Raw genomic sequence first — 576,716 nt, 5'->3', positions numbered from 1 at the left:
AAAGTGAAAGAAGTCAGACCAAAAAGGCTACATAGTGTTGATTCTATTTATGTGAAATTCTGATAAAGACAAAACTGCTAGGGACAGCAGTGTTTGCTAGTGGTTGGTGATGGGTAAAGAGGTAACTGCAAAGGGGTAGCATGAGGTAATTTGTAGGATAACTGAACTGTTCTATATCATGACTGTGGGGGTGGATACATGACTCCATGAATTTTTCAAAAGTCATGAAACATACACCACAAAAAGTGAATTGTACTGTATATAAATTTAGATCCATAGATAAATACCCATAATGTGACCACTTCTCAACCCTTTGACCACTAACTCCAAGAATAAGCCACAATCAAGCCTCACCTGGACTTTGCCCATAGTCTCCTAAGTGGTCTTTTGCCTCCTCTCTTGCCCACCTACAGTGCATTCTGCACACAGTAGCCAGAGTGATCCTTTCAAACTTTGGACATATCCTGTAATACCAATGCTCAACAGACTTGAGATCTAACATTCTTACCATGCTGCCTAAGGCACTACATGATCTGGCCCCTGCCTATATCTCTGACTTCATCACCTATTATTTGACCCCTCACTCACTGTTTTCCAGCCACACTGGCCTCCTTGTTTGTCCATGAACAGGCTGAGAACACTCCAACTTTAAGGTCTTTACCCTTGCTATTTCCTCTCACTGGAATATTCTCCCAAATATCTACATGGCTTATGCCCTTGCTTAATGTCTCTCTATTACCTATAGGATTACTTCAATTCCTCAACATGATATTTAAGACTTTCTAGGATGTAGCCTACCCAATCTCAACAGCCTTTATCTGTCTCATGTTGTACCCAAAACCCAGAAAACTCTGCAAGCCCCTTATTCTCAATCAAGTTGCAAGGGTTTGCTCATGCTGCTTAGTTTGCCAGAAATGCCCTTCCCCCTCATGTGGCTGATGAATATCTACATAATGTTTTTTTGTCTTTATTTTTTTTAAATATTACGTTCAAAAAATATGAGGTCCCCATATACCCCCCACCCCCTCACCCCACTCCTCCCCCCATAGCAACATTCTTGAAAATCAGCCATAGTGTCACTTGCAGGTAAAACAAACTACTATACTCCCTCTTCACATATCCACTATGCCCTGTGTGCTTCCATCTGGCTCTCTAGGTGATTCTCATGCATACTCAAGTTTGGGAAGCACTGTCCTTGCATTTATCACATTGTGTTGTATTTGATTATATGTCTGTCTTCCCTGGTTGGACTGAAATGGCCTCAAGGACTTTAATCTATCTGCATGGCCTAACACAATGTCTAACTCCCAATAAGGGTTAAATATATGCTAGCTGAAAGAACAATTGAATGCCCATATTTCCTTCTTTGCACTTCCTGGCGAAGCAGAGCTCTCTCCTTGTACTGACCGCATGCCCAAGCAGAGATCTGAATGACACAGAAGTACAGTAGGTCTGGCACGTACTTGCCCTGTGTTGTTGGAGCCAGACTGTGAGTAGCCTTTCTTTTGCCATCGAGGTCATTGCAGACTTATTCGGGTTGCTGTTATTTACCTAGGTACTTAGTCACAAGACTTTACCCCTGAAACTTATGTCTGAGGGCTAAATTCATTAAGTACATAGCCCTAATTAAGGTCTAGCGGTAGTTGTAAATTTTTTAACCTAAAGCAATTATTTCATGAACTACATCTCCACCTTTATTTGGAGGAAGCCATCCCTTAGGTATGAAAATTTTTTTATATATTTATGCTGTTTTTTTAAGTTGTGTCATTTCATGGCTACAGCTTGTGAATAGAGTTCACTATTCTAGAAAGCAATGCTTTGAGAAAAATTTACCAGTGTTAGCTTTCTATGGAGCTTAATTTGTGCAAAGAACTATAATTTGTAAAGTCCCTAGCCTTCTCAGGGATTTACTGAAAGACAACATATATCCTTTCCACTCACCTGCCTTTCAGTAGTATTACAGCTGTTACTTTTCTGGTAGGACTGATGTATTACTCAACAAGGTTCTTGGGGATAGGGATGGGACTCATGATATTTGTTCCCAGTGATACCATCAATCCAAAGCACTGTCTTGGGATTTTATTTCTGCCATATTAAAATTTATCTCAACTGTTTGAACCACTAATTCAAACTCTAATAATCTCCAGTAAAGCAAAGAGCTAAAAGAAAGGGAGGTAGATGGAGAGGAAAGGGGAAAAGGAAGGAAGTAGCTTACTTGTTTTAAGGAAAGCAAGCAATCAGGGAGGGAAGGAGTGAGCTGCCCAGGCATTTTGCTTGGAGTAATGTGCTCATGCCTACATCAGTCTGAATATTATGTAGGTGTGGCCCGAGGAGAAGAAAAGGTTCTTAACTGATCATGACTCACTCCCAATTAGTATACACTAATTAAGCTCCCACCCACTTACTTTCCAACAACAAAAAATTTATGACAAGATAGCCTTGGTCATCTGTACTGTGATTCATCAGTTTCTGTCTGTGAAACAAAAACTGCTGCAAAATTTTAAAGGAATTGGAATCCCGCATCTCTAAAGTTGGGATATTGTTATGCATTTATTGATCTTCTATCCCCAGATGTGTTCAATCTAATTCTTCCAAATATGATTCTTGTACTGGACATCAGAATTACACAGGGCCCCTATGGGTAAGAAATAGAACAGGTCAGGAACATACCAATATCATCTGACCCTTTCTTTCTTGAATTTCCTTTATATCAGCATCAACAGGAAAGTGTGTAACTCAGGTACAAACCGATACTGATTTTCATATGATTAAAATGATTGCTGTATAAATCCTTTGCTGATAATATGCTGTGGCTGAGACATTAGTTCTCCCCCTAAATCCATTCTCCCTCTCTTCCATATGATAACAATGACACATGACTACCTAGAATACATTATAGAGCTTCCTTTGCAACTAAGAGTGACAAATAATCCAGTTATGGCCAATAGAACGTGAATGAAAGTAGTCCAACATCCAGGGTAGAGGCTTGTCTTCACTTTGCACTTTGCCTCATTCCTGTTGACTAGAATGCTATCATGATGGTGAAAGCTGAAGCAAACTTCTTAGACACAAGGTGGAAGCAATGAATTAAAGCTGTAAGAAAAACAATATACTGGGATGGCAATGTCCACTCCATCTCCAAACAGTGTCTTTAGGATGGAGGAATAAAATATGTTTTAGAGTGGACTTACTGGTATTCTACTGTAGAAATATTGTGACTCTAGCAATGGAGGAAATAGTATCAATAATGTGCAGACAGTGGCCACGGTAGTTACTGAGGGCAGGGAGAGGGGAAAAGAGGTGTGATGTTTGGGGCATTTTCAGTACTTGGAGTTGTCCTCAATGGCATTGCAGGGACAGATGCAGGACACTATATATTCTGCCATAACCCACTGAATGGACTGGGAGAGAGTGTAGACTACAACATAAACTATAGTCTGTGCTGTGTGGCAATGCTCCAAAATGTGCTCAGCAAGTGCAATGAATGTACCACACTAATGAAAGAAGTTGTTGATGTGGAGGGAGTGGGGGGTGCGGGGAGTGGGGTATATGGGAACCTCTTATATTTTTTAATGTAACATTTTGTGTGATCCATGTATCTTTTTTTAAAAAGATAATAAAAAAATTTAAATTAAAAAAAAGGAAAAAGAAAAACAAGATAGAAGGCATCTGGATCCCTTAATGATTTTGGAGCCACCATACCAGCCTTGCACCATCCATTCAGACACTTATATTAAAAAGAAATAAAGTTATAGCTTATTTAAGCCACTATTAGTTTTGGTTTCTCTGTTACAACAGTTGTATCAAGGTCCTAAATAATATACATATATTTTTTGTGTGTTTTCTGAGCAAAATTGGCTTGGTAGCAGGCAGAAGTAATGGAATTTGAGATTAGACCAGAATATGGTCTGCAATGGCAGCAAATGAGGAAAAGCCAAGATATTATCTTAGATGGATGGGGCAAGACTAAGCCTATAGGCGGAAACAAATTACCTGGGAATGAAACTTGTCAACAGTCTCTGCTAACAAGAACATGGAAAAACCTTCCTCAATAGAGCTGAGAGGTATAGGTGCCACAGCCTTCATTGGTTTAAGGAGAAGAAAGAAAGGGTATAATTAAGCCCTGGGGCAGGATGGGATTGGGGTGCATCCTGAGGCCTCTAGCATTATTTTTATCTCTGATCGTTCCCTTATTTACAGTAGGAGTCATTGTATTTCCTTGTCCTCTAGTGTCACTCCCTCTCAAGTAAAAATGGCCAGGATGGCCAAATGAGTGAAGCCGAGCATCAAAATGGATAATAATGGTAACAGATCACAACATATTGAACTTTTATAAAATATCCATAAGTCCATAGTGATACTCTGAACAGGGAAAAGAGAAAGTGTCTTTAATTTTACAGAAAACGCCAGCTAATAACCCCAAAAGAAATGATAAAAGTGAGCATTATCCATTTACAACCATCATTTGCAACCACCACTGGTGGTAGAAAGTTGTTGGAATCCAGGACATTTACATATTCTCACTTTCTACACCATTGATCAATTTTTTTGTCTTTATTTTTTTAATGTTACATTCAAAAAATATGAGGTCTCCATATACCCCTCACCCTCCTCACCCCACTCCTCCCCCCATAACAACAACCCCCTCCATCATCATGAGACATTCATTGCATTTGGTGAATACATCTCTGAGCACCACTGCACCTCATGGTAAATGGTCCACATCATAGCCCACACTCTCCCACAGTCCACCCAGTGGGCCATACAGTGTTCGGTAACTGTCCCCACAGCATCACCCAGGACAACTCCAAGTCCCGAAAACACCCCCACATCACATCTGTTCCTCCCGCTCCCTACCCCCAGCAGCCACCATGGCCACTTTCTCCACACCAATGCCACATTTTCTTTGATTACTAATCACAATAGTTCACGAATACACTATCAGTAAGTCCACTCTAATCCATACTCTATTCCTCCATCCTGTGGACCTTAGAATGGTTGTGTCCATTCCACATCTATATCAAGAGGGGGCTTAGATTCCACAAGGATGCTGGATGCAATTCTCCTGCTTTCAGTTGTAGGCACTCTTGGCTCCCTGGTGTGGTGGTTGACCTTCTTCACCTCCATGTTAGCTGAGTGGGGTAAGTCCAATAAACCAGAGTGTAGGAGTTGCAAACCTGTTGAGGCTCAGGGCTTGGCTATCACATGGACAGTCCGAGATTCAGGTCCCCTGGGTATACATTAAACCCCAGCACCAACTACAGTTCCGGTAAAAAATAACAGGAGACTTGTGGACAAAGATCACATCTGAGTCCAGCTCCATCACACAGAAACACAAACTACAAAATAGGGCCAGTTGACATGACACTGAACTCCATCTGCCGTGACCATAGAACCTGTGGGTCTCTGCAGCCCTCAGAAGAACCAATACCTGAGGTTGTATCTACTTTATCTCAGACATATCTTGATATGCAGACATTTCACAAGACAACTTGTCATTGTCACTGGACAACAGCAGGTATCCACAATAGCATCAGTGACTAGCAGAAAAGATGTTCATCCTGTGGTCAGGGTGTCTCCACAAGAGAGAATTCACATAAGCCTATCAAAGTATGCTCAATTTCTTCTCCCAAACTCACCTATGAGGAAAGTTACTTTCCTCCTTTGAAATGGGTTGGGTTAGGGATGGGGAGGCAAGGAACTTTTCTCCAGCAGAAGCTCTTAAATATGTGACTTGAATGTTCATTAACTTACATTGTGATTTTTTAAAAAACATTTGAAGTTATGAATTTGTCTCTAAATATAGTTGTAGCTACAATCCTTATTATTTATGGTTCTGAATCCATGAATTATAATATCATGTATTTTTTTAAGAGAGCAATTGAATAAAAATAGTTTTAAATTCTAAATGTTTGGGGGGTGTTGCTTAAACTATTATAATTATTTTCTAGTTGTATTGCATTGTGCTCAAGTGCACAGCCTGTGTGATTTCTGCTTTTTGAAATATATCTAAGTTTTCTTTGAGGCTTCATAAAATCAATTTTTGTAATTATAACATGCCTAATGGGAAAGAAAATACATTCTCTGTGTGTTCAACATGTTATTAAGTCTAAATGTATTAATTATATTATTTTAAATTTACACATACTTTCATTGTTACATGTTTTAACTGATAGAGTTGTATTAATGTGTTCCAAAACTACTAGATTTATGTGTTTCTCATTAAGTTTATAACAGCTTCTGCTTTATAAATATTAATTATGAGTTATTTGGCACATAAAGTTCATTACTGTTTTACATTTGCTTTGTATAACGATTTTGCCTTGAATTCTACTTTCGATATTATTTCCGCCTTTGTTCCCCTTTGGTTTGCAACTTGTAAAGATAAATTTTTGTCCTTCTTAAGATCCAGTGTCCTTTTGTCTTTTATAAGCAGCATATAGATGTATTTCATGTTATAATCTAATCAGAACATATTCTTCTTTTAATTAGAAGCTTTAACCATTGTATACATTGCTATAACTTATGTTCAGTTGCATTTATGCCATTTTATCAAGCCCTTGTGGTTCCTTTAAAGTCACATATATTCTATGAATTGTGTGTGAATCACATCTAATCATTTAGAAAAAAGTAAACATTTTTGTTTACATTAAAGAGAATATTTGAGGGAGAGTGAGGTCATCAACACGGTGGGGGGGAAAAAAACCTCCCTAGTGATTATGTTCATGAAAAGACAAATCCCACTTGTTAGAACGCTGAAGGATGGTAGTGACAGAGAAGTTCTCCACAAACACTGAAATCAAATTAAAACACAAATATCAAGTAGGAAACTTCCATCCTGACCCGCTGATCTCGTTCCCTCCCCCTTACACAATCCTGAGCAGCTTGGGAGTTGCTCAGAGGCAGTGGCCTGAATCCCTCCTTCCCAATTCCAACACAGACTATAAAGGCACTTACAGCAGTAAATTAGAATGCCATGAATATTGAGGCACAGGGACCCAAGTCCACAGAGATTCTGGGTGGAAGACAAGCTGCTGAGGAGTCCTGCATACAAAAGGACCCCGCGGAAGGGGGAAGAGAGAGAGACCAAAGCAGCTGCCAAATGGTGCACTCACTCAATCTAATTACTGTCAGCTGGACAACCTAAATGAAAAACAGTATTTTCTGGAGCGACCCCCTTTCTGGATTGATCCTAACAGGTCCCCCAAGGAAGGATACCTTAAAAGGGAGGAAGCCAGAGGCAGAAAAGCCTCACAGAGAAAAAAAAGGAGGGAGGAGTGTTAAACTGAACTACTGTAAGAGAGGAAGGTCCCAGAACTGACATAGTAAGGTAAAGGGAGTACCTAAGTGAGGGAAAGAATTTTAAAGTCCATAGGTGTGATGGAGAATATTCTGCACACAAAAAACAAACAGAACAGATAAATATTCCCAGAGAAGGAACAAAGGAAAGTAAGCTTTCTCCTGGAGGTAAAATAATTACACAAAAATGCAATCTTAAAAATTGTACTGCATATTGGGCAAGAATCTGATGAAGACAGGCTGAGAAAATCTGTTCAGTTAAACTGAGGCTATTCTAAAGGTCAAGAATAAGTAGAATGAAGTATCAAATAAGAGCCTTAAGACAAGGCCAATCAAAAATAAAATCCTAGTCAAGAGGGAGAAACTGACTTTCAGAGTTAACTTATCAAGATAATCAGATGTCTGGATATCAGCAAAAATTTACACACTATATTAAGAAACAGGAAGATATGGCTCAGTCAAGAGAACATATTAAAACCTCAGAGGAGACAAAGAATTTGGAAGAAATAATCAAAGAAGTTCAAAAAATCTCCTAAATCAATTCAAGGAGATGAAGGAAAATATGCATAAAGAGATAAAAGATATTAAGAAGACAAGTATGAACATAAAGAATTTGAAAGTATAAAAAGAAACATAACAGAAACAAGGGGGATAAAAGGCACAATAGTAGAGATTAAAAAATACAGTAGAGGCATAAAACAGCAGATTTAAATAGGCAGAAGAAAGAATTAACAAACTAGAAGACAGGACAACGGAAATCACAGAGTCAGAACAGATAGAGAAAATAGAAAAATTTGAGCAGTGTCTCAGGGATTTAAGAGACACCATAAAATGTGCAAACATACATGTCATGGGTGTCCCAAAAGGAGAAGAGAAGGGAAAAGAGGCAGATAGAATATTTAAGGAAAAAATGGCCAAAAACTTCTTTGCTTTTATGAAACACACAGATGCACATGTTCAAGAAGTGCAATGCATTCCAAACAGAATAAACCCTAATAGATCTACTCTGAGAAGCATACTAATCAGAATGCCAAATGCCAAAGATAAAGAGAGGATTCTGAAAGCAGCAGGAATAAAGCAATGTGCCACATACAAAGGATCCTCAGTAAGACTAAGGGCCAATTTCTCATCAGAAACCATGGAGTCAAGAAAGCAGTGGTGTAATATATTTAAGGTACTGAAAAAGAAAACGGCCAGCCAAAAATTCTTTATCTGGAAAAACTGTCCTTCAAAAATGAGGAAGAGGGGGAGGGGGCAAGATGGCGGCTGAGTGAACATCCCTGTTAGAGTCTTCTGCAGGGAATCGGCTGGGCGGCGTTGGAGACTCTTTGGGACCGGATTGTTTCGGGATTTTTGCTGGTCCGGAGGTGTCTGGACATCGATTTGGAGGGAAGGTAACAGAGAGGATTCGTCTGTGAAATATACACGGAGATCCCAGCTACCTGCAGAGGATTCCCTTCTTGGGTAGGCGGAGACGAGGCATCTAGCCCCGCTCGGTGGGGCTGAGCCAGGCCGGGCCGGGCCGCGGTAGCGTTTGGAGCCGGGCGGGGCCGGTGCAGGCCCCGGCTGCGGGCCGCGGTAGCGCTTGGAGCCGGGCGGGGCCGGTGCAGGCCCCCGCTGCGGGCCGCGGTAGCGCTTGGAGCCGGGCGGGGCCGGTGCAGGCCCCGGCTGCGGGCCGAGGTAGCGCTTGGAGCCGGGCGGGGCCGGTGCAGGCCCCGGCTGCGGGCCGCGGTAGCGCTTGGAGCCGGGCGGGGCCGGTGCAGGCCCCGGCTGCGGGCCGCGGTAGCGCTTGGAGCCGGGCGGGGCCGGTGCAGGCCCCGGCTGCGGGCCGCGGTAGCGTTTGGAGCCGGGCGGGCCCGGGTCAGGCCGCGGCGGGTACGGAGCCGGGCAGGGCCGGTCCAGGCCGCGGTGGCGGGAGGTGGATGCCGGAGCCGGCTGGGCCGCTGTAGCGAGCGGAGCTGGGCGGAGCCAGGCCAGGCCAAGGCGGCGTGAGGAGCCGGGCAGAGCCGGTCCAAGCCTCCGCGGCGGGCGGAGCCGGGCCTGCGGAGGGGTTTCTGTTTTTTTTTGGTTTTTTTTTGTTTGTTTGTTTGTTTGTTTGTTTTTTTTAATTTTACTTAAATTTTTTTTTTTTTTTTTTTTTTTTTTTTGAGCATCTGCAGTACTGGGGAGTTCGTGGGCCCTGGGCGGCCTATTGGGGGTTTGTGGGAAGGGAGGTGCTTGCAGACCCATTTGGGCAGACAGACGGGGGGGTTTTAGGGCAAAGCGGGGGGAAGTTGTTGTTTTAGATAGTGTTGCAATTGTGACACGTGTGTACCTGTATCTCTCTTCTCCCTATCCGTTCCCCACCGTTTGCCCATCCTCTTTTTCTTTCTTCCTTTCTTCTTGCCTTTCTTTTTTCTCTATTATAATTAGTTTGTTTTTTTTTTGTTTGTTTGTTTTTTTTTCGGTTTTCTCTTTCCCTCTTGTCCCTCATCTTCCACTTATTTTTACTTTAATTCAAGTATACAATAGGTGCTACAGGGAACACCTCACATTTGCTGGGTTTTCCCATCCTCCACTGCCTCATTTCTGTGTGAACTGATTTAGGCTACCTACACTATCCCCCTTCCCCTGCATCTTGATATCCACTATCATCTACTGTCTCTCCTATATTCCACCCCCCACCTCCCGTTCTTTGATCCACAAAGTGTCTAACTCTTAATTTCTAATACCTTTGTTCTGTTTTCTGTCTATTATCCACTCTTGAAACTATTACCTTTCTTTTCTTTTTCCCTCTCTCATGAAAACAATAGCTGTGTAGTTCATACCATATTCCTCCCAAATTCAGTCATCAACTTCATAAAAGGTACTCTACCTACAGCTATAACTCTATACAATCTACATGAATCTAACCTCCATCCTTCCAGATCTCATATTCCTGCTTTATTAACATACATCACCAATACAACTTTACACTTTTCCCTTGCTTACACAATTGCCTTTCCCCAACACTAATACTTTCCTCTAAAGTGAACTTAACCAACAACAAGTAACTAGAATAAGAAGAAAAAAGTGACAAAGAGAAGATATAACACCTGTGCAAAAATAACAACTAATTAACCTCCAAGAGCAGACAAAGAAGCTAAGGAACTGATTAAATTCGTCAAAATAAAGAGATGACCAGAAAGCAACAAAAATCTACGAACCAAACCAATAATCAGGAAAACATGGCTGAATCCAATCAACAAACCAATAATCACGAAGGGGAGCAAAACTTGGCACAAGCAATGAAAGATCTCAGAACATTTATCACCGACAAATTTGATGCAGTAATGAAAGAGGTTAACAACATGAAGACATCACTTGGAGGGGAAATTGCAGACATACGCAAAAACATAACAGATATGATGGGAATGAACACCACAGTTCAAGAAATCAAAAATACACTTGCAGCAAATATCAGCAGACTAGAAGAGACAGAGCAGAGAATTAGTGATGTGGAAGACAGTACATCAGAAATCAAACAGATAGTAGAAGGGGTCAATAAGAAGATAGAAAAAATCCAATTAGGATTTAGGGACCTGAATGACAATGCAAAACGCTCAAACATACGTATTATAGGCATTCCAGAAGGTGAAGAGAAGGGAAAGGGGTCAGAAAGAGTGTTGCAGGAAATAATGACTGAAAACTTCCCAAATCTACTGAAAGAGACAGATGTACATATCCAAGAAGCACAGCGCACTCCACAAGTCATAAACCCCAACAGGCCCACCCCAAGACATATACTTGTCAAATTATCCAATGCTCAAGACAAAGAGAAGATCCTAAAAGCAGCAAGAGAAAAGAAAACCATCACATACAAGGGAAGCTCAATTAGATTAAGTGCTGATTTCTCTTCTGAAACCATGGAGGCAAGAAGACAGTGGTATGATATAGTCAAGGTACTAAAGGAAAAAAATTTCCAACCAAGAATACTCTATCCAGCTAAACTAGCATTCAAACATGATGGAGAGTTCAAAATATTCGCAGACAAACAGAAACTGAAAGAGTATACCAACAAGAAACCTCCCCTTCAAGAAATTCTAAAGGGAGTTCTGCAGGAAGAAAGGAAAAAACAGGAAAGGCAAAGTTGGAGGAGAGTATAAGACCAACAACAACAACAAAAAAGACAAAAAAAAAATATACAAACAAAATATGACAAACACAAATCCAATCAAAATATGGCTAACACAAATAATTCCTTGATAGTAATAACACTGAATGTCAATGGATTAAACTCACCTATCAAAAGATTCAGACTGGGACACTGGATAAGGAAATATGACCCATCCATATGCTGTCTACAAGAGACACATCTTAGACCCAGAGACGCATGGAGATTGAAAGTGAAAGGCTGGAAAACAATCATACAAGCTAACAATAACCAAAAAAAGGCAGGAGTAGCTATATTAATATCAGACAAAATAGACTTTAAATGTGAAACAATTGTGAGAGACAAAGAAGGATACTACATTTTAGTCAAAGGGAAAATCTGTCAAGAAGATCGAACAATCATAAATATCTATGCCCCTAACAAGGGTGCCTCTAAATACGTCAGGCAAACGCTGGAAAAACTAAGTGAAAGAATAGATACATCTACAATTATAGTGGGGGATTTTAATACACCACTTTCAATTCTGGACAGAACATCTCAAAAGAGAATCACCAAAGACACAAAACATCTGAATAGTATATTAGAGGAGCTCGATCTAATAGACATATATAGATCGCTACACCCAAACACAGCAGGATATACATTTTTCTCAAGCGCACATGGATCATTCTCCAAGATAGATCATATGCTAGGCCACAAAGAAAGGCTGAACGAATTCAGAAAGATTGAAATCATACAAAACATTATCTCTGACCACAGTGGAGTCAAGCTGGAGATTTGCAAGGGAAAGAAGCCCAGATTTCACACCACGATTTGGAAATTAAACAACACACTCTTAGAAAAACAGTGGGTCAAAGAGGAAATCTCAAAAGAAATCAATGACTACCTTGAAACAAATGATAATGATAACACAACATACCAAAATTTATGGGATGCAGCAAAAGCAGTACTGAGAGGGAAGTTTATAGCCATAAATTCATATATCAAAAAAGAAGAAAGAGCAAAAATTGAAGAACTAACTGCACATTTGAAGGAATTAGAAAAACAACAACAAAGTAACCCAACAGGAAGAAGAAGGAAGGAAATAACAAAGATAAGAGCAGAACTAAATGAAATAGAAAATAAGAAAGCACTTGAACAGATAAACAAGACCAAGAGCTGGTTTTTTGAGAAGATTAACAAAATTGACAAACCTTTAGCAACACTAACAAAGAAAAAAAGAGAGAAGATGCAAATACACAAAATAAGAAATGAGAAAGGCGATATCACCACTGACCCCACAGAAATAAAGACTATCATAAGAGGATATTTTGAAAAACTATATTCCAACAAAAATGACAATCTAGAGGAAATGGACAAATTCCTAGAAACACATAAACAGCCCATATTGACAAAAGAAGAAATTGATGATCTTAACAAACCAATCACAAGCAGAGAGATAGAATCAGTTATTAAAAATCTCCCAACTAAGAAGAGCCCAGGGCCAGATGGCTTCACAGGTGAATTCTATAAAACATTCCGGAAAGAACTGACACCAATCCTGCTGAAACTATTCCAAACCATCGAAACAGAAAGAACATTACCCAACTCCTTCTATGATGCCAACATTACCCTAGTACCAAAGCCAAACAAAGACATCACAAGAAAGGAAAATTACAGACCAATTTCTCTAATGAACCTAGACGCAAAAATACTTAACAAAATACTTGCTAATCGTATTCAACAACACATTAAACGAATTATACACCACGACCAAGTGGGATTCATCCCAGGTATGCAAGGATGGTTCAACATAAGAAAATCAATCAACGTAATACACCATATAAACAGATTGAAGGAAAAAAATCACATGATTATATCTATTGATGCAGAAAAAGCATTTGACAAAATACAGCACCCTTTCTTGATAAAAACACTCCAAATGATTGGAATACAAGGAAATTTTTTAAACATGATAAAGAGTATATATGAAAAACCTAAAGCCAATATTGTTTACAATGGAGAAATCCTAGACTCCTTCCCTCTAAACTCAGGAACAAGACAAGGATGCCCACTGTCGCCGCTCCTATTTAACATTGTCTTAGAAGTACTTGCTCGAGCACTGAGGCAAGAACCAGAAATAAAAGGCATTCAAATTGGAAAGGAAGAAGTCAAAATTTCATTATTTGCAGATGACATGATCCTATACATAGAAAACCCTGAGAGATCTACAACGAAGATTCTAGAACTCATAAATGAGTTTAGTAAAGTCGCAGGTTATAAGATCAATGCGCAAAAATCAGTAGCATTTCTGTACACCAATAATGAGCAAGATCAGGAGGAAATCAAGAAACAAATACCATTCACAATAGTAAATAAAAAAATCAAATACTTAGGAATAAATTTAACTAAAGAGGTAAAGAACTTATACACTGAGAACTATACAAGATTGTTCAAGGAAATCAAAGAAGACCTAAATAAATGGAAGACTATTCCTTGTTCATGGATAGGAAGACTGAACATTATTAAGATGTCTATCCTACCAAAATTGATCTACACATTCAATGCAATCCCAATAAAAATCAATGCAGCCTTCTTTAAGGAACTAGAAAAACTAACTATGAAATTTATTTGGAAAGGAAAGAGACCCCGAATAGCCAAAGACATACTGAAAAAGAAAAACGAAATTGGAGGAATCACACTACCTGACTTCAAAACATACTATAAAGCTACGGTGGTGAAAACAGCATGGTATTGGCATAAGGAGAGACATATAGACCAATGGAATCGAATTGAAAGCTCTGATATAGAACCTCACATATACAACCACATAATATTCGATAAAGCCACCAAACCCTCTCAACTGGGAGAGAGTGGCCTATTCAACAAATGGTGTCTGGAGAACTGGATAGCCATATGTAGAAGAATGAAAGAGGATTACCATCTCACACCTTATACAAAGATCAACTCAAGATGGATCAAAGACCTAAATATAAAAGCCAAGACCATAAAAACCTTAGAAAGCAGTGTAGGGAAACATCTACAGGACCTTGTAATAGGTAATGGATTTATGAATATCTCACCAAAAGCACGAGCAGCAAAAGAACTAATAGATAAATGGGACTTCCTCAAAATTAAAGCCTTCTGCACCTCAAAGGAGTTTGTCAAGAAAGTAAAAAGGGAGCCCACACAGTGGGAGAAAATATTTGGCAATCATATATCTGATAAGAAACTTATAACTTGCATATATAAAGAACTCCTACATCTTGAAAATAAAAAGATAAACAATCCATTTAAAAAATGGGAAAAAGACTTAAACAGACACTTCTCCGAAGAAGAAATACAAATGGCAAGAAAGCACATGAAAAAATGTTCCAAATCTCTAGCTATCAGGGAAATGCAAATCAAAACCACAATGAGATACCATCTTACACCCATAAGATTGGCAGCTATGAAAAAAACAGAAGAATACAAGTGCTGGAGAGGATGTGAAGGAAGGGGAACACTCGTCCACTGCTGGTGGGAATGCAGAAGGATCCAACCATTCTGGAGAACAGTATGGCGGTTTCTCAAAAAACTAGCCATAGATTTGCCATATGACCCAGCAATACCACTGCTGGGAATATACCCAGCAGAACTGAAAACAAGAACACAAACCAATATATGTACACCAATGTTCATAGCAGCATTGTTCACTATTGCCAAAAGTTGGAATCAACCCAAATGCCCATCAACAGACGAGTGGATCAATAAAATGTGGTATATACACACAATGGAATACTACTCGGCTGTAAGAACAAACACACTACAAACACATGTGATAACATGGATGAATCTTGAGAACCTTATGTTGAGTGAAGCAACCCAGACATTGAAGGACAAATACTACATGACCTCAATGATATGAAATAAACAAGCTGCCCTAGATAGCAAGAGACTGAACGATAGGCTTGCAGGAAATCGGAGGGTGGAGGAAAGATATGAGCCGATGTCTGCAGGGGTGGAATTTAAGACGAGATGGTGGTAAGTATGAACACAAAGAAGAGACAAAAGGGGGGCAAGGGGTTGCCTTTGCTTGGGGCTTTGCGGGTTTGAGGGTGGCTGGGGAGGGACGGGTGGGTAACGTTGCCCAAAAGTGGGGGGAGGGAGGGGTAGCATACGAACCAGGAGAGGGTCAGGTGTTGGTGGAGAGTTAAATGCCGAGAAAATCATATCAAAATATAATAAAGAGGGTTACCTGTTTAGAATGCTCGGAGGGGAGGGTCTGATGCAGGACGGGCTCCTGGGGAATGTCTAAATGCTCATTCTGCCAGAGTGGGTGACACCATGGGGTAGAAACCCAAGTAGTGAGAGTGGGGGTGGACCCACATCCTGGGGAGGACTAATGCCATCCAATAGAGGGAACTGTATCCCTCGAGAGAAAGGGTGGCTCCCAGGGCATTGGGGCAGTTGAGCAAGTTAGGCCCTGAACACTATTCCATCTATCTCTGGAAGTGGCTCCTCAGGAAACGGAGGTTGGCTATCACTGAGGGCACTAAGGTGGAAGGGAAAATGGACGTTAAATGTGTGGAACCAAAGTAAATGGGGGGTAAGAGAGGAGTTTCTTGAGAGTACACAAGGATGGATATAAAACATGTAATATTACACCATAACATATAGGAGATGACAGACTGATAATGTAAACCATAATGTAAAACATAGGATAACTAAAAATGTAAAGAACTGTGTATCCTAAAGTATGCACCATAATGTAAATACAGATGTCACCTTGTTAGAAAGCTAATGTCTCAGACTCTGTACATCACTTTAAGTAAATATGATATGAATAGGGCGTAAGAGTATCACTGTGGAAGGGAAAAGGTTTTCTGGTGGATGTGTGGGAGTGCTGTATATTATATATATACATTGCTGTGGTCTAGGACTCCTGTGAAGAAAAGCTGAATAATTAGGGGGGGGGGGGGGGAAAGAAAAAAATAGGATGTGGAATTTTTTCAAGTCAACATTCTTTATCTAAGTTCTTTATCTAACTTTATCCAAGTTCTTTATCTATCCTTTAAACTCATCGCTATATGCCATTCCCTAGTAAGGGACCATGACATTATATTGGGCTTCAAATTTCGGGGAGTTCTGGATCACAGAGTGTTTCAATAATGGCAATGGAGGGATACTGGTATGGGATACCAATGACAGATGATATATGACTGACAGGGAGCTGTACAGAACATATGTCCAGGGTGCATGGTAATGTTTGGATATACTCATAGTGGCAACAATTAAAAACCACAGTAGGGGGGGTACTGGGTTCCCGGCCAGTGGTGCTCTGTCGTGGTCCCTAGGGGAGCAGCGACAGTCTCCCAGGTACAGTGGTGGGGACCGGGAGGGAGTGAGGGTTCAACAGTGAGCCCCTGATACTAATGACTATGCTTGTGAGCTGATAAACCCAAAATAATAACAAGGCCTAGAGCAACTTTGTGCCTGGGAATTTCCTTCTGTCAGCCTTCATGTTACTCAAATGTGGCCAGTCTCGAAGCCAAACTCAGCATGTAAATGCAATGCCTTCCCCCCAGCGTGGGACATGACACCCGGGGATGAGCCTCCCTGGCAACGAGGGACCACTATCAACTACCAACTGATGATGCAACTGGAAAATGACCTTATACGGAAGGTTCAATGCGGATCAGCAGAATATCCATGTCTACATAAAATACCATGACTTTAAAATGCTGTTTGACCTAAAGTAAGGGGGAAATGGAAAGGAGAAATGAGTTTATATGGCTACGAGTTTCTAAAAAAGAGTCTGGAGGCTGGCAGAAGGTTTGCCCTCATGCACAACTGAGCAGAGTCAGAGAGACAGATAAAGCAGATACAACCCCCAGATATTGGTTCCTTTGAGGGCTAAAGAGACCCATGGGAGTTATGGTCATGGCCGATGGGGTTAACTACCAGGGCAGATGGCCCCTCTTTGGAAATGGTGTTTATGTGTGATGAATCCGGACTCAGATGGGATCTCCCTTCATAAGACTTTCATGCTAATGTGCTGGAGGTGCAGTTAATGTTGGGGTTTAAGATATATTTAGGGGATTTGAATCTCTGGACTGACAATGTGATAGCCAGATCCTGAGCCTCAACAGACTCCAGCACCTACAATCTGATTTATTGGACTTACCACACTCAGCTAAGATGGAGGTGAAGAAGGACAACCACCACACCATGGAGCCTAGAGTGATTACAACTGAAAATGGGAGGATTGCATCCAGCATCCAGGTGGAATCTGAGTCTCCTCTTGACATAAAGGTGCAATGGACACAACCAATCCAGTGTCCACATAGAAGAGGTGGCATTGGATTGGGAAAAGTGGACATAATGGACAAAGGGTATGGGGAAAGGCAGGAAGAGATGAGAGGTGGAGGCATCTTCGGGACATGGAGCTGCCCTGGATGGTGCTTCAGAGGTAATCACCGGACATTGTAAATTCTCACAGGGCCTACATGATGGAATAGAGGAGAGTATGGGCCATGATGTGAACCAATGTATATGAGGTGCAGAGGTGCCCAAAGATGTACTTACCAAATCCAATGGATGTGTCATGATGATGGGAACGAGTGTTGTTGGGGGGGGGGGAGAGGGGGGGTGGGGGGGTGGGGTTGAATGGGACCTCACATATATATTTTTAATGTAATATTATTACAAAGTCAATAAAAAATAAAAAATTAAAAATTAAAAAAAAAAAAAAAAAAAAAAATGAGGAAGAGTTAAATATTCACAGATAAACAGAAACTGTGAGAGTTTGTCAACAAGAGATATGCCATACAAGAATTACTAAAGGGTGTTCTGCAGGTTGAAAGGAAAAGACAAGAGATAGTGGCCTAGAGTAGTGTGAAGAAATGAAGATTATCACTAAGGGTAACTAAAAGGGTAAATGCAAAACCCAATAGTACTGTATCCTCCAATATACAACCCTACTCTTCAATTTCTATAAGAGGCGGAATACAATTGAACAAGAAAAGGTTTTCCTTGTGATAATAGACATGTAAAATATAAAATTGTAGAGTGTGACAAAAACAATATAAATAGGGGAAACAGGTAGGGGGACAATGTGTATCCTATTGAAACTACATTGCTATCTTTTTAACTTCGTAGGTTATAGATGTAGGTTTTACAATATAAAACATAGGATAACCACAAAGAAAGTATTTCAAATATATACAGAAGCAGAAATGAGAATGGGATCAGTCAGATACATCACAAAAGATCAACTATAGAGAAAAAATGTTGCAATAAAGGGAAAAATAGGTAAAAAAAAAAGATATGGCATATAAAAACCAAAGGACAAAAAATATAAAAATAAAAATAAAAATAAAAAAATAAAAAAATAAAAACCAAAGGACAAAATAGCTGAAATACAGCCTTTACAGTAAAACACTGAATGTTAATGGATTAAACTTCCCAATCAAAAGACACAGAGTGGTAGAATGGTTTGAAAAAGCATGATCAAACTACATATTGTTTAAAAGAGACTCAACTTAGAACCAAAGGCACAAATACGTTGAAAGCAAAAGGTTGGAAATAGCTATTCCATGAATACAGTAACCAAAAAAGAGCAGGGGGTAGTTATACTAATATTGGAAAAAACAAACTTTAAGTCTAAAGCTGTTATAATGGACAGAGTTGGACTTGATGTGACCTTTCTACACATGCCTCTTCTGTCACTTTTACTGAACCTGTGGTTAGCACTAAGGTTGGTGTATACTCGGGAGACTTGAATCTCTGGACTGTCCATGTGCCAGCTAGGCCCTGAGCCTCAGCAGAGTTGCAACTCCAACTCTCTGGTTAGCTAACAGGGAGGTGAAGATGGTCAACCACCACACCAGGGAAACAAGAGCACCTACAGCTGCAAGCAGGAGAATCGCAACCATCATTCATGTGGGATCTAAGCTGTCTCTTGATTTAGAGGTGGAGTGGACATCACCATCCCTGGGTCCACAGGAGGGAGGAATAAAATATGGATTAGAGTGGACTTACTGGTATTCTACTATAGAACTATTGTGACTAGTAATGGAAGAAATTGTAGCATTGATGTGGAGAAAGTGACCACAGTAGTTGCTGAGGGCAGGGAGAGGGAAGAGGAGATGTGATGTGGGGGGCATTTTCAGGACTTGGAGTTGTCGTAAATGATATTGCAGGGACAGATGCTAGTCATTATATATTCCTCCATAACCCACTGAATGCACTGGGGAAGAGTGTAAACTACAATGTAAATTATTATCCATGTGGTGCAGCAGTGCTCCAAAATGTATTCACCAAATGCAATGAATGTGCGACAATGATGAAAGAGGTTCCTGATGTGGGAGGAGTGGCGGGGGTGTGGGGTATATGGGAACCTCATATTTTTTAATGTAACATTTTTTGTGATCTATGTATCTTCAAAAAATACAATTAAAAAATGATGGGGGTGGGGGGCAAGGAGTGGGGTATATGGGAACTTCTTAAGTTATTTAATGTAATGTTTTGTGTGATCTATTAACTTTAAAAAATAATTACAAAATAAAATAAAAGTTTAAAAAAGAGATGAAAAAATGACACTATATATTTTTAAAAGGAGACAATCCACCAAGAAGAAATAACAATCATAAATATTTATGCACCTCCTTGCCAGTGACCCTACTTTGGAGTTTGTGCTCCTGAGTGTGACAGAGTTGGACTCAGGTGTGACTTCTATTCACATGCCTCTTCTGTCCCTTTTATCGAACCATTAGTTGGTGCTGGGGCTGGTAGGTGTACATCCAAGACACTTGAATCTCTGGGCTGTCCATGTGCCAGCTGGGTTCTGAGCCTCAGCAGAGTTGCAACACCTCCTATCCAGTTCATTGGACTCACCCAAGACAACTAACAATGAGGGGAGGATGAACAACCACCACATCAAGGAATGGAGAGAGTCTACAACTACAAGCAAGAGAGTCCCATCCATCAGCCATATGGGATCAAAACCCCCTCTCAATTAGAGGTGGAGTGGGCATCACCATCCCAGAGCCCTCAGGATTGAGGGATAAAATATGGACTAGAATACTTACTGGTATTCTATTATAGACTTATTGTAACTCTAGCAATGGAAGGAATTTTATCACTGATGTGTAGTCAGTAGCCACTGGAAGTGCTGAAGTCAGGGAGAGGAAAGAAGAGGTATAATATGGGGGCATTTTTATGGCATGGAATTAACAAGAATGACATTGCAATGACAGATACAGACCATTATATATCCTGCCATAACCTACAGAATTGAGTGGGAGAGAGTGTAAACTACAATGTAAACTATAATCCATGCTTAGTGGTAATGCTCCAAATTGTGTTCATCAATTGCAATGAATATACCACACTAATCACCAACTAATATACCAACTAATACAACTAATATACCAACTAAAGAGGTTGTTAAAGTGGGGAAAAGTGGGAGGTGTGGGAAATTGAGCATATGGGAATCCCTTATATTTTTTATGTAACATTTTATGTAATCTAAGTATCTTTGAAAAATAAATAAAAAAATATTTATGCACTTAACCAGTGCCCCAAAATACATGAAGAAAACACAGGCAAAACTGAAGGGAGAAATAGACTTGTCTACAAATTAGTTGGAGATTTCAGTACACCACACCCTTCAATACATAGAACTTCTAAACAGAAGATGAATAAGGAAAAAGAGAACTTTTAATAATATGATAAATGAACTAGACATAACAGACATATGCAGAACATTGCATCCCAAAACATGAGGCTACATATTCTACTGAGGAGCACATAAAACATTCTATAGGCTAGACCACATGTTGGGTCACAAAAATTAGTCTTAATAAATTGTAAAAGATTGAAATTATGCAAAGCATCATTTCTGGCCATAATGGAATGAAGCTGGAAATCATTAACAGTCAGAGAACCAGAAAATCCACAAATACATGGAATTTAAATAACACATTCTTAAACAATCAGTGGGGTCAAAGAAGAAATTGCAAGGGAAATATGTAAATATCTTGAGATGAATGAAAACAAGAACACAACATATAAAAATTATGGGATGCAGCAAAAGCAGAGCAGAGAGGGAAACTTAGAGCCCTAAAATGCATACATTAAAGAAGAAGAGATAAAATCAAAGACTTAACTGCAAACCAGGAGGAGATAGAAAAAAAAACAACAGCAAACTAATCCCAAATAAAGTAGAAGAAGAGAAATAACAAAGATTAGAGCAGAAATAAATGAAACTGAAAATTTTTTTTTAAAACTATAGAGAGAATTAGAAAAACAAAAGTTGGTCCGTGGAAAGAGCAATAGAATTGGCAAACCCTTACCTGGACTGACAAAGCACAGAAGAGAGAAGACACAAATACATAAACTCAAAAATGAGGGGGGACATTCCTACTGACACCACATAAAAAGGATCATAAGAAGACACATGAACAATTGTATGCCATCAAATTAGAAAATCTAGATGAAATGGACAAATTCCTAGAAACACATGAACAACCAACACCGACTCTAGAAGAAATAGAAGATTTCAACAGACCGATTATAAGGGATTGAATCAGTCATCAAAAACCTACCAACAAAGAAGAGTCCAGGACCAGATGGCTTCACAGGTGAAATCTACCAATCTTTCCAAGAAGAATCAATGCTATTCCTGCTCAAAATCTTCCAAAAAATTGAAAAGGAGGGGACACTACCTAATTCATTCTATGAGGCTAACATCACCCCAAAACCAAAGTCAGATAAAAATACTACAAGAAAAGAAAATTAATGACCAATTACTCTTATGAATCAGATGTAACTATCCTCAAAAAAATACTTGCAGTGAACACATGTGGCTCAAGCAGCTGAGTGCCTGCTTCCCACATGGGAGGTCCTGGGTTTGGTTCCCAGTACCTCCTAGAAACGAACAAACAAACAAAAAAGCAACAAGCAAACAAACAAAAGAACCATCTCAGGGGAGCTGGTGTGGCTCAGTGTTTGAGCATCAGCTTCCCACATACAAGATCCAGGGTCCAATTTCTGGCACTGGTACCTAGAAAAAAGAAATGCAAATCAAATCCACCATCACATTACAAGAAGTATACGGAGAAGCGGACTTGGCCCAGTGTTTAGGGTGTCCGTCTACCACATGGGAGGTCCGTGGTTCAAACCCCAGGCCTCCTTGACCCATGTGGAGCTGGCGCACACGCAGTGCTGATGCGTGCAAGGAGAGGAGAGCCCCACGCGCAAGGAGTGCGCTCCATAAGGAGAGCAGCCCAGTGCGAAAGAAAATCCAGCCTGCCCAGGAATGGCACCACACACACGGAGAGCTGACACAACAAAAAAGAGACACAGATTCCCGTCCCGCTGACAACAGAAGCGGACAAAGAAGAAGACGCAGCAAATAGACACAGAGAACAGACAACTGGGGGGGGGGGGGTAAGGAGGAGGAATAAATAAATCTTTAAAAAAAAGAAGTATTCAACATGATCAAGTGGGTTTTATTCCACATGTGCAAGGGCAGTTAAACATAAGAAAATCAATTAATATAATCCACAATATTAACAGAACAAAGAGAAAAAAATACACATGATCATCTTAATTGACACAGAAAAGTCATTTGACAAAATCCAGCATCCTTTCTTGATTAAAAACACTTAGAGGGAAGCAGCTGTGGCTCAATGGATTGGGCTCCCAGCTTCCCACTTACAAGGTCCCAGGTCAATCCCCTGCCCTGGTAACTAAAAAAAGAAAAGAAAAAGAAGTAGCATGGATAGCATATTTTCTGAGTATTTTATAACCGTAAATGTCTTTCTGTTGCCTTCATTCATAAATGAAAATTGACTACTTGAACCAATATTTTTCTCTCCAAACATTTTAGACTTTTCTCTGCAGTCTTTCAGTATTTACTTTAGTTGAAAACACTGCAATTAGCTTGACTGTTTATGTATTTATAGGATGTGTCTAGGATATGTTTAAACCCTTATGATTCAAAAATATGTTTACTTGAGAATTTCTTTTTATTTTTGTGCCTGGAAGAATCTGAAACCTTTTCAATATACTAGATACTTTTTCCCTTCATGAACATTTTCTTCAATTATGTCGGCTTATTGCTCATGTTCTAGTCATGCTTTTCTTTCTCTAACACATCTATTAATATAGCTTTTAGGTTTGAAAATTGCTCTCCATCTATACCTTTTAGGTTTAATAATTACTCTCCTTACTCATGCTTTTTTCACTTTTTTCTGTTTCTTCCATACATTCTGGGAAATTGGTTCATGTTTATTTTCCGCATTACCAACTCAATTTTTTAGTGTAGATTCTGTTCTTTGATGTCTCCAAGGAGGATTTTTTACTCTACCGTATTTTAGCTCCCTTATTTTTTAACTTTTTTTCTCAACAACTTTCCTGTTATTCTGGTACAGTTGTCTTTGTTTCTGCCACTACTTTCCCTAATGCTTCTGTGCCTGTTCCATAAACATCACATCTTCTTATAGCCTTATGGGTATAATTTTCTACTGATTTCAATAGTAAATCATTTCCACAGTTGCATTCTTCTGCTGAGTCTTCAGGGCCATGCTTCCCTTGTTTGGCAATATCTTCCACAGACCCCTTGTAGGTTTTTCCTTTTTGCTTATCTCCAGTCTAACCCAGTTTTTGCCAAAAGGACAGAGTATGTTGTCTTTGTTTTTCCTGGGTATTGCTCAGTTACCTTCTGAGTGTTCAATTACATTGATGTGCACTGCTGTCAATCCAATTTTCAGGGCCTGGCAGGTACTCATTTTGGGCAGCTCTGATGTACTAAGTTGGACTGTTCTCCTACCCATATAGCTTCATTCTGTGACACCCTGAATCAAGAAAGAACATGAGAAAGTATAATCACCAGCATGCACTGTGACACTGGTCTCTTCAATTGCAATGAAGTAGTATCAATCTCCACATCCCCCAATTCCTTGGAAATAGTTTTCTAAAAGACTTGTGATATTAACTAAATGTAGGAAGAGATATACTAACAGAAAAGAAGGAGCTAAGCAAGGAAAAGTGTTCTGACTGCCTCATAAAAACTCCCCAGTAGTAATTTGATGGCTGCCGTATTTTCTGGCAGACCCGGACTTGTTTCTGAGCCATGGAACAGACAGTAAAGATAGCAATGAAGTTAATGTAACATTTTTGTGATCTATGTATCTATTTAAAAAAATACAATTTAATTTTTTAAAAGTCCAAAAAGAAAAAAAAAGAAATGAGGAGTTAACTTTGAAATGGAAAAAAAGAAAGCATGAAGTGATCCATTTCTTATATTGACAAGTTTTTTCTGTAATTGATGGTAAAGCATCTGTAGAACACAAATTTCATTTTTCAAACAAACACATCACCCGTATAATTAGAGGAAATTCTAAACACAGTTGGCAAAAGAAAAACGTTAGTTGTGATTTTCTTTGATATTACAATAACAAAGCCTTTATCTTTTTCTGTGTCCATGATCATTTTACTGACAACTTCTGTATTAGGACATTAGATACCACTGGCCAGATACCATTTTAAGACAGAAATTACACCTTGATTTTGACACACCTCATTCCAACCCCTTCTCCTCACCCTGTTGACAAAAAGGTAGAGAAAAGTAACCTGATTCTGTTGCTCTACTCACCAGGTTTACCTTGGGATGACATTAAGTTGTTTCCAAAAATTAATTTGCCCTCAAAAGAAAAAGGATTGACAAAATGATTGAATCAAAAGTGTATCCCACAGGCTTCCAAGGAGTTCCAAAGATTCTTTGTGTTATGGCCATGCTGAAAGAATGAGTTGAAAAGATTCCCATGAAGCTGCTTAGCAGAGAACTGTTCTCATTTGTATGCTGAAGCTCTGGTATGTTGTTAAAAATCCAATCACTTTACTTTATAGCCTCACCTCTATATAATGTGTTTCTTTCTCACTCAGATACTGCCTCATTAATTGCCATTAATCAAGCACCCATGTTGATGCTGCTTAGGCCTAATCTTTGCTTTTATCCCAAGGATAAAAATCTTAATTTTCTGAGTTGCCTGATTGTCTCAGGTTAGTGTGTCAGTTAACAAGCTATTCTCTCTCAGCTCCAAACCCAGGCTTCTCTTCTACACTTTGCTTTACAATGCTAGGACTAGGGTTTTACAAACCACAGTTCTGCTTTGCCAGCTACTCCCTGCTGGTCTCAGTCTATAGGAAGCACTAGAGAAAAATGCAATCCTACTGAAAGAAGAGACATGCTCCTTCCTTTTTACTTCCCGATTGCTTCTTGGGGTTTCCTAGCTTTATCTTGCTCCTGTGAGTGTCACCTCAAACTCACTTCTTTTTTTTTTTCTTACCTTTTTGAGAAAAGAAAGTTTTATTGCAAGATCAACTGTCAAGGAGACAGGAAGCAAGGCTGGAATCTGTCTCCCCAATCTGAGAGGTAAGGGAGATTTTATGGGAATGGGAGGTGAGAGGTGGGGACAAAAGTGGGGGAGTTTGACTTGGCATAGTCCAATTGGTTAATTATAGAGTTATCCATTTGTGGTAGAGTGGATTTTAAGCCAATCCTTCCTTATTGAAGGATCTCTCACATTTGATCTGCTTCCCATGTCTCCCTTGTAATCTTGGTTTGGGGGGAAGTAACCTCAGTTCCTGGTGTCTCAAAGGTCAGCTAAATGACAAGAATCTGTGTATTCTGCTCATGCTCAGGTTATATGACCTATAATTTTAAAAGCTTACAAGAAAAGGTGACAGGAACAGAGGACAACCTTCCCACCCCCCATCCCTCCCAAAAAAAAACAGTTTCAGCCAGACCAAGATTTCATTAGCAAGCAGGAAACCACAAACCCCGTGTTGATGTCACCTACTGGGCTACCATGGAGGCTTAGGGAGACTCTCACAAGGTTGCTGGAAGAGCTGGATAGGAAGAACCCCACAGGGGAGCTGTTGGCCAACATTACTTCTTAATCCCAGCAGCACAAGTTCCTTCCAATAGCAGCAGACAAATGTAGTTTTCAGTTTTTTCAGGATTCACAGAACCATTCTCACCACCCCCTTGCACCAAAGACACCGGCAACGAGCCAGCACCCCTTCTTCAGGAGTCAGACCACAGGGCCCATGAGAATACCTTCTCTGAGCGCAAAGACAATAATAACAAGCCAACTGACATCCCTTCCTCAAGAATCTAAATTTCAGCATTATGTGGTCCCTCCTCCAAGTTTGTAAGTTTTAATATTTCCACCATTTTTCTTTTGTTCCCCCATGCCTAAGGGTGGTAGCTGTTTATTAGATTTGCTACCTCTGTGATACCTGAGAGTTCTTAAGGCCTAGTTATTAAAAGCCCAAAGAAGACTTGAGAAGCAAAGAATATTCTGAAATGTGGACACCTTTATTTTGCTAAAGAATTATAGTGAATTAGGAACAGTATTGCCCTTGCAAATCAAGAACGTCAGTAGAGCTGTATAATACAATACAATAAAGATGCCTTTGTACTTACTGTCTGAACTTTTCTAATTCATGGAAGGATATTATGAAGATATAGTTGAACTAATTTGTTTATAGTCCTGATTCTGTAGACTCTTTTTCAATGGCTTAACAGAAATATAGAATATAACAATTAGTAGGGCCTGAGAACTGTCGGTTGTGCAGTGGCGTCCCTGGGCCCGTGGTCCCTAGATGCATGATCCCCAGGTCAGTGTCCGCTGAGCCCCCATACCCATGTTCCACAGACCTACATGCCCTGGGTCTGCAAAGTCCCGGACTTCCCTTTCCCAAGTCCAGCACTCCCGGAGGTCCGGGATTGCCTTACCCAACAGTTTTGGACTGACTCCGTGGGTGGGAGGGATTCGGTAGGGGGTGCAGTAGGAGGGGCCTGGCTAGTGTGGGTTTGATTTTCTGGGGTTTCCCCCCTCCCTTTTTTCTTTTCTTTTTTTTCCTTTTTTTTGCGCTTGGAGGAGCATACCAGCTGGCTTGGGGAGAGTCTGGGAAAAGAGGAGTGGCGAATCTGAGAGCACTCAATTAACCTAAACACCCTGGGATAGGAAACTTGGCCTGGGAGAAGGTGGAGTCAGAAAATCAACTAGACCTCTCATAGCACACCTAAGGGACAGGGACTGTAGGAGGTGCTTTCCAAGCCTCCAATAGCATACCTGGGGTTCCTGGTGAGGTGTGGAGGCTTTCTCTCTGGAAATTAAGTCATTGTTTTCTGTGCGGTGCTAATTCAACAAGGACCCACTTGAATCTCCTACCAGACCTCTCAGGCAGCTTTCCTGCTGCCTGGGAGAGAGGGAAGTGAGGAAGGGAGAAAAGGGGGAACGTCAGATCCCTAAGCATTTTATTTAACTAAAAACAGGATTCCTTGCTTGAAACTTTCCCTAGTATTTGGTTGGTTTTTCCTTGTTTTTCCTTCCTCTTTATCCCCCCAAGGCCATTTTTTCTTTCTTTCTCTTTTTCTTGCTTACTTCCCCACTCCATTTTGTCCTTTTTTTTCTCTTTCTTTATTTCTCTGCTTTCTTATTCTTCTTATATTAGGTGCTGCAGGGAGAGCTTCACATTTGCTGTATTTCCTCATCCTTCATTTACTCTTTTCTGTGTGTATTGATTTTGGCCACCGACACTATTCCCTTTCCTCTACATCTTCCTGTCCTCCATCATTGATTGTTTCTCTTACAATACACCTCTCTTTGTTTGCCCCCCTATTTTTTTGACTTTTTATTACTAATGCCTTTGTTCTGTTTTCTGCCTTATATTCACTCTTTATATTATTGTCCTCTCTTTTCTCTTTCCCTCTCTCCTGAACCCACAGACCTTTTAATTCACACTGTATTCGTCCCCATATTCAGATTTTTACATACTCTACTTTTCTTAATGTTATAACTCTACATACCTTACATGAGTTTAATATCCATTCTCCTATATCTCACATGGTTCCTCTGTTAAAATTTACTATCAATACTACTATTAGTCATTTTCTTTTCTTACTCCTTTAGCTTTCTCTGGCGCTAATATTTTCCTTCAAGTGAACTTAGCCAACAACAAGGAAACAGAATAAGAAGAACAAAGTGACAAAGAGAAGACTTACCATGCACACAAAAACAACTAATTAACCTCCAAACTAGACAAAGAAGCTAGGCAACTGATTAAACCCTCCAAGATAAAATGATGACCAGACAGCAACAAAAAACTACAAACCAAACCAATAATCAGGAAAACATGCCCCAATCCAATGAACAAATTAAAAACCAGGAGAGGAGCAGAACATCGAACAAGTAATTAAAGATCTCAAAACATATATTAGGGACCAGTTAGATGAGGTGAAGGAAGAGATTAAGAATATGAAGAAAACAATTGGAGAAAATACAGAAGAAATTGCAATCATACACAAAAATATAATGGATATGATGGGGATGAACAGCACAATTCAAGAAATCAAAAATACACTCTCAGCAAATAACAGCAGACTCAAAGAGGCAGAGGAGAGATTAAGTGATGTGGAAGTGGAAGGCAGTACATCTGAAATCAAAAAGATAGTAGAACTGGTTGATAAAAAGATAGAAAAAATCCAGCAGGGAATTAGGGACGTGAATGACAATGCAAAACACACAAACATATGTATTATAGGCATCCCAGAAGGAGAAGAGAAAGGAAAGGGGACAGAAGGGGTGTTGGAGGAAATAATGGCTGAAAACTTCCCAAACCTATTGAGGGAGATGGATGTACATGTCCAGGAATCATAATGCATCCCAAACAGCATAAATCCTAACAGGTCTACCCCAAGACATATACTTGTCAAGTTATCCAACACTCAAGACAAAGAGAAAATACTAAAAACAGCAAGAGAAAAGAGAAGCATCACATACAAAGGAGGCTCCATAAGATTAAGTGCTGATTTCTCATCTAAAATCCTGGAGGCAAGTATGACATAGTCAAGGTACTAAAAGAAAAAAATTTCCAACCAAGAATACTTTATCCAGCAAAGGTAGCATTCAAAAATGATGGAGAGTTCAAAATATTCACAGATAAACAGAAACTAAGAGAGTATGCCAATAAGAATCCTGCCCTTCAAGAAATAATAAAGAGAGTTCTGCAGGAAGAAAGAAAAAAACAAGAGCGACAGAGTTGGAGGAGAGTGTAAGAGCAACTAAAAAGACAAAAACAGAAAAAGAAAATCAAACAAAATATGACAAACACAAATCCAAAGAAAATATGGCTAATATAAGTAATTCCTTGAAAGTAATAACACGAATGTCAATGGATTAAACTCACCTATCAAGAGACTCAGACTGGAAGATTGGATAAGGAAATATGACCCATCTATATGCTGTCTGTAAGAAACACATCTTAGACCCAGAGATTCAAGGAAAGTGAATGGCTGGAAAATAATCTTACAAGCAAACAATAACCAAAAAAGGGCAGGAGTAGCTATCTTAATATCAGACAAAATAGACTTTAAATGCAAAACAACTGTGAAAGACAGAGATGGACACTACATATTAGTGAAAGGAATAATCTTTCAAGAAGAAAGAACAATCATGAACATTTATGCTCCTAACAAGGGCGCCTCCAAATACGTGAGGCAAACACTGGAAAAACTAAGTGAAGGAATAGATGCCTCTAGAATTACAGTGGGGGAATTAATACACCACTGTCAACTTTGGACAGAACATCTTCAAAGAGAATCAGTAAAGAAACAAAGACTTTGAACACTGTATTAGAGGAGCTGTACCTAATTGACATATACAGAACATTACACCCAAATACAGCAGGATATACATTCTTCTCAAGTGCACAGGGATCATTCTCCAAGATAGACCACATGCTAGGCCACAGAAAAAGTCTCAATGAATTCAGAAAGATGGGAATCATACAAAATAAGTTGTCTGACCACAGTGGAATGAAGCTGGAAATCTACAAAGGCCAGAGACCCAGATTTGGCACCAAGAATTGGAAGTTAAACAACATACTCTTAAAAAACAGTGGGTCAAGGAGGAAATCTCAAAAGAAATTAATAACTACCTTGAAACTAATGAAAATGATAACATAACATATCCAAACTTATGGGATGCAGCAAAAGCAGTACTGAGAGGGAAACTTATAGCCATAAATTCACACATCAAAAAAGAAGAAAGAGCTAGAGTTGAAGACTTAAATGCACACTTGGAGGAATTAGTTAAAAAACAACAAACTAACCCCAAAGGAAGAAGAAAGAAAGAAAGAAAGAAAGAAAGAAAGAACAAAGATCAGAGCAGAACTAAATGAAATAGAAAATAAGAAAGCACTTGCAAAAATAAACAAAACCAAGAGCTAGTTCTTTGAGAAAATCAATAAAATTGACAAACCCTTAACTAGATTAACAAAGAAAAAAAGAGAGAAGATGCAAATACACAAAATAAGAAATGAGAAAGGCAATATCACCACTGACCCCACAGAAATAAAGACTATCATAAGAGGATACTTTGAAAAACTATATTCCAACAAAAATGACAATTTAGAGGAAATGGACAAATTCCTAGAAATACATAAGCAGCCCATACTGACGAAAGAAGAAATTGATGATCTTAACAAACCAATCACAAGCAAAGAGATAGAATCAGTCAATAAAAACCTCCCAACTGAAAAGAGCCCTGGGCCAGACGACTTCACGGGTGAATTCTACAAAACATTCCGGAAAGAACTAACATCAATCTTGCTTAAACTCTTCCAAAAACTGAAACAGAAGGAACATTGCCTAACTCATTCTATGATGGCAACATTACTCTAGTACCAAAGCCAAACAAAGACACCATGAGAAAGGAAAATTACAGAACAATCTCTCTAATGAAACTTGAGGCAAAAAATCCTCAACAAAATATTTTCTAATCGTATTCAACAACACATTAAACGAATTATACACCATGACCAAGTGGGGTTCATTCCTGGTATGCAAGGATGGTTCAACATAAGAAAATCAATTAATGTAATAACCATATAAACAGATTGAGAGAAAAAAAACACATGATCATATCTATAGATGCAGAAAAAGCATTTGACAAAATACAGCACCCTTCCTTGATAAAGACACTGCAAAAGATTGGAATAGAAGGAAACTTTTTGAACATGATAAAGAGTATATATCAAAAGCCCACAGCTAACATCATTTACAATGGCGAAATCCTAAAATCTTTCCCTCTAAGATCAGGAACAAGACAAGGATGCCCATTGTCTCCGCTCCTATTTAACATTGTCTTGGAAGTACTGGCTCGAGCACTGAGGCAAGAACCAGATATAAAAGGCATTCAAATTGGAAGGGAAGAAGTCAAAATTTCACTATTTGCAGATGATATGATTCTATACATAGAAAACGCTGAGAAGCCTACAACAAAGCTTCTAGAACTTATAAATGAGTTCAGTAAATTCACAGGTTACAAGATAAATGCACAAAAATCAGCAGCATTTCTGTACACTAATAATGAGCAATCTGAGGAGGAAATCAGGAATCAAATACCATTCACAATAGTAAATAAAAAAATCAAATACTTAGGAATAAATTTAACTAAAGAGGTAAAAAACTTATACATCGAGAACTATACAAGATTGTTCAAGGAAATCAAAGAAGACCTAAATAAATGGAAGAATATTCCCTGTTCATGGATAGGAAGACTGAATATTATTAAGATGTATATCCTACCAAAACTGATCTACATATTCAATGCAATCCCAATAAAAACAACACATCATTCTTTAATGAACTAGAGAAACTAACTATGAAATTTATTTGGAAAGGAAAGAGGCCCTGAATAGCCAAAGACATATTGAAAAAAAAATGAAATTGGAGGAATCACACTTCCTGACTTCAAAACATACTACAAAGCTACAGTAGTGAAAACAGCATGGTACTGGCACAAGGATAGACACACTGACCAATGGAATCGAATTGAGAGTTCTGATATAGAACCTCATGTATATAGCCATATAATATTCGATAAAGCCACCAAACCCTCTCAACTGGGAGAGAATGGCCTCTTCAACAAATGGTGCCTGGAGAACTGGATAGCTATATGTAGAAGAATGAAAGAGGATTACCATCTCACACCTTTTACAAAGATCAACTCAAGATGGATCAAAGACCTAAATATAAGAGCCAAGACCATAAAGACCTTAGAAAGCAAAGTTGGGATGCATCTACAGGACCTTGTAATAGGAAACGGCTTCATGAACATCACACCAAAAGCACAAGCAGCAAAAGAATAAATAGATAAATGGGACTTCCTCAAAATTAAAGCCTTCTGCACCTCAAAGGAGTTTGTCAGGAAAGTGAAAATAGAGCCTACACAGTGGGAGAAAATATTTGGTAACCATATATCTGATAGGAGGCTTATATCTTGCATATATAAAGAACTCTTATATCTCGAAAATAAAGACAAACAGCCCATTTAAAAAATGGGTAAAAGATTTTAACACACTCTCCAAAGATGATATACAAATGGCTAAAAAACACATGAAAAAAATGCTCAAAATCCCTAGATATTAGGGAAATCAAAACAACAATGAGATAGCATCTTACTCCCATAAGACTTGCAGCTATCAAAAAATCAGGAGACTACAATTGGTGGGAATACAGAAGGATCCAGCCATTCTGGAGGACAGTTTGGCAGTTTCTCAAAAAACTAGCTATAGATTTGCCATATGACCCAGCAATTCCACTGCTGGGTATATACCCAGAAGATTTGAAAACAAGGACACAAACTGATACATGCACACCAATGTTCATAGCAACACTATACAGTTGGATCACTCCAACTGCCAAAAGTTGGAATCAACCCAAATGCCCATCAACAGATGAATGGATAAATAAAATGTGGTATATACATACAATGAAATACTACTCAGCTATAAGAACAAATACAGTACAAACACATATGATAACATGGATGAATCTTGAGAACTTTATGTTGAGTGAAGCAACCCAGGCATTGAAGGACAAATACTACATGACCTCTCTGATATGAAATAAGTAAACCAAGTTGTCTCAGAGAGCTAGAGACTGGATGATAAACTTTCAGATAGTTGGGGGGGTAGAGGAAGGTTGTGAGTTGACAGCTACTTGGGTGAAATCTATGATAAGCTGGAGGTAATTATTTGTACTGGGAAAGGATAAAATGTGGGCATAGGGATAACTTTGGATGGGGCTGCATGGGCTTCAGGGGAACTAGAGATGGGAGGATGGGTCAGATTGCCCAAGAAATTGGGGAGAGGGTTAGGGGAACATTTGATCATGGGAGATTGTCAGGTATGTGGTTGAAATTGTGGTGCAGAGAAAACTCTTTAGAGAATGTAATATGGAAGGTTGCCTATTTGGGATGCTTGAGGGTGGGGCATTTGACACAGGGCAAGCTTCTGGAGAGTGTGAGTGCCCATTTTGTCATAGTGGATTATTGGGTGGAGACTCATACAGTGAGAGTGAAGGTATACCCACATCCTGGGGAGGAATGATGTTCTTAAACAGAGGGAATTGTATCTCTTGAGAGAATCGGTGGCTCCCAATGGGTCAAGTATGTCAAGCCCTCAACATTTTTGCAAGTATCTCTGAATATGGTCCCTCAAGTAATGAAGATAGATTGTCATGGTGGGCCCTGAGGGGAGGGGGAAAGAGGTGTTGAATACATGGAATCAGGGTAACTGTGGGGCAATGGAAGTGTTCCACAAGATCATGCCATGATGAATATAGGTCATGTTAAATTACACCAAAAATGTATAAAAGTCTATAGGCTAAAATGTAAACCATAATGTAAAACATAAGATAACTAAAAATTTAGAAAATTGTATAGTCTAAAATATAAACCATAATGGAAACCCAAATGGAACCATGTTTGAAAGCTATCATTTCAATATCTGTACATTAGCTGCGGCAAATATAATATGAACATTTAAAAAGATCACTGTTGGGGAAGGGACAAAGGGTTTGATGTTGGATATGTGGGAGTACCATATATTGTATATGTGAATTACTGTGACCTAAAACTTATGTCAAGAGAAACTTAATAATCAGGAAAAAAAGAAAAAAAGAAAGGCGATAGACACTGAGGAAAAAATGAAAGAAATTGCCTTGCCACTACTGCTACAGGGCAACACCTGCAGCAGTGATGAAAGGCAAAATGTCAAGAACAAAGCTTTTTCTTTTTTTTCATTTTTTTGATACCCCAATTTATTTTTCCTTTATTTAATTTTTCTAAATTTCTATGTATTCTATATCTAACCTTTAAACCCACCACTATATTCCATTTTTCTATTAAAGGAACCTGGCAATATATTAGGCTTCCTTTTTGAAGAAGTTTTGGACTACAGAGAGGTTCGACTATGGTGGGGGAGGAGCACTTGTGTGGGGTGTCATTGGTGGGGAGCATACAGTTGGGAGGGATTTCTCAAGGGCTTGTATACAGGGTATATAGAAAGGTTTGGATATTTTCATAGTGGTTTCAGTTGGAAATGACAGATGAGAGAGTGCTGAATTCCTGACCAGGGGAGCTCTCTCACATTCCCAAATGGAACAACAACAATCACCCAAGTGCAATGGCAAAGACCAATAAAGATGGATCGTCTAGCAATGAGCCCTTGATACTGATGGCTACGATTATGAGCCTGTGTGCCTGAAATATGAACTAGGCCTATAGCTGTGGGGTGCCTAAGAGTTACCTCTGAGAGCCTCCATGTTGCTCAAATGTGGCCACTCTCTAAGCCAAACTCAGCATGTCGATGCATTACCTTCCCCCCAGCATGGGACATGACTCCCAGGGATGAGCCTCCCTGGCACCCAGGGATTACTACCAAGCACCAGCTGATGATGTAACTACAAAAAGACCATGAACAAAGAGGTCAACTCAGACCAGCCGAATATCTCAGCCTACATGTAATATCAGGTGTTTAAAACTGCTTTTTGACTTTGGATAAAAAGGGGGAAATGGAAAGGACAAGTGAGTTTATATGGCTATGACTCTCCAAAAAAGAGTTGGGAGGTCATCAGAAGGTGATGCTTATGCACACCTCAGCAGGGTACCAGAGACAACCAAGGTAGATGGAAACCCAGGTGCTGGTTCTCCTGAGGGCTGCAGTGACCCACAGGTTCTATGGTCAACGCAGACGGCTCTGGAGTTCAGGGCCATGTCAGTTGGCCCTACTTTGGAGTTTGTGTTCCTGAGTGTGATGGAGTTGGACTCAGATATAACCTTTCTACACATGCCTCTTCTGTTACTTTTACTGGACCTGTGGTTGGCATTTGGGATGGTGTATACTCAGGAGACCTGAATCTCTGAACTGTCCATGTGACAGCCAGGTCCTGGGCCTCAGCAGACTTGCAATTCCTACCCTCTAGTTTCTTGGACTTACCCTGGCCAGCTGACAGGGAGGTGAAGAGGGTCAACTACCACACCAGGGAGCCAAGAGTGCCTACAGCTGACAGCAGGAGAATTGCATCCATCATCCACGTGGAATCTAAACCCCCTCTTGATGTAGAGGGGGACTGGACATAGCCATCCCAGGTCCACAAGATGGAGGAATAGAGTATGGATTAGAGTGGACTTACCGGTGTTCTGCTGGGGAACTGCTGTGATTAGTAATAGAAGAAATTGTAGTAGTGATGTGGAGATGGTGGCCACGGTGGCTGCTGATGGTCGGGAGAGGGAAAAAGAGATATGGTGTGGGAGCATTTTCAGAATTTGGAGTTGTCCTAGGTGGTCCTGCATGGACAGATGCTGGACATTGTGTGTCCTGTCGTGGCCCACTGGGTTGACTGGGGGAGAGTGTGGACTACAATGTGGACCACTGTCCATGTGCTACAGTGGTTCTCCAGAATGTATTCGCCAGGTGCAGTGGATGTACCACAATGATGGACGAGTTTGTTGATGTGGGAGGGGTGGTGTGCATGGGGTGGGGGTATGGGGACATAATATTTTTTAATGTAACATTTAAAAGAAAATGAAGAAAAAAACAAAACAGAAAAAAAAGAATTAGTAGGGGTCTTAGAGATCATACAGTCTACAAGTTTAAAAAAATATTAGACTCAGAAAACTCTGTATAAATCAAATCCTACAATATGTAAAACAGATATAAATGGAGTTACTCTGGTTGATGCTTGTGAGGGGCAAGGGTGGGGGGAGATTTACCTGCTGGGTATCTCCTCTCTCTAATCCCACTGGTACCCCTAATGGGTGGTTACAGAGCCCCTAGTGCTCATCGTCTAATTTGGAAAACAGTAATCTATGCCAACCTTCTCATGTTAATGATGAAAGAATTTAGATTTTTCTCCCCAAAATCTGCAAGATAATATCCACATTACCTAGCGTTGACTTTAGCTTTCTTTCTAAAAGCCTCACAATTTGGATCATATTAAATCGCAGTGGCTAAACAGTTGTTTACTTGAATGCTACTACCAAAAAGAGGATTTACAAAGCAAATTAATTACATTAAAATTAAAAGGTATGATGACCATTCACACTTAAAATCTTTCCAACCACTTTAGACAATGGTTTCTCATTTTCTTTTTTAATCCTGGGAAAATATCTAAGTGGAGGCATAGTGTCTTAGTTTGCTAAAGGGCTGCTGAAATAAACCCAGAAATGGGTTGGCTTTTATAAGGGGAAATTTATTAGAGGTAATAAGCTTATATTTCCAAGGCTGTGAAATGTCCAAATCAAGGCATCAACGGAAATGCTTCCTCACCGAAGTCAGCTACTGGTGATTCTGGAGTCCTGCCTTCCCCTCCAGAATCTACCATCTCCCGGAGCTAGCTGTGAGCAACCAGGCATAGGGCTTGTCTCTTACCAGGCCTCCTCTCTCTTCATATTGTCATGTAATCCTTCACTGTGCTGTACTTCTGTCTTATCCCCATACATTTCCCCTTATTGACAGGCAATATTCTAATGAGGCACAGGCTGGAAATTATCCTCTTACTCCTTTTTCAATGGCTTTTTAGAAGATCACGCCTGTCCCCAGCTTTCTTACAGATTGTCAGAACTAGAGCAATGCCCTACACAACCTCCTCACCCACTGTAGACAAAGTTTCAGGAACCCTACAAGAAAATCCTTGTTTCTCCATTCCTTCAAAAAACCTCTCCAGGCCTTCCTCTTATTCTTCTCCCAAAGTCATGGGTTCTATCCTGTGTTCACAAATGAAAGACTCATTGCACTACAGAGAGAAAATGGAGTAAATTTGGTCAAAAATTCATTGACCCTATAACATATTCTGGAAGGTAATTTTAATTTTTTTATTTCATACTTGATGTAAACCTATTTTATCTTTTTTACTTTCCCCAAAAATGGTAATGCCTAAAGAAATTTGTTCAACTGTAAGAGAATACACTTTGAGTAAGTAGACAAGATTCTAGTCTTGGCTCTGCTGAGTTAGATGACCTTGAGCAACTTTGGTCTTTTCTTGGGTCTCGATTCTGCCTCCTGTAACACGAAAGAGATTAGAGCAACAGCAATACTGTTTGTTTAGTGATTTACATTTTTCAGTGCATCTTTTCTACAATACCTCACTTGAGTATAACACAGAAAATTGATTATCCCAATTTCACAATGTTTCGAATTACGTTTAGGGACAAGACCAAGTGATAGAGGGTTAATCTTAAAACTTGCCCCTAATCTTTATTTTCAGATTCCAATCCCAGGTTCTTCCAGAGGCAAGAAGTTTTCCAATGTTTCCTGCAATTCTAAGAGTCTAAACTTCTTACAGCCATGCTAGTTGGGGTCTAGTTAATCAAAGTTCTATTTATTCCAGCTCTATCTTATCATCTTTCTGAATATGTGCTAATATGTGCATCAGTATGAACAATATAATTATGTCAATTTTTTTTGAAATTTGGACTCCTAGAAACCAAGAACTTTTTCCTTTTCTTGCTAAAAAACAGTTTAAGTATGCACAGCTGACATTTATGGACACTATGGGCCAAGCACTGTTCCAACTACTTTTACATATTAACTCACTCAAGTCTCCAAGCTACGCAGTGACGTAGACAACATTATAACCTCCATTTTGCAGAAGATAAAAATTGAGGCACTGTAAGATGCATCCCAATTTCAGTCATGTTAAAATGTGAATTTAAAAACAAAACTGGAGAAACAGATGTGGCTCAAGCAATTGGGCTCCCATTTACCATATGGGAGGCTCCAGGTTCAATTCCCAGGGTCTCCTGGTGAAGGCAAGCTGGTCCATGCTGCAGAGAGCTGACAGCCCATGCCGCAGAGAGCTGGTGTGGCAAGATGATGCAACAAAAGGAAATGAATGGACACAGAGAACAGACAGTGAGCACAAAATAACAGGGGCAGGGGGAAATAAATGTTAAAAAAATTGGGGACAAGTACATTATTTTTTAAAAACTGAGGCACAAAGAGATTCCACATCTTAATCAAGGCTACATGGCATAGCAGATTGTATTATTTACTTATAATTTGTTCTTCTTTCCTCATCCTTGTTATAGCCCCCTTCCATGGGAGTATACCTCTCTACTCCATTGACATAGGCTTTGCCCAGTGGAATGTTAGCTGGCAAGACACAAGTAGATTTTTAAATGTACCTGCGAAATTTGGCTTTCGTTCTTGTGCTTCTGCCATCCACCATGAGAAGAACATACCTTGGGTAGCTTCTCCAGAATAAGGCTATACATGGAGCATAACTAACTGAACCCAACCTTTGGGCTAAAGCCAAGTCCAGCTCATCCCAGCTGAACCTAACAAAGCCATAGTCATCCCACAGCCTTTTGAGTAAGAAACATAAGTGTTTGTTGTTATAAGTCACAGCGATTTGTAAATAGTTATTTGTTACCCAGCATTCTATCAGCAAAATAATGACTAATACACATAGTTGAGATAAGGCACAATCAGAATTCAAACACCATAGTCCATAACCTGTACCACTGCTCTGAAGGTACTCTCTTCACAACTACTTGGCCTGGAGCACACACCATGTGTGCTCAAAGTATAATACCTTGAAAGTATGTCTAGTATATAAAGGGGATGATACTCTTACACATAAATAGGAGACAGCCCCGTAATTATTTAGGCTTAGTCTAACTCTACTAAAAATAACTTATGGGTTTTGTTCTTGAGGGGCACACAGCCCCATTTAGCATGTTCTATAAACTGACTTGGACAAAGAGATGTGTAGCCAATATCTTTCCTTAGATTTACTAATGGTTTTGTTTTCTTTTGCAATGGAATCATAAACTTGTGGGAGGTATCCTGTTTCTATGGTGCTGAACATAGGACACATAAAGTCTTGTAACAGTTCTTTTAAGAATTTTTCTCTACTACCACTTGAAACAATGCTATTAATTGTGCCTGACTCCGTGTGGCAACCATAAAGTACAGTACTAGTCTCTGCCCACTATACTCTGACTTTGCTTGTTCATATGGGGTGGTTTGATTGTGCTTTCATTCCCAGATGGCATCCCTGCTTGCCACACCTAGATGCCTGGCTCAAGATTCCCTGAGTCTTGGGTAATCAGGAATGTAAATCTATTCATTCACTTGGTAAATATTTATTGAACATTCACAGGATGAGATATTGTGCTAGACAGGCATGAAACAGAGTTGGCTGTTTCTCCTGCACCATAAACAGGTGACAAAAGAGGATACAAAATTGAGATGTGGGCAGAATAAGCCTGTAAAGCTTTCCTGCCTCTTCCATTCAGTTCTCTTCTGGTAAGCCCTGAGGTTGTCCCTATCACCCACTCCCACGCCACCCCTGCCACAGAGGTGCTCTTTAAGTCTTTCTCATCCCTTTCTGACCTCTGGTCATCCCTTTTCCCTATCACTCAACACACTTAAGTCCCATCTACAGGCAAGAAACCTTTTATAAACCCGCTTAAACAATATCAGTGTTCCCTTTACATGTGAACAAAACTCACCTTGATTCCAGGTCAGAAATTTGGCACCCTGGGACAGATGTTATTTCTGGCATATGTAGATAAAGCAACACCATTGATGTGAATGAAGTTGCTGTTGGTAATGTTTCAGAGTATAGAGAAACAGAACATGGTATTACTTTTGGTATGATCAGGCTGCCTTAATCTCCTTGAGCTTCAGTTGTGTTTTAACCTCTGTGTCTCATCTGTGACATGAACACACACACACAAACAGTCTGAATATCTCCCTACAAAGATTGGTTTAAGTATGGAATATCCATACTTTGGGATTATATGCAGCCATTTCTAAACTGAGGTAGGTTTATATAATCTCACACAGGAAAATATCTGTAAATTAGTATTAAGAGAAAACAGCAAGTCTGTACATGCACGATCCCATTTATAATACAAAGCACATATTATTAGGATTTACTGTAGTCAGGGCCTGTGCTAAACACTCCACATGTTTTTATATTTAAGCTTCATAATAATTCTGCAAGTTAGGTACTATCATTTTCCTCTCACGTTATGGGTGAGGAAATGAGGTAAGTAATTTCTAAGACTAGTAAGTGGAAAAATGGAGTAAAAAAGATTAAAATACTGTCCCTAGCCTTCTCCTTGCTTACAGACCTTTAGTAGCATTTGAACAGTGGTTTCCCATTGTGCAGAACTTGTAATGCTGGTAGTAGGAGATTTCATTTCAGGGATCCTTTAGGCAGGACTCACATCTACCATTAAATAACATTAAGTTATATAGTGAGAACATTATTCACTGTTCAATTCTTTTTACTACTCTGATTACATCACTAACAAAGTTTGAAGTTCAGTGCTTGTCTTTAATACCCTGTAACACTTGCTGATCTTCTTTTGTTATAGAAAGCTAACCACAGGGTCTCAACAGGTAAGTATATCTAGTTAGAATTTAGCAACGCTGTGCTGTTTCCATTGATTTATATCTATTGTTATCTTCTATTTAAGGCCAGTAATACAGGATATTTATTTATTGTAATGATAAAAATTTTCTCTTTTAAGGCAATGTAGTTAAGAAGTTTTTTCATTTTAAGAAATTCATTTTTCATTTAACGAAAAATAGTAATTAGTAGGATAAGTGATATACAGCTATAACAAAAGTCATTATTTATATGATTATAAAGTGAAATACTACCTACAGAATTGTGTGGGAGAGAGTGTAAACTACAATGTAAACTATAATCCATGCTTAGTGGCATTGCTCCAAAATGTGCTCATCAATTGCAATGAATGTACCACACTAATGAAGGATGTTGTTAATGGGGGTGAATGTGGGTGGTGTGGGGAGCAGGGCATAACTTAAAAGTCTGACAACTCCAGAGTCCATGCTCTTTTTTTTAGTAAGGGCAGTAAAAAGAATTTATTGAGAACTGGGAGAAAATAACAGAGCTTATTGAGAACTGGGAGAAAAGAATGGGATTACACACCAAGATATTGATGTGGCCTCCTCTAGGCAGAGAGAACCTAGAGTCCATGCTCTTAATCACTACCCATACTACTTCTTGATAATAAAATTATTCTAAATAATTATTCCTGTGTCCAAACTGTTTGTTGGAATTTAAGAAACTAAGCCCCAACTTTCAGCTGACATACCAGTCATTATCCTACCACACATTTCTTCTTGGAAAACCTGCCTTGTATTCTACCATAGAAGTGGCAAGCTTAAATACCATGTTATGTCAATGCCCATCTTCAGCGACACTTGATTGAACTGTTTATACCTGACAGAACCTAGGCCAATCTGAAAATTCAGAATTAGAAAACTATGAAACTGAATTCGGAAATTGGGACACTGAGAGACAGGTCAGGAGACAGTTCCATGGCAAGCCAAAGCCACACATGAGCTGAAGTTCTAGATGTGTGAAAAAGCCAGAAGAGACAGAAACAAGCAACCAAGGGAAGAAATTGTGTCTTGGCTCCACAAAAGTTAGGAATACTTCATTTAATGCCTGACCTCCTAGTTCCCATTCCTGTGTGGCCTGGCTACAATTCAGTTCTTGTCCTAGAGTGCCCATAAATTGTAGTGTTGAATGCTGTAATAAATCCTGCTTCACTTTAAACTAGCTTGTATAGAATTCTATCCCCTGCTATCAAACATGCTTAAACAGCAGTGAAGTTGCTCACAATAGATTGTCAGAAAATATCTGAAACTGGTCATGGAGTGATGGTAGAATCAGTAGTAATAAGGTGCCCACAATCCCAGGCTAGGAAAATGATAGTTTAAGTATTGGTGGCAAAACAACTTGTTAAGTTATAGCCAACAACCTCATGGGTCTCAGAATGAGTATCTATGGAAGAAGAGGGGACTTGGTAGCCGAATACAAGGATATCTGAGTGAGCTGTTTACATCTGGTGACTTAGGTAAAGAATATAAAGTGAGAGGAAAAAATCCTTCCAGAGTGTCCAACTGCAGAAAGATAAGGAAAAGGATAGCACTTATTTTCATGAGTAGCTCCACCTGTCTGTAACCGTTTATCCTAAGACAATACTGGAAATTCTCTAAGATCTGAAATTTCCTCAACAGAAAACTTAGCAGTGTTTCACTGAGTGATGGTTTAGAAAATTGTTAGTAGGCCTGACAGTGCTAAATAAATCATCTTGTAGAGATTATTTAAATTATGTTAATATATCAGTAGTAATGATTATGCAGGTGCAATGAGTTTAAATGATTGAGAGGGGTTTGTTTTTGTTGCTGTGTTTTAAGATGATATAATAACTGCCAGTGTTAGTTTGTTGTTTGAGGTGCACACTGGTAGGAATGATTTAAAATTTTAAAGCATTTGATTTGCATTAGTTGTGAGAGATATTTTTAAATGTGTAAACAGGATTGACTCTCTCCATATCCCTGGATGCCAAGTCTGACACTAAGAGATAAGGCTTTAGTTAGTACTCAAAAGCTCCTATTCAAGAGGCCATTCTTCCCCAGCAAAAATGGAGCAGTTATCTCTAACAAATTCATAAAGGCCAGTAGGCTATTGGCTCTTATACCAACTCCAATCAAAGGAAAAAAAAGAAGATGAAAAAAAGAAAATAAATCCTGCCACCAGCCACTTATCAGCCAATTGGAGGGTAGGCCTACATCCCCAGGTGCAGGATCCTAGCACACAAGTGTGCCTTGTTCTTCCCTCCTCAACCCACAAAGGACCAACTTGGAGATCCAGGGGTAGTTAAAATAAAAATGTAAATGAGTATGTGTGACAGTCATGGGGGTACTCTGATCAGATGACCTTTCAAAAAGAACTTGCTATTCAACTTCAAGGAGGTCAGTTAGCTGACAGTCCCCAGCTGTAGCACCTTCAGGATCCACCTCAACTTTGGAGTTGAGGTTGAGCTCCTCTCAGGAAGCCCCAGCCAATGACTGAACATGGCAGAAGTACCAGGGACATGCCATTTCTGCCCAATGCAGGACTCCTTTAATGAGCAAACTTCACTCCAGTACAATTCATTGAGTTGGTCGAGAATTTGTCATATCTGCATTGTGGTCTGAAGGTTTTCCCTGCCCTATCCTGTTTCATCCTCTTTGTTTCTTTCATAAATTTTAACCCCCAATAAACTTATTGTACTCTTAACTCCATCTCAAGGTCTGCTTCAGAGAGGACCCAACTGACATAATGCGATTTCACTTTTGTTTGCTGCTTTCCCTGAACAAAGAACAACACCATTTTCATGAGGAGTTGTCCAGAGGGAAAAGAACTTGGTGTATAAGAAAGGCTCATAAAATCTTCCACTATTAATTTTCAGCTGTAACTGAATCAAGATGCCAGAGGTCTGAGTCCACTGGGACCTGAATGCAGTTGTAAACCTGGCTGAAATTCACTCTCTGACTTCTGTGTTGTGCTTGATTCCTTGAGTTAAAATTAGTAATCTAATTGGAAAATATTCAAATCTTGGCCAATAGAATGAGGATGTTATAGAGGAACAAAAGGAAGTAGAAACCTCTGAATCCGGGGGCTCCTCCATAGCCCTGAGTCCTTCCGGTTAGATATATGTGATGATATCTCCCAAAGAGCCAAAGATGAGATGTAGCTGGACTGGTTACAAGCAAGAACTGCTGAAACCCCTACCTTGTGTCAAGTAATAAGCTAGGCGATGGTGACATAGCAAGGGAGAGAGAGAGAAAAAAAATGTTTGCCATCAAAGAACTTTCATTCTAGCCAGGAAAGGGGGAGACAGATTATACAAAAGTAAAATATATTGTATGCTAAATGGTTATAAGTGCTATTGGGGGAAAGCTAAGCAGGGAAGGATAAAGATGAATGTGAGAAGGGGGCTGCAATTTTAAATAGGGTGCAAATGACATTAATAAGATGTCACTTGAGTAAGAGTTAAAAATAGTGAGCCATGTGTACATACGGAGGAAAAGCATTCCAAACAAAGAGAATAGAATTTTCAAAGATCTGGAGATGGGAACATGATTAGCAAATTTGAGAAAAATCTGCAGACCACTGTGACTGGAAAGGAGCATACAAGGGCAAGAGTGGTAGGAGATGACACCAAAAGATAGCTAAGAGTCAGGTCATGTAGGCTCTTGTAAGCCACTATTAAAAGTTTGATTTTTTTCTCTGAAAATAGTGAGGATCTGTGGAGGATTTTGATCAGAGGACTGACATAATCTGGCTCATTTGAACAGGATCACTCTCAATGCTATGTGGATGACTATAGTGGAGCTTAAGTAGAAGCAGGGATGTTAGTGAGGAGGCGAATACAACAATCTAGGGGAGAAACAATAAAATGAAAATGGCTTGGAAGTGGAGTAGCAGGAAAAGTGATAAGAAATGGAAGGATTCTGGATATATTTTGAAGGTAGAAACGAAAGGATTTGCTGATTGATTGTATGTGTGGGGTATAAAAGAGGAATTAAGGCTAACTCCAGGATTTGAGCCAGAGCAACTAGAAGGACAAAATCATCATTTTTTGAGATAGATGACATTTCAGGAGGAACAGGTGTAGAAGGAAAGATGGGAAACTCTGCATGGGACATGTAAAGTTTAAGATGACAATTATACATCCAAGTGTACGTGTGGAGGAGAGAGTTGAATCATCAGTCTATTCTCAGAATCTTTTCTCTTTTTGCCAATTTATTGATTTTTTAAAATTTTTATTCTGTTACCATACACAATCTAACACCTCTCCCCTTTTTTTCTTTAATAGAGAATTTGTGGGTTTACAGAACAGTCATGCACAAAATACAGGACTTCCATATACCGACCACCACCAACACCTTGCATTGCTGTGGAACATTTGTTATAATTAATGGATCTAGGCAGTCAATTGATAACCTTCTGGAAAGGATTCCACCATTCTAGATGTCATTAAAAACATTCATGTTTCATGGGTTGATGTCAAAATATCAACATTCACAGGAGTTTGGAAGAAGTTGATTCAACCCTCATGGATGACTTTTAAGGTTCAGACTTCAGTGGAGGAAGTAACTGCAGATGTGGTGGAAATAGCAAGGAAACTAAAATTAGAAGTGGAGCCTGAAGATGTGACTAAAATTGCTGAGATCTCATGATAAAACTTTAAAAGATGAGGCATAGCTTCTCATGGAAGAAAATGGTTTCTTGAGATAGAATCCACTCCGAGTGAAGATGCTGTGAACATTGTTGAAATGACAAAAAAGAGATTTAGACTATTACATCAACTTTATTGATAAAGCAGTGGCAGAATTTGAGAGAATTTACTCCAATTTTGGAAGATGTTCTACTGTGGGTAAACTGCTATCAAACAGCACCGCGTACTACAGAGAAATCTCTCACGAAATGAAGAGTCATTTGATGGGCAAACTTCATTACTGTTTTCTTTTAAGAAATTGCCATAGTCACCCCAACCTGCAGCAATCATCACCCTGATCAGTCAGCAGCTAGTAACACTCAGGCAAGCCTCCACCAGTAAAAATATTATGACTTGCTGAAAGGCTCTGATGACAGTTAATATTTTTAGCAATAAATAACTTTTAATTAAGGTATGCACATTGTGTTTAGACATAATGCTATTGCACACTTAACAGACTATAGTGTAAACATAACTTATATATGCACTGGGAAACCAAAATATTTGTGTGACTTGCTTTATTGCAATATTTGCTTTATTGAAGTGGTCTGGAACTGAACCCACAATATCTCTGAGGTATGCCTATATTCTCTCTTCTCTATACATCTTAAATCCATCTACTTCTTTCAACACCACTGCTATTCCTCTGGTCAAACTGTTGTCATCATTCACCTGGATAATTGAAACAGCCTCCTATCTGGACTATTCTTTCTTGTATCCTTTCCATTAATTCTTTATTCTATATAAAGGGGGAGAGTTAACATACAAGTTTGAACATGAATGCTGTGTTAGTCAGGGTTCTCTAGGGAAACAGAATCAACAAGAGATATCTGTCAATAGTAAGAGATTTTATCAGAGTCTCTCATGCCACCATGGGGATGCGCAAGTCCAGGTTCTGCTGGCAGGCTGTAACCAGGAGCTCCAATGAAAGTCCAATGAAAGTCCTTAAGAGTTCAAGGAGACGTTGGCTGTCCAAAGACAAGCCGGGAAATTCTCACTCAATGCTGGAATCACTTCCCCTTTTAAGGCATACAACTGATTGGATAAAGCATCACTCACTGTTGATGGCAAGTTCCCTGATGGATATAATTGTAATCAGCTATCTATAATTTACCACTGCAGTAAAGTCAATGGTGAATAAAGTCCATAAACGCCCTTATATTACAATTAACCCAGTGCTTGCTTGACCAAACAACTGGGCACAATTACCTGGCTGAGTTGACACATTAGCCTAACCATCACGAATGCCTTAGATCCTCCCCTTGGGGTAAAAATCTAAGAAGTGGGAGAGTTAGAAACTCCAAGAGTATTTTGTGAGAATCCAGGTGAAATGATAGAGTAAGGAACTCTGAAATTCCATCCCTCTATAAAAGGAAAGAAAAAATCAGAAAAAAAAAGTCAGAACCAACTTTTTCTAAGACTAGAAATTAACAAAAAGTTTGCAGTAACCAGGGGAAAACATATTCAAGGAAAAAAAGCTGAATCTCAGCAAGGGTTGGAGCACATTAAACATATCCTCGTCCCATCCCATCTTCCCAGCTCAGAATAGCCTTGAAAATAAGAATCCACATTCTTATTACTGGTAGGAACAGAATGGACTTCATTTGCAAAGAATTTTCATTATTTCACCTGTCTGTTGGTGCCCTGGAAAACTGGCTCAAAAGACTTTATTTCACTAGATGCAGAATTCACCTAGAATTAAAGTTGTTACCACTGGGGGATGGGATATTTGTTGAGAAGCATTTACAGGCAAATATTTCAGTGGCTGCAGCCTGGGTGTAATGGATAACATTTGGGGTGAGCAACAAACTAACTAAAATTCTCAGGATGGAAGGCTGGAAAATGAGATGTCCATAAGAGCTTTGAAAGCTCCAACATATTCCTGGGAATCTAGAAGGCTATCTGCATGCATAGGGCTGTATGTATATTCAAATAATAACTGAGATGGCCTTAAGTTTTCACCTCTGGCTGGCCTTGAGGCACTTTGTGACCAAGAAGTGAAGGCTAAGGCAAAGTTATACTGCCTGGCTGAGTGTTGAAGGCATGCCCCCAATACTCACACAGAGCTACTTGCAAAGACAGGGATTTTTTTTTTTATCCCAGGCATTTAAGGAAATCATTGTCCAATCAATTTGCTTATCACTAATCTAAGAGAACAGAGATTTCAGTGGCCACACATGGCAAAGAGTACAGACTTTGAAGATTTAATTCAGATAAGTCATTAAACAACAACAAAAAAAAAAAAGCAGGGAGAAACAACCCAACAAACCATGGAATGGAAGAGAATATGATTTTCAGAGTTGCCATATTGTCATATTCAAAATATCCACCTTGAAACAAAACATTATGAAGCAAGCAAAGAAACAAAGAAAATATGGCACATACACAGGGGGAAAGGCAATCACAAATTGTCCCACAGGCTATGATGTGGACCATTGACCATGAGGTGCAGTGGTGCTCAGAGATGTATTCACCAAATGCAATCAATGTCTCATGATGATGGAGGAGGTTATTGTTATGGGGGGAGGAGTGGGGTGAGGGGATGGGGAGTATATGGGGACCTCATATTTTTTAATGTAACATTAAAAAAATAAATAGACCAAAAAAACACACACAAAAAAATTTTCCCACAGGAAGATTGGGACAATTATAATTTGTAAGCTTATAATTCCATGGTTGCATTCCCCCTTATATTTGAACATTCCTCAGCCTTGAAGATTTTGGGATGGTGGTGCCTACTCTGCCTCAGACTGAGAGGAAGCTTAGATCTTTTAGGGCAGATGGAGGGAACTGTTTTACTTGCAGTTGCAGATACTCTGTTGTTTTTGGGGATGGGGGTTGTCCATCATCATCATTTTCTTAGTTGTCTTGGGTGAGTCTGATGATCTGGAGAGTAGGTGTTGGCCACAACTCTTCTGAGATTCTGACTCAACTTGCATATGAACAGACTGAAATTTAAGTCTCTGAGACATATATTTAATAGCTATAGTGCTAATTAGAAGTTCAAATAAGAGGAGTAAAAGAATCATGTGTAGGGAAATATAAATAAGTATCTGTTACATTGAGGAAATAGGTTGTCATATATCTCAAGGTAAGGCCCACTGACAGGGTGCTGATTTCAAGGGATTGTGTGATTTCCCTATAATCCAGTTGGCACTAGAGGCCTCAGGAGCACTGCTATTTGAGGCTTTGTTCACGGTGGCATTTAGTGAGATCTGCTTGAGACATGCATAAGTGTAACCTCTGGAATAACCTCCTGACCCATTTTGAAATCTCTTAGCCATAAAAACTCTTTTGTATTTTATTTGATATTTCGCCTCTTGGGTCAAGGTCTTTTTCCAGATGCATTGCTGATTGTTGATTGGTATTAATCCCTTGGTGCCAGGGAGGCTTTCCCAGGAGCCAGGGGGAAGGTAATGAGTTTATTTGCTGAATTTGGTTTAGAGATAGTCCACATTTGAGTAGCAAGGAGGTTTTCAGGAGGTAACTCTTACACAATAGCTATTAATAGGCTAAATTTCTATTTTACAAGAATAAGTATTATAGTTACATACATTAATACTGAGGGTTTGACATACTGGTCTTTTTTTATTTTATTAGGCACTGCCTATATACTCGAGAGATTCTTGTCCCCCTATCTGAGAACATAGCAGGACTCCCCAAGATGGGTGTTTAATATTCTGTTGTTTTCTGTGTAGGTCTACCTACACCCACTGAGATGACACCCTATGACAAGATGAACACATTCATGTTCCATTAAAGCATGACCCAGGTGAACCCTTTCCCACACATCCCCCCACCACTAATACACTGTGCCAGTGACCCTCCCCTGCCATATTTGCCAAAAGAACTTTCTCACACTTGTATTTTCAAACACAGACCTCCACCTCCCCAGAGTTCACCTGTTCCTTCCTCCAGCCTTTCCCCCCAGTCCCATGGATAGTTCAACCCACCCATCTCCAATCTTGCTCACTCTCACACTCCAGCACAATTGAGCCCACTCACATCAACCTCTTATACTACAAAACCACAAATTCCACCTTATCATAAGTTCTGCCCAAATTGAGTGTCGGCTCACCACTCTATGCTCCCTTTCTGTCTCCTGGTAACCTGTCTTCCAGACTGTATCTCTGTGAGTCTGCTCAATATGCTCAGGTCAAATTATTAAGATCATGCAATATTTGTCCTTTACTGACTGGTTTACTTCACTCAACGTAAGGTCCTCAAGATTCAGCCATGTTGTCATGTGTGCCAATACTTCATTCCTACTTGCAACAGAGTAAAATTCCAGTGTATGTATATATCACATTTTGTTTATCCATTTCATCTGTTGATAGATACTTGGGTTGCTTCCAACTTTTGTCAATAGTGAATAATACTGCTATGAACTTGGAGTGCATATATCTGTTTATGTCCCTGCTTTCAATTCTTATGGGTATATACCTAGTAGTGGGATTGCTGTATCCTATGACATTTCTACACAATGGCTGAACAACTCTACATTCCCACCAGCAGTAGATTAGTGTTCCCATTCTTCCACATCTGCTCCAACACTTGCAGTTTTCTGTTTTTTTAATAGCAATCAGACTAATAAGGGTAAGATATCTCATTGTAATTTCGATTTGGATTTCCCTAATAGCTAGTGATGATGAGTATCTTTTTTTTTTTCAATTTCTTAGTTTTCTTTTATTAATATACATGGACGAAAACTTCCATTATCAACAACATTCACACACATATTTCACTGCTGATAATTATGCTCACAGTAATGAGCCACCATTACCTCTTTCCATTGACAAATATTTACAATCAATATAATTAGAAATACTGCACAAATTGAAAGTCAGTTTCACATTTTTTATCCTCATTCTATCTTCTGGTAACCTATATTCTAGATTCTAACTCTATGAGTTTGCTTATTACACTTAGTCCACACCAGTAAATTCATACAATATTTTTCCTTTTGTATGTGGATTTTTCTTTTTTTTTTTTAATTATTTATTTATTTTTTTAAAGTTACATTCAAAAAATATGAGGTCCCATTCAATCCCCCGGCCCCACCCCCCACTCCCCCCACAGCAACACTCTCTCCCATCATTGTGACACATCCATTGCACCTGGTAAGTACATCTCTGAGCATCACTGCACCCCTAGTCAATGGTCCACCTCATAGCCCACACTCTCCCATGTTCCATCCAGTGGGCCCTGGGGGGGATCTACAATGTCCCATAATTGTCCGTGAAGCACCACCCAGGACATCTCCTCGTCCCAAAAACGCCTCCACATCTCATCTCTTCCTCCCATTCCCCAAACCCAGCTGCCACCATGGCTACCCTTCCCACACCCATTCCGCATTGTCTCTGTGGACATTGGATTGGTTGTGTCCATTGCACATCTATGTCAAGTGGGGGCTTAGATTCCACATGGATACTGGATGCACTCCTGCTTTCAGTTGTAGACACTCTAGGCTCCATGGTGTGGTGGTTGACCTTCTTCAACTCGATGTTAGCTGAGTGGGGTAAGTCCAATAAATCAAAGTGTAGGAGCTGAAGTCTGTTGAGGTTCTGGGCCTGGGTGTCATATTATCAGTTCAGAGATTCAGAACCCCTAAATATATCTAAAACCCCAGCACCAACTACAATTCCATTAAAGTAGCATGCAAATCTTGTGAAGAGAGATCCCCTCTGAGTCCAATTCCATCACTCAGAAACACCAGCTCCAAAGAAGGGCCATCTGCCATGGCAGTGAACCCCATCTGCCATGAGCATAGGACCCGTGGGTATGAATATCTTTTTATGTGCATTTTATCATTTCTATTTCCTCTTCGGAAAAGTGTCTATTCAAATCTCTTGCCCATTTTTTAAATGGGTTGTTTGTCTTTATTTTTGAGATGTAGTATGTCTTTATATTAATATATGCTGGATATTAGACACTTATCAGATAAGTGGTTCTCAAATATTTTCTCCCACTGAGTAGGTTGCCTTTTCACTTTCTTGACAAACTCCTTTGAAGCACAAACTTTTTTTTGTCTTTATTTTTTTTAATGTTACATTCAAAAAATATGAGGTCCCCATATACCCCTCACCCACCTCACCCAACTCCTTCCATAACAAAAACCTCCTCCATCATCATGGGACATTCATTGCACTTTGTGAATACATCCCTGAGCACTGCTACACCACATGGTCAATCGTCCACATTATAGTTTACACTCTCCCCCAGACCACCCAGTGGGCCATGGCAAGACATACAATGTCCAGTAACTGTCCCTATGGTGCCACCCAGGACAACTCCAAGTCCAGAAAATGCCCCCACATCACATCTCTTCTTCCCACTCCCTACCCTCAGCAGCTACCGTGGCCATTTTCTCCACATCAATGCTATATTTACTTCCATTACTAATCACAATAGTTCCATAGTAGAATATCAGTAAGTCCACTCTAATCCATACTCTATTCCTCCATCCTGTGGATCCTGGGATGGTGATGTCCACTCCACCTCTATATTGAGAGGGGGCTTACATTCCACTTGGATGATGAGTGCAATTCTCCTACTTGCAGTTGTAGGCACTCTTGGCTCCTGGTGTGGTGGTTGACCTTCTTCACCTCCCTGTTAGCTGGCTGGGGTAAGTCCAATAAACCAGAGTGTAGGAGTTGCAAGTCTGTTGAGGCTCAGGGCCTGCCTATCACATGGACAGTCCAGAGATTCAGGTCCCCTGAGTATATACTAAACCCCAACACCAACCCCAGGTTCAGTAAAAGTAACAGGAGAGGCTTGTGAACAAAGATCACATCTGAGTCCAAGTCCATCACACTCAGGAATGAGGAGGTCACATTTATCTATTTTTTCTGTTGTTGCTCATGCTTTGGGTTTAAAATTTATGGAACCATTTCCTACTACAATATCTCTTAGATGTGTCCCTACATTATCTTCTAGGATCCTTATGGTCTTGGCTCTTATATTTAGGTCTTTGATCCATCTTGAGTTAATTTTTGTATAGGCCATGAGATGGTGTTCCTCTTTCTTTCTTTTGGATATGGATATCCAGTTCTTCCAGCACCATTTTTGAAGAGGCTATGCTGTCCCAGTTGAGTGGGCTTGGTGGCCTTGTTGAATAAAAGTTGGCTGTATATGCATGGGCCTATATCAGAACTCTCAATTCAGTTCTATTAGTCAGTATGTCTAGCCTTGTGCCAATACCATGCAGTTTTGACTACTGTAGCTTTATGGTATATTTTAAAGTCAGATAACATGATTCCTCCACTTTTGTTTTTCTTTTTCAATATGATTTTAGCTACTCAGGACCCCTAGCCTATCCAAATAAATTTCAAAATTGGCTTTTCCAGTTCAATAAAATATACAGTCGTAATTTTTATGGAGATTTCATTAAATCTGTACATCGATTTGGGTAGGATAGATATCTTTATGATATTTAGTCTTCCATTCCACGAACATGGAATATCCTTCCATTTATTTAGGTCTTCTTTGATTTCCTTTAATGGTGTTGTGTATTTTTCTGTGTACAAGTCCTTTACATCCTTAGTTAAGTTTATTCCTAGATATTTGATTTCTTTAGTTGCTATTGTAAAAGGAATTTTTTTCTTGATTTCCTCCTCAGATTGTTATTAGTGTACAGAAATGCTACTGATTTTTGTGTGTTGACCCTATATCCTGCCATTTTATTGAACTCATTTATCAGCTCTAGAAGCCTTGTTGCAGATTTTCAAGAATTTCTACATATAAGATCATGTCATCTGAAAATAGTGAGTCTTCCTTTCCAATTTAGATACTTTTATTTCTTTTTCTTGCCTAAATGCTTGAGCAAGTACTTCTGACACAATGTTAAATAAAAGTGGTAACAGTGTGCATTTTTGTCTTGTTCCAGACCTTAGAGGGAAAACCTTTAACATTTCACCACTGAGTATAATGTTAGCTAAGGGTTTTTCATATATACCATTTATCATATTGAGTAAATTTACTTCTATTTCTATCTTTCCAAGTGTTTTTAACAAGAAAGGATGTTATATCTTTTTTTTTTTTTTTAATTTTTTTATTTTTTATTGACTTTGTAATAATATTACATTAAAAATATATATGTGAGGTCCCATTCAACCCCACCCCCCCCACCCCCCCCTCTCCCCCCCCCAACAACACTCGTTCCCATCATCATGACACATCCATTGGATTTGGTAAGTACATCTTTGGGCACCTCTGCACCTCATATACATTGGTTCACATCATGGCCCATACTCTCCTCTATTCCATCATGTAGGCCCTGTGAGGATTTACAATGTCCGGTGATTACCTCTGAAGCACCATCCAGGGCAGCTCCATGTCCCAAAGACGCCTCCACCTCTCATCTCTTCCTGCCTTTCCCCATACCCTTTGTCCATTATGTCCACTTTTCCCAATCCAATGCCACCTCTTCTATGTGGACACTGGATTGGTTGTGTCCATTGCACCTTTATGTCAAGAGGAGGCTCAGATTCCACCTGGATGCTGGATGCAATCCTCCCATTTTCAGTTGTAATCACTCTAGGCTCCATGGTGTGGTGGTGGATGTTATATCTTGTCATGTGCTTTTTCTGCATCAATACAGAGATCATGAGATTTTTTTCTTTCAATCTGTTAATGTGGTGTATTACATTGATCAATTTTCATATGTTGAACAATCCTTGCATACTTAGGATAAAACCCACTTGATCATGGTGTATAATTCATTTGAAGCATTGTTGAATATGATTAGCAAGTATTTTGTTGAGGACTTTAGCATCTAAGTTCATTAGAGAGATTGGTCTGTAGTTTTTTTTTCTTGTGGCATCTTTATGTGGCTTTGGTATTAGGGTGATGCTGGCATCATAGAATGAGTTAGATAATATTCCTTCTCCTTTTATTTTTTGAAAGAGTTTAAGCAGGACTTTGTGTTAGTTTTTTCCAGAATGGTTGATAGAATTCACCTCTGAAGTCCTCTGGTCCTGGGCTTTCCTTGGTTGGGAAGTTTTTGATGACTAATTCAGTCTCACTGCTTGTGCTTGGAATGTTGAGTTCTTCTATTTCTTCTTTCACTAATGTAGGTTCCTTGTGGGTTTCTAGAAATTTATTCATTTCATCTAAGTTATCCATCTAGTTGGCAGACAATTTTTCAAAGTATTTCTTATGATACTCTCTTTCTGCGGGATCAGTGGTGATATCCCCTCTCTTGTTTTTCATTTTATTTGCATTTTCTCTCTTTTTTCTTTGTTAGTCTAGCTAAGAATTTGTCAATTTTATTAATTTTCTCAAAGAATCAGCTTTTGGTTTTGTTAATTTTTTCTAGAGTTTTTTATTCTCAGTTTTGTTTAGTTCTGCCCTAATCTTTGTTATTTCACTCTTTCTGCTTCCTTAGGGATTAGCATGTTTTGTTCTGTTTTTTTTTCTAGTTCCTCCACGTATGCAGTTAGGTCTTTGATTTTAGTACTTTCTCCTTTTTTAATATATGCATTTCTGACTATAAATTTCTCTCTCAGCACTGCTTCTACTGCATCCTAAGTTTTTGATATGTTGTGTTCTCATTTTCATTCATTTCAAGATAGTTAGATTTCCTTTGCAATTTCCTTCTTGACCCACAGGCAGTTTAAAAGTGTGTTGTTGGGCGGTGGACTTGGCCCAGTGGTTAGGGCATCCATCTACCACATAGGAGGTCCACTGTTCAAACCCCAGGCCTCCTTGGCCCATGTGGAGCTGGCCCAGGCACAGTGCTGATGCGTGCAAGGAGTGCCCTGCCACGCAGGGGTGTCCCCCGTGTAGGGGAGCCCCATGTGCAAGGAGTGCACCCTGTAAGGAGAGCCACCCAGTGCGAATGAAAGTGCAGCCTGCCCAGCAATGGTGCCGTACACACGGAGAGCTGACACAACAAGATGATGCAATGAAAAGAAACACAGATTCCCATGCCACTGACGACAACAGAATCAGACAAGGAAGATGCAGCAAACAGACACAGAGAACGGACAACCAGAGTCGGGGGGGGGGGCAGGAAGGGGAGAAAAATAAATAAATAATCTTCAAAAAAATAAAAAATTAAAGTATGTTGTTTAACTTCCATACATTTGTGCATATTCTGGTTCTTTGCCACTTATTAACTTCCAGCTTCATTCCATTGTGGTCAGAGAAATTTCTTTGTATAATTTTAGTCTTTCTAAATTGATTGAGATTTGTTCTGTGAAATAGACAAAATAGGTTGAAAGTGAAAGGATGAGGAAAATATACCATGCAAATAGAAATCAAAAGAGAACTGGGGTAAGTATACTAATATCAGATAAAATAGAATTTAAGTAAAAAACTGTTATGAAGGGAGTGGAAGTGGCACGAGCAGTTGAACATCCACCTCCCATATGGGAGGTCTCAGGTTTGGTTCCCAGTAGCTCCTAAAGAAGACAAACAAAAACAATGAGGAGACAATGAGAAAACACAACAAGCAGAAACAAGCAAAAATAATGAGCAAATAACAAGCAAAAATGAGGAAGACAACAAGGAAGCAACCAGCAGACAATGAGCAAAAACAACAAAAATTTTTTAAAAACTGTTATGAGGAACAAAGATATTCACTATATACTGATAGAAGGGTCAATACAACAATAAAACATCACAATTATAAATATATATGCACCTAATGGCGGAGCTCCAAAATGTATAAAGCAAAATTTGACAGATTTGATGGAAAAAAAATAGATGGTTCTACATTAATAGTAGATTTCCATACACTACTATCAATTATGGATAAACGATCTAAACAGAAAATCATAAGGAACTATAAGACTAGAAGGATACTATAAATCAACTAGAGTTAACAGACATTCAGAAAACATTTCACAAAATGAGAGCAGAATACACATTCTCTAGTGCATATAGCTAAATACCTAGGATATACTATATGTTAGGCCTCAAAACAAGTCTCAATCAATTAAAAAATATTGATGTCATACAATGTATATTGTCTGATCACAATGGAATGAAGCTAAAAATCAATAACAGAGGGAGAAATGGAAAATTCACAAATATGTTGAAGTTAAACAATGCTCTTAAAGAGCCAATGGTTCAAAGAAATTATGGGGGAAATTTGGAAATATCTTGAGGTGAATGTCAGTGTAAGCACAACATATGAAAATTTATGGGATGCAGCAAAGGCAGTGTTGAGAGGGAAAACTATAACTCTAAAATGCTTACATTAAAAAAGAAGAAAGATCTAAAATACATTAAAAAGGAGGAGAGATCTCAATTCAGAGACAAACGTCCCAACTGGAGGACCTAGAAAAAGAAAAAACTAAACCCAAAACAAGCAGAAGGAAGGAAATAACAAAGATTAGAGCAGAGAAAAATGAAATAGAGGAAAAAAATAGTAGAAAGTATCAACAAAACCAGAAGTTGGTTCTTTGAAAAGATCAATGAAATCAACAGATGAATGACAAAGAATAAAGGGGATGTAAATCACTAAAACCAAAAATGAAAAAGGGTACATAACTATTGAACCCACAGAAATAAAAAGATTTATAAGAGGATACTATGAACAGCTGTATGCCAAAAAATTAGATAACCTAGATGAAATGGACAAATTCCTGAAAACACACAAACTACCTATCCTGAATCAGGAAGAAATGAAAGACATCAACAGAATGATAAAATTAAAGAGATTGAATAAAAAATCTAAAACCTCCAGACAAAGAAAACCCTAAGATCTGATGGTTTCGCTGGGGAATTTTACCCAACATTCCAAGAATCCGGTTTAAAATCTTTCAAAAATTGAAAAAGATGGTAGCAGAGTACGGAGCTCCTAGAGTAAGCTCGTGCTACAGGGCAGTTAGAGATATCTAAAGCACCTGTCTGAGGGCTCCAGGAACCCAGAGGAGCATCCTTCAACATCCTTGAAAGAGAATATTCTAAAGTAGAGCACTCCACACCCCAGAGGCCAGTACCCATCCTACACTGGCAGCACAAGCCACCTCGGGAGCTATTATGCAGCTGGAATTAGAAGCTCCACTTCCTCAGAACAGGGGAGGAAGAGATGGTTGGGCACCAACTTCAGTTACTGATGAGTAAATTCAGCAGGCTAAAGTATAATCCTAAGAATGGCTAAAGTTTGAAACTGTCCAAGTCAGAAAGAGGCCAGTAGCCACCATTTTAACTCTGCCCCTGGTACGAGGGGAAGCAAACGGACTGAAAATCACAGTGCTGGTAAAGACCAGATTATTTCCATCCAGATAAGGTTGCCGGTCTAGCATAAGCTCCAGCCCCACCTCAGGCAGGAAGGAAGCTAAGGGGGACCTGTGCCAGCCTCTCTGGGAAAATACAGGCCATGCTGTGGAAGATGGTGATCATCCTACTCTGGTGGCACAAACTGCCTCAGGAGCTATTCTGTGACTGGAATGGGAAGCTCCATTTCTCAAACACAGGAAAGGAAGGGAGAGTTGGCCACTTGGTTCAGCTACTGATTAGTCAATTCAGCTGACTAAATTATAACCCAAAGAATATCTAAAGTTTGAACCTGGCCAAATAGGAAAGAGGCCAGTAGACACCATTTTGTCTCCACCCTTGGGTATGAGGGGAAGCCAGGCTGACTGAAACCACAGTGACAGTAGGGACTGGCTTCTTTCACCCAGATTGGACTGGAGCCCTAGCCTAGGATTCAGCCTTACCTCTGGCTGGGAGAAAGCTGGCAGGAATGCACCAGCCTCTCTTGGTAACTGCAGGTACATTTGACTGGCACAGACTGAATGGCCAGATATCTATCAGGGCAACTGTGGTCATTTTGGACCTGCATGGCATAGATTGCTGCCCACACCTACAGCTCCACCCCCACCCCAAATAGGGAAGAAAGAACTGTGAAGCTTCATCAGTCTCTGGGCAACTACAGTCTAGGCCTGCACAACTTGGATTATGACACATCACTGTGGCTCTGTCCCAATACCTGGCAAAGGAGAAAGTTGGGAGAAGCTTCATCAGTCCCTGAGGCAAGAGGGCAGCTTGAGCCTCCACAGCTTACAGCACCAACTACATCTTGGCTCCTACTATACAACCAGCAAGAGAGAAAGGACAAGAAATCCCTAAATTAAAGAGAAAAACTGTACCCAGAATAAATACATCTAGTAAGCCAGATGCCAAGACACCAATAAAAAATTATAATCCATACCAAGAAACAGGAAAATATGGCCCAGTTAAAGGAACAAGATAAGCCTCCAGATGATATAAGAAGTTGAGACAACTAATCATAGATATTCAAACAAATCTCCTTAATAAATTCAATGCAATGGCTTAAGAGATTAAGGATATTAAGAAGACATTGGGGCCCTACTTTGGCGTTTGTGTTCCTGAGTGTGATGGAGTTAGACTCAGATGTGACCTTTCTACACATGCCTTTTCTGTCACTTTTACCGAACCTGTGGTTGGCTCTGAGGTTGGTGTATACTCAGGAGACTTGAATTGCTGGACTGTGCAGGGCCAGGCCCTGAGCCTCAACAGCCTTGCAACTCTTACCCTCAGGTTTATTGGACTTACCAGCCAGCTAACAGGGAGGTAAAGAAGGTCAACCACCACACCAGGGAGCCAAGAGTGCCTACAACTGCGAGTAGGAGAATTGCCTCCATCATACATGTGAAATGTAAGCCCCCTCTCGATATAGAGGGGGAGTGGACATCACCATCCCAGGGCTCACAGCATGGAGGAATAGAGTATGGATTAGAGTGGACTTATTGATATTCTGCTACGGAACTATTGTGATTAGTAGTGGAAGAAATTGTAGCATTGATGTGGAGAAAATGGCCACGGTAGCTGCTGAGGGTAGGGAGAGGGAAGGAGAGGTGTGATGTAGAGGCATTTTCTGGACTCGGAGTTGTCCTGGGTGGTACTGCAGGAACAGATGCTGGGCATTGTATGTTCCACCATGGCCCACTGGGTGGACTGGGGGAGAGTGTAAACTACAATGTAAACCATTATCCATGTGGTGCGGCAGTGCTCCAAAATGTATTCACCAAATGCAATGAATGTCCCATGATGATGAAAGACGTTGTTGATGCGGGAGGAGTGGTGTGAGGGGGGTGGGAGGTATATGGGGACTTCTTCTATTTTTTTAATGTAACATTTTTTTAAAAAATAGAGAAAAAAAAAGATTGTGAGGCCTGTTCTCTGCTTCAGCTAAGAGTGGTCCCTTACATCAGGGGGCATGTACACAGAGCAAATATACCCTTACAGGACTGGAAAATAAATCATATAGGACCCTTGCCCATCAGTGCCAACAAACAACATGGGTCTTCTACAAGCCTTTCCAGTAAAACAGGCTACCCAACAAAATACCATCAAAGGGATAAAATGACTTAGTAGTCTATACGAAATACCTCATCACATAGACAGTGACCAGAGAACGTATTTTACCAGGCATGTTGTACAACAACGGGCTAAAGAACATGGTATTGATGGGTGTCTTCACATACCGTATAACCCCACAGGAGCAGGACTGATAGAAATTTTAAATGGCTTATTAAAACAACAAATAAAGCAACTCAACATAAACCACACATTGCGGGGTTGGACCTCCGTGTTAATTGACTCTCTCGTGCATTTAAACCAGGCCCCAACTACCACACATGGTGTCTCTCCATTTGAGTTATTAGCATGGGCAGTTACTATGGCCCCTAAAACAATAAAGGTATCTGCCACATCACCTGGCCATGCCCCAGAAGAGGATGGAAACATGCTGCTGCGGAAGACTCCTGTGGCTTTACCAGCCAGTGATGACTCGGTCTCTTTTAGCCCTACAGTGGATATACCTCCAGACTGGCTCTGTTTCATAGTGCTAAGGGCACTATGCAATAGACTGGTGGAACACTGGAGCCAACCTTCCTGTTCTCATGAGGGTCGATGGTACCACAATGTGTCAATTGCACAAAGGACATACCAACAGGAGCAATAATTGCCAGAGTGGTGTGCATAGAACCTAAAGAAACACAACTGGTTTTGCAGCTTGCTCCTATGGAGGGTCAACATGTATGGGATCTTGCCCACTCTCAGCAAATGTCCTAGGGCCTATGGAGAAAGTTCCACTGTTGTTTTACTCACCAGAGAAGAACTTCCCCCTCCAGGTACCTATTAAACATTTGTGCTTGTGCCCTTAGGTTTCTCTTCCTGGTTTACACAACTTGTCTAACAAAGCAAACCCACACAGCACCTTGAACCTGCATAGGATCCCAGACATGGGGAAAAACCTTTAGAAAAGTGAAACCCAAAAATGACTGAGGTGATATTTTAGAAAATTTAAAGGGTCATTTCTTGCACCCATGGGTTTGTGGATTGAGGCTCATAAATGCTACACCCTTGCTTTATTAAATATTAAAGATGTATTTATACACAGTTCAGCTTTCATGTCATTGTGGTTTATTCTAGCCTAATAATTGAAAACTGAGCCCCCATGCATGATGTAGAAAAAAGAGTATGCTTTACAATCACACTTTTTCTTGTTCTAACCCTATGAGATAGAAAGAATCAGAACTATGAACACCATTATCCCTCTCTACAGTGAAGAAAATTAATTCAGGGAAGTCAAATGAATGACAAAGGTCACACAGGTAAGCTAGAAGTAGAGGTGATCTCCTGACTTATCATTGCATAAAATTTTTTATGCAATACCATGCTGCCTAGATTCATCAACATGTTGAATTATAAGAACGTCTCATTTCTTAACCACATTAGACAACTATGAGTTTTCTGTATTTTGGATCAATTTTTCTCAGCAAAGTTAATTTGCATTCTTCCCAAATTCAGTTACAATTTTAAAACATTCTTTATAGAAGTGATGCCATATTATTTGTTAATTGTTGCTTAATTGTTAAATTTTTGTGTCTGTTGGTACAACTAAACTTTTTTTTTTCTTTTGGATGAGACACATTCTGCTAAAACTACCTGCTGTTGTTTGTGATTCCGATGGTGATGCTGCCAGCTGGAGAGAGGGGAGGCAGTTTGACTGAAATTCTCATGTTTGATATCTTCAAAGTATAGCCTGCAATTATTTCTTTCCATTTTAAATTTTACAACACAGTGGGACTACTCTAATTGTACAATGTAATCCTAAGGGTTTTTCATGTTTCCCACAATTCTGAGACTTGTTTTTTAATCCTGACCACATAAAACCTCCCAGTGTCTTAGCAGACTTACATGGTTAAAAAACGAAGCTCATGTCCATGAAATACTCATGGAATAAAATATTTTTTTGGTATTCAGCTATGTTAATGTTTTGGGGAGGACAGTCCCATATCATCAATTCACCCTAAAATGTCATATTGTTATTATAAACAGCATTCTAAAAGCATTTGTCAAAAATAAGGAATATGATAGACCACTTGATTTATTTCTAACATCTTCACATAAAGGATAAATGGGGTAATGATAAAGTACTAAATAGAAATGGTTTCGTAAATATAAACATTGATCAGTAACAATGTAATTTTTAAAAACAGTATGATAAAACACCTGCTTTGTCTAGTTTTTCATTTTCATCCAAAAAACAAGCATGTGGTTTATAATGAAAACCAGTTTTACTGAAATTATGACTAAGGGCAGAAGCGTAAGAGTACAGAACAGAGCATGCTGGGCCATGAGGGCCATGGGCCCAGTTTTTGCACTGGTTTGTCAGCAAATCATTAGCCTCTTTGTGTATAAGAGTCTTAGTTATAAAACAAAGATACCATCACCTGTTCTTAACCAAGTGTAAATGGATGTTACAAGCATTAATTATACAACCCCTTGAGCTCCAAAGGGAAAGTGAGATACACTGGCAGGAGCCAAAGTCTATTAACTAGACCAGTATAGGAGCAGGTTACCTGCATATTGACATTTTCATTCCCTTATTTAGGGAACTTAAACCATTAAAAACGAATTTTTAAACAATCAATAGCTTTAGAATTAAAGTAATAAACATAAGCACCATTTATCACTGTCAAATACAACACTTCCATGTTAAAAGCTCCTAATCAGTTCATTCATCAAGTAGAAGAACCATCTAGAAATTTTCACCCCCTTTTTTTGAATCTTAGATAAGAAAGAGATGTTAACATATACACCAAATTATTTTCTTAGTCATACAAATAGCACAATGCATAAGATTGCATGTCAGCATATGGATTCAGAATATAAAATTGTAAATATAAAATTTCCAAACACTATTATATCCTAAAACATCATCAATATTTAAAATTTGACAAAATCATACCTGATTATTATATTGTTCTTAGTAAATATCTTTATTAATTAATAACAATAGTTTTAATTTTCAGGGTTTTAAAAAAACTGGACTAAGGCAATAATTTGAAAAGTTAGAAGTCTTAGCCAGCACATTTAAAACATTTACAGAATCTATCAGTTTTATCTCTCAGATAATTGTTACCATATAATAGCTATTCTTCTACCCCTCATAAATTTTCACATTAAGCTTCTACATGCTCTCCTGGTCCATCTTTTTTTTTTTCTTGTGGACACTACTGATATCAGACAAAATAAAGTCACCTAATGGCTGTCTCTTTAGAAAACTAACTGGTTGCTCATCTTAGAATGATTATGTTTATAAGAGATTGAAAAGGCACTAAACAGATGCAAAGTGAATAGATAATAAAGAGTGACAACCAGAACATGGAATACTCAGTCTAATCCTTGATTACAGTTCTACCATTTCAGAGTCATAATATGAAACTTACCAACAATCATTTCAGTGCTGTGCTGTTTTTAAGTGACAACTTGGCATTTGAAACATAGCTCAGTTAAATTACTCACAAATTAATTTTTTTTAATTAAAATTATTTATTTTTACGAATTACATTCAAAAAATACGAGGTCCCAATCAACCCCACCGCCCCCACCCCCACTCCCCCCACAGCAATACTCTCTCCCATCATCGTGAGACATCCATTGCACCCAGTAAGTACATTTCTGAACATCACTGCACCCCGTAGTCAATGGTCCACATCATAGCCCACACTCTCCCCCGTTCCATCCAGTGGGCCCTGGGGGGGTCTACAATGTCCTGTAATTGTCCGTGAAGCACCACCCAGGACAACTCCACGTCCCGAAAACGCCTCCACATCTCATCTCTTCCTCCCATTCCCCAAACCCAGCAGCCACCATGGCTACCCTTCCCACACCCATTCCACATTTTCTCTGTGGACATTGGATTGGTTGTGTCCATTGCACATCTATGTCAAGTGGGGGCTTAGATTCCACATGGATACTGGATGCACTCCTCCTGCTTTCAGTTGTAGACACTCTAGGCTCCATGATGTGGTGGTTGACCTTCTTCAACTCCATGTTAGCTGAGTGGGGTCAGTCCAGTAAATCAAAGTGTAGGAGCTGAAGTCTGTTGAGGTTCTGGGCCTGGGTGTCTTATTATCAGTCCAGAGATTCAAATCCCCTAAATATATCTTAAACCCCAGCACCAACTACAATTCCAATAAAGTAGCATGCAAGTCTTGTGGGAAGAGATCCCCTCCGAGTTCAGTTCCATCATGTAGAAATACCAGCTCCAAAGAAGGGCCATCTGCCATGGCAGTGAACCCCATCTGCCATGACCATAGAACCCGTGGGTCTCTTTATCCCTCAGAAGAACCAATACCTGGGGCTGTATCTACTTTATCTGTCTCTTAGACTCTGCTCAGTTGTGCATAAGGGCATTCCTTCTGACAACCTCCAGACTCTTTTTTAGAGACTCATAGCCTTATAATCTCATTTCTCCTTTCCATTTCCCCCTTATATTAGGTCAAACAGCATTTTGAAGTCATGTTATTATATGTAGACAAGGATATTCTGCTGATCCGTATTGAACCTTTAATTCAAGGTCATTTTCTAGTTGCATCTTCAGCTGGTATGTGGTAGTGATCCCTCGGTGCCAGGGAGGCTCATCCCCATGTGTCATGTCCCACGTTGGGGGGAATGCACCGCATCTACATGCTGAGTTTGGCTGTGAGAGTGGCCACAACAAATTAATTTTTAAAATGGTTTTATGAAAAAGAAAAAAAAGTTTACTTAGAAGAAAGCAATGGTTATTTAGTGAATACAATGCCCTACAAATGCAAAAGGCATATTAAAGTGTCATGTGCATGCTTCTGCTTGGGAAAATTTGTTCCTAGAAAGAAGATAAGCATTGCAGCAATTGAAACACAAATGAAATGATGCTAATGTAATGTTAAAGGATAGCAACTCAAGCTCTTTTTTCTTTTCATGACTTCTATTTAATCTTATCACTGGTTTATCTCACCTGATACAGGATTCATTCAGTGCATTAGCTTTCTATTGCCGTGAAACAAATAACCACAAATGTAGTGACTTAAAACAACACAAATTTTTTCTCTTAGTGTGGCCATATTCTCTGCCTCTGGTTCTCACAGGTCCAAAATCAAGGTGTCAGCCCAGGCTGAGGTTCTCATCTGGGGCTCAAGGTCCTCTTCCAAGCTCACTCTGGTTTTTGGTAGAATTCATTTTTCTGTGGTTGTAGTGCTAAGATCCCCATTTTCCTGCTGACTGTTAGCTGAGGACTGCCCTCAGCTCCTAGAGGACTCCCACAGTTCCTTGCCACATGGCCACCATAGGCAGTTCAGTTCATGTAGATGTTTTCTTTCTTCCAGGACAACTAGAAGATGCCTCTCTGGCTTCCTTTTCTTCAACCAACCAGAGAAAACTCTGCTTCGAAGGGGCTTACCTGATTAGGTCAGGTTCTGTGATGGTTAATGTGTCAAGTTGTCTATGTTATGGTATCCAACTCTTTGGTCAAACAAGCTCTGACCTGATTGCTACTATGAGGGTATTTCATAAATGGATTTGCATGTATAATAAAGGTGATTGCATCTACAATGTATAATGTAGATACAATGTACAATGTATAATGCATGTATAATGAAGGAGATTTTCTTCAGCTGGGAAGTTCAGCTTCATCATCATCAGAGCTTCCAATTTGTGGTCAATCCTATGGAATTATAAGCCAATTCTTATAATAAATTTCTTCTTCTCCTTCTCCTTCTTCTCCTTCTCTTTCTCCTTCTTTTCTCCCTCCCTCCCTCCCTCCCTCCCTCTCTCTCTCTCTCTCTCTCTTCCCCCCCCTTTCCTGAAAGTCCTGTTTATCTGGAGAACCCTAATTCAAGACCCACTGAGGATAATCTCCTTTCTAAAGTGAACTATGGGGGCATAGGGTGAAGAGGATGGGTTGGACAGTCCATGGTACTGGGGGGAGGGAGCAGGGAAACACTGGGGATTGGTGGGTACATGGTTGAAACTACAATGTTGAGAAAACACTTTTGACAATATGACAAGGAAGGGTTACTGGTTTAGAATGTTGGATGGGGGGGGCACTTGGGACAGTCTTCTAGAAAATGTGTGAGTGATCATTTTGTCATAGTGTGTTGTATCAGTAGATGGAGGCCCACACAATGATAGGGAAGGTGTTGGACTCCCATACTGAGGAAGCCCAATAATCTCAAACAGTGGGAAGGGTGTCTCTTGAGAACAGGGTTGGTTCCTAATAGGGGAGAACAGACTAGTGTGTCAAGCCTTCAATGTTTTTGCAAGTATCTATGAATCTTGTCCTTCAAGGAGTGAAACCTGGTGGTCACTGTGGGCCCTGAGGAGACGAGGAGGGAGGAATAGAATAGATGGAAGTGGGGATAGTTAGGGGGCAATGGAAGTGTTCTGCATGATCGTGTGATGATGGATACAGGCCATTAAATTTAATTAAAAATTTATAAAAGTGTATGGTCTAAAATGTAAACCATAATGCAAACAATTGAGCATAGTAAGTAGCTATGTTTCAATATTTGTACACCAGTTGTAACAAAAGTACCATCCACATGGGAAGGGAGAAAAGGGGGAGGATGTTGGGTATATAGGAGTCCCCTATATTCTGTATTGACTTCACTGTGACCTAAAACTTCTTTGAAGATAAAATGGAAAAAAGTAAGACACTGGGGAAGAAATGGGAGAAAATGCCTCTGTACATACAGGACAACAGATATTACAGTAATGGGGAAAAAATCTTTAATATTTTTCATATTTTTAATATCCAAATTTTTTTACTTTATTTTAGTTTTAGATTTTCTAAATTATTATGTATTTCATATGTTTAAACCTATCATTATTATTTCATTGTCTTGTTAATTTAATTTGGCAATATTCTTGGCTTCATTTTTGAAGAAGCTTTGGATCACAGAAGGGTTACAACTATGGCAGGGGAAAATCATTGGTGTGGGGTATCAGTGATGGGGGATACATGGGAGGAAGTGCACATGGGCTTACATATAAGGTATATAAATATGTTCAAATGTTCATGGGGCATTACCACAGTGGGTAGAGATTTACACAACAGCTGAAAGAATATTGAATGCCCATCCTGGGGAGTTCTGCCACATTCTGTAATGGAACAGCAAAAAATCCTCCAAGTACAGGGGCAATGACTAGTGAAGCAGGATGGTCCATTGATGGGTCCTTGATATTGATGATGCTTATGTGCCTTTTGCTCTTGAAATTGCAACTTAGCCTAGTATTGTAGAGTGCCTAAGAGTTACCTCCTGACAGCCTCCATGTTACTCAGTTATGGCCTCTCTCTAAGCCAAGCTCAGCAACTAAATAACATTACCTTCCCCCAAGCATGGGACATGACTCCTGAGGATGAGCCTCCCTGGCACTGAGGGATTATCACCAAGCACCAGCTGGTGATGCACCTGGAAAAAGACATTGAATAAAAGGGGGAAAAGGTAAAGACAAATGAGTTTATATGGCTAAGACACTCCAAAGTGAGTTGGGAAGTCATCAGAGAGGTAACCCTTATGCATGTCTCCCAGGATCTCATAGATAGCCAAAGCAGATGCTACCCCAAAGAGTGAGGCTCCTGAGGGCTCTGGAGACACCCACATCCTACGGTCATGGCAGATGGCTCCAGAGTTTGGTGGACCTTACTTTGGAGTTTGTGCTCCCAAGTGTGATGGAGTTGGACTCAGATGTAACTTCTCTACACATGCTTCTTCTGTCCCTTTTATTCAAACTGTGGTTAGCACTGGGGTTGGATGGTGTATGTCCAGGAGACTTGAATCTCTGAGCTGTCCATGTGCCAGGTGGGCTCTGAGCCTCAGTGGAGTTGCAACACCTATCCAGTTCATTGGATACACCCGGGACAACCAACAAGAAGGTGAGGATGGATAACTACCACACCAAGGAACTGAGAGAGTCTACAACTGCAAGCAAGAGAGTCCCACCCATCAGCCATATGGGATCAAAGACCCCTCTCAATTAGAGATGGAGTGGGCAACACTATCCCAGAATCCTCAGGATTGGGGGAAAATATGGACTAGAATGGACTTATTGGTATTCTACTATAGATGTATTGTAACTCTAGCAATGGAAGAAATTATATCATTGATGTGGAGACAGTGGTCACTGAAGGTACCAAAGTCAGGGGGAGTGAAAAAGAGGTGTAATATGGTGGCATTTTCAGGACTTGGAATTGACCTGAATGACATTGCAATGACAGATACAGATAATTATATATCCTGCCATAACCTACAGAATTGAGTGGGAGAGAGTGTAAAGTACAATGTAAACTATAATCCATGCTTAGAGACAATGCTCCAAAATGTATTCATCAATTGTAATGAATTTACCACACTAATGAAAGAAGTTATTAATGTAGGGAAAAATGGGAGTTGTGGGGAGTGGGGCATATGGGAATCCCTTATATTTGTTATGTAACATTTTATGTAATCTAAGTATCCTTTAAAAATAATTTTAAAATATATTTTAAAAATAAAAATAAAGTGAACTGTGCAATATAACATTAAAAAAGCAATTAGCATGGGAGTGATATCCTATCATATTGACAGCTCCCACTCACACTCTAGGGATGGAGATTCTACGACAGCATAAGTCATTGGGGATAGTCTAAGAATTCTTCCTACTATGGATAGTTTATAAAACATTTATATATGGTTTGTCACTTCGCACACTCAGAAATCTTATGCCTGTTTTTTAAAATAAAGAAACCATGATAGGAATAGGACAAAGAGTGAAGGGAACCATCAATTGTAAGATTTTGACTACGTGCCAAGACAATACTAATTGCTACTTACGCAGTGTTTCTTTTCATTTTCACAAACCTTTTGAGATGGTGGCTTTCTCCCACTTTTTGGATGGGAAAAATTAGGCTCAGAGTAGATGAAATATTTGCCCAATGTCACATGGCATGTAAGAAGTATAGCCAAGAATTGCACCCAAGTTTTCTGATTCCAGTTCTATTTTTTCTTTGCTTTTTGAATTTTTATTCAGAATATGAGTGTGATGTGTGCTTGACAAAAGCAGAAATACAGTCACTGATGTAATAGGGTCCTTTGGTATGGCAGATGAATAGAAAGCAGGCAAATGTACAAGTATGATTCAGATACAGTGGTGGTGCTCAATAGTGAATATAATACTAACCAATTGCAACAACTATGTGGAGGACAAGTTGGCCACATCTATCAAAATTAAAAAGCACAAGACCTTTAACCTAGCAAGTCCACTTCTAAGAATGTATCCTACAGATTTGAGAAAATTAGGTACTAAGTTATGCATTTCAGTACTGTTTATAATAGAAAAAAATGGAAACATCCTAATTGTTCATTAATAAGGGGATGGTTAAATAAACCATGACACATTCATGCAATGGATGTTATGTGTTATGTGGCTCTAAAAAAAATGAGGAGGCTCTTTATGCATTAAAATGGGATTGTTTCACTATATATTTAAGTAAAAAAAGCAATATGCAGAACAGTACATGTGGTATACTGCCATTTTTGAAAAAGGGAGGAAATGTGTGTGTGTACATATGTGTATAACTTGTATATACATAGAATAGCTCTGGAAATTTACACACACAAATAAAACTGCTAACATGATCACCTCCAGGCAGGGGAACTGAATGGCTGAGAATAAGAATTGAATAGAAACTTTTCCACTATATAAACTTTTGTACCTATTGACTTTTGAAACATCTATCTACATCTAACTATCATCACCTACAATATATCATCTAGTCTATCATCTATCTATCCATCTATCTATCTATCTATGCAAGTATGTAGTCTACAGAATGATACAAGGGTGCAAAGAGAAGGGGAAGAAGTGACTTAAGAGATGACGGGGGAAGCAAACTTGGCCCAGTGGTTAGGGCGTCTGTCTACCACATGGGAGGTCCGCGGTTCAAACCCCGGGCCTCCTTGACCCGTGTGGAGCTGGCCCATGTGCAGTGCTGATGCGCGCAAGGAGTGCCGTGCCACACAGGGGTGTCCCCACGTAGGGGATTCCCACTCACAAGGAGTGCGCCCTGTAAGGAGAGCCGCCCAGCATGAAAGAAAGTGCAGCCTGCCCAGGAATGGCACAGCACACACGGAGAGCTGACACAACAAGATAACACAACAAAAAGAACCACAGATTCCCGTGCTGCTGACAACAACAGAAGCAGACAAAGAAGACGACGCAGCAAACAGACACAGAGAACAGACAACTGGGGTGGGGGGGGGGGGGGAGAAATAAATAAATAAAATAAATCTTTTAAAAAAAAGATGATGGAAAATACTTGCAAATAGAATCTTTTTATTTGACTAGGAGCATGGGAGTTATTTCTGAAATTTTTGTTTGAGGAGTGTTAGTTGAGGCTCATCAAAGAACCAACAGAACCATGGGGATTGGCAAGTCCAAATTCTGTAGTGCAGGCCACAAGTTGTAAACTCGATAAAGGTGACATTGAATTTCCTAGGAGAAGCTGGCTGGCAGATATAGAGACATAAATTCTTCTTCTTTCTGACTTCTGAAATACTCATTTGTGGCTTGAAGACCTCCAAGCTATTGGATGAGAAGAATTCTCTCATTGCTGAAGGCATTCTCCCCTGTTGATTGTAGATGTAATCAGCCATGACTGCAATCAACTGACAAATGATTTAAATTCATCTACCAAAAAACCCTCACAGTAACAAGCAACTGGATACCATAACCTAGCCAAGGTGACACATGAAATTAACCATCACAAGGAACTAATATTCAGATTTGTGTCACTGCCTTTTAGTCCAATAACATAATAAGAATGAAAAATAAAAATGAATAGAAACCAGTAAGAGAAGTGTGAGGCACAGAATATTTAGGATTTAAAGAAGGAAAGAAAGAATGAAACAGTATAAGAAGCCTGATGGAACCAGAAGTGGAAATACAAGAAAATCATTTAAATGAAAGAAGTACTACTTTCGGCTCATGCGAAGCAAGTAGAGTAGATTCAATTTTCTATCCTGAAACTTACCATTTTCCATATATTTTACTATATTTTATATATTAAACTAGAGTTAATAGTTTTATATTTTGTAAATAGAACATAGTATATAACAATTTTCTGTTTCCCTAAAGCAACTACAATTCTTGGGAGCCGAAATGGGTGTAGAAGTTGTCACTGACTTGATGGCAGAACATGGCCAGGAGAAGGAATGTGGGAATCAGATATCAGGCCCCACATGGAGTCTGTCTAGTGCTAAGACTGTCAAGTTTATCCTCAAACCTTCAACATAAATGTTTTCTAAACATGGGGCTTCTAAGCAGCTCCTGCATTAAAGGCTTTTAGTGCTTACACACAGAAACTTCTCCAGATAGAAGTTTTTTTGATCCCCCTCTTCTCTGTGGCAGCTTTGTAACATTTAGTGTTGCAGGGGGAGGGCCAGGTGGGAGAGAAACTGTAGGAGTAGAGAAAAGAGAAAAAGGCTCATGTCCAAAGGGTCAGATAGGATGCTTCCTTTCCTCCTGCTTGCTCTGTACTTAAAGGCATCATTATCTCCTTTCAGAGTCAAGAAACTGTGAGATTGAACTATAGTTGGATTATGCCCCATATACTCAGGCTAAAATCACAGTGTCTAGCAAGCAAAGTTACTTGTTGCACTATTCCTATGCTGTCCTCATAAGCCTGCCTCTCCTTTGTGCACTAGAACTAGCCAAGAAAATAGACTTACATGGACCATCAGTAACTAGAGGCCTTATCAGCGTGACAGTCTTCTCAAAAGTATCTGGCTCCCACTGGAGGTTCTGAGGGGAGGGAGAGGGGAAAACAGGTGTAATATGGGGGCATTTTCAGGACTTGGGAATTGTCCTGAATGACATTGCAATGACTGATACAGGTCATTATATATCCTGCCATAACCTACAGAATTGAGTGTAGAGTATAAACTGCAATGTGAACTATAATCCATGCTTAGTTGCAGCGCTCCACAATGTGTTCATCAATTGCAATGAATGTACCACATGAATGAAAGAAGTCGTTAATGTTGGGAACGGTAGGAGGTGTGGGGAGTGGGGCATATGGGAATCCCTTATATTTTTTGTGTAACATTTTGTGCAATCTAAGTATCTTTTTTTAAAAACTAAAAAACATATTGTTAAAAAAAGGATCTGGGGAAACGGACTTGGCCCAGTGGTTAGGGCGTCCACCTACCACATGGGAGGTCCATAGTTCAAACCCCAGGCCTCCTTGACCCGTGTGGAGCTGGCCCATGTGCAGTGCTGATGCGCGCAAGGAGTGCCATGCCACGCAGGGGTGTCCCCCGCGTAGGGGAGCCCCATGTGCAAGGAGTGTGCCCATAAGGAGAGCCGCACAGCGCAAAAGAAAAGTTCAGCCTGCCCAGGAATGGCGCCGCCCACACTTCCCGTGCCGCTGACGACAACAGAAGCGGACAAAGAAACAAGATGCAGCAAATAGACACAGAGAACAGACAAGGGGAAGGCGGATTAAATAAATAAATTAATTAATTTTTTTAAAAAAGGATCTGGTTCCAACATTTCCTTAGTAAGTTCTCTTTTTTAATTTATTAATTTTTAAATTCAATTTTATTTGTACATATTAATATTAATAAAGCATATAATTCATCTAAAGTATATAATCAGTGCAATTTGGTGCATAGCTGTGCATTCATCTCTTCAATATTTTTCATTATTTCAATAATAATAATAATAATAATAAACAGACAAACAAGAAAATTCTTTATCTCGCAATGTCTCAATGCTTCCCCTGCTGTACATAGTTGCTATTTCTGGCTATTCTTGCACAATTACTTATTTATTTATTAAGCAGTTTTATTGGGTTATATTCACATACCATATGATCTATCCAAAGTCTAGAATCAATGGTTTTTAGTATAATCACAATATTGTACATTCATCACCACAAAAATATTTAGAACCATTTCATTATTCTAAAAAGAAAAACTTTACACCCCTTAGCAGTCCTTCCCTAGCCCTTCATAACCACTAATCTAATTCATTTTTATAAATTTATTTATATTTACATTTTATATAAATAGAATCATACAATACGTAGTACTTTGTGTCTGGTTTCTTTCACTTAGCATAATAGTTTTTTTTGTCTGATATTAACATCATGTTGTATTAACATACATTTGTTCAGCTTCAAAGGAAAACGTTCTTATATATTCAATTTTACCCATAGTAACACAAAAATATTCACATTATTGGTGTCACAGAAAAAGAGAATGGAAAAGGGGCAGAAAGAACATCTGAGGAAATAATGACCAAAAACTTTCCAACCCTTATGAAGGACATAAATATCAATATCCAGGAAGGACAATGCACCCCAAATAGAATAAATCCAAAGACTACCTAAGACACCTACTATTCAGAATGACAAATATCAGAGATAAAGACAGGGTTCTGAAAGCAGCAAGAGAAAATCAAAACATCACAAACAAGGTAAACTCGATAAGATTAAATGTTGACCTCTCATCAGAAACCATGGATTAGAGAAGAAAGTGGTATGATGTATTTAAGATCCTGAAAGAGAAAAGCGGCCAGCCAAGAATTCTGTATCTGGCAAAGCTGTCCTTCAAAAATGAGGGTGAGTTCAAAGTCTTCACAGACAAATTAAAAACTGATAGAATATATTACCCAAAGACCAGATTTACAAGAGATACTAAAGGGGGTGCTGAAGTCTGAAAGGATAAAACAAGGGCAAGAGACCTGGAGAAGAGTTTAGAAATGAAGAAGGTATTCCATGCAAATAGTAACCAAAAGGGAGCTGGAGTAGACCAGATAAATGTAAAATAACATTATAGTATATGAATAATAATTACTCAGTGCAACTGGCAAATTGTTCCTGTGATCAGTATTCTGTAATTTTCTTCATACAAAATAAACACATGCTTTTAATTGAAAAAAAAATCAAAGGAACTGTATTAAGGAAAATGGAACTTGAAAGGAGAACCAAGTCAGTAAGATCTGCATTAGGCCAGGATGGGCCTTTGAAGACCCTTCTAGATCAGATGATCTCCAAAATACAGATGACCCAGAAAGTGGACCCAGTGTTTGATTCGCAGTGGCAACTCATACAGTTAAAAAGAAGCACAGCATAGCAGTAAGGATTACCTACAGAGTACTACATATTGTATGGTTCCATTTACATAAAATGTAAATAAACATCAATTTATAAAGATTAAATTAGGTTAAAGTTTATGTGGGGCTGGGGGAGGACTGCTAAGGGGTGCAGAGTCTAATTTTTGGAGGAATGAAATGGTTCTAAAATCTTTGTGGTGGTGAATGATGTACATTGTGATTATACTAAGAGCCATTTGGATAGATCATATGGTATATGAGTATATCTTAATAAAACTGCTTAATAAACAAATAAATAATTGTGCAATAGCCAGAAACATTTTTGGGACTTGACAATTGTCCTGAATGACATTGCAATGACAGATACAGGCCATTATATATCTTGTAAAAACTTACAAAAACATCCAGGAGAGAGTATAAACTAAAATGTAAACTATAATCCATGCTTAGTGGCAATGCTCCAAAATGTGTTGGTCAATTGTAACAAATGTACCACACTAATAAAGGAAGCTGTTAATGTGGGAAAATGCAGGAGGGCTGGGGAGCAAGGCATATGGGAATCTCCTATATATTTTATCTAACATTTAGGTAATCTAAGTATCTTAAAAAATAAAAAAGTATATTAAAAAATTTAAAAAGAATAACCAGAAATAGTAGCTATGTACAGCAGGGAAACATAAAGAAATTGAGGGGCGAGGAATTTCCTTATTTGTTTGTCTGGTTTTTGTTTATTATTATTATTGAGATAATGAAAATGCTCTAATAATGATTGAAATGATGAACACACAACTATGTGATTATACCAAATACCATTGACTGCACACTTTGGAAGAACTGTACGCTTTATTATGTTATCAATAAAGTTGATTTATTAAAAAAAGGGAAAGTCTAAGGCCATGTATATTACTAAAAGGAAAGCTCAGAAAGGTAATATGGAACCATATAGCATAGTAAAAACACATGTGAAATATGAATATGGGTAAAATTTTTTATTTGCAAGTTAAAAATTCCCCAGGAGATGAAATGGTAAAATGGTTCTGGTCTTTGTTTGCCCTGAGATTGTTTACATCCTTTCCACCCACGTTGTCTCTAAAGAACTCAATTTCTGAAATGTGCCCTTTACTTTTGTTCCTTCCTATCCCATACAACCCCCAGGAGGTGAAAATTCAAGTAATTGAAATGTGAACGAATAACTCTTATTTGTATTGCATTTTTAAATGGAGTTATTTGGCCTCAGAAAGTGCCGCTGTGCTATATCTGAAAGTCATGACATGTAATGGGTCCTACAAAGATTTCTTGAAATAAATTCATGCAATATAATGAGTTCACAGAACAGTAGTAGCTTTATAGAATTCTGTGTTTACTAAATCCCCTGGGGACAAAGAAATCTTTACCGCTTGGTCAATTGATCAATGACTGTTTACATGATGGGATTAAATGTGGGGGGAGATCATTTTTTTTTATTTTATTTTTTAATTGAGGTTTATCAGCCACACATGAACATCCATAAACAATAAATGTATTGTAAAAGTTGTGAATTTACAAAACAAACATGCATGTCATCATATAGGCCTCCAGACATTCCCCACCACCAACACCTTGCATTGTTGTAAAACAATTGCTACAGACTATGAAAGAGCATCGTCAAAATATTACTACTGGCTATAGCCACTATCTTACATTTGGTGTATTTTCCCCCAACCCACCCAGTTATAACACCTAGTATTAGTAATATATACTTGTTATAGTTCATGAGAGAACAGTCTCGGATTAGTTCTGTTAACCACAGGTAATCTTCCACCACAGAATTCATTGTGTTATACAGTCCCATGATTTGTACAATCCATTTGGAGAATATAAATGAACACTAAATATTTGCACTCATGTTGCTTAGACAGAACTAGGCAAAAGAATTAGATTATTAGCTCTTTAAAACATATCAGTCAGGCAAGACCATAGAGAACTGTACAGATTTACAATTGGAGGCCATGTGTGCCAAGTGTTGCAAATGTAAAACCCACAGAGGGCAAAGGGAACATGCACCTGTCATACCTAGGATGCTAGAATGAGAAAACACAACATATGAGAACAACACCCTTTGCACATCAGGGGGAAGTTTATTTTGAGATATAGAAGAATAAATAGCATTGTGGCTGGTTTTATTTTTTAATCTTTATTCTAGTAACATATAAACTCTAAAATTTCCTATTATAACCATATTCAAATATATAATTCAGTGGTGTTAATTATGTTCACAATGTTGTGCTACCATGCCCACCATCCATTACCAAAACTATTCTATCAACCCAAATAGAAACTCAGTACATTTTAAGCATTAACTCCATATTCTCTAACCACACCTCATGCCCTGGGTAATCTATATTCTCGATCTTGTCTCTATGAGTTTTCTTATTCCGATTTTTTTCCTATTGGTGAGATCATACAATATTTATACTTTTGTGTCTGGCTTATTTCACTCAACATGATGTTTGACAGTTCATCCAACTTATCACATATATCATTCCTATTTAAGGCTGAATAATATTCCATTGTGTGTATATACCACATTTTGTTTATCCATTCATCTGTTGATGGACAATTGGGTTCTTTCCATCTTTTGGCAATAGTGAAAAATGCCACTATAAACATTGGTGTGCAAATATCTGTTCAATCCCCTGCTTTCAATTCTTTTTTTTCCTTCTTCCCTTCCCCCACCCTGCTGTTTTTGCTGTCTGTGTACATTTGTTGTATGATCTGTATCTACTGCTCTTTTCTTCTTTTCTTCTCGTTTTTCTCCTCTAGGATTCACCAGGATTTGACCCTGGGGACCTCTGATGTGGAGAGAAGTTCCTTGTCAATTGTGCCACCACAGTTTCTTGTCTCTGCTCCACTTCACCTTGACTCTTCCCTTCGTCTCTCTTTTGTTGCATCATCATCTTGCTGTGTGACTCACATGTGCGGGAACAGGCTCACCACGCGGGCACTAGGCTTTGGTGCATGGGCACTTAGCTCACTACCTGGGCACTGACTCACCATGTGGACACTGGCTCACCACGCAGACACTCATGCGGCCACTCAGCTCACCACGCAGGCACTTGTGTGGGGATTTGGCTCACCACACATGCACTGGCTCACCTCGCAGGCACACTTTCTCTTCTTTTTCACCAGGAGACACCAAGTATCAAACTCGGGGTCTCCCGTATGGTAGGCGGAGGCCCTATCACTTGAGCCACATCCGCTTCCCTGCTTTCACTTCTTTTGGGTATATATCTAGAAGTTAGATTGCCAGGTCGTATAGTGATTTCATACCTAACATCCTTAGGAACTTCCAAACTATTCCACAGTGGCTGCTCCATTTTACACTCCCAGCAAAAATGAAAGAGTTTTCCTCTTTCTCCATATCCTCTCCAACTCTTGTTAAATTCTGTTGTTCTTTGTTTTGGTTTTTTAAATCAAGAGTCATTCCAGTTGGTGTGAAATTGTACTTCATTGTGGTTTTGATTTGCATTTCTTTGATGGCTAAAGATGTCAAGAATTTTTTCATGTGTTTTTGGCCATTTGTATATCACCATTGGAGAAGTGTTTATTCGAGTCTTTTGCTCATTTTTAAAATGAGCAAAATTGTTTGTCTGCTCTTGAATTGAAGGATTTCTTTACATATTGTGGATATTAAACCCCTTACCAGATATGTGGTTTCCAAATATTTTCCCATTGCATAGGCTGTCTTCACTTTTGTGACAAAGTCCTTTGATGTACAAAAGGTTTTAATTTTGATAGGTCCTTTTATCCTTTTTTTTCTTTTGTTGCTTGTGCTTTAGATGTAAAGTCTAAGAAACCATTGCCTAACTCAAGGTCCTGAAGTTGCTTCCCTATGTTTTCGTCTAGGAGTTTTATAGCTCTGGTTCTTATATTAAGGATCTGATAGATTTTGAGTTGATTTTTGTATATGGTATGGGAAGGGGTCCACCTTCATTCTTTTTGCAAATGGAGATCCAATTTTCCAGTGCCATTTGTTGAAGAGACTAGTCTTTCCCAATTGAGTGGTCTTTGCCCTCTTGTAAAAAAAAAGTTGGTCATAAATATGAGGGTTGATTTCTGAGCTCTCAAATTAATTCCATTTTTCTATATGACTTTCTTTGTGCCAGTACCATGATGATTTTTTTAAAGATCTATTTTATTTATTTATCCACCCTCATCATAATTTGCACTCACTGTCTGCTTTCTGTGTCTGTTGTGTATTCTCTGTGTCTGCTCATCTTCTTTTAGGAGGCACTGGGAACCAAAGCGGGGACCTCCCATATGGGAGAGAGCTGCCTAATCGTTTGAGTCACATCTGCTCCCTGCTTGTTGTGTCTTTCATTGTGTCTTCTCATTGTGTCTCCTTGTTGCCTCAGCTTGTTGCATCAGCTCACTGTATCAGCTTGCTGCCTTGCTCATCTTCTTTAGGAGGCACCAAGGAACTGAACCTGGGACCTCCCATGTGGTAGGTGGGCAACCAACTGCTTGAGCCACATCTGCTCCAGTACAATGATGCTTTTTGTTTGTTTGTTTTTTCCACATTTATTTATTTTAATGTTACATTCAAAAAATATAAGAGGTCCCCATATACCCCCCACCCCCCTCACCCCACTCCTCCCACATCAACAACCTCTTTCTTCATCAGGGCACATTCATTGCATTTGGTGAACACATTTTAGAGCACTGCTGCACCACATGAATAATGGTTTACATTGTAGTTTACACTCTCCCCCAGTCCACCCAGTGGGCCATGGCAGGACATACAGTGTCCAGCATCTGTCCCTGCAGTACCACCCAGGACAACTCCAAGTCCTGAAAATGCCCCCACATCACATCTCTCCTTCCTTCTCCCTGCCCTCAGCAGCTTACCTCGCCACTTTCTCCACATCAGTGCTACAATTTCTTCCATTACTAATCACAATAGTTCCATAGTATTACTGTAGTTTTGTAATAAGTTTTAAGATCAGCAAGTGTGAGTCCTCTTACTTCATTCTTCTTTTGAAGATGGCTTTGGCTACTCAGTGTCCCTTTCCTTTCCATATAAATTTGATTGGCTTTTCCATTCCTGCAAAGAAGTTTGTTGGAGTTTTTATTGGAATTGAATTAAATCTGTAAATTGCTTTGGATAGAATTGACATCTTACCAATATTTAATCTTCCAATCCATGAACACAGAATGTTCTTCTATTAATTTAGGTTTTTTTAAATTTCTTTTAACAACGTTTTGTAGTTTTCTGTGTACAAGTCTTTTACACCCTTTGTTAGATTTATTCCTAGATATTTGGTTTTTTAGTTGCTATTATAAATGTAATATTTCTTGATTTTGTCTTCTGATTGTTCATCACTAGTGAATAAAAACACTACTTATTTTTAGGTGTTGAGCTTGTACTCCACCACTTTGCTGAACTCATTTATTAGCTCTAGGAGCTTTGTTGTAAATTTTTCAGGATTTTCTATATACAGGATCATGGCATTTGCAAATAGGGTAAGTTTTACTTCTTCCATTCTAATTTGGATGCCTTTTTTCTTTTTATTGCCTAATTGCTCAAGGCAGAACTTCTAGTACAATATTGAATAGCAGTGTTTACAGTTGGCACCCTTGTCTTGGTCCCTACCTTGGAGGGAAAGCTTTCAATCTTCCACCATTAAGTAAGATGTTAGCTGTGGGTTTTTCATATATTTCCTTTAGCATGTTGAGGAAATTTCCTTCTATTCCCAGCTGTCTAAGTGTTTTTTTTTTTTAGAAGATTTATTTTTATTTATCTCTCTCCCCTTCCCCGCACCCCCAATTGTCTGCTCTCTGTGTGCATTTGTTGTGTGTTCTTCTGTGTCTGCTTGTATGCTTGTATTCTTGTCAGCGGCACCGGGAATCTGTGTCTCTTTTTGTTGCGTCATCTTGCTGCATCAGCTCTCCATGTGTGCGGCACCTCTCCTGTGCAGGCTCACTTTTTTCGTGCTGGGCGGCATTCCTTACAGGGTGCACTCCTTGCGCGTGGGGCTCCCCTACCTGGGAGACACCCCTGCGTGGCATGGCACTTCTTGCGTGCATCAGCACTGCGCGTGGGCCAGCTCATTACACGGGTCAGGAGGCCCTGATTTTGAACCCTGGATCTCCTATATGGTAGGCGGATGCTCTATCTGTTGGGCCAAATCTGCTTCCCAGCATGCACATTTTTAAGGATTCTGATTTGTATGTCCACGGTCCCTCTAGCAAAGTTGTATTTTCCTTGCCCCTAATTCTGTTACTTAGGATTGAAGCACAAACTATGCTTAAAAGCAGAACAGATAGAAGAAATTTCTAGAGTCAGGCTGTGAGAGAGAGCTGGTCCTCGGTTTCTGGGGCAAGATGAACTGCCCTTCAGGGTAGGGGTGGTCCCAGAACTGGAGTCAGGGGTCAGTTTGGCTTCTAAATTGGTTAAGGTTTTAAAGAAATGAGCCTTTGTACCTTTTTGTTGTTGTTGTTGTGGACTCTCTGTTTGCTTGTTGTCTGTTTGTTTTGTCTTTTTGCTCATTGTTTGCTTGTTGTCTGCTCATTTGGTTTGCTTGTCTGCTTGTTTATTTTTTATTTTTTTCATTTTTTAAAAAAGATTTATTTATTTATTTAATATCCCCCCCTCCCCTGGTTGTCTGTTCTTTTTTTTTTTATTGACTTTGTAATAATATTACATTAAAAATATATATGTGAGGTCCCATTCAACCCCACCCCCCCACCCCCCCTCTCCCCCCCCAACAGCTGTCTAAGTGTTTTTATCAAAAAGTGGTGAGAAGCAGATGTGGCTCAAGCAGCTGGACACCCACTTGCCACACAGGAGGTCCCAGGTTCCATTCCTGGTGCCTCCTAAAGAAGACAAGCAAGACAACGAGCTGATGTGACAAGATGTTACAGTGAGATGATGCAACAAGATGACACAATGAAGAGACACAATGAGGAAACACAATGAGAAACACACCAAGTGGGAAGCAGAGATGGTTCAAGCCAATGGGTGCCTGCCTCCCACATTGTAGGTCCTGGGTTCGGTTCCCAGTGCCTCCTAAACAGAAGATAAGCACACAATGAACAGACCCAGAGAGCAGACAGCAAGCACAGACAATGATGGGAGCAGAGAAATAAATAAAATAAACCTTTAAAAATAATAAAGTGGTAGGATTTTGTCAAATGCATTTTCTGCATCAATTTGAGATGATCATGTGTTTTTTTCCCTTCATTTCTTAATGTGCTGTGTTTTACATTATTTGATTTTCTTCTGTTGAACCACCCTTCCATGCCTGGGATAAAACCTATTTGATCATTTTGTATAATTATTTTAAAGTGCTGTTGGATTTGGTTTGTGAGTATTTTGTTGAAGTTTTTGCATCAGTATCATATTGACATGTGATTTTCTTTTCCTGTAATATCTTTATCTGGCTTTGGTATTAGGGTGGTGTTGGCCTCATAGAATGGAAGAGGGAGTATTCCCTCCTTTTTGAAAGAATTTTAGCAGGATTGCTATTAATCTCCTGGAATGTTTGGTGCAGTTCATCTGTGAAAACTTCTGGTCCTGGGCTTTTCTTTTGAGGATGTTTTTGACTACTGATTCAATCTCTTTACTTGTCTTTAGTTTGTTGAGACCATCTGTTTCTTCTTTAGACAATGTAGGTAGTTTGTGTGTTTCTAGGAATTGTCCATTTCATCTAGGTTATCTAATTTGTTGGCAAACAGTTGTTCATAGTATTCTCTTACAGTGCATTTTATTTCAGTGGGGTCAGTAATAATGTTCCCCTTTTCATTTATGATATATAAATATGATTAAACATTTTTTCTTCATTTTCTTCGTTAAGAAGGAGACAGTCATGTCATTTTACCAATCTCTGCTGATTTATGTATCTTTCTGAACACTGGAGAAACAATTGGGTTAGATTTTAAGAATTAAATAAGATGAATGTAATTGGACAGAATTTTTAGATTAATCCTTCAATAATACATTAAGCTGCTTTTTGTTTATTATTTTGCTTTTTGTAGTTGAGTTAAAGTTAGAAAAAAATCAGAGAGCGAGAGTGGATGTAGCTTAAGTGTCTGAGTGCCTGCTTCCCATGTACAAGGTCCTGGGTTCAATCTCTGGAACTGTCTAAAAACAAAACAAAGAAATGAAAAAAAAGAAACTCTCCTTGGGGAACAGATATAGTGCCATGGTTGAAGGCCTGCTTCCCTTGTAAGAGGTTCTGGGTTTAATCTCTGGTACTTCTTGAATAAAAATCTATGGTTACAAAAAAACTGCTTTTTGACCTTGAATAAAAGGGGGAAATGGAAAGGACAAATGAGTTTATATGGCTATGAGTCTCCAAAAAAGAGTTGGGAGGTCATCAGAGGGGTGTCACTTATGCATGCCTCAGCAGGGTTCCAGAGACAGCCAAAGTAAATAGAAGCCCAGGTACTGGTTCTCCTGAGGGCTACAGAGACCCACAGTTCTATGGTCATGCCAGATGACTCTGGAGTTCAGTGCCATGTCAGTTGGCCCTACTTTGGAGTTTGTGTTCCTGAGTGTGATGGAGTTGGACTCAGATATGAGCTTTCTACACATGCCTCTTCTGTTACTATTACCAGACCTGTGGTTGGCACTGGGGTTGGTGTATACTCAGGAGATCTGAATCTCTGAACTGTCCATGTGACAGCCAGGACCTGAGCCTCAGCAGACTTGTAACTCCTACCCTCTGGTTTATTGGACTTACCCCGGCCAGCTAACAGGGAGGTGAAGAAGGTCAATCACCACACCAGGGAGCCAAGAGTGCCTACAACTGCAAGTAGGAGAATTGTATCCATCATCCATGCAGAATCTAAGACCCCTCTTGATATAGAGGTGGAGTGGACATAACCATCCCAGGGTCCGCAGGATGGAGGAATAGAGTATGGATTAGAGTGGACTTATTGATATTCTACTATGGAACTATTGTGATTAGTAATGGAAGAAATTGTAGCATTGATGTGGAGAAAGTGGCCACGGGTAGCTGCTGAGGGTAGGGAGAGGGAAGAAGAGCTATGATATGGGGGCATTTTCTGGACTCGGAGTTGTCCTGGGTGGTACTGCAGGGACAGATGCTGGACATTGTATGTCCTGCCATGGCCCACTGGGTGGACTGGGGGAGAGTGTAAACTACAATGTAAATCATTATTCATGTGGTGCAGCACTGCTCCAAAATGTGTTCACCAAATGCAATGAATGTGCCCTGATGAAGAAAGAGGTTGTTGATGTGGGAGGAGTGGGGTGAGGGGGGTGGGGGGTATATGGGGACCTCTTATAATTTTTGAATGTAACATTTTTTAAAAAATAGTCTCTTTTATCTCATATTAGTATATCTACCCCACTCTCTTTTGGTTACTACTTTCATGGTATATTGTTTTCCTTCACTTCATTTTAAACCTATTTATATGTTTGAATTTAAGGTGAATCTCTTATATACAGCACATACTTGGGTCATGCTTTTTTATCCATTCTGCCAATCTCTGCCTTTTAACTGGATAGTTTAATCCATTTATATTCAAAGTCACCACTTATATTGCAGGACTTTCTTCTGCCATTTTGCTCTTTGTAAGTCTCAAAACTTTTTTTTCTGTCCCTCAATTCTTCTGTTAATGCCAATTTTCATATTTATTTGATTTTTTGTATTGTACCATATTGAATCCCTTGCCATTTCTTTCTGGATATATTTTTCATATGTTTTCCTTGAGGACACCATAGGGCTAAAATTTAACATACTCAATATATAACACTCATATTTTATTTCATACCAACTTGACTTCAATAGTATACACATACACTGTTTCTATACCCTTCCATCCCCCACCGGCTTTTGTACTTATTACAAATTATATATTTGTATATAGTATGTCCAAAACTATTTATCATTACTTTTTATGCATTTGCATTTTGACACCTGTAGTAAGAAGTGGAGTTACATACCAAAAAGTATGATATAATATTACTGGCATTTATAATTACCCATATGGTTACCTTTACTGGAGGCATTTATTTCTTTATGCTCCTTTGTACCACTGTCTAGTGTCCTTTCCTTTCAGTCTGAAGAACTCCCTTTAGCATTGTTTGTAGGGCAATTCTAATGCTATTGAACTCCCTCAGCTTTTGTCTTTGAATGTCTTAATGTTTCCCATATTTTTGAAAGAATGTCTTATTGGATATGAAATTCTTGGTTGGCAATTTTTTTCTCTCAGCACTTTAAGGGTTTCCATCCATTGCTTTCTTGCCTCCATAATTTTTCATGAGAAATCGGCATTTAATCTAATTGGGGCTCCCTTGTACATAATATGTTGCTTTTCTCTTACAGTTTTCAGAACTTTCTCCTTGTCTTTTGCATTTGAGAGTTTGATCAGTATGTGATGTAGCAAAATTTTCTCTAAGTTTATCCTGTTTGGTGTTCTTTGGGCTTCTTGGATGTGCATATTCATGTATTTTGCTAAGTTTGGGAAGTTTCCCGTCATAATTTCTTTGACTAGTCCTCCCGCCCCTTTTTCTCTTTCTTCTCCTTCTGAGACTCCCATAATGCATATATTGGTTAACTTGATGGTGTTACACAGGTCTCTTAGGCTATTTTCACTTTTTATAATTCCTTTTTATTTCTGCTCCTCAGCCTGACTCATTTTACATGTCTTGTCTTCAGGTTCACCTATTCTTTCTTCTGCCAGCTCCAACCTGCTGTTAAAACCTTCCTGGGAATTATTCATTTCCGTTATTGTATGTGGTTTTCATCTCCAGTAGTTCTTCTTGATTCCTTTTTAAAATTTCTATATCTTTAGTGATATTCTTATATTGTTCATTCATTGTTTTCTTGATATCCTTCAGTTCTTTCTTTGTATTTTCCTTCATCTCCTTAAGCATATTAAAGATAATATTTTAAAGGCTTTGTCTGGTATGTTCATAGTCCAGTCTTCTTTGTTGATGTTTTCTGGATTTTTAGTTTCTTCCTTTTGATAGGTTATCATTTCCTGTTTCTTTGTTTCTCTTGTAATATTTTGTTGCTACTGTACATTTTAAGATCTTAATGTTAACTCTGGAATTTATTCCCTGAGATGTCTGTTTCTTGAGTTTGTAAATAGGTGGTGATATAACAGAGATTTTCATAAGACTTTCATGCTAATGTGCTGGAGGTGCAGTTAGTGTTGGGGTTTAAGATATATTTAGGGGATTTGAATCGCTGGACTGACAATGTGATAGCCAGGTCCTGAGCCTCAACAGACTCCAACACTTACAATCTGATTCATTGGACTCACCACACTCAGCTAAGATGGAGTTGATGAAGGACAACCACCACACCATGGAGCCTAGAGTGATTACAACTGAAAGTGGGAGGATTGCATCCAGCATCCATGTGGAATCTGAGCCTCCTCTTGACATAGAGGTGCAATGGACACAACCAATCCAATGTCCACATAGAAAAGGTGGCATTGGATTGGGAAAAGTGGACATGGTGGCTGATGGGTATGGGGAAAGGCAGGAAGAGATGAGAGGTGGAGGCGTCTTTGGGACATGGAGCTGCCCTGGATGGTGCTTCAGGGGCAATCACCGGACATTGTAAATCCTCACAGGGCCCACTGGATGGAATGGGGGAGAGTATGGGCCATGATGTGGACCATTGACCATGAGGTGCAGAGGTGCCCAAAGATGTACTTACCAAATGCAATGGATGTGTCATGATGATGGGAATGAGTGTTGCTGGGGGGGGGGGAGAGGTGCGGTGGGGGTGGTGGGGTTGAATGGGACCTCATATATATATATATTTTTAAATATAATATTATTACAAAGTCAATAAAAAAATAAAATAAAATAACAGAGATTTTCTTGAGTGTCAGGAGCTAACAAAACCTAGCAGACCTAAGCAAAAAACATCTTTCACTGTGTTTGAAAATTGGCTTTGCTTTGGCTGGTGTTCTCCTTCAGTGTTCAGCCCCCCTATCAGAAAGGTCAGTCCAAGCCAAATGCAATGTGAAGGGTCCTCCCTGTCTTTTCTAGACCTGTGTCTTTTCCTAGGCTTGTGCTTGCTACTGGCCTTAAGAGTTCCCTTCTTCATAAGAGTTGGAATGCCCCCTCTAATCCCCAGGAAACAGACTTTTTCCCTCTCTTGGTGTCCCACTGTAGGACTTAAAGCAGGTAAGCCTTTGCTAGAGGCTGTCCACCTCAATTGTTTCTTACACTGCTTTCATTGTCTCAAGTCACTTTTTCCTGGAGGGAAAATTCTGGTAGGGGAAGAATGCCTGAGAGGAGTTTCCCTATTCAGTCTTTCTCAGATGGAACATGGCCAGGGACCCAAAAAGCAAGCACTTGCTGGCTCCAAATTGCCCTGTGGAGGGAATGAAGGAAGGGCTAGGAAGGAGACCAGGAGGTTCTTCCACAGCAACCCAAAGCTGTGCTTTCTTGACTGAGCACCTGTGCAGCAAATGTAGTCCCTCAACTGTACTCTGCAGCTCTGAGGAAGATGCCATCTTGAAGTCTCCTCCACTGCCTTGTCTGGGGTAGATTTGAACAGAGACTGCTCTCAGAGTCAGGGGCCCAGCAATCCAAAGTCACTAATCAAAAGCCGTTACTAACAGGAAGCGGACTTGGCCCAATGGATAGGGCGTCCGCCTACTACATGGGAGGTCCGTGGTTCAAACCTCGGGCCTCCTTGACCCGTGTGGAGCTGGCCCACGCGCAGCGCTGATGCACACAAGGAATGCCCCCCCCCATGCAGGGGTGTCCCCCGAGTAGGGGAGCCCCACATGCAAGGAGTGTGCCCTGTAAGGAGAGCTACCTGGCACGAAAGAAAGTGCAGCCTGCCCAAGAAAGTTCAGCCTGCCCAAGAATGGCGCTGCACACACAGAGAGCTGAACACAAAGAGAACTGACACAACAAGCTGACGCAACAAAAAGAAACGCAGATTGCTGGTGCCGCTGATAAGATTAGAAGCGGTCACAGAAAAACACACAGTGAATGGAAACAGAGAGCAGACAACGGAGGGGGGGCGGGAGGGGGGGCAGAAATAAGTAAAAAATAAATCTTAAAAAAAAAAAAAGTAGTTACTAACAATTGGACTACAACCCCCTCCAAGATCTTGAGGAACTATGTTTTCATGTCTCTTTCTGACACTAGTTAAGTTATACCAGGAACTGGACCCCAATGCTGCCTGCCTCAGGAGTGGGGGATGAGTACTGATAACCACCACACAGAGAGAACAATTCACTGGTATTTACTGCAATTTACCAGCCTCTTCCTCCTGCTCTTCCCTAGATACTGCAGAGTGTTCTACTGGACTTCAGAGTTTCAAAATAGTTTATTCAGACAGTTCCTGGTTGTTTAATAGTTGTTTTGGTGAAGGGACTGATTCCTGGAGCTTCTTACTTCTCCATCTTCCCATAAAATCCATTGTGACTGTTTTGAAAAGTCATGAGATTAAACTCTCCAAAGCTTATTGTAAGCTCTTTGAATTTGAGATATTTTTGAAAATAGTTCTAAGGATTCTATTGGGAGCTTATTATTGTTTCCTGGAGTGTAAATCACCAGAGATTATGAAGGCTACATACAGGCATAAGGATTAATTACAGGAAAATTCATCAAAGTAAAATGTAGGTTAGGCAAAAAAGGCCTTATCTGGGCTTCCCCTGAAGCAGACTCTGAGACATGGACTCAGATACAAGTAGTTGATTTTGAAGGTGAAAGATGTACCCACTAGCAGAGTGGGAAGTGAGACAGGGAAGGAAAAGCAACCAATCGAGCTTTCGGTTTTCACACTGCGCAACATGAGCTCAATTCCACTGGAGACCTCTGGGAGCCAATGCAGTATATACACTTGAGGGTTATTCCATTCAAGGGGTGAGGGAGCCAGGGTATTTTTATACCAATTCTTGTCATTTATTGGTTGACAAATGTTCCCAGGGAGGATTAATTTTCTGGAATTTCTAGTCTGCTGCATGGATAACAAAGCAAGTCTGGAAGCTAGAGAAAGCCTTCAGGCCAGAGTGCTCTGAAGTGGTAAGAGTGACAGGATTTGGGCAGGGCACCATTAGCACTTGTTATGGCTTGGTACCCTCACCCATTGCACAGTGCAGTTTTCCACTGAAGTAGTGAATATAACTGTATTTATAAATCTTCATTAATATATTAATAATTGCTGAACTCAAGAGTTCCATGAGGAGAGGAACAACATCTATAGCATTCATAACTGAATCCCTAGCCCCTTGCACTGTGCCATCACGTGGTAGCTCCCAATGAATGAATCAACAAACGATACACCTTCATTATTTAATCCATTTATAATTTAAAAGAAGCAAAAGCTCATCACATAATTTTGAAGCTATTTCCAAATGTGCACTCCTCCCAAAATAGTATCTAAAGAAACTATGCAATACTGCTAAAGGTGTGAGGAAATAGTAATCTGCATGTTGTTAGTGAGTATGTAAATAGGAGAAAACTTCTTGGAGACCAATTTATAAAAATTTTAAATGTGCATATTCTTGGACTCAACAATTCTACCAGTCGGAATTTACCTTACAGACATACTTGCATAAGGATATAGCAATATGCATATAGGAAGTCTGTTGCAACACTCTTGGTAATAGTGAAAACTGGAACTAAATGAACTGTCCATCAATAGTGTAATGATTAAATAAATTTTAGGAAGTCCATATAATGAAACACTGTGCATACCAAGCAGGCATTAAAGGAATGAGGTATATACAGTCCATACACATTAACAGAAAACAATATCCAAGATATATGAAAGGAAAGTAGTAGCAAATTGAAAACAATATATTCAGTATGAACCCTTATGTATAAAACAAAGGAGAGGCTGGATATTTACAACATAGATATTCTTATTTGCTCGGATAAAATAACAAGAAATTAAACAACTGAGTTTACAAATCTATCCCCTGACCCTTAACCACCAAACTAAATTGATAGACTATCTTGGCAACTATTTATTATGTATATTTCATCCTTACCAAAAATCCCATAAAGTGGGGGGTAATCCCATCTATAGCAGTTACTGTCATACCCTGTTCATATCCCATGACCCATCCCAGAGGTCACCTATAAAAAGTTCCTATACATGTCCTCCTTCCTGCATCTCTTAACACGGAGATGTTTTCTGGCTGCAGGAACCTGCTCAGCCTGCATGAGGTATGGACTGAAAGTGCCAGGGAGTTACTAGTCCAGGAATAACCCTTATCCAATGAGTGACAGGTGTTGAATAAACACCTCAGCCTCCTTGGCTCTTGGGGAGAATGATTTCAAGGTGTGCTCCACAGTTTCTTGTAAGGTCACCCACAGAACTGAGCCCTGGCCCATAGCACTAACCTGCTCATCAATACACCCTTTTTTGGCTTTCTCCTTTCCTTGACTTACTTTCCCCACTCCCTCATTAGGCTTCCTGCAAAATATCACAAGTGAAAAAATTGTACCTAAATCCTTGACTTATGTCCTGTTGACCAACTGTTTATCTCATTATCTGCTTAGGCTATGATGTCACCATTTAATAGGTGAAGAAACTAGGACTCTACAAATTTAGCTAACACTTACCGCACCACATAGCCATTAGGATGACTGTATGAGGACTGTGCGAAGATGGCAACGGACTAACAGGCAGAGCAGAATGCTCTCACAAAAATAAGAGAAAGAGCCAAAAGCTGTCCAAGATACCTGCTTTTGGAGTCAGCAGACCAGGATATGCTATACAAGTCCCAGGAGGGTGAGGGACAGAGAGATGAAGAAGTTGAAATGACAAACGGGAGTTAACAAGCCCCCTTGGTGGTCAGGAAGGGCTCCCCTCCCCCACACACAAGATATATTAAGCTAAGGTAAAACACCTGGCTCATGGCAGTGTTGACGAGCGGGGAGCAGACATCTTCCTTCCTGTCAGCTGTTTCAAGAAAAAAGTGAGGGTGCTTTTCTTCAGTGAATTCAGCCAGCAGAGCCCACTTTGAATCTCCAATCTGGAGATTCAACACAGGAACACAGGAAAGACTGCAACACCTCAGTGGAACCGTGTGCTGACTATCGCCATCTGCTGGCTATTCTGGAAATTGCATGGGCAAACTGTTCATGCTCTCTGCATCCAACCCCTGGGAGAAAAACTGTGCCCCATTGGTGAGTCCCTGGCCAGATCTTGAAAACTCAAGCTATGCAATTTTAATGACTGAGAATAAGTTGAATCAAATATCAAAGAAGAGCTGTGGAAAAAAAAAACAATAGGCAAGAGAGAGAAATTAACCAGCGGAGTAAATTCACCAACATATTCAGATGCCTAGAAATCAGCAAAAACTCACAAGCCATACTTGGAAACAGGAAGAGATGGCCCAGCTAAAATAACAAATCAAATATCCTGAAGAGATAAAATATGTAATACAATTAGCCTGTGATAATCACACAACTCTCCTAAATCGCTTCAAAGAATTTAAAAAACATATGACTAGAGAAATAAAGCATATTAAGGGTGACTATATGAAGTTGCCATTCTTGCAACTCAAAAATGGTTGAATATCAACTAGGGTAGAACCTAAGAGTAAGTATTAAAGCAGAGGTTTGAATCCAGACTGAGAACAAATCCAGATTGAGGCCCTGGGAGCCAGAAGCTGAAATTAATGGAGCACAGGAGATAGGAAGCCATTGAAGCCAGAAGCTGAAAGTAATGAGGCCCAGAGGAGAGGGGAGAGACAAGCGGGTGCGGCCATGTGCCTGATCACCTACAGCTGCAGCTCAGAGAGAAAGCATTTCCTGATGATGACTTGATTTGGACACTTTCAGGGCTTTAGAACTGTAAGCTTTTAAGTTAATAAATCCCCATTGTAAAATCCAACTCATTTCTGGTATATTGCCTTGGCAGCCTTTAGCAAATTAAAAGACTGCTTCATTCTTTGAGACATTCTTCATGTCGGAGCATGGAGTTGCACACTGATTCCTGATGGAAAGGGAACTTGTCCCTCCCAGGTTCAATTTGAAAAATCCCAGGGGAGGTCTCTGAGGAGTCTAGCTTTCACTCACAAGCTCTGGACTAATTTCTGTATCCAAAGAAAAGTGGCCTGGCCTGGTCATTTACACACTTATGGGGATAGGAATAGGAGGCATGTGACCAGCAAAATTGTGGAAAAGGGAGCTCTTGGCAGACAAAATCCAAACCTGTTACTCTCAATTTTAGCAGTCACTAACAAAGAAATACTGTTTTAAATACACACTTATAAAGAATTTGAAGGCGATAATATTTAGTTTAACCAAAATTTCCATCATTTTCACAGGAAGACATCATGGATATTAATTTACAAACTCAAAATCATGCTTTTTTTCAATAGACAACCTCTAGATCAAGTCTTCCTGTGTTCTCACCAATTTGACTGTACCTCAATTTTCTTCTTCTCACCCTTCTGCACTTGAGTACCCTTCTTCCTGGATTTCTGGCATCTTTTGAGCTGCAAAATCCATTACTAGATTAATTTACAGCCTGCTAATTAGAATTCAAAACTGCTTGTGCTTGGCATGATGTTAGACTATTGGCTGGGTAATTTGGGGAGGGGGTATCTTCAGGAGGGTGGGCACAGGGGTGAATGTTTTGGGGCTCTTGTTTTGGTTTCTTTTGATTTTTCATTCAATTTTATTCCTGATCCTAACTGCAGTGGGAACTGACTTATTGACTGTGTAATGTCATTCATGGCTCCTTGACAATGCTAGCAACTCATTTATTACTTCTCTTCATTGCTTCCTTGAAATCATCCCAACCTGATTTCTCTTCTAAAGCATCTTGTTCAAAAAACAAACAAAAATGTATTATAAGGAAAACTCATAACTAAGAATTCATGCTGCATTCTTCATATTAAAATACACTTTGGGGATCACCTTCATTTCTGCCAACAAATAAACGTTTTCCCAAAGCCTAAACAAAGGCACCACTTTAACAGTCTGTAAAGAGACTGGCAAAGTCTGATACTATACTAAAACACTGATATTATCATGTTAAAAAATTATAGAAAAAAATACATAAAGATTATTTTGGTTGAAGAATTTGTTTAAAGATATTTCAACATCACTTCATTACATTTTTCTTTATTGGTTATGTGCTTAACAATGTTAAAAAGCTTCACAATGAGTCTCATCATATGGTTCTCTGTGAAGGGGAGACAAAAAAAAAAGAATACCGTATTTCTTAATTCCAGACTGAACTATTCAGTTCAACCAGCATCTATTGGGTGTGTACTGTGACCTTAGCAAGATGCTAAAAGCCATGAATACAAAGGTAAGTAAGAGGAGGAATTCGCCAGAAGCAGACACTGAGAGAGGGTTTAGAGTACAAGATGTTTACTAGGGAGTAACTTCTACAAAAGGAACATAGGGGAGCAGGATTGGACAGAGGGAGAATTTGAACTACAATGCTGACCCAACAGAGTCTCCACCAACCCGACAGGGAGGCCTGGAGCAATAATTGTCCATCATAGGTGTCCTGAATCTGCCTGAACTGCCTGGGTCTGTATACCCCCAGCTTGATCATTGATTGTGGGCTGCTCAGGGAAGGGTATGACCTACAGCAGTGGAAGCAGACCCTGAAGGGGGTGACTGTGCTTCCTGCAGCTGGGCAGCAAGTATGTCTTTGAAGGAGGAGCTGGGCAGTACATTTTCATGTCCACTGCAGTTTGATAGTAAGCATATCCCCAAATATAATTTTATCGTGATGTGGGAAAAGCTGTGATAACTGTCTGTGCAGGTTGCTATGGAAGCGCAGAGCAGGGACTGAGACAGGGTATCAAAAAAGGCTTCTTGGAAGAGGTGACCTCTCAGCTACCTAGGAGCTAGAGGCTGAAGAAGCCAGCAAAGATTGGCATCTTCAGTACATATTTTATCTTAAAGCTCTCCAAGTGTTAACTTCATTTGGTACCTCTTTGAATTGGGACTTAGTTAATAAAAGGAGTTAATTATCTCCCTTTCACAGCAGGAAAAAATAAAGTTAGTCAAGGAAATTTAAACAACAGAGGCAGGAAGTAACATCAGTGGCCTTGCAGGCTCATATTGAAACCACTAAATCAATTGCCAGCCATGCCCCCAATCTCATCTTGGGTTTCCTCTCCCTCTAGCTCCCTTTGTTCCTGATGTACTGGATTTCTTTCAGTCCCTACAATAAGCCTGAACCTTCTGATCCCAGGACCTTTGCACATGCTATTTCTTCTAGCTGAACTTCCCCACTCCCACCTCCGCCTTAAGCCTAGTCCGTGCCTTCTCTGGGAAACCTTATCTGACCTCCCCCCATATTCCCAGTCTAGGTAGGTTCTCATTTTAGACATAATGGTGTCTGTCTTCGCTGAGAGCACTTATCTCAGTTTATAATTCTAGATCCATTGGCATGATCCTTAGATTGAGCTGCCTTCCTCTGTTTTGTTCTGCATAGTGCCACTAGTGCTGAGCACTGTACCAGGCACTTAGTAGGCACTAAGGAAAGAAAGAACAAATGAAAGACAATATTAACCAATTATTTAACAATTGTATTTATTTCTTTGAATTCAAGTAGAAGCTAACATGGATACGGAAAAAGAAATTAACATTAAAACCAAGTTATATAGGAACCTGCTAAAGAAAACAGTTTTTCCTTGCCAAATGTGTTCTGTCCCTTCATTGCTGAGAGTTATGACACCTTCCATCATTCTCCTGTAACTGTTTTCTCCAGCACAGCCTTACCGCCTGGTCTCCCAGAGGAGGCAATGCTTCCCACAAGTGCCTGGTAAGGTACAATAAAACTGCCTCAGTGTTCCAGACATAACTGATGACTTAACCGGAAGCCTCTCTCAGGCTCCTAACTCAGCATTTGTCCTATTTCCCAGGTCACAAAAGATAAGGATTCATGACTCAGGAAATTTCAGCTTATAGGACAGCTACAGTGTTTACTCTGCACAGTCAGAACTCTGCTGTAGAAGAGATCATAGTATTACTTGTTATAATTATTTGTATGTATATTGATATGTAATGATTTTTTACCTTCTTTATTTTCTTTTAAATGTTACATTCAAAAAATTTGAGGTCCCCATATACCCCCTACCCTACCCGCCCCACCCCTCCCACATCAACAACCTCTTCCATCATCGGAGCACATCCACTGCACCTGGCAAATACATTCTGGAGCACCGCTGCACCACATGGACAGTGGTCCACATTGTAGTCCACACTCTCCCCCAGTCCACCCAGTGGGCCATGGCAGGACACACTATGTCCAGCATCCATCCCTGCACCACCACCCAGGACAACTCCAAATCCTGAAAATGCCCCCACACCATATCTCTTCTTCCATCTCCTTACCATCAGCAATCACTGTGGCCACCCTGTCCACATCACTACTACAATTTCTTCCCTTACTAATAACAGTAGTTCCCCAGTAGAACACCAGTAAGTCCACTCTAATCCAAACTCTATTCCTCCATCCTGTGGACCCTGGGATGGTTATGTTCAGTCCCCCTCTACATCAAGAGGAGACTTAGATTAATGGTGGGTTTTATGTCTTCCAATAACCCCAGGTTTAAAAAAGTCCCTGAATTCTAAACATTCAAGTTTAGTAGGTTTTCCACAAGTCTACTGCTAATTTAGTTTCCTTAACCAAACTATTCATAAGGGAATGGGTGTCTTTCAGTTTGGATTGAGAGCCTTAATTTCTTATTTCATGTAGTCTATATGGTCTTTTATCTGATAAGTCCACTCAAATGATATTCCTTGTCTTCTTAAAACACTCATTCTAGACCATCATAGATTCTAATGTTCTTTTAAGCATTTGTCATATTGCTTTCAAGAAAAAAATAATTGTAAGAAAAATGTCTCCCAGGCTAAAAGGAGAGACAGTTTGCCCAGGTTTTTCCTTCTTATTGAAAAGCAGTACATTAGATAGAGAAGACTCCTTATCAAAATAACCAGAATCCTTGTCCAGCAGCTTTTATGTTCTCCAGTTCATGGCCATAAGAATTTTTAGAGACTTAGGCCTTCTGGGAATGAAGCTATAATCTGCTTGCACAATCACAAGCTATGTGTATACGTTCATATCACTCAAGTAATTTTACACTTGGGGCAGGGCTATATTCCTTTACTTCACCAAAGTTCCTTCTCTCTTTGGTCCTATTTAAGCCCGTAGGGCTTCAGCCTGTCCCTAAGTCCATTCTTGCCACCCTCTGTACAATCCCAGTCTACCTTTGACCATGCACCCAGTGCTCATAACAGTATAAACCTTGGTCTGCCTGATCATTCCATGTAGAATGCTATTTTAGTTTCCTTGGCTACTCAAGCAAACACTATGCAATGAGTTACTGTAAGCAATGGCAATTTTTGAAAATCTCACAGTTTTGAGGCTAAGAGAGAGTCCAAATCAAGCCATCATCAAGGCAATGCTTTCTTCCCAAAGACCTGCTACTGCTGATCCTTGACTCCTCTATCACATGGCAAGGAACATGACAGCATCTGCTGTTCTCTCCCTTCTCTTCTGAGTTTCATTGATTGTAGCTTCTTGCTTCTGTGGCTTTCTCTCTTTCTCTGTATTCATTTAATTTATAAAGGAATCCAGTTATAGAATTAAGACCCATCCTTATCGAGGTGAGACACACATTAACTGAAATAATCCCATCTAAAGGTCCTATTTACAATGGATTAATTTTAAGAACATATTTTTTCTGGGGTTCATATAGATCCAAACTACCGTACACCATGCTCTGGACCCAAAAAGAAATGTTGTTTCTACATGCAAAATACATTCATTTCATCACAACATCCCAAAATCCTCAAGTCATTTCAGTAACAATGCTAACTACAAAGTCTCATCGAAATCAGTTATGAATATGGTCTGTCTTGGAGCATAATTTCCCTCCTTCTGTGGACCTGTAAAACCTAGAGAACAAGTTATCTGCTTCCCATATACAAGGGAGAAACAGGCATAGAAGAGACATTCACATTCCAATAGGGAGAAAGTGGAAGGAAAACAGGGGTTACAGGGGTCAAAGAATTCCAAAACCCAGCAGGGCAAATTCCACTGGATCTCATAGATGACTCTGAGAGTCATTTATGGATTGTTGTCTTGTCCTCCAGATGTGATTGAGCACTTTCACAGTGGCCATGCTCTTCCTGAACCCTGGGGCACAGGCCCCACCATATCCAAGCATTGGGGTGGCAACACCATCTCTGAACAGCACAAGGGTGACCCTGCTTTCTTGGCCTGAGGCGATCTCTTCAGTCTAGAACTCGGCAGCCATAGTTTTGTCCTTGAAGTCATTCTTCCTTCAGTTCTTCCCTTCTCTGTTCCTTTCAAAGAAGGCTAGCAAATGGCAAAGACCAATAAAGATGGATGTTCCAACAATGAACCCTTGATACTGATGGCTCTGATTATGAGCCTGTGTGCCTGAAATATGAACTAGCCCTAGAGCTGCAGGGTGCCTAAGAGTTACCTCCTGAAAGCCTCCATGTTGCTCAAATGTGGCCACTCTCTAAGCCAAACTCAGCATGTAAATGCATTGCCTTCCCCCCAGTATGGGACATGACTCCTGGGGATGAGCCTCCCTGGCAAAACAAAAAGGGATTACTACCAAGCATCAGCTGATGATGTAACTAGAAAAAGACCTTGAATAAAAGGGTCAATTCAGACCAGCAGAATATCTCAGCCTACATGTAATATCAGGTGTTAAAAACTGCTTTTTGACTTTGGATAAAAGGGGGAAATGGAAAGGACAAATGAGTTTATATAGCTATGAGTCTCCAAAAAAGAGCTGGGAGGTCATAAGAGGGGTAACGCTATGCATGCCTCAGCAGGGTACCAGAGACAGCCAAAGTAGATAGAAGCCAAGGTACTGGTTCTCCTGAGGGCTGCAGAGACCCACAGGTTCTATGGTCATGGCAGATGGCTCTGGAGTTCAGGGCCATGTTAGTTGGCCCTACTTTGGAGTTTGTGTTCCTGGGTGTGATGGAGTTGGACTCAGATATGACCTTTCTACACATGCCTCTTGTTACTTTTACTGGACCTGTGGTTGGCATTGGGATTGGTGTATACTCAGGAGACCTGAATCTCTGGACTGTCCATGTGACAGCCAGGCCCTGAGCCTCAGCAGACTTGCAACTCCTACCCTCTGGATTATTGGACTACCCTGGTCAGCTAACAGGGAGGTGAAGAAGGCCAACCACCACACCGGGAAACCAAGAGTGCCTACAACTGCAAGCAGGAGAATTGCATACATCATCCATGTGGAATCTAAGCTCACTCTTGATGTAGAGGAGGACTGGACATAAACATCCCAGGGCCCACAGGATGGAGGAATAGAGTATGGATTAGAGTGGACTTACTGGTGTTCTGCTGGGAAACTACTGTGATTAGTAATAGAAGAAATTGTAGCACTGATGTGGAGAAAGTGACCACGGTAGCTGCTGAGGGTAGGGAAAGGGAAGAAGAGCTATGATGTGGGTGCATTTTCAGGATTTGGAGTTGTCCTGAGTGGTGCTGCAGGGACAGATGGTGGACATTATATGTCCTGCCATGGCCCACTGGGTGAACTGGAGGAGAGTGTAGACTATAATGTAGACCACTGTCCGTGTGGTGCAGCAGTGCTCCAAAATATATTCACCAGGTACAGTGAATGTGCCACGATGATGGAAGAGGTTGTTGATGTGGGAGGAGTGGGGTGAGGGGCTTGGGGGTATATGGGGACCTCATATTTTTTTAATGTAGCATTTAAAAGAAAATAAAGGAGAAAAAAATAAAAGTTAGTAAATAAATAAAAAACAAAGAAAGGTAGCAGTAATTCTGCTCATACAAATCTCGCAAAAAATTTAAAAAATCAACAAAAAAAACCTTGACAGCTTTGCATGTAATTTACAGTGATCCAAACCATCAGACAAAAGAACTTTCCACAGATCTTTCCTGCATAATTGCATTTCTAATCCTGACTTCCATTAAAATGGTTTACTGATTCCATGTTCTGTTAAACCCTCACATGGAGCCCTATTGTCCAGGGATACTTTGTTTCTGGAAGCCCATGGAGGTCTGATAGAACCTTTTCTGGCCATAGTCTCATATAGAACACTATCTGGTTAGGCTCAGAATTTTCCAAACTTTCTGGTTTGGAAATTTCTGGTTTCTTTGTGTTCGAGTTCAGGTTTAAGCTTATCCCTCCCTTGCATTTTACTATAAGCTGCAAGAAGAAATCAGTCTATACATTCCACCCTTAGCTTCAAAACGTCCTCAGCTAAATATCCAAGGTCCTTGTTTTCAAGTTCTGCCTTCCATCCAACATCAGAACTCAATTTTGCCAAGTACTTTGCCACTTTAAAGCAAGGATCACTTTTCTTGCAGTTTCTAATGACACATTCATCATTTCCTCATCAGAACTATTCTCATCAGAAGTAGCTTTAGTTCCCATATTTCTACCAATAGTCTTTTCCAAAATAGTCAAGGTTTTTTTATCTAGCACATTACAATTCTCTCAGCCTCTACTCATTACCCAATTCCAAAGCCATTTCCACATTTTTGGTATTGCGATAGCAGCACCCCACTCTCCTGGTACTAAATCTGTTTACTTTCCTTGGCTGTTCAAGCAAATACCATGCAATGGGTTGACTTAAACAATGGGAATTTTAAAATCTCATAGTTTTGAATCTAAGAGCAAGTTCAAGTCTAGGTGCCATCAAGGCGATGCTTTCTTCCTGAAGACAGATGTTCTGGGGCTGGCTACTGGTGATTCTTGGTTCTGGGCTTCTCTGTCACATGACAGTGCACATGACAGCCTCTCCTGTCCTCTCCCTTGTCTTTTGGGTTCCAGTGACCTTCAGCTTCTAGCTTCCTGTGGATTTCTCTCCACTAGTCTGTATTTCATTGTGCTTATAAAGGACTCCAGTAATAGGATAAGACCCATTCTTACTGAAATGGGCCACATTTTAACTGAAGTAACTTCATCAAAAGGCCCTACTTAAAATGGGTTCATACCCATAGGAATGGATTAAGTTTAAGAACCCTGTTTTTGGGCCCACTGGATGGAATGGGGGAGAGTATGGGCCATGATGTGGACCATTGACCATGAGATGCAGAGGTGCCCAGAGACGTACTTACCAAATGCAATGGATGTGTCATGATGATGGGAATGAGTGTTGCTGGGGGGGGGAGTGGTGGTGTGGGGGTGGTGGGGTTGAAGGGGTCCTCATATTTTTTTTTAATGTAATATTTTTACAAAATCAATTAAAAAATTTAAAAAAAAAAGAAAGATCATATGCATATAAAAAAAAAAGAACCCTGTTTTTCTGGTGTACATGCAACAACAAACTACCACAAACACTTTCTTTACTGTTACCATAGCTTCACTCTGAAGTTCTTCAGAAGCTTCAATAGGTCATAAGCCACACACAGCCCCATGTGATCATCTGGCCATCTACTTTTCCTGGAAAAACTACTCTCTGGCTCACATTCGGCAGTTACTCTACTGGGGCTAAAGTGATCTGTGATTTAACTGGAACTCTGAGATGAACCAAAGGCTTTGTCTTAGGAACTCACGCTCTTGGTCACCATCTGCCCTACAGTAAGCTTTGGAGGCACCTGCTCTACTAAAAATATCTAGGCTCTACCCTCTACCTCCATGAGTGTTTAACGTAATTATCTTCAATGGAGAAGGAAAGACGTCATTTTTGGAAAAGAAAGAAAGAAAACCAAGCTGTTATCCTGATTCCACACTTAAATTTTTTTCTCATGGGGTTGAGGCTATGCATAATTATGGGAGACTGGCCCTTCATCAGCCCCCTTGATGTCTGCTGCTACCCACACTTGGCTCTAAACTTGGTGTTCTGTAATCTTACAAACCACAGTAACCAAACCCAGTAAGAACAGGTTTTGTTTATTATTTTGAAGATTGGTTATCTAAGTTGGGTGACATGTTTAGAGAATGAATATTAGGCTCAGGAAATGGTTCAGATTCCATGTCCACCCATGACTAACTGGCCTTGGGCAAGTTGCTAAACCTAAGCTTTCTCTATAAACTGAGTACAATAATAGTTATCTCATAAAGTTGTGGAAAATATTAAATAAGATAAATGGATCAATTGTACATTAATTTTTGTGGTTTTTGATTCATGTCTTTCTCCCTCACTAACCTATTAATTCCAAGAGGGCAAGAATCATGCTGATTTTACTCCCTATTGTACTCTCTGTGCCTATACATAAGAGTTCAATAAAGTTTATTTGAGTGAGCAGAAAAATGCTTGAAAAAACACTTAACACACAGTCTGGCACTAAGTCAAACTTCAGTAAGCAGTAACTATTGTTGTTGTTGCTATACAAACCACTGTACCCTTTGCTTGGGGTACATTTTTCTTAATCTGAAAAAAATGAAAATAAGACTCCGCCACAGGAAAACCAACAGCAGGGTGCACAATGATTCAAGCTTTGGGGTCTGGCAGATGTGGTTGAAACTTTGCTCCCATATCCTTCTACTCGTGTAATCCTTGGCACATTACTCAACCTCTCTCCAAGTTTCAGTTACTGCGTCTGTAAAATGAGGGTCATATCTACCTCATAAGGTTGTTATATGGATTAAATGAAATATGTGTAACGTCTTTGCACAGTGTCTGGCATTTATAATAAGTCCTCAGTAGATGGTTTGTTCCCTTAATTCATTGCAGATCTTTAGAAATCTCTATCTCTTCCGCATAGTTTGGTTGTGCTATTGTCTTTAGAAAGGTCCCTTCCTTAGCTATTGTCTCCATTTATAAGACAACTTAAAAAAAGACAAAAAGGACAAATCAGCTTGAATGAGATTTTTGTGATTAGGATACTTAAGGCAAAGTACCACCAAAGAGTTCCTGTCAGACTGGGAATTACCAAAAACAAAAAACAGTCCATGGAAACGCTAATACTTATTTTTTTTCTATTCTAAAATGGAAAAATGTATTATTAGTGCAGATCCTGACATTATAAATTATCTCTATGAGAATAAAGATTTTTCAGAAAAAAAAAGAGCCTCCCTTAGGAAAAAGTATCACTTTATGAGAAAGCATGCTAAAAAGGAAATACCTCCTCGAGATTTTTGTAGACTCATACCACCAGAAAAGACCCCCAAAGAGGATATGATCCACCCCTGCACCATGAGGATAAATGATTAAACAGTTCAGCGTTGATAGGCTTGTATTTCATATTGGTAACTTATTAATCGTTTTGACCTTTTCCACAGTGCACTTGGGATAGTAAATTATACTCTTTTCTATTGAGGCCTTGGTGCCTTGCATTGACTCTTTGCAATTTAGTAAGGGCTGGGCTCAATATAAGTCACCTATTCAACATATTGTACCTGATTACACATTTTCACCTTGTGGTGTGACAGGTTAGTGGCAGCCTAGAAAGAGCACCAGGAAATGCAGACAAAGGAAATTAAGGAAGAAATCCCAATATCATTTCCCTCTTTTTACCTTTGAAATCTCTGGTACCTAAGACAGAAGGAAAAGTTCTGAATGTTGTGTGAGGTTTCAATTTGTCTCTCTATGTAAAAGATAGCTAGAATTACCTTCAATTAGCAGAAAGAAATAAACCCAGAGACCTTTGCTCTATCCTTGTTCTCTTTGATATGTTTTCAGCTCTGATATCACTGATTTTTCCACTCCCCTGTGAAAAATCTTTTCTTCTGTTATGCATTTCCTTCCCAAGAATTCAACTACTTTAACTGTTTCTGTTGGCTCCTCATTTCCTTTCCTCCCTTAACTACAAATGACTCTAATCCTATTCAAGAAAGATAAAGTCATTTATTTAACAAGGATATATGGAGTATCTATCATGTGCTTGGTACATTTAGGGGTGTAGAAGAAAGGCTGTAAACAAAACATAAAAGAGAATATCAGGAAGTAATAAGGACTATGAAACCACTGCCAGTGTATAGATGACTAGTAGAACAGGGAGCCTTCGCTCCATTTGTTTTGCTCATCTCCTGCTAAAAGTGCCTTGATTTTCCTCTGGGGACTTTTCTTAACCTTCTACTTTCAGCCATGCGGTTTGGGTGAAACAGACTCCCACCTCCAGCTCAAAAATGGGTCCTGATTGGTTAAATTATTCAGCTATTCTCATTTCCTGGCTACAGTGATTGGTTCAGGGATGGTCATGTGCCCCAATGCCAGGCCAATGAATGAATCCTAGAACATGTACAGGACCTACTGGGTAAGACTCCTCTTGTCCTTGATGAGGTTGTGTAAGTCTGAACAATGGCAACTGTTTTGCTACCTCAAAAAAAGAGCCTGGAGCTCAGGAGGCCATCTTGTGGCGCCTAAGGATGAAGCCAATACCACAGACTACACAGTAAGCCTGGGAGAAAGTGTGTCAATTGTGACATCATTTGAGCCCTGGATCAATCCTCACATCTCACCTCTTCATTTATGTGAGCCAATAGATTCTCTTTATTGCTTAAGCTGGTCTGAGTTTTTTGTCAGTTGGAACAAAAACCCCTGACTAATGAAATCCCTATTAGCATCGAGCACAGTGTTGAAGCCCCAGGAGGCCAGTGAGTACTTGTGATCATAAGTGGCTCATTGAAAGGCTCTCATTTGGATAACTCGAGCTACAACATGTTCAGTGTATACTGACACTGTGCTGTGTTCAAAGGCAATATTCTTTCTACGGTCAAACAAAGGTTTCCAGTGATATTAAATGAAGAAGGGCAAAATGAATCTTTAGTCAGAGGTTTACAGGACTGTTGCAAGAAGGAAACCGGAAAGGAATCACATTTGTATTCAGATCCTCCTGCTCCCTGGGGTGTTCTTTTGCATTTCTTATGGCTTCTCCACCCTAGTGATGAAGTCAGCCCTGGCTCCTTTTTTTTTCTGAGAGCTCATTCAGAGACCAGTGTTAGGGCAGTGGTTCTTAATTTTGGGGGTATGCAAAGCTCACTTGGGAAGCTTATTAAAAAATTGATGTGGGAGGAGTGGGGTGAGGGGGTGGGGCTATATGGTGGCCTCATAGTTTTTTAATGTAACTTTAAAAATAATTAATTAATTACTTAAAAAAAATACAGATGCCCTTGACATGCTCCTGGAGATTCAGATACGTACGTCCGCGGTAGGGCCCAGGAATCAATGTTTTTAACATTTGTCCTAGTGTGGAGTTGCCACACTAGGAGAAATACCATTGTGTTAGACTTGGTTCCTAAAAGCAGATCCTGATAAGGGGATTCATGAGCAAACAATTTATTAAGGAAGGGCTGTCAGGAGAAGCCTGTTAGGGAATGAGAGAAATAAGAAAGGGAAGGGAGGGCACCAAGCAAGGGTTCAACTTCAGGCAAACTCCTCCTGCAAAGGGCAGCTTCAGCCTTATCCCTCAGGAGAGCCCTAGAGCCTAAGTACCCCCTCAGAGTTGTCTCTTCTCCTCTAGGGAAAGGAGATGGGCTTTCATATTCCTGCACTGTTAGTCATTGGCTATTGGTGGGATGGGGGACACTTAAACTCCCAGAGACTTCCATGTGAGCAAAATGATTCCATGGTTTGTGAGAAGTCTTCCAAGGAAGCAAAAACAAGCTGATGGTGGTGGAGGGGCACACAGATATGGTAAAAGGGATCCGAGGGGATTTGAGTGGAGCACCTATAGTGTGTGTGTACTAAAACCATTTAAGGGATTTAACACTTACTACACGAGTATCTGCATTTTAAAAAGTGACTGAGGGACAGGACAGTATGTACTTTGTGCAAAGGGAAGAATTACTTAAAAGTAGAATTTTGTTTATGCACAGAGCTTTAGATGGCTCAGTCTACACATAAGACTCTAGTGCCATTGAAATCTGAAGTCTTTTAATGGGTGAACTCTTTAAAATGGAGTTTGACACTTTCCACTATTTCTCTAGGTCTTTCTAGTCTCTCCCTTCCTATACTCTATGATTCAGCCATGTTTTACATCTCCAAAAGAGAATGTTCTTCCAAAAGAGTATGTTCTTGCTTTACTCCAGGACTTTACAAAACTGTTCCCTCTGCCTAGGATCAACTAGCCCCATTCTTTTCACCTGATTAGTTCCTATAGTTTCTTTAGTCTAGGTTTAAACATCACGTCTTTAGTTGGTCCTTTCCTGATCCATAGGGTGGGTTAGGTCCCCTGGCTATTTGCTGTCCATACTTCCCCAACCCTAATGACCATCACTCTTCATTTTAATTACTGGCCTGATACTTGTTTTCTTCTAGAAAAAATCTGAGAGGGCAGAGACCACGTCTGTCTTATTGGTAGCTGCAGTCCCAGTGATTAGCATAGACATTCATTGGATGAATATAAAATAAAAAATAAATGATTTGCAACTTGGTATCAGAGTATGTGTACTATATGAGGCTTTTGGGGGAAGAAATTAACAGTGTCTTTCATCTGAGCTTAGAACATCCTGTTTCTAACAGGAGGCAATAACTTCATTCCTGTTTAGAGCAGTGTCACTCTAAATTTTATTCAGTAATTCAGTCATAATTTATATGCTTAAACAATCATAGCTACAAAATGAGGCTGAACTCTAAATTGCCTAAATCAACCCTGTGCCACACTGACCCCTGTGTTATCCTCACACTAATATTTCTCTAGAGTGTGTTTTTCCCTTTTATTTCTGTGTCATGTCGAAATTTTATGGGAGCCCAACAGCCTGAGACTGTTGAATGCAATTATAAGTCTAACACCTCAAAGCCACTGAGGATTTTCACTGACATCTCAGCAACAAATTTGTTTAGCTCCAAACTCAGTCTTGTGGGTATTAGATGTCTTCTAATGTTTTTAAGGCCTATCAATTATATACTGGAGGGATATATACATTATGATAAATATGGGATTATTTCATTGGTAATTTTCCTAGTGTTGGAGATACTGCTCATGGTCTACCAGAAGCCATTCCCCACCTGCTTCTCCTTTGCCTACCTCCAGAGAAGAGGCTGGTAAAGTCAAATACTCATATCCCTAGCTTCCCTTGCAGGTGAGGGTTGCCATGTAACTCTGTTCTGGCTAGTGAAAAGCAAAAAGATATTTTTTTCCTCAATATGAGATGGGAGAGGGAGTACAAAGGCCTTGCCTAGTGTTGTTTGCCCTCCTGCTTTATGCTTTTGAATGCAGTTTGGTATTTGAAATTGTAGCAGCCCTATTGTGATAATGAGGCAACAAGCCTGAGGATGAAAAGCTAACACGTAAAGGAAGGCAGAGTGAATAGAACCTAGCTTCTTGGTGACATGGTGGAATAGTAGCTGAACCAATGTTACCAACCACCCACCTCCAGACTCCTTGCTACATGAGAAAGATACTCACATTCCCAATTTTTAAAAAATCACTGTTGAGGATTCAGTTATTAACATTTGAACACAGTCTAACTGATGCACCTAGTCACGTTAACATTTTCTTTGTGGAAACTCAAACAGAAGTAAGCTATTGACACCTGACCATTTCTTCATGACCTTACTTGTTGGAAAAGTATTGGGTATTTGGAAGAAACCAGAAAAGAGTTAATTTTGTTAAGAAGGCTTGGTTATTTTAATTTAGAAGCATAGAGGAACTGCCTTTAGCCATAATGCATGGTACAAATTCTGAGGGATGTGTATTTAGAGGACTTCTTCTATATGACTAAATACAACACTTGGCACTGGGAGGCCTAGGTTCAGATGAGATGTTTAGCTAAATATGTGACCATGGGCATATATTTGTCTCTGAATTTTTCTCATCTATTGTGCCATTTTTTGGATGCTTTCTTTGAGAGTAACAGAAAGGACAACTCATAATGGCTTAAATGAGAAAAGGGAATCCAATGCCTTATATAACTAGAAAGACCACAGGCTTGGCTGAACAAGGAGATCAATAATGTCATTAAGGATATGGTTTTCCTCCAACTGCTCCCTGCTGCCCCCAGTTCCACCTTCATCTTAGGTCTGCCTCCTCTCAGGGTGAAAGATGGCTGTCAGCAGCAACTGAGGTTGTCTTACTCCTTATTGAAGGCCATTGTGGTGGTTGGGGGTGGAGTGGGGAGAAAGAGGGTGTTGGTGGTGGTGTTGGAGAAAGTCCTGAGCTTTGTGCCGATTGGAAGACCTTAAACCATTCAAGGCCATGTCCATGGAACGACAAGAGCTGATTATGTTAGGTCAATCATTGCTACAATGGTGCTGGGTTTATTAGTTTAATGAATCAGGATCCACCTCTTCAGGGGAGGTGGTTACAATCCCACCTCAGGATCATAGCACTACCCAACGATGGAGGGGTGGATTGGCTTTTGGGAAAGCACAAGGCTTTCCGGATCTAAATTGGCTATGATTCCACGAGCAGAGAGAATACCTACCTCGGCAGTCCCCTCCCCCCACCTTTTTTTAAACCTCAAATTTCTTTTCTGTTTTACCTTTTGTATTGGTCAGCCAAAGGGGTGCTGATGCAAAGTACCAGAAATCTGTTGGCTTTTTAAAAGTATATTTATTTGAGGTAGAAACTTACAGACACAAGGCCCTAGAGAGTCCAACTCAAGGAACCATAAGAGGTACTTTCTCGCCCAGTCTATTACCATGTGTTGTTGCAAGATGGCAGGAGATGTCTGCAAGGGTTCAGTCTTCCTCTTTCCTCTTAAGACTCCATGGTCCCAGCTTTTACATATCTCAGCTGTAGGCTGGCATAAGGCTTGTCTCTCCTGGGGTTCAGTTCTTTCCAGGCTTAGCTGCTCTGGTCTCTCTGCAAGGTCAGCTGTAGACCATCAGGCTCATCTCTCTTCCCACAGCCTCTGTCATGTCTAATGAGCTGTCTCTCATCCTCTGCTGTATCTTTTTCTGTGTGTCTACTTCCACATGAGAGTCTGTTTTATCAGCCCAAGGGGGTTGGGACTCAACACAGAGTCACACTATAATGATGTGGTTGAATCAAAGCCCTAATCTTAACATAATTTAATCAGACATTTCAGCTGAATCTAATACAATCAAAGGGTATCATGTCCAGAGGAAATGGCCAGTTTACAAACATAATCAATATCTCTTCTTTTTTGAAATCATAAATAACATCAAACCACACTTTATAATGGTCCTTTTCTCCCTTTGAGCATAGATCCCTGTGAAAGATAACAAAAACCAAAATGAAGTAAAAAAGCCTTGGCATAGTTCAGATTTGGGCTGGGAAAGGGAAGTGAAGCTGACCAGGTGACTTGTTAGGTTTGTTATACACTTCAGAACAGAAGGGCATGACTTATTCATTAGGTCCCAAGGAGACATGTCGCTTGGGGCTAGTGATTTGGATTTGTTGGACGTTTAATGAAGGCCAATGTTTCTCAGGCTCTAAAGCTTCCTGCCCTAGAGGACACACGGGCACTTTGGGAAAGCAGGAAAGCAAAGCCTTTTTGCCCGACTATCTTTTCCCTCTGATCTGCATTTAAAAAGGAGGGTGGGGGTCTAACTCCTAGGTCCTTAACCCTGGCAAATTCCTCAGCTTCTTGAAGGCCTGGTTGCTCAGCTTCTTGAAGGCGTGGTTGAGGCTTTGCACAAAATATAACTGAAGAGAAAAAAAGGCTGTGGTTCTCCACCCCACCCCCCAACTTTGGTAAACATTATCGTGTTTTTAATTTACCACACTGAGAATTTTACCAGATGACTTCTGGAAGCTGACTTATGAAGTAATTGGGCACTTTTGCTGTGCGGAGGAACAAAGACTTTTTTCTATTGGGTTTCAACTGAGGTATATACCTGTCTGATGGTTTTTGCTCATTCCGCACATGCTCAGTTGAACAGAAATCTTCATATTGAATGGAACCTAGCTCAGCGGTAACACGCAAAACCTCCCTCCCTGGTTGGACCTGTGCATCCACTTCCTCTAGTTGTATTTTTATGCCGTCATGTCTAACATTGACAGGGAGCATAGGGAGCAGAAGAGGTACTGGGGGCTTGAGGGAAGACGCGGGAATATAAAGGGGGCTTAAATTCTCAGTGTGTCCCTGCCTTCCTGATCATTCTGTCTGTGGTGAGGGCAGACGCTGGATAGATATTTGTTGAGTTTGGGGCAAAAGGCGGGAGAAGCTGTGTTTAGAAATTACCATTTGCTGTACCCTTCCCGGACAGTTTTTGTTTGGTTCTTTTATTGTAGGTGGACAAACCTCCTCCCCCAGCCCTCATCTTCATTAAAGAATGACAAGGCGGCACTAAAAGCATCCGCCTAGCAGTCTTGAGTGACAACCTCTCCACCTCTCTTCTTTTCCCAGACGTTAGGACCCTTTCCCTACCTCCTTCCCAGCAAAACTAGGAAAGGTTTCCAGCCCTTACAAAAGAAATGGGGGTGCAGCCGGGTTTTCGAGACCGTCGCAGCAGTCAGCCTAGAGCGTGCTTGCGGTCGCGCACCTTTTGTCCCCGGCCCCTTTTGCGGCTTGGTCGCGGCAGGGCGTGGGAGGTGACCACCCGGGCCAGCCCCCTCCTTGGCAGCGGCGGCCCGCGAACCCCACGGGCCAAACCCCCGCCCCCTCTAGATTCCCGGCGCCCGCCAGTTTGCCGTGACGTGGCCCAGCGCCGCGCGCATGCGCCGGCCAGCCCGGTTCCCTACTCTCGGCCACCGCCTCCCGACAGACGGGCTGGGGTGGGCGGGGCCTGTGGTTCTGGAAAGCCGCGCCGCGGACGTGGGAGGAGGGTGTGTGCGCGAGGGGGGTGCGCGGGGCAAGCAAACTGCTCTGAGGCTGAGGCGCAGGAGGAGGAGGAGCGGAAGGCGGTGGCTGCGGCTCCCGCCCGCACAGAGCGCGCGTCTCACGAAGCCCCCACCCACTCTAGGGCGGGTGGCGGCAGGAGGAGGTGGAGGGAGCGTCTCTGCCGCCGCCTCCTGGTCCCCAGCGCCGAGCTGCCGCCACCTCCCTCCGCGGCGATCCTCCCTCCATGGTCCTGCCGCGGCCCCCCTTGTAGTCCGAGCTGCCCCGTGTCGCGCCGAAGCCGGCCTCGGGCAGAGGGAGCGGCCGCGGCCTCGGGGCCCGCGCGGGCTGACGGGCGGAGAGCGCGGCGCTGCGCGGTCCCCGAGGATCCGCACGCCGGGCGGCGCGGCCCCAGAAGCGCGAGGAGAAGGGGGCGGGCGGGCGGCGTCGGGCCCGGGCCGCCCTCACTCCCGCGCCCCGGCCCCGCCGCCCGCGCCGGGGCGGTCGCCCGCAGAGGCAGGCGCCGCTGCAGTCTCCGGGCCTCGTCGCCGCGGCCCGGCTTGGGCGTACTCAGCACCCGAGGGCTCGCGGGTCCCGAGGGGAGGAGGCGAGCCCGGGGCCGGGCACTGAGCTCTTTGGCGCCCCCACCCCGGTTTTCCGAGCCCTCCCCGCTGCGGCCCCTGTCCCCTCCGGACCATGGCCGACGACGACGTGCTGTTCGAGGACGTGTACGAGCTGTGCGAGGTGATCGGCAAGTGAGTTTCCACGCGAGGGAGCGGGAGTGTGGGAAAATGCAATTCAGGGATGCCGTGGTCCTCCCGCACCCGCTCCGGGCCTGCCCTCTGTCCTCCCTTCCCTCTGCCTCCTTCTTCCTCCTCATCCAGGAGTATTTGTGGAAGTGTACCTGGACCTCCTGACGGGCGGGGGTCTGGGATTCTCTGCGATCCGGTGAGGCGAACGAGGCGATGTCGGGCACCCCATGAAGCGTGGGGCGGCAGAAATCTGCTGCCTGCATTTTATCTGACGGCTGCACAGGGACGTGGCAGAACCGATTTTATAGTTGTTTCCTGGGAACAGTTGGGCTTATTGTTACCTTGAATGTAGAACAAACCATTAATGAAAAGAGCAGCTTGCATTTCCTTTGCTGGTGTGGAGAGGTAGAGAAAGAGCGTCCAGGGTTTTTAACTGTGGGGTGTGTGTCTATTGTGCAGGATATTAGATGCCTTTGTGTTCACCCCATGTCCGGATTGGAGGGGGTTATTTAAGACGGGGTGCGTTCAGTTTTAGCAAATTCCTCACCTTGCGTAGATGAACATGGAAAGAGTTGGGGCATCCAAATTTTTAATGCCTTGTTATGCAATGACTGTTAAATCAGTGTTCGAGGCTTCACTCGACTGGTGGTGGTGGTTAGCGTGGTAGGGCTGTCTGCTTTGAGTCACTGGGCTGGTCTAGAAGATAGAACTGACAGTCCAAATGCTCATCCTTTCATCTGTGTTGTATAATTACACTAGGGAAAGGCAGGGAATCAGATTAATCACAGTGCTGATTGAGAATTAAATCTGCAGTTCTTCATCTAATTGTCCGTTCCTTAAATCTGTTTTGAATAGTTTCCTTTTCATTCTTGTCAAACAATATTCCAAGTGCACAGTCCTTGGAAGGGAAATGCTTGCAATTTGCTTGTGAGGGAAATGCTGGCTGGCAATTTGAAGTTGATTTGCTAGTTCAGCGTTGTATTCTGTGGCTCTAGAAGTTGGGGAGATAAGATTGAAGAGTAAATTTTGCTTATTTAATAAAGATTGCTGGGTAGCTGCATCAAAATATTTGCCTTTTTTTTTTGGAAGGGATGCTTTATTGTCTATTCAAGAGTCTGCATTTGGGAATGGAAACTGAGACCTTAGAGCAGTTGGCTCTTTCTTTTAAGTTGTCTCCAGTACTGAATTTCAATTTGTTTAAGTGCTGAAAACTCATTTTTTCTTCCATATTGAGGTATTATAATGTTGCCTCACATGCTGAAATTGTGAGTAGAGCTTGCTACACACTTTACTCACACCCAGTTGCCATGAGGACATGTTACTCCTTGCCCCTATTGTTACTTGACCAGCATGTCTACTAGAAGGATATTCAAATGTATCCTGGTAAAGTGGTTGTGGAAGTGTGCTCTAAGTCAGCACTGCCCAAAAGATATATAATGTTAGCCACATATGTAATTTAAAATTTTCAAGTAGCCACATAAAAAAGGTAAAAACAAACAGGTGAAATTATTTTCCATATAATATATTATTTATCCCAATAGATCTGAAATATTATACATGTAGTCAATGTAATTTTTTACTTTCTTTTACTTGCATGCTAACTCTTTGAAATCCAATATGTATTTTCCATGAACAGCATATTTCAATTCTCTTGGTAAGCTAAATTTTTATTGGAAATACTTGATCTGTATTTAGGTTTCATACATTTTACATTTGAAAAAGTAGATTCACAAATCCAAGTTGTTCTGAACATACTTTAAAGTTTTCCAATAGCAGAATCGAGTATGTGTTTCTAAATTTAAATTTAAATTATTTAAAATTAAATAAAATTCAAAATTCACTTCCTCAGTTGGACTAGTCACATTTCGGGTGCTCAGTAGCCACATGCAAATAGCACAGTTCTAGAGAGACAGATATGTCAGAAATCTCCTTGGTTTCATTATTTTTGGGAGTACCCAGTGAACCTAGTTTAGGTGTTTTCCCAAAGCCCCAAAATGACTGTGTGTGTGGATTTGTTGCATCTTAGTTGTATCTGATGTAAATGAGCCAGCAAAGTCATAATTGGAAAACGTGAGATTAAAATCTTAATTATATTGTGATGACTAAAAATAGCCAGCATTGAATCAAATTTTGGTAACTAGTTTTGATTACTTAAGATTTTGAAGAGTGATGATATTATATTTTAGGATATTTAAAAGAAGTGGTCAGCATCAGATTAGCACAGTCAGTATTCTGCTGACTTGATTGATAGAATATTTTCAGGAAACACTCCTGGTAGAGCTAAATCCATCTCCTCAGAGCTGCATGAGGAGGAAAGCAAGCTAATTTTGAGGTGATAGGTACTCTGTGGCTATCTTGACTACTGTGATCTGTGAAATCTTATTAATATCTTACAAAATCTGACTTGGTCAGTGCTATTTACAATATGCCACTCCATGAATAATGAATTCCAGGTAGTCTTAGTGGTAAAGAATGTAATGATAGTCTTCCTTACCCCCATGTAAAGGTTGAAGGTTTTCCAGTAAATTGTCTCGGCAGATATTGATCTGGAAATTGAAATTCACTTGAGATTTTCTTGCAGGGACACTTTACAGCATATCATTTTAACTTAGAATTTGTTCAATACTGGATTTGAACAGGAAGGCCTTGAGGATGCTCACTTTGTACTGAAAACATTTTTGTTGATGACTCTCCAAGGTCTGTAGAATTTTTTCTTCTTTACCAAATAAGTATCATCAGTTGTTTTTGACCACTAAGGTTTTAATAGGTTTAAATTTTCACTAAGGCATTTTAAAATTGATTTCACTTCCCTAGACCAATTGACCACCCACTCAGTCCTCTACCTACCTACCCCACTCCTACCCATCCATTCACCTACTACATACTAGGCCTTGCTTGGTAGCAGTCAATGAAAATTCCAGTTTAATTTAGACCCTCTAGTATGTTTTTTCCCCTTGGTTGAGAAGGGCATCTTACAGAGTTTGACAGGGTGTCAGAGTACAAGGTCATTATTTAGAATATGCTCTCCTTCCAGTGTTGAAGCCTTTACCTTTGTTAATACCATCTTTGAGGGAATCATGTGCCTGATACATTATATATATTGGGAGAATCCCATTTCATTCTTTTAAAAAAATTAAAGCTTTTTCCCTCTATTTCTTATTTTTGAAAGTCTTGCAAAAACTCCTTTGAATACCTACCGTTTCCATAACATTTTCCCATGTAACATCTTTCAAGTGACCTAACCAAAGCTCCAATGATGGGCTCTTATCATAGTCCCCAAAGTTCTTGTCTTAGCAAATGTAGCAGTTACTATAAAGAAAGGCTATCATACACATACAAATTATTGGCACATTTTTATGCCAGGATCATTTGTTGCATCTTTTGCAAATGTATAGTTTTATAGATAAGTGTACCATCAGAAATTTTACATGAAGGAGAATTTAAGATGATTCTTCAAAAATTAAAACAGAAAAATGCCTACTTTGTTGGCACAGCAGTTTCTGTGAAAGAGAATAGCAAAATATATGCAGTTTTTACCTTGTGTAAGCTTAATAGTTGCCCTGGTTCTTAGAGTATTTAGTAACTTGTAGCTACTGACTTTCCTGCTCTGGTAAGATATACTAAAATTGGAATGATGTAGCATGACCCCTGCTCAAGGATGACATGCAAGTTTGTGGATTTGCTTACACCTCCGGAGTACTTATCATATTTAATTACAGTTACTTATTTATGGGTCTTTCTACCTACCTAATATGGAGCTTCTTGAGGGCAGGGAACATAATTTATCCATCTTTCTCCATTACTTAACACAGAGCCTGCAATGTAATAGCCACTTATTAGTTATGGAATGAATTGAGTAGTTTTTATAAAATCTCATTAAAAGGGGAAAAAGCATGTTTATCAGCCTCAGAGCAATTACTGTCCCAAAAGACTGTATTAGTTTAAAGTAGTGGTTCTCCACCTGGCTGCATATTAGAATCACCAGGGGAGCTTTTAAAAAAGATCACTGCCAGAGCCTTGTGTCAGATCAATGAAATCACAATCTCTTTGAGTGGATCCTAGTCATTGATGCATGTATATATGTGTGTGTATATGTACATATTTTTTAACAAATCGGTTTTATCATACATATTAATAAAGCATACAATTCATTCAAAGTGTACAATCAATGGTATTTGGTATAATCACATAGTTGTGTGTTCATCACCTCAATCTTTATTAGAGCATTTTCATTATTTCAATAATAATAAATGAAAAACAAGCAAAGGAGAATTCCTTACCTCTCAATCTCTCTATGCTCCACCCCCCCCCCCCCCATACATAGCTGCTATTTCTGGCTATTCAGTGGCTTTTAGTGTAATCACAATGTTGTACATTCATCATTGCAAAAATTTTAGAACAGTTTCATTACTTCAAAAAGATATGGGGAAGTGGATTTGGCCCAGTGGTTAGGGCGTCCATCTACCACATGGGGGGTCCGCAGTTCAAACACTGGGCCTCTTTGACCCATGTGGAGCTGGCCCATGTACAGTGCTGATGCGCGCAAGGAGTGCCGTGACACGCAGGGGTGTCCCCCCATAGGGGAGCCCCACACGCAAGGAGTGTGCCCTGTAAGGAGAGCCGCCCAGCGCGAAAGAAAGTGCAGCCTACCCAGGAATGGCGCCACACAGAGAGCTGACACAACAAGATGACGCATCAAAAAGAAACACAGATTCCCGTGCTGCTGACAACAATAGAAGCGGACAAAGAAGATGCAGCAAATAGACACAGAGAACAGACAACCAGGGTGGGGGGGAAGGGGAGAGAAATAAATAAATAAATAAATAAATCTTTTAAAAAAAGATATGTACATATTTTAAGCTAAGGGGTTCTAATGTGCAACTATGATCGATGCGTTACTGGTCTAAAACTTGGGTTATGTATGTAAAATTTTGGAACTGGCTTTCTAGAGGTTTACAGTTTTTAAAAAGGAGAATTTTGAGGGGTATTGGAGAAAAACAAAACAAAACATGGATTTAGCCTCTATGTGCTTGTGTTTCTGAAACTTGCGTAAGAAGTTGGTTTTAGCCTGTGAAGGCTTTGATGTCTTGGGTCTTTAAAATTCACATTGATTTACAACATCAGTCGAATTACTAGTATGTTGATTGTCTGATGTTTGGAACAACATGGAGCAAGGATTGCTTCAGTAACAGTAGATTGTGAGTGTCTACTGTAATGACTTAATGTAAAATTAAGAACTTTATCAGTTTAGTAGGGATTTTGTTTGTATATGCATTCTATTAAAAGAGTATGGTCAAAGGAAGTGGCTGTGACTCAATCAGTTGCGCTCCCGTCTACCATATGGGAGGCCCTGGGTTCACGTCCCGAGACCTCCTTATGAAGGCAGGTTGCCCGCACACGGTGGAGTGCCACCCGGCCCACAAGTGCTTTGGAGTGCCGCCAACCTGCAAGCACTGCAGAGAGCCGACTCAGCAAGGTGATGCAATAAAAAGGGAGACAAGTAAAAACACAGAAGAGCACGTAGTGAATGGACACAGAGAGCAAACAACAAGCAAGCCACAGGCGGGGGAGGGAAATAAATAAAAATAAATACAGACACACAGAAGAACCCATAGCAAATGGACACAGAGAGCAGACAGCAAGCAAGCTGTGGGAGGGATAAAAAAAAATATATGGTTAAGTTGCTTATATACTTTAAATTCTGTACTTGCAATTCAAATAAGGCTGTTTGCCAGAAAATTGAATTTAAATTCAGTCTTTATGTAAATACCGGGTTAATAATCTGCAAAATATAAAATTCAGCATAGAGAAAAATTCAGCCTAATTTTTCCTAATAATGATGGTTTTCACATGTATGGATTGGCCCAATGCTTTGGGTTTCTAGCACTACAGGGGGCATGTTACACCATGTTAGAAAATCTTTCCTGGAAAATTTAACAGACATTGTAAGTAAACTAGTTTTTAGTGTTAGGAAAAGGTCAAGTGTGAGCATGAAGGGACCAAAAATTTTCCAGAAATGAGTAGATGTTCCATGGTACAAGTGATTGATCACAGAGACAGGCATGTAATAAGGTAAAAGTAGCATAATCACCAGCTAAACCTCTGGTATCCAAGAAAGTATTCAAACCGTGGGAGTTAAACTGCACTTTCCATTGAGGTAAAACCTGTTAAACACAGAATGTGGATTCCTACACATGGCAGGCCTTATTGGGAGTAGATGATCAATGTCAATTCCTGATTATGGGGTTTGATTCTGATACCATTTTAGGACTGGGGAGAACTGAATTACTTGGTTGCTTTTCTGCATGCACACGACCTTCCTTGAGTCTCCCAATGTCTGCTTTTAGAGACTGCTATAAGACATGGGGCTTCTGAAGCACAATTTGCACATTGACTTCATAACTACTACCTGTGGATTCCCTTAACTTCCGTGACTGTGTCATGCTTCTATATCATTGGCATATACTGCTCATCCCACCTCCATTTTTTCAATATACCTGCAACAATTTCACCTTTTAGCTCTAATGTTCCTTAATTTGTGTTCTTTACCACTGAAATTTCTTGCATTTCCAGTTTTTGCTCTACTCAATAAATTAAAATGATGAAGCAGGTATACCTTGCTTTTTGAGATTGTTCTTGGATTATTGCATTTTTGTAAATGCTTCATATTTTGTGTGGTAGGAGCACTATGTTAAAAGAGAAAAACATCCTTTAAGACCTACTTTGTAAGGGGAATTAACATTTATGCCATCTAATGTTAGGCATGTTACATGTATTACCTAATTTAATTGTACCCATTTTACAGAGAACACAGATTCATTTGGAGGGGGGTGGTAGGTAACTTTTCCAAGATCACATGGAATTCCAACTGTTTCTGAAGTCCATTCATGTCATGCTACATTTTGCTGCTGATTCAAATTGTGAAAATACTGCATTGGGTTTCCATTAAATAAGACACACATCTTCATTTTCAGGGTTTATGTAGTGCAAATTTTAATTGCTGGACTCTCTACATAAATTTCTTACCTCCTCAGTAGAGGTTCCATGCTACTATACCTTTTCTCATCTATTTCATTTTTCTTTTCTTTCTCGTTAATGAAATATTGTTTATTACTAAACTGATAAATACATGTGTTCTTGAGCAATGGAAATATAGACAATTGGATATCCATCTAAAATATCATTTGTTTTGAATTGTTGTCTACCCCATCTACTCTCCTAGTTTTCTCTTCCAGTTTCCCTGTCTCCACAGACAGAATAGTTGACTACTTACTTGTAACTTGCCAAACCAGAAGTAATGAGGTTTCAGAGTGTTAGGGATTAGGGTGGTGTGGTTTCCACAGGATAGATATTCCTATATCTTGTGATAAAAATAATAAAATTGTTCTCTCTGACTCTGAAAACTATGTACAGAACAGCATCAGCTGAGCCTGTAGACCTTTCAACTGTCTGCCAGCACTCACACCTTAATAATCAAGTGACTGAGTTCCTACTACAGAGCAGGTACTTGACTCCAGCCAACAAGCTGACCGGATGTGCTGCTCTCTCATTTTTTCTTCTTTCAGTTGCAACTGACAGTGCAGATTCTAGAACCCACCAAATATGACTCTGGATTTATGCTAAAGGGCTCAAGGTGCTGGCAGACCTGCTGTCCTTTCTTTCTCTTCTGGGTCCACCCTGGTGTCTTGGTATCACCTCCTTCAACTGAGCAAAATGTAATTGCCCTAATTGCTCACTTTATTAATGGTTATAGAGCTGAAGGCAGTATAAAAGTCTCCTTTTTACTTTCTTCATAGTGAGAATTTAGTTTCTGAAAGCAATTTGAGTGAAATTTTACTTCCAATTATGATATTAAAAATTTTCTGTTCCTTTCTCTTTATTAACTAAGTAGTTTTTATAAAAATAAATTATAGAAGTGTAGTGATGCTCATGGCAAGTTAAAAAATATAGACAGTACAAAGGTAAATAGTGAGCCTCTCCCCATTCTTCAAAATGCATAGTCCTATTCTCCAGAGGTAAACATTGTTCAGTTTCTTGTACATGTTTCTGGAAGTTTTTTTGTTTAAAAAACAAAATGGGATCATGTTTGCCCAATATATTGAAACCTGCTGTTTTCATTGAAAAAATAGTATATCTGAGGATATTTCCATATCTATTTATTAGATATATATCTCTCTCTCCTTTTTAATTGCTGTGCTGTAATCCATTGTGTGGATTGGTACTTTGGCTTTAGATTGAGTGCAAGCCATTTCTAAATGTGCATGTGCTGGAAATGTGGAACTGGAGTTTGGGCGAGAGATCTGGAATGACAGTGAAGATTCAGAGATCATTGGTGTGGAAGTGAAGCTATGAGAAGATGAGTTCTTGGGGGTTGACCGAGACTGGGAGGTTGTGGTTTGGAGTATAACCTAGAGTTAGAAGAACCAGGATAGCTAGATGTCACAGAAGTTTCAAAGTAGGAAGGATCAATAATATAAAATGCCAAAGACACCCCGATTCAATACCAGGAAAAGGCCTGGCAAAGAGGCAATTTAAAAGTACATTATCAAGATGAATGTAATGTTTAATATTTGGTTCATGGTGTGACTAAAAAGCAAGATTTTGGCTTCATTTTTGTGAATGTTAGTAATGTTATACTATCTCTGTGTCAATCTCAAAAGCAATATTTTAGGGTAAAAAAAAAGTAGATTCTTTTTCACTGTAATTGTACTTGTAGATTCTGATGCCTGGCTTTTGGATAAAATTATCCAGTTTTCCTAACATTAGGTCCTTTTCATCTCTGAGTTTGGTGCATGACTTTCAATTAAATGGAAACCTTTCTTGAAGTGATGAAGTAGGTGTTTTAAATTTAATTTTTGGTATTTGTCAAACCATTGTTATTGTCTTAAATCCTTTCCCTATAAGGAACTTAATTCTTGCCTCAAGGTTTTTTGGTCCATGTGGATAAGTATAGTACTCTGTACTCTTTTCCCATTTCATTTCCTTTCTGCTCCACCCCCAAATAAATTTGTTCATTGTTTTTTTTTTTAATTGTCCACATCCATTCAAAATAACACATTACTTCATTGCACTGAAGCCATTTTTTTTTTTTCATCTAAGTGCACATTATTTCATTTTCGTTTCTTTCATTCTGTTACTGGGCTCTTCTTGCATTTTCTTATGTTTTTTAATCCTTTGATTTCTTTTTATATACTTTTTTTTTAAAGATTTATTTATTTATTTAATTCCCCCCCTCCCCCGGTTGTCTGTTTTCTGTGTCTGTTTGCTGCGTCTTGTTTCTTTGTCCGCTTCTGTTGTCGTCAGGCGGCACGGGAGGTGTGGGCGGCGCCATTCCTGGGCAGGCTGCACTTTGTTTCGCGCTGGCCGGCTCTCCTTCCGGGCGCACTCCTTGTGCATGGAGCTCCCCAACGCGGGGGACACCCCTGCGTAGCAGGGCACTCCTTGCGCACATCAGTACTGCGCATGGGCCAGCTCCACACGGGTCAAGGAGGCCCGGGGTTTGAACCGCGGACCTCCCATGTGGTAGACGGACGCCCTAGCCACTGGGCCAAGTCCGTTTCCCACTTTTTTTTGCTTTATAACCATTGTTTGGAATATTTGAATCATTTACAGATAAACATAATTGTTCTCTCTCTTCCTTTCTTTTTCTCTTTTTGGTGTAGTTTAATAATAACCAAAATGTATTATGTTGAGTCTGTATTTCAGGCTTATAACCCTGAGTTTGGAGTATTTTGGTGTATTTAAGTCTAGGATGGAAGTATTACCATTTAACCATATGCAGATTTTAATATTTTGTTAAAGCACTCTTGATATTAATTCAATACAAATGTCTCTAGCCTTGCTATAGTATACAAATTACCATTAGACCACTGCTATTTTGTAGACTCTATTTTGCATTTATAGGAAACATCATAGATTTTCAGCTTTTCTGTTTACCCTTGATATGTACTTTCCCCCAAACATATGGATCAACATTGCTTTGTGGCTTGTAAGGAAGCCTCCTAAATTCTGATCTTTGGGCACAGTATGGCTATTTTTTTTTTATTTGTAGAAGAAACGATACCTGTTTCACAAACCATTTGCATGGACTAGTGATTGTAAAGTGCAGCATCAGTATTTTTTATTTCTACAATGTCTTTGAATTACTCAGATTACTTTTGGCAGCTATGTAGAAAAGTTTCAACAATTTCCAAATGTGCCCTTTGCCAGTGCTAAACACAGGCTCTATTACATAAATAATATGATGACATAAACATTTTTTTCTACCAAGTGCATAAAATTCTAAGTGGTGCTAGTATTTATTCATTCATTCACTTATCCATTCATTTCTTGTCATGGGGCTCTGGGCAAATTAGGTAACTTCTCTGAGCCTCAATTTCTTTTTCTATAAAATGAGAGTGATAATACATACCTTGCAGGATTGCTGTGAGGATTGAATAATGTGATCTAAATAAAATGTCTAAAGGTTGTTTAAGGAAGAACATTATTTGGTAAGTGATAGACAATAAATGATAGTAGCTATTGTTATTTAAGGAGCTCTCTGTCAATGGGAGAAGACGGCAAAAATTAGTTAAAATCTAATCTAGATAGACCCTAAGTCTTGTTAAGGCTAGGGTCACATTTGACCTGTTCACCCTTGTATCCTCTGCTTAACTCGTGACTAACATGGTAAGTACATTGTCAGTAGTTGAGAGTGTATTAAGTGAGGAATCCAGAGATTGTGTGACCACCTAGTAGGGGGAAAAAGTTAGGGAAATCATCACAGAGGGTAAGGCTTGAATAATTTGTTGGTCGCCTCCTTGGGTAATGCATTTAATCTTTTTAGGTCTGTTTCCTCATTCATAAAAAAGGAGTAGAAGAGTACAGGTAGGGAAAATCAAAGAAATGTTAAGAATGTTTAAAATATGTTTATCTTATTTATGCAAATGATAAATTTTTATTTTTAGTGACACATATTTAAGAAGCTAAAGAAATAAGGATAAAGGTAGTTTTCAGGGACAATCAGGACTTTTGTTGTTGGTGTTCTAATATTTTATGACTTGGGTGTTCACTATGTGTTGGACATGGTATTAAATTCTGTATATTTATCTGATTTAATCTTGGCCAAAACCTTTCCCTTTGATGCAATCATTTCCCTCCCCATTTTACAAATGAGGAAACTGAGGAAGAGGGAGACGTGTAACTTGGCCTTGGCAAAGTGACAATAATAAGTAGCAGCATACAGCATGAGGAATCACACCTGAGTTTGTGTGACCTCATCTAAGTCCCTTGCTCTTCAGTACTGTGTTTTGTTACCTTTCCTTTAGTATGGGCAGAGACTGGTTTTTTAAGAGGTATTCCTAAATGTAAGACCCAAATATTCAGTTTTTGGATGTTTTAGCAGATTAATTGAATGCCTGTTTTTTGGTAACAGTTTTTTTGAGATGTAGTTCACATACCATACACTTCACCAAATTATACTAATGGCTATACTGTCTACCTTATGTGATTCTTATGAATATAAAATTACATAATTCTTAAAAACTCTTAAACTACCTCCTATGTATTATTATCTAGATTTTTTTGAAATGAGTACTTCTAATTAGAAATGGGCTTTGTTGAATTTTCTTTGATTTTGCAAGAGCCCTTTTCTTTAAAATTGATTTTATTTTCTTGATTGATTTATAGAACTTAATCCTTCTCAACTTTTTATAGCACTTAGATCATGTTAGATGAAAATATTGAATGAAGAGATTTGAGGAAGAGTTGCTTATTTTACTGATCAAGCAGAGCTAAATTTATACTGAAGTCAAAGCAAAGGGAAAAAAATCCCAGCTATTTATATGTGTGTGTCTCCCCCTGCTTCTCTTAAAATTATTTAATTTTTTTTATTTTTGAAAGCTTGGAACTTAATGCAAGTGATACATTTTTTAAAAGATTTATTTTATTTATTTATTTATTTTTCCCATCCCCTCATTGTTTGCACTTGCTGTCTGCTCTTCTTCCTTGTTTCTTTAGGAGGCACTGGGAACTGAACCCTGGACTTCTGATGAAGGAGGGAGGTGCCTAATCACTTGAGCCACCTCTGCTCCCTGCTTTGCTGTGTCTCTCATTATGTTTTTTCTTCTTGTGTCTCTTGTTGCATCATCCTGCTGCGTCAGCTTGCTGCACCAGCTCGTTCCCTCTAGAAGGCACAGGGAACCTCTGCTCCCTGCTTTGTTCTGTCTCACATTATGTTTTTCTTCTTGTGTATCTTGTTGCAACATCTTGTTGTGTCACTTGCCATGCCTGACCATCGTGCCAGCTTGCTGTCTTCTTTCGGGAGTACCAGGAACCGAACCAGGGACCACCCATGTGGTAGGCAGGAGCTCAATCGCTTGAGTCACATCCACTTCCCAAATGATACGTTTTTGTGGCCAGTCAAATGTGAACTTTGGCAGCTACTTGTAATGTTGAATGTCCTGTTTGGTCAGTAAGGCCTATATCAGTGGTTCTCCTAGTGTGGAGCAGTAGCAGCAGCAGTACCTGGGCACTTCTGTGTTTGTGAGCACATAGATACCAACTAATGTGGGCAATCTTTTGGTATTTACCAGGATTCATTTTCTTTGTCTTTCTACAACCAAGGATGGATGTTTCTATCCTTAGTTGGAATGACATGGCACAGTCTTAATTTTTCTTTGTATGTGCGCTCAGCCTTTAAGAAGATTGGTGGTCAGCTCCAAATAAAATAAAAGAACTTAATTTTAATATTTTTCTTACTGATGCACCAAAGGAAGTATAATCGCCTTTGAAAGAAAGGCCTTCTTGCAGTTTCCACTGTTTGTAGTAACCAGATCAGGAAAAAGTATTTTTTTTGCAGTTGTGATTCCATGGTTGTATTTTTCTTATATGGCTGATGTTTTAAGCTAGGAAACATGACTTGGCCATATGATACTGAGCTATATTTCTGGGGATTTTGGTCCATGGTTTGTTTCAGGGTGAATACTTTTGTAAGAGACTCTGGGTTAGACACAGGAAATATTGAGCTTGAGACTGGAAATGTTTGAGTTAGACCTTTCATTTAGGCTTCCCCAATCACCTTAATTCATACCTGTTGCTCTGTTTATTTATCCCAGAGGTGAGGTACAGTGAGAAAGGGTCAAATGAAGACCAGCCCTCAAAGTATGGTTACTTAGGTCTACTGCCAAAAGCAACCCATCTATAGGAGAATTTGAGCTTCACTGCTTTCTGCAATATAGTGTAGAAATGCAGTGCTTTTAAATTAAATTGTTATTTATAGAGGTGAATAAAATGTGAACTCTTTAAAAGAGAGCAGTCTCTGCAGCCTTATTGTCCCAGTCAGCACAGTAGCCACCCACACAAATCATCTGAACAACCACATCATTTCTGTTTTATCTACCTGAAATAGGGGTCAGGGGTGGGTGGTGATGAAAGCTTGAGAAATCAAGCTGCACTTTAGGCAAGAGAAATGCTCTGGTGATTCTTGCAGTGCTGTCCTCTCCATATGTGCTTGGGAGTCTGGGACAGTCCCATGGAGCTGAAGGTGAGCTTTAATAATTCCCCTCTTTCCTTGGCAACAGTCAGTGCTTGGGCTCCAGAGCAGCAACTATTGTAGATGTTGAGCCATTTTAAAGTCTGTAATGTTCAGACTCAGAATTGCTTAGTAAGCAAAGTTTCATTTAAGGGTACTTATTCTGTAGGAATAGGGATCATTATGAAATAGACACTACAACAAGGCCTCAGTATGACATAAATTTATTGATGCTTGTGTAATTTAAAATATGTATAATTCATACATATTTTAAGCTTCATTAGGTCAGGATTCATAGCTATCCTAGTCACTGCTGTATCTACCACCTAAGATAGTGTCTGGCACATAATAGATGTTCATTATATGGTTACTGAAAATTTAAAGAAGGAGAGGAAGTGGCTGAATATATTTAAAAAAGAAAATTCTGGCTCAATGCACAGTCAGGAGTTCATGTTTTCATTTAGTGCTAGTATTTTGCTGCTTTAAAAACTATCTAATTCTCTCATAATATCATTTTGAGATAGGTTAGTAGACATAGAATTGTACAGTGTATGCTGAACTTACTGGTAGAATCCTGAATAATAGTGTCCCTGGTTGAGATCTATAAGATCATTGTATATGGAACTAGATGAGGAAAAACTTTCTAAGGCTGGAATGGAATGGAAAATTTTATCCTAAGCAAAATTACTAATACTGTTTTATCTAATCTAAAACTGTGTCCTCATTTATAAAATGGGGACAATAAAAGCTATGCCTATGGACAAGAATATTCCAAGTTGAACAAATAACATATGGGACCTTTATAATGATTATTTGGGGACATCATTTGTGTTTTGGGGCAATCACATTCTGGGCATGATGCTGGATTTCCTGATTTTCTTAAGGATTATAATAAAAACTTTTATGTTACTAGACATCATTTGTGTTTTGGGGCAGTCACATTCTGGGCATGATGCTGGATTTCCTGATTTTCTTAAGGATTATAATAAAAACTTTTATGTTACTATTAAGTGCAATGCACCTCTTTTTGAGGGAAGTGTAAAACAGTTTCTTGTCTCTATGAAGAGTCAATAGATAATGAGTGGCTTTATGGGTCAGCGAAAGGAATTCATGAGCATGAGGTCAAGAAATACAGCTATAATGGCTTTTGACTCTAGTTTAATGAAGAGACAAGTGTAGATAATCCAAAATAGTGAATAACTAAACTTGAATAACTAAAAAAAATAGGTAACATTTATGAAGCATTTACCATACACAGATTATCTCATTTAATTCTTAAATCCTTTTGGTATGTAGTTAAACTTGTATTTTACAAATGAATTCATTGAGGCTTTACTGAGTTTAAGAGATTTGCATAGCTAGTTGCAGGCAAAACCAAGTTTCTAATGTAGTTGTTTACTCTAAAGGCCAATTACAACTTCTGTGCTATATTGCTTTTTTATTTTTATGGTATTTGGTTTTCTTGACATCTGCCCATCATTCCCACTTTGTTGCTAGTCCAGTATAGCTATTTACAATAACCCAAATGTACACAGTGCTTTTTTTTCCCTTAATGATGCTATTTTGTTAGCTAACCTTCCTTCCTCCTTCTGCCCTCTCCCAAATCTAGTGTGTACATGTGCTCACACATCGAGGACCCCCCTGCGTACCTGAAAGTGCAGCTCAATAGCTCTGTGAAGCTATCCTATACCCTTCCAAGCTTAGCAGCTTTCTTTTCTGTTTTTCCATTTCTGTAGTTAATTCTAAATATTCCCAAAATTCAAAGATATTTACCCACTAAGGAAACAGTTACGTCAAGCAGTTTTGGGGGCTGTTGTCTCACTTGGTTGAGGTTGCATAATGTCCTAGAACATAAGTTAGGCTGCTGACTGTATTCTTGTTTGTGACATTGGAATACATGGGGCCCTATTTATAGCTGCTGTGTTGGTGAGTCTAACAAGGAAGTAGTCCTCTAGTCCAGACCCTTGGATTCAATTTATACTTACCTCCTCCTTTCCACTCACAGACTTCTGCAATCCTCACCCAAATTGCTGTGATATTTCCCTGAACTTTGCTTTCTTTGCTGCTTATTTCTCTGCTTAGGTTCTTTGAACCTGATGCAGTACTGCCATGTTTTCACATTGTTTTAGTCCATAAAACTCTTAATGATAAAAGATACCCGATTGAATTCTTGAGTTCTTTCATGGCTTTGACTCTGATTCTGACTTTATGCTAACATCAGGTTACACTCTGGTTTTGGTGGAGCATATCCTCCAGTAGCATCTGGAGAAAGGTTGAATGAGACTAAGAATTATTGGGTTGGATAATGCCCCCCCTCCCCCAACATGTCCTTGTCCTGATCCTTGGGACCTATTAATATGTTATCATACATGATAAAAGGGACTTTGCAGATGTGATTAATGATGTGATTAATGCAATGAGTAGATTATCCTGGATTATCTAGTGGGTCCAAATTAATCACAGGGGTCTTTGTAAGAGGAAGGGCAGAGAATCAAAGTCAGTAAAACATGTGACAACAGGACCAGAGGTTAGAGTGATAGAATTTGAAGATGGAGGAAGGGGCACGAACTAAGGAATGCAGGTGACTTGTAGAAGCTGGAAAGGGTAAAGAACAGATTTTTCCCTGAAGCCTCCAGAAGGAATATAGCCTTGCCAACATCTTGATTTTGGAACTATAAGAAAATAAATTTGTGTTGCTTTAAGCCACTAAGTTTGTGGGAATTTTTTACAACAGCTATAGGAAAATAAAATACCATGTATAAAAAAATGTTTATTATGCCCTTTGATTTGTTTGGTAGTTTATATAGACATAGTTTATATAGATAGTAAGATACAGGATTCTAGGTTGGAAATAGTTTATTCTCAGTGTTTTAAAGACACTGCTACATTGTTGCAGGTCTTTTGTGACTTGATTTATTTTTCTCTCTTTTTTGACTTTTTCTTTATCCCTGAGGTTCTTAAATTTCACATTAATATATCTTGGCTTGGGTCTTGTTTATTCACACTGTTAGACATTCAGTGGGCCTTTTAATTTGGAGATTCAGTTTTGGAAAATTGTCTCCCCTCTCCCTTCACCCCTCCCCGCTCTCCCCTTTTCTTCTCATACTGGGGGCTGGACTGAACCTGGGACCTCATATGTGGGAAGCCGGTACCTGACACAACCACATCAGCTTCCCTGAGTTGGTTTTTTTCATTTGTTTGCTTGTTGTTTATTTTTGTCTTTTCAGGAAGCACCAAGATCCGAACCTGAGACCTTCCATGTGGAAGGCAGGAGCTGAACTGCTTGAGCCACATCCACTCCCTTAATTCTTTGATAATTTCTTCCTTTCTATGTTTCCTGTGTTTTGGAACTCCTGTTACTTGGATTTTGACTCTCTAGATTTCTTACATTTTCTTCTATTTTCTGTTTTGTCATCTTGTTCTGCTTTCTGGGAGGTCCTTTCAACTTATTTTCTAAGTCTTCTGTAATTAATTTCTAAGAGCTGTTTTGTTGTTGTTCTCAGTTCCTTTTATATAGCCTCATGATTTTGTTTCTTGGATTCTATATCTAATGTGTTCAAAGAGAAAGAAGAAAATGGAATAATAATTATTTTGACATTTTCTTTTCCCTATATTGTCCATTTTCTCTGATTTTCTTTCCCCCATTTGTTAGTTTTGGTACCTGTCTTTCATGTTAGAGGTATTCCTCAAGTATCTTTAGCTGTTTGTTTATATTAAGGAAAAGATGAATGAAAACTCTGTGTTCATGAATGGGGCTTGTTGACTGATGGACCTCACTGTGGTGTGATTGGGGAGAAACCTGGGTATTTATTAGGGACTCCTTACTGCCAGTTTTTTTCTTTTCCTTAAGCAATTAAGTTTTCCTAAATAGGAATCCCTGAATTTCTTGGACAAGGGAGGTTTGAGGGTGATAAGCTGGTATCTACCATATAGGAACCCAGTCTGAAAAAAGGGCTGGATCTTTCACCATTGGCTACACAGACTTTTACTTAATCCTTGTTTTCAGTAAGACAATCTAATTCTGTTCTCAGTTATGGCTGGTCTGATTTTAGGGATTCTTTGGTTCAGCCACTTCAGAGAGTAGACTCTCCAGAGACTCTGTAGAGAATCTTCTGTGTGGGGAAGAAGAATGCTCTAGCTGGACAGAAAGAATCTGAGAGTTTAACTGATCTTCCAACCATCCCCACCCTCATTTATTTTGTTTTTATTTTTTAAGATTTATTTTTTATTTATTTCTCTTCCCTTCCCCGGTTGTCTTTTCTCTGTGTCCATTCGCCATGTATTCTTCTGTGTCCACTTGTATTCTTGTCAGTGGCACTGGGAATCTGTCTATTTTTGTTGCGTCATCTTGCTGCGTCAGCTCTCCATGTGTGCGGAGCCACTCCTGGGCAGCCTGCACTTTTTTCACGCTGGGCGGCTCTCCTTACAGGACGCATTCCTTGCATGTGGGGCTCACCTATGCGGGGGACACCCCTGCGTGGCACAGCACTCCTTGTGCATATCAGCACTGCGCATCGGCCAGCTCATCACACTGGTCAGGAGGCCCTGGATTTGAAACCCTGGACCTCCCATGTGGTAGGTGGACACTCTATCCATTGAGCCAGATCCACTTCCCTCCACCCTCTTTTAAATTCCCATTTCCTTCAAATATACCTGGAAGCTGCAATTCCTGAGCTGTTACATTCTGCTTTTCCAGGACCCTTGAGAATGAACTAAGCTTACATGATTCACTTTAGCTTCCCCCACTGCAGGTACTTTGTAGAAAGAAGAAAGGTACAACGAATTAGTTGCCTTTTTTCTAAATGCATTTTGTTTTATATTTCAGACATCTCTCATTTGCTGTCAGATTCTCTCTCACTCTCTTACTCTTATTGGTTTATATCTTTTCTATTTTTTAACTCTTATTTTCTAAATGCTTGTATTTAAGTCATCTATGTTTAATCAAAAGCCTCTCCCCACCTTGACACTTTTTTCTCAGCTTTCTAACTATTTCTTGGACATCTGCTTCCGCCATTAGAATCCAAGCTTCTCAAAGCGAGGATTTTTATATCTCTGGCATTTGCATAATTTCTGAGGTGTAGCAGGATTATTAAATGAATGAACATGTTCTTAAGTTTGATTTTAGATTTCTCTGACTTGAAAAATAATATCAGATAAAACAGTGAAGGACAGTAGTTAAGTCCTTCTGTTTGGGAAACTCTCCTATTTCCTTGATAGCTACTTATTCCTTGTTCACAATCCTTCTGTGGTAGGTTGAATTATGTACCCTAATTAAGGCATATTTTTAATCTTCATCCATGCCTCTGTGGGTATGAAACCAGTGTAAATAGAGGAGACCATGTAAGGAGAAGACCACAGGGAGAGGTAGAAAGTCAGCAGGAACTGGAAAGAGAAAGGAGAGAACACGGCCACGTGTTATGATGCAGAGATGCAAGCCAAGGATCCCCAAAGATTGTGTCAAGCCAACATCAGAATGCTACTGAACCTGGGGGAACGTAAGCCATCTAGCCTCTGAAACCGAGAGGCAATAAATTCCTATTGATTTTTTTAAAGGTTTATTTTTTATTTATTTCTCTCCCCCCCCAGTTGTCCACTATCTGTGTCCATTCACTGTGTGTTCTTCTGTGATCTGTGACCACTTCTATCCTTATCAGCGGCACCGGGAATCTGTGTTTCTTTTTGTTGTGTCATCTTGTTGTATCAGCTCTCTGTGTGTGCAGCGCCATTCTTGGGCAGGCTGCACTTTCTTTAGTGCTGGGCAGTTCTCCTTACGGAGTGCTCTCCTTGCGCGTGGGGCTCCCCTATGCTGGGGACACCCCTGCATGGCACGGCACTCCTTGAGCACATCAGCACTGCGCATGGGTTAGCTCCACATGGGTCAAGGAGCCTGGGGTTTGAACCACGGACCTCCCATGTGGTAGGCGGAAGCCCTATCCATTGGGCCAAGTCCGCTTCCCAATTCCTATTGTTAAAGCCAGTCTGTTGTGTGGTTGTCATAGCAGCCTGGCCAACTAAGACACCATCTCATACAGAGAAAGGAGATAATTCTGTGTTATTCCACTGGTGAAGTATTGGACTTTCATGGCTTTTCAAATGTGCCAAGAGTAAATTGGACATGTTTCGAGCAGTATAAGTTGTTGACTTTCTAGAAAGGTGTTTTCATACTTTCTAGATACTATGTCTACCTTTGTCTCTCCTAATGGTCCTGGCATTCTGCTTAGCATATGACAAGAACACTAGTATAGAGCAGGTGGGATATACCATTTCGAAGACTTGCTAATGGTGTTTAAAAACAAAATCTAAATAAAAACCAATCTACTCTTCACAAATTAGGTATCTTACATATACCATTTAAAGCATGTATTGATAAAAACTTTCTTATTAACCTTTCTTTACATATTAGGTACTTTCTTGTTATTTCTCTTTCAGCTGGGAAATATTCAGTCTGAGTACCACCATTCCCTCCTTTGGCTGTCTAAAGCAGGTTCATTGCCCTGTAAAGCTCCCCACTGGATTCTAAATAACTCTGAACTTGTACTTGTGCTAGGTTTGCTTTTCACCTCCCTTCTCTACCCCCGTTCCCTACCTTCACTAATTTACTTTGTGCTTTTCTTATATGTTTGTCTGGCTATTCATTTTTATTCAACAACTCTTTGCCACAATTTACACACCTACTCTTACATTGTTAGATATTTGGGTAATTTCTTATTGTATTCTCTCTTTTCTGTGAGCACCATGAGGGCCTGGACCATGTCTCTCTTAACTCACTGCTGTACCCAGGACTTGGCACATGTTAGTCCCTAAGTCATTGATTATTGAGATAATAAATGAGTGATTGGTTGAAAAAAATTTTAATTATGAAGAAGGAAAAACCCCAGTAATATCACTATATGCTATCAACATTTTGCTGTATTATCTTTTAGATTTTCTTTCTGTTCTTTAGACTAGAGAATCTATTGCGCTATCTTCAAGTTTGCTTATTTTTTTCTTCTTGTCAGCTCAAATCTGCTCTTGAGCCCCTCTAGTGAGATTTTCATTTCTGTTATTGTTCTTTTGACTCCCAAATTTCTATATGGTTCTTTGTCTGTAATTTCTCTTTATTAATATTCTCTTTGATGAGTCATTGTCATCATATTTTCCTTTAATTCTTTAAACATGATTTCCTTTAGTTTTTTGAACATATTTATAATAGTTAATTTAAAATCTTTATTAAATCCAACATCTGGGCCCACTCAGGGTTACTTTCTGTTGGCTGCTTTTTTTCCTTTTGTATGGGCTGCACTTTCCAATTTCTTTGCATATCTCATAATTTTTGTTGACAGCTTGACATTTTAGATAATATATTGCAGGAACTCTGGGTTCTCATCCTCAAAGGGTTATTGCTGTTTTTGTTTTTATTTTGTTTTCTGCCTTGGCTTTTACTTTCTGTTTGCACAGGACCTCACAGTCAGCCAGGAATGAGTAGGTAACTGGGATCCTCTCTGGATTCTTGAGCCATATGTGCACAGCTATCCAGAACCTTAAAATATGTCAGAATTTTAAGCCCCCTCTAGCTGTCTCATTCCCCAGATCTCCCTTTCAGATGTTTAGCTGGTGTCTTGTTTTCCCCAAGTTGCTGTGATGTTTGTTTGCTTCTGATGGCTATTGTTTTTTAAAAAATGCTTCTGGACATGGAGCTTTCCTGTGGAGCTACGAATCAGGTCAGTTCTCTTCAGTGGCATAGTCCTTAGAGGATGAGGGATGGAAACAGCCTCAAATAAAAATGCCAGAGACTCTGCTGGTCTTACCTAGGATCAGTAGTTGCTGGGATCCTTACTCTGCCATTCCAGAAGTCTTGCCTCTGTCCTTAATTTTCCAATGTATTTTTATAGTCATTTCTAGTTTGGTAGTTTTTCATTTAGTATAAATGTTTCCTTATGTCATTGATAATTTGTCATAAATAATTCTGATGTCTATGTGTCATCACATCATTTGCATGTTTCATAATATATTACTCTATTGTTGGGCTTAAGATAATTACTTGTTTAATTTGCTCATCTTTCCCAACAGGTTCTAAATTCAATGAGGCCTGGGACTGTTTTGTATGTGTGTGTGTGTTTGTGTGTGTTTTGAGGTACTGGGGCCGGGGATTGAACCCAGGACCTCATATGTGGGAAGCCAGTGCTCAACCATTGAACCACATCAGCTCCCCTTAGTTGTTTTTTTTGTTTGTTTGTTTGCTTGTTTGTTTTTAGGAGGCACTGGAAACCGAATCTGGGACCTCCCGTGTGGGAAGCAGGTACTCAACTACTTGAGCCATATCCACTCTCCAGGGACTCCCCTGGGACTGTTTTGTTCAGTACTTTATCCTCAGTGCCTGGCACAAAATTTTTATTGAATAAAGGTATTTTTCCCCAGTTTTTAAAATGCTATAAGTAACACTTCATTTAATATCTCATTGCCAAAGCTTTATCCAGATTTCGGATTATTTTCTGAGAATGGAGTTTCAGAAATGAAATTGCTTGGTCAAAGGATATGGACATTTTAAAGTTTCTTGACACAAGTTGCTAGATTGATTGCTGGAAAGGTTCTACCAGGGTGTCTTCTTTAAGCAGCAAAAGATATCTCTATCTGTTACACTGTGCATTTGACAATATTGACCATGATAATTGCTTAACTTTTATTCACCTGATAGGCAAAAAATGCTATTGCAATGAATTAGTTTGTGTTTTTTGATAATCATTGAAAATATACATTTTCCTCTCATTTAATTTTTCATATTCCTTCTGTAAATTGGCCATTTGATTTCTCCCCCCCTCCTATTTTTCTGTTAGTTGCCTAGTGTTTTCTTACTGATTTATGTAAACTTTATATATAAAGATATTAATCTAATATCAGTCTTTCAAATATTTTTCCAGTTTTAAAAATTTTCAGTTTATTTTTTTTGAATTTTAAAGAAATTATAGGTTTACAAAGAAAAATAGTGAAAAATACAACATTCCCATACACTCCCCCCCATTATTAACATTTTGTATTAGTGTGGTACTTTGTTACAATTGATGAAAGAATATTAAAATTGTATTAACTATAGTCCCTAGTTTACATTAGAGTGTATTTTCCAGTTTCCTTATTAATTTTGTTCCTGATGCACTGGATATACAGAAACTGAAAACCATGCAAAAGAAACTTCTTTATTTGATGTGATTGGATCCCATAGCTGGCCTGTTAAAGAGGGTGTCTTAGTTTGCTACAGGCTTCCAAGGCAAATTCCAGAAATGGCTTGGCTTTTATAAAGCAGGTTTATTAGGGTAAAAATTTACAGTTTCGAGACTGAGCAAATGTCCAAATTATCAGTTATGCTGTCTCACCAAATAGCATCTGAGGGTGATCAGGCACATGGCCACATCATCTAAAGATGCTTTCTCTCTGAGCTCAGCTGTGGGCAGTCAAGCACATGGCAGGACATAATGGTGGCCTGCTGGTCTCTCCTGTCTTCTCTGGGCCAGTCTCTTTCAGCTTCAAGTTGCTCTGTGGACTTAGCCTCTTGGGAGCTTCTTTCTGTGCCTCTGTACTTTGCCAATTTTAGCCTCCAGCTTCTGGGACCTTTCCTTTTGTCTCTTGAGGCTTTTTTCCTGTGTGTCTGCTTTTTAGTCTTCCATTTATAAAGGACTCCAGTAAGAGGATTAGGACCCATGATGAATGAGGTGGATCACATGTTGAGATCCTACTTGCCAAAAGATCCTACTTATTAATGAGTCTGCACCCACAGAAATAGATTCACTTTAAGAACTTACTTTTTGGGGGTCTATGAAAGACTCATACCAGCACAGAGGGGTATCCTAAAAAATGTCTCCATATGTAACATAAGCATTTTAACTTATGGCTTCAAAATATACTTTTAGTAGCAAGTCCTTTAATATTGGGCTACCCTTTTCTTTGAATGTGAGTCTGGTTACAAATCTGCTATATATTTCTTTTATACATTTCATCCAAAGTGCATCATCACTGCCTTCTGGTTTTGGTTTCTTTAAGGTGGAGTGGTAACTTAATGGGCTGTAATCTGAGTGCAGACTCCTTTCAAGTATTTTACAAGATTTCCCCCTTTCCCCCAGCTTTCCCGCCCCCAGTCTAGTCTTTTGCAGTTTTGTCACCTACATTTAATTCAGCATCACCTTTTATCTGATCTTTCCAGCCAGTTCCTCTCTTTTTATATTCATATATGATTGATGTAGGATATATATAATAAATAATTAAGAATCATAGTTACACAGCTAGTACAGAGAACAAATTTGGGAACAAACATGAATGACTTGGTGATAATGCTCTGGCCGTTCATTAGGTTTCTACACAGAATGGAGAGTGGGTCAATCAGTCAGATTGGTTAAGTGGGGATTAAGAGAGCTTCTACCATAGTCAAAATCTGTCATTTTTTCCCTTTATTTCTTTAATTGTTTGATGCTTAGACAGTCCTTCCCTTTTGGGGAATTACATGAAAATTCACCGACAGTTTTCTGTTTGTTTTGATTTCTTACATTTAACTCTGATTCATCAGAAATTTGGTTTGTTATTCAATATGAAGGAAAGATATAAGGATCTAAATTGATTTTTCACTGTCAGATAACATGCCAGGTTTTTTCAATATATCAAATGCTTTCTTAAAAGGGACAGATCAGGGTGGTAGACTTGGCCCAGTGGTTAGGGCCATGTCTACCACATGGGAGGTCCGCAGTTCAAACCCCAGGTCTCCTTGACCCGTGAGGAGCTGGCCCATGCGCAGTGCTGATGCGCACAAGGAGTGCTGTGCCACACAGGGGTGTCCCCGCGTAGGGGAGCCCCACAAGCAAGGAGTGTGCCCTGTAAGGAGAGCCGCCCAGCGTGAAAGAAAGTGCAGCCTGCCCAGAAATGGTACCACCCACACAGAGAACTGACAGCAAGATGATGCAACTAGAAGAGACACAGATTCCCGTGCCGCTGACAACAACAGAAGCAGACAAAGAAGACGCAGCAAATAGACACAGAGAACAGACAACCGGGGTGGGGGGGAAGGGGAGAGAAATAAATAAATCTTTAAAAAAAATAAAAATAAAAGGGACAGATCAAAAGTGTTATTTGTAGTATTCAGCAATATGAATATGGGTTGAATGGACCTGAAGTCTTTGAAGTGGAATGTGAGTATGGTACTTGTGGTTGGGGAAGGGTAGAGAGAAAATAGAGTGGAACTTTATACAGACACACAGAGACACACACAATAAGGAGAAAGAGAGACCTGGGAAATTATCTAAGAACAGAGCTAGTAAGAAGTAAGTCCCTTAACTTGAAGTACCCTAATCAAAAGGTGCCACCTATCATAGGTTTACACCAGGATTAACTTTAAGAACATAATCTTCTGGGGTCCATCCAGCTTCAAACCTTCACACTCTACTCTCTGAATCCCAGAAAGACATGTTCTTTCCATATGCAAATACATTCATTCCATGACAATATCCCACAAAGCCTTAAATCATTTCAGTAACAATATTAAGTACAAAGTCGCATCAAAATCAGTTTTAGGTGTGGTCTGTCCTGGGGCACAATTCCCCTCAGACTGTGGATCTGTAAAACATAGAACAAGTTAATCTGCTTCCAATATGCAATCGAGGGGCAGTCATGGGATATACATTCACATTGCCATAGGGAGAAATTGGAAGGAAAACAGGGGTCACAGTTCTAAACAATTCCAAAATGCAGCAGGGCATGTTCCATTAGATTTCAAGGTCTGAGAGTCATCTATAGAATGATGCTTTGTCCGCCGGATTTGATGGAGCAGCAGCCTTACCCTTTCCAAGGGTTTGCACAGCAACCCTGCTCTCTGTAATCACTGGGGTGAAGACTCCAACATCTCCAAGCATTGGGGTAATGGCTATGCTCTTGGCTTCATCCTCATTAAGCATCTGGGTGTCAGCCAAACTCTAGGCCCCACCTTCTGAAAACACTGGGGTGGGATGATAGCCAGACTCTCCCCAATCCCTGGGGTGTAGGCTCAATCCCCTTAGAATAGTGGGATGGTGGCCAAACTCTTTCCAATCCCCAAGAACTGTGCTCCACCCTTTCTGAAGATTGGGACAGCAGCATTCTTTTTGAACAATGGGGAGGAAGGCCCACCCTCTTTAAGTGCCAGGGCATACTCACCTTTTCTACACACATGGGTGAGCTTGTTCTCTTGGCTTAAGAAAAGGTCTTCAGTCCAGACCTCAGCTTCCATGGTTCTTCCTTTGAAGTCATTTTTCCTTCAATGTGTTCCTTTTCTATTCCTTTTAGTCCAGGCTGGCAGTGATTCTGTTCATACAAATCTTGCAAGAAGCTTAATGTTTTCTCATGTAACACCCAGGAACCCCAATTGTCAGACAATAGAACTTTCCACAAATCCTTTTTGGAAAACTGCATTCCCAATTCTGACTTGCATTGAAATGGCTGACTGGTTCCATATTCAGTTAAGTCCTCACATGGGGCACTATTCTCTGAGGACTCGTTATCTGGAAGCTCAAAATTTTCCAAACCTTTAATTTATGGTTTCTTTGTGCCCAGGAGTTCAGTTCTCAACTTATTCCTTCCCTCCTGCATTTCACTATAAGCTTCAAGGAGAAACCAGGCCACACTCTCTACATATAGTGTGGTGATCTCCTCAGCTAAATATCCAAGGTTATCACTTTCAAATTCTGCCTTCCATCTGACACCAGAACTCAGTGTAATTTTGTGTAATTCACTGCTACTTTAAAACGAGGGTTGCCTTTCTTTCTCTTTGCAGTGACACATTCATTATTTCTACAGCATCATAGGAAGTACCTTTAGTGTCCATATTTCTACCAACAGTCTCTTCAAAGCAATATAGGCCTTTTTTTTTAAAATCAAGCCCCTCACAGGTCTTCCCACATACCTAGTCAGTAAGCCATTTCCACATTTTTGGTTTTTGCAATAGCAACACCTCACTTTCCTGGTGCCAAAATATGTTTTAGTCTGCTAGTCTACCAAAAGAAATATACCAGAAATGGGTTGGCTTTTACAATGGGGATTTATTTCTTTGCAAATTTACAGTTCTGAGGCCATGAAATGTACAAATCAAGACATCATCAGGCAATGTTTTCTCTCTGAAGACTGGCTGCTGATCCTAACTCCTCTGTTACATGGCAGTGTCTGCTAGGCTCTCCCTTCTCTTCTGGGCTTCCTTACTTTCAGCTTCTTATTCCTGTGGCTCTCTCTCTCTCTTTCTTTCTTGGAATTCATCCTGTTTATAAAGGACTCCAGTAAGAGGAGTAAGATCCACCCTGGGCCATGCCTTATTGAAATAATGTAATCAAAAGGCCCTTACCTGACATAACATAATCACAAGGTCCTACCTACAATAGGTCCACACCCAACAGGCATGGATTAACTTTAAGAACATAATCTTCTGGGATCCATCCAGCTTCAAACCCTCAAACTCATAGTAGAATATTACTATAGATTGGTGGTGTTACTGCTTTGGGTTTTTCCCTTTTGAATCACATTTCTTCACCTGGAACTAGCTGAATTAAGGTGGCATTTGTAGTGGAATGTTGGTTTCAGTAGATATGATTTTCATTTTGGTGCTTTCAGAGTCATGGCTTAAACTAATTAGAAAGATATCTCTGCTTTGTATAAATCTCAACAACAGTGTTGTTAAGCTTTTAATTTAATATTTGCCTGAGCCTGCCATGCTAGACACATTAAAATAAAAAGTGGTATGATTTCCAGAAAAGCTAAAATGGTCCTGATCTTAACCATTCCCTTCTAGTCAAACATTCTGTATTGCTTACTGCTTCTTTTGAGTCCAAGGTGATTTCTTCTCCGTAAGTTAAGTTTTGGCATTTGATTGTATAGCTAGGGCATGTCTAAAATACTTAGGTGCATTTATTTTGGAAGTGTAGAGATATATCATACCCAGTTTTATTTGCCTGCATAGCAGGTGAAGACTTTAGAAATATTCATTGCTTGAGTATTTGCTTAGGAAGTTGACATTTGTGTAAAAAAAAAACCAGAAAACAAACACAAAAACATCTAGACTGAGCCAGCTTCAAAGAAAATAAATGCCACCTAGTGAGAAGTCAGGGGGAAATCCTATGAGAACCTGGTTTGGGATTTTTCATCCACGTGGCTGATCTTGAAGACTGCTAAGTATACAATTTTTATGTTTTGCCACAACTTTTATTTCTTGACCATTTTCCTTAGACGTTACTTCTAGTTTGGCAAACTCTGGTAGGGTTTGTTAAGTAGTTGTATACAGATAAATTTGTACAGGAGAATATAAAACAGTTTTGAAACCTTCTGTTTTTACTTATATGACTCTTTAAATCAGCCCAGATGGTGGCCATTGTGAATAGTAATAGCAAGGGAGAAAGCTGTTAATATCACAACTTCGAGCATATGTCTCATGATTGTGGGTGTATGTGCCTGGTGCCAAAGGTATGCAACAGCATACCTCTTATTTAGAGAGGCTTTTAGAAAGTTACTGAGGCTTTTCCATCACAGCCAAGTAGGAGGATTGATTAGAAAACAGGATATATATCTACTGCTTTTATCTCTGGCAGGTAGTTAAGTTTTTGAAAGAAGCTTTGATCTTCTCATCTAGCCAGAATGTTTAGTTTTATTATGACTGATTTTAACCGCAAATTTCCTAACTCTGCTTGCATACTTTTTTTTTTTTTTTTAAGTACCAGGGCCTGGGATTGAGCCTGGGACCTCGTGTGTGGGAAGCCAGTGCTCAACCACTGAGCCATATCAGCTCCCCTGAGTTGCTTTTTTCGTTTGTTTGCTTATTTGTTGTTTCTTTTTTTAAGGAGGCACCAACCAGGAGCAGAACCTGGGAACTCCCATGTGGGAAGCAGGAACTCAGCCGCTCGAGCCACATCTGCTTCCCTGCTTGCATACTTTTATTTGTTCATTTTAAAAACTAAGGTCGTTTAGCATTTAGACATTAATTTGTAGCACTCGGATGGCTCTGGAGTTCAGTGCCATGTCAGTTGGCCTTCTTTGGGGTTTGTGTTCCTGAGTGTGATGGAGTTGGACTCAGATGTGACCTTTCTACACATGCTTCTTCTGTCACTTTTACTGGACCTGTGGTTGGTGCTGGGGTTGGTGTATACTCAGGAGACCTGAATCTCTGAACTGTTCATGTGACAGCCAGGCCCTGAGCCTCAGCAGACTTACAACTCCTGCCCTCTGGTTTATTGGACTTACCCTGGCCAGCGAAAAGGGAGGTGAAGAAGGTCAATCACCACACCAGTGAGCCAAGAGTGCCTACAACTGCAAGTAGGAGAATTGCATCCATCATCCATGTGGAATCTAAGCCGCCTCTCGATGTAGAGGTGGAGTGGACATCACCATCCCAGGGTCCACAGGATGGAGGAATAGAGTATGGATGAGAGTGGACTTATTGATATTCTACTATGGAACTATTGTGATTAGTAATGGAAGAAATTGTAGCATTGATGTGGAGAAAGTGACCACGGTAGCTGCTGAGGGTAGGGAGAAGGAAGGAGACATGTGATGTGGGGGCATTTTCGGGACTTGGAGTTGTCCTGGGTGGTGCTGCAGGGACAGATGATGGACAATGTGTGTCCTGCCATGGCCCACTGGGTGGACTGGGGGAGAGTGTAAACTACAATGTAAACCATTATCCATGTGGTGCGGCAGTGCTCCAAAATGTATTCACCAAATGGAATGAATGTCCCATGATGATCAAAGAGGTTGTTGATTTGGGAGAGTGGGGTGAGGGGTGTGGGGAATATGTGGGGATCTCTTATATTTTTCGAATGTAATGTTTAAAAAAAAATAGAGAAAAAAAATTTTTAGCACTCGGGTTAGAACCATCAGTTGTGCTAGCTGTATAAATGCCTTTGGTCTTTTTAATTAGTTCCACATTATTAATGTTTAATTGTTAAGTTGGTTCATTGTTTTGTAAGTTTCTGAACTTACAAATGTTAAGTTACATTTCTAAACTTTCCAGATAGTTCTGAAGTATTGAAGAAGAAACCTAAGTAAGCTTTGGAAATCCTTAAGGAACTTCAACTGGAAAAAGGCATAATGGCCTCAGATTTATCCCAGATTACTGATAGTGCGATGCGAACAGGTGCATTTTTTAATATTACCAAAGCTGCTTTTTTTTTAATTTTTAAGAAATTTTTATTTCTTTCCCCCATTGTCTTCTCTCTCTCTCTTTCTCTTTCCATCTGTGACTGCTTCTATCCTTATCAGTAGCACCAGGAATCTGTGTTTCTATTTGTTGGGTCATCTTGTTGTGTCAGCTCTCCGTGTGTGCAGTGCCTTTCTTGGGCAGGCTGCACAAGCTTCTTTAAGCACTGAAACCTCAGTTACATTTTTACCCTGGATACTTAGGTCTTGGATATCACAGGTTACTTCATTGTTCTCCTTGAGATTTGGGGTTTGGGCTCATATGTTATTCACTCTTCTAATATCTACAAATCATTGTATTTTGTAGGCAAGCAAAAATTTTGCTGATTTAATTAAACATACCTAGTTATTTGTACCTTATTGTACATTTCAGTCTGTAGATCTAAAGAGATTTCTCCCCTTTCCTTTGATTTAAAAAAATGCATATATGTGTGATCAAAGTCCCCCACCTCCATGAAACTACTTTTTCTTTGTTCTTTTTAAAAAGAGTATCCCAATAAGGTAAAAATTGAATTCTTCTGTGAATGCTAGTATTATTTCTGCCTCATGTAATTAAAGCAGTGTGGAGAACTACTGGAATATATCCTTGATCTGTCTGTGTTTCCCCACCCCTACCCAGTCTGTTGTTTCTTTGGTGTATTTCAAAAGAATGAACTTTTAGTAGAGTTCCCTATACCACTACATAAGACAATATAATATTAATATAACCATGATTTTGAAATCAATTAATTTTAGATTTGAGAATTCCTAATGGTTAGCAAATTATTTATGCTACTTGTGAAGAATAAAGTATACATTGCAGATTTATTAGTAATTTACATGTTCATAGTACTTTAAGGTTCAGTTTTTTCACACTTATTTTGTGCATGATCTTCATATCTTCCCTATTGGATAGGTAGGTTTTCCTGTTTTTTCCATCTCACAAATGAAAAAATGTTTGTTGTTTTTTGTTTTTTTGTTTTTTTAGAAAATGTGACTGGTCTAAAGTTCTAGAATTGGATTATATAATTAGATCTTATGAATTACTTCATATGTGTAGAAATCTTTATATATTTTCTCCATTGTAAGATCTGTAATTTTGTCTTTGAATCCTAAAATTCTAGAGTCGGGAGACACTGAACTTGATACATGTAGAAGATAGACTTTATATTGGGTACCAGGTCAGTAGCTACATTGTAGCTTGTTGAGGCTTGAAGTTCAGACATTTTATAGGCATACTCCCAATTTCTTGGGAAGAAGTGCCTTGCTTGATTCACCATGTCTAAAGTGGACATGGAGGCAGCCCATGGATGGCAAATAAGTGACACTCAGGCTAAGTAAACTTAAGACACATACTATATAGCTTTTTAAAAGTTCTGTTTTTTTCTAACAAATTTGGCTAATTACTCAGTAAGTTGTAGGATTCTCTGTGTATCAGTTAGGAATTGAGTATGGCTACATGGAACAGAAAACCCAATAAATAATGGCCTAAATAAATTTGAGTTTATTTTCTGTCACAAAATGAGAATTCCAAAGTTAAGCATTCCTAGCAGGTAGGGTGTCTCCAAGATCTCATTAGAGAGACAGGCTCTTTCTAGCTTTCAGCCCAGCCATCCTTAGCATGTGCTCATGGTTACAAGATAGTTTCTGAAGGTCCAGTCATCACATCTCTATTCCATGCCGGCTGGAAGAACGGGAGGAGCAAAGTGGTGCCCGTCAGCTGAGTAAAGACCTCTTTAAAGAACGTTCCTCTGAACCACATCCAGTGAAGTCTGCTTTTATCTTATTGACTAAACTATATACTTGACCACCCCATCTACAGCAAAGCTGTGATGTGCTTTTACTTGAGCACATTGGAGCCCAACATCATTGGGCTTCTGACAGCAAGCAAGAAGGGAAGAATGGATATTAAGTGTGCAAGTAACAATCTTTGTTGCAGCCTACTCTTTCGGCTATCTAATCCTTATTCAGCCTTCTTCTTATATGAAGAAATGGGCACTAGCTCCTCAATGGAAACACTTCCAAAGTCTTATCTAGTTACTATATCCAGTTCTAAGTCATCGAATTCTTGGTAATGTACAGTCCTGCTTCTTGTATTCTGGTGTCCCATAAACTCTCTCCTCCGTTATTACATAGAGAAAGAATAGGATAAATATAGTAAAAATCCCCACCTGAAAAAAGGGAGAGTGACACTGAGCTATAGCAATGATCAAATCCTGCTGAGAAAAGATTCCCTGCCCTGGCAGTAGAGAGTTTTTTGGATGACCTAATCAGAGAAATTTTGAAATTGCTATGTAATGATATCTTGTGAATTGGAGAGTCCTAATCTTTTTGAATAGCTTCCAGAATGGTCATTCTGTCTGCTTTATTTTCTTAGAACTTCCTTAGTATTATAAAACTTATGATTTGCATCTCATTACAAGGAAGGCTAATTTGCAAAAAGCCCTTCTAGTCAGTTCCTTCATGTACTTGGCTTTTAATTGCTCAGCTTGATCTTCCTCCTCAAGTTACTTATAAGTGTAAGTCATGTTTTTACTATTTTATGCCCACGTCTGTGTTTTCCCTATTGGTGTTTTTTTTTCCAAATTTTATTAGAGAAGTTTAAGTTTACAAAAAAACCATTCATAAAATACATAGTTCCCTATACCTGCCCCACATACAGAGTTTTTCCTGTTATTAACTCTTTTCATTTCTGTTGTACCTTTGTCAGGATTCAAGAAACAATATTACTATAATTATATATATATATTTTTAAAGATTTATTTATTTATTTATTTTTCTCCCCTTCCACCCCCCCCCCCCCCCCACCGCGGTTGTCTGTTCTCTGTGTCTATTTGCTGCGTCATCTTTGTCCGCTTCTGTTGTTGCAGCAGCACGGGAATCTGTGTTTCTTTTTGCTGTGTCATCTTGTTGTGTCAGCTCTCCATGTGTGCGGCACCATTCCTGGGCAGGGTGCACTTCCCTTCGTGCTGGGCAGCTCTCCTTACAGGGTGCACTCCTTGCGCATGGGGCTCCCCTACGCGGGGGACACCCCTGCGTGGCACGGCACTCCTTGCAGCACATCAGTACTGCGCATGGGCCAGCTCCACATGGGTCAAGGCGGCCCGGGGTTTGAACCTCGGACCTTCCACATGGTAGATGGACGCCCTAACCACTGGGCCAAGTCCGCCACCCTTTAATTATATTATTAACTATAGTCCATAGTTTATATTAAGGTTCACAATGTTGTACAGTCCTTTGTTTCTTTTTTTTTTTGTAATTTTTAATTTGAGTAAACCTAAAATTTCCCATTTTAACCACATTCAACTACCTACTTTAGTGGTGTTAATTACATTACCAATGTTGTTCTATCATCACTCTCCATTCATTCTCAAAACTTTTCCATCACTGCAAACAGAAATTCTGTGCCGATTGAGCATTAACTCCCCATTCTCTGTACTCAACCTGGCCCCTGTTAACCTGTACTGTATTTTCTGACTGTGAACTTCCATATTCTAATTATTTCATATCAGTGAAATCATATAATGTTTGTCCTTTTGTGCCTGGTTTATTTCACTCCACATGATGTTTTACAGTTCATCCATGTTGTTAAATGTATCATAACTTCATTCCTTTTAATGGCTGATTAATATTCCATTGTGTGTTTATACCACATTTTGTTTATCCATTTGTCTGTTGATGGACACTTGGGTTGCTTCCATCTTTTGGCAATTATGAATAATGCCACTGTGAATATCCATGTGCAAATATCTGTTCTAGGATTCTTTCTTTTTTTTTTTTAAAGATTTATTTTTTATTTATTTCTCTCCCCTTCCCACCCCCAGTTGTCTGCTCTCTCTGTCCATTTGCTGTGTGTTCCTCTGTGACCACTTCTATTCTTATCAGCAGCACCAGGAATCTCTTTCTTTTTGTTGCATCATCTTGTGTCAGCTGTCTGTATGTGCGGCACCATTCTTGGGCAGTCTGCACTTTCTTTTGCTCTGGGCGGCTCTCTTTACGGGGTGCACTCCTTGTGCGTGGGGCTCCCCTACATGTGGGACACCCCTGTGTGGCATGGCACTCTTTGCACGCATCAGCGCTGTGCATGGGCCAGCTCCACATGGGTCAAGGAGGCCCGGGGTTTGAGCCTCGGACCTCCCATGTGGTAGACGGACGCCCTCTCCACTGGGCCAAGTCCGCTTCCAGTTCTAGGCTTCTTTCACTGCTTTTGGGAACATACCTAGAAATGGGATTGCCAGGTCATGTGGTAATTCTATACTTAATGTTCTGAGGAATCTCCAAAATATTTTCCACAGTGGCTGCACCATTTTACACTCCCAAAAGTAATGAACAAGTGTTTCTATTTCTCTGCATCCTCTTCAACACTTATTTTCTGTTTTTCAATAATAGCCATTCTAATGAAAAGCTATCTCATTGTGGTTTTGATTTTCATTTCCCTAATGGCTAATGATGATGATCATCTTTTCATGTGCTTTTTGACCATTTGTATATCTTCTTTGTAGAAATGTCTATATAAGCCTCTCACCCATTTTTTAATTGGGTTGTCTTTTTGTTGTTGAGTTGTGAGATTTCTTTAAATTTTCTGGATGTTAATCCTTTGTCAAATATGTGGTTTCCAAATATTTTCTCCCATTCTACAGGTTGTCTTTTTACTTTCATGATGGAGTCCTTTGCACAAAAGTTTTTAATTTTGATGAAGTCCCATTTATCCATTTTTCCTTTTGTTGCTTGTGCTTTTAGGGTAAAGTCTAAGAAACCATTGCCTAACACAAAGTTCTGAAGATGCCTCTCTCTCTATAGTTTTGGTTCTTATATTTAGGTCTTTGATCCATTTTGAGTTAATGGTATATGGTGTGAGGTAGGGGTCCACCTTCATTCCTTTTTTTCCACATAGATATGCAATTTCCTCAGCACCATTTGTTGAAGAGAATATTTTTCCCCCATTGAGTGGACTCGGTACCCTTTTCAAAATTGAATTGGACATAGAAGTGAAGGTTAATATCTGAATACTCAATTTGATTCTGTTGGTCTACATGTCTTTGTGCCAGTATCACGCTGTTTTGATTATGATGACTTTGTAATAAATAACTTTTAAAATTGGTGTGGGTTTCCTAACTTTGTTCTTTTTCAAGATGGTTTTGGCTGTTCAAGTTCCCTTGCCTTTCCATATAAATCTGATGATTGGTCTTTCCATTTCTGCAAAGAAGGTTCTTGGAATGTTGATGGGATTGCATTGACTCAGTAAGTCACTTTAGGTAGAATTGACATTGTAACAATAGTTGGTCTTCTAACATGAATATGGAATAGTCATCCATTTATTTGAGTCTTTTAAAATTTCTTTTAGCAATGTTCCGTAGTTTTCCATGTGTATATCCTTTACATCCTTAGTTTATTCATAGATATCTGTTTCTTTTAGTTGCTATTGTAAGTGGAATATTTTCTTGATTTCCTCTTCAGATTGTTCATTACTAGTGTATAGAAATACCACTGATTTTTACATGTTGATATTGTACCCTACCACTTTACTGAACTTATTAACTGTAGTTGGTTTGTTGTAAGTTTTCATGATTTTCTATATGATCATTTGCAAATAGGGAAAGTTTTACTTTTTCCTTTCCAGTTTGAATGCATTTTATTTCATTCTTTCCTGGTTGCTCTGGTTAGAACATACAGTACAATGTTGAATAATAGTACCACTAGCATCCTTGTCTTGTTGCAGTTTTTTAGAGGGAAGACCTTAAGTCTTTCACCACTGTTTATGATGTTAGCTGTGGGTTTTCAATATAAGCCCTTTATCATGTTGAGGAAATTTACTTCTTTTCCTACTTTTTGAGTGTTTTTATCAAGACGGAGTGCAGGATTATCAAATGCTTTTTCTTCATCAGTTGAGACGATCGTATGGGTATTTGCCCTTCATTCTGTCAATGTGGTTTATTGCATTAACTGATCCTCTTCTGTTAAATCACCCTTGTATATGGGGGATAAATCCCACTTGATCATGGTGTTTAAATCTTTTAAAGTGCTATTAGATTTGATTTGCTAGAATTTTGTTGATGTGTTTACCTCTGGGTTTGGTATTAGAGTGAGGTTGGCCTCAAAGAATTAGTTAGAGAATATTTCCCTCCTTTTCAATTTTTTGGAAGAGTTAATTCTTCTGGAACATCGGGTAAAATTAACCAGTGAAACCATCTGGTGCTGAGCTTTTCTTTGGAAGGTTTTGGTTATTCATTCAATCTCTTTACTTGCTATCGTTCTGTTGGATCTTCTATTTCTTCTTGAGTCCTTGTAGGTAATTTGTGTGTTTTTAGGAATTTGTCCATCTCATCTAGGTTTTCTAATTTGTTGGCATACTGTTCATTGTATCCTCTTATAATCCTTTTTATTTCTGTGGGGTCGGTAGTAATGTCCCCCTTACATTTCTGATTTTAGTTATTTGTGTCCTTGCTCTTTTTTTCTTTGTCACTCTAGCTAAAGTTTTCTCAATTTCATTGATCTTTTTAAAAAATCAACTTTTGGGTTCATTGATTCTTTCTGTTGTGTTTTCATTCTCTATTTTATCTCTGCTCTAGTCTTTGTTATTTCCTATCTTCTGCTTACTTTGGGTTTAGTTTGGTCATCTTTTTCTGGAACCTCCAGTTGTGAGGGTAGATCTCTCGTTTGAGGTCATTCTTCGTTCTTAATGTAAACATTTAGAGCTATAAATTTCCCTCTCAGCACTGCCTTTGCTGCTTCCCATAGGTTTTGGTACGTTTTATTTTCATTTTCATTCACTTCAAATATTTCCTAATTTCTATTGTGATTTTTTCTTTGATCTATTGGTTGTTTAAGACTATGCTGTTTAAGTTACACATATTTGTAAAGTTTACAGTTATCCCTTATATTGAATTTCTAGCTTCATTCTGTTGTTGTTGGAGAAGAGGGATTGTGTGATTTCAATATTTTTTAATTTATTGCGACTTATATTGTGGCCTAAGAGATGGTCTATCTTGGAAAATGATCCTTGTGTAGTAGTAAGAATGTGTGTTCTGCTTTTGAGTGACATGTCCTATGTATGTCTAATAGGTCTAGGGAGTTTAGAGTATCCTTCAAGTCTTCTATTTTCATACTGATCTTCTTTCTAGAGGCTCTATTATTGAAAGTGGTATACTGAAATCTCTTACTGCTAATGTAGAACCATCTATTTCACCCTTCAAATCTGTCAGTATTTGCTTCGTGTAATTTGGGCTTCTTTCTGCCTTTAGGTGAATATATATTTATAAATATTTTTTCTTCTTGTTGAATCAACCCCTTTATTAGAATATAGTGACCTTTTTTTGTTCCTTATAACCATTTTTTACTCTCTTGGTTACTATTTTGCATGGTATATGTATTTTTTCCCCTACTTTTCACTTTCAACCTACTTATGTCTTTGAATTTAAGGTGAGTCTCTTGCAGACAGCGTATAGTTGGGTCATACTTTTTCATCCATTCTGGTAATTTCTGCCTTTTGACCTGATAGTTTCATTCATTTACTTTGAAAGTAAATAATTAAAATAGGACTTCCTTCTAGCATTTTGTTATCTGTTCTTCATAAGTTTTATCCCTTTTTTGACCTTTAATTCTTCTGTTAGTGCTTACTTTCATTTTTATTTCATTAACTGTATTCTACCATTTTGAGTCCCATCCCATTTCTTTCTGTATCTAGTTTTCAGGTATTTTCTTTGTGGTTACCATGGGGCTTAAATTTAACATCCTAAATCTATAACGATCACACTTAATTTATACCAAGTTAACTTCAATTAACATACAAATATACTGTTCCTATACCACTCCATCCCCCTGCCTTTTTATTGTACTTGTTACAAATTGAATGTTTGTACATTGTTGTCCAAAATAAAAGATTTGCCATTACTATTTATGTATTTGCATTTTAGAATCTATAAGGAGTAAAATGTGGAGTTATGTACCAAAATATACAATATTATTATATTGTACTTCCATTTATAATTATCCATGGTTACTTTTGCTTCTTCATGCCATTTTCATCCACTGTCTGGTGTCCTTTGCTTTCAGTCTGAAAAACCCCATTAAGCATTGCTTACAGGGCAGATCTAGTGGTGACAAAACCCTTAACTTTTGTTGGTATTATCTTAATCTTCACATATTTTCAAAAGATAGTCTCACTGTTTGTAAAATTCTTGGTGGGCAGTTGTTTTCTTTCAGCATTTTAAATATCTTATCCCACTGCCTTCTTGCCTCCATGGTTTCTGTTAAAAAATTGGCACATACGCTATGGTGTGGACCATTGACCATGAGGTGTAGTAGTGCTCAGAGATGTATTCATCAAGTGCAGTGAATGTCTCATGATGATGGAGGAGGTTGTTGTTATGGGGGGAGGAGTGGGGGGAGGGGGGGAGGGGTATATGGGGACCTCCTATTTTTTGAATGTAACATTAAAAAAATAAAAAATTTAAAAAAAATTGGCACATAGTCCTTATTGGCACTCTTTGTAAGCAAATACATTGCTGTTTTTCTTGTAGCTTTCAGAACACTCCCCTTATCTGTGGCTTTCAGCAGTTTGCTATGTGTCATGGGACAAGCTTCCCAGGAAGCTACTGTCCTTAAGTCTAGTCCCCAAAACAAACCCATAGTCAGGAGCCAAGCCTAACAGCCATTATTTCTTTGACTATTCCTCAACCCCTTTTTTTCTTCTTCTGGGACTCCCATAATATGTATATTAATATGTATATTGATTGGTATGCTTGGTGGTTGTGAGAGTTCTCTTAGCTTTCTTCACTTTTTTTCCATTATTTTTTCTTTCTGCTCCTCAACCTGAATCATTTCAGTTGTCTTGTCTTTGAGTTCACTGATTCTTTGGCTAGCTCCTATCTGCTCTTGAAACTCTCTAGGGAATTTTTCATTTCAGTTATTTTGGTCTTCAATTTCAATATTTCTGTTTGGTTCCTTTTTAAAATTTCTGTCATTACTGAAATTCTCATATTGTTTCTTCATTGCTTTCCTCATACACTTTAATTATTTCTCTGTGTTTTCCTTTATCTCCTTGAATATATTAAAGATTTTTTTTTTTAATCCTTTCTCCATATCTCCATATTCTGGACTTCTTCATTGATGGTGTCTGGATTTTTATCTTATTCTGTTCAGTGGGCTGTCATTTTCTGTTTCTTTGTCTTGTGTTGCACATTGTACATTTTACTATTTTAAGGTGTTACTATGGGATTTAGTCCCGGAGCTATCTGTTCCTAAAGTTTGTATCCAGCTAGTGATATGACATAGATTTCCATGAATGCTAGGAGGTAATAAAAACAAACCAACCAATGCAAAAAACACTTTTCAGTCTTTGAAAATTGGATGTGCTTTTTCTGGTGCTCTCCTTTACTGTTTAAACCTCCTATCAAAGAAATCAGGCTGAGGTAAATGCAAAGTACAGGATCCTCTGGCTTTTCTGAGGAAAAGAACTGGCTTGTTCTGGGTTGATGCTTCCTCCTGGCCTTAAGAATACCCTATTTACAGGAATTCAAATGCCCCCTCTACTACCTATGAAATAGGATTTCTTCCCCTCCTGGGGGCTCTATTTAAGACTGAACGTGAGGAATCTTTTGCCCAAGGCTGCTTGGACTTACTTGTTTCATATGCTGCTTTAGCTATCTGCAAACTGCTTTTGCCTGCATTGCAGGTTCTGGGCGGGCAAGCCTGAGATGAGTTTCCTGGAGCAGTTTTTCACATTGCCACCCCATAGGTTGGCACTGACATACAGACATTCCATTATGCACATAGGGGTTACTCTTCTCTCTCAGGAACAGGGTAAGGGACCGACATTGGGATTCTAGCTTGGCTCCACACTGCACTAAGGTACGGGGTAGGGGAGGGGCTGGCAAGGGCCCCACAAACTTCTCATACATTTTTTAAAATGTATTTTTATTTATTTTAAAAAGATACATAGATCACGCAGAATGTTACTTTAAAAAATATAGGGGGTCCCCAACACCAAACCCTTTTCCCCTTTCCCCAACAATGATCTTTTTTACATGTTCATACTATATTTGCTGCAGCTGATGTACAGATATTGAAACATAGGTTTCAAACATGGTTCCATTTTGGTTTACATTATGGTTTATATTTTAGACTGTACAATTTTCTAAAATTTTAGTTACCTTATGTTTTACATTATGGTTTACATTTTAGCCTATAGACTTTCATACATTTTTGGTGTAATTTAACACATCCTATATCCATCATTGCATGACCTTGTGGTACACTTCCATTGCCCAGTTACCCTGATTCCATCTATTTTATATGCCCCACTTCCCACACCCCCACTTTTCCCACATCAACAATTTCATTTATTAGTGTGGTACATTCATAGCATTTGATGAATACATTTCAGAGCATGGCTACACAACATGGGTTATAGTTTACATTGTATTTTACACTCTCTCCCTGTCCATTCAGTGGACTGTGGTAGGATATATAATGTCCTGCATCTGTTCCTGCAATATCACTTCAAGACAACTCCTAGTCCCAAAATGCCCCCATATCACACTTCCTTTTCCCTCTCGCTGCCTTCAGCAACTCCCATGACCACTGTTTCAACGTCAATGATATAATTTCTTCCATTGCTAGAGTCACAATAATTCTATAGTAGAATAGCAGTAAGTCCACTCTAGTCTATATTTTATCCCTCCATCCTGAGGATCCCGGGATGGCAATGTCCGCTCCACCTCTAAATTGAAAGGGGGCTTAGATCCCACATGGTTGTGGAATTCTCCTACTTGCAGTTGTAGACTCTCTTGGTTCCCTGGTGTGGTTGTTGACCATCCTCACCTCCCTGTTAGCTGACCTGGGTAAGTCCAATGAACCAAAAAGTAAGTGCTGCAACTCTGCTGAGGCTCAGGGCCCAGCTGGCACATGGACAGTCCAGAGATTCAAGTCTCCTGAGCATATAGAAACCCAAGTACCAACCACATGTTCAATAAAAGTGACACAGGAAACGGACTTGGCCCAGTGGTTAGGGCATCCGTCTACCACATGGGAGGTCCGAGGTTCAAACCCCGGGCCTCCTTGACCCGTGTGGAGCTGGCCCATGCGCAGTGCTGATGCTCGCAAGGAGTGCGAGCCATGCAGGGGTGTCCCCCACATAGGGGAACCCCATGCGCAAGGAGTGCGCCCCATAAGGAGAGCTGCCCAGCGTGAAAGAAAAGTGCAGCCTGCCCAGGAATGGTGCCGCCCACACTTCCCGTGCCGCTGACGACAACAGAAGCGGACAAAGAAACAAGACGCAGCAAAATAGACACAGGGAACAGACAACCAGGGGGGGAGGGGGAATTAAAAATGAATAAATAAATCTTTAAAAAAAAAAAGATAAAAGTGACAGAAGAGGCATTTGTAGTAAGGTCACATCTGAGTCCAACTCCATCACACTCAGGAACATAAATTCCGAAGTAGGGCTCACTAACAAGGCACTGAACTCCAGAGCCATCTCTCATGACCATATGACCTGGGTGTTCCCATAGCCCTCAGGAGCACCACTGCCTAGGGTTGTATCTACTTTGGCTATGTCTGAGATTCTGCTGAGACATGCGTAAGCACGACCCCTCTGATGACCTCCCGACTCATTTTGAGGTCTCTTAGCCGTATAAATTCATTTGTCTTTACCATTTCCCCCTTTCATTCAAGGTCTTTTTCTAGTTGCATCACCAGGTAGTGTTTGGTAGTAATCTCTCGGTGCCAGGGAGGCCTATCCCTGGGAGTCATGGCCCCAGGCTGGGGGATAGTTAATGCATTTACATGCTCAGTTTAGCTTTGAGAGTGGTCACATTTGAGCAATGGAGGCCTTCAGGAGGTAATTCTTAGGCACCCTAAAGCTCTAGGCCTAGTTGAAATTTCAAGCACACAGCCTCATAAGCATAGTCATCAGTATCAAGGGCCCATCATTGGACCATCCTTCTTCATTGGTCTTTGCCCTTGTGCTTGGGGGATTGTTGCTGTTCCATTGGGGAGTGCGACAGAGTTTTTCGGAATGGGAACTCAGCATTCCCTCAGTTGTCATGTGAAACTCTACCCATTATGTCAATACCCAACAAACATCTGAACATATCTATATACCCTATATGCATGCCCTGGAGACCTCCCTTTCACCCATGCATCCCCTATCAATGACACCCCACATCAGTGCTCCTCCCCTGCCATAGTTGAACTCCTCTGTGATCCAAAACTTCTTAAAAAATGAAACCTAATATATTGCCAAATTCATTTAATAGGAAAATGAAATAATAATGATAGGATTAAAGGCTAAAAATAGAATACATAATAATTTAGAAAAACTAAAATAAAGTAAAAAATAAATTGGGGTATTAAAAAATATAAAATCATAAAAAAAATTTTTGGTGTTTTGCCTTTTATTACTGTAATAGGTGTTGCCCTGTATGTACAGTGGCAAGGGAGTCTCTTCCATTTCTTCCTCAGTGTCTTACATCTTTTTTTTTTATTACGTCTTCAAAAAAGCTTTAGGTCACAGTAAAGTCACATCTAGAATACAGGGGACTCCCATATACTCAACATCAAATCCTTTTTCCCCTTCCCCAGCAATGATCATTTTTACATGCAGATGTTACATTTGCTGGAACTGATGTGCAGATATTGAAACATAGATACTAACCATGGTTCCATTATGGTTTACATTATGGTTTATATTTTAGACTATGCACCTTTATAAATTTTTGGTGATATTTAACATGACCTGTATCCATCATTGCAGGATCATGTAGAACATTTCCATTGCCCCCCAGTTACCCCTCTTCCAACTATTCTATTCCTCTCTCCCCTTCCCCTCAGGTCCCACAGTGTCAACCAAGCTTCACTGCTTTAAGGACAAGATTCATAGATACTTACAACAGTGCTGAGGGCTTGACACATGAGTCTGTCTTCCCCCATTGGGAACCACCCATGCTCTTGAGAGACACCCACCTCTCTGTTTGAGAATATCGGGGCCTCCCCAGGATGGGGACATAACACCTTCCCCCTCATTGTATGGGTCTCCACCCACTGATATAACACACTATGACAAGGTGAGCACTCACACACTCTCTAGAAGCCTGCCCCAGGTGCACCCTGTGCCAGATGCCCCCTGTTGAACACCTTAAACCAGTAACCCTTCCTTATTACATTTTCTAAAGAGTTTTCTTAACATTATAGTTTCAACCACATACCTGACAATCTCCTGTGTTTACTTACTTCCCCCCCTCAACTTTCCCTGCAATTTGGTGGACCATCTGACCCATCCTCCCAACCCTAGCACCCTCAAGCTGCAAAGCCCAACCCAGTAGTATCCCTATGCTCCCATCATATCCCTTCACCGCACAACTACTTACCTCCACTTTCTCGTAGATTTTGCCCCTATGGACCTTAGCTCAAAACCTTCCTCTCCCCCCTATTTCCTGTAAGCCCATCTTCTACTCTCTAGCTCTCTGAGACAGCTTGAGTTGCTTAATTCGTATCAGAGAGGTCATGTAGATAAACAAAATGTGGTTTATACATAAAATGGAATACTACTCAGTTTTATAAAGAAATACAGTACTAACACATGGGGTAACATGGATGAATCTTGAGGACCTTATGTTGAGTGAAGCAAGCCAGGCATCGAAGGACAAATATACATTTTTTAAAACTGCGTGTTCTTGGTTTGGTCCTTGTCCAGTTACTGCAATCCTTTAAGTATTTTCCACGGTTTTGAGGAAGATGATTCCCAGTTTTTGTTAGTTGGTCAAATATTCTGTGTGGGAACAACACCCTGGAGCTTCTTATACTGCCATCTTTGTCTACTGGAAGCCCTTTTTGTAGGTTTTTGACCATTTTGCTTCTGGTAAGCTCCATGGGGGAGAAACCACACCTAGACATAATTTCTATGCCTGAAAATTCTTTTACTCGCTGGCCTCTGTGCTCTGCTTTTTTCTTTTAGCTTTTAAATTAATAGCCAGCTCCTTAAGGTTTAATCTGATTTTTGCTGGCTGGTTTTCCTCCTTGTCCTGAAGAGAACTGTTCAAACAGCTTGGGGATATGGTCTTATCTGCTGCTAGGGCAGCTGCTTCTCTAAGTTACTGCTGATAATCACCTCAGTTTGAGGGTACAGAGGCTGTTAGTGTTTGCAACCCTGCAAAGCTTTAAATTATTGACTTCTGTCAATTAGATTGAAGGCTGCTGGCATGGAATGGCTAGCTTTAGTCTGATTTGTTCTCTTGTGGGACTAGGCTAAAAAGCTGCATGAAGTCATCATATATCTGAATTCTGAAAATTTCCTACATTTCCCCAAATTATAGCCTCACTTGGCATATGGTCTTTCCAAATGTTGTGCTACCACATAGCAACAGTTACAAGCTTTCAGAGTCACTAACTTTAAATTGGTTAGAGGCAGATAGCATTAGTTCTTATGACTAATATTCCTTAACATCTCTCTTTTTACTTGATATCGGTATATGCTAAGCATTAATGGGCATCTTGGGGTACATTCAGTTTTTTAGACTCATAAATTAGTATAAATTAGGACAAGGAGAATGATTTTTCTAAGGACAGGAAAATTTGGAAAAGGCAAGAAGAAAGTAGGAGAGAGGAAATATATGGATATAATTGACAGAAGGGAGTTAATCAGCGATAGGTAAATAGTTTAAGAAAAACAGGCAATGTTGTCTTTGTATGATCCTTTTAAGGAAAAATAGGTAATTGGTCAGATATTTTCTTATTTCAGCCACCAAGTGATGGAGTTTACCAAGTGTCTTCAGTTCTGTTCACAGTGAGAGGAACTATGGGTTAAGAAGAAAGTGAACCTACAACTAGCAGTTTTTGTTTTCTATTGTTGGGGCCAGTTGGATGGTGCCTAATAATTATCTACTGCAAATGAAAAGTAAAGTTTTGTGCCTGCTTTCTTTATTACCTCCCTTATATTTTTTTTAATTAAAAAATTTTTATTAAAAAATTTTATTAGAGAAGTTGTGAGCTTACAAAATAATCATGCGTTATATGCAGAATTCCTATACATCATACCTCCACCAACACCTTACATTGTTGTGGAACATTTGTTACAAATTATGAAAGAATATCATCAGACTGTTACCACTAACTATGGTACATAGTTATACTTGGTATATTTTTTTCCATACACCCTCCCTTATATATTCTAAAGTTACCTTTATATAAATATGCTCAACCAGTTTTAATAAGACTTTTATATTTCATAAACTCTATCTTTTGGCAGTCACCTAGACTGAGAATTAGTTTTGAAAGACAAGTTCTAATAGATAATCTTTTGTGGTATTTAACTTGGGATGTTTTAGTATTGTGACTTCTCTGTCTTACTGGTTTTCTCTGATTAGGTTTCCTCTAAAGTATTCCCTTTTTTTAAACTTTAAAGCATTAATGTGTTAAAAAGGAGAATAAATAGTACCTGACCTTTATTAGAACCTCATTTTCCAAAAAAAAATTCAGCTACTTTCATAGCTTATGGAATATAGAGATCAAGATTCATCAACAGGGAAGCGGACTTGGCCCAGTGGTTAGGGTGTCTGTCTACCACATGGGAGGTCCGTGGTTCAAACCCTGGGCCTCCTTGACCCGTGTGGAGCTGGCCCATGCGCAGCGCTGATGCTTGCAAGGAGTGCTGTGCCACGCAGGGGTGTCCCCCGCATAGGGGAGTCCCACGCGCAAGGAGTGTGTGCCCCGTAAGGAGAGCCGCCCAGTGCGAAAGAAAGTGCAGCCTACCCAGGAATGAGGCCACACACACGGAGAATTGACACAGCAAGATGATGCAACAAAAAGAGACAGATTCCCCGTGCTGCTGATAACAACAGAATCAGACAAAGAAGAACACACAGCAAAATGGACACAGAGAACAGACAACTTGTGGGAGGGGAATAAATAAAAATAAATCTTTAAAAAAAAAGATTCATCAACAATAAACATTTGCACAACAACTTTTTTTTAAAGATTTATTTTTTATTTATTTCTCTTCCCTTCTCCTCCCCCCTCCAACTTGTCTGCTTTCTGTGTCCATTCGCTGTGTGATCTTTGTGTCCGCTTGTATTCTTGTCAGTGACACCAGGAATCTGTGTCTCATTTTGCTGTGTCATCTTGCTGCATCAGCTCTCTGTGTGTGTGGTGCCGTTCCTAGACAGGCTGCACTTTTTTTTGTGCTGGGCGGCTCTCCTTACGGGGTGCACTCCTTGCGCATGGGGCTCCCCTATGTGGGGGACACCCTGCGTGGCACGGCACTTCTTCGTGCGCATCAGCACTGAGGGTGAGCCAGCTCATCACACAGGGTCAGGAGGCTGCGGGTTTGAACCTTGGACCTCCCATGTGGTAGGCGGACTCCCTGTCCATTGGGCCAAGTGCACTTCCCTGTACACCAACTTTTAAATGATATATTAGACATGAGGGATTAATAATAGTAAATAATAGTTCCTTTTATATAGAATGCATACTGAATGCCAGGCATTTTACATACATTATCTCATTTAATCTTTATAACAATCTCAAGAGGTAGGTGGTATTTTTTTGTGTGTGTGTGTTTAAAGTGGTATTTTTTTTATTGACTTTGTAATAATATTACATTAAAAATATATATGTGAGGTCCCATTCAACCCCCCCCCCACCCCCCCTCTCCTCCCCCCCCCCCAACAACACTCGTTCCCATCATCATGACACATCCATTGGATTTGGTAAGTACATCTTTGGGCACCTCTGCACCTCATAGACAATGGTCCACATCATGGCCCATACTCTCCTCCATTCCATCCAGTGGGCCCTGTGAGGATTTACAATGTCCGGTGATTACCTCTGAAGCACCATCCAGGGCAGCTCCATGTCCCAAAGACGCCTCCACCTCTCATCTCTTCCTGCCTTTCCCCATACCCATCAGCCACCATGTCCACTTTTCCCAATCCAATGCCACCTCTTCTATGTGGACATTGGATTGGTTGTGTCCATTGCACCTCTATGTCAAGAGGAGGCTCAGATTCCACATGGATGCTGGATGCAATCCTCCCATTTTCAGTTGTAATCACTCTAGGCTCCATGGTGTGGTGGTTGTCCTTCTTCAATTCCATCTTAGCTGAGTGTGGTAAGTCCAATAGATCAGATTGTAGGTGCTGGAGTCTGTTGAGGCTCAGGACCTGGCTATCACATTGTCAGTCCAGAGATGCAAATCCCCTAAATATATCTTAAACCCCAACATTAACTGCAAGGAGGTAGGTGGTATTATCCTGACTTTATAGATATGTGTAAACTGAGACTCCGAGAGGTTTAAGTCATTTGTCAAGGGTTACCAAGCTTTTGAGAACCTAAATTCATTTGGCTCTAAATTATAAACTGTTCAGCCACCATATTATAATTGTACATGGTCCCTGCTATTTGGGAACTCAGTTTAATAGAGCAGCTAAACATGTATATAAATGAATTGAATTATTTTACTCTCTTAGTATGACCACAGTTATGATCATTTCATAATGTCTATAAACATAAGTAGTATGTGTGAAGCAACTTTGGCACATTGTCAGAATATCCTTTTTGAAGTAAGTGAACCAAAATGCCTTATTTTGTTAGTTCCTACAAGATGTCATTCTTGGGATTCTGTAGAGCAACTTGTATATTTTTACACATTCAACAAATATAAAAGCATTCTAAATATTTGAGGGTACTCTAGAAATGGTAGCTCCCTGAAATAAAAGCAAGCTGCATATTGAAAATGGCCACAAGTCTGAAATTCACCAAGTATTTCTGTTGAGGTTTCAAGAGGTCTGATGTTGAGTCTCTTCAAATTAACTTTTATGCTAATGAATGCTTTTAGGGCAGGAAATCCTCCTTCACGTTCTTAATATTATTAGCTGAATAATTGATTTCTTGCTGTGTAATCATAAATGAAATTACATACTCTTATAGTCATTTCTGAAAAAAGTTTTGTATTTCTTGTGATGGCAGGCTAATGCTTAACATTTCTAACAAACAACACTAGATCTTCTTATTGCAGTAATCTAATTCTGCATTTTTCTATCAGGCATTGCTTCCCAGTTCATCAACATCTCCCTCTACAGGCATTTTACTGGATTTCCCTTAGGATCTATTCTGAAAGTTACCTGTAACCGAAAGACAGTGAACTAAGGTTGTACCCTTTTATTTGGCTATTTTTGTCTTTGATATTTAAAATTCTCTGTGTTGAACTCAGAAGTTTAGTTATTCTTTTGATTATTTGGTGATTTACTTGGAAAGTCCTTAACATAGTCAGAAAGAATATAAGGAATAATCAAATGGAGTAGCTATACTTATAATAAATATTTGAGTACTGCACAGGATTTCCAGGTTTTAAAATGGAATTTGAAAAAAAAGCAAAATTAGAACCAATTATTATTTGACTAATATTTTCACGGGCATGCTTTGGGCATTGAACAGTGATTCCCATTTGGCTTCATGTTGTCGGTGACTTCAGGCCGTGCTCTATTGGGGATTCCATGCTCTGGGTCTTGGCTATGGCCTGGGACAGAGCAGAGGAAGGCTGACCTGGCCAAGAACCTGTCCTGTGATACCAGTAGCGCATGATCAGGATGTCGGAGTCCCTCATTTGTCATATGACACTCAATTCCTCCAGAAAGCTAGCTTATTTCTATGTCTTCTGGGCAAAGTTTGATTAGCTTTGCTAGATGATCTGGGAGAGGTGTGTAGGTGGAAATGCTTGAGTGGGAGAGCTTTTATTTTTTTTTAACATTAAGGAGAGGCCTATTCAATGGTAAGGTAGAATCTAGGTTTCTGGTTGCAGAAGGTGACTTAAATGTGATTGCCATGTAAGGTAATTTAAATTAAGACCAATCCATGAAAAGAAACTTATCTTCATCTTTCTCAAATACTTGAATTTCATGTAGTTGTTTAAGCAGAATTGAAAGATTACCAAGAGGTCAGATGGCCTGGGAAAAGGTAAACACCTCATTGAAGCAAGGACTCCCCTATACAATATCAGAGCATGTCTTTCTCAGGTAACAGAGGATTATTACTAAGACAAATCTACTCAGCAGGCTAGAAAGGATTTTTAAAAAATTGTCTGCCCTCTAGTGCTCTAGTGTTAAAAGTTTGGAAACATTTATAACTATAACTTCCCATAGTTTGCCATTGTAGTTAAGTCAAATAGAGGGAATATTTCAAATTGCATAGGGTTTATGTAATTACATTTTATATCAAATTCCCAAAACTCAGTGCTTGTTAGAAGAGTTATCAACATGTTCTCCTGATTGTTTAGTAGGCTTAGCCAACCCTGATGCCTTCAGATTAGCAAGAAACCTGTACAATCAATCACATTAGGTTGCCACCAAATATGTATAATCAATGCAATAGAAAAACTGTCTCTAAAACCATGTGGAGAATTTTAGTCTTAAAAATATTTATTCTTTGGAGTAGGAGTAGCATGTATTTAGTCTACCTCTAATATGTGACAATTTTGATCTTTGAAAATTCTTTTGAGACCTTGTAATGAACACATTCCATATCAGAACCTGTACAGTATTTTGCTTATGTTCATATGATCTTAAACTCTGCTAAATTTTGAATAAAAGCTATTTTCCAGAATTTCATCTTTTATTTTAAATAATATAACATCTCTGTGCTTTGAAATACATTCTCCTCCCCAAAGAATCAAGTGTGAAGTTAGCAGGTAGCTTTGCTTTTCGTTAACACTTAATTTGATTTGTTGTGAGTTGAATTCAGTACACTCTAGGTCTTGAACTAGGCTATGGGGTAGCATCTTCCAAAATATGCCTTGAAAAATTAGTTTTACTTTTTTTATTTTAAAAAAAATTTATTGACGTATTATCACTCACACATAAACATACATAAATAATAAGTATATAGTAATAGTTGTGAACTTATAAAACAAACATACATAACATTATACATACAGGACTCTCATAACTCACCCTACCACCAATAACTTGCATTATTGTTAAACCTTTTTAACTAATGATTAAAGAGCATTGTCAAATATTACTAGTAACCAAAGTATTTTCCCCCGACCACCCTATTCTTATTATCTTTTTATCATTTATATATAACATACATAAACAATAAGTGTATAGTAAAAGTTGTGGACTTACAACACAAACATGTATAACATTATACAGGGGTCCCATACATCAACCCTCCACCAACACCTTGTATTGTCATGAGACATTGTTATAGATTATGAAAGAATATTGTCAAAATCTTACTATTAATTATAGTCCTTAGCTTACATTTGGTGTTTTTTTTCCACAACCTCCCCTATTATTATTTTTTAAATGTATTTTTTATGACAGAAATTGTAAACTTATAAGACAATCATGCACATGTGCAGAATTCCCAAACAACATCCATCTATCAACACACCACACTGTGTGGAATATTTGTTACAGATAAAATAATATCTGATTGTTACCATGTCCATAGTGTACATTTGGCACACCTTCTCCATACTGCCCCATTATCAACACAGTACATCTTTGGCGTAGATGCAAGCATATTACATTATTACTACTAACCACAGTCCATAGGTCACTCCAGTTGTATTTTTTTCCATGTTTCTCTACATTCCTACCACCCTGCCTTAGTGATGTATGTACATTTGCTCTAACTCACAAAGGGCACTCTTGCATCTGTACCATCAACTGCAGTTCTCATCCACCTCTTGGTTTACTGTGCAATTCAGTTCCTAGATTTTTCTCTAGCATTCTGTCAGTTGGCGTTTGCATCCCTAGACTACCATTTTCAGCCACATCCTCATTTTTAAACTAGCTGTTACTCACTATTTGTTACCATCCACATTATACATTTTCACACTTTTACATTAATGCTAATAAAATTTCATATGTTAAACATCAGTAGTCCATCTCAGTCCTCCTCTTATCTCCTTTAAGAATCCACTACCTACCACCAGGGCTTGAAGATATTTTCCTATAGTTTCTTCTAGAAGCTTTATAGTTCTTCATTTTATATTTAGGTTTTTGATCCATTTTGAGTTAATTTTTGGATAAGATATGAGATAGGGGTCGTTTTCCTTCTTTTGCTTATGGATATCCAGTTCTTTCAGCACCATTTGTTGAATGGACTGTTGTGCCCAAGCTGTGTGGGTTTGACAGGCTAGTCAAAAATCACCTGACTATACATGTGAGGGTCTGTTTCTGAAACATAAATTTGGTTCCATTGGTCTATGTGTCTGTCCTTATGCCAGTACCATTCTGTTTTTACCACTATAGCTAGGTAATATAATTTAAAGTCTGGAGATGAGAGTTCCCTTTTCCTTTTTAGGATGTTTCTGTCTATTCAGTACCCCTTACCCTTACAAATAAATTTGATATTCGTGTTTTCAAGTTTTAAAAAAATGCTGGTGAGATTTTTATCAGGATTGCATTGAATCTGTATATCAATTTGAGTAGAACTGACATCTTTATGATATTTAGTCTTCCAATCCATGAGCATAGAATGTTCTTTCAGTTATTTGGCCTTTTTTGAGTTAACATTGAGTTGCAGTTTTCTGAATATAAGTGCTTTACCTTGTTGGTTAAGTTTATTCCTGAATATTTGAGTTTTATCTGTCATATTTTATCTTCACCACTCTTTTGACACTTTTGGTTACTTTTACTGATATAATCTTCATTTTTAAACTCTCTTCCAGGCCCCTCTCTCCTGTCTTTTCTTTTCAGGCTCTAGTACACCCTTTAGTATTTCCTGAAAATCTGATCTCTTGCTTAGAAATTCTCTCAGTTTCTGTTTATCTGTGAATATTCTAATTTCATCCTTATTTTTGAAAGTCTTGCTGGATATAAGATTCTTGGCTGGAAGTTTTTCTCTTGTAGTATCAAAAATATATCATGTCTTCTAGCCTCCATGGTTTCTGGTAAGAAATCAGTACTTAATCTTATTGGGTATCCCTTATATGTTATGCATTGCTTTTCTCTTGCTGCTCTCAGAATTCTCTCTTTGTCTTTGGAATTTGACATTCTGATGAGTATGTGTCTCGGAGTTGGTCTGTTCCGATTTTTTGGGATGAGGGTATGTTGTGCTTCTTGGACATAGATATCTATGTCCTTCAATAGGGTTGGGAAATTTTCTACCATTATTTCTTCAAATTTCCCTTCTCTTCTCCTTCTGGGATACCCATGACACATAAGTTTGCATGCCTTTTGCTGTCTTTCAGTTCCCTGAAACCTTGTTCAGTTTTTTCCATTCTTCATCTCTTCTTTTGTATGTTCACTTTCAGAGGCCATTTCTTCAAGCTCACCAATCCTTTATTCTGCCTCCTCAAATCTGCTATTATATGATTCCAATTTTGTTTAATCTCATTTATTGTGCCTTTCATTCCCATAAGATCCGCTAATTTTCTGTGTCTGCTTTCAAATTCTTCTTTGTGCTCATCCAATGTCTTCTTAATATCCTTAATCTCTTTAGCCATCTCACTGAATTTATTAAGGAGATTTGTGTGAACATCTGTAATTAGTTTTCTCAGCCCCTTTATGTCACCTGGAGGCTTATCTTGTTCCTTTAACTGGGCCATAGCTTCCTGTTCCTTGGTGTGGATTGTAATTTTTATTGGTGTCTTGGCATCTGGCTTACTAGAGTATTTATTCTGGGTGCAGTTTTTCTCTTTAGTTTAGGGCTTCCTGCTCTTTCTCCCTTGGTGGTTATGCAGTAGAAGCCAAGGGTGTAGTTGGTGCTATAAGCTGTGGAGGATCAGCTGCCCTCATTACCCCAGGGACTGATAAAGTGTCTCCCAAATCATGCAGGCTTAGACTGTAGTTGCCCAGAGACTGATAAGGCTTCACGTCCCTTTACCCCCTGTCTGGGGCAGGGATAGAGCTGCAGGTGTGGGTAGTAGTCTATGCAGTGCAGGTCCAAGATGATCACAGTTGCTTCTGTGACTTCTGATTATTCAGTCTGTGCCAGCCAAAGGTACCTGCGGTTACCTGGATAGGCTGGTGCAGGGCCTGCCAGCCTCCTCCCTGCCAGAGGTGGGGCTGAAGCCTAGGCTAGGGCTGCAGGCTGATCTGGGTGAAAGAAACCAGTTCCTATTGTCAGTGTGATTTTCGGTCCTGGCTTCTCCTCAGGCTGGGGGTGGAGTCAAAATGGTCGCTACTGGCCTGTTTCCAACTTGTGCAGATTCACACCCTAGGTATTCTTAGGGTTATACTTCAGCCAGTCGAGTCTCCTAATCAATAACCAAAATCAGCGGTCAACCATCTCCTCCTCCCCTGTTTTCGGGAAGTGGAGCTTCCAATTCCAGCCCCAGAATAGCTCCTGGAGCAGCTTGTGCTGCCAAAGTAGAATAATCACTGGCCTCCACTGCCTGGCAGTAATTTGTCAGAGAGGCTGGCTTAGGTCCCTCCAGTTTCCTCCCTCCCAGAGGTGGGGCTGGGGCTTAGGCTAGACCTGCAATCTCATCTGGATGGAAAGAAGCTGGTCCCTACCAGCACTGTGATTTTCGGTCCACCCCGCTTCCCCTTGTACTAGGCGTGGAGTGAAGATGGCAGCTACTGGCCCCTTTCTGACTTGGACAGGCTCAAACTTTAGCTGCTCTCAGGATTATACTTTAGCCCACTGAATTTACTCATCAGTAGCTGAAGTTGGTGCCCAACCTTCTCTTCCTCCCCCGTTTTTTGGGAAATGGAGCTTTCAGTTCCAGCCATGGAACAGCTCCAGAGGTGGCTTGTGCCTCCAGTGGAAGATGGGCACCAACCTCCGTGGTGTGGAGTGCTCTACTTACGAATCTTCTCTGCAGATGGGCAGTCTCCTCCTTCCATTCCTTCCATTCCTTCAAGGATGTGGCAGGATGCTCTCTGATCTCCTGGAGTCCCCAAGCAGGTGCTTCAGCTAGCTTCAGATAGCTCTGGGTATTTACTAACTTCCCTGTAGCAGGAGCTGACTCTAGGAGCTCCTTTCTCTGCCACCATATTGCAGGTTCCTTCTTAGTTCCACTTTTTAAAAAGGTTGTGTGCTCAGAAGTCTAAGAAATGCTGGTTTTAATGAATTTTAACACTTCTCTTTACCATAGAACTTCTCAGGGCCTTAAACCTGTTAATATGCATTGATATTTTAAAGATAGGGATATTATAAATGTTTCCTAAATTTAACTTTCCAGTGATAGAACATTTTGCACGATTAGTGAGCCTCAGAACATACTTTGGGAATTGTAAGGATAAAAAGATTATTAAAAATACTAGTAACCAAGTATTTCATATGAATTAAAAAATGTGTTTGACATTCTTGAACCACAATGATTGTTTGGAAGGAAAAGAAATCTATAACATCAGGAAGTGAATGGAAGACTGCTGCACATTGAGTTTCACAGTTTGTGTTCTAGGTCTGTTCCTAGTATTGTGTGTGTGTGTTTTGAGCTGGGTGGGAGATGACTGTTGTCCCTTGCCTTTCGCAGACCTAGAGTCTTCATCTACAAAATGAGGTACTGGATGAAGTGATATATGGAGTCCTCTCTACATCTGATATTCTTTTATTCTAGATGTGCCCCTGTTAATAAAGCCCATGTACAGAAACCAAAATGTGCAGGCAATTTATTGGGCAATTGTTTTCTTTGCAAAAATAGCCTTCATTGGAGAGAACTCAGTGTAGTTTCCTTTTAAAGCTGTGTTTTGTCAGTTTTTCTCTCAAATTCATTTATATATAACTCACACATAGCAAAGTTTTCAGAAATATAACATGCAAAGTTAAATCCACCTGTATATGTTGGCATTTATTTTCTGTTTATTAGGAGACTCTTTGCTATTATGTGATTGACATTGTTTAGTGTTTTACTTAAAACATGTTCTAGTTTATTTTTAAAACATATACCAACATCTCATAAAAATGAAATGTATTCTGTGGCTAAGATAAATTTTAAACTCTTTGATAATTGAGGTTTTTAAAAAAATGTATTTCCTCTCCCTTCCCCTCCCCCCCCCCAGTTGACTGCTTTCTTTGTCCATCCACTGCATGTTCTTCTGTGACAGCTTCCATCCTTATCAGCGGCAAGAGGAATCTGTGTTTCTTTTTGTGGCGTCATCTTGTGTCAGCTCTCTGTGTGTGTGGTGCCATTCCTGGGCAGGCTACAACTTCCTTTGCACTGGGCAGCCCTACACGTGGGGTTCTCCTACGCGGGGAACACCCCTGCGTGGCAGGGCACTCCTTGAGTGCATCAGTACTGTGCATGTGCATGGGCCAGTTCCACACGGGTCAAGGAGGCCCGGGGTTTGAACCTTGGACCTCCCATGTGATAGGTGGACACCCTATCCATTGAGCCAAGTCCCCCTCCCTTGAGGTTTTTTTTGTGTGTGACTTCAAATTGGTTGTATTTTATAGTATATTTTTATATCAGGATACCTTTATGTCCTACCTAGGGATCGTAGGAAGGGTGAGGAACTCATAGGCTAGAATGATAAAGTGATTTCTTAAGATTTTTTTTTAATTGACTTTGTAATAATATTACATTAAAAATATATATGTGAGGTCCCATTCAACTCCACCCCCCCACCCCCCCTCTCCCCCCCCAACAACACTCGTTCCCATCATCATGACACATCCATTGGATTTGGTAAGTACATCTTTGGGCACCTCTGCACCTCATAGACAATGGTCCACATCATGGCCCATACTCTCCTCCATTCCATCCAGTGGGCCCTGTGAGGATTTACAGTGTCCGGTGATTATCTCTGAAGCACCATCCAGGGCAGCTCCATGTCCCAAAGACGCCTCCACCTCTCATCTCTTCCTGCCTTCTCGTATTTTAGATCTGGATTAACTAATCCTTTGGCATATGTTGTAATTTTATCTGAGTGGAATTAAAATCAGCAAGTACCTTACTGAATGGCTGCATTTTACTAGGCACATTTCACTGCCATCATCTCTTCTTAAGCTAGTGAGTATTTCAAAAGCAAAATGGAGTGGAGGTATATCTAAGATTTATTGGCACACACTATCCCTCTGAGTTTTTGGTCTTTTTGGTGGACTCAAGTCACTTTTGTAGGTTTCTCCCTTGCTCATAATATCTGTTTCGCAAAGGAGCTAGAATCTGAAAACTTTTCCAGGAGCAAACTTTTCCCCCACTACGGAAATGCTGTGTCTCCTGAGTTTATTCCTCACAAACACAGAAGATAACTGAAGTCTGTAAAGTTTCCGTGTATACATCACCTGAGTTTTCCTTCTGGGATGAAAATTCTTCATCCAGGAGAACCTTAGAGATAATATCTGATATAGGTGTATGGCAGGGGTTGCATAATGATCAAGAAAGGGATGAGCCCTGGATCTGGAATTTTTGGGTTTGAATCCTTACTAGCTCTAGAGTGAGAGCAAGTTATTTAACTTTTTTGTACCTCAGTTTCCTCATCTGTAAAATGGGGATTATGGCTCTATGACCTATCTCATATAGCTGTTATGAGGATTAAATGAGTTGATAGATCTAAGTCTTAGAACAATGTCTTGCACCAATAGTGAATGCACAATACCTGTTAGCCATTACTAATAATTTTGTTCTTGATGCTCTTATTGGCAGACTGTATGTAGTACAGGTGCCTTAAGAACTGGTAATCCCTTTATTCTTCTTTGATAAGCACAGGACTTTTGACCTATGCTTACTATTTGTACATAAATAAATATTTTAACTGGAATGAAACCAGTATTAATGCTTCTCTTTTTTTTGGTTGAGACAGTATTTCCCAGCCCAGATGGTTCTACTAGTCAACTTAATTCCTTGATCAGTTTTCTGTACCACACATGTAAACCCTTTGTCATTTTTCCTATTTTTTGTATTTATTTTCCTAAAGTAGTTTTCATTGGGATTAATTTTTTCTGTTTATGTCATACAACCAGGCTTTTTTAAATATCAAATTTTAAAAATTTTGGCTTCCGCCATTGTAATTTTCTTTTGTAGCTGTTTTTCTACTGGGTCTGGTTTCGCTAGATCAAATTTTGTAGGTCTAAATTCTTTCAAGGTTTAACTTTTAGCTTTTTAGCTAAATCAAATTTTATCTTGTGTATTTTTGACCATTTTGAATTTTATTTTGTGTTCATAGTTTCAGCCAGGATTATCAGTTACAAATTCAATGAAAAATAGGTCATTTGTATTTTTTTTTTTTGGAAAAAAGGCTTAAATCTGATAATAGAATAATATATGAGTCCACAGTGGTTTTGAAATGCCTTTGGCTGGCTGCTTGTAGGGGTCTTGTCTGAGTTCTTGTCAAAGGGGTTCTGCTGGTTGAACTTGAAACCCAGATTGAGTCAACTTTTATCTTATTTTCCCCACATTCACCCATCCCTCGGTCAGTCTATCATCTGTCTTCTGGATATTTGAGAGGAGGCTACACACGTCTTATTCTTGGAATACATAATACTTGTATATTTCCTATGAAGAAGGACATTCACTGTAAGTGAAGTTACCAAGTCTAAGAAATTCAACAAGGATGTAAAGACTACGTTCTATAAGAGTGAAACTGCAGCACAGGGAGTCAGGTCTGAGTCACTTTGGACTGGACTTGGCTCCTTACCTCTGCAGACGTAATAAATGTGAGTTTGCCTTAAAAAAAAAAAGGCTACATTGTATATTGCATTGTTTTCTTATATCCCAATAATATTCTGCTGAGCCTTTTCTCCTCCATTCTTAGATCCCATCCAGTACCATGTGTTGCTTTTAATGGTCATTATTCCTTTAGTTTCTCTTTTATTCTTTTTTTTTTTAATTGTGGAAACATTTACAACATAAATCTTCCCATCCCCACCTCTCCCAAGCATACCATTCAGTAGGATTAATCACATTCATAATATTGCAATATCCTCACCATCATCAATTAGTAGAACTGTTCCTTCACCGCAAATAGGCCCTGTACACTCATTTTGCATTAACTCCCCATTGCTCCTGCTCCTAACCCATGGTAACCTGTAGCTACTTTCTGCCTCTCTTAGTTCATATATTCTCTGATATTTTCTTTATGATTACCATGGTGCTTAAATTTAACATCCTAAACCTATGACAATTTCCTTTGCTTTGATACCAACTTAACTTCAATAGTATACACAGACTGTTGCTATATAGCTCTTTAACCCTCCTACCTTTTTGTAGTTTTTGTCATAAATTACATATTTATACAGTATGAGTCCAAAACCATTGGTTTTTCTTCACATTTTGTACATTTGATTTTTATATGCTGTAGGAATAAAAAGTGAAGTTACAAACAAAAAATACAATAGTACTTATTTATATTTGCCTATGTCATTATCTTTACCAAAGATTTTTAAAAAGGCTTTGTCTAAAATCTCCCAGGTATGATCCTCTTCATTGATGGTCTCTAATGCTTTATTCTTTACTTTTACCTGGGCCATTGCTTCCTGTTTCTTTGTAATCTTTTGTTGAAACCTGAACATTTTGGTATTTTAATGTGTTATCACTGAAATTTAGAATCTGCAGCACCTGTTCCTTATGATTAATTCTAGCCAGTGGTATGACCATGTTTTCCTTGCATTCCAGGAACTTGGAAAAAAGAAAAAAATACCTTTCCCAGTCTTTGTAGATTGACCTGTTTGAGTGTACTCCTTCAGAAATTATCCATATAGAGTTTAGAGAATGGCCCCAGGCCAAAGCATTGGGGCTTCCCTCCTCTTTTCTTCACACCCTTGTCTTATCTTGGGCATGTGCATATAGCGCTAGGAATTTCCCCATTTACAGAGATATGAATGTGTTCTCTTCCCTAGAAAACACTTTCCTCAAGGTCCTATATACTGCACTGTATATCCTACAGCCAGCAATCCCTTGGCCCAGGCAGCCACTTCAGTGTTCTCCCACAGCATTCTCCGGGAGAACTCAGTATGCTGTCTTATGCATGCAAGACAAGTTCTGGGACAGTGAGCCCCTCAGGGTACCCCCAGACAGATTGAGCCAGACATACTTGCTCCCTGTATGTGTACAAGGATTACTCTGTTCCCTCTGGAACTGGGACCACAGATCTCCTGCACAATTTTCTAAATTATGACAAGGTATACAATGGCCTATATCTGTCTTTGCAATGTCATTCAGGACGATCCCCAAATGCTGAAAATGCCTCCATATTACACCTATTTTTCCCTCTCCTTCCCCCCAGAACCTCCAGTGGCCACTGCCTCCTCATCAATGACAAAAGTTCTTCCATTGCTAGAATCACAATAAGTCTATAGTGAAGTAACAGTATGTCTATGCCAGTCCATTATTCATTCCCCAATCTTGAGGATTCTGGGGTAGTGATGCCCTTTTCAGCACTTATCCTCTTACTGCAGTCTATTAACTGTTTTCTGGAGCTTCGAGAAAGATGTTTCTGCCAATTCTTGCTGGGTGTTCAAAGCTTCTGTTGGGGAATAGAGCTCTGAAACTTTCAACTCTGCTATCTTTATTGGTGGGTTCCTTGTACTTTTTAACATCTGTAAAATCTCTAGTGAAGTCACCTCTCTCAGTCCTGATACTGATAATTTGCATTTTCTCTTTTTCTCCTGAGCAGTCTAGCTATAGATTTATCAATTTTATTGATCTCAAAGAACCAGCTTTTGGTTTCACTGTGATTTTTTTTTGTTGTTGCTATTTTGTTTTCTAAAAAATTATTGATTTCTGCACTGATCTTTATTATTTCCTTCCTTTCTCTGCTTACGTTGGGTTTAATTTACCCTTTTTCTAGTTTCTTAAGATGAAAGCTGAGGTAATTGATTTGAAACCTTCCTTTTTTTTTAGTTACAGGGGACTGGGGATTGAACCTGGGACCTCATATGTGGGAAGCTGGTGCTCAACCACTGCACCACATCGGCTCCCCTGAAATGGTTTGTTTTGCTTGTTGTTTTTTTTTCTTTTTAGGAGGCACTGGGAACCAAACCTGGAACCTGCTGTGAGGGAAGCAGGCACTCAACCCCTTCAGGGACATCTGCTCACCATTCCTTCTTTTCTAATATGGGGATTTAGTGCTATAACTTTCTCCCTACTCACTGCTTTAGCTACATTTAGATGTGTTGTGTTTTAATTTTCATTCATAAAATTACTTTCTCATTTCCCATTTGATTTCTTCTTAGAGCCATGGGTTATTTAGAAGTATGTTATTTAGTTTCAAAATATTTTGGAAAAAAATATTTTGGGATTTTCCAGAGATCTTTCTGTTTTTGATTTCTAACTTAATTTAATTCCATACACTTTACTTTAAATGAATATACTTTATATGAATTGAATCCTCTTAAATTTATTGAGACTTCTTTTATGACCTAGAGTATGGTCTATCTTGGTAAATGTTCTGTGTGTTCTTGAGAAAAGTGCATGTTCTGTTATCCTAGAGTGGAGTGTTCTGTAAATGCAAGTCAGGTTAAGTTGGTTCATAGTGTTCAAGTCCTACATTTTTATTGATTTTGAATTTTTAGCCTAATTTTATCAGTTATTGAGATGAAATATTGAAATGTCTGGCTATAATTATTGATTTGTCTCTTTTTCTTTGCAGTTTTGTTAGTTTTTGCTGGGTGTTTTGAAGTGCTGTTATTAGGTACATGAATGTGTTTAGCATTTTTAAGTCCTGATGATTAATGACCACTTTATTAGTTTTAAATGACCTTCTTTATCTCTGGCACTACTTTTTTCCTTTGAAATCTACTTTGATATTAGAATAGCCACTTCAACTCAGCTTTCTTTTGACTGGTATAAGCACAGTATAACTTTTTTTATCATTTCTACTTAAAGTACATTTCTTTTAGACAGCATGTAAGGATCTGGCTTTCTTATCCAGTCTCTCAACCTCTGCCTTTTAATTGGGATGTTTAGGTTATTTACATTTAATATGATTACTAATATGGGTAGGTTTGTATTTCTTATACTGCTATGTATTTTTTATTTGTCCCATCTGGTTGTTTGTTTTGGGGTGTTTTTTTTTGTTTTTTTTTTAAGAGGTCCTGGGAAATGAACCCAGGACACCTTATACATGGGAAGCAGGCACTCAGTCACTGAGCTACAACCACTCACCTCCCATCTGTTTTGTCTCTTTTTTCCTTGTTTTCTTCCTTTGTTTGGATCATTATTTTTAAAATTCCCTTTTATTTCATTTGTTGGCTTATTAATGATCATGGCTTTGTTTGTTATTATAATACTGTTTTATGGTTATAATATACATTTTTAACCTGTCACAGTCCACCTTCAAGTTATATTATACCATTTCACATATTATCACCTTATACTAGTTTACTTCCTTTTCTCCCCACCTAACCTTTATTCTACTGTTGTCATGCATTTTAATTTCCCATATATTATAAACCTCACAATACATTGCATTTTTTAAGTGTCCATTTTCTTTTAAATAGTTTTAAATAATGAGAAAAGTCATTGGGTAAAAAAATGTAATTATCCATGTAGTTACCATTTCCTATGTACTGCATTACTTATTGTAGATTCAGAATTCCTTCTGGTATTGTTTTCCTTCTGTCTTGAAGAACTCCTGTTAATATTTCTTATAGTGTGAGTCTGCTGGTGATGTATTCTTTCAGCTATTATATATCTGACAAATCTTTATTCTGCCTTTATTATTAAAAGGTATTTTTGCTGGGTATAGAATTGTAAGTTGAAAATTCTTTTCTCTCAGTGCTTTATATTTGTTACTCCACTGTCTTTGCTTGCATTTTTTCCAGTAAGAAGTCTGAAGTCATCCTTATCTTCATTCTTCTGTGGTAATTTGTCCTTTTCACTGACTGTGTTTAAGATTTTCTCTTTAACACTAGTTTTGAGCAATTTGATTATGATGTGTCTTGGTGTAGCTTCCTTCTCTTTTTTGTGCTTGGCTTTGTTGAACTTTGATCTGTAGATTGATTTTTTTTTATCAACTTTGGAAAATTTGTGGACATTATTTCTTTTGCCCTCTTTGGGCAATCTGCTCACATATTAGGTTGCTTGAAGATTTTCAAAAGATCTTTTGTGCTCTTTTTGTTTTTTATTTTTTCTCTTTCTATTTCATTTTGGTTCATTTCTGTTATGCTTTCAAGTCCACTAATCTTTTCTTGTACAATGCCTAATCTGCTATTATTCTCATCCATTGTATTTTTCATCTCAGACATTGTAGTTTTCTTTCTAGAAATTGCATTTTAGATTTTTTTAGATCTTTCCTGTTTTTATTTAACTTTTGGAGCATGGATTACAGTTATAATAACTATTTTAATGTCATTTGCTAATTTTAGCATATGTGTCAATTCTGCATTGGCTTTGATTGATTGTGTTTCCCTTCCTTGTAATCCTTTATTGGATGTCATACATTGTGAATTTTATCCATTTTGAGGCCTTGCTATTTTCATAATTTTTAAATCTTGAGTTTTGTTCTGAAATGTAATTAAATTATTTGGGAACAATTTGATTTTTCCAGATCTTGCTATTGTGATTTTTTTTAGGTATGTCTGGAGCAGTATTCTTTCTAGGGGATTGTTATGATGCATTACTGAGGCAAGACTTTCCTGAGTACTCTACCCAATGCTCTGTGCACTATGAGCTTTTCCGGTCTGGCTGACAGGAACAGGTAGTATTACTCCTTACCTTGTGAGAGTGCCAGACAATGTTCCTTTCCTTTTGGTTAGTGCTTTCTGTGTATATGTCATAAATTTGCATTTTAGGCTCAGATAATTATAAGAAGATGTTTTTTAACCTACAGTTTTGGTCGTATGTGAATGTCTAGTAGGATATTTGAAAATCATGTGGGACATAAGACAGTTTCATAAATTGAAGTATGAGTGACATCCTTGATGCACAGTGTCAAATAGTGACCCCCAATCATTGAGACCACCAGAAATTTCCTCACAAATTTCCAAAATGTCCCCTATGTGGTGGGACTATCCTTACTGTGAACCACTGAGCTAAATCAACCTGTGTTTGGTCTGACAATGAATCTCCTATGTGATCACTGGCCTGATAGTACCAGGCATGTGAATCCTCAAATGTTAACTGTAAAGTGGGTTGTTTGGGTTTTGTGGTTTTTTGGGGTTGGTTTCTTTTTTTTTTTTTTTTCTGTATATTTTATAGGTTGTAGTTTTTAGCCAAGTAGTATAAGTTTTGGTGTGGCCATGTACAGGGTCAGTTTTGTGTGACTTCATATACAATAATGAAACCATTAGTCTAAAGTTTTAGTAGAATGACAAACTTTAGAAAGCAAAAGCATGTTAGAATTGACTTATTTCCCCTGTATAAATATTCATTTGTCTTGGTTCAAAGGATTTTATGTCTTGGGCTAAAGAAATACTGGCTTTTAATGAGGGTAAATTGCAGTAGTAAGGTGTGTGAATAAGTGCCAAACCAATAGCCTGCCTAGTATTATAAAAATTGTTCCATGGCTAATTGAGGAGTTTAAAACTGTGGTGTAAGTCCTGTTAGACAGCCCATTTTGCAGATCCTGCTGCTTTGTCCATTCTCAAAGCTGTTTAGTTTCTCTGTGGACCATCAGAAAGTATATCAGAAAGTATACTGCTACCCTGTGCAGAAGCACTATTTAAGGCTGTCCATAAAGAGTTAATATCATACACTGACCTTTGCATCTTAGGGAAAAAAAAAGAATATTTACCCAGATGCAATTGCATTTGAAAAACAAACGCCCAGGATATAATTTGACTGAAGCTCAGCACGTTATTTTTGTTTGTTAGCAAAAAGAAAAAAAAAGATGAGTTGATTATTTGACTTATCACTGCAAAAGAACAAGAATCTCTTCTTTCAAACTTGTCAATAAAGATAAGTTACAGAATACCTTTCTGGAAAATACAGCGGTACACAAAGAGCTTTTGCATTTGTTCTACTTAGCTCCGTGTGGGACATGGAACAAATAATCTTCATGGAGTGAAACTGTTCCCTAAACTGCCTGACATCTATCATCCTTGGTTCATGGTGTCAGTAGTACCTCACTACCATTGACATACCAGAAATTGCCTCACAGGTTTCCAATATGTCCCCTAGTGGGTGATACTATAAGTATATAGCAAAATCATATTGGCTTTGCTTATATTAATTATGGAAGATTAATGTTATGTATTAACCCATTTTTTAGGTTTTACTTATGTATTTATTTGTGCTATACATAAACCTCAACACAGGGTATTTGATGTAGGGGGAAGTGATTATACCAATTGTATTTTCCTAATAAGCAGTATGGCAAAATATTTTCTCTCATTCAGAAAAGAGAATTTCAAGAGCTTGTTTGAGTGATGACAGAAAATTTTGCAAAATGGTAACATGAGAAGAATCATCTTTGCTGCTGTTGTGCTATTTGGACGGTATCCTGAGATTTGATTAAGTTTTAGGACATAGGAAAATTAGGAGTCTTAAGTAGGGGATAGTGGTAGAGCATGGTGTTTTGGGATGTTATGAGGGAAGGCATTCAATCCATTGAGCAAAGGCACAGAGGTAGGAAAGCATGGGCATATTTGGTGAATAAGCAAACAGTTGTGGTTGGCAGATATGAAGTTGGAATATTGGCCTGGGGTTAATATTACCATTTAATTTCTATTTACCTTCAGTTGCAAGATTTTACTGAAGTGAACCCCCACCCACCCCGCTAACCTTTAAAATGTAAATGGCCGTTTTATACTTTACATTTTTTCAAAGGTTGTGTGTCTGTTGGGGGGGACATTTCAATATAAGACTTGCAGCAAACAAAAAGTCATAATTGTATTTTTTCATGTTTACTATTTTTGGGGGGGTGATTAAGTGATACAATAACTATTTCCTTTCTAGAATAGGTTTATAGATTTGGAAGACAAAACTACCCGTGGAAATATGATTTTTGTTTTTGTACTTTTTAGCTACAGTAGAAGTTTAATAATAGAATATAATCTTTATTTTTCTATAAGTAAAATAAATATTTCATGTTTACTCAGGCTAACATGTAACTCTTCGTCTTATGTGCTTTTCTTTCATATTTTCCATGCTTTATGCCCCATAAAGATTTTTTCAACTATAATTTCCTTCTAAATACATTTTAAAAACTCATACTCAAAAGCGATTGAGTCTTCACTCTGCCCTACATTTTTTTGTTTTTAACTATTTTGAGATGATTGTAGACTCACATGTGGTTAAAGAGATCTCATACCCTTTACCCAGTTTCCCCCAATGTTAACTTACTCTGTCCTACTTTTATTTGTCTGGTTTGAAGGAGTTGTGCTTCTATTCAGTGATGGCTTGGTATAAAAACTTATTTTCCTATGAAACTGGTTGGAATTGCAGTACATTATTTTTCCTTATCGTTATATCCTAATATACTAAACTACATAATCTTTTTTAAAGGAAGCATTATTATGCCTTCCTGATTACTATGCTTCATTCAACTAGCATTCTTGTTTCCGTTGCAATCTTTCCCACCAACCTCTCCCCACCTTGATATTGTTATTAACACCACTTTGGCCCAGTGGTTAGGGCGTCCGTCTACCACATGGGAGGTCCGCGGTTCAAACCCCGGGCCTCCTTGACCCATGTGGAGCTGGCCCATGCGCAGTGCTGATGCACACAAGGAGTGCCGTGCTGTGCAGGGGTGTCCCCCGCGTAGGGGAGCCCCACGTGCAAGGAGTGTGCCCTGTAAGGAGAGCCGCCCAGTGCGAAAGAAAGTGCAGCCTGCCTAAGAATGGTGCCGCACACACGGAGAATTGACGCAATAAAAATAAACACAGATTCCTGTGCCGCTGATAACAACAGAAGCGGACAAAGACGACACAGCAAATAGACACAGAGAACAGACAACCGGGGTGGGGGGGGAGGGGAAATAAGTAAATAAATAAATAAATATTTTAAAACAAAAAACGAAAAAACACCACTTTCTTCAAAGCATCTCAAGAACTCCAAGATAGGGAAGCATAAGCAGAGGTAGATTGTGGCTCATTAAATGACCTGGGGTGATGGTGTCCCCATAGTGATGCTTCTTAGGACAAGGAGAAAAGCATGACTGAGGCTTGGAGTAAACCTAGATGTTCTGTATGAGGAGTTAAAAATGGGGAAAGGAAGAATGCTAAAATGGTTTTGCAAATGCTTTAAAGAAACTGAGTCATGAAGAGGAGAAACTTCAAGAGGAAACACAATGTTTAGTTAGGCTGTAAAGAAGTTGCTAAAATTTAAGGAAGAACCAAGAAGCATTAGTATAGTGGTTTTCAAATGTTCTTTGCCTCTGATAAATTCTACTCTAGGCAAAGATATAAATACAAAATTTCACTTTTTAAAGAACACATTGTTAAAATTATTCTTCTACTAAGCCATGACTTGCTGGTTTAGATAGAAATCTCTTAGACTTTAGATAACACAAGAAAAGCAGATTTGCTCTAATGGCTTTAGCATTATATACTGTGGTTGATAGTTTAATTTACTCAATAAGATTGAAAAAGTTAGGTATTTTTAAATCAAGGACTAATCCAGACCTGTAAGTATCTGTTAACATTCATGTTTTCCTGTTTTCTGTGAAAAGCAACATTATGGAAAGGCTAAGGGTATCATCTTGAGCAGTGATTGAAATAGTAGTCTTTGGGAAGCGTGCAAGGATTGCCATGCCACGCAGGGGTGTCCCCGCATAGGGGAGCCCCATGCGCAAGGAGTGCGCCCTGTAAAGAGAGCCGCCCAGCGCGAAAGAAAGTTCAGCCTGCCCAGGAATGGTGCTGCACACACGGAGAGCTGGCACAACAAGATGACGCAACAAAAAGAAACACAGATTCCCATGCCGCTGACAACAACAGAAGCGGACAAAGAAGACACAGCAAATAGACACAGAGAACACCCAACCACGTTGGGGGGGGAGGGGAAATAAATAAATAAATCTTTAAAAAAAAAAGAAACAGTAGTTTTTGCTAATTGGACTGATCACCACAATCATATTTATTTTATGATCACTATAATACATTTTATATGTTAGAGTTAAGGTTAAAGCTGAGTGATCTCTTTCAAAAATAATTGATAGTCTTAATAGTGTATTACCTGTAGATGTGCTTTTTAGCATAATGTCATTTTCTTAACTAGTATTGAGACTCATTTTTATCTGTCTAAGAAATGAAAGCAGCAGATATATAGTGCTTTGTTTTTTTGTATTATATAGAGCAGGTAAGTATTTGTGGTAAATCAGAGGTATAAAGCAAGCTAGAAAATCCCGCCTGTTATATGGAAGTAGCAAACTACAATGCCATTAAGGACAGTAACTGTGCATTTGTATATTGTGCGAGTACCAGAATTTTTCCACAAATGGAATGATAATGGCTTTTATGATGGTTCACTAGGAAGAATTGTGGTCTACCATTTTTTCAACTGATAAAGTCTTTGTTGTTCAGTTCTTTCAGTGTTATTTACTATTACTACTATAGCCAAAATAAAATAGGACTGTGCAATTGAACTCATTTCTTGGCCTCTTTTATATCTATTATAGCTGACTCTGTGAAAGATGTTTGAGGAAACCGTAATTGCCTACAGTCCTGCAGTGAATCACACACCGGATGTACTGTTCTTTAAAGTCTTTGTTCTTGGCATGCATTTTTCACCTTTTACTTCAGTAAAAGGTGTTTGGAGCACTTAATGTTAAGCAGTGGAAATTTGTCTTTTTAGGCAGCATAATTGGATTGTCATTTATTCCCAAGGAAGAAAGCAGGGTTGGCATTAATTTTGCATATTCTTCTCAGGTTGTTCCTTGAGTTGGGTCAGAATTGGGTCAAGGTCAAAAATATCGATTACTTTTTTCTTTTGCAAAATTTTAGTAGTAGGATGACTAGACATTTTGGATATAAACCCCTTCTGAAAATTCATATATTAGATAATTTCAAATGGCATAATTTTGATCCTTTTGTTTGTCACTATTTCTGAAAAAAGGCACTAAAGCACTTTCTGAAAGCTTTTTTATTTATTTTACTCTTAAACCTTGAAGTATTTGATCATATGAGGAAGTGAGGAATAACAAGAAGTGAGCCCATAGCCTCAGCTAATGTGTTAAACATCTTATACAGATTAGTTCTAGTTGAGTCATGTGATGTGGATTTGAACTTTTTCACTTCTTGGGTAAACCTAGTCTTAGAGAATTTGTTCTCATTAGCAGATCTGCACCTGCCCTGAATGTTGCCCCAGGGAGTAAGTTCTGTGGATTCCGATCTAGATTCTAGTTTGGTCTGTGATGCCTGTCTTCTCTTGGCTGAGTGTGTATGTGTGTGTGGTGGGAACTGGTTTATGGGGTCTCCCTCTATTAGCTCCTCCTAAAGCAGGTCCCTAACAGTCTTTAAGGGACTGCCGCCCTTGAAGACTGCTCCTTTTGTCAGCAATTCTTGTCAACCAACACAGAGGAAGAAACGGTGATTGGCCAGTGTCAAGTAAGGAGAAGGGGACCGGGAGTGGGAAGAAACCCAACTCTCTCAAATTGCCTCACTTTAGCCCAAGACCAGCTCAGGCTTTGGCAGACAAAGGATTAGCAAAAGGCTTTTCCACTTACTAAGTTAGTTGAATTTGCTACTAGCTGTGCTTCAGCAGCCAGGCCCTAGTTCTTGAAGGGTTGATTGGGATCTATACAACCTTGATGTCATTGTGTTCTGACCTGATTCACTCACCCTAAGGAGGAGTACCAACCAAGCTCAGGCTAACCAAATTTCTTTGTTTTTTTTTTCTTCACAAAATCTAATCTGAATTCATTTTGCCTTTTAGGGAGAAGGAATATCTAGGTTTTAAGATTATGATGGCCCATATACCAAATGAGATAAAAGTGGTAGATAGAAAAAATAGTCCAAATTTGGTCACATTTGTTTAAGAAGTACTTAACTTGTGGAGATTTTGACTTACTTAATTTGGAAATTATAGGATTTCTCTACTGTATGACAAATTTTCAGAAACAGTGAATATTTATAAGAATTGACAAAGTACTAGGAGTGAAAAAAATGAAAGGCACTAATGGTGTTGATTTAGTCCAAATATGTAAATGCAGTATGTGTGTCAGGTAGAGATTTTTAGCTGTTAAATACTTATTTTTATTTGAATATTGATATAAGTAACTTTGCTAACTAAAAAGTGACCAATATGTATGTGATGTACACAGTAACTTCCTTCCAAAGAGTACAGTATGGAAAGGGGGAAAAGAAAAGATAAATGTACAGTGGAGAATCCTGACAAATACTACCTCAGCCCGGTGATCAAGGTCAACATTAACAATGATGCCATTTTGATAGTATATACCTTTGATATGAATGGCACTTTACCTCTGCAGTCTTCTCCTCAAAACACATAACCCCAGCCTAATTATGAGAAAAACCATCAGACAAATCCCAACTGATAAACCAAATATCTGACAAGTACTCCTGAAAAACTCACATAGCCACTAAGGAGACATGACTACTAAATGTAATGTGGTATCCTGGATGGGATCCTGAAAAGTAAAAGGAGATTAGGTGGGGGTAAAATCTGAATAATGTATTGATTTTAGTTAATAATGATGTATCAGTATTTGGATCATCAATTGTAACAAATATGCCATGCTAATATAAGATGTTAATAATAAGGGAAACTGGGTTTGGGTGTATGGAAACTCTATACTATCTTTGCAATGTTTCTTTAAATCTAAACTGTTCTAAAAATTTGATTTAGAAAAATGAACAGTATCGCCTCTATTTAGGTGATCTCTTGGTGATAAAGTTAGAGAAGAATTAAGAAGAGTAAGAAAAGCATAGGTAGGTGTGTACCTTGAGACTTAGACTCTAATAAGCTTAGTAATGCAGTATCAATTATTGGCTAAGTACAGGCATGCCTTATTCTAAATAGAATTGTTACATTGAATTCACTAGTAGCAGGATTGAAGAGGTAGGAACATAGTCATGTCACATCATCTGAACCCTTCACATGATGAAAATCAATACTTATTGGATACATTTAAGTGAGGAGTGGGAAAACTTTTTCTGTGAAGAGCCAGAAAAGAAATATTTTAGTTTCTGCAAGCCGTATGGTTTCTGTTACAACCATTCATTCACCTCTGCTATAATAGCACAAAAGTAGCCATAGATAGTAAGTAGATGAATGAATGTGGCTGTGCTCCAATAAAACTTTTTTTTACCAACACAGGTGGTGGTCTGGATTTGACCTGTTGGCTGTAGTATGTCTACCCCAATTACCGTATATAATATTTAAAACCTGTTTTACACCATTTAGTACTTCCAGTTCCCTTTATTCTAGTCTACTTTTTTTCTGTAAATTTATATCCCCTTTTAATATGCCTTATAATTCATTTATTTATTTTGTTTGTAGTTTATATATTTCTTCATGCTCCTGGCACATAGTAGTAATATATTTGAGTTTAAATCTCCTATCTTTGTACTTTGTTTATCCTACCTGTTCCATTTTTCATTTTCTCTCCTTTCTTGCATCATTTTATATGCATACCTATGTATATATATTTTAGGAGGTATCAGGGATTGAACCCAGGACCTTGTACAAGAGAAGCAGGTGCTCAACCACTGAGCTACATCCACTCCCCAATGAGAGTTGGTTTTTTCGTTTGTTTGCTTGTTTTTGGAGGTACCAGGGATGGAACACCGGGCCCTCAGACATGGGGAGCAAGCACTTAACCACTTGAGCCACATCTGCTCCCCTGCATGATTGGTTTTTTTTTTTGTTTCTTTGTTTGTTTTATTGTTGTTTTTTTCTGTCTTTATTTTTTTAATGTTACATTAAAAAAATATGAGGTCCCCATATACTCCCCACCCCCTCACCCCACTCCTCCCATATCAACAACCCCTTTCATCATCATGGGACATTCATTGCACTTGGTGAACACACCTCCGAGCACTGCTGCACCACATGGATAATGGTTTACATTATAGTTTACACTTTCCCCCAGTCCACCCAGTGGGCCATGGCAGGACATACAGTGTCCAGCAACTGTCCCTGCAGTACCACCCAGGACAACTCCCAAGTCCTGAAAATGCCCCCACATCATATTTCTTCTTCCCTGTCCCTACCCTCAGCAGCTACCATGCCCACTTTCTCCACATCAGTGCTATAATTTTTCCCATTACTAATCACAGTAGTTCCATAGTAGAATATCAGTAAGTTCACTCTAATTCATACTCTATTCCTCCATCCTGTGGGCCCTGGGATGGTGATGTCCACTCCACCTTTATATCTAGAGGGGGCTTAGATTCCATATGGATGTTGGATGCAATTCCTCTGCTTACAGTTGTAGACACTCTTGGCTCCCTGGTGTGGTGGTTGACCTTCTTCACCTCCCTGTTAGCTGGCTGGGGTAAGTCCAATAACTCAAGTCTCTTGAGGCTCAGGGCCTGGCTATCACATGGACAGTCCAGAGATTGTCTTCCCTCCCCTACTTGGTTTGGAATTTAGACAGTTCTTTTAGTGGTTACCCTTAAAATAACAACATGTATTATATACTTATCAAAGTGTGATATTTATTTCTCATTATCCTTATCTCAGACAATGACAGCACCTTTGGACATTTTAACTTTATCTCTTCCTGATTTGTATGTTATTGGCTGTTACAAATTTTAATTCTCTCTATGATTGTAAATCCCATAAGATATTGTTATTATTGTTTTGCACAGTGTTTCTTGAGATTTTTCAATATTTACATCTTATTTTGCTCTTCATTCTTTGCTACATCTCTGACCTTCTGTCTGGGGTTAATTTTCCTTCAGTCTGAAGTATCCTTTAGAAATGTGTTTAGTGTGGATCTATGATTCTCTTTTACCTTGTATCTGTCTTTAGATTACTTTTATCATTGAAGATTATTTTCACTGGGTTTAGAAATGTTAGGATGGCACTTTATTTCAGCACATTGAAGACATTTATTTATCTTCTGGTTTCTGTTGTCAGCTGTCATACTTCTTTGAAGATAATCTTTCTTCCTCTGGTTATTTTAAGACTTTTTCTCTCTGTCTTTATTTTTCTATGTGTGTCTAGGTTAAATTTCTTTTTAATTGCCCTGCTTGTGATTTGCTGGGAATCCTGAATTTGTGGATAGACATGTCTGCTCAGCTATGAAAAGTTCTCAGCCATTGTTTCCTCAGATATTGCCTCTACCTCATGTTCTCTCTTTTTTCCTGCTGGGACCCCAATTAACATATATTAAATCATATTATTTCATCTAAGTCTTCTTCCCTCTCTTTTGTGTTTTCTATCTTTTTGTTTTTCTCCATGGTATATTTCTTCTGATCTATATTCCTCTTCGTTAATTCTTTCTTCAGCTCTCAGTTGCTCTGAAACCTATCCATAGAGTTTAAAATTCTGATTTCTTTTTCAGTACCTTATTTCAAAATCTCATGCCTTCATCTTTTTCTTTTGTCTCTTATTCTGTTCTTGCTCATACTAATATGACATTATCTTTCTCAAAAGAGGATTTGCCTGCCACTTTGTGGGGGGAGCTAAGAGAAACCAGAACTGCCCTAATCCAATATTAAGATATGAGATTCCGTGTATCACCAGGTGAGAGGGAGCCAGGCTCTAAGTCCATGCAAGGCCAAATTTGCTTTGCTCACCTCTATTCTAGGCATAGCCTTTCCTTTCAGAAGAAACCATAACAGTGTAGGAATTGTATTATCAGGCAGACTCCAGGTCTTTTCTTCACTCCCCCAGTCCTATGAGGCTATATGAGTCCTTTGAGGCAGCAGCTTCCCAGGGGTAGAGATTGCCCTCTAGACAAAAGTGGCTTTGTGTGGCTGAGGTTACCTCTCTGGATTCCTTTTTCCCCTTAGATCTTCAGTCGGCAGAATTTAAGTACCTTGTAAGATGTTTGATGCTTTCAGGGAGCTGTTTTGTATGTGGGCATGCATGCACGAGATTGTGTATATCTAGGGTTTTTTTTTTTCCCCTTCCGTAGGATCATTTGTCCAGAATGGAGGTAGAACTCTCTGTAGTTCTTTCTTGACTCTTAGGATTGATAGCGAAATTGTACGCTTTTAGTATGGGGACATTTTATGTTTAAGAGTAGAAATAAAGAGGTACTTGTCCAATAAGAGATCACTACTAGAAGAGGCCCCCTCTTTCATCATGCTGCTACCTTGTATCCCCAAACCCAGCCAGAAGTGGACAGGATAGGGAGAGAGCATATATTTATTACTTTCTCTTTTCTTTGCTCTCTCTTGGTGTTTTCCTAATGTAGAGATTTCTAACCCTGGCTACATCTTAGAATCACTAGAGAGTTTTATCAAAAAAGCAATGCCTAGGCCCTATTCCCAGAGAGCCTGCATCAGTTGGGATGAGGCCTTGGGCTTGAATATTTTTTTAGAACTTCTGGAGGTGATTCTAATGTATCACAGTTAAGAACTATGACTGGCATATCACCTTGAAAATGAGCAGCTTTATATATGAGACCCAGTAGAAGTAGGAAGGAGGACTACACCTAAAGCTCCTAATAAAAATGAAAATTCATGTTATTATAGGGACATATGAAAGTAAACATTTCATTATCTGATTTAAATATTAAATTTATTAATAGCATATATTTCTTAATACTGATGACTGATGTCTGTTGGAAATTAGGTTCTAGGATGCCATTCTGGCATGTGGAATTCTGAGAAAGGTTTCAGAGCCATGCTATGTTATGCTACCCTCCCAAAAAATAGCACTGGGAAAACGGAAAACACATTCCTCATTTTTTTTCCTGTGGATATTTTTCTGAAACTGTAGGTTATACAGTAAAATAAGCAGGAAAATATTGTGTATAATAAGTTATTCTTTATAGAGGTAAAGGGATTGTCAAATGGAATAGTATGAGAATAGGAATCCCAGGTGGGAGAGGGCCCAGGCACTCACCCATAACATCCTACCTTTAGAATGAAGCAGCGTGAAAGGATCGCCATTTTGATAAGCAACTAACTGGGAACTTCCAAGGTGTCGAATATATAGAAGTTGTTTTGAAGGGATAACCAGGTATTCAACATATTTTAGGAAGTCCATACAATTGTTGGATAAATAAAAATGAACCAGATCCTATATAATGCTGTTATTCCCATAAATTATGATATTAATTCTGACTTAAATTTTGTTGTATACTTACATTAGCTCAAGGAAAAAGTCTTGAAGCTTTAATCTGTTTTAAGAATTTTCCCTTTCTCCCCTGTTTGTTTTTTGTATTTATTATCCCTTTGTAACATTAAATCATGTTGAGTTTTGGTTGAGAAGAGACTAATAGCAAGCAAATAGATAGTTTGCTGTCATGGTTTCCTATGTTTTAAACTCATATCAAATTTTGGGACAAATTAGGGGATTACAAATATTTCCTATTTTTGGTCAGAATGGAGAAAAAAAAAGAAAATATGCAGAACTGTTAGTAGTGGTTGTACTTGGGTGGAAAACTATTGTAGTTTTGGCTTAATTTTCAGTATTTGCCAAATCATTTTACTGAACATATATTGTTTAAAGTAATTTTTAAAATATTTAAAAATAAGATAAAATTCATGTCTTTGTTTCTTATAACATGCAGAAAAGACTAGATTCTGAGGACTTTTAAAATCCACTGATTTTAGGATATGCAGAAATTAACATAACTATTTTTTTTTTAAATTTTTTAATTTTTTATTGACTTTGTAATAATATTACATTAAAAATATATATGTGAGGTCCCATTCAACCCCACCCCCCCACCCCCCCTCTCCCCCCCCCCAACAACACTCGTTCCCATCATCATGACACATCCATTGGATTTGGTAAGTACATCTTTGGGCACCTCTGCACCTCATATACATTGGTTCACATCATGGCCCATACTCTCCTCTATTCCATCATGTAGGCCCTGTGAGGATTTACAATGTCCGGTGATTACCTCTGAAGCACCATCCAGGGCAGCTCCATGTCCCGAAGACGCCTCCACCTCTCATCTCTTCCTGCCTTTCCCCATACCCTTTGTCCATTATGTCCACTTTTCCCAATCCAATGCCACCTCTTCTATGTGGATACTGGATTGGTTGTGTCCATTGCACCTTTATGTCAAGAGGAGGCTCAGATTCCACCTGGATGCTGGATGCAATCCTCCCATTTTCAGTTGTAATCACTCTAGGCTCCATGGTGTGGTGGTTGTCCTTCTTCACCTCCATCTTAGCTGAGTGTGGTAAGTCCAATAAATCAGATTGTAGGTGCTGGAGTCTGTTGAGGCTCAGGATCTGGCTATCACATTGTCAGTCCAGAGATTCAAATCCCCTAAATATATCTTAAACCCCAACATTAACTGCACCTCCAGCACATTAGCATAACATAACTATTTTAAACTCTGCCTGTCACTAGTGATCTTCATCTCTAAAACCTTCTGGTAAAAATCAACCAACTCACATGTGTCTTTACCGCTCCATAGTATTTCATATTAGCTTTTCCCCACAGTTTTACTGATTTGTATTAATAAAGCATAAGTCCATCCAAAGAGTACAATCATTGGTATTTGGTGTAATCTCATGCTTGTGCATTCATCACTTCAATCATTCTTAGCACTTTCATTATTCCAATAATAATAATAAACAAAAAAACAAAACTCATCACCTCTCAATCTCTCAGTACCTTGCCTGCCATACATAGCTCTTCTTTTTCCTTCCCTCTAGTATATTTGTGTTTATATTTTGTAAAAACAGTCTTATATATGCAGTAGCAACCATATTCATGTTTTACCTGAGGTTTAACTATCTTATACAGTACCATGTTACAGTTTTTAGCTTTCCTTCTAGTAATATACATGACCTTAGACTTTCCTTTACAACCACTGTCATACTCACACAATAGCACTACTAACTAGCACCATGATATGCTTTAACCATTTCTATTCATTTCCAAAGATTTATAAACAACTTTTTAACAAATTCTGTACAGATTAACCCTCAGCTTTCCATTCTCTATCCTCCTATTTTCTGTTGACCTATATTGTAATTATAACCTCCACGAGTTTACACAGTATATTTAGTTCATAGTAGCGTAATCATATAGAATTTATCCTTTTGTGTCTGGTTTACTTCATTCAACATAATGTCCTCCAGGTTCATCCATATTGTCATATGCTTTACAACCTCATTTCTTCTTACTCTTGCATAATATTCCATCATGTGTATACACCACAATTTGTTTATCCATTCATCAGGTGTTGCACACCTAGGTTGTTTCTACCTTTTTGCAGTTGTGTATAATGCCACAGTGAACATTGGTGCGCAGATATCTGTTCATGTCTCTGTTCTCAGTTCTTCTGGTATATACCGAGTAATGGTATTGCTAGGTCACATGGCAACTCTATATTCCACTTCCTTAGGAGCTGCCAAACAGTCCTCCACAGTGGCTGTGCCATTCTACATTCCCACCAACAGTGAATAAGCATTCCTATCTCTTCACATCCTCTCCGGCATGTACAGTTTTCTGACTTTTTAATAGCTGCCATTCTAATAGGTGTGAAATAATATCTCATTGTAGTTTTGATTTGCATTTCTCTAATTCCTAGTGATGTTGAACATTTTTTCATGTGTTTTTTTGCCATTTGTATTTCTTCTTTGGACAGTTGTCTTTTCAAGTCTTTTGCCCACTTTTTAATAGGGTAGTTTGTTTTTTTATTGTTGTTATATGATCTCTTTGTATATCATAGATATTAAACCCTTATTGAATATATGATTGCCTTATTTTCTCCCATTGAGTTGGCTACATTTTCACCCTGTTGACACAGTCCTTTGAGGTGCAAAAGTGTTTAATTTTGAGGAGGTCCCATTTGTCTGTTTTTTTGTTTTGTTGTTCATCCTTTGGGTGTAAGGGTTAAGAAACTACCGTCTACCATAAGATCTTGAAGGTGTTTTCCTGCATTTTCTTCTAGGAGTCTTATGGTTGTTGCTTTTATATTTAAGTCCTAGATCCATTTTGAGTTAATTTTTGTATAAGGTGTGAGATAGGAGTCTTCTTTCTTTCTTTTGGATATGGATATCCAGTTCTTCCAGCACCATTTGTTGAATAGACTCTTTGGCCCAGCAGGGAGGGCTTGACAGCCTTCTCAAAAATCACTTGACTGTAGATGTGTGAGAGTCTATTTCTGAGGTCTCGATTCAGTTCCATTGGTCAGTGAGTCTGTCTTTATGCCAGTACCATGATGTTTTTACCACTGTAGCTAGGTAATATGGTTTAAAGTTCAGAAGTGAGAGTCGTCCAACTTCATTCTTCTTTTTAAAGATCTTTTTGGCTATTTTGGGCCCCTTACCCTTCCAAATAAATTTGATAATTGGTTTTTCCACTTCTGCAGAAAAGGCTGTTGGGATTTTTATTGCGATTTCGTTGAATCTGTAAATGAATTTGGGTAGAATTGATACCTTAATGATATTTAGTCTTCCAATTCACAAACACAGAATGCCCTTCCATTTATTTGAGTCTTCTTCAGTTTTTGAATACAGGTCCTTTTATGCTCTTGGTTAAGTTTATTCCTAAATATTTATTGTTTTAGTTTCTATTTTAAATGGAATTTTTTTTCTGATTTCCTCCTCAGATTGTGCATCAGCAGTGATAGAAATGCTGTTGATTTTTGCATATTGATCTTGTATCCCGCCACTTTGCTGAACTTGACTATTAGTTCTAGTAGTTTTGTTGTGTATATTTCAGGAGATTCTAGATATAGGATCATATCATTAGTGAATAGTGAAAGTTTTATTTCTTCCTTTCCTATTTGGTTGCCCTTTATTTCTTTATCTAGCCTAATTGCTCTAACTAGAACTTTAGCACAGTATTGAATGGTGATAGTGAGCATCCTTGTCTTGTTTCTTTTTCTTCTTCTTCTTTATTTTCTTTTAAATGTTACATTAAAGAAATATGAGGTCCCCATATAACCCCCACCCCACCCACCCCACCCCTCCCACATCAGCAACCTCTTTCATCATCATGGCACATCCACTGTACCTGGTGAATACATTCTGGAGCACCACTGCACCACATGGACAGTGGTCCACATTGTAGTCCACACTCTCCCCCAGTCCACCCAGTGGGCCACGGCAGGACACACAACATCCAGCATCTGTCCCTGCAGCACCACCCAGGACAATTCAAAATTCTGAAAATGCCCCTACATCATATCTCTTCTTCCGTCTCCCTGCCATCAGCAGCCACCGTGGCCACCCTCTCCACATCACTACTACAATTTCTTCCCTTACTATTCACAATAGTTCCCCAGCAGAACACCAATAAGTCCACGCTAATCCATACTCTATTCCTCCATCCTGTGGACCCTGTGATGGTTATGTCCAGTCCCCCTCTACATCAAGAGAGGTCTTAGATTCCACATGGATGATGGATGCAATTCTCCTGCTTGCAGTTGTAGGCACTCTTGGCTCTCTGGTGTGGTGGTTGACCCTCTTCACCTCCCTGTCAGCTGGCCAGGGTAAGTCCCACAAACCAAAGGGTAGGAGCCACAAGTCTGCTGAGGCCCAGGACCTGGCTATCACATGGACAGTCCAGAGATTCAGGTCTCCTGAGTATACACCAACCCAAACGCCAACCACAGGTCCAGTAAAAGTAACAGAAGAAGCATGTGTAGAAAGGTCATATCTGAATCCAACTGCATCACACTCAGGAACACAAACTCCAAAGTAGGGCCAGCTGACATGGCCCTGAACTCCAGAGCCATTTGCCATGACCATAGAACCTGTGGGTCTCTGCAGCCCTCAGGAGAACCAGCACCTGGGTTTCCTTCTACCTTGGCTGCCTCTGGTACCCTCCTGAGGCGTGCATAAGCATCACCCCTCTGATGACCTCCCACCTCTTTTTTGGAGACTCATAGCCATATAAACTCACTTGTCCTTTCCATTTCCCCCTTTTATCCAAAGTCAAAAAGCAGTTTTTAATACCTGATATTACATGTAAGCTGAGATATTCTGCTGGTCTGAGTTAAAAGTGTCAGTCTTTCAGCAGTGAGTACAATCCTAACTGTAGGTTTTTCATATATGCACTGTGCTATATTGAGAAAGCTTCCTTCTCTTCTTATCTTTTGGAGTGTTTTTATCAAGAAAGGATGCTGTATTTTGTCAGATGCCTTTTCTGTATCAATCTCGAGTATCCTGTGATTTTTTTTCCTCAGTTTATAAATATGGTTTATTATACTAATTGCTTTTCTTGTGTTGAACCACCCTTGCATACATGGAATAAAACGCACTTAATTGTGGTGTTTAATTCTTTTAATGTGCTTTTTTTAAAAGATTTATTTATTTTTATTTATTTATTTCCCTTTCCCCTCCATCCCCCTGCCCTGGTTGTCTGTTCTCTGTGTGTATTCACTGCGTCTTCTTTGTCCGCTTCTGTTGTTGTCAGCGGCATGGGAATCTGTGTTTCTTTTTGTTGCATCATCTTGTTGTGTCAGCTCTCCATGTGGGCGGCACCATTCCTGGGCAGGCTGCACTTTCTTTTGCACTGGGCGGCTCTCCTTACGGGGCGCACTCCCTGCATGTGGGACTCCCCTACGCGGGGGACACTCCTGTGTGACAAGGCACTCCCCGTGCACATCAGCACTGCGCATGGGCCAGCTCCACATGGGCCAAGGAGGCCTGGGGTTTGAACCGTGGACCTCCCATGTAGTAGACGGACGCCCTATCCACTGGGCCAAGTCCGCTTCCCTTAATGTGCTTTTGAATTCTGTTTGCAAGTATTTTGTTGAGGATTTTTGCATCTATATTCATTAGAGATATTGGACTGTAATATACTTTTTTTGTAGTATCTTTATCTGGTTTTGATATGAAGGGTGTCATATTAGTTTTAATGTGATTACAACATTGGTAAAGTTGCCTATGTTTTTTTTTCTTTTTAAAAGTTTTCCTATTTTTGAGGTTCCAAATTGAAGGTGACTCAGAGAACCCTACAGAGCAGAGCTTGGCTCTAGCCTTTTATAAGTCCTGTTTCCTTTTCCCTGAGAAGGAAAAGGCCTTGGGAGATAAGGGGCTTCAGGCTACTAGGAATAGGACAGCCACTACCACAGCCAGCAGGATGCAGAAAATGCCTTCCAAGAGTTCGATGAATCCCAAGGCATGGATTTTTATGCTACAGGAATACACAAACTTATTTCTCATTGGCAGAATTGTATTGATTGTAATGCTTCCTATTATATTAATAAAGATGTGTTTGAACCTAGTTATAATGATTTAAAATTCATGGTCCAAAACCACAGTTCCTTTTGCACCAACCAATATATAATTTCAACCCTTCTGTTTTGCTCTCTATGTTACATAGACTTCATGCTTCTTTCCTTTTTTCCCTTCCCTGTTGGTTGATATAAAATAAAGGATGTGGTTAGAGGGCAGAAGATAGTAATTGCATCTGCATTGTTTGTTAATGAGATGATGAATTGTCATTGGTTAAAATGTTTCTAATTTCATTATCTCATCCTGTGTCTATTTACTGATTTAAGTTTATGCCCAAAATTGTCAGTCTTCAATCCAGATTAATTAGAAACTGTGAAGTTCTCTTCATCTTTTAAGTCTTGAATTTACCAGTAATTTCACACAAAAACATAATATAAATAATAAAAAAATAATATGAATAGTTTATTTCTATTTGGTTACATCTTGTGATGTTAACCTTTTATAGTCATTGAGGCTCATATTTATTAATCTTGCTAGATCATACAAACTGAAGTTTTCTTTGCTAACAGTTTGAACATTCAAACAAATTCGAAAACTTGAATTAATTCTGCGCTAATCATTGTCATAGCTAATTTTATAAACCTTTATATTGAAAAAGCTTTCTCAGTTTTAGGAGGTACATTTGGTCATCTGCCATTTCAAAATATTTTTGTAAAATGCCTTAAGTTTACGAGACCTGTTTTAAATCATTAAAATAAAGTATTTAAGAACAGATGTTAAATGTTAAAAGTGAAAAGTCTGCTTTTTGAATTTTAATTATGCTGGAATTGGAAGGAGTTTAAATTGGCAATCAACATCTCTAGTAAAACAAAAGTTTATTTTGAGGGAAGTTTTTAAATATTAGGTAACATAATTTTACAACTTTGTTTACCTTTCCGTAATTGACACTGAAATATTAAAATTTTTGTTTCTACTAGATAAATGAAAATACCCTCAAGGTATTAAAGACCTGTAACTTATGATTAACTGAAATGTAACTATACTAATGTAAGTGCCATGAAGATGACACCCATGTTTGTACATCTTTGCATTTATTTATCTGTCTATCCATAAAGCCTTTTTTATGTTCTCTCTAGCATTGTATCAGGCAGTAATTCTAAACGCTAGAGATATAGGATGGGTAAGAACAAATCCCTGCCCTCAAAGACCTAGTTTAGCCAACCAATAGATCTTTTATTATGATCTTATCTTCAATTATGCATAACCTTATTTATGCCGAATACCATAACCCCTAACTTTCCTCACTTTTGTAATATGTAAGACCAAATAATGAGAGTTTTATTAAAAACACCATTTCCTTACCAATATGCCATGTCTGAGATAGACTAAATAGACTCTGGGCGTTTTAGATCTCTTCCTCAATAGCAAAGACTAGAATATACCAGCCTGTGTTCTACAGCTGACCCCAGAGGGCACAGCATCAAAGTCCCAGGTCATCCTAGCCTCTGCTCTACAATCCGGCTCCAGCAGGTGGCCCAATCTGTAGGCAGCATTGGCAGCAGTGAAGCTCTGGCCATCCCACTCACCACTCTACAGCCTGGGCCCCGGTGGGTGGTTTGATCTGCCCACGGTGGCAACAGCAAAGTCCTGAGTTGTTGCAACCCGAGTTTCACAGACTAGGCCCCAGTGGGTGATCTGATCTACTAGGGACAGTGGCAGCAGTGAAGCTCAAAGCTGGTCCAGCCCCCTCTGCAAAACTGGAACCCTGGTGGTCTGATTTGTCAACAGCAGCATCAGCAGCAAAGCCCTATGTCTGCCTACCCTCCACCTCATGGAGAACTAGGACCAGTGGCGTCTAGCCTAATCTCTGCTTCCCCCAAAAGGATACAAGTGGCCCAGGAAAGCACCTTTTGTTCCTGCAGATGGCACCGGCTGGAATTGAGAGGGAGCCTCAACAGCACCAGAAGTATTAAGACCTGGATAGCATTGTAAGCGCTTAGAAAATGGAACTGTTGTAGAAACTGAAGCCCACAAAAGTAGGCAAGAACCTGCACAATAAACCTAAAGAGGGTGATATCCTGCTAAAATTGAAGATCCTTGGATTAACAGTCTCCTAATATGATAACCAAAATTTCTAGGATGCAATTGAAAACCACTCATCATACCAAAAACCAGGAAAACCAAAATTTGAATGAGAAAAGATAATCAACTGACATCAATACAAAAATGAATTAGGTACTGGAATTATTTGAAGGATTTTAAACCACCAATCATAAAATTGCTTCAGTAATCAATTACAAATACTCTTGAAACAAATGAAAACACAGAAAATGTCAGCAAGGAAATGGAATTTATAAAAATAACTAAATGAAAATTATAGAATTAAAGAATGTAGTAACCAAAAAAACAAAACAAAAAAACAACAACTTGCTGGATGGACTCAGTAGTACAGTGGAGATGGCAGAGAATCAGTAAACTTCAAGGCAGATCAACAGAATTTATTCAATGGACAGAAGAGAGAAAATAGACTGAAAAAAAACCAACACAACAAAAAACAGAGCCGCATGGATCGAGGGACAATAAAAATGATCTAATATTTGTATCATCAGAGTCCCAGTAGGAAAAAAAGAGAGCGTGGGACTGAAAAAGTATTCAAAGAATCAGTGGCTGAAAACTCCCCAGATTTGTTGTAAGACATAAACCCACAAATTCAAGAAGCTGGGGGAACCTCAAATAGGATAAACCTAAAGAAACCCACCTAAGACACATCATAATTAAAATTATGAAAGCTAAAACGATAAGAAAATCTTTTTTTAAAGATTGATTTATTTCTCCCCCCTCCCTCCCATTGTCTGCTCTGTGTCCATTTGCTGTGTGTTCTTCTGTATCTTGTATTCTCACTAGGCAGCTCCAGGAACCGATCCTGGAACCTTCCAGAGTGGGAGAGAGGCAATCGTTCTCTTGTGCCACCTCAACTCCCTGGTCTGCTCAGTCTCTTATTGTCTCTCCTCTGTGTCTCATTTTGTTGCATCATCTTGCTGTATCAACTGGCCAGCACTCCGTGTGGGCCAGCTTGCCTTCACTAGGAGGCCCTGGGTATCAAATCCAGGTGAATTCAGACAGGAATCTTTACAGGGTTTTGAGCAGAAGAAGGACATGAACTGGGTAAGGCTTTAAAGGGATTGCAATGACTACTGTTGAGAACAGACTCGGGGGGGGGCAGGGTGGGGAGCACAGGGACAGAAGCAAGGACTAGTGGCTGAAGTGATTAGAAGTTGTTTGAAACTGGATATGTTTTTAAAGTAGAGTCAAGAGCAATGAATTGAAAGTGGATTGTGAGAGGAAAAATGACATCAAGAAAGGTACCACCATTTTTTGGCTAAGCAACTGGAAGTATGGAGTTGCCTTCACCTTAGATAGGGAAGGTTGGAGGAGTTCCAGGTTGAAGAAAGAAGATTAGAAAGCTCATGAGTTTAGTTTCAAATGTGTTATGGAATATGATGGTCCTTTCTCTTCTTGTGACCTCCATGTTTTATTGTGTGCCTTATTGATTAAAAGGAAATGCTTACATAAGCACTGGCAGGTTGGTCCATCCTTGGGGAAACTGGGTAAAAGTGAGCATTACTAGCTTGTATACTATTTGTAACATGAAAAGACTTTGGTTTCTTACCTAACTTGAAAAATCCTCCAAGTATTTGAATATTTGATTGTACTATCTTCCCTAAAGAGTTATAACCACTGTACTCTAATTTTCTGATTTGTTTCCCTAAAGCAATTATTTTCCAGATCATCTACTTTATTTCTTTAGACATAGAAACTGATTACTACCATTATGATTCAAGACCTATCTTATGCTGCCCTGCACTGAGCTGGGTAATTGGATGTAAATGGTTATTTCCTTATCTGCTTTGCCTTTGTGTTAAGTGTTTTTGGTTGAAAGACCAGAGTTGCATTATTGCCTGCTGAATATTTTATATTAACAATCGTAAAAAAGTAAATTACTTTTGGAGTATTGATGAATAGACATTTAAGTTGCATAATTAAATCCTTTCCATCCTTTACTAAGCAAGCATTTGAATTACACCTCTATATAAGAATTTAATCAATAACAATTTATATGGCATATTTGGGTGGGAGAATATTTGTTACAGAAAAATGTTTGAAATCTAGTTTTCAGCCATTACAGCTTCATAATTTGTATTTGTATTGTTTGTTATATTAAAATTTTAATCAGTACATGTCAAAAGTGCAATACTAATGATTAGTAAGTGCTACATGTTGGGTGATGGGGGTGGAGAATGGTGGTGGGGAGACATGCCTTTTTCTTAATCTCAAGACTTGGCTGCTAAAGTGTCATGTGAGTATTCGAAGGAGGGGCATAAAGGGGCCTTTATATGGTGTTTCCTAAATTTACTTGACAGAGCAACTTTTATTCTTTAAGAACTCCACAAGATGCCTGTTTGGAAATCCTTGATTTAGAGTGTTGGCGAATTAGATTTGGGGGTGGAAAGAGGCGTAAGGACACCTCTTAATACTTTGTTTCTGTGCTATGGTATAAATTTTGCATAATCTTGATGCAACTACAAATGATAATACAGTAAGTAGTATTGCTGGCTTTGAGGTTTCTTTCATTACCTTATTTAATTTAAATTAAATAATTTACTTTAAATTTAGAATCAGATTTAACTGATTATGGAGATTCTTTTTTTTTTTTTTTTTTTTTTTATTTTTAATTTTTTTATTTTTTATTGACTTTGTAATAATATTACATTAAAAATATATATGTGAGGTCCCATTCAACCCCACCCCCCCACCCCCCCTCTCCCCCCCCCCCCCAACAACACTCGTTCCCATCATCATGACACATCCATTGGATTTGGTAAGTACATCTTTGGGCACCTCTGCACCTCATATACATTGGTTCACATCATGGCCCATACTCTCCTCTATTCCATCATGTAGGCCCTGTGAGGATTTACAATGTCCGGTGATTACCTCTGAAGCACCATCCAGGGCAGCTCCATGTCCCGAAGACGCCTCCACCTCTCATCTCTTCCTGCCTTTCCCCATACCCTTTGTCCATTATGTCCACTTTTCCCAATCCAATGCCACCTCTTCTATGTGGACACTGGATTGGTTGTGTCCATTGCACCTTTATGTCAAGAGGAGGCTCAGATTCCACCTGGATGCTGGATGCAATCCTCCCATTTTCAGTTGTAATCACTCTAGGCTCCATGGTGTGGTGGTTGTCCTTCACCTCCATCTTAGCTGAGTGTGGTAAGTCCAATAAATCAGATTGTAGGTGCTGGAGTCTGTTGAGGCTCAGGATCTGGCTATCACATTGTCAGTCCAGAGATTCAAATCCCCTAAATATATCTTAAACCCCAACATTAACTGCACCTCCAGCACATTAGCATGAAAGTCTTATGAAGGGAGATCCCATCTGAGTCCAGATTCATCACACATAAACACCATTTCCAAAGAGGGGCCATCTGCCCTGGTAGTTAACCCCATCGGCCATGACTGATTATGGAGATTCTTAAAACATGGTTCTGAATGGGAACAGATTAACAGTACTCTGCAGAAGTATCACTGAAAGAAAATTGTTCATGAAGATAGAAATTTCTGAACCCAGATATTCTCCCACCTGCCTTAGATGCTGAGTTGTGAGTTATGAGAAGCAAGAATACCATTATAGTGGTATATAGTGGTATAATCAATGTTAGTGGCACGTTAACAGAACACATCCCTTTAAAATTATGGTTTACAATGTAATTTTTTTTTTACAATCAATGGTATTCAGTTTAATAACATCTTTTTTTGTCTTTATTTTTTGAATGTTACATTAAAAAACTATGAGGTCCCCATATACCCCCCACCCCCCTCACCCCACTCCTTCCCCCATAATAACAACCTCCTCCATCATCTTGAGACATTCATTGCATTTGGTGAATACATCTCTGAGCACTGCTGCACCTCATGGTCAATGGTCCACACCATAGCCCACACTCTCCCACAGTCCACCCAGTGGGTCATGGAAGGACATACAATGTCCGGTAACTGTCCCTGCAGCACCACCCAAGGACAACTCCAACCCCCGAAAATGCCCCCACATCACATCTCTTCCTCCCACTCCCTACCCCCAGCAGCCACCATGGCCACTTTCTCCACACCAATGCCACATTTTCTTCGATTACTAATCACAATAGTTCACAATTATTAGTTTCAGTTTACAAAGTGATCTGTGTCTGTAATCCAGTAATTATAGACACAGAATTTGATGACTGTGATAATGTTAGTACTGGTTATTAGTAATTAAGATCATGAATCCTAGTAGAAAAGGTCAGGATTGACTTTCAAAAAAGCTGTTTCTTTACTAAAAATATTTTCATTTGGCCAGTTTCAGATATGTATCTTCACATTTGAAAACAACAAAATGTGAATGTCCCTCTCCTAATTTAAAAATGAAAATTAGGCTTTTCTTGTGCCAGCCAAGAGAGGAATGGGGGCAAGCTCTGTGTTCATGTCCAGGGCCAACCCTGGTATGCATTTGCTCATCACGCTTGTATTTCCACAAGGTACTATCCTCTAAGAGCTTACCTTTACACACTTGTTCTTTTTCTTTCTGAGCTTCTTATAGTCCTTCTGTGGGGATGTTTCCAGCAATCCTTTGGGGAGTGGCTGAGGAATATGTTTATGTTTTCTGGGGCCTCTGTCTTTTGTTCTTTTTACTCTAAATATTCTACTTTCCCTAGGTGTTCTCTTTCACATCAGTGACTTCAGTTACCTTCTGTTCATTCATGATTCCTAGAGTGTATCTAGATTAAGAACTTAGAGGGAAACGGACTTGGCCCAGTGGTTAGGGCGTCCGTCTACCACATGGGAGGTCCGCGGTTCAAACCCCGGGCCTCCTTGACCCGTGTGGAGCTGGCCCATGCGCAGCGCTGATGTGCTCAAGGAGTGCCGCCCCACGCAGGGGTGTCCCCCGCGTAGGGGAGCCCCATGCGCAAGGAGTGCGCCCGGTAAGGAGAGCCGCCCAGCGTGAAAGAAAGTGCAGCCTGCCCAGGAATGGAGCCGCCCACACTTCCCGTGCTGCTGACGACAACAGAAGCGGACAAAGGAACAAGACGCAGCAAATAGACACAGAGAACAGACAACCGGGGGGGTGGGGGGGGGGATTAAATAAATAAATAAATCTTTAAGAAAAAAAAAAAGAACTTAGATTTTAGAGTTCAGTAGGTCTGGGCTCCAGGCTTGGCTTTACCATTCTCTGTTTAAACACAGACAACCTGTTTTATCCTAATTTGTAAAAGAGGATCTAATAGTACAATCTCATATCAACTGTTATGATAAATAATGAGATAATCTGTATGAAGTTCTTAGCAGCATCATTGGGTCATGGTATGTCATAAATGGGAGTTGCTGTTGTCTTCATCATCTACATGTTGACCACTTCCCTGAACTTTGGGCTCCTATTTGCCCTCTATTAATCTCTACCTTTATAAATCAATTCCAAAACAGAAACAATTTATACTAATATAGCTGATCTGTATATCAATTCAAAAATATTGATTTCCGTGGACATCAATATTTTAGAATTCAGTATTTTCAGAATAGAACAACTAGGTGTCTCCTTTCTTTCTCAGCCTTCTACTAGTTCTTTCTCCTGTAGTCTCTTTCTCATTTGGTGGTATATTATTCACTCCAGTAACTGTTAACCAAAAATCCGGAAGTCATTCTTCCATCTTCTCCTCAAATACCCTCTAACTATTTGTTCACTACATTGTCTTATCCACTTATCTTCTTAAATCTCTGTTTTACCCCTATTGAATTGGTTTAGGTCTTTTTTTATCTCTGGCTTAGGCAAATACAATAACATTCTAACTGATCCCTACCCACTCCCCTCTCTTCCTGATCTCTGGCCCCCTTTTCTAGCCACTTTTCACCCTCCAACTTTTCCTGCCAGTGAAACCAAATAGCTTGCAGTACCCAGTACATACTATGCTTTGATCTCGCTCTGGGCCCATTTCACATACTTTTACTTATTTCTGGAGCCCTCCTCTTTCCCTTGTTGGCCTGAAAAGGTCCTGTTCGTCTTTCCAAGCCCTCCTTGTTGTCCCTATCTTGTAGAGACCTTCTTTGACCACCTTCTTATCCACAGACACTAAACTGTTGGTATCATGCCATCTCAATACCTTGTCCTATAACATTATACTAAAATTTTTTATGTAAACCAAGTGCAGTACTATCCATTGATGGAAATTTTCTCAGGGCAAGACTTGCTTTGTTAATACTTTTTCATTTAGTCTTTATGGGATTTTTTTTACTTCTATTGAAGAAAATGAGGTAAATCCATAAGGTAAAATGTGCATATATGAATAGGATTTTTAGTGGCTATGCTTCAATATTTATTTGTGAAAATTGCTTATATATTTTGCTAAGAAGGCTTAAACATGTACAACCAAGTCAGAATTCTTACTCTGTGATATTATAGTCCTTCATGTTTCTTATCTACTCTCCCTGATATATTCTTCATTAGTCCATCTCCTTCTACTTTGATTATAACTAACCCCAGCCCTTCAAAACACACACATACAAACGCACACTCACACAATCAGCAATAAAATTTTCCAGAACTTTTGGATTGAGCAGTGACTGCTATGTATGATGTGAAATCCTCTCATAAAAGTAAAAACTGATAAATAAATCATATGTAGACTCAGACCAGAGGATGGTGTGCTATATGACATTTAAAGTGAGGTCTATTAGACTTTTCACTAAACTATCAAGGTTTGACAGAGGTACTAATTTTGCCAATGTAAGTTCTGAGTTAGTAAATGCTAGTCTTAACTCTATGAATTACCCAGCTTTGACAGGTGAGCTAGATTTGTTCTGTTAGCTTGTTTGGATCCATTGCTAACTTTCTCAAATAAGCCTCCCCTTCTATTTTCAAGGAATGATTTGAATTGTACTGAGCTTAATTCCTTTGACAGATCTTTAATTAACATTTTGGCAACAGTTTTTGAGACTTTGATTTTAATAATTTTCCATTTCATATGTGTTCCTTTAGCAGTAGCTATGAGTGGGCAAACTTTTCCCCTTTGGTTTAATCACTGTAACTAAAGCAATCCAGCTTGGTGTGTGTGGCATTTGGGGGTGGTGGTGAGGGGTACCAGGAGTTTAAAGAGAAAAACAGCATCAGGACATCTTGGTCCTCCTATCACTACCAAAAAGCAATAGAAAGACAAATGAAAGGACTAACTGATGGAATGATGTGCAATAAGTTCTTCTTTAGTGGCAACTAAACTAAGCAGTGTTGAAATAAGAGGGAAAAGACTGTCATTACCTTTATTAGATATCATCTTTATAGAAATTTTTATGTCTGTAGAGTATAATTTTTAAGATATTACTGTTACTGATAATGTTGTCTTTTACTTTGTTTCCTTTTTAACCCATCCACCATCTGTAGCCCTCAATTCCCAACATCAGAACTGTTCAAAAAGTGGTAGGAAGATACAGATTTATTTAGTAAATGTGTAGAGAAATATTTAGAAGTACTTTAGTTGGTATAATGTTATATAATGGGAAGCAGATGTGACTCAAGCAATTAGGCTCCCGTCTACAATATAGGAGGTCCAGGGTTTGATGCCCAGGGCCTCCTGGTGAAGGCAAGCTGGCCTGTGTGGCTAGCTGGCCCACGCAGAGTGCTGGCCTGTTCAGAGTACTGCCCCGTACAGGAGTGCTGACCCATGCAGGAGTGCTGGCCCACGTGGAGAGCTGACACAGCAGGATGACGCAACAAAAAGAAACACAGAGGAGAGACAATAAGAGAGGCAGCAGATCAGAGAGCTGAGGTGGCATAAGGAAATCATCGCCTCTCTCCCACTCCGAAAGGCACCAAGATCAGTTCCTGGAGCCACCTAATGAGAATACAAGCAGACACAGAAGTACACACAGTGAATGGACACAGAGAGCAGATAAGGCAGGGGGAGGGGGCGAGAAATAAATAAATATGATCTTTTTTTTTAAAATTGGGTACTGTGATAAATTTATCAGTGGCTTAGTCTTCCTAATTTGTGATTTTTGAGACATCATCCACCAAATATTTATTGAGTACCTGTTGTGTACCAGACATTCATGGAGTTTATATTCTAATATGAATACCACATATAAATATAACATGATATTGCATATTATAAAGTTATAATATTGCATAATAACAATATAAACATATATGCTTGAGGCGGTGGACTTGGCCCAGTGGTTAGGGCATCTGTCTACCACATGGGAGGTCCACAGTTCAAACCCCGGGCCTCCTTGGCCCGTGTGGAGCTGGCCCATGCGCAGTGCTAATGTGCGCAAGGAGTGCCATGATGTCCCCCGCGTAGGGGAGGCCCACGCGCAAGGAGTGTGCCCCATAAGGAGAGCCGCCCAGCGCGAAAGAAAGTGCAGCCTACCCAGGAATGGTGCCGCACACACAGAGAGCTGACACAACAAGATGATGCAACAAAAAGAAACACAGATTCCCGTGCCACTGACAGCAACAGAAGTGGATAAAGAAGACACAGCAAATAGACACAGAGAACAGACAGCCGGGGTGGGGGGTGGGGGGTGGAGAGAAATAAATAAATAAATCTTTTTTAAAAAACTTATATGCTTAGTTTGTTCTTGGTCTTTACTTCCCGCATCCTTCCTTTTTTTTTTCACTTTTTAAAAAAATTCTATTGAAATATATCACTCATACATAAACATACATAATAAATGTATAATACTTGTGAACTTACAATAACAAACATATGTAACATCAAACATATATAACATCTCACCCTACCACCAATAACTTGCATTGTTTTTAAACCTTTTTAACTAATGATGAAAGAGTATTATCAAAATATTACTACTAAACAAAGTATTTTTCCCCTAACCAATCCGATGATTATTATCTTTATTTCATTTGTATATGAACATACATGAAACAATTAAGTGTATAGTAAAAGCTGTGAACGTACAAAGCAAACATGCATAACATCATACAGGGGTCCCATACATCAACCCTCCACCAACACCCTGCATTGTCATGAGAAGTTTGTTACAAACTATGAAAAAATACTGTCAAAATCTTACTACTAATTATAGTTCTTATCTTACATTTGGTGTATTTTTTCCTCCAACCCACTCTATTATTATTTTTTAAATGTATTTTTTATGACAGAAGTTGTAAACTAATGAAACCATCACGCACATGTGCAGAATTCCCAAACAACACCCCTCCATCAACACATCACAATGTGGTATGTCATTTGCTACAGATAAAATAATATCATCTGATTGTTACCATGTCCATAGTGTACATTTGACTCACATTCTCCATACTGCCTCAGTATCAACACAGTACATCTTTTGCATAGATGCAAGAATATTATATTATTACTACTAACCACACCCATAGGTCACTCCAGCTGTATTTTTCCCATGCTTTTCCACATTCCTAACACCTTGCAGTAGTGATATACATTTGTTCTAGCTAAGGACACTCTTGCATCTGTACCGTCAACCACAATTCTCACCCACCTCTTGGTTTACTGTGCTATCTAGTTCCTAGATTATTTTCAAGCATTCTGTCAGTTGGCATTTATACAACTAGACTACCATTTTAAGTCACATCCCCATTTATAAACTAGCTGTTACCCACTGTGTGTTACCATCCATTCTATGCATTTCCACACTTTTACAGGAAAGCTAATTAAAACTTTTACATACATTAAACATCAGTAGTCCACTCAGTCCTTCTCTTACCTCCTTTAAGAATCCACCACCTACCATCAGGTCTTGAAGATATTTTCCAATAATTTCTTCGAGAAGTTTTATGGTTCTTGCTTTTATTTTTAGTTTTTTGATCCATTTTGAGTTAGTTTTTAAATAATGTATGAGATAGGGGTCCTTTTTCCTTCTTACAGCTATGCATGTCCAATTCTTTCAGCACCATTTGTTTAATGGATTGTTCTGCCCAAGCTGTGTGAGTTTGACAGGCTAGTCAAAAATCACTTAACCATACCTGTCAGGGTCTGTTTCTGAACCATAAATTTGGTTCCATTGGTCTATTGTCTCTGTCTTTAGGCCAGTACCATGTTGTTTTTACCACTATAGGTAGGTATTATGATTTAAAGCCTGGAGATCAGGGTTCACTTTTCCTTTTTATGTTTCTGGCTATTCAGGACTCCTTACTCTTCCAAGTAAATTTAACTATCATGGTTTCAATTTTTTCTTTAATGCAGGTAGAATTTTTATTGGTATTGCATTAAATCTGTATATCAATTTGAGTAGAATTGACATCTTAATGATATTTAGTCTTTGAATCCATGAGCATGGAATGTTCTTCCAGTTATTTAGGGCTTTTTTGATTTGCTTAACATTGAGTTGCAGTTTTCTGAATAGAAGTGCTTTACATTGTTGGTTAAGTTTATTCCTGACTATTTGAGTTTTATCTGTCATATTTTATTTTCACCACTCTTTTGACACTTTTAGTTACTTTTATTGATATAATCTTCATTTCTAGACTCTCTTCCAGGCCCCTCTCTCCTGTCTTTTCTTTTCAGGCTCTAGTATACCCTTTAGTATTTCCTGAAAATCTGGTCTCTTGTTTAGAAATCCTCTCAGTTTCTGTTTATCTGTGAATATTCTAATTTTACCCTCATTTTTGAAAGACAATCTTGCTGGATAAAAGATTCTTGGCTGGAAGTTTTTCTCTTATAGTATTTTAACTATATCACACCACTGTCTTCTTGCCTCCCTGGTTCCTGGTGAGAAATCAGCACTTAATCTTATTGGATATCCCTTATATGTTTATGCATTGCTTTTCTCTTGCTGCTCTTAGAATTCTCTCTTTGTCTTTGGCCTTTGACATTCTGTTGAATATGTATCTTGGAGTTGGTCTATTTGGATTTTTTTGGATGAGAGAAAGTTGTGCTTCTTGGACAGGGATATCTATGACCCTGTCCAATAGGATTGGGAAATTTTCTACCATTATTTCTTTAAATATTCCTTCTGCCCCTTTTCCCTTCTCTTCTCCTTTTGGAACACCCATGACATGTATGTTTGCACGCCTTTTGCTGTCATTTAGTTCCCTGAGACTTTGTTCATTTTTTTTTCCATTCTTTTCTTCATCTGTTCTTTCATATGTTCACTTTCAGAGGCCATTTCTTCAATCTCATCAATCCTTTCTTCTGCCTCCTCAAATCTGCTATTATATGATTCCAATGTTTTTTTAATTTCATTGATTGCACCTTTCATTCCCATGAGATGTGCTGTTTTTCTATGTATGCTTTCAAATTCTTCTTTGTGCTCATCCAGTGTCTTCTTAATATCCTTAGTCTCTTTGGCCATCTCATTTTATTTATTAAGGAGATTTGTTTGAACATCTATAATTAGTTGTCTCAACTCCTTTATGTCATCTAGAGGCTTATCTTATTCCTTTAACTGGACCAAAGCTTCCTGTTTCTTGGTGTGGATTGTAATTTTTTATTGGTGTCTTGGCATCTGGCTTACTAGAGTATTTATTCTGGGTGCAGTTTTTCTCTTTAGTTTAGGACTTCCTTCCCTTTCTCCCTTGCTGGTTATGCAGTATGAGCCAAGCATGTAGTTTGGTGCTGTAAGCTGTGGAGGCTCAAGCTGCCCTCACTGAGCCAGGGACCAATGAAGCTTCCTCCAACTTTCTCCTTTGCCAGGAGTAGGGACAAAGTCACAGCTATGTGGAATAATCCACGTGCGGGCCTAGACTATAGTTGCCCAGAAAGACTGATGAAGCTTCACTTCCCTTTCTCCCTTACCTGGGCACAAGGATGGAGCTGTAGGTGTGGGCAGCAGTCTATACAGTGTGGGTCCTAAGGTGACCGCAGTTGCCCTGGTAGACTTCTGATTTTCAGTCTATGTCAGCCAAAGTTCCCTGCAGTTACCTGTATAGGCTGGTGCAGGGCTCCTTAACCTCCTCTCTGCCAGAGGCAAGGCTCCAGCCTAGGCAGGCTGCAGGCTGATCTGGGTGAAAGAAACTGGTTCCTGCCCACACTGAGAGTTTCAGTCAGCCCGGCTTCCCCTCAGGCTGGGGGCGGAGTCAGAATGGTGGCTACTGGCCTCTTTCTGACTTGGGCCAGTTCTCACCCCAGCTGTTCCTAAGGTTATCTCTTAGTCAACCAAGTCTCTCAATCAGTAGCTGAAATCAGCAGCCAACTGTCTCCTCCTCCCCTGTTTCTAGGAAATGGAGCTTCCAATTCCCGTCAAAGAGCAGCTCCTGGGGCGGCTTGTGCTGCCAGAGTAGGACAATCACCAGCCTCCGGGGCTTGGCCCGTAATTTCCCGGAGGGGCTGGTGCAAGTCCCTGCAGCTTCCTCCCTGCTGGAGGTGGCACTGGGGTCTAGGTTAGACCTGCAATATGATCTGGATGGGAAGAAGCCAGTCCCCACCAGCACTGGGATTTTCAGTCTGCCCCACTTCCCTTCATGCCAGGCGCGGAGATTAGATGGCGGCTCCCAGCCTCTTTCTGACCTGGACAGGCTCAAACCTTAGCTGTTCTCAGGATCATACTATAGCCCGCTGAATTTCCTCATCATAGCTGAAATTGGTGCCCAACCATCTCTTCCTCCCCAGTTTTGGGGAAGTGGAGCTTTCAATGCCAGCCGGGGAACAGATCCCGAGGAGTCTTGTGCCTCCAGTGGACAATGGGCACTGGCCTCCAGGGTGTGGAGTGCTCTACTTATAAGTCTTCTCTGCAGACGGGCAGTCTTCTTCCACACCCCAAGGGAGTTGCAGGATGCTCTTCTGCCTCCTGGAGCCTCCAAACAGGTGCTTCAGTTAGCTCCAGAGAGCTCTGGGTGTTTGCTAACTGCCCTGTAGCAGGAGCTGACTCTAGGAGCTCCTTACTCCACCACCATCTTGCTGGTTATATCCCACATCCTTTCCTTTCCTTTCCTTTCCTTTCCTTTCCTTTCCTTTCCTTTCCTTTCCTTTCCTTCCCTTCCCTTCCCTTCCCCTTCCCCTTCCCCTTCCCCTTCCCCTTCCCCTTCCCCTTCCCCTTCCCCTTCCCCTTCCCCTTCCCCTTCCCCTTCCCCTTCCCCTTCCCCTTCCCCTTCCCCTTCCCCTTCCCCTTCCCCTTCCCCTTCCCCTTCCCCTTCCCCTTCCCCTTCCCCTTTCCTTTTTCACACAATTCATTATAAAAGTAATGAAGCTTCCAGGCCTATGATATGGACAAAAAGTTCACCCCATTCACCATGTTTTCTGAGACATACAATGCATTTTTGTTTGTAAACCTCTCATAGAGATGAGAACATTTTATTACACATACCACCCCAAAGTTTACATGTTAATAACTCAAAGTATTGTTTTAAATTTAGTTCAATTAAATGTAAAATTACACTAAAATATTCATATTGACTTTATGATTGAGATGCAAACATTGTTTTTCTTCATTTATATATATCAAGTCACTTTAAATGATTTGCATTATGCAGATATGTTAAAAATAAGACCTCATCTGATTAGCAAGCTCTTAAAAACTTATCCCTTAGCTACTACATTTTTTTTAAACTGAAAAATATGTCACGTGTATGGAGGAGTGTTCAAAGAGTATATATACAGCTTAAGGAATAATAGTAAAATGAAAACCCATGAACCCATCATCCAGATTAAGAAATAAAATATTACTATTTAGGCGGCGGACTTGGCCCAGTGGTTAGGGCATCCGTCTACCACATGGGAGGTCCACGGTTCAAACCCCAGGCCTCCTTGCCCTGTGTAGAGCTGGCCCATGTGCAGTGCTGATGCACGCAAGGAGTGCTGTGCCACGCAGGGGTTGTCCCCCACGTAGGGGAGCGCCACGTGCAATGAGTGCACCCCGTAAGGAGAGCCGCCCAGCGCGAAAGAAAGTGCAGCCTGCCCAGGAATGGTGCCGCACACACGGAGAGCTGACACAACAAGATGATGCAACAAAAAGAAACACAGATTCCTGTGCCACTGACAACAACATAAGTGGACAAAGAAGAACACACAGCAAATAGACACAGAGAACAGACAACCAGAGTGGGGGGGGGGGGGAAGGGGAGAGAAATGAATAAATAAATATTTTAAAATATATATATTGCTATTTAAAAGCCCCTTGCCTGCCTCTTTCCAATCACAACTCCCTTCCCTCCCATAGCCACTATCCTGGCTTTTGTATTAATCATTCCATTGCTTTTATTTATAGCTTTACTACCTATGTATATATCCTTAAACAATATATTGCTTAATCTTTGAAAACTGAGTAGCCAGTACAAACTTAGTTGCGCAAGGAAAGAGCATTATTATTGCTATTGTATGAAGATTTTCAGGAGAAGAGCAGCTGAATGGAATCTCTTATTCATAGTCTGACTCCAGATACTCTGAGAGTGTATAGTAGCCCTTTCTGGGAGGTCAGCTGACAAGGTCATTGAGTAAATTCTGGGAAAGAGGGCTCTTTGCAGGCAGGACCTGTGTGTTGTAGTGCAGGGCTGAGTACTGAATGTCCAGAAGGAATATGGTCAGTGGGGCATCAGTTGCTCTGTAGTTCCTGCTTTTCAGCTAACCAAGGCTCACCTCCAGCTCTCAGGAACAGATGAAAGCAGAAAGTTCCATGGAATCAAATGAGACTATGTTGCTAACCCAGGCAGCAGAGATGAGCAGGGATTTCCTCAGCCCATAGTCAGAAAAAGCAAGACACAGAAAAATGTGGGTCAGGCTTACCTGGCCATTTCTGTCTTAGGTTAAAAAGGTGGTCCTGCAACAGTGGGAATCTCCGATGGTTCTCAGCATACTTATCTCATGAGACATCTTGCTCCAGTTTGGACTGGACCCTCCGTGCTTCATGTAGAGCTGTCAGCGTGAGATTTTCCTTCCTTGTGTTACTGGATTTCATTTACATTCTTGGGTATGCTGCAGAAATGAATTTCAAGAACATACCAGGTGAGTTAGGCCAGTAATTTATTCAGATAGAGAGGGAAGAGAAATGGGAGAAAACAGATCAGGGGTCCCAGGTAGAGAGGAAGGGGGTGAAAAGGTATAAACAGGGCTGATTTATAGGCTACAATTCCCCATTATAGGTTATAAATGCTCAGGTTTTACTTGCGTGGTCACGTGGCAGTAAAAAATGGCAAGAGTGATGCACAGAGGAGAAACGGGTCCAGAGGAAAGAGAGCAGAGCGTTCGCCTGCTCAGGCCTTGTGCTCTGCTTTATTAAGTATTAATTATTCCACCCCTTTGCTAATGGCAGGGGAGGGGTTCCAGCTGTTTGCTGTTTTGAATGATTACTCCACCTATCAATCCCCCAGTGATTATAAAGTCCCCAATTATAAAGTCCTTGGGGAATATCTGGGGCTTTTCCTAGCTTCCAGAAGAAGTCTTTGTTCTGGATAGCAGAATCTTGGGGGTAGGGGTCTTCCAGCAGCCATCTTGGGGGTAATTAATGTCCATGTGAACTCTCTGCCAGGTTCCAGATCCATCTATTGATTCCCTATCTTACTAGCCTGCTTTACTTGTATGCCTGGGGATTCCCTGCATCTGTCTTCTATGTTGAATTTCCAGTTTGCTATCCTTTGGTGTCCTTTTTATTGGTCTACTCTCGTGTTTTCCAGAAAGTGTGCACAGCAAGTAATTTATTGACCTCTTTCATATCTGAAAATGTCTTTCTGGTTTTTCATGGCCTGGCTGGATGTAGAATTAAAGGTTAGAAATTATTTTCCTTCATGATTTTGAAGGTATTACTCTTTTGTCTTCTTGCTTCTAGTGTTGCCATTGAGAGATCTCAAGCCATTTTGGTGCCAGATCTGTTTTGTGTGAACTGTATCATCCCCTCCCTGCATATCTCTCTCCCCTTTCACTCCTTCTGGAAACCTGAAAATCTTTTCCTTGTCCATAGTGTTCTTAAATTTCAAAGTGGTGTGTCTGGACGTGGATCTGTTCTTGATCTTGCTGCGTATTTGGTGAGTTCTTTTAATTTGGACAACTCACGATTTAAGTCTGGGAGATTTTCTTGAATTACTTCTTTGATTTCCTCCAGTTTGTTTTTTCTTTGTTTGTTTGTTTGTTTTATTCTTTTTGCTCTCCTTTCTGGGAGATTTCCTCAACTTTATCTGCCAACCCTTCCATTGAATTTTAAATTTCTTTGTGTGTTAGGAGCTCTTTTTGTTTTCTGAAAGCTCTGCTTTTGTTTCATGCTTATAATATCTTTCTGAAGATATTAATGTTCACTTAAAATTTTCTGTTATGGTCTTGTTCTCTAAGTTGCTCTTTCTGTTTGTTTTGGTCTCTATCTTCCAAATTAAAGACTCCTGTCCAAATATCTTGCAGCCTTGGCTGTCTACTCAGGATTAGTAGAGCAGTGGTTCTCTGTCTGGGATGATTTTGCCCATGTCTGGAGACATGTTTATTGTGGGGGTGAGGTGTGCTTCTGGGACGGATCTAGCAGGTAGAGACAGAAATGCTGTTAAACATCCTGCAATGAACAGGCCAATCCCATACCATAAACCATTGCCCTGCCCAAAATTTCAGTAGTGCTAGGGTTGAAAATCCTGCAGTAGAGGGACAGAAAATTAATTCAGATCTCTGAGCATGTGGTTGGAATTTGTTGACTTTGGGTTTCACTGGAGGAGGATCTAGTTGAGTGGTTTGGAGAACCTCATGCCTTTATCTTTAGGTCTTTCCTTCTTTGCTGCTGAGATATCCAAGTGAAAAGTTTTTCATTTCCTGGATCAAGATCTGGCTTCCAACATTCGCTCTATTAAGGGAAAAAAGGGACAAGAGCTATCCGTATTCAATGTATATATGATCACATAATCCCTTCCTTTCCGTATAGTACCCACTTCCTCAAATCCTGGTGTCCACAGTTTTGAGACCCTATGTTTTATCCTCTCTAGAGACTAAATCTGTTAGGATGATGGGGGGAAGTGAACTGTGGTATAGAGGTTTTCTAGAACTGTAACTGCTTCTCTGACTGGTGCTACCAGTTCATGAGATTCTTGAGGAATCTGCAGTACAAATGGATTTGGTTCTGAACTTTCCTTATTTTCTGTGTTGTATTCCATTATCCCAAGTCTTTTAAGTCAATTACCATTACTCTATTTGCTTTCCAGCCTCTGAAATTTGATTATTACTGTTGTCTCCTCTTACTCTTCAAGTCTAGTCTGTATATTTTTTTTCTTTTTTAACCCCTTTGATATCATTTTAGTGAGTCTTAGGGAGGGAAATAAAATGGATATATTGTGCTCAATCTATCCTATTAACCTGGAAACCACTGCACTGTATTCTAGCATAATTTCATTTAATTCTGGTCTCTTTTTTTTTTTATGTATTTACCTTGGGTATCGGAATTGTTTATTTCCTCCATTAACCTTTCCTCACATAAATGAAGACTATTCTGTGTTTGCATAGATACACAGTTGTATACTTTTCAAAACCTTAGGGGATGTTATAGCAATATTTGCTTGTAACATGTTCTGGTTTAATTGATCTTTTATTGAAAAAACATAGAAATCTGTAAGCAGCCACCTGGTTGCAAGTAGAATCTTGTGCCACGACAGTCAATATTCAGTGTTCATAAAGAGTTGAAAGAAGAATACATAATATTTCATCAAATCTGAAATGCCATCAATTGTTTTATCATTCCATTTTGATTACTACTCTCGCCAGAATTACTGGAAATATGAGAAAGATCCTAGTTTATGATGATGGCTGTACCATAGATTTAGAAATTTAAGGTTAAAACTTCAAGGATCAAAATTAATTAAAAACAAAAACAAATAAAAATACAAAGAAAATTAATAAGTACAGGTCAGACTGAAACCTGAACCTCCTAATTTTTGCTCTTCCCTAATACGTCATTCTAGTATAATTAATAAATGTGATACAGTAGATTTTGTGTATGCTTTATTGCCCTCCCACTTAAGATCAGAGACCAAGCCACATTTTCTTATAGACCCTATCTCTTTCATCTATCCACCAAATGTAGTTGAGTCCTGCTGAAATTATGGACTCTATATACTTTTTAAAATTTTTGTCAGTTTTCACTGAGTTTCTAGTTAGTGGATTATATAAAAAACAAAGTATATTTTAATGTATTTTTAGTGTATTAAATTTGGTTCATTTTTCTTAATCCCCTGGATGTCATTGAGAGACAGACCCTTAAAATGCCGTCCTTTGACCTGTCTTCAGGTCATCCATAGTTCAGAGATATAGTCATTTTCTTTGCCTCACACTATAAAATTATCTGAAAATTTTGAAAAATTGATTTGATTTTTATTAACAAATTTTTAATAAGTTTCTGTTTTATTGTTTCAGTAGTCCCTTTTCCCTTGCTTTCTTAATTTTTTTCTGTTACTAAAAGAAAGCTCTGTTTTCTTCCCCACCTTTGTTCAAGCAGGAAAAAGTAAAGAATTGACTAGATCAACTGTAAATAATCCCATATACAAATCTCGGGAAGTTTCTTTAAAAGGATGTAGTGAATTGAAGCAAGCTACACAAATGTATATATAAATAGAGTCCCAAGGCTTTGTGTGTGAACAATACCAGTTACATTAGGCATTTCCTGAAATTGCTTGCTATTGTCAGGATAAGTAATCACAAGTAAGACATCCAGATTGTGGGAGTCTTGCCTCACTTCATGTTATATTGTCTTCTCATAGAGGAAAATCTTAGAACAGTTTTTTTTAAAAATATTTTTTTACTGAAGAGATTGTAAACTTACAAAGCAATCATGAACATGTATGGAATTCCCATACAACACCCCTCCGCCCACACACTACATTGTTGGGGAACATTTGTTAGAGATTATGAGATAATACCATCAGAATATTACCACTGTGGTCTATAGTGTACATTTGGTATATTTTTTGCATACTCCCCTGTTGATAACACAGTACAATCTTTGGCATTGATGCAAGACTGTTACAGTATTGCTGTTAACTATAGTCCATAGGTTACATTAATTTTATTTTTCCCATGCTTCTCCACATTTTTACCACCTTGCAATAGTGATATACATTTGTTCTAGTTCATAGAAGGACATTCTTGTATTTGTACCGTTAACCATAATTCTAATCTACTTCTGGGTTCACTATGTTATTCAGTCCCGAGATTATTCTATAGCTTTCTGTCAGTTGACATTTACATTCCAGACTACCCTTTTCAGCCACAATCCAATATATAAATCAGCTGTGTTAGTTCTACTCACTATAATGTGTTACCATTAACTCTATCCATTTCCACACTTTTACGTCTTAAAACAGTTTTGAGTGATTATCCAAAAAGTCCTCTGTATAGAGTTCTGAAAGGTACATTATTATCATTTCTTTTCCTGCCAGTTAATTTTGTTAGGTCGTTTGGAAAAAGAGATTTGAAGCTGGTATAATTAATGTCCTAATGAAGGCTAGGTGAAATCAACTCACTCATTTGATCTTAGAGAAATTATATTTAGTTCAATTGTTCGCCCTCTAATTGAAAGAAGACAGACAGACTTATACTTTAAGTCACATGTTCTAGTCTAAATGAAGAACTTTTATTTATTTTTAATTACTTATTTATTTTTAAAAATTACATTAAAAAAATATGAGGTCCCATTCAACCCCACCGCCCCCACCCCCCACTCCCCCCACAGCAACACTCTCTCCCATCATCGTGACACATCCATTGCACCCGGTAAGTACATCTCTGAGCATCACTGCACCCCATAGTCAGTGGTCCACATCATAGCCCACACTCTCCCACGTTCCATCCAGTGGGCCCTGGGGGGATCTACAATGTCCCGTAATTGTCCGTGAAGCACCACCCAGGACATCTCCTCGTCCCAAAAACGCCTCCACATCTCATCTCTTCCTCCCATTCCCCAAACGCAGCAGCCACCATGGCTACCCTTCCCACACCCATTCCACATTTTCTCTGTGGACATTGGATTGGTTGTGTCCATTGCACATCTATGTCAAGTGGGGGCTTAGATTCCACATGGATACTGGGTGCACTCCTCCTGCTTTCAGATGTAGACACTCTAGGCTCCATGGTGTGGTGGTTGACCTTCTTCAACTCGATGTTAGCTGACTGGGGTAAGTCCAATAAATCTAAGTGTAGGAGCTGAAGTCTGTTGAGGCTCTGGGCCTGGGTGTCATATTATCAGTCCAGAGATTCAAATCCCCTAAATATATCTAAAACCCCAGCACCAACTACAATTCCAATAAAGTAGCATGCAAGTCTTGTGAAAAGAGATCCCCTCTGAGTCCAATTCCATCACGCAGAAACACCAGCTCCAAAGAAGGGCCATCTGCCATGGCAGTGAACCCCATCTGCCATGACCATAGAACCCGTGGGTCTCTTTATTCCTCAAAAGAACCAATACCTGGGGTTGTATCTACTTTATCTGTCTCTCAGACTCTGCTCAGTTGTGCATAAGGGCATTTCTTCTGACAACCTCCAGACTCTTTTTTAGGGACTCATAGCCTTATATTCTCATTTCTCCTTTCCATTTCCCCCTTACATTAGGTCAAACAGCATTTTGAAGTCATGTTATTATATGTAGACAGGGATATTCTGCTGATCCGTGTTGAACCTTTAATTCAAGGTCCTTTTCTAGTTGCATCTTCAGCTGGTATGTGGTAGTGATCCCTCAGTGCCAGGGAGGCTCATCCCCGGGTGTCATGTCCCACGCTGGGGGGAATGCACTGCATCTACATGCTGAGTTTGGCTGTGAGAGTGGCCACATTTGAGTAACATGAAGGCTGTCAGGAGGAAACTCCCAGGCACAGTGCTACTCTAGGCCTTATCCTTATTGCAGGTGTATAGGCTCAAAAGCATAGCCATTAGTATCAGGAACCCATTGTTGGGCCCTCCTTCCTTCCTGGTTCTTGCCTTTGCACCTGGGGGACTGCCGCTGCTCCCCCAGGGTCTACGACAGTGACCCCCCGGCCAGGGGCCCAGTACCCCCCCAGCTGTTGTTTTTAATTGTTTCCACTATGAGTATATCTAGACATTACTATATACCCTGGGCATATGCCCTGTATAACTCCCTGTCAACCATATATATCCTGTCAATAACATCCTATATCAGTATTCCTCCGCTGCCATTGTTGAACCACTCTGTGATCCAAAACTTCCTTGAAAGTGAATCCCAACATAATGTCAGCTTCACAAGAGTCTTAGATCACCGAAATTCATATATACAATATACAGTACTTCCCCAGATTCACCATAAAACCTTTTCACTTCCACAGCGATAATCTTTTAACTTGTTCATATCATATTTCCTAAAACTGATGTACAGATTCTGAGACAATAGTTTTCAAACAAGATGACATCTGTGCTTACTATGTGGTCCATACTTTAGGTTGTACAGTTTTCTAAATTTTTTAGTTATCCTATGTTTTGCCTTATGGTTTACATTGTTAGTCTGTCGTCCCCTATATGTTTTTGGTGTAATATTACATGTTTTATATTCATCTTCGTGTACTCTCACAAAACTCCTCTCTTGCCCCCATATTTACCTTGGTTCCATCCATTCCACATCCATTTTCCCCTCCCCTTGGGGCCCACAACGCCAGCCAATCTCCATTTCCCGAGAAGCCATGTCCAGAGATACTTGCAGCAGTATTCAGGGCCTGACTTTCTCAACTGCCCTAATGCCCTGGGAGCCATCCTTTCTCACTAGAGATACAGTTCTCTCTATTTGACGGCATTAGTCCTCCCCAGGATGTGGGTCCACCCCAACTCTCACTTCTTGGGTCTCTTCCCAATGGTACAACCCACCTTGGCAAAATGAGCCTTCAGCTATTTCCCCGGAGTCCGTCCCGCATCAGACCATACCCCCTGAGCATCCTAACCAGGTGTCCCTCCTACTTATACTTTGATACGATTTTCTCAACATTTTGTTCTCAATGAACACCTGACACTCTCCCATGTTCGTATGTTGCCCCTCCCTCCCCCCAATTTTTGGACAATATTACCCCTCTGCCCATCCCCAGCCCCCCTCAAACCCACAAAGCCCCACCCGAAGGTAACCCCTTGCCCCCATTTTGTCCCTTCTTTGTGCTCATACTTACCGCCAGCTCATCCCAGATTCCACCCCTACAGACGTTAACTCACATCCTTCCTCCACCCCCCCAATTTCCTGTAAGCCTCTTTTCCGGAGCCTAGCTTTCTGAGGCAGTTTGCTTATTTCATATCATTGAGGTCATGTAGTATTTGTCCTTCAATGCCTGGGTTGCTTCACTCAATATAAGATTCTCAAGGTTCATCCATGTTATCACGTGTGATTGTAGTGTATTTGTTCTAACAGCCGAGTAGTATTCCATTGTGTGTATATACCACATTTTATTGATCCACTCGTCTGTTGATGGACATTTGGATTGATTCCAACTTTTGGCGATAGTAAACAATGCTGCTATGAACATTGGTGTACATATATCTGTTTGTGTCCTTGTTTTCAGTTCTGATGGGTATATACCCAGCAGTGGTATTGCTGGGTCATATGGCAAATCTATGGTTAGTTTTTTGAGAAATCGCCAAACTGTCCTCCAGAATGGTTGGATCCTTCTGCATTCCCACCAGCAGTGGATGAGTGTTCCCCTTTCTTCACATCCTCTCCAGCATTTGTATTTCTTCTGTTTTTTTTCATAGCTGCCAATCTTATGGGAGTAAGATGGTATCTCATTGTAGTTTTGATTTGCATTTCCCTGAGAGCTAGAGATTTGGAGCATTTTTTCATGTGCTTTTTAGCCATTTGTATTTCTTCTTTGGAGAAGTGTCTGTTTAAATCTTTTTCCCATTTTTTAAATGGGTTGTTTATCTTTTTGTTTTCAAGATTTATGAGTTCTTTATATATGCAAGTTATAAGCCTCTTATCAGATATATGGTTGCCAAATATTTTCTCCCATTGTGTGGATTCCCTTTTTACTTTCTTGACAAACTCCTTTGAGGTGCATGAGGCTTTAATTTTGAGGAAGTCCCATTTATCTATTTGTTCTTTTGCTGCTCGTGCTTTTGGTGTGAAATTCATGAAGCCATTTCCTATTACGAGGTCTTGTAGATGTTTCCCTACACTGCTTTCCGAGATCTTTATGGTCTTGGCTCTTATATTTAGGTCTTTGATCCATCTTGAGTTGATCTTTGTATAAGGTGTGAGATGGTAATCCTCTTTCATTCTTCTGCATATGGATATCCAGTTCTCCAGGCACCATTTGTTGAATAGGCCATTCTCTCCCAGTTGAGAGGGTTTGGTGGCTTTATCGAATATTATATGGCTATGTACATGAGGTTCTATATGTGAACTTTGAATTTGATTCCATTGGTCTGTGTGTCTCTCCTTATGCCAATACCATGCTGTTTTCACTACTGTAGCTTTGTAGTATGTTTTGAAGTCAGGTAGTGTGATTCCTCCAATTTCGTTTTTCTTTTTCAATATGTCTTTGGCTATTCGGGGCTTCTTTCCTTTCCAAATAAATTTCATAGTTTTTCTAGTTCCTTAAAGAAGGCTGTGATGATTTTTATTGGGATTGCATTGAATGTGTACATCAGTTTTGGTAGGATAGACATCTTAATAATATTTAGTCTTCCTACCCATAAACATGGAATATTCTTCCATTTATTTAGGTCTTCTTTGATTTCCTTGAACAGTCTTGTACAGTTCTTGGTGTGTAAGTTTTTTACATCTTTAGTTAAATTTATTCCTAAATATTTGATTTTTTTATTTACTATTGTGAATAGTATTGGTTTCTTGATTTCCTCCTGATCTTGCTCATTATTGGTGTACAGAAATGCTACTGATTTTTGCGCATTGATCTTATAACCTGCGACTTTACTAAACTCATTTATGAGTTCTAGAAGCTTTGTTGTAGATCTCTCACGGTTTTCTATGTATAGGATGTCATCTGCAAATAATGAAATTTTGACTTCTTCCTTTCCAATTTGAATGCCTTTTATATCTGGTTCTTTGTTTGGCTTTTGTACTATGATAATGTTGGCCTCATAGAAGGAGTTCGGCAATGTTCCTTCTGTTTCGATTTTTTGGAATAGTTTCAACAGGATTGGTGTTAGTTCTTTCCGGAATGTTTTGTAGAATTCACCTGTGAAGCCGTCTGGCCCTGGGCTCTTCTTAGTTGGGAGATTTTTAATGACTGATTCTATCTCTTTGCTTATGATTGGTTTGTTAAGATCCTCAATTTCTTCTTTCGTCAATATGGGCTGCTTATGTGTTTCTAGGAATTTGTCCATTTCCTCTAAATTGTCATTTTTGTTGGAATATAGTTTTTCAAAGTATCCTCTTATGATAGTCTTTATTTCTGTGGGGTCAGTGGTGATATCACCTTTCTCATTTCTTATTTTGTGTATTTGCATCTTTTCTCTTTTTTTCTTTGTTAGTCTCGCTAAAGGTTTGTCAATTTTGTTGATCTTCTCAAAAAACCAGCTCTTGTTCTTGTTTATTTTTTCAAGTGCTTTCTTATTTTCTATTTCATTTAGTTCTGCTCTTATCTTTGTTATTTCCTTCCTTCTTCTTCCTGTTGGGTTACTTTGTTGTTGTTTTTCTAATTCCGTCAAAAGTGCAGTTAGTTCTTCAATTTTTGCTCTTCTTTTTTGATATGTGAATTTATGGCTATAAATTTCCCTCTCAGTACTGCTTTTGCTGCATCCCATAAATTTTTTTTTTAAAGATTTATTTATTTATTTAATATCCCCCCCTCCCCTGGTTGTCTGTTCTTGGTGTCTATTTGCTGTGTCTTGTTTCTTTGTCTGCTTCTGTTGTCGTCAGCGGCATGGGAAGTGTGGGTGGGACCGTTCCTGGGCAGGCTGCTCTTTCTTTTCACGCTGGGCGGCTTTCCTCACGGTCGCACTCCTTGTACATGGGGCTCCCCCACGCGGGGGACACCCTTGCGTGGCACGGCACTCCTTGCGCGCATCAGCGCTGCACATGGCCAGCTCCACACGGGTCAAGGAGGCCCGGGGTTTGAACTGCAGACCTCCCATATGGTAGACGGACGCCCTAACCACTGGGCCAAAGTCCGTTTCCCCCATAAATTTTGGTATGTTGTGTTATCATTATCATTTGATTCAAGGTAGTCATTGATTTCTTTTGAGATTTCCTCTTTGACCCACTGTTTTTCTAAGAGTGTGCTGTTTAATTTCCAAATTGTGGTGTGAAGTCTGGGCCTCCATCCCTTGCAAATTTCCAGCTTCACTCCACTGTGATCAGAAATATTGTTTTGTATGATTTCGATCTTTCTGAATTCATTAAGCCTTTCTTTGTGGCCTAGCATATGGTCTATCTTGGAGAATGTTCCATGTGCGCTTGAGAAAAATGTATATCCTGCTGTGTTTGGGTGTAATGATCTATATATGTCTATTAGATCCAGCTCTTCTAGTATACTGTTCAAATGTTTTGTTTCTTTCGTGATTCTCTTTTGAGATGTTCTGTCCAGATTTGATAGTGGTGTATTAAAATCCCCCAGTATAATTGTAGATGCATCGATTTTTTCACTTAGTTTTTCCAGCGTTTGTCTCACGTATTTAGAGGCACCCTTGTTAGGAGCATAAATATTTATGATCGTTCGATCTTCTTGACAGATTGTCCCTTTCACTAAAATGTAGTGTCCTTCTTTGTCTCTCACAATTGTTTCACATTTAAAGTCTATTTTGTCTGATATTAATATAGCTACTCCTGCCTTTTTTTGGTTGTTGTTTGCTTGTATGATTGTTTTCCAGCCATTCACTTTCAACCTCCATGAGTCTCTGGGTCTAAGATGTGTCTCTTGTAGACAGCATATAGATGGGTCATATTTCCTTATCCAGTGTCCCAGTGTGAATCTTTTGATAGGTGAGTTTAGTCCATTGACATTCAGTGTTATTACGTTCAGAGAATTATTTGTGGTAGCCATATTTTGATTGGATTTGTGTTTGTTATATTTTGTTTGTATATTTTATTTTCCCCTTCTATTTTTGTCTTTTTTGTTGCTCTTACACTCTCCTCCATCTCTGACTGTCCTGTTTTTTCCTTTCTTCCTGCAGAATTCCCTTAAGAATTTCTTGAAGGGGAGGTTTCTTGTTGATATACTCTTTCAGTTTCTGTTTATCTGTGAATATTTTGAACTCTCCATCATTTTTGAATGCTAATTTAGCTGGATAGAGTATTCTTGGTTGGAAATTTTTTTCCTTTAATACCTTGACTATATCATACCACTGCCTTCTTGCCTCCGTCGTTTCAGATGAGAAATCAGCACTTAATCTTATGGAGCTTCCCTTGTATGTGATGGTTTTCTTTTCTCTTGCTGCTTTTAGAATTTTCTCTTTGTCTTGAGCATTGGATAATTTGACAAGTATATGTCTTGGGGTGGGCCTGTTGGGGTTTATTACCAGTGGAGTGTGCTGTGCTTCTTGGATATGTACATCTGTCTCTTTCAGTAGATTGGGGAAGTTTTCAGCCATTATTTCCTGCAACACTCCTTCTGACCTCTTTCCCTTCTCTTCTCCTTCTGGAATGCCTATAATACGTATGTTTGAGCATTTTGCATTATCATTCAGGTCCCTAAGTCCTATCTGGACTTTTTCTACCTTTTTATTGACCACTTCTATCTGTTTGATTTCCAATGTACTGTCTTCCACATCACTAATTCTCTGCTCTGCCTCTTCTAGTCTGCTGATATTTGCTGCAAGTGTATTTTTGATTTTTTGAATTGTGGTGTTCATTTCCATCATATCTGTTATTTTTTTGCGCATGTCTGCAATTTCCCCTCCAAGTGTTGTCTTCATGTTGTTAACCTCTTTCATTACTTCATCAAATTTGTTGGTGATAAATGTTCTGAGATCTTTCATTGCTTGTGCGAAGATCTGCTCCCCTTCCTGATTTTTAGTTTGTTGATTGGATTCAGCGATGTTTTCCTGATTACTGGTTTGGTTTGTAGATTTTTGTTGCTGTCTTGTTATCATTTTTTCTTGACGGGTTTAATCAGTTCCTTAGCTTCTTTGTCTAGTCTTGGAGATTAATTAGCTGTTGTTTTTGTGTAACTGTTATATCTTCTCTTTGTCCCTTTGTTCTTCTTATTCCAATTTCTTATTGCTGTTTAAGTTCACTTTAAAGGAAAGTATTAGTGCTGGGGAAAGGCAATTGCGTAAGGAAGGAAAAAGTGTAAAGTAGTATTGGTGATATATGTTAACAAAGCAACAATATGAGTTCTGGGAGGATGGAGGTTAGATTCTTGTAAATTGTGTAGAGTTATAGTAGTAGGAAAGTACCTATAATGAGGTAGACGACTGAATATGGGAGGAATATGGTACGTACTAAGAAGCTATTGTTTTCGTAAGAGCGGGAAAGAGAAAAGAGAGGTAATAGTTTCAAGGGTGGATACCAGATGGAAAACTAAACAAAGGTACTAGAAATTAAGAGTTAGACACTTTGTGGTTCAAAGAAAGGGAGGTGGAATATAGGAGAGATAGCAGATGGTGGAGGATATCAAGTTGTAGGGGAAAGGGGATAGTGTAGGTAGCCTAAATCTATTCACAGAGAAATGAGGCAGTGGAGGATGAGGAAACCCAGCAAATGTGAGGTGTTTTCTGCAGGACCTATTGTATTGTTAAGATAAAATAGAATAAGAAGAAGATCAGGGATAAGAAAGAGAGGATATAAATAAATAAATAAATAAATAAATAAATAAATAAAAGAGACTTTGGGGGATACGCTGGGAGAAAAGACTAGGGGATAATGCAATGCCAGGAATCAGAACATTAAAAAACTAGAATAAAAAATAGAAATAGAATAAAAATAAAAACAAAACAAAATAAAACAAAGAAGAAAAAATGCAAACGTTGAGGGCTAGGACATTCAAGGGCCTCAGATGAACCTCAGGGCGTGGTGGATTCATGGATAGACAGTCTGAGGTATTGAGGCCTCAAGAGGTGTGAGTCTCTGGCATGTGGGCTGCCAGAGTCCAGGGAACTCAGACCTGGCAACCTCGAGTCCAGTTAACAGGAAGCCTGGGAGCACCACAATGCATCACAGCCTTCAGGGATCCCCACAGCTGGGTGCCAACCCTATGGGTGAGGTCTCATCCACAAGCTCTATCCTGTGTTCTGTGTTCTACAATTCACTTACTTAGTAGGGTCTATTGTGTGGATATATCACCAATTGACTTCAGGAACCCTCCCACCCTGTGGTCCCCGGGAACGTCCACCTGGGGGCTCCTCTAGGCTGCAGCCAATTTAATGACTCAGATCAATATCCAGTTCCAGGGGAGGGGCTCCAGCCAGAAACGCTAATAACAGAGTCCAACCCCAAAATTCCCATGCTTCACAAAATATTCCCCTAATCAGCTTCCAAACGTCTGCCACCCCGTGAGACCCTGGTAGCATCTCTTTGTTGCTATCCCTTTGAGACTGCTGTAGGTCAGCAGCCGGGCTTGGGGGGGGCGTGGCTCTAGGCAGAAACGCTATTGTTTGTGTCCGCAATCAAAAATTGCCCCCACTTTGCCCTAAAATCCCCGTCTGTATGCCCAAATGGGTCCGCAAGCACCTCCCTTCCCACCAACCCCCAATAGACCGCCCAGGGCCCACGAACTCCCCAGTACTGCAGAGCCTCCAAAAAAAAAAAAAAAAAAAAAAACAAAGAACTGAAACCCCGCCGCTCGGCACTCGGCCCGGCTCGGCTCCCCTGGCCGCCGCCGCCCAGCCCGGCTCCCCCCACCACCGGGGCGCCAGACGCCTCGGCTCCGCCTACCCAAGGAGGGAATCCTCCACACGTAGCTGGGATGTCCGTATATATTTCACAGACGGATCCTCTCTGTTACCTTCCCTCCAAATCGATGTCCAGACACCTCCGGACCAGCAAAAATCCTGAAACAGCCTGATTCCAAAGAGTCTCCAACGCCGCCCAGCCGATTCCCGGCAGGAGCTAGTAACCGGGAAGTTCACTCAGCCGCCATCTTGCTCTCCTCAATTCGCTTTCTTGTGTTCGAACTTTTATTTATCTGCTGATTGAACACATGTGTCCAGGTGTACTATTTGGACTTCTAAAGGCCAATGAGAGGTAATTTTTTCCCCAGAGGAGGGGAATAATATACACATATATATATTTACAAGTGTGTATTTAATGAATTAAATATACTATCCTTCAAATAAACTACTGAAGTACATTTTTATTGCATTTTGTATTGTTTATTTTGTTAATCCAAACATGTACAAATCTATCTTTGCATTATCTTGAGTTCATATACTGATTTAGTAACTATTAATCACAAGGAACAGTGTGTGTGTGTGTGTATGTATGTGTGTTTAATGCTGGGGCCCAGGTAGTTTTTTTTTTTTTTTAATACCATTCTTGATTCAGTGATGTGGCCAATATTTGAGAATCACCTTAATTTGAGGAGAGGACTGGATAAGCAAATGACTGGACTATTGGCTCTGCTGATGGAAATTACTGTAACTATTTTAAAAATTTAATTTGAAGTTTGAGGACCAGGAAGGATTTCTCTTTGTTTCAAATTGCCATTGTTGCCTGAATTTATGAGCTTAAATTTATTGACCATTGTGCATGAATCATCATGTTATGTGGACTTTCCCCTAGATTGCTCTCCTGTATTTTGCCTCTTTTTACATTATATACTGTTATTTCAGTTCTGTTTTAGAATTTGTTTGGGTTCCTTGAAACTGTTCAGGAAGTAGTATCTTTAAAATCAGCATCTTTTCTTTTTTCCCCCTGCCTCTCAATCTTTACTACCTATTGTTGCGCTGATCTTTTTACTTCTATAACAGATATTTGAGTGCCTTCTTTGATCTAGGCATAATACGAGGCTCTGGGGATACAAGTGGTGAGGAAAACAGATATAATCCTTATCCCCATAGTGCTTATAGTCTATCAGTGGGTATAGCTGTTAAATAAAACATAATGCGTAATAAGTATATAATAATATGCATAATTAAATGTATAATTACACACATTGTGAAAGTGTTGGGAAAGAAGCATGGAACTGGGAGATTGATACTTAGTCTTGGATGTCAGTAAAAGCTTTTCTGAGGACATGACAATGGGCCTGAAATCTGAAGAATGAATAGCATTTCAAGCAGTGGAAGCAACATGTATATTGGCCCTGAAGTAGGATTTCAAGGAATTGAAAGAAGTCCATAGTAGTAGCCAGAGTGTAGAGGGAGGAAAAGAATACCAGAGAGACTGGAAAGGTCGTTGGAGATCACTACTTGAATGAATGGGGGAAACAAGTTTTTCAGTAGTCCTGGTAGAAGATGTAGTAACTGAGACCAGGGTGTGGAACATGGAGAAGAAGTGGACAAGTTCAAGAGATATTTGAGATAAACATAGTAGGACTTGTTGGTGAAGATTAGGTAAGGTGAGAAGGAGAGGTTAAGAATGACTTAACAGAGAGACAGATAAAGCAGATACAACCCCCAGATATTGGTTCCTTTGAGGGCTAAAGAGACCCATGAGAGTTATGGTCATGGCCGATGGGGTTAACTACCAGGGCAGATGGCCCCTCTTTGGAAATGGTGTTTATGTGTGATGAATCTGGACTCAGATGGGATCTCCCTTCATAAGACTTTCATGCTAATGTGCTGGAGGTGCAGTTAATGTTGGGGTTTAAGATATATTTAGGGGATTTGAATCTCTGGACTGATAATGTGATAGCCAGGTCCTGAGCCTCAACAGACTCCAGCACCTACAATCTGATTTATTGGACTTACCACACTCAGCTAAGATGGAGGTGAAGAAGGACAACCACCACACCATTGAGCCTAGAGTGATTACAACTGAAAATGGGAGGATTGCATCCAGCATCCATGTGGAATCTGAGCCTCCTCTTGACATAGAGGTGCAATGGACACAACCAATCCAATGTCCACATAGAAGAGGTGGCATTGGATTGGGAAAAGTGGACATGGTGGACGATGGGTATGGGGAAAGGCAGGAAGAGATGAGAGGTGGAGGCGTCTTTGGGACATGGAGCTGCCCTGGATGGTGCCTCAGAGGTAATCACCGGACATTGTAAATCCTCACAGGGCCCACTGGATGGAATGGAGGAGAGTATGGGCCATGATGTGGACCATTGTCTATGAGGTGCAGAGGTGCCCAAAGATGTACTTACCAAATCCAATGGATGTGTCATGATGATGGGAACGAGTGTTGTTGGGGGGGGAGAGGGGGGGTGGGGGGGTGGGGTTGAATGGGACCTCACATATATATATATTTTTAATGTAATATTATTACAAAGTCAATAAAAAAAAAAAAGAATGACTTAAGTTTCTAGTTTAAAAGATAAAAGCTATACACACTACTGTAGATTTCACTTATTATGTTTAAGATAGTGATAATATGTATAGAATATTACAAATATTGTTTACCTTGAACATAATATTTAGAATTTTTTTTTAAGATTTATTTTTTATTTATTATTTATTTAATTCCGGTTGTCTGTTCTCTGTGTCTATTTGCTGCGTCTTATTTCTTGGTCCGCTTCTGTTGTTGTCAGCAGCATGGGAAGTGTGGGCAGCACCATTCCTGGGCAGGCTGCACTTTCTTTCGTGCTGGGCGGCTCTCCTTACAGGGCGCACTCCTTGCGCGTGGGGCTCCCTACGCGGGGTACACCCCTGCGTGGCAGGGCACTCCTTGCGCGCATCAGCACTGCGCATGAGCCGGCTCCACACGGGTCATGGAGGCCCGGGGTTTGAACCGCGGACCTCCCATGTGGTAGATGGACGCCCTAACCACTGGGCCAAGTCCGTTTCCCAATATTTAGAATTTTTAAAAATGATTTTGAATTGCATATTTAATTGTCTTCTATTTTCCCAGTTTAATCATATTTATAAATTATTAATTAATGAACTATAGAAAAATATGTTCAAAATTACATTACTTAAAATTGATTTTGAAAGCCGTATTCCATGTCTAAAAAGGGATAGAACGGCTCGGTGCTCATGTAGTATGGTTAGTAGACAGTATGACATCAGTAAGATGTTGAAAAGAAAATCAATGAACTAAAATTGATTTGTGTGCTTTGTTTTGTTTTAGGGGTCCCTTCAGTGTTGTGCGACGATGTATCAACAGAGAAACTGGGCAACAATTTGCTGTAAAAATTGTCGATGTAGCCAAATTCACATCAAGTCCAGGGTTAAGTACAGAAGGTAAGAGATGGATTTCAAGTAAGTTATTTGATGTCTGGCTTTATTCCATCTCCAAAATCCATTTATCAACCTTACCTTCATCTGGGGGTGGGGAAGCAGGGTGTAGTGTAGTGGGAAGTGGGTGGAGATAGTTTAAACTCCATTCTAATTTGTCAGAATTCTAAAACACAGTATTTGAAAGATATTGTGAGTAATTTGCAGAATTATAAAGTAATTTAGGATTGCTATGACCTATGATTTTTGACTATGAAGAAAATGAAATCTGATCATAAACATAAATTTTTTAGGATCTAATTTTGTGTCCTATTGTGTGGGACAAGGAATGAGAATGGAAAGAGAGGAAACAATGGCAAAGATATGATAATTGCAGATTCAGATGAAACAAAGCTATCTTTTTTTCATCTGAATCTGCAATTATCATAGTGCATAACTTATGCACTTAGGATTATGATATAGTAGAACTGAAAAATTTTATCTCACATTTGGCTCAAATCAGATATAGTGAGTGTGTGTAATTTTGAATGATCAATACTGACAGAACTTAAAATTTTGTTTTACAATAGTAATATGGGTAATCATACTTATATTTATAAACCATCTATAAGCATTTAAAAAAAATTTTAGTTTTTCTTTTTTTTTGTTATTTACAGTTTCTGAAGTTGTAGTTTCATATAGCAATGATCCACATATGCTGATATTTCTCATTGGCTTTTAGCCTTTTCCACAGTCTGCTAACCTTCAGATTTGAAACTTTTCCATAGTCTACTAAAAGATGTTTTGCCCTCCTTCTTAACCCAAGAATAACACAATTGATAGTTTAGATAGAAAAAGCTAAGGCAGAGTATCCATCCTATTTATATTTTATCCTGTTATCTTACTTTAGGGAGTAGAAATCCTTCATATTGTGAGTTCCAGGTTAATCTGTTCCTGCAGAACTTTTTTCAGGATCTTTAGCTTTGAATACTTTTGTGAACCTTTGAATTATTATTATTCATATACTGATTATAGAGGATTCTTAGAAGTTGCTATGCTCAAAGAATCACCAACTGATTCATTTTTAGTTATTTAATTTCTTTAAAATAATATAGAAAGAATTGGAGGTTTTATATCTTCTGGTTTCATACTCTGGAATTGGCTATTACTGTTTTTGAATACAAATTGTTTTATAAATTAGGCAAAATTTAAAATTTACTTTAAAGCAGGCTTTATAACTAAATTGTGTTCCCTTAAGCTTTTTAATTGTAATTGATTTTCTGTATCTTAGTTACCTAACAAAGAAAACTTTCCTGAATACTTAGGTAATTTTGTATAAACCTAGTTTATGAAACATATAGATGTTTTGAATCTTTTCTTAAGTGTTCTGATACTATTTATAAATTTATTTAAAGTCCAACTTAACATCACAAGTCTAGATCGATTATTTATATTAAATTGAAGTAATATAGGCCAAATTCTCTTAAGCATTGTTAAAGATAATTTTAAAAAGTATTCATAGCTTGTTCCTTTACCCAACATCATTACTACAAAGTTTGATTTACCTCATGTTTATAATTAATTTTATATCTCTCCAGGGTAACGACATTTTCAGGAGATAATTAAGTACCTTTTCATTTACCTGAGGTTGTTTATTGACATATTTCTTCACCCAGGGCCAGGGATCTTTGGAGCTATAGACCTAGAATGCAAGACTGATCTTCTTCTAAATGTCACCTACTCATGGGATCAAACTTCAAACTTTAAAAAAAAAATGGAGTTGCCATATAGTCCATGTCCTTGAGTTTAAGCTTTATCTTTTCCTAGTATAATACATGGGAGCTCATTCCTGCACTGCTTTGCCATTGCTTTGGCTATATAAATGCCATCAAGTCCTGTTCCAAAACAGGAGCGGGTCATTCCATTGAGCCTTCTACTCTTAAGCCTCTTTGAACTTGATGGAATCCTGTACTTATTTCATATTTGTCCTATAGAGTAGGACCACAACTTATCAGTATTAAGTGACAGCAAACTGAATTCTGGATATCAATCATAACTTCTAATCAGAGTTTAGTAGTTACATTCTAATGAAAATGTATGATTGGTCCTTTATAGTTATGGCATAAGAATGTATTACCATCCACAAAACTAAGCCAACTAACAGACTCAGAATTTCACATCTCTACAGCCCCACCATTTTTTTTTTTGCAATGGGGTTCTTGTACTCTGTTGCTCATGTTCACACTACCTTAATTTATTCAAATTTGGGCATGTTTTATTATAAAATATAATGTAATAAATAATAAATTATATGTTTTACTGTATAGAGCCTCTTTGAATAATCTTCCCTCCCTGCAACTTTTTTCAACCATTTTCTAGTTACTAAAGATCAAATATTCTATACCCCCCGCCCTTCCATCCGTTTATAAATTGTTACGTTTCAAAAATTACCTAATTCACGGCTAAGCTTAGAAGGAGATGCTGGTTATCCCTGTGTTAAGAAGAAACTTATTTTGAAGTAAAAGTTAATACACTAAAAAGGTATTCAGAAGTTCAGATAAGATTATCTAGAACAACCTATATTTACAACTTCACTCTCTTCTAATTAAACCTGTCTTTCAAGCAAAAGATATTTTAAAATCCATTTTATTCTTTATTCTTTTCTATTTTATTGTTTTAATTTTAGCTGTATAGTGTATTTGATATTTGTTATTTGTCATTGCCTCAATATTTTTCCTGTTTTCTTAGAGCATTTGTGTTTACCTCTGTTAATGAGTGAAATAGATTTGGCAAAGGGTCTCCTGGAAACCTACCATGTACTATTTTTTTGGAAAGGTCATTATAATACAAAGACAAATAAGGAGAACATCTCCCTTTAAGGATCTTATAGTTTAATAGTCCCAACCATTGTTTATGACATTATTTTTGTAGGAAAATATATGTACTACATTCAAGATAAATACTTTATAGCTTAACTTCAGAAATTAAATGTTTACTAGTTAAAGAGCACATCTACATGCTTTAATATTTTAAATTCTTACTTTAGCAAGGTGAGATATTGTGATTATTTGAATAGCTCTTCTCTATTTTTCCCATGAAATTCATAGCAATTTTCTTGCTGGATAGGGGTTCTTAAATTGCAGGCTTTAGATTATCCAAGAATTCCTTGAAAATATATGCAGAATTTATGTGTATATGTATATTTTCCTAGGAAGAGAGTCCGCAGCTTTTATCAGATTCCAAAAATATATATATTATTCCCAAATGGTGAAGAGTTTCTTCTTACACATGTATGTATATGTGAAATTGCAGCTTATGAGCATGAGATGAATAAGTTTCTATTAAATGAAAGCTGGATGGATTTATATTAGGATATTACTTCTGATAGAAGGCTTTCTTCCTACTTATATATACTGTATCCATTAGTGAAATTCCTAGAGTATTATCTTGAACTTTTAATTAATATACTTTTTGTCTCTACCTTTGCTGCACCACTAATTAAATTAGACTTCCGTTTTAAAAATACGTATCAAAATTATTCAGACAAAATATTATAAGGGAATTAAAGGAAGGTGAGCTATATAGATTTGGAAACTGAAATATCAGAGTTCTGAGTTCTCAAAGTGATTCAATTTTTTATGGTTCAATTTTAAAAGTTCAAAATGGCAGTTCTTGTTTTGCAGTATTATAAGTTTTCTTCTAGAAAGATAATTTGCCCTGTTCCCATCCCCTTTTTCCAGTACTGTGGTAACCTTGAAATAAACAGCTCGTAATCATGGTAAAAGAAAACAATACAAAAAACCAAGCACCTGGCAGCCACTAGAGGAGGCAGAATAGAGTTAAAAACATTCAAAGCCTCGTTCCCAGAAAATTGTCTTTATTTGACTTGTCTGATAGTTCCCTAAAAACCCCACTTGCAAGGCTTTGTTTGACCTGACTCAAAGATTGTCCCATGCTAAAATGTGAGGGAGGGATATTGTAAACATTTAGAGGCAACCAGAGACTTCAGTGGCCACACACAACAAAAAATACACACTTTACAGAATTGGGTCAGAAAGTCACTCTACAAGACCCACAGGTTCTATGGTCATGGCAGATGGGGTTCACTGCCATGCCAGTTGGCCCTTCTTTGGAGCTGGTGTTTCTGCATGATGGAGCTGGACTCAGATGGGATCTCTTTTCACAAGCCTTTCATGCTACTTTACTGGATTTGTAGTTGGTGGTGGAGCTTAAGATATATCTAGGGGATTTGAATCTCTGGACTGACAATATGATAGCCAGGCCCTGAGCCTCAACAGATTTCGGCCCCTACACTCTGATTTATTGGACTTACCCCACTCAGCCAACATGGAGTTGAAGAATGTCAACCACCACACCATGGAGCCTAGAATGCCTACAACTGAAAGCAGGAGGATGGCATCCAATATCCATGTGGAATCTAAACCCCCTCTTGACATAGATGTGGAATGGACACAACCAAGCCAAGGTCCACAGGAAGGAGGAATACAGTAAGGATCAGAGTGGGCTTAATGATATCCTATTCATGAACTGTTGTGGTTAATAATCGAGAAAATGTGGCATTGGTGTGGAAAAAGTGGCCATGGTGGCTGCTGGGTGCAGGGAATGGGAGGAAGAGATGAGATGTGGAGGCATTCTTGGGACTTGGAGTTGTCCTGGGTGGTGCTGCAGGGACAGTTGTCGGACATTGTATGTCCTCCCATGGCCCACTGGATGGAACGTGGGAGAGTGTGGGCTATGGTGTGGAACACGGGACATGGGGTGCAACGATGCCCGGAGATGTACTCACCAGATGCAATAGATGTGTCATGATGATGGGGGAGAGTGTTACTGTGGGGGGAGTGGTGGGGTGGGGGCTGTGGGGGTGAATGGGGACCTCATATTTTTTGAATGTAATATCTTTCAAAAAATGAATAAATTGAGTAGAATTTGGAAAAAATTTAAAAATTTAAAAAATTTTTAAAAAAGTCACTCTACAGACTAACAAGAACAACAACAAATAACAATAGCTACAATATGTCCTGGAACGTAGGGAGAATCTGATTTCCAGATTTGCCATATTATATTACTTAAAATGTCCAGTTTTCAAAAAACAATTATGACACATTCAAAGAACCAAGAACATATGGCTCATACATGTGAAGGGGGTGGCAATCAATAGAAACTGTCCCTGAGGAAGTCTAAATGTTGGACTTACTAGAAAAAGACTTTAAAATCAGCTATTTTGAGTATGTTCAAAGAACTAAAGGAAACCATGTCTGAAGAACCAAAGGAGAGTATGAGAACAGTGTTTCATCAAATAAAGAGGTAGAATTTATAGGTAAAAGAACCAAATAGAAATTCTAGAGTTGTAAAGAATAATATTCAAAATGAAAAATTCACCAGAGGAGCTCAGCAGTAGATTTGAGCTGGCAGAAGAAGTAATCAGCTCACTTGAAGATAGGTCAATTGAAATTATCTAGTCTGAGGAGCATGAAGAAAAATTCACAAAGACCTGTGAGATACCAACAAGTATACCAACATATGCATAATTCGAGGCTAAAAAGGGAGGATTGAGAGAAAGGGGCAGAAAGAATATTTGAAGAAATAATGGGTGAAAATGTCCCAAAATTGATGAAAAGGATTGATCTACAATCAAGCTCAGTGAGCTCTCAGTAGGGTAAACTCAACGACACATCAAAATCAAACTATTCAAAAGCCAAAGATAAGGAGAGTGTCTTGAAAGCAGCAAGAGAGAAGCAACTCTTCATGTACAAGTGATCCTCAATGAAAAGAACATCTGATTTGTCATCAAACCATGGATACTTCACAAAAGAGGTGTGAGGTCCACCACACCTTACAAGCCCACAAACAGCACCAGGAATGGCAGAAACTCTTCCATATAAATTTGATGATTGGCTTTTCATTTCTGCAAAGAAGGTTATTGGAATTTTGATTGGGATTGCATTGACTCTATAAATTGCTTTGGGTGGTGTTGACATCTTAACAGTATTTTGCCTTCTAATCCATGAACATGGAATATCCTTCCATTTATATAGGTCTTTGATTTCTTTATAGCGATGTTTTATAGTTTTCTATGTACAAGTTCTTTATATCCTTGGTGAGACTTTTTCCTAGATATTTATTACTTACTTTTGTGACTAGAATATTTTTTTTCTTGATTTCTTCTTCAGATTGTTCATTCTGTGTATATAGAAACATTACTGATTTTGGATGTTGATCTTGTACCCCACCACTTTGCTGAATTCATTAATTAGCTCTAGGAGTTTTGTTATGCTTTTTTCTGGATTTTATATATATAGGATCATTTCATCTGCAAATGGGGAACGTTTTACTTCTTCCTTTCCAATTTATTTCTTTTTCTTGCCTACTTGTTCTGGGAAGAACTGCCAGTACAATGTTGAGAAACAGGGGTAACAGTGGGCATCCTTGTCTTGTTCCTGATCTCAGAGGGAAAACTTTCAGTCTTGAAGCATTAAACAGGATGTTAGCTGTGGGCTGTTTGTGCCCTTTATCATGGTGAAGAAGTTTCCTTCTATTCCTAGTATTGTGATTTTATCAAGAAAGGGTGCTGTATTTTGGCAAATGCCTTTTCTGTGTGTTACTGTCTCCTACTATTGGAGAACTGTCAATTTCTTCCTTTAAATCTGTCAGTATTTGCTTCATATATTTTAGGGCTTTGATGTTAGGTAGATATATATTTATAATTGTCACATCTTCCTGTTAGGGGTTTGTTTCCTTTATCAGTATGTAATGTCCATCTTCATCCCTCTAAACTGTTTTTGACTTAGTGTCTATTTTATCTGGTATTAGTATAGCCACCCCAGGTCTTTTTTGGTTACTACTTACATGGTACATTTTTGTCCATCCTTTAATCCTCAACCTACTTGTATCTTGACTTTAAGGTGAGTCTCCTGCAGATAGCATATAGTTGGGTCATGCTTTTTTATCCATTCTGCCAATCTCTGCCTTTTGACTAGAGAGTTTAATCCATTTATTTTTAAAGTCACAATTGATATTACAGGTCTTCTTCTGCCATTTTGCTATTTAGCTTTTGTAAGTCTTATACCTTTTTTGTATCCCACTTCCATTAAAGCCTACTTTTATATTTATTTGCTTTCTTGTGTTGTACTATATTTAGTGCTGTATTAGTCAGCCAAAGGGGTGCTGATGCAAAATACCAGAAATTGGTTGGTTTTTATAACGGGTATTTATTTGGGGTAGGAGCTTACAGATACCAGGCCATAAAGCATAGGTTACTTCCCTCACCAAAATCTATTTTCACATGTTACAGCAAGATGGCTGCCAATGTCTGAGAGGATTCAGGCTTCCTGGGTTCCTCCCTTCCTGGGGCTAGCTTCTCTTTCCTCTGTGTACTTACTTCCTGGGGCTCCAGCCTAAGGCTTCATCATCAAACACCAACATCAAAAAGCCCTCAACTCTCTTTTGCCATGCCCTTTATCTGTGAGTCCCCACCCACCAAGGGGTGGAGACTCAACATCCTAATGATGGTGGCCCAATCAAAAGTCCTAATCATAACTTAATCATGCCCAGGTACAGACCAGATTACAAACATAATCCAGTATGTATTTTTGGAATTCATAACCATATCAAACTGCTGCAAGTGCTTTTTCCCTCTTCCTTGTTCTTGCCATAGGGTTAAAATTTAACCTCTTAAATATATAACAATTATATTGGTTGATACCAACTTAACTTCAATAGCTTGCACATATACCTTTCCTGTGCTCCTCGGTCCCCCCACCAATTTTTCTGTTTCTTGCTACATATATCTTTGTGCATTGTATGTCCAAAGCATAGATTTATCATTAGTTTTAAAAAATCCCCGCCCCCCAGATGGCTCCCTCATCTGTGTGCTTGTTATTTTTGTTCATTGTTTGCTCGATTTTTTGTTCATTGTTCTTCCTTGTTGTCTGCTCATTGCCTTTTGCTCATTGTCTATTTGTTTTTTCTTTAGGAGGCACTGGAAACTTAACCCAGGGCCTCCCATGTGGGAGGTAGGCACTCAACTGCTTTAGCCACATCTATTCCCTGCTCGTTTGTTTTTGCTCATTGTCAGCTTATTGTTTTTGCTTAATGACTGCTCATTGTCTGCTGGTTGTTTGTCTTATGGGAGACAGGCACTCAACTGCTTGAGCCACATCTACTCCCAATGATTATTCTTTATGCATTTCCCTTTTAGCACCTGTAGGAGGTAAGAAGTGGAGTTACATACCAAACAATACAGTGCAATAATACTGGCGTTTGTAATTACTCAAATGATTAACTTTACTGCAGGTTTTTATTTCTTTATGCTCTTTTAAACCATTGTCTAGTGTCCCGTCATTTCAGTCTGAAGATCTCCCTTTAGCATTGTTTATAGGGCAGGTCTAGTGGTGATGAACTCCCTCAGCTTTTGTTTATCTGAGAATGTCTTAATTTTTCCCTCATTTTTAGAAGATAGTCTTGCCAGACATAAAATTTTCTTGGCTGGTAGTTGTTTTCCGTCAGCACTTTAAGTATTTCAGCCCCCTGCCTTCTTAACTCCATGGATTCTGATAGCAAATCAGCTCTCAAACTTATTGGGACTCCCTTACGTATAACATGTTGCTTTACTCTTGCAGCTTTCAGAACTCTTTTCTTGTCCTTTACATTCGATAGTGTAACCATTATATGACAGGATGTATTTTTTCTTCATGTTTATCCTGTTTGGTGTTCTCTGAACTTCTTAGTTGTGTGTATTCATGTTCATGTCTTTTGCTAAGGTTGGGAAATTCTCTGTCATTTCTTTGATTAGTCCTTCTACCCCTTTCTCTCTTCTCCATTTGAGATTCCTATAACACACATTTTGGTGTGCTTGATGGTGTTCCATAGCCTATTTTTGCTTTTAATATTTCTTTTTCCTTTCTGCTCCTCTGCTGGCCTCATTTCAAGTAATTCTTCTGCCAGCTCCAATCTATTCCTGAAACCCTCTGGATATTTTTCATTTCAGTTATTGTGGTCTTTAACTCCAGTAGTTCTGTTCGGTTCCTTTTTAAAATTTTTGTCTCTTTACTTAGACTCTCATTTTGTTCATTTTTTTCCTGATAACCTATAGTTCTTTCTCTATACTTTTGTTCATCTCCTTAAGCACTGTGAAGACCATTATTTTAAAGGCTTTGTTTGGTATGTCCACATTCTGCTGTTCATTGGTGTTTTCTATTTTTTAATCTGCTTCATTTGGGTGGTTCATCACTTCCTGTTTCTTTGTCTTATACTCTTGTTGCACACTGTACATTTTAAAATTTATTATAAAAATATTAACTCTGGGATTTACTCCCTGGGATGTACATTTCTTGGTTTTATAATCTGCTGTTAATAAGACAAATTTTCTTGAGCCTAAGGACCTATCAGTACAGGCTGCCCAAGGTGAATATGCTGCACAGTTTTCTCTGTCATGCTGGGCCTCTGTATTGCCCTGGGCTTTTGCTTGTTAGTTGTTTTGGAGTTCCCCTATTTACAGGAGTTTGATTGTCCCTACTCTTTCTCAGGTGACAGACCTCCCTCTGCCAGGTGTCTAAAGCTGGGAGGCCTTTGTCCCAGACTGCCCACCTGTATAGTTTCTTACACTCCTTTTGTTGTCTCATCCTGGTTTTTCCTGGAGTACAAATTCTGGGAGAAAGGTCACCCCAGGGAGGACTTTACCTTTTCAATCTTTCCCAGTCAAAACAGGGCCAGGGACCCATGAAGGGGGTGTAGTCTGGCTCCAAACTGTACTGTGGAGGGGGTCAAGAAGAGCTCCATTAACTTCTCAGATGGCTCTCCAAAGCTGAGCTTTCCCAGCCTGCTCAGCAAAGGCAGTGCTTCAGCTAACTACACCCCCCCACACAGGCAGCCCTGAGGAAGCCCTGTGTCTATAAATCTCCATCGCCTCCTCCCCTGCCTGGGGAGGGTTAAAACAATGGCCTCTGCCTTTGTCCAATGTGAAACAGTGACTGCCCTCAGATCCAGGACCCAGCGATCTGAATTGCAGTTAAAAGCCAGGATCAGTTACCGGCCTCCCAGATACCCCTATTCTTGGGGGAAGAGGATTTTTACATCTCCTTCTGTCACCAACAGATAGCCCAAGGTTAGACCCCTCAGCTGCCTGCCATGAGAGTGAGGATGGGCACCCATAGCTGCCTTGCTGAAAGAGCAATTTACTGTTCTTTACCATAATTTATGAGCCTCTTCTTCCTGCTCTTCCCTAGATGCTGTATGGTGTTCTTCTGGCCTCTGGAGTTTCAAAATAGTTGTTTCATACAGTTCTGGACTGTTTAATAGTTGTTCTGGTGGAATAACTGAATTCTGGAGCTCTCCACTCTGCTATCTTCCCCGGAAGTTGATTTTTTATTTTTTAAAGCATAAATTCTTTGTGTAGAGAATCACATATTTCGCTAGATCTTAGGCAATAAATTATGAGTGCTATTTTAGCACAGTCTTAATGATACATCTTTGACTACTTTTCCTGATGATTTTTCTTGGAACTGTATTGAGCCTTTTGAGAACAGAGTCAACTTTAGAACAGATACACCAGGCTTTTAATGATTAAGAATTTTGCTATATTGTAGCAAGCATTTGTGAAACAACTGTATTTTTAAAAGATACAAACTACACAAATGTTAAATTACAATTGTCTTGATAATCAAATCCTTTTGATAGTTACTGTTCGATCAAAAACTGCTGATGAATCTCTAAAACTGAGGTAATATTTAGTGACTGTTCTTGAAATCAACTGTATGAGAAAATAAATGAGTTCTTTCTTTAAAATTATTTTTTCTTGCCTTCTGCAAAATGCGGAGAAGACTTAACTCCAGATTATCTTCTTCTGAAAGTGTGGCCATTTGTTAAATTAAAATAACTCATAATTGTTCAATATAATTCTAAGTATAAACATAGCATGGTATTATGTATGAATTTGTTGGCCATTTTATTTATAAATGTATTTTAATGTTGATCTATTCTCATATGACTTAGGTATGCTTTTTGATGAAGAGGCTGTTATGTTTATATTCTAGATATCTCAAAATTCTTTGCCTTATGTATTCAATTTCATTTTAATATCTCATTCAGGAAATATAACTATGAAAAATTGTGATATGAAGGGACTGCTTATTTTCACTTCAGAAATAAGCAGTTTGTTTATTTAGAATTCTCCCCCTCCACTATATGTGGAATCTGTGCTTCAATTTTTTTTTTTTTTTTTTTTTTTTCTTTTTTTTTTTTTTTTTTTTTATTTTTTTTAATTTTTTTATTTTTTATTGACTTTGTAATAATATTACATTAAAAATATATATGTGAGGTCCCATTCAACCCCACCCCCCCAGCCCCCCTCTCCCCCCCCCCAACAACACTCGTTCCCATCATCATGACACATCCATTGGATTTGGTAAGTACATCTTTGGGCACCTCTGCACCTCATATACATTGGTTCACATCATGGCCCATACTCTCCTCTATTCCATCATGTAGGCCCTGTGAGGATTTACAATGTCCGGTGATTACCTCTGAAGCACCATCCAGGGCAGCTCCATGTCCCGAAGACGCCTCCACCTCTCATCTCTTCCTGCCTTTCCCCACACCCTTTGTCCATTATGTCCACTTTTCCCAATCCAATGCCACCTCTTCTATGTGGACACTGGATTGGTTGTGTCCATTGCACCTTTATGTCAAGAGGAGGCTCAGATTCCACCTGGATGCTGGATGCAATCCTCCCATTTTCAGTTGTAATCACTCTAGGCTCCATGGTGTGGTGGTTGTCCTTCTTCAACTCCATCTTAGCTGAGTGTGGTAAGTCCAATAAATCAGATTGTAGGTGCTGGAGTCTGTTGAGGCTCAGGATCTGGCTATCACATTGTCAGTCCAGAGATTCAAATCCCCTAAATATATCTTAAACCCCAACATTAACTGTACCTCCAGCACATTAGCATGAAAGTCTTATGAAGGGAGATCCCATCTGAGTCCAGATTCATCACACATAAACACCATTTCCAAAGAGGGGCCATCTGCCCTGGTAGTTAACCCCATCGGCCATGACCATAACTCCCATGGGTCTCTTTAGCCCTCAAAGGAACCAATATCTGGGGGTTGTATCTGCTTTATCTGTCTCTCTGACTCTGCTCAGTTGTGCATGAGGGCAAACCTTCTGCCAGCCTCCAGACTCTTTTTTAGAAACTCGTAGCCATATAAACTCATTTCTCCTTTCCATTTCCCCCTTACTTTAGGTCAAACAGCATTTTAAAGTCATGGTATTTTATGTAGACATGGATATTCTGCTGATCCGCATTGTGCTTCAATTTTTTAATCCTTTTTTCTTTTCTCTTTTCCTGTATAAATAGCTATGCATTTGCTTTCCAAATCTATATTTTGCTAGTTAAGTTAAATGATTTAGAAAATTCCTCTGGAAGCTATGGTAATAGAAAATAGATGATGCCAGAGATTTTGGTGGGTTGGTGGATGCATAACCATTAATATATGGGTTATAGTAAATGGGAAACACATTCTGTATACTAGGTTACAAGAAGAATTTTGGAGTATAGTTGCTAGTTAAAAGCTAAGTCTGAAGAAGTAGATGAGGGATAGTATTAAATGATTGAGTTACCATTATCCCTTCTATATAAAGAGGCTTTGGAAATGGCCTAGGAAATAAGTCTTCTGTGATTAAGGTTGTTATTCTAAGACAAATTTGCATTATATAACTAAATAATATGTGTGGGCCTTGAAGGGTTATTTTTTATTCACTCTCCAATTCTTTTATTTCTGATTTATAAAGTAATATTACTATGTCTGGTTTCCTTTGTAAGAATTCAGCAAAATTTTATATATACAGAATACCTTTTAACAAGATTCTATGTTTGTTAATATGGAGGAGATAAAAGAAATATAAAAGGTATTCTGCCTTTTAGAAAGATCTAAAATTGATATGCCTAAGAATATGTCTGTAATGGACATACAGGTTCTCCTTTCTCATATCCCCTTTCTCATTTTTTTCTTCTCTCACTATACAATGGACCTTCCCCTCACCCATCTAGAATCTTACTATGATATGTTGCAGTATGCACAAAAACTTTCAGGATGCCAAATAAAGTTAGAAAAATTGGCATCAGTGTTGAGAAAGTGAATGACTCTCAAAGACTGGATAACACATACTTTTTCAAGTCAGACATTTCCATTGTTTTGCTTTCAGCAAAATTAATAGAGGACCTAATCAATTTGTTAGCTGATGGGTCATTGAAGATATTTTTTATTAAATCACTACTGAATTTATGGCATATAACTCAAGAAAGGTTTGCTTTAATAAAACCCTGATAATTCCCATCTACTTTTAAAAATGATTGCACTGAGAAATAATTCAAATATAAAATTTACCACTTACAACCATACAACACCGTGGTTTTTAGTATATTCACAGTTTTGTAACTATCACCATTATCTATTTCCAGAACATTTTCATCACCCCTAAATGAAACCTTGTACCCATTAACAGATACTCCCAATTATCCCTTCTCCCTAGCACCTGCCTATCACCTATCTGCTTTCTATCTCTACACATTTGACTATTCTGGGCATTTCATATATTCATACAAATGGTATCATACATTATATGACCCTTGTGTCTGGTTTTTTTTTCATGTAGCATAAAGTTCTCAAGGTTCATCCATATTGTAGCATGTTTCATTTCTTTTTATGTCTGAATGATATTCCATTGTGTGGGTAATACCAAGTTTTATCCATTCATTATTTGATGGACATTTGGTTTATTTCTGCTTTTTAGCTCTTATGAATATTGCTGCTATGAAATTCATGTACACATTGTTTTTTATTCTCCCCCTCCCTCCTTTGTGGCTTGCTTACTGTCTGCTCTCTGTGTCCATTTGCTGTACACTCTTCTGTGTTTTTGTTTTTGTTTTTGTTTTTTACTTGTCTCCCCTTTTGTTGCATCACCTTGCTGAGTCTGCTCTCAACTGTGCTTGCGGGCCGGGTGGCACCCCACGGTGCTTGTGGGCCAGTGGCTCTCTGTGGCATGCCAGCAAGTCTGCCTTCACAAGGAGGCCCTGGGACCCAGGGCCTCCCATATGGTAGGTGGGAGCCCAACTGATTGAGCCACAGTCGCTTCCCCACATACACATTTTTTGAGTGGGCTTCTGGTTTCACTTCCACCCAGGGGTGGAATTGCAGGGTCATATGGTAATCTCCTTGTTTGTGTGAACAAGGTTTCTCAGTGCTTCACATCTGTGAAAACAAAAATAGAATTTATGCTGAACCCTCTCTTTATTCTGTCAAGCACAAGGGAATGAGATCCTTGTTGGGTGGGTGCGGCGTTTGCCCTGCATGACACATAGGAGCCAGAATGACACCTCCATAGGCATAGTTTCCAGGGAACCCTCAAGAGAGACACCCAATTACAAGAGATCACCATGTTAAGGAAAGTCTAAAGCTATGCCTTACAAGTTTCTAAGAATGGATTCCCTTCTTTGTTCATTATACCATATTTCTACCATGTCACACTTTCCTGTTGTTCACTTCATCCTGGCCATTTTATGGGATTGTATCTAGAGTGTTTATGATTTACATAGAAAATTGGTGAGTCCATGAGTGGGTTAAAGCATAGTGCTTTTCTTAAAGCTGATATTTCTATATCAACTGTTGCTTTGTAATATCTCTACTACTTATCTCTCTGGTAGCATGAATAATTGATTACGTAATTAAAAGATTTTACTAATAACCCACCAATAGAACAATATCTATAATCAGAAGCAGTTTCGTGCTGTCTGTAGTAAGAAGTGCATCTGTAATCAAGTAAATATGCATATTCTCCTTTTTAATCGGTGCCATGTGCTGATCATCCTCTACTTAAAATGCCGGGCATGTTGTTAGGTACTGTTTATATATGTTATTTTATTTAATCTTCATAGGAACCCTGCATAAAATACATTGTCTTCATTTTACAACGAAGGATATTGAGGATTAGAGAAGTTAAAGAATGTTTCGATTGATGCACAGGAAATGATAGAGCCATGTGAACCCAAGTTGGTCTGTCTTTTAGACTCCAAAGCCCATAGTTTCCCCATATCTTGGGCTATTAGTCCTCACCCTTTATATCCTACAGACCTGCTATCCTTGGCTTCATGCCCACCTTCCCCCAAACAGTAAAGGTGTTTGTGAAATGAAAGCAGGGATTTTCCTGTTTTCTTACAGGTTTATTCTGAACATCTAGACCTATGTCTAACACAAAGTAAGTGCTCAATAAATACTGAGTGAATGAAGGAATGCCATTTAAGTTTTGTGAATTTACCAAGGATTTTAGGGTTGGCAGTGAAGGAACAGTGTGGTAAAAGGAACAAAGGGAAGTTTCTGCTTTTTGGCAAAGATTACATCTGTAAAAGTTAAATAGGTTGTGTTATATTTTCATGGTCAGGACTCCGAAGCTGAGTTATAAAAAAAGTGATTCTAAATCTGTTTATCTGTCCCTCCTTACCTGGCTAGCACTGTAGTTTATCCAGACTATTTTGCTGAGCAAGTTCATTTGCCACTTGATATAGTGAATTCATGTAATTAGTTATGGTGCTGGGTGGTGACTCTTCCTCTCTTAGAAATACATCAAGGCAAGGTATCCTCAAAGTAAATTCTGCAGAGGTCATAGAGACAGGTCAGAAAGTAGCTTCAGGAATCAGCAAAAGACTTGAAGATATTTCACACACAAAAAAAAATGTTATCCAAATGATCAGTAGATGATGCACAACTTCATTAGTCATTGGAGAAATGCAAATTAAAACCACAATGTGATACCACTAGATTCCCAACAGAATGGCTAAACAATGAAAATGACAGACAATACCAAGTATTGGTGAGGACTGAAAGATACCAGTGAACTCTTAATGCTAATGGGAGGGTAAATTAGTTCAACCACCCTGGAACTGTTTGGGAATATCTCCCAAAGCTGATACACACACACACACATATACACCTTATGACCTAGAGTTTCCACCCTTAGGTATAAACCCGACAGAAATGCACTAACATATATCCACCAAAAGATGTGTACAAGAATGTTGATAGCAAAATTCTTCATACTAGCCTTTTAGCCCTAAATTAGAAAAAACCCAAATGTCCATCAGTAGAAAGACATAAATAAATTGTAGTATATTCATACACTGGAGTATTACAAAGCAATGAGAATGGATGAACCTTTGTTACATACGAAACAGGAATGAATCTTGTACCATAATGGTGAGTAAAAGAAGCCAAGCATAAAAGACTATGCTTGATTCCATTTCTATAAATGATTCCCTTTATAGAAAGTACAAAAAACAGGCATAACTAATCTATGATGTTTAAAGTCAAAATAGTGGTTATCTCTGAGGGGTGATTGTAGTTGGGAGGGGCTTGATAGGGGCTTCTGAAGGGCTGGTCATGTTCTGATCTGGGTTTTGGTTACATGTTTAAGTTTAGTGTGAGAATTCATCAAGATGTACCCTATGGTTTACATACAAGGAGTAGGTATTCATTTTCCCAAGGGAAAAAGAGTTGGGGTGATTTTATTTTATCAACTCACGGTCTGAGGTAAAGATCTATCTAAGTTATTTAGATTTATTTACATTCCCTCCCCGCCTTCCCTCCCCCCCACACACACACAGTCTTTGAGGAAAGAAAGGTTCATTAGATCCCTATTCTATGCAGAATGCTAAGTACTGGGGTAAGTATAGCTAGTAATAAAACATAGATGCCCTTTTAAATCTATTGATCCAGACATAAGATCCTCAATCCCAGTAGTAAATATTAAGGGAGAGTGACTCAGGATACAAATGACTCTTATCCTTACTAGATACTTTGAAAATAATGAAAAGAAAACATTTTGTTCAAAGTGAGGCAAATTTTATCTCATGTTACAAAACGAGTGCCATTTCTGAAACATTTTGGAAAGAGTTCCACTAGTCTATTTGAGTTCGCCTTGCATTGTCTGTGGTATTTGCCTTTATCTTGGCATGCTTATATTTCCTCCCTATCAATATAGTACATTTTAACTAACTTTTTACTCTTCAGAAGTAACTGCCAGGAGATTTTAAGTCTGCTGTTTGAGGAATGATTGCTAAATTATTCATTTTTTAGTGCAGAATCGGAAAGTAATGCATGCTTTTTGAAAAGCTTTGCCAATTTGTCTCTATAATGTGTACATATTTTTAAACATTTATAATACATGAATGAAAATATTACCAAGTTTTCCCTGAACTCCCACCTTAATTATTTGTTCTGTGAATGATTTACTGAGCTTTGGAAACTACCCTTTTATTGTTCTGATATGGCTATCTTTTCCCTCATGCCACATCATTGATAATTTTAGTTGATCTCTTGAATGAGACTAAGTAAAGAATATTACTATCCTGTTGAGTTCTTATCGTATCCAAGGACAGTTTGAGGTTGTTAAATACTAAGTGGATTATAGCTAAAGGCTTTACAATTTTTCTTACAGATTCACTGTAGTAGTAAAAGCATGGGAAGAGCTCAGAGTCAAACAAGTCAGGAATATAATTATAGTCTCTTCTATACTATGTGTACTTAAGCTCCATAAACTTCAACTTTCCTAGCTGTCAAATGAGGATAATTATGCTGTCCTTACAGAGCTGTTGCAAAGATTAGGAGTGATGATGTATGTGAAGCACTTTTTCTCCTCCATGCTTACTTAGCACATAATAGTTGTTCAGTAGTTTCCCAGTACTCTGCTGTGACTCATCCTATATTAATTCCAGAGTTATCTTCACCTTGCCCACCTCAGTCCCATCTATACAATTTCCTTCTTTAAATTTCCAAAAAAAAATTTCCCTTCTCTAATCTTTTTTTTAAATAAAGCCACTGTAGTAAAGTACTTTAGACTTTGACAAGACATGATTTTTTTTCTAATGCTGTTAAAACAAATTTCAAAAAAATTTTAGCTAAAAGCAAAGTCAAACGTGCTCATGGTAGTTAAGGTCTTTTTTCAAACTATCTTTGCCAACAGAGTGGCTTGATAAAATAAATTTTCCACTCATAAGTCTAAGATTTTATTAATGCTTGCTGATTGGGTCGAGAATGGGCCCTTTTGTATTCTGGTTTACTGTATGGGACTAAATTTGTCCAGTTCACTAGTTGAAATCCTTCTTTGCTCTAATGTATATTTCTATCACATAGATTACAGTTTGAAATCATTTTCATATTTTTCTCCTTAAAATTCTTCTGAGGATTATAAACTGAAATACCAAGCAAGTTTTCCCTCCTCCATTTAGATTTTCCCTAGTAGCTCTTAAGTTAGTCAATTTATTACGTAGTATTTTAAAAAAACCTTCTTTGCCTTAATATACTGCTAACACTTCAGTAGAGAGCAATTAATAACAATTTATCATTGAGCATTAATAAATAAGGAAATTACTCAGGAGAGCCTACTAAGTAATTAATTATTTAAAAATAAGTCCAACAAAAATAATAATAAAAATTTTAAAAATAAGCCAAGAATAATTAAAGGGATAAAATTAACAGTAAAGGTAATATTTATGCCTTATAATATAAAGACTTCTTTTAAGTGAAATTTGATAATTATTAGTCTAACCATGCAAAAAATCTGATATTTTAAAACTAATTTCAACCAAAGTGTTGAGGTGGCAGGGATCTGGATAATATAACAAGGAAAATGCTCCATCAGATTAACCTGGAAACTGACACAGCATCTTTTCTACTATATTTTATTGGTCAGAGAAGTCACAGGGCCCACACAGACTGAATAGGAGGGGACATATATTCTACTTCTCAGTGAGAGAGCTGACAAAGAATATGTGGCCATTGTTGATCTGCCACACTATGTAATTTTTACATTTAAAATTTGTTACCTTAATGTTTGAGTGAGGTTGTAGTATTTTGATGCTATTCTTTTCCAAAGCAATACTAAAATTCTACCATAGAATCAAATGTCCTCATTAAGTACCAATTCAGTATGCACATGACAGCAGTGAATAACTTGTCACTGAACAGGAGACTAAAATAAGGACATATTGTGTTCCACAATTAGAAAAAGACTATTTAAAATCCAGTCTGGCACTGTTTATTAAAATTGAATTTTAATATTTTTTGTAATCAAAAGATCAGAATTTATTTTACGCAGTTTTTTAAAAATAGAGTATTGGCTCTTTTCTCAGAAAAATAAATATAATAAGGAGACAGGTAGTTATTGCCTTTTGAATTGTAAAGCACTTTAAATTTTTAGTAATAGGTTTAGGTCTGTAAAACGATTTGGATGAACAGGTTATTTGTCAGCCAGTGGTGGACTGGTCACTAGGGAGCTCAGGAGTCCTGGAACACATAATTAGATTATGTAGGGAAATCTTTAAAGTTCAGTTCACAGCTATTTTGCTCTAATCAGAATAGGCAGATAATATACAGATTAACTGAAAAATTCATGAAATGGTATGTATTTACTGTTAGTTTCATAATATATTTTTAAATGTTTGATTCTGAAAGAAAGAGAAATTTAAAACTAATATCTGCCTTTGCTTTTGATTTTATTTGTGACCACCTTAATTTCCCTAATTGAGGACAATCGAAGAATTCGCTGGGGTACCAAGAATGAATATTTTATCACTCTACATAATATGGTCACATTAGGAAACGGACTTTGGCCCAGTGGTTAGGGCGTCCGTCTACCCTATGGGAGGTCCGCGGTTCAAACCCCGGGCCTCCTTGACCCGTGTGGAGCTGGCCATGCGCAGTGCTGATGCACGCAAGGAGTGCCGTGCCACGCAAGGGTGTCCCCCGTGTGGGGGAGCCCCCACGCGCAAGGAGTGCGCCCGTGAGGAGAGCCGCCCAGCGTGAAAAAGAAAGTGCAGCCTGCCCAGGAATGGCGCCGCCCACGCTTCCCGTGCCGCTGACGACAACAGAAGCGGACAAAGAAACAAGACGCAGCAAATAGACACCAAGAACAGACAACCAGGGGAGGGGGGGAAATTAAATAAATAAATAAATCTTTAAAAAAAAAAAAATATGGTCACATTAAAGGCCTTTTACAGCCCAGCCAGAACAGTTGTTGGGGTTTGGGGGGGGGGGCGGGGCAGTATATAAGACAGGGTCCAATCAGGAGCAGAAACCAAACAGTAATTTGAACAAGCTCATTTAATATAAAGAATTATGAATAGGAGATGGGAGTAAGGGAAAATTGGCTAGTAAGAATTACAGAACTCTTAAAAAATACAGGAATAGCAGACATAGGTAACCATTACCCCAAGGGCTAAGATAGAACATTCAAGAAGTTTTCAGGGATGCCATGCTCGTAGGACACGGTGGAAATCTGCATTCTGGAGTCCAGGGAAAGCCATTCTTACGGAGGAGCCACACCTCTGAACTTAGAGCAAGCTGGTGAAGGCCGTGCTAGGGGGAAGCTGTTTATAGGAAGGTGCCTCACCAGTCACATTCTGCTGCAAAACGGCCTGGAGGTTCAGGGAAGCTGTCCGAGGAAAGGTTCCATATGTCACTGATTCCTGGGTACTGCAGTTAAACCTCACACACTACAGAAGCCTGACAGGGAAAACACACCAGAACCAGAAAAGCTAGCCCTTTCCTCTTCCAGTGTCACTCGAGCACCCTCTACTGACAAAGCTTAATGTTGTGCCAGCTGGCAGTAGAGAATTGTTTAGAGTCCAGCTCTAGTAGAAGCAGAGCAGGTAAAGAAGGGTGGATATGTAGGTGAGAGACAATAAATGGATAACTAGCACGGAGGGAAACTGTCTGTATGGCAGTGAGTATAGTTTTAATGAGATAATTGTATCAGAATAACCCCATCTGTAATACTTGGCAATGTTTTCATCTTATTTTGAATTTCTTTCTTTCCTATTCCTTATTTTCTTAAAAAATTAGTAACTAAATATTATAGCTTATTTAAAAATAGAATTTTTAGTATTGATTTTCATCACCAGCAAAATTAAATTTTTAAAATCAAATTCTACTTAAAAAAATTTACACATAAACTGAATAGACCCATACTTTGATTTAAAATATGGGATTGATCCATGTAGCATATTTCTTCCTGTGGTATTAGGATTTTTTTACATATGTTATCTAAATGGTTAGTGTAGAACAGGGATTCTTAACCGGGGTCTGTGAGCTTGAATTGAAATTCAAAAAAACATTCTTGGGAAGCGGACTTGGCCCAGGGGTTAGGGCATCCATCTACCACATGGGAGGTCCACGGTTCAAACCCCGGGCCTCCTTGACCTGTGTGGAGCTGGCCATGCGCAGTGCTGATGCGCGCAAGGAGTGCCCTGCCACACAGGGGTGTCCCCCGCGTAGGGGAGCCCCACGCGCAAGGAGTGCTCCCTGTAAGGAGAGCCGCCCAGTGCGAAAGAAAGTGCAGCCTGCCCAGGAATGGTGCCTCACACCTGGAGAGCTAACACAACAAGATGACGCAACAAAAAGAAACACAGATTCCCGTGCCGCTGACAACAACAGAAGTGGACAAAAGAAGACAACGCAGCAAATAGACACAGAGAACAGACAATTGGGGCGGGGGGGGGGGGGGAAGGGGAGAGAAATAAATAAATAAATCTTTTAAAACACATTCTTGTGGGGACATGTTGGTACGGGTGTGATATATTTATTAAATATATAATATCGTGTGGATTTAGTAAGGGGTCCATGGTTTTCACCTGACTGGCAAAGGGGCCTGTGGAACAAAAAATGTTAAGAACCTCAAGGTCTGAATTAAAGCCTTGCCAATAGTCCTAGATGAAAAAAAGAAGGGGCTAAATAGAAGAAATAATAAGGAGACTGAATCAATAGGACTTGATGATATAGGGCTTAAGAAAAATGAGTATTCTAGGAAATGCCCATATTCTGGTTCATATGACTAGTTGGATAGCTGTGCTATTTATTTTATCCAAATAGAGAATATCAAAGGGTGAATGGGTCAAAGAGGGTATTAGGGAGAATAAATGAGTTGAATTTTAAACACATTGAATCTGAGGAACCCTTGAAACTCCAATGGTGATCAGTAGGCAGTTAAATATATTACTCTAAAAGATTTGATAAAGATTTAGGAATCTTCATCATGAGAACATGGAAATTCATATGACTGCTTAAAGTAAAGACATTAAAGGGCCACAATAAAAATAAAAGATGATCAAGGTCAGGAGCCCAAGGAACACCTACTTTTAAAGGATTAGCAGAGAAAGAGGAACTTGTAAGGAGAGAGAAGTCAGAGAGTTATCATCAGAGAATGCTATCACAGAAACAGAATGAAGAGATTTTTCAGGATGCCAGATGATATAAAGAGGCCAAGAGCTGTCCATGGCATTTGGCAACCTGGAATTCATTGGGAACCTTAGAGCAGTTTCAGGAGTGTGATGAGAACAGAAGCCTGATTGTGGCAGGCTGAGGAAGAAATGCATAGTGAGGAAGTAGAGAAAGTAAATGTAGGATAATTTTCAAGAGGCTAGACTAGGAAGAGGAGAAAAGAACAGTTGTAGGTGGAGGGGTATATGGAGTAGGGGTGAAGTTTAGAATGGGAGGGATTTCATCAACTTTTAATGTCGGGGAAAAGACCTAGAAGAAAGGAAAAATGATGGAGTGAGGTCTTCGATAGGTGAGGGTTGGGCCCTTCTTCCACTGTGGCAAAAGGAAAGGCAGGGTACATATGGAACTGTGGGTCTGTGGTAGGAAGAGGAACTAGAGGAGATCCTTCAACTGATGGCCTGATTGTCTTGGTAAAAAGTAGGAAGCAGAGTCGCTTACTGAGAGTTAAGGAGTGGTGATAGAAAGTAGAGAGATAAGAGAATTTGTAATCGTACTTCAGAGGAATGGAAGGGGGTATGAGGAGAAATTGCTAGCCTGCCTCAAGGGCCCAGCTGAAGCTGGATGCAAGGGGTTTGTAGCAGCACTCATCAACATGTTAATATGATTTCCCTTAGCAACCGTAACTAGACGGCAGTTTAGGAAATGGGTATTGTAAGGGTAGATTGAGCCAAAGTGGGAAGTAGTACACATATCAGACATGCTGAATGAAGGAAACAAGAAAGCTAAAAATAATGGCAAGGAAAAAGACTACAGACCTGAATAGGAAAGGAAGAAAGATTTCAGAGGTGCGGCAAAAATATTCTAGTGGTCAAAGTCTAGTCATCAGTCATAATCTGTGGTGGTACCACTGTAAGAGGGACTATAGTGCTGCAAGTAAGAGCAAGGGAGTTAATTTCAGGAAGACTTGGGTTCAAATAATGATTCTGCTGTGCATTAATTTTGACCTTGTGAAAGTTACTTAACATAGTAAATGCTCAACAAATGTTTAGAATAATGTTTCAAGGAATGAGAAGTTGTGATATGACACTTTATTAAAGATACTATTCTGGCACAAACAAAATCAAGAATACATTTTCATTTAGGGCTAATACCCAGTTTTGATCAGAACATTTTTCTTTGTCACACAGTGTTCCAGGTATTATGGCTGCATAACAAATACCCCAAAACACAGTGGCATAAAACAATTATTTATTATGCTCACAGATTCTGGGGGTCAGCAATTTGGACAGATTTCTTGCACAATGACTGGGGCAAAAGGTGGAAGACTCCAGGGCTACGGGCTGGAATCATCTGAAGGCTCATTACATGTCTGCAGTTGCTGTCACTGTAGATCTTTGTTGAGACTCTTAACCACTGCTCACGTGGACTGTCCATGTGGCCTAGGCTTCCTCACAGTGTGACAGCTGAATTTCAGGGTTGAATGTTGAGACAGAGAGAAAGTGAGCCAGCCATGCTGAAGTCATATCTACCTTTGTGATCTAGACTCGAAATTCAAGCAGTCTCTTGTCCAACATGCTACAAAGTTTCAGATTCAAGAGAATGGACCTTAACATGTCTTGATGGGGAATGGCATGGTTCTAGAAGAGCATGTGGCATATTCCCATGATTATTTTTGGAAAGTATAACCTGTCATATTTTTTAATTAGATATATAAATTTTTTTCACTTTAAAAACAATTTATTAAAGTATATAATTCATAAATGGACATACATAAGCAATAAGTGTATAGTAAAAGTTGTGAACTTACAAAATGAACATGCATAACTTCTTACATCACCCCACCACAAATACCTTGCATGTGGAACATTTGTAACAAATTATGAAAGAGCATCATCAATAGTACATACCTTACATTTGGCATATCTTTTCCCCAGCCACTCTATTAATTCCTTTGTTCATAAATCATACAATTTATCTAAAGTGTACAATCAATGCACTAAGTTACCCATTCATCACTTCAATCATTATTAAAGCATTTACATCACTCAAAAAGAAAAGAAAAAACACTATCATACCCATATGTTAGCACTACTAATTACAAATCCTATGATATCCTTTCACCATTTCTGTATTCATTTCCAAACAACATTTTACCAATTTTGCACAGAGTAAACTTCAGCTTTCCATTCTCTAACCACATTCTATTCTCTGGTAATTTATATTCTAGCTATTAACTCCATGAGTTTGGATATGTACATTTTTAAATCAACTACATTGAAGTATAATTTGTATACAATATTTTACTATTTTCAGTTTACATTTCAATGAGTTTTATAAAATATACACTTCTATGTAATCAGCACCACATGTAAAATACAGAACATTTCAATCACCCAAAAAGTTCCATTGCGCTCCTTTGCTGTCTGTCTTCCCAGTCCCTACCCCAGGCAACCAATGATTGTGTTCTAGAATTTCATATAAGTAGAATTATACATTGTATACTTTTTTGTATCACTTCTTTTGCTCAGCACAATGGTTTTGAGATTCATTCATGCCTGTTGCTTGTATCAGTAGTCTGTTTTTTTATTAATAAAAAAATATCCACAATTTTTAAATACATTTTCTTGTCTATAGAATTTGGATTGTTTCCAGTTTAGGGATGTTACAAATAAAGCTATAATAACATATTGATAAATCCATTGAAAAATGAAGCTTATTAGATTTGTTTACAAACCTTTTGAGTGGACATTCATTTTCATTTCTCTTCTATAAATACCTAGGAATGCAGTTGCTGGGCCGTTAAGAAAGTGCCAAACCATTTTCCACAATTGTTCTATTTTATGTTACCACCAATACTGTATGAGAGTTCTAGTTGCTCTGTATCCTCTTCAGTACTTGGTATTGTCATCCTTTTTATTTTCAGTGTCAACTGTAATAATTTTTATTCTTGATTATTTTATAATGTGAGTCTAGAAAACCAAATTTTTAATTCCCCTAACACTGAGTCAAAATAACACAATAATAGAACATGAGTATTACACTTGGAAAAAATAAAATATTGCTTGGGTGGTTATGCTGGTTCTCTATGAAGTAAACTTTTAAAAATCAAATATTAAAATAAAATTACCATAAATTCTTCGTATTATTTGTTTTTCAAAATGGTAACTTGGAAATTATTATAATTTTGGCACTGAACTCTAAACATCATGGTATTCTGACTGCCCTAATGAAAACAGGCTGTAGAAAATTAAGGAGAATTTCAGTACAAAGCTTCACAATAAAATTTAAATGGTAGCAAAGAAGAAAAAATTAAAATAAATTATTAATATGATTGTGAGCAGTGTTTAACAAGTAATGGGCCTACCAAGACTTCGCTACCTCATTTGAAATTCTTTCCTCTAAAAATATATCTTAACCTTTGTATTAGCCAGGGTTTTCTAGGGAAACAGAACCGACAGGAGAGATCTATAATTAGTATGAAATTTATAAAGTTGTCTCATACAAGTTCAAATTCTGTAGGGTAGGCTGCAAGCCAGGGACTTAGATGAAGGTCCTTGTTGAATTCTCAGGAGGTGCTAATTATCTGAAATAGAGATGGGGATTCTTTCTTTGAATGCTGAAATCACTTCTCCTTTTAAGGCCTTCAGCTGATTGGATGAGATATCACTCTTTGATGATGGCAATCTCCTCAGTTGATTGTAGATGTAACTAGCCATCTGTCTGAACATCAATAACCGTCTGATGGCCCCCTCTCATTCCTGTTCACTTATCTTCTCCATCACCTTTGGTGCTTTGGGGAATGATTTGACTCCACTGAGGCTTGTATTTCTGTTGACTAATAGACTGATTGAACAAGCCATCATTTACAGGTTTTTCAATCAGTCCTTCACAAGCATCAAAATCACCCTTCAGCACCAGTTTGTCATGAAGGTCTATTAACATGGGATGTTCCAGGGCAATCTTGGTTTTCTTTTGCAGTGATTCAAAGGCCTCTGTAGAGTTGTGTTGTCAGAATTGCTTTAGGCAAAGGCGAATATGGCTTCCTGTTCATGGTACTTGCTATACCAGTTGAGACATAGTTGTACTACGTCAGGATCATCAGTGCCCCTAAATTCAGCACATCAGATGCTAAAATTAAAGCTGGGTCTCCAGGACAAGAGTGGCACTATTTTAATGAACTGACAGGGAACATCTATTCATCAATCTTATGCTTCAAAGTAAATGTTTATTTATTATAATCATTCTTTAAACCACTGGACAATAGCTGTTATATTTTCTTCATTCATTCCACCAAAGACTTTAAATTTCTTCAAATTGCAAACATGAGTTTTCTCATATTTTCCAAATATAATATTCAGGTTTATAGCAGACCTTTCAAGTTCCAGAATCAAGAACTGGGGAGGATAGTTGCTTTCTGAGCCCACCTTGAAGAATGGTTATTTGGTTTATCCACTAAAATGTTTTCAGGAAGGTAGGTGGAGGAGAAGGAGGTCCACTTGTATAGCACATAGGGCAGAAGCCGGCACTCGGGTGCCACAGTGACAGCCCCACCAGCTGCCATCTTGTCATCCTTTTTAATTTTAGCCATTCTAGTGGATTTGTAGTGGTATTTCATGTGGTATGCATTGCCTAATGACTAAAGATGTGGTATTGCCATTTGTATATCTTCTTCGTACAAGTCTTGAACCATTTTTTTTTAACTGGAGTGTGTGTTTTCTTTGTATTGCATTGTAGGAATTCTTTATATATTCTAGATACTCTGTACTTGTAAAAAATACATGTTGCAAATATATTCTACCAGTTTGTTGATTGCCTTTTTATATGCTTAATGGAATCTTTCAAAGAGCAGAAGTTTTAATTTTGATCAAGTCCAGTTTACCTTTTTTATTTTTTCATGGTTCATTCTTTTTGTGTCCTAGGAAAACTTTGCCTACATCAAAGTTGTAAAGATTTTCTCCTATATATTGGATTTTTTAAATGGCAAAATGCATTTATTTTATTTTATTTTTTTTTAGATTTTTGTAAATTTTTAAATTTATTTCTCCCCCCTTCTCCCCCCCCCCCCCCCCCCCCAGTTCTCTGTGACCATTCCTTCTGTGTCCACTTCTATTCTTGTCAAAGGCCCTGGAATCTGTGTCTCTTTTTTTTGTCGCATCATCTTGCTGTGTCAGCTCTCCGTGTGTGCTGCACCATTCTTGGGCAGGCTGCACTTTCTTTCGCACTGGGCGGCTCTCCTTACGGGCGCACTCCTTGCGCGTGGGGCTCCCCTACACAGGGAACACCCCTGCGTGGCACGGCACTCCTTGCGCGCATCAGCACTACACATGGGCCAGCTCCACACAGGTCAAGGAGGTCCTGGATTTAAACCGCAGGCCTCCCATGTGGTAAATGGATGCTCTATCCATTGAGCCAAGTCCACTTCCCATTCTCCTATATTTTGATCTAGCATTTTAGTTTTGGATATTAAGTATAGGTCTGTTGACTTTAAGAGTTGTATATTATGTAAGGTAAAGCTTGGGATTCATGGATAGTCAGTTGTTACAGACCCATTTGTTGAAAATCTACCCTTTCCCTATAGAATTACTGTAGTACCTTTATAAAAAATAATGCATTGGTCTGTTTCTGCACTTTCTATTCTGTTCCAGTGATCTGTATGCCTATCCTTATATTAGACCCATATTGTATGTTGAATATATGAAGTCTTAAAACCAAGTAGCCTAAATCCTACAGTTATTTTCAAAAGTATTTAGGCTATTCTAAGTCCTTTACATTTCCATAAAAAGCGTAGAATAAGCTTGCCAATTTCTGCAAAAAAGCATGACATTTGGATTGGGGTTACTTTGTATATTAAGTTGGGGAGAATGGAAATCTTAACAGTATTGAATCCTTCAGTCCATAAACAAAGTATTTCTCTGAGCAATATTTTTCAGTTTTAAGAATAGTGTTGCACATTTTTCATTGTTTATCTTTGGGACACCATGGTTTTGATGCTATGGGAAATGGTATTGGTATTGTATTTAAACATTTTACTACAATTGTTTGTTGAAAGTGTATAGAAATACAGTTGATTTTGTATATTGATCTTATATTTGGTGACCTTGCTAAATTTACTTATTAGTTCTAGTAGCTTTTTTGTATGTGTGTATTACTTAAGATTTTCTAGATGTGTGATTGTATTGTCTACAAATAAAGGCAATTTTGCTTCTTTCCGTTCTGTATGCATTTCTTTTTTTTTTTCTTACCTTAATACCCTGTCTAGGACATCCAGTTAAAATGATCCTAGGGGGAAAGTATTCAGTCTTTCACCATTAAGTATGATGTTAGCTGTAGGCTTTTGCCCTTTGCTGGGTTTAGGAAGTTGTTTTCTCTTCCTAATTTGTGGAGAATTTTATCATAAAAACGTTGAATTTTTTAAAAAATGTTTTCTCTAAATCTTTTGAAATTTTGGTTGGTATTAATTGAATCAGGTTATACTAGTCTCATATAATGAGTCCTTTTATTTTCCATTTTCTCAAAAAGTTTATTAAATTAATATTACTTTTCCTTAATTGTATGGTAGAATTCACCAGTGAAGCCACTGGGGCCTGTGATTTCCCTTTTGGGGAAATTTTAAATTACATATTCAATTTCTTTATAGATGTAGGACTATTTATATTTTCTATGTCTTGTATCAGTTTTGATAATTAGAGTATATCAGGAATCTGTCCATTTCATTTTATTTGTTGGATTTATTGCATGATATATCTGTAGTGTAATGTCTTCTCTTTCAGTCCCAATATTCATAATTTGTGTCTTTTCTTTGTCCTTTGATCTAGCTAGGGGTTTATAATTTTTATTGATCTTTTCAAAGAACCAACTTTTGGTTTCCTTGACTTTACTGTTTGTTTCTGACTCATTGCTTTTGCTGTTTGTTTTGCTTTCTATATTTTTACTTTGGATTTAATTTGCTCTTTTTCTATCTTTGTTTAGTTAGAAACTTAAATCATTAATTTCAGACCTTTTGTCTCTTTTAATATAAGGATTTACAAATATATATTTCTAAGTTTGCTTTGAAAGTTGCACTTCACAAATTTTCATTTTTTCTTTATTAATTTCCCTTGTGTCCCGAAGGTTATTTTGTAGTATATTTTTGAATTTCCAAATATTTGAGGTTCTTCCAGATACCTTTTTGTAATTTATTGTGGTCTGAGAACGTATTATGTATGATTTCAGTCTTTCAAAATAGAGACTATGTTATAGCTCAGCCTATGGCCTATCATGGTGAACTTTCCATCTATTCTTGTAAAGAATATGTATTCTGTTCCTGTTGGGTAGATTGTTCTGTAATGTCTGATAAGTTCATTTGGTTTCAAGCAGATCTTCTGTATCCTTACTGACTTTCTCTCTACTTACTCTATTAATTTCTGAGAAATGATTAAAGTCATTTTGACTGTATAATTTCTCCTTTCATTTTCATCAGCTTTTGCTTACTATGTGTTATAGCTCTATCATTAGGTGCATATACATTTTATGAGTGTTATATTTTCTTGGCAAATTGACACTTGTCATTATGAGATGTCTCCTTTCATCCTAAAGTCTGCCTTTTTGATATAATTTAGCCACTTCAGCTTTCTTTTTTTCTTTATTAGAGAAACTGTGGGTTTACAGAACAATCATGTATAAAATACAGGAGTCCCATATACCACCCTCTTACTAATACCTTGCGTTGGTGTAGAACATTTGTTATAATTGATGAAAGCATATTTTGATAACTTGCACTGTTAACTATATAGTCCATGGTTTAAGGTATAGTGCAGTTCCATGGATTATTTATTTATTTATTGTTACCATATATTCAACCTGACATTTCCCCTTTTAACCATATTCAGATATATATCTCAGTGCTGTTAATATTACTAAAACTTTTCCATCATTCCAAATAGGAACCCTGTATATTTTAAGCCTTAACTTTCCATTCTCTATCCCCTCAGCTTTATTAGTATCTGAATGGTATGTCTTTTTCCATCCTTAAACCTTTAACTTATCAACTTCTTTACATTTAAAGCACATTTCCTATAGATAATGTATTGTTTGATCTTGCCTTTTTTTTCCCTACCATTTTAACAATTTCTGTCCTTTGTTTAGTTTTCTTCCCTTATTGTACTGGCTAGAACCCCTAGAATAATGTTGAATAGAAATTGTGAGAGCAGGCATTATTGTCTTGTTCCTGATCTTAGGAGGAAAGTATATGATCTTTTACCATTAAGTATGATGTTAGTTAAAAGTGGTTTTTTTTTTTTTAAAGATTTATTTATTTTTATTTATTTCTCTCTCCTTCCCCTCCGCCCTGGTTGTCTGTTCTCTGTGTCTATTTGCTACATCTTCCTTGTCCACTTCTGTTGTTGTCAGCGGCACGGGAATCTGTGTTTCTCTCTGTTGCGTCATCTTGTTGTGTCAGCTCTCCGTGTGGGTGGCACCATTCCTGGGCAGGCTGCACTTTCTTTTGCACTGGGCGGCTCTCCTTACGGGGCACACTTCTTGTGCGTGGGGCTCCCCTACACGGGGGACACCCCTGCATGGCACAATACTCCTTGTGCGCATCAGCACTGCACATGGGCCAGCTCCACACGGGTCAAGGAGGCCCTGGGTTTGAACCACGGACCTCCCATGTGGTAGACGGGCGCCCTAACCACTGAGCCAAGTCCACTTCCCGTTAAAAGTTTTTAATAGTGCTAAACAACTTGAGCCACATCCACTCTCTGTAGGTGACCTTTTTTAGATTGAAGATATTTCATTCAATGGATTTGCATATCCTCCTTTACAGAGGCAATTATAATCTTTCATGTATTGTTCAAATTTTAGTATATGTATTGTTGAAGTGAACACATATTAACCTTTTCACATACTATTGGATTTGTTTCACTAAAACTTTGCTTAGAATTTTTGCATTTATATACATGAGGGGTAGTTTGTAGGGGTTGTCTGTGGTTTTCTTGTAATATCTTTATCTGGTTTTGGTGCCAGGGTAATGATGGCCTCATAGAATGTGTTGGGAAGTATTACTTCCTTTCCAATTTTTTTTTTGAATGGTTTATGTTAGAATTGGTATTATTTCATCGTTATGTGTTTGGTAGAATTCACCAGTGAAGCCATTTGGGACTGGAGTTTTCTTTGAAGGTTGGTTTTTAACTACTTATTCAATTTTTAAATAGTATAGGGCTATTTCATTTATTCCTTCTAAAGTGAGCTTTCGTAATTTTTGTCTTTCATAGACTTTGCCCATTTATCTAAGTTGGCAAGTTTATTGGCAAGAAGTCCCTAAATCTACCAGTGTAAAGCTAGGAAATGTTTTTCTAGGAAAGGAAATTTCTTGAATTCTTTTCCTCATGCATTGTAGGTTGCAGCAAGGCTAAACTGTTGAAAGCAGTGAAGGGACATCTTTCAGCAGGTTTCATATTCTTCCTTTGCATAAATGTAGATTCAGTAATCTGGCAACTACCACAGTAATTAAAGCATTTACTATAGTGAATGCTTCTGTGAAAATAAGAGCTATGCAAGAAGTAGTTAAAGGGAAAATTTTAGGTTGTATATTTGTTGTTAGAATAAAATTTTTTTTTAAATCCATGGAACTGTACAATACAAACAGTATACCTTAAGTTAAACCATAGACTATATATGTTAGTGTACAGTTATGAAAATTGCTTTCAAAAAAAAACAAGTGGGCACACAAAAACACTTTTTTAATTCAGAAAGTCCATTCCATATTCATGCAAGTCAGCATTTTCTCTCAGGAGACATCACAACTAATGAGACCCATGCCATATTGGGAAAAAAAGAGGGGCTAAAAATGGATGAAACTGAGAATTTTAAAAAGGAGTTGTATCCAGTGGTATTTTTGAACACTGTAATTAGCCAAGAAATAAAATAAGAAAAAAGATTAATTGCAATTTTTAGTACTCCATTAACATTGGTTCAAACTGCTTATGAATCAGGTAGTATAAAATGAGTGTGTATATTGAAATGGTCTACAGTGCAAAACCTTTTTTATTTGATATTAATCAAGACTTGAATGAGAAATTACTACATATTGGATAATGCCTTTTAAATTTCTGTTATTTTAACAAAAGTGTTTGTTTTAATGTTAGAGAGGAGAACAAGCAATAAAATGGCAAATAAAGTTAAAAAGGTAGAAACTCCTTGTCTTTCTTCTTGGAGATAGGCTTTTGTAGCCCCAGCATATTACATCGGCTTTCTTATCCTATGTAAGAAGCTTTATAATTTGTAATATGTAATAACAGCTCCCCAAACAGTAGAGTGCCTTAACTAGTGTTGAACTACTTGCAAAGGAAGCTTATTGGAGATCCCTCAGTGTATAGTTAGAAAGATGGACTAGAGGACATGCCTCAAAACTGTTTTGTTCTCTTCTGTCTTTTATGTGTTAAGGGTTTTTTTTTCCATTCTGTTGTGGGGGGTTTTTTTTTTTTTGTTTTGGAAATCAAATTCTTGAATCAGAAACCACTTTATTTTTTAATTTTTTGTCAAGAGATTTAGGTGTGTACTGACTCTGGCTTCTTTTTTTTAACAAATTTTACTGATACATATTAATAAAGCATAAATCCATCCAAAGTATATAATCAGTGGTATTTGGTATAATCACATCGTTGTGCATTTATCATGTCAGTCATTATTGGAGCATTTTCATTATTCCAATAATAATAATAATAATAAAGACGAAAAAAAACCTCACCTCTCAAACTCTGTGCATCCCCTGCCATACATAGCTGTTATTCTGTTTCCGTCTCTATAGTTTGTGTTTATATTTTATAAAAACAGCCTTACTTATGCAGTGTTACCCATATCTCTATTTCACATGAGGTTTCACTATGTTATACAGTCCCATGTTACATTTTTAGCTTTCCTTCTTTAATATACATGTCCTTAGACTCTCCCTGTCAACCACTGTCATACCCATGTAATAACTCTGCTAGTCACAAACATCATGATGTACTCTCACCATTTCCGTTCATTCCCAAAGATTTACAAACAACTTTTTTACCAATTCTGCACAGATTAACTGTCAGCTTTCCATTCTCTACCCTGATTCTATTTTCTGGTGACCTCTATTCTAATTATTAACCCCATGACTTTACACAATATATTTAGTACATAAGAGCGTAATCATACATTATCTGTCCTTTAGCAAAGTGTTGTAGTTTTCTGAATATAGGTCTTTTATATCCTATATTTGATTCTTTTAGTCACTTTTTTTATAAATGGAGTTTTTTTTTCTGATTTCCTCCTCAAATTGCTCATCAGTAGTGTATAGAAACACTGTTGATATCTGCTTATTAATTATTGATTTTTGCATATTAATCTTGTATCCCTCCCCTTTGCTGAACTTGTCTATTAGTTCTAGCAGCTTTGTTGTAGATTTTTCAGGATTTTTGAGATATAGGATCATATCATCAGCAATAGTGAAAGTTTTACTTCTTCCTTTTCTATTAGGGTGCCTTTTCTTTCTTTATCTAGCCTAATTGCTCTAGCTAGAACTTCTACCACAATATTAAATAACATTGGTGATAATGGGCATCCTTGTCTTGTTCCTGATCTCAGCAGGAAAGCTTTCAGTCTTTCACTGTTGACTACAATGCTAACTGTAGGTTTTTCATATATGCACTTACCATATTGAGAAAGCTTCCTTCTATTCCTATCTTTTGGAGTGTTTTTATCAAGAAAGGATGCTCTATTTTGTCAAAAAGTCTTTTCTAGATCAATCAAGAGGATCATGTGATTTTTCTTCTTCAATTTATTAATATGGTTTATTATACTAATTGATTATCTTGTGTTGAACCACCCTTGTATTCCTGGGATAAAAACCACTTGATTCTGGTGTATAATTCTTTTAATGTGCTCTTAGATTCAGTTTGCAAGTATTTTGTTGAGGATTTTTGCATCTATATTCGTTAGATATTGGCCTGTAATTTTCATTTTTCATAGTATCTCTATCTTGTTTTGATATTACGGTGATGTTGGCTTCACAGAATGAGTTTGGTAGTGTTCTTTCCTGTTCAATATTTTGGAAGAGCTTGAGCAAGATTGGTATTAGATCGTCTTTGGTAGAATTCACCTGTGAAAGCCATCTGGTCCTGTTCTTCTCATCTTTGGGAGGTTTTTGATGACTGTTTTAATCTCTTCACCTATGATTGGTTTGTTGAGCTCTTCTGTTTCTTGTAAGGACAATGTAGTTTGTTAGTGTGTTTCTAGGAATTTGTCTATCTCATCTACATTGTCTAGTTTTTTTTTTAAGATTTATTTATTTCTTCCACACTCCCCCCCCCCCCCCCCCCCGTTGTCTGCTCTCTGTGTCTATTTGCTATGTGTTCTTCTGTGTCTGCTTGTATTCTCATTAGGTGGCTCTGGGCACTGATCTTGGGACCTTCTGGAATAGGAGAGAGATGATCATTCTCTTGTGCCACCAACTCCCTGATCTGCTGCATCTCTTATTATCTCTCCCCTGTGTCTCTTTGTTGCATCATTTTGCGGCACCAGCTCTACACATGGGCCAGCACTCCTGTGCAGGACAGCACTTCTGCTCAGGGCAGCACTCCACGTGGGCCAGCTTGCCACACAGGCCAGCTTGCCTTCACCAGGAGACCCTGGGCATCGAACCCTAGACCTCCTGTATGGTAGATGGGAGCCCAATTGCTTGAGCCACATCTGCTTCCCCATTGTTTAGTTTTTTGGCATACATTTGTTCATAGTATCCTCTCATGATCTCTCTTATTTCTGTGGGGTCAGTGGTAATGTCCCGCCTCTCATTCCTGATTTTATTTATTTGCCTCTTCTCTCTTTTCTTTGTCAGTCTAGCTAAGGGTTTGTTAATTTTGTTGATCTTCTTAATGAACCCACGTTTGGTTTTGTTGATTCTCTATGTTGTTTTTTTGTTCTTGATTTCATTTATTTCTGCTCTGATATTTACTAGTTCTTTCCTTCAGCTTGGTTTGGGATTAGTTTTCTGTTCTTTTTCTAGTTCCTCCAGGTGTGCAGTTAGATCTTCAATTTTAGCTCTTTGTTCTTTTTTAATGTAAGCATTGAGGGCTATGAATTTCCCTCTGAGCACTGCCTTTGTTTCCCATAGGTTTTGATATGTTGTGTTCTCATTTTCATTCATCTCAAGGTATTTATTGAATTCTCTTGCAATTTCTTCTTTGACCCACAGATTATTTATAATAATCCCCTTAGTATCTCTTGTAATTCCAGTCTTTTGGTAACATACTTTCTGTTTTTGTTTGTCTGTAAAGACTTTAAACTCACCCTCATTTTTGAAGGACAGTTTGTCAGATACAGAATTCTTGGCTGGCAGTTTTTCTCTTTCAGTACTTTAATACATCATACCACTTTCTTCTTTGCTGCAGTCAGCTCACAATAGGTTGGCTCAAAGGGAAGGCAATACAGAACTTTACGAAATAAAGGTCAGAGAGAGAGACACAAGAGAGGAGATAAGATGGGACCAGGGAACTCACAGCTTTTGGAACTGAGAGCCTCTACCCTAGTTTCCACCTCGTATTTATTGGAAACTACCAAGCAGCTGTTTGCTATTAGAACTGCAACCTCATCTATAATAGGGAACAACTGCAACATCTACAATAGGACAGGCATAACATTTACAATAAGGAACAGGTAAGCTAGTTTCCCACAACACTTCTCAGCCTCTATGGTTTCTAATGAGAGGTTGGCACTTAATCTTTTTGAGGTTCTCTTGATCCGATGCTTTGCTTTTCCCTTGCTGCTTTCAGAATCCTTTATCTCTGATATTTGTCATTCTGAATAGTAGGCATCTTGGAGTAGGTCTGTTTAGATTTATTCTTTTTGGGGTGTATTGTATCCTTGGATTTGTGTCTTTCATAAGAGTTGGAAAGTTTTCAGTCATTATTTCCTTAAATATTCTTTCTGCCCCTTCTCCATTGTCTTCTCCTTCTGAGACACCAGTAACATGTGTTTGTGCATTTTGCACTGTCATTCAATTCCTTGAGACCCTGTTCCATTTTTTCCCCATTCTTTTTTCTTTCTGTTCTCCTGTCTTCTAGTTCAGATGTTATGTCCTCAAAGTCACTAATTTGTCTTTGAGCAATTTAAATCTTCTTTTAAGTGCCTCTGATGTATTTTTAATTTCATCCATTGTGTCTGTCATTCCCATAAGCTCTGTTACTTTTCTTTGCAGGCTTTCAAATTTTTCTTTATGCTTACCCAGTGGCTTCTTAATATCCTTTATCTCTTTAGTCATATTTGCCTTCAATTCTTTGAAATTGATTTAGGAGATTTGTTTGATGATCATTGATTAGTTGTATCATTGATTAGTTGTCTTAAATTCTGTATCTTGTCAAGACATTTGGTATGTTCCTTTGACTAGGCCATCTCTTCCTGTTTCCTAGTATGGCTTGTAATTTTTTGCTGATATCTCAGCATTTGAACATGTTGGTGAATTTACTCTGATCATCAGTTTCTCTCTCTTGCCCAGTGTTTTTTTTCCCACAGGTCTTCTTTTATTTTTGGTTCACTTTATTCTAAGTCTTCAAAAGTGCCCAGCGTAAGTTATCATAATCAGACCAGGGACTAATAGGGTACAGATTTTCTCACAGTGGTGGGGCTAAAGAGAGACCTAAAAGCAGTTTTCCTCCTTGCAATTTCCTGGCCAGCCAGCATATGGCCATCTTCAGTGAACCTTTCAACAGAGGAGTTTCCTTCATTCTCTGCTTTCCCTTGTTTCTGAGCCATGATTCAAAGTGGGCTCTGCTGGCCAAATTCACTGAAGAGAAGCCCTCTGACTCACCCTCCCTCTTCCCTTCTAACAGCTGATAGGCAGGAAGTCGTCTGTTCCCTCTCAGTTGACTGCTGTGAGCCAGGGGTTTTATCCAGGCTTATTTTCTTGAGGATGGTGAGTGGAGCAGTGGGAGCCCTTCCCGCCACTGCAGGGGGTTCGTAATTCACATTTGTTGTTTCAGGTTCTTTTTTTCTCTGTCCTTTGCCCTCCTGGGAGTGGTACAGCATTGTCCTGGCCTGCTAACCCCCAAAGCAGGTCCCTTGGACAGCTTTTGGCTGGCCTTTTCTCCATTGTTTTTGTGAGAGTTGAGCCCTGCCTGCTTACTCTGACACCATCTTCCCTGAACTCCTTTCATTCTGTTTTAAATGTGTGTCTGTTTATATATAAATAAACATTCAGCACATGGTGAGTCAATACCCGTGTAAGAAAACATCTGAACTCAGTCCCAATAATTCTAAAGCTAAATATGTCATAGGGAATTGGGAGAAGTGACCAGTTGATTATTTCTTTCCCAGGTCATTTGAAAAGCATTACGATACTTTTTATCTTCAATTCATAGATAATTTGCTCCTAGTTAAATGTAGAAACTTTAGTTATAAATGTCCTATAAATTGAAGTAGTTTTGCATCTCACTGAACCAGCAGCAGAACTTAACCCAAAAGAAGAAATAGGGGAGACCCAGCTGTGACTGCCCCAAACTACCCCATAACAGGGCCGGTTGAGATTCTAAAGAAAGAGGGACTGAATGCCAGGGTGATAAGTCTTTAAGTATTTAATAGGGGAACTTACAGAGAGCTGCAACTGTCTCACGAGGGATGGTGAGTTGGCAAGAAGTTCACTCGAGTATGCCCACAGCTTTGGCAACTGCTCTTTAGATTATATAGGGTCAGAGAACAAAGGTATCTAAATGTAAGAGGCTTGCATGGAAGTCTTGGGAAAACATTTGGGTATGTCCTCTTTTCTCAAAAGAAGATACACCTGGGCTGGGCAGCAGTCAGGGTTGTAACAGCATTCATTCAGGGAGTTACAGAGAGGGATGCCTGAGGCAAGGGTGAGGTCACTCTTCAGTCAAGTAGGAGAAGCTGTATGCATCACACAATCCACCTCCCTGACCTGGCCTTACAAATCTCACATGCCTCCTCTTCCACAAGAGTCCCTAGGCCATGGGCAGGGTGGGAGAATAGTTTGCAAGCCTGATTTTCCAATTTTTAAGGGCCTTTGGAGACAGAACCCACACCAACAATATACAAGTGCATAGAATAAGTCAAATTGCCACAATATCCAGAATGCGCATTAACAATGTTTTCCACAGCTTTTCCACCCTGTGAACCAAGCTTTTATTTGGGACCACCATGAACCATTACCCATTTGATCTCTGAGTTGCAATTGGTTTTGCAAGTGAGCTAAGGACTTATCTACTTCATGCTTTTTATCTGGAATTAGGCACAACACTCAGTTTTTAATAAGGTACGTGTTCCCCCCTTCTTCTGTGGTGAGAATATCCAGGGCGCATGCAGTTTTGTAGCACCACTTTGCACACAAATTTAGTGCAGAGAGGCTGTGTTTAGTATCACTGAGGACCGTAGTTCCAAACTTTTGAAAGGTTTCTATCTTGAACATGGTGTCAGAATCACTTCCTTGGTGAACAAAAACAGATCAAATAATCCCACCAAGAAAGTACAGATCTGCTTTACCTCCCTCTCCAAATCAACTTGTTTAAAGGCGCTGGAATTGTGTCTGATATCCTAGAGTGTATCCAGGAGAAGCCAAGAGTGCATCTCCCTGTCCACCTGTGGATAGCTATAGCCACACGTTTGTTCTGCATAACCATTGCGTGCCATTAGGGGACATCCAGTAGATACTGGGGAATCAGCCCCAGACTTTCCCTGCTAGTTAAGAAAATGGTATAGAAGCATTTTTCAGGAGACATACAGCCAAGATATCTAGTATTAATTGGCTCAGGGTCTTTTATATGGCTCTTGTTCCCAACACAGGAAGACAGGTCATGAAAGTAACCCTGTGGTAGGAGTTAGCCAAATAAACCCATACCATAAATGGATATAGGTTGTATGTATTCTTTGGGACATTACATTTCCAATGGCTTCTCCTTCTGAGGCTTTGCTGGAACAGGTTAGGTTGTGCCCCATGGTGAGCTCCACTCCCATGAATTAACAGATGCTGGTGGTATTCAGGGTTGCCATTGCCTTCTGATGCTCTCTGGTCCAGCATTAGGCAGCCTCCCAATCGCAACCCCCAAGCAGGTTGCTCACCAGGGGGTGCCTCCTTGACTCCCGAAAGGTATGAGGCTGCAAACCCAACAGTTGGATCAGTTATGTGTGTCCACTGTGGGGAGGGGGTGGGCAAGCTAATAACACATTTTCAGTGGGGTTCCAAGCATTAGCAAAAGCAGTTAGCCATAAAAGACAACATAAACTAGCAATAAAAAAATAAGAACTTGTTTGGAGCACAGATTGGACTATCTCACCCTTTTATTAATATGAGACCAGTGTTGGTTCTTCCTCCCTAGATGATATCAGCAACAGCAGGGGATCACCCTGACAGACTATACCATACCTTTTGTCCCACTACGGGAGGGGTCACCACCTCTATATCAATAGAGTTAACAGTAACCCAGTGTACTGTGGCCACAGCCATGCCCTTTGTGATTGGATGCTCACCTGCCTGTTGTTACCATGTCACTCCAGGTCCCCTCTCTTCCAGGAATGTTGGGCTTAGCTCTAGAAGGACAGGGGTCTCCTGCCTTATGGGCAAGAGGATCCCTATCCATCCCTTAGACACAGTCTACCCCAGACCCCAAGGTTTTTTCCTAGTACTTGGGGTGATAGGAAGAGGAGTTTGTAGTGTTATCTGTCTCAGTTGACATTTAGCTCGGGACTTCAGGCCTCCTCTGTCTGTGTCCACACTTGCATGGTTTGCGCATGGGCTAGCACTGCTAGGGTCCTATTAAAGGCCAGCTTACCTCCCTTGGTGGGCATGTCATTAAGATTTACGAGGGCCCTGGAAATAGGAAACTGTTTCCTCAAATATATTTTTTCTATAATGTGTGTTTGTTTTAGTCTCTTTCTTTTTAGAGAATTTATTCAAGTTTCTGGTGATCCTTGGTTGTTCTTTTATTGTTACAAGGGAGTTATTGCCTGGAAGCTCTGTATACATGAACAGCTCACTTGTAGGTGATCAGACAAACACTGGACCATTTTTTGAGGAGTCTGTGAATGTGTCAGTATCTGTACATCTTTTGCTTTTGAGCAGGTCAGTTTGACCAGAGAAGAATCTTCAATCTTCTACCTCAGGATAGTGGTATACTTATTTAGAGGGTAGGGCGTGGGGGGTGGGGTGGGGTCTAAGCCTGATTGAAATGGTTCCAGGAGCTACCTAGGGAAAGGAGGGTGAGAATCTTAGAGTTATTTAACATGTGAACTTTCTAATTAATCCCCCTGTTTAAGTACAGTACTTCACTTTTGACCTGATCTATGAGTCTGGTGTCCAGAGAGTCGGAGAGTTTTATTTGCTTGGTGGAGGATATGTGGGGTCAAACTGTGCCTGTAAAGGTTCAGCCAGTCCTCCTTCTCTGCTCCATTATGCACCTTTGCCTCCAAATTGGTGCTTCTTTTTTTTTTTTTTTAATCTCTCCCCTCCCTCCCCACCCCGGTTGTCTGTTCTCTGTGTCTATTTGCTGCATCTTCTTTGTCCACTTCTGTTGTTGTCAGTGGCACTGGAATCTGTTTCTTTTTGTTGCGTCATCTTGTTGTGTCAGCTCTCTGTATGGGTGGCACCATTCCTGGGCAGGCTGCACTTTCTCCTGGGCAGCTCTCCTTACGGGGTGCACTCCTTGCTTGTGGGGCTCCCCTACGCCGGGACACCCCTGCGTGGCAGGGCACTCCTTGCGTGCATCAGCACTGCGCATGGGCCAGCTCCCCCCGGTCAAGGAGGCCCGGGGTTTGAACCGTGGACCTCCCATGTGGTAGACGGATGCCCTAACCACTGGGCCAAGTCCACTGCCAAATTGGTGCTTCTTATTCCTAGGCCTTTCTTGGGAATATTCTGATAGGCAAATCAACTTGCTTCTTATTGGCTTGCCTTGTTGCAAACTTAGTGTGGAACTTCAGGTTCTCCTAAAAACATGTCAGGAAAGGGTTAGACTGTAAGAAATTTATTGGGCAATTACCTGTGAATAAAATGAATGGAGAGGGAGCTGCAAGAGGCTGGGAGAAGCATCACATGCTATGCAGGTCTGACCCTTGTGGAGGGAAAAGGGATTTAAGAAATGTAGGTTGGGTAGAAAAATTCTTAGCCTAGGTATAGTTCCAAGCAAATTTTGGCAAGACCTATTGGGATTCTCCTAGCCAACGTAAGCTGTCAGATTCACACATCTTGCAGGAATGAGCCTGCCTTAGCATTCCTGCTGCTCTTAATCTTTGGCTCAGAGTAGTCTGTGGGAAGCATGGCATTCATGAGAATGTGGTAATAGATACAGAGTGCTGCACCTGGGGTTGCACTCCCTATGGTCTTAGAGTGAGAGACGTATTTTAATGATTGATACTTGTGGATTTCAGCTTTCTCTGATCTTTTAACTTTGTTACTCCTTGTCCATCTACTTTTTAGCATCCAAATTTTTTTTTGCATATCTAGTATGCTGTTGCCTCCTCATTCATTCTCTTTCTCTTTGTGGGTATCTGCTTTTTTAATGCTTTTACTTAAATATTAGTTGGACATCATGAGGGCGCAGAGAAAAGCATACATTCAGACACCTTGTTTACATGGATGTGTTGGTTCACTTATTCATATCTAATTTTATTCATCGGTGGAGTTATGACTCCCTTCACCTTTTTATTGTATGGCTCTCTCCCCTTCCTACAACATAATCCTTCCTGGTAACATAGTGATTCCCATTTGAATCTTTGTGGGAGCAGCAAAAAGATGGTTAAAGAGGTTGTTGCACTTTGGTACTTATTCTTCATTGTGCAGAAGAACTGTAGAGGAGTGGGGCGGGTGATACTTATTAAATGCAGTGGTTGATTTGGACTCCTTTCTCAGAGAGTCCAGTCTAGTAAGTATGGAGTGTAGGCCAGAAATCTCTTTTTTTTTTTTTAAAGTAAGTATTGTAGTGATTCTGAGAAATTCCAAATGGACCATAATGTGTGCCTGAAGGGAAGGGGGGAGGGTTAGGGGAACTGTGGTGAGACATGATTGAGTTTTCATTTTAAGAAGAAGTCTTTGACTTAGTGTGGAAAAAATATTTAAGGGCTTTTACAGTGATTGAGACAAGGTATTGATGGCCTCAGTTAACTCCCAAGTGGTAATTGGGACAGACAGAGAGAAACAGATTCATGAAGTCTTAAAGAATAGAATCAGATAACCTGGTTAATATTTGGATATCTTCTACATGGGAGATGTGTCTTGTTTCCCCCATTTATTTCTTTGTTCAATCTTTTATTTATATCAGTATATTTTTTTCAGCTCCTCTTTCTCTCCTCATTTTCTGACATATATATGTTGGTGTGCTTAATGGTGCCCCACATTTCCCTAAAGCTCTGTTCTTTTCTTCATTCTTTTTTCTCTGAAATTTTCAGATTGTATAATCTCTATAAACTTGTCTTCATATTTGCTGATTCTTTCTTCTGCTGCTTCAAATTTACTTTTGAGACCCTCCAATGAATCTTCCATTTTGGCTATTGTACTTTTGACTCCAGAATTTACATTGGTTCTTTATTGTAATTGCTGTCTCTTTACTGATGTTTTCTATTTGATGAAATATATTTTCTCACCATCCTTTAATTCTTTAAACAGGACTTCCTTTAGTTCTGTGGCAGTTTGAGATTATTTATGGACCCCAAGAAGGATAAGGATTATGTTTGTAAACTGGTCTGTTCCTCCAGACATGATACCCTTTGTGGTAAATTCAAAGATTTTACGTTTACTTGATTAAATTAAGATTAGGGCTTTGATTTGAGCACATTATTAGGGCTACTCCGGGCTGAGTCCCCGCCCCCTTGGTGGGCTATATAAACAGACTCTCACACAGAAGAAGAGACACAGGAATGGAGAGAACTCCATAGGCATGGCGGAGGAGAGAACTTTGATCTTGGGGTCCAGGAGAGAGTTGAGCCATTCGTCTGATATTTGCAGCTGAGAAGACCCAGAAAGAAATGAACCCTCTAGCCTACAGCTGAGGTAGGAAGAAGCTGGGCCCACAAAGCCTGAAGAGGAAGAGGAAGGCTGAACCCTTGCAGAGGCAACCATCTTGCTCCAACACGTGGCAACAGACTTTGGTGAGGAAGCACTTCCTATGGTACATTGAGTCGAACTCTTTAGGGCCTTGTAAGTGTAAGCTTTTACCCCAAATAAATACCCTTTATAAAAGCCAACAGATTTCTGGTACTTTGCATTAGCACTCCTTTGGCTGACTAATACAAAGTTCTTCGAGCATATTTATAATAGCCGCTTTGAAGTCCTTTCTGCTACATCCAATATTTGAGCCCCTTCAAAGGTAGTATCTGTTGTCTGCTGTTTTTCCCTGTATGTTTCATACTTTCCTGTTTCTTTACATGTTTTCTAATCTTTGGATATGGACATATCTCCTTACTCCAGGGCTTGTTGTTCTTGATTGTTTATTTGTTTAGTTACTTCCTGATAAATTCAGTGCAGCCTCTGATGTCCCTCTTCAGAGGCCTTGAGTATGTGCACAATCTTCCTGACCGCCAGGAACAATTGCATTTTAGTTGGGTTCTCTTTGGCCATCTCTTTTCCTGATCTTGCCATAAGCTGATACACCTCTATTGATATCTCACTCAGTCCTTACTCTCTACTGACTCCTAGATGATTGCTCTATTGTGCTTTTTAAAATTATATTGAAGCATATCATTCATCCATAAACATACATAAGCAATAAGTGTATGGTAAAAGTTGTGAACTTACAGAACAAACATGCATAACATCATACAGGGGTCCCATAAATCATCCTACCACCAACTCCTTGTAACTGTATTGTTTTTGACAATGTCCTGTGGCATAAATTGCTCCCTGGTCTAATCCAGTTAAAGCCACACGTTCCTCACAGCCTCCCCTGGGCAGAATCTCTGTACTGTACAGTAGGAGTTGGGGAGTAGGGTGGGCAGTGGGGTACCTGCTCCTCACTGGCTCCATGCAGACCCTCCCTATGAGCCTGAGCTGAGAGGTGGGAAGAGGGAGTGTGACCTGCCGGAGAGGATGGGATCTGCCAATGTTCACCACGTGCTGAATGTACCTAGAATAGTTCTAATGCCCTGGGAAACTAAGTGAGATGGAAGCTGCCACTTGGCTACCAAGCCCACTAATTGCAGCCCTCTTACAACACAGATCTATACGGGAAAGCCTCCCCACCCAGATCGTCTGTATAAAGCTGGAGTTGGGAGTAAGGGAATGGGCACCACCATTTGACTTCTGCCACCTCTTCAGTATAGTCCTTCCACAGCATGAAGCTGTGGAAAATGGGATGTTCACTGGCTGCCATGTCTACCAAAATAGCTCTTCCACCTCAAGTTGCTGAGGGAGATGGAATATGTCACTCATCTGATGAGCCCTTTGGAACAGTTCTTCCACAAGGCAGATTTCTCAGGGGGTGGGAGCAGTCCCTATCTCAAATGCCAAAGCTTCCTATTGTTCCTACTGATTTTCTGTAGATTTTGTTGAATAAATGCTTCTAAATATGTTTTAAGCCCTTTGATCAAACTCCACACACTTCAAATGCTGGTTTTCCTTAATTTTAACTAGTTTAATGTATGTCTCGCCAGAGAAGAGGTTTCCCTGGACTCCTCCAACAGCCATTCCTTAATTCCCGGCTAGTTATTGCATTTTTAATGATTTTGAATGTTACAGAAAACTAGTTTTTCAAAGATATAATCAGGTGACTTGAGTTTGTATGGACCAGGTACTGGTGAGAAGAATTTTTTGAAAGGTGTTATGATTTCATTACAGAAAATTTGCTCTAATTGAACTTTAAATATCTTACCTTTGAAACTCATCTTCAGAATTGAGTAGTTGTAGACCTAAGAAGCAGAGTACTAGAGTGTGTAGGTACTGGGGCCACATGGTCTGGGTGCAGATTCTTGCTTTGAAATTTACATGTTCTATGGATAAGTTACTTAACCTCTCTCTGCCTCAGCTTCCTTGCATATAAAATGAGTATCATCTGCCTCTTAGGGCTGTTATGAGGGTTAAATGATTCAACACATTTAAAATATGAAATCACTGTAACTGTGGGGCAATGGAAGTGTTCCACAAGATCATGCAATGATGGATATAGGACATGTTAAATTACACCAAAAATGTATAAAAGTCTATGGGCTAAAATGTAAACTATAATGTAAAACATAAGATAACTAAAAATTTAGAAAATTGTGTAGTCTAAAATGTAAACCATAATGTAAACCCGAATGGGACCATGTTTGAAAGCTATTGTTTCAATATCTGTACATCAGCTGCAGCAAATATAATATGAACATGTAAAAAGATCATTGCTGGGGAAGGGACAAATGGTTTGATGTTGGATATGTGGGAGTACCATGTATTGTATATGTGAATTACTGTGATCTAAAACTTACGTGAAGACAAACATAATAATTAGAAGGAAAAAAAAAGGAAAGGATGTAGACACTGAGGAAGAAATGGAAGATATTGCCTTGCCATGGTACATACAGGGCAACACCTATAGCAGTAATGAAAGGCAAATCATTTTTTCATTTTTTGATACTGCAATTTATTTTTCCTTTTTTAAATTTTTCTAAATTACTATGTATTCTGTATCTAACCTTTGAACCCATCACTATATTCCATTTTACTATTAATGGAACCTGGCAATATATTGAGCTTCCTTTTTGAAGAAGTTTTGGACTGCAGAGAGGTTCAACTATGGCGGGGGAGGAGCACTCATGTGGGGTGTTATTGGTGGGGGGGCACATAGTTGGGAGGGAGTTCTCCAGGGCGTGTATACAGGGTACATAGAAAGGTTTGGATATTTTCACAGTGGTTTCAGTTGGAAACAACAGCTGAGGGAGTGCTGAGTTCCTGGCCAGGGGAGCTCTATCACATTCCCCAGTGGAACAGCAACAATCCCCCAAGTGCAATGGCAAAGACCAACAAAGATGGATGGTCCAACGATGAGCCCTTGATACTGATGGCTACGATTCTGAGCCTGTGTGCCTGAAATATAAACTAGGCCTAGAGCTGCAGGGTGCCTAAGAATTACTTCCTGTGAGCTTCCATGTTGCTCAAATGTGGCCACTCTCTAAGCCAAACTCAGCATGTAGATGCATTGCCTTCCCCCCAACATGGGACATGACTCCAGGGGATGAGCCTCCCTGGCCTCAAGGGATTACTACCGAGTACCAGCTGATTATGTAACTAGAAAAATACCTTGAATAAAGGGGTCGACTCAGACCGGCAGAATATCTCAGCTTACATGTAATATCAGGTGTTAAAAACTGCTTTTTACTGGAAAATGACCTTATACGGAAGGTTCAATGCGGATCAGCAGAATATCCCTGTCTACATAAAATAACATGACTTTAAAATGCTGTTTGACCTAAAGTAAGGGGGAAATGGAAAGGAGAAATGAGTTTATATGGCTACGAGTTTCTAAAAAAGAGTCTGGAGGCTGGCAGAAGGATTGCCCTTATGCACAACTGAGCAGAGTCAGAGAGACAGATAAAGCAGATACAACCCCCAGATATTGGTTCCTTTGAGGGCTAAAGAGACCCATGGGAGTTATGGTCATGGCCGATGGGGTTAACTACCAGGTCAGATGGCCCCTCTTTGGAAATGGTGTTTATGTGTGATGAATCTGGACTCAGATGGGATCTCCCTTCATAAGACTTTCATGCTAATGTGCTGGAGGTACAGTTAATGTTGGGGTTTAAGATATATTTAGGGGATTTGAAGCTCTGGACTGACAATGTGATAGCCAGGTCCTGAGCCTCAACAGACTCCAGCACCTACAATCTGACTTATTGGGCTCACCACACTCAGCTAAGATGGAGTTGAAGAAGGACAACCACCACACCATGGAGCCTAGAGTGATTACAACTGAAAGTGGGAGGATTGCATCTAGCATCCATGTGGAATCTGAGCCTCCTCTTGACGTAGAGGTGCAATGGACACAACCAATCCAATGTCCACATAGAAAAGGTGGCATTGGATTGAGAAAAGTGGACATGATGGCTGATGGGTATGGGGAAAGGCAGGAAGAGATGAGAGGTGGAGGCGTCTTTGGGACATGGAGCTGCCCTGGATGGTGCTTCAGAGGCAATCACCAGACATTGTATATCCTCACAGGGCCCACTGGATGGAATGGGGGAGAGTATGGGCCATGATGTGGACCATTGACTATGAGGTGCAGAGGTGCCCAAAGATGTACTTACCAAATCCAATGGATGTGTCATGATGATGGGAGGGAGTGTTGCTGGGGGGGGGGGGGGGGGAGAGGTGGGGGGGGGGGTTGAATGGGACCTCAATATATATTTTTAATGTAATATTATTACAAAGTCAATAAAATAAAATTTAAAAAAACTGCTTTTTGACTTTGGATAAAAGGGGGAAATGGAAAGGACATGTGAGTTTATATGGCTATGAGTCTCCAAAAAAGAGGCGGGAAGTCATCAAAGGGGTGATGTTTATGCACGCCTCAGCTGGGTACCAGAGACAGCCAAGGTAGATGGAAACCGAGGTGCTGGTTCTCCTGAGGGCTGCAGAGACCCACAGGTTCTATGGTCATGGCAGATGGCTCTGGAGTTCAGGCCATGTCAGCTGTCCCTACTTTGGAGTTTTTGTTCCTGAGTGTGGTGGAATTGGACTCAGGTATGACCTTTCTACACATGCCTCTTCTGTTACTTTTACCGGACCTGTGGTTGGCATTTGGTTTGGTGTATACTCAGGAGACCTCTATCTCTGGACTGTCCATGTGACGTCCAGGCCCTGGGCCTCAGCAGATTTGTGGCTCCTACCCTCTGGTTTCTTGGACTTACCTTGGCCAGCTGACAGGGTCAACCACCACACCAGGGAGCCAAGAGTGCCTACAACTGCAAGCAGGAGAATTGCATCCATCATCCATGTGGAATCTAAGTCCCCTCTTGATGTAGGGGGGACTGGACATAACCATCACAGGGTCCACAGGATGGAGGAATAGGGTATGGATTAGAGTGGACTTACTGATGCTCTGCTGGGGAACTACTGTGATTAGTAAGGGAAGAAATTGTAGTAGTGATGTGGAGAGGGTGGCCACGGTGGCTGCTGACGGTAGGGAGATGGAAGAAGAGATGTGATGTGGGGGCATTTTCAGGTTTTGGAGTTGTCCTGGGTGGTGCTGCAGGGATGGATGCTGGACGTTGTGTGTCCTGCTGTGGCCCCCTGGGTGGATTGGGGGAGAATGTGTACTACAATTTGGACCACTGTCCATGTGGTGCAGCAGTGCTCCAGAATGTATTCTGGAGGTGCCGTGGATGTGCCGCGATGAGGGAAGAGGTTCTTGATGTGGGAGGGGTGGGGTGGGGTGGGGTGGGTGGGGGGTATATGGGTACCTCATATTTCTTTAACATTTAAAAGAAAATAAGGAAAAAAAAAACATTTAAAATAGACCCTGACTCATAGTAACTACTCAGTAAATGTTATGTAGTGGTTATTGTTGTTAGACATGTCATAGGCAAATAATCTTCTTATCTGTGTATTATATTATTGAGGCCAATAATGTTATTGTCTATAGCTAAAGATTATCTTAGAGAATTTTTTCTCAGTCATCCCTACTACTCAATACTATACCTAATTATAATATGATCTTTAGTGCCATCTAGTGGAAGAAAATTAGAGGTGTTCTTTTCGTAAATGATTCTTTTGCAATTCTGATTCTTTTGGAATTTTGATCATTGGACTGTAAACTAAAGACCTGGGTTCTTCCAGTTGTGTTGTGCTCTAGCGATATGACTTTGGGCATGTCACTTGCCTTCCTAGGGCCACATTTTCCTCATGAGTAAAATGTGAGAATGGAGAGGAGAGTGTGATGATCACCCTCTTATTGCCCCCCCCACTAACATTCTCTGATTGAGTGATATGTATACTTTGATGTGACACAAAAGATTAGTGATAAGCATTGGTTGATTGAATTCCATGTGCGTGGATCTGCCTTGCAGGCTCTCAGAGACCAGCAGCTCTCAGAGACCAGCAAGGTTGGCAGGAATGTAAATCATCAACAGTAGTCCAGTTTGGTAAATGCTGAGATATAGAGGCATGTATGGGGATGCCATTAGATTACATCAGAGTATGCCTACCTTAGCTGGGGAGATTGTTTAGGAGAACTTTGAGGCAACGCGTGAGTAGGCTTTTGAGGAATGAGTTTGGGTTTATTAGGCAGAGAAGGAAGGAAATGGGGGCGGGGAAGCATTTTCAAGAGCACAGAGCATGGACAGTGCAGAAACTGCAAGTAATTCAGGATAGGAGTCAAAGAAGGATGGTGGAAGAAGAAGCTGGAAAGGAGTGTAGATACGTGACATTTTTTAAAAAGTAAACCTAAATTACTTAAGAAGCAGGAGAACTAGGTTCTATTTATGTTACTAAATAGCTCTGTAGGCTCTAGTTAAGTATTTGACTTAAAGTCATTTTTAGAAGGCTTTCAAAGCCAAGCTGTGGTTTTATAATTTTTGTGTGTGCATGTATGAAATGCAGAGCAATGAAGGTTTTTGCAGTAATATGATAATATCTGTTTTAGAATAAAACTCCAATGACACTTTAATAGGTGCGATTAGAAGAACTAACTGAAGGCAAAGAAACCCATTAAAAGAGTTTTGCTGTGATCTAGATAAGAATTAGAGCAGGCTAAGACTAGAGTAATAGCTGTAAGGAGAAAATAGTTTTGACCACTGTTGCTCGAGTAGGATGGACAAGTTTGGGCAGCTGCATTTAAGAAGTGGAGGAAAAGCAGTAGTTGTTTTCAGAATGACTCCGTGGAATGTTTGGAAGAATTATAAAGCTGGTAGTCAGTAGGCCAACACTTTAAGTAGCTTTATGGGTTCTGTTACTTTATTTACCAGTGTCCTTATTATTATTCTACCTGTTTTAAAAATTTTATTCTAAATAATCCTATCATTAACTACAGATTTAGTTCTTTATGAGTTATATTACATGATTTCCCCAAAAGTTATAGGTGAAAAACTACAAACTAGCAGGTGATGGTAGAAGGAGGAAAGTTACCAGAGAGAAGGCACTGGGTCAGTTGATAGCATACCACCTAGGAAAACAGCAAAAGTTAAAGTAGGCACTGAGCTGTATACCATATTTTAGTAATGAATGTCCACATTATCAACTTCTCATCGAACTTGATTTGAGTGACATTTGTTAAAGTAGAAGGGTGATTTCCACCAAAAAAGAAAAAAAAAAGGTTGTATTAGTTTCCCAGGGCTGCCATAGCAAATTACCACAAACTTGGTGGCTTAAAACAACAGGAATTTATTCTCTCATAGTTCTAGAGGCTGAAAGTCTGAAACCAAGGTGTTAGCAGGGACATGCACCCTCTCAGGTCTCAGAGGAAGACTTTCTTTGCCTCTTCCTAGCTTCTGGTGATTATCAGCATTCTTTGGCATTCCTTAGTTTATAGATCTATCACTGCAATATCTGCCTCCATTCTTCGCATAAAGTTCTCCCTGTGTATGTCGCTGTTTTCTCTTCTTACAAGGACGCCACCCTAATTCAGTATGAACTCAACTTACTACATCTGCAAAGACCCTGTTTCCAAATAAGGTCACATATTGAGATCCCGCCATGAAATTTGGGGGGACATCCAACACAGTGATCAAAGAAAAAGGAAACAAATGGACATGCTCTGAGTCAGGCACCATGGGAAACACTTTCACACACTTAATTAATCATTTAGCCTTAACTACAACCCTGTGAGGTATTATCTTATTCTTTCCATTTTACAGATGAGGAAATTGATAGTCTAAGGTTATACAGCTGTGAAGTGATAGAGATAGGATCTAAAAACAGGTCTTTTGACTGCAAGTCTGTTTCTTTATTGTGTCATAACTCACTCCCTAAAGAAAAGCGTTAGAAATGTTCTGCAACAAAGCAAGATGTTGGTAGTAGGGTGATGTATGGGAATCCTATATGTTTTGCATGATTATTGTATAAGCTCACAACTTTTCTAATTAAAAAAAAGAAATTTATCAACACTTGAAAACTAAAAATAAAGAAAAAGAAAAGTGTTAGCACTTGTAAGGATAAGTGCCAGATAGGTGGAAATAGGGTTACCAACCATTCTTATTTGCCTGGGACTGGGGATTGGTAGGGGTTCTTAGAACATGGGACTTTCAATGCTACAACCAGGAAAGTCCCAGACAAACCAAGATGAGTTGGTCACCCTATCTGGAAAAGTCACTTAGATGAAATAAGCCATTTTTTAGAATTACCTAAATAAGATATTGATTGTATTTGTTTCCTGTAATATTGAATCACAAATTAGGCCTTTTGTTTTATGATGTGATGCATAATTCTTAAGTGGAGAGGAGTTAAGGCCTTGCCTGACTTCAGTCTACTTCTTTCCACTGACTGTGAGCATCCTCCCTTGCTGGTGTTGCACTCACCTGTGTGATTCAGATGATCTAACTAAATTTTTAAGGAACCTTTTGTTTCACTCGTTCCAAGTTTGATGAAATGGCAGAAGAGCTACTGAGAAAAAAATCAAGAAGGCAGGTTGATTATAAATGTCCATTCTTTAAAGAACAAGGAAATATATATTCTGACATTCAACAAAAAAGGAAAACCCTTAGTGTTATTATTTGGTAGATACTCTAATGTATATTTACTTTATGTGTGTAAATATTCTATTAACTAAACAATTTATATTGTTTTGATATGGAGATAGGAATCAGGAAATTAGGCCCCAAAAGTGGTGTTGCAGGTGGTCCTACAGTATTTTCCCAAGGGAATGTTCTGTAATTTTTCAAAGAAAGAAGAAAAGCACACTTACAGTAATTTCATGAGTTTCACATGGAGACATGCTTGGTTGGGTGACCAGAGGCTAAAAGGATATGGAAAGGAGTTGGTATATACTTAAGTTTTCTATCTAAATAGTAGTTATTCTCAAATTGTGCTCATTGTTAAGATATACAAGAAGGCACTAGCTTCTGTGGCTTACCAGTATAAAAATTGCTATTGTAGCAACCAGGACATGAGTTAGATGGTTAATCCATCATGATCTTGTTCTTAGGACAGCACTCTCTAGGTCAGTCACTTGGGATTTTATGCTTCCTTAAATTTTACTGCAAAGTCTTTTGGGATATAGCACCTATTACTTTAACAAATTTGTAAAATGATTTATGCCTCCAAATAAGTTAAAAATGCTATTCTGGATAGCTGCTACATTTTCAGATTCTTAAGTATGGTACTTCCTGGTTTTGCAGAAAAGATTGAAGGCAGTTTATTTCAAAGGTAAGGCAGTGTATTATTTACTTAAGATTTTTATCTAAAACAAGAAGAAATATGGCCATTTCAGAACTTCCTATGTTTTCTTTACGCTAAAATTTCACTGTGTATAAAAACCGTCCTCTGCCGTTTTCAACCACTGTCAGTGATTCTACTTTGGAACAAAAAATTCCTGCTGCTACACTTTGATCGGCTTAAATTTTTAAAAAAAAAATAAGATTTCAAGGCAAGTTATTTAAATACACATATCTGTTAGCCATTTGCAACTATCTATGGGTATAAATCTGGGTCTTGGCAGTAGACCAACAAAAGAGAGAAATTATTTGGTGGTTGAGACCATGAGTCTGCAATGTTATCCATAATCCCCAATTTCAAATTGTTTATCAAAACAATTAGCTTATTGTTTTTATTGATCTGCTTCAAACTAAATGTCACACATTGGTACTTTTTGATTACTATAAATTTGTTTTGTACTATTTTTATGAAATTTTGTTGACAAAAAGATTCAATTGCTGGTTGGTGAAACCCACATTATTTAGAAACAAACCAAAAATACTTTGATAATTATTTCACTATGGCACAGATATTCTTGGCCTCAGTCATTTATTTGTTTATATATTTAAAAACAGACCATACATTGCTTTGAGGGGAGAATTTTGGCCCTGCTGACAGTATTTTCTAGGCTGGTCTCATCTTAGAGAAAGGAGGTATGGGGGTAAAGGTGATAGTAGGGAAATTTATCGTGGCTCATGTCCTTGTTCAGCTCCTCAGTTATAGGTAAATAAATAAAAATAGAAGCCCAATTTGATTACACAATTGGGAAAGTATAAAATATAGGTATGTGAATAACATTCTCGACTTTAGCATATTAATTTAATTCCTCTTTATTGCAACATGGTTTTTTACTTCTTAAATAAATATTATTGAATAATGATTGATATACAATAAAATGAACCAAATTTTAAGTGTACAGGTCAATGGGTTTCAACAAATGTATATACTCTGTCATTCCACAAAGTACCCTCATGCTCTTAACATGTATGATATTGAAGACTTTAATACGGAAAATCGAGATATAGACCGGCACTTCTCTAATTTTCTTTTATCAGTGAGGAATGCCATTTTGTGATAGGTGTCTGGTTTTTTAATGGTAAAACACCCCTCGTTTTCTCCCCTTTTGTAAAATGTTTCAGTTTACATTCCTTAAAATGAAAAACAGCAGAGGAATTCCACCTTCTAAAGATGTTTAGAATATTATATTTCTTTTTTGTCCTGTGTAAAATATGACCTTAATAGTCATTCGTATATTTGGGAAAAACTAGAACTTTATTTGGTTTGGATTTCAGTCATCTCTGCCTTTCTTTTTATCCATATCATTGACATCTTCCAGTTTTATTAGTTGAGTCCAAAATAGATTTTCACCAAATTCATGGTTGAGTAACTCCTTAAAGAGAAGTCATGGAATTTTATCTTTTAAGAGATAAATTTGGTTTCTTTTCATCTAATGTTGGCTTTTTAATCAAATGCTTTTCTTTCAGGACAGTTTAATGCCTCAGAAGATAAATATTAGTGAAGATCATTGAATTGGTCACCTAGCATCTTTATTAATATCTAATTAGTAAGCTCAATGATTTATAATCCTTCAATATGAATTAGAAATGACCTGGAATTTTTAAAATAGAAGTCCCTAGGAAATAAATGGCACTTTAGGTAATTATTTACCAACTCATCCTAATGAAAAGAGAGAGGGAAGATAAGTAGCTCTCACAGAAATTGACTTTATTATATTTCAAAGCTGATAGCTGATTACAACTATAGTGTTGGATTTAGTTTAAATTTGGTATTCACCTGGGTATGCTGCTTTAACATATTTATTATACTTATTGGAACTGAAAACTCTGGGAAATTTATTACCCAAATCTCATTAATTTATAAATGCTTAAATGCTTAATGCAATTAAGATTGATTTATAGCTAATAGACATTTGCCTATTTAAGAAAAAAATTTATATCAGCCAAAGATACTAAATTAATGGCATGCCCCTTCCTTTTTTATTCACCTGACAGAAGAGGTTTTAGGCCATAGGATTAAAAAATGGGCAAGAATTCAAAGAACTTAAAAGTTGCTTGAATTCTCTATGTGTATGCGTGTGTAAAAAGATAATAAAATATATAAGGTTGATAGTAAAATGTGTGAAAGAGCAAAGAAATAATGAGTTTGCAGTTAACCCAGATTGGGTGGGCCTGTTTGGGTCTCTAGCCATCCATTAGTTGAGAAGGTCAACTTTCCTGATTTATAAGAGAATAGCCTCATTAAAGCCAACCTGACCTGTATCATTGCTAAAGTTGCGATCTTTGGTCTTCAAATTGATTATTAAAGTGGAACTCAGAAACAAAATTTGACTTTGCTGCTATAATCCTTCCAACATTCTGCTTAGATCCCTTTCTTAAAATATCATATGATCATTCATTTCAGTACACCAAGGAAAAAATGTCGAGTCAACACTGACTTCATTTACTTAGTGTTCATTAATATTAATATTTATTCAAATGAATACATTAATACTTGTCCCAATTATTTCTGTGATTAGATTACAGTATTCTTTATTTGGATTTGGAGACTGGGTTGGCTCTTAGTGAATTTTAACTGTTGAATTTCTAACACAACCTGGAAGTTGTTCTGAAAAAAATGATTTGTACGTATTTGTCAGGAAAAGATCAGTGTCATTAGAAATAGTAAAGCTGAAATAAGCCTGTTTTATATAATAGTCTTGATAGCTTGCCACCCAAGTCATTGTTACTACTTTAGAACTAGTGGATTAGACTTTAGAAACCATATGAAAACTACACAGCCCAAGAAGCCATCATAGTGTGATATAAAGAGAACTAGAGAAAGCGGTTGTGGCTCAAGTGATAAGGCCTCCTCCTACAGTACGGGAGGACCCCGGGCTCACTCCCTGGGGCCTCCTGGTGAAAAAGAAGAAGAGAAAGTGTGCCTGCATGGTGAGCCAGTGCCCATGTGGTGAGCCGAGTGCCTGCGTGGCAAGCTGAGTGTATGCGGGTGCCCACACAGCAATTGAGTGCCCATGGAAGTGCCCACATGGTGAGCCAGTGTCTGCATGGTGAGCCAGTGCCCACACATTAAGCTGAGTGTCCACGTGGCAAACCCAGTGCCCATGCAAGTGAGTCACACAGCAAGATGATGACACAACAAAAAAGAGAGATGAAGGGGAGAGTCAAGGTGAAGTGCAGCAGAGACCTGGAACTGAGGTGGCGGAATTGACAGGGAACCTCTCTCCACATCAGAGGTCCCCAGGATTGAATCCTAGTGAATCCTAGAGGAGAAAGGTGAGAAAAAAAGAGAAATAGATACAGAAGATCACACAGCGAATGGACACAGACAGCAAAAACAGCAGGGGGGAGAGGGGGAGGGGAAGGAAAAAATTTTAAAGAGAGAGAAAGAACTGGACTTTGGTTGAATCCTGCTTCCTCTACTTACTAGTTGTATGATTTTCATCATCTTATTTGTCTCACTGAACTCTGGGCCTCAGTTTCTTCATCAGTAAAATGGGGATACATGTATTTTTCTCACAGGGTTATAATGATGTGGACTTATAGAGGGGCATGTAAATGTCAAATGTTGCATAATAAACTCAAATGTTAAACTATATACTCTAGTGAAAAAATCTAAAAGGTCATTCAATAATAAAGGGCTACTATATAGTGGATATTGTCTGCTCTATGCTTGTTTGGTGAATTAAGCAAGATAAAATAATTTAAAGCTACAGAACAAATGAAAGAATAACAATAGTGAAGAAATTCCAGACCTAGTTATTAAATGATTGATTTGGGTTATTAGAAGAAGTTATAGAATTCCTTTGTGAGAGTATTTTTTTAAAACTTCTCAAGAGTTTAAATTCTTTATTGAATGACTGAATGACCTTACAATTCTTTCTGTGTAAGAATTGCAGAACTCACAATTAGGAGAGAATAGGAACTAAAACAAGTCAGTATATCTAGAGCTGCCCAGTTCCAATTTGGTAGCCACTGGCCATGTGGTATTGAGCATGAGAAATGTAGCTAATCCAAACTGAGATGTTCTATAGGTATAAAATACACACAGGATCTCAAAGTCATAGCACAAAAATAGAATATAAAATATCTCAATAATTTTTAATTTAATATTGATTACATGTTGAAATAATGTGGATATATTTGATTGAATAAAATATATTATTAAAACAAATTTCACCTTTTTACTTTTTAATGTGGCTACTGGAAAATTTAAAATTATGTATGTGGCTCACATATTTCCATCTAAATCCTTACTGAATAGTTTTCTAGGCAAGCCAACTCTTAAATTTAGATCTTTTAAGAATGTCAGAAGTTGTTCCTTTCTTCAGTCATATTTATAAATACCCATATTATTTTCAACCTGTGGTCAGATTAGCTTGCTGCAAAATTGTAGCATCCAACTTTTAAAAGATAGTATGAAGAATTTTCCTGCGATAAAAACAAGTATTAGGGGAAGCAGACTTGGCCCAATGGCTAGGGCGTCTGCCTACCACATGGGAGGTCCACGGTTCAAACCCCGGGCCTACTTGACCCATGTGGAGCTGGGCCATGCACAGTGCTGATGCGTGCAAGGAGTGCCATGCCATGCCATGCAGGGGTGTCCCCCATGTAGGGGAGCCCCTTGCGCAAGGAGTGCACTCCATAGGCAGAGCCGCCCAGTGCAAAAGAAAGTGCAACCTGCTCAAGAATGGCCCCCCACACACGGAGAGCTGACACAAGATGACACAAAAAAAAGAAACAGATTTCTAGTGCCGCTGATAAGGATAGAAGTGGTCACAGAAGAGCACACAGCAAATGGACACAGAGAACAGACAATTGGGGGAGAGAAATAAATAAAAAATAAATCTTAAAAAAACAACAAGTTTTAGTAAAGTAAATAATAAATAATTTACATGAAAGTTATTTTTTAAGACTAATCACCTGAAACAGTTTCCCTAAATATACCTTATTTCAAGGACAGACTGACAGGGAAGATTCTGTAGGCTGTGGTTGCTTTATTGTTGTTGGTTGGCCCAAACTTCTTAGGTAACTAGTAGCAGTCATTCAGTACTAAATTAAAGTAGCAAGTTGCTTTAATTTAAGTGTGTTTCTCAGATTTGAGTCAGAAAATTAAATATTACTTTCCATATTATTAGTGCCTTTTTAAAAGGGAAATAAATTTATTAAATATAGGCAAATAGTTAAATGTAAGTGTATTAAGCATAGAAATGGATTGTTAAAGAATTTTTTAAAGTCTCCCTGAGAGATTGAAAAATTAAAAAGTAAAATGGAGAGCATAGAAAGTTACCAATTATTGTTCTGTAAATAAAGGAACTCTTAAAAACAGGGATATTGGGAAGCAGATGTGGTTCAAGCAGTTGCGACCTACCACATGGAAGGACCTGTGTTTGGTTCCCGGTGCCTCCTAAAGAAAATGAGCAAGACAGCACACTGACGCAACAAGGAAACCCAATAAGAGACATAACAAGCAGGGAGCAGAGGTGGCTTAAGTGATTGGGTGCCTCCCTCCCACATGGGAGGTCCTGGGTTCAGTTCCCAGTGCCTCCTAAAAAGAAGACAAGCAGACATAGAAAACACACAATGAACAGATGCAGAGAACAGACAGCAAGCTCTAACAATGGGGGCAGGGGCATAAATAAATAAAATAAATCTTAAAAAAACAACAACAGGGATGTTAACTCTGTGTCAGGTCATTAACAGAAATGTTCTGCTAATATCCGTAAGCAGTCAGATAATCACAACTTCAAATCATTATCACAATGTAAGCCATCTTTTGCATCATTGCCTTTAAAATTTCGAATATTTTTATGTTAGTTTTCTTCTACTCAGTGTTCTGATTTTTGTCCCTGGAATGTCAGATCCAGTGACATTTAAAATGCTTTAGTCTTTGAAGGCAGAGCCCCCAGCAATTCCACCTTCATTTTAACGGTGGGTGGGTGATAAGAGACTAGACAGGAGTTTGTTCATCTCTATATTATACCAAGCAGAAATGTATGGCCCGAATGAGAGGTCTTCAGAGAATCCATTTCTATTCAGAGTGTTTCGGTGTGACAAATATGTCACATGGCAAATGGTGAGTATGGGAAAAGAAACTCTGTAGTCACATGAAGGGGGCAAAGTAAAAAAACTCAGCTGAAAACAGAAAAGCACAGTTTTCATTGTGGCAAATGCTCTCTCTACTTGGGTCAAACATCAAAGCATTGAGTTAAAAATCAAACTCTTTAAAAGAAATAGAAAGAGAGAAACTTAGGTGAAAATAGAAGTAATGAAAAGGGTGACTTCCAATAAAATGAGAAGCTAGAGATAAACATAATAATAAGCAATAAAACTGGTAAACCATTCTTAGAATTAGGAGGCAGAGCATTCTTGAAGGGAGAGAGAAAAACTGCAAGTAGTTTGTGTTGTCTGACTTCAGCCTGGTCCTCCAGCATACTTGTGAAAAGACTTACTTGTAGTTATGACTTTCCAGCATAAAACCCACAGCTGAGTCATGCCTATCCTCTCCTGCTGGGACCTTTCCACCTACTTTTAGAGATGGAGGTCATCCTTCATGTGCCTCTGATTTCTTCCTTTACACTGAACACTGAGCCCCCTTGGCACCTCAGCCCACAGTGCTGCATTCCACAGTCCTTTCACATTCGTTTTCTCATTTGAATCTAATACTGCCCTTTGAAATAGATTTACTAGATTATGCAGGTAGAACATTACCTATCACCATCCCCATTTTGTTTGCTATAAGAAAACTTAACCTTAGAAAGGTGAAGGCATTTGTTAGGACGTCAGCTGATAAGTTGCAGTGGCAGAGGCAGGACTGGCACCAAATTTTCTGACTCCAGTTCTTTATCACTGCAACTTATCAACACAGAGTGCTTCATTTACAACAACAGCAAAAACAGACAAAACGTTCTTTGACCCTGCTTTTCTTTTCCTACTGTCAGGTTCTTCGAATATGTCCATGTCTAAACCCAGCATGACATAATGGAAAGACTGCTGACTTTGAAGTCAGAAAGGCCAGGACTTGATAATAGCTGTATGCTCTTGAGCAAGTTTTTAAGCCTCAGTTTCCTCAAAGGGTTATTGTAACATGAAATGACAATGACAGTAAGAAGTACTTAGCCCAGTGCAAGGCATGATAAATTTTAATTTATTATAACATAATTATGTCCTGCACACTGACTTCTCTCTCTGCAGAACCCGATATTGCCCAGGCTGAATCTGGCTGAATCTTATGGTCTTTTCTCAGCTTTCAGACTTTCCTGCTATTCTCATCTTAAATCTGTCTATTCCCATGACTTTCCTAATATTATGTTATTGGTTCTTTTCTGATTCATTCTTTTGTCTAATTTACCGACTTCTCTTCCTCATTCTTTCCTTATATTAGTCTTCTAAGGTTCCATCTGCCACCATTGCTCTTGTTGACCATACTAAGGTGAATTAATAATCAGAGAAGAGATACTATATCTATTCTGCTTTGTGCAATATATCCTTAGCCTTGGTTATTTCTTAAATGTTTCCCTTCTATTTCCAAATATAAATTCTCAAGCTGTATTTTGTTCATCCACCAAACAAGTAAAAACCTAGCATTATTAACATGAAATATGTAGACATGGCAAGTGATGTCCATGCTCAGTAATTTTCAAACTGTTTAGGTATGGTGGTGGTGGTGGTGATGATATGTTCAACTTTGTTTTCCAAATGGTATTTCTTAGACAGTCTTACCTACAGTATCTGAATTTGTTCCTCAAAATAGCACCATGAAGTAGACAGTTATGAATGCTTCAACACATGTACATCTTATAATTGATGTTTAAAAACAAATTCTGACTTTGACTCTGAGAATACTGTCTTTTTTTTGTTTAAACCTCCTATTTTTTTTGCCCCGTCCCATCATTCCATATATTTCCCTGGTATATCTAGAAATGCTTCATTTTAGGCTAAAGAATAGACAACGTGTTCTTATCAAATTTAAAAAAGAAAACTAAGAAAAAGAGGTAAAATTCAAAATAGCAAATTGAGTTACTTATTAGCAGACCAAGTAATAGTGTGGAATTTCTAAGTTGAAACTTGATTACAGGAGTTTAGGGGAAAGTATTTATTTGTGCTATTCACATTTCTTATTAATAAGAGCTGACTTTATGATGTATATAGATCTAAGCTGGCAAAAATATGAAAGGTTATAATGATTTTAAATGGTAAAGAGTTAAGCTTAGTTTAAAAGGGGGATTTCATCTCTTTAGTTAGAGAAGTCTTCATGTTACCATAGATCACACTCATTTATCCATCATTCACTCTGATTGTCTTTTGTTCATATCTAATGAAGTATGTTGTGTGTTTGTTTTGCAGATCTAAAGCGGGAAGCCAGTATCTGTCATATGCTGAAACATCCACACATTGTAGAGTTATTGGAGACATATAGCTCAGATGGAATGCTTTACATGGTTTTTGAATTGTGAGTGTACATTTTCTATTTTCTAAGGGTTAAAGATTTAAGCAATGTTGGTTTTGGATAATACTAACACTTTCCTTTTAAAATTTAACAATAGTTGGGAGCTCCTCTGTTTAGAAAGGCAAAAAGTGATAAAAAAAGGATTATCTCATCTAAAGTTCACGATGGCAAAGGAGGCAACCATTGGGCATATTCAGTTACCCTCACATTTTCAGCACACTTAAGAGGCTCAAAAAGGAAAAAGATTTTAGAGGGATAGGAGGACTCAAAGTATACAGTTCTAATCATAGGAGTCTTAGTGAAGAGCAGTATGGTAGGGGTAGACACATCTGTATAGCAAGCCTCTCTATCAACTAAAAATAATGAATGACAACCTAACTTCTTCTGATATAATCACCATATTGGCATATGAAGGAAATTCTATAGATACAGTTTGTCTTGACCTCAATAAGCCATTTTACATGTTCCTCACAAAATTTTTGTCAGTAAGGTAGAAAAATGTTAGCTAAGGATAGTACAAGATAGTTTCATAGCTGGTAGAATGATTATATTCAAAGAGATTGTATATAGCTTCATGGGACAACATCCTGCAAGGCTTCATTTTTTATCCTGCTCTGTTCAAAAGTTTAATTAATGATTTTGCTTACTAAATTTTCAAAAGATACCAACGTTGGAGGATGTATTTGTTATCTATTATTTCCTAACAAATTACAGAAAAACTTAGTGACTTGAAACAACACAGATTTATTACTTCAGTCTCTGGGCATCAGAAATGTAGACTTGACTTAGTCACATCATCTGACTCTGGGTCTCTCATGGGGTTGCAGACAAGATATCCGCTAGGGCTGAGGACATTTTAAGGCTCAACTGGGGGTGGATCTGCTTCCAAGCTCACTCATGTGGTTAGCAGGCTTCAGTTCCTTGTGGGCTTTTAGACTGCAGGCCTCAGTTCCACATGAGCTGTTGGCCTGAGGCCTCCCTTGGTTCCTTGTCCCAATGCCACTCCATAGAGCAGCTTATAATATGGCAGATGGCTGCACTGGAGCAAGCATGCAGTAAGGCAGGAGAGTGTAAGAAAGATGGAAGCCACAGTCTTGTAACCTAATCTCAGAAATCACACACCATCATTTTTTTCATAATCTATTTGTTAGAAACAGGTCAGTAAATCCAGGCCACAAAGAGGGAAGGGGATTTCACAAGGTCATGAATATCAAGTGATGATCATTGGCAGCCACTTCAGAAGCTGCCCCTCTCCCCAGAAGGCTAGCTAACACATCAGATATCTAGACCAAAATTCAAAAACCTTTTAAAAGTTTGCAGCAGAGGAGCTGAAACAAAGAAAATGAAACTTAAGACCAGTTAATATAAATTACTCCATTCAGGTGCAAGAATATGTAAGTACAAGATCAATGTGAATTTAGTTGTGACTACTTATTGTGAAAAAGATGTAAAAGTTTTGGTTAATTGTGTGCAACAGCTTAAAAAGCCACAAGCTGACCTTTGGGCTACATCAATTAGCAGTATATAGTATTCAAAACAAAGCCCCATTTCCACTGTATTATGTACTTGTCCTCCCTGGAGTGTTCATAGTAGGCAGGACACTGGAATGTTTAAAGAAGGGGAGAGTCAAAGGAGGAAAGAGCCTGGAAACTGTCATAAAGTCATGGCCTTCAAAAATTTTGTCGGCAAATCTGCTAAAAGAATTTTGAAAAACTATGTACCACCTCATATTGATACAAAAAAAAACTTGATTGTGAGGATGTAATTATCAGTGTTTTGTATATTGTATATATCATTTAAATATATTTTCTTGAAAACTGCAGAGCTGCACTATCATTCAATTTATTGAAAATGCAATGTGGTGTACATGGCAAAGCCAGTTCTCACGTTCAAACCAGTCAGCCATATCAGATACATTCCATCAGATCAAAAATCTGACTTCATTTTTTTCAAATAAAAGTAAACTCTTAATAGACATCCCTGTGACAATCATCTTACTATTGATTTCTAATTCTAAAATAGATAAGGTTTTGCCATGAATTTATTGTGTGGATGAAATAAGTTGCACATCCCTCTCCCCTTTCTTTCTGAAGTTCCCTTCAGGGGGAGGGATTCCTCCCTCAGGAGCAGTGCATTCTTCAGTTGTCTCTCTGAAGTCAGGTAGGCTTTTCAGGATGGATGAGTCTTTCTCTTTGGAGATGGGAGACTGTTATGAGTGGAGCTGTATAAAGAAACCCACAGAGTTGTTTCAGACTGACCAAATCATGGAAACTGAAAATTTCAAATAAAGAGAGAATAGTGTAATGAACCTCAGTGTACCTGTCACTGAGCTTCAACTGTTACCAATATTTTGCCATTCTTGCTTTATCTAGCCTTTCCTGTTTTGTTTTTTCCCCCAGAGTTTTCTAAAGCAGCATTTTACCTATTCATACTATTTTTTGTATTTCTAACAGATAAGGACTTTTTTTTTAGCATGACCATAACATGGTTATCACACATAACAAAATTGAAAATAATTTCTTAATATTGTGTGAATAGTCAGTTGATGTTCAGTTTTCCCTGATTGAACATGAATTTTAAATGACAGTTTTCTAAATTTATAATTGTTTTATTATTAGCTCTAGGAATATGGAAGTAGATTATAAATTCATGGTTAAAATAACTTAGCTAATTTCTGAAAAGGACCAGAAATAAAGTAGAACTATAAAACTGTTCTTTTATATATTATGTTTTATAACTTCATTTTTAAAATCATCCTTGCCCAGGGTTTTGTATTCTCCTTGATCTCCTGGGTTTAAAGCAAACAACTTTTTAAAAAATCAGTTACTGTAAGATTTAAGGTCAAGTGGAAAATCAGAGCAAATCCAACAGATTAGACATTAAGTTTGTGTATGCCTCCACCTGCTGGCTAGGTAAGTGATTGTTTATATAACTGCAGTATAGACAAACATACACCACTCCAGAATTAGTTCTCTGTTTCTTGCAATAGATGTAATTACCCCCAGGATTCAGGAGCTGATTGTTCAGGTTATAGGTTATTTGGATCCATTTCACAGTGTGCTACCATGACAGCAGTATAGAATAAACAAGGAAAAGAAAGACAAATGATATGATTGCAGTTAATTTCATCTATAAGCTATATGGAAACAGCTCTGATAATTTTGGTGGACTAAAGATTAGCCAAAACAATATATTTGAATTATCAGTGAGCTTCTTAATGTAGTGCCTCTGCCTTTGCCACAGACTATCTATAACCAACTTTTTCCCCCCTAAACTGAAATCATGAAATTATATAGCCCAATCATGTTACCAATCATATTAGAAAATCCTTAGAATTAATGTCCAGTGAGCAACAAATGGTTTATAGGTTTGAAGCATGAATACAGAGGCTCCAAGAACCAGAATGTTAAGAGTTGGAGAAGATTAGAGCAGTAGGGTTCAAAACTTGGCATGGGAAAATCCTGTTCGGAGCTTTAAACACACATGCATTCAGTTCCCACCCCTAGACATTCACTTTCAACAGCTGTGGGGTTCTGATGCCTGAGGTCAAGAGGTGATTGACCTTAAAGTAGAGGTAATACTATTTAGTTATTACACTGTCATTTTCCCCCAGCACACACTGTAGTTTGTGAGAAATCTGCAAGTGTTTGTGCTGCATCCATCGCTTTGTGATTACTGTTAAATTTGGATCTGTCTGCAGCAGTTTGCAGAAACATTTTTTAAAATGTAGGTTCAGTTTTGAAGACAGGGCTGTGTTATGTCACTCCGCCCAAATTAAATGTTTATTTCTAAGTGGCACATTTGGGTTTGTCTTCAGCACTGTCTGGTACTTGAGGTAAGCTGTAAATCCTAAATTGGCTGGCTAAGGAATTTTAATTACTTTATTGTAGAATGATTATATATACCACAGGGAAACTTTTACAGTAATTAAGTTTGGGTTTAAAACACATGTGATGTGAAAATCGTAGTTGATATTTTTTAAAATAATATAAGCAGTTTGTGTTTTAAACTCACAAAGGAAATAATAGACTGAAACTCTTATTTAATATTTTTTGTCTGTTTATTTTTGGGAAAGGGAGTGTTTATGGAGTTTGTTTATACTAAGTGAAACTGATTGCTACTTATCAGCAAACTTGCTGCTTAAGGGAAAATATGTCTCATATCAAGCAATAAAAATCTGGACTTTAGCATTTTAACTTATTTGAAGATCTGTACATATTTTTATGTAGCTAGTCTTATCTATTTTGACTTTTGTTTTTAAGTGTGGTGAAATGCATTGCTAAGTATTCGTTCATTCAGCAGTTAAATGCCTTTATGTGCCAGGCAAAAGGAAATTGTTAGAAAATATTTGGTCCTAATAGACATTAGAACCTTGATACTTCAGGGAATTCAACAGGATGAGATTTATGAAGGTATCTAATTGGGTGCCTGTGTAGGCCTTTGATAAATACTAGTTGAAGAAAGAAAATTTCCATATCATTATAAACTTTTAAAATTTTCTTAAACATTTTTCTTGGCTAGTTTCACCACTTTATCAAAATGTTTAGTTGCATTTTAGTTTTAAGAACTGAGGTCATCCCGGGTTTAGTGATTCATTAAGAGGGCTCATAGGATTCAACATATTTTCCTCATAGCTATGATTTATTACAGCTAAAAGATTTAAAGCAAAATTAGCTAAGGAAAAAGGCACCTAGGTTGAAGTCCAGGAGAAACCAGGCACAAGTTTCCAAGGGTTCTCTCCCAGTAGAGTCACACAGGATGCACTTAATTATCCCAACAACGAGTTGGGACGATACATCTGAAATGTTGCCAACTAGGAAAGCTCTTTGGAAACTCAGCATTCAGGGTTTTCAGTGGAGGCTGGTCCCATAGGCACCCTCTGCCCATGGCACATATCAAATTCAAGATTCCCAAAAAGAAAACAAGTGTTTAGTATAAATCATATTCTTTGTACAAACAGGCTAAACCCCTCTTTTTAGTTAGGAGGATGGAAAGCCTCCTGAAATCCAAGTTCCCAGATGTCAGCCAAGGGCCAAAGCTGTAAGCAGGCCTTTCAAAAAAATAGCAGTTTAGGCTTACTATTAACCCTGTTCTGCAAAAACTAAAATTAAGAGATACTTAGAAGGGTTTTAAGTTGATAAGCTGCTAGATCTGCAAACAAAACAAAATAGTCTATAAAGATACTGAAAGGGTTTGGTTTGTTTGTTTTTTCAACCTTTAACTGTAACTACTGTACCATTTTGACTTTTAATGAAAAAAAATTTTGGTCGGTCAGATTTTTTAAATAAAACAAATCCTGGATTGAGATGTTAAAGTGTAGAATAGATTTTAAGTTTTGAATGCTGCATTACAAAATTACCTGCATTCTAATGCTTACTGTTTTAGAGATGCATTTGAGGTTGTCACTCCAGTAATTTTTTGTATATGAAAGCTTATTTTTTGTCACTAAAATAATTTTGAATAGATTTATATACACATCAAATGTGAAGAAAATTCAATTAATTTTCTATTATTTAAAAGAAGTATAGCTTGTTCATTTAAATTAAAATTATAAGTAGTTTTTTGTAAACAAGTTTTATAATGCATATTCCTTGTACAATTTGGAAATTATGGAAAATTATAAAGACAAAAAATACAATTCAAAAAGTTAAATCAGTGAACATTTTGTAATGTTCTCTTCTATTTGAACTCATTATCACAGTTACACTAAACTGACATTTTATATATGCAATTTTGTTTGCTGATTTTTTTCACTTAATAATTGTAAGCATTTTTCTATGTCCTTAAATATTTTTTGGATACAGTATTTTAATGGCTGCATTAAAATGTATAAAGTATGCATGTGGCGTATTTAATAATTTCTCTACAGTTGGATATTTACATTATTTCTTGTTTTTTCTTATTAGAAATAATGTTGTGGGGAGCAGATGTAACTCAGTGGTTGAACACCTGTTTCCCATGTGCGAGCTCTTGGGTTCAATCCCCAGTGCCTCCTAAACAAAACAAACAAACAAACAAAAGGAAGTAATGTCACGATTAATATTCTTATATGAAAATAATTGCTCACACCCCTGATTATTTCCATATAATAAGTTTCTGGAAATAGAATTACTGGGTAAAGGAGTATATAAATACACATAAATACACCACACATAGATTTAGCCTTGGTGTGGAATTTATCACCTGTAAAAAAAAATGTACACACATACACAGTTTAAAGAATTATTGTAAGGGGAACAACCATTATCAAGATAATAGAACTCTGCCAATAGCCCCTGAATTACCCTTTCTGATCACAACCTCTTAACACTCTTTAATCTGGATTTTATATAGTGTTCACTTCTGTGCTTTGATTTATATATCTACCACCCAAATAGGCATCCCTGAATAAAATAATTCAATGTTGTCTCTTTTCAAAATATTTATTCAAATAGAATCATGCAGTATAATATACTTTTTTTGTCTGTGAGATTCGTCCAAGTTGTTTTGTGTAGCTGTTCTTTCATTTTCTCAGTGTACAGTATTGCAGTGAACAGACATTCACAATTTATTCATTTTCATGTTAGTGAGCATTTGGGTTTCCAAATTTAGCTATTTTTTAGCAATGCTATTGTGAACATTCTTTCTTGCATATGTATCCTGGTGCACTTAAGTACATGTTCATGTAGGGTATAGACCTAGGAATTGAATAGATAGGTTTTAGAATATGTACAACTCCAGTTTTCCTAAATAATACTGAGTTAGTCAAAAGTGGGTATATAAATTGACCCTCCACCAATGGTGTGTGACTCTCTTGGGTGATCATAAGTCCTGGTTTTCTTGGGACTGCCCTAGTTTAAACCTACTGTTATTACTTGTTGTACTAATTAACTGTCCTCCTTTTGTTCTCATTGTAAATTATTAACCATCCTTGCTAGTATTTGGCATTATCTAACTTTTAAATTTTTGCCACTTGGTGTGTAGTGGTATCTCATTGTGGTTTTTCCTGATTTCTCTTTCCTGATTGCCACTTAGTGACCTGTCTCTTCACTCTTGATGCTGTCTTGATTAAGAGAAGTTTATCATTTTAATATAGTCCAATCATCAATCTTTTCTTTTGTCATTACTGTTTTTGCGTCTCATTTAAGAAATATTTACCTACTCTGAAACCATGAAGATATTCTCCTATATTTTATCATCTATCTGGAATTGATTTAGGGTACGCAGTGGGGAAGCAGTTCAATTTCATGAATATCTATCCATATAGAAATCCAGTACTCCCAGCACAATTACTAAAAGACTCCTCTGCACTACCACTTTTGCCATAAATCAAGGATCCATATGTGTGTAATTGTTTGTAGGCTCTATTCTATTTTATTGGCCTGTTTGCCTATCATTTTGTAAGGGCATGTTGTCTTATTTACTATAGCTTTATAAGTCCTATAACTGGTAGAGCCAGTCCTTCTACCCTGTTCTTCTTTAGGCATATCTTGAAGAGTATACTTGTCTCTGCAATTTTCACATACATTTTAGAAAAAGGTAGTCAATTTCCACACACTCAAAAACTGTTGGTACTTTTTTAAAAACTTTATTTTAAAGTATGTTTAAAAGTAATATAAAATACAAACCCCATCCAGAGAACTCCAATATACCTCTTCCCACTCACCCCCAGCCCCAGATACCCAGATCCACCAATTTTAACTTTTTGCCACATTTGCTTGCTCTTTCTCCCTTCTTCCCCTCCCCTTCCCTCCCCTCCTTTTCCCTTCTTTCTCCCGGCCCCTTCTTTCTATTCCATTTTCTGAACACATGAGTGTAGGTTGTTTTACATCATGCATGAACACTTAATCTTGGCCATGTACATTTCCTAAGAACAAAGATGTTTGCTTATGTAACCAACCCAAATGCAGTTATCAAATTCAGGCAATTTAATGTTGATATAAAGCTTACTGTCTACATTCCAATTTTTTCATATGTCCAAATAATGGCCCTTTGAGCCTTTTCTCCTCCCTTGCTAGATCCTTTCCAGGATCATGTCTTGTATTTAATTGTCATTATCTCTTTAGTTGTACACTCACTTACTCTCTTTTTTTAATTGTGGAGACATATATACAATATAAACTTTTCCATCTCAACCACTCCCAAGCATACCTTTCAGTGAGATTAATCACATTCACAATATTGTGGTACCTTCACCACCTACCATTATGAAAACTTCCCCATCTCCTTAAGCAGAAACCCTGTACTCATTATGCATTAACTTCCCATTCCCCTGACCTCCGCTCCTGGCCACCTGTATTCTAATTCCTTTCTCTCTATGCTTATGTATTCTTCCATATTTTCTTTGTTGTAATCACAGGGCTTAAATTTCACATCCTAAATCTGTAACTGTCATTTGCTTTGATACCAATTTCACTTCAGTAGTATACATAAACTATGTTCCTATACCCCTCTGCCCCCCATCTTTATATAGTTCTTATCACAGAGCACATGTTTATTTATTATGAGTCCAAAACCACTGATTTTTCATTACATTTTATGCATTTGCATTTTATATCCTATAGGAAGTAAAAAGTGGAGCTACAAACCAAAAACCCAATAATACTGGCATTTATATTTACCCACGTCATTACTCTAATTGGAGATCTTTATTTCTTTATGCAGCTTTGATCTGTTGTCTATTGTTCTTAACTTCTAACCTGCAGAACTCCCTTTAACATATCTTGTAGGGCTGGTGTAGTGGCAATGACATCCCTCAGCTGTTGTTTATCTAGCAGTGTCTTAATTTCTCCCTTGTTTTTGAAACATAGTGTTACTGGATATAGAATTCTTGGTTGGCAGATTTTTTTTGCTTTCAGCACTTTAAATGTGTCATGCCACTGCCTTCCATGGGTTTGTTTCCTTTGAGAAATCTCTGTAATATGTCTTAAGTGTGTGTTTATTATTTTTGTTGTTATTTTTTAATCCCTAATTTCTTTAATTTTCATGAAGCAATATATTGATATTATTTATGGTTACAGAAAATTCTTAGCTCTTGTCTCTTCAGATATTGCCTCTGTCCCTTTCTTTTTCTCATCGTCTTTGTGACTCCAGTTAAGTATAGATTAGAACTTGTGGTGTTCTTACATCTCCTACCTTCTGTTCTGTGTTTTGCACGTTTTCCTTACCTTGTGCTTTACCTTTTATTGTTTCTTCAGTCTTCTCTTTCAGGTCTCTAATTTCTCTTCACTTCTATCTAATCTGCTGTTAACTCTATCCTCTGAAATTTTAAATTTCAATTATTGTATTTTTCAGTTCTAGAATTTCTGTTTTCTTTTTAAAATGTGCTATATTACTTTTCATTTTCTTACAAAAAATTTCAAGCTCCACAGTTATGTTCTGGGACATAGTAAGCTTCGTTGTTTAAAAAAACCGTATTGGATAATCTCAGTATATGATGTCCCTGTGGGTTTGTTTTTATTTGTCTGTCAATTTTATCGGTTCTTGGCCAAGATCTTTTATCCTTTCATGTACCTGATTCATTTTGACCGTGTGCTGGAAATTACTTGGAAAAATATTGAAAAGAAAAAAATGTTGACCTAGAGTGGTGCCTTTTTCCTCAAGAGAGGATTTTAATTTGCTTCTACTAGCACCTTCAGACACTAGCCAGATTGGTACCATTTTAATCAAGGTTCAAGTCCTAGATTTTCAGGACCAACATATGTAAAGCCAGATTGCAAGTCTGGGGAGGGACTAGTTACTTCCAGTTCACCCCTAACTCTTTAGAATCCCAGCCCAGTGTTGAAGAGTAGTTTATCAGATTCCTATGAATTCTGACTTGTTTTCCCTTAGAGATGTCTTCTGTATAAGCAAATATCACCAGAGTAGAAGGGACTCTGATTCTTGGCCTTCCTCTCTGAGTTCCCATTCTCTCCAAGATCTAAGCCTAGTAATTTCCAACAATTTGGTTAGTACTTTGATGCTTTCAAGAAGTTTTTTTTGTTACGTTTTTAGTTGTCTTCAGCAGGAAACATCATCTAGTCTACCATTATCAGAAGCAGAAGTCTAGCAATATAATTAAAACTCCTTTTGCATAGTGTCATATTGTTCTCCATAAAGATTGGATCAATTTGTGTTCAAGCCAATAGTAGATGTGAGTATCCATGTTGACATTTTGATAGTTCAAAATTATATCTTGGTTTAATTTGTATTTATTTAGTTACTAGTATCAAATATTTTCTTTTTTAAATATATTATTTATTTTTAAAAGATACTTAGATTACTTAAAATGTTACATAAAAAATATAAAGGATTCCCATATGCCCCACTCCCCACACCTCCCACTTTTTCCCACATTAACAACCTCTTTCATTAGTGTGATACATTCTTTGCAATTGATGCACACATTTTGGAGCATTGCCACATAACATGGATTATAGTTTACATTGTAGTTTACACTCTCTCCCACTCCATTCTGTAGGTTATGGCAGATTGTAGAATGGCCTGTATCTGTCTTTGCAATGTCATTCAGGACAATTCCGCATTCTGAAAATGCCCCTTTATTACACCTCTTTTTCCCTTTCCCTGACTTCAGCTCCAATGGCCACTGTCTCCCCATCAATGATATAATTTTTTCCATTCCTAAAATCACAGTAAGTCTATAGTAGAATACCAGTAAGTCCACTCTAGTCCATATTTTATTCCCCAATCTTGAGGATTCTGGGTTGGTGATGTCCACTACACCTCTAATTGAGAGGGATCTTCAATCCCACATGGTTGATGGATGGGACTCTCTTTCTTGCAGTTGTAGATACTATCTCAAATAGTGGGTTCCTGAGGGCTTTGGAGACACCCAAATATCTTTAAAGCATGCTTACCCATTTCTTTTTCATGCATTCACTTTTTTTAGTTGTTTGCCAACTAAAGAATCCAATGGATTTGTAAGAATTCTTTTTTTACTAAAGATATTAACCTTTTTCATATATTTTCAAATATTTTTTCAAATTGCCTTTTTAATTTTGATCATGGTATTGGATTTCTTTGTTTATTGATTTTTAAAAATATGCAGTAGTTTAAAATTCTGTCAGAGAAAGAAGGTAAAAATAAGCAAGAGGGAAGACTCAAATGAACCTTGTGGTACTAGATTAGAGTTGGAGTCATATTTAGTTTAATATATAGAGAGATACATATAGATAAAGAAATAATTATAGATACATGTGCATACATGGGTTGGTATACATACATATCTTTCCTAGCTCTGTTTGCTGAGAAAGCCTAGAAGCAGTTACACCCCAGCAGAAACAAGCATATCACACCCAGGACTTGATTTCCAAATATTATTCTTCAATCGAAGGAGCTAGGGCCCCTTGGAGAAATGATCATTCCAGGACCAGATCAGAGACAATACAAAATGAGCCTGGAACATCTTATAGTGCCTGAAAGTAAAAGAAAGTGCTCGAAAAACAAAAGGATGGGGACATGTCAAAGGGACAGAGGAGCCAACCTGAAAGTGCTCTCAATGACCAAAACTAGAACAATTTGAGCAATGAAGTAAATGCCATCATATTGGGTTATAACGCAAGGTAAAATAAGTATGTATAAATCCATGCTGAATATGTAGTTACTGTCCCCTCTAGGGGATGGAAATAACTGCCCTCCCCCCTTGAGTGTGGGATGGACTTAATGATTCGCTTCGAAAGAACAAGTATGGAAAGAGGAAAAACAACTTTACAGTGATTAAAGTTAACCAAGTGATTAAATTAATATCACTAGTGATAAATCGTGTTATCACGTATTCTCTGATATGATATGATGAGAAGGGTACTTTACCTCTGTGTATTCTTCCTAAACACCATAACCCCAATATAGCCATTAGGGAAACATCAGACAACCCCAAACTGAGGGCCATTCTACAAAGTACCTGACTAGAACTATTAAGGGCATGAAAAACAAAGACAGACAGAAACTGTCACAGACCAGAGGAGACTTAGGAGATGTGATGACTAAATGCAATGCAGTGGAATCCTGGAACAGAAAAAAGACATTAGTGGACAAGCTGGTGAAATGTGAATAAAGTCTGGAGTTTAGTCAATACTAATGTACCAGTGTTACTTAGTTTTGACAAATGTGCTATGTTACCTAAGATGTTAACATTAGGGGAAATTAGGTAAAGGATGTATGGGAGTTCTCTGTACAATCCTTTGTCATTTTTATGTTAAACTAAAGTGATTCTTTAAAAAGTCTTTTTCGAACAAAACAAAAAAATAAAACATGAGTTTACAGAATTATTTCCAGTTTAAAGTAACAGTTATAGAATTTTAACTTGGAGACATTCGTAAGAGAAGGAATTGTTAATTTTGAACATGTAATTTCGATATTGCAGTTATTTTACAGAAAGAGTCACTACATTTTAGAACTTTGTACTGAAATATTTATGCATAAAGTATTACTGATGTCGGGGGTTTGCCTCAAAATCAGACAGGGGTGGGCAGTGGGTACTTCGTTGGAATATAGGTAAAACAAGATTGACCAATGACTTAATTGGTAATATATATATAAGGGTTCATTATACTCTACTTTCTACTTTTGTATACACTGGAAAATTTCTATAATATTAAGTTTTTTAAAAGCAAGAGAAATTGCAGTATCTTAACTTTTTAAGCTTTATATTTGTACATCTTTTCTTTCCTGAAAATGTGGGTTCCTTGTGACAGGAACATTGTTGTTGTTTTTTTCATTTTACAAGTTTAAATATACTTCTAATATCATTTCTAAAGTAAAACTACTGAATACAGATTAGACTTTCTTTATACTTCTTTTTATCCTTAGAATATATCCCCACTAGGAGTGCACAGTCAGAATACTATTTTGAAGTCATTTAAATAATTCTTCTGTCTGTGGTTATGCCACAACCTTGATAATGGAGTTGGGTTGGTTTGTTTCCATCTGTTTTGCTTTAATTGAAGTTTTAATTGAGATAATTGTAGAATTGTAAGAAATAATACAAAGAAGTCCTTATAGACTTTGTTCAGTTTCTCCCAAAGATAACATTTTGCAAAACTGTGGCTTAATACCACAACTAGGATATTGACATTGATACAATCCACTAATCTTATTCAGATTTCCCCATCAGTTTGTTTTTAATTTTAGAGATTACCTTTCTTTTTTGTCGATTTCATTTTACTTTTAGATTATGGAAAACGTTTACACGATTGCAAAGTCAAACCTATGGATAAGATTCATTCAGAGAAGTCTGGCTTGTATCACTGTCCCTGTTCACTTCCTTCTTCTATAGGAAACCATTTTTTAAAATTAGTTTTATTTTGTTCTTCCATTATATTTTTGTGAAAAATATGAGAAAATATGTATACATTTTTGTGCCACCTCCCTTCTTACACTTTATCACTTACTCTCTTTTAAACCTTGATACATTTTTTTAAAGATTAACAATATAAAACCACTGAGATTTATTACATAGCTGTATTCAGACGTTTTCTTTGTTCCTGTTTATAAACTGCTTAATACTCTATTATGGATATAAAATAGTTTATTAAACTAGTCCTCTACTGATGTATATTTGAATTGTTCCCCATTTTTCTTATTACATAAATAATCTGTGCGTACATCATTTCATAATATTTGTAGTTTATATTTGGAATCAATTCCAAGAAGTCGGATGGCTAGGTCCAAAATATAAATAAATACACATGCAGTTTTGCTAGGTAATGCCAAATTCCGCCCCCCATAAATGTTGTTGTTTTTATAGTCTCATCAGCACTGTTTGATAATTTTAGGCTTTAATTTTAAATTGTGTTCTAAATAACTGAACTAATCTATCGGGCAAATATCTCATATCATTCTAAGATGATGTTCATATGTAATCTACACAGAATAATAGATAAATTCTAATCTGTTTTTATACCCTTTATCAATATCTGTGTAGTTGACCAGAATGCTGTCTATTAAGGTAGATTTTGTTTTGTTATAGGGTCACTGGGTCCAAGAGAATTTGTAATAGTCAGAAGTAGAGATAAGGTCATTTGTCCTTCTGCCAATGATGACTTATTAGGCAGTGTCTCTGAATTTAGTAAAAGTTGTCAAAAAATATACTTGTTCTCTCATTTTGCCAGACTCTATAAAGTACTGCTTATCCTAAAGATATTCTTCATATTTCCCATGCGTACTATTGAAAGCTCAAGAAGCTCATAGGAAATAGGGGCTAGAGCTTGATTGGTCTTTTAAGACTTGGCAAGGCCTTTGGATTTAATCTTAAAGATGTGGACACCATCACAAGAATTTAAGCAGCAAAATTATATGATCATACTACTATTTGTAAAAGATTTTTGTGGCTATAGTATGGATATAGGGTTGGAGAGAATAAACTTGGCTGTGGGACAAATTTAGGAGGCCATGTAGTAGTTGAGTAAGGACATTGATGGCTAGCCTCGGTCAGTGTCAGTGGAGATCAAAGAAAGTAAACAGAGTCTACAGATATTTAAGAATTATAATGGATGGGATTTGATGGTTGGATAAAGGAAGAAAAGAAAGAGGAGTTAGAGTTGACTCACTGGTCTCTGGATGAGCAACTGATGTGTGATGGTACCATTGACTAAGGTGGGCAACCCTGGGAATAGATGATGAAATATATTTTGGACATGTGGAGTTTGAAGTCTCTGTGAGATATCTGAATGAAATTGTTAAATAGGAAGTTGAATATGTGGATTAGAAGCTCAGAGATATAGAGGGATAGATATAGATATTTGGGGTTGGTTGCTGTTTAGATGGTTTAAGAAGATATAAAGGGAGAAGAAGAGTGGGCTAGGGACAGAGTCTGCTACATTTAAAGGTTATAAAACAGGAGGAATAGCTGGCAAATGAGATAGAAAAGGAGGAGCTGAAGAGATGAGAGGAAAATCATGACAGCAAGGTGTCATAGAAGCCAGGTAAAGAGACCATATTAAGGAAAGTGGATTTGGCCCAATGGATAGGGCGTCTGCCTACCACATGGGAGGTCCAAGGTTCAAACCCAGGGCCTCCTGACCCGTGTGATGAGCTGACCCACGCGCAGTGCTGATGCGTGCAAGGAGTGCTGTGCCACACAGGGGTGTCCCCTGTGTAGGGGAGCCTCACAGCGCAAGGAGTGCGCCCCGTAAGGAGAGCCGCCCAGCACGAAAAAAGTGCAGCCTGCCCAGGAATAGCACTGCACACACGGAGAGCTAACGCAGCAAGATGACACAACAAAATGAGACACAGATTCTGGGCGCCGCTGACAAGAATACAAGCGGACACAGAGGAACTCAGCGAATGGGAGGGGCAGGGAAGGGGAGAGAAATAAATAAAAAATAAATCTTAAAAAAAAAAGACAATATTGTGAGAAAATGAATGATTTGGGTATTTCCTAGCTCCATCCTTCACTAAACTCCTTCATTCCTCAGCCAACATCTAGTGTTCATGCTGTGCAGCTCTCCCATTCTGGCTAATTTCAAATGAGAGTCCTGTGCTATTGTCCTTTCTCTGTCACCAACTTCCTAGTGCTGTCACCAACTTTGTACATTTAGTCATTTTGTTTCTTATTGCCTATTGTCTATAAGATATAGCTAGAAGCTCTGAACAGAGATGGATAGACATGGAAACAATTACAGTACAATGTGATCATAGATGTAGCAGAGGGAAAGAGGGAGCACTGAGAGGAGAAGGTGATACTGAGACTTGAAGGGTGACCAGGTGTTTGCCAGGTGGTAATGGCAGAGATGAAACTAGCCAAAAGTAGTAAGACATAATGTAAAGATAGAGAAATCTCTTGAAATTCAAAGAAAGAATATAATAAAGATAAGCCTTATAGAAACCAAAAAGACCTCAGGAACCACTACTGCCCTTGTCCATCCGAGGCATAAAGCATTTTGCATCTACTTTGTTCTTTGGAGACCAGGTTTCCTTGTTTATTCAAGGACGTGCATGTGACCCCAAAACAAACCTCCCCAGCTCCCAAATCTGCATTACCTTCAAGCCCAAGTAATGTCTTTCTGCTTCACTTACTTTATATTCCTGACAAAGAGATGTAATATGAATGAAAAAGTGAATCAATTTATATGATTGTCTCTGTTTCCCCCTGCTTGTCTAGAGCCCAGAATGTCTGAAGTTACTGATCTGACCCCCTGCCAATAACCTCTTTTCATATCTGGGATCTGTCCCATGTCCATCCAGGAGCAAATAAAAGCCCACTGCTGTTTCCATGCTTTGGCTGGGGCCCTAGGTGGGAGAGTTTAATATGGTATAGAAGGCAAATTACCTACATGAGCGGGAAAGGACGTAAGCATTCCAGGTAGGGTGAAGAGCATACGGAATGACCCAAAAATGTGAACCAGCTTATATGGTTTGGGTCACTACTAATAATGGTGGGCTGTTACTTAATGACTGGAGATAAGTTTGGACATGTAATAATAAACCTTTGATGACATGAGTAACTGTGTGTTGCACTTTAAATGTATTGTCTCTTAATACCATTCAACAGCCCACTGAGATTATTACGTTCATTTTACAGATGAGAAAACTGAGGTTTACAAAGATGTGACTTGTTCAAGATTACAAAGTTAATACACTGCAGCCGGGATTCTAACTTTAGCAGTTTGATTCTAGTGCCCTCAGTTTTAGTTCTTTCATATGCCTAGGATCTTTGGTACCAGGTTAAGGATTTTAATCTGTCCATTCAACATAAATTTATTGAATACCCACTGTTTTAGTTTCCTAGCTACTAAAACAAATACCATACAATGGATTGGCTTAACAATGGGAATTCATATGCTCATGGATTCAGAGGCTAGCTTCCTCCTAAGGTCAGTATCTTCTGGCTGGCCAGCAAACTTTGGGGTTCCTTGACTTTTCCATCCCAAAGCAAAGCACATGGCAGCACCTTCTCCTTTCTCTTACGGGTTCTGTTGACTTCCAGCTTCTGACTGGTCTGCATGGCTTCTCTCTCTGGCCTTCTATAAGGTCTCCAATAAAAGGATTAAGACTGCTCCTGATTCATTTGAGCCACACCTTAACTGCAGTAACCTCATCAAAAGGTCCTATTTAAAATGGACTCATAGCCACGGAATGGATTGTGATTAAGAACATTTTTTTCTGGAGTACATAACTCCACACCACCATACCTTTTTTATGCCAGGCTCTATTCTGCGTGCTGAGGATTTTAAAGTAAGCAACTCAATGTCCATAACTACATGAAACTTACATTTTAGTAGAGGAAAGAAACTAACAGATAGGTGTGTAGTAATTATAGCAAGTAGCAAGTGTGTGAAGAAATATTGCCAGGTATGGGACAGAGAGCAATGAGGATGCTACTTTGATAGGGTGTTCACAGAAGCCTTTTCTAAGGAGGTGACAGTCGCTCAATCTTCAAATTTTATCCTGTAGGTGGTAGAGCACATTGAAATAATCTTGCAAAGCCAGTAACGTAATTGTATTTGTGTACTAGAGAAAGCCCTCGAGACTCAGTATGAAAGATATAGTAAACGACTGAAAACAAAGACAATAAAAAGTTCTAGTCAAGATGAGATTTGGAATTCCACTTTTACATTGTAATAGAGACTGTAAGTCCCTACAGGGAAGGGAACTGGTGTCAGGCTTACTGCACAAAATCAAGAGATGGAACAGAGATCCTCAGCCTGGAACAGAAGCTGAGAAAAGCTATCAGATATGAAGGGATAGCTCAGGGAAACAGAGGAAGAAAAACAAAAACAAGAAATCCCCACTTAAGATTAGTGTTCAAATTAAAATTTCAAAGCATGCAAGTTAAAGCTAACATATTGAAACAAACTCAAGAAATAGGAAATTTGCTTATAAGGAAATGGCAATAATAGAAAAATCTAAAACAGACTTTAAAGTCTTTAAAATGATAAAGGGAAGGAGTAACAACCACAGAACAAGGGGTAATAAAACTGACAGGTTAATATTTTTAAGAACTAGGTTAAAAATCTGAGAGTCATGGAGACCAAATTGAAAAGATCCGACATATAGAAACAGGAATTCTAAAAGTAGAGCATAGAGGGAATGATGAAGTGGAGAGGCCTTACTCAAGGAGATAATAGCCAAAAACCTTTTCAAATTGAAGGAAAGCTATCCCCTCAGACAGAAAGCAGGTTTGAGGAAGAAAATTACTAATTAACTTTTGATAATTCGAATTTGAGTTGATTGTGGAATATCCGCCTATATAGATGCCTGATATTCAGCTGTCCATATGAGTCTGGCCCCAGAGAAAAGAATCTGAGCTAAAGGTAGAGTTTGGGAGTCATTACCATTAGGACAGGACCTATTTCACCTCTTGACACCTCAGTTTCTACCCTGCCAACTTGTGAGAATGAAGTGAGATGTCAAAGTACTCATCAAAACAGTAGGTAGTCTTACCATCATCTTCATTGTGATTGTCATAAATTCTATTTATTGTAGAGCCTGCGTAAGAGCTCAGGATCCTGGAAACAGATTGCCTTGATTCAAATCCTGGCTCTGCTACTTGCTAACCATGTGACCTTGGACAAGTTATATAACATTTCTCTTAAGCCTCAGTTTGCCTGTCTGCAAAATAGTACCTGCTATGAGGATTAAATAAGTTATTACATGTAAAACTCTTAAAATGAAACTTGACAGGTAGTTAAGTATTCAGTAAATCTTTGCTGTTAGGTATTAGTGTATCTGTGTATAACAGGACCCTTCAGTATCTTATCCCAGAGGAGTGACTAAAATGAAAACCATAGTCTGTGAGGATAATAGATTTAGGTATCTTTGCCTTCCTGTGATATTTAAAAGATCTGTCTAATTGCTGACTTATTTTTCCATGTAAAGAGTTTTGTTTGTTGTTATTGGCAAATTGGCCATATTATTTGAAAATTCAAGGATTCCTATTTTTTTCTTGGTAATATTTCAAACTTGGAAATAATTCATGGGCTTATGGTATGTTCTTATGAGGACGCAGTAATAGTTTCATTTTCCTTGCTAAGTGGGAACAATTTAATCTTGAGCAGACACCTATGCTTTTTGCCTCTGCTTTTTGTTTATGTGTACATGTGTACAGATATAGTTTTATAAACATCAACATTAACATTTTCATATTAGCTAGCAACTTGTATTCCACAGCTAATTTGATTTCAGAGTGCAAATGGCAGGAAAATGAAAAGAGAAAACCAATAATTTACTGTGTAATTATTTTAAAATCCCTGTTGTATTTAAGATGAGTTCATTTTCCAAATTAGCCTACCTTCTTCATCTGCAAGACTACCTTGGAGACTGGCATGATTATTTACAGTTCTTTAGGTGTTCTGCAAGACCGATAAACAGAGGACTTGCCATAACTGCCCAAGAATGACCCTGAATCCTTGGTAGATATTCCACAAGAGGCTAGAAGGGCCATATTGCAGTTTTCTTAAATACATAATTTGAAAGAGTGCTCCCTCTCCCGTAGGCCTAGAGCTTTACCATTAGTGGTGCCAGGAGGTACATTTATGAACCTACCTCTGAATGGGAAGAAGCCTTGGAAGTGCAAAATCCTAGAGAGAAGAGGCAGAAAGGAAGAACTGGAGAAATTTGGGAAGAATCATAGATAATCACACACACCAGAATTATAAGAACTTATGCAGGATAGAAAGTAAACTAATATAAGGATTATGATTGATTTAGTTTGGGGTGACTGAAGTTCTTTCCCTGCTCCTTCCTCAAAAGTAAGCAGTACTTGATCATAGGTCTAAGAAACAAAGTGTTTAAACCAGCTGCACAAATACACCCAGTAGATAAAGAATTGGATGTAAGGTATTTGCACAACAATTTTTTTTAGAATTAATAAAAATTTAGCAAGAAGGTACCTGGACCTTTGGAACCCTTTACCCTGTGCAAGCATAACTGGGCCATTTAGTAAACAGTGTCTTAGTTGAACTTTGCCAACCTCAATTTAAGAAGAGCAGCAATGGTAGGCATAGAAACTTAGTTCCTACCCTAGCATCATGAAACCCTGTCTGTCTTTCATTCAGTGGGGAAAGAAGAAAGCATAGATGGGATTCTCTTCACTTGCGAGACTTTACAGTTTAAAAAAATTAAAAAGCCCCTAAAGAAGTAAAGTGTCACATCACTCTGAACAACCCCTCCCTAATCCGTACTAGGGCAAGGGAAAAGTATAGCCTTCTCCTTCAAAATGATGAGCAGGAAGCATGAAGTTGTACATTGGGCTCAGAAAAACCTCAGACTGAGATTTGTCCCATCTGCCATTAATTAGTTACTGACCTAGAGCAGGTCTTTTAATTATGCTTCCATTTCTAAAATTCTGTGATGTGATGCATTGTGATTTATTTCTGGAGGCCCCTTCCCCTCATGTTTTTTTCCTGCTGAGCCTTAACTGAAAGGGAAAAGAAGTGTATGTGTGTGTATGTTTGTGTGTGTGTATTGGGGTGTGGGGAGGTGGATGTTTAGCTGCGAGGATTAGTGAAGACATTGAGAGTTAATGGTGAAGTTCCTACAGAGTAGAACAGAAGTTGTTGTTCCCAACTGCCTTGCTTTCTTTTCTGGAAATTTCAGAAAACCATACAGAGGGGCTTGTTAACAAACAACTAATGCAGGAGTCTGCTGCTCGTAGTTTAAGATCATTTCCTATCCCTCTAGCTGCTTTTCCTCATCCACTGTGAGGCACCATGGTCACACAACACTGACAGAGGGTCAGAAGTTCATGGTCCCTTAAGCAATGACCAGGAGAAATGTCTGGGAAAAAAGGAAAGGTTGGTAAAATATAAGACCCTAAAAATGGTGACAAATTAACCTTTACTATCTTGATGGGTATTAGAACAATGATCAGTTTCTAAAACTTAATAAACTATCTTGGACTACATTTCAATTTTAGAAGTAGCACAAGACAAGTCAGTCTTTTTTTTGAAAAAAATAGTAATTTGGTATGATATCAAAAGAGACCTTAGAGGTTACTAAAACCAATCCCATCATTTTATTGAGGAGGCACTGTCAACTCAGAAAGGTTAAGTGGCACGACCAAGGTCCCCCTAGCCAGTTAAAGGTAGACTTAAGTCTAGAACCTTTGTGTATGGGACATTTCTCATTGTTTTTGTACACTAACATCCAAACCCTCTTCCAGTATTTGGAGGATTCCCTATCTTAAGAGTCTTGATGGAGTGCAAAGCCAAACTTCCACTACAGAAACTAAAAATGTTAATTATTTGCTCTCCTTGGCAGTTAGAGTATGGGCATGTGGCATAGATTTTATGAGTCAGACACATCCACCCCATATTGTAATAGCTAGTAACTGAGAAAACAAAGACCATGTGATATTTTCTCAGGTGGTAGCAGGGAAGATTACTAAGGTAACTGTAGTAGTAGCACTTGGGATGGCATCCAACGTTAGCAGGGATAGCAGTACAAGCTACAGCAACTGGTTTTGTGTTTTTTTTTTATTGATTTTGTAAAAATATTACATTAAAAAAATATGAGGTCCCACTCGACCCCACCACCTCCACCGCACCCCTCCCCCCCCCAGCAACACTCATTCCCATCATCATGACACATCCATTGCATTTGGTAAGTACATCTCTGGGTATCTCTGCACCTCATGGTCATTGGTCCACATCATGGCCCACACTCTCCCCCATTCCATCCAGTGATCCCTGGGAGGATTAGCAACTGGTTTTTGACAGCAGCAGTGGTGCCTTCATCAGATCAGTTTAGGATTTTGTTTCTGACTGTGTAGCACCACATTTGGTTTTACAGGCCTCCCTGACTGCCTGTGAACAATCCAGTGTCCTATTAATAAACTCCTTTTCTGCTTAAATCAGAGTTGGTTTCTCTTGCTTTTAACTAAGTACCTTAATTGACCCAGAATTGAGTAGAGGAGGAATGGAAGAAGACACCACTCTAAATTGGGAAGTCAGTGGTCTTGTTAAATGGTTGTAAATCTGTGGTTAGACTGGCACTTCTTGTACCTTGAGATATCAGTCAGCCTAGGAAGGCTGAAGGATTAGGGATATGGACAGAGCTTGGACCTTCAGGGTGGGTGCTCCCATACCTGCACACAGTGCCCTTGAGGTGTACAGGATTGAGATGGTGGTAGAGGGGGAAAGGAGGAGGGCAGGCCAAGAGCCAGATTTCCAAGATGCCATGTTCTAGTGAGGAACTATGAAGAACCCAAGCGTTCTTAAGAGAACTTAGCCTTCCAGGTCCTTATGAAGATAAATTTTTCAAAGTAGAAGGTTAGAACATATTTGACAGTTTATAAGTTTGATTTATAACTTTTAAATATTTAGACATATGGTACTGAGGACTTCTATTTCTACACTTGCCCGAGGCCCCACAAATGTAGATAGGCCTAACCTTAGGGAGACCACCTGTAGCATGTGTGCCAAAACAACTGAATCTGTACCTTGCTAGCCCCAGGAAAAAATGTAAAGTAGCAGAATTTGTTTGATGTGCTCTTCCTTCCCTCTCATTGACCTTTCCCTTCCTTTGGTGCTCTGCTTCCTGTGTCTACTCACCCTGAGTTGAAGGCCTTCTTAATACATTCCTTCCCTCTGTCAACTATGAGAAAACCCCTTCAAATTCTACCTAATCTGCAGTCTTCTTTTTAGGTACTACTGAACATTCAGATTCACAAAACTGCTGTAGGCCACACACACTTGGCATCTGATTCACTTAGAAACATACAGGGCAGGAAACATAACTGGCCAGCCAGGCAACTTCAGACATTCCTCTTCAATAGGAGTCCTTTCAGTAGTATATTTGATAAAGTTCAGTAAATATAATAGGGAAAAGAAGGGTTTTTAAGTAGTGTTGCATAATTAGCAATTCAAAAATTAATTTAAATCAACCTCTCCCCCCCAAAAAAACAACAAAACTACAGTTCATAGTTTATATAAATAAATCATAGAAAAGTTAGCAGAAAATAGAATTATTTAACAAATCTTTGGAGATCTTTTAAAAGAGTCAATGGACTAAATTTCACAAAGGAAAATATCGATAGATTTAACAAAATTTGTAAAAAAAATAGAAAATTTGTTCCAGAATTGGCATGCAGAGGGTTGCATTCTATTGAACATATATAATAAAGAGCTCACTCCAATGAGGGAAAGATATTAAGCTTCATACACAGATGGATAAGGAAAGGAATAGATAGTTCACACAAAAAGAAATACAGCTGGTAGACAGGCACATGAGGATATGCTCAGTTATTATAAGGTCTTTGACAATATATCAGAATTGTTTTATTAAGCAGTTAAGTTCCCATTACATTGAATGCTTCCTTTCCCCATCGAAAAGATGAAGTTTTCCATATACTTGAATATCATAGTTAACAGTCCTGTATAAGTACCTTCTCTGGTCCCTGTCCAAGTTCCATAGTAAAGAATTTGATTGTATCCTGTTTACGGTATAGGTGGGAAAGGAGAGTTTAGCTCAAATTATAGTACCTCAGATATTCCCTTTGTTGTTTACTTGTCAAAAGAAATGCCTTAAGATGCTGCTCTCTTCTTAATTACCAAGTGGTCCCCTCCCTACTTTCTCACTGATCTCACTCTTCCTTGGTCTCTTTCTCATCCTCTCCTGTCCTCTTCTTTCTTCCCTGCCACACCCCCGCTCTTCTTCTAGGACCTATCTCAGGTGCTGCCTATTCCATGAAGACTTTCTGAATTTCTCAAATGCACACTTTCCTTCCACTGAAACTCTGAAATGTGCTCTTCTTTCATCTATTATGTTTTTTATCTTTTTTCCTCATCACTCATTCTGTAATGTAGGCTATTAGAAAATGGTGTTTTCGTGTCGCTGTTCTTTCTGTCCTCTATACACAGTAGATGCTCAATAAGTATACTCTGAATGAAACTAAATTCCTCCCCCCCCAAAAAAGATGGGGTAGTTTATATTCATCAAGATACAAGATATTATGCTAGAGATAAAAGACCTGTTTACACCCTCAAGTTGTTTATAGTCGAACTGTACACACCAGACAAGTACCTACTTATGAAATAAATAGTAATAACTGGTAGTGTAGGTCTAAATAACCATAGAGAGATGCAGATTCTTAGAGCCCCAGAGAGTTCAGTGGAGGAAACCGTTGGAAGCTGTGACAGTCAGATAGATTTGTAGATAGTTGATGAAGAGCCTTAGCATCAGTGTAGGAGCCGAACAGGTGGAAAAGAGATGGGACATTCCTGGCAGGGGCTTAAAGGGCACAAATGAATTGGAAAAATATGGTTGTTATAGTATCACTAGTAGAGCCCTGAGTTAAAAGAAAATAAAGCAGAATTAACGTTCTTTTTTTAATCATTAAAACTCATTTGTATGTATGAGAATTAAATCATTTATTGACAAACATATTAAGCATAGAGAATTCGTTTAAACCATATCAACAATACAGTAGTGATATATATCATCTGGGAGGATGGAGATGAAGGCTCTGAATTATGAAGATTCCCTCTAGATGCTTCATAGGCAAGAAAATGGATTTTTGTTATATAGAGCCCTCTCTTATTTTACCTACTTAGCTGTAATCTCTTCCAGGTAGCTCAGAGCCTTGATCAGAAGTTAGGAAGCTTCCCTCTTTGTAATAAAGTCAGAGACTGCCTGAGTGTGAAGCCTGTCCTCTCTCATTACTGTGTGATCTCTTAGGCAATTTACTTAGTCTTGCTGTTTCCTCATAAGTAAAATAAGGGTGGGAATAAGACCTATCTCATAGAGTTCTTGTAACCATTAAATGATTTAATGGGTGTAAAGTACTACATAGGAGGTACTCAGTAAATGCTAGTTTTAATTATTTATTACAGCAACATAAGGTGATTTATGTTTTTGAACTATATTTCTATAAAATAAATAATGCATTTTATATTCTGCTTTGTCTGCTGCTTTAACTCAGTGCCCTGTCTTTAGGATTCAGGGATATTCCTTTGTTTAGCATTCATTTCTTTTCATTCCTGTGTAGTATTCTGTTGTATGAATGAACCTGCCAATGTTTTATCCATTCTATTGATGGACATTTAGATTGTTGATGCTCTAGGGCTATTTTGAGCAATGTTGCCATGAATATCCAGGTACACAGAAGCACATATTTATTGAAAGGGACTCTCTTTATCCAATACTCAGCATTAAGACCTTTGTCATAAATCAAACATGATTTGGTTCTAGGATCTCTCCTATGTTCTGTACTGTTTGTCCTCGTGTCCATATCATGCAGTCTTAATTACTAAGCTTTATAGTGCCACATTTTGAAATCAAGTAGAGCAAATCCTCCCACCTTGTTATTCTCCCCAAATTATCTTGGGTTTTCTTGGCCCTTTGCAACTTCATATACATTTTAGATTCTGCTTGACAGTTTCCACAAAACCTATTGGGATTTTGATTAGAATTCAGTTGAATCTCCATTTCAATTTTAGAACAATGGCTGTTTACATTGTCTTCCAGTCAGTAAGCAGGACAGTTTTCTCTCCATTTTAGATGTTTAATTTTTCTTAATAAATATCATACTTGTCTCCATAGAAATCCTGTACATCATATTAGATTTATTTCTAAATTCTTTAAAATCACTCTTTAAAATTTTTCATTTAATTTATGATAATGATTTTACTAAACTCTGATTATTTCTAATTTTACCTTAAATTATTTTGGATATTCTCTATTTGCAATCATACCATCTGCAAATAATGACAGTTTGCTTCTTCCTTTTCATTTCACACACATTTTATTTGTATATTGTTCCCTTTCTGCACTGTCTGAGACCTCCAGAATACTATTGAAAAAGTTGTTAGAGTGAACATTCTTGTCTTATTCCTCATCTAAGTAAGAGTTTATTAAGGTTTTAGGAAAGAATATGTGAATGTACAATTTTATTAAATGTTTTTTCAGCATTTATTGAAATGATCACATTTTTTTTCTTTCTCTCATCTATTAATGTGCAGAATTACATTGAGTTCCAGATGTTAAAACAGTTTTGCCTTCCTCTGGTAAACCCAACTTCATCCTGATGTAATTTTTATATATCGCTGGATTTGGTTTGCTGGTCTTTTGTTTAAGTTATTTGCGTCTCTTTTCTTCAGTAAGAATATCCTTTAATTGCCGCATGCTGTTCTTTGACAGGTTTTAGTATCTAGGTTAAACTAGCTTTGTAAAATTAGTTGGAGACTGTTACTACTTTTTATTCATTTTATTTCTCTTTAAAATGTTCAATAGAACTTGTCAGAAATGCCTTCTAGGCCTAGAGTTTTCTATGTGAGGTTTTTTTAAATTTTTTTTTCATCTTTATTTTATTTTAATGTTACATTCAAAAAATATGAGGTCCCCATATATCCCCCACCCCACCCACCCCACCCCTCCCACATCAACAACCTCTTCCATCATTGAGCACTTTTCCTGCACCTGGTGAATACATTCTGGAGCACCACTGCACCACACGGACAGTGGTCCACACTGTAGTCCACACTCTCCCCTAGTCCACCCAGTGGGCCATGGCGGACACACAACGTCCAGCTTCTATCCCTGCAGCACCAACCAGGACAACTCCAAATCCTGAAAATGCCCCCATACCATATCTCTTCTTCTATCTCCCTACCGCAGCAGCCACCGTGGCCACCCTGTCCACATCACTACTACAGTTTCTTCCCTTACTAATCACAATAGTCTATATGAGTTTTTAAATTACTAGTTCTATTCCTTTCATCATTAAAGGATTATTCAGGTTTTCTAATTCATTTTGCATTAGTTTCGGTGAGTTTTATTTTCCTGGGAATTTGTCTACTTATAAATTTTTCAAATTCATAAAAAGTTTCAATATCTTTTTAGTCTCTGCAGGATATAAAATGTCTCCATTTTCATGTGATATTGTCTCTAAGTATCTTCTTTTGATCAGTCTTGCTAGAGGTTCATCATTTCACAGTAAACAACTTTTAGCTTTGTAAATCATTCGTGTTTGTTTTCCACTTCATTAATTTCTGCTCTTATTTCCTTTGATCAACTTTGAATTTAATTTGATACTTATAACTTATAGAGATGGATGCTTAATTAATAAATTGTCAGTCTTTTTTCATATGTACATTTACAGTGGTAAATTTCCAAGTACTGCTTTACCTGCAGTCTATAAGTTTTGATATGTTTATCTTTGCTGTTATTCAGTTTTAAATATTTTCTTGTTTTCTAATGGTTTATTCTGACACCTATGGCATAAAAATACATTTTTCAATTTCCAGACATTGAGGATTTTAAAGTTCAGTTTTATTAATCTTTTCAAAAGCACCCTGTTTTTGCTTTGCTCGTGCTCTGTGTCATGTATTTGTTTTGTACTTCATTGATTTCTGTTCTTTTATTATTTCCATCTACTTTCAGTTGGGTTTAACATGCTGTTATAAAAATTTTCTCATGATGGGATGTTCACTGATTTCTACTTACCTTATTTTCTGGTATTTTAAATCAGTACTTACAACATTTCTATTAAATTTCTAATAATAAAAAAGTTTTAAACATATTTATGGATATAAATGACTTTGTTAATACTGTTTTAACTGCATTCTGAAGGGTTCTTTTATATTTTTTTAACCTTTAGAACTGTCTTTAGTATGACAAATATGTTGTTCCTGTTCATTAATAAAAGTAAAAAAAAAGAAAAAATTTTCAAAACATAGTCTACCTACCCAGTCTTTAACATCCTGTTTTAATATCCAGAAACTTTTCAATACATCTACATAAATGTATATATGTATATATATATATTTATATACCTTAATATATTCTGAAAATCAAATGTCAACAAATACACTTCTGTAACATTGTTTTAATGGCAGCATAATATTCTCCTTTGTGGATGTACCACAATTTATTTAACCATTCTCCTGTTTGGGGGCATTTAGGTTGTTTCCAACTTCTCCCTATTATAAATAGCTGTGGTGGACCCTTGACATTAAACCTTGGCAAATACCCCTAATTATTTGCCTTGAAATGAAATTATTGGGTCGGCATGCACATTTTCAAGGCTTTTGCCTTGAAAACAAATTGTCTTTCTAAAAGGTTGTATAGATATATGCTTCTGTCAACAACAGATTACTTGATTCAGGAGAAAGTCTTTCCAAGTGCTGAGTTGTGTTTGTGTGGTATGTATGTGTTGTGTGTAACATGGGTTGCCACCTTCTCAGATGCGAAGCTTGGGCCTATACCCCAACTCCTCCTTTCAGCCATTTCTGTATTTGCACATCTGTTATTAGTAACACCCTGATTCTGATGTGTAACACCTCAGTCCTGCACAAGTTTGGATATGTAATGTATTTATCATCATTAAAAATATTTTCTAATTTTCACTTATTTTTCCTTTGATTACTAGGTTTAGGTAGCATTTATTTCTCAATTTCCAAACATTTGGGGATTTTCTTATTTTGCTCTTTTTTTATTCCCCCCCCCCCCCCCCCCGCAGTTTGCTTGCTGTCTGCTCTCTGTGTCCCATTTGCTGTGCATTCTTCTGTGTGTCTGTATTTTATTTTCATTTATTCCCTGCCGTCTGTGGCTTGCTTGTTGTTTGCTCTGTGTCCATTTGCTGCATACTATTCTGTGTTGTTACTTGTCTACCTTTTTGTTGCATCACCTTGCTGAATCGGCTCTCCGTGTTGCTTGCAGGCTGGCATCTCTTCACGGCATGCAGACGAGCCTGCCTTCACAACGAGGCCCCAGGATGCGAATCCAGGGCCTCCCATATGGTAGACAGGAGCCCAACTGATTGAGCCACAGTCACTTCCCTGCTCATTTATTTTTAACATAATTACATTATGATTAGAAAACATACTCATATGCGTGCTTTTGGTCCTTTAAGTTTTGTTGGGTCTCAGAAAAGTACTTGTGTGGTTTTTGAGTTTTTAAACTGAACTAGTCTGTGTGTGTATGTGTATAACATCATTTTTCACTAAAGAACAAGTCACAGACAAACTATGGCTATTCAGACACTTTCTTGAAAATGAAGTGAGCCAGCTGCTTCAAAGAAGCAGTGATGAAATTCAAGTTTTTCAAGTGAAAATTAGAATTTTGTCAAACTTGTATCTGTCACCATGAGCTTCCCAGCTTCCTAGTACTTAAAAGAATTTTCTACTGTGATCGGTGGTGATATTAATAAATGTGATTTTTTAAAATCATGTAATGAAATGTGTTGATATTTGGAAAATCTGCATAACTCAGTGAAACCAGTATTTTTCAAATGACCAATTCATGATGTTACAAAAAGTTCATTGATATGGTTCCAGTTTCCACATTGCAACTCACCTTTAAAAAACTACCACTTGTTGAGTTTTGGTGTAGTATCAATGAAGAATATTCACAAATATCTGCAAGAACTATTAAAATATGCCTCTTCCCAATTACATATCTGTGTGAGGTTGGATTTTCTTCATTTACTTCAACCAAATAACATTGCAACAGATTAAGTGCAGAAGCATATATGAGGATCCAGCTGTCTTCTGTTAAGCCAGAAGTGAAAGATTTGTGAAATGTAAAACAATGCCACTCTTCTGACTGAATTTTTTTGTTTTGTAATATATAGCTATTTTCCATTAAAATATTATGTTAACATGTAATGGGTTTATTGTTTAAGATAAATTAATGAATATTTTTAAATGTCTGCTTTACTTTTTAATACAGTAAGTATTGGTAGATAAAACCTACAGAAACATAATCCCTTTGGGATTCTCAGTAACCTTTAAAGTAGAAAAGAGTCTGAGGTATAAAAGTTTGAAAATTTGTCTTAGTGGTTGTCCTAGAAATTACAGTATGTCCCCTGACTTATATGTTACTGTTTTCAAGTATTTTTAGTTTTTAATTTTTTAATCTCCCTCTCCCTCTCCCTCTCCCTCTCCCTATCCCTCTCCCTCTCCCTCTCCCTCTCTCTCTCTCTCTCTCAGAAAGAATATTAATTATTTATACAGTCTCTCAGGGAGAAAGGGAATAGTTGTTTTATGCAATCGTTATTCATTCACATCAGAGGTTCTTAACCTTTTTTGTTCCACAGATCTCTTTGCCAGTCAGGTGAAAACCACAGACCCCTTACTAAGTCCTCACTATACTATGTAATATTTAATAAATATTTCACACCTGCACCAACACATCCCCATAAGGATTTTTTAAAAATTTCAATTCAAGCTCACAGACCCCTTGTTAAGAACCCCTGATTTACATTCATCTACATATTTATCACATTTTATGTTTTTCTGATTTTGCTGCATTTTACTTTGTTTTTCTTCCACCTGAAGAAAATTCTTTTGTATTTCCATTAGAAATAGATATCTTGTGAGTGAATTCTCTTGATTTTATGTTTATCTGAAAGAAACTTTTTTCACCTTCATTCTTTACTATTTGGTGAGAAGAGAATTTAGGTTAGTTATTTCAGTTTTCCACTGGTTTCTGGCTTCAGCTATTGATATTGAGAAATCAACTGTCAACCTAATAATGGATTCTTATTCTTCCATGGTTTTTGAGGTTTTCTGTTTGTTTGTGAATTCCTGCAGTTTTCACTGATGTGTATCTAACTGTGGAATTCTTTTATTTCACTTGCTTGATGTTTATTGGCCTTCTTGAATCAGTGGTTTGGCAAATCATCCATTATCTTTTTAGTATTGCTGCTAACCTATTTTCTCTCTTTTTTAGAACTTCAGTAAACTATATGCTGACCTCCTCACTGTAATCCTTTGTGTTTCTTACTCTCACTTTGATATTTTCCATATTTTGTCTCTCCATGCTTCATTCTGATCCACCTTCTAGTTCACTGATATCCTCAACTACCTAATCTAATTGAAGTATTAATTTTGATATTGTATTTTTCAGTTCTAAATTTGTTGCTTTTTCAAATGTATATTGTCACTTTTGAAAATTTCCTATTTCTTGCTGAAGTTTCTAGGCTCAACTTTTATTTCCGTGGTAAGCATTAGGGTTTTCTTTACTAACAGCATGACATACTGGAATATATTCTCTACTCTAATTTTCAAAATGCCACTCTTAATGGCCCCAGCTCAGAGCAAGAGGCATTTCATCAGGGCCTTACTCTTTAACACGCTATTCAGGGGCCTCCAAAAGGATAGCTCTGTCTCTTAGCTGCTTCTCCTGGATTACGCTGTTGCAAAAACAGCTGGGTCCTGTCAATTTTGGTCTGATTGTCCCCATCCCACTTCTATAGAGTTCTTCAACAGGGCAGCCCCTCACCCCAACCCGCCTTCTTCCCATAGCCCTTTCCCTACCCCCAGGGCAGAAGCATCTCTGTTCACATCTTTCCCCATTCTCACTAGGTAAATTTTCAATCATTATAATGTTAATTCTTAGAAACATTGAAATCTTTTTTAAAAATTTAATCCAGTTTTGTAGTTGTTATTTTTATCAGTGTTGGTCAGAAAAATCCAGATTTGGTATGCCTTTTATAGCAGTGCTATCAAAGAATTGTTTGCAGACCATTGTCAATCTTCCAGCTGTTACCAGTCTGCAATGAGATAAGTAGAGAAATGAGAGTAATCATTTAGAAATTGTTGTAGCAATTTGACATTGCTGTGAAATCACAGCATGTTACCTTGTATTTTATAAAAGTATTGGTTCATGGTAAACCTGAGGGCGTGAAAAAAACCTGACCCTTCACCACCAGGTAACTTGAGAAGCACTTCTTCATATAATCAAGTGCCAGTCTCCTACCAATACCATCTTTCTCTACTTTTACAGAATACATGCAGCTAGCATATCTTATGCCCCTAGACCTGTGATCTATTTTGGTTGTTTTATAGTCTTGCTTGGAGATAATTTTTCAAAAATTACATATCATGCATGTTTATTATGAAATGTTTTAAATTCAGATAGGCAAAGTGAAGACAGCTAAGATCATTCATAGCACCACTTTTCACAATTCAGAATAAACCTCCTATAATTATTCTCTGTACACAGTATGGAGCCACACCCCATACGTTTCCATAGAACTTCTCCTTTCACTCAAAATGAATCCAACTTAGCTATCATAGGCCTAATCATGGGGGAAATTCATGGCATGCTTTTTGAAGATATTTGGCAGAATCACCCAAAGACAGGAAGCCAGAGAGAGAAGCAATAAAGGAAGCCTTATACTTTTTAGAATCACCATATCATCACATAAGGTTTATCAAAGAATTGAGACATGAAACTTTTTGTTCAGTGTTGTTATATCGAGATTGTGTGTATTATGAATATGTATGTCTTAAACTTCTGTAATGAATAAAATTTGCATAAACAATCATATTTTTAGTTTTTATTTCTGAATCTCAAAAAATTTTAAATTAGTGGTTGCTTCAATTAATGTTACAGATAACTAATCAAATAGCTTTAGTAATAAAAAATTGCTCTCTCAGTGATGACTTTCAGAATAATACTTCAAAGAACAAGCCTCTGCATTTAAAAAGTTATGCAGGTGATTCTGTTTGGTACTCCTGGTTTTGAACCATTGAATTAAAAAAAGATATAATGGCCAAAATATTCCATTTATAATAGCAACTTGAATATAAAATGCCTAGGGAAAATTTAATAATCAATGTTTGGAACCAATATGAAGAAAAATTTAAAACTATAAGAGACATAAAAGAAAGTGAAAAAAAGGATAAAAAAGAAAAAAAAATAGAGACACATACCATATTCCTGGGTGAGAATATTAGAAAAATGTTAATTTCTAGAAGTTAACTTACAATACCATCTTAGGCAAAATATAAATTTTTTTCTGACAAAATGATTTTAAAGTTCAGCAGGTAGGAAAAAATTAATAAGAAAATATTGACAAAGAATAGTGAGATGACTTATTTTACCAAACATTAAAATATCCTCTTACAGTATTGAAAATTTTATGGTACTAGATACAAGAATAGAAGGGTCATTGGAAAAGATTAGAAACCAAAACATAACCTGTGTGTGTGGAGAGAGATTGTTACTTCAAGTACTAGTATTTCAGATATGACCAGAAAAGATGGATTGATCCATGCAGGTAGTTATAGTACAGACAGTAAATAATTTCCAGTTATTTCTCACTCTGGTTCCCAGATTAGGTTTTGCCCTCTTACCACTTGGTGTTTCCTTCCACCCCTAAGGTCCTTTTTCCTTCTCTTTTCTTCCAGGTCCCTCCAAAAAGCCTTCCTTTCACTCTCAGGACAACTTCCAAATTCTTATTGCTTTATTATGCAATCAATTAGCTCTCTCAGTTTTTCCTAACTACTCTCTCATCTAAGTTAAGTAGGATTTATCCTCACATTTCATAATTAAAAAGGAAGACACCTAAACAAACCTGTAATTCTCTCAATATGAGCTATTTTTTTAGTCCTCATAGACCAAGCAAGCTAAACTACAGCCAGCTTTAAAAATAGCATTTTTCCTCCCCACAATACTAACAAGTGAAAAATACTCAGCCTCTCTAGTAATCAAGGAAATGCAAATTGAAACAATCATGAATGGCTTTTTTTTCCTCCTATCTGATCAACAAAGATTAAAAAGAATAGTTAATGATATGAATAAGCTAAAAGATTATCGCTGTGGAAGGGAAAAGGTTTTATGGTGGATCTGGGGAAGTACTGTATATTGTATATATGAATTTCGGTGACCTAAGACTCTTGTGAAGCTGACATTATGTTGGGATTCACTTTACAGGAAGTTTTGGATCACAGAGTGGTTCAACAATGGCAGCGGAGGAATACTGATATAGGATGTTATTGACAGGATATATATGGTTGACAGGGAGTTATACAGGGCATATGCCCAGGGTATATAGTAATGTCTAGATATACTCATAGTGGAAACAATTAAAAACAACAGCTGGGGGGGTACTGGGCCCCTGGCCGGGGGGTCACTGTCGTGGACCCTGGGGGAGCAACGGCAGTCCCCCAGGTGCAACGGCAAAAACCAGGAAGGAAGGAGGGCCCAACAGTGGGCTCCTGATACTAATGGCTATGCTTATGAGCCTATACACCTGCAATAAGAACAAGGCCTAGAGCAGCACTGTGCCTGGGAGTTTCCTCCTGACAGCCTTCATGTTACTCAAATGTGGCCACTCTCACAGCCAAACTCAGCATGTAGATGCAGTGCATTCCCCCCAGCGTGGGACATGACACCTGGGGATGAGCCTCCCTGGCACCGAGGGATCACTACCACATACCAGCTGAAGATGCAACTAGAAAATGACCTTGAATTGAAGGTTCAATACGGATCAGCAGAATATCCCTGTCTACATATAATAACATGACTTCAAAATGCTGTTTGACCTAATGTAAGGGGGAAATGGAAAGGAGAAATGAGATTATAAGGCTATGAGTCTCTAAAAAAGAGTCTGGAGGTTGTCAGAAGGAATGCCCTTATGCACAACTGAGCAGAGTCTAAGAGACAGATAGGGTAGATACAACCCCAGGTATTGGTTCTTTTGAGGGATAAAGAGACCCATGGGTTCTATGGTCATAGAAGATGGGGTTCACTGCCATGGCAGATGGCCCTTCTTTGGAGCTGTTGTTTCTGCATGATGGAATTGGACTCAGAGGGGATCTCTTCTCACAAGACTTGCATGCTACTTTATTGGAATTGTAGTTGGTGCTGGGGTTTAAGATATATTTAGGGGATTTGAATCTCTGGACTGATAATATGACACCCAGGCCCAGAGCCTCAACAGACTTCAGCTCCTAAACTTTGATTTATTGGACTTACCCCACTCAGCTAACATGGAGTTGAAGAAGGTCAACCACCACACCATGGAGCCTAGAGTGTCTACAACTGAAAGCAGGAGGAGTGCATCCAGTATCCATGTGGAATCTAAGCCCCCACTTGACATAGATGTGCAATGGACACAACCAATCCAATGTCCACAGAGAAAATGTGGAATGGGTGTGGGAAGGGTAGCCATGGTGGCTGCTGGGTTTGGGGAATGGGAGGAAGAGATGAGATGTGGAGGCGTTTTTGGGACGTGGAGTTGTCCTGGGTGGTGCTTCACGGACAATTACGGGACATTGTAGATCCCCCCAGGGCCCACTGGATGGAACGTGGGAGAGTGTGGGCTATGATGTGGACCATTGACTACGGGGTGCAGTGATGTTCAGAGATGTACTTACCGGGTGCAATGGATGTGTCACGATGATGGGAGAGAGTGTTGCTGTGGGGGGAGTGGGGGTGGGGGCGGTGGGGTTGATTGGGACCTCATATTTTTTTAATGTAATTTTTAAAAATAAATAATTTTAATAAAAATAAAAAATAAAAAAATAAAAAATGAATAGTTATCCTAGTAGAAGCAAGATAGAAGACAAGACGCTGTCAGACTCAGTAGGGAGAATATAAATTGTTAAACTTTTTCTTGTAATGTGTGTATCAAAAGTGTTATTGTATCCCTTGATCTAGAAATTCTACTTGTAGGAATTTTACCATAGCAGGTGATCAGAGTTGTTCACAAAGATGTGTGATCACGTTCATCCAGGCTCTATTTCTGATGGTAGAAAATGGCTGCTGCCGTACTTCAGAGTAACTAGTCCATCAGAAAAAATGGTTTTGGAGAAGAATCCTATTTGAAATTGGAAGAGATTCATTAGCTGTGAAATGGAAACAATGTAAAATTTGTAAAGCCTTGTAGAAATGTGAAAATATTTTCATTTACGTAAAACCACACCAAGATCCCAATAATGTGATCAACTATTCATTAAATATCTACTGCATGCTCAGTCTTTTGCTGGGTATTAGGTAGAGATATGTTGAAAGTATATAATATATTGGTTTTTAGGATTTTTATTGTTGAACTGTCATAGGGCTTGAAGATATGAATTTGTTCTTTGCATGCCCAGTAAGTATAGCTGTAGTTAGTGGGAAGACTACTAGACATGGTTAACTAGAGAGATTTATTTTTCTTTGGCTTTTTAAAAATTTATTTATTTTTTTAATATTACATTAAAAAAATATTAGGTCCCCATATACCCCCCACCCCCTTCACCCCACTCCTCCCCCCATAGCAACAATCTCCTCCATCATCATGAGACATTCATTGCAACTAGACAGATTTAAATCCTGTCCTCGTCACTTACTTGTCTGCTCACTTTTACAGAGAATTTGAGAATAAAAAGATGGATTGATCCTGTAATTGTAGTATAGGACTCACAGGGTGGTTGTGAGAATGAAGGAAGATATAGCAAGGAGTGCTTCCTGTGGTCCCTAATGAATAGTAGGTGTGTTAGTTCCTTTATCTTCCCTTCTAGAAGTTCCTATTTCCTCAGGATAATAACTGCATCAGGTATATTAGAGACTGAGCTATTGAATAAATGAGATACTGGATTTGAAAACATTTGATAAGCCTTAAAGCATTATGTAACTGTTAGCTAACTATTAATATTTGAATGATTTCATTAATATAGTAATGATCTCACAAAAGTAATGTGTATGTGCATTTATGTATGTATGTAAGTGCTATATGTTATAATAAAGGGTTGTTATAGAATTTAAGCAAAAAGATATTAATGACATTAATGTGACTGGTAATTGTTAGAGGGGGCTTCCTGGGGAAGGTGGGATTGAAATGCAGCCTTGAATTAAGATAGCTTTTGAATATGGGAAACAATATATGCTGAAGCACATGGCAAAGAGAAAGAAATTGGTATATTCAAAGAGTGGTAATAAGACATCTGCCTAGAGCAAGGTTTTCTTGAAAAGTCATTAGACAGTAGGCTAGGTAGAAAAGGCAAGGTGTGGCCAAGACAAGAAACGTTACCTATATGTGGTGAAAAAGAGAGAACCATTATAAATTTTGAAGCAAGATAGCGGCATGTCACCAATAACACCCATGCATCAGAATGTGTTTATAGCAATTAACTTTGGGAATAGAAGTGTAAACCAAAATAAATTATGAACTAGCTAATTATTTTTCCTCCCATAGTATATAGCTTGGATTTCACATTCGGTGGTAATAACATTAGCTAAATATTTTAGAAGCCTTGTTATGTTCTTAAAATATTACATTATGTAATTACATGTAGATAAGTTTGGCATTTGACTAAAAATATGTCTATAACTCCCAACATTGCTGTTTTCTAAGATGATTTATTGTGATGACCTAAAGAAAATTTACAGTCAATTTTCTTTGCCTAATGTTACTTACACTATCATTTTCTTGCTATTCCTGTTTCCCCTGCAGATTTTCAATGTTATGGTAGTTAGAATGTCCTTTATATAATTTATAGGGGTTTTTTTTCATTGAAAGAAAGATTTAAATAATTCACCTCCACTAGCTATAAATTACCTAATAACTTACTTACAGTGTATTCACTTTCAATATTTACTGGAGATTCCTCTTTTCTTATATTCTTTTTCACATTTCTCTACAGTATGGATGGAGCAGATCTGTGTTTTGAAATCGTAAAGCGAGCTGATGCTGGCTTTGTATACAGTGAAGCTGTAGCCAGGTATGTAATCTCTATCTAATCCCCATAGGTAAAGGTGGAAATGACAAAGAATTCCTATGAAGTAGCCTGCTTTTAGAACTGATGATGAGCACACTGCTACTTTTTCTTACAAGGAACATATCCATTTTAGTGTGCAACAGTGACTCTAAATGCAAAATACTGAACTGAAATTACCTGTTAAGGCAAGTAGGTTTACATTTTAACATCGAGACTGTTTTTCTAACTTCAGATGATTTTTAAATAAGGAGAGATATGATAACTCAGGAACTATGTAGAATTAAAATTTATTTTGCGGTGTTTTTTTTGTTCCCAGATGGGCTTCATTACTTTTTCATTTTGCCTTTTTAGTTATATCAAATTGTTCCATGGCCAGTTAATCTGAGGGAAAGCATAGAACAGTAGAAAGAATAGAAAGTATAGTTTTTCTACTGGATGTATTTGCTTTAGGCCAGTGTGTGATCTCCCAAACAAATGGTAGCAGTTGTTTAAGAGTGTGGATTCACAGTTTAGAGGAATTTTTGTTTCCTGATTAGCATGATTCTTCCTGGTTGTTGTATCTAGGGCATAGCAGTGGCCTCAACCTTAAGCTTTTTTTGATTCTGCTTCCACCCTCTGAAGGCCCAGGCAACATGGGGAGCGGTGGGTGGGGAGGTCTGGCTAACCCCTGCCCAGGCCTGAGTCAAGCACCATCATTGTGAGGAATTCCCATGAGAAATGCAACTGGTTCCTCCCATAAACAAACAACCAAACAAAACAAAACAAAACAAAAAAGCCACCTAGTGGCTCCAAAATAAGGAGTAGATATGAAAAATTACAGGAACCATGCACTGGGCCACTTGCTTACATGTTTAGAGCAATGTGGCTTTATGCTTTGGTTACATTCAACTCCAGTGGGTTGCCTTTTTAATATGTGGGATACAGCATCTCTTCTCAGTTGCCAACGATCATTCATTAAAGGATTTGGGCCACCAAACCTATTAGGATTTATGGAAAGTTTCTACCATTTGAGAAACAGTTACATTAAATGATCAAAACTTTCCCCTCCTATCATTCCTTTTATAATCATAGCATTGTACATAGACTGACAGAACTGGAAATACCTTAGAGACTCTATAATGCAACTTTGATCTCAGAGTGAGTGGTTTGACTTTCTTTAAGTTTGTTGTCCTGCCTTTTCCTAGCTGTGGAGCAAGGGAACTTAGGGTCAGGAGATTGAGCAGCTATATTTTATATAGAGCACAAAATAAAGAATATGCTCAATTTGGGGAAGTGATTTTTTTTGTATGATGGGCTAGGGAGAAAAAGCAAATGGAGGTTTATATATATTAACTGTAATTACTTTTTTAAAATCCTGATGTATCTATGGTAGAACTGAAGCTAAATGTCTTGTTTCTTTTGCACCATGCTCTCTAAAGCACATTCTTGGTGTTTTCAATCCCATTTTCTGTTGTTCTGAGTTCTTGCCACAATTTAAATTTTGTATTTTTTTTGTTCTTGAAATAAAAGAACGTTCTTCAAGCTGCTTGATTTTTCTTATGGCATAGTTATAAAGTACTTTATCCTACTAAATGAAAATCTCAGATTTTGCATATCACTATTCATTTTTGTTTCTTAAAAAATTTGAGGCATTTTGCATTTTGTATTCCACCATATTTATGCCTTTCAACAGTAGCCTAAAGAGAAGAAAACTAAAAATTCTGAATGTTGATTTTATATTATAATGAAGCTCAGTGGAGGATATTGTTTTCCTTCTGAAACCAGAATAATACTAGTGTACCTGGAATATATGTTGTCGAGGCTGATAGTAAACCAGTGCTACTTTTACTCTGTTCCCCAGTCATCCTTATTGCTTTTCTTTAGCTTAGACTATCTCTACCACTAGAACGGGCATCAGGATAGTAAGATGGCACTGTGTAGGGATGGTGTCATGCAGTGAAATGACTGATCTTGAGATTTATAGAAAGGTAGCTGTGTATATACATATCAAGATGATAGCCTGTTGATTCTTAAATCCCTCTGTATATTGTTAAAATGGCAATTTTATGAACAGAAATGTCCAGAAGGGACCAGAAAAGGATAACCTTGTGACCAGTAGGTGGCAGTGCAAAGAAAGAGGTATAGGCACAATTTATTAAAGACTCTCCTTTTTTTTTTTTAAAAGATACATAGATCACAAAAAAAATGTTACATTAAAAAATATAAGATGTTTCCACATACCCCACTTCCCACCTCACCCCCACTCCTCCCACATCAACAACCTCTTTCATCATTGTGGCACATTCATTGCATTTGGTGAATACATTTTGGAGCACTGCTGCTCCACATGGATTATAGTTTACATTGTAGTTTACACTCTCCCCCAGTCCATTCAATGGGTTATGGTAGGATATATAATGTCCAGCATCTATTCCTGCAATATCATTTAGGACAACTCCAAGTCCCGAAAATGCTCCCATGTCACATCTCTTCTGCCCACTGCCTGCCCTCAGCAACTACCATGGCCACTGTTTCCACATCAATGATACAATTCCTTCCATTGCTAGAGTCACAATAGTTCTATAGTAGAATACCAGCAAGTCCACTCTAATCCATATTTTATTCCTCCATCCTGTGGACCCTGGGATGGTGATGTCCACTCCTGCTTGCAGTTGTAGGCACTCTTGGTTCCCTGGTATGGTTGTTGACCATCTTCACCTCCCTTTTAGCTGACCTGGGTAAGTCCAACGAACCGGAGAGTAGGACTCTGCTGAGGCTCAGGGCCCAGCTGGCACATGGGCAATCCAGAGATTCAAGTCTCCCAAGTATACACCAACCCCAACACTAACCACAGGTTCAGTAAAAGTGACAGAAGAGTCATTTGTAGAGAGGTCACATCTGAGTCAACTCCATCACACTCAGGAGCACAAATTCCATAGTAAGGCCCACTGACAAGACACTGAACCCCAGAGCCATCTGCCATGACCATAGAACCTGTGTGTCTCCTTAGCCCTCAGGAGCACCAGTACCTGGGGTTGTATCTGCTTTGGCTGTTTCTGGGATCCTGCTGAGACGTGCATAAGTGCAACCCCTCTAATGACCTCCTGACACTTTTTGAAGTCTCTTAGTTGTGTAAACTCATTTGTCTTTACCATTTCCCCCTTTAATTCAAGGTCTTTTTCTAGTTGCATCACCAACTGGTGATTGGTAGTAATCCCTTAGCTCCAGGGAGGCTCATCCCCAGGTGTCATGTCCCATGCTGAGGGGAAGATAATGCATTTACGTGCTGAGTTTGAGTTTGGCTTAGAGAGTGGCCACATTTGAATAATATGGAGGCTCTCAGGAGGTAACTGTTAGGCACCCTGCAGCTCTAGGCATAGTTAAAATTTCAAGCACATAGCCTCATAAGCATAGTAAAGACTCTTCTCAACACTGACAGCCCTCCCCCCAAAGCGCAACCTAAGAAAGTAGTGTTAGGTTTGTTCCCTATTGTAGAGAACCAGTGACTATGGTTCTCTTCTCCTTTGGTGTATGGTGTTGGACCAGATGATTTCTAACTTTCTTCCCTCTATCTAATTCTGTGATTCATTGTTAGAAAATTCAGCTTACATCAGTATTCCAGTGAGACCTACTGCAAGAAGATTCTAAGACACCACTAGTAATCAAATTGATAATGTTTTTCTTCAAGTGGCTGAGCTTCAAGATCTTTAGGAATGCAGCCAAGCGTAGCATAAAATAAAACTACATTTGGTCCTTAGTGATTACCTCTGTTCTTTCAGGGTGATGAGTTGTTGATCAGATTATCAAATCCATCTCACACGAATCAGAGAGACCTTTTTACCCTAATACTAAGCTTTACAAAATAATTTCAAGAGTATTGGCAATCAAAAGGCTTTGAAGAAATAGGGGTTTGGGGCATCAAAGGCAACTCCTTGGGTCATTTCTTCCCCTATCAGTTATGTATTTCTGGCCCAGAACAGATGGGGTTTCTAACATGAGGTTTGTGGCATTCTGCATACAGAAGGGAATTTTCAATTATGAAACATCCATTTTGTACACCAGAGAGTTATATAGCTTACATGACGTTCTCTAGGAAGCCATGCCTCAAAGATTCTGGTTCTAGTTAGTATGGGTAATCCTTATCCAGGGATATTCTGCTAAGGGCATTTCAGAGATAAGGTCTCTTCCTCCTAGCAAATATCATTAGTTTATTTACCCAGAGGTTGAGTTGACTGAGTGACCTCCCTTTTTTTCTTTCCCCTTTTTTTCTTTGCCTCCTTCCAAAGGGAGTGAATGAATTGCTGGCCAGCTCTTTCCTTCTAAGGAGTTATCATCTCCCCTGATGCTTAGGATAGGTGGAGACACATATATATTGCTGCATTTCTCTGAAAGCATGGACCACTATGATGTTTCATAAAGGTTTTTTTGATTAAAAATTTAGTCAGCAACTCTCTAGACCGTGTGGGTGGTTGTTGGTTTTTATTTTATTCTACCTACACACTGTTTACATGCACAATCTCCCAGAATCATGACTTGGAAGATGGAGAAAGTTTAGTTTATATCTGTCATAATTTGGGAGAAACTTTCTACCTACACCCCCCCACACACATACCCCAGAGATTCTTATATGTATATATATTTCTGCCAAGTATTTTAGTACTCTGATATATGACTCAAGAAAAAAATGTTCATTCACCAAGCTTCTTTCTTTTTTTTTTTTTTAGTTTATGAGACTGCAGATAAGAGTTTTCTTTAGTCTAAAGATATTTTAGGTGATGGTCTTAGTACTATATATCCCTAATAGTCCATTCTGTAGGTATAAGCATGTCCACTTATCTAGTTTAATCTTATACGGTGTGGTCACATCTAGGTACACCAATTGGCTGAGCCATTCCTAAATCTTTGCCTGAATTTAACAATAATAATAATGCATAAACTACTTACAGGGGCATTCAACTGAGCTTGGTTAGATAGTAGCATGCTAAAGATGGAATTTGATGGAAATGTCTTCATTGTAAAGCAGGGGTGGGGAAATTTTTTTTTCTGTTTTTAGTCACAAATATACACAAGGTCATTTGTGGGTACCATGAAAACTTTTAAAATAATTTTTTTCATTTTAAGGTGTGGGAGGTATAAATCTGAAAACACTAAACAAAATTCACTAAGTACTATACAGCAAATAATGTTGCATTTCTATCTCATGGCTGGTTGGGAAGGAAAAGGAAAAAACAAGAAAAGGAGAGAGAGACAAATATAGAGGGAGCATAATGAAGAGGAAGCAGAGATGGAAAAAATACAGAGGGAGAGAGAAATAGTGGGATTATGGAAAAAATGCATTAGAAGTAGGGAAGGAATTCAAAGTAAATTCTAAAATAATAATGAATAAACTACTCTTGTCATACCCTGTTGCTAATTAATCCTCTTACCACATTTTAATGACTGTTTTTAAAAATGCTAACTCTTCCTTTGTTCTCACCCGTACCCACCCAGTGGGGGGAGCCTTTGCAGACCCCAGCTGACACAGTGAGGAGAGAGATTTCAGTATATAGGTCTCTAACCCTGCTTTTTTCAAGAATGCCTCAACTAAACCTTGATTTTGTTGCAGAAAGAAACTGTAGGCACAAGAGAATTCTTTCATCTTGTTTGTCTTTCAAGCTAAGTGGAAATAATGCAGAGTAGACTCTGCTGACAGATAAAAGGCCCCCTTTGGACAGAATTTTGCACAACTCTAAGCACTGTTTATTTAATAGCAATCCAGGTAGAATTTAAATATTGGAGAATTGTTGCATTTTTCATGTTTTAAGTTTGAATTTTCAGTTTGCAAGGCTATTTTACTTACCTTAGGAAATTTAGAACTCTATTTCTTCGTGAAACTCCTAAACTTGTGAGTCTGTTTGCCCACTCTTTTATTATTAAACCACATGTTCTACCATCTTGTCTACTCAAATGAAAAGTGTCCATAGGCAGCTTATATAAAGGTTGGAGTAACAAACTAGGGACACTGTATATATTTATATATTAAGTTTTAAAAATAAATTTTGTTTACAGTCTTAGATGTCTTTTGTTTTTCTACAGTCATTACATGAGACAGATACTGGAAGCATTACGCTACTGTCATGACAATAACATAATTCACAGGGATGTGAAGGTAAGTCATTTTTATCACCAACTTCAGTGTTTGAAAAGAAACTAATTTATAACTATGATAATAATTGGAAAATTTCCTTTACTGTTCTTATAGGGAGCATCTTTAATTTTAGTTACAAATAAAGCTTATTTAACTGCTTGATAGTTGGCAATTCATTGTACTTATTCTTAATGGGAACAACTTTCATAATTTCAGTTTCCTTTTATGAAAATGTACAAACAATCTAAAAGCCTGTAATTCCTCTTTTGCCTTTCTGTGTGTGAGAGAGAAATGAAAAATCCAACAAATAGGATGAAACAAATGAAATCCTATACTAAGTTAATTGGAGAGAAAATTAGAATTTGGTTTGGTTTATGTAATGAAAATTCATCATACACTTATATTTTCTTAATATTGCAATGTAGAAAAGTCAGCATTTTCTTTGCAGATAGTTTAAACATAGAGTTAAAGCACAAATAGAGCTGTAATATATTTTATACCTTTAGGGATATGTGAATATTATCATTATAATGTATCTCAGTATCATCAACTTAATAACTCTCAGTCCCTGGCTTATAATAGTGTCCAGCAGAACATCTGTAAGTTCTCTCAGGGAGACTGGTGAGCCTTACTCCAGATCCCCTCCCTTTCAGAGTCAGAGGTCCCCTGAGGTCTCTGACTCTGGCGTACGTTCATGTTATGATATTTTCTCAACAGCCTCTCCCTAATGCTCAGTGTCTACAAATTTGGTGTTCCTTTCCTCAAGACATTTATATTACTAAAGGCCTGGCTTCCTCAATATGCTTTAATGTTTCAGAAAATTAAGTAGAGTTTACTTAAATTTTCTATAATATTTGATAAGTATTATCTGAAATTCTTATAGCTAAAAGCTGAAGGAAAGCATGAGCAATTCCAAAACATTCTAGTCGAACGTTATAATGGCACATGAAAAGAACTAGAGAAATGTACAAAATACATATTAATGTAAATTAGTTATAAAATATTTTATTCATTCTTTAAATGTGGTGATAGGAAAATGATACTATTATTATCACAGTTCAACACTGAACAATCCAGTGGATACATATCTCTTTTATAAAAAACAAAATGTCCTTTTGCATTTAATTAAGATAAGAAAATGCATATACACAGAATAAAATATATCTCTTATAAATATATAAAGTATGGCGGCGAACTTGGCCCAGTGGTTAGGGCGTCCGTCTACCACATGGGAGGTCCACGGTTCAAACCCCGGGCCTCCTTGACCCATATGGAGCTGGCCCATGCACAGTGTTGATGCACGCAAGGAGTCCCCTGCCATGCAGGGGTGTCCTCCGTGTAGGGGAGCCCCACACGCAAGGAGTGCGCCCCATAAGGAGAGCCACCCAGTGGGAAAGAAAGTGCAGCATGCCTAAGAATGGCGCCGCCCACATGGAGAGCTGACACAAGATGCCGCAACAAAAAGAAACACAGATTCCCATGCCGCTGGCAACAACAGAAGCGGACAAATAAGACGCAACAAATAGACACAGAGAATAGACAACCGGGGCGGGGGGAAAGGAAAGAGAAATAAATCTTTTAAAAAAAAAGTATATATATATATATATAAAATATATACCAAAAATGATTATTTGAAACCTTTTAAAATGTATAAAAGAAATTCCTAGTTCATATAACAACATTATGTTTAAAAACTCTTGCTCTAGAGGCAATTTTATCTTGATTGAATTCTGTCCTTGAAAGATGATTATATCAATATCAACATCACGTAATAAATAATGATTGACAACATACTCTACTGTAAGTCAATAATAGTCAACTTTTAACTGACATGCTGGTTTATGTAGATAATCTAAAACAAATCAGTTTTATTCAAAACGTTGTTATAGGGGTATTCCAATGTAGTAGGCACTGTAAAAATTTAACAACCATACTTTTCACATGGTTTAATAATTTAAAACTTCACCTGGTTTTAAATTAATGATCTGTTTGATATAGCCATGAATATTTGAATATTTTCTCCCTTTTTCTTTTTTGTAACTCTTGGCATATGATCCAAAAGCTTTAGGTTTCCCAGAGGTCACAGCATTATATTGATTAATAATATTTTTTTGTTTACTTGCTAGCCATTCCTTTTTAAAATCATCGTAATTGAGTCTAAAAGTGATTGTTTGATTATATACTAAGTTAGATTTGAGTATATGGCACCATGTGATTTGTAGTGGACACTACTTGTTTTGGGGAAGCAGTTTTATATGAAATTACATTGAAAGTAATTGTATAGCCTTTTTTTAATTTTCATTTTTAAAGAAGCTTTTAAATTACATAAATGTTACATAAAAAATATAGGCAATTTTTACATGCCCCATTCCCTCCCACTCCCCCACTTTCCTACATTAACAACATCCTTCATTAGTGTGGTACATTTGTTAAAATTGATGAACACGTATTGAAGCATTGCTACTAATAGTGGACTACAGTTTACATTATAGTTTACACTCTATCCCGCAGCGATGTGTGTCATCACAGTACAAGGTTTCCAACAGCCACACTAGTGACTTCTAAAAAAAAAAACTGTTTATTTTGAAATACTTTCAAACTTACAGGACAGTGACAAAAATAATACATACCCCATACACAGAACTCTTATATACCTTTACACATGCAGATACCCAGATGCACCAATTTTAACGTTTTGGCACATTTTCTGTATCATTTTGTCTATCTGTCTATGTCTGTCTGTCTGTCAATCTATTTTCTAAGCATTTGAGTAGAGGTTGTATACATAATACTCACTTAATACTGCCATTCACATTTCATATGAACAAGAATATTCAGTTATGTAGGCACTTTAAGTGTAGTTATTAAGTTCAGTAAATTTAGCACTGATAAGAAGCTTATAGTCTATCCCAATTTTTTCATATGTCCCAATAATGTCCCTTTGAGCCCTTTGTCCTCCTTTGCTAAATCTCATCCAAGATCATGTATTACATTTAACTGTCATTGTCTCTTTAGTTGCAATGTTTTTAATTGTGGGACCAGATATACAACATACACTTCCCCATCTCAACCACTCCCAAGCATACCATTCAGTGGGATTAATCACATTCACAATATAGCAATACCCTTACCACTTTCCATTACTAAAATTTCCCATCTCCTCAAACAGAAACCCTATACCCATTATGCATTCATTAACACCTCATTCCTCTGCCCTGCCCACCCACATCCCTAGCAAACTGTATTCTAATTTCTGTTTCTGAGCTTCACGTTATCTAATATTTTCTATATAGCTATCATGGGGCTTAAATTTAAAATCTTAACTTTGTAACAATCGTATTTGCTTTGATAATTTGACTTCACTAGTGTACATAAACTAAGTTCCTATATCCCTCTGTCTCCCACCTTTATGTAGTTCTTGTCACAAATTACATGTTTATTCATTGATTCCATAATCATTGATTTCTCATTACATGTTATGCATTTGCCTTTCAGATCCTGTAGGAAGTAAAAAGTGGAGTTATAAACCAAAAGTACAGTACTACTGGCGTTTATATTTACTCATGTCATTACTCTCACTGGAGAGCTTTGTTTTTTTCATACAGCTTTGATCTATTATCTATTGTCCTTAACTTTCAACCTACAGAACTCCCTTTAGCATTTCTTGTAGGGCTGTTCTAGTGGTAACAAAGCCCCTCAGCTTTTGTTTATCTGGGAATGTCTTAACTGCTCTCTCTTTCTCATTTTTCTTTTTATATGAGGTACCAGGGATTGAACCTGGGACCTTGTACATGGGAAGTAGGCACTCAAACCACTGAGTTACACCCACTCCCCATCTCCCTCATTTTTGAAAACCAGTTTTGCCTGATACAAACCTCTTGGTTGGCAATTTTTTGCTTTCAGCACTTTAAATGTCATCCCATTGTCTTCTTGCCTCCATGGTTTTCCTATGAGAAACTGACAATCTTATTGAGCCTCCCTTGTATGTGACACATTGCTTCTCTCGCAGCTTTCAGAATTATCTATCTTTGACATTCAACAGCCTAATTATAATATGCTGCACCATGGGTCTGTTTGAGTCTGTCCTGTTTGGAATTTATATTCATGCCTTTCATTAAATTTGGGATGTTTTCAGTCACTATTTCCTTGAATTTTCTCTCTTCTCCTTCTGGGACTCCCACAGTACATATATTCCTCAGGCTCTGTTCACTTTTCTTCCTTCCTTTTTGCACCTCAGATTGAAAGATTTCAATTGTCTTCAAGTTCATTGATTCATTCTTTTGCCAGCTCCAATCTGCTGTTGAACCCTTCTAGGGAATTTTTTCTTTCTGTTACTATGGTCTTCAGTTCTGTTTGGTTCCTTCTCATAATTTGCATCTCTCTATTGATAATCTCTTTGTGTTCATCTATCATTTTCCTGCTTTTCTTCAGTTCTTTGTCCATGTTTTCCTTTAGCTCTTTGAATGTATTTAAGACCATTTTTTTTTTCTTTCTTTATGTCTTTATGCCTTTGTCTGGTAGGTCCCAGGCCTATTCCTCCTCGATAGTTTTTCTAATGTTCTAATCTTCTCCTTTGCCTGGGCCATTGCTTCCTGTTTCTTTGTATGTTTTGTAACCTTTTGTTGAAACCTGGACTTTTTTTATTTTAGTGTGTTATCATTGGAATTTAGGCTCTGCAGCATCTGTTCCTTAAGGTTATATCCAGCTAGTGTTATGACTGAGCTTTACTTGAATGCTAGAAACTAATCAAAAAAGGGAGAAAAACACAAAACACATTTCCCTATCTTTGCAGATTGACCTGTGTGAGTGCACTCCTGCAGAGCTTATCCATGCAATGGATTTAGAGAATAGCTCTAGGCCAAAGCATAGGGACCTCCCTGCCTTTCTGCACATGCCTTTTGTCTTGAGCATGCACATTTAGCCCTGGGAATTCCCCCTTTACACAGATATGAATGTCCAGTCTTCCCTAGAAAACAGTTTCTTCCCAGTCTCAGACACTGCACTGTACGTCCTACAGCCAGTAATCCTTTGCCCCAGACAGCCACTTGACTGCTCTCCCACTGTGTTCTGAAGGAGAACTTAGTGAGCTGCCTTCTACATGCAGAGCAAGTTCTGGGATGGCAAGTCCCTGAGGCTATTACCAGACAGATTAGGCCAGGTATACATGCTCTCTGCATGTACACGAGGGTGACTCTGCTCCCTCTGGAACCGAACTAGGGATCTGCGCTGGGAGTACTGGCTGGCTCAACCCTATGCTGAGCTGGGCAAGGAGGGCAGCATCAAATAGCATACCACAAGATCCTTCCACTTTTAAGTAGTCTTTTTCTTGTTAGTGCTTACTCTGCTAGTGAAGTCCTTTAACTGTTTTCTGGAGCTCTGAGAAAGATATTTCTGCCAGTTCTTGCTGGTTATTCAAAGCTTCTATGGGGGGATGGAACCTTGAAGTGTATCACTGCACCATTTTGATTGGGGCAGTGCACACAATAGTGACATTTTGGGCTAGATACTTTGTTGTGAGGACTGTGCTGAGTACTGTAGGATGCTTAGCAGCATCTGGCATCTCTACCTACTAGATACCAACAGCATCTTCCCCAGTTGTGACAAGCAAAACTGTCTCCAAGACATTGCCAAATGTCCCTGAGAGCAAAAATCGCCCCAGTTTTTACCCTTTGTCGTAGTATATTTCTCATGCTTTGCCTCCTATAGGAGGCATGCACCTAAATTTCTATTTTTCCCATCCTGTTCTTCACTTTTATTCCTCTTTTCCTTATAAAAGGATGTGAAAACTTCTATTACATTTCAGCAGTTTTCTCTTTTCTTCCTCTCGTCTCTAAATTAAAAGTACTTTAAAAAGAAATAACACACTTGTTAGGTAAATGCAACTCCTGGCTCCTTGACTTCCTTCCTTGTAAATTCACTGGCTCTCCTAGGCACTAGGAGTTTATGGGATTTTCTTGTCCCTCCCAACTCCTGCAGACAGCCACACAGTGCATCGCCTGGGTGTGGAGAAACTAAAGTCCTTAAACCTTTCTATCAACTCTGACTCACTACATACCATTTTATTTTTGTTTTTTGTTTTTTTTTTGTTTTTTTTTTTCTTTTGTATTATTTTATTTTATTTTATTTTTTTAATTTTTTTATTTTTTATTGACTTTGTAATAATATTACATTAAAAATATATATGTGAGGTCCCATTCAACCCCACCCCCCCACCCCCCCTCTCCCCCCCCCCAACAACACTCGTTCCCATCATCATGACACATCCATTGGATTTGGTAAGTACATCTTTGGGCACCTCTGCACCTCATATACATTGGTTCACATCATGGCCCATACTCTCCTCTATTCCATCATGTAGGCCCTGTGAGGATTTACAATGTCCGGTGATTACCTCTGAAGCACCATCCAGGGCAGCTCCAGCTACATACCATTTTAATAACTGAAGTTTGAATTGAGCAGCTTCTCTGAATGCAAACTGCTGCACACATAATTTCTTTCTATTCTGAAATGGGGCCTGAACCCAGGAGGTTTGGGTGCTAAGTTTTAGTTCTCAGAACTGTCTGAGAATTCAGCCAGAAGCATCCACCTCCCCCCCTTCCCCTAGTGTTTCTGTGTATGTGTTTCCTTTAAGTAGTTTTCCTGAGTAACTGGTATCAACACGCCTCACTGTTCTTTGGTCCCTTCTGGTCTCAGTTCTCCTTTCACCTCCTTAGGGCCAGACTTCATTATAAATGGTTATTCATCACATAATACTAGTTGCCATGGCATTGTGGATTTCTTACAGTATTTCTTCCTCTATTCCTCTTGGTTTGTGACGTTCCATTTACATCTTTCACATCAGTTCCCACAACTCCCAAAAGTCCCTGATGTTGTATAAAGAAATTTAAATTCTCATTCAAATGACAGCTTATTTATTTTATTCTTTATTATAAGAAGCACAGTGGTTAATCTCCGGCATTACTTTTGTGGAGCTATTGAATATAGAGTGTGTGTTCAATTCATGCATGGGGTTTTAATAATTGTACTTAGAAAAACCTCTTGACTTAAGAATAAGGTCATCATAAAGTCATCTTTCATTTCTAAGCCTCTCTCCTCCCACTCCCTCCCAAAAAGAACCCCTAAAAAAATCAACTAATTGATTATTTTATTTTATTTCTTTTTTTTTTTTTTTGCTTATTAGATGTGAATCCTTTCACTGCTCCTCCTGAGCCAAGAAGAGCATGTGTAGAGTTTTTTTTACCAGGTGAAAAACATTTCTAGATGTAGTAAAGCTTCCAAATGAGTATCAATTCAGTTGAATTTGGGGGCAGTCAGAGGAAGGTACATGGCATTAGGCTGCAGATTCAAAGGCTTAGCAAATTACCAATGTCCCCTCTGTGCTCCCTTTGTGGTTTGCTAGTAAGCTTCCTTTCGCCAGGAGTAGGTAGAAGGACTCCTTACCAAATCAGTGCAGGATGGGCCATCTTCCTCTTTTACAAAGGGAGCTGAAATTCACTTCCAGGTTGAGTTTGTCTGGCTGGCTTGTGTTCTTAATAGTTTGAAAACCGCCTTAATGAGAGTGTGTATGTAGAAGGAATAAAAGGAGATATGAAAATTTGTCATGCCTAATTTCTACAATATGATATAATCTTGTTGGCCTATATAAGTCAGAATTTGAAATTTCTCAAATTTTGTTTGACTATAACTCCCAGAGACACATACATATACCATTTTTCAGAAATTCAAACTTTAAAATTAGGGTAAATTTAGAAAGTGATATTTTTTGTAATATTATTACAAAGTCAATAAAAAAAAAAAAAGAGTCCCATCCATCAGCCATATGGGATCAAGGTCCCTTCTCAATTAGATGTGGAGTTGTATCACCATCCCAGAATCCTCAGGATTGGTGAATAAAGAATGGACTAGAGTGGACTTGCTGGTATTCTACTATAGGCTTATTGTGATTCTAGTAATGGAAGAAATTATTTCATTGATGTGGAGGCACTGGAGGTGCTGAAGTTTGGGAGAGGGAAAAAGAGGTGCATTTTCAGGACTTAGAATTGTCCTGAGTAACATTGCAATGAAAGATACAGGCCATTATATATCCTGTCATAACCTACAGAGTTGAGTGGGAAAGAGTGTAAAGTACAGTGTTAACTATAATCCATGCTTTTGTCAGTTCTTCAGATGTGCTCATCAATTGCAATGAATGTTCCACTCCAAAGAAAGAATTTGTTAATGTGGAGAAGAGTGGACATTGTGGGGATGGGGAAATTTTGGGAGTCCCTTATATTTTTGTGTGTAACATTTTGTGTAATCTAAGTATCTTTTAAAAAATAAAAAAATACTTATAAAAAAAATATGTACTATTGCGGCGGCTTGCTCGGTCGGTAGAGGTGGGGTCTGGCTGCGGACGAGGGGTCGGTCCAGCTCTGGACGAGGGGTCGGTCCCACCTGGGACGAGGGGTCGGTCCGGCAGCAGACGAGGGGTCGGTCTCACAGGGGTTGCGCGGTTCGGCTGACGGGGTCGCCCGGCGAAGCCGGCGACGAAGGGGTCGCCCGGAGAAGCAGGCGACGAACTGGGGACAAGGGAGGCCAGGCCCTTGTCGGGGGCTCTCAGGACTGGAGGGCGCACGGCAGAAGAACTACCGCGGAGACAAGGTAAACACGCAAGTCCACTTTACTGAGGGAGAGGCAACAGTTTTATAGGGGCTGGGGAAGGCTGATTGGTCGAAGCCACGCCCTGTTCTGATTGGTTGCCGGCGAAAGGTCAGTGGGCAGTACTGGACGGGGGAGGGGTGGTGGTTAGGGATTGGCTGTCGCTGTTGCTGGGGGAAGGGGCAGGGTTTAGGGATTGGTGGCTGCTGTTGCTGGGGTGGAGGGCAGACTTGAGTTTCCCGCCCACGCCTGGCTGTTGCTGCTGTCGGGGGAGGGGAAAAGGGCGGGCTGGATTTTTCCGCCCACGCCTGGCTGTTGCTGCTGTCGGGGGAGGGGAAAAGGGCAGACTGGAATTTTCCGCCCTGCGCCTGCGCAGGGAGAAAGAAGAAGAAGGGTGCTGCCCCACAGGCATCGGGTGGCGCCATCCGGGAGGAGGGGCGGCCGCGGAAGCATGGCTGCCGAGAAGGGGAGACCCGAGGGCACTCTGCGCCCATGCCGAGCTCCCTTCAGGGGTGGCGGTGAGTCCGACCAGCCACCCTATTATGGGGGCAGCGGCTTGGCCTGCCGCGGCCGCTCCCCCGCCAGGCCAGCAAACCACACTTCAGCCTGAGGGGTGACCGCATACTATGACTATAATTAGCCTGTTCAATTACACAAAAAATTGAACATGCTTTACAATCAACTTTCAGTAAAGCATCTATGGTATAAAGATAAACATAATGATAAGTTCAGTCTGCAGAACAGGGAACTAAAATGGAAGTTTTCTATCAGAATGAGTAATGTAAAGAGAAATTGCACACCTTTTTTCCTGCCTTTTTTAAATGTAGGAAACTCTACTTTGGTAACATCTTTAGTCTTCTTTTATAAAATAATGGAGATGTAAAAGTGATTTTTTAAATAATGATTTTGAAAGGATATATTTTTTAAAATTCCTAAGTATAGTGAGAGTCAATACACTCTAGCTTATAGTAAATGAAAATTACTGGTCTTCTCAGTCCCTCTTAGTGTAATGGGTTTTAGTTTTAAAACTCATGCAAAGATAAAACTACTGGTATAACTCTGAAGAAAGCTGGGTGACTTTGAACTCTCTTAGTGACTTTAAGTTATTCTATAGTTAGCTTGTCCATGAAGTTACTAGATTAGACACCTCCTTTTACAGCCAGCAATCAGGGAGGTTATCTGAAGTTCCCAGGTCTGTCTTTGTTTCTGAAAATTAATCAATCAGAAATTAGTTTGCTGCTATAAAAGAATAGATGCAGACAGTAAATACCTGAGGCCAGAATTTGTTGTGAATTTCTCTGAATATTTTCTTCTCTCAGTTAAGCACAGAAGTAAAAAAATAAGGAAAAAAATATTTATTCTTTGTTTTCTATTTTTTGTATATATTTATTTTGGTGGTTTGTATTTTATTTTATTTTTTAAGATACTTAGAATATACAAATGTCACACCTCCCATATTTTTCCACATTGATAACATCCTTCATTAGTGAGGTACATTCATTACAATTGATGAGCGCATTCTGGAGCATTGCCACTAAGCGTGGATTAAAGTTTACACTGTAGTTTACATTCTCTCCCACCCAACGCTGTAGGTTATGGCAAGATTTATAATGGCCTGTAGCTGTCACTGCAGTGTCATTCAAGACAATTCCCAAGTCCCAGAAATGCCCTCATATTACACCTGCTTTTCCCTCTCCCTGCCCTCAGAACCAACAGTGGCCACTGCCTCCACTAATGATAAACTTTCTTCCGTTTCTAGAATTACAATAAGTCTGTAGTACAATAGTAATAAGTCTTCCTTAGTCCATAGTTTATTCCCCAATCCTGATGATTCTGGGATGGTGATATCTACTCCCTCACTAATTGAGAGGGGGCTGTGATCCCATAGGGACTCTATTGCTTGCAGTTATAGACTCTTTCAGTTCCTTGGTATGGATTGTCCTGGGTGAGACCAATGGACTGGAGATAAATGTTGCAACTCCACTGAGATTCAGGATCCAGCTGGCACATGGACAGCCCAAAGATTTAAGTCTCTTGGACATACACCTACCAACTCTAGTACTAATAATAGGTTCAAATAGAAGGACAGAAGAACCACATGTAGGGAAACCACAATTGAGTCCTACTCTATCACTCTGAGGAGCATAAATTCCAAAGTAGGGCCTATTGCCAAGGCACAAAACTCCTGAGCTACCTGTCCTGACTATAGTATCTGGATGTCTCCAGATCCCTCTGGAGTCCTACTATTTGGGGTAGTATCTACTTTAGCAGCCAATGAGATTCTGCTGAGACATGCATAAGCATAACCTCTGGCATGACCACCTAACTCACTTTGAAGTATCTTTACCATATAAACTCATTTGTCTTTACTTTTTCCCCCTTTTGGTCAAGGTCTTTTTCCAGTTGCATTGCTAGTTGGTGCTTGGTAGTAATCCCTCGATGCCAGGGAGGCTTATCCCTAGGAGTCATGTCCCACGCTGGGGGACAAGTAATATTTATATGCTGAGTTCAGCTTAGAGAGAGGCCATATTTGAGCAACAAGGAGGCTCCCAGGAGGCAACTCTTAGGCACCCTGTAGTACTAGGCTAAGTTTCAATTTCAAGAGTAAAGGTTCATATTGTATAGTCATCAATATCAAGGGCCCATCAATGGATCATCCTCCTTCACGAGTCATTGTGCCTGTAATTAGGGGATTCTTGCTGATCCATGAGAGAATGTGGCAGAGCTCTCCAGGATAGGACTTTGATATTCCTTCGGTTATTGTGTGAATCCCCACCCACCATGACAATGCCCCATGAACATTTGAATACATATATATGCCTTATATGTATGCCCGGGTGAGCTTCCTCCCATGTGTCCCCCTGTCACTGATACCCTGCATCAGTGGTCCTCCCCTGCCACAGTTGTAAACCTTCTGTGATCCAAAACCTCTTTAAAAATGAAGCCAATAAAATAGCCAAATACTGTTAATAAGAAAATGAAATAATAATGATAGTTTTAAAAATATGAGATAAAATAGAAAAAATTTTTTCAATAAAAATTTGGGATAATAAAAAATAATGAAAAAACATTTAAAAAAATTTTTTTGGCATTGCCTTTCATCACTGTAAGATCTATTTTACTGTATGTACAGTGACATTTTCTTCTCTTTATTCCCTCAGTGTCTCACTTTTTTTTTTTTTCATTTTATCCTCAAAGAAGTTTGGGGTTACAGAAATGTCACATACCGAATACAGAGGACTCCCATATGCCCAACATCCTCCCCCCTTTCCCCCTTCCCCTATTAATAACATTTTATATGTGAATGGTGTGTTTGTTACAACTGATGTACAAATATTGAAACATAGCTACCAACCATGTTAAATGGTTTACATTATGATTTACATTTTGGACCGTACACTTTTTTTTTTAATATTACATTCAAAAAATATGAGGTCCCCACCCCCCTCACCCCACTCCTCCCCCCATAACAATCTCCTCCATCATCATGAGACATTCATTGCATTTGGTGAATACATCTCAGAGCACCACTGCACCTCATGGTCAATGGTCCACATCATTGTCCACACTCTACCACGTTCCACCCAGTGGGCCATGGGAGGACATACAATGTCTGGTAACTGTTGGACCATACACTTTTATAAACTTTTTTTTTTTTAAAGATTTATTTTTATTTATTTAATTCCCCTTCCCTCCCCCCCGGTTGTCTGTTTTCTGTGTCTTTTTGCTGCGCCTCGTTTCTTTGTCCGCTTCTGTTGTCGTCAGCGGGACGGGAAGTGTGGGCGGCGCCATTCCTCGGCAGGCTGCTCCCTCCTTCGCGCTGGGCGGCTCTCCTTATGGGTGCACTCCTTGCGCGTGGGGCTCCCCCACGCGGGGGACACCCTTGCGTGGCACGGCACTCCTTGCGTGCATCAGCACTGCGCATGGCCAGCTCCACACGGGTCAAGGAGGCCCGGGGCTTGAACCGGGGGCCTCCCATGTGGTAGACGGACGCCCTAACCACTGGGCCAAAGTCCGTTTCCCGCACTTTTATAAACTTTGATGCAGTTCAACATCACATGTATCCATCATAGCAAGATCATGTAGAACACTTCCATCTCCCCCAAAATGCCCCCTGTTCCATTTTTTCTGTTCCTCCCCCCCTCCCCTTTAGACCCATGGCAATCACCAGGCTTTGCTTCTTGAAGGACAAGATTCGTAGTTACTTGCAACAGCACTGAGGGCTTGATAACACTAATCTGCCCTCCCCTATTAGGTACTGCCCATGCTCTCGAGAGACTCCAGCCCCTCTATTTGAGAACATAGCAGGCCTCCCCAGGATGGGAGTCCATTCTATTCTTTTCATAATGAACATTATACAGATATGTTAGAATAACTTCCAGTGATGTTTGAACAAGTGGCTCTTGAGGGATCTGTATGTTGAATTGCTCCTATGTTTCTAATTCAAGAATAAAACATGCTATGAGGTTAATGGCTTGGAAGTGCTATGTATACTTACTTTAAACCTTTCTGAGCACTGAAGGAATCACCATATAAAGAATAAGTGAGTCTTTAAGCAGTCTCGAACAAAGTGGCATGTTACAGTTAGTGGCTAATTTTATTAAACCTTTTTTGTTTGATTATTATCCGAGTGGAGAATGCTAGTACCATGAGGAGTAGATATAGAAAACAGACCATAGCTCCAAACATACTTTTGATCTCTTTTGGAACATAAAGCATGCATTTTTAAATATTTTATTATTATGTATATAATACAGAATATAGTCACCATCATTTGTCTTACTGACAAGATTACATGTAAGAAAGAAATGCTTACTCTTTAAAATATTTACTTATAGATGGGAGAGAAAATTTGGGCAACTTACTTAACTCTATGCATTTCAGTATTTTCACCAGTAAATTAACATTTTATAGATTTATGATAATTAAAATAATACTTGTAAAGCAAATAGCAGAGTGCCTGGAATATCGCAAGTAATCAGTAATAGCTGCTCATAATATCATCATCTGATTTAATACAGTACCTATGAATTAGGTAGCATTTTTCAATTCAAAGGATGAAGAAATTAATACTTAAGCAGGGTAGTCATTTGCCTAAGACCGTCCAGCTAAATAAGAGATGGAGCCAAAATTGAACCTAGAGAGTCTAACTCTAGAGACCAAGCTCTTAACTATAATACTATTATACTGCTCATCATTCATTCAGTTATTTCACCAATGAATATATGTCATTAATAACAGTATTACTTATATTGAAGACAGAAAATATTAATATTGACATATAATGACATTATATTAGCTTTTTATTTTGGCAAAGTCTAATCCAAATATTTAAACATATTTATAAATAATATCTGCATAATAAATCTGGGAATCAATGAATGTTACCTATCCCAGTACGATGAGCCAAATAATACCAAATAAATAATGTGTTTATGAAACCTTGGATTTTTATACTACATAATTCATGCATTTCGACAGGACTTAAATATGGAAATTTCATGTTCATTTTTTTCTTTTGCTCACTTTTAAAGTCTCTTAAAGTTCCTAACAAAATGAATGCTAGTCATAGATAAACCTTTGTATTCTAACTACTAGAAAGCAGACAAGTCATAAAAGCACTTGCTTCTTTATCCTCCAGTTGTGAAATAGTATATTCTGAACAAAAGCAGTTATGGTGGAGTGTAAACAGAAAATGGTCTGTTTCATATGCAGTGAGATCCTTTGAATATGCTTGACTTTTTCCTCTGAAAGCCATTTTCAACTTTTGGTAAAAGTAGAACTGAAATTCGAGTATTAATTTTTAAAAACTGAAGAGATTTTCTCAGTGCATGCTATCAAAGAAGCTATGGTGTGTTGATCATATAGTTTGGTGTCCCTAATAGAGCCACATGCATACTTCTGTTTCATGGTGTTTTCTATATCTAAGTCAACCATGTGGTTGTATATGTGTTGAATTAGATTTTGTAAAGAGATTATGTACTGTCTTCTTGAACGTTTTATCTAATAAAAGAAATATAATGGGGTCTGTGCTACTTCTAGCTGAAGCAAGACAGGTGAGAATGTTTTTTATGTCTATTAAATAACTCAATCGTTGACAGTCCTCTCCTTGGTGTAGAACATAAAAAATGGGTTTAAAAATGCTATATGGAAGGAAGCAAACTATTAGTACAATCTGGATGACCAGAAGATGCTTTTTCACAGAATTGTAAATCAGATCTTTCTCCATAACTAATGTACAGGTCCTTATTTTTCTCAGATGGCTGACAAAAGAGTAATATGACGTTAGTACTACCAAAAATGAAAATCCAATAAATGTGGTTCCAATAAGCCCTGCAATTTGAGAGATCATGGCTCCTAGTTCCATCTGCCGATTGTAGCACAGGTTCTCTTCTCCTTTTGCAACCTCTACAACTGAGTAGTATATAATAACTGGAGTAATTATGCCCAGTACAACTCCCCATATATAAATGCATAGTTTTCTAGCAAAGTTAGGCTGACGAAATTTTTTCAGTAAATGGCCATAAAATATTTTCTCATAGTATGAAGTAGTCTCTTCTGTGGAATCCTTTTTCATTAAGGTAGCATAGCGGCTTATGGCAATCCAACTTAAAATTAAGAGGCTGACAAACATACTTACATGCATGGTTAGAGTTCCCAGGAAATTGACTACCTTACATTGTGCAGATTTATATTCCCAGTGAATACCTTTGTGGAAATAGATACCCGTGAAAGGCATGGCGCTGCACACAAGTAAGTTTGCAGTCACAAGATGTGCGAGGTAGATGTGGGTTGACGTTCTCTTGCCTATTTTTGTTAAAAATACCCATTGAGAAAGAGAATTTCCTAAAAGACCCACAATACAAAGGAAGATATAAATGATTGGTAAAGCCACAGAAGAGAACATGGATGGTTGAATACACGTTGAATTGTGACTCATTTATATCAACTTTTCTTGAATTTTGTCACAGGAGCTAGAATAGAATTGAAGAGATTTAGTATTAAAATAATAGATTTTTAAGCTGAATTTTTTTTAAAAGCACGGTATAGAAAAGTGTAAATACCTTCTTAACTTTTCTAATCACCGTTGTTCAGTTGAAATAAAAGCAAAAAGTTGCTTCATGTGATAGATAGTGCCTTTGTCTAAAAAACAAAATTTGATACAAATAGTTAAGTGCCTGAGATTTATCATTTTATATTAGAAGAATTTATGGTTCTTATTAGTTTGTAAAGCAATTTGTAAATGATGATTGACTTTGCCTAGAAATGTAATTTTAGAAAAATTTAAGGCCTATCTAAATAATACATACTGGATAAAAGAAAGTGTTGCAAAAGTAATTTGTGGCCACATGAAAAGAGAAGAGTGTTTTTTATTAGCAAATTAATTATACATAAATAATTTTCAAATGGTGTCTTTTCATGGCTAGGTTAAAACTCTCCTCTATTAGAGGAGTCTCTTTTCATATTCCAGAACTAAACTTAATTCCATATGAACAAAAACATGTCCTGAACTGAGCAGAAGGAAAGTGTAGTGACCAAGAATAAACACCAGAATCCCAGCGTCATTACCAAAGGGAATTTCACATTTCAAATATTTAATGCTAAACTGTCATGCTTCAATAAAAAGTTTACTTTAAAATTAAGTGTTAAACTGTAGTTGCTATGCTGATTGGTTCAAACGCCCTCATGTGTCCCTCATGTACTTTAAATGCAGGTATGGATTTTGCTTTATATCTTATTTTTTAATCTTTCTTGCTTCAGGAAGTGCTGAAGAGTCACATACAAACTCCCCTTTTCATTCTTATTTTTCTCCTCATATCCTTATTTCTTTCAAGTGAGACTAGCAAAAGTTTTTGGATTCTGATCAAATAATAATGATCTCTATTTAAGATTTGCTGCATTTCTCTATGTTCTTCACCATAACTTTCTATGCACCACATTTCCCACCGTTTTGTAATCTAGAAGAGAGCTTTTCAATCTTTTTTTAAAAAATCATATTCTTTATTTTGATAAACATAAAAATCTCACCACACACAGCCTTCTTGAGATTCTTATATACCCCACCCCTTCAGGGCTATTCTCTTCTCTACCCCTTACTTCTCTTTGAGAATCAGTTACATATATTTAGTGCATCTTGAATTACAGAAATATGGATTTTGCCGGAGTGCAATATTATACTTTTGAAATAATATTTTAAACCAAAAACCCCATCCAAAGACTTTAAGATTTGAAGACTGTGAAGCCAGTGCAGCCTTGTGAATTGGGATCTGGTTGCAGTTAGTGTGGACCCAATTTATAAATAAATAAAACTTAATCTGTAACCTGACTGATTTAAAATTCAGTTGGGTAGAGATTGAAATGGGCTTAGAAAAACTTATCTGCTCAAAGTAGATTTTGATTTTACACAAACGATGGAGCTTTCTTTTATGATGATATTAAATAAAAGTGCTAGCTCCTGCTTTATGTAGATAATGTATGATTTATCAAAACCTTTAAAGGTAATGGTGCTTCTGTGTTAATATCAAAAGTATTCCTTTTTAAAAACTTAGACCACTTTATACAGCATTTAGTATCTCATATTACTCATTACCACTGCCTTTCTTTTCTATTTGACACCAGCAAATGTTTCAGAACAAAGGGGTAATAAGATATTTTCAGAGACTAGTTTTATCAGACAGATGAAGTTGAGTCTTTATAGGAATTTCACCATAACAAATAAGAACTAGTTCGCCCTCTTTAGCTTCCCAAACATCAAACTTGTATCTACTATGTATCTTTCCTTTAAAAATAAACGCTGATTATAAAGTTGAGATATTTATTGTCTAAAATTTGAAAAAATACTATAAAGCTTAAGAAATCAAATAAAAATGACATTAAGTATATAGAATTGCTTTCCAGAAAATTTCTACACGTCTGTTTTCCTCTCAGCAGATTGTCTCAAGTCATTCATGCACACATTATCCTTGCTAATTTGACAAATGAATCAAGTCCTACATCTCTAATTTCAGTTACTAAAGGTTATCTACATAATTAATGTGCTGACTACTTTTCTTAATGATCAATTTTCAAAATTTAAGCAGTTTGATCCTATTAGAATTTTTATAGAGTTAACTTTTAAGCTAAAAATTAATAAATTATCGGCCTTACCTGTATGAGTAGTTTATGCCAACTAAGGCTATATTTATTATTCACGATAGTGATATGAATTTTCAGACTTTAAGTTCTCTGATCAGTCCTTCAGTATCCTGTTTTAGTCAGTGTGAGTAGATTCTTGTGCGACACCAACTACAGTAGGGGAAGAAAGGAAATTAAAGAGTATTGAAGAAATTCAGTGGTTTAATAAACGTAGCAACTGCCTCCTCCAAAAAAAAAAAAGAACCTCATTTCTCTATTTCTGTAGTGAGAGGAAGTTGGTGGACAATATATATACTGTAGTTCCTTATGATTACTTCATGAACTAGTTAACCTCAGCTTTATTAGCATGCTTTGTTGAACTTAAATTCAAAGGTTTAAACAACCCCTCCCCCCATGGCTAGTTAGTTTTATACAACACAATGGTAGAAGGAATCACTCTTTAGTAACCCAACAAAATATTGGTACAAACTTGTCCTTAAAATAATTTGTGGATGGCTTATTTACAATTCATCTTTCTGAAAATAGAGGAAAACAAAACTCAAAAGTTTTCTTATCTGTAGCAACTTACTAGAATCAGATATAGAGCTGGAAGAAGACGTCATGATCATCTATCCACTTTATGGTTAAAGAGACACTCTGCTTTATGGTTAAAGAGGCTGAAGCCCAGAAAAGCACAGTGTGAGCACAAACTGCACCCAGGGTGTTGGCGGGGGGGGGGAAGAGTCTCAACTTGGCTACTTATAAAGTAACCCACTAGTGGTACTTCTATTGCGCTGTGCTATTCTCCATTCAAATTCAGAGTCGTACATTGTTTGGAGCATCTCAAAATGGAGTTGGGAATCCTGAGAAGTGCTGGAATCTGAAGCCCAAATATACCTCAGATAAAATAAATAATTACATTACCATATAAAGACTCATGAAGCCAACTTTACGTATAGGACTCCTTAATGTTTGTGAATTATTAATTAAATGAGAGCTGGTTGTGTACTGCTGAGGAGCCAGATGTGAGTCAAGTACTACCCTTCCTTAGTTAAACCAATGGGCATATGAAAAAGAGAACAGAAATCTAATTTCATTCAGCCTGAGCATTTTAGTTATCAGTAAATGTTCATTTAAAATTAATGAAAATACTTTGCCATTTTACATAAGCCACATATCTTATTTCACGTCGGTTACCTAAGTTCCCCTGATGTCTGCTAATATTTCTCTTTAAAACAAAAGTGAGAACTACCTTAAGTGTCTGAATTTTGTTCTGCTGCTTTTCATCTTTGCAGTGATTGTGATCATTTAATTAAAAACAGTGACTCATTCAAGGTTAAGTAGTCATTGATTACAGAGTAGTTTGGCTTCTAGAATGCCTATCATTTTTACTTCAACAATTTCTCATGTTCCAGGAAGGAATTAGAACAGTAATAACAACAACAAAGTGTAAGTAATTTAGAGGAGAAAGAATGGAAATGGAATGCTGTTTGTAAGTGATTGAAAGATGGTTTTAATATTACTTGTTTGGGGCTTAAGCACCTTTGGTCCAAAAAGTAATCACCAGGGAACCACTGGATTTCTAACTAATGTTCTTGCTCTCCACAACTTTTTATCTATTGTCCCCAAACTTAGTGAAGGATACCTTCATTCCTCCCGTTATTCAAACCCCAAACCTAGGAATCATCCTTGATTTCTCTCTTTCCTTTGCATCGAAATCAAATGGATTGCTACTGCCACCACCACCATCATTAGCCACATTTAATGAGCTCTTACTATGTTCCTGACATCCTACTATGTACCTTACATGCATGTCTTATTTAATCTTTACCAAAACTTATGAAATAAATACTGTTGTTCTCTTCATTTTAAAGATGACGAAAACTGAAGCTCAGAAAGTTGACCAAGGTCCTACAGCCAGTTGTCCTCACAGCATGGTGACTGGCTCCACCCAAAGCACATGATTCAAGGGAACAGGGCAATAGCTGCAATGCCATTTTTAAAATTTTAGCCACTGCAGTCAACATTGTCACTTCCTGTAGTATTCTATTGGTCACACAGAGCCAGGTCTGATTCAGTTTGGGAGGGGTAAATATCAGGAGGTGATGATCATTGGGAGCCATCTTGGAAGCTGGCTACCATAGATGTCAATCAACATTGACCAGAAAAGATCAGAAGTATTACTTTTTTCAAAAGATTGTCAGACCACTGAAAGTTATTGCTGTTTAGGAGTAAGTTTTGGCATTTCTTATTCTGTTTTGGTTTTTAGTACTCTATAGTTTTTAAACTCAAGCACTGTAATTCATTCAACAAATATTTATTCAGTTCCTACTATGTTCCTAGCTTATGGAGGTCACACAAGCCAATTTAGGCCTTCCAGAAATTCAAGAGAGATTCTACAAGCAAGGCAAGAATTCAGATTTATATGTGATATGTGGTACAGACTTTAAATGCTCTATGAATTATAAAAGGGGGGAAATGGTGGCTCAAAGTGGTTCTGAAAGACTTCGTGAAAGGAACAGAAAGGAAAGAGAAACAAACACACGGTGAGCAACAATTTATTGCCAGGTATTGGGCAGAGCATTTTTCATGTAAGAACTCTGGAGATGGGCAATTATAATCTCATTTTATAAGAGCAATTAATCTAATTTTTATCCCAGTAACATCAATTTGAATTCTTTATGAATTAAATGATTTGAGTTCCCTAATTGAAGTACAAGGAAAATTGCATTTATATTTTTCTAAGAGGCTAGAAAATACTGTTGAATTGGTGGAAAATGGTAAATGTCAGAGAATACTAGATTAACAAAAACATTACTTGTCAGATTTATTATTATTTCAAGAATAATAAAGCATGTTGCAAGGTCTCTGTAAAAGTGACCCCTTTGTTGTTTTCTCATTGAGATCACTAATAGTTTTCTTTGGTTCCCATCCATTTCTTCCTCAGAGTTCCACTTCTGTTATCTGAGTCCAAATGCTCTTTCCTAACAGTTCTAAGTACTTCCTAAATCATCTAGCAAGTACTAATCTCCTACATGTTCTGCTCTGACCCTTATGTTCTACCTCCTTGAGGTACTGGAATAGTTTCCCAGAAATGTACGCTATACCTTGTGCTAGGTTTCCTGCTTTTGAAATAATTGTGTATCAAGTGAGTTTTTTATTCTGTCCTCAGAATTCATTTGGAGTGGTTCAATAGGAGTGATACTCAAAGGGCAGGCACATAGTAATTTATTTTGATGTTCCATGTAGGCTGAAAACATCAGGGGTGCCTGAAAGCTTCCCTGATGCACCTGGATTATTGGGGTTAGGAGTAGGGTCCCTCAAACTTTTCTCAGAGCCAGATCCCAGAGGACATAGGACAGCTCAGTTATACCCAAACCTTTATGCTTCAACTGGAAAGTTATTTGAAGCTATTCAAGCTAGTGTCTAAACTGCTCTCAATTGGCCTTTTAAGTACTCTTTCTGACCAGTCAGAAGCTAAGTGGAGGCTGTATGTAGGCAGAGAAGACATTCCTTATTTAGTCCACATTAGAACATCATATCCAAAAGGTATAATTATTTCTCAAAAAGAGGGGCAGTGGTAAGCCTTCTCCAGTTCAGAGCACACCCAAACCAGTGGTTGCTTACCTTTAGAAGGAGTGAGGCACAGACCTGTTTCTCAAAGCTGTGGTTTGTTCAAGGCCTGCTGAGCCCCCTGCTCTCCTCAGGATGTGGTGTCTGGCCACAGCCCTGCTCCAGTTGCAGTGCTCTCAGACCCTCACCACCTTCTACAAGCGACTGTAATCATGGACATCCCATCCTTAAGCAGGGTGTGAAGAGGAACCTCTACTTACTGCTAAAAGCTGGTTTCTCAGCACAAAATGGGATTATTTTCCTCAGGAATTAATTTTTTTAAATGCAGTCCAGAGTTTGGAAACAATAGCAAAGAAAATTTATTAGCTTTGTAAAGAAAGGTGTAATGACAAAATATAAATAGACCTGATAATAAAAGTTACACTATGTTTCAACTCTGGCTTTTGTTTGTCTTTTCATATAGGCTTTAAGTGTACCAGATAGACATTGTCTTTTATGAGTGCACACTACAGAAATACTGTAGCACCTTCAGTGGCAGTCATAGGAATTGGAATGACCTCAGAGATGGCAGTTGGAAAGCAGATGGGAAATTAACAGGTTTAGGAAAGAGAAGAAATCTTACCACTGGATTAGATGAGGTAAAAATATCTAAGAGGATAGTCAAATTTTGAATTTCAGCATCTTTCAGTGAGTCAAATTTGGTTCATATCACGCTTCCAAATCAACTGGGTTTTTTTATGGGCTCTTTGCAAAACCAGAAGTAGATAAAGAGTTCTAAAAATGAAGAATTTGATAATAGAATTCTAAAAATAATTTAGGCCATCATATTGCTACAGGTACAAAACAAGAACATACATCTACCCCCTGGGAAACATTGGCATGAGTTGCAATAAGATTTAGGGAATTAAAAAGGCATCTTCTATTGGTACCTAGAATTCTCACCACTGTCTTTTTCTTTCCAGGACCAAGGTTTACTGGCCACTTTATGGTCAATCAGTTGTTTTGGATTTCTAAATAAAACTTTCTTAAGTCCCCTGTTCCATGTTACTTCCTGCCCTTCCATATTCAAGGGGGGGGGGGAGAGCATCAAGGAAAGATGAGGAAGAGTTGGGTGCCTGAGCTCTTCCTTCCTGTACCTGTTAGAATCTGTATTCATTTTTCTCTTATATGGACTCTCTTATAAGTATTGAAGTGACAAACTTTCCTTAGAACTATTTTCAGAGAATTTAATAATAAATGACAAGTCACTAAAATTCTTTTATATATATTCATATAATTTTAAAAATATCTCTGAGATAGTATTATTACTATATTTTATAGATGGAGACATGTAGGCACATAGAAAGTAAATAACTTGCCTGTTGTCATACCACTGGTATATTTACAGAACATGGATTTGAACCCAAGTAGTCTAATTTCAGAGCCCATATTCTTAGCTGCTATTTTTACTACTCTCATAATAGATGATAGTATTGATCAGAATTCAGTTTATTGTCTTGGTTAAGGTAACCAAACATCCACAGTGACCAAAAATATATCTCATTTATCTACCTGTTTCCAGTTTCCAGTCTGGAAATGTAACTCCTACTAAATGCCTTCTAATCCAATAATTTGAACAAAGTCATTTCCCTTTCCAGAAGAGAATGCAGACAATTGGTTTATACATTGATTAAAAACTGGTGTTTATATTACAATCTCTTTAAACCTTTTGAGTTTGAATATTTTTTTATAAGATAGAATTTCCAATTAATAAATCATGGCATTTTGCCATAAGTCTATATGTTTTGAACAAAGTATTTTAAACATTATTTAAAGTAGAAAATACCTTGCCTTTTCGCAAGATTACAACTTTGATTCTCAAGTAGTGATTTCTGAAAGATCTCCCTTATTTCTTCTTCATAATGATAATAATATAAACAAACATTTCTTTAGCATTTCCTTTATACCAGGCATTAGTTACATAGATTTTCATTTAATCCTTATAACAACTCCGTGAGTTAGGTACTGGTATTATCTTCTTTTTAAAAATAAAGAAAATGAGTCTTAAAAGAGTTGAAGAACTTACCCCAAGATCTCTCAGTTCATAACTGGTAGAGCCCGTATTTGAACCCAGAAAGTCTGCCTCCAAAGCTTATACTCTTAGCAACTACAATATATCAAGCCCCCTCCCTGTTTCCCAGTAATATTAATTATTCCTTTTCTGTATTCCTCCAGTAGATCTGTCATAACATATTTTGCACTGTATTATACTTATCACTCTATATGTGTATCACCCGAGAGTGAATTTTTTTGAAGCTGAGGACCACATCATTTTTCTCTTTATAATTCTGGTACCTGGTTCAGGTCTACCTTCCTTTACCCATTCATTCATTCAACAAATATTTATTGAGCACTTGCTAGGAACATTCTGATAATTTGGTGCTTGGAACATTTTGGTGAGCCAAACTGACTATTCTTGCCCTCTTGGAACTTAGAGTTCGGTGGCAGTAACAGCATTAATCAACTTGTCTTACGAATAAATAACAAAAGTGGTAACTTCCACATAAGCACAGGGGACTCTTACAGGGATGACCTGTCCTGTCTGGAGGGTAATGTATGACATGAGATATAAAAATAACTAAAGTCATCAAATAGGAAGCAGAGAATTGTAGGCAGAAGCTGATATTCAAGGGAATAAGTTTTGGTTTATAGGCCATTTGGTTGGGATTCTTAACCTTTTTTTGTTCATGGACCCCCTTTGCCAGTCAGGTGAATACCACAGACCCCTTCTCAATATAGCAGCAGATAGTTTTATGACACTCAACGTTGGAAGTTAGAGAAAATAAAGATAATAAGTTGATTTTTTTTCACTTCAAGCTCATGGACTCCCTGAAATCTAACCCCCTGGTTAAGAACCCCTGTCTTAAAGGGAGGGCAAAATGCTACCAGATTAAGCTGGAGAGATTAGGCAGGACCCAGGCCTTGGTGTTTATGGTAATAGTCAAGGAAAACCATTGAAAGGGAATCAGATGTTCTGGTTTGCTTATCAATGAAATCACTTTATCTTTTGGAAGAAAGATTGGAGAACACTAAAGTGGAAGTGGGTGTTAAAAAGCTGTTCCAATAGTCCAGGCAAGAAATTATAGTATCTTCTATTAGGATGGTGGTAGTAGAACTGGAAGAACATTGAAATATTTATGAGGTAAAATTGATAGGAATTGAACGTAAGAGGCTGAGAAGAGGAAACTTTCAAGTGGGTTCTAGGTTTGTAGCTCACACAACTGAAAAGATGATGATGGGATAATAGCCCATCCAGGGAATCTTGGAGGAACAAGGGGGTTGAGGTGGGAGAGGGGTACAGATGATGAACTTGAGTTATCTTGAGACCCAAGAGGAAAATTCAAATGTCATGATCTGGAGCTCAGAGTTGAGCTCTAGACTTGCTAGAAGTTTCCATCCGTCTGAAGAAATTGAAGCAGCAGGCATGGATGAGTCTGGGGAGAGAAAATAAAGTAAGAAGAGGGCCTCAGATCCAACCTTGGTCAACTCCTGTGTTTAAGGCCCAGGTTAAAGAGATGAACCAGCAAAGACTGAAAAGGAACAATCAGACAAGTATGAGAATGAAAAGTAGAGTCAAGAATATTAAGGAAAGAGAATGTTTAAGGAGGGAATGGTTAGCAGTGTTGAGTGCAGCTTAAAAGTCAAGGTGAAGCCTGACGTTTTCCCATTTGATTTAGTGACATGAAGAATATAAGTGACCTTAGGAGTAGCAATTTCTGAGAAGTGTTGGAAATAGGTTGAGAATGAGATGAAGAAGTGCAACAGCAGTGTGGAAAGAAAGCTTTCTAGAGAAATTTGAGTTTGAAAGAGAGGAGGGAAGGAAGTGTGAATAGGAAGAATTTTGTCCTGTTAATGGGAGACCCTTTAACACATGGGTGCAATTAATACCTAGTATTTGTTAGTGCTCAATAAACTGTATTTATATACGTATATGTATAAAAAATTTGTTTAGCTAAATCCTTTCAAAATAAGTTGCAGGGATTGTAATGCTTAACCCCTAAATAACTCAATTCCATTATCACACCCAAGAAATTAACACTGCTATTACCTAATATACAGTTCACATTCAAATTTTGCCCATTGTTTCAATCATGTCTTATATTGCTTTTTTTTTTTCTTTTAAATCAAGGGTTCAATTAAGAATCACACATTGCATGAAGAGTCTAGGCCACTAGTTTGGTAGACTGGCTCACAATCTGGGTATGTTTCCTCATGATTAGATTTAGGTTAAACATTTGGGGCAAGAATTCTCTAGAAGTGCCAAGCACTTCCGTAAATCACATTGAGGCATATTACGTCCCTTTGCTCCATTTGGTAATGCTAATTTTGATCGCTTGGTTAAGGTTCTCTGTCAGATCTCTCCATTATAAAGGTATTTGTAATTGATGAATAATCTGAGGGTCATATTTTGATTCTCTAGGAATATATACTGTTTCCCTTCCACCTAATGGCTTTTAGGATTCATTTAGGAATGGCATTTAGGTGATCCTTGCCTAAATCATCTGTACGTTAGTGGTTGCATCTTGGTAATTTTTTGATGGATGGAGTGATATTAACTTGAAGTAGTTATTTTAAGGCAGCACTCTAAACAAGACTTGTTTTTAATTATTTCTCAAATTGACCTATATGTGATATACTGCCATGTTACCTCTTCTTCCCTTTCCTCCATCTAAATCAGCATAAAATGTGTTGTTTTAATAAACCTACCAGTAAAATATTGAAGCTGGGAAGTAAAAGTTCACTTGAGTTCCATATCTTTAAAATATATCTGGTAGAGAAAATTGAAAAGAAGAAAACTCTATTAAATTTTAACACAGAAAACGCCTGTTAGAGGCTCATGCCTTTGGTGACATTTTGGCCAGCAGAGGGCAATGTATTATCATCCCTAGTAGTCAAACCTCTTTCTCGGAAGCCTAAGCTGCCCGCATTGCACTATTGCCAACTGGAAACTTAAAACAATAGAAAGTTTTAACTTTTTTTAAGGTCTAATAAAATTATAAACTTCTTTAATTTAGTAGCTGAAAACCTTTAAAAATGGTAGAATAAAACTAATTGTACAGACAATGGAATTCTGTCCTTAAGATGGAAACCCAGTGCCACTCATTTGCCTTCAATAGGATATAGGATATGTCCTTTGGGGATTTTGTTGTTGTTTTTTATACTAGTGATTATCACAAAAAACACCTTTGTGAAGTATAACTATAATTATCCTAGTGGTAAAAGATGACATTTTCCTATATGAAAGTTTTTGTCACTATATCTTTTTGTTTGTTTTTAACTGTTTTTTTTTTAATCGTAGCAACTCATGAACATGGTTTTACAAGTCAAATAGTGCTAAGAGGTTTGTAATGAAAACATATTGTGTCTATTAGTAAATCTTAAGTTTTAAAGCATATTCCATATAATGAAGAAAGTACAGGAGAAACCACCTTTATCCTCTACTGTAGTCTTTTCCTCCTGTCTGCTTAACAGCTATGCAGATTCCTTAATCTTGAGACCCTCTAAATGGTTTTTTTACTATTCACCTATCTTCATCAAAGGGAGCAAGTGCTTGTTTTTTACTCTGAGAACATATGATTTATTGTTAAATCATCAGTAACCCTGCTGCTCTACACCCTGCAATGGTTTGGAAAATAAACCTCTCCTTTCTCTTTCTCTCCCCCACCCCCTCTCCCACGTGCACACGCGCACACACACACACAGCACTTTCAAGTAAAATAATCCAAGGCATTGTCTTTTTTGTTAAAGAAATTACACACTAGGTTTTTAGAGATTAATGCTACACACATACGCTGCTTACCAAACTACCTGTAGAGTTGGCTTAAAACATCCACCATTTATTTGCTTACAATTTAGCAATTTGTTCTGGGCTCAGCTGGGCAGTTCCGCCGGTCTCACCTGGAGCCATTCATGCAGCTTAGCCTTCTGCAGCTCACTTGAGACTGGATAGTTCAAGATGGTCTCACTCACATGTGTGGAGCCTCAGCCAGGCGGGCCAGGTACCCCTTCCCATGTGATCTTTTATCCTGGGCTTATTTATAACATTTAGTCTCGGGGTTCCAAAATGGCAAAAGGAGAAGCTGCAAGGCCCCTTGAGACCTTGCTCAGAAGTCATACAATGGCCACCACATTTTATTGGTCAAAACAAACCATAACACCAATCCAGATTCAAGAGGTGGGGAAATAGACTTCATCCCTGGATGGGAGAAGCTGCAAAGAATTTGGAGTCATTTTATTTCAATCTACCACATTTTTTTATGTGCTTGTGATTTTAATATTCTAACTAGATTTTTATATTTTTTTTCCTCAAAGTGCTGTGCATTGGCTCATTCCTTAGGGGGATTAATATAGGATATGTGCTTCAGAATCCATTGTTTCTTGGGTAATATTCCAAAAAGAAAATGAGATTTTACTTCTTAAAGGGCTGTCCACTGTGTCCCACTTTGGTCTTGAAGCTGTTGTTTTGTTTTCATTATTCCTTGCATTAAAAGGTGTATTAAAACTATCATGGACCCATGTTGTTTCCCTGGTACTTTTAATCCTCTATAGGCAACCTCTCTTTTCTATTTTCAGAATATTAATCTTAACTTTTCAATAAAAGAAAAGTATTTCTGCTACTTCCCAATAATTTGCTCCTGATAGCTGAATAAATATTGACCTCTCCAGCACTAGAGCCTAAAAGGATGTACAAAGAGGATTATTAATTTATCCTACCCCTGTGATAACTTCACACACACACACCATTCTAAATTGTACTCCTCATTACTCAGTGGTTTTTTTTTCAGGATCATAAGGGTGAAACTACCAGACCATGAGACTCACATTCACTTACTTAACTGACTCCATTCACTACTTGCCACATATATTTGGAACTCTATAATCAGTCCCCACAAGAGCTGACCCTGTGTTTCAGTGTTTTTCAAGTCTCACTGGCCACAAAGGGGAACTGAATATGAACATGCATGCAAACTTCATCAGTTCCCTTTGCAGCCAGCTGAAAGCTGTTTTTAATGTAGAGGAAACTGTTTTCTTTTTAGTACAAACTGAATTTCCACACAGATATGAAGAATTTCTGCTTCTGACAGATCAGGAGACATAAGAGACAAGGGCACTAAACTGTGAGAAAGGCAATTAAAAGAAAAAGTAAGAAAACAGAGACCAACTGAATTGGGGAAGAGAAAGAGGTGCTCATGAGTACAGGAAAGGAAAAAAGAAGCAGAGGTCGGGGTACTGGAGGAACTAGAAAGTCTTGATAAGTAATAGGAAGAAGAGGCAGGAAACACAGAAAGGAAATGTCTACAAAGGGCCAATAACAGCTCTGCCAGCAGTTTTAATGGAAGGCATTGAGATCTTTTTGGTTAGAAGTTTGCTGTTGGATAAAATTAGAAAATATAACACATTGGAGTGATTACCATTCCTGCCTGAGTTTATGCTCTTGAGCCAGGTTTACAGTGATGGTGCCTTGTCCCCCATTTCAGAATGCAGTGTGGTGATCTGTTCAGCCGTTCGGGTTACACAGGACAAAGCCAAGAATCAGTACAAAAGCAAAGCCTGAGCACCTAATATAAATGTCACAAAGCCACCAGAATCTATCAACTTATTCTAAATATATTTTAAACAATGTATCAGTAGATACTAATGAATGCTTACTTTGTGCTATGCAGATGACATTGGGCAAACTCACTACTTAAGATTCAGGAACCTCCTTGGAGAAGACTGAGAAGCAACCAGCCTCTTTCCCACTACCTCTATCCCCATTTCCCCCAGAAATACACACATCTGAGTAGCCCTGAGGGCATGATTGGATCACAGCACATGACAAGTAGCCTCTAGTTGCCACTCATTAGTAAGACATTGAATGTTATGTAAAACCCAAAACTACTATTAAAGGGATCTAAAGGGTGTCTAATCCAAACTTTATTAAATGTTTGGCATCCATACTTTATTGAATATTTCATACTATATTGAAACATTTCTATTAGCAAATAACTCATTGGCTTTCTATTCCATTTGAGAGCTGTCATTATTAGAAAACCCTTTCTTAAGATCTGGTAAAACATTCTCCCTGTAACTCCCATCCTGCAGTGGTCCTCTTTCTGCTTGCTCTCTGAGGCCATACACACATACACTCTTTATCTTAATGTCTTACTTTTAATCTTCAGCTTTAGGACTAAATTTCATTCTTTTAACTGTCCTCCTTCTGACATTATATCACCTGCCCTCACTCTCCCCTTCTACTTGCTTAAGCATCACAATGTGGTTCTAACTAGCATAAAATAGAATGGGTCTCTTTCCTTTCCTGTTGTAGACATTGTTGTTTTTAATGAAAACTAAGGTTAGATTACCCTTTTCAAATTACTTACCCGCATCTCAACTGATCCAGATAACTTTTATATATCTCCCGAGTTCTGAGGTTTACTCTTAGCTTTCACTTCAGCTTCTGACGATTCCATGTTTTTATATTTACCCTGCCTTTTCCTTGACACTTGAGTATTTGGATAACTTATTTTGAATGCTTCTACTTGCTATGTAATGTTCTAGGCCCTATATGTTTATTAGTTCATTTAATCCTCATCACAACCCTAAGATAGGTACCAATATTATCCTTGTTTTCTCTGTAGAGGAAATAGAGCTTTCCAAGATTACAGAAGTGGTGGGGCCAGAATTTGAACTCAGGAAATGTGACTGCAGCATTGGCCTTTTTAACCCCTCTGTTCTGCTGCCCCTAAGTTCAGTATTTAATAATGTTTAATATTGTTGGGCTGAGGGCCAATTGTATCCAGCCCCACCATAATCCTTGCCATGGCCTTACCAGTAGGAGTGGCAGACCCATGGCCAAGACTCTTTCCCCAGGACTGTGCTTGGATGGGCAATACCAATTTTCCAAGCACTCTTTGTTTCTGATTTTCCCACACTTCAAAATAAATGGCAGGTTCTTTCTTTAGATGTGTTCATCATTTAGTCAGGTTATCTCCTGGCTTCCAAGACTTTCTATTCCTTTACAATTATTTTTTTTAATTTGTACTCAGGTGTTTAAATTCTATAGTTTCACTCTCAGAAAATATTTCTATTTCCATGTTCTCAGGGAACATCTCATTTGGATTCCTATGTACCATCTATAACTGAATGTCAAGCTGTCTACTTATAAGATAATTTCATCTGCAAATTCTTTCTTTTTTAGATTTATTTCTTTCTCTCCCCTTCTCCCTCCCCCCCCCCCCCCCACCCAGCTGTCTGTTCTCTGTCTATCTGCTGCGTGTTCTTTGTCCGCTTCTTTTGTTGTCAGCGGCACAGGAATCTGTGTTTCTTCTTGTTGCGTCATCTTGTTGTGTCAGCTCTCTGTGTGTGCGGCACCATTCCTCGGCAGGCTGCACTTTCTTTTGTGCTGGGCGGCTCTCCTTACGGGGCGCACTCCTTGCATGTGGGGCTCCCCTACGTGGGGGACACCCCTGCGTGGCAGGGCACTCCTTGTGCGCATCAGCACTGCGTGTGGGCCAGCTCCACATGGGTCAGGGAAGCCCAGGGTTTGAACCGTGGACCTCCCATGTGGTAGATGGATACCCTAACCACTGGGCCAAGTCCACTTCCCATCTGCAAATTCCTTGAGGAAAGTTTATCAGAGGGTCAGAGTTTATTTAGGTTTATTGATTATAAATTATCTTTTACTTTGTTTATTTTGTCTGACAAAAGAAACCATAAACAGAGTAAAAACAAGCCCCTCAGTGGTAGACATTATATGCAACCGATATATACAATGAAGAATTAGGATCCAGAATATGTAAAAAAAGCTACTTCAGCAATTAAAAAGGAAGAAAAGACAACTCATTAGGGGGAAAAAAAGGAGGGAGGTAAATATGAACAGGGGATTCACTCAAGAAGAAATCTAAATGGGCAAAAACAGTATGAGAAGGTGTTCCAATTTACCAGTAATCAGGGAAGTGCAAATTAAAACCACAGTGAGATACTTGTTTACACCTACCAGATTGGTAAAAATTAGTAAACCCGATAAAACCAAGCATTGGTGAAGATGTGAGTAAACAGGAACTCATACCTAATTAGTGGTAGGATGGGTGTACAAATTGGTAAAATCACTTTGGGGAACAATTTGTACAAGAATGTTCACTTTAGCATGGTTGCTAATAGTGAAAAGGTGGAAACCACCTAAAGTGCCCATTGTTAGGGGAAATGGAGAAATGAAATAAAATACTGTGCATGAGTGAAAATGAATGAGATCGACATGTATCAACATAAATAAATATTAGTTTGAAAAAAAACAAGTGAATATAATAGACTAAATTTTAAAATCAGAATAGTATGTTTTATGTGTTTATGCATATATATACTGTAGAACTACAAATATACACATCACAATGATATACAGTAACTTTAATTAAGAGGCTACCTCAGGGAAGTAAAGGATGTGAGTTGAATTTTAATATAGCTAACTTTTTGGATTATGGGTGTGTTTACATAAGCAAGAGCTCTTAAGCAAATGATGCCAAAACCTTAGTATCTTCAGTTTGGGTATTGGGGTGATTTTGCTGCCTGTTATATTGTGTTTTTTCCTTTTTTATATATTTGAAATATTTCATAACTTGAAAAAATTATATGTGGAATTACTAAACCAGAGAGTACAACTTCAATAGTTAACTGTTGTTCCTGCAATAACTTACATGGCTTATTAAAGCATAAAGAAATCCAGTGCATTACCAACACCTGTGTCCAAACCTTAATTAGAAGCCTTTACCAAAGTTCAGCTTATAATGGTTCTTTATGCATTTCCTGGGCCAGAAGCAAAACCAATAAGAGTAAGATGCTCTAATTTGATTCTTTTTTTCTTTTTTTCACCTATTTAGTTTGCATGAGTTTGTGCTGGAGTTGTCATCCACGCTTCAGATAGATCTTTGGTTTTTTTAAAACAAAAGGCATCTCAGTAATCACCATCATGCATGGGCAGAATGAAATGAAAATGAAAAGCATTGTCTTAGCAGAGACAGTGTCTGTTTAATATAAGTGTACTAATTTGCCTCCCCTCATACGTAAAATGTAATTGATACTTACTTCACGTTACAATGGCGGACAGTAAATAAATTTTACTCTGCTTCCCATTCCCTTGTATGTAAACTTTAAGGGGGAAATAAGAAGCAAAATAGAAGTTTAGGACAAACCAATCACCTCCTTTTCCCACTCTGTGCCCATTGTTACCACCACCCAACCAGCTCTCTCCACTTCATCTGAACTGAGGCACTGCAGCAGCCACTTCTAGGAGATATTTCTCAACTGGGTAATGTAGCTATGTGAAAAAGATACTGCATCATTCTGTGAGAGAATGTGCCATCGTTTCTGTCTTGTCAGAGTTATATCTTATGGTTATTTCTGTTGCTTTATTAATAAAAAGTTATTTCCCATCCACAGATGAGTTAATCACTTACATATTTTTGAAACTTTTAATGGCTTCATTTTTTTACATTTGACTCTTTAATCCATTTAAAATTGGGGGTGTGTGGTACAAGGTGAGGCTATAAATGTACTTCTAAAAAATAGGCACAGTACTATTTATTAATTCACCCCTTCCCCAGCATTTTTGTGATACTTCTCTGTTTGCAGTGATTCTGTCTGAGGGAGGCGAGTATATCAGAATCACTTGGGAAGCTTTTTTTAAAAATATACCTAAGCGTACCATTGCAAGATCCTACCTCTAGCACACCTTGACCAACAGAATCCTGGTTCTCCTGAGTTGTTCCAACCCCCACCCTTTTTAGAACGAGTAATTTGTCATATACTCTTCCATTATCAAGAGTCTACTTAGGGAGTAGTATTCTGTTCCACTGGTATTTATCCTTGCATCTGCTTCCTTATTGAAAGATAATAATATATTTTAACATCTGGTGAAGTAAGTTTCCATTCCTATTTCAAAAACCTAAAAAATAATCAACTCCTTAATATATTTCTGGAAAATCCAGGTTGCCTGTTGAGAAAAGTCTGTTTCATGCTGTTTTTCTCTTGTGGATAGCTTTCAGTAAGACTTTGTTTCAAAGGTTAAATTTGTATTAATTCTGTTTTTATACCAGCAAAACTGAAGAATCCATTTTTTTTAAGAAGCTGAAAATAAAGCCTTCTGTACTAGAACAGAATTTTCTTTTACTATTTACCTGATCTTAAAATTCAACTACCATTAAACCAGAATATTTTTCCAAAACTGATAGCAGTACTCAGCATTTAGGTCTCACTCTGGAAACCAGGCAGTTAATTTTGACCTCATTTGTTTTTGCATATGTAAGATGTTATTTAGAAACTTGTTCTATAGGTCTTAAGCAAGGTGAGATATGTATATATTTCTGAATTACCTTTTTCTGTGTGCCTCTAGCACTAAAACTTGGGTTGGAAGAAGGTAGGAACAGTGTTTCCTGCATGTATACAACTAATGCTCAGTAACAAATAAAAAATTATATTTTATAAAGAGCCTTAAATTTGATAAGTCATTAGCATCTTTCTCTAAAAATTGAGAAATATTCTCAGAATCCAGAAATATTATTAGTTACTCTAAGGCATGTTATTAGTGAAACATCTATCAGTAAACAAAATCCATTATGGGACTATAGGCAGATTCACTTTTATCAAAATTTTATTACAAATAACACAACAAGAATTAATTCACTGTATTTTTTTTTATTTTTTTTTAAAGAAGACTGTTGTACTGGGCTTTATAGGGATCGTCTCATTTAATACAAATAACATGACAAATAGCTTCCATCCAGAGATATGAGGGTATTTATTTTTCTTTTCATGTTCCTTGAAACCAAGAATAATTAATAGTAATAATATTTTGTAATGTAACTTGACCATTCAAACTATATTTTTATAATAGAAACATATAGAGGTATAAATGTCTACTAATAATTTAATTTTGAGAACATGAGGGAAAAATATTTTCATATTTTAAAATCATTCAAATAAATGCTGAGTTTCAGTTAGGTGATATTTATTAGGACAAGGTAATTAATATAATTATATTACTTTTTTCATGAGCCTAGTTTTCCAGCAAATTTCGATTTTTGTTCTTAAATATTACTTGTTTTTTAAATATACTTTGACCTATTGTTTACTCAACCAGTGTGTGCACTTACTGAAATATTAAGTAATACAAACCAAATCTCATTAAAATGAATTCAACTCTAACAAAAGTCTTCATACTTTTTAACAGTGATTTCCCAGCAATGACCTACCTTAAGTTTTAAGAAGTATTTTGACTATAAAAACATCTCCTACTCTGTGATAGATGAATGGATGGATCCTTGGAGTTACCATAACATATTTTTATATATTCCATTAACAGGATCCAGGTTCTATGTGTGACCAAAGAACTGGACAAATACTTTTACTGGTCAAACTTTTGAGAATGGTTGCCTTGATGATACACTAAGTATCATCATAAAAACTGAGTCCTAATAAACATCCATGTACCTCCCAGCCAGGTTTAACAGGCATTAACATTTTGCCATGTTTCCTTCAAATCTCCTCAGAGATAACCATTAACTTGAAGTTAGTATGTATGTTGTGTATATATTACCATGCATGTTTCATATTTTTATTGCATATATATAATCCATAAGGGATATAGTATTGTTTTATGTTTTTCTATTTTCTATAAATGGTTTCATATGTTAGATACCTTTTAAATTTATTTTTTAGTAGAGAAGTTGTAGGTTTACTGAAGGTACATACCCTTTTCCCAGTTGGTTTTTTAGTTTTACTTGACATTGTTTTTGAGACTTGTCCTTGTTGATGCATGCAGGTGTAGTTCATTTAATTGACGTGCTGTATAGTACTCCATTTTGTGAATAAGCCACAGTTTATTTCTCCATCCTTTTGCTGATGGATGGTTAATTAGGTAGGCTGTCTCCAATTGTTTAGTATTATGAAAAGTAGTTCACTGAGCATTTTTACATATGCTTTCTTGTGTACATATTTGAGTGATTCTATAAGATGTATACCTAGTTGTGGACTTGCTGGATCATAGGGTATGTACATCTTCAGTTTTGCTAGATATTTTACCAAAGCATGGCCCAAGATGGCTAAATGGTTCATAAATCTGTTTCAAGGTGAGGTTTTAAGTCCTGTTGCTACATTATTGGATTCTTAGCTCACCTGTTGTTTGATTTTACTGTAACGTATCTAAGTTCTTTCCATTTCTTTCTAAGCAGTGATAGATAGTAGGTGATTTCATTCTTTTATATAGGAATTTTACTAATTATCATTTTCACCTGATACAAAGGCGCAGGCACAAATGGATACACTGACATATTATACAAACTTTTTAAATGTCAAATAAATGTATATTTCCTGACATTTTAGGTAGGCCTCCAAAAAATTTAACTCTTACTTTACACATACTTTAAATTACTGTCACATGCTTGATTTTAATAGCTACTTTAGTGACATTAGAAACTGACATTTTCTTTAATTATTTTATTGTTAAAGCCATGAATTTCACTTAACCTTATAATCTATGTTAAAAGTGTTAGGTTAACAATTTTTTAAAGATTTTACATACACATTTAAAATTCCTTGAGCTGTTTTACAATTAAGAAAATGAAATATCACAAATAAGAAAAGAGCTTTGAGAAGATCTGAGTTTTGCAAATGCTAGAACTTTTTAGTTCTTCAGATATTAAGAGGCTGTGTTTTTTATTTGTTTGTTTATCATTGTTTTTAATGATTTACCTCAAACATTTTGAGAAACAGACTGAATTTTAACTCCAACTGATGTATCATGCAGGGAATATCCTGGTTTAAATTCTGAAGTGCTTTCACTCCTGCTTGCTTCCCCTTGAAATCGTCTGGAAAGAAGTTGGCACATTATTTTGCGGATATTACTGGACATCAGGAAGTACATGACTGGATCTAGGCAACTATTGAAAGACGAGAGAACCAGCATGATCTCATTGGTTTTGTGAACAATTTCCTTCCAGTAGCAAGATGAGATATTTAGCTGTGAAGAAATGTAGATGAATCGGAAGGCATGATAGGGAACAAAGCATATAGTAAAAATGATAAGTACAATAAAGGAATTCCGGGCTATTGTGGCATATTTACCAGAATTAGGAAATTTTGACCTCCTTTTCGAAATCCTCAATAGATTCTTACCAATCTTAATATACGAAAGGATTGTTAGTAGGAAAATCAACCAGAACATTACCACAAGAATGAAGTTAAAAATTGCTTCTCCTTTTGCATCATGCTTATCTCTATAATGGAAACACACTGTCGAATTATGCCCTTCTTTCTTAAGTGTTAAGATAATCATAGTTAAAAATCCCACAAGAGCAATTGTCCATACTGTACCACAAACAAAAATACTTTGTTTGGTTGTTAGTGCTTTCCGTTGTTGTATAGACCGATTAATTTTTATGTAGCGATCCAAGCTGATGAATCCAAGCAAAATAATACTAATGTACATGTTCATATAAAATAGTGTTCCCACAACCTTGCAAAGAATCACACCTAGTGTCCACTTGTTGTGGTTAATGTGGTACATGATTCGGAAAGGGAGGCAAAAGATGAGTAGGAGGTCTGCAATTGCTACATTAAGAAGGTAGATTTGAATGGAATTTCTTTTGCGGTGGATACCCAGAAATACATAGAGGGCAATTATGTTCCCAACCAGTCCCACAATGAAAATAATTGAGTAGAAAGTTGTTAACACAGTAGATAGTAATTTTTCATCCATGGGACATGTAGCATTTGATGCTCCTGAGAAGTTTTGTGGCAATGGATTGCTGTGATTAGCTATGAATTGTGTTCCATGGGAAGAGCAAGACCGGCTGCTGACTGAAGTTGTCGTCATTGTTACTGTGTGACTTCGCACAGTCTTCTGTGAGGATCAAACAGTGAAGTTGCCAGTTGACATGTCCTTATGTGTCGTTTTATGTCTTCAGATTTTTCCTACAACAGAATGCCAAAAGTTGAGTCATTTGCTATTTTTAAAAGTTACTTTAACTCGATGCATAAATAATAAATGATTTATTTCCAGACGTTGTGGGAAACTTTAGTTCTTTCCTTCTTTGGACTGTTTAGATAACTGCACAGTGTGTGTAGCAGCATTTTGGTATCACCAAACAAGCAGCAAATGTAGTAGGCTCTTATAGAGTGTCCTGCTCTAACCTTCCCTTTAGCTGTGCTATGCATTCAAGGTTTATTTGTTTATGATATTGAAATCAATAATGAATTAAGAGATCATCTTTTTTAAGGGAGATTGTTGGAGTAAAAGAGAAAAAGGTGAAAAGAAAAGATAACGGATATATTTTTTAGATGAATGTCAGTTTCCCCAAAGGTAATAATAGCCTTGTGAGTGAGTATGGCCCACTCTGGCCCTGCCCAGCTTCAGAACCGCTTTGTGCCTTGACCCTTTCCCTCATATGTGCCATTCATTCATTTTGATACATGTTGCCAAACAGCATGTAACAGATAAACTATGGCAGTCTCTCATTCGGTGGTGGGGGTGGGAAGAGGATCCTAAATTTCTTCCATTGTACACCTGAGACCAAGTTGGGGATATTAAAATAATTTGCCTATGGGGCATACAATGAACATAACAAACCAGGACAGCATAACACTGCTTAGTTACACAAACTCTTAGAACACCACACGGAACAAAATAGCCGAACAAAAACCACGCCAAGTGGTGGCTGCCTATTAACCACCCCTGACCTAGAAGCATAGGATCACAGTGTAGATGGGAAGCAGAATGTGCAATCCAAGATTTTGAAAGTAACTAATTGCAACTTAAATATGCCCTGGATTAGGTAATTTGAGACTGTTGCTAGAAACTTATAAGAGATAGTGGGTGAATTCTACTTGTTGTTTGCAGCAGCAGAGAATGTTAGCAGTGCTACTTGTTATTGGCCCTTCCCAGGGCATTGACTGCTACAAAGAGCTCAGTCTGAGAGCCCATCATAAAGAGCTAGAAGATATGAGGAGAGACCAGAAAGTCTCCTCACATTTCTTTTTTAGAGTGACTGCCCTGTTTCTCAATAGCAGCCTCCAAGAAGGTGTAGCATAAAAGGATTCAGAATAAGGTTTTCAAAATTGGGCCTAACTAACTCTGTCACCTTGGGCAAATAACTAAATTTTTCTACCTCAGTTTTCTCATTTGCAGAAATGCAAAATGCATATGAAGAGCTTAACCTTGGCATATAACAAGTGCTCGGTAAAAGTTAGCTTTAGAAAACACCTTTTCAATCAAAAGCTCAGATTAGTAAGTTTTTCATACCTGGCTAAGTACTGCTTGGGAAACAAAGGTGAATATGAGAAACCTTGCTCTTTGGGAACATTTTTGTGGGGGTGTGCGTCAAACCATGAGTACTATAATGCAAAGTGGATTTGAATCATAATCATTAATTTCCTGATATGATATAATACACAGAGAAAAAAATATTTGGAAGAACTTAACCTTTCTTAAAATTCTGCCAAAATTTAATTAATAAGAAACCTTTCTATTAGATGGGTAAAATTCAGGTTTAAATTTTTGTAAAGGGGGAATTGATTCTAAAGAAGAGGAACTGGCTAGTGAGGAGGAAGTTATGTAATATCTGATAAGAGCCTGGATTCAGAACAGTGGCAGAGTGGGATGGAGGAAGGAGGGAATACTGAGTCAGTTGTGTGTTGTGTGTCTCAACTGCAGGAAGACAGATTTCACAAAGTTTAAAGAAACTTAGAAGCCTGTTTCTTCTGATCGAAGATTCTAAAAGGAAAGGCAGTCTAGGAAGAATGGCAGGCTTCCAAAAATGAAACTGATAATAGAATCTGAAATACCAGGAAGAAGAAAAGGGGGTCAGTAGAGGGACTTGTGTGGTGTGGCTACATAAGGAGCCTTCAAGGGTTCAGGTATGAATATATCTCCTGATGAAAGAGAAGGGAGACACAAGAAATGATGTGATTCTGAGTTCTGATAGCCCAAATGACTTTAACAACTCATTTGTAAGTAGTATTTGTTTTCTTCTCCCTCATAGATTTTAAGCTCCATTAGGATAAGAACCAGGTCTATTATATTTGCCTATGCATACCAGTTAGCACAATAAATATTGTGAATGAAAGATAGGATTTAGTAGAAATCCATATGAAGTACTAACTGTGGCTATCAAAATCAACTGTACAAGTACCGGAAGGGCTTCAGCTGTATAAATAAAACACAATTGCAATTGACTGCAATCGCTGTGTCAGTGGTGTGATGTGGTTGGAACTAAAACCACTGCCATCTTTGGTCGAATTCATAGATGTATATTGTCTTAAGTGAGGGTGTTACTACTGGTCTGCCTCTGTTCCATGCTGGTGGGGTCTCACCTGGTATACAGTACTTCATCCTGAGCAGCATATTTAGAAAAGGCCACAGACCAAATGGGGAGAAGAGCTTAAATCACCACAGAAGGACAAGTTGAAGGAAATAGGCACCTTATCCTGGAGATGTGACCACTTTAGTCCATGAAGTAAAAGGTTTCACCTTGTTATATGTGTCTTCAGAAAGCAGAACAAGGACCAGTGGGTAGAAATTGCAGAGACAGATGTTGTCTCTTTTTAAGGAAATGATTTTTTAGAAGGGAACGATTTATCTTGGGAGACAATAAGGTCTTACTGCTGGAGATTTTTGAGACTACCACCGATTGGCACTTTGTAGAAAGGATTCTTGGTTCTCAAGCCTGGCTGCATATTAGAATCCCCTTAAGGGCTTTTTAAAGATACCAGTGTCTGGCTTCATCCCCAAATAGTCTGATTTAATTGGTCTGGAATGGGCTCCAAGCAATGGTTTTCTTTAAAAACTCCCCAGGAATTCCAGTGTGCAGACAGACTTTGAAACGTGGAGCTAAATGGCCAAACCATTAATTAATATTTATTTAGCACTTGCTATCTGTAAGACACTGTGTTAAGCACATTTATATTCTTTCATTTACATAATCTTTCCAATAAATGTATGAGATACAGGTATTACAGAAGAAGTTATGACCCCACCCTTGGCCACACAGTCTTCGAATGGCAGTGCCCTAGTTGGGACTTATAGAGCCTGGGATCCTTTTCACCAAACCTCACTTCTTATCAGATATAATAAGCATTTTCTTTATGAATATAGAATTAGATCAACAATGTTTTGACATGACTGACTTAACATTATCCGCATCAGCAATTTTAAGAAGAGATAATGCCATCTGGCTCTACTTTTATCGAAAACGGTATTAATTTTTTTATTTGGCATGCCCATTATAGTAAATACCTGAATTCAGAGTTTACAGAATCACAAATCATTCATCAGAATGTTCAGTACACCCCCTAAAGCATATCAGACTTCTTTCTAGACCAGTTAACCCTAATCAAAATAATCTCTAGAAAGCTGTTAGCACAAAGTACATATTCTGAAACCTTTTGTCTCTGCCCTAATCTGCAAGTAAAATAAACAAATAGTAGTTGAACAAGATATCAACAGTAAACTGTTGGTTCTGCTTTAGTCTTAAACTTAAGGGAATACAGCAGAGCAGTGCAATTGTTTAAATAGAGTAGTAGCCATTGTTGAGAACTATGTAGCAGATGTCTAGTGTACAATTATTTATTAACAGATTAAATTCTGTTCTAAACTTTAATGGCAGGTTTTTGCCTTCTTTGAGCTAGGTTGGCACATTTTATATATATATATATATATAACATGTCGATTGCTTGCTATTCGTAATGCCATTTATTGATATTGTAAAAACGACTTGCTTAGTATGTTTAGAATTACCTGTTCAGACAAGAAACAAACCCTTGTGTTCACAGTGGACTAATTTCTCAGTGGACATGACTGATGACCCATGTGTTATATTGAAGTGGTCACAATGGCTTTCTGATAGTAGATGGTAAGTGTTTTGTAATGCTGTCACTTGGCAAATTATGAAGCTCACAACCCTATGTTAGTGCCCACCACCACCATTGCCACCACCACCGCTCCCCTACCCCTGCTAATTTATTTTAACTGGCCCATAGAGGAGCTACTGCACTGGAGGGTAGGACCCGACAGATTCCATTATGGCCCCACGCGAGCAGAAGCTTTTTAAATGCAGTTTTGGCATGTTTGTGAATTCCCTTAACTCTTAATGTGTTTATAATTCCACGTTGCCATGTTAAAATACATACCTATTTGGTAAGGATAGCAACCTTTCATCGTTTTTTAGTTTGACTTGATAATGACTGAATCATTCAGGCCATGCTTCTAAAACTGCATTAATTCCTGTATACAGAATGAAAATTAAAAGCATATTACTTTGGAAATAATTATATTAGCAGTATAGTAGTATTTGCTGTAAACTTTTGCTCAAACTATTTTTTTATTTTAGTTGAATTAACTAAAGTGTATTTTGCTTTTTGTTTCCTGTAATCACCTTACTTATTTCTGAAACAATAAATTTCAAATTTAATTGGTAATTACAATAAAATAGTTAATAATGTAATAAAATACTATAATTGAAAATAGAAAGACCACAGAGCTTAATAAAGTTATTAAGTTACAGATAATTTATAATACAGTAGAAATAAAATGTGTTGCATATGAAATTAACTTTTAATTGATGTAAGTAGGATATACAGTATTTTATGGCAGTATACAAAATATAATATAAACAGTGTGAGTATATTTTCAGTTTGAGCCTAAATATCTTGAATGTCCTAAAGTTCTTAAAGTAACTAAAATGACGTAGCCTCATTTTCATCAAGGCAGTGGTGTCATTCAAGCAGTTTACTTTAGTGATTCTAATAGCAAAGTGTTGCTGGTATTAGAGTATTCCTTATCAACATGAATCAAGTTTCACTTGTAATGTTCAGATAATCAATTTTAATTGAAATAAAGGATCCTTTATTTAGTTAAGATTAAGTAATACTCACAGTTCAGGCTCTCCTGAAGTAAAAGGAGCTTAGCCCCCAAGCTTCCCTAGACAGAGACTTGTCTTGGTGGTGTCAGCTGGGCTTCTCCATCCGGTAGTGGCGCAATCGATTGGGGTTTTCTTCTCCTTTATATTTGCGTGTGGTGGTAAATTTTTTTTTCTTTCTCTTTTCAGTATGACAACTCTTAGACTCCTTTTGAAAATATAAAAAGGCCCCACCACCATGCAACAGCATTATGCTTCAACTCAGTCAACACTTAAGTTTAGGAAATTATGTATGTTTTTATGAATAACCACCTTCCAACTTGACAGGTATAGATAGTTTCCTTCATCCCCCAAAATAATTTTTATAAATAATAAGTAGAAGTACACCTTTTCATTTTTCCCAAGAAATGATAGGTAAGAAGCTACATGGACTTTTAAAGCATACGTATTGAATTTCTGTTGGGGTTTTTTTGGATAGTTTTTAGAAACTAGGATAAATACTCTCAAGGAACATTCTAATTATTTCTAGGTATACTCTTCTAAACTTTTCATTTTTTAATATATGACACATGGAACAGAATACTTTCTGATTGCTAGAATAAAAATATTCTTCAGCTCCTGCTTTGCCCTAGAAACTCTGAGAAGGAAAGTAATACTGTATTGGTCTGTGAGGATCATTTTTATGACTAAATATTTACCAATTACCTATTAGCCTTCAATTTCATAAATTCTATTATAAATATGCTTCTTTTTCTATTTTATGCTAGGTATTTTTTCACACTTCAGCTACCTCTTTTTGACAATACTAATTCTGTTTTAACCTTCAGTTCCTTAGTAGTCCTATTGTTACTATGTTTATTTTATTTTCTCCTCAGTGTGAGTCAGCAGACTACCACTAGATTTGAGTATGATAAGCTCATATAATCTTTTTCTAGTTCTTCCTTTATATGAGCTTTTTCCTGTTCAGCCTTAACTTTCTGTCTCTGTCTTCTTCGCTTATTCCTATATGTTATTCTCTTCCCCTCACCTTTCCTCTTCCTCATTTGTTGGTATCTTAAGTTTTTTGGTTTTTTAAAATTTATATAAAGCTAGAAGTAGAAAGAATAAATAAAGACATATGCTTCTTTGGTGTTATCTATCATTGATATCATCATCTCATCTTCATCTAAACCCCAAACCTGGTAAAAATCCAACTCACCACCCATTCCAGGCCTGAACCCTGCCAGCTGAAATGATGACTGCTGGTTACAAATGCACAGTCATGCTGATTGGTCTTACTTCAAATTCATGACCACAAACCTCAAGGTGGACCCCTGTGCTACCAACAGTCCTACTGTATTTCCTTAATCCCATGGTTCTCAAAGCATGGCTCCCCAAACAGTAGCATCAAGAGCAGTCAAGAATTTGTTAGAAATGCACATTCTTGACCTCATCCCGACCTGTGAACCAGAAATTCTGGGAGTGTGGCCCAGCAATTTGTGATTCTGATACTAAAGTTTGAGAACCACTGCCTTCGTCAATTTATTCTCCTACTCTTTGAAAAGACTATTTCACACCTTCACTATTCTTGAACTATAGCAATCCCCTCTCCTTCTCTATTCCCAACTGATCATCACTTTTTATTTCGCTGAAAAAATAGAAGCACTTAGAAGAGAGCTTCCACATCTGCCTATATCTACCAGTGTCCCTTTACTTGCCTTTGCTACTGTCACGTAAGCCTAATCCCTCTACTGGTATGTCCATCCCCTCTCCTGGGGTATGAAGTTTTCCCTCTCTACTAAATCATTCCCATCAGCACACGAACATTTCTCTGTCTTTAAAAACAAAACAAAAACCTCCCTCCCTGAAGATCCTCTAGGTGCTGCTATGGAGTCGTATAGAATATATTGTTATGTGAAAAATTTGAACATTTATATATTTTATTTTTTTTAAATGACAAAAGGATAAACCAAAAAATAATAAAAACCATTAATAGTGGGGGTGGGGAGACAAAAGTTGCATCTCTCTGAATGGTGTTTGTTCTGTAGTTTTGACTGTGGAACCATGTAAATGTTTTATTTAATTAAAACACCAAATTAAGTCAAAAATCAAATTAAAACAAATCAACCTCACTGTTTAACACATTGAAAGCATAATCAGAAGAATTATTTTAAGTGATTTTAAAATTGGTCGTTGTTGTTTGACATAATTCTAGACTTACAGAAGAGTTTAAAAAGTACAAAGGAGTCCGGATTATCCTTCACTTAGATTCCCCATATGTTAAAAATTTACTACTTTTGCTTTTTCTCTCACTCTATCTATATCACTTTATCCATCTGTCCGTATATTTTCAAAAAAACAAGGGATTCTCTTATATAACCACAGTGTAATTATCAAAATCTACAAATTTATATCAAAAGAATACTATCATTTGATCTATAGGCCTTGTACCAATTTCATCAATTGCCCTCAAAATATCCTTTATAGCAAAAATAAAAACAAGATCGTGGGTTGCATTAGATTATGTATCTTTTTTTTTAATTTTAATACAGTTCAAATCAGCACGTCTGGTTCATGTCAGCTCCTTCACTGCCAAATCTGAAGGCAGGGACTGCTTCAGTTTCTCTGCCTTCTCTTTGTCTGTGATGACCAAAGTATAAAGATACCTGCTGCAGCGAACTTTAAATTTTACATTATCTTTATTTTTCTTGATCTTGACAGATTTGGCATCCTTTAGCCTGGCTGCGAGCAGGAAGTCTTTAATTTCCTCAATTTTGCGAGGCATGGTGATGAGGCGGCAACAGCACCTATGGGGAAGACAGCCCAGGGTGTTAATAGGGCGCACAGAGTCCCTCCCTCTGAAATACCAGTTCCGTGGCATCCCCTCCTCCTTCCCTGCACCCTCCAGGTTGTTATGTTTCTTTAGTCTCCTTTCCTGAGGTTTTTTGCCTTTTTGTTTTTTGTATTTCATGACAGATAGTTCTGAAGCATGTAGTCCAGTTACTGTCTAGAATGTCTTTCAGTTTGGGTCTCTGTCTGATGTTTTCTTATGATTAGATCCAATTATGTACTTTGTCAGGAATACCACACATTATTCCTCAGTTCCAGAGTATTGCTGAGTTCTTCTCTGCCAATATATCAGGAATCACATGCTATCAATCCCATTGTTGGTGATGGTAACTTAGATAGTAGTGTCTGCCACATTTCTCCCCTGTAAAATTACTGTTTTACCCATTGTGATTAGTAAACATCCTGTGGGGAAATACTTTGAGGTTATATAAATATCCTATTTCTCGTCAAGCTTTTAACTAACCAGTTTTAGCATCCTTTGATGATTCTTACCTTGAAACAGTTATTATAATAACTACCATATAGTTGTTTTCTAATTCCATCACTTCTACATTTTTTAGTTGGTTTGCTACTGAAGTAAAAGCTTTCCTTCTCTTCCACTTAATTATTTATATATTTGTTTATGTCAGCATAGACTCATGAATTCTTGCTTTATTTAGCAGTAAAATAGTATTTCGACTGGGTATATCTAGCAGTATTTTTCTAAGGGACAAAAAGAACCACAAAGAAATCTTAAATAGCATACAGTTGAACTTGTAACTGGTAATGTTGGTGCTGTTATTTTGAAAATTTACACACACACACATAAACACATAAAGCAACTGAATAATTATGTTAATGTCATTAGGAACCAAGATTACAGTGCAAAAGCAAAGAAACAAAGTAAAAACCCTGTTATTGAATAGGAAGAAGCATCAGCATGAATTCATGGGTTTTTTTCTCCTTCTAAAAAAACACTTATTTCTTAGTTCTGTCCATGAAAGTTGAAGCAATGATATCCCAGTAATAACAGCGGGCATAGTACTCAGATTATGGATTTAATTATTTGCTACTTGGAAAGATGGCTACATCTGGGGCAAGAAATCAACAAGATGAGCCTGGGACAGCTTCTTGTGCCTGAAAACAAGGAGGGTATCAGATTCCTTAAAGTCTTTAAAAAAAAAAAAAAAGCACTTAAGAGCTAACTCAGTGGGGCGCCCACTGGCCAAAAATGGAACAATTTGAACAACAATGATAAATGGCTGCAGTTGATTGAAACACATCAATATAAAAAAATCTGTGAATTTGTAATCAAAACAAAAAAATGCCAGCCTTCTTCAGATACCTTTGCAGGTTGCCTAGAAACCACGTTGTTATTCTAGAATTAGTTCATAGCTGCTTTACTCATAATAGCAAACAACTAAAAACTGTCCAGATGTCCATCAACAGGTGAATGGACAAACTGTGGTATATTCATAAATGGAATATTTACTCAGCAATAAAAAGTAATGAATTACTGATTGCAACAATATGGATAAATCTCAGGCTATTATGATGAGTGAAAGAAGCTGTACATGAAAGAGTACATACTGTATATCTGGATAGGGATTTGGGTTACGCAGATGTCTGCATTTGTCAAAACTCTCTAACAGTACTTGAAGATTTGTCTGTTTCACAGTATGTAAATTTTACCTTAGAAAAGAATTGTAAACAAATTTGAAACTCTAATAATGTGTGCTGAAGTGTAGTGCCGAAAAGCACCGATATTTGCAACTTGCTTTTTAAAAAATTTTATAAAATTGTCAAATATCCAAAAGTACTGAGAGAAACATCCTATTAAAAGTGTACTTTTTTTTTCATATGAGAAATGTTATTTTTAAAGAGGTTTTTGATTACAGAAAAGTTACATTGAAAGTAAAGGTATTCCCATGCTCACCACCTCCTTCCCCTCCCACATCTTTCCCTATTAATAACATCTTACAATAGTACATTTGTTACAATCGATGAATAAATATTGAAGCACTGCAACTAACCAAGGTATAAACAAACAAAAGGTAATACAACCATGAACCAAAGTAAACTTATTATTATTGCAGTAATAGAGGAACATGTAATTGATATAAATAAAGATAGTGGTTACCAGAAGTTCTGAGGGGAGAGGGAGGGAATAATAGGTGGAACCTAGGATATTGGAATGAAGTGCAACTTACTTTTAAATGTACCAAAAAATAAGGTAGATTGGTGGTTGGTTAGAGGGATGAATACATATGACTACATACAAGCAAATGTGGCAAAATGTTAATTGTAGAACTTAGATGGCAGATATAGGTTATCTACTATACAATTATTTCAAATTTCTATATATTTTACATTTTTCATGGTGAAACGTTGAGTGCAATTTCCGTTTTGGAATCCCTACTTATAGATCTACGTATCACTGGTGGCTAAAATCAACTGAGTGAAAAGTTGGTGGTGAACCTTATAATGATGGACCAGGAAGGCCACTCCTGGACCTACTGATCAACTGTCACTAAAAGTAGTACTAGACATTATGGTCTTCCTGATGTGATACAGTAGATGTACCATCTAAAATTCAATCTGAATCTAATCAAGATTCTAGATCTACCAAATTACACAAAAGACAGGAGATTAAGGAACGTATTAAAGAGGGTTTCATTAACCAAGTCCAGATTGTAGGAAATTCCACAGGGGAAATTACCTACTATCTTAATGAATCAGTAGCATGAACTTCGGGGAAAAGGTACAGACGAGGGGAGGGGGTGATCTGTTATGGAGTAAGATAGACTTAAGAGGCATAAGCATCAAGTGCAATGTATATATCTTGGATCCCATTTTGACTGTAAAAAGAGATTTTTGAGACATTTGAACAAAATTGATTGTGAACTGGGTATTAGATATTATTCTTAATTTTATTGAATGTGGTAATGACATTGTTTATTTTTTAAAGTTCCGTGTTAGAAGTACTGAACTATCAGGTGAAATAATATGACTTCTTTTAAAATACTTTAGAAAAAATGGTTGATGATAGATAAAAATGGCAGAATGTCAATAACTGTCAAAGCTCAATGATACGTATATGGGTTTACTAATCTATTTTCTCCACTTGTATGTGTTAAACAAAAAATTTCCTAGGCTTCACATTCTCTTCCAACTATATCCTATTTCTCCTATATCCTAGTACAGTGAAAAAAATTTTAAAGATATCTATACTTACTGTTTCCACATCATCTCTTCCCCATCTCTCTCTGGAACGTGGTCCAATGGGAATTTTATCTCTATCATACCACCAGACCACTTTGATCAAGGTTACCAGTGACTTCCAAGTTTGCCAAATCTAATGGTAAATTCTTAGTTCCCATCTTATATGTCCTCTAAGTGGCATTGAACACTATTAATCATTTTTCTTGAAAGGTTTCTTTGATTGGCTTAAAGACACCAAATTCCTCTGCTTTTCATTTTCTTCACTCTATAGGCATTCTATTTCCTTGCCTAGATTGTTCTCATCTACTTGACCTCCCATATTGGTGTGCACCAGGGCTCAGTCCTCTGACCTCTTCTCTTCTTTATCAGTAGTCATTCCTTAGGTGATTTCATTAACTATAAATACCAACTATGCGCTATTGATTCTCAAATGTATATCTCTAACTCCAGCCTGCCCCCACATCTGATAAGATCTCATATTCAACATGTGTGAAACCAAATTCTTTTTTTTTTAATTCCCACTTTTCTATTGCCTTTATTTTTTAAAAAGGACACACTTAATCATGGATACATTTTAAAGGTAAAAGATTAGAATGATTACAAAAATATATAGATCAAACGGGTAAGTTTCCTTTTTTAATTTTATTTTTTAATTCATTTTTTAAAAATATTACATTCAAAAAATATGAGGTTCCCATTCACCCCCACCGCCCCCACCCCACCACTCCCCCCACAGCAACATTCTCCCCCATCATCATGACACATCCATTGCATTTGGTGAGTACATCTCTGGGCATCACTGCACCTCATGGTCAATGGTCCACATCATAGCCCATACTCTCCCACATTCCATCCAGTGGACCATGGGAGGATCTACAATGTCTGGTAATTGTCCCTGCAGCACCACCCAGGACAACTCCAAGTCCCGAAAATGCCTCCACATCTCATCTCTTCCTCCCATTCCCCACACCCAGCAGCCACCATGGCTACTTTTTCCACACCAATGCCACATTTTCTCGATTACTAACCACAATAGTCCATGAATAGAATATCAGTAAGTCCCGAAACCAAATTCTTGATCCCCCTTACAAACTCCTTCCCCAGTGTTCCCAATTTTAGTAAATGGCATCCTCATTTTCACCCAGTTGCTTAGTAAAAAAAAACTTAGTTGTCTTGCTTAACTCTTTCTCTCACACTCCATATCCAATCTGATTTAGTCTAACTATATCCTGTATTTCACCAGTTCTTCCATCTCTGCTTCCATCACTCTAGTCTAGTCCAAGTCACAATCTTCTCTTGATTGGATAAAGGCAATAGCCTCTAACTGGTCTCATTTCTTCCACTCTCATGCTCCTACAATCTATTCTCCACACTGCAGCCAGAGAGCGCCTTTCAAAACCAAAGTCTGATTATACCGCTCCCCTTCTCAAAACCTTCCAGTGGTGTTTTAGTCTGCTAGGCTGCTAAAATGCGATATACCAGAAATGGTTTGGCTTTTAACAGTGGGGGTTTATTAGTTTACAAGCTTACAGCTTTGAGACTGAGAAAAATGTCTAGATCAAGGCCTCATCAGGTGATACTTTCTCCCCAAAGACTGCCTGCCAGTGGTCTTAGACTCCTGTCACATGGCAAGGCACATGGTGGCATCTGCTGGGCTCTCTCTTCTCTTTCAGATTTCATTGCTCTCAGCTTCTGGTTTCCATGGCCCTTTCTCTTTCTCTTTGTCTTAATTTCATTCTCTTGTAAAGGACTCCAGTAAGAGGATTAAGACTCACCCTGGGCCATGCCTTATTGAAGTAACCTGGTCAAAAGTTTCCACTTACAATAGGTTTATACCCACAGTAATGTATTAACTTTAAGAACATAATTTTCTGGGGTCCATTCAGCTTCAAATCATCACAGGTGTTTTATCATCTCACTGCACAAAAAACAGAGTTCTGGCCGTGGCTTCAAGGCCTTAGATGATAGGGCCTTTGATCATCTCTCAGGTATCCCACCATTCTTCCCCTTGCTCATTCCTTTTCAGAAACACTGGCTTCCTTACATTTCTCCAAATATACCAACTTTCTCCATGCCCCTTGGCCTTCATATTTACTGTCTTCCCCACCTGGAACTTGATTCCACATGGCCTGCTCTTTCGCTTCATTCTGGTCCCTGTTCAAATATTACCCCATCAAAGAGGCCTTTTGTGACCATCCTAACCAAAATAGCAGCTCTGAAATCCCCAAACCTAGAACACTTACCTGCTTACCAGCTTAATTTTGCCTCATAACGTTTAACCTTCCTGATTTTATATTATCTTAACTTGTATTTATTTGTTTCTTTGTTTATTTTCTACCTTAAATTCAAATTTTATGATTTATCTTACTTAAGGAATTATGGAGAAAGACTAAACCTACACTCTGATGAAAATTAAACAAATTTCTGTATAACATTAACTTAAGCATAAATACAATCAACAAAGTATAAGGAAGATTCTTTGGAGTTCCAAGTTAAGCTCCCACTTCTCCTTCCTAAGAAGGTGATGGAAATACTTCTGTAGGCATGGCCAGGAGAGCTTGTTAGGATCTAATTTGTTATTTTCTCCTTCTACACCAACCTCATCTTTCTCCTTGCCTCATCTCCAGGCTTATTCATTCACTGTGTACCACACTAGAATTGTTCTAGGGGTATTGTTTTCTTATTCAGGTCTGTTGTCATTGTTCTCTAATTTTACCAACTTAAAGTTCTCATTGAGTATAGTCTTTATCAGTTGATTTCTGTTGTGGTTTACTTGCTTCCCAGTAAACTCTTCTAACTACTTTGTGTCATGCTATAGTTTGCTCACCGTTCATTCATGTGCACTTGCTTTCCCGCTCCTATCTTTCTCTAGCTCACACACATTCATACCACTTATATTTAAGGGCTTATCTTTCTATGAACTAGGCTCTACTGTGAACATCTTTAGACTTCTTTGGACAAAAAGAGTAATTTCCAAAGTGAATCCTGATACTCTCATTGAGCAGAGTAAGAATCCCTCCCACTTCTGTGTATCATCATTAAATATCTGTCAGTGTACTCCAGCTCAGGCTTTTAGTACACAGATTTTTTCATACCCACTATCATATAGGCTACATCTGAATTAAAACTGTGTTTTTGTTATGAATGAAGAGAAGTATAGAAGAGAACTAAAAAAACTTTTTATTTTCCATGCTTAAAGAGGCTTGCCCTTTCTACTACCCCATATTTGAGAGGTTGCCATACATAATGTTAGTCATATTGGGGAGAGGCCAGAGTGCCCCATAATTCCATCCTTTCCTGACACCAAACCCAACCAGGTTGCAGATACAGATACACAAGGTCCTACAAAGAAACCCTCATTGTTACCACAGAGCATGTGATATTTAGGGAGCCCTGATCAATCAGGCTACTCTTCTTGGAGGATGTCTTTGTCCTGGACTAGAAGAAGGCCAAGTAGTCTCATTTCCCACTTTCTCATCTGACACTCCCAGAGAGAGGAAGAACAGGTCCAGAAAACTAGACATGCCAGGTAGAGCATTGAATTCCCTCGGTACAAGGCTCAACTAAAGGCATGAAATCTGGCCCATCTATTTTAGTACTTCTGTTACTTCGGGATGGAGCAAATAAAGAAAAGAAAGAGGGTGGTTGGAGAGTGGACAAAGAAAGGATCATCAGCATCCCCTTAGGGCCACGATATGGTGGCTCTATAGGTAAAGTCAGAACTTTCAAGAATCATTTTGACAGGAAGTGTAAAATATTTTTCTCCTTAAACAAACCTAAACTGTCACTGGAAAAGAATGTTGCATGAAAGAGCAGAAAATATTTGTCTTTCTCAAGTAACAATGCGTTCTGAGTAATTCTTAGCTCTATGCTGTAATCTTGGAAGCAAGTAATTCTTTAAAAACACCAGATAGAAAAGGTAAGTCCTTGAAGAATTCAGCCAGAAATGAGACTAGGACAAATAATTCCACATCCAAAATAATTTCTGAAGAAGTTTTAACATGTTACTGTATTGTCAGGTTATTCAGTGTATGTAAATTGAATTGTTCGTCTTCAATTAATCCTTCTCTTTGGGTTTCTTTTTTGTTTGTTTGTTCGTTTGTTTTCTTTTTCAGCCCCACTGTGTTCTCCTCGCCTCAAAGGAAAACTCAGCACCTGTTAAACTTGGGGGCTTTGGGGTAGCTATTCAATTAGGAGAGTCTGGACTTGTAGCTGGAGGTAAGATCACTTTTTAAAAAAATATTTCTTTCAAAACCAGGTTATTTTCAGATTGGCATAAAATGTTCAAACTAAATATTAGCCCAAACTCAGTGTTTCATACCCCATTCCACCCCGGCTCCCCCCCCCAAAATGTCATACTATAGATCAAGTTTTGAATTTGATAACCCCATAGTTAAAACTCTATTTTCAGACCCATAAGAATAGACTACATCTTTTTACTCTTTATATTCCCAGCACTTACCAGAGAAGAGGCCCTACATACAGATATTATTATAACAGTGTTTGAAGAAGATGATATGCAGGGCAGTGTGACATGTAAAGTGGAACTGACCAAAGAAGTCAAATCTAAAATGTGTGGATTAGCCACTTCCAGGTTTACATCTATGGTTAATTTTTAATTTCATGCTATTTTTCTCTTTCCATCAAAGAATCTTTCTCGGACCATCAATCTGTATATTGGGAAGAACAAGCAAATGTGAATGCAGGCTGGTTTTATTATTAGCCAAAGCAAAACATAATTAGAAAATTCCCATGCCAGGAAAAAAAGATGAAGAAACATTAAAATAGAAACTCTTCACCAGCATACAGAGGTGGATGTTAATTACAGATTTAAGTATTTGGTTTTTTTATTCTTTTCAATAGACTCCAGTTCAGAATGCTGCCCGTTTTTTGTTCTTTGCAAATGACTGTATTCTCCATTTTACAGACTATCAGTCTTCTAGTTATTTCCTTCTCTTTTCTATCTCTAAGTGCTGCCAGTCTTCACAAAGAGGAAAAACTTGGAAAATATCAACAGAAACTTATTAAACCTGTCATCTTGCAAGAATACTTATATTAAATTCAAATACCTGACAAATGATAAATAACAAAATAACAATCTGTTTCACAAGATATTGCATTTAAAATAATTCACTGTAACTAAATCAAACCAGTATTAACATATACCATCTTCAATAAAAGAATCATTTGTCATAGATGTATTCCTTAAATCAGTATTTCACCACAAGGCCCTCTCAAACTAAATTATGTTTAAATTATCTTGTAGTTTTGCATTCTCTTCAGCTGGTCATTTCCAGAAACATAAGAAACTACAAGTGCAGTATTATTATCAAGAATGCTGATTTTTTTCCCTCTAATTCATAACTTTTGGCCAAGATGGCAAGACTGACCAAAGGGCCAAATAGTAAAGCATAGTTTAATCATAAAATTATTGAATCTCAGGATTTTAAGGTATCTTAACTTCTCCAGTCTTATAACAATGAATTCTCATAAAATTCCCAAAGAAAGGTTGCACACTTGTTTAATTCCTCAAATATCAAAGAATTCACTATGTGTCAGGATAGCTCATTCCATTTTTAGACAATTCCTTAAGTATTTAAAAGTACATCTTGTGAACAAAGATCACATCTGAGTCCAGCGCCATCATACAGAAACACAAACTCCAAAGTAGGGCCAACTGATATGGCACTGAACTCCATCTGCCATGACCATAGAACCTGTGGGTCTCTGTAGCCCTCAGAAGAACCAACACCCGGGGCTGTATCTACTTTATCTGTCTCTGGGACTCTGCTGAGCTGTTCACAAGCCTCTCCTGTTACTTTTACCAGAACTGTAGTTGATGCTGGGGTTTAATATATACCCAGGGGACCTGAATCTCTGGACTGACCATGTGATAGCCAGGCCCTGAGCCTCAACAGACTTCAGCTCCTACAGTCTGGTTTATTGGACTTACCCCACTCAGCTAACATGGAGTTGAAGAAGGTCAACCACCACACCAGGGAGCCAAGAGTGCCTACAGCTGAAAGCAGGAGGATTGCATCCAGCATCCATGTGGAATCTAAGGCCCCTCTTGATAGAGAAGTGAAGTGGACACAACTATTCCAAGGTCCACAGGATGGAGGAATAGAGTATGGATTAGAGTGGACTTACTGATATTCTATTCATGAACTATTGTGATTAGTAATTGAAGAAAATGTGGCATTGGTGTGGAGAAAGTGGCCATGGTGGATGCTGGGGGTAGGGAATGGGAGGAAGAGATGAGATGTGGGGGCATTTTCAGGAGTTGGAGTTGTCCTGGGTGGTGCTGCAGGGACAGTTACTGGACATTATATGTCCTCCCATGGCCCACTGGGTGGACTGTGGGAGAGTATGGGCTATGGTGTGGACCATTGACCATGAGGTGCAGCAGTGCTCAGAGATATATTCACCAAATGCGATGAATGTCTCATGATGATGGAGGAGATTGTTGTTATGGGGGGAGGAGTGGGGTGAGGGGGGTGGGGGGTATATGGGGACCTCATATTTTTTAATGTAACATTTAAAAAATTAATAAAGACAAATAAAATAAAATAAAATAAATAAATAAAGGTACATCTTACAGGAGAACCAGCAAGATGGCGGTGGAGTAAGGAGCTCCTAGAGTCAGGTCCTGCTACAGGGCAGTTAATAAATACCCAGAGCTATCTGAGCTAGCTGAAGCACCTGTTTGGAGGTTCCAGGAAACCAGAAGGGCATCCTGCAACATCCTTGAAGGAATGGAAGTAGGAGACTGTCCATCTGCAGAGAAGATTCGTAAGTAGAGCACTCCACGTCATGGAGACGTTGCCCATCTTCCACCAGAGGCAGAAGCCACCTCAGGAACTGTTCTGCAGCCGGAATCGAAAGCTCCACTTCCCAAAAAGGGGGAAGGAAGAGACGGTTGGGCACCAACTTCAGCTACTGATGAGTAAATTCAGTGGGCTAAAGTATAATCCTGAGAACAGCTAAAGTTTGAGCCTGACCAAGTAGAAAGAGGTCAGAAGCCACAGTCACAACTATGACTCTGTCCCTACCTCTGGGAAAGGAGAAAGTTGGGAGAAGCTTCATCAGTCCCTGGGGCAATGAGGGCAACTTGAGCCTCCACAGTTTATAGCACCAATTACATCCTTGGGTCCTACTGCACAACCAGCAAGAGAAAAAGGGCAGAAAGCCCTAAACTAAAGAGAAAAACTGCACCCAGAATAAATACTCTAGTAAGCCAGATGCCAAGACATCAACAAAAAATTACAATCCACACCAGGAAACAGGAAGCTATGGCCCAGTTAAAGGATTAAGGTAAGCCTCCAGATGACATAAAGGAATTGAGACAACTAATCATAGATGTTCACACAGATCTCCTTAATAAATTCAGTGAGATGACTAAAGAGATTAAGGATATTAAGAAGACATTGGATGAGCACAAAGAAGAACTTGAAAGGAGACACAGAAAATTAGAGGATCTTATGGGAATGAAAAGCACAATAAATGAGATTAAACAAAATTTGAATCATATAATAGCAGACTTGAGGAGGCAGAAGAAAGGATTGGTGAGGTTGAAGAAATGGCCTCTGAAACTTGAACATACAAAAAAGAACAGATGAAGAAAAGAATGGAAAAAATTGAACAAGGTCTCAGGGAACTTAATGACAGCAAAAGGCATGCAAACATACATGTCATGGGTGTCCCAGAAGGAGAAGTGAAAAGGGGCAGAAGGAATATTTAAAGAAATAATGGTAGAAAATTTCCCAACTCTGTTGAAGGACCTAGATATCCCTGTCCAAGAAGCACAATGTACTCCCATCCAAAAAAATCTGAATAGACCAACTCCAAGACACTAATTAGAATGTCAAATTCCAAAGACAAGGAGAGAATTCTGAGAACAGCAAAAGAAAAGCAATGCATAACATAAAGGATACCCAATAAGATGAAGTGCTGATTTCTCACCAGAAACCATGGAGGTAAGAACAGTGGTCTGATATATTTAAGATTCATGGAGGTGAAGAAGGTCAACCACCACACCAGGGAGCCAAGAGTGCCTACAACTGAAAGCAGGAGAATTGCATCCAGCATCCATGTGGAATCTAAGCCCCCTCTTGATATAGATGTGGAGTGGACACAACCATTCTAAGGTCCACAGGATGGAGGAATAGAGTATAGATTAGAGTAGACTTATTGATATTCTATTCATGAACTATTGTGATTAGTAATCGAAGAAAATGTGGCATTGGTGTGGAGAAAGTGGCCATGGTAGCTGCTGGGGGTAGGGAGTGGGAGGAAGAGATGTGATGTGGGGGCATTTTTGGGAGTTGGAGTTGTCCTGGGTGGTGTTGCAGGGACAGTTACTAGACATTGTATGTCCTCCCATGGCCCACTGGGTGGACTGTGGGGGAGTGTGGGCTATGATGTGGACCATTGACCATAAGGTGCAGCGGTGCTCAGAGATGTATTCACCAAATGCAATGAATGTCTCATGATGATTGAGGAGGGTGTTGTTATGGGGAGAGGAGTGGGGTGAGGGGGGTGGGGGTATATGGGGACCTCATATTTTTTTAATGTAACGTTAAATAAATAAATAAAGACAAAAAAAAGGAGAAAAAAAAAGATACTATGAGAAAAAAACTTCCAGCCAAGAATTTTATATCCAGCAAGACTGTCTTTCAAAAATGAGGGCAAGATTAGAATATTTACAGATAAGCAGAAACTGAGAGAATTTCTAAGCAAGATAACAGATTTTCAGGAAATACTGAAGGGTGTGCTAGAGCCTGAAAAGAAAAGACAGGAGAGAGAGGCCTGGAAGAGAGTCTAGAAGTGAAAATTATATCAATAAAAGTAACTAAAGGGTCAAAAGAGTGGTGAAAATAAAATATGACAGATAAAACTCAAATAGGAATAAACTTAACCAACATTGTAAAGCACTTGTATTCAGAAAACTGCAACCCAATGTTAAAAGAAATCAAATAAGTCCTAAATAACTGGAAGAACATTCCATGCTCATGGATTGGAAGACTAAATATCATTAAGGTGTCAGTTCTACTCAAATTCATGTACAGATTCTATGCAACCCTGATAAAAATTCCACCAGCATTTTTTTTTAATTGAAAACACAATTGTCAAATTTATTTGGAAGGGTACAATCTCCAGACTTTACATCATGCTACCAAGCTATAGTGGTAAAAACAGCTTGGTTCTGGCATAAGGACAGACACAGAGACCAATGGAACCAAACTGATGGCTCAGAAACAGACCCTCGTTTGTATGTTCAAGTGATTTTTGACTAGCTTGTCAAACCCACACAGCTCGGGCAGAACAGTCCATTCAGCAAAATGGTGCTGAAAGAACAGAATATCCATAGCCAAAAGAAAGAAAGAGGACCTCTATGTCAGACCTTATCCAAAAACTAACTCAAAATTAATCAAAAACCTAAAAATAAAAGCAAGAACCATAAAACTTCTAAAAGAAATTGTAGGAAAGTATCTTCAAGACCTGGTGGTAGGTGGCGGATTATTAACGGAGATAAGAGAAGGACTGAGATGGACTAATGATGTTTAATGTATGTAGAGGTTTTAATTAGCTTTACTGTAAAAGTGTGGAAATGTATAGAATGGATGATAACAAATAGTGAATAATAGCTAGTTTATAAATGGGGATGTGGCTGAAAATGATAGTCTAGGTTTGTAAATGCCTATTGACAGAATGCTAGAGAATAATCTAGGAACTGAATAGCATAGTAAACCAAGAGGTGTATGAGAATTGTGGTTGATAGTACAGTTGCAAGAGTGTCCTTTGTGAGCTAGAGCAAATGTATATCACTACTGCAGGGTATTGGGAACGTATGGAAAAATAAACTGGAATGACCTAAAAATTAAAAAAAAGAAGGCATCTTACACTGAACAGAAATCTGTCTTCCCTTAACTTCCACACAGTGGCCCTCATTCTGACTTTTGAAGCCACTCGGAGCAATTTTAGCCCTTCCACATGATAGTCATTTGGATGTTTGAAGACAGCTATCATTTTCCTCCAACTTTTATCCAAGTTAATTTCCCTAGGTTGACTTAGCCAATCCTTGTATAAACTGATGTAGAATCTTCTGCCTATCCACAAAGAATGAGGCCAGAACTGCCCACCATAACTGCAGGTGTGAGTAGTCCAGTGCTCAATAGTATGGGGCTATCATTTCTTTTGTTCAGGATCTTAGAACAAAAATCCTATCAGGTGTCCCAAATTGCATTGGCTTTTTGGACAGCTGACACTGCTAGCTCATACTAATCTTGTGATCAACTGATAATCCTAAAGTTTTGTTATTTTGTTGTTTTTGTTTTGCTTTGTTTGTAAACAAATGTTGCTGTTAAACTAACTCTTTCAAATCTGGTATTTGTACAGATCACCCCTCTGTTAAGACTGATGATTAAATTCCCAAGATGGATGGAATGAAATGAAAAACGCAAATTCCCTTAGATGCTATATACTGGCTATGTTTAATTACTTTTTTTCTATTAATGTGGATCCACTAGTATTCAAAATGTCTTATTTTATTGCACATCTTGATTGAAGGGGAAAAATAGATTTATTAGATTTACTTTGACATATTCTCCATGTTTAATCTATTTCCTAAAGTCTAATGAACCCTTCCCCCAAAATTTGTATTTTTAGAGCTAATTTTGAACCCACAATGTGTCATTTATTTTCTCAATGCTTCTAGAATTGAAAATATTTTCTGATGGGCAGATTATTGTCATTTTTAACATACCTTTATTTTAGTCTTAAAATAACTACGTGGAGTATTACAATGTCTTTAAAAATACAATACAAGTATGTAAGGGAGAAATGATTATTCTAGGAGAAGCTTTCCTGTTTTTTAAGGTACTTTTGAAATTTCACCCATTGCATTACTAATAATTATCAGCTTTAAAACAGAAAGCTATTTTCCTGTCATTTTGTAATCTTTGATCACCCAGTCCTCCAAGTGGAATGGGTTTCTCTCCTCTCTATTCCATATAGTAAAGACCATGTGAATATATTTGTACTCCCCTTATCTGAAACTCAGCTATTTGGAAAATTCACTTATCCAGAATACTGTTAGGAATACAGAAAATAATAATAATAGCAGTAAAATACTATTCCATTTCTTAAAACCCATTTTTATGTTCCTACAGCTTACTGCTAAAATAAGCTTAATAGGATTTGAAATTCAAATTCATATTCCAAATAGAAATGGTCAGCATTAGCTTTAATTTGGGGGTTTCCATTTGACAGCTAAAAGTCTAAATCTTTCCCCCACATATTCTTTATCACTCCTGGCCCCTCATCTCCATACCTCTCTGCCTCCATTCTTGCTATAGGCAGGCCCTTCCAACTTTTTCCTGGGCAGTTACATACTGCCTGCTAATTGTTCAGTCTGCCGCTGCTCCATGATTTAGGAATTTTCAAGTATGTGAAAAATTAGAAACTTTAAACTTCTTCATGAAGCAAGAAATTTATAAATACCTATTGTGTACTATGCTGAAATCAATAGAAAGTACCATCGTTAGAAGGCAAAGTACCTTTCCTGAGCTCAGTAATTTCAAGAGGTGATTAGATAAATATTTGTTTTCCTTCTTTGAATTTGGTTTTATGGGGGAAAGGGAAGGTGATGAGAGAATGTTTGTATCATTTAATTTTTCATTTATATTATAGTTCTATTATTTTCAATTTTCAAGTGGAAAACCCCATTTTATACAAAAATTTTTCCTTAATGTTATTGTTTTAAATGTAGGACGCGTTGGAACACCTCATTTCATGGCCCCAGAAGTGGTCAAAAGAGAGCCTTATGGAAAACCTGTAGATGTCTGGGGTTGTGGTGTGATCCTCTTTATTCTGCTAAGTGGTTGTTTACCTTTTTATGGAACCAAGGAAAGATTGTTTGAAGGCATCATTAAAGGAAAATATAAGGTAATGTTTTGTGTATTATGAGTATTTTATTTTTCAATTGAGATTAAATTACTCTGAAAAATGTTTTTTTTAATTCTTTATTAGAGAAGTTATAGGTTTACAGAAAAATCAAGCATAAAATACAAGGTTCCCATATACTACCCTACACCTTGCATTAATGTGGTACATTTGTTAAAACTGATGTAAGAACATTTTGTAATTGTGCTACTAACTGTAGTCCATGGTTTACATTAGGGTTCACTGTGTTGTACAGTCCTACATTTTAAAAAATGTTATTCTACTAACATATATACAACCTAAACTTTCCACCTTTTAACTGTTTTCAATTATATATTTCAGTGCTGTTAATTATGTTCACAATGTTATGCTACCATTGCCACCATCCTTTTCTAAAACTTTTCCATCACCCCAAACAAAAATTCTGTACAATTTAAGCATTGGCTCCCTATTTCCTGTCCGTAGCAGCTTATATTTTCATGTGGGTCCCCATGCTTACATCATTGATCCAGTAGCCTTGTTAGGCAATGTTTTAGTTTCCTAGGCTGCTCATTGCAAGTGCTATGCAACAGGATGTTAAACAATGGTAATTTATTCACTCACGGCTTTGAGGCCAGGAAAATGTCCAAATCAAAGCATCATCAAGGTGATGCTTTCTTCCTGAAGACAGGCTGCTGGCAATCCTTGGCTCCTCTGTCACATGGCAAGGCACATGGCAGCATCTGCTGGTCTCTCCCTTCTCTTCCAGGTTTTGTTGATTTCAGCTTCTTGCTTTCATGGCTTTTCTCTCTGTCTGAATTTCATTCCCTTATAAAGAACTCCAATAATAGGATTAAGACCCATCCCAACTGAAGTAACCTCACCAAAGGGTTCTACTTACAATGGGTAAGTAATGGATTAAATTTTAAGAACATGTTTTTCTGGGGTACATACAGCTTCAAACCACACAGGCAACATAGGCTATCAGCTGAACTTTCATCCAGATGGTCAAGAAAGGAGGCTTGTCTTCAAAACAACCATTGCCTTGCCTCTCCCTTTTCTTTCCCCTCTGTGCTGCATCTAAAGTCTATACCATGGGAATGATTGTAGCTCAGTGGTTGAGTACCTGCTTCCTGCATACAAGGTCCTGGGTTCAACCTCTGATATCTCCTTAAAAAAAAAGTCTATACCAGTTCTTTGGATCCTAACTTGGTCTTTAGACTTGAAAACAGATACCCTCATCCTCTTTGGTACAGTGTAAAAACTGGAGACTAGATGTATGTATCCCCTTTCCTCCACATGCAAGTCTATGTACAATTCAGGAGTTGTGGGCCCTCAGATTGTAAGACATTCACAGAGTCACACTACAGATCAAATTCTTTCACCACAAATATGTTACGGCAAAACTGCTCATTTAGCTAGGTCAAAGAAATTGTTTGGTTAATGCCTTCTTGTTTCAAATGAAATTCTAGTTCAGTGAAAGTATTTGAAATGATTCTTGGAATTTATTATGTTAGAATTTTTTATATCAAAATTTTTTGAGCATTTATTTTTTATTGTATTTTTGAAGATACATAGATCACAATATTATGTTAGAATTTGATCCATATTTTTTTACCCGAAGTAAACTGTTGGTGACAGACCTGATCCCACATTTAAAAGTACCCATTAGCTGTCTGATGACCCATAATTAACAAATATGGCCTTTCTTTGTGTAATTCGAGAAAAGGGCTTCATTTTTTAAGGCTTTTTGCTTAATTTATAAAGTTAAAAATAGAAATTTCATCCAGGTAACATCTTTATTTTTAAGTTATTCTTTACTAGCCTTTATTTGTTTCTGCTTTACCACACATTATATTGTTGTATTTTATGTAGTTAGCCATCATAGCATACAAGTTTACCATTTTCATTCCAGTATAAACTGAAATGCCAGTATCACCACTAAGTTTCATAATACAATTTAGAGCCATTTCATTGGAGCTTAAATATTCATATTCTTCTTTGACTGTGTGTCTCATACTATTCACAGACTTGTGATTAATAAATTATTACTTTATTTAAAAATTAAAGTCACTACTCACATCATAACATGACTGTATCAAAAAGACCTAAGGACTTCTTGGAAATAAATAACCTTAAGTTTGATTCCACTACCCAAGCTTTTATACTTTTTTATCCTATACTGCCATGTATGGCTTACAGGGAATAGGATCTATGTATGGGAAGCATGGGGTAATGTATTTCTGAATATTGATTCAGGGCAGTTTATGCTGGGAAACCTGTACTTCCTATTCAGCAGAATCACTGTTTCAGTTTTATCCAGCCTATAAAAGCAAACATAGGTTTATATACAGTAGACTCCAAAACTGTGAGTCCCCTAAATTTTCTTTTCAATTCCTTAGTAATATTACATTTTTATATTTTAAGAGTTGCAGCCTTATCCTTTTATGTTATAACTGAAACTTGTGCTGGTAGGAATGGTTTCTACTCTCTTTTTTTTTTTTTTTTTTTGACTCGTGCAATGATGCTTTATCATTGGCACCATCCGCTTATAAGTGCATATAAGTTTATGTGATTTGTTTTTGTTTTTTTAATTCAAGAAATATGTCAAAACTGTCAACAGAGAAAGATGTTTTAAGTATAGGGGTTTTTTTGCTTCTCTTAGAGTCAGTTGGCCATTGGGGAATAAAATCAATACTTTCAAGGTAACTAAATGTCTCAGGAAACTGCTTAGTAAATAATCACCCCTCTACAATAACTAGAAGTTATGAGTGGCTATCAGAAATTCATAGCCATAGCTTTCTGGTTGAATTTTTCCAAGTGAAATCACAGGTACTAACATATGAAAATAAACAAGAGTATTAATGTGTCAGCCTTATAATACTAGCAATTATTATAGCTAACTCATACATAGCACTTGCCAAATTCCAGAAAATGTTTTAAGCACCTTACATATAGTAATTCATTTAATCCTTACAGCAACTTATAACATATGTACCATGTAATAAAATCTTCTACCTGCCCTTTTGAGTTACAAGCATTTGCTAATAATAGAATTATTCTTTTGTGTTTGCTCAGTTGCTAACTTCCTGGTTTCCAAGGCAAATTACTTCATTCCAACAGCCCCTGGTATTTGATTTTGTCAATTTTTAAAACATTGAGTAATTAATATTGCTTCTTGGTAAGAAGCTTGGACTGTGTCCACACTTGTCTAAAAATTGAATTATTTTTAAATTCCCTATTCTTGATATTAGAGTAAGTCAGAGGGATGGTGGCAGCTATATCACCATTCTTGAACCTGGGGATTTGAATCATTGAGGTTAATACCTTATGTACTGTTTTACTTGTCCAACCTAACCTTTTGCTTATATTCATGGCTGTCCTTACAAAACCCCAGGTTTCTCAGCAGCTTAGTTTGAGGTATAGATCCAGCACTACCACCAATAATGAACCTGGTGGGCCTTTTTTTCCCTCAATATGCTGTGATATGATTCTGTTGTTGTTGTTTTTTTAATTTTTTTATTGCGGAAATTTTCAAACCAAAAAAAAGTAGATAATAGCATAACGAATAGCCCCAGCTTTAACACATCAAAATATAGCCAATCTTGTTTTATCTATATTCCACACTACTAGATTATTTTAAAGAATATCTCAGAATATCATTTTATAATCCTGGTGGTTCTTAACAAAAAAAACTATTAATACAATCCTTGATCTTTATGGTGTTTTCAAGAAAATATAGTACAGGCATACCTCAGCGATATTGTTGGTTCAGTTCCTGACCGCCACGATAAAACAAATATCACAATAAAGCGAGTCATATGAATTTTTTGGTTTCTCGGTGCATATAAAAGTTAGGTTTACATTATACTGTAGTCTATTAAGTATGCAGTAGCATTATGCCCTAAACAATGTACATACCTTAATTAAAATGTGGCACAGACAAGATTGGACAGTGAATAATGGACTAAATTAGACTTATTATTATTATAGCAATGGAAGAACTTTTACCATTGTTGTAAAGGCAGTGGCCACCAGAGGTTCTGAGGGATGGGAGAGAGAATAGGTATAATCTGAGGGCATTTTCAAGATACTGGATTTGTCCTGCATGACACTGCAGTGACAGATACAGGCCATTGTATATTTTGTCGTAACTTATAAAATTGTGCAGGACAAAGTGTTAACTATAAACTGTAGTCCATGGTTAGTAGCAATGCCTCAATATGGGCTCATCAATTATAACAAATGTACCACACTAATGAAGGATATTGTTAATATGGGAAAGTGTGGGAGGGGGAGGGAGTGGGGCATATGGGAATCTTTTATATTTTTATGTAACATTTATGTAATTTAAATCTTCTTTAAAAATTAAAGAAAATTATTATTTAAAAAATATGAGGGAAGTGGATATAGCTCAACAAATAGAGCATCCGCCTACCATATAGGAGGTCCAAGGGTTCGATCCCCAGGGCCTCCTGGCTCATGTGGTGAGCTGGCCCATGTGCAGTGCTGCTGCGCATAAGGATTGCCAGCCCATGCAGGGATGTCCCCATGTAAGGGTGCCCCCCATGCAAGGAATGGCCCCTGCACAAGGAGAGCCACCCTGCTCGAAACCGCAGTCTACTCAGGAGTGGTGCCACACACACAGAGAGCTGACACAGCAAGATGACACAACAAAAAGAGACACAGGTCCCCAGTGCCGCCTGATGAGAATACAAGTGGACACAGAACACACAGGGAATGGGCACAGAGAGCAGGCAACAGGGCGGGAAGGGGGAATTAATGAATGAATCTTTAAAAAAATAGAAAATGTGACACAAAGACATGAAGTGAGCATGGGTTTTGGAAAAATGGCACCCATAGACTTGCTCAACTCAGAGGTGCCACAAACCTTCAATTTGTAAAAAAATGCAGTATCTGCAAAGTGCAGTAAAGCAAAGCACAGTAAAACGAGGTATGACCGTACATTTAAATTGTCATAGTTATGAACTGTTACTGGTCTTGAGTGATTTTAATTTAACTTTTTATTTTCATTTGCTTGCTTATTATTGTTTTAAAGTAGATGTCAATTATACTATTTAATTGGAATATGTGCTAATATTTCATTAACTTTTTTTATAAAGGACAAAAGGAATATAATTCCCACAGTAACAGTGAATATATTCACTGTTACAAGTAGTTGATTGGTATCTACACAAGAGTATTCTAGGCTGCCATGGCTTTGGTATTCAAATAAATGAGACTATTTTGTGGCTTATATCCTCAGCCTCCCAAATTGATTTCAATTACTTTTCTCAGACAAAGGAAGAGAAACCCTAAATTGGACAGCCTCATATAAAGGGCAGGGATATAAACTGGTTAATCTCTATTCACTTCAGAAATCTTACTACCATTTCAGATGATTTCTCAACCCTTTTCCCAAAGAAAAATCATTCAGATTATAAAAAGCACATCAGCTCCAGGATTGGTAAAAGGGAGTAAGATTACATCTAAGTCCCATGTAATCACTTACTTCCTTATTTCAAACTGATCAGTTTATCACAATTTCAAGAGGATGACAATATTAAGCATTCGTTTTAATGGAATTTGACAAGCAGAAGTGACTTTTTGGGAATTCTGCTTGTTAAAGAAAATGGAACACCCTCCAATTTTAAGAGTATCTCATTTTTCTCTATCCATCTACAAGTACAAAGCCTCACATTTGCTACAGTTCAATGACTAATATATTAGCCTTTGGCCAAATTATAATAATTTGTGTGTACCATGATGCAAATTGTAATTTAGTTTGGTTCTAAATTGTTACAGAGTTTATTCTCCATCTTTGTCCCTTAGAAGGTGATGTAGATCTCTGCTGGTTAAAGCCATGGCATTGCTTAAAGCTCCTACCACCAGGCAGTTCACATGAGCTCACCCATGAGAATGACACTCCTCCACCTTTATACTTCTGTCCCCACTTGCCTTCCCAACTCCAACTCCTGAGCGCCCTCTTTCTATTTATTTCTGGTTCCTCATCTTAAACATATCCCTTTTCCCAGGAGTCTTCCAGCTATTTCTTTACAGATCTACAGTCTTTCTAATAAGTCCTGAGTCTTTTGAACAACTCATTATTTTTTCGTTAGCCTTTTGTCAGTTTACCATGTCTTAGTTGTCTCATCTCTAAAGGAGAAACAAAAGTAATTTCACCAATGGCAATATACAAATGAATGTGTTATTTTGTATGGTAATAGCACATCTTTTTCTAAATACTGAAATTGATATACAGTGACCAAAATATCCTCTTAATAACTTTGCATTGTTCACAATTACAGCTAATTCCAATTTAAATAATTTTTAAAATTTATTTCTTTAAAATTTTAATTTTGAAATTTTATTTTAGTCCTTTCTGGATCAAAATATTCTTTTTCCTATTCTCTTTAGCTAAGGTTCTAAAAATAGAAATGGGAATCATGAACATTCTATTCCTCAATTATTAAAAATATTATAACTTACACAACAATAAAAATATATGTAAGGAATTTTTTATGATGCAAAATCTTCCACATACCAAGGGAAAAAAGAATTGCATTTGTCGTCTTCTTCCTTAGGAAGCAAACGTTTATGATCAGATTTCTGCTTTTTGCTCTGAGATTTTTTTAACATTAGAGCAGCATAGAAATGTTAAATAATCTTGATTTTTAACTTCTCACTGACGATAACTGTGTCATTTTCCTTTGCTCCTTTTCAGATGAATCCAAGACAGTGGAGCCATATCTCTGAAAGTGCCAAAGACCTAGTACGTCGTATGCTGATGCTGGATCCAGCTGAAAGGATCACTGTTTATGAAGCACTGAACCACCCTTGGCTTAAGGTACATGAGCTCCTTACGCGGCCATCTATACTTTGAACACTTCCAGAGACAGGACTGTATTGCTTTATAAGGTGGCCCATTCTACCTTTTTTTTTTCTGAGCATTTTTTCATTACAGCTTTGTTCATCTTTCTTGTTTGATGTTTCTGCCTGTCGTCTGTGAACATCTGCCACAGGATTATATTAGTTTCCTTTTGCTGTCATAAGAAATTACCACAAACTGAATAGCTTAAAACAACAGAAATTTCTTCTCACAGTTCAGGAAAACAGACGCCCAAAATCAAGGCATTGGTAGGGTTGTGCTCTTTCTGAAGGCTCTGAAGCATTCTTCCTTGACTCTTCTGCTGGTTGCTGGCAATCCTTGGGCATTCCTTGTAGCTGCATCACTCCAATCTCTGCCTCCATCTTCATATAACCTTCTTCTCTGTGTCTCTCTGTGTCTTCTCTTCTTACAAGGACACCCAGTCATTGATCTTAGAGCCCACCCTAATATAATATGACCTCATCTTAACTAATTCCATCTGCAAAGATCCCATTTCCAAATCAGGTCACATTCTGAGGTTCCATATAGACATGAATTTGGGGGGGACACTATTAAACACACTACAACAATATACAATTCAAGTGATGTTCAGTTATCAGACAGGAAACAATAGTGGATTAAGAAGAAATTTACCACAGAGGAAGGCATCCAAAAATGTACAACATGAAAAACTGAAGTAGTACCAGATTATTTTTTAAAATTATCTTTATTTTGGGTGTGAATGTGTGCTTTATGGCTTTTTTTTTCTTTTCAGTAGATACTAGGTATGGGTTTACTGGCTTTGAAAAAGGGTAGAATTTTAAAATTCTTTTTATATCCTAAAGAGGTTAAGACTCTTGTCCCTAGTCACAAAAGTTGTCAGTGGTGGACTCAGGATTTCAATCAGCGTACCAAAACCCTTCCATTTGTACCAGATCCCATACCTTTCACTTAAGAACATTTCTTTAGCAATTTTTCCCTTTTCTGCATCATCAATTTTCATACTTTGTTGAATCTAACATACTGTAATTTATATTTATATATACTGTCTTCTGATCCTACAACCCCTCCAGCTTCTGTCCCTATTCTCCACTCTCCTAGAAAGAGTTGTTTGTACTCACTTTCCCCCAATTTCTCCCAACCCTTTCTCTTGAACCCACTCTAGTCAAGTTACAATCCTCCTGCTCCATTAAAAGAGCTCTTATCAGGTAGGTCACTAATGATTTCCACATGGCTAAGCCCAGTGGTGAAATTTCAGGCCATATCCTTGCATATTGCAACATTTGACATCCATCCTCCTAGAACTCTGTCTTCCCTTGGCTTTCAGGACACATCGACCTCCCGTTGTCTCTTCTACCTCTCTAGCTGCTCCTTCTGAGACCTTGCTGATTCTTCCTCCTCTCCCCACACCCACCTCTTCACATTGGAGTACCACAGATATATAGATATCAGTCCTTGCTCCTCCTCTTTTTTCTAGTCCCTTGGAGACCTCATCTAGTCTTAATAGCATTAAATATGATCTACTTCTGAATTTATATCTTCAGGGTCAAGCCTCTCTCTGAGGTATTCTTTCTTAACCCACTATACAATTTAGCTCCCTTATGTCTCCCTAACATCATCTCTTACTCCTCTCCCCTTGTCTCACTCTATTCTCATCATATCGGCCTCCTTATTGCTCCTCAGAGATGAGTCACAATCCTGCCTTAGCACCTACACATCATTTGTGCACTGTCCCTTGAACATTCTTCCTCCAGATATCTTCATGGTTTGTTGCCTCATCATCTTCATGTCTTTGCTTAGATATCAACTCCTTAAGACTTTCTCTGATCACAAATTAAAATTGTGGGGAAACAATGTACCCTACCATGGGTATTCCCTACCCCCTTCCTGGCCTTAATTTTCTCTATAGCATTTGTCACCATAAGATATACTTATATTTTAACTATTTTTTATTGTCTGTCCACCCCAATAAATATAAGCTACGTAAGGACAGGAATTTGGCACAGTTGATTCACATCTGTCTAACACCTAGAAAGTGTTTGGCATATAGTAGGTCCTCAATAAATATTAATTAATTATTAATAAATTAGCAAATGATCTGCTGCTTCCCCAGAGGTTATGCAAACTAAGATACATAAAAATATAGATTAATAATGGATCTTAATAGTGATGATGATGATATTGAATAGTATTATAGAACAATTTTGAGAATCAGGTAGATCTTGATTCTCCTTAAGAATACTACCTCTCAAATATGCTTTCAATACTCTGTTACTTAGTTCTAATTATTCCTCTCTTGGAATATCCACTTCTAGTTATTCTTGATTTCCCATAGAAATCCACAAGGCAGAAAAGTATAGGTAAAGAGTTCTTAGGTATAATTTCTCTCACAGAAATGAAGAATTCCTATTTCATCCCTTTACATTTCTCAGTTTCTCCAGAACGGGAATCTTTTGTCCATTAGAAGATGGTTTAGGTGATAAATAACATAAGTAATTGCAGCTATGTTAGATTTTAAAGATCCTTTAGAAAAGGTTTTAGCATTATACATTATGTATTTACAGTGTCTTTCAATATCAAAGCTTCTCTTGGCTAATATAATTATTTTTGAAAACCCTTGTCCCTACCAATGATTATACTTATTGTTCTAAATAATCTGAGTTTAATACATGTTTTAGTTTGTCAATGAGCTGCTAATGCAGAAATACCAGAAATGGGTTGGCTTTTTTAAAGGGAATTTATTAGGATAAAAGCTTACAGTTCCAAGGCTGTGAAAATGTCCACATTAAGGCATCACCAGATATGCTTTCTCACCAAAGGTTGGCTGCTAGCAAATGCTGGAGTCCTGCCACATGGTGAGGTAAGTATACCAGTCTCTCTCTAGTTTCTCCTGGAGTTCAGCTGTAGGTAATCAGGCATCTCTTCCTAGGACTCGCCTCTAGGGCTTCTCTGTCTTTCTGCAGCTATAGGTGAACCTGAAATCCTCTCTCTCACATGGCAAGGTCAAAATGGCAGAGCTCCCTTTCACTTTGTCTCTTCTTTCTCTGTGTATGTTCTCAGTTTATATAAGACCCCAGCAAGAGGGAGAGAACCACCCTGGGTCACACATCACTGACGTAATCCAGTCAAAGGCCCTAAAGTGATTTAATCAAGTGATCCTAATCAAAAGGTCCCTTAATGCAGTCCGTGGGTCGCACATCCATGAAAATGGGTTAGTTTAAGAACGTGATCTCCTCTGGGATTCACACACACACGAAAAAAGAAAACTTCAAACTGTCACAACACATAATCGATTTCTGGCACCAGAAAGACAAAAGAATGCCAGTAACTTAAATGAAAAATTTCCAAAAGACTGTTCTAGCTCAGTGTCATATGCCATCTGAAGATGGAAGAATTCAATGAGAATGCTACCTAGCTGTTAAGAGCAGACTTATGTTATATTTAAATACTTGCCCAGTAAATTGTTACTGTAGATGAAATGGTATTAATTTAGCAATGACTGAAATTTAAGCTATAGTTTTAATATGAAAAGCCCTTGAATAACTGAAAAATGGAGAAATAAGATAATGAAAATCCTTGTTAGGTAGAGTGCCAAGAGTCATAATACCACTGCTTTATATTTTTTAAAAAGTCAAGACATTTCTTGGGTAAAACCAAAAGAATAGTTCCTGTCAATAATTTCATATAAAAAAAGAGTGTGATTGAATAAATAGGCCAAGTAATATGTGAATGTCTTATGATTATTAGGGTACACCTATTTAACACCTTCATCGATCTGAATTAATGATGCTTGCTGTGAGTATACATTTGAGACCAGGACAGCTGAGATTGTACTTTGTTCATAGGTGGTTGAACATTTTTCATACTCTTTGTAGCCTTGATATATAGACTGTAAATAATGTTGACTGCATTAAAATTGAAAAAGTATTTATATCAGTCTGATCCACTTGAATTTTGAAAGAGTCAGTCAACACACCAATTAAATATATATTCACCATCTAGTGTGCACAAGGGACTCTGAATCAACTGTCATTAAAGTGCAAGGCACATTGCTACAGAAATTTTTCTGAATTCATATCAAATTATTGTGAATATCAGATGGGACTATTTAATCCAGAAAAATATAATTTTTATTCTTTCATTTCATTTATAATGCATCAGGATTTTTTGTTACTGTTTGCTTGTATTCTAGTTAGCACTTACCTTAGACTTTTCTAACTTGAGATTTTATCTGTTTAGAAAATATCAGAAGCCATAATTGAAACATAATTTTATAAAAAACAAACTTTTTGAATGTATCCTTGTCTCCCCATTTCCCCTTAGTGAATGGTGAACAGAAAAGGTGTTCACTAGAAAAAGAGTTCACAATATACTGCGTACTAAACTGCCCAATTGAGTAGAGAGAGAAAGGCATAGCCAGACGATGAAGTAGATTTTCAAATGGTACTAATATAGCATAAAAATACAGAAAGATAAGGAAGTCACTTTTAATGAACCACACGAGTACAGAGGTAAGGGCTGGGGAAGACTAAAGAGGAATGTGAGAGATCACTTCAGGCTACAGCTCCAGGGAAGGCTTGCATGTGTGAGTGGGACTGAAAAGGGACACACACTCCCTATGGGAAATACAGAATGAACATAGGCAAAAACATTAAAAAGGACAAGACAGGGAAGTGGATATAGATCCAAAGTTGAGTGTCTGCTTCCCATGCATGAGGTCCTGGGTTCAATCCCCAGTACCTCCTTAAAAAAAAAAGGACAAGATATATTCAGGATATGTGGGAGGTGGAGTCAGGAAGCGAACTGATTTAACAAAAATATCAGGTATCTGAAGGATTGTAGCAGGAGTAGCCTGGAAATTTTGGTTTGAGGGAAGAATATGTACAGTGTAGAATGCCAAACTAAGTAGCTTAAATATTACAGTGCAGAAAGTGAAAAGCCACTGCCAGGTTTTATGTGATGACACAATGTGCACAGCATGCTCATAAAACTCTTCTGGACACTGTATAAGTGGATATCTGTTAGGAGGATAGCAGTATAGAGGCAAGGGGATTTTATAAAAGTTCTGACTATCCAGTCAGGAGGTGATCAAGGCTTGGACCATGGAGTAAAAGTGGGAATGGAAAAGAAAAGCCAAGACTGAGATTTTGAGGAAAGAAAAGTGCTGAGGCTCAGTGAGTGATTAGATACTGGGGAAGGAATCAAAAGTTAATCCCAGGGACGTCAATGTGGATCAATCAATTGGGCTCCCGCCTTCCACATGGGAGGCCCTGGGTTCACTTCCCAGTGCCTCCTTGCAAAGGCAAGCTGGCTCACACCCATGGAGAGCTGATAGCCGGCACTGCAGAGAGCTGGCGCAGCAAGATGACACAACAAAGGGAGACAAGCAGACACAGAAGAATGTGCAGTGAATGGACACAGAGAGCAGACAGCAAGCAAGTTGCAAGGGGGGGATAAATAAATAAAAATAAATCTTAAAAAAAAAAAGTTAATCCCAGAGTTTCCCACAAACTGGGAGAATGATGTTACCACAAATAAAAAAGGCATTTAGAAGGAAGATCGAAAGGGGCAGGGAGTATAAGTGTAGTTTAACACATATTGTGTTTGAAACAATCACAAGATATTGAGATGAAATGTCCAAGAGGCATTTGAAATTAGAAATCCCATAGGAGTGTTAGAAATGTAGACTGGGGAGTGTTTTTTTTTTAACTTTTAGACTAACATAGAAGTTGAAGAAATAGGACAGAGAGTTCTCATGTACCCTCACCCTGTTTTCCCAATGATAATACCTTATATAAGCATAATATAACTATCAAAATCAGGAAATCACACCAGACACTACTGTTAACAAACGTGCAGGTCTTTTTTGGAGTATATCAGTTTTTCCACGTACTATTTCTTTCCTCTCTCTTTTTTTTTAATTCTTGATGTATAATTCTTTGAAATCTTATCACATGTATAGAATTATTTAACTACCACCATGACCAGTATGTAGAACTGTTCTGTCACCCCAAAGAAGATGCTCATACTACCTTTTTAAAAAACTGTTTTTATTCCCCATTCCCCCCCCCCCCCCCCCCCCGCCCCAAGATGGCTCGCTCATCTGTCTGCTCATCTTCTTTAGGAAGCACCAGGAACTGAACCCAGGACCTCCCTTGTTGGTGTTGGTGGCAGGTGCCCAATTGCTTGAGCCACATCCATTCCCTGTACTACCTTTTAATACTCACCCTCCACCCACCCCTAACTCCTGACAACTACTGATTTATTCTCTATCACTATAATTTTGTCATTTTGAAAATATTATATAAATGGAAATATACAATACATAAACTTGAGACATTGGCGTTTTTCACTCAGCATAATGCCCTTGAGCTCCAGTCAGGTTGCTGTATGTGTCAATAGTTAATTTCCTTTTATTGTTGAGCACCTATTCCATTGTATCACTATACAACAGTTTGTCCATTCACCCTTTGAAGGACATTTGGGTTGTTTCTAGTTTTTGGCTAGTACAAAAAAAGTTTCTATGAATATCTGTGTACAGGCTTGCATTTCTCTAGATAAATACCTGTGAGTGAGATTGCTGGGAACATAAGTGTATGTTCGACTTTATAAAAACCACCAAACCATTTTCCAGAGTGACTGTATCATTTTAAATTCCCACCAGCAGAGTATGTGAGATCCAACTGCTCCATGTGCTTGCTGGCAATGATAATGAGAATATTTTTTATTTTAGCCATTCATAATTGCTTTTTGGAGCATTTTTTTTACAGCTACTTTAAAATCTTTGCCAGATCATTCTAACATCAGTGCCATCTCAGTGTTAATGTCTTTTGATTTCCTTTCTCATTTGAGTTGGGATTTTCCTGATTCTTGGTATGAAGAGTAATTTTGGATAGTATACTGGACATTTTGAGTGTTATGAAATTCTGATCCTTATTTAAATCTACATGATAAGATTCAGTATACATGATAAGATTCAGAACCCACATTCTGGGCTACTTTGGGCTATGGTTCAAATGCCAATTTCATTTTCAAAGCCTTTGCAGTACTCTGCTGGTCTAACCCCACTCATATATTACCCAGAAGCCAAGTTAAAAATGGGAGGTATTCCATACCATAGCTCAGTTCTCAAAGTTTTGCTTTGTTGATTCTGGTCATTTTACACACGGGTATATCAGGGATGTGTCCAAGACTTAATACATAGATTCAAAGAATCACTTTCCCAGCTCCCTCCTCTTTGTAATCTTTCTCTCACTCTCTAGGGCATAGGATCTGCCTCTTTGCTGTTGTGCTCACTGCAGGGCCAGGATAGTTGAACGGGCTTTAAGGGTGAGGAGTGGTGTTTCCTGGAGTAGGATGGGTTTAATCAAAAGAGTTCTGTCCACAGAGCTGTCCTCTTCTCAGTCCTTTAGCTAGAAAGACTGGACTCTCGTTGGGGCTGATTTTGTCTTTGCTTCTTGGGGTTTCCAGGTTGCAGGCTTCTCTCATACCCAGGCTGGATATGTTAGGAGGCAGAAAAAGAAAATTCCAGGGAAATCACTATAAGCTGGCTCCTCTAATCCTGGGGTCCCTCAGCAATCTACCTTCTTTTCTCCAGCCTTCAGAGTCTTCTGTTAGTGGCTTTATATGTTGTATCCAGGATTTTTAGTGTAACTAGAGGGAGGCAGAAAGTGAAATGTGCTTACTCCATCTCTTCCCTGGGTAGTCATTTCAACACTGTACTTTTGAGTCATCAGTTTCCTTGTTAAAAAAAAACTCTGACTTAAAAAATGGACTTCAGAAAAAGGAGTGTTTATTCTGCTAAATAGAGAATGTTTTAAGTATCAGGCCCAATGCCCATTTCTTGCTCTAGAATCCAGGCATGGTATTTCTCAGGCTGCTTTTCCCTGCCTTCCTCTCTTATGTTAGGCATCAGCCTGATTAAGCATCAACCTGGGGGTCAGTCTCAGCTAGAGGGTTGATCTACCTTAATGTGCAAATACTACAAAGGATCTGAGGCAGGAAACCAAAAGCCTTTTTTTTTTTAACAGCAGTAGAAAATTTTTCTGTTACATATACCTAAAATGTCAATAAGCAATTTCATTTTAAGCAAAATTCAGTTAGCTTTAATCTCAATTCAGTAGTAGTGATAACTGAAAGAGACTCCATACTAGCACTGCCCAGTAGGACTTTCTGACATCATGATAGTGTTCTATATCTGCACTTTCCAGTACAGTAGCCACCAGCCATATGTGGCTATTGAGCACTTGAAACCTGGCTAAGCATGACTGGGGAACTGAATATTTCATTCTATTATAATTTAACTAATGTAAATTTAAATAGTCCTTTGTACCTAGTGGTTATTTACTCAGTAGAGCAGCCTTAGAACCTTCATTCAAAAACATGCTGTCACTTGGTTAATCCCTTTTGGAAATAGTGAATAAAGAAAGATAATTAGAAATGGATCACAGATTTGGTCCTCTGTAATTTTCACTATGTTCTATTTTTTCCTATGTGAGAGAAACATGTTCTCCGTTAAAAAGTAGCCAAGCAGGGGAACGGATGTAGCTCAGTGGTTGAATGCCTGCTTCCCATGTATGAGGCCCCAGGTTCAGTCCCCAGTACCTCCTAAGAAAGAAAGTGCCAAGCTTATATACTAAACTGTTTGTTGATAAACATACACATATTTACAAGAGCTCCTAAATTATTTTATGTCAAAGTTTCCGCATCCCGCCTAATCAAAGTTATTATTAAAACTCAGGGAAAACAATCACATATCTGTGTGACATCTCATAACAACCCTGTAAGATTCATTTTCAAGAGGAAACACCTGAGACTGAGCAAATGTAAAATCTTGCAATTAGTAACTAAATGAGCCACTATTTGAACTCATCTTTCTGACTCCAAAGTCATTGTCTTTTACCATTCCATGCCATTTCTTCTGTTTGTTTGTCCTGTATTCTATTATGGTACAAAACAGTTCATTTTTGTTCAAAAGATAATGAGAAGCCAATCTTGATGTTTGTTTTTCAGTTTATGTTAATTAAACATCACACATAACACTATTAAAATTTGTAATCCCCAAACAGTAACAAAAATCCAGTAAAAGATTTCGTTGCATATTCTATCATAGTTATTTTATCCTGCTCTCTGCTTTTTAAATTATTTGATCAAATTCTTATATCTTCCATATTGGTGAATCTGCTTTGGCTCAGTGCAGAAAAAAAGTTATGTTCCTTTATGTTCCTAAAGATGAAATCATTTCCAAAATGTTTTTGGATCTAGCAGAGATGAAAACTGGAATAATTTCAATATGCAGTGTTCTATGTGTACTCGGAGAAAACTGCCATTTTGTTCTCTAGTGGAACCGTTGTTACTTTTAGTCATTAATATAAAAAATGGATTTTAAAGTGTTTCTATTCATTCTTTAGGAATTTTCACTGACAATATGGTGAAATTTCAACAAGGATAGCTGTAAGATCCTGTATTTAAATTCAAAAATAAATTTTGTTAGTACGTGATACCAAAATATTGATTTTAGAAGTGACTCACGTGCAAACAGGAATTTTAATTATAAAATAATAGTAATATATCCTTAGACTTCACTTAGAGATATTATTTGGTATCCAGATCAGGGGAAGTAAGAAGCCCATGTTAAACCATACTAATTAATCTTCATGTGGTATAATGCACCTAGTTTTTCTCAACTATACAACAGTATAGTAATTCTACATACCACATAGGATTATGAGCAATAAATAATATAATGCATGTAAAGCACTAGAACAGTGCCTGGCACATAAAAAGCCCTCATTAGATGCTAGCTGTGATGGTGACAATTTTGTCAGTTTGAACCATTGCACTTTTAAGATAACTCATGTGCAGTGTTTTCTCTACTATCTGATTTAGTTGTTTTAAAGAATAAATGGGATACTGCATGTGACAGTCCCTAATTCAGTGCCTGGACATAGTTAAGTACTCACTTATGACTTGATATTGTCTAAATGTTAATTACCCCAAAATGTGTATCTCTAGCCCACACTTCTCTCCTGAACTCCGGGCTTGTATATCCAAGTGCATACTTGAAAATCTACTTGAATGTTAGACATCTCAAGCATAACATGTCCAGAACAAAACTCCCGATCTCACTGTTCCTCCCATCCCCCTCCTCCCAAAAAAAATCTTTTCCATCTGTAGTCTTCCCCATCTCATTTGGTGTCAGGCTTCCAGTTGCTTGGGATAAAAACTTTGATGATGTCACCCTTGACTCCTTTCTTTCTCTCACACCCCACATAAAATCTGTCAGAAAATCCTACTCTCTCTACCTTCATAATCTATTCAGAATTAAGAGCATATTCTTCAAATGACACTGTCAAGAGAATGAAAAGACAAACCATAGACTGAGAGCAAAGAATTTTTAAGTCATACATATGATAAAGAACTTATAGCTAGAATATGTAAAGAATTCTCAAAACCCAATAATAAGAAAATAAATAATCCAGTTCTAGATGGGAAAAGGTTTGAAGAGATATGTCAATAAAGAAGCTATCTGGATGGCAAATAAGTACTTGCATAGAACCACAATATAGTTAGTCATTAGGGAAATGTAAATTAAAACCACAATGAGACCTGTACATACTGATTAGAATGGCTAAAATAAAAAAAGACCAATCATACCAAGTGTTGGCAAGGATGTAACGGAACTGGAACTTATACACTACTAGTGGGAATGTAAAATGGTACAACTACTTTGGAAAGCAGTTTGGCAGTTTCTTAAAAAGCTAAACATTCTTTTGTACCATATGACCATCTTGAACTGGTGCCAGTTACAGAGGGATCTCTTTTTTTTTTTTTTTTTTTTTTCCCAGTTGAACTTAGTATTTTCTTTTTTTTTTTTTTTTAATTTTTTTATTTTTTATTGACTTTGTAATAATATTACATTAAAAATATATATGTGAGGTCCCATTCAACCCCACCCCCCCACCCCCCCTCTCCCCCCCCCAACAACACTCGTTCCCATCATCATGACACATCCATTGGATTTGGTAAGTACATCTTTGGGCACCTCTGCACCTCATATACATTGGTTCACATCATGGCCCATACTCTCCTCTATTCCATCAAGTGGGCCCTGTGAGGATTTACAATGTCCGGTGATTACCTCTGAAGCACCATCCAGGGCAGCTCCATGTCCCGAAGACGCCTCCACCTCTCATCTCTTCCTGCCTTTCCCCATACCCTTTGTCCATTATGTCTTTTTTTTTAATGCTACGAAAAGTTCCAAACCAGACGGACATTTTTTTCCACAGGAAATTACTTTTTTTTAACCATTCATGTTTTTTATTTTTTTTTCCTTCCCTTACCCCTCCCCCACCCACTGTTTTTGCTGTCTGTGTCCATTTGCTGTGTGATCTTCTATATCTGTTTCTCTTTTGGTCTTCTCGTCTAGTCTTCCTCCTCTAGGATTCACCAGGATTCGATCCTGGAGACCTCTGATTTGGAGAGAGGTTCCCTGTCAATTGTGCCACCTCAGTTCTTGGTCTGCTGTGCTTCTCCTTGACTCTCCCCTTTATCACTCTTTTGTGTCATCATCTTCATGCGTGACTCTTGCACAGGCCCTGGCTAGCCCCACAGGCACTTGGCTCACCACGCAGGCACTGACTCGCCACACGGGTACTTTGGCAGGCACTCAGCTCTCCAGGCGGGCACTAGCTCACCATGCAGGCACTTGGCTTACTGTGTGGGCACTCGGCTCACAATGCAGACACTTGGCTCACCACAGGAGCACTCGTATGGGCACTTGGCTCGCAATGTGGGCACTTGGCTCTTTGTACGGGCACCCACATGGGCACTCAGCTCACCACACAGACACTCGGCTTGCCACACAGGTACTGGCTTGCCACACAGGCACGCTTTTTATTCTTTTTCACCAGGAGGCCCCAGGGATCAAACCCAGGTCCTCCCATATCGTAGGCGGAGGCCTTATCACTTGAGCCACCAGCTTCCCCAGACAAACTTTTTTAGTAGAGTAATACACAGAGGGGAACAGTTTGGAATGCATTGTATTTTTTTTAATTTTAAAAAAATTTATTGAAGTATATCACTCATACATAAATATACATAAACAATAAATGTATAGTAATACTTGTGAACTTACAAAACAAACATGCATACCATCATACAGGGCTCTCATTCCTCACCCTACCACCAATACCTTACGTTGTTGTTAAACAGTTTTAACTAATGATTAAAGAGCATTGTCAAACTACTAACCAAGTATTTTCCCCCCAACCCACCCTATTATTAATACTATCTTTATATCATTTATATATGAGCATATATAAACAATAAGTGTATAGTAAAAGTTGTGGTCCTACAAAGCAAACATGCATAATATCATACAGCGATCCTGTACATCAACCCTCCACCAACACCTTGCATTGTCGTGATACATTTGTTACAAATTATGAAAGAATATTGTCAAAATCTTAATACTAATTATAGTCTTTATCTTACATTTGATGTACTTTTCCCTCAACCAACACTATTATTTTTTAAAGATTTTTTTAATAACAGAACTTGTAAACTTACAAAACAGTCTTACACATATACAGAATTCCCAAACAACACCCCTCTATCAACATACCACACTGTGGTGGAACATTTGTTACAGATAAGATAATATTATCTGATTATTACCATGTCCATAGGATACATTTGGCACACATTTTCCATATTGCCCCATTATCTATACAGTACATCTTTGGCATAGATGCAAGAATATTATATTATTACTGCTAACTATAGTCCATAGATCACTCCAGTTGTATTTTTTCCATGCTTCTCCACATCCCCACCACCCTGCAATAGTGATGTACATTTGCTCTAGCTCACAAAGGACACTCTTACATCTGTACCATCAACTGTAATTCTCATCCTCCTCTTGGTTTACTGTGCTATTCAGTTCCTAGATTATTCTCTAGCATTCTGTCAGTTGGCATTTACATCCCTAGACTACCATTTTCAGCCACATCCCCATTTATAAACTAGCTTTTACTTACTATGTGTTACCATCCACTCTATACAATTCTACACGTTTACAGTGAAGTAAATTAAAATTTCTACATACATTAAGCATCAGTAGTCCATTTCAGTCCTCCTCTCTCCCTTAAGAATCCACCACCTACCACCAGATCTTGAAGATATTTTCCTATAATTTCTCCTAGGAGCTTTATGGTTCTTGCTTTTATTTTTAGGCTTTTGATCCATATTCAGTTAATTTTTGGACAAGGTGTGAGATCGGGGTCCTCTTTCCTTCCTTTAGCTATGGTTATCCAGTTCTTTCAGCACCATTTGTTGAATGGACTGTTCTATCCAAGTTGTATGGGTTTGACAGGCCAGTCAAAAATCGCTTGAATATACATGTGAGGGTCTGTTTCTGAGCCATCAGTTTGGTTCCATTGGTCTATTGTGTCTGTCATTATGCCAGTAGCATGCTGTTTTTACCACTCTAGGTAGGTATTATGATTTAAAGTCTGGAGATGAGGGTTCACTTTTCCTTTTTCAAAATGTTTCTGTCTATTCAGGACCCTTACCATTCAAAATAAATTTGATAATCATGTTTTCAGTGTTTTTAAAAATGCTGGTGGACTTTTTATTGGGATTTCATTAAATCTGTATATCAATTTGAGTAGAATTGACATCTTTTTTTTTTTTTAATTGACTTTGTAATAATATTACATTAAAAATATATATGTGAGGTCCCATTCAACCCCACCCCCCCACCCCCCCTCTCCCCCCCCAACAACACTCGTTCCCATCATCATGACACATCCATTGGATTTGGTAAGTACATCTTTGGGCACCTCTGCACCTCATATACAATGGTCCACATCATGGCCCATACTCTCCTCCATTCCATCCAGTGGGCCCTGTGAGGATCCACGATGTCCGGTGATTACCCCCGAGGCGCCATCCAGGGCAGCTCCACGTCCCAAATACGCCCCCACCTCTCATCTCTTCCTGCCCTTCCCCATACCCATCGTCCACCATGTCCACTTTTCCCAATCCAATGCCACCTCTTCTATGTGGACATTGGATTGGTTGTGTCCATTGCACCTCTATGTCAAGAGGAGGCTCAGATTCCACATGGATGCTGGCTGCCATCCTCCCATTTTCAGTTGTAATCACTCTAGGCTCCATGGTGTGGTGATTGTCCTTCTTCAACTCCATCTTAGCTGAGTGTGGTAAGTCCAATAAATCAGATTGTAGGTGCTGGAGTCTGTTGAGGCTCAGGACCTGGCTATCACATTATCAGTCCAGAGAGAATTGACATCTTGATGATATTTAGTCTTCCAATCTGTGAGCATGGAATGCTCTTTCAGTTATTTTGGCGTTTTTTTTAATTTATTTTAACATTGAGTTTCAGTTTTCTGAATATAAGTGCTTTACATTGTTGGTTTGTTTTCATCACTCTTGACACTTTTAGTTACTTTTATTGATGTAATCTTCTAGACTCTCTTCCAGGCCTCTCTCTCCTGTCTTTTCTTCTCAGACTGTAGCACACACCCTTTAGTATTTCCTGAAAATCTGGTGTCTTGGTTAGACATTCTCTCAGTTTCTTTTTATCTGTGAATATTCTAAATTTGCCCTCATTTTTGAAAGACAGTCTTGCCAGAAATAAGATTCTTGGCTAGAAGTTTTTCTCTTATAGTATCTTAAATATATCATACCACTGCCTTCTTGCCTCCATGGTTTCTGGTGAGAAATCAGCACTTAATCTTATTGGGTATCCCTTTTATGTTATACATTGCTTTTCTCTTGCTGTTCTCAGAATTCTCTGTCTTTGGCATTTGACATTCTGATTAGTATGTGTCTTGGAGTTGGTCTATTCAGATTTTTTCAGATGGGAGTACTTTGTGCTTCTCGAACATGGATATCTATGTCCTTCAATAGAGTTGGGAAATTATCTACCCTTATTTCTTCAGATATTCTTTCTTCTCTTTTTCCCTTCTCTTCTCCTTCTGGGACACCCATGACATGTATGTTTGCACGCCTTTTGCTGTCATTTAGTTCCCTGAGAACTTGTTCATTTTTTTCTCATTCTTTTCTTCATCTGTTCTTTTTTGTATGTTCACTTTCAGAGGCTGCTGCTTCAAGCTCACCAATCCTTTCTTCTGCCTCCTCATATCTGCTATTATATATTCCATTGTTTTTTTTAATTTCTTTTATTGCACCTTTCATCCCTGTACGATCTGCTGTTTTTCTATGTATGCTTTCAAATTCTTCTTTGTGCTCATCCAGTGTCTTCTTAATATCCTTAATCTCTTTAGCCATCTCATTGAATTTATTAAGGAGATTTGTTTGAACATCTACAATTAGTTGTCTCAACTCCTTTATGTCATCTAGAGGCTAATCATGTTCCTTTACCTAGGCTATATCTTCCTGTTTCTGGGTGTGGATTGTAATTTTTTATTGGTGTCTTGGCATCTGGCTTACTAGAGTATTCTGAGTGTAGTTTTTCTCTTTAGTTTAGGGCTTCCTGCCCTTTCTCCCTCACTGGTTGTGCAGTAGGAGCCAAGGATGTAGTTGGTCCTATAATCTGTGGAGGCTCAAGCTTCCCTCATTGCCCCAGGGACCAGTGAAGCTTCTCCCCACTTTCTCCTTTGCCAGGGACAGGGAGAGAGTCACAGCTGTGTGAATAATCCAAGTTGTGCAGGGCTAGACTGTGGTTGCCCAGAGAGACTGTTGGAGCATCCCACCCCTTTCTCCCGCATAGAGCTGCAGGTGTGAGCAGCAATCTATGCAGGCAGGTCCAAGATGACTACAGTTGTCCCGGTAAACTTCTGATTATTCAGTCTGTGCCATCCATATATACCTGCAATTACCTGGATAGGCTTGTGCAGAGCCCGCCAGCCTCCTCTCTGCCAGAGATGGGACTGAAGCCTAGGCTAGGGCTGCCGGCAAATCTGGGTAAAAGAAACTGGTTCCTTCCATCACTGTTATTTTCTGTCAGCCAGGCTGCCCCTCATGCTGGGGACAGAGTCAAAATGGTGGCTACCGGCCTCTTTCCAACCTGGACATGTTCATACTTTAGCTGTTCTTAAGGTTATACTTTAGCAAGCCAGCTTTACTAATCAGTAACTGAAATCGATGGCCAACCATCTCTCCCATTTTTGGAAAATGGAGCTTCAAATTCCAGCCACAGAATAGCTTCTGGGGTGGCTTGTGCTGCCAAAGTAGGATAATCACCAGCCTCCGCCGCTTGGCCAGTAATTTCCCAGAGAGGCTGGTGTGGGTCTCCCAGCTTCCTCCCTGCCAGAGGTGGGGCTGGGGTCTAGGCTGGAGCTGCAATCTGATCTGGATGAAAGGAAGCCAGTCCCCACCAGCACTGGGATTTTCAGTCCACCCCACTTCCCCTCATGCCAGGTATGGAATTAAGGTGGTGGCTCCCAGCCTCTTTCTGGCTTGAGACGGGCTCAAACTTTAGCTGTTCTTAGGATTATACCCTAGTCTGCAAAATTTACTAATCAGTAACTGAAATTGGTTCCCAACCATCTCTTCATCCCCCATTTTGGGGAAGTGGAGCTTTCAGTTCCAGCCACGGAACAGCTTCTGAGGTGACTTGTTCCTCCAGTGGAGGATGGGCACCAGCCTGCATGGCATGGAGAGCTCTACTTATGAATCTTCACTGCACAAAGGCAGTCTCCTCCTTCTGGTTCTTCAAGGATGTTGCAGGATCCTCTTCTGGTCTCCTGGAGCCCCCAAACAGGTGCTTCAGCTAGCTCCAGAGAGCTCTGGGTATTTACTAACAGCCTTGTAGCAAGAGCTGACTCTAGGCACTCCTTACTCTGCCACCATCTTGCTGGTTGTCTCTGGAATGCAATGCATTTTTAAACAAAGGGAGCAATACCTGGCAGGTAACCATTCACATTAACAGAGTTTAAGATTTACCAGTTCACATCAACATTCACAGCCTCTTCACCCAGATGGGAAGTATATTGTAGAGAGTTCACTATAATGTGTCCCGTATGGGGTCTTTATTATTTTTGTAACTGTCCTGTGTATTTGAAAGTATTTTGAGATAATTTTCTTTAATAAAAGGGAGTACATGCTGTATGGTCCCATTTATATAAAATTCCAGAATATGTAACTAATCTGTAGTTACAAAAAGTACATCAGTGGTTGCCTAGGGATAGGGAAGAGAATTGCAGAGGGGCATGAGGAAACCTTAATTGTGATGATAGTTTTACATGTTTTATACATATGTCAAAACTTATCAAAATGTACATATTTTAATGTCCAGCTTATTGTATGTTAATTATAGCTAAACAGAACATATTCAGAGTCCATCTCCCTTTCACCCTTTTTATTGCTTCTACCTGGTTTCATCCTCCACCATCTCTTACCTGGATTAGTGCATTAGCCTCGTTTGTTTAGTTTTCTAGGGCTGCTGTAACAAAGGGCTGCAAGTGGGTGGTTTAAAACAACAGAAGTTTATTCTCACAGGTCTGGTGCTGGCAGGGCCATGCTCCCTCGTGTAGCCTCTAGGAGAGGATCCTTCTTTGCCTCTCCCAGTTTCTAGTGGCCCCAGCATTCCTTAGCTTTTGGCAGCATAACTCCAGTGTCTGCCTCCATCTTCCTCTGTCTTCATACAGCCATCTTCCCTCTGTGTTTATCTGTGTTTCTGTCTCTTTTCTTATATTGGATTAGAAACCTCATCTTAACTTTATATTTTCAAAGTCCCTGTTTCCAAATAAGTTCACAGTCACAGGTACTGGGGGTTAGGACTTCAACATACCTTTTGGGGGGACACAATTCAACCCATAATACTTCCTAACTGATCCCCCCCCTGCTTTTTTTAACCCTTGCCCCCACATAGTATATCCTCAACACAACAGAGTGTTCCTTTAAAGTTAAGTTAGATCATGTCACTCCAGTTCAAAACCCCCAGTGGCTCCTACTTCCCACCCAGAATAAAAGCCAAGGGCCCAGTACAGTCTAGCCCATCCTTGATATCTCTCTGCTCTGCTACTCTGATCTGCTACTCCCTTTACCCTTTGATTATATCACTCCAGACTCATCAGTCTAAGACCCTTTCTGTTTCTTGAAAATTACAGGCTCTTTCCCACCCTTGGACCTTTGTGTTGTTCTTTCTGCCTAAACTACTCCCTTACCTCTTTTCAAATGTCACCTTCTCAGTTGGGCCTACTTTGACCATCCCATTTTAAATTGCAACCCTCTCAATCCCTCTACTCAACTTTCCCTCTTCCCTCTTACTCTGCTTTACTTTTTGCTTTATTCCATAGCACTTTTAACAGACTATATAATTTGCCTTTTTTTTCCCTCATCTTATCCCACTAGAATATAAACTACATGAGAGCAGGAATCTTTGTTGATTTTATTTACTTGTGAATCTCAAGTGTACAGAACAATGCCTGGCACATAGTAGGTTCTCAGTAAATATTTATGAAATGAATAAATACACTATATAAACCTTCAGGAAACATTGGCAAATTAGAGTAAAACCAAAGGGGATAAAAATGACAAGAGGTTTGGAAAAATGCATGAGGAATAGCTGAGGCAACTTAGAGCCATTAATCTCAGAGAATAGATTTAGTAGGAGCATGATCTTCCTTTTAATTACTGAAGGGTTGTTTTATGGGAGAAGTAGTATGTTCACTCTCAGTTGCCCCAGAAGACAGATGTAGTCCAGAGAAGCCAAATTTGAACCCAGGTTGAAAAAGAACTTTCTCAAATTTAGAGAATTTAATTTCTTAAAATTATAATGGGCAGCCATAAAGTAATGAGCTCCTGCTGGGGAAGGTCAAACAGAAAGATCATCCATCATGGATTCAAGGAGAGCCTGCTTGGGAAACATGGTTGAATTTGAGCGTCTTGAAAAGTTTGTTCTAATTCTGAGATTCCGTGATTTTTATAATCAGATAATTATACCTTCATATAATTATAATGAATTATTTTAATCATGTAGCCATATAGCTGAAAATTACATATCTGAAAAATGGCCTATTTCAGCCCTTTCTTATGCTGAAAATAAATTATGATTTTACTATTAGTTTTTACCTTTATATGCCTTATTTAAGACTGTTAGCCAGTATCATGAAATGAATTCTCCAGTCTCCTAGAATTGAAGCTATGCTTTACATTTCAAAGAATTTGGGGTTTATTGTTTGCTTTAGATTAAGCTTCTTCACTTTTTAAAAAGGTTATGTATGTTCATTAACTTTCTTCTTTTATAGGAACGGGATCGTTATGCCTACAAGATTCATCTTCCAGAAACAGTAGAGCAACTGAGGAAATTCAATGCAAGGAGGAAACTAAAGGTAAATTAAAGGAATCAGCAAAAAGCCAGACAGATATAGTTGATGATTATGTTTTTATTCTGTTTCAATGGCCATAAATATATACTAGTGTTGGCCATTGTTTTTTCTTAAAACTAAATCTTCATTTCCAAAAATTGCCAACAATTCAATAAGATTTTGGTGTGTTTTATTTTTTAATCATTTAAGGTGATATCTAAGTATTAATCTAAACAATAAATTATAATGGATGTAAGATTAATCATATTTTACATTTGTATTGTCTTTAATTCTTTCATAGCAGAGATAGTTACTTTTAAAATGGTATTTTGCTTTTATTATCCACTATTTTTAATATGAATCTAACACATTTCCTCAGATTTGACTATTTTGATAGAAAATGTGAGTTTAGTTCAATGGAAATAATACTGAATTAGAATTAAAACTAAGACTGAACCATCACAAAGCAAATACTAGAAAATATTTTCAGATCATTTTCTCACCTTCTTTTCTTTTCTTTATTCTTCCTAAGTACCTTTCTCTCTTTTACCACTCTTCCACCTTTCCCCACCAAAAAAAAAAAGAAAGAAAAATGGTAAGAAAAAATGGTAATTGCCCCATATGAGGAGTTCATTTGACTTTAAAAGTACTGAAAAAGACCCAGTGGGAAATAATGGAGTTTTTTTTTTCAGCATAGGAAGAAAATGCTATGTGGCAGCACTTTCCCCCAGGTAACAAAGAAATTGTACTATATTACCATAATAAAATTGACTTATGTTTGGCTTGTTAACTCTTTCCTCTAAGAAGTTATTAGATAATATTTCTCCTTATTCACATGGCTTCTTCCAACTATTAAACTTTTAAGTATTTTCAGATGTCATAAATTGCAGTAATACTATTAATCCATTATTATTCAATCCCTGAAAATTTGAGAATAAGTGTATACAAGTCAAGATTTGTAAAAACATTTATATGAATTTTTTAGGCCACAGTATTATCCTATAGAGCTGAACTGTCCAATATGGACACTAGCCACATGCAGCCATTTAAAGTAATTAAAATTAAATAAAATTAGCAGATCAGTTCCTCAGTCACACTAGCACATTTCTAATGCTTAGTAGCTATATGTGGCTAGTGGTTACCATATTGGACAGCACAGATACAGAACATTTGCCTTATTGCAGAAAGTTCTGTTGGGCAATGCTACTATAAAGGAAGGGAACTTTTGACATGTCATTGTTGGTGATGATTATTCCCACTTAAGCCTTTCTTCTGATTCTTTTTGCAGTCAGGATTTCAAACTGGCTCTTTTCTATTAATATTTGCTTTCAAAATCCTTGACAAAAATACATTATTCTGTGCCATTTGCGATCGTGTCCAGAGAAGTTTCCCAGGATTTTTATTTCTTTGCCTTGGTAAACACCGGAACCAGGGGAGCATACAAAAGAAAAAAACATTATTGTCCAAAGTCACATTTAGTCAGCTGTTTTTGAATTTAGTTTCCCTCCAAAGAAACTATTTTTTTTTAAGATTTATTTTTATTTATTTCTCTCCCTTTCCTCCCTTCCCCCCTCAGTTGTCTGTTCTCTGTGTCCATTTGCTGAGTGTTCTATTTTGTCCGCTTCTGTTGTTGTCAGCGGCACAGGAATCTGTGTTTCTTTTTGTTGCATCATCTTGCTGCATCTGCTCTCCGTGTGCACGGCGCCATTCCTGGGCAAGCTGCACTTTCTTTTGCGCTGGGCAGCTCTCCTTACAGGACGTACTCCTTGTGTGGGGGGCTCCCCTACGGGGGCGACACCCCTGCATGGCAGGGCACTCCTTGCGCGCATCAGCACTGCACATGGGCCAGCTGCACGCAGGTCAAGGAGGCCTGGGGTTTGAACTGCGGACCTCCCATATGGTAGATGGACGCCCTAACCACTGGGCCAAGTCCGCCTCCTCCAAAAAAACTATTAATTACACTTTTTTCTCAACTTTTTTCTGGTCTTTTCATTTGAATGCTTCTTTGACCTATGTGATATCATACTACCTGTGGTTGAACTCTTTCATTGCCCAAGTACAGACCTATTACCATAAGGTTCAGCCTTGCTCCATCACAAGAAACACACACATTACTTCTCCCAGTGCCACAGAATCAGACTTGGGCCCAAAATAGCCAAAGTGGTGACTAATATTCATTTGAACAGCGCCAAGCTGTCACAGCAGAGAGGGATCATGTGGATTTACCACATCCCCTTGCAGGGCTATTTAAAGTTTCAAAACCCACCAAACAGCCTAGAATTGGGGACATCAGCAGGGTCTTGATTTTGAGGTTTTTTCCAACTTCTGGTAAGGCTATATTCCTTTGGGAAGTTTGGCCACCCTGGTTAAAGCATGTTATGCCTAACCCCCTCACAGAACTAATTCTCTCTCTGCTTTTTCTGCAAACTTCTAGAACAAGAATCACAACTTCTCGGTGTTTCAGAGCCCACCATATAGCTCATTTTCACAAATAAATGGCTATGTACCTGTACTTCTATTCAGACACTATTTTTAAGCTCCTCAAGTGGTGGGCAATGACTTAATTTTTATGACACCTTTTGAAGTGATTAAAAGGGAAGTTCACAGAAATCAGTTAAAATTGTTTTTGGTACTTAGTCACAGGTAGAAAATTTTTATTATTGATAGAAGAAAGAGAGGATGGGGAGTTATTGCTTAATGGGTACAGAGTTTCTGTTTGAGATGAAAAATTTTTGGAAATGGTGATATTTGCACAACATTGTGAATGTAATTAATACCACTTGTACACTTAAAATGGTTAAAATGCCAAATTTTGTGTTATGTATATTTTACTACAATAAAAAAAGGTAAGGAAAAAAAGAAGATGGAAAGGAAAGTATTGCATTATGGGAGTGAGCTTTGGAGCTGAATTACTTTGGATGACATTTACTAGTTGTATAACTTTAAACAAGTTGTTTAAATTCTCTATGCCTTGATTTCCTGATTCATAAAATGGAGATAATGATAGCCAGTTCATAGGGTTTTGATGATTTAATGCATTAATATATTACAGCAGTTAGAACAGTACATGGCAGTAGTAAGTGCTCCATAGATATTATTTACTATTAACATTATTACTTTTATTTTTTAATATATTAAATATATACTTTTATTATTTTAATAAATTATTATTTAATATACCTTTGATTTTGTGCTTTCTTTATAAATACATAGCTGTAATTCCTAAATGAGTATTCTATACCAGTTTAGATTTTTTCCATTTAGTCACATTATTTAAATGATTTTTTTTTAATGTATAGAACACCAAAAATTTTGCTGAATAGTTTCTATTTATGTATTTCTTCCAACTGTGCTTAGACTTTTATCACTATTTTGATCATTTTCCCTCATAGTATCCAAAAAGTGAGAATCTTGCTCCCGGTATGGATCCCTGGTCCTGGTTGTGGAGGGAGCAGAATAACCTTCGTGCACATACTAGGATCATGTATGTCTGGCCCAATCTGTCTAGTGGCCTAAGGGACTTGCCAACCCAGAACTCACCTTGCATAGCTTTCCTACAGAACATTGTGGGAGTTCAGTCAAGTCGTGCTGCCTGGAGGAAGGGATTGCTGACTATGGGACATAGAGAACAGTGCCTAGGACTGTGAGGAAACTGTTGACTAGGGAAGTGGGGACATTCATATCCATGTAAATGGGATTCCTAGGGCTGCACGCAAATGCTCAAGACAAGACACATGCACAAAAAGGATCAGGGAGACGCCTACACCTTGGCAGAGCTATTCTCCAAATTTATTTTATGGATAAGTCCTGAAGGAGAGCATTCACATGGTTCAATCCACAAAGACTAGGAAAGGTGGGTGTTTGGGGGGTTTTTTTGCCTTCTTCTGTTTTTATTATTATTATTATTATTATTATTATTATTATTCTCTCCTGGCATTCGAGAACAGCTGTCATACCAGTTGCTGGATACAAGCCAAAGGAACAGATACCTCAAAGTCTAAACTCCAGTGATAACAACCTAAAATACCAAAATGTCCAGGTTTCATCAAAAAGTTAAAAAACATACAGAAAAATGAGAAGCAATGGCCCAGGCAAAGGAGAAGCATAAAGCATTAGAAACCATCATGAGTGAGGAGGCTCAGACCTGGGACAATCCAGACAAAGAGTTTTTTAAAAAGGTCCTATATATAGGCAAAGAACTAAAGGAAATCAGGAAAACAATACATGAACACAAAGAAATTATCCATAGAGGGATGGAAATTATGAAAAGAAGCCAAGCAGAACTGAAGACCACAGTAACAGAAATTTAAAATTCCCTAGAGGTTCAGATTAGAACTGGCAGAAGAAATAATCAGTGAACTTGAAGGTAAGACCATTGAAATCATCTAGTCTGAGGAGCAGAAAGAAGGAAAGAAGAGAGTACAGAGCCTAAGGAACCTGTATGACACCATCAAACATACTAATATACATATCGTAGGAGTCCCAGAAGGAGAAGAAGTGTACCAGTATACACATTGTGGGAGACCTAGGAGAAGAAAGAAAGGGACTGAGAGAATATTCAAGGAAATAATGGCTGAAAACTTCCCCAAATTTAACAAAAGACATGAATATACACATCCAAAGATGTTCAGTGAACTCCAAACAGGATAAACCCGAATAGACCCACACTGTACCATGATATAATCTGTTGAATGGCAAAGATAGACAATTCTGAAAGCCACAAGAGAGAAGCAATATGTCACATACAAGGGAGCCTCAGTAAGATTAAGTGCCAGTCTCTCATCGGAAACCATGAAGGCAAGAAGGCAATGGGAAGACATTTAAAGTAGAGAAGCAAAAAATTGCCAACTAAGAATTCTGAACCTGGAAAAACTGTCTTTCAAAAATGAGGGAGTGGGGAGCAGGTGAAGCTCAGTTGTTGAGCACCTGCTTCACATGTGTGAGATCCCAGGTTCAATCCCTAGTACTTCCTAAAGAAAAAAAGAAATGAGGACAGAATTAAGACTTTCCCAGATAAACAAAAACTGAGGACTTTGTCATCATAGGCCGGCCCTACCAAAAAAAAAATGCTAACAGGAGTTCTGCAGGTTGAAAGAAAAGAATTCTAGACAATTGACTGAAGCCACAAAAAGAAATTAAGATCTCCAGTAAATATCTCTGGATAAATATAAAAAGAAAAATCTCTGGGTAAATAGAAATGCCAGTACAATGATATTTTTGATTTGTAACTCCACTTTTTCCTTTTACAGGATCTAAAAGCTAAATGCTTAAAAAGTAACAATAAACCAGTGGTTTTGACTCATAATGTATAAATATGTAATTTTTGACAAGAACTACATGCAGGTGAGGGGATGATGTGGTATAGGAACATAGTTTATATATGCTACTGAAGTTAAGTAGGTGTTAAAAACAAGATTGTTATAGATTTAGGATGTTAACTATAAGCCCCATGGTAACCACAAAGAAAATATCAGAGAATATGCAAACTCATAGAGACTAAAAGTAGAGTACAGATTACCAGGGGTAGAGGAAGAGGACAGGAGCAATGGGGAGATCAAGCAAAATGAGTATAGGGTTTCCCTTTGAGGTGAAGGGGAAATTATAGCAGTGGATGGTCATGAGGATACTGCAACATTATAAATGTGATTAATCTTACTAAATGGTGTGCTTGGGAAGGGTTGGGATGAGAAGATTTATGTTGCATATGTGTTTCCACTATGAAAGAAAGAAAGGAAGGGGTGGGGGGACTAGAGAGATAATGACAATTGAATGAAATACATGATACTTGTGGGATCTAAGAATGGGGGAGAAAAGTCGCAAAAGGACATTATTGGGACATAAGAAAAATTAGAATATAGAATGTAAGCATTATATCAACATTAAATTTCTTCAACCTGAAAACTGCATTTAAGGTCATTATATGAGTGAATATCCTTGTTTGTAAGAAATATACATGGAAGTATTATGTGTTCAAGAAGTGTGATGTGTGCAACCTACTCTCAAATGTTCAGAAAATGGACGGATGGATGCATGGATGGATGGATGGGTGGGTGGATGATTGAATGATGCAGCAAAAGTGGAAAATGTTAAAATTGGTGGCCCTTGGTATCTAGAGGATAGTTGTTTATTGGAATTCTCTGTATGGGGTTTGTATTATAAGTTTGAAATTATTTCAAAATAAGAATAAAAAGAGATACCATTTCACCTCCACTAGTATTATCATAAAGACAGACAAAAAAAGTTCTGGTGAAGATGTGGAGAAATGGGAACCTTCATATGTTGCTGATGGGAGTGTAAAATGATACAGCTACTTTGGACAATAGTTTGGCAGTTTCTTTAAAAGTTCAACATAAATTTGCCACCCAATTAAATAATTCCCTTCCTGAATGAAATTCACTTCCACTGAGAAATGAAAACATATATCCACATAAATACCTGCATGCAAATGTGCATAGCAGCGTAATTCACAATACCTAAAAAGTAGAAACAACCCAAAATGTTCACCAACTAAAGAATGGATAAACAAAATTTGGCATATCCCTACCATAAAATGTTATTCAGCAATAAAAAGAAATAAAATACTGATACATGTTACAACATGGATAAACCTGGAAAACCTCATTAAGTGAAAGAAGCTATATATAAAAGACTATGTGATTGCTTTATATGAAATGTCCAGAAAAGGCAAGTCTATAGAGATGCAAAATAGATTAGTAGTTCCCTAGGGCTGAGGGATGGATAAACAGGCATGAGGAATCTTATTGGGGTAATAAAAATAAATTATGGTGATGGTTGCACAACTTGGTAAATTTACTTAAAATCATTGAATTATACACTCAGTAGATGGGTGGTTCTTATGATATGTAAATTATATTTCAATAAAATTGTTTTAAAAATTTATTGGACCCAACCCCAAAACTACTGAATCAGAAACTCTAGGAGTGAGCACCTCTTTTAATCTATGTTTTGACCAACCCTCTCAGTTACTCTGATGCACTCTCAGGTTTGACAGCTACTTTAGCAAATAATCAGAAATCTTTTGTTTTTATAAACTTGTATATCTTAAACCTTTTTAATTTTTACATATTTTACTTTTTTCTTTGAATTGTAGCCAATACCAGTTTTCTTTGTATTAATGAAATAAATGTTCAGCATTCTTTAAGTGATCAAGAATCATTATACTATTGTTAATTACCATTACTCCTCTTGTTAATTAATATTCTTATGCTAGTCTCCTTGCTGTTCCATGAATACATCAAAAATGTTCTCACCATTGTACATGCACGCTATTTCCTCAGTCTAAGAGCCTCATAGCTTGCTCCCTTCATTCAAGCCACTATTCAGATGACAGGTCCTCAGAAAGGCCTTCCTTGATCATTCAGTTGAAAATAGCACCTCCTGCCACTCTTTATTCTCTTACCCTATTATTTTTTTAAGATTTATTTACTTATTTACCCCCTTCCCCTCCTCCTACCCTGCTGTTTTTGCTGTGTGATCTTCTGTATCTATTTCTCTTTTTGTCTTCTCTTCTCATTTTCTCTCCTCTAGGATTCACTGGGATTCGATCCTGGGGACCCCTTATGTGGAGAGAGGTGCCCTGTCAATTACACCACCTCAATTCCTGGTTTCTGCTTCACCTTGACTCTCCCCTTGTATCTCTTTTGATGTGTCATCATCTTGCTGTGTGACTCACTTGTGTGGGCACTGGCTCACCATGTGGGCACTCACACGGGCACTGGCTCACCGTGCGGGCATGCTTTCTCTTCTTTTTCACCAGGACACCCCAGAGATGGAACCTGGGTCTTCCCATATGGTAGGCGGAAGCTCTATCACCTGAGCCACATTCGCTTCCCCCCTGTTATTTTTCCTTCATGACTGGCTTTATATCACATTTTTATTTATTTATTGTCTGTGTCCCCCACTAGAATATTTTGTAAATTATTCCCCTGTACCTAGCACTTAATAGGTGCTCAATATACATTTCTTCAACGAATGAATGAATATGTGTTGCTAAGTATCACATGTATTTATTTGAGGGATGAATAAATATTCCTAAATGGTTTTATAGACCAGTTGGTAGATTCCTGTCCAAAATTAAGTTTAGTTGGTATACAGGTAGCAAAAACTCTACAAGTTCCTCAACTTCTGATACCAACTGCAAATACTGCAGTAACTCAGCCAACTCAATTTTGATTAACCATGCAGAATTAGGACAGACCCTACAAGTTAAGGGCATCTTCTACAACATTGTCCTTATCAGTAGTGGAAGCTCCTCGTGGCTTCACGTGTCCCGAATTTATATGTGGCAACATTGTGTGAGCATGATTGGTAGAGTTAGTATTGTTGACTCTTAAATATATTGTTACGGCAGTGACCTTAACAAGTAACTAAACCTCTCTGGACTTCAGTTTCCTCATTTACAAAATTAGTTCCTTAGAATAAATTATCTCTTTTAAGGTTGACTTTCAAACTAATAAAATTCTGTCAATTCATGAACTGTTTGGGAGCCATTTTACTTTTTTACATGATGACTTTGTATTTAATATTCTAGCCACATACAGTGACTGATTTTAGAGAACTAAAATAAATAAAAGTATAGTATTGTATGCTATAGTATGCTATAATATTAGTATATTATAGTACAGGCCTTGAAACAAAACTGACAGGAAACTCAGTTGAACATCATTTAGAGTAAAAATAAAGTTTCAGTGTGTGGGAAACATGCAGTTTGATTTCTAAAAATTCCATTTCCACCCAACTTTTAAGGAACATATATAATATGTGAAATGGAATAAGCTTCTGTTATAGAAAGAAGAACTCAACATTCACTGCAGTTTTTTTCAACATGTAATTCTGCATGAGAACCTTTCCTGCATTAACCCTGGGCTAAATCTAAGAGGTTGCCCAAAATGGTATCATCAAGATCATTTTCTCTTTCCTTTCTACAGTCTATCACTTTTCCAATTTATACTTACAGGAACTCTAACATGACCCAAAAAGTGTGAACCTTGTGGTAATGTATTTTTATTAATGTTTTCATATATTTATTAACAAATAACTGCAATATGTGAAAGATTTGTCTTGGCAGAAAAATTCAAGAGTTTTAATATTTAAAGTTTAGACTTAGACTACTTTAGAGTGAAACCACTCAAGTGATTTGATGCTTTAACTACCTAAATGTGCAATTCTACGTAGACCAACAAAATGCTGTACTCATGTTCAGGATATCTATTCCTGGGGTTAGTAATGATTTGCGTTTACAGAATGTTTAACAGTTTGCAAAGCACTTTCGTATACATTACCACTTTTGACAATCTGTAAGTTATATAGGTAAGTTACGTTGTTTTAATATCCACACTTTACAAATAAGAAACTTTAGCAAGGTTAAATGATTTGTTCAACCAAGGTCATGTACCTAGAAAGTGACAGAGCCAGGGAACAAACCTGAATATTATGACTTACACTTAACAATTGCAGAATTGAACACTTTAAAAAATAACTTTTATCATTCTTCTTGTTACTGAAACAATAATTCCCAAACCTTTTTCTACCTTAATGGTCCTAAGGGATGCCATACACTTGATATGTCAGTGATTCTTAATTAGGAATCAGAGGAGACTCTGCGTGTGGTTTAAGAAAGTCACATGTAGTTGATTCTCATGTATGGCCTGATTGAGAATTACTGTACAAAAGTGACATGTGGTCATTGTTAAAAATGAAAATAAAAGAAAAAAGATGACTCATAATCCTACCACGCAAAGATAATTAACATCATTGACATTTTGGTGTGTTAAGTCTTTTTTTCCCCCAGAAACAAGCTCATACTATAAATTGTTTTAAAAACCTTTTTTCCATGTATTTCATCACCAGTATCTTTCCATTTCATTAAATATCTTTCTGTAGCATCATTTTATAATGACCACAGAATACCCCATTATAGGAAAGTGGACGTGGTTCAAGCAGTTGAGCTCCCATCTATCATGGGTCCAGGATTCGAGTTGCAGGGTGCCCTGGTGAAGGCAAGCTGGCCTACCTGGAGTGCTGGCCTACACATTCAGCTAGCCCAAGCAGAGAGCTGGTACAACAAGATGACACAACAAAAAGAGACAAAGAGAAGAGACAATGAGAGGCGCAGCAGAGACAATAAGAGGCACAAGAGATTGAGCACCTTTCTCCCACTCTGGAAGGTTCCAGGATCGGTACCTGGTGCCACCTAAAGAGAAGACAAGCAGACACGGAAGAACGCACAGCAAATCAACAGAGAGCGGGGGGCGGGGATCATAAATAAATAGAATACCCCATTATATGTTACATGTTTGAGTTCAAGATTTAAGTGGTTTCATATACTTTTGTAATTCCCAACAGTGTTTATTGGTATATGCATGTGTGGTTTATTTATGAATTATTTAAAATTTGACTGTCTAAATAATCCTTAAGGCAAATAACCATTTGTTAATTAACTTTTTCTTATCTATGGATTTGCTTTAGTAATTTATTTTTCTAATTTCTTTGCTTTAGGGTGCAGTACTAGCAGCTGTGTCAAGTCATAAATTCAATTCATTCTACGGGGATCCCCCTGAAGAGTTGCCAGATTTCTCCGAAGACCCTACCTCCTCAGGTAAGCTGATAATTTATTCATTCACCATTGTGAATCATTTCGTATCTACATCCTTTCTCTTCCACTGTGAGTAAAATTTTTCTGTGAGTTTGTTCAGATCCTCCAAGGAATTCTAAAGAAGTTTTGTCAGCAACCAAATCCCATCCACAAATGTCTGGTTCCCTTTCATTTTAATATTGAAGTTGCTTTCCCCTGCTGCTCCAAAACTTTTCACTTTTTTTTCTTTTTACCTCAGAAATACATCTCCTTTCCCCGCTCCAAGTGGAGCATCTCACCTTATGCCATCCAACATTGTAGTCAGTCTTTTTGGATCTTTCTGATTACCTTCTTCCTCAACAAAGCCTTCTGATATGAGGTTTTCCCCATGTCAACTGTATTAGATCAGACTTTGAGACAACACTCTTTGAATTAAATCTTTAAATGTAAAGCTGTCTTGTGAGTTATATCTTGAAACAATTATGAAGTTCTTCTGTCTTTACAAACTCTATTACACGTGTATAAAACATTCAAAGAAGAATCTAGAGGAAGAAGTACCTATTTTGATGAAATGTATATAGATAATCCTGAGAAAACCTGCTGGTGTTCACAAAATTATTTTATAAAATGCTCAGATTTCTATCTTACCAGTGAGGTTTTCTCAAGGACCATTTACAAAAAATCCATAAAATCCATTCATGTTATTTACTTAACTCCTAAGTCACATGTCCCCTGGCCTCAGCCTTTCTTCCTTTTTGCATTAGGGTCACTGCAGAATTTGTCATGTGGTTGACTTTGTACTGGTGATTTGGTTTTTGTATTCTTGGAGTGGCTCATTCAATATTTCTGTATTACCATTGGAATCAATGCCCAGGACCCTTCCTAAAAGCATTAGTTGTTTGTCCTTAATAATTAGGAATATAGGAAAAAGGAATGTGTTAATGCTTCTTTCCTATTAGACTCAAGAGAATCTGTCAGTATTAATGCTTCTTTCTTCTGTTTATACATACATATACACATGCCACTTCACATACACACAGTTTCTTACCAACTGGCATGTGCTTATACTTATGCAAAATGACAGGATCAAGTTTCCCATTCCAGCAGCCATATAGTTCCTCATTTTGACTTCTACCAATTGGGATGTGAATCTTCCTCTTTTGAGTGATGGTGAGTTCCAGAAATACTCAGAAATGGGAATCTCAAAGAAAGAAACTCTTTGAAGAGAAGACCTTGCTGTTTTCCTCTTGTACTAACTTAGTAGTTATCCAGAGCTCTCTTACCACTTGAAAGGCAAAACTATGGTTGTGTTTATAGGTATGTCCCCAATGCTCCCAATGCTCCTCAGTGTTTCATGTCTGTCTTTGATTCTTCCAGTTCATTTGGTCCACCTTGACCTTTTCTTTTAGCTTGAGCTCTTTCTCTTTTTCTCACACTCAGATTAGAGCTGATTCTATTTAAAGAGAATGGACCCAATAATGATTTTCAAGTTGTACTGTGACTACATGATGTGTCACATACTTGGTGGGCCTAAAGAGCAGTATGGTTCTTGCAATGGCTTCATAGACCTATTCTTTAGTATTGTCCCTTAATATTTACCTCTGCCTAGCAAGTGTTTAATGAACTCTTAAATGTCCCTTTCCAGTGAAAAGTTGGATTTTTCTTTTAGGGAAAGGAATTGTCTGTATTTATAGACATGTTTATTTTCTATTAAATACATTTCTATTGCCCTTTTTCCCATTTTTCAGTACAATCTCTAAATTTGGTTTTGAATAGTTTCTGACCAAAGTACTTGATTTTTAAACAAAAAAGAAATCTCTTGCACTGTCTTGTGGGTAACCCGCAAGCCTTCAAATTAGGTGTTCATAATTTAGGATTCCTTCTTGCTTTCCCTTTCCTATAGTCACTTCCTGTTTACTTTTGCCTTTTTTTCCCTTCCTGAATCTTAATGATTTTTTAAGTAATCTGTATCTTCATTTGCCATGCTAAATATCTGTCTCTGAAGTATATTTGGATGGCATTGTCTGGTTGCTACAAGTAAAAGATGGAAGAATTACAATGCTGTGTACATATCTAATAATTTTCAAACTGAAGAGGAAATTTTTACACATTCAGAAGTCAAAGGCAAAAGAAAATATTGAAGAAAATTCTAACATTTTCCTAAATTTCATATAGTTCTCAGGAATTATTCATAAATTCTTAAAATTAAGTTCTAATTTTTGGCCATTTTAAGGAAGACATTATCATATCAGCAGCAGCATTATTTATCAAATAACTATCCAGCAAATTTCCTTTCTTGCAAGTAATAATAATGGTTTTGTGGTTGCTTGCAGAAGGCCAATTATATATTTTATCTGGACTCACATAAGAGCTTTACACTTTCATGAATTAAAATATCAATATTTTTGTATTTTTGTTAATCATTTCATTTTTATTTTTTAACATTTTCATTAATTTCCATACCTAAATCCTTCTCTGTTTAATACTTATCCTTAACTTGTGCATCATTTATTATTATAAGTTCACAAAGTTAGTTAACCTTTCCATTATCTTTCTGTCTAAGTATGTGCATGGGTTTCTTTTCCATCACAAGAAGCATTTTTCATTATCACCTGAAAGTTCTTTCAAGCCCAAAGCGAAAAAGAGAAAAATGAACATAAAGCATGTGCTTTGGAAGTGAGTGCTGGGGGGCTAGAAAAAACGAGCAGTGTAAAAATTGCCAGCAGTACTTTCTTGAGATGTCTTTGTTTTTCATCTTTTGGTAATGTCTTTTCTACTCTTTTTATTAAATGATAGGGATAATAAATGAAAGGTAGGTAGGTTTTTTTAATGACCTTGCTTGACAAAATTGAAAGCTGGCAATCCTAACTTAGTCCCAAAATTTTTCTTGAAATTTTACTGGTCTGTGAAATCCCAAAGTCAGAGAACAATGGTAAAGCTACCTGCTCACCACATACAGCATATTGTTTCCATAAATAGTCTTGTCTTGGTGGAGTAATACTGTGTGCATTTAGGAAAATATGAATATTTTAAAACTCAATTTAAAAATTAATCAGTGTCCCAATTTGTCATCTAAAGAAAAATTCTAGCATGTTTAGGTATGTTGTTTACAATGCAAATAAAATTTTCCAAGAGATTTTTCCTATTTTGATTACTGAAATACCTTCATTATGTATTCACTACCATTAAGACTTATTGAGTTTAATCTTATGATAAACAGTATATTGTTGCTTTGTTACTTAGTAATTCAAGGTAGAAATATCCTCTTCTCATATTTCAAATCTTGTCTATGAAATCAGAATCAGAACCCAGTGTTTTGATTTTGAAGTCCTAACAGTCCCACTCTCTGGTCAACCAGGGTACCATGCTTCTGTGGCTCATCTTGTGGGCCCAACTGTGGCTTGATAACCTGCTTGCTCTAAAATCATACTGTTTGTTGTTTGTCCATATGCTGCCTTCCTCCTAGGACTTCTAGCAGCAGAAAGTAGGTATCCCTTTGTTTTCCTCTAAGGTTTACCTTTTATGCAAAAGTGCCTGGCTTTGCATGGTTCATAATCAGCTTGACTTTTTCCTTGGCTGTTTCTGTGTTAGATGTTTATGAGTTTTAATACTGCCTGATCATAAAATAAGAACTTGGGTATATTGATTTCCTAAGGTATTATTACACAAATAGCATTAACTTCTCACTTCTTTCAGAGTACCTTAAAGGAAAAAGAGGCAGTGTTAAAATTTCACCTGTATTTAATATTTCGCATCTGAATTTCAAACAGAAATGCATTAATTATGGGGAAAGGGTAACATTTTATTTTATAGTAGCTTTCGAGAAAACTTTCAGGGTAAGTGAATTTTCCTTTGAAAATTATGTAACCTGTAAGTGGTTTTTATTACCTTCTGTTACAGATTCCATTTTTAGTTTACTAATGTGGAACCAGGAATAAACCCCTGGAATCATGTATCAACAACTTTTGCCATCAGATAGAGTGTTTATAAAGAATAATATTATGGTTAGGCCCTAATCACAAAGGGATGTAATTTAAGTTTTTGAGAAAATCAGAGTAAAAAGTATGTAAAAAATGCACACATGCAAATGAGTGCATATAAAACGAGGAAATCTGGTTAAGATGAGTGGATTATATCAATGACAATATTCCAGTGATATTATACTATAGTTTTATAAAATATTATCAATGGGAGAAACTGAGCAAAGTGTACAAGGATCTCTCTGTATTATTTCTTACAACCACAAGTGAATCTACAATTATTTTGATTAAAATTTCAATAAAAAATAGTTGCCTCTAGCACAAATTGCAACTAATTTAATATAGCAAATTTGTTGCTACAAATGAATTACCCCCAAAACTTAACATGTCAGTTTCTGTGGGTCAGTAATCCAGGCTCTGGTTAGCTGAGTCCTCTGGGTCAAGATTTCTCATGAGGTTACAGTTAAGCTATTGTCCAGATCTATGATCACATCTGAAGGTGCACCTGGTCAGGGAATCCTCCTCCAAGCTCATGATTATTGTTCAGGTTTCATGAGTTGTTGGACTGAGGACCTCAGGACCTCTCTGTAGTACTGCTCACAACATGGCAGTTTGTTTCCTTCAGCCCACACTCAAGAGGAGGGGATTAATTACTCAAAGGCATGAATACCATTGGGGACCATCTTAGAAGCTGTCTACCATGGACAGGTTATGACTTGAAAAGTAAGACTCTTCCCAACTGTAACTGCTATTGTTTCTCTTTAGATTTAGCACTCATTCTTCTTTTTTTTTTTAATAAGCAGACCTATCATGTCATTTGGAATGAAAGCACCTTGGAGGTATCAAGTAGTGCTTTTCCTTAGTTGTAAAGTATTATATTCACTGGCACTTAAACCCAGTACAATTGGATTGGTAATATAATAGAAAAGAGATTATTGATTATTCTTCAGAGAGAAGCTAGACTAGATTCAAAAGCTGGATTTGTTCAGTGATTTTGAATTTTATAACTATATACAAATAATTTAAACATACCCACAAATCTTTGTTATTGATGTAACTGCAGGGAAAATATGGGTGTGTATATATATATATATATATATATATATATATCAAAACTCATAGAATGGTGCACTCAAGATTTGTGCATTTCACGCTATAAATTTTACCTAAACAAAGGAAAAAGAGAGAGGGAGGGAGAAATACTAAATTCTATTCATAGTAAAACATTAGGGAAAAATAGTTTTAAGACATTCAGCCTACTTAAACATAGTGAACTTTTAGTTTAAGGATTCTATTTATTTTTCTGTCCTTTTTTGCAGGTTATTTTTACTTAGTCAACTTTTTTTATGAGACTTTTCCACTCTTGTAAGAAAATTGTTCTAGTCCCAAAGCTTTTATTGACCTTAAAAGCATATTCACTCTTTAAAGAAATAGGTTCAGAAAACCACTTTAAAACAGTTGATGTATTTGTGCTTTTTTAATTATTTCATAATAGTAACAAGGGAACTTTTGAGACACTTATTTATATCAGTGAGTTTTTTAGAAAAATTAGGTTTTCAAAGTTAAAATGTATGGTTACTAATCTAATTTTCAAATATACTTTTTTCCAAATGTAAACTTGATTGCCAAATGAATTATGTGAAATTTTATTTATGCAAAAACTAGATTTAATTTAATTATGCAAAAATTAAAGCAAAATGATCAGCTGAAGGCAGGACTTGATTACATTCTAATAAATTTATTGGTGTGAAAGTTTGGTCCAAGGACTAGAAAATAAGCCTTATATGGTAAATGAAATTGAGATTTAAGAGAGAATAGAAATTAAACATCACCTCCAAATGCAAATGCACTACTGCTTTAGGGTTTAAAATTTAAAACAAATAGCAATGGAAAAGCACCAGAAATGTCTTTTTGCTTATTTAATTTTATAATGATTGAAAATCCAAAGGACTTTACATGGTTTTGATCTTGAATTACAGACATCAATTATACACATTTGTCAGACTAAGAATGTGATTCTGCTGGTCATCCTCAAAGAAAGAAATAATGGAACTAGAAAAGGTGTTAAAGAAAGATGTTAAAATGATGAAGGGTGGAGAAAGATTCTGTAGTTAGACAAAAAAATGTTTCTATTCAGTCTGAAGAGATGAAGGAGAAATGGAATAAAAACTATGATTTTCTTACCTATTTACAGAAACTTGAAATTAGGGGCACTTTTCAGAGCTTGAAATAGGCAACTTGAGTACAGCAATGGGAATGCTTTTCATGAAACAAAATCCATGAAATTAATGAATTTAATCACATTTGGATGCAAGATAAGACTAAATAAATTCAGAGGTGACAGATCCCAGGAGGTTTAACAGACATGTCGAAATTGTGGGTCTTGCCTTTTGGAAATGCAGTCTCACAGATGCCTTCGTGCTTTCTAGCAAATCATCCACTGCTTCCCTGTCAGAAAAGACTAGACTCTATGGGGAGGTGCTGCTCCTCCACCTCCTCTCTCTGACTTCCCCCAGCTCCTCCCTAGGCAGCCTATTTCTGTGACACTTGGTTTTCATTTCTTTTATATCATCTACCTCAGGGTACAGTAATTTAGATATTTTCATGCCTTTTCATGGGAACTCCTTCCTCGAAGCCAGGGATCATATCTCTCTTTTTTCTGACCCCTTGCCTAGCACCTGGCAAATAGTAGGAATGTTCAATAAAGGTCTTTGTTATTGTCTTAGGTTCTTTTCTAACTTCCACATCCATGCATTAAAAACATGGTAGTTTTTTTGTTGAAGGTTCTCATATATTTCCTAGTACAGACAATTAGTTTAATAATTTAGGTAGGACTTTGGAACCAGACAAACTGGGATTGAGTCCTGGCTCTACACTTAATATCTGTGACCCTACTTGACCTCACTGAACTTCAGTTCCCTATTTAGAAAAGTGGTATAATATGTCTACTTCACTGTGTTGTCCTGAGGATGTGCCTGACACATAATAAACTCAAGAATTGGTAGCTGTTGATATTATGTTTCCTTAAGTATGTAATTAAGTCAGTGCATACTATATGAGTGTTGCGAAATGAATATAGACCTCCCTTAAGGACCTTACAGCTCAGAAAAGAAAAGTAAACAAGTACACACATAATGTCAATCCATTCAGTGTGCTGGTGGTACAGAAATGGCACAGAGCACTTTGGGAGTTTACTGACCAAAATATGATATAGTCTTGTGCAGCCAAAACTGTTTTCCAGTCATGGGATTTGCCATATTAGTATTCACTTTGTGAATTCAGAGTTTTTTTATTAACTCTTATAGTTTTAGTAAACTGCTGCACCAAAAAAGTTTAAAAATAAGGTTGCTACATTGATTATATATCAGCATAAGCAGTGCCAAATAGAGATGATAAAAACTTGTGATTTCAGTTTAAGTAATTTTTGTTTTTGAGTATTTTCATTATTGCAGTTTCATAAGTCCAGAAGTTTAGAACTGCCTTTAGTAACTTTATAAACCTGGTATCATCTAATTCTGCTGGGATCAAGGGTTCAGTGGGACATTTGGGACTAATTTTTTCACATCATCTCTTGTTTTCCAAGGCTTTTAAGAAGAAATGGAGAGCTGGCTTTGAACCAGTTTCAGGATATTTTTCATTTTATTTTTAGTTTTTGCCACTGCCACTCTGAACAAAGTAAAAGTCCTGAGAAGAACAGATAGAAGGAAGTGGATTAGGTTCATGTCTTCTCAGGAATAGCAGGAGAGATGAAAACTAATTTCTGCCTAGTACCTTTTTTAGCCCATTTAATATCTGCTTAGTGTTTTCAGTGAAAGAATACCAAAAGCCTGGCAGGTGTAATTATCATTCAAAATTTAAAAGTAGCTACAATTTCTTCAACAGATGAATGGTCATACTGTGGTACATCCATACTATGAAATACTACTCAGCAGTTAAAAAAAAAAAGGAATGCAATATTGATACATGCAACAACCTGGAAGAATCTCAGAATCAGAGAATTAAACTGAATTTTTTTTTTAAATCCCAAAAGGTTATATACTGTATGATTTCTATAATTTATATAATTTATATGATTTATATAATATCCTTGAAATGAAAATTATTGAAATGGAGAACAGATTAGTAGTTGTTAGGGGTTAGGAGAGGGTGGGGCTGGAGGAAGATGGGTGTGGCTATAAAAGGGCAAGATGAAGCAGCCTTGTCTTGATGGAATTGTTCTGTATCTTGATGGCATCAGTGTCAACATCCTTTTTTGTGATATTGTACTAAAGTTTTGCAAGATGTTACCCTTGAAGAGAACTGGGTAAAGGATACAGGGGATCTCTCTCTATTATTTCTTACAACTGCATGTTTAATTTTTAGTAATTAGCCTTAGTAGTTTCCACATGTATAACCATGTGATTTTTTATTAAAAATTTAAGTTTAATAATTAGCCAGAGTAATTTCTACATGGATAACCATGTGATTTGTGGCTTAAGCCCCAAATCTATAACATAATTGAATAGTCCAGCAAAAGTCACTTGCTTAAATAGCAACTTTTTTTTTTTTTTTTTTTTTGCTGTTGTAGAAAACTTGGAAAGCATAGGGAGCAAGAGACTAAAATATGGACAGGAAAGTAAGGATAACTTCTGTTATCCTTTTGGTGTATTTCATCCCCACCCCCCCCCGGGTATGTCTATTTTTTATCATCATTAGGAATATATTGCATAAATGGTTTTGCATTCTACTTTTTTGAGTTGTATCCCCATCTTTAAAATTCTTCAAAAACCATTTCATTTGTCCACATATGTTAGAAAGAAATCTTCTGGAAGAAAATAAGGCTCACGTGATTGTGGAGAAGAAAAGAATTTATTCTCAATCTTGCAAGAAGGGGCGCACAATCAGAAAACGTGGCTGGCGCCCCGAACAAAGAAAAATGACACAATTTATACCCCTAAGCCTAGCACGTAAGCCCTTCTGTTTCTCCATAGATTGGACACTTCATAAGTTACAGCCTATCTGAGAAGATCTAACTTTCCCATGCAAAAGTTTGTGATTAACCGCTTCCCCCATCACATTCCAACCATTTAGTTTTTACCTGCTCCCCTTTGTCAAATAAGGAATGGAATTTAGTGCTGAATTGGTATTGACTTAGCTCTTTCTTGGGCATCTTTTTTACTGCCTATAGGACTGGCTTAAGCTGGTTTCCTTTGTTGCTGTTTAACCCAGGAGTGGGAGACTGAGGCAGTAGGCTGCCAGGTTATATTAATCATTATTTTCTTCCTTTATGTGAAAACTAATCTTCGTTTCTTACACATATTCCATTATATAGATGTTCTGTAATTTTTGTTATCATTCTCTAATTATTAGATATTTGTTTCCATTATGTATGATGTGTCTTTATACATAATTTTTTTCCTGTGTTTCCTATTTTTTCCTTAAGGTATGTTTTTGTAAATGGAATTACTGAATCAAGGTGCATGAGCATTTTTAAGGCTCTTTGATATATGCCACTACTAGATGGATTTCTAGAAAAGTGGTACTAATTAACATTGGTACTCACCAATTAATTAGTGCATGAGAGTAGATGAGATAGAAGACAAGAAGTGATTAGAAACACCGTAGAAGTCTAACCCATCTTCTGGGAAGATGACAGATTAGAAAGACGCTCTCCTTTTCCAGAAAAAATAGCTAGAGGACAGGCAAAAATGGCCTGGGAAAAAAACTTCTAGGGTTTACAACACCAGGGGAAGAAGGCTGGACACTACCCAGAAGAGAGGGGCACAGGAAAAGAACCTCAATGTTAAGACAGTAAGACCTTGAGTCAAAGAAGCTACAGCCACCGACAGCCTTCCCCAAGAGGGTTTTGAATTCTCTGGCCTCACGCTGCTCCTACAGATGAAGGGGCCTTCTGGGGTCCACTTCCCCAGGAAAGGGGAGAGAAATGAACGCAGCCTAAGGCTGATTCTGCTTTTGGCGCACAAATTTGGTCTGCTGCATCCCATGAGCCCTTCCAGGCGGGATGCGGGCACCGCCATTGTTTACCCTGGGAGCCCGCAAGGGACTAAAGAGAACTGACATTCTCAGTCATCCTCCCTACTGACTAGAAGTGGTTGCTGAGGTCTAGGAGGGGAGTGGAATTATTTCCTACCCGCCTAAAGGGAGGGGGCTGCCAACCTAGATTGGAGAACTGTCTCTGAGAAAGTTTGATTTGCCAGGCTTTTACCTTCCAGCAAGACCCTCTGTCACATTGATCTGGTCCCTGCTACAGTAAACACACTTGGAGCATGCTTACTGAAATCCCTGTAGAGGAGTGCCATCTGCTGGCTGACCAAGGATGTGCATGTGAGGAAATTTAAATAAATAAGCGAGGCTTTTTCTGGCCTTTAGAGCCTCCTGCCTTAAGGCCTTTGAAAGAAGGTCTGCAACCCACTACTGGGTCCAGGGCCCAGAATTGAGCAACTAACAGGGGAAATACTAAAGACCTAGAATAGGTTGGACCAAGAATCAAAGAACGGCAATAATAATAATAAAAAAAAAAGAACAGCAAGTCTCCACTAAATTCCAACAAAAGAGAGGGAAATCGAGCATCAAAACAAACTCACCATCATAATCATATGCCTAGACATCAGCAAAAACTTATTAACCATACTTAGAAAATGGAATAAATGGCCCAAGCAAAGGAATATATCAAAGCCCCAGATGAGACACGGGAGAATTGAGAATTGAGATGAGAATTGAGAAAACTAATCAACAAGATTCATAAAAATTTACAAAATCAAATTAATGAGTTGAAAGACAATATGGCTAAAGAGATAAAAGACACCAAGGTGACACTGAGTGAGCACAAGAGCACAAAGAAGAATTTGAAAACATGAATAGAAAAATAACAGAGTTCATGGGAATTAAAGACCCAGGAGGTGAGATAAAAAACACATTGGAGGGAAGGAGATGTGGCTCAAGCATTTGGGTACCTGCCTACCAGATGGGAGGTCCCAGGTTCAGTTCCCAGTGCCCCCTAAAGAATACGAGCAAGACAGTGAGCTGACACAACAGGCTGCTGCAGCAAGCTGACACAATGAAATGACACAATGAAGAAAAACAATAAGAGATACAACAAGCAGGGAGAGGAGTCGGCTTAAGCAATTGGGAACCTCCCTCCATCATGGGAGGTCCCAAGTTCAGTTCCCAATACCTCCTAAAAAGAAGATGAGCAGATAGCACACAATGAACAGACGCAGAGAGCAGAGAGCAAGTGCAAACAACAAGGCGGGTAGAAAAAAATAAAATAAATCTTAAAAAAAAAAACAGCAGCAGACTCAGAATGATAGAAGGAAGAATAAGTGATACAGAAGACAGAACAGCTGAAATTGAAGAGAGGAAAAAACAAAGAAGATAATGGAAGAACTTAAGCAGGGGTTGAGGAAGTTGAATGATAACACAAAGTATAACAACATATGTGTCCTGGGAATTTCAGAAGGAGAAGAGAAGGGAAAAGGGCCAGAAAGAATATTTGAGGAAGTGATCGCTGAACACTTCCAAACTCTCATGAAAGAAATGACTTTACATGTCCAAGAAGTGCATAATACCCCAATCAGAATAAATCTGAATAGACCTACTCCAAGACAAATACTACTCAGTATGTCAAACATCAAGATATACCAGCAAGGGAGAAGCAAGCCATCACATAAAAGGGATGCCCAGTAAGCCTTAGAGCTGATTTCTCATCAGAAACCATGGAGGCAAGAAGACAGTGTTATGATATAATTAGGTTACTGAAAGAGAAAAATTGCCAGCCTAGAATTTTTTATCTGGCAAATTGTCCTTCAAATATGAAGATGAGTTTAAAATATTTGCAAATATACAGGAACTGAGAGAATTTGTAAAAATAAAAAATATATACATTTGCAGACAGTATTAAAAGGAGACCTTACAGCTCAAAAGAAAAAAACAGGGGAGAGAAGCTTGGAGGAGAGTGTAGAAGGCAAGAATAGCAGAAAGAATAACTGAAAGAGTAATAAGACAGATGAAAATAAGATATGACATATGAAAACCAAAGAATAAAATAGTAGAAGTAAAATAATTCCTTTACATTAATACCATTCAATGTGAATGGATTAAACTCCCCATTCAAAAGATATAGGCTGACAGAGTAGATAAAAAAACAGGAGCCATCCATATGCATATGCTGCCTATAAGAGACTCAACTTAGACTCAGAGATATAAACCAGCTGAAAATGAAAGGTTGCAAAAAAATGCTCCATACAAACAGTAACCAAAAAGGAGAAGTAGTAGCTATACTAATATCAGACAAAACAGACTTTAAATGCAAAAAAGTTATGAGATACAGAAGGCCATTATATATTAATAAAAGGGACAATCCACCAGGAAGAAATAAGCCATAAACATCTATGCACCTAACCAGGGTGTCCCAAAATACATGAGGCAAACTCTGGCCATACTGAAGAGAGAAATAGGCATCTGTACAATAGTAGTTGGAAATTTCAACACACCACTCACATCATTAGGTAGAACAAATAGAAGATGAACAAGGAAACAGAGACTTTGAACAATATGATAAACGAGCTAGACCAAACAGACATATATAGAATGTTGCGTCCCAAATCAGTGGGTTATACAGTCTTCTCAAGTGCTCATGTATCTTTCTCCAGGATAGACAACATGTTAGGTTATATTTTTACATAAATTTTAAAATACTGAAATTACACAAAGCACCTTTTCAGTTCATAATGGAATGAAACTGGAAATCAATAATAGACGAGAAAGGGGGAAATTCGCAAACATGTGGATGCTGAACAACAACACTCCTAAATAATCAGTGGGTCAAAGAAGGAATTGTAAGTGAAATTAGTAAGTATTTTGAGACAAATGAAAATAAGAACACAACTTACCAAAACTTATGGGGGGAAGTGGATATGACTCAAATAATAGAGCATCCACCTACCATATGGAGGGTCCAGGGTTCAATACCCAGGGCCTCCTGGCCCATGTGGTAAACTGGCCCATGCACAGCACTGCCATGCACAAGGAGTGCTGTGCCACACGGGAACCCCTGCAAGGAGAGCCACCCCACATGAAAAAAGCACAGCCTACCCAGGAGAAGCACTGCATACATGGAGAGCTGACACAGCAAGATGATGCAACAAAAAAGAGACGCAGTTTCCCAGTGCTGCCTGATAATGCACGCGGACACAAAAGAACACACAGCAAATAGGCACAGAGAGCAGGCAACGGGGGGAAGGGGAGAGAATTAAATAAAATAAATCTTTAAAAAAACAAAAACAAAAAAACTTACAAAATTGGGAGTGGATGTGGCTTGAGCAGTTGAGCACCTGCCTCCCATATGGGAGGTCCCAGGTTCGGTTTCCAGTGCCTCATGAAAAAACAAGCAAAACTCAGAGAAGTTGATGTGGCTCAGTGGTTGAGGGCCGGCTTCCCACATGCAAGGTCCTGGATTCAATTCCCAGACCCTGGTACCTCAAAAAACAACTTATATGATGCAGCAAAAGCAGTGCTGAGAGGGAAATTTATACCCCTAAATACCTATATTAAAAAAGAAGAAAGAGCTAAAATCAGCTATCTAACTGAACAACTGGAGAAACTAAACCAGAAAAAGAACAGCAAACCATTCACAAAGCAGGCAGAAGGAAAGAAATTATGAAAGACTAGAGTAGAAATAAACAAAATAGAGAACAAAAAAAGAGAGAGAGAGAAAATCAACAAAACCAAAAGCCAGGTTCTTTGAGAAGATCAATAAAATTGACAAACCTTTAGATAGACTAACCGAAAAGAGAGAGAGAGAAGATGCAAGTAAATAAATGAAAGGGGGAAGTTATGACTGACTCCACAGAAATAAAATGAATCCTAAGAGGATATTATGAGAAACTGTATGCCAACAAAATAGACAACTTAGATAAAATGGACAAATTCCTAGGAACACACAAACAACCTTTATTGACTTTACAAGAAATACAAGAATTTAACAAACCAATCACAGTTAAAGAAATTGAATCCATCATTAAAAATTTCTCAACAAAATAAAGCCCAGTACTAGATGGCTTCACAGGTGAATTCTACCAACCATTTTGAGAAGAATTAATTCCAATCGTGTTTAAACTCTTCCAAAAAATTGAAGAGGAGGGTAAATTATACAACACATTTTATGAGGCCAACATTATCCTAATACCAAAGCCAGATAGAGACACTACAAGAAAAGTACAGACCAATCTATCTAATGAACATAGATGCAAAATTTCATAATAAAAGACTTGCAAATCGAATCCAACAGCATATCAAGAGACTTATACATCATAACCAAGTGAGATTTATTCTTGGTATACAAGGCTGATTCAACATAAGAAAATCAACCTAATACACCACATTAACAAACTAAAGGAAAAAACCACATGACCATCTCAGTCAATGCAGAAAAGGCATTCGACAAACTCCAGCATCCTTTCTTGATAAAAGCACTTTGAAAGATAGAAATAGAAGGGAAATTCCTCAATAAGATAAAGGGCATCTGTAAAAAACCCATAGCCAGCATCATACTCCATGGAGAAAGATTGAAAGCTTTTCCTCTACGATCAAGAATAAGAAAAGTATGTCTACTGTCACCACTGTTATTTACTATTGTGCTAGAAGTTCTAACTAGAGTAATTAAACAAGAAAAAATAATAATAAAAGTATTCAAATAGGTAACGAGAAAGTAAAACTCTTTGTGGATGGATCCTATATTTAGAAAATTATGAAGTGTCTATGACAAAGCTACTTAAGCTAATAAAAGAGTTCAGCAAAGTTGGAGGATAAAAGATCAACCCGCAAAAATCAGTAAAGTTTCTGTACACTAATACTGAAAATCTGAGGAGGAAATCAGGAAAATAATTCCATTTACAATAGCAATAAAAAGACTCAAATACCTAGGAATCAGTTTAATTGAAGAAGTCCAAGACCTATATTCAGAAAACTACAAAACAATACTAAAAGAAATCTACCTAAACAAATGGAAAGGCACTCCATGTTCATGGATTAGAAGACTAAATATCATGAAGATGTCGATCCTACCCAAGCTGATTTATAGATTCAATGCAATACCAATCAAAATTCCAACAGCCTACTTCACAGAAACAGAAAAGGCACTTACCAAATGTATTTGGAAGGGAAAGTGCACCCAAATAGCCAAAAGCAGGTCTAAAAACAAAGAATAATGTGGGAGGACTTTCACTGCCTGAACTTGAAACATATTACAAAACTACAGTAGTTAGAACAGCATGGTATTGGCATAGAGATAAACATTGATCAGTGTAATAGAATTGAGAATACAGAAATACACCCTCACCTCTACAGCCAACTGGTTTTTGAAAAACCTACCAAATCCATGTTAACAGGAAAAAACAGTCTCTTCAATAAATGGTACTGGAAGGACTGGATATGCATAACCAAAAGAATGAAAGAGGTCCCCTATCTCACTCTCTATTTTAAAAATCAACTCGAAATGGATCTAAGACCTAAATATAAAAGCCAGGACCATAAAACTACTAGAAGAAAATATAGGGAAACATCTTAAAGACCTTGTGGTAGATGGTGGTTTCTTGGATCTTACTCCCAAAGCATGAACAATAAAAGAAAAAATAGATAAATGGTACCTCCTCAAAATTAAACACTTTTGCACCTCAAAGGACTTTGTCAAAAAGGTGAAAAGGCAGGCAGCACAATGGGAGAAAATATTTGGAAATCAAATATCTGATAAGAGTTTAATACTCATGATGTATAAAGAGATGCTACAACTCAACAATAAAAAGACGAATGATCTGATTTTAAAATGGGCAAAAGACTTGAATAGACATTTGTCCAAAGAAAAAATACAAATGGCAGAAAACACATTAAAAAATGTTCAACATCGCTAGGGAATTGGAAAATGCAAATCAAAGCTACAGTATATCATTTCACACCTATTAGAATGGCCACTATCTAAAAGACAGAAAACTGCAAGTGTTGGAGAGGATGTGGAGAGATAGGAACATTTATTCACTATTGCTGGGAATATAGAATGGTACAGCCGCTGTGAAGGACTGTTTGGCAGTTCCTAAAGAAGCTGAATATAGATTTGCTTTGTGCCCTGGCAACAGCACTACTGGATTTATACCCAGAAGAACTGAAAGCAATGACACAAACAGACATCTGCCCACCAATGTTCATAGCAACGTTATTTACAGTTGCCAAAAGATGGAAACAACCCAGGTGTCTTTCAGTCTGATGAATGGATAAACAAACTGTGGTGTATACACATGATGGAATATTATGCAGCTGTAAGAAGATATGAAGTCATGAAGCATATAACAACATGGATGAACTTGGAGGACATTATGTTGAGTGGGGCAAGCCAGACACAAAAGGACAAACACTGTATGATTGAGCTATTGTGAACTAAATATATTATGTAAACTCATGGAGTTAATAACTAGAATATGAATCATGAAAAAAATAGAATGGGGTTAGAGAATGGAAAGCTGAGGGCTAACTTGTGCAGAACTGGTAAAAGGTTGCATGTTAATTTTTGAAAATGAACAGAAAAAGTAAAAGTACAACATAATGTTTATAATTAGCAGACCTATTACATGGGTATGACAGTGGTTGAAAGGGAGGGACTAAGGTCATGTATATTACTAAAAGGAAAGATAAAAAATGTAGCATGGAACTGTATGGCATAGTAAAACCTCAAGTGAAATATGAATATGGGTAGTGTATAAATAAGACTATTTTTCTTTGAAATTGAACAAATGTTATGTATGTTACTGTTATAAGATGTTAATATCAGGCAAAAAAAAACCATGCTGTATGAAAGAAACAAGAAACAAAGTACTATATATTGTATGATTCCATTTATATAAAATATAAATATAGATCACTTTATAAAGATGGAAAAATGATTAAAGAAGTATATCTTTATATAAAGCAGGGTGTCTTATTACCAGCACTATTGACATTTTAAGCTAGGTAATTCTTTGTTTTGAGTGTCTGTCCTGAGCATTGAAGGATATCTAACAGCATCCCTGGCCTCTATCCACTATTTGCCAGTAGCACTCCCCCACCTCCAAATTGTGACAACCAAAACTATCTCCAGATAGTGCCAAATGTCCATTGGGAGGCAAAATTATCCCCAGTTGAGAATCACTGATCTAAAGACTTAAGTGCGAGGCACTTATTCTTAGTCTCTCCAGTGTACATTAATGTTGTTAAGCCTAGTCTCTCAGAGTTCTTTTCTTTCTATGGAGTATTGTTTTAAATTCTCTTTTAGTTTGCCAAAGTGGTACTGATGCAAATTACCAGAAATGTGTTTGCTTTTATAAAGGGTATATTTATTTGGGATAAAAGCACACAGTTCCAAGACCATGCAAAGTCCAACTCAAGATACCATAAGAGGTGCTTTCTCACCAAAGTCAGCTGCCACAAGTTGAAGCAAGATGTTGGGTGATCTCTGCCTTCCCCTCTAAGCTTCCTCTCACAGGCTCCAATGTTCTGCTTCCCGATTTCAACTGCAAGCTGAAGCTTAGGGCTTCTCTCCTTGCAGCTCAGCCTTGGGCAAAACTGGAGTCTTTTCTCTCACATGGCAGAATCAAACATGGCAGTTCCCTTTTACCTCTATCTGTCCATGTGAGTCCGTTTACAGACCTAGCAAGGGGGCAGGGACTCAACTTGAGTCACACCTCACTGATATTGTCCAATCGAAAGCCCTAAAGCAGTCTTATCACGTTACCTAATCAAATGCCCCCAACTGAATTTAATGCAATCAAAGGGTGTCACACCCAGAGGAATAGATTAGTTTTTTTTTATCTTTCTCTTTTGGGGATTGATAAAATAATCTCAAATGCCACAGTTTCCCAGCAGCTAAAACAAATACCATACGGTGGGTTTGCTTAACAATAGGAATTTATTGCCTCACCATTTCTGAGGCTAAAAGGCTTGCTTCCTCCCAGGATGGTTTGGGATTCCTTGGCTTTTCTGGCACATGGCAATGCACAAGGCAGCATCTTCTCCTTTCTCTTCCAAATTCTGTTGACTTCAGCTTCTGGCTGTTTCCCAAGGCTTCTCTTTCTGTGTCCCATTTCCTTTATAAATACTTCAAGCATATTGGATTAAGGCCCACCCTCATTCAATTTTGGGCACACTACAACTAATAATATCTTCAAAAGTCCTATTTACAAATGGATTCACACCCACAGGACCAGACGTTGGGTCTTTTGTGGGGAATATGATTCAGTCCCCGACAAGTATGTATGTGCATATTGTCTGCAAAGTAAGAGTCTGCTCTTTTCTTTAAGGCTGTGTAAATTACTTTGTTACTCCTCAATCATTCCCTGCTTATACCTTCCTAGATTCTTGGATATAAGAGGAAATTTTTCTAAAGTGATATACTACCATTTGCTTTGGCTTACAATATATTACTTGATATTTGGAAGTGTCACTCAATGTACTTACACTTTGTCTTTGTCTTTTGAGTAAGAGGGGTCCAACAGAATGAAAACAACTTTGTTCACCTGACTTTTTATGTAAAGAAAAGAAGGGACTGGGATTTATGTTAAGTTTGAGCCTTAAAAATCCTAAGAAGCCTATTTTAAGCAGCAGGAGCTCCAGACTGAAGGTTTGTCCCACAGATCTACAGCTGGCTTTACTTTCAATTCTTTCTGGAATGTGCTTGTGTAAAAGGCTCTCCTGTGTTGTTTCTGCAATATTTTAATAAGGCAGAGGTCGTCAAACCTACACTCTCTTCCTGATAGGTAATTTATTAATTATGCCCAGATCTTCTTGTAGCTCAATTATAGTTGATGAGACAAACTTCAGTTTACTCTGAGAACTGAAGAGTACACAAATATATTGTTAAGAATATAAACTTGCTGAAAATACTATATCCTTAAATGAAATGAAACTCATTTAAGTCTAACCTTCAAGAAAGGCAATAATAGCCTTTGAAGTTCTGATGTTAGTTCATTGTTCCTAAGTGTAGGATTTATGTTCCAAAGGTTAATTTGACATTGACTTTCTGTTCTGGCTGTTTCTTTTTTTGTTTGTTATCTCAGGGGCAGTCTCACAGGTTCTGGATAGCCTGGAAGAAATACATGCACTTACAGACTGCAGTGAAAAAGACTTAGATTTTCTACACAGTGTTTTCCAGGATCAGCATCTTCACACACTACTAGATGTAAGTCTTTTTATTATTATTATTTTTCGTAGATTTAATATTTTGTATGTCTTTTTACTTTACATGAATTTCCAGATGTACATCATAACAATCCTTTTTCAGTTGTCCTAAGTCTAAAAGGAATGTGGAAAAAATCATCCATTGTAGATTCATGATTGAAAAAGTATATGTGTACTACAAATGCAATATAGCCTAGCAAGTCACTGTGAAAAGATTATATATGCAAGCAATATAGGAGTTTGTTTTTTTATTTTTTTTCCATTATTAGAGATGTGGGTTTGCACAACAATCATGCACAAAATACAGGATTCTCATATCATACTACCACCACCACCTTGCATTGGTGTGGAACATTTGTTACAATTGATGATAGCACATTTTTATAACTATACTATTAATTAAAGTCCATGGTTTAACTTTGGGTGCCCTGTTTGTGTAATGTAGTTATATGGATTTTTCAAATGTTGTTCTGTTACTATATATACAATCTAACAGTTTTCCTTTTAATCATATTCAGATATATATTTCAGTGCTGTTAGTTGCATTTACACTGTTGTGCTACCATCACCGCTATCCATTACCAAAACATTTCTGTCATCCCAAATAGGAATCCTGTACATTTAAACCTTAACTTCCCATTCCCTATCCCCACCCCATCCCCTGGTAACCTATATTCTAGATTCTAACTCTTACATAAGAGTTTGCTTATTCTAATTATTTCAAATCATTGAGATCATACAATATTTACCCTTTCATGTCTGGCTTATTTCAGTCAACATTATGTCTTTAAGGTTCATCCATGTTGTTGCATGCATCAGAACTTCATTCCTTTTTATGGCCGAATAATATTCTATTGCATTTATATACCACATTTTGTTTATCCGTTCATCTGTTGATGGACACTTGGGTTGCTTCCACCTTTTGGAAATTGTGAATAATGTTGCTATGAATATCGGTATTCAAATGTGTGTTCAAGTCCGTGCTTTCAATTATTGTGGGTAAATACCTAGAAGTGGAATTGCTGGGTCATAATAGTAATTCTAATACTTAACTTTCTGGGGACTCACCATACTGTTTTCCACAGCAGCTGCACCGTTTTTCATTCCCACTAACAATGTAGGAATGAACCTATTTCTCCACATCCTCTCTAGCACTTGTTGTTTTCTGTTCATTCTAATGGGTGTGAGATGGTTTGTCATTATAGTTTTGATTTGCATTTCCCTAATGGCTTTTGATTCTGAGCATCTTTTCATGTTCTCATTGGCCATTTGTTATGCAAGTGGTATTCAAGTTTTTGAAAAGTAGAATAAAACTGTAATTTACTGAAGTACATATCTATTTCTATTGGAAGTATCTATTGATCTTAGCTGTGATTACTTTTTATTGCTGTAAACATTGTTTTAAAACATTGCGCCTCAAGCACTGAGTATAGCAAATAAAGAGAGAAAAATAGAGAAAAACAAAATACTGTGCAATAGACTGTATTCACATACACATTTCATGTTTAACATTGCTGGTTTTCATAGACTTAGTGTCTTCTCCTTAAAACAGATAAGAATATATTGAATCATTAAATATAGCAGTCTCTCTCACTATCAGATTGGGATATAAAGAAAAAACCAAAGTTAAAAGTTCGCATTTGCCTTCATTTCAGGCACAGTTTAAGTAAAATACCTTTCTTTAAGAATTTGGTTCACTTCAGCAGGGGAACCTTTCTTAAGAGGTTCTGAAGATAATCATAGATGTTAGTCTTTTCACAAGAAAAACCTTCCCTTAATAAGAGAACATTGTTTGCCTTGGAGTGCCTAGGTTCTTTGGTGTTAACTCTGATTAATATACTATAGGATGCAAATTAAACTAAATCAAAATTTCCCAGAATGTATTCTACAGAACATTGCTCTGCAATATAGTGATTGGTGTGTCATTATGGGAGAGAGAAGTAGATTTTAAATATACTGGTTAAATTATTCTTTGGCTAAATAAGTTCAGGAAATGCTATGTTCTTTATTCCCTTATACAGATTCACAATGATATTAGTATGTTAATAGCTCTTAGATGTTCTATATCAATTTCGGGACTTGGAGTTGGGTGGTGTTGCAGGGACAGTTACCAGACATTGTATGTCCTCCCATAGCCCACTGGGTGGAATGTGGGAGAGTGTGGGCTATGAAGTGGACCATGAGGTGCAGCCGTGCTCAGAGATGTATTTACCAAGTGCAATGAATGTCTCATGATGATGGAGGAGGTTGTTGTTATGGGGGGAGGAGTGGGGTGAGGGGGGTGGAGGGTATATGGGGACCTCATATTTTTTTAATGTAATATTAAAAAAATAAAGACAAAAATATTTAAAAAATTTTTTAAATGTTGAAAGAAAAAAAAAAGAAACCTGTTTAACTTTGTTTAACAGCATTTCTCAAACCTACTTTGGCATAGAGCAATCCTGTGGAACCTGGTTATAAAGTAGACCACTTTGTAAAAAGCTGAGCTAACAGCAATGAGTTATGTGTGAACTTCATACTAAATGCGGTCATGGTTGTCTAACAGTTACTCCTTTCCATAAATTCTTTGGGTCAAATCAAGTTACTTATCTCATCTTCATAATTGATTTGGCTTTTTTATATATAGTAAATGTATTAATCAGGGCAAACTGACCCCTCTAACATGCAATCCCAACCCTTGAATAGTTTTACAGAAGGAAAGATTATTTCTTGCTTATATCACAGTCCAGTGCAGGTAGGTAAGGGGGCTTGTTTCCACACTATCTTCAGGGACCCGAGCTTCTTTGATTGCGTGGCTCTACCAACTTTGGGGACCTTGGACTCTTTCACTGGATCTTTTGCTTTCAGCCAGCTCAGATGAGAGAAGAGAGCATGGAAAATCTTATAGGGTGAAACTTGGAAATGGAATATATCACTTTTGCTCCCATTCTGTTAGCAAATAAAAGTCACATGCCTACCTAGATACAAGAAAGCTGGGAAATATAGTTTAGACATGTGCTAAAGAAGATAAGGAAATGGGACTTCTTTTTGGTATAACTTATCTTAAGTAACTTGAGAACATTTCAGATTAAGTTTATTTCAGATAACTGTTACTTTCCTTTCAGATTATCTCCTTGGGTATCAAAAAACCTGAAATTCTGTTTTGTGGGTAGCTTATGGTATTCCATTATCATCATCACCTTCATCTTAATCATAGTCATCGTTATTGTTATTACTATGTGTTAATTAAATTAGAGTTTGGCCTCTGTTTATTGGCAATTTAAATATCTCTTGTTCTCTATCATTGCATCATGATGCAGAAAGTTTTCACAAGTGTGAACTTTCTGCAGCAGTCATATCCTTTAATGGATTATTTAAAAGAAATGGCAGCAGAGTATGGAGCTTTTATTTATTTTAGTTTAGTCAGTGATTAGGTCATTGCTGAGTAGATTTACTGAACCTTAGGTCGAGGACATTTTGTCATTTAAAGACTAAGAGAAACCCAAATTGGCTTTCGAAGTTGTATTTTCTTACTGATGTAACAAGGTGCCTGAACACACCAGGCTTGAGACTGCAGGGAAAACGTGAGAACATTGCTGGTTTGTACCAGGAGGAGCAGATATTCAGACAAAAACTGGACTTTCAAACTGAGCCAGGGCCCTACTTATTCCCCAATGCTGACTTCACTGGAAACATTCATTTTTAATAACTGCTACACTGTTTAGTAGAAATTCTCACAATTTCAGAAAAGATTAATAAATTTTAGTGAGGAAAAACACGTTTAAAGTTCCTTTGGCTGAATGTACTAGAGGAGAATATAAACTATAATGTAAACTATAATCCATGCAATGCAGCAGTGCTGCAAAATGTATTTACCAAATGCAATGGATGTGTCACAATGATGAAAGAGGTTGTTGATGTGGGAGGAGTCGGGTGGGGTGGGGTGTGGGGTATATGGGAAACTCTTATATTTTTTTTAATTTATTGAAGTATATCACTCATCCATAAACATACATTAACAATAAGTGTATAATAATAGTTGTGAACTTACAAAACAAACATACCTAATGTCATACAGGACTCAGATAACACACCCTACCACCAATAACTTTCATTGTTGTTAAACCTTTTTAACTAATGATTAAAGAGCATTGTCAAAATATTACTACTAAACAAAGTATTTTTCCCCAACCAATCCTATTATTATTATCTTTATATCATTTATATGTGAACATACATAAACAATTAAATGTATAGTAAAAATTGTGAACTTACAAAGCAAACATGCATAACATCATACAGAAGTTCCATATATCAACCCTCCACCAATACCTTGCATTGTCATGAAACGTTTGTTACAAATTATGAAAGAATATTACTAAAATCTTACCACTGATCATAGTCCTTATCTCACATTTGGTGTGTTTTTCCCTCAAACCACCCTATTATTATTTTTTAAATATATTTTTAATGACAGAAATTGTGAACTTATAAAACAGTCACGCACTTGTGCAGAATTCCCAGACAACACTTCTCCACAATGTGGTGTGTAATTTGTTGCAGATAAAATAATATCATCTGGTTGTTAGCATGTCTATAGTGTACATTTGGCTCACATTTTCCATACTGCCTAAGTATCAACACAATAAATCTTTCACATAGATGCAAGAATATTATATTATTACTACTAACCACAGTCCATAGGTCACTCCAGCTGTATTTTTCCCATGCTTCTCCACATTCCTAACACCCTGCAGTAGTGATATACATTTGCTCTAGCTAACAAAGGACACTCTTGCATCTGTACCATCAACCACAATTCTCATCTACCTCTTGGTTTACTGTGCAATTCAGTTCGTAGATTATTTTCTAGCATTCTATCTATTGTCATTTATATAATTATACTACCATTTTCAGTCACATCCCCATTTATAAACTAGCTGTTACTCACTCTGTGTTACCATCCACTCTACACATTTCCACACTTTTACAGTAAAGCTGATTAAAACTTCTACATACATTAAACATCAGTAGTCCACTCAGTCCTCCTCTTGTCTCCTTTAAGAATCCACCACTTACCACCAGGTCTTGAAGATATTTTCAATAATTTCTTCTAGAGGTTTTATGGTTCTTGCTTTATTTTTAGTTTTTTTATCCATTTTGAGTTAATACTTGGACAAGGTGTGATATAGGGGTCCTCTTTCCTTCTTTGAACTATGAATATCCAATTCTTTCAGCACCATTTGTTGAATGGATTGTTCTGCCTGAGCTGTGTGAGTTTGACAGGCTAGTCAAAAGTCATTTCACCATACCTGTGAGGGTCTGTTTCTGAACCATAAATTTGGTTCCATTGGTCTATTGTGTCTTTAGGCCAGTACCATGCTGTTTTTACCACTATAGGTAGGTATTATGATTTAAAGTCTGGAGATGAGGATTCACTTTTCCTTTTCATGATGTTCCTGGCTATTCAGGACTCCTTACCCTTCCAAATAAGTTTAATGATCATGTTTTCAATTTTTTCTTTAATGCTGCTGGAATTTTTATCAGGATTCATTAAATCTGTATATGAATTTGAGTAGAATTGACATCTTAATGATATCGAGTCTTCCAATCCATGAGCATTGAATGTTCTTCCAATTATTTAGGACTGTTTTAATTTGTTTTAACATTGAGTTACAGTTTTCTGACTACAAGTGCTTTATATCATTGGTTAAGTTTATTCCTGACTATTTGAGTTTTATCTGTCATATTTTACTTTCACCCCTCTTTTGACACTTTTAGTTACTTTTATAGATATATTCTTTTTTTTTTAAGATTTATTTTTATTTATTTAAATCCCCTCCCCTCCCCCGGTTGTCTGTTTCCTGTGTCTTTTTGCTGCGTCTTGTTTCTTTGTCCGCTTCTGTTGTCAGCGGCACGGGAAGTGTGGGCGGCGCCATTCCTCGGCAGGCTGCTCCCTCCTTGGCGCTGGGCGGCTCTCCTTATGGGTGCACTCCTTGCACATGTATATTCTTTTCTAGACTCTCTTCCAGACCCCTCTCTCCTGTCTTCTCTTTTCAGGCTCTAGCATACCCTTTAGTTTTTCCTGAAAATCTGGTCTCTTGTTTAGAAATTCTGTCAGTTTCTGTTTATCTATGAATATTCAAATTTTACCCTCATTTTTGAAAGACAGTCTTGCTGGATATAAGATTCTTGGCTAGAAGTTTTTCTCTTGTAGTATCTTAAATATATCACACCCCTGTCTTCTTGCCTCCATGGTTTCTGGTGAGAAATCAGCACTTAATCTTATTGGATATCCCTTATATATGCATTGTTTTTCTCTTGCTGCTCTCAGAATTCTCTCTTTGTCTTTGGCCTTTGACATTCTGATGAGTATGTGTCTTGGAGTTGGATTTTTCGGATGGGAGTACATTGTACTTCTTGGATAGGGATGTCTATGTCCTTCAATAGGAAATTTTCTACCATTATTTATTTAAATATTCCTTCTGCCCCTTTTCCCTTATTTTCTCCTTCTGGGACCCCCATAACACGTATGTTTGCATACCTTTTGCTGTCATTTAGTTCCCTGAGACATTGTTCAATTTTTTTCCATTCTTCATTTGTTCGTTTATATGTTCACTTTCAGAGGCCATTTCTTCAAGCTCACCAATCCTTTCTTCTGCCTCCTCAAAATGGTTATTATATGATTCCAATTTTTTTTAATTTCATTTATTGCACCTTTCATTCCCATAAGCTCTGCTATTTTTCTGTGTATGCTTTCAAAATCTTCTTTGTGCTCATCCACTGTCTTCTGAATATCCTTAATCTCTTTAGCCATCTCATTGAATTTATTAAAGAGATTTGTTTGAACATCTATGATTAGTTATCTCAGTTCCTTTATGTCATCTGGAGGCTTATCTTGTTCCTTTAAGTGGGCCATAGCTTCCTGTTTCTTGGTGTGGATTGTAATTTTTTGTTGATGTCTTGGCATCTGGCTTACTAGAGTATTTATTCTGGATGCAGTTTTTCTCTTTAATTTAGGGCTTCCTATCCTTTCTACCTTGCTGGTTATGCAGTAGGAGCCAAGCATGTAGTTGGTGCTGTAAGCTGTGGAGGCTCAAGCTGTACTCATTACCCCAGGGACCAATGAAGCTTCTTCCAACTTTCTCCTTTGCCAGGGATAGGGACAGAGTCACATCTGTGTGAAATAATCCTAGTGCAGACCTAGACTGTAGTTGCTCAGAGAGACTGATGAAGCTTCACTCCCCTTTCTCCCCTGCCGGGGCAGGGGAGGGGGGGAATGGAGCTGCAGGTATGGGCAGCAATCTATGCAGTGCGGGTCCAAGATGACTGCAGTTGCCCTGGTAGACTTCTGATTTTCAGCCTATCCCAGCCAAAGTTACCTGCAGTTACCTATATAGGCTGGTGCAGGGCTCCTGAGCCTCCTCCCTGCTAGAGGCAGGGCTGAAGCCTAGGCAGGCTGCAGGCTGATCTGCTTGAAAGAAACTGGTTCCTGCCCACACTGAGAGTTTCAGTTAGCCCGGCTTCCCCTCAGACTGGAGGCGGAGCCAAAATGGTGGCTACTGGCCTCTTTCTGACTTGGGCTGGTTCACACCCCAGCTGTTCCCAGTGTTATATCACAGCTAGCCAAGTCTCCCAATCAGTAGCTGAAATCGGCAGCCAACTATCTCCTCCTCCCCTATTTCTGGGAAATGGAGCTTCCAATTCCAGCCACAGAATAGCTCTTGGGGTGGCTTGTGTTGCCAGAGTAGGATAATCACCAGCCTCCAGGGCTTGGCTGGTGATTTCATGGAGAGGCTGGTGCAGGTCCCTGCAGCTTTCTCCCTGCTGGAGGTGGCACTGGGACCTAGGCTAGAGCTGCAGTCTGGCCTGGATGGAAAGAAGCCAGTCCCCACCAGCACTGGGATTTTCAGTCCACTCTGCTTCCCCTCGTGCCGGGTGCGGAGTTAAGATGGTGGCTCCTGCTCTCTTTCTTACTTGGACAGGCTCAAACTTTAGCTGTTCTCAGGATTATACTGTAGGCTGTTGAATTTACTCATCAGTAATTGAAATTGGTGCCCAACCATCTCTTCCTCCCCTGTTTCGGGGAAGTCGAGATTTCAATTCCAGCTGCAGAACAGCTCCCGAGGCGGCTTATGCCTCCAGTGGAGGGTCGGCACCAGCCTCTGGGACATGGAGCACTCTACTGGAGTCTTCTCTGCAGATGGGCAGTCTTCTCCTTCCACTCCTTCTTGGTTGTTGCAAGATGCTCTTCTGGTCTCCTGAAGCCCCCAAACAGGTGCTTCAGCTAGCTCCAGAGGGCTCTGGGAGTTTACTAACTGCCCTGTAGCAAGAGCTGACTCTAGGAGCTCCTTACTCTGCCATCATTTTGCTGGTTCTCCTTATATTTTTTAATGTAACATTTTTTGTGATCTATCTATCTTCAAAAAATAGAATTAAAAAATAAAATAAAGTTCCTTTGGATTCCTTTCAATTATGTACCTAAAGAAGTATCTGCATTATTAATATGTGGCCTGTCAGTGCAGCTCAATGTGAAGAGGCATTGGTAAGCTGAAAATAAAACATTCCCATTCAAAAGACAGAGTATCTCCAGAATTTTGGAGATAAGTGCTACACATGAACCCTAGAACTCTCCTGAAATGTCTGACTAAGCCAGGGGTTCTTAACCTTTTTTGTTCCATGCACTCCTTTGCCAGTCAGGTGAAAACCACAGACCCCTTCTCAGAATGTAGCAGCAGTTAGTTTTATGACAATCAACTAGTGTCAGGTCTAATAACTACCATAATTTTGATATATGAATTTGCGTAAATGATTTCGTGAGATATGCAACAAATGTAATATGATATAAAATGAATTCTACTGTACTTATTGCATACACTGATCAGTGAAGGAAATGCTAGGTTTCAGTTAGAGGTCAGAGAAAATAAAGTTAATAAGTTGATTTTTTTTTCAATTCAATGGGCCCCCTGAAATCTTTCCATGGACCCCTGATAAAGAACAGCTGAACTAAGCCCTAGGGCAATATTTGGATCCAGGGGTTCTGAATATCCAAACTGAAACATCCTTAAATGGAAGCTCAATTATCATGAATGACAAGCCATCTTCAGAATGTGCCTTCATAATCTACATCCCACAAATAAGGTATTTTAAACTCTTTTTCGTAACTAATAGGCTACACTTCACTAATGTAATCAGTAAAGTATTCAGAGTGGCTGCCGCTTAGAGAAATCTGACCATTTAAAATTTTTTAATATTTGAATATTTATGGGTCGTATCGAAAAAAGGAACATAGTATGACCAACTCTTGAGTTTTTACAACTTAGGCCATTCATTTTTCTTCCTTCTAACGTTCCATATCCCATGCTTGGATTTGGCTTATTTTGTTTTGCAGAACCAACTTTGATTCCTTTTTTAGAATTCCAACCAGTGACACCCAATGGCATGGTTTTGTGGACCATGGATTGATTAAGATGACCTCAATCCACCAATCCATTTTTTTTTAATCCTTATTGTATTTAAATTATTACTGTTGATTTCAGTACCTCCCCAAGTAGCTCAGTTTGAGGTCATAATTTTTAAGCTGACAAAAAGAAACAGGAGGACCAACACGCAGGAGTGAGGTGCTGAGGGACTGCGGGAGGACAGTGGCCCAGTGTAGAACCCACATCCAGCCTATGGAGCTTCCACCTGTGAGTCAATGGGTGCCCTCACCGGTGCTGGACACTGTGACACGAGAACTGCATCAACCTGTCTTCACCCTGACAAGGTCACTGCTGTCCCAGAGGCAGCGACTACTCATAACTGCTGTCCACTCCAAGGTGAAGGAGAGGTCCAGATGGGTCCTGTCATTGTCTACCTCACAACACATACAAAAGTGACTCAAAATGGATCATAGAGATAAATGTAAAAGCTAAAATTAAGAAATTCTTAGAATAAAACATAGATATAAATCTTCATAACATTGAATCAAACAATGGTTTCTTAGATACAACACAAGCAATGAAAGAAAAAAAATAGATACACCACAAAGAAAGTTAAAAGACATGCCACAGTAGGGAGAAGATTTTTGCAAACCATATATCTGGTAAGAGACTTGCATATAGAGCATATGAAGAACTCTTAAAACTCAATGATAAAAAGATAACCCAATTTGCAGTTGGGCAAAGGACATGAATAGACATTTTCCAAAGAAGATATCCAAATGTCCAATAAATGCCTGAAAAGATCCTCAACATCTTTAGCCATCAGGGAAATGCAAATCAAAACCACAGTGAGGGAAGTGGATTTGGCCCAACAGATAGGGCGTCTGTCTACCACATGGGAGGTCCAAGGTTCAAACCCAGGGCCTCCTGACCCTTGTGGTGAGCTGGCCCACACGCAGTGCTGATGTGCACAAGGAGTGCCATGCCACGCAAAGGTGTCCCCCGTGTAGGGGAGCCCCACGTGCAAGGAGTGCGCCCCGTAAGGAGAGCCACCCAGTGTGAAAAAAGTGCAGCCTGCCCAGGAATGGCGCTGCACACACGGAGAGCTGACACAGCAAGATGATGCAGCAAAAAGAGACACAGATTCCCACAGAAGAACACACAGCAAATTGACACAAAGAGCGGACAACTGGGAGGGGGTGCGGGGAAAGGGAGATGAATGAATGAATGAGTGAGTGAGTGAAACGAAGAACTAACATTTAAAAACAAAAAAACAAAAAACCACAGTGAGATGCTATTTAACACCCAGTAAGATGACTATTATCAAAAATATATTTTGGGAAGTGGATGTGGCTCAAGCAATTGGGCTCCCATCTATCATATGGAGGGTCCCAGGTTCAATTCCCAAGGCCTCCTGGTGAAAAGCAAGCTGAACCGCACAGCATGGTGAGATGGCACAAGATGACAACAAAAAGAGGCACAGAGGAGAGACAGACACACAAACCAGGGAGCTAATGTGGCTCAAGGAATTGAGCGCATCTCTTCCATGTCAGAAGTTCCCAGAATTGGTTCCCAGTGCCTCCTAAAGAGAAGAGGATAAAACAAGCAGACACAGAAAAAAGTGCAGTGAATAGACACAGAGAGCAGACAGTGAACACAAGCGGCAGGGGGTGAAGGGGGTGTAAATAAATAAATCTTTATATATATATATATATAAATGCTTAAAAATTAATAAATGTGTAAGAATAGCCAGAAATACCAGCTATGTATGGCAAGGGAAGCACAGATTGAGAGGTGAAGAATTTTCTTGCTTGTTGTTTTGTCTTTTTTTTTTATTATTATTATTATTATTATTATTATTAAAATAAGGAAAATGCTCTACTAACAATTGAAGTGATGAATGCACAATTATGTAAGTATACCAAATACCAATGATTGTACATTTTGGATGAATTGTATGCTTTATTAATATGTATCAATAAAATTGATTTGTTTTTTTAAAAAGAAACAGGATTAAGTTTCTTAAACTAAGATCACCTAGTACTTTATTTTTTATAAATAAAAACAAAAACAAGCTCAAAATTCAAAGAAACATGATTAAAATTGTTTGGAGGAAACAAAATGACTGCTATGTTGCAAGCATGTATGTACATGCTTTCCACTGAGTGGGGGAATGGTTTCTGATTTGAGTTCTATTAAAACACTTCTATTTTAATCTGTAGTTAGCTATGTATCCAGAAATCTCTTTATTTGTTCCCCAACCAGTTCCACTCTGGCACACATATGCTGTTCCTTGTTTTGTGGGGAGAAAGACAGGCATCAGGAGAATCTGTGCTTGATCTAGCATGTTCCAGTATGTCTACTTTTAAAAATCAAAAGCACAACTCCTGAGATAGTCTGTATATGAATTGTATAGATCAATTTTAGTAAGATACAATTTGACATAGAAAAGTGATTTTATCCTGAATTATTTCTTCAGGTGTGAATGAAAACCATACAAATCTAACACAAAATAATGAATTACCCTGTCATGCATTAATCAGACTTTCTTGGGAATTTGGTGTTAAAATGTTTTATGTCTTTTAATTATATTTTGGTTCAGTTTGTGGTTGGAATTTGTATGTGATACATTGAACAGTTAGTTGGTGGATAAATTTTTGATGGTCTGAAAACCTAGGAGGTTTTCCGGATAAAAGGAATTTTGCAAATGTTAGTTGATGATGATTCTCAGTCTTCTCAATTTTTTGTAGAGATTTTCCTTACAGAATAAATGTTTACTTTGTAAGTCAGTAATGTTACAAAACATTGTTGAATGACACATTTTTCTCCCTCTGCCAAACTTTGACAACTAAATTTTAAACATTCACCAACCATCTGTCACACCTCTCAACAGCTGTTAGCATTTGTTACAGACTGCTGTTTCCATAATAAATGTGATGCCTCGCCTAATTAAGATTATTTTTGTGGGAACTCCTAAAATTATGTTTTCTAAAAATAAAATCTAATCAGTGATTAGATTAATAAAGGGAAAAAGCTAGCTACAGTAGCAACCTAATTTAGCAGTCTTTATAAGTAAGCTTTTCTATTAGAGTTAGCAATATTTATAAATTTTGCCCTGCAAATAAATTGGAGCTTGGAATCCTCCGTAGTTTTTATTATTGACATCTTTATTATAATTTTTTCTCTATAGGTAGAATTAGAGAGTTTTTGCATCTGACCTGGAGCTAGCACTATAGACTAAAACTCTTGATATACTCTTTTGCTTTTTTGAAATGGCATTTAAATTAATAGTCATATTTGGGAACCACATATTTTAGAACTCAGACATTTACTAAAGGGAATAGATGGGACTTCTACAATAATTTGGTGATAACGTTTATGAACAGTTTTGGGTCTGAGAAGTAGGTTGAGACATTGTTAAGGGTAACTATTTAAATAGATTGCCAGTCAGGAAATGTCAAAGCTAAGTTTCCCACAGATTTTATAGCCCAGTCAATTTGCACGTAAATGTCTAGAATAATAAGGTTTGTCTAAGGACCTTCAGAGGCAGAGGTACTGGTAACTTCTTAGGGTCCCATCTAACCTTAAGAGTCAGCATCAACAAATATAATACCAGCTGAGTAGAGGGCCCCTGCCCATTGGTGGTGATCCTTGTGCTACTTGCCTCCTAGAGCTATAGACTGAAGTGAACCACTGATCACTTTGGGTTTGGTAGGACTTTCCTTTCACTGTTTCTGACTGGATGGACAAAAACTCCCCTAGTTGTTTCTATCAGTTTATAGAAGTATTAGCGTCAGAGGAAAAGTACCACATGAAACAATACCTGAGGTAAAGAGAGCTAGAAGTGTCTTATGTCCTAAATGTCTTCAAAATAGTGTTTTTTCTTTCTTAATGTGGGTAGCAATAAACTTAGCAAGAAAGAGAAACCAATACTAACATGTTATAAAGTAACTAGAGGCTATTATAGACCTAATTGCTAAAAGGAAAGAGAAAGGTAATAGGGAAAAAAGGAATTTTAGTGAAGTATGTGACATACTTTCTACCTTTTTACAGGCAACTCAGTTTCTCTAAGTAGAGTCTAATGGCAGGATCTCTCTAAAATGTTTTTCTCACTCGTGTTTATAACTCTTCACCTCATCTCCTTATCCTGTTGATTCTGGCTTCACAGTGCCTCAGATAGATTCTTTGCCCTCCATTACCACTTCTAAGACATAAAGCCAGGCCCTCCCCATATGACTGATGTTAGCCATCTGTTTACTTTTTCTTGATGCTGTTTTCCCCCCATCACTCTCTCATATTAGTCTTTGTGAAATAAGACTTTCATCCCATCTCCATTCTTGCACAGAAACCAAAGGCAGCTCCTTCATTGGCAGTCAAGACCTTTCATCAACTCTTTCCATTTCCTTACCCAACCTAAACCTGTTCCTTCTTTTTTTAATCAGGCCTACCTCCGTGTGGTTTCCACTTACATTCATGTCTGTTTCCTGTATCTTCTTTCCCATAACTCAGGCTGTTCCACCCTCATGCCCTGATCTTCTTCCTCAATGAATCCAATCTCTTTACTTTCTTCAGAGTCAAAAGTGAAGTACCACATTGGAATTGTCACTTGTTCTCCCAACTCCCAGTCATCATTTCCTTTGCTGATTCATGATTCTTTATAACATAACATGATCCTGAATAGATATGTCAAAATACAGTGATTATATGCTTATCTAGATCCTTTTTCTGTTCATCTTCACTTTCAGTATATTAAAAACTTCCAAAGGACATTAACTATTCCTCCTTCCTCAATGAATAACCTGGATTTGGTACACAATAAGCACTTTTTACTTGTTCTAATATATAAAGTATATATCTTAACCAGTAGAGGACAGTTTTGTAGATAAGAACTGGCGCAAAAGTATAAGTAGAAGAAATAGGGCTGAAGTATAGATAACAGATGTAAGAACTGAAATTCTGGCAATTGTTTCTTTTGTAACTTCATTTTTGAGTAGTGCAAACTTGCAGTTGATAGTCAAATAATATTGCTTGATTACAAAATGAAAAAACTGAGATTTCACAATAGGAGGTAATAATAATAAAACTCATTTCTTGGTGCTTACTGTATGCAATTCATGAATTCCTTACACAGATTATCTCATTTGATCTTCATAACAACCTTGTGAGGTACAGATGTTATTATCCTCACTTTAAATATGACAAAACTAGAGCTTAGAAAGGATGACTAACTATCCCAGTTCAAGAAGGTGATAATGCGTGGAGCCATGCCTCTAACAAAGTTTGCCTGGTTACAGAAAGCATTGCCTTAACCACTCCCTTATACTTTACTGCCTCAGAGGAAATTTGAAAGAGAACATGAGTGAAAAGGAGAGAAAGGGAACTATGTACACATGCAAGGGAGATCTGAGAGAGATTGGCAGAATGTAAATGGCGAGGAAGACTTGAAAACTGGTTGAACTTTCAATTCAATCCTCCACCTACAGACAACTCCATCAGCAGAGCCTGGAAGTTGTATGAGCTGAAAGTGTTGTAGCACAAATTCTGACCAAATCACTAGATGACTACTGAGCTATGCAGCCAGAGGGGTGACTCCTACAGAGCTAGGCTGAAAAATTAAAATAAGAGCAGAAATATCAACAACCACACGCCACAAAGGTGACACAAAGTTCAGGCAACTTAATTTTAAAAAAAAAAACAACTCAGAAAAATACATCAGAATCAAGAGTTGCTCCAGTGCATTATCTAAAATGTAGACTTTTCAGTTAAAAATTTTAAGATATCCAAAGAACTAGGAAAAGCTGACACATAACCAGGAAAAAAAATAAGAAAGTAGTCAGTAGAAACTGACACTGAGTGGGCCCAATGTCAAAATCTCTATTAGACCAGGGTACATAAAAATGTTTGGATATTTTCATAGTGGTTACAATTAAAAACAACAACTGAGGGAGTGCTGAGTTCCTAGCCAGGGAGACTCTATCACAGTCCCTAAAGGAACACCAACAATCCCCCAAGTGCAATGGCAAAGACCAAAAAAGAAGGAAGGTCCAACAATGAGCCCTTGATACTAATGACTATGCTTGTAAGCCTGTGCACCTGAAATAAAAACAAGGCCTAGAGCTGCAGAGTGCCTAAGAGTTACTCCTGAGAGCCTCTGTGTTGCTCAAATGTGGCCAGCCTCGAAGCCAAACTCAGCATGTAAATGCGTTGCTTTCCCCTCAGCATGGGACATGACTCCCAGGGATGAGCCTTCCTGGCACTGAGGGATTACTACCAAGTACCAGCTGATGATGTAACTAGAAAATGACCTTGAATAAAAGGGTCAACTCAGACCAGCAGAATATCTCAGTCTACATATAATACCAGGAGTTAAAAATGCTTTTTGACCTGAATAAAAGGGGGAAATGGAAAGGAAAAATGAGTTTATATGGCTATGAGTCTCCAAAAAGAGCCGGGAGGTTATCAGAGGGGTTGCTCTTATGCACACCTGAGCAGAGTCCCAGAGACAGATAAAGTAGATACAACCCCAGGTATTGGTTCTTCTGAGGGCTACAGAGACCCACAGGTTCTCTGGTCATGGCAGATGGAGTTCAGTGCCATGTCAGTTGGCCCTACTTTGGAGTTTGTGTTTCTGTGTGATGGAGCTGGACTCAGATGTGATCTTTGTCCACAAGCCTCTCCTGTTACTTTTACCAGAACTGTAGTTGGTGCTGGGGTATGCCCAGGGGACCTGTATCTCTGGACTGACCATGTGATACCCAGGCCCTGAGCCTCAACACACTTCAGCTCCTACACTCTGGTTTATTGGACTTACTCCACTTGGCTAACATGGAGGTGAAGAAGGTCAGCCACCACACCAGGGAGCCAAGAGTACCTACAACTGAAAGCAGGAGAATTGTATCCAGCATCCATGTGGAATCTAAACCCCCTCTTGATATAGATGTGGAGTGGACACAACCATTCTAAGGTCCACAGGATGGAGGAATAGAGTATGGATTAGAGTGGATACTGATATTCTGTTCATGAACTATTGTGATTAGTAATTGAAGAAAATGTGGCATTGGTGTGGAGAAAGTGGCCATGGTGGCTGCTGGCGGTAGGGAGTGGGAGGAAGAGATGTGATGGGGCATTTTCGGGACTTGGAGTTGTCCTGGTGGTGCTGCAGGGACAGTTACCAGACATTGTATATCCTCCCATGGCCCCACTGGGTAGACTGTGGGAGAATGTGGGCTGTGGTGTGGACCATTGACCATGAGGTGCAGTGGTGCTCAGAGATGTATTCACCAAATGCAATGAATGTCTCATGATGATGGAGGAGATTGTTGTTATGGGGGGAGGAGTGGGGGGAGGCAGGTGGGGGGTATATGGGAACCTCATATTTTTTTAATGTAACATTAAAAAAATAAAGATAAAAAATAAAAAATCTTTGTTAGATTTAACAAAGACCTCAAAGCAGCTGTTATAAAAATGTTCAAAGAATTGAAAAAACATATTCAAAAAAATTAAATGAAACTGTTATAACAATGACTCAACAAATAGAAACTCTCAGTAGAGAAATAGAAACTATAAAAAAGAACTATGTAGAAATTTTAGAGTTAAAAAGTACAATAACTGAAATGAAAATTTGCTAGATGGACCCAGTATCAGATTTGAGATGGAAGATGAAAGAATCGTTGTAACCTGAAATATATGGGGAAAAAATCATTGACCTTAAAAATATATACCAATAGAAATTATCCAATTCAATGAATAGAGAGGGAAAAAGTGCACCAACATACGTGTAAATGGAAGTCCCAGAAGGCAGAGAGATAAAAAAAATTAAGAAATCATGGCCAAAAACTTCCCAAATGTGATGAAATACATTAATCTACATGCCTAACAATCTCCGCAAAACCCAGGTAGTGTAAAGAGAGATCTGACACCTAGACACATCAGTCAGTTGCTGCAAAATCAGAGACAGAGAGAAATCAAGAAACCATCAAGAGGAAAACTGCTCGTCATGTATAGGGCAACAACAGTATAGTTATCAACTGACTCCTCATCAGAAACAGTGGATATACAGTGACATTTTCTTCCATATATTCCCCCAGTGTCTTTTTTTTTTTCATTTTATCTTCAAAGAAGAGGTTGTTGATGTGGGAAAAATGGGGTGAGGGGGTGGGGGGTATATGGGGACCTCTTATATTTTTTTAATGTAGCATTTTTTTTAAATAGAGGGAAAAATAGAAGAATCTTTAGATTACAGAAAAGTCATGTAGAGAATATAGGGAATTCCCATGCACCCAACACCCTCCCCCCTTTCCCCTCTCCCCTATTAAAAATATTTTACATGTGGGTGGTACTAATGAAGGATGTTGTTAATGTGGGAAAGTGTGGGAGGGGGAGGGAGGGGGGCATATGGGAATCCCCTATATTTTTTATGTAACATATAATCTAAATTTTCTTTTAAATAAATAAATGGGAGGGAGGAAGGATGGACTAGAATGGCATATTTAAAGTGCTGAAAGAAAAAAAATGTGTCAACCAAGAATTCTATATCAAATGAAACTTTTTAAAATGGTGGCAAAATGGAAACCTTCCCAGATAAACAAAAACAAAGTATCTGTTGCTAGCAGATTTATCCCGCAAAAAAATACTAAAGTAAGTCCTTCTTTGAAAGTAAATGATACATTACATAATTCAAATCCACAAAAGGAATAAAGAACAGTGGAAATAGTAATTCTGCTGGCAAATATAAAAGACTGTGTGTTTATATTCTCGACTCTTAATTTTTTAAAAAACAGTGGTTTCACCGGTTAATTCTGGTAAGCATTTAAGTTAAAAATAATATCAAACGTACAAAAACTTGTTAGAAAATAGAAGAGAGAACATTTCCCAGCTTATGTCATAAGGTCAGTATTACCCTGGCACCACAACCTGAGGAAGACATCGTAATAAAACTACAGAGCAGTATCCTTCATGAACATAGATGCAAAAAGCCTTAACAAGGTTAGCAAATTGAATCCACCAACATATATAGAAAGGATTTTACACCATGGAGTACAGCTTACCCCAAAAATGCAAAGTTGGTTTAACATCCAAAAATTAATTAATGTAATACATGGTATTAATAGAATAAAGGACAAAAACAACACAATCATCTCAATACCTTTAGAAAAACATTTGACAAAGTCAATTCATGATTGAAAAAAAAATAAACTAGAAATAGAAAGGAACTTCCTCAACCTGGTAAAAGACATCTGTGAGAAAGCTACAGTTAATATCCTACTTTATGAGGAAAGATAAAGATTGAATGTTTTCCCTGTAATATCAGTATAGCAGACAGATTTTTAAGGTGCTCCCCCCCAATAATCCTTGCTTTCTGGTGTTCATCCCTTTGTATAATCTCCTCCCCTTGAGATGTGGGTGAGGCCTGTGACTTGCTTCTAACCAAGGGAATATGACAAAGGTGATGGAACATATATGATTATATAAGATTATAGTGTCTGTTTTGCTTGAGTCCTTCTTTCTCCATTGCTGGCTTGGAAGAAGCAAGTTGCCATGAATCTTACAGCCACAAGGAAATGGGTGGTGCTAACAACCGGAGGGAGCTTGGAAACAGTTCCTTCCCTAATTGAACCTCCAGATGAGAACCTAGCCCTGGCCAACACCTTGATTGTACTTGAGACCCTAAATAGTGGACCAAACTAAGACATGCGTGAATTTCTAACCCACAGAAACTGAGATAATATGTATTGTTTTAACCCACTAAGTGTATGGTTATTCATTAAAGAGCAATAGAAAAACTAATACAACAAGGATTGCCCAATATTACTACTTCTCCACTTCTGTTCAGCATTGTACTGGAGTCTGACCAGTGCAATTAGGGAGAAAAAGAAATTCAAGGCATGCAGATTGGAAATGAAAAAATAAAACTGTCTTTATGTTTTAGCAAGGTCTCAGGGTACAAGATCAATATACAAAAATTAACCATTTATATGCAAGCAACAAATAATATGAAAATAAAATTAAAGGAATATCACAATACCATCAAAAAGAACAAAATACTTAGGAGTAAATTGAACAAAACAAGTGTAAGACTTGTCATTGAAAACTACAAAATGTTGCCAAGAGAAAGTAAAAGAGATGTAATGTATGGAGAGAGAGAGTATTTGGGTGGATTGGAGGACTCAATATTGTTAAGGTGTCAGTTCTATAGATTCAGTGCAATCCTGTAAACATCTCAATAGGAATTTTTTGTAGGAATTGACAACCTAAACCTAAAGTGTGTAGGGAAATGCCAAAACAATTTTGAAAAAGACCAACATTGGAGAACCAGTTTCAAAACTTACTGTAAAGCTACAGTAATCAAGATAGTATGATATCGGTTTAAGGATAGACATATAGATCAGTGGAACAGAAGAGAGCCCAGAAATAAACCCATACGTGTATGGTCAATTGATTTTCAACAAAGATGCCAAGCCAATTCAGCGGGAAAGGGATAATCTTTTTAAAAAACAGTTTGGGGGTGGCAGGTGTAGCTCAGTGGCTGAGCACCTGCTTCATATGTACAAGGTCCTGGGTTCAATATCTGCTACCTTAAAAAAATGGTGCTGGGGCAATTAGATATCCATATGCAAACAAATGAACTTAGACTCTTACTTCACACCATACACAAAATTTCCTCAAAATGGATCATAGTCCTTAATGTAAGAGCTTAAAACTATAAAGCTTTTAAAATACATATGGGAATAAATCTTATTTATCTTGGGTTTGACAAAGAGGTCTTAGATACAACACAAGGAAACTTTTGGGCATAAATGAAATGTTCTAATTGAAGATGGTTGTACAACTATATAAATTTAATAAAAATCATCCCCAGTGTTGGGGGAGAGCATGGGAAGGAAGCATTTGGAAAGGGTGGGACTGCCACTCCACCAGGCCCAGAGAACAAAATATTGTCCAATAGATGACTCTCAGACCTTGAAATCTGAGTATACCCTGAAGGGTTTCAGAATTGTTTGGGACCCAGGACCCCTATTTTCCTTCCAATTTCTCTCTATGGGAATGGAATTGTTTATCCTATGCTTGTCTCTCCTTTGTATATTGGAAGCAGATAACTTGTTTTCTAGGTTTCACAGGTCCATAGACAGAGGGAATTGTTCTCCAGGATAGACCACACCTATAACTGATTTTGATGAGATTTGTACTTAGTATTGCTACTGAAATGACTTTTGGGATATTGTGATGGTATGGATATATTTTGCTTATGGAAAGAACATGTCTTTTGGGGGTCCAAAGAGTGGAGTGTGGTGGTTTGAGTTATATGTACCCCAGAAATATATGTTCTTAAATCTAATCCATTCATGTGGGTATGGACCCATTGTAAGGATCTTTTGATGAGGCTATTTCAGTTGAGGTGTGAGCCACCTCATTCAGAATGGGACTTTATCCTATTACTGGAGTTTCTTTATAAATGGAATTAATGCAGGGAGAGAAAAAAAGAAAGCTATGGAAACAGGAAGCTGAAAGCAACAAAACCCAGAAGAGAAGGAAGAGACGATCAGATACCAGCAAGTACCTTGCCATGTAGCAGAGGAGCCAGAATTGCTGGCAGCTGATCTTCAGGCATCACCTTGATGATGCCTTGATTTGGACATTTTCTTGGTCTCAAACTGTAAGCTAATAAATTCCCTTTGTTTAAGCCAACCTATTTCATGGTATCTGATTTAAGCAGCCTAGGAAACTCAAACACCTATTGAGTACCATTTCTTTTTTATGGCACCATAGTCAACTTTATCAAAAGGCAAAGGAATTTTCAAAAAACTTATAAGGTGCAATAGGCAGTGATTCTTCTTTATGCTGTTCTCAAAAATGGAGGAGTTTTCCCCTAGAAAAGAATGTGATATGCTTAGTTAAAGAATGTGCTTTTTGGGGTTGCTTGCAGCATTCACAGTCTAAGAACATAGCTGCTTTCTTCTCTTTGTGGCCCTTCAAGCATTACCTCATAACACCACTTCTGCCAGGCCCTGTTTGTTGGTTCTCTTTTAACCTTCTACAGTGGAAACTCATTTTTGCTAAAGCTATTTATACAAATGCTTGGTGTTTATCTATGCAAAATAAAACCCTTATCAATAATCAAAAATTATTGTATTGCATCAGTAATTAAATACAATATCATATGAAACACCTTTTACTAATATAAATGTTGCCTCTTCCTTTAAAGCCTCAAATTAATATTCATTTATTATAAATAATAAACTATAATTATAGATGCGTAAGAAGAACTTGGGTTAGGAAATGAGGTTTGAGCACATTAAAAAATAGAAAGGAAATTCATATCAGTGAAACTTTCTCACAGTTGGGTAAAACTCTTGGCTCTAATATTAAAAAGTACCCTATTTTAAAGGGTTTAAATGTAAAACAAAAATAAAACCAGTCTATATTCATATAATCTAATTGGTTTTTTATGTTTTCTTTTCTTGCTCAAGAAAAGGCATTATAGTTTGTTCCTTACTAAGCTTAATTTTAGTTATTTGCCAACAGAAAAAGGCCTAGAGAATAGTTGAGTTAGGTCATCTGAGGCCAGTGTTTGAGTTTCTCAGAAAGATCTTTCAATTGACCTGAAATCTGCCAGAACTGGCCTCTATTATTAGACCACCAAATGAACAGCCTTTTTCAGAATGAACTAGGAAGTCAAAGCAAGTCTTAATTTCTTGGAATCAAAACTAAATCCCTATAAGTACAATGCTCTAATCAGTTTGAGACAAAAGCCCTGTACACAGACAAAACCAAAACCAAACAAGGGCTTCCTTAGGATACTTTGTACTGGAAAGATCGAAAGTATTTTGCAACCCATTTAGGTAATCTTGAATTGGCCTAGATATACTGAGTTTTCAGTCACCTTATTCTCAGAAGAAAACTGCAATAATGACTTTAGTAAGAGTAGTATATTACCAAGCCAGCTGGGCCACTTCTAAAGAGTCATATAAGGATATAGTGCCCATCATGGTTTTACTAGAACTAGGTTTAAGGCTAGCATTTCACTGCTTTGCTATTAATATTTTAAGTGAAAGCTTTCCTAAGACATCTAACCCAAGAGCTTCCAGAAATATTCTTGTTGGCTGCTAAATACAGTAAACAGATCTACCAGATGTCCATTTTTAACTCGACTTATGCAGAATAACCTGGACTATAAAGTATTGACAGCAGCCCAAAACATTCCTATAAGGGAACTCTAAATTTTGGGGTGGTACTCCTGCTACTTGATTACTATCATTAGATTTGTGGACTTGACACACTTTTTTTTTTTTAGGTAAAAAAAAATTTAGTTTAAAATTTATAAAATGTGTTTGTTCTCTGGACTTTTTTCTTTTTAAGATTTATTTTATTTATTTCTCTCCCCTTTCCCCCCCTCCTCCCGCCCTAGTTGTCTGTTTTTTGTGTCCATTTGCTGTGTGTTCTTTTTTCTTTGTCCGTTTCTGTTATTGTCAGTGGCACAGGAATCTGTTTCTTTTTGTTGCGTCTTCTTGTGTCAGCTCTCCGTGTGTGCAGCACCATTCCTGAGCAGGCTGCACTTTTTTCGCACTGGGCAGCTCTCCTTATGAGGCTCACTCCTTGCGCGTGGGGCTCCCCTATGCAGGGACACCACTGAGTGGCACGGCACTCCTTGCACGTATCAGCACTGCGTGTGGGCCAGCTCCACACAGGTGGAGGAGGCCTGGGCTTTGAACCTTGGTCCTCCCATGTGGTAGACGGATGCCCTATTCACTGGGCCAAGTCCACTTCCCTGTTCTCTGGACTTTTAAAGGGGAAGTTAGCATATAGTATCAATTGAATGATAAATGTGCAAATAAAATGAGAGTGTGCTCTTCAAATGAGTCGAGTGTATATTGGTTTTACCTGCATGACTAATATTTCAGTGTTTTCTTTGGCTATTTAAAACAAAAAAGTTAAATGGGCTTATAGAAATTTCATAGAATATACGTTTGTGTAAAATTTTTAAAGACTTGGTGCTGATAGGATTGGCATTTTTTTAATCCCATGAAAGGAAAATGGCCTTGGTGATTTTGATTTCTTTTTGTAAATCATAATATCCCAGTGAAGCGCAATTGTTCTTAGAGTTACAAGATGGACACTATTTGTAAGTTTTTCTCATAATTTAATTGTATCTTCTTAAATTTTTGAAAATACCATTTTAAATTTTGCAATATGTCTTTCACACTTAGGTTTCCCATCATGCAACCTTTAGACTGCTTTTAAATATACTGTTGTTTTCCAGGTTTTGATTTTGTTGTTTTATGATACCAGAGAGCCTAGAAAGGTCATTTCCGTATTTTTAGTCTGAAGAGAGTGAGTTTATATGTAAACTTGAACCAGAAAAATCAATTTCAGATGTCAGTAGATTTTCTCTAATCTCTAATTTCAGAAAATCAGCTACAGTGCAGCAGTTACACTTACTAAAATAAGTTCTCTACATTTTAGTATTAAATCACCTTGTCTAATATTGTGCTGGATTTCAAGTTTATTTGAAAAATACCGTTGGATATTGTTAGTTCATCTACTGGGCTCACTGAAAAGTTGTGACATTGGAATTTTGTTCCTATTCACCCAGACTTCTTCACAGATAATTCATAGAAACTGTGAAGAAGGTTCTTAATAATATAGTCGTGTTTCCAGAGCAAGTCATTTCAATTCCCTTTATTGTTGTACATTTTACACATTGTTAATATCTATTAGGATCACAGAAAAATTTCATTACATATTTTGCAGTACTTGCCTTTTGCAAATTTTAATTCTTTTCCAGCAGGAAGCTTCTTGTCTTTGAAGTTAGTAATAAAATGATGGCTATTAATTCTGCAACTCTACAAACCCATTCGTTATTTGGCCCTATCTACAATCTAGTTGCAAAAGTTATGGTCTTGTCTCAACTAATATATGTCTGGCTCTCTGATTTGTTTTTCTCAGTGCTAAGAAAGTTAAGAGTGAGCAACGTAACCCAGTGATGGTGATTTTATATTCTCTGTCCACTAATCATTCCATTTTTTTTATACGAGGTACCAGGAATTGAACCCAGGACCCCATACATAGGAGGCAGGCACTCCCACTGAACTACACACACTCCCCAAGAAGGGCTGTTTCATTTTGTATGTTGATCTTGCTCAATACTTTATATAAGCTATGAGCAAAATGAAGACTTCTATTTGAGGACTAAGAAATCAGAAGAGAATGAGATTATATTGCATTATTAGAATATGGTAAAAAAATAAAACGATACTTAATGTAGTTAGTGTTTTTCAAGTAAATAAGAAGTGACATTAACCGATTTCATTGTCTTTATGTTTGAAAGTATAATCTCAGGAGAGCAAAAAAACATTGTACCTAAAATTTAGAATGTGGCCTCCTAGCTGAACTGTGCTTGCAGTCCTTGGGGACAGAAAGATGAAGCATGTCCATGTAGCTGTATATGGTCATATCTGACCCAGTGCCAAAGACTGGCAGAGAGCAGTCCTGAGTGAGATGTGTGAGTAGTCTCTTCCCCTGGCAGCTGTTTACATTTCCTTGTTTGGCCTTTTTAATTTTTTAAATAAAAACAACTAAACTTAAGTAGCTGGAATTTCATTAGAATGAGAAAGCAAATAATAACAGATTTATTTTTCTTGTTTTCCATCTAGGAATAATTTATTAACATTCTTCCCTCCCTCTTCCTTACCTTCCATACCTCAGTTTTACAGATATACTTGACATCTTCAAATTTCAGGAAGCAAATAGCAAAAGGAAATATAGTTTTTGTCATTTCAGTCCACCTTGATTTGAAGCTTCTAGAGCAGGCAAGGGTCAGCATATTACAACCCTCCAGCCAAATCAGCCAGCCACCTGTTTTATAAATAAAGTTTTACCGGTACACAGCCATGCCCATTCACTTATGTATTGTCAGTGGCTGCTTTTGCTCTAGACAGCAGAGTTGAGTAGTTACAACAGAAACCATATATAGCCCATAAAGCCTAAAATACTACTATCTTGACAACCCTTGTTCTAGAGGATTACGATCCTAACATTGTTTAACATGGCAAGGCTTGCAGTTGATTGGTTACTAGCTTTCAAATCATATTTAGTATCTTTTATCTCCTATAACCTATAAATAGCATTCTTTCTACAGTTTTCTCCCCCAAATATTTGTCGAAGTTGTATCCCTGGCACAAGACTTTGTGTGTTACTGAATTCTAATATAAGCTGAGAAAATATGGTATGGGATAAAGGACATCAGAAAGCCAAAGTTCTGGTCCCTGCTCTTCTACACTGGCTGAATGACCCTGAGCATGTCACTTCATCTCACTCGACCTCAGCTTTTTTCTTTTTAAAATGAAGACATTGAATCATGGTGAATCTCTAAGGTCTCTTCTACCTTGAAAATTTTATGAAATCAATCATAAGACTTGAAGCATACCAAAAAAAGCAATTAAATATGGTCAAAGTATATTTCTTAATTTTAAGGCAAAGTTTTTAAGTGTACAAGCAGGACCAAGGTCTTGTTCTTAAAGGATCAAGCCAAAATAAGTATTGCTACTATGTTTATTTTTATGTTACTCTGAATTTTTAAAACTATTTATAATTCTTAGGTACCAATTCAATTATTTTTGAAGAAACATTTATTAAATGTCTACGGTTTACTTAGCTTCATGCTGAGTGCTATTACTTAATGTCTAAGAACTTCCATAGTCTAGCATGGAAAACAGAAAGAAGCATATGAACAGAATATTCTCTAATCATGTACCTTAAGCAGCCAGTTACATAAACCTGCTTTCAGAGCTCTAGCCTTCGCTACTAGAGGGCCCACAAACACAGGGATTTAGATTTATATTATGCTGCCAGTTTGCTGAATGGGTACAAACAAAAAGTAGTTTTTTTTTCTCAACTACACTTCCTTCATAAATACTCTGATGGATCTTCCCCTTCCCTGCCCATAAAAGATAAGATTAGTGACTCTGTGACAGAAAACTCCAAAATTACAGTGGCTTAAACAAGATTTTTTTTCTTTCTTATAAACTAAATCCAGAGATAAGCAGTCTGTGGCTGGTAGGGCAGCTCCACAATCATTAGACAGCCAAGTTCCTTCTATATAGTTATTCCACCACTCTTAACACATGGTCTCCATCTCGTGATCCAAGATAGCTGCTTGAGCTCCAGTCATTAGCTCTGCATTCCAGCCAGGAAGACAGAGTGAGAAAGGAAAAAAAGAAGGAATGGGACATGCTTTCTCCTTTATTGGGCACTGCCTGGAAGTTGTACATAACACTTCTACTTACATTTGAATGGACAGAGCCTAGCCATAGCCACATTTTAGCTGCAAGAGAAGATAGAAAATAGAGACTTTATTTTAAAATTTTGCGAGTTCTATTACTAGGATTTGGAGGGAAAAACAGGAAGTCTCTGCCACACTACACCCCTACAGGATATGTTAGGAAAATCTCATAGCTTTCTAGTCACTTTAAAGAGTTTGGTTGTTCAGTCCAAATCAAACATTTAGTCTCATGTGCAGTTCAAAGCTTGTTCCTTCTCCTCAACTCAAGGCTGGCCAGGCTCAGGTCTGCACTGGAGAGGGATATATGGTCTTTTCTTCTACCTCTGAATTTTTCACTCCACCTCCTTCCTTCCCCATTCTACTGCTGCTTAGTCTTCTAGTGGAGAGAATTAGAAGAAAAGGACAAAAGTATATTAATGAGCTGATGCTGTGTGTGGCTCCATCTAGGCTCTTGATGCCCTTGATGTGACAGGCATCTAAATGTTGGCTCTGTCCTGGGTTGCAAGTGTGTAGCTTCTACATCATCAGCATACTCTGCAGCTGACCTCAGGAGCACCCTTTTGGCCCTTGCCTCCAGATACTAACCCATGGCTACTTGCTTCTGGGTCCTCTTTGTTTGTGACAGCAACCCGCTTGGACAGGGTTCCATCAAGATTACTCCAGCCAGGTTACATTCTGAGGCATCTTCTTGGCTAATGAGAAACACACACATTCTTACCCCAGTATACAGAAGTGTGGACTGCCCTATTGCTGGCCTCTCACCCTCCCCGGCTGCCTTGGTCAGCCTCCAGCCAGAAAAGAGATAATCACCAGTCTCTTTTCACTTAGGACCCCAGATGCCACATGTCAAGCTTCCCCAAGGACTCTCTCTCTCTCTCAGAATAACTTCCTGGTACACCAACGTAGACTTATAGGTTTCTGCAACTTTGCAAGTTTCCCTCCAGAGAATGAGATAGTGTGCTCTTCTTGCTGGCACCTCCAGCTTCCTATGCATGTTTCTTTTGGAGCACCCCATCATCCTTCACTTTGAATAGGAAGGGGGCAACTCCTTCCCACTTTCCTTCCCCATAAGGAGAAGGGAAAATCAAATACTTGCTCTCCCCAAACCTGTGATTCCTATATAGTCCAGCCTTCTGCTTAAATAGGCCAAATGCCCACTGGGTGGAACCTGGGAGAGTGTGGGCTATGATATGGACCATTGACCATGAGGTGCAGTAGTGCTCAGAGATGTATTCACCAAATGCAATGAATGTCTCGTGATGATGGAGGAGATTGTTGTTATGGGGGGAGGAGTGGGGTGAGGGGGGTGGGGGGTATATGGGGACCTCATATTTTTTTAATGTAATATTAAAAAAATAAAGACAAATAATAAATAGGCCAAATGGGGTACTGGTGTGAATGTGGAAGGACCACTTTGGCCACCTTACAACAAGTTCTGGAGAGGTTGTCTGGCAGCTTCCTAGCAGACTTGGTGCCACTTACTGTTTGTTGGCCTGAGCTTGGGGCTTTAACTAAAGTCCAAGATAGCAGGTAAAGTCCCAGATCACATTATTTATATTTATGTAAGTGTGATGAAATGAGGAAGGGAGTAAAGAGTGTTAAAGAGAACACAACTACAGCCTTCCTTTGTTCTCAAAACCTATCCACCTCTCACTTCCCCCAAGACACTGGCAAAACTCTACTTGGATTTGAACTTAGAGTCTTGACTATCAACTTAGAGGCAGCATACAATATGAAAATGACTCATAAGAATGAAAAATTGAAAACCAGCATATTTCTGACTACTATTGTAAAATACTTTAACATTACATTGCAATCAAATTTACTCCATGATGACTTCTTACTTACGTGCTTTGCCATACTTCTCGAATGGTTTGCACTTCTAAACTATTTTAAGTCTTTAAGGCAGAAATAGACATACAGTAATACTTATCCAGATAGGCTGTCACTGAGATCTTTTCCAGTTGATATTGCTGGGGACCAAACTATTCTCAGACCCTTGAAGGAATTAAGCTATCATAAGTTTCTGGGCCTTCAGTTATACATGTCTTTGGAATTTATGAGTTCTGTCAGGACAGAGTGAATAGAACCCCACTGTGTGACACATAGTAGGACCTCAATAAATATTGGACGGATGGATGGATGGATGGATGGATGGATACATGGGCAAGCAAACAAGGAGTCACTTCTTCCCTCTGATGGCTGCAAAGTAAGTGTCTTCCCTGTGCCTGCCTTTCTTGGTTCTCACTTGCCCTTTCAGTTAATAAGCAGGTAATTGAAGTTCACCAATGTATTTTAATCACATGGATGCCCTTCTCTCCATCCAGTTGCCTGCCTTGGGAGCTCCAGTCCTTGTGCTCTCCTATGGTTTGGAAGGGCAGAGCCCCAAGGCAGAAGGCCCCTTCTTTTAATTCTTTCTCATTTTATCTGCCTTTGATATTAAGCATCCTCACCCCACCACTGGTTCCACTACTCTTTCGGTGCATGTATGATTGAATTGGATCAGACCAGTCAAAAGGAGCAGAAGAAAATTTGATCTAAGCACCTTCCTTGGAGCTGGGCCTTGAAAGTAGTGAGACTCCAGGCATCTACATACCACCTGTGAAATTGTTGTAAGACTAGAATGGTTCTCACGTTGCCATTCTGTGCCTAAATTTCTTTATCTGTAAAGTGGGAAAAATAAGAGTACCAACTTCATAGGGTTGTTTGAGGCTAAATGAGTGAATATATGTTAAAAGCTTAGACTAGCATGTAGTAAGTGCTCAATAAAAGTATCCTTTATTGTTGTTACTACTTGTACTGTTAATGCTCAACGAAGTCTCAAATAATAGAGTGAGAGCACTTTGAGGAGTTGTGGAATTTTTGTTGCTCTGTGAGTAAAAATTAATGTGCATTTATTCAGTGTATAAAAAAGAAACTAATCCTATTGTTAATAATATTTTTAAAGTATTGTTAGTAATAGTCCTTGGTCAAGAAAAAGGCAAAGCTTAAAGTTTGTGGTGAAATTTGGTATTATAAAGTGACAGTGCCATCAACTTATAAAGCCTTTAACAGGACTTCAAAGTCTTTAGAATACTCACAGAAGTCACCCCTTCATCCTTTTCACCCTCCATTTCAGTTTGCTTCTTTTCAAAGAGAAATATTCAAGATTTTAAAAACTCTTTTTATTATTCATCTGGGTTTTTTATTTTGTTTATTAATATTATAACGTATCAAGTAATGGCTTGTGAGTCAATTTTTTAAGTTTCATGTATTTTAAATACTTTTTTTTAACTTGTGATCCCTTAGTTTGTATCTGTTTTACTATTTTTTATTGCATATTTACAGTATTTTGTTTATTTCTGTAGACTAGTCTGGGAACATAATCACTATAGCATTATTTCTATGGGAAAATATAGTCCCTACCAAATTTCAGATTTACAAACAATCTTTAGAAACAGAAACTACCCATGTATGTGCTACAGGAATTTTGTCAAACTTTCATGAACCAGCCACATATCACTAGTTCTCTAAAATGTTAATATTATGTGTTAAACAGAGCGATATTTTACTAGTCTACCTTTACTACTTATTAATCTGAGATTTAGTAGTGCTTTCTTAATGCCATCATTTAAAAACGGTCTCTATTCTATCTTCACATTGTTCTCGAGGGCATTTTTATATATGGTTTGGTCCAAATATTTACAAGTCGTAAAGATTTATCTTCCATCAGTATAAACAAATCTAACTGAACACTGAAGAGTATTTACAGTGTTTGACATCTCAACTAGCATTGGTGTACACAGTAGAGGAGGGAAGAAAAGAACAAAACAAACAGCAAAAAAATCCCCACCTATTTTAGAGAAGTTAGGAAACAGAAGTGTTATGCCTAGCTAAGATAATTTTTAACTTTTTACTTTTCAGAATACACTTTTGAATATGTGACATTATGCTTGAAGTAGATATTAATGTTTTAATTGCTTTTCTAAACTACAGAGATTGTTCTCTAAAATGGAATTAATTTCTTCAGACAGTTAAACTTTGGACATTTCAATTTGTGGGATTTTAAAAATATATTTAGTTTCTTTTCAGTTTCTCTCATACTCTGAATTCGCAAATTCCAAAGGAAGAACTTTTATGTCCTTGATTTCATCCTGAAAGATTCCAGCACTGATACTGTTAATGAACAGCCCTAGAAAAACAAGCATAAACCTTTTTTTATGAGAACATTCCTTCCTAGAAGGAGTTGGATTTGCCCTTTCCCAAGATTTAGGTTTCTGTGAAAATTCTTTCAGACATGCCTTGGCCAGAAAGCATTCTTTTATTTTACTCTGTATTCATTTTCATGTTGTTTACTGTTGCTTTTATCAGAGAGGAAAAAAACACTATAATTATTGAAATACTGATGAATTTAAAATGACAAGGAAATTGCCACGTTGATGGAATATAGAACCATCTACTTAAAGATGATTTTTTAAAAGATAGGCTTTGACCCATCTTCCCACAAGGTTTTTTTAATGAATGAGAGATTATTAACCCTGAAATCATCATCCTGCCTTTTTAAAAGGAAAATATTGGTTAGTGAAATGATAAATATGAAGCTCTGAATTATAGCAAAGGATTATGAGTGTTGATTCAATTTTCTTCTTTGTTTTTAGCTGTACGACAAAATTAACACCAAGTCTTCACCTCAAATCAGGAATCCTCCAAGTGATGCAGTACAGAGAGCCAAAGAGGTAAGTGATATATTTTGTAAAAGTTTTGGGCTATCATATTGGCTACCTTGATTGAAAATATTTCTGTTGCACATTGAGAGGCAGTTTCCTTGGAGTCACAGTTTGACTCTTCATACTCAGATTAGTATTTCTAAGTTTATCACTGAACAGTTTCCATGCAAAAAAGAAAAAAAATCTCAGTAACAACCATGCCTAGCAGGTTTCTAGTTCTGTTTCTGCTATATAAACTTGAATATGGTAACATATCTATTTTACTTCTCTTTTTTTAAGTTCTTTTATTGCATTTGGTGGAAATAGGTTATGAAAATTTAAGTTGCTTTTTAAAGTTGCTAATGTTTGAAAGGTAATTAAATATTTATAGCAATTAAAGATACCAAGTTCAAAGAAACTGTTTTTGTAAATTGTCAGTTAGTGTTCATAACTGTATATGCCACAAACTTTTTTTAAATCTTTTAAATTATATATACATAACATTGCATCAAATTTGGAAAATAGAAATTCATCCATAATCCCATCCACCCTAATACAGTAATTTTCACTTTTGCATATCCTTTTCCAGTCACTATCCATTTGCATATAAATTTTTATATAATTGCAATAAAAATGTTTATTTTTCTACATTATATTATACAATAGTCTTTTTTCTGTTTCTGCTTGGTCATAATATAAATTCTAACGACAGCATAATTGTTCTTTGATGCTAAATTATAATGAGTTAGCAATTCCCACATTTTTACTCACCTTGGTTTCTTTCAGTTTGGTTTTTGTTTTTGTTTTTATGTTATAAAAGCCTCTGTGCAAATAAACATTTCTCCTTTTAAAAAAAAAATTCTTGAAAAGTGAGATTTCTAAGGGAAAGACATAATCCCTTCCCTACCAGATTTTAAACACAAGACCTGTAAAGGAATATATAGTGTATTGACTGAGAAACAAGGCAGATAAACGTAGAGGTTGCCAGGCCTACTCACTCTGTCATGGCACCAGCTAGATGTTATCCTGACTTTGCCCACCAACTTATCTTTGAAAGGAATCAAGTTATCACCAACTGGGGCCATGAGTCACCACCCTATCTTCATAATAGCCAAGTAAAAGAAGCAGAGACACTCTGAGGACAATTCTTTGTCTCAACTGGACATTGAAAACCTATTGGAAGGTTCAACCTAGCCATACTTAGGAGACCAGTATATGGTTTAATCCTTTCATTTCACTGGCAGAGAAACTTGAAGCATAAAATAAACCAAGGCAAATTGGTTTATTATCATTAAACAATATGAATTAACAGCATAACCAGCACTGTTTAATGGGATATTTTGATAAGAAAGAAACCCTGTAGTTTTTGTTTGTTTTTCCCAGAGGAGGTAGTTGAGTAACACAGAACATTATAGGTACGATGCTGAAATTTAAGCTTTAAACCAAGTGACCTCACAACTTCCCTTCCTACTCCAGTTTGAAGCAGTGGTAAGATTCTCACAGGTGAGGCTGGAGAGATACCTAATGGATAGATGACTTGTGTGCCCCTGACATCCAGTCCTGCGGAAGGAATCCTTGATTAAAAAAACGTTTGGAATTCAATTGAGAGCAATGTATAAAACTACTCTGAATGCATCCATAAACAGAGCAGGAACAGTTACTCTGAAAAAGAACAGAGGCTTTTCCCTTGGCTAATGTTGCATAATTAAGATTTAAATGGATAAAACCCATCCTGGTAACAAGGAATAACTTTTGAAAGACAAGATTGATTGAAACAGCCATTTTTACTGGTATCAACACATAGAGACTGTTAAGCACTAATTAGTGAGGAAAATTTGAGTGGAGAGAAAAGAAAAAAATTTTTAAGTATCATTCTCTTGGATTCCCTGGCAATTAATCCTAGGAACCATTGGCAAAAGTGTGGTTTTCTCTACTGGGGAGATGAAAGTGAAGAATAACATTGATCCTGTCAAGTTACAAGGAAAATTACTTACTTTTTTTCTTCTTTAAATTGTTTTTTTCCCCGTGAGCTTGTTTCATTTTGCACTTTCTAAAAGGAATTGACGTTTCTGTAAATGTAAAAGGAAGCTATTATTAACTTATATTACCAATTCATTTGATAGTGAGTTTGAAAAAAGATTTGCGAGATGTTCCCATTGACTTGCCTAATCCTGCAATAAATACAGGCTTGCCATTTTGTTTTGTATTTTTCAATAACCTCTTGGATTATAGTTGGGTAAAGTAGGCAGACTATTATAGCAATTTGTTTTATATTTTGTTATCATCAGTGCAATTCTTTTGTATATTAATCACCTTTGAATAAAATGACGAATTTTTTTCCAAAATAATTGTTTTGCCTGTCATAAAAACCATTCATAACTTTTTAATTTAAAAAGACCTCTGTACCTTCTAAAGCTTGTATTATGTTTACAGTATTATATATGTTGCTTATTTTTGAGGTATTGGAAGAAATTTCATGTTACCCTGAGAATAATGATGCAAAAGAACTAAAGCGTATTTTAACACAACCTCATTTCATGGTGAGTAACAAACTTCCATAAAACTAAGGCCTCACTTTCAAAAGAAGTTTTTAATAACCCTCATAAAATATAGCTAGATTCATGAAATACATTTTATCCACATACTATCAGACCATTAAGATTATAATGCTAGGTAATGCCAAATACATCAAGAGTCCTTTGTTTACATCGTGTCACAGTTGTAAAGATGCCATTTTGTGAAGTGGCTTTTCAGGGACTGTGTAGCCATCAGACAAGGGATTTGCTTCCTTATAGGGCAGTCCTCAAGTCACTGGAGCTCTTTATGCTGAAACTGCAGACAGTTTTCTCTAATAAATAATTCTCTGACTAGCGATGTATTGGAAGAATTATATCTCTTTTTTGACAATGCAAAACTCTTATACTGTCTTCATTTCTACTGTATGGAAAATGAGGATAGCACCTGTAATTTAGCCAATTATTATAATAAAACTAAATGATTATGAAAATTCAAAATAGGTAAAGTATTTTTCTTTAGAAAAAGTTCTTTGTTCACCTACTTAAGTGCAGTTCAAAAGCGATTACAGATAGAAATTCATGCCAAAATATATAACATGTTTAAAGCATTAGCCACATTGGTGTAAGTGGAATGTATGTGGAGAATGGTAAATCCAGCAGACTGCCCTTTGGGAGAAAGTCTGGCTTTAAAACTATGTTTTTATTATTACTGTTGCAGATGATAATTTAAAATAATAGTAAAAGCGTTATATGTGTATCATATCAATTACCTGTGAGTTTTGCCATACATGGTATGAATTGATATAATATTTTTAAAACTTTGACCCTGTCATTGAAATCGTTTTATCCTCAAAGTGACCACCCTTAACTCTCCAACCCAAGCATTAAAGGCTGAAATAGTATAATTCTGAAGATTATCTGTGATAGCAGCAACTATAGTAGGAAGTCAGATTCTATGCCTGTCAGGTGAGGCACTTTTTACAACTTAAGTGTGTAAGCCTAGAATTAAGCACAAATCCTACCTCTACCATCAAAATCTCTCCTCCTGACACCTCTAAAATCCACACTGACCTTTCCCTTCTTTAACTTTTTATATTTGTTTGTACTCATCTGCTTAATATTCTTTTTTTTTGTATGTAATATACTTTTTTATTTTTTTTAAAAAAGATACTTAGATTATTTTTACATAAATGTTACATAAAAAATATGCAGGATTCCCATATGCCCTGCTACCTACCTCTCACACATTTTCCCACATTAACAACGTCCTTTGTTAGTGTGGTACATTTGTCACAATTGATGATGAACACATTTTTGAGCATTGCCACTAAGCATGAATTATAGTTTACGTTGTAGTTTACACTCTCTCCCACACATATTTGTAAGTTATGATAAGATATATAATGGCCTGTATCTGTCATTACAGTGTCATTCAGGACAATTCCCAAGTCCCGAAAATGCTCGCATATTACACCTATTTTTCCCTCTCCTTCCCCTCAGAACCTCCATTGTTCACTGTCTCCACATCAGTGATAACAGTTCTTCCATTGCTAGAATCACAATAAGTTATAGAATAACAGTAAGTCTAGTCTAGTTCATCATTCATTCCCCAATCCTAAGGATTCTGGGATGGCAATGCCCACTCTGCCTCTAATTGAGAGGGGACTTAGATCCTTAGATCCCATGGGGCAGGTAGATGGGAATATCTTGCTTGCACTTGCAGGCTCTCTCTACTCCTTGGGATGGTTATTGTCCATCATCATCTCCTTGTTAGTTGTCCTGGGTGAGTCCAGTGAACTGGAGAGTAGGTGTCACAATGCTGTTGAGACTCAGGGCCTAACTGGCACATGGAAAGCCCAAAGATTTAAGTCTCTTGGACATACACTTCTCCACTCTAGTACTAACTGTAGGTTTAAATAGAAGGGGCAGAGGAGTCATGTGTAGGGAAACCACAACTGTGTCCAACTCTGTCACACCAGGGAGTATAAATTCCAAAGTAGGGCCCACTGGCCAAACTCCTAAGCTCTCTGCCCTGTGTATAGTGTCTGGGTGTCTCCAGAGTCCTCAGGAGCCCTGCTATTTGAGGCAGTATTTAATTTGGCAGTCAATAGGATCCTGCTGAGACATACATAAGCGTCTCTGGAATGACCTCCCAACTCACTTTGAAGTCTCTTAGCCATATAAACTCATTTGTCTTTACCCTTTCCCCCTTTTGGCCAAGGCCTTTTTCCAGTTGCATTGCTAGTTAGTGCTTGGTAGTAATCCCTTGGTGCCAGGGAGTCTGCTTAATATTCTAATACATGCCCCCATGTAGGAGGCTTGCCTGCCTCCTACTCACTAGTGAATGGACCTCACTAGTAAACGTTTTCAGAAATAATAAATCTTAAAATTTCTTTAATACCTATCTAGGTGCTTAAAATTTTTTTCATTCATTCATTTATCAACTATGTACATGCCAGGCACAATGCTAGGCACTAAGAATATTGTGGTGACTAGGACAAACAAGGTCCCTGCCCTCATGGAACTTCAGTTCTATTGTGGATGGAGTGAACGTTGATGGGTAGGTGAGGTAGAGACAGACAGTGAGCAAGTAAACTCGTAAGATAATTTCAATTAGTGATAATAACTGAAGAAAAAGAAAGGTAATGAGATAGAGATGATAGTAAAATGGGAGCTACTTTAGATAGTTGAGGGAAGGCCCCTCTGAGGAGTTAATACTTGGGCAGTAAGACTTGAGTTATATGAAAGAAACAACCTTCTGAATGTTTAAGCATTGGGAAAAGCAAATGCAAAGGCCCAGAGGCAGGCAGGAGCTTTGAAGGTTCAAGGAATAGAAATAAGGCCATTGTAGTCAGGATATAGTAAACAAGGGAAAGAGTGGTACAAGTTGAACTCAGAGAGGTTGACAGAGACCAGACCAAGTAAGGCCTTATCAACCTTGGTAAAGAGTCTGGATTTTCTCCTGATGGCAGTAGGAGGACACTACAGGATTGCAAAGCAGAAAATATCCAGTCTGTGCTTTAGAGATCACAGGGACTGATGTATAGGGAATGGACAAGAGTTAAAGAAAGAGATAAATTAAAAGGCTATTGTGGCAGGGGAAAAACACTGGTATGGGATGTTACTGACAGGGGACACATGGTTGGCAGGGAGTTCTCCAGGGCATATATCCAGGGTACATAAAAATGTTTGGATATTTTCATAGTTGTTACAATGAAAAACAACAACTGAGGGAGTGCTGAGTTCCTAGCCATGGGAGCTCTATCACAGTCACTACAGGAACAACAACAATTCCCCAAGTGAAACGGCAAAGACCAATAAAGACAGATGGTCCAACAATGAGCCCTTGATACTGATGTCTACAATTATGAGCCTGTGCACCTGACATATGAACTAGGCCTAGAGCTACAGGGTGCCTAAGAGTTACCTCCTGTGAGCCTCCATATTGCTCAAATGTGGCCAGTCTCGAAGCCAAACTCAGCATGTAAATGCGTTGCCTTCCCCCCAGCTTGGGACATGACTCCCAAGGATGAGCCTCCCTGGTGCCGAGGGATTACTACCAAGTACCAGCTGATGATGTAACTAGAAAATGACCTTGAGGGGAAACGGACTTTGGCCCAGTGGTTAGGGCGTCCGTCTACCACATGGGAGGTCCACAGTTCAAACCCCGGGCCTCCTTGACCCGTGTGGAGCTGGCCATGCGCAGTGCTGATGCGCGCAAGGAGTGCCGTGCCACGCAAAGGTGTCCCCCGCGTGGGGGAGCCCCACGCGCAAGGAGTGCGCCCGTGAGGAAAGCTGCCCAGTGTGAAAAGAAAGAGCAGCCTGCCCAGGAATGGCGCCGCCCACACTTCCCGTGCCGCTGACGACAACAGAAGCGGACAAAGAAACAAGACGCAGCAAATAGACACCAAGAACAGACAACCAGGGGAGGGGGGGGGAATTAAATAAATAAATAAATCTTTAAAAAAAAAAAAAAGAAAGAAAAGAAAATGACCTTGAATAAAAGGGTCAACTCGGACCAGCAGAATATCTCAGTCTACATATAATACCAGGAGTTAAAAATGCTTTTTGACCTGAATAAAAGGGGGAAATGGAAAGGACAAATGAGTTTATATGGCGGCTATGAGTCTCCAAAAAGAGCCAGGTGGTTATCAGAAGGGTTGCCCTTATGCACACCTCAGCAGAGTCCCAGAAACAGATAAAGTAGATACAGCCTCTGGTATTGGTTCTTCTGAGGGCTACAGAGACCCACAGGTTCTCTGGTCATGGCAGATGGAGTTCAGTACCATGTCAGTTGGCCCTACTTTGGAGTTTGTGTTTCTGTGTGATGGAGCTGGACTCAGATGTGATCTTTGTTCACAAGCCTCTCCTGTTACTTTTACCGGATCTGTGGTTGGCGCTGGGATTTAGTGTATGCCCAGGGGACCTGAATCTCTGGACTGACCATGTGATAGCCGAGTCCTGAGCCTCAACAGACTTCTAACTCCTACACTCTGGTTTATTGGACTCACCCCACTCAGCTAACATGGAGGTGAAGAAGGTCAACCACCACACCGGTAGCCAAGAGTACCTACAACTGAAAGCAGGAAAATTGTATCCAGCATCCATGTGGAATCTAAACCCCCTCTTGATGTAGATGTGGAGTGGACACAACCATTCCAGGGTCCACAGGATGGAGGAAGAGAGTATGGATTAGTGTGGACTTACTGATATTCTATTCATAAACTATTGTGATTAGTAATTGAAGAAAATGTGGCATTAGTGTGGAGAAAGTGGCCGTGGTGGCTGCTGGGTAGAGAATGGAAGGAAGAGATGCAAGTGGGGGCGTTTTCAGGACTTGTTGTTGTCCTGGGTGGTGCTGTGGGGACAGTTACTGGACATTGTATGTCCTCCCATGGCCCACTGGGTGGACTGTGGGAGAGTGTGGGCTATGGTGTGGACCATTGACCATGAGGTGCAGCGGTGCTCAGAGATGTATTCACCAAGTGCAATGAATGTCTCATGATGATGGAAGAAGTTGTTGTTATGGGGGGGAGTTGGGCGAGGGGTGTGGTGGGTATATGGGGACCTCATTTTTTTATTGTAACATTAAAAATATAAAGACAAAAAAAAAAAGTGTTCCCACCAAAAAAAAAAAGGCTATTGTGAGAAGTAGAAGAGTCTTGGAGAAGGATGGGTGTTGGGGGATGGTAAGAAGTAAAGCTTGAGGTTCTGTTTTGAAGATGGTTGGATACAACAGTTACTTGCTGATGATTGGGCTGTGAGGTGATATGATTAGCCACATTTTACAGTTCCATGAGGAAACTAAGTCCTAGAAAGGTAAAGAGACTTGCTTAAGATCACCCACCTAGTGAATAGCAGTGCTATGGTTCAAAACCCACACCTTGTTGTCCCCAGAGCCTATGCTCTTAAAAGTAGGTTGATTTGTAACAACTATCAGTTTTTCTATAAATTTAAATTGAGCTCATTGATCCATTCCCAAATAAACATATGTATAGGTAATGTCCTATGTGAGAAATATAATTCTGAACTACATATACTATGTTAAATCTCTAGGGCTTTGTATCTTTTTTGTGTGTGTCTTTATTTTTTTAATATTACATTCAAAAAATATGAGATCCCCATATACTCCCCACCCCCCTCACCCCACTCCTCCCCCCATAACAATAATCTCCTCCATCATCATGAGACATTCATTGCATTTGGTGAATACATCTCTGAGCACTGCTGCACCTCATGGTCAATGGTCCACATCATCGTCCCCACTCTTAACACGTTCCACTCAGTGGGCCATGGGAGGACATGCAATGTCCAGTAACTGTCCCTGCAGGATCACCCAGGACAACTCCAAGTCCCGAAAACACCTCCACATCTCATCTCTTTCTCCCATTCCCTACCCCCAGCAGCCACCATGGCCACTTTCTCCACACCAATGCCACATTTTCTTCGATTATTAATCACAATAGTTCATGAATAGATTATCAGTAAGTCCACTCTAATCCATACTCTTTTCCTCCATCCTGTGGACCTTGGAATAGTTGTGTCCACTCCACATCTACATCAAGAGGGGGCTTAGATTCCACATGGATGCTAGATACAATTCTCCTGCTTTCAGTTGTAGGCACTCGTGGCTCCATGGTGTGGTGGTTGACCTTCTTCACCTCCATATTAGCTGAGTGGGGTAAGTCCAGTAAACCAGAGTGTAGGAGCTGAAGTCTGTTGAGGCTCAGGGCCTGGCTATCACATGGTCAGTCCAGAGATTCAGGTCCCCTGGGTATATATTAAACCCCAGCACCAACTACAGTTCCGGTAAAAGTGACAGGAGAGGCTTGTGAACAAAGATCACATCTGAGTCCAGCTCCATCACACAGAAACACAAACTCCTAAGTAGGGCCAACTGACATGGCACTGAACTCCATCTGCCATGACCATAGAACCTGTGAGTCTCTGTAGCCTCTAGGGATTTGTATCTTATAAACATTTGTAAGCCATGGATTCAAAATCCATGTATTTTTAAAGAAATACTAACAGCCGGCGTCAAGTATGTTTATGCTTGTAATTTTTTTTTAAAGATTTTTTTAAAATTTCTCTCCCCTCCCCCCCCCCATTGTCTGTTCTCTGTGTCCATTCACTGTGTGTTCTTTGTCCAATTGTTCTCTTGTCAGCAGCACCAGGAATCTGTGTCTCTCTTTGTTGTGTCATCTTGCTGCGTCAGCTCTCTGCATGTGTGGCGCCACTCCTGGGCAGGTTACACTTTTTTCGCACTGGGCTGCTCTCCTTAAACGGGCTGCACTCCTTGCGCATGGGGCTTCCCTACGCAGGGGACACCCCCGTGTGGCACGGCACTCCTTGCACACATCAGTTCTGCGCATGGGCCAGCACATCACAGGAGTCAGGAGGCCCTGGGTTTGAACCCTGGACCTCCCATGTGGTAGATGGGCATTCTATCCATTGAGCCAAATCCACTTCCCTATAATATTTTTATTATACTGAAGTTTGGGAGTTATTCCTCCCATTTTTATAGCTTGACACTTATTTACTCAGTTATCTGGCTTTTGCTTTACGATCATTATAATATGATGATTTAACATTGAATTGCCTAACACTTAAAATACAGATACTTATAAATATTTACAGTAATTACAGGTAGGGTAAATTAAGTATAGATTTAAATTATTTTAAAAATCTGTATTCTATCTTTAGAGGTCATGATAAAAAGTATTCTCTGATTAATCCTGTTTTCAGTTATTCCATTTGAAAGACTGATTCCATTTAAAAGACCCGCTGCTTATTTTAATTGTAAAATATGAAGCATTAGGATAAAGAGAAATTTCTTACGTGTTAGAATAGAAAGCTAATGGTTTAGCTTTTTCTTTAAGAAATAAGATCTAGAACAGAAAATTTTTTTAAATATATTTTGCATCCTTTTCCAAAAACATGATGATTAAAATCACTTTAAATTGTCATTAAAGTTTCATTTGTAAGTGACAGATTTTATGATTTGTAATTAGAAAGTCAGAGAATTGCTTTTCATACCTAAAATTCCTATTTTTCCTATTCATTTTTAAGTAGTCATATTTTTTCTTATGTCAGACTGAAGTTGGTAGTTGTTTCATGCATATCCTTAATACAGTACAAAATGTATTTCTCTATTACATGATCCTTCTTAAGTAATTCTTTTTAAAAGTACATGTTTCAGATGGCTTTTATTTGCAATTTGTAAATGGCCCCTTTATTTTTCCATTAAAGTATTTTTTTCTGTTTTGTATTAGAGCTTAGGTTAAATTTCATTTTGTGGTAGCCATCGTTTACCTTTGGCAGTGGCAAATTGTGGTTAATAACTTCAGTATAACCTTATTTGGTGACATAATTTGAGCATTTTTCTTTTTAAAGTTCAATTTGGGTTATTATTTTATGATCATGGGCATATTCTTCCTTATAAATAATACATTAATTGCAAGTGTTTACGTATATAATTTTAGAGACTGGATAGAAGTCATTTGCAAAAAGCAACGTAAACATTTTTTCCAATCCAACAGACTGACATTTTCCTGATGAAAGCATGGTTGTCTGTTTATCTAGCTATATATCCTCCAGTCATATAAAGTATGTTTTTAAAATGTTGTAGTTTTGAAAGACACAGATATAATTGATATAATGAACCTAATTCTGGCAGGTGATCTTTTTCAGTATGTCTATTACTGATTTTTGCTTTCTAGCTTAAATCTTACTTTCTTAAGTGGACAAAATTAAGTTGGGAAGAGAGAGATTTGCCCATATGGCACAGCCTACACACTTGGGCTCTGGGGTCAGTTCAGAGTATAGTCAGGGCATTGGCGAGGAAGCCAAATTCCCAAGAGACATTGTAGAACCCTGCTTTCAAGCCTTGCACTGCTTAGTGCTCCTCTGCTCCCCTCACCCAAACCCCAGTTTTGACCAGCCATCTGAGATCTCGGAAATGTCCACCATTTTCATTAGGCACCCAAACACGTATATTACTCAAAGCTTATGCTCTGTATTGATGACAAATCAGCATTGTCATCTTTATGATTTTTCCACATTATCTTATTTTTGCCTCATATGCATGCCTTTAAAATTGGAATAGGCTAGTCATGACTTTGATAAGCCTTTAGTTAAGTAACTTAATTGAAGATGTCAAGGATTATACTTTTAAAGCTATTTTAATTTCATTTCATTATCTCTAGATATTTTATTTACACAAAGATCATAGGTTAAAATAACACTTATTCTATTAAAATAGAATAAATAAATGTACAGTAAGCATGGAAGAAAATATAAGCTGTATAAAGTTCCAACCATAGTGATACTTAGCTCTAAATTCTCTGAGAAATTTTAAATGTTCATGCTTTTTTTAATATTAAAAAATTTTGTTTGAATCATACACCATATATTTGGTTCATAGTAACACAAACTGTTCATGCTTATTAAAAGCTGTTTTTTTTGAGCAACACAAAAAGTACAGTAAATGGAAGGTTATCCTTTTTTAGAGAAGGAAACGAGAGACATTTATTATCCAAGTTCACCCTGATGACATAGGCAGTTATCAGTGCAAAGAAATCACTTTTTATTAAAGGGCTTTGCATAAAGAAGTCATAATAATAATTGTCAGCTTATTTTTCATTTTGGAGGCAAATGCTCCAAAAAATAGAAATGAACAAAAACATTAAATGGTTTTAGACTTTAAGAGTATTTTTAGTATATTTTGGAAAATTACGTATTTTTCAGAAACAATTGTGTGTATTTTTATTTCTTTGACTAAGTTGTGTTATAAATTATATTCATACTTCGGGTAATATAAAAGTGTTGTTATTAATACTACCTATGAAAGATATTTGCTCAATATACCAACTATTGAACTATTTCTTATTGTTACTATACAATTTTAACCCCAGCACAAATTTGCCAACTCTATTTATAAATAATTCTTTCTGCTAATTTATTTGAATTTGCATTATAAATCAGCCTTTCTTTGAACAATTGAGTTGGAAACTTTTTCATAATATCAGACAACATCTCTCTCCCAGGTAATCAACAAACCTATCCATTCATTGATTCATTCATTTATTTTAAAATCCATCTAATGTAATTATTATTCGTTACAAAGAAATTCAGGTTTGGTTGTATCTATGTAATGCTTAGTTCTCTTTGGATGAAAGATACCTTTGAGAGACAAATAATAATTTTATATGTTTATATTATATATTTCTGCTGGAATAGTAATGTTACTAATATTTTACTTCCTTCATAAAATAATAGGCCTTACTTCAAACTCATGATGTAGTGGCACATGAAGTTTACAGTGATGAAGCATTGAGAGTCACACCTCCTCCCACCTCTCCCTATTTAAATGGCGATTCTCCAGAAAGCGCTAATGGAGACATGGATATGGAGAATGTGACCAGAGTTCGGCTGGTACAGTTTCAAAAGAATACAGATGAACCAATGGTAAGTAGGGCAAAAAAGTTCTCTGTATTCTTAAAAATTCCAACATGAGTTGAATCGGCTAACTTCAACTTGTTCTACCAGGGGAGTAGAGAGGGAAGAAGAACATGAATAGTCTTAAAGAAATCAGTTTCCAAATCCTCAGTTTCCCCTTCAAGTATTCTTCCCTAGAATTGCTCTGCTTGACACAGTGCCTTAGTACTGGTTCTCCTTCCCACCTCTCCTTTCACAATTGCTCTTTGACTTTAAAAATGAAAAGCATACCTGGTATATTACCCCAGAGTATAAAATCTCCAGGGCAGCAAAGAAAGGGACAATTGGTATAGGCGTTGAGAAAGTGAATGTCTAATGACATTGTTTTGTTTTATTGTGTTTTGTTTTGTTTTGTTGGGGGAAAAAAACAACTTTTACAAATCTGGTGGTTTCCAGATCTTTTGCCTTCAAGAAAATTAGAGGAAGATTTAATTCGGAAGGCATTCAAAGAATTGAGTAACATTGCTGAAATAAAATTCCTTCCAGTCACATCTACCTATTTAATATGAATAAATTTTCTCAATGCTTAGGAATACATTTGGAATAGAATTGATACTAAACCTTCATTTTCAAAGAATTCTCATAAATTGGAAAGATCGAGGAAAGGCACCTTAATGTTAACTGAACAATAGCAAGGCAGTCAGAGGGAGACTGTTCAGGCAAACCAAACAGCATGTACAGAGACCTGGTAGTGAGAAGGCTCTTAGCATAGTTTCAGCATGGAAAGAAGACACTGTAAGCTGGACTGCAGAGAATAAGCTGAGTGGTAAGAACCTGGACCACACAAGTATTAAAAACATGTTAAGAACTCTATCTTAAAAACAGTGGGAGGCTATTAAAGGGTTTTAAGCAGGGAAATAAGATCATATTTTCATTTTAGGAATATTACCCTGGAGAGTGGATTAGGGAGGGACAAGAGTGGTTATAGGGAGACCAGTTAAGAGGCTGTTAACTGCAGTAGTACAGAGGAGAGATTATAGAATTCTGAACTAGAGGGATGGATGTCAAGATGAAAAGAGGTGAAAAGAGTTAAGAAATAACAAAAGAGTAAAAATCAGTAGACCTAGATAATGGCTTGACATTGGGGCTGAGGGAGAAGCAAGTATCAAAAATTACCCTTAATCTTGAGGCTTGCATAACTGTATGGACAGGGAATGTTGGAAAAGTTCCAAGTTTGGAGGTACAGCAACTGCAGTAATTTCAGACAAGTACAATACAATTCCACCTCTACCTGGAGTTAGGCCAGACCCCACAGGTTAAGGGCAATCCTCTACAAGGTTGCCCTTCAGACTCCAGTGGCAAGTTTGGGGTTCCAGGCACTTCTGACCAACTGGCTACAAATTTGAGAGTTCCCAACACCCTCTCTGGTTTGGTCATTCACTGGAACAACTCAAAACTCAGTGAAAGCACTAGGCTTATGATGATAGTTTTGTTGTAACAAAAAGGGTACAATGCTTTATTAAGATGTATCAATACAATTGATTGGTTTTATTAAAAAAAAAAAAGATATGCCAGATGGATAGATGGGACCACAGAAAGCACAGTCCAAAGAATACTGAGAGTAGGGGTGACATAGCAGGAGAGGAAGAGAGTTTGGAGGCAGTTTTATTTTTCTGTGACCCCAAATGATGCCCTGTGTTCTGAAAGAGCCTGGGAAATGGCCTAACATAAGTGGATGGAAAGACCACAGGCCCTGACAGCTGTACATAGTTGTGCAAACTTGGACAAGTTATTTACTCTTCCTGAGCTCCAAGCTTGGGGAAAAAAGTGTTAAAAGAGGTAGTCTTTAGTCACAGAACTTCTATTGTAGTTGGGAAAATCACACATATTAATTCATGGAACATTTACTAATGTCCTGCTGCCAGGCAGTATATTAAGAGCTAAAAATGCAAAGTCTGCAAAGAACATCAACCCTGTATTCCAGAAGTTCAGAAATTCCAGTGGGAAATGGTGTGGGAATCTTTGGAATTATAGGTATAAGAAGGCAATGCCCAGCATGCAGTGCTGGGAAGGAAGGGGTGGGTGGAGGCGGATTGACAGTATCAATGAGAGCTTCTAATGGCCACAGTTACTGTTTCTACAGTTAGGAAAAAATACTTGCCAATGTTTCCATCCATATAGAAGAAGCTCAGTTAATATAAGTCACAGCCCCTCTCTACTCCTCTGTTAATCCCTTCCTCTGGGGAAGCATAGATTTAGCAAGAATTAAAATAGGCATATGTAGACCAAATATTTTCTTCCATTTGGGAGCTAGCAGCCCAAGAAACAGACATTCTAACTCTGGTCCAACATTGCCTAAAAGTGGGTACATAAATCTGCTAATTCTGGAATCAGTTAAGTAGGCCACTTGTTCTTGCCCTAAGCTTTCCAATGTCATCTTTATCAGTAAATAAAGTGGTATTTTGATTTTTTTAAAAAAGTACAAATAAGAAGAAGCCAAAAGAAACATACAGAGCAAGGTCTGGGAGGGTTTCAAACTCAAACTTCCATGTCCTCCACACATGAAATCAGAATGCATCACCCCTCCAGAACAGCGATGCCACTTTATGGAAGTTCACCCAAACTTCAAGTATTCAGAGTTTTTATTGGAATCTCAATTTCTAACCCCCTCTCCCCTTTCCAGAAGGTCAGGCTGATAAGACCAGGCTCAAAGCCCAACCTCCTAATCACATGGTTGGTCTGTTGTTACCAGTCCCCCACCCCCACCCTGGTCATATATTTTCCTCAAAGCATAGAAAGGGGATATTGGGATATAGAAAAACAAATTACTTACTTAAGAAAATTACCCAATTGCCTTCCAAATTAAAGGAAGAATTACAGAGCAGTGACCCCATGACCACAATTCCCAGAAAGCCCTCAACTCCAGACACTTTAGGTGGTAATTCTCATTCACATTTTTTTGTCTATATTTTTTTAATATTACATTCAAAAAAATGAGGTCCCCATATACCCCCCACCCCCTCACCTCACTCCTCCCCTCATAGCAACAATCTCCTCCATCATCATGAGACATTCATTGCATTTGTTGAATACATCTCTGAGCACTGCTGCACCTCATGGTCAATGGTCCACACCATAGACCAGACTCTCCCACAGTCCACCCAGTGGGCCATGGGAGGACATACAATGTCCGGTAATTGTCCCTGCAGCACCACCCAGGACAACTCCAATTCCTGAAAACGCCTTCAACTCTCATCTCTTCCTCCCATTCCCCACACCCAGCAGCCACCATGGCCACTTTCTCCACACCAATGCCACATTTTCTTCAATTACTAATCATAATAGTTCATGAATAGAATATCAGTAAGTCCACTCTAATCCATATTCTATTCTTACATCCTGTGGACCTTGGAATGGTTCTGTCCACTCCACATCTATATCAAGAGGGGTCTTAGATTCCACATGGATGCTGGATGCAATCTTGCTGCTTTCAGTTGTAGGCACGCTTGGCTCCCTGGTGTGGTGGTTGACCTTCTTCACCTCCATGTTAGCTGAGTGGGGTAAGTCCAATAAACGGAATGTAGGAGCTGAAGTCTGTTGAGGCTCAGGGCATGGCTATCATGTGGTCAGTCCAGAGATTCAGATCCCCTGGGTATATGTTTAACCCAGCACCAACTACAGTTCTGGTAAAAGTACCAGGAGAGGCTTGTGAATAAAGATCACATCTGAGTCCAGCTCCATCACACAGAAACACAAACTCCGAAGAAGGGCCAACTAACTTTTAGTGCTGATTAAACCATATTATCCCAGCACTTGCAGCAGACAGGGGGCATACATAGCACCTCAAATCTGCCGTCCAATGCCCTCAGAGTAAGTCTTTGACTTAAGAGCACAGGTAGCAGCAGCCTTTGATTGCCTTGGGGAATTCACTTCACGACAGTGGGCCTCAGTTTGCTCATCTCTAAAAGATTATTTGACTAAATGACCCCCACGATCCCATCCAGGTACCAAAGTCTATTATTCCATTCATTCATTTTATATATTCACTCACCTAAGCATATGTTTAAGTGCCCACTGTATGCCTACTTAGATGCCAGTGACATGGCAGATAAGACAGACGTGGCCCATGCTTTCCTAGAGCTTACTTGCCACAGGACTGCCTACATTAAACAAGCAAATATGTGGTTTAGCACAGTTTGTTTAACAAGAACAGTTATGACAGTGTTATAAAGGAGAAAAGGCTGTCGCAAAGGCAGGAAGAAGGGGTGATGTTCAGCAAAGCAAACAGGAAGGTGGAAGGGATTAAGAAGGAAGCCCAAAAGTGTCTTGTGATCATCATGTTGTGAAGCAGCCTGATAACAGTTGCTTGATCTTTTATATGAAGACTTATTACACAGAAACAGACAGACAAAAACATAAAACTACATGCCTGGGTTACTTTTTCAGAAAGCATTAAAATGGCCTTGAGTTTCCCATTAAATTCTCCTCAAAGAAAGCCGCCCTTTTTCTGTGATCCTAGTGAAGGTGTGTGTTCCTTCTCCTTTTTATTGGTCACCATAAAAACAGGGATTATTTTATATAAGATATAACATTTTCTATAATTGGATATAGTTCTCCATTACATTTAATACAGCTTTATTTACTTGCTTAGTTGTCTTATTGTAAAAGCAGTATATTACAAGAAAACCAAACAAGAACCCAGATTAGAAATGACATTTATATTTCTTGGAAATGACATAATTAACAACAAAAAAACTACTAGAACTACTGAGTTTAGAATTTTAGAATACAAGATTAATATATAAAAATCAATTGTATTCCTATATTATGGTAGAAAAAAATGGAAATTTAAATGTTAAAAATGCCACCTACAATAATATCAATAACATGAAATAGAGATAAATCTGACAAATTATGTAAAAGACATCTACCCTGAAAACTACAAAATACTGCTGAGAAAAAATTTTTTAAACCCAAATAAAAGAAGAGCAATATAGGGTAGATAGGACAGAAGAGTCAATATTGTTAATATGTCAGTCCTCCCAAATTTTTGTATGTACAGGCAGTCCTCACTTATCATAGTACCATGTTAACTGAAACATGTTCATATCAGAGTTATGCAAAGTAAGTCCTTGGTTTGCGATATGAACATGTTTCAGTTAACATTGTACCATGCAAAGTGAAAACTGCCTGTATTCAATGTAATCCCAATCAAAATCCCAGCATAATTTTTGTAGAAATTGGCAAGCTAAATATAAAATTTATAAAGAAAAGCATAAACAATTTTGATAGAGTAGAACAAAGTTGGAGCACTAACAGTACCTGATTTTAAGACTTAATATAAAGCTACAATAATCAAGACAGTGTGGTATAAGCATAAAGATAGACAAATAGATCAATGAAACCGAACAGAGTTTCAAAAGAGACTCACACATATATATACAACTGAGTTTCAACAAAGTTGCCAGTGGAATTCAGTGAAAAAAGACTAGATTTTATAACAAATGGTGCTGGAACAATTGGATATCCATATGTAAAAACAAAAAAATTCGCTTGTGTCCATATCTCTCACCACATACAAAAATTAACCCAAAGTGGATCATAGACCTAAATGTAAAACCTAAAACAATTAAGCTTTTAGGAGAAAATCTTTCTGACCTTGGGCTAGAGAAAGATTCTTAGAAACAACACCAAAATCATGATCCATAAAAGGACGAATTGATAAATTGCATTTAATCAAAAGTTAAAACGTTTGTTCTTCAAGAGGTACTTTTAAGTGAATGTAAAGGCAAGACACAGACAAGGAGAAAATCATTGCCAATCATATATTTGGTTAAGGACTTGTATCCAGAATATATAAAGAACTCTCAAAACTCAACAATAGGAAAATAAATAACCCAGTTTTCAAAATGGGCAAAAGATTTGGATACTTCAACAAAGAAGCTGCATGGATGTCAAATATGCACATGAATAAAAGCTCAACATCATTACTCATCAGAGAACTGCAAGTCAAAATCACTACAAACCTAATAGAATGGCTAAAATTAAAAAGACTGACAAACTAAGTATTGGTGAGACTCTGGAACAACTGTAACTTTCACACGCTACTGGTGGGAATGTAAAATGGTACAACCACTTTAAAAAAACTGTTTGGCAGTTTCTTAAATATATACCTACCATATTCATTTATTCCACTCCTAAGCATTTCAGCAAGAGAAGAGGAAAAATATGTCTACTTAAAACATTTGTACATTGATGTTCATAGCAGCTTCATTTGTAATAGTCTAAAACTGGAAACAATTTGATAGATAAACTGTGATAGATGCACACAATGGAATACTACTCAGCAAGAAAAGAAAATGAAATATTGGCATGCAGCCACAATGGATGAATCTCAAAGTAATGGTGCTGAGTGTAAAAAAAAAAAATACAAAAAATTATATACCATATGATTCCATTTATATAAAATTTTAGAAAATGCAAACAAATCTATAGGCAGCAAAGAAGATCACTGGTTTCTTGGGGATGGTGGGAGACATGGAGGGATAAGAGGTAAAGACTACCAAGGGGCACGAGAAAACGTTTGGGGGTCATGGATATGTTCACTCTCTTGATTGTGGTGATGGTTTCGTACATGCATACATACATCAGACTTGTCAAATTGTACACTTTAAATATGTGCATCAATTATATGTAAATAAAAACTTTTTAAAAAGTGATTGACAACATGGAAAATAATTATAATCAGAAGATTAAAAAGCACTATATAAAATGAATATATACTACTATTGTAGCAATCAAAATACCAAAAGTACTACTTTTGCCATAGCATAGTGGAGAAATGGATGGTTTCCGCCTCCATTTTTTATATTTTCTTTAATGTTTTCCTGACTTTTGCAAATAAGATTATCTAAATAAAAGTAAAAAGTATAAAAAGGATAACTATTCCCTCATAGTAATTCTACTTTTACTTAACTTTTTATAGGGGATCACTTTAAAAATGAATGAGCTAAATCATTGTATTGTTGCAAGAATTATGCATGGGGGCATGATTCATAGGCAAGGTAAGTTTTATATCTAATTCTTCCTCATTTTTTTCCTATAGCCTAGTGAAGAAAGTGTTCTTTATGACCCGCATAAAGCATCTGTTTAATTTATGGTCCATATAAAAGATCTGTTTAAGTTAACTTTGGTCTTAATCGCTGTTAGACCCCATTTGTTCTCACTCATCTGTGTATGCTCCAGCCTATATATAATGGAAAGAGGAGGGTATATTAGAGTTCTGTTACTGGAACATCCCTGGACCATTGTTTGTATCCTGACTTATTAGAGACCATGGTAGATAAAGCAAGGTTATCACATCAGGCTCTAGGATGGAGGGAAGACATCCATTCTGGGAGAAAAGACCTATGTATAAAAAGTTAAATGCAGTTCAAGAATTGTTCTCTCATTCATTTGAGAATGAGATGTGCTCTTTATAAATTAGGAAATTATAGAGTTAGATGATAAATAATAAAACAAAATTTAAGTGGTAAAATAAGAAATATCAAATCCATGTTACGTTCTTAGTACTGAAAGTACAGTCATTCTGAGGAGGGAATTCAGCTAAGGGCTGGAGTAGACAAAGAAGGATTTTTTGAGAAAGTGGAATTTAGTTAAGTCTAGAGGATGGTCAGGATTTGAACAGGTAGAGGAAAGACATGGAGGTTTTGGCTCCTATTCAAAAGGACCGAGTTATAATATGTACCAGTATTAAAAGGCTGCTCCAAACATTATTCTCCTGGCAGACTCCCTTTCTTTGAGATAAGGTTTATTTTTGTACTTACCACCCCTTTCCTTACCCCCAGACGAGAAGTAGCATCCTATAAGCATTTTATGGTCTTACTGTGTTCTTTAAGGATGATCACTGTGTACACAAGATGTTTTCTAATATTATTGAGGCTTTCAGGGAAATCTTTGTAGTCTTAGTATACTGCCTGTATACAGCACTCACATAAGAGGATGTTCGGTTTTAGACTCTAGTATGGATTTTTGTTATTTTTTAATAATTTGTTATAAATTCAGTAAAGCCACAACATCATTATTTCTTCAATTTATTTTTCTTATATTACTGAACTGGCTGGGATAGAAGTGGTATAGTGAGCATCCTTGTCCTATTCTTGTTTTTTAAAAGGGATCTTTCCAGTTTTTCCCCTTAAGAATAATGTTTACTGTAGATACATTTTATTACGGTTAAGGAAGTTCCCTTTTATTCTTTGTTGCTGAGCATTTTTAATTTTGATTGGGTTATAAATTTTATCAAATGATTTTTCTCCATCTGCTGAGATGATAATTTTTTTCTTTTAATGTATTTATTAATATGGTGAATGACTTGTTAAGATTTCTAATGATAAACCACCCTTGTGTTTCCCAGGTTAATCATTTGTGTTTTATCTTTTTTATGTACTGCTCAGTTCTGTGCAATGTTTTGTTTAGAATTTTTATGTTTTGATTATGAGTGAGACCAGCCTATAGTTAATTTTCTTTTCTTGTGTTTGTCTGGTTTTAGTATCAAAGTTACATTGGTCTCATAGAATGACTTAGAAAGCCTCCCCTCTTCATCAGTTCTCAGAAAGGCTTTGTATAATGTTGGAATCATTGCACCTTGTCTATAAAATTTTCTTGGCCTGGTATTTTGTTTTTGTTTTTTGAGGAAAGTTTTTTTTTAAGAAATGACTTCTTCAACTTCTTTTTTTTTTTTTAACTTTTTTTTTTTTAAAGATTTATTTATTTATTTAATTCCCCCCCTCCCCCGGTTGTCTGTTCTGTGTGTCTATTTGCTGCTGTCCGCTTCTGTTGTCATCAGCGGCACGGGGAAGTGTGGGCGGCGCCATTCCTGGGCAGGCTGCACTTTCTTTAGCGCTGGGCAGCTCTCCTTACCGGGCGCACTCCTTGCGCGTGGGGCTCCCCAACGCGGGGACACCCCTGCATGGCAGGGCACTCCTTGCGCGCATCAGCACTGCACGTGGGCCAGCTCCACACAGGTCAAGGAGGTCCGGGGTTTGAACCGTGGACCTCCCATGTGGTAGACGGACGCCCTAACCACTGGGCCAAGTCCGTTTCCCTCTTCAACTTCTTTACCTTCATAAGGTTATTCAGGCTTTCTGTTTCTTGAGTGAGTTTTAGTAAATTACATTTTCTTAGAAATCTAATTCATCTAAGTTTTATAAAATTACTACAATAAGCTTTTTCATAGTATTCTCTTACCTTGTTATTCTCTTCCAGCTCTCTGATTATGTCCTCTTGTTCATTCTAATATTCTTTATTTGTGCCTTTTTCTTGCTCAACCTTGGCAAAGGTTTGTTTGAATTCATTCTACTGTATTTTTATTGTCTATTTCCTTGATTTCTGCCTGATCTTTATTATCTCTTACCTTCTACTCTCAATTGAGACACTAAGTTAATTAAGTTTCAGCCTTTCTTCTTTTCTGCATTCAAGGCTAAAATCTTCCTGTACTTTTTGATCTATAGCCCACCAGTTTTGATATGTAGTGTTTTTATTACAATTCAGTTCTAAGTCTTATTTATTTGCCACTATATTTTTCATCTACCCATAAGTTAATCAGAAGTTCTTTACATACCAAATATAAGGGCATTGTCACTATATCTTCTTATAATTTACTTTTAACTTAATTGCATTCTGGTCAGAGAATGTGGTCTAACACCAGCCATCTCTTTGAGGTTTGTTGAGACTGGCTTTATGATACAGTAGTTTAATCATTTTTGTAAATGGTCCGTGTATACCTAAGAACACTGTTTATTCTTTAAGTGTTGGATGCAGAGTTCTTGATATGATTGACTTGGGATTATTAGGTTTTTTTATTTAAATCTTCTATATCTTGACTAATTTTTGGTCTGTTTGACCTATCAATAATTGAGAAAGATGTTGAAATATCCCATTACATGGTAGATCAGTGTCTACCTGTAGATCTCTTATTTTGGCCTAATATATTTGAAGTTGTTTTATTAGGTGCATACTAGTAGCTGGTGACCAATTTAATTCTTAATAATACTTTCTATTTAAGCCCTACTTTATCTAACATTAACATAGCTTTCCAGCTTTATTGTAGTATTTGCTAGCATGTCTTCTTCCATCCTTTTATTTCCAACCATTCCATGTCTGTATGTTTTCAGTGTATCTCTTGCAAACATATCCAAAGCTGGATATTTTGTTTTTTAATGCACTCTGATGATCTCTTATCAGGCAAGGTTAGTCCATTTATATTTATTGTAATGATTTCTACCATCTTGCTTTTTTATTTATATTTATTCCATTTTTAAATTTTTTGTTCATTTTTTGGATTCCATTTTTCCCCCTTTTTGTTTATAATTTCAGCACTTTTTCTATTCTTTTAGTGATTAGCTTGAAATTTTATTGTATATATTTACCTTTATGTATATTAAAGTTAAACAGTATCTTTTTTTAATTTTTAATTTTTTTTATTAAATTGTCTTTTTTTTAAGATACATAGATCCCAAAAAATGTTACATTAAAAAATATAAAAGGTTCCCACATACCCCACCACCCACCCCCCACTTCTCCCACATCAACAACCTCTTTCATCATTGTGGCACATTCATTGCATTTGGTGAATACATTTTGGAGCACTGCTGCACCACATGGATTATAGTTTACTTTGTACTTTATACTCTCCCCCAGTCCATTCAGTGGGTTATGACTGGATATATAATGTCCAGCATCTGTCCCTGCAATATCATTTAGGACAACTCCAAGTCCTGAAAATGCCCCACATCTCATCTCTTCTGCCCTCAGCAACTACCGTGGCCACTTTCTCCAGATTAATGCTACAGTTTCTTCCATTACTAGTCACAATAGTTCTATAAAAGAATACCAGTAAGTTCACTCTAATCAATATTTTATTCCTCTATCCTGTGTATCCTGGGTTCGTGATGTCCACTCCACCTCTATATTGAGAGGGGGCTTATATCCCAAATGGTTGATGGATGCAATTCTCCTGCTTGGAGTTGTAGGTACTCTCGGTTCCCTGGTGTCATGGTTAACCATCTTCACCTCCCTGTTACCTGACCTGTACAAGTCCAACAAACAGGAGAGTAGGAGCTGCAACTCTGCTGAGACTAAGGGCCCAGCTAGCACATGGCCAGTCCAGAGATTGAAGTCTCCTGGGTATACACCAACCCCAGTGCCAGCCACAGGTTCAGTAAAAGTGACAGAAGAGGCATGTGTAGAAAGCTCACATCTGAGTCCAACTCCATCACACTCAGGAACACAAACTCCAAAATAGGGCCCAATGACAAGGCACTTGAACTCCATCCAGAACCAGCTGCCATGACCATAGAACCTGTATGTCTTCATAGCCCTCAGGAGCACCAGTACCTAGGGTTGTATCTTCTTTGGCTTGCTCCCAAACAGTGCAAAGACTTTGGAACACTTTAAATTTGATCATACTCCTCCAGAATTCAATATGTTATTATTGCCTGGTATTTCAGTTCTGTTCTGTTTGAAATCCACAAATTTCAAATTGCTGTTATTTTATATGCCAATTTTTGCTTGGATTTACCTAAATATTTATAATTTTATTTGCTCACCATTCTTGCATTTTAGATCATCCTTTAGAAGGGAGTATTTTCCTTCTCCCTGAAGTACATCCTTTAAAATTTCTTTTCATGCCTATCTCTTGGTGGTAAACTCTTTCAGATCTTGTTTATCTGTAAATATTTTATTTCAACCTCCATCTTGAAGATTACTTTTGCTGCAAGAACAATTTTAAGTTGAAGGGTTATAATTCTTTAGTCTTTTGGAGTCCATTGTTTGATATTGAGAAGTCTGATTTCACTACAATTGTCATTCCTTTGTAGGTGATCTCTCCTTTCTCTCTAGATCTCTTTGTCTTTGCTGGTCTGCAGTTTAACTACCTCTCACCATGGATTCCTTTTTATTTGATGTACATTATTCTTCCTGGATCTGTGTATTCATGTTTTCATCAGTTCAAAATAATTTGAAGCCACCATTTCTTCAAATATTGCCTCTTCTCTTTTCGGTGTTCTCACCTTCTGAACTCTGGTTAGATGTACGTTAGATACTCCTTCCATATCTTTTAATAAATTTTTCCTATTTTCCTTATTTCCTTCTTTCTCTGATCTGCAGTCCATGTAATTTATCAGTTCACAGAAACTCTCTTCAGCCATATCTGAACTCCTGTTCCATCCATCCATTCATTGGGTTATATCCCTAATTAAAATTTTCTTTTCTAGAAGTACTATTCGTTTGGTTGTGTTTTTTTTTTTTTTTTCATTTTTAGACCTGTCTCTTCAATCCTGGTAGTCTTGTTGCATGCTCATCCTTGCAGTTGAGTCCTTTATAGTTCCTAATATTTAACATACCTGTTTTATATCCTGTATCTCACCATTCTAGTATCTGCGATCCTTGAGGGTCTAAATCTGTTTTTCTCTTTGTGCTTTTTTTGATGACTCTCATACATAGTGGCTTGCTTTATTGTGTGTTTTGTGGTCTCTGATTGTGAGCTTATTGCTTATTCTAATCAGTGAAAGTCCTGTAGGCCTAAACTAAGAACACTCTCCTCCACAAAGGGTTTGTTCCTTGTTTTATCAGTTGCCACAGAGTGCTACTGTTCTGGGACTTTAGTGCCATTGAGGGTCTTGGCTCCCTATGGCTCAGCTACTCTAACATGCTACTGATCCAAGGAACAGAATCTGGATAGCAGGCATTGCTACTATGGCACTCACCCTCCCCGTTAGTTCGCACCATCCTCGTTTTGCCATCACTTTGGATCCAGGGCCCAGAGTTCATTGGGGGAAGGGGGGCATAGATGTGGGAGATTTGCACTCCTTTTGTGAGACCAGTAACAACAATTCAAGAGATGTGCCTTAGGCAGGATATAGTTTTGAGAAAGTCTTTGAGTACCTAATCAGTCATGTCCAACAGCAAAAGTTCCCAAATTTTTGTTTTATTTTCTATTTTACTACATTTGAAACATACAGAAAATAGAACAATGTTGTGATTACCTCATGGCCACACTAGTTTCATCTGTATTTGCCCTACACCCCCCAAATGGATTATTTTACAGCAAATCCAGGCACTTTATCAATTTATTAATAAATATTTTAGTATATACCTCTGAAAGATAAGGACTCTTCATAAACATAACCACAATGCCAATATCTTACCTGTAAGAGTAACAACAATTCCATATCTTCTGATATCCATTTAGTATTCAAATTTCTTTGACTGTCTCGTAATTTTTCTTTACAGTTGGTTTGCTTGAATTGCTCTCCAAACAAAATGCAGACATTTGCAGACATTGCACTTACTTGATATGTCTCTTAAGTCTCTTTTATCTATAGGTCCACCTCACTCTTTTTTTCCCCTCTTGTAATTTGTTGAAGAAATCCAGTCATTTGTCCTGTAGAGCTTACTGCATTCTTGTCTTTGCTGATTAGATCCATGTCTGGTTGTTTAATATTTTCTCTGGTCCCTTCATTTCCTTTAAACTGTAGTTATATCTAGAGACTTGATTTGATCTGATTCAGGTTCAGACTTCATGTTTAGACACATTATACCTCTGGGCTTTAGCTTCTCAGTCTGAAAAAGATGATTCTGTATTTTCCACCCACAATACTGCGAGCTCATCCTAACAATGTCAGGTCAGTATGTAAACATGTATACAATTTATTTAAAAGGAAGCAAAAATTTAAACTACACTCTAGACGTTCATTCTCTATCACTTTTCCCACCTGAAGTATTATAGGACTCTAAAATGCCTAATTAAAAGATTAAATTATGTTTAATACAATTTTAGTGTACAGCCTGTGTATCATATTTGGGAAATAATAATAATAGCAGCAAACACAGAATGCTTACTTTGTGCCAAGAACAGTTCTAAGCCCTTTATATATGTGAAACTCGTTTAATTTTCAAAATAATTCTAAGAGATATGTATAAGATGGGTACTGTTTTCATCTCCATTTTACAAATGTGGAAACTGAGTCATGGAGAGTTTCAGTCACTTACTTAAGGTCTTGAAGCTATTAACTGATAAAGCTGGGATCTAAACCCAGACAGTGTGGATCCAGAAGCCATGTTTTTAAACCACAATACACACTGCCTCTCAGAAAAATAAACAGATCTCCACTACCATCCTTCCAAACCATGCCTTCCACGTATAGATTATCTGTTTAGCTGAGTTTATTATATGTGTTAAATAATTCTGCTGCAACCAAATTTGTACATGTTTCTGAAATGCTGACCTTCAAATTTCTTTAATTATTTACATTGCTCCCTTTGGATTTTGTTATTATAAAAGTGTATATCTTTTCATGTTTATCATTTTATGTAATTTCTTAGGTACCCTTCATGTTGGTGATGAAATTCGAGAAATCAATGGTATCAGTGTAGCTAACCAGACAGTGGAACAGCTGCAAAAAATGCTTGTAAGTAAATGAAAGTTTTCCTTTTTATTTTTCTAAGATTGATTTTCAGTTGGTTGGCTTGTTTTTTAATGTACAAATAAGGAGTTTTGTTTTATAATCGGTATATTTCTGATACTATTATTTATGTGGACTTGTACTTATACAACATTCATGAAAGCTAACAACTAGGAAAATGTTTATATTCAATAGGGTTTGGAAACCTTTTTCCCATCTTTACCAGTTTGGACTTTAATACTCTTCTTTCATTCTTTTTCTCTTGTTTCTTATCAAGCAGATTTTTAAGGAAAACCTTTCCAGTTGTGTGTACATGTGAAGGAATTTCTCACTGACCTCGACTGTACTGCCGTCAGCAATATCAGAAACCTCTTTCCTGTTTAGCTGAGTCATAGCCAGCTGTATTAAAGTTCTCTGCAGCACACAGGGGAGGAAAGATATAGTAGACCAGGCCATTTGGGACCATACATATCCAAAATCTGTCTTCAAATTGGGCTTTGAATTTAAGAAAAACAGAATGACAAGCCCTTGCCTATGTTCATTGGCACAATGAGCAGAGGAACATGCTTTGAACCTCTGGTCCCTCTTTCCACTGCAACGTAGCAGCCTCCCTTGTTAGGAATATCTATTTAAGTATGAACTAAGCACTACAGATTCACTACAATAAAAAGGGAAGCCAAAAGTGTTCAAAGTAAATTGTGTAGAGTACACCATCATAATGTAGCATACTAAATGTAATTTTTATGTAATTACTTATTCTGTTGTTCTGGTTCAATTTATACTCACTTTTGAAAGGCATGTCATACTGAGTTTTCTGTACTCATGTCTATAAAGGGGTAGCCATTGAAGCTGTGTTAGACCATTGCTATAAGAAGAACCTTGACTTTGCAGTGCTTTTCCCAGGAACTTCCTCTAATGTAAATGTGAGCACTCCCTCTTTCTAGCTAGGTTTCATGTTAGGGCTTTGTGCTCTCAAATGGCTTGCACTAATTGTCCCACATGTTTTGAATGGTTTCTTTTGTGTTTTTGTGTACAGCATTTGTTTGTAAGACAGCTCTCTTTTTTTTCTCCAGAGGGAAATGCGGGGGAGTATTACCTTCAAGATTGTGCCAAGTTACCGCACTCAGTCTTCATCCTGTGAGGTAATGACTCTAACAAACCACCCCCATCTCTTCTGAGTTCTTAACTAACTGTCTGCTGATGGCTGAATGTTTTTGCTTTCTGGGAAATTGTTTCTGCCTGTGCTGTTAGATCACTGCACACCAATTTTACAACAAAGATAACGGAACAGAGTAGGTCCCATCCACCTACTCAGCCCTGCTTCCATGTGGATCTCCTCAGCACTTTAACTTTTTGCAGGCTAAAATCTAAGTAAAATATAGAAAAGCTACAAATAATGGCTTAATAAAGAAAAGATGGAGTCTGAGGGGAAAAAACATAAAGACTGTAATTGCAATAATATTTCCAGGAAGTATAATATGTTCACTTCCCTCTTGTTAAGAAATCACATAGATAGTTCTTCTTTCTAAGAATCTGAGAAGTGATCTATTCCTGTTAAGATAGAATTGTTCCAATAACTGTTAAAATTCTCTCTAGTTGAATGTTAAGGTCTGTGATGAACTAGAAACTTTACTTTCCTAGAGGAAAATAGGCTTTGCAGCCTTTTGTGAAATTGTTTAAATTTGGAGTGTTATGTGATTTGTAAAAAAGTAAATTTTCTAAAATGATACAACACCAGGTTTCTTTCTTACAATAAGTTTATTCTATAGAAATTGGACCTTTTTCAACCTATATTATTCAGTTTTGTATTGATTATTTAGTAAGATTCCAAAGTCTCTCCTTTTTATGTTTGGAAATATAAATGGTACCATTCTTTGGTCATTGCACGTTGCACATTCAGCTTGAGTACTATTTATTGAAATTTGTTCTTTTATGTGCATCTTCCAAGTAGGTGTACATCAATATAAAGTACACATTTCCTGAAGTTAATTTTTTTCCATTTTTTATTATCTTTTTTTGAAGATACATAGATCACATAAAATGTTACATTAAAAAAATATAAGAGATTCCCATATACCCCACTCCCCACAACCCGTACTCCTCCCATTTTGACAACTTCTTTCATTAGTGTGGTATATTCATTGCATTTGATGAGAACATTTCTAAAATTAATTTTTAAGACTGATAAGTACCTTATTGGAGGTTATCTAGAAAATTGAATTTGTACTTAGGAGAACTTGAGGGAGAAATTATAGTGCTTCTTACCAACTCTAGTAATACTATAAATTTCACAAGAAAAATAAGAGACTTCATACTTTTTTTCCCTTTGAGAATTTTGTTGTTTTGTCAAGTTTATTTTTAGTGGCCCATGACAATTGGGGTTTCTGTTACATCGGGTCTTGAGCGCCATTTAGTGGCTTTTTATGGAACTTCAATTAGTACTCTACAGTAAAAGAAAATGCGGAACTGCTTCTGCTCCATGGTTCAGAGTATTGAAATTTGTTTTGTAAACAGCCCTTGCTGGGAATAAGAGAGTATGGCACACACATTTAATGTAAACAATTATAATATTCTAAAATCATAGATGTTCTTCATATCCTTTCTTTGAAGAAATTTTTTATTTTGTGGCTAACTAACCAGAAGGTACTTTTACTTATTAATATAACATAAGTTTCTCTTTTGCTTTTAAAGTGGTTGAACTAGTTTTGAGATGAGACCAATATTATACATGTAAATTCTATGCTCTTGAGTAAGAAGACCCCTGCCCCCCTTTACTTTCCTTACCTTTGAATAATAGAAAAATAATAATAATGATACCTCCCTTCCTTGCCCTACCCGCAGCCTTTTTGACCTTCCTGTGCTCTGGCAGAATTCAAGCCTGTGGTTGGGACTCTTCCCACCCAGGGCAATACTTCCCAAAGAAAGGCTCTCTGGCTACCTGTATCAGCATCTTCAGTCACTTGGCAAAAGAGTGACTGGGCGCCACTCTGCCCCTACTGAATTGAGTGTCTGGGGGTGGCATATGGAGATCAGTCTGCTCAGTAAAGTTTGAAAATGCTGCTGTAAGGGATCCCATTATTTTTTGCCTTATGAGTTCCAGAAATTTTCTTTAAATGAAGAAAAAACTTTCTATCTTTTGAGCAGACATATACTTTCAAAAGCTTAAAAGGACTCTATTAAACCAAAAGAAAATTTTAAATACTCATTTTCTTCTCCTTGTTCTTATTGTTAAAGTTAATTTGGACAATCAGGGAATACAGTCTGGAAAGAATTCTGAGTGTGCTAAATAGTATAGAGAATACAATTGAGTAGAGCAGATATAGAGAGAATAGCTGTTGCTGCTCAGATCTTTGCCAGATGTGTAATATTTTTTATAGGCCTGAGATTATTGTTTTATTCAATCTGCTAAAATGATTTAAAGAATAAAGGTTTCTTCTCTGGTGTATATCTACCTGTCTTTTATCCTTATTAGTAATATTTTTCTTAGAAAATTCCAAGGTGATTACAGCATAAGAAGTCTTTTTGATTTTTAGCTTCATTTCACTTCACATTGAATCATGCAGTAATTCTCAATACTGAGATACCTAAAAATTGTTAAATCCTTTCAAAATAAATTTTTAATAAAAATTAGGCAGTTGGGATCATCAGGACAATAATTTTATAGTAATATTTTTTGTTTTATAGTATTTGATAGGATTTTAATATCAAGTCACTCTTCTGGGTCTCATTTAAAGAAAGCAAAGGTTTTAGAGTGTTGGACACAGGAGAGAAATGGTTAATGAATTGTCATTAATGATTTATCATCACATAGAATATATGACTCTTCAAACTGTAAAATTTGTTTCATACTTCTGTGAAATCATGCAAATAAGTCAGTGTGACACCTTTACAGCTAAAACCTCAAAGGAAATGGTTGTCAGACTGTGGTTGTAACTGTTGATGTGAATATATCTGTGTTTCTGTGCTGGTGTTCTGTGTTAATGAACCTTGTGTCTTATTTCAGAGAGATTCCCCTTCCACTTCCAGACAGTCCCCAGCTAATGGTCATAGCAGCACTAACAATTCTGTTTCGGTAAGAACTCTAGCTCCACACAGTAAAAGTGTGAAAATTTTGTTGGTGCTCACCTACCATAAGTGTTCTAGTTACATGTGTTCAGTGGAAATATTGTCTTCTGCCGATATAAAAGGCTACTACAGCTACCCTGCAGTTTACTCCTGAAAAAAAAACTTTTTCAGCATTTTCCTTTTATTAAAAACCCCTTTCATTAGTTAAGTTTGAAGAAATGTTAGTTCAAGCCTGCTCTGGTCATTCTAAAAATATTTCTATGCCACCCCACTAGTATTTATTACTTTGCTCAAACTTTTGCAAAGGATATAAATGGAAATTTGTTTAAATTTCTAAATATCTTTTAATTTGATAACAGTAAAACAATATAAGGATTTTTCAGAGCAGGTATTTGGGTATTCTCGGGCTTTGTAGTTTTCTAATCTGAGTGATGTCAGCAACATACCTTAGTTTCCGCTATCTAAGTTTACGAATTGGTGTGCCCTCTGTTATTGTGGTACGTGCACATAATTTTGTGAATTATAAGCCTTGCCTGGATATGAAAAGCAAAAGGAACTGGCTTCAAACTGCACTTAAGCCACGCTGTTATCACATCTTTAACACAAAGTACTTTATATTTTATTTGAACTGGGAATTTTTTTTTTCCAGAACAATCCATTTTGCAATATATAAGAAACTTTTTTATTTATTTGTACAAATAGAAGCATTTATAGGTACAGGTTTGTAATATTCTGGGGTAACAAAATGTTCTCTAAGTTGCTGGTACTGCTGTTTATTAGCCAGTTAAAATTATTGAGAATCCTAATAACACAGTAGTATCACTTTTTTTTCTGGCTATTAATTTGCCTTTAAAATATATATATTAACTTTTTTATCAGGTAAAATCTTGAATAATTTAGAAATATCTCCAAAACAATGATAGTCTATCAGTAAAAGAAATTAGTGAAGAAAATTTTCTCTTTCTTTTGAACATTAAAATAGGCTACCAAAGGAATTCATTTATGATAGTTAACATTTAATACTTTTAAGGTGATGAAAATCCATATAGCCTTTGAATTTTTCAAAATCTAAAAGGTTAGAGTGACTAAGTTGAAAAGGACAACGGTTCTATTTCAGTTTATTGGGTTTTTTTTTAATAGGCTATTTCACTTGCAGTGGCTTTTGTGTTGAAGATGCTGAGTTGTTTCTTAAGAACACATTTTCTCTCTGCTTAAACTTACCTGCTTTCTTCAGCTTGCTGCTAAATGGCCTGGGTTTGATTTTTTGATTACTCAACATTTCTGAGAAATGAAATAATGTATATTATCTCTTTACAACTTAAATCTAGCTCATTTTTTAAAGCATATTTTAACAGAACACACAAATTACCTTGTACTCTTGAAAAGTAAATGAAAATTTTTCTCCTGGGTTGGCTTTATTCTACAGGACTTGCCATCAACTACCCAACCAAAAGGACGACAGGTGAATAGATATCCTCTATAGAAACTTCTCTAAACTGAGCTGCTAATAGCCAATCCTTTATTAACCCTTTCCATCCCATAATGTCTGCATTTTGGACCATAACATTTGAGCGTTCAGAGCTTGAATCATTTCATTTTAACACATTATACATGACTAATTCTCTATAAAGACCCTCGCATCTTTATGGCTGTGATGGTTATTGTAATTTCAACCTGATAATTCTGTGTTGATGGTTAAGAATTCAGTCTTTGGAGCTCTTATGGGCCTGCCTCTGGGGTGGAAAAAAAATTAAAAGGTTAAAAAATTCCTAGAATTCTAAGAACAACTAAAAAGTGCATACTGATGAACATTTTTAAACAATAATTTTCTGAAATTTGAAAGCTTTTATCTTAAGTTCATATTCGTATATACATTTCTAAAAGGCATTTACAATGAAAAATAAGAAAAAGCATAAATATCCCAGCTTTGCATCCTAAAGTGCCTGTGTTACTTCAAATATGAAGTTAAGTGCTGTCTAACACTAGCAAGTAACTTTCAAATTGCCAGCACTTTAAAAGAATGGATTTTAGATATAAATGCAGAGACTTGTTAATTTTATAGGCTGGATTTCTGAAAATAAACTTAAACAGAAAAATCATGCAATGGTTCCAAAGCCTTCAGGTTGGTTTTACAGTGACTTAAACATTAATATTCAAATTTAATTTCAAGAGAGAGGATTTTTAAGGGATCTTTTCTTGAAATGTATTGTTAAGAAATAACAGATTTTTTTGAGTTAATATTTGTATAAATTAACACTTGATAGAATTCATGCACAAGTCTTAAGACTTGCATAATTGCAACATTAAATATCTAGTACCTTATTAAAGCATTTAGAAATCCAGTAATTCATAAAATGCTGCCATATGGTAGCCCCTTATATACTAATCTGTTTTCTTTTATGTATTTTTTAAGTAAATTCATATATCATAAAACTGAGAGCCTTAAACTATACATATCTTGAAGCTCTGTGCTGATTTTGAGTATTATATTGGCAAAGTTAGGATTCAAATTCATTTTTCTTCTCTCAGAGGAATAAAATACTAAACATAAAGCCTAAGTCCTTTAAAAAATAAAACTATAAAAAACACTTTAGAAAACTGTTACGTTTAAGTTTATCATTAGTGTGTAGAAACTGCCAGTTGTCATGTAGGCATTTATAGCAAGATGCCATCCCAGAGTTCTTGCTGTTTTCATATCATGTGCTGCTTTAGGGTTAAAACCTACCCTGAATGCTAATATTTATGGCTTAAAAGCTGCCCACATAGTCATGACAACATATCCATAACATCGACTAAATATGTACAGGTTTTAAAATGGTAAGCATATTTCTCTGTATTTATAGGCCTAGTCTGTATATAGTAAAAGCAGAAATGGTCTTTACTTTTATTAAACATGTATCTTGTGTTCCTTTTAAATAAAAACAGCAGTTTTGAACCTTTACACATCAAACGTAGTATGTCATTTCTAGTGGTAGAAGTTTTTTGCGTTGTGTTTCCATGCATCATTTTTGCTTTCATCATCTGTCCTGTTCATATTGTAAGTGTTGGTGTGTGGTTAGTAGAAAATTAGAACTGTTTTCTTTCACATCACTGTGGCATCCTTTCTTACACACTCCTGTTTTATAGATCTATGTAAGAGCACAATTTGAATATGATCCAGCCAAGGATGACCTCATCCCCTGCAAAGAAGCTGGCATTCGATTCAGAGTTGGTGACATTATCCAGATTATTAGTAAGGATGATCACAATTGGTGGCAGGGTAAACTGGAAAATTCCAAAAATGGAACTGCAGGTCTCATTCCTTCTCCTGAACTTCAGGAATGGTATGTTTTTGTTGTTTCATTTTTTGTTATTATAAAATGAAGCCCTACCCATACGTTTTCAATTTTTTGAAAAAATTTTATTTTGTAAAATCTCTCTGCATATATTCCTTACTTTTCTAGCCAAACAAAATTCAAAGTAGTCATTCAAGAATTCTAAATTCTCAGCAATTAGTGAGATCCTTTGAGTTAGTACTTTAAAAGGACCATCACACAGTTTCTTGTTTACATCTAAGGAAAGGGAGGCCTAGAGAGAAGCTGAGTTACTGAGCCCTGGTCACATCAGACTTGTAGCAGAGCTGTGAAAAGAACACTCCACTCCTATAGGCTGTTTCAATTCTTTTAGTATTACAGTTTTTTTTAAGTATACCCTTACCTTACTCTTTCCCATGCTCTCACCACCTGCATCCCACTCCATCACTAGCAAAAAAACTCAAATGTAGTGATTTAATGTCACTCAGGGTATTTGAAGATGAAACATGTTTCACTGTTCAGAGGAAAACACAGAATCTTTCTTCTCTGCCTTGCCAGCTCTTTAAAAACTTTATGTTAGAAAGTTTAAACTTTGAAAGTAAGGTTAAAGTCAGACAGGATTTTTAGGCATTGTGTGTTTTTGTTTGTTTTGTGCCTGGGATTGAACCCGGGACCTCATACATGGAAAGAAGGTGCTCAACCACTGAGCTACACCCGCTCCACAGGCACTGTTTTTAACTGAGAGAAGATATTGATTAGGAGTCATGGATTACTATATATTTTGGTAAAAATATTTCTTTTATTATTGTTGCAGTTTGCTTAATTGAACTGTGTTTTAAATTTTTTTTATTGTTTTACCTTAGTATGGGTGGTTTGGCAGTATACCAGAAATCTGGTGCGAAAGAAATAACTTTATGTCTGAGTTTTGTTTCACGTGACAAAAAGTAACCATTAGACATTGTGCCAATTTCCCCAAAAGTACTAGAGCATAGCTGAAAGAGACCAGTGATACTGAGGCCGTGGACCTTTATAATTGCCTTTTCACCCATTTTTTTTCCTCACTAAATAAGGAATTTCTTAGTTAATCTCTTTTGTTCAATTACCTCTTTTAGCTACCCAATGTTTCCCAAAGATATTGTTAAATTTAAAATGTTAAAGCTGATGTCATCATTGTACACATAAGGAAACATAGGCCCAAAGAGAGGAAGTAGAACCCTTCCATCTTGCATTGTCTTTCAAAAAAAAGTTAAAACATAAGCAGGAAGAAAGTGGTTTCTAAGTTGTTTTGATGATGATGTTGTTATGTTATTACTGGTTACATTTTACAAAATGTATTTTTTAATGTTGTCATATAACTACAAGCACTTTATTGAAAATAATTTTGTAGATTCCAGACCTTGTCTCCCTAGTCAGATTGTCTATATAAATCATGTTTAACTGATACCTAGAATTCTGATTCTATTGAATGAATCCTGAGAAATATTAGTAGAAAGAACAGATTTGCTTCCTGTTTCCCATAATAGTAGACTAGGTTATTTGGATCAATCCTCCTACTGAAAAAAATGAAAAGTGCTGCAGAAAATGCTTTTTTAAAGAAAAAAAAATACCTTAAAAGCATTGAATTACTGAAAAGGTACTGAGGGTCTCAGTGACCAATTTTACATGAAAGCCTTTAATCAGAGCAATAACCAGAATGTCAGAGTACCAAATTGGCCCACTTTGCCGTAAGGACATTTGCTATTACTGCTTTACATTTCTGTACCAGAGGACCGATACTAAGACTCAAGGCCTCTACAAGTTGGGGAATCTTTTAGGAGACCCTCTTCACATCATTAGGATTGCAAAAGGCTGTACCGCTAGTTAAAAACAAACAGATTAAAAATGCTCTTGCTGTTCTTCAATACCAGGGGACTGTAGAAAAGCCTGCCTTGTCACTGAGCAGAGCAAAAGACAAAAGTAAAGGGAGGGGAGCAGATGTAGCTCAAGTGGTTGAGCACCTGCTTCCCACGTAGAAGATCCCAAGTTTGATTCCCAGTACTTCCTAAATACTAAACAAGCAAACAAATGAAAAAACCAACTCTCATTGGGAAGCATATGTTGCTCAGTGGTTGAGCACCTGCTTCCCATGTATAAAGTCCTGGATTCAATCCCCAGTACCTCCTCAAAAACTAAAAAAATGTAAAGGGAGAACAAACTTCTCCTGAAAAAAGGTGTGGCACTGATCACCCAGGTACCTTTAGCATGGTTCAACCAGGGAAACTCAAGCCCTGCAATTGATTTGAAGCACACAAGGAAACAAGGTAACATGAACGAGACCCTACAGAAATGGCAGCAGAAACAAACCAATACCTGCTTCAGATACTGCAGTTAGGAGACAAAATGTTTAAAGCAACTATGCTTACCAGGTTTTAAAAAAACAGATAATAAGCTTTAAAAATATCATCAGGGGACAAGACACTTTAAAAAATGACATAGATAGCAGATTTGAAAAGGATCCAAAAGGAACTTCTGGAATAACAACAAAAATGTAGTAACAAAATTTAAAACTCCATAGCTACACACCTATTAGAGTGACTAAAATTTAAGAAGACCAACCATACCAAGTGTTGGAGAAAATATGGAACAACTGGTCAGAATTTTTAAATGGTACAACTACTTTGGAAAATAGTTGAGCAGTTTCTTAAAAAGTAACACCTACCATATGACCCAGACATTCCAATCCAATTCCAAGAGAAACAAAGACATGTCCACTCAAATTTGTACACAAGTATTTGAAGCAGCTTTATCTGTAATAGCCAAAAATAGGAAACAATGCAGATGTTCATCAAAAGGTGAATATAGGTTAACAAATTATGATATAGCCACAGCATAGAATGCTACTCAGCAATAAAAAGGAATGAACTATTGATATGTGCAACAATATGGATGAAACTCAACATCATTTTGCTGAGTGAAAGAAACCAGGCAAAAGAGAGAAAATACTATATGATTCTATTTATATAAAATTCTAGAAAATGCAAACTAATCTCTAGTGAAAATGTTTGCCTTGGGATGGAGTGGAGGAAGGGAGGGATTACAAAGGGACACAAGGAGATTCTGAGAGTGTTAGAAATGTTTGCTATCTTGCTTGTATTGATGATTTCATGGGGTGGATATATGTGTCAAAACTAATGAAAAATTGTACACTTTAAATATGTTCAGTTTATTGCCAAAAAAAATGAATTCAATAAAAGTTGCAAAAAATATAGAAGGAGAAAGGGATTCTAACTGGGATGATGAGGAAGAGGCTATGTGCCTTGAGACCTGAATAAGACTTCGGGGGTTCAGCAAGGCATTCCTTTCTGAGGGAAAAATGCAGTTAACCTCCCTGTTGGGAAACTGAATTCATCTCTAAAATGTCAGTGAGGATGCACTAATAAGAAAGATTCAAAGCAGTATGCTATCAGCCAGACCCAGAAGCTTTGTTCTAATGTGTTTCTACCAAGTCACATTTTTCACATCCTGTAGGTGAGAAATCAATTTTTTAAGAATCCTTGTTAAATTTCATCTTGCTTGACAAGGCACATCATTCTAGTCCTTTGATATGTGCTGGGTCTCTGAATCTATCATCCCCTCCCTTGCCTCCTAGATCATCATCTAAGTCATCAATAAAATGTTGAACTTATATTTGAAATTTCCCTCCAGGTTGACCTTAATCCTAACATGATTTCCATGCACTTACTGAGCTAAAAGAAATAACACTTATTTCCTGAGTGGCTGGTGAAAATCAATTTTATTCCTCTACGATCACATCACACATGACCATACCACAAATTTTTACAGGGAATGTTTTGTTTTTATGTTTTAAACTTAGAAATATTTATTACAAGATACACTTTCTACTATAATACAAAATTCACAAGGTCAGGATTTTTTGTCTTTTAACCTGTCAAAAATTCTTCAGTTCTATTTATGTTTCCAAATACTCTAAGTCTCATAGAAGCTATAGTTACAACTAATAGAACATAAGGGCTTGTATCAGAAAAATCCCCCAAACAAGGTTTCATCAGGCTCCTCTTATGCCACTTAGTAATATGTGGAGATTGACTTTAATATTATTGCTTGAGAGTTCATAGTATTTCCCAATAAATGTCTTTTCCTCAACCAAAAATTAAATGAGCAAACAACAAACTAAACAAAGCAAAAATAAAAACCTCAATGAACGAGAAAGGATAAGATACATGAAGGACAGTCTCTTAAAGAAAATAGAAGAGGGGGAGCAGATATGGCTCAAGCATTTGGTCGCCTGCCTACCACATGGGAGGTCCTGGGTTCAGTTCCTGGTGCCTCCTAGAGAAGATGAGCCAGAAAGCGAGCTGACTCAATGGTCTGGTGCGGCAAGCTGATGCAGCAAGGAGACACAAAGAGGAAACACAATGAGAGGCACAAGCAGGGAGCCGAGGTGGCTAAAGCAATTGAGTACCTCTCTCCACCATGGGAGGTCCCCGGTTAGGTTCCCAGTGCCTCCTAAAGAGAAGATGGGCAGACACATAGAGTGCACAATGAATGGACACAGAGAGAAGACAGTGAGCGCAAACAACAAGGGGGAGAGAAATAAATAAAAGTAAATCTTAAAAAAAAAAATTGTGTCCCTTTACAGGGCTTTTTAAAAAAAGAAAAGAAAATAGAAGAGGAGAGGACACTTCCAAACTCATTTTTTGGTGCCATCCTTACCTCAATACCAAAATTAATAAAGAGTGTTCAAGAAAAGAAAACTACAGACCAGTATCACTCATAAACATAGATGCAAAAATCCTCAAAAAAGTATTACCAAATTTAATCCAGCAATATATAAAAAGGATAATACATCATGACCCAAGTAGGGTTTGTACAGAGAATGCATAACTGGTTTAACATTTGAAAATCAATCAATGTGTTCCACCATATCAACAGACTAAAGAAGAAAGTCTATGTGCATGGTCTTTTCAAAAGATACAGAAAAAGTATTTGCTAAAATTCATCATCCAATTATGATTAAAATGCTCTCAAACTATGAATTGAAGGGAACTTCTTTGAGAGGCAACTGCAATAAACCTACAGCTAATGTTAGTTGGAGAGGGAAAAAAATTGCAAGTGATACAATTTTCTGTGTAGAAATTGAAAGGAATCTATAGCTAAGTAATTAGAATTAATAAGGATTTAGCAAGGTCGAATATACAAAATCAATATACAAAAATACATTGTATTTCTAATTATCAGCAATAAACAGAAAATAAAAATTTTTTAAAGATACCATACTTGACACCACTGCAACACCATAATACTATAAAGTATTCTTGCAAAAAAAAATAAAACCTGAATCTGACTAGGCCTTTAGATCTAATTGCTTTTTTTACAGGAAATGCAAAAGAAAGAGGGACATAACTTAAAATACCATAGGGATACAGTCAGAAAAATCCAGGCTCAGAAAATGAAAAAACAACCAACCAGTTTCTGCAACAAATAAATTGCAAGGAACAAAGAGAGAGAGAGGAAAAGAGAAGGAGTCTGTGAACATAAAAGAGATTTAACGTTATTTAAGGAAGAAGCAATAGGATATCTTGGATTTTTTTTTTGAGAATGTAAATAAAACAAAACAAAGTGTGGAGCAGGTGTAGCTCAATGGTTGAGTACATACTTCACATGTACAAGGTCCCAGGTTCAATCCCTGGTACCCTCCTAAAAAAAATAAAAAGGGCATGGGTTAGTATTTGTTGAAGCTAGGTTGTAGATATTTGGAGTCCATTATACAATTCTCTACTCTCACATATGGAATTTATTGAAACATTAAAGAAGACTTAAATAGAGGAAGATGTATACTGCATTCATGGACTGGAAGACTCAGTATTAAAAATATCTCTCTTCCCGGATTGCTTCATAGATTCAATGCAACCCCAACCAAAATTCCAAGTTTTTGAAATTGATGAGCAAATTTTAAATTTTACCTGGAAATGCACGGAATCCTGATACTGTGCATAATCAATATACTTTTCTAAAAGAACAAGGATAAAGGCCTTGCTCCACCTGATACCAAGACCTATTACAAAGCTATAATAAATGAGATAATAACATAAAGGTACAGAGATGCTCACATAGACCAGTGGAACAGAATAGAGAATACAGAAGCATTCCCATACATAAATGGACACTTTCTATGTGACAGAAGTGTCACTGCATAGCTGTAGGGAGTGGACAGGTTTTTCAGTAAATCATGCTGGGACAATTGGGTATCCATTCATGGGGGGAGAGGGGATAAAATGGGGCTCCTGCTTCATACCATATGTAAAAATAAGTTCCAGTGTATTAAAAACCAAAATGTAAAAGACAGAACTGTAAGCCCTTCAGAAGACAATATTGGAGAATATCTTCAGGGACAAGAAAGGATTCTTAAGATACCAAAAATGTTTCCCATAAAGGAAAAGGTTGATGTGTTTGACTAAATTAAAATTAACCTACATTCAACAAAAGATACCATAAAATGTAAAAAGGCAAGCCACAGAGTAGAAGAAATCTTGACACTTATAACTAACAAAGGTGTAATATCCAGACTGTATAAATTATTCCTACAAATCAATATGAAAAAAGACTAAATAGGAAAATGGTTAATGGATGACCAGGCTCTTTATAAAAGAGGAACTCTAATAACCATTAAGCATATGAAAAGGTGCTCAATCTCGTCAGTAATCAGTGAAATACAAACTAAAAACACAGTGATATTCTGTTACCCACCATGATGGCTAAAATAAAAGACTGATAATACCAAGAGTTGACAAGGAAGTAGAACAATAGGTGGGAGTGTAAATCCATACAATGTCTTTGGAGAATAATTCAGCATTTACAATAGCATTGTACAGCATTCTTGGAGTGATTTTGGGCTCTCCTGTATATGGCTAACTCAGGCTCTGTGGTTGGTCCACAAGTAAAATCATTAAGTGAGCAAAGCCTGTGGCAGTATCCTGCAATGCAAGTATTTACACAGATTAAATATGAGAGATCTACTTTTTTACAATGTCAGTACATGTAACAGATGATAACTATTATAAATGGAACAAAATTATAATTTTCTGATTGTGATCGTAACTGGGTTTAATTGTAGCATGTTTTTTCCATCTTAGACTAGAATCACCATGAAGTAGTAGTACCCTTTATCTACTGTATACTTGGCATAAGGACATTATTTATATTTTTTGTTCTAAGTATTTACAACAACCATAGAAAAGGCTCACAGAGGTTAAGAAGCTGGCCAATATAAAATAATGGCTAAGAGCATGAGCTCTGGTGCCAGACTATCCCCACTCTCCAGGGTAAAGTACTTAACCTCTCTGTCCTTCCGGCCCCTCATCCATAAAATGGTAACCCAATTTCATGTGTTATTGGAAAAATTAACTGAGTTAATACATGTAAAGGTCCTAGAAAAATGCCTAACCCTTAGAGCTCAATGAACACAAGTTGTGGTAGAACCAGAATTCAAGCCAGGCCTGTTTTGACTCAGAATTCCATGTTCGTTCCATTATATCTCACAGTCATATGTTCAGGATTCTAAACCTTGTTATCAATGATGGTCAAGAAATACATTGTCATTTTAACACAAGCCTATGTTTTTAAGACAGTTCCAGGAAATAGTCATGAAAACCAAAGAATAACCTTGATATGAATGATTTGAAAGGTTTGAAATGAGTGTGTTCATGCTGGTTCATGTAAACTCTTCAAATAATTTTTCTCTTTTATCAACTCAAAACTATACATTTGTGGGGATTTTTTTCTTTTTTTCTTTGTGTGCTAGGCGTGTAGCTTGCATTGCCATGGAGAAGACCAAACAGGAGCAGCAGGCCAGCTGTACTTGGTTTGGCAAGAAAAAGAAGCAGTACAAAGATAAATATTTGGCAAAGCACAATGCAGGTAGGGAAAAAATCAACTGTTACTGAGGCCAGGTTAAACATCTCAAAGACTTAAATAGATGTAATGTTTCAATTCAGTCTTCAGAGTTCTCTATCCAAAAATTCCACCATATGAGGTCTTCAAAAACTTTTTAATAATCTCCTACTTACTTATTGTTAATATGTTAGTTATTTGCCAGATATAGTAAAGAATTATACTTTATAGGAAAAGAAAAATGTTATTTTGAAATAGTAGTATCCTCTGGAACTAAAAGAACCCAATACTTTAAATCCTCTCCTGAGAAGTGAGACCTTGAGAGTTTGCTCAGTCACCAGGATTTGTATCTCCTTGGCTGGGACTGGTGTTAGCAGATACCCTTCTTCCTGGCTCCTCTCTGGCCCTTGGACATGGCCCTATGATGTACGAATGGCAAAGGTGCACTCTAGAGAACTGTACTGCAAATGATTCAGTGGTTGGTTTAAAAGAGCACTAATGACAAGAGTACTAACTTGGTTTGGACAGTTTCTGGGACTGGTCTTCTTCCTTCATGGTATTTCCTAGTTCCTAAAAGATCATGAACATTATTTTGGACTTCCCTTCGTGGTATGTTTGTCCATATGGTAGCTAGTGTTCAACTTAAGTCCAATAACCATGTGTTTTGCCAAAAACTGAGATGAATACCAAAAAAGCAAAAGCATGGTTTGCCATTGCAGAAGACTCACAAGATGTAGCTTAAGCTAAAAGAAAATACGTGATGATATATGGAATAGGGATTTGCTTATTGTCAGTAACTTCTTCATATAACCCCTTTTATAAAGAACTTTTTCTGAGGAATGGATTAGTTCCCAAGGTTTCAGAAACAAGTCCAAAAATAAAACATATCACAGTAAAAATCAAGTAAATCCAATCATGCATACCCAATTTGACAATAAAATGGTTCTGACAAAGATGAAATGTATTTTTCTCTGAAGAATGTTACCACATGTTAGCATTCACGAGGGAAATTTATTTAGAAACTCTGAGTTGCTCATTTATTTATCAGAGATTAAAAGTAAGCATTTTGAAATACTGTATAAAGTATACTGAATGTGAGTGACCATATTGGTTAATTTAAACGGTTTCAGTTAAATGAGACTTTCCTCTCATATTAGCTACATTATACCATTTTTGTTTCCAATAAAATGTATCATTTCTGATTCTGTGCTACTGTAGATCAATAGTCTTGTAATGGATTTTTGTTTTGTTTGTTTTACAAAGGGAAGAAATACTTAAAGCAGACTAGTAAACATAATTTAGCAACTATTAATTTTAAATGCTCAAGTAGTACTATTTGAAAAAATACAGTTTCTTAGCACAAAACTTCAGTGGTTGTTGCCAAGTATCCTTAGTTTAGCCCTTATTTCTTTCCACTTCTAATAGTATAACAGGCCTATAAGGAGATGCTGACATTATAGTCACCTTGTAATTTTTAAAACAATTTTAAGTGATAACGTAGATATAGATGGCATTAAAATTCATTTAAACCTACAAAAAAAAACAAAGAAATAGCTCATTAAGATTATCAGTTCATTGTTAGTTTTATACTCTACTAATGGAGGGCATGTAGATGTGAGAATTGAATTTGCCAATATTTTTAAATTCAGCTCTGACGAAAAATAGGAGACTAACTGAAAAACTAGAACTCTCTAAGTGCTCACAAACAATCGAGTTAAATTGTTCACTTAAGAGTTTTGCCAGAAAATCAGCATCCAAACTGATTTTCCAAAGTTCAGTTTTCCATTTTCTCTGATTCATAATAGACGTTGCACAGCGGTCCTGCAGATGCACCTGTGGGCTTAAGAAGGTACCTGAGACAGAACTGAGAATCAGGACTCCTGTATTACCATGCATCCTGGGCATATCACTTAGCTCCTGTTGACCTCAAAATGGGATAACTGGATTAGTCAATCAGGGAGATCTTTTCTAATCCTAAAATTCATTACCAGGTCTGACAAATGAAGCCAAATACTCTTTTACTCTCCCTTATCTCAGACTTCAGCTTTCTGATAAACATGTATAGTGCCTGTCAAGTTTGAAGGGTGGCACCCTTGATATAGAAGGCAAGGGTCTAATAGGTATAAAATAGAATTGCTTTTTTGTCTGTCGTCTTTTGACATTAAACCTCTTATCCCAAACCGTGGGTCTAAGTTCTTGTAAACTTAGAAAGGAGGGAATGGGAGACCTACTACCACTCCTTTTTTGTTATCTTCAGCTTTTTCCTAGATAAAGCCTTCCTCATCATGCCTAAGAGATTGTTCCTTCTACGTGTATTTTGTCACTGCATATCAGACCCTTCCTTCATGCCCTTTAAAAAATAGTCCTTACAGACCGACCCGGATTTCTTTGTAGAGCCTTGTATTAGGCTTATTAGTGGATTATGTAACCAGAATATCATTTTTAGAGTTCCCTCTCACACAAAATGAACTCTCTCCTTTTAGTTTCTCTGGTCATGAGAAGATACTCGGGCTTTTACCTGGACATTCTGAAATATGCTGCCTTACAAGGCCTAGCATTCATTTCTCTCACCATCTCTTTAGATTTCTTCCACTGCACCAACCAACTCTTCCATTTTATTCATTATAAAGTCCAGAGAGAACTATTTGCTTAGAGATTATAAGGGATGAAATTGTCAGGAAGAGAAGTCAAGTATTTTATCAGCTGTTCTGCTTTTAGCTATGATGAAATTTCATCCTAACGTGCTTAATTGCCTATATAAAGAATTGCTCTAAAAATTTGAGAGAAACTAATACGGTTGACCTCCCTCAGTAAGACAGATGGTTTGAGAACTTGAAATATCCTGTCCTTTAAGGTCAAGAACTAGCCAAGTAGGCCCATGGGCCACAGATCAAACTTTATTTCTGAAGTTTTTTTCTGGCTTTTTCAGCAATTGATTATATAATATAGTATGTTCTTTGTTCTTTCTATAGTAGTCAGTAAATTAAAATAAGGGCCATATATTTTGTTTACTGCTTCAAATCTTAGAGAATTCAGCATATGTTGATAGCAAGATCCCAGCCTTATCATCAATTTCTGAAGTTGTTCGTATTTGTAGTAAAAATGAAGAATGGGAACTTTGTGACTATCTGGAAATGATGGGACCTATAATACTAGAATTAATTATTGCCATTTTTGTCACTAGGAAATTCCACATATTATTTAAAGCAGAATTTGCTTTAAAAACTGTGTTGCCTATATCTTGCATTATAAAGTGGCATCCCATTAGCTATGACCCATAAATAAATTTTGTTCATCACACACATACACAGTGCTTAAAATAATTGTAGCTATCACATTTGAATATCAGGATATTTAAAATAAAAATCTAGGTTTCTGATTTCCCTTGAAGAAACAGGATGTGGCTACACTGGACGCATTTTCTCTCTTAGTGACTTGGGGCTAAGTCCTTTTGGATGGACATTCATTCTCCAGGACTCACCATCCCCACCATTTCCTGTTCTTATTGTGCCTGGCCCACTGCGTTCAATCACACTAGCTGCCTTGCCACTGCGGGCATTTGAGTGTATACTCCCTGGCCCAATAATACCAGTGTGCAATACCTTTTTTTCATTAGGGCTTTTTTACAGTATTCAAAGATATTTGGAGCCTTTCAAACTGAGACAAGGATTCGATGTTATAGGCTTTTTTTATGGAAAAGATTCAACTGGAAGGAAGTTACCTAAATACTTAAAAGAATGGAATGTTGAGTAACATACCAGGAAATCAGGGCATCATGAGTAAACTATACCAGGCAGTACTTCTGAAGCCTTGGGAATAGAATCAATTTTGGTGTATGTAAGATCTACAGCAAATATGTTTTCTGCAATGCGTAAAAGATTTTTAACCACATGCATTTAATGCAAAAAGTATTGTCATGTTGCTAAAAGAACTGTATACTCTTGAGACTTTTAAGATCCCTTAGCTCCAGAACTTCCAAAAGTCAGTTTTAGATCAAGTTATTAATGTAAACTTTTAAGAAAAGTCTTCATTAAATCATTTTTTAAAATGTTAGGGCCTTGGGCAGTGGTGTTTAAATATCCTGAAATAGTCCTATTTACTGCATACAAACAGAATTTATACAGTACCATTCATAGGTATGCTTAAATTATGCTTACTACCACAAATTAGTAAATACTATTGACTTTACATATCTATTGCATTTTTCTTCCTTAATACAGAGAACTGTAAAGACAGCAAAAAATAGCCACAATCTCACACTGCCCTAGTGAATTTTTTTGAAATACCAAAGCTAACAGGAGTTAAAAATTTCAAACAGTACAGGAAGATACAAAATGAAAAGTGAAAGTCTTCCATACTTACACTCTCTGAAAAGGATTTCTTGCAACTCTTCCCAGATAAAATTTCTATGCATATACTAGCATATAAAATCTACTGGCTTTTATATAAGAATATTATTGAATTTTTATTAAAATGAGTTTGTTTCTCAATGTTATTTATTTGCCTTGTGTTTAGAATATTGCATGATAAAGTTTATTTTGTGCATATTATACTTTTATTTTACTAATATATTAAAAGCCATATTTCAATGACCCCTGTACATTTTTCATGCTGTCTTACTCCCAATGGCCTCTGTGCATGTAAGTAACCTGTTGAGTGACTACCTCTTTATTTGTTTTCAACTGTTTCTTTTCATTGTCTTTATTTTTTAATCAGCAACCAACTTAAAACCTTTTAAATGTTCAGTCTTTAAGCGCTCTCCTTATATTCCTTGTATCTCTTATTTTAAAGTATCCTTTTTCATTGTTTCTTAACCCTGTCACCATGTAGTAATTTCATTTGGACCAAAACAACCTCCTCATGCTACTCCATACATGGTTAAGATATTGTTATTTAACATATCTGTTCGTTTGTTTGTGGTGGTGATGTTGTTGATATCTAACTCATTCTTACATGTCAAAAATAACAACCAGTCCTCTTTCAGTAGGATTAGAGTTTGTGGCTCTATAGCAGGAAAAAGCTAGGTATACTGTTTAGAAAGCTTGCTTCATCACCATCTTGCTTTTTGTGAGATGCCTGGTGAAATATATAGTTTGTTGATGCACTTCTTTCATAAGCATGCTTTTTCTTGATGGAAGTATCACTTAGAGAGCAATAGGTATAAAAACAAACAAACAATGCCATAAGCACCCTGCTTTTATTTTTGCAACTCTTAGCACTCTATCACCACTGAAGCATTACTAGTTAGCTCTACCACGTAGAGCACCTTTTATTCACTTTAATTTTGTGAGCCTGCCGTTCTAAACACAGAAAGCATTTCTTGGTTTTTAACTGTTACTAGAGAATGTGCTTTAAAGACTTTCATTCAACCTTAATGAAATGAAGTTATTAAAAGAAGACAGAGGCACAAATACCCATTAACATGCACTAACCCTTATTTTATCGTACTGTATTTCTTTTTTCTTTCTATTTTTCTTTTTTGTATATTTTGAGAATGATACTTTTCCTTTTGGTTTCTGTTCTACCTCATTCCAGAGTATCCTATTTTGCATTTTAAGGTTCTTTGCTCCTGGGAAGATCATAAATGTTAAGGACTGAGTTGATATTCAAAATCATTTGGCAATATTGTTTCAGGGAATAGAAGTTTTTCTTAATGATTACATCATCCCAGATTCCTTTAGTCCACCATGGAATCAATTTTATTGCATTTATCTCAACCCCTCTAAAATCCAGGGCTTTATTCAATATTCTTTAAAAAAGAAATTTCATTGTGTACCTGACAATATTTGAGATATTATCATGCAGAATTATTACAAGAAACATAGACACATGATTTTAGCCTTCTCATGAGAATTTTCAAATGTGTGTGAGATTTAGACTGTATTGAACTTCAATAGGAATACTCATCCTCTCAGGAAAGTTTCATACATTGCTTGAAATTGTTTTTTCCAATAGTATTATTAAGAGGTAGGTTTCAAAAAATATTTTTAAAGTATTTTTTTTCAGTCTGTAATGATTAGAGAACGCCCCGTTTGCAAAGGGTTCCGGCCTCAGACTCTGCTTCATGCTTCTTTCCATTTCTGTCCATCCTGATTTACTGTACACAGGCAGAGCATGTAACATCTGGCAAGGTTTAGGGCCCAGGGAAGCAAGTTTCCTACTTACATACCCAAAACTTTCCATCAAATGAATATCTAGGTCATAATAAAACTTAGGAGATGCTTATTTCAAATACTTGTGAAACCGTAGTTGCATACCTAGAACCTGGCTTTGAAAGAATCCAGCATGCTACCTTCATCAACTCTGTTGAAAGAAAGAACCATGAAGTTAAAGGCCAACTGTCCATGCATTTCTCATCCATCTCTAAAATTATCTAGCTGGCCTCTTTCTTGGTTAATTTTAGTTGCATTCATGTTATATTCATGTTGGTGTCGGTCACCGTCTGTAGACTTTTTCTTTTTAGTATTGCTGATTTGTTAGAATTGCAAAAATGGGAACAGCATGTGGTTTTGAATGACTTCATATGATTTGTTAGATACTGCATGAAAAGATATGCAGTATCTTTTAGAATTTGACTTTTATGCATGTGCTCAATATATCTTGGATGCCCCTGGTTCTAAAGTGCATTTTCATGGGCTTAAAAATGAAATTTTATCCCTAAAGGTTATATGACTTAAATGACATGTAAGCTGTATGTCATAAGTTGGATTCATATTTTTATGACGTGGTTTTACTCTAGTTTTTATTTTGCCAATAAAATTATAATTTATGTACATGAACTACTCATTCTGTAAATTTACCCTTCTTCTAAATCTTTGCCTTTTAGTGTTTGATCAATTAGATCTTGTTACATATGAAGAAGTAGTAAAACTGCCAGCATTCAAAAGGAAAACACTAGTTTTATTAGGTAAGCTTGATTGTACAACTGGCTTTCTTATTTTCATTTTCAAAACATTTTGTGAACATTATTAGCAATTGTCAATTTTTAACTTCTTTTTTTTTTAATGACGTAGGTGCACATGGTGTTGGAAGACGACACATAAAAAACACCCTCATTACAAAGCACCCAGACCGATTTGCATACCCTATTCCACGTGAGTGATGCCTCACTCTCTTTAATTATACTTTTCCTATCCTTTTTAAAATATTGTGATTTATGTATATTTTTCTGATTACATAAAGTAATAACTATTTATTGTAGGAAATTAAAATCTAGAAAAGAAGAAGATAATATGTGAACAACAAGCCCACTTCCAGTCCCCCCAAAATAGTGCTGTAAATATTTTGTTTGACTCCCAAAAGCTTTCTAGCAGATGGTACCTTTTTCCAGGTGAATAGGGCTAAAGGAAAATGATATTTGTTGTTGTTAATTTGGTTTTTTGAGGGGAGAATGATTTTTAAGAGCAATAAGAGAAAGTGTGAACCATCCTATAGGACATTCAGGTGCCTTCCTGAAGCCTTTGTCAAGACCATTTACTGTATCTCTATACCCCAGAGAGCCATAGGGCTTCATAAGACAACCCTTATCCCAGAACCCTATCTGATTTTACACAACAAGGAAATTCATTAAATATCATTTCAGTTAGTGCCACTGGGGTTTTCTAGCAAACCGCTTTGGAATGTTCCTTTAATTCTCCTTATATGTAGATTATGATTACAGCAAGCTTAGCTAACTTTTAGTTTTTTCTTCATCACGTAGCAGTTGAACCCTCCATGTTATTAAATGGCCAATTAACTCGCTTAATTTTGAAACTTAAAGTTAAGGTTAATGACCTCAGTCATTATTTAAATATTTAACCCCAGAGGTGTATATAGCCTAAGTTGAAACTACTGTGATGACTGAGAAAATACAATAATAGTATGCTATTTCCCTGGCTTTTGATATGCCTGGAGAAAGGATTCCTCTTTAAAAGGTTCACATTTTGATGTCCACAAGCACTCAACATCTCTGATGGTCGGGTCAGGGCAGGACAGAGGGATTTCTCCCATGGATTTCGACCCATGCATAAAGTAGGGAGCAGCATAAATCTGTGCTTGCTCCAAAAAAGGGGGGGAGGAAAGGAGAGAGGGGAGGGTGAGAGGAAATTGAAAGAAAAGGAAAACTGAATGAAAGACTGAGAGAGAAGAGAATTGACCTTGGGAGCCAATGTGGCTCAGTGTTTTTTGTTTTTTGTTTTCATCATGGCCTCTGTTCTTTTATTAATTCTAGGACTACTTAAGCTTCTTGCCAGTTACATTGCCCTGTTGCACAATACTCAGTTTAATCCTCTTTTGTAGTTTTGCTCTTTTTTTTGTCTTTATTTTTTTAATATTACATTCAAAAAATATGAGGTCCCCACATACCCCCCATCCCCCTCACCCCACTCCTCCCCCCATAACAACAATCTCCTCCATCATCATGAGACATTCATTGCATTTGGTCAATACATGAGCTCCATCTTCCCATATACATGGTCCAGATTCAATCCCCAGTGCAAAAAAAAAAAAAAAAAAGAGGGAGAGAGGGAAAAGGGGGAGAAGAAAAAAAATTCAAGCCAGTGTTACTGCTTGTCCAGAATAACATTTTCTACAGTGTGTATTGCAGAATACTGGTCCTATTTGTATCCCACAGACTAGAATTTATTCAAATATACTTTAGCATAGACTTGTTCAGGTCAGGGGTTGGCAAAGTTTTTCTATAATAGACCAGATAGTAAATATTTTAGACTTCTCAGGCCACACAGTCCCTCGCAACGACTCAACTCTGCAGTTGTTCCATGAAAACAGCCAAATACGATATTTAAACAAATGAGCATGACTCTGTTTCAGTAAGACTATTTACAAAACCAGAGAGTGGACCATGTTAGGCCAGCAGGCCATTGTTTGCCAATTCCTGGTTTAGGTCTTCCCTAACAATTATGGCTATGTCCAGCTAAGGTCATTGTGTTTTCAAAACGGTGTCTTTTGCTGTACTCTATACAGTATACAGCTCTGTCCAGTATGGTATTCCCTGTCCAGTACAGTAGCCATTAGTCACATGTTGTTATTGAACACTAAATTTTAACTTATAAAATAAATTTAATTTTAGTTCATTTCAATTTAACCCCGTGTGGCTAGAGGCTACTGTATTAGAAAGGCGCAGCTATGGACTGTCAAGCACAGAGACCTCCTTCTTTTGCCTCCTTCACCTCATTTTGCTATTTTTAATTTTTCTCCTTCCTTCTGATCAAGACCTAGCTGCACTAAGGCATGCAGTGAGTTATGTTAATCTTGGCTCATTTAATTTATTTTTCCTATGTGACTTAGCACCTCCATGGAGGGACAAAGTATATGTCTCTTCATCTAAACACTGAAAGATTCATCAAACCAGACAAGTAACTGGCTACTGTAGTCTGATGACACACAGACAAATATAATTTCTATAATTTAGTTCTGCAAAGCTACAGGGAGTGGCAACAGGAGGTGTGAGACATATACTAAAGAACCCACAGCTTTAAAAAAGAGATTGGGTTTTGGTAAGTCCACTGGGAATATAAGTTCATAAGCTAAACCTTCTACATTTTTCTTGACTTGTGACTTTGCAGATACAACCAGACCTCCAAAGAAAGATGAAGAAAATGGAAAGAATTATTACTTTGTATCTCATGACCAAATGATGCAAGACATCTCTAATAATGAGTACTTGGAGTATGGCAGCCATGAGGATGCAATGTACGGGACAAAACTGGAGACCATCCGAAAGATCCACGAGCAGGGGCTGATTGCAATACTGGACGTGGAGCCTCAGGTAATGCCCAGCCATGCTCAATCTCTCTGTCATCCTGCCTGCATGCTAATCTCAGATTCTGAAATAATGATATCAGAAAATTATGGGTTGCATAATAATTTAATAAGCTACAAGAAAGTATTAGTACTCAAGGCATCATGGGTTAACAATCTAGAATGCAAACTAATTGTTGGACTCAGTGCATACACCATGCATTTAAGAAGCAGAAATTGCTCTTATGAGGTTTACTACACTCAGAAGCTCAAATAAAGGAGCCAATTGTGTCTGTACCTTCCAGAAACCCTGCATTCATCTCACCTCAGGATAAGACCCTTGCACTTTTTTTACAACGGCCACCTTTCCTCACTTGGTACAGATCACACTGGACCATCAGAGCCTCTGCCAGCATTTTCTTAATCACTAGCAAGATCTGATCCTGGGGCCTACATCTGAAACACAGCACTAGCTTTATGGAAAGCCAGCATGAGTGAGACCAAGGGATGTCAGGTGGAACAGAGATGTAGACCCTGTGGTGGTTCTCAGCCTCTCTCATCTGTTCACCTGAGGACAGTGCCTGACCCTGAGCTAAAACTAGAAGGAATATGGAGAACTTGGAGAGGATTCAAAGGAGAGCCAGGCACAAAGATGATTAGATAATTCATAGATTGGTCCTATGCTGCAGCAGTAGGAATTACTCAACTTGAACAAGAGAAAGCTAAGGGCCATACATCAAAAATGCTGACAAGCTCTTTTTCATCTCTGAGGGCAAACCAAGTAGAAAGTGGACTTAAAGCACAGTAGGAAGTTGGGAGCTGTAAACATCAGGGTAGGTTACAGGAGAGGCTTGTAGGTGCTCATGTGACTCCCTAGTCTGCCATTTCTAAGACTAATTTGTACCCAAAGTTCCTTAATACTTACAAATGGAATCGTTCTACCACCTGCATGGTAGACCAACACCCCTCAAGCAGGCGCCTTTTCGTCAGGAGGCTTACCTGGCTGTCCTAGGCAGAGCAAGTCCCTCCCTGTTCAAGGGCCACCATGTGAGACTTGGTTCCCTAGCCATCCCCAAAGCAAGGATGGAACCTGCATAGCCAAGGTCTGTGTGACCTGGCGCCTGACAGCTCAGTTACTGGGCTCCAAGAGCCTAACATCATGGCCAGCTGAGTTTACTCGTTTCCGTTTTACAACACCTGACGGGATTCTTGAACCTTGGAAACCACAAAAGGATCTGGTTATGGGGCTGGGGAGGAAAGCAACAATAGGGTGAACACTATATAGTTAACTTAGCCATTAACTTGGACCTTATATAGAACTAAATATATGATGTCTAACACAGATTGATTTTTGTTTAACTACTAATCCCTCCTTATTAGGGATTGGAAAAATCTTCTGGCCAGGGGTGGCTAGAGGCAAAGTCTCAATCCTGGTCCTGGTCTTCGACATCCTCTCCTTGGGTTCCACACTGGTCTTCACCTGAACGTCGTTTTCTGCTGGTAGTAATATCTCTAGCAGTATGTTGGCTGCAGGGCTCCTCAGACTCCCTCTGCATTCCCCGAGTCCAATCTCTAAGGCTTTCTGCCTTACCTGCTGCTACTGCTGCCGCTGCCGCTACCACTGCCATTGCTGCTGCTGCTGCTCCACTCTTCTCATTCAGCCCTCCCTGACTCCTTGCCCTTGCACATTCATGCATTGCTCTGCACTGCTGAGTGGGACACACTTCTTTTGGCCTCATCAGGACATCCACAGCAGTTACTTTGACCTGTTGCACTTGCCACCAGAGCACTTCCTTGCCCCCAGCTGGGCACAATGTCCCCTGCTCCCCTGACTGCTGGATGTGCTCACCTGCACTTTTCTCTCCTGCTTCCTGTGTACCCGCTTCTCAGAACCATGATCCCTCAGGTCCTCCTACCTCTAAGGGCAGGCCAGAGGCATCCTGTGCTCTGCCTGAACCTCTTTGGGGGCAGTAGCCTTGGGCATGGGGGTCTCCCAGGTCATGCTCCCCTTGTCAGACTGGTTGACTAACCACTCTGGTCCCAGACTGTCCTGCCCAGAGGTTACACCCAGCCCAGTCTAGACTTGTGCCCAGTACTGGTCTCAAACTGACCTTTGCATCTCCTGATCCACCCATGTTGGCCTACAGAGTCTACACTGACTGGGCTTCGCCCTCAGGCTTCTCTGCTCTCAGCCTACTTTCCCCACAGGCTGGGAAGGGCCCTCACCCTGCCTTCAGGATGCCCATGGCCATGAATGACTTGCTTTCAGGTAGAGCCTCAGTGCTCCAGGGAGGCTCTCCTTAGGACATTTTTCTTCATGCTCTTTCCCTGCCCCAGCTTGTTAGATTACCCACTCTACTGTATCTCACTGACAGTTTGATTCAACAAACGTGTATTAAGCACTTCTTATATGTTAAGAATACAAATAAGAATAGCTGGTGAGGATGAAATTTCTTACTTGATGTACATCAAAAACTAGTGGCATTTTCTTTTAAAACCTCTTACTTCTACCACTGCTGATGCCATTTCCACTACATGTGGACCATATAAAGATGTATAAAGACCACCTAGTGCTGGTGTTTAACTCGTTTAATTCAGGTCTAACACTTTGTGCCATCTTAATTTATTTTAGACAGTTGAGACCAAATGGAACAAATGTCTAGTAATACCGTACGATAAAATGTTAACAGTTCAACTTGTAACCTAAAGCACCAAGGTAAAGACATTAAACTAGAAGAAAATAAGGAACCTCACTTTTTAAAAAAAATAATAAAAGATTGCCTTCCTTAGTGCTTTCTGTTTTCCTGAGTACTATTTTTATTCTTGCTGTCTTATCTACTCCTAGAAGATAGAGACAGCAGGATCTACTTTTGTAGATTAAGAAAATAAGACTTAATGTAATTGTGACTTGGCCACAGGTTTACAGCCAATTGAAAGTGAGGTTTGAATTTGAACTGTGTCGGTTTTTTGCTTTACATTAAATCCCAACCTCCTTTTCACTGTACCAAGCTTTAGTAATTGAGGCATTTCCCAGTGTTCCACTGCGTATGTAGTATTGCAATTTGAATTCTTATTTTCTTTATTATTTAGAAGACTCTATAAGGCAATCAAACCTAAGAAATTTATAGAGCTTATTTCTCATGAAAATAAAACCATGACTCAGAAAATAATCCATGTCCCTAAAGCTAAACCTGCAATAGCTCTAGTGTATCATCAGAACTTAAAGTGATAGCTTCAGATTTTAGTTTTTCATTTTATTCTACTTTACCTATTTAATTAACAGTAACAGAATACTCGTAGTTTTGCTTCTGCCCACCGAAGGAAAGGGCATCATCAAGGAATAGCTTTCAATCATTTGTTAGAAATGTGTACTTTGAAACAAGAACCAGGTTCTGAGCCAGGGCTGTTTTACTAAATCAGCTGGCTCTTTTAAGATTGTTTCTTGGGTCACCATGTCCTTCCTTAAACCCTTAGATTTCTGTACACAATGACTCAAATGCTTGCCTTTATGTACTTTTTAGGCTTGCAAACCAGATAAGTTTTATGGATATCTATATCTTAGATACTTGAGTCAAATAAGTTTTTTATTCCTTGAGGATACAGCAGCTATGGGTAAAGATTTTCTAGAAATGAACTGGATGATAACCTGAAATTAATTCTTGGCCATACATGAGCTATAAATCAGTTTCTCTCCCAAAAAAAGAGAACTAACAAATTGACTTTTAACATTAAGTTAAGGTTACTTTGGCTATTTGAATCCAGCATGTTTTCAGTGATCTTTCTACAGTAAACTTCTCTCCTCCCCCCCTTACCCTCTCTTCCTCTCTTCCTCTCCCTTTTTCCCTCCCTCCCTCTCTGTCTCTCTTAATCTCTGTTTTTCTGAATCTCTCTCTCTCAATCTCTGGGGCTCCAAGAGAGAGATTTCCCTATAAATATTAATAAACATTTGTCTCATCTTGAGTCAGAAAGGAGGAAAGTTTAAAGTTCATCTTGAAGTCACCTATTAACCACCTGAGAGACGGGAATCCTTGTGAACAGTTCCATTTCCTGTCCCTGAAGTAACACTGAACCTTGGTCAAACTGAAATTGTATACACACATACAAAAGGGCATCCACTTGAGACCCATAAATAGAGCACAGAGTATGAGGACAAAGACCTTTGAGAGTAACTGAAGAAATATGTGGTGACTCTCCTGACGATGTCAGGACTACAGACAAGAAAAGCACAATCAGGATTTGAGCTATGTTATAATTTCCGAAAATACAATAATAATAGAGGCTAGAAATAGAAACTCAAAGCCATGAAAAGGAAGAGGAAGCAAATATGCCAACTGTGGGGGCTACTGTCATTATTGTTATAAGCACTAAATTTGGCTCTGAACTTCTGGCAACCAGGGCAAAAGAGGGAAAAAAGGAATCTCATGGGTCACATAGTTCTCATCTAAAAAATGTTCTTTCCTTGGAATTAATTGCTAAAGGAATATAACTAGTGTCTTAACCACAAGAGGCATTAGGTAATATGATGGACATGGTCCTCATTTAACAATTGTTTGCAATGAGTGCAGAATGACCCTCATATCTTTATGTATAAAGACTAAGAGCATAAATGCAGTGCAAAGAATAAAAATCTGCAGGGAGCTAAGCTAATGTTTTCTGAGTAGATGGTTTTCTGGCAGTGTGATGTGATAGCAGGATAGTACCTAAAATATTCAGAGGATTGGGTGGATATCAGGTGGGGGTTCCTGAGTGAAGAAAACACCATTTCATTCATTCAGCCTCCAGGCTATGTGGACTTCCATCTGGCAATCAAAGTCTCTTTAGAGATAGAAGCAAGAGTAAGAACTGTGCATTAGGATTTCTTTTTCCCATCTCAGTTTCCTAGAAGTGATCTGTGTATGGGTGTGTCTGATAGGGTAGGGAAGTGGGGGAGAAATAAGGAAGCCTTATGTCTTGACTGACCCTATATTCACCTGATTCATGAGCACAGGAAGGAAGGGGAGAAAAGGCTCAAGATAATTCTCGAGTAGAAGGACATTTCTATGGGAAGATCCCTGCTTAAGTTTGATTGAGCTATATATGAACTTTTTCTTATTTGTTCCTTGCTAAAGTCTTCAGTCACAAAAGGTTTGGCAAATTTCAAAGTTGCTAGAATACCTCTTTCAAAAATGAACATACACAAGCTTCCTTACAACAGAAAACTGAGACAGTGACTTTAACAATTAAAAGACCTTGATGAACAGACAAAACAAGTGCCCCAGCCCAGAGGAGATATTGTGTAACTAAAATTCAGATAAACAATTCTAATGAAAGTAAGCTTCACACTAAAAAAGAAGCTGGAACCTTCAATATCAAATTTCTCTCTAACATGCTTACATGCTCAGAGGCGCAGAGTGATTCCCATCAGTCAAGAAAGCATAGCTGAACCTGTGAAACCTCTGGTTGAACTTGCCTCAAAAGACAAAATAAATTGTAAACAAATTTACCGTTTTTACATTTTAATTTTATAAAGGCAGTTCATGCCAGATGTCATATTGGGCCTAAGGAATACAGCTGAACGAGATATGGTCCATGCCCGCAAGAAGCTTACCCTCTAGTAGCCAGGGACTTAATTTCCTACACTGTTGCATAAGTGCAGGGACTTAGGGACGGTGTGGGCGAGGTGTCTCACATAGGCTCAGAGCTCACAAAGGACTTTCCTTAGAAAATAACATCAGTATTGAGTTCTGAAGGATTACTCAACCAAGCAAATGGAGAGTGGGGAAGGTGAAGCCAGGATGAGAGTTACAGTAAATAAAAAAGCCAGGAAGCCAGTGTGGGGGGCCCTTTCTGGAACTGAAAGTATTCAGAAAGGTGGTCCATGGAGGGGAAGAAGCAGAGAGGGGCTGAAGAGCCTAGCATAGGTCAACTGCTAAGGGAGTCAGTTTTATAAGAGTGTAACATTTTATCCCAAGGCCAACAGGAAGCTATTAAAGAGTTCTGAGCAGTGGAGTGATATGATCAGATTTGCATTTCAGAAAGGTAATTCTTGTGGCAGGGTGGAGTATAGATTAGAAAGCAGCAAAACTGGAGGCAGGGCGACCAATCAAATCGCTACTACAGTAAACCAGGCAAGAAATGGAGTAATAGGAATAGAGCCAAGTCAACAAATGCAAAGGCCATTAAGAAAGCAGAATATGTGGCTAACAGAATAGAAATGTTAAATCCTTGTATAAAGAACAGCAAGTTTTTCAACCCCGATACCCTAGGACACAAATGAATTAATTACATGTCGGTCACGTGTGAATTGTGCACCTATATATTTTGCATTCTGTTCCCTGGAGGGGAGTTTGTAACTCCAAGGGGAGGAACCAAAGCAATAATCCCTAGCCAGAATCAGCTCTGACTGCATCTGATTTCAGCTGCAGAATATTACCTATGTAAACTAATAACTTACATAATTTGAGGTTTTTGATGCCTCAGAAGTGACCTGATATGAGCCTTGCAGTTCCTTCTCCCTTTGAATGCAGCCTGTTCTCATGAGCCTACTGACTGCACAGCCACACAGCTCCTTAGTGTTAGGGTGGAGACAAAAAGTCCCCGTTCCTAACTCAAGCCCTGGGTAATATCTCCCACACTGTGAGGCTTCCTTCCTAGTGAGTCCCACAAGGCCCTTTCATCAGGGAAATTCAGAAAACCATATATAAGTGTGAACCCATCCCCTGCCTTTGCAGAGACCAGCATTTTCTTTTCATGGTTAACAATTTGAAATTTGGCATGTAGTGGAGTGGGCCCTAGATCAAGTGGTAAAGCCAGCCTGCTGGTCCAAGTCTACCCCAAACTGCATTTTCTATAAATTAAAATTCAGGCTAAAATTAATAACCAAGTTTAAATGAGCATTAACCCAACATAATCAGTATTAACTTTTCTAAAGAAAAAGAAATCAAATTGACTCATGAGATTCGTAAGAAAAATGTCCACTTTGTCAACTTTTATTCTCTGGATGCCTATTGTCCATCCTTTGGGAGAAAAGTAATATAAGCTATGAATAAAATCGGTAAATGCAATAATACTTTGCCAGAACTTTGAACAAAGGACTTTTTCACTTGTATAAATTTTTTATTGACATGTCTGAAAGTTATATTAGTCATTTCTTCTTTTAAGTTTCTTTTTTTTTTTTTTTTGTATTACACAGGCACTTAAGGTCCTGAGAACTGCAGAGTTTGCTCCCTTTGTTGTTTTTATTGCTGCACCTACTATTACTCCAGGTTTAAATGAGGTAAGATTCAATTAGACATTATGTTTCCCCAACTTAGCACAGCCATTGTAAGGATCCACATCTGTCATGCGTACAAGACCAAAGCCCAATCTCATGAATACAATTCAGTGAAGCTTTCTGATGCTAGGAATTAAGAGTTCCAGAGCTTGGAGCCTTCTTTCAGTATAAGGAATTTAGCAACAAAGACAGTAAGGTTCTTCTGAGATCAGAATTGTATTCAAGCTTTAGTCCCAAGCAGAATTTGAAGTGTGTGTTAATCTACATTTGCAGCAAAAGTCTGCTGCTGTGAAAGGACATATGGATAGAACAGTTCATGGAACAGCCTATGGCCTTATCAGTAAGCCTGCTTCTAAACACCCTCACTCTCTAGGACAGAGCACCTTCCAGGAGTCTCAAGCCCTCCAAGCTGCCAGCCCACTTCTTCTCCTGCTAGGGACGGTGCTAAGAAAGCAGCAACCCTCAGGTCCAGCTCTAGGCTGGGGGCGAGGGGGGTCATCAAGTCTGAGCCAAGGACTGCTTTGCCAGAAGAGACCTCTAAGGAGTCCATGACCTTGGCCAGGCTATCCAGCTTCACCTAGGCAGCCCCTGGAGTGGAACCCATTACAGAATTTATAGCCAGGCCCCTGGAGACCACCGAATCTGGAAATATGAGCTCTGCCCCTTCTCCCCGCCCCTCATCAACCCGAATCAAGTCAGCAGCTACCACAGAGATGGTTCCTATAAGACCTAACTACACTGTCTTACACCAAGCCTACTTAGAAGGCCTTCCTTTGCTGGGTAGATAAGAGGGGGCATCAGGTATAGGGTAAGTATATCAGGTACTTCTCCATGGGGGGTTTGTTACTTAAGAGAAGACTCCTCTACACAAAGTTATCCTGAAGACCGTGACTTTTGCAGGTTATAGAAACCATCAAATTACTCTTTGTTCTGCTCAGTAAACATGTAACCCTGGCATAAATTCACCCCAGAGCAAATGTCCTTGTCACCCATCCTTCTAATACAGTAAAATTGAGACCTAGAAATCTTCATTTTGTTTACCTTGAAGGATTAGATATTTAGATTTACCAATGTTATTCATAGTTTCAATCATTATTTTTTATCATTTCATTTGTAAAGGGTGTATTCATTTATAAAATTCTACTTTCCAATCTTAATTAAGACACAAACATGTTTGAAATTCCATGTTGCAGTTAGCTGTTGTCCTTTTGTTACCATGTACTTTTCTTGAATTATCATCTTTGCTTTGTTCTTTTTTGTTGTTGTTGTTTGCCTGTTTTCCTACCCTTTTACTAATTTTCCATAGCTGCCAAAATGGTGCAGAAAATTGCCTGTAAGTACCAGCTAGGAGGTGATAAAATATATCCGTGTTTCTTTTAATAGATTTAGAATGTAGACATTTTGTTCCCACTCATCCTTGATCGTGCTATTAGAATAAAGGCATTTTCTTTTCACTGAGTTAAACCCTGCTCAGATGTAAGTTTAGCACACATGCAAGCTGTTGCTGAGGGAGAAACTGATGAATATAGTTTCATCTTATAAGATCCTTAAGAGGAAGCTTCATTTTTCTGTAAAGAGAGCTACATTTAAAACTTGATTCTTTCAGCCATAAATTTTCCTAAACGTTTTCATCAGCCCAGCTTTCTGAGCAAGTAATAAACACTGCTAGTGGTTTTTGAAGCTCAGGACTGTGTATTCAATTACCTAGTCCAGAGAGTGACTTGGTAGGAATTGTTCCTTCTTGCACCTGTAGGAAGCACACCTATCTTTGGGTGAATGCACATTTCCTACAATGGGGGGATTTGTGTTGTGTTTATTGTAAAGCCGCAGTGAAAATACTATGCTTTTAAAGTGTAAGCAGAAAGTGTGTGGATAGGACCTTAGAAGGAATTGATTAACTGAGGTCTTATCTACACTATAATCATTGACACCTAACATTCAAAGCATCCTGCTTTGAAATTCCTGTAGAAGATGACAAAACAGGTAAGCAGTTTCTCCCTTGAGAAATGGCCTAATGGAAGAGATCGAGTCCTAGACTGCCCTGGTGTCTGTCTGTCTCCATTGCAGTGGTATAATAGGATCTGTCAAGTCTCATATGGTTCATTATTTCACTTCTGATCCCTTTTCCAGAGAGCTGTACCAAAGAGCCTCAGTTTAGCGGGGGCATCACACCAGGTTGATTAGAAAGGGTCTCTCTCTCTCTCTTTTTTTTTTTTGAAGTAGTTTTATTGAGATATATTCACACACCATATAATCGCTCCAAAGTGTGCAGTCAGTGGCTTTCAGTATAATCACAGAATTGTGCATTTGTCACCACAATTTGAGAACATTTTCATTGCTCAAAAAAAAAAAAACTGTTCCTTATACCTCCCCTAATGTTGACTCTTAGCATTGGAGTGGTACCTTTGTTACAGTTGATGAAAGAATATGAAAATATTGCTGTTAACTATAGTCCATAGTTTGCATTAGGTGTATTTTTCCCATAAACCCCCCCCCCTTATTAACACCTTGTAATAGTGACGTCCATTTGTTCTAGTTCATGAAAGCATTCTCACGTTTGTACTATTAACCACAGCCATCGTCCCCAGCTGGGTTCTGTGTATTATACTGTCTCATGTTTTATCCTCTAGCTTTCCTCCTAGTGCATATATAACCCTAGACTTCCTCCTAGAAAAAGGGTCTCTTATAAATAACACATGAGCCTCAGAGAAGTGTTGAGGTTCTTTGTGCTGGGTGTTCCTAAGTCCCTGGAGGCACTGTATCTTCTTTTTTTCTGGAGCGCTCTGTCTCTGTCACCCTGGGCCCCCATTTGCTACTTGGATTTCTGCTTGTTGATTATAGATTTAATAGTCATACAATCCTGTGGTAACAAGTGTCAGTAAACCAAGTGCTTGTTCTTTTAACAACATTTATGAAGCACTTACTCTGCAGAGGCACTGTGCCGAGTGATGGGGTACAATGATGACAAGTTTACAGTCTAGTTGGGGAGAGAGTACTAATCAAATAAACAGGTAAAGACACATTTAATTCTATTTATGTATGAATTCACTTACATAGTATTTGAGGGTGGGTGGATTAATTTGACTCACAAAGGTCCCTGGTTTCAAATTTGAACTTGTCTGCTGGGAGTTTTAGTATAGCAACATTGAAACCGCAAATACTTTCTTGTAACCCTTAAGAGATCCCTATCTTGAAAGAACTGCCATCCTCTGGCTAAAGTTACAGTCGCATGATGAACTCAGGACCCAAAATTCCCTCCAACTGTTGGCTCACCCCTAATGAGAGTTCTCAAAATATACAGCAAGCTATAGGAGTTTAGGAAAAGTCCTTTACTGCAGCAAACCTCTCTGGAGTTTATCAGCTACTTCTCCTTCAGAGTTTTTTCATAAGAGTCATGAATAACTATGAACAGTGACATATGTCTGGCCATTTTCCAACGCAGACCAATTTGGGGGGAGTACATCAGATACCAGTTGCTATGTTGTATTTGGAAAACGGCCTTATTCCGTCCATTATTTGTAACATCCAAAAAGCTTTTTGCCTCTGGCATCTGCAGCTGTAGAGGGCCATTATGTATAATTGGATTCCCAGAACATGTTGAGCCTTTCATTAGAAAAGGAGAAAATACAACTTAATTTATTGTCCAAAGGCACGGGCTTATTGGTGGCAATGCACCTGGGCTCTGGAGCCCGTCTCAAATGAGGGTAAAGCATCAAGGGAAGGGGAACAGAAGCACTCTGACCTTATGGATGAAAGCCTCTGCCAAATCAAGTGCCTGCGACGAGGTCAGACTAGGCCACAGGTCTTCCTGTGGGCCTGGGTTGGAGGAATGAGGAAAGAATAGCTGGTTACCCACACAACACATGACCACCCCCCATCTGGTGCCAGAACAGACACACAGCTAGGCCTGAGTGGAGGGGGGGGGTGAAGGGTGTTTTCTCTGATTTGTCGTGGAGCCCCTTATTGCATGTTGAGTCGTTTCAGTTGCAAGCAGTCGCTCTGTAAAACCTGTCACCACAGGCAACGTTGTCTCCTCTGTCACGAAGCAGACTTGGCCTCCTGCCCAGATGTGGCACATCAAGGTCTGGCTTTGACTATTCCTGACACTGGGACAAACAGAAATGTGAAAAGAGAACGAATCCTACTGACTTGTCTCTTCTGTTTGCTTTTCCCTTCTCCCATGCTCTCCCCTCCCTCCATCCCATCACCATTTAGGATGAATCTCTTCAGCGTCTCCAGAAGGAGTCTGATATCTTACAGAGAACATATGCACACTACTTTGATCTCACAATTATCAACAATGAAATTGATGAGACAATCAGACACCTGGAGGAAGCCATTGAGCTCGTGTGCACAGCCCCACAGTGGGTCCCGGTCTCCTGGGTCTATTAGGCCTATCCCCAGATATCTGATGCCTAACTGGGAACCACCTCATACATGGAAAAGCCTCTTTGTTATTGGCCTTGTGTCAGCAGGTCGTGGTCCCTAGAGACTACCTAGTTGTAGTGTGACCTACATTTATAATTATTGTCATGTCCGAATAGATAGGAGGAGAAAAACAATTACACACTAATTTAAAGAGACAGTATCTTTTTTAATCAGTTCTCCTAAACTTTAATAAAATGTATCTTTAAATGTATGTATTATTCAATCCTTTGGAATGTTATATTTTTGGAAATCATAGCTTTTTATTTCCAAGGCCCCTAAAAACTGCACAAAATAGATGCTGCTTTCTATAATCTATTTTAATAATAATAATAAATGATTCTGTTACCTTGACTGGGGGTGGAACACTACATTCTTTTTAGAGTCTGATTTTATGGATTGGAATATCTTTCTTTCCTTTATTTATTTGAAATAATTAGTCTAGTGATTACAAAACAGTCATAAATTTTTAAAGGCCTCTTTTCTCTTTTGTTTTTTTTAGAATAGTCCTTTTTTTTCTAGTCATTTTATGTAACATCCAGATAATGTGATACTGTCTCTTTGAAGCACCCTGTAAACCTTTTAGAGATTTGAAGTTGGGTCTTGACTCTTAATGCATGTGGACAGTCGCGAGCGTTTATGCTGTCGGTGTGTCTGTGTTGGACAAAAAACTCTGTAATCTACAGCAAAGTACATTCCGTTCACGGGGCACACCCAGGGGAATAAGAATAAAATGCTATTATGACGAAGTTGTAAACCTATGCACATCCCTTGCATTTCGGGCAACTTTATAAAAAAAAAAAGAAACTGATTTTTATTAATAATAATCATGTAGTGAAATGTGTTTGTAATTTTGTCTCAATTTAATTTGTTGTAAGGTGGGTGGGGGAATTGCTGGTTTCACCATTTCAGATCTGTGTTGTCTGAGAGTATTAACGTTTTAATTAAGTAAAGAAATGAGGATTTTTAATATGTATGTAATTGTTTTAAAGCACCCATTTTAAGAGAAAATACTGTGCAATGAAGAAACCAGTGTAGGCATTTGCTACAAACTGAATTATTCCAAAAGAATAATCTATAATGGCCCTGTAAATTCCTTTAAAATGATCATTAACAGGACAGTTTGACCAATTTTTTAAAAATATACTTCCTTTTATGTGTTCAATAATTAAATGCCTTTGGGTCCTTCATTTCATTATAGATTGTTCAGTTTTCGAAGCTGATAATCTTTTAGATTTTATAATTCATTAGACGCTCATTAAACCATCAGAAGTCCCAGGAGTGACATCATTTGGTAGGGCAACAAAATATTCTGCGAGAGATTATTGACTGACTCCCAGAGAATGGTGTGCCCAAGAGCCACAGCAGCCATGGGTGTACTGGAGGCCATCTGTGGTTTCTACTTCCTCTTGCTATATCCCTTGGCACAGGAGAATAATCTTTCCTTGTTGATTTAGAGACATGAACCATCTCATCCCCCTTCCATGAGGTCACATTCTTTTAGTACAGGAGATTAGGGCTCGGGTTTTCAGACTCTTTGCTTGAGGTTGGTAGTATGATTTTTGGCAGAGTTCGAGGGTGTGACATTGTTAAAGTAATCTGTGATCCTTAAGAAAACATCATGTTTTCTTGTAGATTAGATGGCCTCAGTCACTTTGTGCCTTGGCAGGATGTGCAGGGTGTGTTCTGAGCTAAACAGCTCCTCTTAAAGGACCAAACAGAGAAGGCATTTTTTTGTGTACTTCTTTTACATTGTCAACCACCACCAACCACCACCTACTGTTATTAACCAATGCTAATTTTTTTTCTGCTATCATCCTTTGTCAGTGACAAGATGAGTCTGCAGCTTACTAACAAGGTGTTGAGTGAATTTCTTCTCTTTGGGCCCCACAGCAGGACAACCAAACAACTCAACCAGAGGCAAGCACCACAGTGGTCTGACCCTGAATGGGGAGAGAAATCCAAAGAGTTGTCTAGGGCTGTGTTAGGATTGATGCCAATCTAGTCAATGCCAAGGCAGGACAGTCATTCCCCTTAATGGAAGGGACCACAATCCAAGCTCTTCTCAGTGTGAAAATGCCCACTCTACCTCTTTTCCATTGAAGCACAAAGAAGAATACAACTCACACATAGGAAACAAGACTTCCCTCCCTCTGGTGTAAAACCCACACCACTGCTGGCCCTCTGAGACCTACTCTCCTGAGACAGTGATGATGCCTATCTTAATCCATCCACCATGTTACTGAAGGTGGCTTAAGCAGAGGAAGAGAAAAGCCATGCCGCTTTAAATTGATGTGATCTGCAATTTCAGAAGAATTCTATTGCTTGTCCTCTCTTCTTAATTGCTTTACACATCCTCTGAGAAGCACACAGGCAGGCATTGTGCTTGCCAATGCACAGATGGAGGAATTCCCGCACCCAGGCTTCTAAAGAGGTCATCTGTTCCATTCCACTAATAGGCATCTTCCCTGAAGCAGTGTCTTTGTGACCTAGCAGAAAATACTTAAATTTCTGAATTCAGAGTGATTTGGGTACGTTGCTGCTGCTGCCACCTACAATTGTCCACTAAGCAATCAGAGGAAATTGCTAAAAGCTTCTTTACTGCTTTCATTCCATTGACACAGCCATTTTTTTTCCCTTTAAAAATCAGGGCGAATTATTAGATTACTAAACCTTATCAGTGGTCAACTGAAGAGTTGAAGAGCTATATTCTGAGGGTTCCCTCCCCACCCCAATCCAACACTCCTCACAGCAAAAGTGGGAGGGGGGGCATTTTTAGTATGTTGAATTCTTGATTCATAACACAAACTGTCCTGCTTTTCTAACCATAATGCAGCAATTGCTTTGCACATGCAGCATTTACCAATTTTAACCCTGAAAAGGAAAAGGTTGCCCAGGTGAATTCCACTGAAAGTGTCCCATGTTAAGATAATATTGTAGCCTCTTAAAATGCAATTAAATATATCTCCTGTCATGTGAGATGGTTGGAAGTATTTGCCTCATAGGAAAAGAAACGGGTGACCTACTTCTTGCTGTTTTGCATTCAGATGACATCATCTCAGCCTTATATTGGTGGTAGAATATCTAGAGATATTCTGCAAAGCTCCTCACTGCGTGTTCCTCTTTTCCCATTTCAATTCCATTTCCCATTGCAGGCACACCTTCCCCTGATTCAGGCAGGCCTGGAAGCTACCTTACTATTATCTTTCTAAAGCCTTTTATTTCATCGCTGCTGGGGACTTTGGGTTGTTTTTTGTTTGTTTGTTTATTCACTCATAGATATCTGTTCATTAAGGCTTCCAGCTCATTCCTTGAAAATGTTTAGTCAGTTGAGCAACTCTGCAGAATGTAAACAGACCCTGGAAAAATCGCCCCTTAGGGATAAAAATTCTCATTTGTCTCCCACTGATGTGATGTACTAGTTTTCATTTCAGGCCACAGAGCGTGCTGTTAAAGCTAGCAAGAAAATTGCTTGATTAATAAATTCTTAGTAAAAATTGCCTCTTGCACCATCTCTTTGGAAAGAGTAGAAGGCACATTACAATTGATGTTATAAAAGCAAGCCCCTTCCAGGCCCCACACCTCCTCTTATTTCCTTTCATCAAATCGGTTTTCTTCAGAACTGAGCACAGCCTCCTAATTCCATCCTCTTTTCAAGGGCTTAATTACTGAGGCTGATTATAACCTGTAATAAGTAAAAGATCCCTGAGCACTTTTGTCTTATTCTGCACCTCTAATTTATTCTTCCCTTAGATATTTTGCTTCACACACTGCAGCTTACAGAAGGGCTACAAGCTTTAATCCCCAGTCATTTCATTTTGTCACAATTTTCTTTTACTCCTTTAGAAGTAAGGTTTTCCTCTCTATATGCTATTTGCTGTCACAAGAATATACTCATCAGGCTTAGTGCTTGATTGCTTTTGCCCATATGCTCACATCAGTTTGCCTTAAAAGTGGAGATATTAGGAATCTCAGCTTTCCCAGCTTAGTGAGTAGTTTAGGTGTCACATACACCCAGGAAATGGAAGGAAGAAGAGTAATGTTCACCAACAGCTTCCCTTTCCCCACCTGGTCTTTTCCTGGCCACTCTTCACTGTTGAAGTCTGGCAGCCCACACAATTAGAAGTAGGAAGAGGGCAGCACCATCTTTAGGGCGAGTAGTTACAAGTCTTAGCTCTTGGCGGGGTGGGGGTAGCAGCAGTGTGTGGAAAATCTAGAGATCCTACCACCTCTCACCTGACACTCCATCAACTCTCTTGAACCTGTGCAAATGGACCGAGCAAAAGAAAATGGAAAGATGCTTGTCACCACACAGGAGTCCTCGTTTCTGGCCCCAAGCACAACTCCATACCTGTATATGCTCAGAAACTTAGGCCTTTGCTACCACTTCGGTGTCCACTCCGTTCTCTCTGATGTGCAACTGAGGGAGCATGCCAGTGTTTTCATTGAGTCAGGAAGGCATTTAGGCCTGGAGCAACCATCTCTGGACTCAGGGGAAGTACAGCCTCAGATGATGGAGTTCTGCTTGGGAGTAGAAATAGGCATTCCTCCACTATGGGTGGCCCCACCATTTTTTTTTTCTTTTTTAGAAGCAAAGAATTAGGGGAATTGATTTAGTCTTAGCTGTCTCCCAGAATGTCATCGGTGCAGGTGAGTGGGAGGCCACTGGGTGCAGCAGGCAGGATGACCCCCGCTAGGGCCATCAAGCCCTTATGCGCTAAGACCAGAGAGCATTGTGGCTAATTGCATTGTGGACGCGTCGCCATTCAAACTCAGTTCTGGGGTTGTTTTTCATAAACTTTCGCCACTGTGTTATTTTTTCTGTATGTATTATTGCCTTTTTATAAAAGGTCTTGAAGTATTGTCTCAGTGATAAAAAGAGAGAGAGAGAGATGTTCATGGTTACTGTATATTTCACCGTATCCAATTGTAAGTATTCGCAGGGTACAGCAAAGCCTTAGAGTGTGACAGCATTTGTGCAGGAGCTGTCCTTCAACAGCCAGGAGGTGAAGGAATTTGAGAGGTTCGGATTCTTTGTAAGTGTCCTGCTTTTCTTTCTCTCTGTGTGTATCTATTTACATGCCTTAGCACACGACCCTCCCTTCCGGACCCCTTTACCCTGTCACCAGAATACCCAGAACGCTGGTGCACTGCCAGTCCGGTACAAGTCGATGAAACCCTAATCAGTTCTCTCTTGTGTGACAGGGGAAGAAGAGAAACTCCATAGTATTCTTTGTAGAATATACATACCTGTAGGATGCTGTGTAATGGGAAACCATAGAATTGGGCTTTTGTCATTTCAAAGTTGGAGAAATGTATGAATAAAATGTATAAAACACGAAAAGCCAGTCGTCTCCTCAGATTGTAGGCCAAACAGCTTGGGGACAAACCACACGAGGATTAGAGGAAGGGGTATGACCCCTGCGGAGTTCCTCTAGGGAGCTAGGCTTCACAGACCTTCCCACAAAGGGCAGGAGGTGGGCAGAGGGAAAGCTTCTTTCTCCCAGAGAAGCACATCCCAGTCTCCTGGTGTCCATCCTAGAAGTCTGTTTTCAGCCATGCCTCTTACTGACTGCATCCTGAAAGCAGTTAAAGCTCAGCTGCTTGCATTTTGGTGCAGATTTAAAATAGCTCCCAATTTCAAAAAAAAAATTCAAGTTGTGACATCTCCTAGAAATAGAAGTCTAAATTGATTTTAGTGGTGTAGGCGCTGCAGCATGAAAAACATGCCCCTCACTTGATGATTGTATAGAAAGCCTCAGGAGGAAGTCTGCTCAGGGATTGGTACCATTGGTATTTTGTGGTTTGAATTAGTCTCTGGCTGGAATCTGGGACGTGGCTCCTGGTGTGTCTCAATCATCTACTTTACACACTCTTCCTTCCCTGCCCTTGACCTCAGTGTTACCCAAGCAAAGAATCATGGTGGCCTTAAGAGCACCATCCTTCTGTGTGTCTAAATGTGCATACCCCAGAAGTAACCCAAACCCAAAGTTGCTTACATGGCCCACTTTAAGAGACCCATATTAAGGCAACATAAATTAGGAGTGATTATTTGTTTTACTCAAATAAAATTCATCTGATTAAAAAAAGCATAGAGGAATTAAAACGAGAAGTCTAGACCACATTCAGAAGCAAGAAAGTGAGTCCCTGGCTCTCTTGAGAGAATCTCAAGTCATTTTTCAGTAGATGTCTTACCCTAGGTATACAGAGACCCCAAAGTAGAATGCTACCATTGAGCTTATTGTCTGGACTTCATCATATTTATAACACTTCTAGCATGTCCATCTCAAATTTATAGAAATGAATAGAAACAAGTATTTCTGCATTTTCCCTAGTTTATTGTGATAAAATAAATAACTAACGCCAGTTATCATTCCGTGAACTTCAGCAGAGACTGTTAATCTGCAGAAAGAAACAACAAGATTGGCCCCAAGTAGTATACAGTGCCCTTGAGTCCACAGCCAGATTCCTGACAGTAGCAGGCCCACTTAAGGGACAAGGTAGTAGTGCCAGCTAACCACCCAGCAAAGGGAAAGGGTGCTTCAAGAGAGAATGCTCCAGGAGGTGGCATCTTACTTTATCAAGGAATGAGCTTAAGACATGGGTCCCTCAGAAGGAAAGCCTGTGGTTATGGCCATGTCAGGGGTCCTGCTCCCACCACACCTCTCCTCCCCCATCTTAACGGTTCAGAGAGTGATGCCCAGAAACCTTTATGCCATAAATCCATCACTAAAAGTTGATGGGGGGGTGAAGCAGGGGGACAAACTCCTGCTGTTGCCCTCTTCATATCTCAGAAGGCTGCTTTATATCCAACCGCCCCATCCCCACCCACCGCCCCCGCCACTATCACTCAGCCTGTTCTAGCTCCCTTCTGCTACCAGAATGATCAGATTAACTCCTTGAAAGGGGTGGCAGAGGAGACAGGGGCCTCACATTAGATGTTAAACAGGCCAATGATGGGGAAATCAGGACTGTGCCTTAAGGCAGGTGGAACCTCAGTCATACAGATCAACAGCTTACCACAGAATTTCTGGAACTTTCTGGGGTGGTGGAAATGTTCTATTTCTTGATTTGGGCAGCAGTTATGTGGGTGTACACAATTGTCAAAACTCCTCAGACTGAACACCTAAGAGCTGTACATTTTATTTTATGTAAAATATACCTCAACTGCAAAAAAAAAAAAAGGGAAAACCATATGATCACCTTCACAAGCTGCTGAAAAAAATCATTTGACAAAATTCAATACCCGGTTCTAACTTAAAAAGAAACCAACCAACCAAAAAAAAAAATACCTTAGCAGATAAGGAATAATTGTTTCAATCCATAGGCAACATAATCTACCTAAAAGTGATACAATTAATACATTAAAATGGCCATTATTTTTTAATTCCCTAAGCAATACATGATCTCGATAAAATGATTAGAAAATGTGGATAAACAAAAAGTAGATTCAACCAAATCCTGCCAGTCAGAGACAATCACTATAAACACTTGTGTGTGTTACTGTCAGGCTAGTATTTTTCCCATGCCAATTACAGATATAATTTATGTATATATTTATATAAATTATATTTTCATGCTATCAGAATCATACTAAACCATTGCTCTATGAATCACTTAATAAATCCTACCCCCATAATTATATTGCTTTTACAGCACTACCCAGAAACAGAAAAAGAAGTACAAGCATTGGAAAAGATGAGGCAAAATTGTCCATAGTTGCTAATAATTTCATTGTATACCTTAAAACTCCAAGGAGACAGCTGGACATTTACTCCAGTTAATAAAGAGCAGCTACAAAAACACACTGATGTCAATAATATTCTTCCATATTAGCAAAAGTTAGAAAATTTAACGATAAAAGGATGCCATTCTTTATTGCAACAAGGTTTTTAAAAAAAAAAAAACTCAACAAAACCCATGGGATTTATATGAAAAGGAGACAAAACTACATTGAGAATATAAAAGACTCAAATTAACAGAGAGAGAGAGAGGTTTGTTCCTGGATAGAAGAACTAAATATTTTAATGGCCCTAATTCTCTCCAAATTAATGTGTAGGTTTAATACAATACCAAATCAAAATCTCAACAATTTTTTGGACCTTTACAAAATGACCATTCACCTAGAAGAATAAACAGAAAGGAAATTAAATTAATTAAATTAAAAGGAAATTCTAAGGACAAAAGAGTAAATGACAAGTGTGTAGCCCTTCCAGGTGTCACAATCTATTCTAAAACTGAAACAAGACATCATATACCAAAATTAGTTTCAAACAATTAAAGAGTTAAATATAAAAATTAGAAAATGAAAAGAATATAGAATTCAATATTCAGTGAAACTCTGGAAGGGGATAACTGTTTTAAGTTTTTTCAGGAGAAAGAAGTCACAAGGCAATGAAAAGATTTAATCCCAAAAAACAAAAAGATTGTAGACCACAAACTGGGAAAGATGTTTTACAGTAAATATGATATACAGAGTTAATATATGTATTTTATAATCAACTTCTACAAACTGTTTAAAAATACTATGAACAAAGGACATGAACATTTAACAAACTGTAGTTACTGTTAATAAAAATAAACATTGAAAAATATCACAGTGATCAAGGAAATGCAAGTTAAAATTTTTTTTAAAACTTTGAAGTGTGATGTTGACCTACTAACTAACAGATTTTAAAAATATAATACCCAGGAAGTGGATGTGGCTCAAGCCATTGTGCCCACTTCCCACATGGGAGGTCCCGGGTTTGGTTACTGGTGCCTCAAAACAAACAAAAAAACTCAGATAAGCTGATGTGGGTCAGTAATTGAGTGCCCGCTTCCCACATATGAGGTCCTGGGTTCAATTCCCAGCCCCTGGGACTTCAAAAAATAATTTTAAAAATAATAATAATACCCAAAACCAGTGTATGTGTGTTGATGAAAGTGGTACTTTCATAGTGCTGCAAGTAACATGGTAACATCAACCAAGAACCATACAATTAAAAGTTAATATTTTTAATACAACAATTTTTTTCTCTGGACCAATTTTAATAAAAGAATCTAAAATTAATAAAGGTGATAAGCAACATTTACTTAATAGTGGCTATCATGTTCCAAAGGCACTAAGTGCTTTGGACACCCCAGTTCATCTCTGTCTTCAGTTGCCTGACTCAAGATCTCATAACCATAAATAACTTCAAACTGATGGTACTATGAAGGTAGGGTTATAAGTGAATTTTTTTCTTTATTTTACAATTTTACTTTTAGTATTTAAAATATATATATATATTTTAAATGTTCCTCAGTCTCTTTCCCTAGCTCCTTTAGTACTGGTTACTCTGTCAGGGAAACATTGCAGGGACAATTCCATGGCTCAGTCTCCACACCATGTGTCAGTAGGTTGTGTCCCCCTCCCCACCCCCACATGCATAGCTAGCTGGCATGGCGGAGAGAAGCCAGGCTGTGTACAATCCTGTGTATCTTGGGCAACTTGCTTACCTACCCATTCTCAATTTTCCCAGGGAATAAAATACAGAGGACAATACCCACCCATAGGCTGATCATGAGCATTAAGTCTGAGGGGGGTATTGTAATTGCTGGGAACATACCTGGCCCCTTCCTCCTTCCCGAAACCCTTCTTAAGCCCTTTTCCTCTCCCTTCATATGTATAGGCCTAATACATATAGTTCTGGTGGTGCTAGACCATTTTACTGGAACACACATGACATTTTTTTCATTTTAATTAATGTATACATGAAGATGGTGATTTCACGCCTATTGCTTGCCAAGTGAAGCTGAAGTAGATGACATTTATTTAGTCTTTAAAGAGTATTTCAGGGATGGGTAGCTGATCTGACTATATCAGAGAGCATGGCATGAGAGTAGCCAAAGGTTGGGAAGCACTGCATTCCAATGCCGACCACTCTCCAAGTCCGCTTTCACCCAGTAACTGGGCCTGGCTGCCACCATCAGACCCTCATTCCTCCATAACAAGGTCCATCCTCCTCTCTGAGAGGATACCCTTCTCCAGCCAGCCAGAGGATGGGAATTGCTTAGTGGTAAAGAGGGAAAAGTAGGCAGCACAACGTCAAAAGGCACCTCATAACTTGCCATGAAATTCAGTCAGAATAAATTATTCCCCCTAATAAGAGGTTTGAATTTCTGCCTGGAAACCTCAAGTTGTCAGCTGCAGCCAACTGAGCTACCATAGCTTTTGTCTAAGCAAACTGCAAGGGGAGAATTGTAAAAGGTAGAAAAGAATACACATCTCAAGAGGAGAGTTGCTGTATTAGTCAGGGTTTTCTAGGGAAACAGAATCAACAGGAGATATCTGTAAATAATATGTGATTTTGTAAGAGTCTCTCACATGACCCTGGGGATGCACAAGTCCAGGTTCCTCAGGCAGGCTGCAAACCAGGGGCTCCAGTGAAAGCCCAATGAAGGTCCTTGATGAGTTTCCAGGAGACATTGGCTGTCCAAAGAAATTCAGGAAATTCTCCCTGAATGCTGAAATCACTTCCCCTTTTAAGGCATTCAACTGATTGGATAAACCATCACACATTGCTGGCAGCAATCTCCCTTATTGATGTAGATGTAATCAGCTGTGTATGCAGTAAAGTCACTGGTAACTAAAGTCCATAAATGCCCTTGTATTATAATTAGCCCAGTGCTTGCTTGACCAAACAACTGGGCACAATTACCTGGCCGAGTTGACACATTAGCCTAATCATTACAGTCCAACCCTTGTAAACTCGGCAACCATGCACATTACCTTAAACCATACTTACTCTCAAAGTGAAAACAATAACAGATATTCATATGTATTTATACATTTCCACCTAACAATGTTCAACTCTCCTGCGTACAACTGGAAATACATTAATTCCCTACAGAATAGGGTGCAAGTCCTTGGGTAATAGTCACTCTTAAACTTGACATCCATAAATATTATAACATGAAACTAATAGAAGCTTGTCATATGATAGGGGGAAAGGTTGGAGAAGAAAACAAAGAAATTCGTTTTGTGTACATATACAATCATACTCAACGAAACAAGGAAGAAAGATTTATGATTATTACAGTCCTCGTATCTGTAACTGCTTATGTGGTCGAAGTTCATATTTATCACTACCTTCTTCAACTACCCTTTCCATGTTCCCATTACCCTCAGCAAGCACTTCAGCTGGCTGTGGATCTTTGCCATGTGGGGTGACCCAAACTTTAATTCCAGAAGATTCTGGGCCATTGCTAGTCCTGCTTGGATTGGGTCGTCGCAATTTTACATTGACTTTAATCACTGGACATTGCCGTACTAGGAGACGCCCTAAAGGATCTCCTGTATTCCAGGCACACTCTTCTTTACCCCCATTATATAGATACAGTCATATTTCCCCTAGATAGTCAGGATCGATCACCCCAATCAGTACAGTAATTCCCTTCTTTGCCTGTTGATTCAGAGGTAACAGGAGCCCAAAGCGGCCAGGTGGCAGTTTTAAATTCCAGTTCAATGGAATCATTGTGTTCCCTGGTGGCAGCACTCCTCCTTTTGGTACTAAAACCTGTAGACCAGCAGAGCTTAAGGTTGCAGGGACAGGAAGCAAAAATTTTCCTAGTGGGTCACTAGGGGTAATAGTGAGTGGTGCCACTCCCATTTCCACCCCTTGATTCCTGAACCCATGAATCCTGGTTATGGAAGAAATAGCACCATGGAGTGGACACTGATTTAGTGCATACACAGCCTCCTGGAGAACACTGCGCCAGCCCTGCAAGGTATTGCCACCTAGTTGGTGCCGTAATTGAGTCTTAAAAAGGCCATTCCACTGTTCTATTAATCAAGTTGCTTCAGGGTGATGGGGAACATGGTAAGACCAGTGAACTCCATGGGCATGTGCCCATTCCCACACATCATTTGCTATGAAATGGGTTCCTTAATTGGAAGCAATGCTGCGTGGAATACCATGATGGTAGATAAGACATTTGGTAAGTCTATGGATGGTAATTTTAGAAGAAGCATTGCATGTAGGAAATGCAAACCCATATCCAGAGTATGTGTCCATTCCAGTTAAAATAAATCGCTCTGCCTTCCATGGAGGAAGTGGTCCAATGTAGTCAAACTGCCACCAGGTAGCAGGCTGGTCACCTCGAGGAATGGTGCCATGTTGGGGGCTAAGTGTGGGTCTCTGCTGCTGGCAGATTGGGCACTCAGCAGTGGCTGTAGCCAAGTCAGCCTTGGTAAGGGGAAGTCCATGTTGCTGAGCCCATGCATAACCTCCATCCCTCCATGGCCACTTTGTTCATGAGCCCATTGGGTAACGACAGGAGTGGCTGGGGAAAGCAGCTGAGTATTAGCCACAGGGTGGGTCATCTTATCCACTTGATTATTAAAATCTTCTTCTGCTGAAGTCACCCTATGGTGAGCATTCACGTGGGACACAAGTATTTTCATGTTTTTTGTCTGTCCACATACCTCTTTGCCAGACATCTTTGTCACCAATTTTCCAATCATGTTCCTTCCAATTCCCTGACCATCCAACCAAACCATTGGCAATAGCCCATGAATCAGATTACAAACACACCTCTGGCCATTTCTTCTTCCAATCAAAATGAACAACCAGGTGCACTGCTCAAAGTTCTGTGCACTGGGAGGATTTGCCCTCACCGTTGTCCTTCAGGGATGTCCCAGAAAGTGGCTGCAGTGCTGCAGCTATCCACTTTCACGTGGTACCTGCATATCATGCAGAACCATCTGTAAATCAGGCCCAAGTTTTCTCTTCCTCAGTTAACTGATTGAAAGGGACTGCCCAAGAGGCCAAAGCTGTGGGCTGGGAAAGAGAAGGTAATGTGGCAGGGGTGGTGACCATGGGCATTTAGGCTACTTCCTCATGTAAATTACTTGTGCCTTCATGACCCACTCAAGTCCTATCTTGTATATACCACTTCCACTTTATTATAGAGTGCTGCTGTGCATGCCCAACTTTATGGTTTGGTGGGTCAGAGAGTACCCAGCTCATGATAGGCAACTCAGGTCTCGTGGTAACTTAATGGCCCCTGGTTAAGAGTTCAGTCTCCACTAAGACCCAGTAGCAGGCCAAAAGCTGTTTCTCAAAAGGAGAGTAATTATTTGCAGAGGATGGCAGGGCTTTGCTCCAAAATCCGAAGGGTTTGCATTGTGATTCTCCTATAGGAGCCTGCCAAAGACTCCAGACAGCAGCTCTATTTGCTACTGAATCTTCCAGCACCATTGCATCTGCTGGATCATATGGCCCAAGTGACAGTGCAGCTTGCACAGCAACCTGGACCTGTCACAGAGCGTCCTTGTTTCCGGTGTCCAATCAAAACTAGCAGCTTTTCTGGTCACTTGGTAAATGAGCAGGAGCAGCACACCAAAATGAGGAATGTGTTGTCTCCAAAATCCTAAGAGACCAACTAAGCATTGTGCCTCTTTTTTGGTTGTAAGAGGGGCCAGATGCAACAGCTTATCCTTCACTTTAGAAGGGATATCTCAACATGCCCCACACCACTGGGCACCTAGAAATTTCACTGAGGTGGAACGACCCTGTATTTTTGTTGGATTTGTCTCCCATCCTCTCTCAGGCAAATGCCTTACCAATAGGTCTAGAGTCTCTGCTACTTCTTGCTCACTAGGTCCTATCAACATGATATCCTCAATATAACGGACCAGTGTGATGTCTTGTGGGAGGGAGAGATGATCAAGTTCCTGGTAGACAATATTATGACATAAGGCTGGAGAGTTGATACACCCCTGAGGCAAAACAGTGAGGGTATACTGCTGGCCTTACCAGCTGAAAGCAAACTGTTTCTGGTGGTCCTTACTAATGGCAACTGAGAAAAAAGTGTTTACCAAATTAACAGCTGCATACCAGGTACCAGGGGAAGTGTTGACTTGCTCAAGCAATGATACCACATCTGGGACAGCAGCTGCAATTGGCATCACCACCTGGTTAAGTTTATAATAATCTACTGTCATCCCCCAAGATCCATCTGTTTTCTGCACAGGCCAAATAGAGTTGAATGGGTATGTGGTAGGAATCACCACCCCTGCATCCTTCAAATCCTTGATGGTGGCACTAATTTCTGCAGTCCCTCCAGGAATCTGGTATATCTTTTGATTTACTATTTTACTAGGTAGGGGCAGTTCTAGTGTCTTCCTTCCACTTGGCCTTTCCAACCATAACAGCCCTCACCACAAGTCAGGGAGCCAATGTAGGGATTCTGCCAATTACTGAGTATGTCTATTCCAATTATGCATTCTGGAACTGGGGAAATAACCACAGAATGGGTCTGGGGACCCACTGGACCAACTGTGAGACAGACCTGAGCTAAAACTCCATTCATCACCTGACCTCCATAAGCCCCTACTCTGACTGGTGGACCACAGTGATGTTTTGGGTCTCCTGAAATTAATGTCACTTTTGAGCCCATGTCAATCCCTTGGGCAGGTTGGAGGCTGGGTGATATAAGGTTGACAATGTGTGGTCTCCACAGGGCAGACTATCACAGGTTTATTTGATAAAGTCTCAACAGAATTTAGGGTTCCAATGTCCCCACCAATATTATCATCATCCCATATGTCCCCATCCCAGTCCTCTGGGTTCCACTTCTTTCTAGTCAATGCCTTCACTTTAAAACTTCGGAAACCCTGTGGGGTTGAGATTTTAGTTTCCGTTATAACTCTGCTACTCATGCAATAAGAGTCTGAGTTTGGTTCTCAGATATTTCAAGCCTGTGGCAACAGGAGACAAGATTTTCTTTCAGAGCAAACATAGAAACTTTCATATCATTCATGCGGTGTTTAAGTTTCAAATTTGAAACCTTTAATTTATCTTTTCCTTTTCTGTGTCCAGAGTATCTAGGAGGAGCTGGCCAACATCGTTATACCCTTTGAATCCGCAAAACTCTGTTAAGGTGTTGAAAACACTCTAACCCAGAGTGCTTCTTATAAATGTGGAAGTAGGGGAATCCAGTGATGATATTTTGGTATCTCTATTGCCAATTCATTCCATGGACTGTTAGCGCCCTCTTCATTATTGGAAAGGGAGTCATTAGTGCCCTTGAGTCCAATTAGAGTTAGAGAGCCAAATGAAAAACTCCCAGAACCACCTCAGACATTCCATGTTTAAGACTCTGTTCCTCAAGAACCACTCCCAGTACCAAGATTTTTAGTCAGGGTTCTCTAGGGAAACAGAATCAATAGAAAATATCTGTCAATAGTATGTGATTTTATAAGAGTCGCTCATGTGACCGTTGAATGCACAAGTCAGGTTCCTCAGGCAGGCTGCAAAGCAGGGCTCTGATCAAAGTCCAATGAAGGTCCTTGATGAATTTCTGGGAGACGCTGGCTGTCCAAAGACGAGCTGGGAAATTCTCCCTGAATGCTGAAATCCCTCCCCTCTTAAGGCATTCAACTGATTGGATAAACCATCATGCATTGCTGACAGCAATCTCCCTGATTGATGTAAATGTAATCAAATATCTATGCAGTAAAGTCACCGGTGACTAAAGTCCATAAATGACCTTGTATTACAATTAGCCCAGTCCTTGCTTGACCAAACAACTGGGCACAATTACCTGGCCGAGTTGACACATTAGCCTAATGATCACAGTTGCCCAACCAGAAGTTAAAACTTATTGTAAATCTTAATTGAAGTAATAAAGGCAGTGTGCAGAGATAGACAAATAGACCTAAGGAACAGAATAGAAATCCCAGAGACAGATCTGTAAGTATATGAAAAATCAGGCGGCAGACTTGGCCCAGTGGTTAGGGCGTCCGTCTACCACATGGGAGGTCCGCAGTTCAAACCCCGGGCTTCCTTGACCCATGTGGAGCTGACCCATGCGCAGTGCTGATGCACGCAAGGAGTGCCCTGCCATGCAGGGGTGTCCCCATGTAGGGGAGCCCCACGCGCAAGGAGTGCGCCCCAAAAGGAGAGCCGCCCAGCGCCAAAGAAAGTGCAGCCTGCCTAAGAATGGTGCTGCCCACACGGAGAAAAGACACAACAAGATGATGCAACGAAAAGAAACAGATTCCCGTGCCGCTGACGACAACAGAAGCGGACAACGAAGACACAGCAAATAGACACAGAGAACAGACAACTGGGGTGTGGGGGGAAGGGGAGAGAAATTAAATAAATAAATCTTTTTAAAAAATCAAATATGATGAAGATGGGACTTATTCAGTGGTGAAATCATAGACTATTAAAAAAGTGCTACAAGTGAAAATTATCCATATGCAAAAAATTAAGATTAAATCCCTGTCTCACACCATATATAAAAATAAAGTTTTAGATGGCTAAAAGACCCAACCGTGGCTATATATGGTGTTTCAGTCTGCTAGGCTGCCAAAATGCAATATATCAGAAATGGGTTGGCTTTTGAAATGGGAATTTATTAACTTATAAACTTACAGTTCTGAGGCCATGAAAATGTTCAAATTAAGGCATCATCAGGTGGTGCTTTCACCCTGAATACCAGCTGCTGGAGGTCCTGGACTCCTCTGTCACATGGCAGCACCTGCTGGTCTCCCCCTTCTCCTCTGGTTCTCATTGCTTCAGCTTCTTGCTTCCATGACTTTCTATCTCTTTGTCTGAATTTTATTATCTTATAAAGGACTCCAGTAAGAGAATTAAGACCCACCCTGGGCCATGCCTTACTGAAATAACCTCATCAAAAGGCTCTTAACTGAAGTAACTTAATCAAAAGTTCCCATCCACAAGAAGTTTATACTCAGAGGAATGGGTTTAACTCTAAGAACATAATCTTGGGTCCATCCAACTTCAGACTGTCACAAATGGCTTCTACATTTTGGGATATATCTATAAACAATATGAAGAGGTAATATTTTTATGAACTCAAAGTAAAGAAAGATTTCTTAAACAAAATCCGGAATGTATAAACCATGAATGAAAAGGATTGATTAATTTTAATTTTATTTCAATTAAATACTATTATAAAATCTTCTATTTACAAAAGACACCATAAAGAAACTGAAAAGATATGTCACAGCTTCCAGAATTTATAAAGAACTTCTAAAAATCACTTGTTTTAGAAGGGGAAAAAATGAGAAAAGAACTTGAATGCCCTTTCTTAAAACTCACACACAATCAGGAAAATCAGAAGTTAAAGTCTTAAGAGATTTCACATTCCAATAATAGCAGACTACGTAATTCATTCCATCTCTCATACTAAAGAGAACTTTAAAAAGTTGGTTGAAATATTAAAAACATTTTTTGGAGGCTTTAGCAAACAAACAAGATAGTGAAGAATTATTGTGTCATGATCTGGAAGAAAACAGAGGGCCAAGAAAGTGAGTGAGCATTTAAGACCACTTTTCAGGGTACTTGTCCATTGCAGAGGGGACAGCCAAGAGGTCAAGCAGCACTTGTGACAGCCTCTGAGTGGTGAGGGGAAGAGATTGGAGTCCAAGGAATTCCTGGTAGGGTAGGGAGAGGCTAGTGAAGTTCCCTCACTTGTAGTGGAGACCCTGATAGTTTGCCTTCTAGGAATAAGAGTAAACTATAAGTTGACAAACCTTCACAGTGACTGCCCATCTTCAAATCTTCTCAAGCCTTGACATCCCAAATTGTATGTGCCCAGGTGCCTCACAGAAGAAAAGGTAAATCACCTCTAGAGCAAGATAACATCATTTCAGGCCTCAAATAATTTCTACAAATAATTTAGCAAATACAATGTCTGAAACACAACCAAAAGTAACTAGGCACATGAGGAGAAAATAGGTAAATATGTGCATGTATCTGTGTAAAAGAACAATAATAGTGTCTTTTGGAGTTTTAAGTATACATGGACTTAAAATACATGATAACTGACATATAAGTTGAGAAGGAGGTAAATAGAGTGAATATATCTTAGAGGTTTGCATTGTCAAGGAGGAGAGTGTTAGTATTAACTAATATTAGACTTCTTTAAAAAGACTTATTTATTTCTCCCGCCCCCCCCCCCTTCCCCCAATTCCCCCATTGTCTGCTCTCTGTGTCCATTTGCTGTGTTTTCTTCTGCATCTGCTTGTATTCTCATTAGGCAGCTCCAGGAACCGATCCTGGGAATTTCCGGAGTGGGAGAGAGGCGACCATTCTCTTGCGCCACTCAGCTCCCCTGTTCTTCTATGTCTTCTTATTTTCTCTCCTCTGTGTCTCTTGTTGCATCATCTTGCTGCCCCAGCTCTCTGTACTGGCCAGCACTCCTGCACGTGTTGGCTTCTCCCACACAAGGCAGCATTCCAATGCAAGGTGGCACTCTTGGGCCAGCTTGCCCTCACCAGGAGGCCCTGGGCATCGAACCCTGGACCTCCTATATGGTAAATGGGGGCCCAATTGCTTGAGCCACATCCATTTCCCTAATATTAGACTTTTATAAGTCAAGGATGCATGTTTAGAGTAACCACTAAAAGAAAAATAAGAGTATATAATTTTTAAGCCAATTGAAGGGGAAATGGATTAATAAAACATACTAAATCAACCCAAAAGAAGAGAAACAATAGTACAGAACAGAGGGGACAAATTGAAAGCACTTATTATTAAAGTAGATTTAAAGTCAAATATATAAAATAAATTACATTAAGTACAAATATTTTAAATGTTCTAATTAAATAAAAAGGACAGACTAGATTTTTTATTTCAATCTCTAGACTTATAAAAGACACATCTTAAACATAATATAGAAAAAGTTTTAAAATGAAAGGACAGAAAAAATACATTATAAAAACACTAACCAGGGAAGCAGATGTGGCTCAACCAGTTGAGCACCTGCCTACCACATGAGAGGTCCCAGGTTAGGGTCCTGGTGCCTCCTAAAGAAGATGAGCAGACACCACCCCCACCACAAGCTAGATACCACCCCTGCTACAATGCGCTAGAAGACACCCCCACCATAACAAGCAGATGCCACAAGCCAGCAGGCACTGCAAACTGTGGGGAGCAGATGTGTCTCAGGCCATTGGGCACTAGCTTCTCATGTGGGAGGTCCCAGGTTTGGTTCTGGTGCCTTCTGGAGAAGGTGAGTAAACAATGAGTGGATAGATGAGAGAACCACATGGGGGAGGGAGGAGATAAATAAAGAAAAATAAAGTAAATAAATCTTTTTTAAAAACTCACCAAAAGAAACTTGTGTAGCTATATTAATTTTAGATAAATTTTGTTAAGGCAAAAAGCATTAACAAAGGTAATTTCATCATGTTAAAATATTTAATTCACCAGGAAGATATAACGATTCTAAGTTTGTAAGCACCTAATAATCTAGTCTCAAAGTAAAGAAAAACTTAACCAAACTTTGAGGAGTAATAGGCTAATCAATGTAATAGTGAGATATTTTAACATACCTCTGTCAATAATGATAGACGAGCAGACAAAAAAATTTTTTAAGAATATACAAGATCTAAACAACATCAAACACCTAGGAATAAAACTAAAAAATATGCCCAAGACTCCTATATAGTTTATAAAACATTATTGAAAAACTTTAAGGGAGACCTAAATAAAGAGAAAGATATACAATGGTCATGAATGGAAAGACTCAATAGTGTAAACATGTCACTTCTCCCCCAAATTGGTCTGTACATTCAATATAATCAAATTCAAAATTCCAACAAGTTTGTTCATTTGGTTGCTTGGTTTTGTTTGATTTGGTTTAGTTTTACATGGAACTTGAAAAACTGATGATAAAATTTACGTGGAAATTCAAAGGACTTAGAATAGTTAAGGCAATCTTGAAGGAGGAGAACAAGGTGTGAAAACTGCCTCTAACAGATTTTTAAGACTCATTATAAAGCTCCAGCAAATAAACTAGTGTGTTGGCTCAGGATAGATATGTAGACTAAGAAATAAAATAAAGAGCCCAGAAATAGTGCCAGCATATTTGGACCCAGGCAAAGTCATCTCAATAAATTTTATGAGGAGAAAAGACAGACTTGTCAATAAATTATGTGAGAACATTTAGATAAGCATGTGGGAAAAAAATGAATTTTGATCCCTACTTCTCATCACACACACAAATCAGCTCCAGCAAAATATTAATCTAAATGTGAAAGACAAAGCAATAAAGCTTCTAGAAGATAACACAGGAGAATATCCTCATGATGTAGGGTAGGAAAAGACAATTTAAACAGGATACAGGGAAGTGGATGTAGCTCAGGCAACTGAGCTCCCACCTACCACATGAGAGGTCCAGGTTTGGTTCCCAGTGCCTCCTAAAGAAGAGAGCGAGCTGGTGTGATGGGCTGGCACAGAGAGCTAACACAAAAAGATGACGCAGTGAGATGATGCAACCAAGAGACAGCGAGGAAACACAATGAGAGACACAACAAAGCAGGGGGCAGAGGTGCTTCAGGCGATTAGGCATCTCCCTCCTGCATGAGAGGTCCTGGGCTTGGTTCCTGGTGCCTCCTAAGAAGAGAAGACCAGCACAGAACAAACAGACAAGCAAATGAGGAAAAATTAAAAGGGGGTGGGGAGAAATAAGTAAAATAAATATTTAAAATAAAATAAACAGGATACAAAAAGCATAAACCATAATGAAAAATTAGATAAATTAGATGACATGAAAATAATATCTATTTGTCAAAAGATATGATTAAGAAGCTGAAATGGGAAATATTTTGCAAAATAGATGTGCCAAAAGGCTGGTTTCCTACAAACCAATAAGACAAAATCAACAGAAAAATGTGTCAGGGACTTGAACAAGCACTTCACAAATGTGGACATCCAAATAGCAAATAATCATATTAAAATAATCTCAATGTCATTAGTCATTAGGGAAATGTATAGTAAAAACTGAAAATACAACTATACCCTCAACACACTGGTATTGTCAGACAATACCAAGTGATAGCAAGTCTGCAGAACAATGGGGACTCTCATACCCCAACAAAGGGAATGTCAATTGGCAGTTTAGCGTTATCAACTAAAGTTAATGACATGAATACCTGAGACCCAGTTATTCCGCTCCTATGTATGTATCCAACAGAAATGCATGCACTTGTGCACCAAGAGACATATACAAGAATATTAATAGCAGTGTTATTCCAAATAGCCCCAAAATGGAAATAACCCAAATGTCCATCAACAGTAAAATGGACAAATAAATTCTAGTATATTCTTACAATGGAATACTATATAGCAAGGAACATGGTCACACTATAGCCACCAAAAAAAAGCATGGATAAATCTCACAAATATAATGTTGCATGAAAGAAATCAGACACAAAAGAATGCGTAAGTATGACTCCATTTATATAAACATCAAAAACAAGCAAAACCAGTGTTCAGAGATGTGTGAGATAAAGATAAGTGAGAAAGGAATTACAATAAAACTCAGGATAGTGGTTTTCTCTGTGGGTGGGAGGAAGGGAATAGATATTGGGAGGTGCTCTGAGTATAGACAGCACGCATATTCCCTTCATGATCAATTATTGAGCTGTACATATTTTCCGTGTGTTTTACTATGTGTTATATTTCACAATTTTAAAAGGTTTTTTTTAAGGCAAATTAGAAAGAAAAACTGGAAAGCCTGAGAGACTAACCCAAGCAATCTTCCCTACACTGTGATGTTAAATCAAAGGATGAAATTATTACATGTGTGCTCAGGCAGGTCCTGGCCTTTGGAGGGGCTCTTTTGATTGGTTGGCTCAGTATCATAAAAACCACAAAGGAAGCTTGTATTAGTCAGCCAAAAGGGTTCTGATGCAAAATACCAGAAATCTGTTGGGTTTTTGTAAAGGCTATTTATTTGGGGTAGAAGCTTACAGTTACCAGGCCATAAAGTGTAAATTACATCCCTCACCAAAGTCTTTTACCACGTGTTGTAGTAAGATAGCTGCTGACAGCTGCAAGGGTCCAGCCTTCCTCTTCCCCTTAAGGCTCCATGGTCCCAGCTTCTTCTAATGTTAGCTCTAGGCTGGGATAAGTCTTGTCTCTCCTGGGGCTCATTTCTCTCTGAGCTCAGCTGCTCTGCTCGCTCCATAAGGCCAGCTGCAAACTATCAGGCTAATGGCTCATCTCTCTTCCCAGGGCCTCTGCCTTGTCTAATGGAGCCTTCTCTCTTTCCTGACATATCCACTTCTCTGTGTATTTACTCCTGGGCTCCAGCATTAGAACTCCAACTAACTCCTGTACCTTGTCATTTTCTCTGTGAGAAACCACCCTTGGTGGGCAGGAACTCAACATTCTATTGACATGACCCGATCAAAGCCCTAATCATAATTTAATCAAGTAATCAAGTAAAAGTGAAATCTCCAACGGACCAGTTTACAAACATTATCCAGTATCTATTTTTGGAATTGATAAATAATACCAAACTGCTACAAAGCTGAAATAGGACAATGGCATAAAACCCATCTCTCTGGTCCAAGTAGCTGACACACAAAAACAACCAGCCCCAAACAGGAGAACAAGAGCATATATCCTGAAGAATGGCATTCCATAGTTGAAGTGCAAAAGAAATTGCATAAGATTTCTTTTCTTTTTTTTAATTTATTTTTTCTTTTTTAAAAAAAATTTTTAATTAATAGATCACAAGAAATGTTACATTAAAAAACATAAAAAAACAAAAAACATAAGAGGTTCCCATGTAACCCACTCCCCACTCCCCACCACATCATTTTTGTAAATTGTATTTTTTTGAAGATATATACATCACAAAAGAACTGTTACACTAAAAAATACAAGAGGTTCCTGTATATCCCCCACCCTCCCTCATCATTGTGGCACCCTCGTCGCACTCAGTGAACACATTTTGGGACACTGCTGCACTACACAGATAAGAGTTTACCCTGTAGTTTGTACTCTCCCCCAGTACATTCAGTGGGTTATGGCAGGATATATAAAGTCCAGCATCTGACCCTGCAATATCATTAAGGCAACTCAAAATCCCAAAAGTGCCCCCACATCACATCTCTTCTACCCTCTCCCTGCCCTCAGCAATTACTGTGACCACTTTCTACACCTTGATGCTAAAATTTCTTCTATTACTCGTCACAATAGTTTTATAGTAGAATATCAGTAAGTCCATTCTAGTCCATATTTTGTTCCTCCATCCTGTGGACCCTGGGATGGTGATGTCCACTCCACCTCTAGATCAAGAGGGGGCTTAGATTCCACATGGATGATGGATGCAATTCCTTGGCTTACAGTTGTAGGCACTCTTGATTCCCTGGTGTGGTGGTTGACCATCTTCACCTCCCCATTAGCTGACCTGGGTAACACCAACGAACCAGAGAGTCACCACTCTGCGGAGGCTCAGGGCCCAGCTGGCACATGGGCAGTCCAGAGATTCAAGTCTCCTGAGTATGGACCATCCCTAGTGACAGAAGAGGCATGTGTAGAAAAGTCACATCTGAGTCCAGCTCTGTCACAGTCACACTCAGGGGCACAAATTCCAAAGTAGGGTCCTCTGACATGGCACAGAGCTCCAAATCCATCTGCCATGATTATATACCCTGTGGATCTCCATAGCCTTCAGGAGAACCAGTACCTAGGGTTGTATCTATTTTGGCTTTTTCTGGGGTCCTGCTGAGATGTGTGTAAGCGTGACCCCGCTGATGACCTCCTGACTCTTTTTGGAAGACTCTTAAGCATATCGGCTCATTTTTCTTTGCCATTTCCCCCTTTTATTCAAGGCCAAAGAGCAGTTTTTAACACTTGATCCAACATGTAAGCTGAGATATTCTGCTGGTCTGAGTTGACCCTTTTATTCGAGGTATCTTTCTAGTTGCTTCTCCAGTTAGTGATTGGTAGTAATCCCTCCGTGCTAGAGAGGCTCATCCCCAGGAGTCATGTCCCACGTTGGGGGGAAGGTAATGCATTTACAGACTGAATTTGGCCTAGAGAGTGGCCACATTTGAGCAACATGGAGGCTCTCAGGAGGTAACTCTTAGGCACTCTGCAGCTCTAGACCTAGTTCATTTTTCAGGCACACAGGCTCCTAAGCATAGTCATCAGTATCAAGGGCTCATTATTGGACCATCCTTCCTTGTTGATCTTTGCCATTGCACTTGGGGGATTATTGTTGTTCCATTGTGGAATGTGACAGAGCTCCCCTGTGTGGGAACTCAGCACTCCCTCAGTTGATGTTTGTAACTGTAACTACTATAAAAATACCCAACATACATCCTAACATATTTATGTTTCCTATATACTTGCCCTGGAGAGCTCCCCCCCAACACCCATGTGCCCCCCATCATTAACACCCCACACCAGAGTTCCTCCCCTGCCATAGTTGAACCTCTCTGTGGTCCAAAATTTCTTCAACAGTGAATCCTAATATTGCCAAATTCAATTAATAGGAAATTGAAATACAGTGATGGGTTTAAAGTTTAGAAATAGAATACATAGTAATTTAGAAATACTAAAATTAAGTAAAAATAAATTGGTGTATTAATAAAATGAAAAATATAAAGTTTTGTTTCTAACATTTTGCCTTTCATTACTGTAATAGGTGTTGCCCTGTAAGTACAGTGGCAAGACATTTTCATTTCTTCCTCAGTGTCTGCATCCTTTCTTTTTCTTTTTCTCTAATTTTTAATTTTGTCTTCAAAAAAGTTTTAGATCACAGTAATTCACATACACAGTATAGGGGACTCCCAGATATCGAACATCAAACCCTTTTCCCCTTTCTCCAGCAACGATCTCTTTACATGTTCATGTTATATTTGCTGCAGGTGATATACAAATTTTGAAACATAGCTATCAAACATGGTTCCATTTGGTTTACATTATTGTTTATATTTTAGACTGTACAAATTTCTAAATTTTTAGTTTCCTTATGTTTTGCATTATAGTTTAAATTTTAGTTTATAGACTTTTAAACACTCTAGATGTAAGTTGGCATGTCCATCATTGCTCGATCTTGTGGAGCACTTCCATTGCCCCCCAGTTCCCTGCTTCCATCCATGCTATACCTCTCTCCCCCTCCCCTCAGGGCATACGGTAACACTCAATCTTCACTACTTGAGGAACCAGATTTACAGATACTGCAACAATGCTGAGGGCTTGACATACTAGCCTGCCCTAACTAATTGGGAGCCAGCAATCCTCTCGAGAGACACAATTCCCTCTCTTTGGGAACATCAGGTCTCCCCAGGATGTGGGTACAACTTCACACTCATTGTACGGGTCTCCACCCAATGATATAACACACTATGACAAAATGATCACTCACATACTCCCTAGAAGCTTGCCCCTGTAACAGATGCCCCCCCGCTTATTAAACACGTGATCCTTCCTTATTATATTTTCTAAGGAGTTTTAGATTTCTTTTCAACACTAAGAAGGAGGCCTACTACCTTTGGGAATTGTGTCAATTATTGTTATTGTCTCTCAGCTCCAAACTCATCCTTCTGTACTCTGCTTTGTGATTTAAGACCTGGAACTCTGCAAACCACACTTGTTTACAGGTGCTCTCTTATTCAGCTCTGCCAGTGGGGGTGGGTAGGGTACTAAAGGGAGGCTGCAAGTCTGGAAAAGGAAGGGGGACTTGCTCATTCCTGTTTCTTCCCACTCCTGTAAGCATCACCGAGGATCACCTTGGCAATGCTTCTTCACCATGGCAGCTGCAGTTCCTTCTTGTAGGAACAACTAAATTCAGTTGGTAGTTTCTCCAACACTTGTAGAACCAGTTCCACTGTGCTCTCTCTTAGACAATATGGTGGCCCCTTCTTAAGAGGTCTAAGTTTCATCCCCATGCGGTTCCTCCTCCAAATTTCTAAGTTTTAATAATTCCAACATTTTCCCTTTGTTCCCTCAGCCCTAAGGGTGATAGCTGCTTTCTGCCATTGCTACCTCCATGATACCTTGGTGTTAGCTTTTTTTTAACTAAAAATTTTATTGAAATAATTGTAGATTCACATGATGCAGTTGTAAGAAATAATACAGAGAGATCCTGCATGGGTTTTCCCCAAAGGTAAAAATCTTGCGAAACAATAGTGCAATATATCAACCAGGATAATGACATTGATACAATCCATGCCCATTCATTCTCATATTGTCTATGGCTTCTTTCACCACAACAGCAGAGCTGCATAGTTGTGACAGAGACCACATGGCCTGCAAAGCAGAAAATATTGACCAACTGACCCTTTACAGAAAAAATTTTCTCACCCCTGGTTTCCACTCCCAGACTGCCCTTGAGTTGGCATGCACTGTCCAATAAGTCCCAAAAGGTCTAAACATATCCCTTGCCCCAGAGGAAATCTAATATAATAAACTTTATTTTTAAAGAGGTTTTAGATTATAGGAAAGTTGCATCAAAAGTATGAGGGTTTCCCATGTACCCCCTCCCTCTCCCAAATCATCCCCTACTTTTTAAAAAATGTAGCAGTACAATTTATTATGATATATCTGTAAAAGACACTCCCCAGAGGAAATTTGGGGGACAAATTGGTAGTCAGAAGAGCATTAAAGCCTGATCAAGATAGCAGAATGAAATACTTCATGGCATCATCCTCAGACAGAAGCTTTGAACAATCAGCAAGCACTGGCAGAAACATCTTTCTAAAAGCTCCAGAAAGCAGTTAAAGGACTGCAGTAACAGGGTGAGTGCTAAATTTTTTAAAAGGTCACTTAAAAGTGGTGATATCTACTGGCAACCTAGCTGGTCCTTCCCCCACCCCTCAGCAGCTTAGCACAGAGCTGGCCAATGAAAATCCCTGGACCCAGTTTTGGAGGGAGCAGAGTAAGCCTCAGGCACATCTTGGGAACATGTATGTCTGTCTGGTGGCTGCCTGAGGGACTCTGTCCCAGAACTTGCCCTGCATGTAGAAGGCAGCTCACAGAGCTCTCCTACAGAATGCTGTGGGAAAGCAGCCAAGTCATGCTGCCTGGGGCAAGAGAATGCTGACTATAGCACTTACAGTGCAGTGCCCAGCTCTTTGAGGAAACTGCTTCCTAGGGAAGAGGAGACATTTGTGTCTATGTAAATGAGAGAATTCCTAGGGCCACATGTGTATGCCCGAGACAAGATATATGTGTAGGAAAGGGCAAAGAGACCCCTACACTTTAGCCTAGAACTATTCTCTAAACTCATATTATGGATAAGCTCTAAAGAAGAACACCCACACAAGTCAATCTGCAAAAATTGAGGAGAAATTTTTCTTTTTCCTTCTTTATTTATTTTTGTTGTTGTTGTTGTTGTTGTTGTTGTTGTTGTTGTTGTTAGCTCCTGGCTTTCCAGGAAAGCTCTGACATTTCATTCAAGCTAAAGGAACAGATGTCTCCAAGCCTAAATTCCAGCAACAATATGCTAAAATATAAAAATTTCCAGGTTTCAACAAAAGGTTACAAAACATACAGAGAAACAGGAAATGATGGCCCAGGCAAAGGAGAAAATTAAAGCATTAGAAACCACTAATAAGGAGACCAGAATTGGGACATACCAGACAAAGACTTTTTTGAAAAAGGCCTAAATACAGTGTATGTTCAAAGAGCTAAAATAAATCATGGGCAATGTATTTAGTCAGGGTTCTCTAGGGAAACAGAACCAATAGGAGATATCTGTAAATATTATGAGATTTTATAAAAATTGTCTCAAGCATCTGTGGGGATGCAAAATTCCAAATTCTGTAGGACAGGCTGCAAGCCAGGAACTCTAATTAATGGTTTTCAATGAATTCCCCAGGAGAAGCTGGCTAGCTGAAGTAGAGATGGCAATTCTCTCTTTGACTGCTGAAATTATCGGTTCTCCTTTTAAAGCCTTCAGCTGATTAGATGAAACATCTCTCATTGCTGAAAGCAATCTCCTCAATTGATTGTAGACATAATCGGTCATAGATGCAGTCAACTCAAATTACTGATAATTTAAGCCCATGAAATGTCCTCACAGTAATAATCAGGCCAGTACTGCTTGACCAAACAACTGGGCACAATTACCTGGCCAAGTTGACATGTAAACTTAACCATCACAGAGAATGAACAAAGGAAATCAGAAAAATAACGGATGAACACAAAGAGAATATCAATAGAGAGATGGAAATTATTAAAAGTAACCAAACAGAGCTGAAAACCATGGTAACTGAAATTACAGCAGATTGGAGCTGGTAGAAGAATGAATCAGTGAACTTGAAGATAAGACCATTGAAATCATTCAGTCTGAGGTACAAAAAGAGGAAAGAATAAAGAAAAGTAAACAGAGCCTGAGGAACCTGTGTGACACCATCAAGCATACCAGTATACCATGGTGGGAGTCTCATATGGACAAGAAAGAGAAAAAGGGGCAGAGAAAATATTGAAAGAAATAACAGCTGAAAACTCCCCAAATTTAATAAAAGACGTGAATATGCAAAACTCAATGAACTCCAGACAGGATAAACCCAAATAAACCCACACCATGGCATATTATAATCAAACTGTCAAATGCCAAAGAAAAGAGAGAATTCTGAAAGCTGCCAGAGAGAAGCAATGTGTCATGTACAAGAGAGCCTCAATAAGATTAAATGCCAATTTCTCATCAGAAACCATGGAAGCAAGACAGCAGTGAGATGAAATACTTAAAGTGCTGAAGGCAAATAAATGACCAACAAAGAATTCTAAATCCAGCAAAACTGTTTTTCAAAAATAAGGGAGAGATTAAGACATTCCCAGGTAAACAAACACTGAGGGGTTTCATTACCCCTAGACTGATCCTACAGGAAATGTTAAAGAGAGTTCTGCAGGTTGAAAGGAAAAGACCATAGATAATAGATCAAGGTTGTATGAAGAAATAAAGGTCTCCAGTGAGGGTAAATGACATGAGTAAATATAATTTGCCAGTACTATTGCATTTTGGTCAGTAACTCCACATTTTACTTCCTACATAATCTAAAAGGCTAATGCAGAAAAATATAATGATAAATCAGTGGTTTTGTACTCATATAAACAGGTAATTTGTGACAAGAACTACATAAAAGTGAGAGGATAGAGGGGTATGGGAACATAGTTTGTGTATGCTATTGAAGTGAAGTTGGTATCAAATCAAATGAGATTGTTACAGATTTAGGATGTTAAATTTAAGCTCCATGACAACTACAAAGAAAATATTAGAGGGAAATGGAGGTGGCTCAAGCAATTGAGTTCCCACTTACCACATAGGAGGTCCCAGGTTTGATTCCCGGGGCTCCTGGAGAAGGCAAGCTGCTGCAATGGGCAAGCATGGCAAGCTGATGCAACAAGATGATGCAACAAAGAGACACAAAGAGCAAAGACAATGAGAGATACAACAAAGCAGGAACTGAGGTGGCTCAAGTGACTGAGTGCCTCTATCCCACATGGGAGGTCCCAGGTTTGGTTCCTGGTGCCTTCTAAAGAGAAGAGAAGCAGTCAGTGAGCATAAATAATGAGGGGGGGAGATAAATAAATAAAATAAATCTTTAAAAAAAAGAAAATATTAGAAAATATGTAAGCTTGTATAGACAGAAATTAGAGTACAGGTAGCCAGGGACAGGGGATGGGGGGGATGGGAAGTTAATGAGTAATAGGTGTTGGGTTTCTTTTTCAGGAGATGGGAAAGTTTCAGTAATGGAAGGTGGTGAGGGTACCACAATATTATGAATATGATTAATCCCAAGGAATGGTGTGCTTAGGAGTGGCTGAAATGGAAGATGGGAAGGTTCATGTTGTTTACATGGTCCCACAATTGAAGACAGAGAGAGAGGGAGAAGAAGGGAGGGAGAGAGGGAGGTAGGGAGGGAAGAGAGGAAGGAAGGGAGGGAGGAACTAAAGAAACTGACAATTAAATGCAATCCATGATCCTGGATGGGATCTAACAAGGGTGTAGAAAAGATTCAAAGAGACCTTTTGGGAACATATGAAAAAACTGGAATATAGACTGTAAACTTTATATCAATATTAAATTTCTTGAACTTGATAACTGCACTTAAGTGAATATCCTTGTTCTTAAGAAATGTACATGACAGTATTAAGTGTTCAAGGATCATGATGTATACAACCTACAGTCAAGTTTTCAGAAAATGGACTGATAGATACATTGGTGGATGGATGGATAGATAGATGATAGATAGATAGACAGATTAGATAGATAGATAAGAAAGAAAGAAAGAAGAGAGGAAGAGAGGGAGGGAGGGAGGAAGAGAGGGAGGGAGGGAGGAAGGAAGGAAGGAAGGAAGGAAGGAAGGAAGGAAGGAAGGAAGGAAGGAAGGAAGGAAGGAAGGAAGGAAGGAAGGAAGGAAGGCATGGAAAATGTGATAAAATATTAAAATTGGTGGATCTGGGTAGCTGGGGTATGCTGGAGTTCTCAGAATGGAGTTTGTATTACTTTTACAACAACCCTGTAAGTATAAAAGTATTTCAAATAAAAACTTTTTTTTAAAGGGACACCAGAGTTGGAGACCAAGAGAACTCTCATTAATAAGACAACTTGGGTAGTTTCCTTAACTTCCCTGAGTCTGGCTCATCGGCTATAAAACAGGGATGATAATAACCACTCATAGAATTAGTCTAAGAGTTAAATACTATTTGTGGCAATAAATGGTTACTTTTAATAATATTAAGATCTGTGGGTGTTAGCCTGGAGAAGCCTGTGGCATGTGTGCAACTTTTTTGGGATCTGGCATGTTTGGAACTCATCAGAACTGTGCTTTCTACTCCATAAAATATCCATCTTTGGCTTCTGAAGTATTTCGGTAAAATCAATGTTCCAGAAGTAAGCCCTATTTGCCATGGGGTTTTAAGCTCCCCTTCTCCCTAAGCCCAACCCACAGGAACGCCATGTGCCTTAGTAGGAGGAGAAGCATCCTCCTCGGGTAGCTGTCACTCCTCACCACCAGAGTGGGGACAGTCACTTTCCATCCCTCTCCTAGCCTGCACTGGCTCAGTAAGTAATAGATACCCTTGAGGATTGCTTTCCCCTAGGAAAGCCACTTTCTGGGTCCACGTCTTGTTCTTTGGCTCCTTCTTGGGGCAGCTGCACCTTTGGGGTCCTCCTTCTGTCATTCTAGCAGTGGCTTGGGGAGAAAAATGGTCTGTTTCAAGTATCCGGAGAGTAGGAATGTGGTGGAGTGGGGTACAGTGTGTAGTATCCAATAGAATTCATCAAGGAGTCTGGCCCTTGCCCCACCCTCCATCCTTGTGACCATCCAGGACTGCTCCCATCTTGCCCAGGCCTATGAGAATTTCTAGGGCTGGGGACACTTGCCTCCTTTCCCTGGCTGAGATATGAGAAAAAAATTCTCCATAGTTGAATATCCAAGTTTCAACGAATGCTCCCCCCTCCCATGCAATGTACTGGAGGGACCCATGTGCACCCTAAGAGGCTGCCAGATGGGGGTCCAGGTGAGAGAGCTCACATGCCATCTCCAGTTTCAACCAGGCCGGCAAAAGATCAGAAAAACAAAGAAAAACCAAGTTTAATTGGGATGATATAGGATCATCACCCACTGCATCTTCAAAGTCTTCGATGGTTTGGCACTTATGTCTGTAATTTATTGGTTTTAGTTTACTCTTTTGGTGGGGACTGACAGTTCCAGGAGCTTCCAATTGATCCTTCTTTCCATAATATTCCTCACTCCCTGAGTTAGCTTATGTGGGGATTCTGACAACTGACAAGTGTATCTATTTCAACTATATACTCCAGAACAGGGAAATAACCATGCGGTGGTTTGCAAACCCAGTAGGCCTGCTGTGAGATATACATGGGCCCAAGCTCTACTTATCACCTGACCCACATAAGCCCCCTCTCTGATCAGTGGACCACAGTGATGTTCTGGGTCCCCAGGAATTAATATGACCTCAGAATCAATGTCCAATAACTCCCCGAAGGAGTGCATGTTCCCCTTTCCTCATTGCAAGGTAACCCTGGTGAGTGGCCAGAGGTCCTTTGAGGAAGGCAAGAATGAAGATTTACTGTTTGCCCTCAGGCCCGCATCCCAGATCCTTCTCCCTCATTCAATGAACTCCGGTCTGTGAACTGGCTTAGGACTTGGAACTGGGTGACAGGGCCATGACTTACCATTATTAGGACTCAAAACAGGTTCACATTCAGCAGATCTGGAGTATTTTGATTATATAAATCAGATCTGGAGTATTTTGATATATATAAAAAAGGAACTTCTCAGGCTGCCCACCTATTTTGGTAGTAGAGAAACCATGACCACAAAATGTCTCCATTGGGCACACCATTCTTACTATCCCTCTCGCCCTGTGATCTATTGTGGTAACACTCACTGTGTTCTCTCCCATCATCACCACTAAAATTAGGGAGCCCATTTCAGTGACAGCATCTCTTGCCTTCATCCCCAGCCTATAGCTTTCTTCCTAGATTGAACATACTAAGAAGCCATTCCACACACATTCTCCAAGTTTCTGCCAAATAAATCTTTCTAATCCTATAGGGTGGTGCTAATCTCCATGATTCTCCCAGTATTTTAATTGCCTCTTCTTCCCACCCTAGGTTTTCTGGGGATGGCAGAACACATAACACCCGACCCTGGACATACGAGATCGATGGCAGTTTATTAGTTACACATACTCACAGCCCAGGGGAGAAGACACCACACGCCACATGGGATGGGAGGGGACACTTGGGAACAGAGAGAACCAACAGGGCTATGGGAGGCAGGCTTTGTAGTGACAAGAGGGCGAGGTGACCCCTGGTTCCTGAAGGAGGATGTGATTGGCTTGTGTGCATAATTCCACAGGCTGGCAGGGATCTAAAGTCCACTCCTCAGGGATAAGCAGGAACTGTGTCTGGTCCCATGATAAGGAGGATTATTTGACTAGGGGATCTAATCCATGGGAGCAGAATGCAGAGGGGACCTTGTGGTTAAGCCATTCCCGGCACTCCCAGTTTCCCCCAGATGTTGAGGGAGCACATAATATGGGGCCTTAATTTTAGGTCTTATACCACACCCAGTAATACAATATTTCTTTGGTTAACTATTTTAATTGGGAAAAGGGAGCTGCTGAGGGTTCCATTTGCCCTTCCTATCATAATAGCATCACTCCCTGAGTCACTGAGGGGAATATTCCAGTGTGCTGCTTTGAGTCTTTTGTGGACCTAAGAAAATTATGTTCTTAAGCTAACCCATTCCTGTGCATGTAAACCTATTTATGTGGTACCTTTTGGTTAAATTCAGTTAAGGGACCTTTTAATTAGATCACTTTTGATTAGATTGCTTCAGTTAAGGGCCTTTGACTAGATTGTGAGACCCAGGGTGGGTCGTAATTCTTTGCTGGAGTCCTAAATGGAGGAAAGAGAAAAGGAAGAGCTGCCATTTTACCCTGCCGTGTGAGAGAGGACTCCAGGATTGCCTGCAGCTGCAGAAAGACAGAGAAACCCCAAAAGGCTGAGAGAAAGAGGCCGAGGCTGGAATCAACGGAGCAGCCAAAGCTGAAACAACAAAGCTCAGAAGAGAAGGGAGAGCCAATTGCCTAGCACCCACAGCTGAGCTCGGGGAGAAAGTGAGCCTGGAGGAGAAGGCAGAGACTGGCCACTATTTTGCCTTTCCACGTGGCAGGAGTCCAGGATCGCCAGCAGCCAGCCTTTGATGAGAAAGCATCTCTGATGATGCCTTGATTTGGACATTTTCACAGCCTCAGAACTGTAAGCTAAGAAATTCCCATTATAAAAGCCAAACCATTTCTGGCATTTCACTTGGGCAGCATTTAGCAAACAAAAACAGCCAGTTGCTGAGTATGTTCCTACTCTGCATTCAGGGACTAAAGAAATCATCCCAGGATGAGTTATTGGGCCCGTTCTGATGGGAAGGTACCAGAAGCATTCTGAGTCTCCAGGAATTACCATTAGCTCTGAGTCAATGTCCAATAATCCATAAGAGGTCTGACCCTTTCCCTTTGGTGAAGGCAAGGACAAAGACGTAGAGTCTGGACCTGTGATGTTATTGGAGGGTCCAGCTTCTCCTTCTTTCAAGGGGCCCTGGGTCTGAACTGACTCAGGCCTGGGAACAGGGCGAGGAGTCTATTCCACCTCCAACTTGGTGGCTCAGGTCAGCATTGATCCTACACCTCCATAGACCTACAGGGTTTTTCCAGCTGGATGCTTTGCAGGCTACCTCCTAGCCAACCTGAGGCCCTCTTAGAAGTCTTGAAGCCTTTCTTGAATACTCTCAAGGTTCCAGGTTCTGGTGACCACTCACCTCTCATAATCTCCTGAACCAGTTAACTATTTTTAACATAGCATCGACAGCACTCCATTATTTTGATTCATCTACATCTCTAATCCTTTTCTCCTAGATCAGAAATCCCGTGAGGGCAGGGACTGTTCTATTCATTTTATGTTCCCTCTACCTCAAGGCTCTCAGTAGATGTTTACTGGGTAAATAAATGAACAAATGGATTTTAATACCAGGGTCAGTTTCCTCTCCCTTGACTGATAGTTTCCCTAAGAATTTTGGGGAAATGTGTGGTGGGGCAGGGGTGAGTATCACCCATCTACTCCCAAAGAATCAATATACATTACAGCTCCTTCTCTTCATTTTATGTCCTCCCTATCTGGTTGTTGGGTGTGTTTTGCTAGAGGTCCCTGCCAATATCTCCAAGACAAAAGTCTTCCTCGATGTGATGATGTTACTACAAATGGAGAGTTAAAGGAAGCCATGCATCCTCCTGCCCTGGCTCTTAATTCCCCACCACACCACTGTACCCCCTAGGAGACCTTTATGAGGTATGATGACATCAATCAGCAAGAGACTGACCAAGAAATTTGAGACAAAGTGCAGGAAGAGATTGTCATATAGGGGAATATTTGTATTTGAATGAGGACTAATTTTACTAATGATAGATTTAACTACTGAAGAGTTACAGTTAATGACAGCTTTGGCTTCCCCAAATAAAACTCACAACAACAGTAATCCTAAAACTATCTACTTGGAAAACAAGGGTGCCTATATTATTCTTTTAATTTCCTTTATTCCAGAACAGCATATTTTTTCTTTACCTTATCCCAGAACAAATTCCGGGCACATTATTTGCACCATTGCTTTGCTAATCTCTGAATGTCTCCATCTTTCTGTCACTCCCTCAAGATTCATATGCGCTAACAGGAGCATCCAAGGAGTGGGGCCTCCATCACACCCTCACCTGCCAGGAGTGAGGGAGAATATTTGCCTCCCTTTGGCAGTCAAAGTGGGAAGCAGGGTGCCACCTCCCCATCTATCCTGGAAAATCCCCCTAAACAGAAGAGTATTCAGATGCTAACACTCAAAGGTCAGAGAAAGAGTCTGGGAAGAATATTCCTCTGGTTGCAAAATGACATTCAACAGCTCAAAACCAAACTCATGCTTCCACCCCAAACCTGTTTTTCCTTCTGTCTTCCCCTTCACAGTGAATGGTCCCCAAATCTACCATTCCTCGAAGGCACAAACTGGAGTGTGTTCTAGATGCTTCCCATCTCCTTCCTCACTTTCCTTATTCAAAGCTTGGCCAAGTCAAGTTACTTTCACTTCCTAAAACTTTCTCCAGTACCCTCATCAACCTGCCAATGCTGATCTTCTGATTTTGGGGGTTTCCTTTAAACAAAAGGACAATGTGTCTTTTTAGTGCTCGGTGGTGATCATTTAACATTTTTTTTGCTACCCTTCCTATATGGGAAGCATTCCAAGATGGGTGGAGTGGCAGAACCCTGCTTTCTACTTTGGAAGCCCTTGTCCTTTCTTACAGAGGCCATTGAAATAACCCCCAATGGATTCCCCTGCCCCTAGCCTGGCCCCATCTCATCTCCCTCACCAAAATAATATTTTTAAATAGCAGTTCTTATCCTGTTTCTCCTCTGCTTAAAAGTTTCTTAGGGCCTTCGACTGATGAATGGATAAACAATGTGTATAGCTGTCAAATTGAATATTATTCAGCCACTAAAAGGAGTGAAGTGGGAAGCGGATTTGGCTCAACTGATAAGAGCATCCGCCTACCACATGGGAGGTCCAAGGTTCAAACCCAGGGCCTCCTGACCCATGTAGTGAGCTGGCCCACGCACAGTGCTGATGTGCACAAGGAGTGCCATGCCATGCAGGGGTGTCCCCTGAGTAGGGGAGCCCCACGCTCAAGAAGTGCGACCCTCAAGAAGAGCTGCCCCGCGCGAATAAAATGCAGCCTGCCCAGGAGTGGCGCTGCACACACAGAGAGCTGATGCAGCAAGATGACGCAACAAAAAGAGACACAGATTCTCAGTGCTGCTGACAAAAATGCAAGCTGACAAAGAAGGACACACAGCAAATGGACACAGAGAGCAGACAATGGGGGGCGGGGGAGAAGAGGAGAGAAATAAAAAATAAATCTTAAAAAAAAAAAGGAGTGAAGTGCTGATACAAGCTATGACGTGGATGGACCCTGAAAACATTATGCCAAGTCAAAGAAGCCAGACATCAAAGGGCAAATATTGTATGATTCCATTTGTATGCAATGTGCAGAATAAATCCATGAAGACAGAAAGCAGATTAGTGGTTGCTTAGGGCTGGGGGTCGGGGGTCGAATGGAGAATGACTGCTAATGGCTACAGGGTTTCTTTATGGAGCAAAGAAAATGCTCTAAAATTGATTGCAATGATGGTTGCACAGCTCTATGAATACACAAAAAACCATTGGTTGAAATGGGTGAATTGTGTGGCATATGAAGTATACCTCAAAAAAGTCATTAATTAACTAACGAAATAAATAAATAAAATCCAAAGGTCCTTTAGTTCTTCTAGGAAAAAGTTTTACTGATGGAGAGAATGGGCTCTGGGATCAAACAGAATTAGCTCAAGTCCCAGCCCTGCAGAGTCTTTGTTGCGTAACCTTCATCAGTACACTTAACCTCAGAGTCTCAGGTTACTCATCTGTAAAATGGGAATAATAATATTGCCCACCTTAGAGCGTTCATCTTAGTCTGCCAGCTGCTATGACAGTACCACACAATGTGTTGGCTTAACCACAGGAAATTATTGGCTCACAGTTTCAGAGGCTAGAAGGTTTGTTTCCTCTTGGGGTTGGTAGCATTCTGGCTGGCCAGCAATCTTTGGGTACCTTGGCTTTCCCATCACATGGTGATGTCCTCGCCTTTTTCTTCAGGGTTCCACTGACTTCTGGCTTCCAGCTCCTTCCAGCAGCTCTCTAGCAGGCTTCCAGTCACCCTGATTCAGTTGGCCACACTTAACTAAGAATAACATCTTGGGGAACAGATGTGGCTCACGGGATTGAGCACCTGCTTCCCACATGGGAGGTCCCAGGTTCATCCCTGGTGCCTCCTAAACACAAACAAACAAACAAAAACCAACAAGGAAACAAAACCAACTCAGGGGAGCAATGTGGCCCAGTGGTTGAGTGCCGGCTTCCCACATGCCAAATCCTGGGCTCATTCCCCAGCGCCAGTACCTCACATACCGATTTCCAGTGGACCACACACCCATTGCCCCAGTCATCCCCGGCATGTCACTATTGCCTGTACTACGCCATATGTACTTTCAGGTTTCTGTGGCTTTGCCCATGCTGTTCCCTCACACTTTTCCAGCTGAGGGCTCCTCACTCCAGAATTCAGCTCAAGCAACCTCTCGTCTGTGAAGATTTCTCTGGCCCCCTCAGCATGGCACGTCTCCTGCCTTTGCCACCCTGTGCTGCCTTCCATGCGTTTGTCTCCCCGTATCGCAATGGTTTGTCTTTGAGCCCCACTCCCAAATTAAGCTGCTGTGTCTTGTTTTTAAACTCCCAGCCACCTAGCTTAGTGCCCAGCACACAGAAAGCCCTTCACGAATGTTTGCTGGATGAAGGCCAAAGGAAGGGGCCTGCCTTCCTCCACTGCCCTGGGTTTGCCTGTAGCGAGGAGCTTTAGCTTTCACGGG

The 576,716-nt window shown here is 38.3% G+C and overlaps 3 protein-coding genes across 10 annotated transcripts; 1 reads left to right on the top strand and 2 right to left on the bottom strand.

Moving 5' to 3' along the window:
* The first annotated feature begins 109,294 nt into the window (after nt 1–109,294).
* Nucleotides 109,295–544,296, top strand: CASK (calcium/calmodulin dependent serine protein kinase). 8 transcript variants are annotated; one of them, XM_058291528.1, is made up of 26 exons: nt 109,295–109,577; nt 223,270–223,382; nt 284,316–284,421; nt 321,693–321,770; nt 327,822–327,894; nt 380,267–380,369; nt 387,922–388,097; nt 394,798–394,920; nt 414,180–414,263; nt 424,758–424,857; nt 443,891–444,012; nt 475,328–475,405; nt 477,835–477,915; nt 487,669–487,857; nt 494,813–494,891; nt 502,210–502,295; nt 503,363–503,431; nt 506,293–506,361; nt 507,781–507,816; nt 509,481–509,677; nt 517,449–517,564; nt 524,364–524,444; nt 524,551–524,631; nt 527,101–527,303; nt 534,447–534,530; nt 538,743–544,296. In XM_058291528.1, the coding sequence occupies exons 1-26, from the start codon at nt 109,519–109,521 to the stop codon at nt 538,917–538,919; spliced, it is 2,763 nt and encodes a 920-aa protein (XP_058147511.1). In that variant the 5' UTR covers nt 109,295–109,518; the 3' UTR covers nt 538,920–544,296. The 8 variants fall into 8 exon arrangements, with proteins under 8 accessions (XP_058147511.1, XP_058147515.1, XP_058147518.1 ...); XM_058291527.1 differs by having other exon boundaries at nt 109,367–109,577; nt 223,270–223,400; XM_058291532.1 differs by lacking the exon at nt 507,781–507,816 and having other exon boundaries at nt 109,302–109,577.
* On the bottom strand, nt 342,367–343,450 carry GPR82 (G protein-coupled receptor 82). The gene has a single exon (XM_004461025.4). The coding sequence runs from the start codon at nt 343,448–343,450 to the stop codon at nt 342,440–342,442; it is 1,011 nt and encodes a 336-aa protein (XP_004461082.1). The 3' UTR covers nt 342,367–342,439.
* On the bottom strand, nt 361,890–370,263 carry GPR34 (G protein-coupled receptor 34). The gene is made up of 3 exons (XM_004461024.4): nt 370,138–370,263; nt 369,394–369,487; nt 361,890–365,181 (listed from the first exon to the last, which is right to left on the bottom strand). The coding sequence occupies exon 3, from the start codon at nt 365,081–365,083 to the stop codon at nt 363,962–363,964; it is 1,122 nt and encodes a 373-aa protein (XP_004461081.1). The 5' UTR covers nt 365,084–365,181; nt 369,394–369,487; nt 370,138–370,263; the 3' UTR covers nt 361,890–363,961.
* Nucleotides 544,297–576,716: the final 32,420 nt, after the last annotated feature.

The sequence above is a fragment of the Dasypus novemcinctus genome, chromosome X, assembly GCF_030445035.2.
Source record: "Dasypus novemcinctus isolate mDasNov1 chromosome X, mDasNov1.1.hap2, whole genome shotgun sequence".
NCBI lineage: Eukaryota > Metazoa > Chordata > Mammalia > Cingulata > Dasypodidae > Dasypus > Dasypus novemcinctus.
Note: the sequence above shows the minus strand (reverse complement) of the source record. Positions and strands in the feature narration are given on the sequence as shown.

What these genes read in the sequence shown, in the direction of transcription:
- CASK (XM_058291527.1), top strand. Translation starts at nt 109,519, where the DNA reads ATGGCCGACGACGACGTGCTGTTCGAGGACGTGTACGAGCTGTGCGAG. An exon ending in CGAAGACCCTACCTCCTCAG is followed by an intron (nt 424,858 to 443,890) that starts GTAAGCTGATAA and finishes TTGTTATCTCAG; the next exon opens with GGGCAGTCTCACAGGTTCTG. An exon ending in CTCAGTCTTCATCCTGTGAG is followed by an intron (nt 503,432 to 506,292) that starts GTAATGACTCTA and finishes GTCTTATTTCAG; the next exon opens with AGAGATTCCCCTTCCACTTC.
- GPR82 (XM_004461025.4), bottom strand. Translation starts at nt 343,450, where the DNA reads ATGAGTCACAATTCAACGTGTATTCAACCATCCATGTTCTCTTCTGTG.
- GPR34 (XM_004461024.4), bottom strand. Translation starts at nt 365,083, where the DNA reads ATGACGACAACTTCAGTCAGCAGCCGGTCTTGCTCTTCCCATGGAACA.